This window comes from Somniosus microcephalus, chromosome 4 (assembly GCF_052327205.1).
Source record: "Somniosus microcephalus isolate GS21.2 chromosome 4, FLI_Smic_1.0, whole genome shotgun sequence".
In the NCBI taxonomy this organism is placed as follows: domain Eukaryota; kingdom Metazoa; phylum Chordata; class Chondrichthyes; order Squaliformes; family Somniosidae; genus Somniosus; species Somniosus microcephalus.
Window position 1 is genome coordinate 216,558,181 of NC_140990.1, and position 448,956 is coordinate 217,007,136.

At 44.0% G+C, this 448,956-nt stretch overlaps 2 protein-coding genes across 9 annotated transcripts; one reads left to right on the forward strand and one right to left on the reverse strand.

Annotated features, from left to right (window-relative positions):
* Window positions 1–4,335: 4,335 nt before the first annotated feature.
* Window positions 4,336–429,111, forward strand: LOC147120218 (E3 ubiquitin-protein ligase HECW2-like). 8 transcript variants are annotated; one of them, XM_085985831.1, is made up of 31 exons: window positions 4,383–4,969; window positions 80,641–80,830; window positions 143,250–143,581; window positions 202,615–202,722; window positions 219,737–219,831; window positions 232,420–232,495; window positions 238,482–238,651; window positions 238,767–238,909; window positions 250,976–251,076; window positions 254,520–255,983; window positions 256,329–256,424; window positions 258,321–258,471; window positions 277,374–277,486; window positions 293,391–293,515; window positions 296,059–296,244; window positions 297,300–297,434; window positions 298,248–298,350; window positions 299,709–299,805; window positions 338,575–338,658; window positions 345,654–345,763; window positions 347,206–347,326; window positions 348,003–348,116; window positions 361,896–362,048; window positions 373,052–373,150; window positions 403,309–403,438; window positions 407,188–407,334; window positions 408,048–408,162; window positions 408,252–408,337; window positions 408,427–408,539; window positions 421,964–422,039; window positions 426,641–426,749. In XM_085985831.1, exons 3-30 carry the CDS (start codon window positions 143,290–143,292, stop codon window positions 422,016–422,018), a joined length of 4,782 nt encoding a protein of 1,593 aa, XP_085841957.1. In that variant the 5' UTR covers window positions 4,383–4,969; window positions 80,641–80,830; window positions 143,250–143,289; the 3' UTR covers window positions 422,019–422,039; window positions 426,641–426,749. The 8 variants fall into 8 exon arrangements, 6 of the variants coding, with proteins under 6 accessions (XP_085841959.1, XP_085841957.1, XP_085841954.1 ...); XM_085985828.1 differs by lacking the exon at window positions 421,964–422,039 and having other exon boundaries at window positions 4,387–4,969; window positions 426,641–429,111; XM_085985830.1 differs by lacking the exons at window positions 80,641–80,830; window positions 421,964–422,039 and adding an exon at window positions 96,420–96,514 and having other exon boundaries at window positions 4,387–4,969; window positions 426,641–429,111.
* Window positions 311,826–317,251, reverse strand: LOC147120219 (uncharacterized). Its single transcript, XM_085983659.1, has 2 exons — window positions 315,594–317,251; window positions 311,826–311,923 (listed from the first exon to the last, which is right to left on the reverse strand). The coding sequence occupies exons 1-2, from the start codon at window positions 316,852–316,854 to the stop codon at window positions 311,826–311,828; spliced, it is 1,359 nt and encodes a 452-aa protein (XP_085839785.1). The 5' UTR covers window positions 316,855–317,251.
* Window positions 429,112–448,956: the final 19,845 nt, after the last annotated feature.

Here is a 448,956-nt window from a genome sequence, read left to right on the forward strand (position 1 = left end):
GACTAACCTAATAAAAGGCAAATGTAGGAGTGATGTCACAAGGTTCTTTACACAGTGCGATCAGCGTATGCAATGGACTTCCAGGCAGAGTAGTGAAGGTAAAAATCTTGGCATTATTGAAGAAACAATTGAATGAAATTATGGGGGGACCAGAGAGTGTTTTTGGATGGATGAGCCAAGATTGACTAAATGGCCTTCCTCATTCGTATTTATCTTGTGATTGCATGGTGCTATCGGCTGTGCAAGTCCTTTTGAAATGTTTTCCTCCATCATCTGGAAAGGAACATTCCATTGCCATGAGGTGTTCTGTTGAGAGTTGTGGTTGAGAATTAATGAGTAGGTTCATAAAAATAAACTGAGTTCCTATGATTGCTAATGCTGGAATACATCCTCGGCTACCTTACTGGGAGTCCAGCTCTGCACTGCAATTGTACTAAGCTTATTTTAAATGTGTATCTCAACATCAACAGCAACTTGTATTTATATAGTGCCTTTAACGTAGTAAAATGTCCAAGGCGCTTCACAGGCGTGTTATCAAGCAAAATATTTGACACCGAGCCACAAAGGGACAAATTAGGGCAGATGACCAAAGCTTGGTCAAAGAGGTAGGTTTTAAGGAGCATTTAAAGGAGGAAAGAGAGGTAGAGAGGTTTCCAGACGGAATTCCAGAGCTTAGGACCTAGGCAGCTGAAAGCACGGCCACTAATGGTGGAGCAATTAAATCCGGGGATGCTCAAGAGGCCAGAATTGGAGGAGCAAAGATATCCCGGAGGGTTGTAGGGCCGGAGGAGATTACAGAGGTAGGGAGGGTCAAGGCCATGGAGGAATTTGAAAAGAAGGATGAGAGTTTTAAATTCGAGGCGTTGCTTAACCGGGAGCCAATGTAGGTCAGTGAGCACAGGCTGACGGGTGAATGGAACTTGGGTGTGAGTTGGAACACAGGCAGCAGAGTTTTGGATGACCTCATGTTAAAGAGGGTAGAACATGGGAGGCGTTGGAATAGTCAAATCTCGAGGTAACAAAGGCATGGATGAGGGTTTCAGCAGCAGATGAGCTGAGGCTAGGGCAATGTTACGGAGGTGGAAATAGGCAGTCTTAATGATGGCACGGCTATGTGATGGGAAGCTCATTTCGGGGCCAAATATGACACCAAGGTTGCGAACAGTCTGGTTCAGTCTCAGACAGTTGCCAGGGAGAGGGATAGAGTCAGTGGCTAGGGGACGGAGTTTTTGTGGTGGGGACCAAAGACAATGGCTTTGGTATTCCTAATATTTAGTTGGAAGAAATTTCTGCTCATGCAGTACTGGATGTCGGACAAGCAATCTGACAATTTAGAGACCGTGGAGGGGTTCAGAGAGATGGTGGTGAGGTAGAGCTGGGGTGTCGTCCGCGTACATGTGGAACCTGATGCTGTGTTTTCAGATGCTGTCGCCATAGTTAATCAGAAAGAAGGTCCTTTATCTGGACCAAATTCAAAGGAATTCTTGTCCAAATACAAAGCAGAATTCTTACTAGTGTTAATGGTTGCTAAATAAACAAGTTGCTATTGTTGGAATAATACTCAAGTGGGAACATGCTGTGGCATCAAGCGTATATTTTAGTGAGCAGTTACCTAGCTCTGTTTTGGAAATCATAAACTTTGTCTAAGTACAGCTGTTAATATTTTTTTTATGTGGTCTTTATTAAATATAATTTTGCTGTTTCTCTCTAAATAGCGATTCTTCCTGAATTTGTTAGAACATTATATTATTACTTAATATTACCTATTTTTTTCCTTTTTTGCATGGTCATAATTTCTACTTCCCAGATCAAAGATGGAGCAGAGTGAATGCAACCAGAAGATTTTCTTGGCATATCCCTGTTCCCAGCATTTAAAACAAAGAACTCCTGAGCAGTGAATCAGGTTTCACTGTCACATCACTAAACGAGGCTTTTTAAAAAGAAAAATGAAGTAAAACAGTAATATGATTTATAAATGCCTTTTCTATTTGAGTTTTCTGTAAATGATTCAATAGTTCATTAGCAAAAAATTGCACCCAAAATGTAATTGAGAGAAAATGCCATGTAGTTACAATTTTGTACAGTTCTTGGGTATCCCTGACAAATATACACAGAACAGAGTGTTCTCGATATTTTTGATTAATGAGCAAAATAAAGACTTTATTGAGAAAAGCTGTTGTACAATGTGTACAAATATGGTTGTTAGAAGGATTCTTATCTCGAGGTATAGATTATGAATTTAAACTGCACTTCAGGAGCTGAGTGCATAATTTAGACTGATACTTCATGCAGTACTGACAGAAGGTGTTATGGTTTTGGTGTATGTCAATGACCTAACACTACAATTATTCCAGTGTCTAGGCTAAGATACCCTCAACCAATACCACTAAAAACATTAACTGGTAATTTGTGTCATTGCTGTTTGTGAGATCTTGCTACGTGATTTTTTTTAAGTGCACTCATTTTGTTATATAGGTAAATGCAGCAGTCATTTAGCACACAGCAAGATCCCATTGATAGCAATGAGATGAATGAGGGAGAAATGTTGGACAAGACACCAGGAGAATTCCTCACTTCTCTTCGAATACTGTGTCATGGTGTCTTTTATGTCCACCTGAACAGGGCTTCAGTTTAGCATCCCATCTGAAGGTTAGTGCACTCAACAAATGCACCATTCCCTCAGTGCTGCACTGAAGGTGAGAGGGCTTGAACCCCAGACCTTCTGATTCAGTGGCAGAAGAGCTATTAAGGTAGGCCAAGCTGACACAAGTCTTTCTTTCATTCAGTCATGATGAAGTATTGTACAAGTTCCAAGTTTATCATATATATTTATCCATGTAGATATGCTTTGCATACCTAGTAATTTATCTGTCTACCCAGTGAGTTAGAACTAGGCTTCAGTACCCATAACTAAATTCACAGATTATCATATACATATATTGACTGTGGGGCTTGGTGACAGCTTCCAATTTTCTCGCTCTTCGTGTGGTAAGGTATCCGACTTTCATTTGGTATCTTCTCAATTACCCCAGAAATTGGGAATTTAGCAAAGGATGGAAACAATCCAGCTCCCCGCCACTCCAGGGCAGTGTGTGTCGGGTGCTCACATATTCTGTGCTTTCCGTGTGTATTCCCTTTATAATTGTAGTGCAAACTATTCATAAAGAAGCAAAGTAATATTGCTGAGTGTCTGTAAAAATGTTCGGCCTTTTTGTTATTCATTCATGGGATGTGGGCGTCGCTGGCAAGGCCAGCATTTATTGCCCATCCCTAATTGCCCTTGAGAAGGTGGTGGTGAGCCACTTTCTTGAGCCGCTGCAGTCCGTGTGGTGAAGGTACTCCCACAGTGCTGTTAGGGAGGGAGTTCCAGGATTTTGACCCAGTGACGATGAAGAATCGGCGATATACTTCCAAGTCAGGATGGTGTGTAACTTGGAGGGGAACTTGGAGGTGGTGGTGTTCCCATGCGCCTGCCACCCTTGTCCTTCTAGGTGGAAGAGGTTGTGGGTTTGGGAGGTGCTGCCGAAGAAGCCTTGGCGAGTTGCTGCAGTGCATCTTGTAGATGGTACACACTGCAGCCACGGTACGCTGGTGGTGGAGGGTGTGAATGTTTAAGGTGGTGGATGGGGTGCCAATCAAGCGGGATGCTTTGTCTTTGATGGTGTTGAGCTTCTGGAGTGTTGTTGGAGCTGCACTCATCCAGGCAAGTGGAGAGTATTCCATCACACTCCTGACTTGTAGATGGTGGAAAGGCTTTGGGGAGTCAGGAGGTGAGACACTCACCGCAGAATAACCAGCAGCTGGCCCGCTCTTGTTGCCACAGTATTTATGTGGCCAGTCCAGTTAAGTTTCTGGTCAATGGTGACACCCAGGATGCTGATAGTGGGGGATTCGGCGATGGTAACGCTTCTTACTAAAACAAGCTATTGCAATTTCTTTTGGCCCTGGATTTAATTTGCAACGAAACAATTTACCTGACAAAAACTGATGGCCAATTCAGAAGGAAGCGGTGTGCGTGAGAACTGATCATTTGCCAACCCATTGAGCTGGTGCCAATCCTTTCTCCACATAGACCGGACTTGTGAGCACTGGCCGGTCGCTGATATTGCCGCTGTAATCTTCATCTTGTACTAAGCCAAGGCGGCTGCGCTGTTCACCCCAGCCCGGATATGATTGATGATGCGTCGTTTCTAGAATCCTGAAACAAGACAGGAGCAGGATCTCATTATAAATCTCCACATACTATTAATGATTTTTTATGGGAAGGACCCCCCCGCCCCGCCACCGCCGGTACATTTTCATCCATGGAAATGTCCTTTCTGGCTGTGTGTGAACGCTGCTACGTGAGTGTACACAGGATTGAAATGCTGACACCATCCTGCCACTTATTTACCTGAGGAGGGGCTCCCCAGCCCGCGGGGCGTCCCTGTGTCAATGACGCAGAGAAATCCCGCTTGGTAAAATCCCTCCCAGATCGGGTGGAGAATTGGGGATGTGGAGAGGAGAGGCTGGGACAAAAGGAGGAGGATCGGGCGGCCAGAGCCGCTCTGCCACCTCACCTCACCTCACCTGCAACAAGTTGAAAGGGGTGAGAGAATTGGTGCAGCTTGTGGTGTGAGGCGGACTGAGCGAGCCGCCGCCAAGGGAAGGATGCTGCAGCGGAAACAGGAGGCGGAGGCAAAGACTCCCAGCGCTCGCAGTCACCACCAGCCTGGGGATTTTATTTAAAAAAAGGCAAGGGCGTGAGGAACATTAGAATTAGCGTGTTTTTTTAAACAAAAGGCAGGAACTTAAGGATCATTAGATTAAAAAAAAATACATTTTATTAGTCCTGGAGAACAGTTGCAGGTTGTTTGAGAGGAGCCGAGCCGAGCCGGCAGCCGCAGTGAGTGTTGCTGGAGGAAAACCTTTCATCATCTCCCCGGACACAGCTCGGGATGGCTGGATTTAGCGGAGCCTCTTCCCTGTGGTGAGTAACCGCTCTCTGCATCTCCCTCCCGCCTGACCGTCGGCCGCTGTCCGCTCAGTGACTGCCGGAGCCTGAGCTCCCCGCCTCCCCCCTGGCTGGGAGGGAGATTTCTCGGAAATTTTCCCCAGGCCTGGAATTGGGAGACTGCAGGGAAACTTAAGCAGATCCCGGTCCCGCTCTCTAACCAGAGCCGCCGGCATGCTGCAGATCCATTGCAACTATTTTATTTATTTATGTCTCTCCACATTTTGTCTTTCTGACTAGATTTCTCCATATTTGATTGAAGTATGGAAGGGTGGGGGGTGCAGAGGTTCGGTATGCACAGCATTCCTGCACCTCCAGATATGACACTCGGCAGCAATCTTCCCCAATATTGGGTTGTGCGCCTGTCCTCAGACACTAGATGACATCCCCCGGTGCTGGCGCCGGTCTCAGCCAACACACGGGGCTGGGTCCGCCCTGCCCGACAGCAGTTGGTAGCCTCTGAACCCCGGCGAGGGCGGCGCGGTGCGAAGAGACGATGCGACATTGCTGTGGAGTGATCCCGCACCTCACCTCACCCGCTCGCTGTTTAGAAAATGTTTACACGCTGCCACATCGTCGCGCTGTCACCATTTGTGGCGAGGTCGTTAAAAAAAAAATGTGCGTGTGTGTTGTTGCTGAACACAGCGTGAGCGAAGTGAAGGCTCGCCCAGCTCATTAAATGTTCGAATTTGCCCCAGAAATTCTGTCCATCCATGGGCCCCACAGGGTGAAGAGTGTCTCGGCGACACTGATACCAACATTATGATTTAGTGGTTAAAGGTCCCTTTCGGTTTTTTGGACTTCCTCGCTGTATTTTAAGCACATTTTAGTTTGATTGGACCATTAGTTTATTTATTAAATTAGTGGCGCCCTTAAAGGGGCCGTGTGGTGCTGATCCTGTCAGATGACACTGGGGTAACTCTGCCATCCGTATTGGTCCAATTAAAATAGGCCCAGAGATTCCTTTTCCTCTCCAATTTGGGCCCGATACTTGTCAACAATGAGTGAGCAGTTCATCAAGCTTTCAGACCAAAGTAAGACATTAATACAAAAGAAAAGCACTGCGGATGCTGGAAATCTGAAATTAAAACAGGAAATGCTGGAAATACTCAGCCGGTCAGACAGCATCTGTGGCGAGAGAAACAGAGTTAACGTTTCAGGTTGATGACCTTTCCTCAGAACTGGAAAAAGTTAGAGATGTAACAGGTTTTAAGCAAGTAAAGAGACAGGGAAAGGGGGAGTGGAGGAAAGAACAAAAGAGAAGGTCCGTGATGGGGCGGAAGGCAGCAGAGATTAAATAACAAAAGGGGTGATGGTGCAAGGCAAAAGGGGTGGTAATGGGACAAGTAAAGAAACAAAAGATGGGTCTAGAGGACGTGTAAATGGCGACAGCAGAATCATTACCAACAGCTGCTGTCCGGAAAAATGGGAGCGGTGGTTATTCTGAAATTGTTGAACTCGATGTTGTGTCCGGAAGGCTGTAAGGAACCTAACCTGTCATGGAGGGAGTTGGATACGTAACTGAAAGAAAAACATTTGCAGGGTTACGGGGAAAGGGCGGGGGAGTGGGCCTAGCTGAGGTGCTCTCGCAGAGTCCCAGCACAGGCTCGACGGGCCGAATGGCTGCCTTCTGTGCTGTAACCATTCTATGATTCTGTGATTTTTATGAGATGCTGCTCCTCGAGTATCCATTGAGCTTCATTAGAACAGTGTAGAAGGCCGAGGACAGAGAGGTGGGAGTGGGGCGGAGAATTAAAATGGCAGGCGACCGGAAGCTCAGGGTCACGCTTGCGAACTGAACGGAGGTGTTCCGCAAAGCGATCACCCAATCTGCGTTTGGTCTCTGCAATGTAGAGGAGATCGCATCGTGAGCAGCGAATACAGTACACTAAATTGAAAGAAGTACAAGTAAGTCGCTGTTTCACCTGGAAGGGGTGTTTGGGGCCCTGGACGGTGGGAAGGGAGGAGGTAAAAAGGCAGGTGTTGCATCTCCTGTGCTTGCACGGGAAGGCGTCGTAGGAAGGAGAGAGGGTATTGGGGTGATTGAAATGTGGACCAGGGTGTCATGGAGGGAACGGTCCCTTCGGAAGGCTGAAAGGGGAGGGGAATATTTATTTGGTGGTGGCATTGAGCTGGAAATGGCGGAGGATGATCCATTGAATGTGGAGGTTGGTGGGGGGTGGGGGTGGGGGTGGGGGGGAGGTGAAGACAAGGGGAACCCTATCATGGTTCTGGGAGGGAGGCGAAGGGGTGAGAGCAGAAGTGCGGGAAATGGGGCTCCTCGGTTGAGGAAAAAGGAAGCAATATCGGAAGCACTGGTATGGAAGGAGGCATCGTCAGAACAAATGCGATGGAGACGGAGGAGACAGGAGAAACTGGGAGAATGGAATAGAGTTCTTACAGGAAAGGGGGGTGGGCGGAAGTGCCACACGGAAAGAGGGGGCAAGGACAGAACTCTTTCCAGCCATTAGCCCTTAACTAAAACCTTGGTCTTTTTATTCAGAAACCCAGGCGAAGGGTAAGATGTAGGACACCAAGGTTGAAAAGACGGTTCCATTTATTCAATTTGGAGTCCGCCCCATCCCCCAATGGAATAGTTCATTTGACAAAAAAGTAGGGGACAACGTTTTGTCAATTCAGTTTAAGGAGCTTGATTTTATTTTGTAGGATTGACCTCCCTTTTAAAGTTTATTTTCTCTCCTATGTTGAGTGCTTCACACTATGCACCATCTCAACTGAGAGAGAGGGTGAGTGTGTCGCTCCCAGGTCTTATCAGTGCCACTCTGAAGTCATCCATTCGGAGGTGCATGAGTGCATCCTTTGGTAATTTTACCTCTCCCCTGTGGGGATGTGCATGTGCTCTGCTTAGCACGCACAGACAGCATGGCTGAGCTAATAAGTTCACTGCACAGTAAATGCCCTTTTACTCAGTAGCATAGGTGACAGGGTTCCAGCATGCTGTACCACCATATCACATACAGCAGTGGGTTTCTAATAAAGAATCATTTTATTGTGCTGTTATTAACCTAGTTTCTCATCAATGTTACTGAGCTATACATACCAGGAGAGTCCTAGGTTCATTCTTCACTCTGCTAAGCCAGATAATCTCAACTGGGACACTGATAGGAGTATTACAATTAGCCCCAGTAGTACAATTGTTTTCTGGCTAGTGATCCATGCAGGAAAGTGTGCCCATCAGTAAGGGCAGGATGCCACTTATGGTTGAACAGTCAGTCTTTGGTTGCCACTGACTTTAGTGAATCACCAAAGGGCAGCACGGTGGCATAGTGGTTAGCACTGTTGCCTCACAGCGCCAGGGACCCGGGTTCGAATCCGGCCTCGGGCGACTGTGTGGAGTTTGCACATTCTCCCCGTGTTTGCGTGGGTTTCCTCCGGGTGCTCCGGTTTCCTCCCACAGTCCAAAGATGTGCGGGTTAGGTTGATTGGCTATCATAAATTGACCCTTAGTGTTAGGGGGATTAAATACGTGGGGTTACGGGGATAGGGTGGGATATGTGTCGGTGCAGGCTCGATGGGCCGAAATGGCCTCTATCTGCACTGTGGCGTCTCTGTGATTCTCTCTCTCTCTCTCTGTGAAAGGGCAGCTTGTGACCTTTAAACCATACTCCAGCAAAAGTGAGCGCTCCATGACTGGAGTGAAGAAGCAAAATAAGTCATCAGCGGAGTGAGATTACTGCACCAAAAGAAACATTAAATCAGAAAAACAAAACCTTCAGTTGGGTGTTACTGTGGACAAAAAATGCTCTGATTTATACATCTCTGTTAAACCTCATAACAATTTTGAAATTTACAACAAAAAAAATCCTCCAGCCACCAAGAAAATTAATTATACGTACTTTAAAAACCACAAAATGTCATTGCTCAAAAGGTTAGTTAGTTGTTAGACACTATTATTAATTCCCTGGTACATTCCAAATTAATCGTTTTGTCTGACAATAATGGTCTAGACATTGACATTCTGTGACCCTACATGATGCATTAAGTTGACCATCAACTTACTTGGCAAATGCCAGTCCAGTACCGACCCAGAAGTTGTCTAGCATTCCTTTATTATTAATTAAAGACTAAGAACTGGGACATGCTTAATATAACTCAGTGAGTGCGCATGTACTTTATAGCGCTGACCAAAACTGGTTATTACAGTACAGTATTATCATGTTTGAATGTTGTGTTTTTCTCAGAATGAAGACTACTGGCCTTGTAGCTGTTAATTCTACAGTTTTTAACATTGTGATTTTTCTGGATAAGCGATGAAATGTGCATATTTTCCATTATATGCAACACATTTTTTTTTCTTTAGTAGACTTTTAAGATTTGTATTCTTGATCATGCTGAATCAGTACGTTTATTTAATGATATCGTACATATATATATACACAATTGCTGCAGCAACTTTGCTCCAGCAACATCCCATAAACCGCAATTGGAAAAATGGCCAGTTACTCTAATTTGCTAGCATTGGTTGAGGAAGGACTGTTGGCTGCATACATGCGTCTTTTTACTTTTTTACAGCAAATTGATCTGAGAAAGCCGAAAGCTGTACTTGCGTGATGTGACTACTCTGTCCTCATCATAGAGAATTTGCTAACCCTGAAATATCTGAAGGGTTTAGTTTGTAATATATGCAGCGCAGTGTGTTTCTGAATGCGTTAATGTGGCCAGATGATTTTTCCAAGTGTATTAGAAATTGATCTGTCAGGTTAGGACTGTGAGTTAGAGGAAGTTGGCTTGAGTTTGCAGTGAATAATTTGATATAACTTGTGCAGGTCGAGACTGGATAGCATCCAGATTTAGAGCAAGTTGTGACAGGTGGCCTTAAATTGTTATGACGCGGATAGATTAAGTCCTTAGCCTTTTAGAACGCTTCCTACTTCTTTTTGCACACAAAATAACATTGTGATTAACAAGAAATAGGATTGTATAGTTCATTTTATTTTAACGCAAGTATTCATTGTGTGTTAAAATTTGTAAATTGTCTCAATCAAATAGCAATTCTTTTAGCTATTGAGATTTTCAAGAAACAACACTACAAGCAGACAGATTACAAGTGAAAACAGAAAAACTGGAGAAAATATTTTAACATTGAAACCATTTAATTTTGTTTTTACAAAAGAGACATTGCACACTGATACAGACAGTGCAGCTGTACATACTAAACACAGCATTTACAGGAGGGTGCATTTACAGCCTAATCTGTGCACATTTCTGCAGTAAGGTAACATGCTTCAGGGTGGGGAAAGCACAGCTCAAAAAGGGTGCACAAGTGCACCCTCTCCCTTCAGAGGTGTTTTTGGGTTGGGCTGATTTTTCCTGTGGACCAGTGGAAGTGTATGCTCTGAGTGGCATCAACCCATCCCTCTCAATTCCTCTCACTGCAGGGGTCTGTTGTGGTAGAAGTACAGTAATGCACAGCTTTGTGTGACAGTACAGTATTGCATAGATTTAAGTGAGTGACATTTGCTGGTATTGCAAAAGACAATTCTCATGAATTGGTCTGGTACCCTGAGGTCATGGTTAACTGCAAGCCACAGCACAATATCACTCGTGCAGTTCAAACACAGGTTATTAAGTCCTGGCAGTATTCTGCAAAGTGTTACTAGTAGTGATTAACAATAGCCTCCATGTTTTCCTCTCAAACATTGTGTTACACCATTGGTTCACCTTGGCACTCTCAGTAAAATATGTGTGTTAGTCTCCGTAACAGTCACTTTGTAAATTGAATGGATATAAAGAACGTTTGTGTATAATTTTATCCATTGTAGGCTTTGTTTTATTTTTAACAATTCCTGGATACCAGTAATGTAATTAGTATTGATAGCACCAGAAAGAATTGGAAAACTGCAGCAAGTTTATAGAACATATTTTGAAACATTTGACATTTTAGACTATTTATTTATATTTTCTTTGTATCCAACATATTGTAATACACATTTGGAATCTTTGAGGGCATTACTAAAATATTTGTTATTTAGTTTGTTTTAATTTAGAAATAAAATAGTTTTTCCAAAATCTGTCTATCTTGGGCCAGGCAGGTAATTTTTGTGTTAGATTTCAGAGGGCCAGGAGTTTGAGTGTCACCTGTTTCCGAAAAGAAGAGCAGTAACTGGAGCAGCTGTGGGCAAGCGACAGTTGGAAGTTCACAGTGGAGAGAAGAGGAGAGATTCCTTTACCTGTGGAAGGAAATATAAGCTATAAAATGTCATTAAAACTGAAAAGAACAGTGAAGAGCCACAAAACCCTGGAAGACAAATGCAGTCAAAGAAAAAAGTTTCAATTATTTCACTCCTTTCAGGACGTCCCAAAGTGCTTTACAGCCAACTAAGTATTTTGTGATGTAGGAAACATGACAGCAAGCTCAAAAACAGCAATTAAATAAATGACCAGATGATCTATTTTAGGTGTTGGTTAAGGGATAACTATTGGCCAGGGCACCGGGGAGAACTTTCCAGCTCCTCTTCGAAATAGTGCGATGGGATTTTTACATCCACCTGAGAGGGCAGACAGGGCTGTGGTTTAACGTCTCATCAGAAAGACAGCACCTCAACCACTGTAGCACTCCCTCAGTAAGGCAATGGAATGTCAGGCTGGATTTTTGTGCTCATGTCTCTGCAGTGGGACTCAAACCCACAACCTTCTGACTTCGAGGCAAGAGTGCTAACAACTGAGCCGCGGCTGACACCCTGACCTGTATAAGTCTTGCAGATTCTCCCTTCGAGTAAGCAATTTACCTCAACTTCACAAAAAGTGATTTATTTGCACATAAGGGGACTCCCCAAGAGTTGCAATTCTTGCTGCTTTGTTGCTGCTCATGACTCGACTAAAGTGAGGCAGTAGCTGGAAGATCTAAAAGCTTGTGATGATAAAATGGTGATTGAAGCCTAAAGAAGACACTAATCCTAAAATGTGAGATAATTAAAGAAGGAGAACTGCAAAAATACCTTCTGAGTCAAATGCAGCTACAGAAGAGGTAGTGATACGAAAGCAACAGCTGCAGTAATAAAGTGAAAAATCATTGCAAAAGAAGTAACGAACAACAGGAGGGCTGCCAGAATATTAAAAAATAAACAACTTGCATTTTATATCGTACCTTTTGCAATCACGGGGCGTCCAAAAGCGCTTCACAGCCAATGAAGTACTTTTTAAGTGCAGAAACTGTTGTGATATAGGGAAACTATTAATATTTGTATTTATATAGCACCCTATCAAGTTGAAACATCTCAAAGCACTTCACATAATGGAGTATTTTTGGAGCACGGTGACTGCTGTTACATAGGCAAGCATTGCAGTCATTCTCAGCCACCAACGTCTCTCAATGGTTTGCTTTTTTATGTTGGTTGAGGGAGGAATGTTCGTCAGACCACCAGGAAAAGAAATAGATTTTCTTAAATGACTCCTTCATAGCCAGCCGAGTAAGACTTTAGTGTTAAATTTCTGACTGAAAGCTAAGATCATTGGCTGAGAAAGTCACCCTTCCCCCTTCCCACTCACCCCCTTATTAATCTTCACTCGGTGCCTCAGCCTGATGACCTGGCTGAGCTTGGTAAGAGGTAATTCTGCCATTTTTATTTATTAATTTTTTAAAAGTTTCTATGCTGTAATGCGCCAGCTGGAGCTGCAATAACTTGCTGCTAAACCCCTGCCAATGCTGGTGTAAAATTTCTCATTTGGAAATTCATGACTTTCCCTTCCTCCCTGTAGGCGAGCTGCTGGGGCTAAAATTTCTGTTTTGTTCAAAATATGGGAGAAATGTTTGCGTGTTTTTTTTCTTGTTGAAGAGAATCACTAGAACAACAAGAAAAAATTGTGGAAACCCGTAGTTTTGAAACTTGATCCATGAGAAAGTGATTCCATTAGTAGTAACAAAAAGGTACATACCACCTTCCGCACCTTCAATATTGATTCTTCAATGCCTCTCAAATCAGCCACGTACCCAATATAATTGTTGAAGCTCATTTATCCAGACGTGGAGTGCACAATTATCAGAAAATGGCTGAACAGCGGCCGTGATAATCCCAATTTACCCTCCAGGCATTGCATGGGCTCAGGCTCTGGGTGGCAATCCTGACTTTCAAGTGCAGCATGGAAAAATATGTTAATTTTTGATACTGGTAGCAGTTTTCACATAGCAGTCTGGTCAAATTATTTTGATTCATTTTTTTTTTTTAAGGTACGTAATTATATTTTCAGTAAAATAAAGGTACACTGTAAAACCTGTGTGTGCAGTTTGTATAATCATTGATGGTAATACTACGCGACTACGGCACAGTTGCAGATTAAAAGAAAAATTGTACTTGAAACTCCTAAAGCTTGGCACGGCATTCATAGAAATATTCTTATGCGCTCTTATCCCATCTGTTGAGTTGGTGTTCTGTGCTGTTGGCATTACCCTGTTATTGGTAACTTCCGTCATGCCCTACAGAGAGATCAGACTTCAAGAGGTCACCATTTTCAAATTATCATGGTTTTAGTGATGAGAAGAAGTTATGTGAATGGGGCTGTTTGGATAGGATATGATTTTTTTTATATTAATGTAACATGTTTGAACCGAGTATAGTGATCAGTTGTGGGATGAAATAGCGTTACCTGCTGCAGGGCCCTGATACCATTTGCTCTTTCGTTTATTTTATTTGATTGCAATGTGCTTAAAAAAAAAAAAAACAGGTATGGCTCATAAAGCACATTACACAGAAGAATGAAATCTCACTTCATTAGCCTGACTGCTTTTCTTTATCTTTAATTTCTCATATGTGAACTAAGCACTTTGAATTGACAACCTATATTAAGTCGCCAGCTTGTATTATAAAAACATTGTCATTGTACTTTCTTAGTGCCTGGCAGCTTGCGTCATTTGCCTGTGTCTTGTTGCATGGATACCAGATGACAGAGGAGTACCATTTTGCTTCCCAAGATAGATACTTCAGTGAATGAAAGTTCAAGGACCATTTAAATCCTTTTACAGCCTGACTATAGTGAGATGTTCAGACAGGACTGAGCGAATGATGTGTCTGGAGTCTGTCACTGCTGTAAAAAAAATAAAAAATAAGATGCCATCAAAAAATACGATAAGGAAAATTTAAACACAAAATTACTGGTGCTTTAGGTTTTGTGTCTTGGGGTGTACTTTTATAGAAGGACCTAGGCATCTGAATGTAATTTTTTTTGGGCTTCAGTAAAAATACTAAATTTGCTATTGGCAGGGAGATCCTTGAGTCTGTTCTCCTTCACTGCTGGGTCACTCCAGTGAGGTCTGACTCCAGATCCTCTTGTTGCAGTCTGGAAAATCTCTCTCTTTCCTTGGTGTATGTGCCATGACACAATTCTGGCCAGGGCACTGAATCTAATGAGCTCCTCCTAGGCTTTGGCCTCTGCTTGTGGTAACACTTCAAAACATCCTCCTTTTGAAGAGCTCATTAATTGCTGGTCTGACTTTGTGTAAAATTCTAATTCTTTCAATTAGAATGTTATTTCTTCATCAATGAGCATAAGGCCTTAAAAATGGCTTTTTGATAACTCTTCATTAGTTTTTGTGGTTTTTACAGTTGGAAGGGTAGGAGTGGGTGGAGCAGTGTTTAAACATGGGTGAATAATCTATCAGTGGTTCCTGCTTCCTTTGTATCCATTTTTAATTTATGCTTACTATCTTTTTTTGTTAAAATGAACAAAGCCAGAAACCTCAGCCTTTTGTTTCCACTCAGCACCTCCCCACAGTGATGCAACTGAGTTTGTGAGGTTAGTGGAGTGGGATCACGGGAGCACCGTCCACTTTCATGGTGCGGGACACTTATTCCCCAGGTCGCTATGCCTTGATGTCACCCCCTGTAGTTGTGTAACCATTACCTTTGATCCAGCAAATGTTGTATGCCTAATACTCTCTGCTTTAAGGAAGAGTAAGTGTGCATTTGAGTAAATCTACGTTTATACACCCTGGACCCCCGCTCCTATCATGTGATAAGGGTGATAGCTCTACAGGGCTCCTGGAATTCTTTAAACAGTGTCTTTTCCCTCAGTCTCGGCTTAATCATAATAAGTTTATTTATTTGTTACCTCTAGACTTGACTATTCCAACGCACTCCTGGCTGGCCACCCACGTTCTATCCTACATAAACTTGAGGTCTTCCAAACCTCGGCTGTCCGTGTCCCGTCCACCCATCACCCGTGTGCTCGCTGACTTACATTGGCTCCCAGTTAAGCAACGCCTCGATTTTTCTCATCCTTGTTTTCAAATCCCTCCATGGCCTCGCCCCTCCCTATCTCTGTAAACTCTTGCAGTCCCACAACCCCCCCCCCGAGATATCTGCACTCCTCTAATTTTTAAATTCGTTCACAAGATGTGGGCATCGCTGGCAAGACCAGCATTTATTGACCATTCCTTGAGAAGGTGGTGGTGAGCCGCTATAAAGAGAGAGGCAGCACGAACAGTGAGAGCAGCGGCGAGAGGAGCGGACCTGGGATAAAACGATGAGAGCAGTGGCGACGCTATAAAGAGAAAGGCTACGTGAGAAACCTTCAAAACAGGAAAAAAAAATCAAGGAGCGGCATCACAGGGCCAGCAGGCAGGTGATTGGTTGGTGAGTATTACAGTTTATTTTAGCCTCTAAGCTAGGGAAGTGGGTTAAACTTGGAGCTAGGAAACTGTAACTTACTATTACTTTACTGAATTAGTAACTTAAACTAGATAAACCAATTAATTAATAAAACTCAAATGATTGATTGAAAAAAATCATAATAATTAATTAACTAATCAAATAAGTAAAGAAGGTTAGATAGAGATGCCAGGGCAGGTGGTGTGCCGTAACTGCAGCATGTGGGAGTTTGTGGAGATCAACGAGATTCTGAGCAACCACATCTGCGGTAAGTGACTTCGGCTCAGAGTTGTTGAGCTGGAGTCCGAGGTGCAGACATTGCGGGGCATCAGGCAGGGGGAGAGTTACCTGGACACTTTGTTCCAGGAGGCAGTCACACCCCTTAGGTTAAGTAGTACTTTCGACTTCGTCAATGGTCTTCGTCAATGGTCAGGGACAGGAGGGTGTGACCGCGAGTCAGGAAGGTATGGGGACCCAGGATGTAGTGATGGAGGAGCCTCGGCCCTTGACTTTGACCAACAGGTATGAGATACTTGCTACCTGTGGGGATGAGAACAAGGACTGCAGGGTGGATGAGCAAACTGACCATGGCACTATGGTGTAGGAGGACATTCAAGTGGGAGGGAGTGAAAAGGAATGTGGCAGTGGTAGGGGACAGTATAGTCAGGGGGATAGATACTGTTCTCTGCAGCCGCAACCGGGAGTTCTGAAGGTTGTGTTGCCTGCCTGGTGCCAGGGTAAAGGATGTCTCCTCATGGCTGGTGAAGAACTTGGAGTGGGAGGGGGAGGACCCAGTTGTCTGGTCCATGTAGGAACCAGCGACATAGGTAGAACTAGGAATGAGGTTCTGCTGAGAGAGTTTGAGGAGCTAGGGTTAAAATTAAAACGCAGAACCTCACGGGTAATCTGTGGATTGTTACCTGAGCCATGCGCAAATTGACAAAGGGACAAACAGATGAGAAGGTTAAATGCGTGGCTGAAAGTGTGGTGTGGGAGGCTGTGAAGGCTCAGTCGTTGAGTATATTTAAGACAGAGATTGATAGATTTTTGGATATTAAGCGAATCAAAGGATATGGGGATAGTGCAGGAAAGTGGGGTTGAGGTTGAAGATCATCCATGATCTTATTGAATGGCAGAGCAGGCTCGAGGGGCCGAATGGCCTACTCCTGCTCCTAGTTCTTATGTTCTTGAATTGATGCAGTCCATGTGGTGAAGGTGCTCCCTCTTGAGCATCCCTGACTTTAATTACTCAACCATTGGTGGCCGTGCCTTCTGTTGCCTAGGCCCTAAGCTCTGGAATTCCCTCCCTAAACCTCTCCACCTCGCTACCTCTCTTTCCTCCTTTAAGACGCTCCTTAAAACCTATCTCTTTGACCAAGCTTTTGGTCATCTGCCCTAATTTCTCCTTATATGTCTTGATGTCAAATTTTGTTTTATGACACTCCTGTGAAGCGCCTTGGGATGTTTTACTACGTTAAAGGTGCTATGTAAATGCAAGTTGTTGTTGTTATACCGTTGATATGAATGTCAAATTGGTAAATTATTTCTTTTGTGTAACCCAGTACTTTAAAGCCTGTCCTCATGTATATTTTATTTTTTTGAACTACTAGATACACAAGCTGCATGCTTTAAATAGAAATAGCTTTAATAAAATTGGCAATTTCTTGTCTATTCACTGAGATTTAAAAGAAGTGCGTGTCTTGTTTTACGAAAATTATAATTTTAATTTCTCCATCTGCCATTATTGCCTGTTCTGCAAAGGTTGTGGTTAATTGTTTTAAAAAGTACATAATTAGGGTAAAAAATTAAATATTGTAAAAATGGGATCATCTAGTCTTTTGGATGACCTTATTAATCAGTTCTCCATATTGCTTTCATTAAACAGCAGATACGTATGATCAGATTGAGCTTTGCTCCAGCACACAGCCGCCTACTGCAGCCTGTAATACCCTTGCAGTGAGGCACTGCCGGCTTCCCATAGGTTGTATGATTCATATAATATTTAGCATTGCAGTTGCTAATACTGATAAATCATTTAATGCTTTCTGGCACAAGGGAATACCCGTTCACAAAGAAACAGCAGCTACATTGTTTACTATCAAATGCTTTTAGTTGTGTGAAGAGGCGCCGTGAAAGAACATCTATAAAGATATGTATTTTTGTCTGTCGGTTACCTTTTTAAAAAAGGGGGGCTCTTAACATCACAACTCCTCCTGTAAAATAATCAATTGTGAAAAATTAAACATTATTTTGTTTTGTTGTAATGATCTCAATTTTTGAATATTTTCTGCTGAACTAAGATATTTCTTTTTTTGCCAGTGGCCTAATTGGGGAAGGCCACTGAATTGAGAGTTGTGAATCTGACGTGATGAAGCTGAGTTAACAATAATTGCGATGGTCATTATTCTAGTATTTCAACACTTACTGCTCAAATATGAGTTAAGTAAAATGGACAGAATATAAAGAAATGTTAGGAATAATCTATTTTTCTTTTAAGGAGTTGTGATGGTGAAACTCACTTTTCAGTGATTAAAAATTTTCCTTGTCAAAATTTGGAACATTTGCTGCCATAATCTGGGATTGTATGGGAAGATGCAATTGCTCTTCTATATTGTTTTTCCTCGGCACTCTCTGGAGCAAAGGTTCTGTAATCCATTCCCAGTGGAATCACTAGCAGACTGGATGTAGGCACGAATTGGCACACTGCCATTCTATTACAATTCTAAATGCACTGGAAGTTGATGTAATTTCCTGTTGACATTCTTCAAATGAACGATATCTTCTCTATTCCTAAGTCAGTGGAGGGATTCTATTGTCAGTACAAGATGTGCCTTTAAGTGGGGTAAGTGAAAGATGAAATGACCAGAAATGTAGCTGGTTACCATTAGGATATGTGCAGTTTAATTTGTTTTGGAAGAAACACATTCCTGTAAAAATTTTCTGTGCCCCACAGTTCACAGGTTTTTGTTTTTGAAGGAAGGTTAGTAAGAAATGTGATCATCTATAAATTGCTATCTTGGTGGTCCCTTCAACCCTCATTTTTCTCTCCTTCTGGTCTAGGCATGAACCTCTGTTAGTCCCATGGGTCTCCGCCCATTTTGTTCTACAGTATAAAAAGCAGCCTGCTATAACCCAAGTATAAAAAGCAGCCTGTTATAACCTGAGTATAAAAAGCAGCCTGTTATAACCCGAGTATAAAACTGAAGCAGCATGCTGTAGACAGAGCTAAGCAACCCCACAATCAACAGATCAGATCAAAGCTCTGCAGTCCTGCCACATCCAGTCATGAATGGTGGTGGACAATTAAGCAACTAACTGGAGGAGGAGGCTCCGTGAACATCCCCATCCTCAATGATGGCGGAGCCCAGCACGCGAGTGCAAAAGGCAAGGCTGAAGCGCTTGCAAACATCTTCAGCCAGGAGTGCCATCGGCCTCCTCCTGAGGTCCCCACCATCACAGAAGCCAGTCTTCAGCCAATTCGATTCACTCCACGTGATATCAAGAAATGGCTGAGCGCACTGGATACAGCCAAGACTGTGGGCCCCGACAACATCCTGGCTGTCATGCTGAAGACTTGTGCTCCAGAACTAGCTGCGCTTCTAGCCAAGCTGTTCCAGTACAGCTACAACACTGGCATCTATCCGACAATGTGGAAAATTGCCCAGGTATGTCCTGTACACACAAAGCAAGACAAATCCAATCCGGCCAATTACTGCTCCATCAGTCTACTCTCAATCATCAGCAAAGTGATGGAAGGTGTCGTCAACAGTGCTATCAAGCGGCACTTACCAACAACCTGCTCACTGATGCCGAGTTTGGTTTCTGCCAGGACAGCTTGGCTCCAGACCTCATTACAGCCTTGGTCCAAACATGGAAAAAAGAGCTGAATTCCAGAGGTGAGGTGAGAGTGACTGCCCTTGACATCAAGGCAGCATTTGACCGAGTGTGGCATCAAGGAGCCCTAGTAAAACTGAAGTTAATGGGAATCGAGGAAAACTCTCCACTGGCTGGAGTCATACCTAGCACAGAGGAAGATGGCTGTGGTTGTTTGAGGTCAATCATCTCAGCCCCAGGACATTGCTGCAGAAATTCCTCCGGGCAGTGTCCCAGGCCCCACCATCTTCAGTTGCTTCATCAATGATCTTCCCTGCATGAGAAGGTCAGAAGTGGGGATGTTCGCCTATGATTGCACAGTGTTGAGTTTCATTTGCAAATCCTCAGATAATGAAGCAGTCCATGCCCGCATGCAGCATGACCTGAATGACATTCAGGTTTGGGTTGATAAGTGGCAAGTAACATTTGCACCACACAAGTGCCAGGCAATGACTATCTACAACAAGCGAGAGTCTAACCACCTCGCCATGACATTCAATGGCATTACCATCGTCAAATCCCCCACCATCAACATCCTGGGGGGTCACCATTGATCAGAAACTTAACTGGACCAGCCACATAAATACTGTGGCTACAAGAGCAGGTCAGAGGCTAGGTATTCTGCGGCGAGTGTCTCACCTCCTGACTTCCCAAAGCCTTTCCACCATCTACAAGGCACAAGTAAGGAGTGTGATGGAATACTCTCCACTTGCTTGGAAGAGTGCAGCTCCAGCAACACTCAAGAAGCTCGACACCATCCAGGACAAAGCTGCCTGCTTGATTGGCACCCCATCCACCACCTTAAACATTCACTCCCTCCATTACTGGCACACCATGGCTACAGTGTGTACCCTCAACAAGATGCACTGCAGCAACTCACCAAGGCTTCGGCAGCACCTCCAAGCCCGCAACCTCTACCACCTAGAAGGACGAGGGCAGCAGGCGCATGGGAACACCACCACATCCACGTTCCCCTCCAAGTTACACACCATCCTGACTTGGAAGTATATCACCGATCCTTCATCGTTGCTGGGTCAAACTCCTGGAACTCCCTAACAGCACTGTGGGAGTACCTTCACCACACGGACTGCAGCGGTTCAAGAAGGCGGCTCACCACCACCTTCTCGAGGGCAATTAGGGATGGGCAATAAATACTGGCCTTGCCAGCAATGCCCACATCCCAGGAATGAATAAAAAGAAAAGCAGCCTGCTGTAACCATCCTTCTCATTTCCCCTTTCTCTTCATGGGGAATACCTGATAGTTGCTCAATATCTCTCAAATCGGGTGATCCGTAGGAGTTCTCCCTATTGTCTTTTTTTCAACACCTGTAAAAATATGCAATTTTATTGGAACAACGTGCTCCTAAGAGAGGGTTGTAATACTGCAGGATCAGAAATTTGAGTAAGCTCTAAGTTTGTTTTAATTACCCGGTTAACTAAATTGTTTTGTAAAAGTTTTCCTGCAATTCTAGGTGATATTTAACTTCAATAGATTCATAAAGCAAACAGAGGCTTGTCTGCATGGACGTCGCAATCTGTGACTGTTGAGTTCCATTCACTTTGGAAAAAGGCCTGGAGCATTTCATCCTGTATTATTGGGCGGAGGCCTGCAATCTGGAAAAATCTATGCTCTTGCCGGAGGGCTCCCGGGACACGCATGCTTCCGCTCCTGGGCCTCACCAAACTTCAAGTGCGCAGGGCTCATGTATCCCAGAGGCGCATTTAGTTCGCAGCGTCCCTGGGATCACGTGGGCCATGGAGAGCCAATAGAAGAAGGGAATCTCCCTTCATACAGTTGACAGGAAGACCTGTCAATTATATGAATGGAGATCACCCCAAAAACATAGTAAAACTTTAAATAATTTTTTTTTTCTAAATCACATTTTTAAAATGATTTGAAATTACAATAAATTTTAAACAAATTTAATTTTTGAAAAAAGTAAAGTTTTTTACGGGTCTAAAAATAAACTTTTTAAAAAGTATTTTTAAATGATAAAAGTGAAAAAAAATTCTTTTTTAAAACTTTTTTCAACTCTTATCCTGGTAAAAGCAGGCCTTATGCAGGTCTCCAAAAAGCAGAACTGTCCGCCCGCAGAGGCCCTTCTCCAGGGCAGCCAGAGGATCTGTCAAGACCATCCTTGACAGATCGGAAATGCCGGTTTTCAGCGCATGCGCTTGTGCATGCCTGAAATCGGCATTTCTGATGTCCCTACGGGTGGGTACGCAGCGTAGGGATCGGAATATCTGGGCCAATGCTTTTGAAGTTTGAGATATTCTGGCACCCTTTCAATTTTTTTTCTGTTAAACCTTGTCACAAGGATTTTTGTAAAATACAGTTAATGTTTCTGAGTATCCATATATAAAAACAAAAAGCAGCATTGCAGCTTTTTAAAATGACTTTCCTCTTTTGCAGTCATTGTGAATATTGTGATTTATGATTATTAGATCAGACCATATGCTGTAATTATGGCTTTGTATGCATCTCCATTTACACCCTGCACAATCATGGGTTTTGCTTCAGTAAAATTTCTCGTGGATACTGCATGAGAGAGAGAGATGATTTACTGGACATGGGTCAGGATGATCTAATAACTAAATGCCCAAGCACAAATGAGTTGAACAGTTCATCCTTGTGTTTTTTTATGTAAATCAAATCATCTCCTCTGCAGTATTCTACTTAACAGCACTGCTTTAGAAAAATAGCGTAATAAAATCTGTGTGTTCTAGGCAACTATACCTGCTGCACTTTTATGTTTTGTCATATCTTCAGGGTGAGTAGTTTAAGATGTGGTGTTTCTCAACCACCCTACAGACAATCTGTAAAATAAAGCGTTAATCCAAGAAGTCGGCAGAACTGAAACTCGGAAAAAGCACCTGCACACCCTGTGGCTGTCCGAAGTTTGTGAAATTGGTGCTTGCTCAGATGGGTCTGGGTGATACCTATTAAGTTTATGGACTTGGGAATTGAGTAATGTGCCACAGGTATTACAAAAAAAAGACAAATAAGCCGGAAGGGCCTTTGAAGCAATTGGGCCTGGACCCCAGTATCTCGGTCACGATCTGAGCACTAGAAAAGATACATGTACCAGCTAGTTTTTGATAAACGAAGTGACATTAGGCAGCCGTAGTTTCTGACACACTCTTGTCCAGTTGAATGACACTTTGGAAAGAATCCATGTGCGGAATTAATCTGAGGGTGTGTGTTTCTCGGGGTGGTGGGTACTATTGTTACTATGTCCTCTGTTAGAACATAAGAAATAGCATCAGGAATAGGCCACTTGGCCCCTCGAGCCTGCTCCGCCATTCAATAAGATCATGGCTGATCTTGGGCTCAAAGCCACTTCCCCGCCCGCTCCCCATAACTTTTCACTCCCTTGTAAAAATGTGTCTATCTCCACCTTAAATGTATTTAATGACCCAGCCTTCACGGCTCTCTGGGGCAGAGAATTCCACAGATTTATGACACTCTGAGAGAAGAAATTCCTCCTTTCCTCAGTTCTAAAAGGGCGACCCTTTATTCTAAAACTGTGCCCCCGTGTTCTAGATTTCCCCACGAGGGGAAACACCCTCTCTGCATCTACCTTCTCGTGCCCCCTCAGTATCTTCTGTTTCAATAAGATCACCTCTCATTCTTCTAAATTCCAATGAGTATAGGCCCAGCCTGCTCAACCTTTCCTCCTAAGTCAAACCCCTTATCTCTGGAATTAACTTAGTGAATCGTCTCTGAACTGCCTCCAATGCAAGTATATCCTTCCTTAAATAAGGAGACCAAAGCTGTACGCAGTACTCAAGGTGTGGTCTCACCAATACCCTGTACAGTTGTAGCAGGATCTCCCTGCTTTTATACTCCATCCCCCTCGAAATAAAGGCCAACATTCCATTTGCCTTTTTGATTATTTGCTGTACCTGCATGCTAACTTTTGGTGTTTCATTCACAAGGACCCCCAGGTCCCTCTGAACTGTAGCATTTTGTAATCTTTCTCCATTTAAATAATAATTTGCTTTTATATTTTTCCTGCCAAAGTGTATAACCTCGCACTTTCCCACATTATACTCCATCTGCCAAATGTTTGCCCACTCACTTAGCCTATCTATATCCCTTTGCAGGTTCTTTGAGTCCTCTGCACAACTTGCTTTCCCACCCATCTGTGTATCATCCGCAAACTTGGCTACATTACACTCGATCCCTTCATCCAAGTCATTAATGTAGATTGTAAATAGTTGAGGCCCTAGCACCAATCCCTGTGGCACCCCACTAGTTACCGTTTGCCAACTGGAAAATGACCCATTTATCCCGACCCTCTGCTTTCTGTTAGTTAGCCAATTCTCTATCCATGCTAATATATTACCCACAATTCTGTGAGCTCTTATCTTATGCAGCAACCTTTTTATATGGCACCTTATCGAATGCCTTCTGGAAATCTAACTACACCATGTTAAAACGGTTATGGTTTAATAAATGTTCAAATAAACAGTATGTTGCAAGTATATGGAAAGTGTTTAGAAAATTATCCATTTTAGGTTGTTCCAGTGTATTTAAACATACTGGAACTGAACATGTTGGCCTCATGAATATTCATGTGTCAGTACTGGATGACGTATCGAGAGGCAGAGCATACAGTGCATAGTTATTTTTAAAATTGGGCCTCAGTTTGTATTCCCAGGTACTGCAGTGTAAAGTCATAGGGGGAGAAATTCGGTGTTGCCCCGTTTGGGGCGCAATTATCGGCGGGCGCAAAGTTTAGCACCTGCCGCTAATTATCGCTTCCGACTGCAAACTTGGTTTCTATCGTCCCTGGAGATGATTGGAGCACTAAATTAGGCGCTACACACCTCTCTTGGCGCTAACGCCGAGGAGCGAGGCGCTACCTCAGAGTGCTGGCGAAGCTCATGTGATGTCAGTCAGCAATGGAATGCGCTGGCCAGTTCTTAAAGGGGAGGGTCGATCTTGCTCTCCATCCACACCCTGCTCATTGCAGCCTTGAATCTGTACATCAAATCTGCTGGAAAGAACAATGGAGAAACCCAGGGAAAGAGCTCAGAGTGCAGCCCCCAGAGTGTCTTCTAAACCGATACAAGGAAGGTCAAATCAAAATGAACCTGCAAAGTGCTGCTCAGTACCCAAAACTCCTTCACACAGCATTGAATCTCTCCAGAAGTCAGTCTCTTTCTCTCGCTCTCTCTCTCAAAATGCGTGGTGCAAAAATGTCGCCGACAAAAAAAGGCAGGAAGCGGCCGCCTTTAAATAGCGCTCCCCCAGTCCCTTCCCGACTGCAAAATGCTCCTCTCAACCTGTCGTTGCTAGCGGCAGGCGGTAAGGCAGGGGGCGCCACTCAATATCCAGTCTGGGGCGCTACCGGGGCGTTGCATGTTCGACTGACGTCACGATCTGCAGGCACAGGAGATCGTGGCGGTAGTGTTTAACGCCGCCACAAAATGTCTGGTCAATTTCGCGAGCGGCGCAAACATCCCCGTGACCGGGCGCTAGTTGCTTTGCGCCCCATTACCACCCTCTTAGGGCGCTAACTGGAGGCGCAAAGCTACTGAATTTTTCCCCCCCATAGTGCTTCAGTGATAGAAATAGGTTGTGCCCAAAGGACAATGAGCTCGATTTTTATCTTTACTGCTTGGGCATTAAACAACACCTGGGCGAGGTGCAGAAAGGAAATCAAGTGGGGAGCTTTCATTTTATTGCCACAGTAGTAACACTGACACATACACAGAAAATAATACAGCTTCACTTTGGTTCAGAGCTATGGGGCAGGGGAGAAACACACCTTCACAAAAGAAAACTTAAGCTGTCAACTATAAACTTGTAATTCAACCTATAAGAACATAAGAAATAGGAGCAGGAGTAGGCCAATTGGCCCCTCGAGCCTGCTCCGTCATTCAATAAGATCATGGCTGATCTGATCCTAACCGCCAATCCACTATGACAGGACTATCTCCTGAATCTAACAGAATTAGACACACGAAACAGGAGCAGGATCAGGCTACACGGCCCCTGGGCCCGCTCCGCTACCCACAGGGCCATGACCGATCCGAACCTAGACTCATGTCCAAATTCCTGCCTGCTCCCCGTAACCCTTAATTCCCTTTACTTCTAGGAAACTGTCTATTTCTGTTTTAAATTTATGTAATGATGTAGCTTCGACAGCTTTTTGGGGCAGCATATTCCATGGACCTACCACCCTCTGAGTGAAGTAGTTCCTCCTCATCTCAGTTTTGAAAGAGCAGCCCCTTATTCTAAGACGATGCCCCCTAGTTCTAGTTTCACTCATCACCAGGAACATCCTCCCTGCATCCACCCGATCCAACCCCTTCACAATCGTATATGTTTCAATAAGATCGCCTCTCATTCTTCTGAACTCCAATGAGTAGAGTCCCAATCTACTCAACCTCTCCTCATATGTCCATCCCCTCATCCCCGGGATTAACCGAGTGAACCTTCTTTGTACTGACTCGAGAGCAAGTATGTCCTTTCTTAAGTATGGACACCAAAACTGTATGCAGTATTCCAGGTGCGGTCTCACCAATACCTTGTACAACTGAAGCAGTACCTCCCTATTTTTATATTCTATCCCCCTAGCAATGAAAGCCAACATTCCATTGGCCTTCTTGATCACTTGCTGCACCTGCATACTAACCTTTTGAGTTTCATGCACCAGGACCCCCAGATCCCTTTGTACTTCAGTACTTTCTAGTTTCTTGCCATTAAGATAATAACTTGCTCTACGATTTTTCCTGCCAAAGTGCATAACCTCACACTTTCCAGTATTGTATTTCATCTGCCAAATCTCTGCCCACTTACTTAGCCTGTCTATGTCCCCTTGCAGGTTTTTTATGTCCTCCTCACTCACTACTTTCCCTCCCATCTTAGTAATTTTATCAATCACAACATTAAAACAAAAGAGTTTTGTTTTAGTCTTGTTTGGTGAATTCAAATAGTTTTGGTGAATATGTAGATAAAGTGGATGGTATTGCTGTGCCTATCTGGCTTAATGAAACATAAAAAATGTATTCTCTTAATCTTGTGGTCAGCAACATTAAAATTTAAATAGATAAAGCTTAACTTGAGGAATATAATTTCTGTTATATTTGTCTAGCTCAATGAAAAACATTCTTCCTTGTCTTGTGCCTGATAATGTGGTGCAATAAAATAAAATGATCAGTAGAGTTATGCTGTTTAATTAATTTGATATCTAGCTGAATTATCTGTTTTAAAATGATTGACTATGGATGTATTTACTATTACTTGATCAGCCATGGCATTCTACATTCATTCAAGATGAAATGAACGAGTCAGGTTAAGTGGGGTTAGAAGGTGGGGGATAATGGGACCAGGCTGAGGAAGGACTGACTCTGGAGACTAGAAGAGACTCTAGGGGAAAGCGAGAGCAGTGTGGGGAAGGTAAAGCAGCGTTAGAGGCTGGTGCAGGTAATGGGAAGGTGTTGGATGGTTAGATGTTGGGGATGAGGAGGGAGGTAAAGGTTAGAAGGAGAAGTTAAAGCAAGATTAGAGGTTGTGGGGGATGTGAGAAAGTAGAGTACTGTTGGAGGCTATGGGGTTGAAGGGAAAATCGGGGAAGATAGATCATAGCAAGAGGTGGCTGGGTGTGGCAGGGGGAAAAAGAAAATTGAAGGGTACTGGATTATATTCAAGTGGCGCTGGAGCTCAAGGATTTGGTGCACTGATGCCCATATGGTAAGACCAGGCAGAGCAGAACTGGAGGAGTAAGAATGGCGGTGGAGGTGGCAGAAGGGATCATGAGAAATGGGAGCAGAGAGTTGCTCCCCCTGGGGGAAAAAAAAAACGTTTTCAAACGAAGTCCTAAAAATCCTAGAACAGATTGAAGCATGCATGAAGGCTTTATTCAAAATATATACACGGCCAGGGCCAACACAGCTGGTGGGTAATGGGAGGGAACCATCGGAGGCTAGCAGCGGAGTAGAGGTTGGAGATGGCTGCTGGATTAGGAGGTGGAGGAAAGCCTGAGGCGATTATGGATTTGGAAAGTACCAGCCCACAACAAGCCAGCAAGGACCAAAAATGGGGGCAGGGATCGGGAAAGACCATAGGAGAGCCCTGTATTTTATTGTATGTGAGGCCCTTAAGAGGAGGGAAGACATTTTTGGCACAGGTGGTGGTTACTGAGTGACTCAACATCATCTCTGAAATTCAAAGAAACAAAATGGGTGTCTGAAAATCTATCAATAATCAACTCAGCTAAGGCCGACTGTCTGTTTTCATTGTGGACTTCAGCTTATTGAGCCCCTGTTCATGCTTGTAGCTTGAAATTAGGAGAATTAAACCTCCGCCCCCATCTCCACCCTGCTACTCCTGAGCCAAGTGGCCAATAATGGGATCTTTCATGAGAACAGGGTTCCTGCCACCAGTACAGAGAGACTGGAAGTATGTGAAGAGGAGGAGCTGGGACTCTTCAGTCAGCGAACATGGGTAGAAGCAGCTGGAGGAAATTAGATGGCGAGTGTTTCACCTTCTGACTCCCCAAAGCCTTTCCACCATCTACAAGGCACAAGTGATGAGTGTGATGGAATACTCTCCACTTGCCTGGATGAATGCAGCTCCAACAACACTCAAGAAGCTCGACGACATCCAGGATAGACCCACCAAAAGATGCACTGCAGCAACTTGCCAAGGCTTCTTCGGCAGCACCTCCCAAAGCCGCGACCTCTACCACCTAGAAGGACAAGGGCAGCAGGCGCATGGGAACACCACCACCTCCAAGTTCCCCTCCAAGTCACACACCATCCTGACTTGGAAATATATTGCCATTCCTTCATCGTTGCTGGGTCAAAATCCTGGAACTCCCTCCCTAACAGCACTGTGGGAGTACCTTCACCACACAGACTGCAGCGGTTCAAGAAGGCGGCTCACCACCACCTTCTCAAGGGCAACTAGGGATGGGCAATAAATGCTGGCCTTGCTCGTGACGCCCAGATCCCATGAACGAATTTAAAAAAAAAAAAAAAAGTGGAGAATGTATGGTGAGGAGGAAATGGATTTGGAGCAGAGGGGTAGTGGAAGGCAGTGAAAGAGGGGGAAGCGGATGAGTGTCGTGTCTCTGCACGGTGTCTGGAGGGAGTGGAGTGCCTTTGTGAATTGGTGCAATGGAGAGTTGGATGTGGGAGAGTGACTGTTCAAACTGTTCACGTGTTGTTTGGTGTCCCTGTGCCTCAATTTATTGACTTAATATGTTTTTTTCCTCTTTAATGTAAAATGCGATCATCATCTGTATAAATTAATGTTCCCATCAATGCTTTTTGCATCAGAAATGTTGTATTATGTCTCTTTCAATAATTTTATTATACAAGTAAGCCTGCAGACTATTATTATTTACACTGTTAATCTCAGAGCTATGATTATCTCATTGAGCTATGGCACCTGTACACATGTAGTCTTGCTGTGTTTATACTGAGTACAGTACTTCTATTTTTTTTAAAACCATTCTAGAGAAAAATATTTTTGGCTTGAAAGGCTGAATCACAATGTACTTCAAAATGTTGGAATTACACCAAAAAAAAATGTCAAAATCAACATTTCCGGTGGTAGTGTTAGGAATCAGAGGGCCATTAAGGACTGGATAAGGCCTTTTTGAAGGATTCCTTGGGGCAGATTCAGGTGGACTCTCAGGATATTTGAGATTTTAAGTGGCTTCTTTGTCCATGTCTTCACTGCAGAAGATTATGCTGAGTTACCAATAATGCATTGTAAGGTTGATGCTAAAATTGTAGGTGTCAAAGTGAATGCGGATATAGTCCAGGCTAGAAGAAAGGGCTTCAAAACAGATTGTGCTGATGGTATTTACCCGAATATGCTCAAAGAAATGAGAGATGCTTGGCAAGCCCCTTGCTCAGATATTTAATAACTCACAAGGGTCTGCAGTTGTTCACATGGATTGGAGGAAGGATGATGTGGTGCCAATATTTAAAAAGGGCAAAAAGTCAGAACTGCGGAACTCCAGGCCCAGTAGCTAGACTTCAGTCATAGGTAAGTTGTTAGTAGGGATCACTAGAGATACACTGTTTGACCTCCTTGACTGAGAAGGGGTTATTCGAGACTCACTGCATGGCTTCTGCAAAAGAAAGGCCCATTTGTCACCAACCTGGTTGAATTTTTTGAGGAAGTTACTAAGTTGGTGGTTGTAGTCTGCCCTTTTGAAATTGCATACCTTGATTTTCAAAAAGCTTTTGACAAGGTGTCACACAATAGACTACTTGATAAGGAAATCATGTGGGAAAGATGAAATAACAACAGAAAATGCTGGAAACACTCAGCAGGTCAGGCAGCATCCGTGGAGAGAGAAAAACAGAGTTAACGTTTCAGGTGGGAAAGATCTTAGATTGTTGCATTCTTATAGGCAGGAGGTTGTTGTTAATGGCAGTGGTTATGTGTGGAGACCGGTTACTAGTGTCCTGCAGGGAATCGGTGTTCGAGACAGTGAAGAGCAAAGGCTTTATCATCAATCTGGGTGAAGATGTCGAGGGACTGTATTACCCGGTAACTTGCAGACAAAGATTTATGTGGGTATTGGGACCTTGGATGAGAAAAATAGATTACAAGTAGATCTGGGTGCGGTGGAGCAATGGGCTTGCAACTCGCATGTGTCATTCAATATAAATAAATGTAGTTTTATGTACGTGGCTAGGGCTAGTGCCAAACGTGTATACCAGGCAGGGTTGCAAACTTAAAACTGTTGAACGGGAGAAAAACCGAGGTGTCATCATACATGAATCGTTGAAGTGTTACGACTGGTGCTGTGAGACTACTGCAAAAGCAAATGGAGTGCTAAGATGTATTGTCAGGACAATTAGATAAAAAACAATAAATAATGTACTGTTCTTGTATTCAACCTTGGCAAGGTCCTGTCTAGAATACCGTGTTTTGGTCCCTTCACATGGTTGTTAATATAGAGGAACTGTAAAAAGTTCAGAGGAGAACCTCTAGATTGATGCCTAATTTAAAGACCCTTATTTACCACAATGGGCTTAGAGATCTGGGACATTTTACTCTAGAAAAATGTACACTTCAAGGAGATTTGATTGAGGCCTTTAAAATAATGAAACGATTAGATTCGGCCAGTGTGGATAGGCAATTTGAGTTAGATAGGTTAGGGAGGCTCGAGAGCATAAGCATAAGCTAATAAGAGTAGATGTTAGGAATGATTTCTTTTTGCAGAGACCTATGGAACAAGTTGACAGCTCATGCGGAATTGCTCCTAACATTCAAACGAGAGCTGGATTGAGTTCTTCACTGTGGCCAACCTCACTCTCCACAAAATGTAGGTGGGGTACCTGTTTCTTAATCATTGTGTTCTCCTGGAACTTGTTTGATCACCTTCAGGAGTTGGAGAGGAATTTCCCAGTGTGTTTTTTTCCTACTAAATTAGCCTAAGGTTTTTTCTCTTTATTATGATGTGCATAAGTTGCACCATGACAGTATGGGACAGTCTTGACGGGCTAGCTGGTGCTTTTGTATCTGTTGCTTTTTTTATATGTTCATAAACCGGTTGGGTGGGAAGAAGGGAAAGAGGGCGGGAAACCGGTTGAAGATCAAGGGGCCATTGGCTTCTTGCCACCCAACATTTGAGGGTGGCGAGAGTTGGATAGAGTGTCACAGGTCAGTTAATTGACTGAACAATGGTGAGGGGTGAATACTGAGGTTGAGTGAATAGTTCAAGGGGAAAGAGGGAATGTGATCGGAGTGAAGATGTGAGGGAGCACAAGTGATTGGGGGAGTGGGCAGGAAGGGAGCTGCTGAAGGCCATATTTTCCATGCAACCATCACCCTAAATGCACCCTGCAATTATTGGTGGTTCCTTGAAAGGAAAGAAGAAAAAGATAAAGTAGAGAAGGGATGGGGAGAGAAATAGCAACAACTGTTATGATGGGGAAAAAACTGATCAGTTAGCAATTGGTCATTTGTTATGTGCAAAATAATACCGTATTTGCTCTCACTACACTTACTGTACTTCAAAGTAATTCATTATATGCAAAGGGGTTTGAGAGATGTGGTGATATACGTGCATATGAATTAGGAGCAGGAGTAGGCCACTCGACCCCTCGAGCCGCTCTGCCATTCAATAAGATCATGGCTGATCTGATTACTCCACATTCCTGCCTACCCCTGATAACCTTTCAGCCCCTTACTTATCAAGAATCTATCTACCTCTGCCGTAAAAATATTCAAAGACTCTGCTTCTACCGCCCTCTGAGGAAGAGAGTTCCAAAGACTCATGACGCCCTGTGAGAAAAAATTTCTCATCTCTGTCTCCCACAAGAGGAAACATCCTCTCCACATCCACCCTGTCAAGACCCCTCAGGATCATATATGTTTCAATCAAGTCACCTTTTACTCTTCTAAACTCCAGCAGATACTAGCCTAGCCTGTGGGGTTTTGGCGTGTGCCCAGTCAGCTCTGCCCCTGACTGTCTGAGTGGTTCGAATCGCTCCCACACCCCCTGGGTTCTAGACACTGGACTTAGGTACAGGCGGCGATACAGAAAATCGAGTAGATAACTGGTTTGGTGCAAGAAAACCGTAATTTTTATAAAAGGCAAAACAAAATCACAATACTGAGAATTACTAGGATAATTACAGGCATATTAAAAACAATACACTTATTTGGGAATGGGGAACACATGGCACATCGAGGGAACAAACACATTAAAATCCCCCTACCCTTGTCCCACCCCCAACACCTAACTAGGGATTTATGCTCACCAATTCGACAACCTGTTGATTTAACTGGTTGTGGTTTTGGGGGTTCGCTCTTGTTCTTTTTGGGGTTCGTCGTTGTCACGTGGTCACAGGGTGCGGCGATGGAGTTGTTTGTGCGAAGTACCCTCCTTTTTCTCCGTTAACGTCTTCGGTGGGCACTTTGCCGTGATGGGTCGTCGTCGTCGTCTTCTGGCGGTGCGGCTGGGGCTCGGTTGGCGGTTTATATTGTCAATTGGTCTCCCTACCCATGCTTCGAACGCCAGCTTATAACTAGGCCGGGGTGTGTACCCGCTCGTCCCCAACGCGTCTCTCCGCTGCCCTTCTCTGCCTTTATCGGTTTTACTGTTTTTTCTCGTCTCGTCTGCCCGTTCGTGGCCCCGTGTGTCCTGTGCGTATTTGAATCGGGTCTCGTTCTCCTCCCGCGTTTGGCCCCCGGTGTAGTAATGGGCGTCCTTGGTGTCGAGTGGCGCGGGGAGGGAGAAGAGGGCCCGCAACGAGGCAAGCGGCAAGAGATCTTGGCTACCGGTGGGCCCCCAATTATACCCGGTTCTTCATCCCTTATCTACGCGCCAAATCAGGTCAGTCCTTTGTCTAACTTTTGGCGGGCTCGTCCAAAGTGATTACGGTTATCCACTTTAACGGCTTTTGGGGCGGTTGTCTCCTGGTTTAATGGCTTCGATATCCTGGCTGTTTGTTATTTATGAAATTTAATTGTTCTTTTCCTGGCTTGGTAGCTGCTGTGAGCTGTTACCGATTATGTATGCAGAAACTTAATGGCCTCAAGATTAGGCCCATTCTGACTTGATCTGTCCCAAGATGAAGAATGCATATTCTGTGTTTACCTAGCTGTCTGGCTTTACAAAGTCTTTCACAGATTCATGCATGTTAGGTTTCGTTTCAGGTTTTGAAAGTGCCTGCCTTTTGCAGGGCCTTGCTTTTAAAATCCTGTATGTTTTGGTCACGAGGTTTCAGAAGCCATTTTGGGTACCCTTTTTAATAACTTGTCCAAACAGGGTCCCTTTGTCCATAACTTTTGGGGAATGTGGGAATTTTGAGAACCCTACACCTGTCCAACCTTTCCTCATAAGACAACCGGCCCATTCCAAGTATTAGTCTAGTAAACCTTCTCTGAACTGCTTCCAATGCATTTACATCCTTCCTTAAATAAGGAAACCAATACTGTACACAGTACTCCCAGATGTGGTCTCACCAATGCCCTGTATAACTGAAGGATAATCTACCTACTTTTGTATTCAATTCCGTTCGCAATAAACGATAACATTCTATTAGCTTTCCTAATTACTTGCTGTACCTGCATAGTAACCTTTTGCGATTCATGCACTAGCACACCTAGATCCCTCTGCATCTCAGAGCTCCGCAATCTCTCACCATTTAGATAATATGCTTTTTTATTCTTCCTGCCAAAATGGACAATTTCACATTTTCCCACATTATACTCCATTTGCCAGATCTTTGCCCACTCACTTAACCTATTTATATCCCTTTGTAGCCTCCTTATATCCTCTTCACAATTTACTTTCCTACCTATCTTTGTGGCATCAGCAAATTTAACAACCATATCTTCGGTCCCTTCATCCAAGTCATTTATATAAATTGTAAAAAGTTGAGGCTCCAGCACTGATTCCTGTGGCACACCACTCGTTACATCTTGCCAACCAGAAAATGACCCATTTATGCCTACTGTTTCCTGTTAGCTAGCCAATCTTCTATGCATGCCAATATGTTACCCCTTACACCATGAGCTTTTATTTTCCGCAATAACCTTTGATGTGGCACCTTATCAAATGCCTTCTGGAAATCTAAGTACAGTACATCCACTGGTTCCTCTTTATCCACAGTACATGTTACTTCCTCAAAGAACTCCAATAAATTGGTTAAACATGATTTCCCCTTCACAAAATCATGTTGACTCTGCCTGATTACCTTGAACTTTTCTAAGTGCCCTGCTAGAACGTCTAATAATAGCTTCTAACATCTTCCCTATGACAGATGTTAAGCTAACTGGCCTGTAGTTTCCTGCTTTCTGTCTCCCTCCCTTTTTTGAATAAAGGAGTTACATTTGCTATTTTCTAATCTAATGGGACCTTCCCTGAATCTACAGAATATGCTATGTGGAGGCTCAGTTATTGAGTATATTCAAGACCAAGATTGATAGATTTTTGAATATTAAGGGAATCAAGGGATATGGAGATAATGCAGGAAAGTGGAGATGAGGTAGAAGATCAGCCATGATCTTATTGAATGGCGGAGCAGGCTCAAAAGGCCTAATGGCCTACTCCTGTTCCTATTTCTTATGTTCTTATACAAATGCAAAGTTTTTTGTTTCTTAACTGTATAATTTTATCATCAGTTGCAAAATAACATTATCATAGGTTCTTAATTCCTTTGTAGTTCTGCTTTAGAACTGTAGAATAATTGGCTCCTTCAACCCTCTGATTAGTTGCAGCATGGTGGCAGCATTCTGCCCTGCAGTCATCACCACAGCCTTTTACAGTTGATGTAGGTTTAATACTCCAACTCTCATTTTACTTGGGTCATTGTATATGTAGCATCCACACATTTTTAAATTACAAGGTGAGCATAATGTTGTAAATTAGGCTTTGGGTCAACCTCTAAGTTTTTCATGGTGCTATTTGAATCCACTGATAACCTGACAAACCTTTTACTTGTAGTTATTCATCTGTAATTTCAGCTGTTATACCATCTGCCAATCATGTTTATTCTGTGCTGATGATGTCACAGTAATTACTTCTTTTAATCAACGCCATTTCAGCCCTAGTTTTATTTGTCATTGGCATTGGTTTAATCTTAAGACCAAAACCAACTTAGAGTAATAGATGCTAGGAAATGAAGTAAAAGTTGTAATTTGATCTTGCAGTTTGGGTGACTGCGTCTTGATATTCCTTCTCGTAGCCTTTATGTCATCTGAACCTCTTGGTTAAATTATAGCCATATTATTTGCCTTTGTGTCATGTGGACCCTTTGATTTAAATTGCAGCATTATTACTTGCTCTCAACCATACATAGTTCTGTATTAATTCAACCTTTCTTAGCCAGTACTGAAATATTAACAGATGTTCTTCAAGACAGTGCCATTTGGAAAAAAAAGACTTGCATTTAATGGCACCTTTCACGATGTCCCAAAGTGCTTTACAGCCAATGAAGAAGCTTTGAAGTGTAGTCAATGTTGTAATGTAGGAAAAGCGACAGCTAATTTGCACACAGCAAGCTTCCACAAACAGTGATGTGATAATGACCAGTTAATCAGTTTTTTTAGTGATGTTGATTGAGGGATAAATAGTGGCCAGGACACCGGGGATAACTCCCCAGCTCTTCTTCGAAATAGTGCCATGGGATCTTTTACGTCCACCTGAGAGAGCAGACGGGGCCTCGGTTTAACGTCTCATCCAAAAGACGGCACCTCCGACAGGGCAGCGCTCCCTCAGTACTGCACTGGAGTGCCAGCCTAGATTATTGTGCTCATGACTCTGGAGTGGGACTTGAACCCACAACCTTCTGATTCGGAGGTGAGTGCTACCAACTGAGCCACGGCTGACAGTTCTGACATTTGTTAATATTTAAATTGTCAGAAATTGAACTACCAAGAGATAATTTTCTGTTTACAGGAAACTTTTTTTTATCCGGCACGGACGGGACCAACGTGGTGCCGGTTCATCAAAAATTCCGGATAACCGAAAGCTATAGTAAAAGATACGGAGCTGAGAGCTCCGTATAAAGCAACAAACCCTGTTGCTTACAGCTTCAGAACAATGGCCACAAGTTGCAAGCGTCTCTGTAGCTTAGCAACAGCTGCAGCCACACCCTTGCACAGCAACAAATGGAGGAAGACAAGTAATAAAAGTTACCTGAACCTACTCCTGAATTTTGCCGGTTAACCGAGATTTCCGGTTATTTAGGTGTCGGTAAATCGAAAGTTTCCTGTACTTGAATTTTGCAACTGTGCTTTGCAATTTTACAGTTGCAGAAGAATACCATGGGCTGGATTTTGCCAGCCCCGAGGAGGTGGGTTTGAAGGTGGGTCAGGTGGTAAAATTGCAGAAAATGGTGGCAGGTTCCGATCCGCCTTCAGCCCGCCTCTGTGCAACTTTCCCAATTGCGGGCTTGCAGACTCCGTTTCGGTCCCGCCTCCAAGCGGCGGGATAGGCACTTAATGACCTCTATAATCCCATTTTGAGAGGCCTTTCAAAGTTTGCCACATTTCCAGCGTGCTGCATGTCTCTCCTGAAACACGCCAGCTAACCCTGTTGGGTTCACAAGTGGTTGGCTTCCTAACAGCTGCAGCTCCACCATAAAAATGGAGTTTTCGATAAGGATCAGTTGCAGGTGGCAGAACTTTGTTTTCTCAGGTCATGCACAACTTTTTGCAGGTCTACTGATTTTGGAAGTGGTGAAGCTGAGATCTATCTCCACTGTGACCTCCTGGCAAAACCCTCACCCCACATTGTCTGAGCGCTTCCTCAACTGAGGTATATGCCAGCAGCATGGGAACCATTTATTTCCTTTCCTCCTGGACCTCAGATTCAGACAAAGACCAGCCGTGGCAGCAGCAGAACCCGGAACAACAGCAGCGCCAACAGCAACAACAGGAGCGCTAACCTGCTGCTCACCCACCTGAAGCTGCACAGGCCAGAAGGCGCCAGCGCAGGGAAGCACGTCGCCGCAGGAGATACCCCCAAAACAGGGTTTACAGATAGAGGATGAGCTATCTCAACATGACTGAGCAGCAGTGCCAAAGGAGGCTGAGACTTTCGTGAGAGGTAGTGGGTGACATCTGTGCAATGCTGCTCCAAGACCTGGAGCCCAGAGGAGCGGGTGGACACACCTGTTGTGTCTCGAGGGGTTTTATACCCTTACCTATATAACAATTAAGAAGGACTCCGGGGTGGAGAGTTTAGTTAACGGCCATTTTATTTACAATGTGCTTCTTCACTCGATGCATTACATTTCCCATAGTGCATTGCAAATCACCACTACGGTATCCCATGTGGGACAATTCTAATACACATTCAAAATACACAACATATTTCCTCCCCCTTAAAATAGAATGTCCACAAAACAGAATAACTGAAAATGACTATAACTTTGGAAGAGAGGATAGACTGCCTCTACATTCCGCTAACTCTGGGGATTATTCTGCCCCGTGCACACAGGTTAGCACTAACTGTAACTAAGGCGCTCTGGAGGCTGCCTTCCTCTTTGGGGGTAACGCCTAGTCTCAGGAGCAGGCTCTGGCTGGCTCTCCCGTGACCCTGCAGGCGTGGCTTCCTCCCTCGATGGCACAAGAATGGATGGTGCCACCGTCTCCGGGTTGGACGACCAGTCCCTGCTGGAGCCCCCAACAGGTCCTTGATCCTCTGTTTCTTGGGTTACCTGTGGTGACTGTCTTGGCAGTAACTGGTCTATATGCCGTCTTCATGTTCGGTCGTCTCTGGTGCGGACTTGGTATGAAACGGAGCCCGTCTTTTGAATGACCGTAGCCGGGACCCACCGCTCCGGGGTGGTGTAGTTACGCGCGAGGACTTTGCCCCCCACCACAAAGTGTCGTTCTTTGGACCTCTGAGCTCATCTGCTGACTTGATCCTGCTGATTGGCGTGCACCACTGCTTCTGTGGACGTTGGCCTCAGCAGGTCAAGGCGTGTCCGTAGCTGCCTTCCCATGAGTAGGTAAGCAGGAGATGCTCCAGTCGTAGCATGAGGTGTGTTTCGGTATTTCAGCAAGAAAACTTTCAGGCGCTGCTTTAGAGGAGCATCACTTCTTGCCGCTTTCAACGCGCGTTTCAGCGTTCTGACAAATCTCTCCGCCAATCCATTCGTGGATGGATGATAAGGCGCAGAGAACGTGTGCTGGATTCCATTGCTCTTGAGGAACTCCTCTATCTCCTGGGATGTGAACTGTGTTCCATCGTCGGTTACGATCTGCTCCGGCAGACCAAATCGCCCGAACATCTCTCTGAGTCTCGATGGTTTTCTCCGTAGTGGTAGTGGACATTACTGCAACCTCCGGCCATTTGGAATGGGAGTCCACCGCGACCAGGAACATCGCTCCTTCCACTGGTCCCGCGAAGTCCAGATGGATCCGTTGCCACGGTGTCGCCGGCCATTCCCATGGATGCAGTGGCGCTGCTCTTGGCGTATCCCTGGTTGTCTCGCATGATGGGCATGATTTCGCTTCAACTTCAATTTCATGATCCAGACCGGGCCACCAGAAGTAGCTTCGTGCCAGCTCCTTCATCCGGACAATACCACAATGTCCTGAGTGCAGCTCGTTGAGGACATGTTTCCGCAGCTTTGGTGGTATGATCACTCGCATGCCCCAAAGGAGGCATCCTGACGTGACAGACAACTCCTTCCCTCTTGACAGGTAAGGTAGGCGCTCAGGTGGTGCGTCTGACACCCGTGCTCCGTCTCCTCGCATCACCCGATCCAGCACCTTGGATAGCGTAGGGTCCACTCTAGTCTCTTTCTTGACCTGCCGGGCCGTGACGGGGGCATTGCTCACCATGTCAAAGTAGAAAATCTTCTGCTCACAGCCTTCAGAGGGCACAGGCAGCGGAAGTCTTGACAATCCGTCCGCATTGCCATGTGCTGCTGACCTCCGGTATTTGATGTTGTAATTGTGAGCGCTTAACATCAGCGCCCAGGGCTGCATCCTGCACGCTGCCAGGGAGGGTATTCCTGTGTGTGGACCAAAGATCGATGTCAGAGGACGATGATCCGTCAGTAAGGTTAATTTCCTTCCGAACAAGTAGTGATGGAACTTTTTGATTCCAAAGATGATGCCCAAAGCGTCTTTTTCGATCTGCGGGTATTTCACCTCCGCCTTGCTCAGGGACCTTGACGCGAATGCAATCGGCTTCTCTTCGCCTGAGGGAAAGATGTGGGACACGACCGCGCCGACGCCATAAGGCGACGTGTCACAGGCCAGCTGAATCTGCAACGACGGGTCAAAGTGCGTCAACACTCTTGGGGTCAGTCAAAGCTGCTTTGGCTTTCTTGAATGCAGCTTCGCACTCCTTCGTCCACGCCCAGGCCTTGCCCTGACACAGCAACTCATGTAATGGCTTCAACAGTGATACCAGCTGTGGAATAAACTTTCCGTAATAGTTCAGGAGACCTAAGAATGACCGCAGCTGGCCGACATTTGTAGGTGCAGGAGCGTCGGCAATGGCTTTCACTTTCAACGGTGCTGTGTGTAGGCCGTCCCTGTCGATGACATGGCCTAGGTACTCCACTGATGGCTTGAAAAATTTGCATTTGTCCTTGCGAATGCGTAAGCCATATTCTTCAAGCCTTCCCAGTGTCTTCGTCAGGTTCTGCAGATGCTCGTTGTCGTCCTTTCCTGTGACAAGGATATCGTCGAGATAACATTGTACCCCTGGAATGCCGCTTAAGATCTGGTCCATAGCCCGCTGAAACAATGCTGGTGCTGACGTTATACCAAAGGGTAGTCGGCAGTACCTGTAGAGGCCCTTGTGGGTGGTGATGGTGAGGTACTTCTGTGAGTCCTCTTCTACATGCATCTGCAAGTAGGCTTGGCATAGATCAATCTTGCTAAACTTCTGACCGCCTGCTAGACCCGCGAAAGATCTTCAATGATGGGGAGGGGGTACTGTTCAGCTGAGAGCACAGGATTCACTGTTACTTTGAAATCTCCACATAAGTGAACCGCGCCGTCACTCTTCATCACTGGTACCACGGGCGTGGCCCACTCACTGTGCGAAACCGGCACCAGGACCCCTATCTTGACCAGACACTCCAGGTCAGCGTCCACCTTTGGTCTGAGGGCGTAGGGAACGTTCCTGGCCTTCAGGAATTGTGGCTGGCTGTCAGGCTTCACCTTGAGTTTGACCGTAATCTCCTTCATACTCCCCAATTCTCCGTCAAAGACAGCCACATGCTTTGTCAACACTGCCGCTAGCCCCGCCTCTTCGGCTGACACCGCATTCACTTTTTTCCAATCCAGATTAATTTTCTCCAACCATGGCCTGCCCATCAGGGATGGATAGTCACCCTTGACCACGTAAACTGGCAGCATCACGGTTTGTCCATTAAGCTCCACCTTGACCTCCGTCTTACCCAGCATTGGGACTGTTTCCCCAGTGTAGGTCTTTAAGATGAGCTTGGCCGGCGTCAGTGATAGGTGGTTCAGTTTTTTTTTGAATAGCTTCTCTGAAATCGAGACAGCGGCCCCCGTATCCAGCTCCATTTTGACCGGTATTCCCTCTAGTAGTGGAGTGACTCCATAGCCTGATGAGCCTCCATTCACCGTTAACACATGTGTAGTGGCGCTTCTTAGTTTCCAAACAGGCAGCCACTGAGCTGTGGGGCTTTTAACAACGAGTAGACGCGTGTCGAAATAAAACGTTCCCAAACGTAGCTTTGTCTTTTAAACTGTTTACTATAACACTTCACAAACGGAATTACAAAGCAAACACGTATAAACGAACACGGTCAAAAACTGTATTGCTCCAAACCTCACAACTTCTGCCTCCTTCAGCCACGTGGAGTTTAAACTGTAAAATGGCTGCATACCATGTGTGGCTTAGGGACTGTACCATTGTGGCAAGAATGAAGGGGGTGTCTCGGACTATACTACTGGAGCAAGAAAATAGGGGGTTTCTTAATACAATAAGTCAATCAGGTAAATTAACTATTATGCTATTTAACCAATATTTTAAAGTATTTTCTTAAGCTTTTATGGCTCTTACAACATGGAGATTCAGCTCCCCATCAGAGTCTGTGTCACTGTCTTCCTGTTCTTGTTTCACCATGTGTAGGTTTTTCTTTTTAGAACGCCAGTTGGATGTGTTTCCTTTTTTGTTTTTGTGTGTCTGTGTAGGATTGTTTGCTTTGCCCTTTACACACACGTTCAATGTGTCCTTTCTTTTCACATTTCCGACAGGTCAGGTCTTTACACCAGCAGTCAGATGGCTGATGACCTGACCTTCCACATCTGTAACACTCTCTGGCGCCCCTTGCATGCTTATCCGGTGTAGCTGCTACCCTGTGTACTCTTGTTGCAGCCCCCAACAGCTGTGCATCTTTAGCTGCTAACTCCATAGACACAGCGAGCTCCACTGCTGATTTAAGTGTCAGTTTGTCAGTCGTAAGCAAGCGCTTCTGTGTTGCTTCACATCTTAATCCACACACAAACCTATCACGGACAGTGTCATTTAGAGTTTCACCAAACTCACAATGCTCAGTTAGCTTCTTTAGCACTGCAACATATTCGGCTATGGACTCACCCTCCCCTTGGTTTCGTTTGTGAAACCTGAACCTCTCGGCAATCAGCAGCGGCTTGGGTGCGAAATGTGTTTCTAAAACTTCCACAATCTGATCATATGTCTTAGTGCCGGGCTTATCCGGGTGCATCAACCTCCGTAACAAGCCAAATGTTTTTGCTCCGATCACACTGAGGAACGTCGCCACTTTCACGTCATCTTTAATGCCATTTGCAGTCACGAAAAATCCGAAATGCTCTGTATAAGCACTTCATTGCTCCGCTGTTTCATCAAATGGTCCAAACGCTCCGGTTAGCATAGCCATTTTATTATCTTTTTTTTCTTTACAGTCCTTTTTCTCCACTTCATTTCACTGTATCGTTACTCGCCTCCTTATTTGTGTAACACACGAACCGCCACCTTTACGAGGCGATTGCATCAGGACTAAACTGCGGGCGCGCCATTAAGAAAAGACAGGAACTTCTTACTTTAAACATCACCGATTCCAGTGCAAAGTGATGCGCAAGTCCGTCGTCCTCGTCGCCAGTTTTGTTGTGTCTCAAGGAGTTTTATACCCTTACCTATATAACAATTAAGGAGGACTCCGGGGTGGAGAGTTTAGTTAACGGACATTTTATTTACAATGTGCTTCTTCACTCAATGCATTACATTTCCCATAGTGCATTGTAAATCACCACTACGGTATCCCATGTGGGACAATTCTAATACACATTCAAAATACACAACAACACCCCTTACCAGTGGCCATAAAAGTCACCACCGCACTCAACTTTTTTGCTTCAGACTCATTCCAAGGATCATCTGCGGCATCTCCCAGTCGGCTGCACACACTTGCATCACGCAGGTAACTGATGCCCTCTTTGCAAAGGCGCACAATTACATCAACTTCTCCAAGGATCAAGCAAGTATAACCGCGCGTGCGGTTGGATTTGCAAATATGGCAGGCTTGCCAAGGGTGCAGGGCGTCGTAGACTGCACACATGTGGCCCTTAAGGCACCCCATCACAATCCAGCTCTTTTTGTCAACCGCAAGGGCTTCCACTCCCTCAACGTGCAGCTGGTGTGTAACCACGAGAAGGAAATTTTGCATGTTTGCGCCAAGTACCCTGGCAGTTGCCATGACTCCTTCATCCTGCAGCAGTCTAGTGTGCCTCCGCTCTTCAGTCCGCCAAACCAACTTGGCGGATGGCTACTTGGAGACCAGGGCTATCCCCTGAAGACGTGGCTAATGACGCCGTTCAGGAGGCCATCCAACGAAGTTGAGGAGTGCTACAACTCCAGTCATATTTTGACCAGATCCATTATCGAGCAAACCATCGGCTTGCTGAAGATGCGATTCAGATGCCTTGATAGATCAGGTGGAGCCCTGCAGTACTCGGCAGCCAGGGTCTCCAGAATCGTTGTGGTCTGCTGTGTACTTCACAACCTCGCACAGCATCGTGGCTTGCAGCTGCCTGAGGGACAGGTGGCTTGGCGCATAGCCTCTTTGGATGAGGAGGAGAGCGAGAACAAAGACCTTGCGGAGGCGCATCAGCACGCGAGCACATTGCTGCAAGGGATGCACTCATCTTGGCCAGATTTGCTTAGGTTGCCCAATCAAACACATTTGACTCGCACCTTCTTACCACACCATAGACAATGGACAAGAACCTGCAGCTTCCTAGCACTCTGACCACCATCATGACAAATCCAAGTTGCCCTGAGCCCTCAATGTGGAACCTCCATTAGCAATATGACACAGCCCGGAACTTCAACAGTTTGCCGTCACTTCATTTTATTATATTCAATAAAGGATGGCATTTAACAATTAAACACAACAGAACACCCAAGTGATTATCCTTGTGACTACTTGTGCTTTATCTTCCTCTTACGCGTGCTCCTACGTGGTGCTTCCCCTGTGGCTTCAGCAGATGTGGAGGCCCCTTGCTCACTTTCATGCTGCTCCTGTCTCGATACCTTTGGCGGGCGTCCTCTGGGGTTGCGAGCCTGTGAGGGTTTGCCAACAGTCTGCTGCTCCTGCGGCTGTGCAGAGGATGAGACGCCCATCACAGTTGGGTGAGGACTCTGGTGGGGCTCTGACCGAGAGCTCCATAGTGGCATGGGAGTGTGAGCGCTTGGAGAGGAGCCCCCACTTTCTTGTTGTCTGCCACCAACATTCCTCTCATGGGTCAGTCCCACTTCAGAGCTAGCAAGTGCCTTGACAGCACCTTGCTGCACTTCAGGGGGGCCATGTCGGTCTATTCTGAACATTCACCATGTTTTCAACACTCTGGCGACTTAGCTCCTCCATGGCCATAGCCATCCTCTCCTCTACCATAGCCATCCTTTCCACGGAAGTTGCCATCCTTTCTGTGGTGATGCGTTCATGCGCCAATGCCTCCACAAAGGCTCTGCTCATGTTGGCGATGGACTCCTCCATCCGCTCCACACTCGCAGTGACCCTGGAGACAAAACCTGCCAGAGACTCCTGCATCTGTTCCTGGAGTTCAATCACCGCTCTCCTGGATGGACCCGGAGGCACAGGGCCGACATGCAGCTGAGCTGAGCTGGAAGCGCCCTGCGGCCTCCGACGAGGACTCTCTACTGCTGTCCCTGTCTCCACCATCTGCTGATGCTCACTTGTGAGCTGTGATACACCAGGTGAGAACACTACTCTATCTCCCGAAGGTCCCACCGAGGTGTGAGTGTCTGCGTTGGTGCTGGGTGTGCTGAATTCCGCTGACGCTGTGCCCTCAGGTTGCAGGTTCCTCTGAGGAGTCTTCTGGCTCAGGCTCTTCCACCTGGACAGTGGGGAGGGGGGCTGTAGATGGTCCTGTGGGAGACTAAAGGAATGAGTTAGACATGTGATATAAAAGTTGCATGCACATTGAATTGTGCAGATGATCATAAGTCAATCTGTTTGAGCATCAGAAGCCATATCAGTCACTCATGCAATGTAAATGAGAGCGATGCAAAACTATTCTGTCACCAGCTTGCTCTGATGTGCCCATCTGTCCGTCCCCCACTTGCACATTCTCCTCGGCTCCCGTGATCTCTAGGGTCGCCTTCTCAGCGTTGGTGAGCTGGGCTATTGAGGGTGGCCCTCCTCCTGTCTTTGCCCTTTCCCTCCTATTGTGGGCTCTCTTTTTCTGCAATGAGTGATACAAGTGGAGTTTGAGTGAGAATGATGGAGTGAATCCATAGCATAGATGCTTAGAAGGACACACAGATTGAGTGAGGTCCCAAGACCAAGTTGTTGTCATAGCATCACCGTGATAGGGAGTGTGAAGGCAGCATGTTCGAAAAGTTAAGTGAATGTGTACATAGAGAGAGAGGGATGGTTAAGGGTGCAAGGGATGTAAGGGTAAAGTGAGATGTGGAGGAGGAGGTTGACAATGCAGAGTGCTGGTGATGAGAGGCGATGGGGAGCAGATTGAGGGTAATGGTGATGTTACACTCACTTTTCCTGTGCGGAGAAGGTCGTTAAACCTCTTTCGGCACTGCAGCCAGGTTCTGCTGCACATTGATCTTGAACTGACCTCCTGTGCCACTTGTAGCCACACAGCTTTCGTCTGCTGGGGAGGTGTTATCCTCCCAGAGGAAGGAAGCAGCACCTCCTTCTGAGTTCTGGCTCCCTCCTCCAGAGCACGGAGGGGGTCCTCATCAAATCGGGGTGCGGCCTTGGACCTTGAACTAGACATTTGAAGAGGACAAAACTGTTAAAAGATGCAGCTGCATCAATGATGTCATCAGAGGCGAGTTTCAGGGCCAAAAGACTCACTGGGCCAGGGGTGCGCACATGCTGGGCATCAATTGCCCAATTAGGGCAAAATAGCTAAATTATCCCGCCTGACATCGGAGGCGGGAGTGGGACCCGCCGATCACCTGACCCGCCACCAATGACAAAATCCAGCCCCATGTATCCCAATACTTAACGAACATTCGAAAGTGATGGACAGGAAAAGAGCAGCTGGTCCATCAAGATTACCCAAGGTAGAGTTTGATCACTTCTACTCCGATCACTCCCATAGCTACAGAAATTTGCACAAATTCCCTCAAACCTGCAGTAAGAAGAAAATGCATGTCCCAATAACTATACGGTTTTGCACGCCCATTTTTCTCCTCCATGATTAAAATTAAGATCATCAAAATTATCCACCAACATTTTGAGATTTTCTGAGGAATATGCAATCTTAACTTTGTAGTGGATGACTATAGGATCACACAGTTTCTTTAATATGCTATTTGTGGGATTCCACTGCAGGGTCCACTCTGTCCTCGGATGACATCTACATATAAGCATTCCATGGCAGAGTGCTCTGTGAGTGCTTCTCATGTACAACTCCTAGTGTTAACATTCATCCGGTCACAGCTTTGCTGCTTGCATGCTAACTATGACCAACATCCCAATTTTCATTTACTTGCCTGGGAGGAAGGATACAGAGACATCGAGCAGAGTGAATGGCAAATGAGTGAACCTTATTGCAGAGGTGTATGTACCGGGATTCGAGCTGTGGTAGGATGCTCATTCTTTTACTTCAACAAAAAAAGTAAACATGATCCACCAGTACTATTGTAGCAGTGGATTGTGTCATGGAGTGGCGATGATGTGGGGAACCTTGTGAGTTTCTCGGTCTTTGCTGCTGAGCATTTTTTCCAGAGGGAAGCAGAGGAAGTCAGTGGTGTCATTCAGACACAATGCTGTAAACTGGAGTTCTCTAATACAGTTCAAAGAATTGCATCTATGAGTAAATTATCAAAATTTATCAGATTTTAAATTGGTTAGGGCTATTTTGCACGCATTTTCAATGGAATCGCTACTTGAGATTTAGACGTGCTGTATTCATTTACTTTTTTTTAAAGCAAGTTTTTGTTTCTCCCTCTTTCTTACCCCCCCCCCCCACCCATTCCTTCATATTGTGCAGCATTCTCCAAGTGAGACTTGACAACACTTTACAGTCAGCTGTTAGTAGTTGCATAAGCATGCTGTGAATTGACTTAACCTTCAATTTTGCACGCCTTTCTGTGATTTACACTTTATGCATAGTAAAATACTTGATGAGAATGATGGGTTGAACCAGCAACTTCAAGAAAATTTAATTAATATGAAAGATAGAATTACAAACCTGAATATAGGTTTTTGTCCAAGGGTTGTTTTTTTACTTCAGCTTAAATACAGGTTTGTGACCGAAACGGGAGTAAAATTGTTGTTCTTTATGAAGTTCCTGACAACCGAAACCTATCCCCCAACAGTGGTCCCAAAGCAGCAATGACTCAGCACTCCCTGTTGGGAGCTAGCTTTGTGGACCTGGGCCAGGTTGAGGTTAAGATGAACTTCTTGTCCTCTGTTTTTACAATCCCCGGGAGCCCATTTAAAAAGAAGAGCTTAGTCTATTGCTGCTTAATGTTTAAGGTTTATTCCACAGATGTTGTGGAAAATCACGTGAACTCTTAAGCGGTATAAATATACCTGGTACACTATACTCGCTTTCTGGGGGGTTGCACTTAAAATATAGGCAATATCCTGAGTGGAAAGAACGTGGAACATTTCTTTTTCTAGTGTGACAAGAAGCTGTGAGAATTTGAAGGAGGCTGCAATGTAGGTATTTTTAATTGAGGTTTTTTTTCTTTATGACCACCGTCCTTCTTCCAATGTTAATTGGAACTATAGAAGTTTACAGCACTGAAGGAGACCGTTCAGCCAATTGTGATTGCGCTGCTCTTGGCTGGGGTGATCCAAAATTAATCATGCTGATCTGTTGTCTCCTGATATCCTTGCATCTTCCTCTGCTTCAAATATTTATTGAATTTTCCCTTGAAGGTGGTTTCTGCCTCAGCCACTCCCTCTGCAAAATATTCAATGCTCCAGCAACTCTGTGTAAAGAAACAGCTCTCCTCGCTCCCTTAATAATAAATTGCCACTAACACCCTGACCAAAGGACAGAGTGAATAAGGATAAACTATCAAAACTTTTAGTAATTTTGAAAACTGCTATCAAATCTCCCCTTAGCCTTTCTGCTCTATTGGAAATAGTCCCAGTATCTCAAATCTACTCATAGTTATAGTTCCCCATCTCTGACGTCATTCTGTTGAATCTGTGCTGTCTGCTCTCTGGGGCTTTAATGTTCTTTCTATATTGGGCACCCAAAATTGCACACACTACTTTAAACTGGGCCTAACCAATCTTTTGTATAAATTCATCGACAGTTTGCGATGACTGCAATTTTTAGAACGTTGATCCTTTTTTCCCCTGATTTTCTCCTTTTTAATTTTACAACAATGGTTTTAATTCTCCCTACAACATAACTGGTTCATTTCCTTTTCTTTTTTGATAGTATTTTCTCACTTTTTATTTCAGCTCAGCCTTCTGCTTCTACCCAATAGTATTCTTAACCCTACTATCTCACTCTAGTCTCAAACCTAGACTTTCCCCAACCATCTGCCATATTAGTTTAAATCCTTTCCCACTGCTCTATTTATACTCTCCACAAGGACATTGATGCCATTTAAGGTCAGTTAAATGCTGTTCCTTTGCTTTAGCATTCCTTTATTCCAGAAATCATTCCAATGGCCCACCCAAGAGTGCGGATTCTTCCCTCCTGCACCATGTGTTGACATCCTAATCTTCCCTTTGATCTATTTAGTGCGTGACACAGGATGCAATCTGGGGATTACCATTGTTAAGGTCTTGCTTTTCAATCTAGTGCCTAACTCCTTTAAACTACCTCTGCAAGATCTCAAACGTGGTTCTCTCTATGTCATTGGTTCTAATGTGGATCATGGCTTTTGGCTGCTCTCCCTCCCATTCCAGTAGTTTTTCCTCCTTCACCCTGACACCATTCGGGATTCCTGTCACAATTGCCAAAAAAAGGCTGTTTATCCCCCACTATTATCTCTCCTATTCCTGTAATCCACCTGGCTCTCACCCTCTGGACCATTCCTCTTAGTCACTGTCACTGACCATCTTATACTTGCCCAACACTAAGGCCGGCATTTTCCAGGGGGTCAGTGGGTGGGATCAGTGGTAGGTCGGGTGGGAAAGTTTTTTTTTGACAAATGGGTCGGGACCCTGCTGTCAACCCACCACCACATGCCTTTCTCAATGTAGGATCTGTCAGCGCTGACCTAACGGGCAACGGCGGGGGACCCAATTAAGCTGATTATTGCCTTATTGAGAGATCATTAAGAATACATTTTACCTTCGTTTTTCTGTTTAACTGCTCGCCCACGGGGTCCATGCTGCTCGGGGATCACATCAGGCAAGCTGAGGCGGGAGTTGAATGACTATTGAATCAGCTGATTACTTGACAGCTTGAAATGTGCTATAAAAGATCCCACCTCACAGCTGTTCACTTTCCAAGCTCAGACGCTGTTGCTTACTGCATTTGGAACACAGCTTGAGCTTTATGCAGGCTACAAGTGTTTGGAGCAAACTTTCTGTCCAGTGTCCCCTCATTGGAACAACCTCTCTCACCATTGACAGCTTGCTTCTGTCATCTCAATTTCACCTGCCATCTATTCCATCAGCATGGATACCGTTCATACTGTTTCACCTTGGTCCTCAGAATCTGACCACAATCAGCCCCAACACCAGCAGCACCAACAACAACACCAACCTTCTCCTCAACCACCTGATGCTGCACAGGGCAGAGAGCATCAGCACCCAAGCACATTGCTGCCCGGGAGGCCAGGGATGGCCTCACCATGGCCAGATTTACTTCACTTGACGCTGTACACCCTGGTTGCCACATGATGTGCCAGGTTGGCACCACCCCACACCAACACCATAAAGCATCCTTACAATGTCCAAGCCATTCCTTTCACACTCACCATCATTGTGGGAGGTACCGTTATGTCTCACCATTCACTGCAACTCCCTAAGCCACTTCCAAAACTGCACACAAATCTGTCCAAGAACACACAGTGTTGAAAATAAAGGTTTCAATGTTTGACAGCACATTAATAGAAACTTTACATGAACATTGGATAAAACACCCAAGCGGCTACCCTTGTGTGTTGTTGGTTGCTATGATTGCACTAGGATGAGGTTGAGCGTGAGGGCTGGCTCATGAGATGGGGATGTGATAATATAGATAGAGGGATGGGTGAAGGTGCAAGGTATGTTGGTGTGAGTAAGGATGTGCAGGAGTAGGGTAGGGAAGGCAGAGTGATGGGGATGTGATGAGAGGCACAGCAGGATGAGGTTGAATGTGGCTTTGTACTAACGTTTCGTGGTCTACTGAGATCATTGAAAGGTTTGCGCCACTGCACCCAGGTCCTCCTGACCACATCTCTGCTTGTGCCCTCCTCTGCAATGTGCAACCAGATTGTTTCGGCCTCCTGGGGAGGTCTCTCTCGCCCATCGGAAGGGAAGAGGTCCTCCCTGCGTGCTGTGACTCTCTTCATAAGCATATGGAGGGAGTCATGGGAGAACCTGGGTGCAGCCCTGCACCTCTGTGCAGTGCTTGTCAGTGTTTGCAGCACTTCACTGCTGTAGAACACTGACAGCACAAATGTCAAGATAAAGTTGGACATGGTCCCTTTAAGGAAACCGGCTGATGATGCGTCATCAAATGACGTCACCAGACCCGCTTCCTCTAATTGGCCCGGGAAACGTGCTGGGTGGGCTTAACAAGCACCATCAGTGGAAAGTAATTTCACAGAGCAGGATGAAGCCAGCAGTGGGTTTGGGACCCGCCACAGACCCGCTGAGGTCACAAAATTGTGGCCTAAGTATCTTTTTGGACAGTTCCAGTAAGTTGGGGGTTTCCTATATCTGTGAGTCCTGTCTTCCTCTTCTGCTCCTGTGGCTGGTCACTCACTTCTCTTTTCATACAATCTGTGCCCTGAACTGTCCAGTGCTGCCTTTTGGGTGACCACATTCTGGAGAGGACAAACGGGAAACAAAAGTAACTCAATGGCCGTGAATTGCTTTGGAATTCTCTCCGATGATGTGGAGTGCGACCAGTTGGTGGTCGAGCACAGAGATTCTCTGCTCCAAAGATTCCATTTTCAAACACTTAGAAATGTTCTGTCCCTGGATACATTGAGGATCCATGGCGGTTCACATATTACACTCCACACACGAGGGTTCCCTGAACTGCCATTCATTTGAGTTTAATTTTGCTTTGTTCTTGCTCCTTCTGACCATGACTTTTGCTTTCTCCAGCACACATACACTGGCTGTGGCTTCAGCCTAGTTTCCTCTGACCTTCATTTCACTGTCTCCAGTCTCAAACACACCAATGACAAAAGCTTTAAAACTCGCATGCAGAAAATGTCTGGATAATTTAAGTAGCCGGTGATTACAGTTCTAACTTTAATTGATTCCGAATCTGGTGGATCAGTCAGACAAAAACTTAAAGGCCTGTTTTTATGTGTAAATACATTCCTAATGTTCTGTATTCCTTGATTAAAAGTCACCAGCTTGAAGTAAAAGCAGGGTCAGAATTGGTACAGAGATTTGAGGAACAATAAAATTGGACTTTATACAATAGCCAAATTCATGCTTGAGGAAATTATGTTTTCTGTACATCATTTTTCTTGAGTTTATTTGGTGACGCACAGCCACCAGAGAGAAACAAAAACACTTGCATTTATATAGCGCCTTTCACCTAAGGGCATTCCAAAACAATTCACAGCCATTAAGTTAATTTTGTAGACCCTCTGCGCCATATAAGTGCACAACCCACTATCGGTAAATTCAGATTGCACAATGTGGGCAAACATGTCAGCTAATGTGTGCACAGCAGGATCCCACAAACAGCAAATTAAATAAATGACCAGTTAATCTATATTATGGTGATGTTGGTTGAGGGATAAATGTGGTCAATACATAGGTTGACTCCCCTGCTCTTTTTTGAATACGTCCATGGGATATTTTACACCCACGCAGATGGGGCCTTGATTTAACGTCTCATCCGAAAGATGGCATCTCCAACAATGCATTACTCCTCAGTACTGCCTTGAAGTGTCAATTTAGATTATGTTGTCAAGTCTTCAGCGGGGCTTGAATGCAGGACTTCTCACTCAGGTGAAAGTACTACGACTGAGCCAAGCTGTTACTTAAAATGACAGCATAGAATGTGGTTTACTTTTGCTTTGTCCACACTTGCCACTTAACTGGACAATGTCTGTGTCACGGCATCAGGCCAAATAGTCAAACAAATGCACAGCAGTTGAGGAAGAAATTCCTCAAGTGTGTACACATTTCATTTATGTTTGTGTGTGTTTTTAATACAGCCACTGGTTTGGTTGAATAATCATGTTGCAGTTGATTTTGACTACACTATGACCATATTAATCTTATTTGTAAGATGCGGTTTGGGTGTATAGTGTGCAGAGAGGCAATGTTGCATACTTTTGATTGGCAGTTGTCAGTATACATCATGTGTTATCTGTTAGGATGATATCGTATTGTAATCTGCCATTTTTGAAGTCCTGTGCTCAAGATGAGGGGCATTTGTATTGGTGCTGCCTGTTATAAACCCAGCTTTATTTTTCCTTTCCAGGGACTTGAACACAAAGCTAGGCTGACACTCCAGTGCAGTGCTGATGAAGTGCTGCACTGTTGGAGGTGCCGTCTTTCAGATGAGACGTTAAACCGAGGCCCCGTCTGCTCTCTCAGGTGGATGTAAAAGATCCCATGGCACTATTTCAAAGAAGAGCAGGGGAGTTATCCCTGGTGTCCTGGCCAATATTTATCACTCAACCAACATAACAAAAACAGAGTATCTGGTCATTATCACATTGCTGTTTGTGGGAGCTTGCTGTGTGCAAATTGGCTGCCGCGTTTCCCACATTACAACAGTGACTCCACTTCAAAAGTACTTCATTGGCTGTAAAACACTTTGAGACGTCCGGTGGTCATGAAAGGCGCTATATAAATGCAAGTCTTTCTTTCCTTAAAATCTACCCACAGTGACCCAGATCTGTGTTGATCTAAATTTAACCTTTTGTGATTTTGAATAAAGCTAACTCTATTAAAAATGGTAAGCACTATCAAAAAATTGTTTCATCAGGACAGATAGATACTTGGGCAGAATGTTAGATCTTCTGGAAAATATCGGGAATTACGACATTTGAAGTAGATTTTTAAATATTATAGTGCTGTCTTTGTGGTCTCTCTTTGGTGCACAAGGTTCCAGTTTGTGAATTGTCGTTGCTTTTTATTCTCTGCTTGGTTTCTTGATCTCTCTTTTTTTAAATTTCTGAAACTGAGACAGAGAGTGGCTGGTGCATAGTTTTTAGTGGAAAACAAAATCATCTGGTGGTTAGTGAAGAAATATAGAGAGATAATGAAGAGTTTATAAAAGGATTTGCCAGAGCATGAAAAGCTTCTAACCATCAAGCTAACTTGAATGTAATACTGTATCCTTTTATAATAGTTGAATTGTTGAATATAATGAAATGGCAGCCTGGGGCATGACTCATTTGTTCAGACTGAGTAAGCAGTGAATTGGAGGCCCTTATTTTGTCACTTGAACAGAAGTGAACCATAGTATAGATTTTTTTTTTTGTGTGCCAACAATATGCACTGTGTATTAAAGGCTTCTGTCTAAAGTTTGACTTTTGTATCTTTCCCATTGTTAAATTAAATACGTATGTCACAATACTCAATATATGCAGCTAGCATTATCATTATAACCTGAATGATATTTGTACTGTGCAACATTTTTGAAATCTGCAACAGATAAATTAGCATTGAGGGTTTCTAGTTGTTTGTGCTGACCCTGTGACTTGAAATAATTGGCTTTGAAATTTTTGAATGAGCATCTGTTATCACATGGAGAGTTTATACATTGAATCTAGAAATGAACTGTACCAATTAGTGCACCATTTAGGAGGATAGGACTTGGAAATTTCCTCTGGTGGGGGGAGTCCAGAGCAAGGGGGCATAACCTGAAAATTACAGCTGGTCATTCAGCGGTGATGTCAGAAAGCACTTAATCACACAAATGGTAGTGGAAATCTTGAACTCTCTTTTCCCCCCCCCCCAACCCCCCCAAAAAAACTGTTGAGGCTACATTAAATGAAAATGTCAAAACTGAGAATAGATTTTTCTTAGGCAAGGGTGTTAAGGATTACAGAACCAAGGTGGGTAGATGGAGTTGAGATACAGATCAGCCTTGATCTAATTGAATAGCGGAACAGTCTCGAGGGCTGAATGGCCTACTCCTGTTCCTATATACTGTCCAACAAATGTGACAAATTTTGTACTGTCCAACAGATATTGAAACTATCTGCTTTTTGTATTTCCCTTCAGTACAGATGATAATGCCCTGCTCACCCAAACCAGACAATTAAGAGTTACTTGTCACTCAAGCTACTTGCCACTGTGGAAAAAATGGGTTGTGCCCCCTTTGGGGCGCTAACTTCGTCGGGGTGCTACCTTTAGCGCCCCGAAAAAGTTAGCACCCCATGCCAGAAATTGAATGGTAGCACCCCAAGCAGGAGGCGGGGCGCTACTGGAAGCGCTCCCCCTCCCTCTTGTGGCGCTCCCATTGAATATTGCAGCGCCATGCGCGTAGGCACGTAGCGCTGCGGTACTGCAGGCCTCCCTCCCCTGATTAAAGGGGAGGGGCTGAGTGCAGCACGCACCAGGGTCCTGCTGGACCACCGGGGAGCGGGGTGCCGGCAAAAGAGTCCGGCACTCAAAAGGAGTGCCGGGCTGACCGATTGCGGCCGGCACCCTGCAGAAGGAGGCCAGAGGGGGCAAGTGCTGGCAAGCGGCCCAAAAAAAATGGCCGCCCGGCACCTGCCCTTTAATTTGTGCTGCTGCGGCTGCTGAAACACCACCCTGACCCTATCGGACATATTGTCCGGCGGCAGGTCAGGGGGCGCGAGCCAAGTTTGCGGCCGGGGCGCAAGCGGGGCGCTGTGCACGCTGATGACGTCATTGCCGCGGGGCGCTACCACCGCCGCTAACCTCCTGCTGAATTTCGCAAGAGGCCTTCGCGGCACTGCACCCGGGTGCTAGGTGCTTTGCGCCCCGTTAGCGCCAACGAGAGGCGCAAAGCTACCGAATTTTTCCCCCTTTGGGTTTATAGTTGGGTATAACAAAAACAATTCAACATTTTCCCTTTTTAAAACTAGAATAACAAATCATTTTTATGTATGCGTCCAAGATAAGTTTGTGTATGCGTCCAAGATAAGTTTGCACGAGGCAGTGGTTAGGCCACACTTAGAGCATTGTTTGCAGTTTTGGGTGTCCATTATAGAAAGGATGTTAAAGCCCAGGGGAGGACATATTGCGTTGATTCATCTGAACAATGCCAGGGAAGGAAAACTAGAGTCATGAAGGGAGATTAAGATACTGGAACTATTTTCACTGGAGCAGAGAAGGTGTTTAATTGAGAATGTGTTTAATTGAATCTTTTTAAGTTATGAAGGGTGTTGATCGTCTTCCTCTATTTAGCCTATTTCCTCTAGTTGGTGAGTCAGTGATGAGGGTTCGTTAGTTTAGAATTCTCAGAGTGAGGAGAGAGAAATTGCTTTACAAAGAGAGTGTTTGGAGTATGGAATGTTTTATCAGAGGGAGTGATTGAGGCAGGGTCCATTGTATTTTTTAAGGGGAAAGTGGATAAATATTTGAAGCGAAGGAAGGTCCAGAGCTATGGAGCAATCAGGGCAGTAGGATTAGCACTCCAAAAATGCACTTAATAAAATTTAGACTTAATATCACTGTTTAAACTTCTAGGAGAGATTCTGGAATACCTCCAGAGGCTACATGATTCTCCATACCAGAATAATTTCCAAATGATCCCAGATCCAAGGAGATTGTTAAGGCAACACTCTCGCATTACTGGGATACAGCAGTGAACTGCATTGGGAAAGTTCATAGCTGTCTATCCTGGGATCCATGGGGACCTTTTAGTACGAGACAGAGAAAATAGTTTAGCGGATTCAAATTGCTGATGATCTTGGCTAGGATGGTTAGATTTTCAGGGATGTACTTTTTTTTTGTTTTAATTAAAAAAAAAAAAAAATGGAGCTGTCAAGTAAAAGGCTAGCCTTTTTTTTAATATCCTTGCTGGTCCAGTAGTTGTGTGTTTAAATACATGTGCAATCCCTTTATAAATTAGTTCACAGTGGTGAAGGAGAAATCTGATCTCTGGTCATCTTGTGGTGAAATGTGTTGTCCGATTCCTTTGTGATCCATTGAAGATATATATTTGTTTTTAAATGGCCTCGGGAAGGGGGTGGGTTGGACCTCCACATATGCCCCACCCACCCTGGTGATGATGCAGTCAAGTGGTGGAGTGATGCTTTGGTAGTTTCAGGTGAAGAGTCTACAGTCAACTGTGGGGTTCTGGAACTCACTGCCTGAAAGGGTGGTAGAGGCAGAAACCCTCATCACATTTAAAAAGTACTTGGATATGCACTTGAAGTGCTGCTACCTACAAGGCTACGGACCAAGAGCTGGAAAGTGGGATAAGGTTGGATAGCTTTTTTTGGCCGGCGCAGACACTATGGCTTCTTTCTTTGCCGTAAATTTCGATGATTCTATGAACTTCTGATTATTTGAATCTTTTTAAGCACTGAAAATTTGAACAATCCAATAATTTGAATTAAGCAATGTAAATAATGCAGCAACGTAGGAATTTAGTGCTCACAAAAATTGAATTATCAGACTATGAATTAATTGATTTGGATTAACGATTGACTGTATTTCTGATGACTGCTGGCAATATGATCTCCATTTTTTTTGACTCTGCAAAGACATCAGAATGGTATATTTTTCTTCCAGTTGACCTTGGGTTTGGTCTATGCAGCTTGACCCTGCTGTGATATTGTTGTTTACAAATACACAATACAGTGAATAAGCCATGTTGAAGCACATTGATGCACTATCAATTGCTACAAAAGACTGGAGATTGAGAAAGTAATAAACAGGCTTTTATTACCAAAGAACAGAGCATGCCTCTTGTGGTTGCCTGGTATCCAAAAGGGCTGGAGCCTTCTGAGCAGCGACCTTTATACCCAGCCATGAGGGTGGAGCCAGGGGCGGAGTCAGCTGAGGCATGCACAGACAAGTACAACAATATGCAAGAGTGAACAACAGTACTAACAGTGAACAACAATACTAACAACAGTGGTTTACCACATTCACCCCTTGTTTAGAATTGAGTCCGGCGGGGTGAAGTGCACTAAAAATTCGTGTACTGAAGTCTATCAGGAGGCCTTGTAAGCCGTCCTGAGCGTCGCAGCAGCGGCGGTGATGGTGCAGCATCCAATGGTGAACCCGGTGTCTCGTTCAGAGGAGGTGTAGCAGGTGGCGGACCCTGGGGCTGCTGCATGCCGTCTACAGGGGTCAGAGCATGGGTAATGGGAGGTGGTCTCTCAGAGGCACCCGAAGGTGCGAGGTCTCGTGCGGGGACTGTGTCCTGGGGGTAGGCAGGAGTAGCGGTGGGTGGCGAAGAGGGTGTTTCAGGAGCACCTGCAGGTGCGAGGTCTCGAATGGAGACTGTGTCCTCCCGCCCGTCCGGGTACACCACGTAAGCATACTGCGGGTTGGCGTGGAGGAGGCTCACCCTCTCGACCAGGGGGTCCGCCTTATGGGTCCTCACGTGCTTCCGCAGTAGGACGGGACCTGGAGAAGTCAGCCATGTTGGTAGCGAAATCCCCGACGTGGACTTCCTGGGGAAGGAGAACATTCTCTCGTGAGGAGTGGCATTGGTGGGTGTACAGAGCAGCGACCGAATGGAATGGAGCGCCGCAGGGAGGACCTCCTGCCAGCGGGAGGTCGGAAGGCCCTTAGATTTTAAGTTTAAAAGGACTGCCTTCCAGACTGTCGCATTCTCCCTTTCCACCTGGCCGTTACCCCGGGGGTTGTAGCTGGTGGTCCTGCTTGTAGCAATGCCTCTCGCGAGCAGGTACTGCCGAAGTTCGTCGCTCATAAAAGATGAGCCCCTGTCGCTATGGATATAGCTAGGGAAACCGAACAAGGCGAAGAGGTCATTCAGACATTTAATGACCGTGGTACTGGTCATGTCCGAGCAAGGGATGGCAAACGGGAAACGGGAGTACTCATCAATTATATTGAGGAAGTACACATTGCGGTCAGAGGAGGGGAGGGGCCCTTTAAAATCGATGCTCAGCCGCTCGAAGGGGCGCGTGGCTTTGATCAGGCTCGCTCTGTCTGGCCTATAAAAATGCGGCTTGCACTCGGCACAGATCTGGCAGTTCCTGGTCATGGTCCTGACCTCCTCGATGGAGTAGGGCAGGTTACGGGATTTGATAAAATGGAAGAACCTGGTGACCCCCGGGTGGCAGAGGTCATTGTGGAGGGTCTGTAGCCTATCAACCTGCGCGTTGGCGCACGTACCACGTGATAGGGCATCTGGGGGCTCATTGAGTTTCCCGGGCCGGTACAAGATATCGTAATTGTAGGTGGAGAGTTCGATTCTCCACCTTAAGATCTTGTCATTCTTGATTTTGCCCCGCTGCTTATTATGAAACATAAAAGCCACTGAACGCTGGTCAGTGAGCAGGGTAAATCGTTTTCCGGCCAGGTAATGCCGCCAATGTCGCACGGCTTCCACAATGGCCTGGGCCTCCTTTTCGACAGAGGAGTGTCGAATCTCGGGGCCCTGGAGGGTCCTTGAGAAAAAGGCCACGGGTCTCCCCGCCTGGTTAAGGGTTGCAGCTAGGGCAAAGTCGGATGCGTCGCTCTCCACTTGAAAAGGAAGGGACTCATCCACAGCGTGCATTGTGGCCTTCGCAATGTCTCCTTTTATGAGAGTGAAGGCTGCACAGGCCTCTGCTGTCAGGGGGAAGGAGGCGGACTTGATGAGGGGTCGGGCTTTATCCACATAGTTGGGCACCCACTGAGCATAGTAAGAGAAAAACCCCAGGCATCTCTTCAGTGCTTTCTGGCAGTGGGGGAGGGGGAGCTCCATAAGGGGGCGCATTCTATCGGGGTCTGGGCCGATGACTCCGTTCTCCACTACGCAGCCAAGAATAGCGAGGCGCGTAGTACGAAACATACATTTGTCTTTGTTGTATGTGAGATTCAGCCGCTGGGCCGTCCGGAGGAATTTCTCTAGATTAACGTCGTGGTCCTGCTGGTCGTGGCCGCAGATGGTGACGTTGTCTAGATATGGGAAAGTGGCCTGGAGCGCGTTCTGGTCAACCATCCGGTCCATCTCCCGTTGGAAGACAGAAACTCCGTTGGTGACGCCGAAGGGAACTCTGAGAAAGTGATAGAGCCGACCGTCAGCTTCAAAAGCTGTGTACTGGCGGTCCTCAGCCCTGATGGGGAGCTGGTGGTATGCCGACTTCAGATCAATCGTCGAGAACACCCGGTATTGTGCTATCTGATTGACCATGTCAGATATGCGGGGGAGTGGGTATGCATCTAGTTGGGTGTAGCGATTGATCGTCTGGCTGTAGTCAATAACTAGGCGCTGTTTTTCGCCAGTCTTCACTACCACCACTTGTGCTCGCCATGGGCTGGTGCTACTTTCAATAATCCCTTCCTTCAGGAGTCTCGCTACCTCGGATTTAATGAAGCTCCTATCCCCAACACTGTAACGCCTGCTTTTGGTAGCGATGGGCTTACAGTCGCGGGTGAGGTTAGCGAACAAGGAGGGGGGGGGGACTTTAAGGGTGGAGAGGCTGCAAATGGTGCACGGCGGGCGATTTAAAAGCTGCTGGCTGCAGACTGTGAGTGGGGGGAGGGGTCCGTCATACGCTAATGTGACACTCTTAAGGTGGCACTGAAAATCCAACCCCAGTAGAACGGCAGCGCAGAGATGGGGCAGGACCAGAAGTTTAAAATTTTTGTATTCTGTGCCCCTTACTGAAAGGGTCACTACACAGTAGCCACCGACGTCCGCTGACTGGGCTTTGGAAGCCAAAGAGATCCGATGGCGCGTCGGCAGGACCGGGAGAGAGTAACTGCGCACCGTGTCGGGGTGGATAAAGCTCTCCGTGCTCCCGCTGTCAAAAAGGCAGGTAGTGGCGCGGCCGTTTACCGTAATATCCATCATGGACCTGGACAGTTGATGAGGGAGAGATTGGTCCAGCGTCACGGAGGCCAGCGTATGGTCGAGCGAGTCGATGTGGTCGTCAGATGAGGCGGTGGTTGAGTCCGGCTCCCCCGTGGTTGAAGTCGGAGGCGTCCAAGATGGCGGACAAAATGGCGGCGCCCACGGTCCCGATCCCCACGCGGCTGGGGGAGCCCAAGATGGCGGACAAGATGGCTGCGCCCACGGTTCGCACGCAGCGCTGCTGGCGTTAGCGGTCTTCCCTTTGCAGGCGCTAACGTAGTGACCTTTCTTCCCGCAGCCGGAGCAGGTAGCATTCTTCGCGGGGCAGCGTGCTCTAGGGTGTTTAGCTTGGCCATAAAAATAGCATTTTTGTGCCTTGGACATCGCTGCAGCAGTCGGAGGTGGCGGTCCCATGGCCCAAGATTGCGGCGTCCACGGCGCGGGGCGATGAGGGGAGAAAGCGTCCATATTTCTGTGGGCCGCGTCGAGCGAGAGCGCGAGGGACACTGCCTTTGTCAGGTCTATTTCACCCTTCTCCAGCAGCCTCTGCCGGGAGTAGTCGGACCTTAGACCCGCAACGAAAGCGTCTCGTATCAATCCCTCCGCATGTGCCGCGGCCGATACTTCCTTGCAGTCGCAGCCGCGTCCGAGTACCCGCAGTGCCCGTAGGAAGGCTTCCACCGATTCCCCGGGCTGCTGTCTGCGAGATCTTAAAAGGTGCCTGGCATAGACCGTGTTAACCGGGCGTGCATACTGCCCTTTCAGTAGGTCGATAGCCGCCGCGTAGGTCGTCGCATCTTGGATTAAAGTATAGACTTGGTGGCTCACCTTCGAGGCCAGGATTTTCAGTTTATTTTCATCAAGAGTCACGGTCGAGGCTTCCAGATACGCCTCAAAGCAACGCAGCCATTGTGCGAATTTAGTCGACGAACCCGCTTCTTGGGGGTCTAGGTCCAGGCATGTTGGTCTGAGGGCTCGCAGCAGCGCCTGCTGCTCAGCGTTTTGCGCCATCGGTTGATCAGCATCCGCAGCCAACATTTAACTTTGGTAATAAAATTGATGCACTATCAATTGCTACAAAAGACTGGAGATTGAGAAAGTAATAAACAGGCTTTTATTACCAAAGAACAGAGCATGCCTCTTGTGGTTGCCTGGTATCCAAAAGGGCTGGAGCCTTCTGAGCAGCGACCTTTATACCCAGCCATGAGGGTGGAGCCAGGGGCGGAGTCAGCTGAGGCATGCACAGACAAGTACAACAATATGCAAGAGTGAACAACAGTACTAACAGTGAACAACAATACTAACAACAGTGGTTTACCACACACATCATCACACCACCTGTCCAAAACCATCATTTTAGAAATTTTGACCAAATTTTCCCCATAAACTAAGGGTTCTTTGTATTCTACTTTTTGTAGGGGTGGTTGTGCTTTTTTAGTTTAACATAATCATTGAAGAAATGGCAGTTTATTGCCTAGTAATGGTGAACTTATACAGTATTTTATGTAGAAATATGAAATCTGCAAATAAAATTATCCTCATCAGGATCTTTTAATGCTGCAGGAGAGAGTTGTGTCTGAACTCCTTGAATGTCTGAATACTTTACTGGTGTGACTTTGATAGACAGGTACTTGGATATTTTTTGTCTAAATGTGCAAACTATGGTGAGCAGCCATGTACAATGGATCACTGCTTGTGGTGATTATGCGAATGTAATTCTCAAACCCTAATGTGATGAAATATATTCCATTCATCACTGCCTGTTTTCTGTGTCTTCTAACTGCCTGCTTTCTGTGTCTTTTCCCTTCCCCCAGTCCTCATGTATTATGTATTGGAATGTGCTGGAATTGGTTGTGTGCAGGGCTCCGCCCATACCTGGCTCCTTTGTAATCTAAGTTCAGTCGGGCATCAGCCTCCTGAAGGAAGACATCTCTCTAGTTTACGTGTTATGTTCTAAGTTAATAAAAGCCTTACTTTTGTTCTGCTAACTTCGAGTCTCAGAATAATTGAGGCACATCAATTTTATTAACTTAATTTTCAACACTATGGATCAACTCCTGAAACCCGAACGTTTGGATTTGGATCAACATGCTCCGGACGCATCAGCACGCTTCGGACACTGGTTTGACTATATGGAATTCTTCCTGGACAATTCCGCAGCCGTCAAAGACGCTACGGACACTGCGAAGATGAGACTCGGAATGCTACGGAATTGGGTAAGCCACCGGGTTTACCCCCTCATCCAAGACGCCGATACGTACCTGGCCGCCTGCAACATCTTAAAGGCACATTACCAGCAGCCTACGAATGAGGTGTATGCTCGGCATCTACTCGCTACTCGCGCACAGCGACCTGGGGAATCTGTGGAGGAGTTCCTAAGCATCCTGAAAAAGCTTGGCAAGGACTGTAAGTGCCGAGATGTAAAAGCCGCAGTGTACACCGACGAGCTTGTTCGCGATGCCTTTATCACAGGCCTCAGCTCCACTCACATCCGGCAAAGACTGCTGGAAAAAACGGGGTTGGACCTGAAACAGGCTGCGGACACCGCGCGGTCCCTGGAGATGGCCCAGAGAAACTCGGACGCCTACTCTTCAGCCCGCGCCGCCCACGCCGCCACGTGTGCGCCGAGGGCGCCGCCATCTTGGAAGGCATCTTCCCCGCCCGGCAGCCCGACACCGGCGGGGCCCAGCTCTCCCCCCAGAAGCCCTACGACAGCCGCGACGCGTCAAGGACCCAACTGCTACTTCTGCGGGCAGCCAAAGCACACCAGAAACCTGTGCCCGGCGAAAGGCACCACCTGCTTTAAGTGCGGTAAGAAGGGGCACTTCGGGAAGGTGTGCAGAGGGAACCCCGCCGGAAAACCAACCGCCGGAAAACCCGCCACCGCCGCGTGTGCGCCGTGGGAGCGGCCATCTTGGACGCCATCTTGCCCGACCTCGTGGGGTCCGCCATCTTATGAGCAGACAGCGTGGACGCCATCTTGTCTCGATCAGGGCCCTACAGTGGCATCGGTCACAGTGGACCAGACCAGGCCGCATCCGCTATCCAAATCAATGGTGGACATCGAGGTAAACGGGTGCCGGGTTAAATGCTTAATTGACAGTGGAAGCACGGAGAGTTTTATCCACCCTGAACTGGCACAACAACTCTCCCTAAAGGTGGTCCCTGCTCAGGGTACCATCTCTATGGCCGATAAAACCCAGACATCGACCATTCTGGGTTACTGCACGGTACAATTGTGCGTTAACGGAACTGTGTATGATAATTTTAAAGTATTAATCATGAAGAATCTATGTGCGAGCGTGATCTTGGGTTTGGATTTCCAGTGCAACCACCAAAGCATCACGCTCAAGTACGGTGGGTCCCAGCCGCCCCTCACAGTGTGCGGTCTGGCTACCCTGAAGGTAAAGCCGCCTTCGCTATTCGCGAACCTTACCCCTAACTGCCGGCCAATAGCGACCAAAAGCAGGAGGTACAGCTGGGAGGACAGGCGGTTTATCGCGACCGAGGTAGACAGGCTCCTGAAAGAGCGCATTATTGAACACAGCAACAGCCCGTGGCGCGCCCAAGTGGTAGTGGTAAGGGGTAGCGAGAAGAAACGGATGGTGATCGACTATAGTCAAACGATCAACAGGTACACCCTACTAGACGCCTACCCGCTACCCCGCATATCAGAAATGGTGAACCAAATCGCCCAATACCGGGTGTTCTCCACCATCGACCTCAAGTCAGCGTACCACCAGCTCCCTATCAGACCAGAGGACCGCCCGTACACCGCCTTCGAGGCGAACGGACGCCTCTACCAATTCCTCAGAGTCCCCTTTGGGGTGACGAACGGGGTCTCGGTCTTTCAGAGGGAGATGGATCGCATGGTCGATGACCACCACTTGCAGGCAACCTTCCCCTACCTCGACAACGTCACCATCTGCGGTCACAACCAGCAGGATCACGACTCGAACCTCGAGAGGTTCCTGAAAACCGCACAAAAACTCAACCTCACCTATAACGAGGACAAGTGCGTTTTCAACACCACGCGCCTCTGCATACTGGGCAGCGTGGTGGAGAATGGGGAAATCGGACCAGACCCCGACCGATTGCGCCCCCTACGGGAGCTGCCCCTGCCCAACACTCCCAAAGCCCTGAAAAGGTGCCTGGGGTTATTTTCTTACTATTCCCAATGGGTCCCCAACTACTCCGACAAAGCCCGCCCCCTCTTGAAAGCATCCTCTTTTCCGCTCTCTGCTGAGGCCCACGCCGCCTTCAAAAGCATTAAGCAGGATATTGAGCGGGCCACGCTACAGGCAGTGGACGAGAACACTCCATTTCAAGTGGAAAGTGATGCGTCCGACTTCGCCTTGGCGGCCACCCTCAACCAGGCGGGGCGGCCCGTAGCTTTCTTCTCGAGGACCCTCCAAGGCCCCGAGATCAGACACTCCTCCGTGGAAAAGGAGGCCCAAGCCATCGTGGAGGCAGTGCGCCACTGGCGCCACTACCTAGCCGGCAAACGCTTCACCCTACTTACCGACCAGCGATCGGTAGCGTTTATGTTCAACAATAAACAGAGGGGGAAGATTAAAAATGATAAGATTCTTAGGTGGCGGATCGAGCTCTCCACTTTCGAGTACGACATCATTTACCGGCCAGGGGCCCTTAACGAATCCCCTGACGCCCTCTCACGAGGGATGTGTGCCAGCGCCACCGAGGATCGGCTACAGACCCTCCACAACGACCTCTGCCACCCAGGGGTCACGCGGCTGTTCCACTTCATAAAGTCCCGTAACTTACCCTACTCGATTGAGGAAGTTCGGTCTCTGACCAGGAACTGCCGCACTTGCGCCGAGTGCAAGCCTCGGTTCTACCGCCCAGATAGAGCCCACTTAATCAAAGCTACACGGCCCTTCGAGCGGCTCAGCTTAGATTTCAAGGGCCCCCTCCCGTCCGTCGACCGCAATGTTTACTTCCTGAACATTGTGGACGAATACTCCCGTTTCCCATTCGCCTTCCCCTGCCCAGACATGACCAGCGCCACGGTCATTAAATGCCTCAACAGCCTGTTCTGCCTGTTCGGTATGCCGAGCTATATCCACACGGATAGGGGGGCGTCCTTCATGAGTGAAGAGCTACGCCAGTACATGCTGTCCAAGGGGATCGCCACGAGCCGTACCACCAGCTACAACCCCCGGGGTAACGGCCAGGTGGAGCGAGAGAACGGGACAGTGTGGAAAGCAGTCACTCTAGCTCTAAGGACCAAGGGCCTCCCTATCTCCCGCTGGCAGGAAGTCCTCTCGGATGTGCTCCATTCGATACGGTCGCTATTGTGTACGGCCACTAATACCACGCCTCATGAACGAATGTTTGTCTTTCCCCGGAAATCCACCTCTGGCGTATCCATGCCGTCATGGCTCTCCACCCCAGGTCCGGTACTCGTGCGAAGGCATGTGAGGGGCCACAAGACGGACCCTCTCGTGGAGCCAGTACACCTACTCCACGCCAACCCCCAATACGCATATGTCCGGCACGCCGACGGAAGGGAGGACACCGTGTCCATAAAAGACGTCGCCCCAGCCGGCATCGACAACAACCACGGCAATAGCAGCGACGACGATCACAGCAACCCTTACCCACCCACTATTCTTTCATCACCCCCGGAAGAACATCGACCAACGGCACCCCCACCAACTACCCCTTCAACAACCCCGGCGGCACCCCCGGCAGAGACCCAGGAGGCTACCGGGGACACCCAGCCAACACCCGCGGCACCACAACAGCCACGTCGGTCGCAGAGGACTATCAAACCCCCGAACAGACTAAATCTATAGAAGGGGTGAATGTGATGAAATATATTCCATTCATCACTGCCTGTTTTCTGTGTCTTCTAACTGCCTGCTTTCTGTGTCTTTTCCCTTCCCCCAGTCCTCATGTATTATGCATTGGAATGTGCTGGAACTGGTTGTGTGCAGGGCTCCGCCCATACCTGGCTCCTTTGTAATCTAACTTCAGTCCGGCATCAGCCTCCTGAAGGTAGACATCTCTCTATTTTACGTGTTATGTTCTGAGTTAATAAAAGCCTTACTTTTGTTCTGCTAACTTCGAGTCTCGGAATAATTGAGGCACATCACCTAATTTCCGCAACACATCTATTTTCACTCCAGTGCACTTTCCATCAGTTTGTGCTGGAACGCTCATTGTTTTCACCCCATTGCCATCTTCTGATAGTGCCTGTAAGCAGCACAGCTCAGTCCTCACCTGTTGAGCAGTTTATGAGCTAGCTGCTTGCGCTCTCCTCTTCACATCAGCACTTTTAATATCAGCTGCTCCAACTATCACTTCTTGTTTTTAAACTTTCAGTCAACCACAAGCTGGCAGTCTGAGTAGAATACTGCTTTGCATTTACAGGCATTTTAAACAGCTTTGGTAATCATGCCTGATAAAATTGTTGCCCTACAAAATATATACTTTTCAAATATATATCTCAGAACATGGTCAGATCAACACGTTCAAATCATTAAAACATTAACTTAATTCGTCATTAAAATAACCAACCAATTGCTTTAATCATCTTGTGTCAACTGTATTTTACATGCATTTCAGTCATTTGTTTAAGCAATGGAACTTCCAAATGTAGACAGTTATATGTAATTAAAATTAAAATGCTAGAAGTAACATAGCCGATCCTTCAGGATCTTCAAAGAGAAAAGACAGGTTCATGGTTCAGGCAGAGACTTGTCTAGTCCTAAACATTGATCTACCTTTTCTCTTGTGAATTGAGGGGGATTGAGAACAGGAGACTGCCTCTGTAAACAGGGAAAAGAGTGACTTCACATGGCTTTTGGGAAAATGGTGATCTGGCTGAACAGTTGAGTGTGGATAAATCCAAATGTCACATGTATTTTTTTTCTATTTTCTTACATTAAACATCTAGCAATTGTCGAGCAAAAATTTCTCATGGTAGCATGGCCCTGGATCTAATCACCCACCCCCCACACCCCCTAAGAAATGCATGCACCAGTGGACACTGGCAGGGGCAGAATTCTAAATTTGCTGTCAATGCCCTACCTCAACACTTCATATGATTGGTTATTTGTGCTATCAATCAGTTACACAGTCTTCCATCACTGGTTGTTTGTTACTGAGATGGCTGAGTTCAGCATGAATGGCTTTGGCTCTGAATTGGAGTTTTGATTTTGGTATCAAATTTTATTGACTTGGAGCTAACTCGGCAATCTTGCGCTTGGCTCCTGAAGCCGGTGCAATTTACAGATGAAGGTGAAACTGGCCCTATGATCCTGATTTATCCACCATAGGAGCCTCTGTTCAGTTCATAGGCAGGCTGTAGGGAAGTTTGAAAGAGTGAAATTGCTGCAATATGCTGGTGGGGGTTGTGGTGGGTGGTCGCTGATCATGGCAGGGGCTAGAGAGAGACCACGATTGGCAGAAGGGCGGCCAAAGGCCTCCTTGAGGGGCTGGGAGGAGTACTGCTGCTCCTCCTGGCCCACGGAGTGCTATAAAAAGCAGTTGCCTTCTGGAGCCGGCAGCTCCCACTTCCATTTCGCTGCCGGGTTTCCCGAGCCTCGGAAAACCCGGCCGGCATGTGTTCAATTTAAATCAGGCTCCCAATTGCAGTCGGAGCCCGATTTAAATATGATAATGAAGTGTCCCATCTCTCCAAGATTGGACACCCGCACACCTCGCTACTCTCTCCTGTAAAAATGGCATTGGGTTGGGGGTCGCATTTTTAAGCATTTAGCACCCCCAGCAGCCTCCTGCCCATCGTCGTGGGTGCGGGAGGAAGGGCGGGGATGTTAATATTGAGGCTAATATGTCCAGCCAATGTTAGAATGTTGAACTACTTGGTCAAAACCATATAGCGCAAGTCAGAGGAAATTGTGATCAAGCAGTACAGAGCTCACTTTAGACCATGCCTTGCTGTGTTTAATTTTGGTTTCTGAGACACAAGAAAGACAATCACATGCTGGAGGCAGTGCAGACAAGAGCCTCGAGGCTGATTCCTAGTGTTGGGGTCTGAGTGAGGAACAAAGTCATCACGGCTTTTTGGGCTAGAAAGGAGGTGTCTGAGAGATGACCATTATAAAGGTATACAAGATGGTTAATGGAATGGAAAAGCTAAATCTGAATTAAATTTTGAGTAGGACAAGGGGGACATGGGTTCAAACTAATAAAAGATAAATTTAAGATTGATGTCAGAAAGTTCTTTACACAAACAGTGAAATGGATTTTCAGATAGAACAGTGGAGGCAAAAATTCTGTAGTCATTTACGAAACAATTAGATACTGCAATGGGGGGATGTTCGGGTCTTTCTGAATGGGTGAAATAATATGGGTTGAATGGCCTTCCTTATCTTTAACTATCTTGTGAACTGTGCTTTGTTAATTCATCCCCTCCTTGCTATTGGATTCATTACCTGTTCTGCATCACTTCCCTGATAATGTCATCAACATTGGCTGTTTAAACACATACGTTCAAAAAAGAAAGCCGGCTGAAATAGGCTGACATAATAATACAATGTTAAAGTTGCTCTTTAATTGTAACTCTGAACTATCCTTGCATGTTTTGCCAGGTGATGAATATAGTTGTGTGTTTCAGTACAGGTTGTAATGGACTCAAATTGAGCATTTCTCTTCAGGATGCATTGTTGAAGTAAGATTAGATTTATTGGGGAGAAGGGCTGGTGTCAGTGAGTTGGTTTATTAGCATGTTCTGCCAGAAGCTGACAGGATTTAAGGTTTTATTTGTAATTATCTGAGTTCTTGGCTGAAGGAGGCAATGTAATGGTAGACAGTTATGCTGGGAAATAAAGGATGGAAAATTAAAGCTAGGTCACCTCTTCCAGTTTTTCAGCCAGATACTGGTCATTGTAAGCTGTGAATTATTTTATTGTCTAACTAATTGAGGACAGAGTGCTTTCGAGCATGTTGGCTGTAATTTTCATTGATATGGCTGTGTTTGGAACTGAGATTTCCTGCAGGCAACTGTGTTGTTAGATAAAGGTGCTGAATACAGATATAAAAACATAGAAACATAGAAGATAGGAGCAGGAGTAGGCCATTCGGCCTCTCGAGCCTGCTTCGCCATTCAATGAGATCATGACAGATCATCCAAAGTCAGTACCCTGTCCCTGCCTTCTCCCCATATCCCTTGATCCCTTTAGCCTTAAGAAATATATCCAACTCCTTGAATATATTTAATGAATTGGCCTCCACTGCCTTCTGTGGTAGAGAATTCCACAGGTTCACCACTCTTAGAGATGAGGAGGAATTTCTTCACCCAGTCGTAAATGGCTTACCCCTTATCCTTAGACTGTGACCCCTGGTTCTGGACTCCCCAGCCATCGGGAACAACCTTCCTGCATCCAGTCTGTCCAGTCCTGTTAGAATTTTATAAGTTTCAATGAGATCCCCTCTCATTCTTCTAAACTCCAGCGAGTATAAGCCCAGTCGACCCAATCTCTCCTCATACGTGATTCCTGCCATCCCAGGTATCAGTCTGGTGAATCTTCGCTGCACTCCCTCCATGGCAAGAACATCCTTTCTCAGATAAGGCGACCAAAACTGCACACAATACTCAAGGTGTGGTCTCACCAAGGCCCTGTACAACTGCAGCAAGACATCCTTGTTCCTGTACTCTAACCCTCTCGCTACAAAGGCCAACATACCATTTGCCTTCTTAACCGCCTGCTGCACCTGCATGCTTACCTTCAGCGACTGGTGCACAAGGACACCCAGGTCTCGTTGCACTTCCCCTTCTCCCAATCTGTTGCCATTCAGATAATAATCTGCCTTCCTGTTTTTGCCATCAAAGTGGATAACCTCGCATTTATCCACATTATACTGCATCTGCCATGTTTCTGCCCAATCACCCAACCTGTCCAAATCATACTGGAGTTTCTCGGCATCCTCACAGCACACACGCCCACCCAGCTTTGTGTCGTCTGCAAACTTGGAGATATTACATTTAGTTCCCTCGTCTAGATCATTTGTAATATTGTGAATAGCTGGGGTCCTAGGACCGATCCCTGCGGTACCCCACTAGTCACTGCCTGCCACTCGGAAAAAGAGCCGTCTGTTCCAACTCTTTGCTTCCTGTCTGCCAACCAGTTCTTTATCCAAGTCAGTACCTTGCCCCCAATCCCATGTGCCTTAACTTTACACGCTAATCTCTTATGCGGGACCTTATCGAAAGCCTTCTGAAAGTCCAAATACACCACATCCACTGGTTCTCCCTTATCTATTCTACCAGTTACATCCTCAAAAAATTCCAGTAGATTAGTCGAGCACGATTTACCTTTTGTAAATCCATGTTGACTTTGCCCGATCCTGTCACTGTTTTCCAAGTGCCCTGCTATTACATCTTTTATAATGGACTCTAGCATTTTCCCCACTACTGATGTCAGGCTTACCGGTCTATAATTTCCTGTTTTCTCTCTACCACCTTTTTTGAATAGTGGGGTAACATTAGCTACCTTCCAATCCGTGGGAACTATTCCAGAGTCTGTAGAATTTTGGAAGATGACCAGCAATGCATCTACTATTTCTAGGGCCACTTCCTTAAGTACCCTAGGATGTAGATTATCAGGCCCTGGGGATTTATCGGCCTTCAATCCCGTCAATTTCCCTAACAGCATTTCCCTACAAATACTGATTTCTTTCAGTTCCTCCCTCATTAGACCCTATGTTCACCGACATCTCTGGGAGGTTATTTGTGTCCTCCTTTGTGAAGACAGAACCAAAGTATGTATTTAATTGGTCTGCCATTTCTTTGTTCCCCATTATAAATTCCCCTGATTCTGACTGCAGGGGATCTACGCTTGACTTCACCAACCTTTTTCTCTTCACATATCTATAAAAGCTTTTACAGTCAGTTTTTATGTTCCCTGCAAGCTTACTCTCATACTCTATTTTCCCCCTCTTAATTAATCCCTTTGTCCTCCTTTGCTGAATCCTAAACTGCTCCCAATCCTCAGGTTTACTGCTTTTTCTGGCCAATTTATATGTCCTCTCCTTGGATCTTATGCTATCCCTAATTTCCCTTGTTAGCCACGGTTGAGTCACCTTTTGTTTTAATTTTATGCCAAACAGGGATGAACAAATTCTGTGGTTCATCCATGCGATCTTTGAATGCTTGCCATTGCCTATCCACCGTCAACCCTTTGAGTAACATTCCCCAATCAATCCTACCCAACTCGCGCCTCATACCATCGTAGTTTCCTTTATTTAAATTCAGAACCCTAGTTTCTGAGTCAACTACTTCACTCTCCATCTTAATGAAGAATTCTATCATATTATGATCGCTCCGACCCAAGGGGCCTCGCACAACAAGATTGTTAATGAATCCTTTCTCATTACATAATACCCAGTCTAAGATGGCCTGATTTCTAGTTGGTTCCTCGATATATTGGTCCAGGAAACCATCTCGTATACACTCCAGGAATTCCTCCTCCACAGTATTGTTACTAATTTGGTTACCCCAATCTATATGCCCTACAAGGGAAAAAATTCCAGTCAAGTGACCTTTAGGTCCCTTGTTTTGTCAGTGGCTGGTATTGAGCATTATTTTTTGAGGCTGAGGAGCAGATTGGCCAAGCAGCTTTTTAGTACAGGGAACAGTGCATGGGGCTTTAAAGGAGAAACTACAAATGTGGAAAGGTTTTTTTTTTTTTTTAAAGTCTTTATATGTCCATTGATTTTAAAATGCACATATGGAAACCCAGACAATATATTGGAAAAGTTTTACTTTGTGGGGAGGACTAAATTAATATTTATTGGTCACCCAGATTTGCTATCATACATGAGAAAACTGTTGAACTGTATATGGGGATCGGGCGGGAAAGTGGAGTTGAGGTCGAAGATCAGCCATGATCTTGATCTAGGCGGAGCAGGCTCGAGGGACTGTATGGTCTACTCCTGCTTCTTATGTTCTTAACTTGTATTGCTAGTTTTTTTTATTGAAAGCAGCAAGTGCTAAACTAACTAAAATGCAGAAAAGTACTTTGTACTTTGCTTAAGCTTCACAAACTGCACATTAGGTTTTTGATTAGCTTTTTTAGCTTCTGTAACTTCAGTTGAATTAAATATTTGATCATTGCTGTTGTTTAAACCTGATCACCAGTTTAGTATGAACAATAAGAAAATTCTAATTTAACTTCAGGCAAACAAATGTAACATTGAGTTTAGAACATTAACTGTGAGCAGTGCCCAGCATTAAGCATTATGAACTGCAGACAGCTTTCAGTAAACTAAACCTGAGAACTTGGAACTTTGGAAATTTAACCAGGCTGCTTAATGGACTGAAAAAAGGTCAACAATAAACCTAGATCACAAGCTGGTTAATGATGGACTAGATAACAAGCTGATTCACAATATACTGGATCACAAGCTTTTCCCATTTGTGCAATTGCTATGGGAAAAAAGTTTAATCTCTGCAGGAGTTTTTTTGGAAATTAAATCAACTATATCACTGATAGTTTTAATCTTGTATCATAGAATGTTACAGCAGAAAGAGGCCATTTGGCCTATTAAGCCTGTGCCTGTATTTTATTTTCCATGGGTCACCTACTCGCCTCACTTTTTATGCCTTTAGAAATAAAGATGATAAAAAAACCAATTTTTCTTTTGAATTTAGCTAAGAACTGAGCTCCAGGATAGTACACAGCAGAGGTATTGCAGTAACTGGCCACAACTTTCCTGTGCAAACTGGCCCAAACTTTCCTGCACAGAGTTCGGTACTATTTTGTCCGTGTATAATTGAGACACGGACTGCAGGAGTTGATTATAACAAGTCTTTACTGAATGGAGACAACCTGGAAACTGAAACTACAGAAGCCTGCTAGGGCCTTTTATACAGGGGTGGTCACTGCCGGTACTGCAGTCTGAGACCAGTTATTCCCTTAAAGGTACATACACAACAATTCCTCCCCTTTTAGATAAACAGTACATAACATTCATTTAACAACTAAATAATAACTAATTACAATTACGGTTGCTAGATACATTGGTTGAAGTTAAGCAATTATAAGTTCAGTCTTTGAGGAGGCTTCCTGATTCTGTCTGGATAACGCCTCTTTGGGATATCAGGTTCTTCTGGCAAGGTTGAGTCGGGATCAGTGTCGTTGTTTGGTTCGTCTGCTTCCAATATCACCGATTCTGCGGTAGATGCAATTGGTACTTCGGTTTCATCGCCAGGTGTATCAGATCGTGGTGTGGAGTTGATGTTTTCCAGTGACTCTAGAATCTGGTCAGCATGGCGTCTTACAATGCTCTTTCCAATGTCCACGGTATACATTAGAGGTCCTTGCCGTGTACAGATCGTTCCTGGCTGCCATTTCTCTGTGCGGTAGTCCCGGGCCAAAACTGGTTGACCTATCTTAAAACTCCTGGTCGGCCTTTCATTCATATTCTGAAACTGCCTGTTCTCCACATCTCTTCTGACGTTTGGCTTAACCAAATCCAAGCGGCAACCTAGTCTTCGATTGAAGAACATCATGGCTGGAGTTTGGTTGGTAACTGCATGTGTCGCATTCCGGTAGGCAAACAAGAAGTTATCCACCTTGTGTTGTAGGGGTATATCTTCATTACACATTGCCTTGATAGCCTTCTTGAATGTTTGAACAAACCTCTCGGCCAATCCATTAGTGGCTGGATGATATGGGGCGGGTGTGTAATGCTTAACACCATTGTTCTTTAAGAACCTCCGGAACTCTTCAGACACAAACTGTGGTCCATTGTCGGAGCAAATGTGTTCAGGCAGCCCATTCCTGGCGAATATGGTTCGTAAGACTGTGATAGTTTTTTCTGTGGTGGTTGAGGACATTTTTATTACCTCTGGCCATTTTGAATGTGCATCCACCGCAATTAAAAACATCAAGTCCATAAATGGACCAGCAAAATCAATGTGCACCCTTTGCCATGGAGATGAGGGCCACTCCCATGGATGTAGCGGGGCTTGTGGTGGGGCGTTTTGGACTTTCTGGCATCCTGTATAGCTCTTGGTCATCTCTTCGATTTCTCTATCGACTCCCGGCCACCACACAAACGCTCTGGCTAAGTTCTTCATTTTTACCCCTCCCAGATGACCCTCATGAAGCTCATTGAGCACTCTATCCTTCAATTTGGGTGGAATTACTACTCTGGATCCACACATCAAGGTTCCTCTGCACACTGACAGCTGTTCTCTTCTCGGCGAGAATGCTGGCAGCAGTAGTTCGCCATGTGCTGGCCATCCCTTCACCGTTAAATCATAGACCCAGGAGAGTGTCGGGTCATTTCGTGTTTCCTTTTCTATGTTTGCATTCGTCACAGGGAGACATTCGACTATGGTCGAGTGGAATAACTCCACTGGATCCACTGCCAGTTCTTCTTCCACCGTCGGCAACGGTAGGTGCGACAATCCATCAGCATTCCCATGCTGTTTAGTTCCTTTGTACTCGATGTCATATTGGTGTGCCCCTAGGAAAAGGGACCACCTCTGTAGCCGTTGTGCCGTCATTATCGGTACGCCCTTCTGAGGGTTGAAAATGGAGACGAGAGGTTGATGATCAGTTAGTAGAGTAAATTTCTGACCGTGCAGGTAGTGATTGAACTTCTTCACCCCCCACACCAGGCTGAGGGCCTCTCTGTCAATCTGGGCGTAGTTACGCTCGGCTGAAGTTAACGAGTGTGACGCAAAAGCTATCGGCCTCTCTGAACCATCAAGGAATTTATGTGACAGTACCGCCCCAATGCCGTAGGGAGACGCATCACACGCCAGTCTTATCGGTAGTGATGGGTTGCAGTGAGCCAATACTTTTCTTGAAGTGATTAGGTCCTTACTCTTCTGAAAGGCCCGCTTACATTCATCACTCCATTTCCATGCTACTCCCGTTCGTAGTAGGGCGTTCAGTGGATGCAGAATTGTGGACAAATTCGGCAAAAACTTATGGTAGTAATTCACCAATCCGAGGAATGACCTCAGTTGCGACACATTTTCAGGCGCTGGAGCCTTAACTACCGCTTCAATTTTGTCAGGGGACTTATGCAACCCCTCTTCATCAATCACGTGGCCACAATACGATATCTGTTTCTTAAAAAACTCGCTCTTGGGGCGATTGGCTCATAGCCCATGTTCACGTAGTCTAGTGAGCACCTGCTCTAGGTTGGCAAGGTGTTCACTGTCATCTTAACCTGTCACTAGGATGTCGTCCAAGTAACACTGAGTCCCCGGAATTCCTTGCAGGACTTGTTCCATCGCTCTTTGCCATATCACCGGAGCTGATGCTACTCCGAATACCAGTCGATTATACTGGTAAAGACCTTTGTGAGTGTTTATCGTGAGATACTTCCTAGAGGATTCTTCAACCTCCATCTGCAAATATGCTTGTGCTAGGTCAATTTTTGTAAAACGCTTCCCTCCAGATAGTGAGGCGAAGATATCTTCTATCCTTGGAAGAGGATATTGTACTGTGTGAAGGACTGGGTTCACCATCACCTTGAAGTCCCCACAGATGCGAACCTTCCTTGGCTCCTCAGACTTATTGTTTAACGTTTTCTTCATGACAGGAACGATGGGTGTCACCCACTCGCTCCAGTCTACCTTAGATAACATGCCTGCATTCTCCAGATTCTCCAGCTCTGCCTCGACGGCTGGGCGAATTGCATATGGTACCGGTCTTGCTTTGAAAAACTTGGGAATTGCATTCTCCTCTATTTTTATCGAGGCGGTTACGCCTTTAAGAGTGCCCAGTTCTTGTTGAAATACCTCTTTGGCGTCAGCTAAGATTGTTGACAATCGTCCAGGAGTGACGTCGTCATCCTTTTTACCAGCCACCGTCAGTGCCTGAATGGAGGGCCAGTCTAAACTTATCTTTCTGATCCATTCACGTCCCAATAACGGTGGTCCACCATCTTGCAGAATGTAGAGATACAATTTCTGTATTTTCTTGCCGTTGTATTCGACAGGCACCCTTATTTTTCCTCTGGGGTATACTTTTTACCCCGTATACGTCCTCAATACAATGGATGTCTCTCTCAAGGGTATGTGTGAGAATAGCTGCTCGTAGTCTCGTCGATTCATGACGGTTAGAGCTGATCCTGTATCCAGTTCCATTTTGACTTGGGACCCTGCTATCGTGAGGGTGACCCAAATGATTCGGTGATCCTCTTTTGCGATTACGTTGTGAAGTTTGAGACAGCTTAGTCTCTTGTTCCCGGATTCACTATCGCTCATCTGGTCTTCGGAACTACTGTCCGTCATCTTTTGTACTTTTCTGTACGGTTCCTTAGCAGCCTTTTTGTTGTCGTTGGTCTTCTTCCCAGATCTGCAAACTCGTGCAATGTGTCCCATCTTTCCGCATTGCCTGCATATTTTGCCCTTGGACCAGCAGTCCTTCTGGTCATGGTTTGTTCTGCCGCAGCGATAACATTTTGCAAATCCCCGTGTCATTTCGTGGGTGCCGTATTCCTGTGGCTTTTGTTGTATTTCCGCAGCTCCCCTTGCTGCTGCTTCGTACGATACTGCCACGCTGAAAGCCTTATCCAGCGTCAGCTCTTTGTCTGAGAGTAACTTCTTCTGGGTTCCTTCACTCAGGAGTCCACAGACAAATTTGTCCCGTAAGGTATCTGCCAGTCCTGCTCCGAACTGGCAGTGCTTTGATTGCTTGCGTAGTTCCGTAAGGTAATCAGCATTGCTCTCATTTTTATGCTGATTTCTCCTGTGGAATTTAAATCTTTCTGCTATCAGCAGCGGTGTAGGATTTAGGTGTTCCTGTAGGATAGCAACAATTTCGTTAAAACTCTTCGCCTTCGGTTTGGCTGGATTAATCAGGCCGTACGTTCTTGCGCCCATTAAATTTAGCAATACCGATGCCTTTTTCTCCGGCTATTTTGTTTGCCTCGCAATATACCTCGACTCTTTCCACATACGTGGTCCAGTCTTCTATTGCATTATCGAAGGCAGTGATATCGCCAGTCTTTGGCATCTTGAAAATCTAAGATGGCGCCTCCCGCGCTTTTGTCTTCTCCGCTGTTGCTGGCGTTTTATGCCTTGATGGCGACGCCCTATGGTCTTCGCACACTTCCCCCCGTGCTGCTGCTAACACCGCTCTCCGCGGCTTTCGTGGCAAACTGCAGCTCCTCGCGGCTTTCTGCGCGTTTAATTTTAATTTTTTTTATTTCCCTGTCGTCGGAACAACCCTGCGGGACTCTTGCCTCCCTCTTCTCGGGTCTGTACGCTGCCCGGCTTCGTAGCACCGGCCGCGCCCAGTGTGCTCCACCCTCTCTCTCCTCTTCCCGACAACGCTGCTCGGCCCTGTTGCAAGCCACCCGCTCGAACTCTAGACCGCCACAGCCCAGGAAGGATCAGTGTACTACCTGCCACCAGCCCGATTAGCTGAAACACCATCGACAGAATAACCAAACCCCGCTTTCGACAGCTTCTCCTGCAAATCTTCAACTCCGCTGACTCCGAGGCGGATGCCCACGGTCGACGCCCGTTTCTACTGTTTCTTGCTTCCTTCTGGCCTCGACCTCTGATAACTTCACTTCAGGGATGGATCCCCATGAGGTGGTGCAGATTGTAGGTAAGTTCGTATCTGCTCGTCGCCAGTATTATGTCCGTGTATAATTGAGACACGGACTGCAGGAGTTGATTATAACAAGTCTTTACTGAATGGAGACAACCTGGAAACTGAAACTACAGAAGCCTGCTTGGGCCTTTTATACAGGGGTGGTCACTGCCGGTACTGCAGCCTGAGACCAGTTATTCCCTTAAAGGGACATACACAACAGGTACTTTTTGCTTTTCTTGCAGTGTTGCACGGTAAATCAACTGTACCCAAAATTTATTCCAAAAGTAAGTGGTCTGAATTCCTGATGATGTGGGTGGGTGCCTCCAGTCCACATTGCTACACTGTGTGGCTATACTGCATTGACCACCTGATCCAGACTGCAGAGCTCTGGATAAATAACGTTGAAACTCATTTTTCTATTTTTACTTTTGTTAACATCAGTTTTGCTGCTAACTGCCGAGATTGACCTTGTGCCCTAAATGTTTGCTTATGCATTTTCAGTGTTTCTATACTGTCCTGCGCTAAGACTGCACGCACTTTAAATTCTCGTGTGACCATAAGCATGTTTAAATAAAAATTGCTGAAGGCTCTATTATGAGTCGTGTTCTGTAAGGGACGGATGTCATTCAAATTTTTATTTTTTTTAATTTTTTTTTTAAAGTGCATCATTTTGTAGACAACCACAATGAAATAATGATCACGGTTATTATTCATTATCAATAAAAATGTTCTACTGAGAGCTACGTAATTTCAGACTTTTCTTATAGCTTTTAAAATTAGATTGGATTTGATCAGCAAACTCTCGTATGAACAGCAGTGAGTTAGTTTTATGTTTCATATGTCAACTAGGTGAAATTATTTCACTGCAGTCAGCAGGGAATTTAAGGAGATTGTGATGCCTCTTTACTGGAAAGCTGATGGTTCGACTTCAACTAAAAATAGGCCTGCTGTGCATTTCCAGCATTTTCCAACAGCATCTGAGCGATGGGTTATCTTATCAAGTGTGACCCTTTGTTAGAACTGAGTCCTGGTGGAGGTTACATCTGAAATGTTAACCTTTCTTTCTAATCTTTCAGCTGCCGGTTGAACTGCTGTGCTGCATTGCCAGCATTTTCTGTTTTTGTTTCAGATTTCTAGTATTTGCATTTTTTTCTTCTTTTAATCTCTCTCTCGCGCTACTTGAATCTCTATAATCTGTAGGGGGTTTTGATTTGGGGTTTTTGTCTGGTCAGTCAGTCGTGTGCCTGAGCTGCCCCAGCCCCGTGCGGTTCGAAACGCCTCCCCCTTTTTAGTTCTGAGCACCGGACTTATTTATGAGTAGCGATATAGACAAACGAGACCAGTGGTTCTAATTGAATGGCGGAACAGACTCAAGGGGCTAAATGTTCTACTCCTGTTCCTATGCTTGCTGCACCTGAAGGATCTTTTCCTGTTCCTAAAATGTGTTTTTTTGGAGAGTTTTTTGTGTCTGCAGTATTGATTTTGATACTTGCCTGGCTGACACAAGTGAGGCATAATAAATATCACTGGCCTGATTATACTTGCTCCATGAATTTGTGCCCCTAGCTTCCACCAAATCTTGGCAGGCCACTTTGCATGCCAAACAAGCTTGTGAATGCACATGGGTGCTTTTAGAGGAAGGCGAAATACCACAGTATCCAATTGCAACATGTAGATTATAAGCACCAACTGATGCATTGTCTATGAATCCAGAGGTTAGATTTTCACCAATAGGTAGTTATAGGTTAGCTTCAATGCACGTAACAATGTTCTGATGTGCACTAGGTCCTGGATATTGTGGGACCAATAATTACTCTGTCTGCTGCACCTCCATGATCTTGGATGGGCCTCTGTGGAGAGAACCCACATGAGGCATACTGAGAGTTGGTAGATCTTCATTGTAAATTTTTGCCAGATTTGTACCACCGTAAGTGAAAAATTGCAGTACAATAAGAGCGCGAAGAAATGTCGATCATCCCATTGCAATTTTTCACAAAGACAAAATTTGTATTCAGAATGCTAACCTGCCACAAATACATTACTAAGTCACAATTTGTATGTAACTTAATAATTTCTTCAGAACTTGTTGCTTATGTTATTTCTTGGCTCAGTGATAGCATGTTCAGCTCTGAGTCAGAAGGTTGTGGGTTCAAGTTCCATTCCTGAGACTTGAGCACATAACCTAGGCTGACACTCCAGTGTTGTTCTGAGGAGGTGCTGTCTTTGCGACGAGACGTTAAGCCGAGGCCCCGCCTGCCCCCTCAGGTGATGTAAAAGATCCCATGGTGCTGGTCAAAGAAGAGCTGAGAGTTCGTTATCCTCATTGTCTGAATTTTTGTTCAAATTTAGTGGGATACAGAAATAGTTGTATTCAATTCTATGAAGTTAGGACAGAAAATCTTCATTTGCAAGCTTCTTTTCTTTAAAAATAGTAAGTTTCTGATATTCCTCATAAAAGAATATTAATAAATAAAGTGAATGTAAAATCACCAGCTCATCTTTATGTGCAAGACAAATTCTTTGTGGGCTGAAACGGCCAAATGAACTTTAAATGTAAACAGAATTATAAAGAATTCTGGTATTCCTGATATTATTAAATAATCATCAGAGTGTGATTCTTTTTATTTTTTTTTTGCAATGCATTTTTTAGATCTGCATCTGTTAAACATTACTTTAACTGCTTGTGCTTATTCAGATATATGCAGATTTTTGGGTATTTGCATACACCGATCCAAAATACCCCCCCCCCCACCCCACCCCACCCCCCAAACCCCCATTTCGATCGAGTGCCATACATCAAGCACCCCAAGGTCAGATAAAGCACACACTATAACAATGACAACACTTCAAAAGTTGTAATTAGCTGTAAAGCGCTTTGGGGACACCCTGAGCTCGTAAAAGGTGCCATATAAATGCAAGTCTGTGTATCTGTCTGCAAAGCCTCTCTTGTAGCCAATGCTGAAGCTTTAACATCCCAAGGTCAAGTTGTGCACAGTGAGATGCCATGCAGAACTTTCTTTCAATAGAACTCAGACAGATCTGTTACTAATTCTTGCACAGTGATTTCAGTGAGTGTGCAAGAACAATGAGAAGTGCTAAATTTTCCCACTCACTTGGAAACCCAAACTTATTTCACTAAGGATTTTTCACAGCCATTTGAAAGATATTATCACATGGGCTAGGATTAAAACAAGGGCCCAGGTCTAACACACTGAGAGTTTTATTGTTGCTTAGGCTGTATCCAAAACCTATAATTAGCTTCCAAAGAGTGAAATTCCTCAGAATAAATCCGATTTTAAAGCCAAAGTGGGTGAACTTCACTCCAGAGGAGTGAAACTTGAGCAAGTAATTTAATTTCAAAAGTCGGCTTCAATCCCCAGGCACTAATTGTTGAGTACTGCATTTACTGTGGACCTTACTGAGTTATAGATGTTTCATGAACTGTTCATTTTTTTAGATTAAATCTGACAAATTAAGCAGAATAAACTCTACATAACAAAGAATATTTTCTCAGTTCTCTGGAAAATTGCTTTTGATTTAATTTACTTTTGATTTGGGGAGGTTGAATTAATCTTGCTGGGTAATATGCCATCTAATGGTTTAATTGACATACAGAAGCTCCTTGTGGAATAACAACAGAAAACGCTGGCGAAACTCAGCAGGCCAGGCAACATCCGTGGAGAGAGAAATAGAGTCAACGTTTCAGGTCAAAACCCTTTGTCAAGACTGAAAAGGCACAGGAAATGAAACAGATTAAGAGGCCGGGCTGGGAGAGAACAGAAGAGAAGAGAAGAGACATTAAGAGGTATTCAAAATGAGACGAGATGGTGATAAGACTAGTGGAGACAAAAGACGGCTCTAGATTAGGTGTGAAATGCGCTGGCAGAATGGGAGACAGCTGCCATGTGGGGGACAAAAAGGGGGGAAGGGCCAAAACAAACGTGTGGATAAAAAATATAAGTAAAAATGTAATGGGGGCCGAGGTTAACATCTGAAATTGTTGAACTCGATATTGAGTCCGGAAGGCTGTAAAGTGCCTAATCGGAAGATGAGGTGCTGTTCCTTGAGCGCCTTGTGGAGATCAGTTGAATTCAAAGTCAAGCCAGTGAAAAGGGTCTATTGCTCCAGCCTTTGTAAAACATATAAAGCAATTATCAAGTTGCTGTATTTATTTACTAAATAAACAAGGGAAATTATTGATTTATTTTGACAATTCTGCTGCAGCCCTTGAGTGTTCCCATGTGTACAGTTTGTGTAGTTTCTGAATTGTGATGCACATTTTGGGTCCTTAATTATGAAAGTATTTAACTAAAGTGTCTTTATTTATTGCCCAATATCTATTTAAATGAACGTTGGTGTTTGAAGGATACATTTTCAATCCAGTAATAACATTTCTATTGTGTTTGACAGTTAGCTTCTGGCTCATTGCCACCGGAGTATTGGTTTTAGGTTTAACGAATTGCATTATTTCACAGCTGCTCCCTGTATGAGAATAGTGCTCCTTACCCTAAAGTCAAACAGTAGGAACTAATCACTTAAATCTAGTGCAGAAAAGATAATGACATTAAAATGATTTTGTATGATGTAAAAATGTTTTTCAAGGTAGCAAGTGTACCTAATTATGCAATGATGCCTCATTTAATAAATAACATATTTCAGTATGCTCAGTAATGTATCAGGTTTCTACCCACAGTTCTTGTCTCAAGTTCCCAATCTTGGCCATAATGACGAGCAGTGAATGAGACATTTATGGTTGAGTCGGGCGTGCTTCCACTATCCAGCTGAAGAAGTTTGAGAACAGGTTGTTTATTCAACAAGTTACTTGCCTGATCACTTGAGGAGAGAAGGGAAAGTGGTGGGAATGGAAAAACTGCATTAAAAGTACTTGGGGGGCAGTACAGAAGAATTTTTAGGAGAAGGAAACCCAAACAAGCCAATGCCAATCAATCGCACCCACCCACCTTATGATCGCCCTCGATCTCTTCTCTCTCCAGAAATGCATTCAACTGTTGTGCCTTGTATAGCGTATGTACCTTTTAAGAGCCCCTGTGTACTGTAATACCGGTAGTGACCACTCGGGTATATAAGCCTGTACAGTGTCTTGTATCTTTTAGTTCACCTCCAGACTTTGTTCAGTAAACACCTGTTAAACCAACTCCTGCATTCCGTGTCTCCATTAACACACGGATACAACACCTTGCCTTCAGCTGCTTTGGCTCTAAGCTCTGGAATTCCCTCTCCGCCTCTCTACCTCTCTTTCCTCCTTTAAGACGCTCCTTATAAATACCTCTGACCGAACTTTTGGTCATCTGCCCTAATATTTTCTTATGTGGCTTGGTGTCAAATTTTGTTTCATAACTCTCCTGTGAAGCTCCTTGGGATGTTTAACTATGCTAAAGGTGATACATAAATGCAAGTTGTTGTTGTTATGGCTCCTTCTGGTTACCATTTTAAATAATTTTTCTACTCAGTGCCACACTTTTCGCCTCCTATTCCATGACTCCATGTGAAATCTTGCCAAGCATTTTTGAAATTCCAAATATATAACAGCTATATTTTCTATGTCAGTACTGTAGAACAGCTGTATTTGACATGAAAGTACAGCAGAACTAGACAGGTGTACAGCACAGAAGAAGGCCTCATTGTGTCTGTGCTGGCTCTTTGCTAGAGCAATCCAAAACTAATCCCAGTACCCTACACTCCCCCACAGTCCAGCATCTTCCTCTCTTCAAACAGTTATCTACTCTTCCCTTTAAAAAATGCAATGATCTCTGTCTCAAATACTCTCTGTGGCAAAGCATTTCATGCTCTAATAACTTCTCACTCTGTCAATTTTGAATAGACAATCGCTCGTCTCTGACAGAGGAAATAATCTTTTTCTCTTAACCCTGTCAAAAATCTTCAAACTTTAAAAAAAATCTCAAGTCTCTTATTAGTTTTCTGTGCTCTAGTGAGAATAGTCCCAGTGTCTCCAAGTGTCAGCCTGGCTCAGTGATAGCACTTTTGCCTCTGAGCCAGAGCTGATGCGTTCAAGTGCCACTCTAGCTTTGAGAACGTGACGTAATGTATGTTGGCACTTGTGCAGTATTGAGGGAGTGCCATCTTTCACGTGAGATGTTACACTCAGTCCCCAGCTGCCTGTCTAGGCGCACATAAAAATCCCATGGCACCTCTTCTGCTGTAATGTAATCGTTCATAAGAACATAAGATGTAGGAGCAGTAGTAGGTCATTTGGCCCCTCGAGTCTGCTCCGCCATTCAATAAGATCATGGCTGATCTGATCTTGGCCTCAACTCCACTTCTCTGCCTGCTCCCCATAACCCTTGACTCCCTTACCATTCAAAAATTTGTGTCTCTCCACCTTGAATATATTCAATGACTCCGCCTCCACAGCTCTCTGGGGAAGAGAATTCCAAAGATTCACGACCCTCAGAAAAGAAATTCCTCCTCATCTTCGTTTTAAATGGGCGACCCTTTATTATGAAGCTATGCCCCCTAGTTCTAGATTCCCCCACGAGGGGAAACATCCTCTTTGCATCTACCTTGTCAAGCCCTCTCAGCATCTTATATGCTTCAATAAGATCACCTCTCATTCTTCTAAACTCCAATGAGTATAGGCCCAACCTGCACAACCTTTCCTCATAAGACAACCCCTTCATCTCAAGAATCAACCTAGTGAACCTTCTCTGAACTGCCTCCAATGCAAGGTATATCTCTCCTTAAATAATGAGACCAAAACTGTACGCAGTACTTCAGGTGTGGTCTCACCAATACCCTGTACAGTTGTAGCGAGACTTCCCTACTTTTATATTCCATCCCCCTTGCAATAAAGGCCAACATTCCATTAGCCTTCTTAATTACTTGCTGTACCTGCATGCTAACTTTTTGTGTTTCATACCTCAACCAACACCACAAAACAGCTAGTTGTCATTTGTCTTGTTTATTGTTTGTCTGACCTTGATGTATATTAATTGGCCGTTGCAACAGTGACTACAATAAGAAATTAATTAATTGGCTATGCAGCACTTTGAGGTGTTGTAAGGACATGAAGGTATTTTCAAGTGTGTTTTTTCTTTTATCTCATGTCTCTCTTCAAGGTAGTTTCTCATCCTGTGTATCATCCTGAGGTATCTATGCTGTATGCTCTTAGTGGCTTTACTGCCCTTTCTATAATGTGTCCAAATCTGCACACATTACTCTAATTGTGGCTTTGTACATTGCACAAATTTGTTATTGTACAAATTTATCATAACCTCTTTGCTCTTGTACTCTATTGCTATAAAACTCAAAATGCTATTTATTTTCATTCTGGCTTTAGATACCTGTACTTGCACTTTCCAGGAATTATGCTTTTGTACCCTAGGTGTCTCTGTTCGTTCACACCCTTCAATGGCTTTCCATTTGAGTAACTGTTTTCCCTTCCAAAATGCATTACCTCACACTTCTCTGCATTAAATTGCCTCTGCTACCTGTCTGCCTGTTTCACTAACCAGTCTGTCCTCCTGAAGTATTTTACAGTCCTCTTTGCTGCTTACCAAACCCCGCCCCCCCATCCCTATTTTCGTATGCAGTTATTGATTTGTCTTTCTCTTCAGTTTCTTAAATATTTGCTAATAGTCTATGATTGTTAATGCATTTGTAAAAACCCTAATAGGTTAGTTAGCCATGACTTATCATTCCTAAATCCATTTTGACTGTCATTTAAGTAGTTATATATTTGCATATTTTTAGCCATAGATCCCTCCAGATCATTTCGAAGATTTTCTTTACAATAGATATTAAGCATACTGGTATATAGCTTCTAAGTATGTCTCTTAATGCTTTTCTAAATGAAATTGAAGTTATATTAGCTGCTTTTAATTCTCGGGAATCTCTCCTGAACTTAGTGAAATTACAAATGTCAGATATAGCTTTACTAATTTTACTCTACATCTCCTTTGGCATTGTGGATAGAAATTGTTTGGACTGGATACTTGGTCTATTTTAAGAGTATCAAGTATTTTTATAACATATCCTTTGTTATTTGCACAGTTTCTGCTTCCTCTCTGCTATTACTGGAAATCTGATATCTGACTTGAACAACATTCTCTCTCCTTCCTGGGTGTAGGCAAATGTAAAATAACTATAATAAATCTGTACTTGCCCCCAGATTACTGTTTTTCACTGTTTATTTAAATGCTTTCACTCTGTTTACATTTTTGTTCTTGGTAATTTTATTGAATTGCTTATCTTCTTACTTTCCCCCTTGCATTTTATTTTGTTATAATGTATACATTTTGCTCCTTATACTCTTTACATTGCTGCTGAATCATATTGGCTTCTCGTTATCTTCCTTTCCCAGTTAGTGGCTCACTTGCCAGATCCTTCTCATTTGTGGGTTCCTCGTTGCTAACACTCAAATTCTCAGGTGTGTCAGCTGCCATTTCCCCAAATTCAGATCCGCCCCCTCCCCCGATCTCTACATCTTAATAAACTACCATGCTCAGGGGTTTCCTATCCAACCCAAGCTAAAGGGTTGCTTTACACCTGCTACTTGAGAACTAACTCTGGTCAAAGAATTAGATCAACGTTGAATCTTGGTACTCGTCATCAGCGTTTGGAAGTGCACTCGATTGTATTTTGCCATTTTGTGCAACCATCAATAATATTTGCCACTATTGGGGATTAGGAAAGGATTGTGATCCTCCAATTCTGTTTTAAAATAAGTAAGCCACAAAAGTTGCACATTCAACTACTTAACCATTAGGTTTTGTTGCTATGAAGAACTTTGTCATTAATAAAAAAAGACTTTACATTATTAATGAAGGTAGAGGTTAGGGCTGCCTTAGGGTGTGAAATGCCTCCGGTAGCTGGTCGGTAATAACCAGTTCAGATCAGCAAACACATTTAGCGCATCATTTAAAAGCAATTAGTGAATGCATTATCAAGTCAATAAATCATGCTGCCAGGCCACCACCATCATTATAGTTCAATCTACGTGGCATTGGAGTGAAAAGTGACTGAAATGCCGGAAAATGGCCCGGAATTTGTGGTCAGTGGTGAAGTGACGGTGATTGCCACTGATCTCTTTTCTATATAAAAAAAAAGCTGCTCACGAAGATCGAGCGATCTCTGTGGCGTCAAATCAAACGAATCACCAGCGCCCAGCAATAGTGATGTCATCAAGCAGGCTGAGCAGCCAATCACTTGAAGAATTCTCACAGACAGCAAACCAGGAAGTAAAATGCACAGATTATAATTTACTTTTAATAATTTTTGCAGAGAGCAAAATATAGATTGGGATATACACATAGGATTAAAGTAGAAGCTAAACAAAATTTTAAAAAATATATGAAAAAACTTGTAATTCTTAATCATATTAATGGAAAAATTTGAAATTCCACAAATATAAAATTAGTTTTTCAGGGCCAAAATGATAGTTCAGCAGTCACTACACTGTTTAAAAACCAGTTATACCTCTTTCAAAAAGGCTTAACATTATAAGGGGTTTTTAACATCGATATTCCATCGTAAAAGGGGAAGTTTTCATTAATTCAATTGATTTGAATTGATTGCCGGCTCTGGGGAGTTCCACAGCACACCCTGTGGCAGAGCAGGGAATAACTGCCTGCAACTTCAAGATTTCCGTGTTTATTTGCGCTTGCGCTAAATCCTGAAGTGGCTGTCAGTTTCACAGGGGTAATGATGGCGAACGCTGACAGTTTTGCCGTCATTACCACCGCAAAATCCGGGCCATTGATTTTAATGAGACGGAGTTATGATAATTACCGCCTAACTGTTTTTGGTGAAAGTAATGGCAGAGCAGCGCGGAAGTCCCAGGAAAATATGGAGCGGCATTGGCATAAGTCGCTTACTCCACTGCTCAATGGTACCTGTGCTGTAGCCTTCAGGAAAATCTGGGGCTAATGTTTCCATTTAATTGCACAATGCATACAAATACATAATTACAGGAGATGTGAAATTGCTGATTTGTCTCCCTTTAGTTCTTGCATAATGTTACTTGTTCAATTAAATATGGTTATTGGCATGAAATGCCAACTTCACATTCGTACAAAGATTGCATTGTACATAGACCTAACCGTTTTCAAGAAGTACTTTGATTGTAACATTATAACAGAAATTTATAATTTTTTTTCCTAATTAAAGCTCAAATGAACCAAATGCAATGATTCGATGAGGAGACAGTGACCTCGATTTAATTTTCTTGGTATGAGGTGGGCAAACAAAACAGACTGCATATTTTTCCAGGGTTACTACCTCTGTTGGATCCTAGATGTTGGCATCTAACCAACAAGAAAAAATGTGTTTGAAGGACCTGTTATTTCACTGCATTGCTGAAACACTCTGGCAGTCCCTTGTAAAGCTACAGTAGTGGAACATTAATAAAAAGAGAAAAGCTAGATGTCTGAATTAAAAGCAGAAGATGCTGGAAATACACAGTCGATCCATCAACATCTGGAAAGAGAAAAGACAGGTTAACATTTTAGGTGTAGAGCCTGCATCAGAACTGGAAGATAAGCAAGGCCCTTCAGAGCACTGAATAAAACTAAGGGAGGAGACCGGAGAGAACAACAAAAGTCAGAGTCAGGAATACTAATTCCTGTTAGAGAGGTAGGCAAGGGGTATTTTGAAAATCTTAGAGGTAAAAACTGGTGGATGTTATAGAAAGATCATCTCATTGAGGCAATGAAAAGGAATCAAAAAAATCAAAGAGCATGAAAATACATAAGGCAGTGAAAAAGCATGGGAAATATATTCTGAGGCATTCCAAAATGGAGGCAAATGAAGTGGAAGGCATGGAGTAATTGTAAGAAAATGAGAGAGATGCCAATGGTTTGAAGTTGTTAAAAGTTAACGTTCAGACTGAAGGACTGCAGAAACAAGATGTACTGCTCCTAAAGCGTGCATTGAACTTCTTTGGGAAAGTGTAGTTGGTCAAAGACAGAAAGGGAAGAGTAGAAATGGGAGGGCAAATTGAAGTTGTAGAATGGGTTTGTTTGTGACTAAATATTCTGAGGGAAGGAGAAAAAAAAAAGCGAGGGAGAAAAAAGAAGGAAAATAAAATGTTCCTCAAATCTTTTTTATGAAGACAATGCCCACTTAAAATCAGAGGTCCACATCGTCAATAGAAAATCAGTACTTTTCTTGTGACACTCCAGATAACTGTATCACGGTATGGTACGGCAGCTGTAGCTCCCATGACCGGAAAGCCCTGCAGCGGGTAGTCAAAACTGCCCAACGCATTACCGGCACCCGGCTACCGACCATAGAACATATATATCAGAAACGCTGCCGACGGAGGGCACGGTCCATCATCAAAGACCCTACCCACCCCAGCCACAGTCTGTTCGCCCTCCTACCATCTGGAAGATGCTACAGATGCATTCACACCCGTACGACCAGATTTAGGAACAGCTTCTTTCCCAGGGCTGTCATCCTACTGAACTCCACAAATAAACACTAAAGCCTGCACATCTGCTGATGCACTTTATTATGGTCATATTTATGCTAATATATATGTACAAATGTATGTTGAAATGTTTAAGTGTCCAATCCAAATTGTACACTCTCGGGAGCCGCAAGCCTACATTTCGTTGTACTGCACTTGTGCACTAACAATGACAATAAAAGTTGATTTGATTTGATTTGAAATCATGGTCTCTAATTCTTTTAATGTCCTTCCATTGCATCACCCGAGATGATATTTTATATTGCCTAGCAGTTTTCCATTGAGCAATTTGTAGATCAGTAAAACATAAACTCCCTCTCTGTGGTTGGACTTTTATTTCTTCCCTTTTCTCCTTTTTTTGCTTTTTTGCTAAATCTTACTAAGTTGCTTGCTTGTCTTTGTTTACAGTTCTGATGAAGGGTGCACACCTGAAATGTTAACTTGTCTTTTCTCGGTACAGTTGCTGACTGACCTGCATTTCTAGCATTGCTCGGCTTTCATTTCAGGTTTCTGGCAAAGGAAGATAGGAATGTACGGGGCCAGGAAAGATGAATAAGGTCCATCTGGCCAGTCCCAACATCCAGGAAATATTATTCCAATATACCTGACATATCCCTATATCGATTTTTTTCTTCTTCCAGGTATTCACATTTCATACCATCAGCCCCAACTGCATCTGTTGGCAGTCCATTCCATACATCCATCACCATCTGCGTAAAGCAGTTAAATCTAAACAGCCTTTCACCTTTCCTCTTCTAAGTTTGAGGTTATGCTCTTTTGTAGAATCTGTAACTATGTTAAATATTTATAGGTTTTTTCTTCTCTTCTGGTTCTATTATTGGTGAGTCATAGAGTTATACAGCACAGAAAGAGGCCCATCGTGTCTGTGCTGGTCATCAAGCCCTGTCTATTCTAATCCCATTTTCCAGCACTTGGTCCGTAGCCTTGTATGCTATGGCGTTTCAAGTGCTCATCTAAATGTTTCTTGAATGTTGTGAGGGTTCCTGCCTCTACCACCCTTTCAGGCAGTGAGTTCCAGATTCCAACCACCCTCTGGGTGGAAAAAGTTTTTCCTCAAATCCCCTCTAAACCTCCTGCCCCTTAACTTGAAATTATGCCCCCTGGTTATTGACCCCTCTACTAAGGGGAAAAGTTCCTTTCTATCTACCCTATCTATGCCTCTCATAATTTTGTACACCTCAATCAGGTCCTCCCTCAGCCTTCTCTGCTCTAAGGAAAACAATCCCAGCCTGCCCAGTCTCTCTTCATAGCTGAAGCGCTCCAGCCCAGGTAACATCCTGGTGAATCTCCTCTGCACCCTCTCCAATGTAATCAGATCCTTCCTATAGTGTGGCGACCAGAACTGCACACAATATTCCAGCTGTGGCCTAACGAGTTTTGTACAGCTTCATCATAACCTCCCTGCTCTTATATTCTATGCCTCGGCTAATGAAGGTAATTATCCCATATGCCTTCTTAACCACCTTATCTACCTGTCCTGCTGCCTTCAGGGATCTATGTACATGCACACCAAGGTCCCTCTGATCCTCTGTCCTTCCTAAGGTCCTACCATTCATTGTGTATTCCCTTGTCTTGTTAGTCCTCCCAAAATGCATCACCTCACACTTTTCAGGGTTAAATTCCATTTGCCACTGTTCTGCCCATCTGACCAACCTGTCATATCGTCCTGTAGCCTGAGGCTTCCCTCCTCGCTATTTACCACTCCACCAATTTTTGTGTCATCTGCGAACCTACTGATCATACCTCCACATTCATATCTAAATCATTAATGTACACTACAAACAGCAAGGGACCCAGCACCGATCCCTGCGGTACACCACTGGACACAGGCTTCCAGTCACAAAAACAACCTTCGACCATCACCCTCTGCCTCCTGCCGCTAAGCCAATTTTGGATCCAATGTGCCAAATTTGCCTTGGATCCCATGGGCTCTTACCTTCTTGACCAGTCTCCCATGCGGGACTTTGTCAAAAGCCTTACTGAAGTCCATGTAGACTACATCAACTGCACTACCCTCATCCACACACCTAGTCACCCCCTTGAGAAATTCAATCAAATTGGTTAGACATGATCTCCCCCTGACAAAGCCATGCTGACTATCCTTGATTAATCCTTGCCTCTCCAAGTGGAGACTAATTTTGTCCCTCAGAATTTTTTCCAATAATTTCCCTACCACTGATGTTAGGCTCACTGGACTGATGTAACAATAATTGATTAGATGTGATATTTGCACACATACACAGGAGAGTCACAAAAGATTGACACCAAAGTAGTAATAAGTGCTTCTACCCTACATAAACTTGAGCTCATGCAAAAGTCTGCTGCCTGTATCCTAACTCCCACCAAGTCTCATTTACCCATCACTCCTGTGCTCACTGACCTACATTGGCTCCCAGTCTGGCAAAGCCTCAGTTTTAAAATTCTCATCCTTGTTTTCAGATCCCCCCCATGGTTTCCCCCCTCCTATCTATGTAACCTCCTCCAGCCCTACAACCCTTTGAGATCTCTGTACTCCTCCAATTCTGGCCTCTTGCGCATCCCTGATTTTAATTGCTCCACCATTGGTGGCTGTGCCTTCAGTTACCTAGGCCCTAAGCTCTGGAATTTCCTCCTATAACCTCTCTGCCTCTCTACCTCTTTCTCCTCCTTTAAGGCACTCCTTAAAATGTACCTCTTTGACCAAGCTTTTGGTCATCTGTCCTAATATATCCTTATGTCACTTGGTGTCAAATTTTGCTTGATAACGCTCCTGTGAAGTGACTTGGGACGTTTTACTACGTTGAAAGCAATCTATAAATACAAGTTGTTGTTGTGCACAGGGAGGTTCTTATTTCCACTGTACCAGGTGCTTGCCATGGTCTGGCTGCAGTCCAAGTTATTTGGGATTCATGTCCTTGATTGCTAGAAGTTCTGCAAACTGTTCTTCTGAAGTTGTTTTTAAATCTGTAAGTAATTATTACTGTTTTCATGTTCTCTTTACGCTTCAGTGCTCTCAAAGCACTGCTGTTACCAGAAATCGCTTGCTGAGTTTGGAACGCAAAAAATCAATTTGAGGTTTCATTAATAGTCTTACATGCAGACGCTACGATCATTCTCCTTGCTTACAATTTGCAGCATTAATACATTCACTCAAGGCAAAACATTTTAAGATCAATGAAAATGTGACCCACCTATTGTGGTAAACCACTGTTTGTATTCCTGTTTGTCCTGTTTGTATTCCACTGTGTACATGCCTGGACATGCCTCGGCTGACTCCTCCCACAGGTCCTAGTATAAAAGTGACTGCTCCCCAGCCCTTGGTATCCTGGACCGGTCGACCACTCGAGGCAGACCTCCATTCTGTTGTTAATAAAAGCCTTTGGTTACTCTTCTAACTCTCAGTCTTTTATGAGTAATTGATAGCGCATCACCTATTTTTTTTAAAAACCTAAAATAAAATGCCTCTAATGTCTGATTTATTTTTTTCTCTTATTTGTTCTTGCGATGTGGGCGTCACTGACAATGCCAGCATTTATTGCTCATCGCTAATTGTCCTTGAGAATATGGTGGTGAGCCGCTGCCTTGAACCGCTGCAGTCCTTGTGGTGAAGGTACTCCCACAGTGCTGTTAGGGATTGGATTTTCAGGATTTTGACCCAGCGACAATGAAGGAACGGCGATATATTTTCGAGTCAGGATGGTGTGTAATTGAGGGGAACTTGCAGGTGATGGTGTTCCCATGCACCTGCTGCCCTTGTCCTTCTCGGTGGTAGAGATCGCGGGTTTGGGAGGTGCTGTCAAAGAAGCCTTGGCGAATTGCTGCAGTGCATCTTGTGATGGTACACACTGCAGCCACGGTACGCCGGTGGTGGAGGGAGTGAATGTTTAAGGTGGTGAATGGGGTGCCAATCAAGCCGGCTGCTTTGTTCTGGATAGTGTCGAGCTTCTTGAGTGTTGTTGGAGCTGCACTCATCCAGGCAAGTGGAGAGTATTCCATCACACTCCTGACTTGTGCCTTGTAGATGGTGGAAAGGCTTTGGGGAGTCAGGAGGTGAGACACTTGCCACAGAATACCCAGCAGCTGGCCCGCTCTTGTTGCCACAGTATTTATGTGGCTGGTTCAGTTAAGTTTCTGGTCAATGGTGATCCCCAGGATGTTGATGGTGGGGGATTCGGCGATGGTAATGCCATTGAATGTCACGGGGCGGTGGTTACACTCTTGCTTGTTGGAGTTGGTCATTGCCTGGCACTTGTGTGGTGCGAATGTTACTTGCCACTTACCAGCCCAAGCCTGAATGTTGTCCAGGTTTTGCTAAATGCGGGCATGGACTGCTTCATTATCTGGGGCGTTGCAAATGGAACTGAACACTGTGCAATCATCAGTGAATATCCCCACTTATGTCTTTATGATGGAGGAAGGGCATTGATGAAGCAGCTAAAGATGGTTGGGCCTAGGACACTGCCCTGAGGAACTCCTGCAGCAATGTCCTGAGGCTGAGATTATTGACCTCCAACAACCTCAACCATCTTCCTTTGTGCTAGGTATGACTTCAGCCAGTGGAGAGTTTTTCCCCTGATTTCCACTGACTTCAGATTTACTAGGGCTCCTTGATGCCACACTCGGTCAAATGCTGCTTTGATGTCACTCTCTCCTCACCTCTGGAATTCAGCTCTTTTGTCCATGTTTGGACCAAGGCTGTAATGAGATCTGGAGCCAAGTGGTCCTGGCGGAACACAAACTGAGCATCGATGAGCAGGTTATTGGTGAGTAAGTGTCGCTTGATAGCACTGTCGACGACCCCTTCCATCACTTTGCTGATGATTGAGAGTAGACTGATGGGGCGGTAATTGGTCGGATTGGATTTGTCTCGCTTTTTGTGGACAGGACATACCTGGGCAGTTTTCCATATTGTCGGATAGATGCCAGTGTTGTAGCTGTACTGGAACAACTTGGCTAGAGGTGCGGCTAGTTCTGGAGCGCACGTCTTCAGCATGACAGCCAGGATGTTGTCGGGGCCCATAGCCTTTGCTGTATCCAGTACGCTCAGCTGTTTCTTGATATCATGTGGAGTAAATCGAATTGGCTGAAGACTGGCTTCTGTGATGGTGGGGACCTCAGGAGGAGGCCGACAGATTTATCCTAGGCAATGGCCAGAATTTTGTTAAATATTGTAAACCATATGGATCTAGAGCTAAGTGTCTCCGTCCAACCTTTTCATTTTTCTTATTTTAGTCAGAGTAGGGGGTCCGTCAACATCTGAAAGAAAATGACAGGTCTAAGTTTCAGGTGGAGCTCCTCCGAACTGTTCCTGTATTTTCTGTTTATATTTCTGATTACCAGTATCCTGAGGGAGGATCTTGCCTGAAATATTAACCTGCTTTTCTCTTTAAGAAGCTGACTGACCTGCTGTGCGTTAGGTCAACTGGGTAGATGAATCCAAATGATATAGGCTAGAGATAAATCAACTTGTTGGTTTTAATTATATCAACACAAAGTACAAGCAAGTTATACGTCTATATACTTATTACAGTAGGATATCGCTCGGGCCTGTATTTAACTTCAACCAATCCAGGCGAGTTCTCAGCACGGAATACCAAAGAATTACTGAAAGTTAGCGTATTGTACACCTATTTGACAGTCACATGATTTGTCTAAACCTATCAATTGTGAGATTATTGTCACGTGATCTTTGTCATATGCTACTACACCAGTAGATGGCAATGTCGCACCGCATACACCCCATTCTCACTGGAATAGAGGCTTTGTTTATGTAGATATAAGACAATTTTGCATGGTTATAAATATCACACCTTAATATAATAACAGCTAAAACATAGACATGTTGGCTCCAAACTAGCTATGACTTTTACACAAACCCTGTGATGTGTCTTAACTTGACACCTCCGGCTTTAGATTCCTGAGGCATTAGGACCGTTTCTGGGGAAGGTGGGACCTGTGCAAGCCGGACGGGTTACACCTCAATGAGAATATGAGAGTAGAATGGCGGTTAACATAAAAGGGAACCCAAAAAACTTCTACTGGCATGTAAACAGTAAGCGGGTAGAAAGAGGTGGGGTGGGGACTATTAGGGACAAAGGTGGTGATATATGCTTAGAGGCGCAGGGCAAGGCTAGAATACTCGATGATTTCTTTGTATCGGTGTTTACTAAGGAGGTGGATGCTGACAAAATATCGGTAGAAGTGGAAAAGTTAGAAGCAATGGAAGGGGTGAAAGTTGATAGACAGGATGTACTAGAAAGGCTGGGTATGCTTAGAGTGGACAAGTCGCTTGGTCCAGATGGCTTGCATCCCAGGTTGCTAAGGGAATTGGGGGAGGAGATAGCGGAAGGGCTTGCCATAATTTTCCAATCTTCCCTAGATGCGGGGGAGGTGCCTGAGGATTGGAAAGTGGCAAATGCGGCACCATTGTTCAAGAAAGGGTGCAATGACAATCCTAGTAACTACAGGCGGTCAGTTTAACATCAGTGGATAAAGTTCTAGAAACAATAATCAGGGAAAAAATTAACGGGCACTTGGAGAGGTTTAAGCTAATTAAGCAGAGCCAACACGGATTTGTAAAAGGCAGATTGTGTTTGACTAATCTAATTGAAATTTTTTGTTGACGTAACAGGGAGGATTGATGAAGGGAATGCAATGGATGTTGTCCAGATGGATTTTAGGAAGGCGTTTGACAAAGTACCACATAGAAGGCTGGTTAACAAAATTGAGGCTCGTGGAATAGGTGGGTCAGTGGCAGCTTGGATAAGGAATTGGCTTAATGATAGAAAACAGCGAGTTGTGGTAAATGGCTGTTTTTCAGACTGGAGGATGGTAGACAGTGGTGTTCCCCAAGGGTCAGTGCTGGGGCCACTGCTTTTTTTGATATATATAAATTACCTGGATATTGGAATACAAAGTAGAATTTCTAAATTTGCTGATGACGCCAAACTTGGGGGTGTGGCAAACAGTGAGGATGATACCAATCGACTGCAACAGGACATAGAAAAGCTAGCAGAATGGGCAGACAAGTGGCTGATGAAATTTTATAGAGAATTGTGAGGTGATGCATTTTGGCAGAAGGAACAGGGAGAGGCAATATACACTTAATGGCACAGTTTTAAAAAGTATGCAGGGACAGAGGGTCCTGGGAGCTAATGTGCATAGGTCCCTGAAGGTGGCAGGACATATTGAGAGAGTGGTTAGCAAAGCATATGGGATCTTGGGCTTCATAAATAGAGGTATTGAGTACAAAAGTAGAGAAGTTATGCTAAACCTTTATAATGTGCTGGTTAGGCCACAACTGGAATATTGCGTCCAGTTCTGGTCACCACACTTTCGGAAGGATGTGAAGGCCCTTGTGAGGGTGCAGAGGAGATTTACCAGAATGGTTCCGGAGATGGGGGATCTTAGATACAAGGACAGGTTGGAGAAGCTGGATTTGTTTTCATTAGAGCAACGGAGGTTGAGGGGTGATTTGATAGAGGTGTACAAGATTATGACGGGTTTGGATAGGCTAGAGGGGGAAAGGCTGTTCCCACTAGTTGATGGTACAAGGACTAGGGGGACACAGATTTAAGGTTTTGGGCAAGAGATATTGGGGGGATGTGAGGAAAAACTTTTTTACGCAGCAAGTGGTGATGACCTGGAATTCACTGCCGACGGAAGTGGTGGAAGTGGAGACACTCAATGTTTTCAAGGGAAGACTGGATAGGCACTTGAGGGAAATAAACTTGCAGGGCTGCGGGGAAATGGGACTGACTGGATTGCTCTACAGAGAGCCGGCATGGACTCGATGGGCCGAATGGCCGCCTCCTGTGCTGTTATGACTATGGGCTGGATTTTCCAAGCTGGTTAAATCGGAGAAATTGGGGGCGGATGGCAAACCCGCCTCCTAACAGGTAGTTAACAGGTAGAAAAAAGGATTAGTGCCATTTTACCTTCACAGGTGAAGGCTTCCCGACCTCGGAGAACCCCGCCGGGTTGGAGGAGACGTGGAGGAGGTCTGCGGTGGTCAGAGGCACCTGGAAGTAAGGTGTAGAGGTGAGTGATGGATGCAAGTGTGGGGTGGTAAGTATGCAAGTTGAGTGATAAGTTTAAAAAGTGTTCACTTACCTTGTTTTCTTTCCATAGCCTTTAGCCGCGCTGGGTGGGGAGAGCGGACATCCTCCTGGTCAATTTCAGGTAATGGCTGATGGACCCTCCGATCCATCAGACATCTGAAATTTACAAATTTGCAATATTTGATGAGTCCTCACTTCAAAGACTCATCAAACTAAAGAGAATGTCAGTGTTTGACAGCTTCACAGAGCTGTCAAATGCTGCCATTTCTCCTTTCAAGATGTCTTGACAGATAGCACGTCTGACGTTGACGTGACCTGTCAGTGACTTCTTCCCTAATTGGCCTGCTGAGACTGCAGAGCGGGCTCAACAAGCTCAATCGGGGGAAAATCCCTCTGAATGGTCAGGCGAGGATGGAGGTGGGACATTGACACGACAAGCAGCAGTCCTGCCTCCAACTTGCCTCCATTCACAAAATCCAGCCCAAGGACTCTGACTGGTGCAGCAGAGTTGAGATTGGGAATTGGGGGAATTGAACGACTCGCTGGTGTTTTTGTTGGTGCACAGCACCATTCCTTTCATAGATCAATGTTGAATGAACGTTGCAGTCAAGACCCTTTTCTTAAAAAGAAAGCTGTCTTTTGATTTGATGTATTTTTTGTTTAGGTGATCAGTATCCACTCTGTATTTGTGATTCTATTCAAGCAGCTATTTAGTCTGCTTGTGTGAAGGAACTTACTTAACTTAGATTAGTATTGAGGATGAAGCATACCAGATGATTGATTGTATCCTCACGCTATCACTCTCCGCACTCAAAGATTACCAAAAATGTTGAAAAAATAATCAATAGACTAAAATATACTTGAGGATGCTGAAGTTAATTATGATGCTTTCAGGCTGATTTTAAGAAGTAGGATGACTTCCCTTAAATTTTTATACAGTTTCTGTGTCTCCTGCAGAGTGATAACATAGTACCTGTAGCTGATCAAGTCCTTCTTCACTGATGGATCCATTTGGCCTCATACTTGAGGACGGGGGAGAAAAGAGATACCTGAGTCAGAGGGTCAAAAAGCACTGATTGGAAATAAGATGGATGAGGCCACGCAACAATTTGTAAAAAGGATTTTGAATTGCATGAGCTGGGGCAGGAAAGCAAAAGTATGTCAATGAGAACAGAAGTGTGATGAAATATGCCATTCATCACTCATCTGTATTCTCTGTGTGATTGTGCCTGTGACTGTGGTTTAGTTTCAGTTTCATTTCCCTTACCTCAGTTCCGTTTCCTCACCTTGTATTGTATTGTGTGTAGGGCTCCGCCCATACCTGGCCCCTATGTAAGCAGGCTCAGCGTGCCTCACATCCAGTACTGCAGACCTCTGGATGGAAGACACCTCTCCACTGTGTGTTACCTTCTAAGTTAATAAAAGCCTTGTTTTGTTCCGCTACCATTGAGTCTCGGATTTATTGAGGCACATCAAGAAGTGACGGGAGAACAAGACTTAATATTAGGCAGGACAGTTGGAGTTTGTGGAGTATATGCCTGTCTCTACCCTTGCCTTACTCCCACCAGAGCTCCTTATCCATGCTTTCATTAGTCTAGACTTGACTTCTCCATTGCCCCCTTGCCAGCCTCCCGAGTTCTATCCTGCAACTGATTCAAAACTGTCCTGCCCCATATTAAGTCCTGCTCACCCATCACTTCAGTTCTCATTAACATACTTTGGCTTCCCTTCCCCAGATCATTGATTTCAAAATCATTTTTACAAATTGTTGCATGGCCTCACCCATCTTACCTCTGCAGCCATCTGCAATTAGTGCCCTTTGACCCTCTGACTTGGGCATCTCTTGTCTCCTCCCCCCCACCTTTGCTTCATTATTGATGGTAGAATCTTTTAGCCATGATAGTCCTAATACCTGGAACTCCTTTGGCTTGCTACTTCTATCTCCTCCTTTAAAAGCCTCTTTTCAGCCATCTCTCAACTCCTGCTTGTTTTCCATTTCTCCTCCGCGCACCGTTGGGATATTTACAATATTGAAGGCACCATATGAATACAAGTTGTTTCTGTCATCTCGTTTTTGGTCTTTTTTCACCCTTTCACCCTTTTGATACCTGTTATATCATCTCATTACAATGATTCAACACCTCTCTAAATTCCGATGTCTATCTTTTTGTGAAACAATACTATTTGGTTCATCTCTTGCCCAATTTCTACTTTCTTGTATTTTGTGATGTCCATAATTTTATTGGCTGTGTATACTTGTTAATTCCAAGAGTTTATTGCTAAAGCTCCTTGCATTAGTAGAAAAATGTAAACTTTATTCCAGAGATTTAACGAGAGCCTATGGCTAAGCTAGTTTAGGGTTTCCTTAGATCTGTGGTTGAGAGTTAATTTAGTAGATGTATAAGTTGACCATCTTGTGGTATACAAGCAGCAACTTTGAAGGTGATGTGTGGCTCTGGGAAATATTGTGCTTTGGTTAATATGTGCATTTGGGGAAAAAAAGTCAGACCCAAACTCAACAATAATGGGGCATAATATTTCCCTCGCATTTGTTCATCAGAAACACGGGGTTCAGATTCACAGTCAGCGGTCACATTTTGGTGACTTGTCAATCAAAAAGTCAGCTTAGACTAGATGTATCGGAGCCCATCCCAGATTCTTTGGTGATGACTGGATGGGAAGTTAGTCAGACGTTCACACAATTCCAAACCAAACCAGTCATCTAAACAAATGATGGAAGTGACGAGCACACAATCTATGCAGTTTCCAGCCTGTATAAATGAAGCCATATTCTGTGACCATTTGAAAAATACAAAGGGTGAATGGAAGAGAATACAAAGCTTTGTATTTGACATTTTCCAATGGGAGTTGGCATCCAAAGAGTTTCAATGCCATGGCTGACCTCCAGCATTGGATATGTTTGGCTTTGATGCAGCAATGCAGACATAATCGAGTGCTTTTCGTCATCTCCCAGCATTGGCCACCTGTGCCACACAAATCATGCAGCTAATCATATCATAAGATGGCTACTGAATAACTTAGTTTCCATAACCCAACATGGTAGAGAATCAGTTTATAAATAAATTAGGCCCTGGTTCCTTATCGTCATGCCTCCTCTCCCTCTCCCAACAACATGGTGTCAATTTTCATGTAACCTCTTCTGCTTACCCCAAGTCTTTACCAGTATACTGTAGACTGACGAATGAGGTACGTACTGTGTATGTTGTGAACTTCAAGCATGCAATAAATCAGGTGTATATGCTGTTGCAAATTATCTGTCTCTCTGCACTTACATTGGCCATTGTCAGTAATCAGTTATTTGTTAAAATGCAACTATTAAATATTATTAAAGTGTAACCAAATGGTGAAGAATTATTGACTGCAAAGTTCCTTATAAGTGTAATGATTAATTGAGGACGAATGGGCACTTTTAGAGCTGCAACTCCAGGGTCAATTTCCTGGCATTTTTAGGAACATTTTGTAAACCAGTGAAAGATAATTAAAGGCACCGAGGTGTTTCAGAACTGTTGTCCCTCTGGGGATGCGAACCTTTGATCATTTATATTTTAGATATATTATTAGAAGCACTTGGTTCAGCAGATAACATAGGAAGGAGCATGGAAAATTAGAAACAGAAGTAGGCATGCTGAATTGTATCTTAACTTCATTTTACCTGCCTTGATTACATATCACTTAATTACCCTTGCCTAACAATCTATCAATCTCAGTTTTGAAATAGCCTCAACAGCTTTTTGTGGGAGAGAGTTCAAGATTTCCACTATCCTTTGTGTGAAGAAGTGCTTTCTGTCATCACGCCTGAAAGGCTGTTTTAATTTTATCGTTATGCCCGCTTGCTCTGGAGGGCTCTCACCAGAGGAAATAATTTCTCTCTATCTACATTATCAAATCCTTGAATCATCTTAAACACTTCAATTATATCACCCCTTAATCTTCTATATTCAGGAGAATACAAGCCTAGTCTATGCAACTTGTCCTCATAATTTAACCATTTTAGCCCCGGTATCATGCTGGTGAATCTGCGCTGCACCCCTCCATGACCAATATATCCTTCCTAAGGTGTGGTGCCCAGAACTGAATGCAGTTCTCCAGATGCGATCAAACCGATGCAAGATAAGATACTGGCATTTTATCTCTGGGACTTGGGTTCAAAGCCAGGCCAGAATAACTAGCTGGCAGTCACCTTTGTCTGCTGGCTATAAGGATTTTGTGTGAAATGAATGTGCCCAACCTTAGTCTAGTGGTGGGCATAGGCCTACAGCATGACTGCCTCTAAGTTAGTTCTAACTTGGCAGATGTCAAGTAAAAATTTCCCTCTAGGCAAATCAAATATTAAATTCTTTCTTGCCAGCCATCTGTATGGTATTTGCATGGACTGGTGCTACCTCGCTTTAGAAAACGCAAACAGGTAGCACCAACACACTATGCATAACAGCCACTGTAAATAACCATTACACAGACTTTGACTCACCCACATAAATGCGTCTTATTTGGGGTAGAGTGAATGTACTGAGCAATCAGGATTCTAGATTTATTCCCTCATTCTGGGTGGGGGGTGCGGTGGCGGGGGGAGGGGAGCATGTTGTTCAGGGGGCCTGCTGTGGAAAATAGAAGCATGTCACCCTGGTGCATAGAATGCTCTTCTGAAGTCAAGGGTTAGACATATTTTTGGGGCAGCGTACAGGGAGCATCACTCAGCGTCTTGCCATGCTGTACCTGATCTGGAAGTGTTCGATGCTGACGCTGGGTGTTCGAAATTAAAATTACCCATTACCCAGCAACCCTCAATAACAACAGAGAATGCTGGAAAAACTCAGCAGGTCAGGCAACATCCGTGGAGAGAAATTTGAGTTAGAAATTTGAGTTGACGTTTCGGGTTGAAACCCTTCTTCAAAACTGGAAAGAAAATAAAAAGATCGAAGGCAAAGCTGCGATCGAACAAAAGAAGAAAAGAGACAATAAAAGGTATGCGAAGCCAGATGAGATGGTAATGGGCCCGTGGAGAAAAAATGCAGCTGAGATTAGGTGTGAAGTGTACTGGCAGGTAAGAGACAGCTGCCAGGTGAGAGAGAGAAACAAAAGGAAAGGAGGGGGGGTGGCGGGGGAGAGAAAAAAAGGGCCCAAAACAAAGGGGTGGAAAAAATTAAAAGGAAAAAAGTAATAGGGGCCGAGGTTATGATCTGAAATTATTGAACTTGATATTGAGTCCGGAAGGCTGCTAAGTGCCTAATCGGCCTCGGCCCCTATTACTTTTTTCCTTTAAATTTTTTCCACCCCTTTGTTTTGGGCCCTTTTTTTCTCTTCCCCCCCCCCCCCCCCCCCCCCTCCTTTCCTTTTGTTTCTCTCTCTCTCACCTGGCAGCTGTCTCTTACCTGCCAGTACACTTCACACCTAATCTCAGCTGCCTTTTGTCTCCACGGGCCCATTACCATCTCATCTGGCTTCGCATACCTTTTATTGTCTCTTTTCTTCTTTTGTTCGATTGCTGCTTTGCCTTCGATCTTTTTATTTTCTTTCCAGTTTTGAAGAAGGGTTTCAACCCGAAACGTCAACTCAAATTTCTCTCCACGGATGTTGCCTGACCACCTGAGTTTTTCCAGCATTCTCTGTTGTTATTTTGGATTTCCAGCATCTGCAGTATTTTGCTATCATCCAGCAACCCTCACCTGATTGAGCAAACATTTTTCACAAAATAAAACAAAAACTCTGATTGCTCAGTGCCAATCCATTCTCTTTATTTTCTCTCTGTTTAATGAACAAAAGAAAATTATTTCTGTCTCCCTGTCTTTCCTTGTCACGTCACTTTTTCTTTTAGTTATTGCATTTTTCTATCTGTTTTACTGGGTTTTTTTGCTTGTGATGTCTATTTGTTTCTCTCTTTCTCAATTATTTTGTTCTGTCTTGTTTTGTTACTTTTAGTTTTGCTGTCTGACTGATTTCCTGCCTCTATCCCTCTCCATTGAGCTCTATTTCTAGCCTTGGGTCAAAATGTTACTGTTTGTAACATCGGAAACAGAGCTGCTCCTATGCTTTTACATTACCATATTACAATCCTCCTTTACACTGATTTTAAACAAATACCGTACAAATAACTGCCAAAAAAGATCTTAATACTGATTATGATTTATCGAGAGGCAAATTTTCATGCCAAACTCTGTACTTCAGTAAGTTATGTGACGGAGCAGTGTGGTGGAGAGTCTTCTCGTTCTCTTCAGAAACATGCTTCTTAGCAGCCACAGACAGCATGATTAGGAAAATGATTTTACTGAGTTTTCTATATTTGGTTTGGGTATAGAACAGCCATATAATTATGTGGCTCCCCAGCAGCGTGAGGTGCTGCTGTGACCAAATCGTGGGCCATGAATTTTGATGTGCATGAATGAGTGCCTGAGTCATCATTTGCTGCAATTTGTGTCAAGAAACAGAAAGGGAGGCCATCCTGCTGTCTAATCTCCGTGTTAAAAATGTGGATCTGCTGTGGATATCTCCTCTGGTTCAGTGGGGTCAGTGGCTCCTGTAATTGGATCCCATGCCTCTTGTTTGTCGAAGCTGACTCATGCCGCCCAAAATCTACTTGTATGATGGCATAACCCAAGAGTGTAACAATGTCGCGTGCCCCCACGCTTCTACAAAGGTGGACTAAGATAATGCCTGTAAGACGAGGCCAAATACCAATTCTTAAGCTTCTTTATTTTACAGGAAGTTGAATGTTCAGAGCAGCAGCGATGATCAAATTACTTAGTTCAAACAGTTAAACTCACCTCATGTACCAATGCAAATGGGGATGTCTATGTTATGGTTCCCCACATCAGTGGGTCGCCCTTGCTTGTCACAAACCCTAACCAATCTCCAGCATTCTAACCTTGTGAGCCTGATGAAAACTCTCCCCGTGCAGCTTTCTGTTTTAATACAACTTGACTGCTTGTGTTTCTTTTTTTATCTCTTTGTATTCACAATCTTGAGAGGTGTGCCGATGGCTGATTAAAATCAGATTTAATTTGCCACTGAAGTCATTTCATTGAGTTGACCATGCTATGAAAATCGAACAAAAAGACGTTTTTCTCAGCAAACCGCAAGTCACATATATTAAATAAATGTCTTAAAATTTATTTCCCTGATTCCTATAGGTTTAGATATACAAAATATAATGCCCTGAAAAAATTAATACAAATTATAATGCTTTCATGAAGAGTAGGTTCAAACCCAAAGCTGCCTACAAGAGTTAATCAAAAAGGCTGATTCATTAGGCTGCAGAGTGGGATTTTCTTAATTTTTTTTTTAATGAAACTAACTTCAACATTTCTACAGCAGGACTTGACTGGTATTTGAGAGCTCTGGTTGATGCAGGACTTTTTACATTGACTTCCCTTCCTTACTTGAATGGTACAGGATTTCCTTCCTTTATTAAGCTCTTTGCTGCTCTTGGTTTTCTCTCTCCAATATACATTAAAAAAAAAATATTCATTCGCGGGATGTGGGCGTCGCTGGGAAGGCCAGCATTTATTGCCAAACCCAAATTGCCTTTGAGAAAGTGGTGTTGAGCTGCCGCCTTGAACCGCTGTAGTCAGTGTGTTGAAAGTACTCCCACAGTGCTGTTAGGTAGGGAGTTCCAGGATTTTGACCCAGTGACAATGAAGGAACGGCGATATATTTCCAAATCAGGATGGTGTGTGACTTGAAGGGAAACTTGGAGGTTGTGGTGTTCTCCTGCGCCTGCTGCCCTTGTCCTTCTAGGTATTAGAGGGCGCAGGTTTGGAAGGTGTTGGTGAAGAAGCCTTGGTGAGTTGCTGCAGTGCATCTTGTAGATGGCACACACCGCAGCCACGGTGCGTTGGTGGTGGAGGGAGTAAATGTTTAAGATGGTGGATAGGGTGCTGATCAAGCGGGCTGGATGGTGTCGAGCTTCTTGAGTGTTGTTGGAGCTGCACTCATCCAGGCAAGTGGAGAGTATCCCATCACACTCCTGACTTGTGTCTTGTAGATGGTAGAAAGATTTTGGGGAGTCAGGAGGTGAGTCACTCGCCGCAGAATACCCAGCCTCTGACCTGCTCTTGTAGCCACAGTATTTATGTGGCTGGTCCAGTTAAGTTTTTAGTCTTTGGTGACCCCCAGGATGTTGATGGTGGGGAATTCAGCGATAGTAATGCCATCAGCATATGAATGTAATGGATTCAACTGCTCCAATCATTCATGTAACATAATAAACAAGTAATGCTAAATTAAAATACAAAGTTTCACTTGTGTCTCAATTCCATGCTACTTGGTAGAGAGCAAATTATCACTCTCTTCATTTTGTGTACTCTTAGGATTTTTGCCACTCAAGTGAAAGTTCTATTTCCTGTCCAATTGATGCTTCCTTTTAATAGAAAAGTGCTGAATGTTGCCGTATCCATGGACTGTACTGCTGATCAAGCAGCTGTTCACTGTGGCGGCTTGGAAGGATTCAGTGGCGTAAAAGCTTAATACTGTGGTCACCTTCAGCTATGGTAAGACTTGTCCCTGTTCTTGAACTTATCTACAGGTTAGCCTAGAGCAGATGACATATCTCAGTTACAGCGTCTCTTATGAAGCAGCAGAAGTCAAGACAGGTCTCCTTGGACATGGCAAGGTACAAGTGTCTAGGTCTATAAGTACAAGTCCTGAAATAGTGATGAGTACAGCCATAACATCTCAAGTGTCATTGCATCCGTATTTGCTGTCCCCTCAAATTCATCTTCCTTATTTAAGTCATGGAGAGCAACAAGAGCCAGCAAAAGGAAATCCCATCCCCAGGACTGTGTGCTGAAAATTCAATCAAAGCAACAACCAACAATACTCTACCAAAGTGCGGTAAACAATATTTTCTTAATGACAAAGAGACTAGAAGCTGTGGAGGAGGAAAAGGATAAATATTTTGAGCAGATGAAAATACAGGACTATGGAGAGATAGCACAGCAGTGGGTTTAGTTTGGATTTCTCTAGCAGAGAGCTGACACCAATACATGGGCTGAACGGCCTCATTCTGTGAAAAAATTCCAGTGGTCCTGTGCGCAATGCACCCGTGTTCTAATAGCCCAACACCACTAATTGTCAGATCTCAACAACGAGGAATGGTGAGGTAGTGGAAGGCTGCTGCTGCTGCTTGTACATCTCATTTAGGCTCAGTGAGTCAAACTGCTGCGACTTAGGTATAAATCTGGGCTGATATTTCAGTGCAGAGTGTGCTGCATTAATGAGTGTGCGCTGCATTGTCAAGGTGCTGGGAAACCTTGATTGCCCTGCAAAAATACCTCAGCTAATTCAGTTGGCTGGATTAAATACTGCAAGCAAAATGTAGAAATAAAGCAAAAAAAAAAATGACAATTAAAAAAAAAAAAAAAAAAAAATCCAACACACGGTCAGAAATTAGGAATAAAAATAAGGCTTTCATTTCTCTTTCTCTCTCTGCACAATGTAAATTTGCTTCCGGATCAGTAGTCCAGGGATTCAGAGACTGGGAATGTCAGACTGCGACATTCTCGTTCTCAAGTGAGAAATTAATTAACCTTTTATATAAAATGCTAATCCTTTGTCATATTAACATAATGAGATTTGGTTCCTTACAGTTCATTAGTAGGTGTAGGCATGACTTCATAAAATTAGATTTCAAGAATGAGCTGGGATGTTAATCCTTTTACTTTAGATCTGACAGCAGTGCAGAAGTATTGAGGTCCAGTAATTTGATCTCGCTTCAATTAAACATTTATTACACTTGGCAAAGATTTTTCCCCAGAAAGACAAAATGAAGGTTAAAAGTAAAAAGCTTAATGCGTCTGCACAACAAACAGTAAATAGAAGTATGAAATGGGGCTATATTTACAGTACATACTGCATCAGAGGATTGCTTGTGTATCTGTATACTGGAATAAGGGTTGGTGCTCTGTGTGTGTGTATACGTACATTAGAACAGTGGGCTGGTGCTTTGTGTAAATACTGTTTCAGGAGGTTATCGGAAATTACAGGACAGAAAGAGCCCATTTGGTCCATCCACCTGTGCTAGATCTTCAATAGAAGTTATCTACTCTGCTCCAATCTTACTTCCCTGCTCTTTACCCGTATCCTTTCATATTCATCTTTTTCGAATACTTATCCCATTTCCTTTCAAATAATGTTATAGTCTGTGCCTCAGTAGCCTCTTGTAATAAAACTCCCCCAGTTGTTTGGTGATAACTAGTTTCTGCTCCCTTGCTATCAACGTGCCAACTGTGGAAACGATCTTTCACTTTCCCAAAGCCTTTTGTAATTTTGAAACCTCTATTAGATCTTCCGCTGCCCCCCAACCTTCTCTCCCAGTGGGTAAAAGAAATCACATCTTTTTTCAAGCCCCCCTTCTTAATCATACCCTCTCATTCCTAATATTATGCTTGTGAATCTTCACTGTACTTTTTTCCCATGGCTGTAATATCCTTTCTGTGGTCAGAACTGCATGCAATATTCCAACAGCGATCTAATGGATGTCTTGTATAAATTCAACATCACTTCCTTGCTTTTATATTTAATGTGCCTATGTGTAAAGTTCAGAATTCTTTTTGCTTTTGTACCTGCCTCCTCTCCTTTTAAAGATATCTGTTTCTGAACCCTAGATCTCTTTATTTCTCCAATTTAGGGATCTTCCTATTTAGGTTATATAATATTTACCTGTTCTATTGCCCAAATGTACTACTTTGCATATTTCTGCTTGAACTGTATCTGCCACCTATGTTCCCACTTAAGTAATCTATCTCTCCCTGCATTCTTCCTAACAGTTTACCATGACTCCTAACTTGGTATCATCAAATATCAATATCCTTCTGCTTCTGCCTATATCCAAGTCATTTGTATAAAAAGGAAAACGAAAAAAGTCCCAGCATAGATCCTGAATGATGAGAGAAGTGTAGTGGGCATCCCGCGTGATTGCTGGTCCATTGTACATCATAACTGGAGGGCAGTTGTTAATCCCATGGCCTGCTTTTTCATTCATGGTATGTCTAATGATGAAGATTTTCATTCATAGGAGACATGGTCTGCTTATTGAAACTGTCATTTTGCAGTGAACATAAACAAAAGTGTTGGGTGGGGTGTGAGGGGGGGCGGGAAAGTCCAGAAGCGACATTGAATGTTCAAGAAATTTTGATACTTACGTCTACTGAAATAAATAGCTAACGAGGAAGGTGTTAAAAATATACTTATTCTTGAAAATTATTATGGCCAGAAAGCAGAGATAACCCGTTTGGGGATATGATTTATTTTGTCGCTAAACTTTAAATGTTATTTTTCACATCTAAAATGCCCAAATAAGTCTAAAAGCCACACTGAATATTGTAGATCTTCTGCTGAAGCTTAGTTGAGTAACATAACTACTCCTTCAGAGCATATTGAATCTGTTAATCCTGTTTAGGTGGGGAGATGGAGGATTAGTTAGCAAATAGTAAAGATCAGTAAATCACACCAGATGAAGTAGGTTGCCATTTTGAATAATTTGGATATTCACCTGGGACTTGTACAATTTTCATTCTATATACTCAAGATTTTCCCTGCGTGTATTTAATTTTATAATGTCTGACTCGAGGGAGCACATCCATCATTCCAGCCGTTCAGGATAGTTCAGATAATAGATTTGTATTGATTGTTGGCAATTTTAGCATTTGAAGTGCCATTTGCATTCTTCTGGGATGATTAATGTAAGCTGTTTGTGTAGTTGCAATAATTTTTACTCTATCTCCTTTGGCTGCCAATTTTCTCTTGTCCCTCTACCCCTCTCCCCCACCCCACCTGCCTTTGTCCTGAAGATATTGACTCCTTGTTGGGGTATTTTGACACAGGTGTCATCACCACTGTGGTAACTTACCATGAATTCCACTCTTCATGTTTGAGTCCAGGCGATGAATGCCTACAGGCTATTCTGTTACATTTGTGTGTGTGTGTATAACACACGTGCATGCATGTGCGCGCACACACTAATTAATTTTTTCCATCAAGGGTTGCTGAATAGTAATCAGAAGTGGGAACCGTGGCCAACACTAATTGTGTTCCTGCCCACCCCCCCCAAACCGAGGATGATGAGGTCAGTTGTTGCATCCCTGCTGCTGCCCACCTGAGATTGGCTAAATCTCATAGACTGGGGATGGAACCTTGGTGCTTTCAGGTCAGTATAGCTCAACTACCCACTACCTTAAACAGCTCAGCTATTCAGGGGGCTCCAGGTGAAGTATTTTTAATGTGAGTTAAGGGACCAATGCTAGGTTTTTCTTGATGTATAATCGCACTGGGCTATTGCAGTTAAATATCTTCAAAATGGAAACACCAGTATCCCTCTTCCTCTCCCCATTCCAACCCTCATGACCCGGTTTTGCGGTGGAAATAACGGTGAAGCTAATGGCGCTCACTGTTATTAAAGTGTAAATCGGACAGCAACGTCCGACAACTGCACATGCGCAGTTAAACGCAGAAATCAGGAAGATGCTGTCCGAGTTGCCCTGCTCCTCCAGAAGCTGCACTATACCGGTACTTCGATAGATGCACACTAAACTCGCCAGCAACAGTTGGGGCATGTCCATTCCAGTGTAAGTAAATTTTTAATGGTGTAGTAAGTCTTAATTAATTAACTTTAACAAGTGTGGAGTCTCATTCCTTCAGATTTTAATTATTGTTGGAGATTTTAATTTTTTAAACTTTTTCTTTCTGTCTCTTTTATCTCTCTCAATTTCATCTTTCTTTCCGTCTCTTTATTTCATTTTCTGTACTTGATTTGGCATTAAATTAAATATTCTAACTTACACTTCCTGATTCAGACTCTGCGTGCCTCAGTTAGAATTCTTAAATTTGATTGGTTAAGGAGATGCACAGTTGCTTGCCCTGTTCACACAGGTCCCAGATGCCCTGTAGAGGATGCCGTGCCAAAATGATTTTCTAATCACAGCAAGCTCCAGTGCAAAAGCTCATAGAAAGTCTGTGGGCAAGTGTAAGTGTAATGAAAGGCTGGTGCTGTTTGTTCGCCGCTGATCTCAAAATCCAGGCCACATTTCAGATGTGCTTGCTAAATGAAATTGCCAAACTGTCTTTATTTGATATGGTAGACAATAATGTGTCTTAAAAAATACGTACTTTGAACCTGATTTTTTTCCCCTTATTATATTGCTGCACATGTGAATGTGACAGGAGGGGGATTTATATAAGCTCAAATTTATCTAAATATTTGGTGCACCACCTGCAATTTGGCAATTTTAAGGTTAAGACTTCAGTGTTACAGGAATGGTCCGGACTCTCGTACGTCAGTCACTGATCATTATAAAATTAGATCATGAGGGTGCATGTGTAAATATAGTTGTATGTGTAGTCCTATCTTTACTTATGCAACTTTGAATAGGAGATCTTTCTCCATTATAGTTCAGAGTTTAATGCACTCGAGTTCTAAAGCACTGCATATGTATCCTCCTAATCCCAGGCAGAAGGTTTTGTTTTTGCTATATTTGCTGAAAACATCTGAAGGATCATGGGGAGAAACTTCAATATAATATAGTATGTCCAGCCTGAATAAAATAATTAAATTGGAGCTTGTCTGCCGTGTCCTGCTCTATCGCCAGACAGCCACAGCTGCAGTCTGCAGAATGAAAAAGTGGGCAAGGGTGGGTTTACATCAGCAAGGAGCTGTGCTCTGTTTGTAGGGGAGCTTTGCACTATTGATATGCCAGATGCAACCTATTTACAATTTTGTTGCATGTACCTGAGATGTTAGACCAGGGATGTCCAATCAGTACCTTGGGAACCACAAGCTGCTGTTTCGTGGCTGATGTGTGGCTCTTTTGAATGCTTTGTTTAGCTGTCCACTCCAACCATTCAGTCCTGATGTGAGAGTTGCAGAACAAAAAAGAATGTAAAAGCAAAATACTGTGGATGCTGGAAATCTGAAATAGAAACAGAAAATGCTGGAATAAACTCACCAGGTCAGGCAGCATCTGTGGAGAGAGAAACAGAGTTGACGTTTCAGGTCGGTGATAGTTCTGACAAAAGGTTATCGACCTGAAACGTTAACTCTGTTTCTCTCTCCACAGATGCTGCCTGACCCGCTGAGTATGTAGGGGGGCATCTTTTTCGGGATTTACGGTAATTTACCTTCCTTTACCTGCTTTACGGTAATTTACCTGGTCAGGCAGCCTTTGGCTACTACACTCTGACCAATCCCAAACAGCGGTTTCGAATCGCTAAACCCACCCTTTCAGTTCTGACTGGAGGACTTATAATTAATATATTAAAACGGACAACTGGACTGGATGTGAGAAAATCAACTTTTATTAAACTAAAGAAACTATACCACACGAACACAGTAATTACAGTAAATTACTTAACAGGGGAGGACAGACGGCAAAAACGAGGGATAAATGGCTACAATGTAAGTCTTACAATCTTAGCAATTTCCCCTAAATTTCCACCCCCTAACTCCTTACTAGGTTGCCTTGCTGAGGAGTCAGAAACCTGCTCCCCTGTGGTCCAAGGAAAGTAAGAGAGAGAGATAGCTTCTCAGGAGCTACCTTTATATCCTGCGACCTCCTGCTGTTTGGCGCTGAAAGGGTCTGTGTGCAAATTTGCGCCGAAAAGTTTGAATACACAAGAGAAAGGCCATGATTGGCTGACTCAAACGGGCTTCGTTCTGGGGCCGAAATGTTCCCGCCCACATCCGGAGTTTCTGGGCTAACAAAAGGGAGTAATGGGTGATTCAAAAACCCATTAATTCTAAACTGTCAAAGTCCTTTCCGTAGTTTAGGTGTGTCTCATTGTGTGTAAGGGGCTTTGAATGGGTCGGATTACTAGGTAAACAGAAGCCCTTTGTCCTGCGGTCAGCCTCAAGTGGTTTAATCCCTTATGTCAACATCCTGCAGTTTCTTGTAAACAAACATCGATTGTCAGCAGGGAAGGGAAACTCCCGTTTTTGATTGACAGAGTCTGGCTGCCACTGCTTGACCCTCCCACTTTTCACAGACAGCTGCGAGCTGCTTTTCCAAGCCCCATTGTCCTGGCCATGCTTTTCTGACGGCCATTTTTAAACCCCTTTGAAATTACCAAACTCCAGGGAACAATTTTATTAATAAAATGTACTGTTTTAAAGTGTGCGAATTTTTCCACGAATTCCTCGATTCCGGTGTTGTCCACGTGCCGCAACGCAGCCTTTTGCGGTTCTGGGCACATTTTAAAACATTGTCCAACCCAGAGGCAATTTAAAGTCACGCACAGTCTCCGTCCACGATGTAGATTAATACCTCCAGTATCTTCGGGGCTGAGGGGATTTTTTGCGAACCCCTACAAGTATTCCCAGCATTTTCTGTTTTTATTAACAAAGAATGTAATTTGCCTCCAGGCAACCTTCCTTCCAATCTGACCCAGCTAACCTATTAATTTTGAATTAATTCTAATATATTAACTATTTACTGCTGTGCAGTGACAGCTGGTGCTGTCTTCTGTTATGTCACAACTTAATTTTATATGCTTTTCAATCAATGCTTTACCCTGAAGTATTAGTATTGGATTGGAGTAAGTAGTTGAGAACGTAACACAAGAAATAGGAGCAGGAATAGGCCATACGGCCCCTCGAGCCTGCTCTGTCATTCAATAAGATCATGACTGAACTTCTGCATCAACTCCACTTTCCCGCCCGATCCCCATATCCCAAGGTTCCCTTAGTGCCCAAAAATCTATCGATCTCAGTCTTTAATATACTCGACGACTGTGCATCCACAGCCCTCTGGGGTAGAGAATTTCAAAGATTCACAACCCTCTGAGTGAGGACATTTCTCCTCATCTCAGTCTTAAATGGCCGACCCCTTATCCTGAGACTGTGCCCCCTAGTTCTAGACTTTCCAGCTTTCCTTGGGTAAGGAGACCAAAACTGCACACAGTAGTCCAGGTGTGGTCTCGCCAATGCCCTATATAATTGCAGCACGACTTCCTTGCACTTAAACTCCAACCCCCTTGCAATAAAGGCTAACATACCATTTGCCTTGCAAATTGCTTGCTCTACCTGCTTGTGATTCGTGCATAAGGACACCCACATCCCTGTGAATCCCAACATTTACGAGCATCTCACCTTTTTAAAAAAAAAATACTCTGCTTTTCCATTCTTCTTACCCAAGTGGATAATTTCACATTTTCACCCACATTATACTCCATCTGCCACTTTCTTGCCCAATCACTTAATTGATCTATAACTGGTCTATATTTTTTTAAATCTCAAAACACATTGGCTGATTTCGGCAAGGTTAAATGAACTGGTTGTAGCAAGATGAAATCTCGCAAAATGGTTATTTTAAGTTGATTCTTTTATTGGGAGAGTTAATAAGTAGGACTTTCTTCATAATTAGTATGTACAGTTATTGAACTTTAATGTTCAGTAATGAATATTACGATAGGTTTTACATTCTAGGTTGCAATATAGAAAACGCTGGTTTTCTGATCTGTTACTGTATTTTTCTTACAAACTCTTCTGAATTTTTGAGCTCTCCAGCTCCTTATTTCTCATTCACACAAGTGCTCCTGAGTTATAATTTTGTGTCTGATATAAAAGGACAAAAAGCAATATTTCTTGCTGAGTGACAATAAGTTCAGTTGTAAGCGAGAGAGATTTTTGTAACTGAAGTTGTCACATTAGAAATGTTTCCAGTTGATCAGAATTGAAAATTCTAGAATGTTCCATTTTCTCATTTTGTTGGTGATGGGAAAATGTTTTTTTTGAAACTCGCTATCATGCAGAAGCGAAATTTTAAATGATCTTAACTGTTGAAACAATTACTTATCATGACCAAGGACTGTTTGCAAATTTGCATGCATAGATCATGGTTTCACCGTTTCATTATTGATGACTCTGGACTAGACCTGCCTTATAACAAACTAGTTTATTTGTTCAATGGCAAAATACTACAGATGCTGGAAATCTGAAATAACACAGAAAGCGCTGGAAACACTCAGCAGGTCAGGCAGCATCGAAGAGAGGAGAAACGGTCAATGTTTCGGGTCAAACCCTTCGTCAGAACTGGAAAAGGTTAGGGAGGAGAGATTGTTAAGCAGGGGTAGGGAGGAGAAGAGGAAAGAAGAAAGGGAAGGTCTGTGATGGGATGGAAGGCAGGAGAGATTGACTGACAAAAGGGATGATAGTGCAAGGCAAAAGGAGAGGTAATGGGACAAGTTAAGAAACCAAAGATGGCTCTAGATGATGTGTGGATGATGATGGCAGCGACATTAGCAGCTACCATGTGAAAAAACAAGAGAAAAAACAAAACAAATACAGGGACCAATTTATAGTCTGAAATTGTTGAACTCAATGTTAAGTCCAGAAGGCTGTAAAGTGCCTAATAGAAAGATGAGGTGCTGTTCCTCGAGCTTACGTTGAGCTTTGTTGGAACAATATAAGAGGCCGAGGACAGTGAGGCCTAAGTGGGAGTGGAGTGGAGCGGAGAATTAAAGTGACAGGCAACAGGAAGCTCGGGGTCACCCTTGTGGACTGAACGGAGGTGTTCCGCAAAGCGGTCACCCAATCTGCGATTGATCTCCCCAATGTAGAGGAGACCGCATCGTGAGCAGTGAATACAGTATACTAAATTGTAAGAAGTACAAGTAAATCGCTGTTTCACCTGGAAGGAGTGTTTGGGGCCCTGGACGGTGGGAAGACAGGAAGTAAAAGGGCAGGTGTTACATCTCCTGCGCTTGCATGGGAAGGTGCCAGATGAAGGGGTATTGGGGGTGATAGAGGAGTGGACCAGGGTGCCGCGGAGGGAGCGGTCCCTTCGGAATGCTGAAACTGGGGGGTGGGGAGGGGAAGATGTGTTTGGTGGTGGGATCACGCTGGAGGTGGTGGAAATAGCACAGGATGATCCGTTGAATGTGGAGGCTGGTGGGGTGAAAGGTGAGGACAAGGGGAACCCTATTGTGGTTCTGGGAGGGAGGGGAAGGGGTGAGAGCAGAAGTGCGGGAAATGGAACAGTCATGGTCGAGAGCCAGGTCAACCACAGTAGAGGGGAATCCTCGGTTAAGGAAAAAGAAAGACATACCGGAAGCACTGGTATGGAAGGTGGCATCGTCAGAACAGATGCGGCGGAATAGAGTCCTTACAGGAAGCGGGGTGGGAGGAAGTGTAGTCCAGGTAAATGTGGGAGTCAGTGGGCTTATAGTGGATGTTGGTCGATAATCTATCCCCAGAAATGGAGACAGAGAAGTCGGGGAAGGGAAGAGTCGGAGATGGTCCATGTGAAGGTGAGGGAAGGCTGGATATTTGTTAATTTTGAGGAATCTTTTCCAAGTTATCTAATTATCATTTGAATGTGTTATCATATTCACTGAGGGGGCTGCCATAGTTCAGAACATGCCCAAAGAACAAAAATGAAGCAATGCTGCTGCTGCTACAAGCACAGAGCTACTGGCATCTGTAGCAGAGAAGAAGCTAGATGCCATTGCCTTGGGTAGAAGCATCACTCTGGTTTATAAAACAAAAAGCCACTGATGACAAATGTGTGTGACAAGAAAAGGAGAGAGCGAATAAAAGATCAGCAGAGAAGAAATGAGATGGAAACTGAAGAATGAGTGAAACGACAGAGGAACAGGCAAGGAATGAGAAAGAGGGTACAACAGGGAATGAGGGAGAGATAATGGGAGAAGGATTGAGAGTAAGGCAGAGGAACAAGTGAAGAAAGGAACAAGAAAGAGGGTGGAACTGGAAATAAGAGAATGGAAGGAATAACGGAAAGCAGTAAAGAAACAAGGTAAAAAATTAAAGATAAGGAATGTGAGATTGGGTGAGATAGAGAAGGAATAAGAGAAATGGGGAAGAGAGAGAGAGAATTGAATGTCCAGAACTCACTTAAAATACTTTATGAATTCTTTTCATCTGCCAGTTCTTTCCGCCCCCCCCATTGTCATTTCTAATATTAAAATAAGGGTTTATACGAAATAAAAAATAAAATACATATTTCACAATAGCCGAATTAAATTTATCTTTTGTGCCTGTTAATGCCGAATTTAAGTTTTTACTTGAAGGTATCGGCTTCCTCCAAAAGCTTGGGCTTGAACTTGATATTCTTGCCCAGAGCTGTGCTTGTGTTTTGTCATCTGACACCTAATTTCCCAGGATGCATCAGTACTGCTCAGTCAGCAGTGCTGATGAGGTATATTTATTCACCTTCGAGCACTTTCTGCCCAGTTTCTTCACTTAATTTTGAAAAATAAGAGGACAGATTTCAAAAGCTTTACTGAGGTAACAATTATATTCTGTTTAAAAAAAAAACAGGAGTGGGGTGTGTGTGTGAGAGAGACAAAATAAAAGTGTTCCGATTACACACCTGCTTTTGTTTTGTGTTCTATAGACTTCAAAAAGTGCATTAAACTAAAAGAGGGAGGGAGATACTGGAGTTGGAGAGAAAGAAAGTTTTCTTCATTCAATACTATTTCAGTTTTCAAAAACAAAATGCCAGTTGAAATTTTAAGCGAGCTAATTACATCACCTGTATTTTGACAGAAAAGATCATTGCTAGTTGTGTACACCTGTGAGAGAGATTCTAATTTCTAACGCTTATCAGACACGAGAGAGAGAGAATGAAGGGCACAGATTGAAAAAGACAGCTTTTTTGCTCATTCTGGCTCTTTTTAAAAAAAAAAAAAAGGTGAATTTTGAAAGCAAACAAAACCTCTGAGAGAAACACTGGAGGGAAATTCATTGAGGGAGAGGGGCTTCTGACCTCTCGTTGCCCACCCTGGGTGCGGGGCAAGAAAGTGGGAATGGTGGAAAATAGATGGAGGTTTAAAGAAAATGACTTGCATTTATATAGCGCCTTTCACAACCACCTGACATCCCAAAGCGCTTTACAGTCGATGAAGTACTTTTGAAGTGTAGTCACTGTTGTAATGTAGGAAAAACGGCAGCCAATTTGCGCACAGCAAGCTCCCACAAACAGCAATGTAATAATGACCAGATAATCTGTTTTAGTGATGTTGATTGAGGGATAAATATTGACCAGGACACCGGGGATAACTCCCCTGCCCTGCTTTGAAATAGTGCCATTGGGATCATTTACGTTCACCTGAGACAGCAGATGGAGCCTCGGTTTAACGTCTCATCTGAAAGACGGCACCTTCGACAGCGCATCACTCCCTCAGTACTGCACTGGAGTGTCGGCCTAGATATTTTTGCTCAAAACTCTGGAGTGGGACTTGAACCCACAACCTTTTGACTCAGGCGAGGGTGCTACCAACTGAGCCACGGCTGACAGCCAAAGGTGAGGTAAGTAACTGGGGCAGGGGCGGATACAGTGGTGAAGTGAATTGCTCAAAGAGGAAAATGTAGAAGTAATAAAAATGACAGGGTGGTAGGAAGGGGAATGGGTAGTGGTAATGTGAATGGATGGGAATAAGATGGTGGGAGGGAAATGCGGAGGTGGGAGGGAAAACATGATTGGGAAGGAAGCTGCTGAAGGCTACGTGTTCCCCACAACCTCGACCCCAAATTCAGTCTGCAGCTGTGATGGCTGGTGTTCCTGCCGCATTGTCTCATCATATCACCTCCACCTGAAAGGAAAGCAGAAGAATGACAGAGACGAGCCAAAAGAGTTGAGGAGAAGCAGCAAAAGAGAGAGAGAGAGAGAATCCGCAACACAAAGAAATCAGACTGGTTATAGAGTTAATATATTCTCCAACTTAACGTGCAACACCACAGGAGGTGAACTGGCACACTACAGCTGCTGTTCCAGCAGCTAACATTGTGACAATTGACATTGAAAATCTCCATCACAGCACCCTCTACCAGTTTAACTGGTACTGCAGGAAAATGCTGATACTTTTATAATACATTTTTCTCAGAGATAGTATGACATAGGATTTTAATATATAATAGATCATTTGGAGCTTAAGGCAGAAATTAGTCTGTCTAAATTTGCAGATGTCACCAAATTGGGGGTGGGGGGAGGGTTTCAAACATTAGAGAACAGGCAAATAAATACAGAGGCACCTGAGTAGGTTGGGAAGATTGGCTGATGAATGACGAATGGCATTTAAGGTAATGAGACAACAGAAAGGAAATACAGAAGGAATATAAACCAAAAGACTAGGCCACAGGACACATTGCACTGTTGGTTCCACTGAGCTATCCATCAATGTGCGGCAACAATACGGAAAGCTTAATTGTCTTTAGGGATCTATAACTCGAGGGATAGCGTACAAATCTCAGGAGATGGTGATATGTTTGTTCAAGGCACTGATGTAGCTACATGTGTGCGGTTTTGTTGTACAGCAAGGAATCTAGGCATTGAAAGCAGTGCAGAAAAAGGCAACCAAGCTTAAGGCATCTAAGCCTCGAGGAGAGGGCAAAGATCATAGGATTGTTCATGCTGGAGCAGAGGAAGCTCAGGTGAGATATTATTGAAGTACTCAGATTCTTAAACTAATAGATAAACTGAACACCGATATAATGTTTGAGATTGTTACAGACTCGAACCAGAGAATATAAGCTCAAGCTTTGAAAAGGGAAGGTGCACAGATAGTTTAGCTTTAAGTGCTTCACACACAGGTTGGTAAACGTGTGGAATGAAGTGCACAGGGTGGCAGAGTGCGTGGGAAAATCTTACGGATTGCATTGGATTGTTATTTGTGGGTGTAGACTGTTTATTTATTGGGGGCACATTCTGATTACAGGATGCATTGCTGTTCCCAGTTTTCACACTGGTAGTTTCCATAACCAGATTATACCAGCTGGTTAACCCTATGTGGCAGAAGGCTTTTAGGAATCCCATAACTCATTAATGAGGGGTGTGGGGGCACCTACACCCGCCAGATGCGGGTGCCCCGCTGGATGGCAATCCAGAATTTAGAGCTGGAACTCAAGTCTTCACTTGCCAAGTCTGTCTGGAGTAGGGCTCGAACCCTATACTTGCGTGGACTCTGTTACTTCCTTGGTTGACAATGAGGAGGGATTGCCACCAACTGTATCAATGAGTGCGAGTCTGTTCTTCCAGGTTTTCCTCAATTTTGAATGCCCTGATCATTTCATTTGATCCTCCTTTATGTCACTGGGGACAAGTGTGCCCAAAATGCTCATTACTACTGCATTCTAAAAGTTTTTAAAACGCTTCGATCCCCACCAGCAACTCTAGCACTGCCAAACCCATAAAAGATTACTGCACTCACAGGATGCCCCGATTATGCCCAACAACTCTAAACGTGGTCATGTAGACCCTACAACAGGGCCTGCATTATACAAGTGTCCCCTTCCCCATCACACCCACTTTTAGCTCATTCATGATTGCTGATAATGGTTTCCTACTGCTGTATTTTGCACTAGCTGCTTCCTCCGAGAATGACGACTGTTGCACTGACAGATAATCTGGGCATCCTGTGAGTGCAGTAATCTTGTAAGGGTTTGGCAGTGCTTCAGTTATGACTAACTGTCCCCATTTCCCGTATAGACAAAAGAAATTCCTGTGTTCACATTTGTTTTGGTGTGAGCATGTTGCTGAAATCACATAAGAGATTTAACAATTTTTTTCCCAACAAGAGCAAAACCTTGCAAGATTTTCAACTCTAGGGTGATCAACTTTGATGTAACCCGATTGATCTGAGCCCATTTAAATTTACTAATGATTTTATGGTAGGGTTTCTGATTGGGTATGCCTGATAAACTGATGTGAAGGCGGTGTAACCAACGTGCAATATAGATGGATAACAGTTGTGACAGATCTCCTCCCATTTAACACTACTTTCCCAGTTGGTTTTTTGAATGGCACAGGAAGCATCTGCCATTTTTCCAGTTGCAATATTTGAATGAGCTCCCAGTGACATCATTTAGATATCTGTGCAGTTTCCTGCCGTTCACTTTGGAATGGAACTAAGTCATAAACTCAATCATCTAAAATTCCTTTTGAGTTGCATCATTTTAATGTGCCACCGCCCTGCTGTTCTACACTAACATGCATTATACCATGCAATGCACAATGCTGAAAAGAAAAGAAAGACTTGCATTTATATAGCGCCTTTCATGACCTCAGGACTTCTCAAAACACTTTACAGCCAGTGGTACTATTGAAGTGTAGTCATTGTGGTATTGTAGAAAACATACAGCCGATTTGTGCACAAGGTCCCACAAATAGCAATGTGCTAATGACCAGAACATCTGTTTTTCAGTGTTGTTGAGGGACAAATATTGGCCAGGACCCTGGGGAGAACTCTCTGCTCTTCTTTGAAATAGTGCCATGGGATCTTTTATGCCCACCTGAGAGGGCAGACAAGGCCTCGGTTTAATGACTCATCTGACAAACGGCACCTCAGAAATTGCAGTGCTCCCTCAGTACTCAGCACGAGTGTCAGCTAATGTAGGACTTGAACCCACAACCTTCTGAATCAGAAGCTAGAGTTTTACCACTGATCCATGGCTAATAATGCCAATTCTGCTGCTAAACGACAATAGTGTGTAACTTAAGTGTGTCCTTTTAGGGTTAAAAGGTGCAATGGCTGTGTTTTCCTTGATCAGCTAGAGGCCAATTGTTTTTTGACAGGTCCTCAAGGCAATTAGAGGTTAGACTGGTTTTCTTCAGGCATTAGGGCAGTACCATTGATCAGGGTTTGGTCTCTATGAAGTGGTTTGTTTTTATCAAAGAGACTTGCTGATGGATCCATTAATGAGCATGTTTGATGTGTGTTTAACAGGTTACTTCCTGTTTGGTTAATTTAATGTAAATTATGTAATGTGTGATTTTTACATGTACTGGTCATAAACTTGGAATACCCATCAGTCATTTGAATAGGATTAGGGACCTGCTCAGTGTAAGGATATGGAACCAATAGTAGAAAGTCAAATTGAATGTATCAACTTATTACCTAAAGGCCTTTTGTGTTCCAAATGGTGCTTTGCAATTGGGATTTGATTTATTGGTAAATACACTGAAGAGACTTGCTGCTACTAGCATTGGTTTTCAGCAGACTTTACTTGTGACTGAAGTGGTCCTCAGAAATCTATGGTATTGATAATGGGGAGTCTGGAGTGCAGTTGTGATGCTTAGTGTGATACCATTCTGGGCCAGGGTGTACGGCAGAGAGCCAGAGAATGGACCACAGTAGCAGGTGGGATGGGGTGATTACAGAACTGTAAAATGAAAATCACTGCAATTCGAAAGAAGTAGGAACATGGCACTGATGATGACAGCTGTTGAGTTTTTTTCTCCCCGGATCTGGTTGTGTGTAGGAAAAATCTTTTGTTTTTGTTTGTCCCATCAGAAAATCCTGTGGTGTATGTAACCTGTTCCACCTTAAGAGAACTTAAGCCTGGTCCACCTTAAGAAAGGTACTACTTTCTTTGGCTGCTGTATACGTAATACCGGTGGTGACCACACCGGTATATAAGCACAGTGTAATAATATTGTATTCAGTATAGTCCGACCTCCAACCAGTAAAGACCTGTTGAATTTACTCTTGTGGTCTGTGTAGTAATTCTCACTATAACACACAGACTTAACAAATCCGGAAATGTCTTTTTAAAGCAACAGGTTCTTTTAATGATTGACAGAAAGGCTGGCCATTCACAGAGTATTCCACGCTTCTTGTTTTTGATCGCCACCCTCTATGCCTAGTGCCTACTGCAATGCCTAGTACTGTATTAGATTAAGGTGCAAATGACAGGTTTAAGCTACATTCTGGGAATTGTCCATCAGGCTGACATGAACACAGTGACACTCAGCAGGTCAGGCAGCATCGTGGAGAGAGAAACGGGGTTAACGTTTCAGGTCGATGACTCTTCGTCAGAACAGGGTCATCGACCTGAAACGTTAACCCTGTTTCTCTCTCCACGATGCTGCCTGACCTGCTGAGTGTTTCCAGCATTTTCTGTTGCTATTTCAGATTTCCAGCAACCGCAGTATTTTGCTATTGAACACAGTGACAATTCTGTGAACTACAGTCTCCTATTGTGACCTGCACAGAACGGTACTGTTATATTCTAGCAGTCTTTCAAGCATTGTGTTTCTGTGGGATCTTTGCTGATCTATATTTCAGCAACTCCATATATTAAGTTACTTATTTGAGCCAAAAGAGGATGGTGATGCCTAAATTTTCTGGGGGCGGGGGGGTTGCAGATAAATTTAATATGCCACTTGTATGCAAGACATTGGGCTGGACCTTGCAGTCAGCAGTGAATGAACCGCGCCATCCGCTCATTACACTTACATTTGCCCACCTACTTTCCAGGGGCTTTTGCACTGGAACCTGCTGTGATTCGAAAGCCATTTTGTCTCAGCAGCCTCTACAGGGGATCTGGGACCTGTGTGAACAGGGCAGGCAACTGTGTATCTCAACCAATCAGATTGAAGGATCCTTACTGAGGCTCGTAGAATCTGAACATGGAAGTGTAAGTTAGAATAGTTAATTCAATGTCAAATCATCGATGAAAAACGAAATGAGAGGGAAAGAAAGATTACATTAACAGAGAGCGACAAAAGAGACAAAGAAAAAAGTTAAATGTATATTTTTGTTTAAATTTAAAAAAATCTCCAACTGTAATTAAAATCTGAAGGAATGAGACTCCACACTTGTAAAAGTTAACTTTCAGTGCAAGAGAGGTCGTTTGGCAGTAATTAAGACTTTTATCACACTGTTAAAAATTTTCTTAGACTGGAATGGACAAGCCCTTCCTTTTTCTGGCGAGTTTAGTGTGTATCTATTACGTAAGTACAGCAACTTCACGCTGTTCCATGTGTTTCAATGCCTAGTCTCTCGGCGAGATACTGTTCTAGTGAAGCTTCTGGAGGAGCAGGGCAACTTGGACAGCAACTTCCTGATTTCCACGTTTAACGTGTAGTACCATTATTCAAGAAGGGTAGTAGGGAAAAACCGGGGAACTACAGGCCAGTGAGCCTAACATCAGTGGTAGGAAAATTATTGGAAAAAATCCTGAGGGACAAAATTTGTCTCCACTTGGAGAGGCAAGGATTAATCAGGGATAGTCAACATGGCTTTGTCAAGGGAAGATCATGTCTGACTAATTTGATTGAATTTTTTGAGGGGGTGACTAGGTGTGTGGATGAGGGTAACGCAGTGGATGTGGTATACATGGATTTCAGTAAGGCCTTCGATAAAGTCCCGCACAGGAGACTGGTCAAGAAGGTAAGAGCCCATGGAATCCAGGGTGCCTTGGCACATTGGATACAAAACTGGCTTAGTGGCAGAAGGCAGAGGGTGATGGTCGAAGGTTGTTTTTGTGACTGGAAGCCTGTGGCCAGTGGGGTACCACAGGGATCGGTGCTGGGTCCCTTGCTGTTTGTGGTCTACATTAATGACTTGGATATGAATGTAAAGGGTATGATCAGTAAGTTCGCGGATGATACAAAAATTGGTAGGGTGGTAAATAGCGAGGAGGGTAGCCTCAGTCTGCAGGACGATATAGATGGGTTGGTCAGATGGGCGGAACAGTGGCAAATGGAATTTAACCCGGAAAAGTGCGAGGTGATGCACTTTGGGGGGATTAACAAGGCAAAGGAATACACAATGAATGGAAAGACCCTAGGCAAGACGGAGGGTCAGAGGGATCTGGGTGTGCAAGTACACCGATCCCTGAAGGCGGTGGAACAGGTGGATAAGGTGGTAAAAAAGGCATATGGGATACTTGCCTTCATTAGCCGAGGCATTGAGTATAAGAGCAAGGAGGTTATGATAGAGCTGTATAGAACACTGGTTAGGCCACAGCTGGAATACTGTGTGCAGTTCTGGTCGCCACACTACAGGAAGGATGTGATCGCGTTAGAGAGGGTGCAGAGGAGGTTCACCAGGATGTTACCAGGGCTGGAGCGCTTCAGCTATGAAGAGAGACTGGGCAGATTGGGTTTGTTTTCCTTGGAGCAGAGGAGGCTGAGGGGGGACATGATTGAGGTGTACAAAATTATGAGGGGCATAGATAGGATGGATGCTGAGGAGCTTTTTCCCTTAGTAGAGGGGTCAATAACTAGGGGGCATAGATTCAAGGTAAAGGGCCGGAGGTTTAGAGGGGATTTGAGAAAGAACTTTTTTACCCAGAGGGTGGTTGGAGTCTGGAACTCACTGCCTGAAAGGGTTGTGGAGGCAGAAACCCTCACAACATTTAAGAAGCATTTGGATGTGCACTTGAAATGCCATAGCATACAAGGCTACGGGCCAAATGCTGGAATATGGGATTAGATTAGACAGGGCTTGATGGCCGGCGCGGACACAATGGGCCGAAGGGCCTCTATCCGTGCTGTATTACTCTATGACTCTATGACTCTAACTGCACATATGTGGTCGGCGGAAGTTGCTGTCCGATTTACTCCTTAATAATGGTGAGTGCTGATAGCCTCACCGTTATTTCTACTGCAAAATCCGGGCCATTTTGTTTACTATGTGCCTTCTCTGATCCTGCCCTTCTTTCTCCACAACCAGACAGAGATACCCAAAAGCTCCTGTTTAGGTTGAGCTCAATTACAGTGGCCTTGACTAACATCCACAGATGGCAGATGGGTGGAGCTTTAAGAAAGCATGAATAGCTGTAATAGTGAAACCTAAGGGACACCATGGAATTGCTGGCTTAACATGCAGCTGCATGATGTAGCTACCAAACAGATTTCTTTTTAAGGAACAGGAACACACATGGTTGTAAAGGCCATCCATCCAACACCCATTTTCTATGCTCCAGCAATGTAGTTCAAGTTCCAAGATTGCATTATGAGGAAGTACCTCATTAACAATTTTGTTTTAAATGTTAATGAGCCTAGTTCTACTCTTCTTAGGCAGTCCTTTGGAACCGAGGATGAGCCTAGTGCCTGCCTATCACACAGACCTGCAACACCACAGGCGTTTATTCATCATAGGATACAATGCCAAGAACAACAGGCATAAACCAGGCCTCATTGCATTTGCAGTTTATTCTTTTATTGCTACTTGTGGTGATCTAACTTCTGTATAGACAATCAAATCTCAAGTGTACTGACCTTGCAAACGGTAATAGCAAACAGGTGCTGTGAGGCTTTTCTGCCACCTCATTTTGTAAACCTACTGCAGAATAGAATGCTGGTAGTTGGATGCACTTGAAAAAGAGCTTACTTGGCAAGGCACTCCAATGTGTTATGCTGCAGTATCTATCTGTGTGTGAAATAATGAGTGGGTGAGGAGATGAAAAATGAAAAACAAAGGATGACATTAACCAAGATCTCTCTCCCACTCCCTCTTGCCTCTACACGCAGAATCTCCAGGGGTTCCTCCTTGTAGGGTTCAGGTGTTGTATGTTAAGTGAACTGCCATCTGTTACATGTGGTACCTTCTGCAAAGATAGGAAAGGGGCATATGTCAGAAAGAGGAATTCAAGTGCCCAGTCCACGGCCATCTTTATGTAAGTCTGAACATGCAGTGTGCGGGTACCTTGTGTTGACGGGCTGCTTGGTTTTTGTTGCTTGTCATGTGTCATGGGCCACAGGGCATTGACATGGCAGTGCCTTGGTAAAACACGGTATATTTGGAAAGTACAGTTACCAGGGTGGTGGTCATTCTCCTTCTGTGATGCTGCCCCAAACTTAAACTGTTAAGATGCTTTGTAAGGCAGCATCATATAATAAAATTATATAAATGTGAGCAAAACTTATCTTGGCAATCTTTCTGAAACCAACAAGTTTGCTTCCAGGTTCGGGGCACTCAGTATTTCAGCTTTCACCATCCAGGCTGTCCTTTAGTAGAGGATTGTCTTGAGCTTCAAAAAGGCCCACCCTTCTTCACAGGACCTCCCCCATCAGCACATCCAAAGCCACGTGGGTGGAGCTGAATGGAGCTGTTCTGCTACATAAGCTTGCTTCATCCATTACTCCCCTCCTCCTATTTCAAGAGTTGGACAACCCTTTAAAGGCTGCTGGTGTTGGATAATCTGTTTCTTGACCCTGGGGCTTTCCCAGCGCATCTTGCGCTGTGTGCTGAGGGTGGTACAATTTCATGTAGATTAACTAACCCTGGGCTACAGCATAAAGTCAGCCACCCTCAACGACACTGCGACAGGAGGGTATTATCATTCCCTATAGTTAAAGATAAATGCTAATCTTGCAAGGTGCTAGCACAGGAACAAATGAGGTGGCTGACTGCCATGTGCGATCAGGAAATCTAACTAGCAATTATTAAAACATTCTCTCGTCCAAAAGGTACCTCGTACAAAACCAAACGAGGCTTTTTAATTTGGCTCTGGCTGCGCTTAAATCTGTAATTGCTCAAAAAATTCTCTTTGTCTTTCTTACAGTCACATGATCACTGATATGTTTGAACTCTCTGCAGCAGAAATGCTTTTTCATAAATTTTAGATGATGTGGATTGAGTGGAAATCTAAGTGTTGCATCTACGCAGTTGGGATCCAATGCTTTTTTTTCTTTTTGCTTTCTTGGATTGATCAGTTGGCTTTAAATTACAAATTCAATTGGATGTTTGCTTCTGGATCTTGTTTCGGGATGAGCAGGGGTCAGATGTCCAATTTGATGGCAGGGAGAAGTATAATAAGAACATAAGAACATAAGAAATAGGAGCAGGAGTAGGCCAGTCGGCCCCTTGAGCCTGCTCCGCCATTCAATAAGATCATGGCTGATCTGATCCTAACCGCCAATCTACTATCACAGAACCATCTCCTGAATCTAACAGAATTAGACACACGAAATAGGAGCAGGATCAGGCTACACGGCCGCTGGGCCCGCTCCGCTACCCACAGGGCCATGTCCGATCCGAACCTAGACTCATGTCCAAATTCCTGCCCGCTCCCCGTAACCCTTAATTCCCTTTACTTCTTGGAAACTGTCTATTTCTGTTTTAAATTTATGTAATGATGTAGCTTCTACAGCTTTTTGGGGCAGCATATTCCATGGACCTACCACCCTCTGAGTGAAGTAGTTCCTCCTCATCTCAGTTTTGAAAGAACAGCCCCTTATTCTAAGACTATGCCCCCTAGTTCTAGTTTCACCCATCATCGGGAACATCCTCCCCGCATCCACCCGATCCAACCCCTTCACAATCTTATATGTTTCAATAAGATCGCCTCTCATTCTTCTGAACTCCAATGAGTAGAGTCCCAATCTACTCAACCTCTCCTCATATGTCCATCCCCTCATCCCCGGGATTAACCGAGTGAACCTTCTTTGTACTGACTTGAGAGCAAGTATGTCCTTTCTTAAGTATGGACACCAAAACTGTATGCAGTATTCCAGGTGCGGTCTCACCAATACCTTGTACAACTGAAGCAATACCTCCCTATTTTTATATTCTATCCCCCTAGCAATGAAAGCCAACATTCCATTGGCCTTCTTAATCACTTGCTGCACCTGCATACTAACCTTTTGAGTTTCGTGCACCAGGACCCCCAGATCCCTTTGTACTTCAGTACTTTCCAGTTTCTTGCCATTAAGATAATAACTTGCTCTACGATTTTTCCTGCCAAAGTGCATAACCTCACACTTTCCAGTATTGTATACCATCTGCCAAATCTCTGCCCACTTACTTAGCCTGTCTATGTCCCCTTGCAGGTTTTTTATGTCCTCCTCACTCACTACTTTCCCTCCCATCTTAGTATCATCTGCAAACTTTGATATGTTACACTCGGTCCCCTCCTCCAAATCGTTAATATAGATTGTAAAGAGTTGGGGACCCAGCACTGACCCCTGCGGAACACCACTAGTTACTGATTGCCAGTCTGAGAATGAACCATTTATCCCAACTCTCTGCCTTCTGTTAGCTAGCCAATCCTCTATCCATGCCAGAATATTACCCCCAATCCCGTGATTTTTTATCTTAAGCAATAATCTTTTGTGTGGCACCTTGTCAAATGCCTTTTGGAAGTCTAAATACACTACGTCCACTGGTTCCCCTTTATCCACCCGATACGTTACTTCCTCAAAGAACTCCAGCAAATTTGTCAAACATGACTTCCCCTTCATAAAACCATGCTGACTTTGTCCTATTAAATTATGATTATCCAAATGTCCTGTTACTGTCTCCTTAATAATGGACTGCAAAATTTTACCTACCACAGATGTTAGGCTAACCGGTCTATAGTTTCCAGCCTTCTGTCTACTGCCTTTTTTAAATAAGGGTGTTACATTAGCAGTTCTCCAGTCTGCCAGGACCTTTGCTGAGTCCAGGGAGTTTTGGAAAATTATTACCAATGCATCCACAATCCCTACCGCCACTTCCCTCAAGACCCTAGGATGTAAGCCATCAGGTCCAGGTGATTTATCCGCCTTGAGTCCCATTATTTTACCGAGTACCACTTCCTTAGTGATTTTGATCATGTTTAGCTCCATCCCTGCTATAGCCCCCTGTTTGTCCAGTGTTGGGCTATTCTTAGTGTCTTCTACTGTAAAGACTGATATAAAATATTCATTGTGTTTTTGCCATCTCCATATTTCCCACCATTAATTTCCCGGTCTCATCCTCTAAGGGACCAACATTTACTTCACCCACCCTTTTTCTTTCTTTATAACTATAAAAACTCTTACTATCTGTTTTTATATTTTTTGCTAATTTACTTTCATAATCTATCTTCCCTTTCTTAATCAATCTTTTTGTTATTTTTTTGCTGTCTTTTAAAGTTTTCCCAATCCTCTATCCTCCCACTAGATTTGGCTACCTTATATGCCCTTGTTTTTAGTCGAATACTATCCTTAATTTCTTTACTTAGCCACGGATGGCTGTCTTTTACACCCTTTTCTTCTCAGTGGAATATATATTTTTTGGAAGTTGTAAAATAACTCCTTAAATGTATACTACTGATCATGTATCGTCTTACCCTTTAATCTATTTTCCCAATCCACTCTACTCAATTCCGCTCTCATACCTTCATAGTCTCCTTTATTCAAGCTTAGCACGCTTGTTTGAGATCCAACCTTCTCACCCTCTAATTGAATATGGAATTCAACCATGTTATGGTCACTCATTCCAAGGGGATCCTTTACTAGGACATTTTTAATTAATCCTGTCTCGTTACACAGGACCAGATCTAAGGCTGCTTGCCCCCTGGTCGGTTCAGTTACATACTGCTCAAGAAACCCATCCCTAATACACTCAATGAACTCATCCTCAAGGCAGCCCTGCCCAATTTGATTTGTCCAATTAATATGATAGTTAAAATCCCCCATAATTATAGATGTTCCCTTATTACAAGCCTCAACTATTTCCTGATTGATACTCCGTCCAACAGAGTTGCAACTGTTCGGAGGCCTATAGACTACGCCCACTAGTGTTTTTTCCCCTTATTATTCCTTACCTCCACCCAAACTGTTTCATTATCCTGATCTTTTGACCCAATATCATTTCTCTGTATTACAGTGATTCCTTCCTTTATTAACATAGCCACCCCACCTCCCCTTCCTTCCTGCCTGTCCTTCCTGATTGTTAAATAACCTGGTATGTTTAATTCCCAGGCATTGTCACCCTGCAGCCATGTTTCTGTAATGGCCACAAGATCATACCCATATGTAGTTATTTGTGCCATTAACTCGTCTATTTTGTTACGAATGCTACGTGCATTCAGATAGAGAACTTTCAAATATGTTTTGTGACACTTAGTTCCTGCTTTTGCCCTTTTTATTACTTTACCTTTTACTCCATACCTTCTGCCCCTCCCTGACACGCTCTGGTTTTTAATTTCCCCACTGCTACCTAAGTCTATGACCTTCTCTGTTGTCATTTTTATTATTTGCTCTCTAGGAACCTCCCCCCCCACTAGTTAGTTTAAAGCCCTCTCTACAGCCCTAGTTATATGATCCGCCAGGACTCTAGTCCCAGCACTGGCCAAGTGAAGCCCGTCCCAACGGAACAGCTCCCTCCTGCCCCAGTACTGGTGCCAGTGTCCCAGGAAGCAAAACCCATTTCTCGCACACCAGTCTTTGAGCCACGCATTTAACGCTCTAATTTTATTTGTCCTAACCAAATTCGCTCGTGGCTCAGGTAATAATCCAGAGATTATTACCCTTGAGGTTCTGTTTTTTAATTTGACCCCTAGCTGCTCATACTCCTTTAACAGAACTGGCTTCCTAGTCCTATCTACGTCGTTTGTACCAACATGGACCACGACAACTGGATCCACCCCTTCCCACTGCAAGTTTCTTTGTGTGTGGGTAGTTATAACAGAGCAGTTGTGCCCACCCCGCCCTATAAGGAAAGATGTATTCTTTTCATTTATCCCCGCCCCCTCCCCCCCCCCCCCCCCCCCCCCCCAGCTTAAACAAATTGTTAACATCATGATTGTTGGGTTCATGCTCCAGGCAATGCCAGTTTACCCGTTTTCATTTTTTCCCCCCAAAAAACAAAATTTTTAAAATTTGGTTTTGTGTCTTGCTGTGTGATGCGCAGAGTTGTCAGCACACTCTCTGGCCGGGCTTGGTGTTTCTCCTTCTGGCCTTGGGAGGCAGATCCAGGTGTTCCTTGCTCTTGGGATGCAGGAAAGCTCATTTAGAATATATGTACAACCTACGACTTGTTTGTCTCACTCATATCATTGCTAATTTCAACAGCGAGAACTTGAGCAGGTCTGTGTGAACGAGGTGTGTAGTAGGACTCGGAGCCGGGAAGGCCCAGCTGTACAAAGCAAACTTCAGGAAAGCAGCAAAGCTCAAGCACCAGGCCTCTGAGAGTTTATGCCTATGGGACCAAAACTTATTGGCAGACTTCCAACAAAACAGAGTTTCAGGGAAAGTTGTAAATATTTTTTGTGATTATTTTTTGCCTTGTTTTTAATGCTATATCCTTTTTTAGACTCGACTATATCTCTGAAATGCTTTGGGAATTGTTTTCTTCATTAAAGGCACTGTATGTAAATGTGGGTTGTTGGTTGCTGATGAAATGGTGAGTGAAAGCATTTAAAAAATATTTTGTGATTTCTTTGATTCTTTTTCTTCTCATTGTTGGTCATTTATTGTTAGTTATTTGCTATCAGTGAACTATCTGTTTGATATTATTTCAAGCAATTAGCATCGTTTGATTAAGTGTATTTGTTTTGCAAATTATATTTCAGCGAATCAAGCCAGTGTAACAAATAATGGGGCAGGTGTGACACTTTGGCGTGTGGTCGATGTGCGCTAAAAAGAAAAGCAAGAACTTGCCTTTTATATCGCACTTTTCATGTCCTTGGGACATCCCAAAGTGCTTCACAGCCAGTGAATTACTTTTGAATTGTAGTAACTCGCGTGTAGGCAAACATGGCAATTAATTTGCACACAGCAAGATCCTATAAACAGCAATGAGATAAATGAGCAGTTAATTTCATTTTAATTGTGTTGGTTTGAGGGATAAATGTTGACTATCCTTCGCTGCTTATATTGTCCTGACTGCATGCCTGACATCCATTCTGGGATGAGCCAAAATTTCCTCCAGTTGAACATTCGGTAGACTTAAGCATTTGTCTTGGCCCCCTGTCACCAACTCTATATCCTTGCCACTGATTTCCATCCCCCCCCTCCAGCCACTGACTTCATCTCCCCCCGCCCCCCCCGGCCACTGTCTCAGGCTGAACCAGACTGTTTGCAAACTCGGCGTCCAATTCGACCCTGAGCTGAGCTTCCAATCCCATATCCTATCCGCCACCAAGACCATCTACATGCACCTCCATAACATCGCCCACCTCTGCCCCTACCTTTGCCCATTTCCTGCTGAAACTTTCATCCATGCCTTTGTCACCTCCCTATTTGACTATTCCAATTGTCAATGGGTCAAAATCCTGGAACTCCTTATCTAACAGCATTGTGGGAGCACCTTCAACATATGGACTGCAATGGTTTGAGAAGAAGGCCCACCACCACCGCAGGGCAACTAGGGATGAGCAATGACTGCCGGCTGTGCCTGGTTTTAGCAGGCAATTTTGGCCCTAATTGCTGACTATCATAATTTGAACTTGCGTGGAGGCGCTAAAACAGAGACACCTGCAGGTTTAGCACTCAAGCGCTGATTAGACGCAATTTTCGTGGAGCAGTACATGTGGGCTCAACTCACCTACTTCCACTGAAGGTGTGGAGTGGGCTGGCTGACACACAATGGCACATTTCAGGATGGCTCAGGGACTGAGGGAGAGGGCGCACAGATTCTTGGATGCAGCACTGGAGGTCCTGGTGGAGGAGGTCCAGAGGAAGTGGGATGACCTGTACCCACAAGGGGGAAGGAGTCCACCTCGCCCTCCTGTCCCTCTCCTCGCCCCAGCAGCTGGTGCTGCTCTGCCTGGCCTCATGTCCTCCTCACATTCCTCATCCAGACCAAGGTGGACCCCTAACAAAATGCCCATGACCAAGCACTCCCTTTCTTCTGGTGACTCCTATAAGGTGAGTAGCACAGCACTTACTCTTTTTAGGTGAAGTTCTCAGAGAATTTCCAGAATAAATGTTGATAGAGTGTTGGTGAAGTCTTGACAAAGTGTCCAGAAAGTCTCCCGATGTGTTTCAAAAGCTCTCTTCAAAGCTCCAGCAGCAAGTGAACAGTGAAAGGTAATATAAGGACATAAGAAATAGGAGCAGGAGTAGGCCATTCGGCCCTCGAGCCTGCTTTGCCATTCAATAAGATCGTGGTTGATCTTCTACCTCAACTGCACTTTCCCTCTTTAATGAGTGCTAGCATGCAATTTAAGTATCAATCAGCCCCTTAACTGTCAGCTATGGCTCAGTTGGTCGAACCCTCGCCTCTGAATCAGAAGGTTGTGGGTTCAACAACAACAGTATTTTGCTATTGTATTAGAGGTTGTGGCCAAGTCAAACTCCAGGGACTTGAGTACACAAATCTAGGCTGACACTCTGGGGCAGTATTGACCTCCTTCAGTCAGCAACCTCCTTTCATGCATGCCGGCTTCTGCCTTTAACGGAAGGGTGGCCTTCAGCCCCACGTAGCGGTGCAATTCCTGCAGCAGGACCTTCAACCTATCTGCATCAAAGGGAGCAGTGTTGCCTTCATGTACTGAATTTTGTGCTGGAAGTCGCTCATCCCAAGTTGAAAAGGCTACTAGCGCATCAAAATTATACCCAGAGAGCTTGACCCACAGCACACTTGGGCGAGCAGTGTAAAATTGATGAGATGGCATCTTCTCTCTGGTGTTTGTTCTCTTTCTAAAAATGTGGCCACTGTGGATTGCTGCATAATGCTTCCTGGATAATGACCAATGAGATGAAAACCATTGTTTCTATTGTCAGATACCAGTTGGACATTACTTGAGTGCAAACCCTTTCTATTCAAGTATGCTGTGGGGTTGCTATGAGGGGTCTTGTTACCCACAAGTGCCATCTTCACTGCCTTGTACTTGAGGGTCTCTTACCATAGTGAAAGCTCTGTGCCCTGTACAGTTGATGTGTCCTCTCCTCAAGGAAAGTGATGCATATGTTGCTCTTTGCAAACATAGCATTTGGCACCTACTTTGATATATGAGCAAATAAAAAAAATTGAGACTATAACTTGCTTGGAGCAAAATTATTATATTGTGGCGTTGCCACATTGGGGAAACACTGTGTGTATGTAGATAAACCTGTATAATCCCCTTTTAACTACTGTATTCCTCTCCCCCCGCAAGACAGTTGCAAGCTGAGAGGAATAAGGCACGTTCAGACTTGCCTGCTGCTGAGAGAAGGAAAACCAATCAGGTTCCAGCAGGTGACTAATCCGTGAGTCATCACAGGTTCACGGGCTTCACGAATTCAGTACTGCATTGTGAGAGTTGGAGTAAAGACCTATTTCTTGTAGCCCGCTGTGTTGCCTATTTCTTTACACGGGAGACCGTAGTCCCCCACATTGGTGACCCCGAATGTCGGCGGCCGAAGCCCCCGACTCACGCAGCCCTACAGAGGCCAGCAACGACCCGATGGCAACCAGCAGCAGCCTGATGTCGGCTGGCGCTGCGTCCTTGAAGCTCCCCACCTTCTGGGAACACCAAGCACCAGCTTGGTTCACGCACTCGGTGACCCAATTCACCCTTTGCAGGGTTCAAGATGAGGAAGAAAGGTACCTCCACGTAGTCTCAGCACTAGCAAGCTCTACCGCCGCTGAAGTTCTCGACCTGCTGGGGAACCCACCACAGACCGGCAAGTACTCAACCATTAAGGGCTGCTTGCTGCAGGCTTACGGCCTGTCCAAGGAGGAGAGGGCCCGCAGGCTTCTCTCACTACCAGGCCTCGGCGATTCTACCCCGACCCAGTTGATGAGCCGGATGCTTGCGCTCCTGGGCTCTGAACCGCAGTGCTTCTTGTTTCGGGCCCTTTTCCTCAGCCTGCTTCCTCAGCAGGTACAGACTGCCCTCGCGGGGTCCCCGATCACAGACTGCGTACAACTGGCAGCCGCCGCGGACAAAGTTTTCGCCGTCGCCCAACTCGGCTGTGCAGCCGCGAGGCTCCCCGACACCACCGAGCGCGCGCCGCCACGCCAGGCCGCAGAACTATGCTACTACCACACGCGTTTCGGCCACAAGGCCCAATGCTGCAGAGCACCCTGCTCTTTCGATCAAACCAAGATGGCCGTGCGGCCCAACGCACCAGCTCCGCGCCGCCGCCTAGGCCCGCTCGACCGCACCCCCGCCGCCACGATGGCCATCGGCACCGCAGGTAAACTGCTGTACATAACCGACTCTCTTTCAGGGCGCAGATTCCTTTGCGACACCGGAGCCCAATGCAGCATAATTCCTGCCTCCCAGCTCGACATCCAGGCAGGCCGCAGCGGCCCACCCCTCGTGGCGGCAAATGGCGCAGCCATCGCTACTTTCGGAAAGCGACGGGCCGAGGTTTGTTTCAACGGCCAGCGATTTACGTGGGATTTCGTGACGGCCTCGGTGGCACATCCTTTGCTGGGCGCCGATTTTCTTTGCGCCCACGGACTCCTGGTCGACGTCCGCGACAGGCGCCTGATCGACGCAGCAACTTCCCCTTCACTGGCCTGCCAGCAGAGCAACAGCCCGGCCCTCGTCGGGTCCTGCTCCGCCCCGGCGCATGACGACTACGCCCGCCTACTCGCAGATTTCCCGAGGCTTACACAACCGACCTCCTCAGCCGCAGCAGCCAAGCATGGGGTCGAGCATCACATCGCCACTACGGGACCACCAGTGTTCGCTCGAGCCAGACGCCTGGACCCAGCCAAGATGGCGGTGGCCAAGGAAGAATTCGCCACGATGGAAAAACTGGGCATCATCCGCCGCTCGAACAGCCCTTGGTCGTCCCCCCTCCACATTGTGCCCAAGCCAGGCGGTGGCTGACGCCCCTGCGGCGACTACAGACGGCTCAACAACGCCACCACGCCCGATAGATACCCCATTCCGCACATCCAAGACTTCTCGGCGCATCTAGCAGGAAAGTCCGTCTTTTCCAAGGTCGACCTGATTCGCGGCTACCATCAGGTCCCCGTCCACCACGCAGACGTCCAGAAGACGGCGGTCATCACCCCCTTCGGACTGTTCGAGTTCCTGCGCATGCTCTTCGGGCTTAAGAACGCCGCACAGGCCTTCCAACGGCTCATGGACTCCGTCCTACGGGACCTGAGCTTCCTGTTCGTCTATCTGGACGATATCCTCGTGGCCAGCACCAGCAAGGCCGAGCACATCACGCATTTGCGCTCCCTTTTCCAGCGCCTCAGCCAACACGGGCTAATCGTCAACCCGGCCAAATGCCAGTTCGGAGCAGCCCAAATTGACTTTCTCGGCCACAGAATCTCGCCAAGGGGAGCCATTCCTCTACCTTCCAAGGTGCAGGCGGTGGCGGACTTTCCCCAGCCCACCTCGGTTAAGGCGCTGCAGGAATTTTTGGGGATGGTCAATTTCTATCACTGGTTCGTGCCCAAGGCCGCCGCACTCATGCGCCCCCTCTACGAAGCCACCAGGGGCAAAACGGGCAAAGAGCAACTCACCTGGTCCAGTGAGATGGCGACAGCCTTCCACCAGACCAAAAGCGCCTTGGCCAACGCCACACTATTGGCCCACCCCATCCCGGGCGCCAAGACCGCCCTCACCACGGATGTCTCGGATTACGCCGTCGGCGCCGTCCAGCAGCAGTGGGTCGAAGGCGCGTGGCAGCCACTGGTATTTTTCAGCCGACAGCTGCGCAAGAACAAGCAGGCCTACAGCACGTTCGACAGAGAGCTCCTGGCCCTGTTCCTGGCAATCCGGCACTTCCGTTTCCTTTTGGAAGGCTGGCCGTTCACCGCATTCGTGGACCACAAGCCGCTCACTTTCGCCATGGCCAAAGTAACTGAACCCTGGTCTGCGCGCCAACAGCGCCAACTCAACTTCATCTCGGAGTTCACCACGGACATCCGCCATGTCGCTGGCAAGGACAATTTGGTGGCCGACTGCCTCTCAAGACCCTCGCTCCACGCAGTGCACCTGGGCGTTGACTACGCCAGCATGGCGCGAGACCAGGCTGCCGACGCGGAGATCCAGGCCCTCAGGACGTCAACTACCAGCCTCACCCTGGCTGACACCCACTTCCACGCAGCCGGCACAACCCTCCTGTGCGACGTCTCAGTCCCCTCGCCTAGGCCGGTCGTTCCATCCGCCTGGCGCAAGCGAGTTTTCGACATCATCCACGGCCTCTCACATCCAGGGATGCGTGCGTCTCAGAAACTTATGTCCGCCAAGTTCGTCTGGCCTGGACTCCACAAGGATGTGAGAGACTGGACCAACACATGTGTGCCGTGTCAGCGCGCTAAGGTCCAGCAGCACACCAAGGCGCCATTGGAGTGTTTCCCGGTGCCCGAGAGGCGTTTCGACCACGTCCACGTCGATCTGGTAGGCCCCTTGCCGCCGTCGCACGGTTTTACACACCTGCTCACGATTGTCGACCGCACCACTAGATGGCCCGAGGTGGTTCCCCTCGCCTCCACCACCACGACCGATGTCGCGCGAGCATTCGTCTCGACATGGGTGGCCCGGTTCGGCGTGCCGACCGACATATCCTCGGACAGAGGCCCCCAGTTCACCTCCCACTTGTGGAATGCCATCATCGCCGGCCTCGGCACCAAGTTGCACAGGACAACAGCCTACCACCCGCAGGCCAACGGGCTCTGCGAGCGCTTTCATCCTTCTTTGAAAGCCTCCCTCCGCGCCAGCCTGGCCGACACCAGCTGGATCGACAAACTACCCTGGGTTCTTCTGGGATTGCGTACCGTGCCCAAAGAGGACCTCCGCGCCTCCGCGGCCGAGATGGTCTACGGCCAACCGCTCAGAGTACCAGGCGACGACTTCCCCCTGACAACGGAGCCGTGGTCGGCTGCCAGATAGCTTTCCCTGCACCAGGACGCGGCCCAGCAATTCCGTCCAGTGCCCACTTCGCAACACGGCCCGCAGCCGTCCTACGTGCCTCGAGACTTACGACATGCGGAGTTCGTCTTCGTGCGCCGGGATGCGCACAGAGGCCCGCTGCAGGCACCATACACTGGCCCCTTCCCAGTATTGGAGACGGGGGACAAAGCTTTTTCTTATCGACGTCGGCGGGAAGCCGGACCTTATTTCAGTAGACCGCCTCAAACCAGCGCATCTGGACCTCAGCTTCCCGTTTTGGCCGGCTCTTCCCCCACGGCGGGGCAGACCTCCCGCGTTGGCGGCGGCCCCACAAGAGGACCAAGACACGCCAGTACCTTACTTCCTGGCCGCCGCCCCACCTTCGCCGGCAGCCCGTCCAGCCAGCCCACCGGCAGACCAGCCGCCAGACCAGCCGACGAACCAACCGGCCGACCTCCCAGACAGCCCTCCTCACGCCAGATGGCTACTACAGCCGCTACGGCCGCTTGGTCAAACCTCCGCAGAGACTGACTTTTACAGTTAACGAGGATTCTGGGGGGGCGTATGTGGCGTTGTCACATTGGGGAAACACTGTGTGTATGTAGATAAACCTGTATAATCCCCTTTTAACTGCTGTATTCCCCTCCCCCCGCAAGACAGTTGCAAGCTGAGAGGAATAAGGCACGTTCAGACTTGCCTGCTGCTGAGAGAAGGAAAACCAATCAGGTTCCAGCAGGTGACTAATCCGTGAGTCATCACAGGTTCGCGGGCTTCACGAATTCAGTACTGTATTGTGAGAGTTGGAGTAAAGACCTATTTCTTGTAGCTCGCTGTGTTGCCTATTTCTTTACGCGGGAGACCGTAGTCCCCCACAATATTACCAGCTCTGCATTTCTCTCTGGCCAGGCAAAGTAGAGCTCTGCGCAAAAGCAAAATACTGTGGATGCTGGAAATCTGAAATAAAAACAGAAAATGCTGGAAATACTCAGCAGGTCAAGCAGCATCTGTGGAGAGAGAAACAGAGTTAACGTTTCAGGTCGATGACCCTTTGTCAGAACTGGAAAAAGTTGGAGATGGAACAGGTTTCTTAAGCAAGTGTAGGGGCAGGGAGAGTGGGGAGGGGGAAAAAGAACAAAAGGGAAGGTCTGTGATAGGATGGAAGGCAGGAGAGATTAAGAGACAAAAGGGATGATGGTGCAAGGCAAAAGGAGATGTTAATGGGACAAGTTAAACAAAAGATGACTCCAGATAAAGTGTAAATGGCAGTGGCAGAATCCCTGTGCATTGTGTTTACACATGTGTGGCCAGAGCTCGACTCACCAGTACCTTAACTACTTGTTGCATTTTTAGTGTTGGTGAAGAGGTGACAGCACAGTTTGCTCTTTGGGAACTATTAAAACTTTTTAATGTTATCAAACAGACCAACTGTTGTGAAGCCTATGCTTATTGAGGTTGCTTACTGAAAGGGTGATTGTTGATAGCTGTAGGAGACTGCTGGTTATTATATATCATGAGCCAGTTAGGCAATGTGATGAAATTTAAAGTCTACGAGTGATACTTTCATGACATGAATGACATTTTTGTGTCTCGTGTTTCTGATAGATAAAAAATTTTACCCAAGTAATTTAGTATCCGCTTTTAAAAAAAAAAAGAACTGCATCGTTCAATTTACAGTATTTACAATAAAACCTAGCAATTTTAATACCAAAAAAGTAAGGAGCTGTGATTTGTGTGTTCCCTAGCAATTTACCAAATGTTATTTAGCTAGAATGTTGCAAGCCTACTTGTGGAGCTTCTGCAGGCAGTGCATGTGAGGGCTGACATTGTCAATTTCTGACCTAAAATACTAAGTGGGTGGATCACTAAGTAGGTTGGTCACTAAGTAGGGCTACTGCCGCTCAGTGTGAATCCAGTAATGCAGCAGGCTGTTTTGCTGACTGTGTAGATCTCGACCTAATTTAAAAATTGCCTGGTCTCTGGAGAACTTCATGAATGTCTGAAGCCCACAGCATTCCAAGCTGAATACAGCTTTGGATTTCAGCAATTCCCCATGGTGATTTTTAATTAACTTGACATCTGTATAAGTGTTTGTAAGAAAAAAATTTCCACCACACACAGAAAATACCTAGCAAATCAATGTTTGTGCGACCCATATGTGTGCTGTATTTACTATGACAACATTTTCAAAGGAGTATTTACAGGGAATGTGCATTGCAGTTCCAGTGTACGTGCAGGAGATGTGAGTATCTGAGAAAACTGTGGGGCACATTGGAATGAAGTCATCTTCTTAAAACATGAATTCTGTTTTATGGTTTTCTATGTTGGAGTGGGGGGGCGGTGGGTGGCGGCAGGGTAGGGTGGAATATAAATGTGGCTCGAGAGGCAGTCCTTTGTGTAGATAATAGTGATTGAGATGACATTGTGTATGAGGATAACATTTGCTGTGGTTTTTTTTTTGAACCCCCAAAATTAGATTGCTAGCTGATGAACATTTGTGGCATTTGTTGTTTTTTTTAAAATAATGTATGCTATTTATTTAAATGAATTTGAGATTACTTGCTTTATCAATAGCAACTATCATTGTGGAAACCTATTGTTAATGTAGAACTTGCTGAGTTTGGGATTGTGTGGTGTATCCCATATTCAGTGACACCGTGTATTGTACACTATGCTGCCTCACTGTAAGGGCACATTTAAGTGTGCATTTTTAATAAAAATGAGTAAACTGGACAAACCAAAGGCCTGATTTTCCAGTAGTTCTAATGTTGTCACAATTTTTTCCCCACTGCATTGTGACAAACTTGCACTGCTTTGCAAATTTGTTACTTGTAAGAGATACGTAATATGGTCAATTAAACCTGGAGACTCACAGATACAAATACAACTCATGACATTAGTGCCACTGGGCTACTAAAATGTTGTTCCATTGGTTACATCCTGGCAGTGACCATCAGACTTCTGCCAGTGAAGGAAATATCCATCAGTGTTTGTCTAACAGTTGCCTGTTAATACACATGAGATTTAGAAAAGACTTGCAATTTATACTTTAGCGCCATTCACAACCTCGGGACGTCCCAAAGTGCTTTACAGCATTGAAGTACTTTAGAAGTGTAGTCACTGTTTTAATGTACCAATTTACACCAGTTCAATAACCCTTTGCTAAGAAAGGACACAAATCAACACACCACGACATTGGGTAAAAGGGACGTGCAGCAATGTGCTGCTCCACTGGTCGTACCAATACTTCGTACCATTTGGTCACTATTGGAGAAGCAGATTTACATTAGCTGTCTGCAATAGAGCAGATCAATGATCTGCATCATTGAGTTGCCATCAAGAAAAGCGATGGGCACCAAGACCCTGAGATAGCAGCGAAGGATATTGGCAGAAACAATCGGTGCACTGGACTACTTTCTTTGCTTGTGTGGAGTGTTAACGCACTCCCGACATAGGTAAAATTCAGGAACTAGTGGCTAAGGACTAACTAAAGTTAATTCTTCTAAGACCTAAAACTCTAACCTATTTGATAGACGAGCGGAAACTGAATTTTGCATAAACCTGTTGCACAAATCAAGTATTTTTGTCGGGGCCTAATACAACACATCTGTGAGAAGAATGACTGCATATTTTCTTTGATTAAGGCTGACCGATATAACCAGTCGAGTTGGTTGGCTTTCTGTCTGTTGAAATGTGGTAACAGGAAAACTCAGTGTGAAAGTTTTAAAATGTTTTGTAACATTTTGCAGTGGGAATATTTATTGTTCCATTAGCTGAATAACATTGCTGTACTTGACTAACTGAACTAAACAAATCTTTTTGGAATCTAAAAGTGAATAAAACCATACTGAAAATGGGTAGTTCATTTTGGGGAGTTTGAGCTTTTGGAATTTTGTAACAACCTTTGCCTGTTAGAATCCAGTAGAATAGATTGTAGAGACAATTGTGAATAGATTGAAATCAAAATCAATTGAAGTCAAAAATATTAAATGATGCTTTGAGAGAAAGGGAAGAATGCTAGCTGGCTGTGCACTCAGATTGTTGAACCCATGAAGTTCTGGTGGCTTGCTCATCTTCATGTTTGCAGTCAAGGAGTTGGCTGCCTTTAAAAGGTATCAATGGGTTAAGCACAAGATAGAAATACCTCCATGATTACTGTCTATTGTGTCATCAAACACCAGCAGTAGAACCAAGTCACTGCATGATGTCTTTCATTGGTTCATACATGCTGTCTGCACTGGCATTATCACAATTTTTGTGCAAATCAACTATTAACAACAACAACTTGTATTTATATAGTGCCTTTAACATAGTAAAATGTCCCAAGGTGCTCAGAGGAGCATTATCAAATAAAATTTGACACCGAACCACATAAGGAGATATTAGGGCAGAGCTTGGTCAAAGAGGTAGGTTTTAAGGAGCGCCTTAAAGGTGGAAAGAGAGGCGGAGAGGTTTATGGAAGGAATTCCAGAGCTTCGGGCCTTGGCAGCTAAAGGCACGGCCACCAATGGTAGAGCGATTGAAATCAGGATTGAAGGAGTGCTGATATCTTGGAGGTTTGTGGGCAATGTTCCCGCTAAGGTGCATGCGCTGCCGCGGCCGCGCAGTAATCTGAAAGGTCCCACGCAGGCCGCTCGCCGGCTTTTACATTGTAAATACCGCGCATGCACAGAAATGTAAAGGGACCGCGCATTAAAAGAAACAGGCCGTGCAGAACAGAGCGCCGCTTACAGGGAACATTGGTTGTAGGGCTGGAGGAGATTACAGAGATAGGGAAGGGCAAGGCCATGGAGGGATTTGAAAACAAGGATGAGAATTTTAAAATCTTTTAAAGTTCTTTTGTTAATGTTTTTCAAATATTAAAAAAAACCTCATTAAATGCAAGGATGTTCTTTGTGGAAACCATCCCTCGTCATCAAGCATTTTTTGTTTTGCGAACTTTTGCACTAAAGTTGCAGGATACGTTGCTATGGAATGGAACACTCGTCCATTTTCTGTATCCAGTCTAAACATCGAAGACCTTCAAGTGAGATAGCATAGGTTGGATGCAGATTTCAGTTACCTGTGCTTCCCCCCCAACTGTACTTGGCTTTTATATTGAAACATAGGAACAGGAGTAGGCCATTCAGCCCCTCGAGTCTGTTCTGTCATTCACTCAGATCATGGCTGACCTGTACCTCAACTCCGTTTACTCGCCTTTGATCCGTATCCCTTTATACCCTTAAAACCAACAAAAATCTATCGATCTCGGTCTTGAAAATTTCAATGAGATTTGTTTCATGCTTTGCTAGTGCTGCTGGTCTTCAGCACACAGATCTCAAAGTATCCCTCTGGTAAATGTACCAGATTTCCCAGCCATTGGGATGACCCTGGTCTTGGTGACCAGCTTCAATAAAACTAGTAAATTTACCAGCACAGCCACGGTGGCCTCCTTCGGTGCGATAAGATTCTGTGATTCGATGATACCTTGGGGTTGTTAGCATTTACACAAGATTCGCATGCTGTTAGACCGTGGCACTAGAGCACATAAAGCCAATATAAAAGCAACTAATGTGCCGCAGGTACCAGTCATGGAAGAGGACTCCCAATTGCATCAGTTATAACATTTACATTTTTCACACCAGCCTTCCTTGTGGTCTCTCTGAATGAAAATGCCAATTAGTGCAAGATTAGGGGTAGTTTTATTCTGTGATTTACTCCCATTAGAAACAGGATTGCGATTACCCAGTGAGTTTTCATTTGGGTTAATTGCAGGCATTGGAGAGCAAAGAGTTTCATCCGTTCATAGAAGTCTGGATTCAAACCCAGGTCTCTCTCAAAAGGCCAGAGAGGGGATTGGTTCCTTTTTGTGTTTGCAATCAGTGCTTTTGTTGAAGCTTTTAGCCAGGGGTTTTATTTTATGTATAACACTCGTTGAAGGCTATACTTTGTGCAGTGAATATCTGAAAATGTTTTCTTTTGTGAAAATTTGGTAAATTGCTTGTATTGAAGTAACCTGTTTTGGTGTGAAAGGAGTTGATAAACACTTATTGCTCTGGTATATTCCCAATGAGAGACATTTACTGCATTTGGAAAGGCTTTAGAGAGTAGAATTCCTCAAACATCAGAGCATTTTGTGACTGGGTGAATTGTCTCTCTTTAGTTTTGTTGGCATTTGTAATTTGTTGAATATTGCACTGCCAGGAATCTGTATTTGTGCCATTAAAAAGAAGCACTCAGTACACTGTGGTGTGTGCCAGCTGTACTTGTAAACTGGCACAGCCACACATTTTGTAAGAGAAAGCTTCAATTGACTTGCGTTCCTTTACTTTCCTCGACAGTTAATATTAAAAGCCATTAGTTAGCTTTTTCATAATGTGCATGTGGTTTAACCAGATAGATAGAAGCCTATTTGCCAAAGCCAGTTAAGGGTACAAATTCCTAACCTTGTTCACTTGACTGACCTCTTTCATGTAACAGAACCCACTGATCGTTTGTTTTTCTTCCTGCACAGATTTTAAACGTAGAGGAGTTGACGACAAGGCACAGCCAAAATGGCGGGCTCCGCCAGGGAACATGTGTCTTTTGGACGACGCAGGAACCCTCAGCTTCGCTACACCCTGAGCCCTGAAAACTTGCAGAGCCTGGCTTCTCAGAGCGCCAGGTCAGAGAGCTTGAATTTCCACAGGGCCAACAGTGACACAGATTTGGTGACTTCGGACAGTCGCTCCAGCTTGACGGCTAGCATGTATGAGTACACACTTGGACAAGCACAGAATCTGATTATCTACTGGGATATTAAAGAAGAGGTGGACCCCACAGACTGGATTGGACTCTATCACATAGGTAAACAAAGTTTTAGCAAAAATAAATTCAAAGATCAGTTGGAAAACTGTTCCATAGCTCTGGAAATCTCTGCTCACCTGGGATTCATTCAGCCTTTTCAGTCTCTCGTGAATTTCTGCAAACTCCTATTAGCAGTTTTATAATTTATTTAACAATAATGCAAGACTGGGTGACACAACACATTGGGGCTCTGACACGCTGCCTTGGGAAGGAGGTGCTTTCAAGCACAGTCCCAACTGTGCTGCCATTGAGATGAAGCTAGACACTTCCTCACAGGGAAGGAAGGAAGAGAAATGAGATGATCAGCCACACCTCCAGGAGACACGAGAATTAGTGGTGGTGTTGAAGCAGGTTTCCAGGAAGATTGCTTTTTTAAAAAGGGAAATTAATATAAAAAGGAAATGTAGAAAAATAAGTTTATAGTTCTCCAACTTAAAAAAAACTTCAACATTTTTGATACTTTTGCAAAAACTTAAGCCTATTTAGCATGACATCACTGGATCTATCTGAGTATGTTTGTGAAACCTTCAATTACACTCAGAAGGAAGGTGCGTCATCTACTGACACCTCCGGGTCCATTGATGTCACTGCAAATGTTTATTTTTTTTGTCCATTTAATAAACAAAATGACGCCTCTCTGGCACTCCAATTTGCCTGTGTCACTGGGTCAGGGAGGGGAAAATTAGTTAAGGTTGCTGCTCCTGATTGATATCCAGAGATCCCTGCTGGAAATGCACATGTGTAGACTTCTTTGGTGAGGACAAAATTGGGCTTAGTTGTGATGCCCCTGCAGTTCAATAGCCATCTGACACTGTTGAAGATTATACATGAATAAGATTAACACGCGTGAGACACCACAGTATGTGGAACTGTACACCAGCAACGAATCAGGAGGGGAAAAAATTGGTAATGTTAAAAAAAAAACAGTTTTTCCCGTTCCCACCTTTTAGGAGCTTAATTCCATGCAGCAGTATAAAATGCCGTTCACATGTTGAGGGGGCAGACAGGCAGCATACTCCCAAGTCTTTCAGTAATGTGTAAACAACAGAAAGAGGTTATGGAGAACTGGTATGGGATGACTAGCCCTCTGTTTGAGATTCTCTGGCACCCTCCCGATTTGACGGAACCCACCTTATGGGAAGTGGTTTGTTCATCCTACCAACTCTACTGCACAACATATTGGGACACTAACTGAATGTAGCTACTGTACTCACTAATGATTTATGGAATTTGACCAAAGCTTAGTTTGACATGCTGACTGAGCTTTGCCACAATTCACTGCCTTTGCATTCACTGGCTGTTAAAGTATTTTTCTATCTTTTCCTCATTTTTCTTTCTCCTTCACCCATTCAAACCCCATCCCTCTTCCTCTCCGTCTCACCTTCCCCTCCCCCTCTACCCTTCCCCTCCCCCTCTACCCTTCCCCTCCCCCTCTACCCTTCCCCTCCCCCTCTACCCTTCCCCTTCCCCCCCCTCCCCTTCCCCCCCCTCCCCTTTCCCCCTCCGCTTCCCCCCCTCCGCTTCCCCCCCTCCGCTTCCCCCCCTCCGCTTCCCCCCCTCCGCTTCCCCCCCTCCGCTTCCCCCCCTCCGCTTCCCCCCTCCGCTTCCCCCCTCCGCTTCCCCCCCTCCGCTTCCGCCCCTCCGCTTCCCCCCCTCCGCTTCCCCCCCTCCGCTACCCCCCCTCCGCTTCCCCCCCTCCGCTTCCCCCCCTCCGCTTCCCCCCCTCCGCTTCCCCCCCTCCGCTTCCCCCCCTCCCCTTCCCCCCTCCCCTTCCCCCCTCCCCTTCCCCCCCTCCGCTTCCCCCCTCCGCTTCCCCCCTCCCCTTCCCCCCCTCCCCTTCCTCTCCGTCTCACCTTCCCCTCCCCCTCTACCCTTCCCCTCCCCCCCACCCTTCCCCCCCTCCCCTTCCCCCCCTCCCCTTCCCCCCCTCCCCTTCCCCCCCTCCCCTTCCCCCCCTCCCCTTCCCCCCCTCCCCTTCCCCCCCTCCCCTTCCTTCCCCCCCTCCCCTTCCCCCCCCTCCCCTTCCCCCCCCTCCCCTTCCCCCCCTCCCCTTCCTCCCCTTCTCCCCCCTCCCCTTCCTCCCCTTCTCCCCCCTCCCCTTCTCCCCCCTCCCCTTCCCCCCCTCCCCTTCCTCTCTGTCTCACCTTCCCCTCCCCCTCTACCCTTCCCCTCCCCCTCTACCCTTCCTCTCCCCGCAACCCCCCTCCCCGCGAGGCCCCCAGTCCCCGCGACGCCTCCCCGCGCCCCTTCCCCTCCCCTCCCCCCTTCCCCCCTTTCCCTTCCTCCCCCCTTTCCCTTCCTCCCCCCTTTCCCTTCCTCCCCCCTTCCCCTTCCTCCCCCCTTTCCCTTCCTCCCCCCTTTCCCTTCCTCCCCCCTTTCCCTTCCTCCCCCCTTTCCCTTCCTCCCCCCTTTCCCTTCCTCCGCCCTTCCCCTTCTTTTCCCCCTCCTCCCACCTGCCCCCCGCCCCCCGCCACCATCCCTCCTTCCCCTTCCCCGTCCCTCCCCTCTCCTCCTTTCCCCTCCGCTCCCTCCTCCTCCTCCCCTCTCCCCCTCCCTCCTCCTCCCCTTCCCCCCTCCCCTTCTCCCCTTCCCCCCTTCCCCCCTCCCCTTCTCCCCTTCCCCCCGCTCCCCTTCCCCCCTCCCCTTTCCCCCTTCCCCTTCCCCCTCACCCTTCCCCTTCCCCCCTCCCCTTCCTCCCTCCTTCCCCTCCTCTCACCTCCCTCCTCTCCCCCTCCCTTTCTTCCTCCCCCCTCCCTTTCCTCCCCCCTCCCTTTCCTCCTCCCCATCCCCTCTCTTGTCCATCTCCCCTTCCTCCCCCCTCCCTCCCTCCCTCCCTCCCCTCTCTCTCTCGTTCTCTCCCTCTCTTGTCCCATTCGCTCCCTTCTCCCTCCCTCTCCCTCTTCCCCTCTCCCTCCCTCTTTCCCCATCCCCTCTTTTTGACTTCTCCCTCCCTTTTTCCCCTTCCCACTCCCTTTCCCCTCGGGCTCTCTCTTTTCCTCTCCCCCTCTCTCTTTCCCCTTCACCCTTGTACTCTTTTCACCCTCTTTCCCCTCTTTCTCTGTTTGTGGGTAATGGTTAACCTCCTTTCTTCCCCACAAAATGAATCGCTATTTGTTGTTTGTATTGTATTGGTGCCAGAAATTTTGGGTTGTGAACAAAGCTCTGCCAGATGATGATATTTAGCAAATGGCACTACATACGAATAGTTTTCCAAGGCACTTGTTTACGCTTAAAGCCTCTTCAGAATGAAGTGCTACTACAGCGGCATTGAAGCAAAGTATAATTATTCAAAACCAGCTGATTTAATGTGGGCGTCTTCTTTCTTTGTTTCATAGAGCTCAGTGTCACAATCTCAAGAGCTTTATTCACCTGAGCTATAGTTACATTATAATCTATTTGCAACTGAAAATCAGAAGAAAGATGAGGACTGTATCACAAAGGATTCCAGCAATAAAGTGCATCAGGGTAATTGCCAATAAATTAGTATCTATCTAACGCTGTTGACCCGTGATAGGGGCCAACAGACAACCAAGCAAACCTCCTCCATTCAGCTAGGTCGACAGTTTTGCTGTCAATTGGGGGTGTTGTACATGAAGGCTGTAATTATTGCAAGAGCTATTTTGATTTCTCTAGACTTGCCTGTTAAAATTGCCCAGTTTGGGCAAACAGCAGGACATGAATGGTTGTTCACTCTAGCTTAAAGCCTCCAAATCAGTAATTTTTTTGGGGGGGGGTGGGGTCGGGGGCCTTGGTTAGATCATTTCTGTCATAGAATTTCTCTTAAGGTACAGAAGTCAGAATCAGCAATTCAGAATTTAATCATCTGTACACGTGACCATTATGTCAAGAACTTGTGTTTTATGGCTGGATTTTGCTAAATACTGGTATCGGAAGCTGGGAATTTCACAAGTTTTCAGGAGTGTTGAATAATTGAGAGCAATATAATATTAGTGAACCAATACCTGAAAGGCTGTACCTTGTAGCTAGACATTAATGATTACTGGTGTGTTGAATTCTCATCACAGGCTTCCCAGAATTCTCATCACTGGCTTCCCAGACTATCAGGTACCTCAAAAATGGAATTGTTAAAAGCATTATTTCCGAAGTGTGATTGCTCGCCATTAGTCTGCACATTTCGTGTTTTCTGGCTAAAGTTGAAGTTGATGGATGAGCTTCTTGGTAATTTAATTTAAAATTTCCTTTTGCCTTCTGCATTAACTTGATCCTTTTCTATTTTGTTCTTTTCTCAATGATTTTTTCCCTCTCATTTTATGCTTTTTATCCTGTGTTTTCCAGTCACTATCCCACTACTTTCCTTTCCTTTGTTTGCCCACATATGTATGTTGGGCTTAATTTTGCTCTCTTAGCTCTGTTTGTTTTACAAACATTTCCGAACTAAAAGGGCAGACCAGAGCCAGATAAAGAATTTTGGGACCCTGGGCACAAAGTCCATTCAGGCCCCTCCGCACACCACACTCCCTCGCTGCACAATGACCCCCTAGTATTTATATTGTAACAAATCTGTTGACTCTGCTTCCTCCCATCACCTAGAACTGGAGGACATAGCCTAAAAATTAGAGGCAAACCTTTCAGGAATGAAGTTCGGAAACACTTCTTCCCGCAAAGGGTGGTAGAAGTTTGGAACTCTCTTCTGCAAATGGCACTTGATGCTAGATCAATTGTTAATTTTAAACCTAAGATTAATAGCTTTCTGTTAACCGAAGACATTAAGGGATGTGGGGCAATGGCGGGTATATGGAGTTAGGTCACAGAGCAGCCTTGATCTCATTGAATGGCACAACAGGCTCAAGGGGCTAAATGGCCTACTCCTGTTCCTATGTTCCCCTTCCGACAGTATTTTTAAATGCTAGAATAGTTTGTTCCAGTAGCTGTATGCAGTTTTCTGCATTATGTTGAGTTTTGCCAGGGTACTCATATTTGTACAGGGCCCTTGGGCATGGGCCACATAGGCCTGTGTGTTAAATGGTCCCTGAGGCATACTGTGTCTGCTTTCGGGCCTTGATAATGATGCTCTTGAGCTCGCCACCAACAGGCACACCAAGCTTCCAGAGCAACTTGCACTCCAGTTCTCGCTCTCTTTTTGTGGTTAAGTGCCTGGTCTCAGCTTGGTGCCTTCCCCAAGGGCACATCTGTTTTTGACTTAATTTTTTTAAATTATGGTGTAACATAATGAAGGTTTAACACTCCTTTTTGGCCACACTTCACCTTTTGCAGATGCATGGATATTACCATTTTGGCAGGTCTTCTATAGGACAGAAATAGTTAATAGTAATTGCATCATCAGCACCAAAAGGTCATATTTATAATTCTAGGAATCAAAATTCTGTGGAAAGCTCTATAGTACAGTTACACAACACAGTGATGTTGTTCTTCCCAGAACGCATTGTTCATGAAGTTAATAATGGATCTTGCACCTGGCGAACAAATACAGTGCTGGTGGATTTCTTCAAAGTACAGCAGCTGCAACATTCTGTGTGTGTGTGTGTGTGTGTGTGTATGCTATTGCATGTGTGTATGAATAAACTAATGAAGGCTGCAAATCCATAGATTTGAGTTTAATTTCAATGCATGATTTTACAGCCCCTGGAATAAAAATGTTTAACCTAAGTTAAATAGTTAAACCAAAATCTGATGATCTGTAATTGTAATGTAAGAATTGGATAAGCTGTTGCTAAATTAGTTCATTCTTTAATTTCATTAATTAATCTACAGCAAAATATAATTCATCACTAAAATATTTAATCTCATTTTCATTATCATCTTTCGCCCTCCTGTAGTTTTTTTCTGTTTCTGGGATATTTGGGTCATATTTCACATGAACTGTCATAAGTTGTGCATTATCTTTAGATTTGCCTGTTGAATAATGTAATATTTTATAATCTAAAAGCTATTTTTTTTATTGAGATGTAATCCATAAGAAATTAGAAAGATCAGTAAAATTAGCAGACTGATCCCCTTCCCTGTGGTCAGGTTGACAGTGATTGTTCTGTCTGTCTGTGCTAAAGTGGTATAATTTGCATGGTGTCATAAATCTTCAACCATTACACACAGCCTCCTGAGAAAAGAAAATTATTTTGTTTTTAAGAATTGGATTTGGTCTGATTTAAATTGGATTCATAGCTGCACTGTCTATAATTTGAACCAGACAACCAAGGTAGAATCAGATCATAAACACTACAGCCATGCTGTTTCAAATGTAATGGGTCAGATATCAAATTTACAACTGCCTCAGTTGAGTGCCAGGAAGCTTATGCGTGAATATATGAGTTTAAACTGAGATTGCATTATGCACAGCACATGGATGTTTACAATGTGTTTAATTTAACTAACCTAGATCTGCGCATTTATTTTGTATTCAGAATATGCAATAAAGGTAACCGGGCAAGGATCAAAATACTCTCAGTAATACTTTTCTCATTTTGAGTTATATTTGTGCTTTTATGATTTGAGTTTCCAAGGTAATTCATGCAGCTTGAAATAACCTTGACTTCATTAACTGCAAAGTTTTTAGTGGAAAAATGTTTCTGCATCACAATGCACACAGCCCTGTGTTGTGATATGATGGGAAAGCCTAATAACGACTCTACAAACTGTTACATGCCTAAAATATCTTAATTGGTGAGATTTTTGAACAAATTAGGATCTTGAGTAACCACCTTAATGAAGTGCTGTTGTATATATTGTAGGCTTAACTTTTAACATGATTTCAGCTACAAATGACAGAATTTTTTTTCCTGAAGTCAAATTTTTTTGTTTAATGCAGTAAAGTGCATTTTATTTAATCTGAGTGGCCAAGTGCCAGTTATATAAATGGCCAATAGATCAACATCCTGTCAGCTACAATTGTATTCGACCCTGTATTAAATCATGTTCTGGGATGTAGCCGAGCTATTTGCTTGCAGCAGCTGGGTGTTGAGTTTAAGAAACAAATATAGAACTGTGTAGCAGTAAGTCGACTGACCATGGCAATTTTATACTGTGATTGACTTTGGGACATATTTTCAATCCAAGAGCAGTTTCTAGCTACTTATGCAATTGTCCCATCATTATACCACCCTTGATGTAGTGGCATTCTTAAACTCCCAAAATAATTAATCAGTAAATTTTGGCTTGGATCAGCTGGTAGTATTCTATCCCTTGAGTCAGTAGATTGTGGGTTCAAACTCCGCTTCAAAACTCGAGCTCATAACCTGGGCTGACATTTCGGTACAGTGCTGAGAAACTGTATTGTTGGAGGTGCCATCAAACAGAGGGTTATCCTGTTCAAGTGGATGTTATAGATTTCATGGTACAAATCAAAGAATAACAGGGATCTCTCACAGTGTCCTAGTCAACATTTTTCTTTTAACCAAGGCTGCCAAAACTAGAAAACTGACCATTTATCATATTGCTATTTGTGGGACCTTTATGTGGGCCAGTAGTTCGAAATGTCTGTTCTTTGGGATGTCCTGAGTGAGGTCATAAGAATGCCTCCTTGCAGTTTTAGTGTCTTCCATCCACCAACACAGTAATAATGGGCTAACCATTAGCATGTCCAGTTCAAATTATCAGCCACCTTTCTCCCTCACTACATTTAGAAGCAAAGTTCTATGACATGGTGTGATCATCACACCATGTCATAGAACTTTGCTTCTAAATGTAGTGAGGGAGCAAGGTGGTGATAATTTGAACTGGACATGCTAATGGTTAGCATGATAATTAACTTACAGACACGTTGCTGTTATGACGGCTAGTTACTATTTTACGATATCACAAGTGATTCTGGTTACTAAGTCTCTTGCTTTTTCCTGGATTGCACATACTTATATATCAGTCCCAGACTTTCTGACTGCTGGGCAGCCAGGACTTTCAATTACTGACCACCTGACACTGATTGACGGGCAGGCCCTCGCCAACACTCGCCACGCAGTCCCAGCCCTGACCGCCGGACTGATACTAGACTACAACCAGTCAGGCAGACCCCAATCTATCTTGACAGTCACCAATGACATCCTTTGTGATTGCAACTGGAGTATCTTAACCTTCAATAACGTTGATTGCTCCATCGGCCTCCATTATTGCCAGTTTCCTATATACATGAAACCAAACTGTACCTCTCTGGATCATGGCTGTCATCATGCAGTCTTACTGCTCGTTGATCATCAAGTCCTGGTTTGCCAGAATTTTTTGCAGCTCAACATCTGAAAGAGAAAAGCTATTCTGTTTGACTCTCACTCAGGTGCTGGTTCCATCCACCTCCCTGCTTGTTTGCCCTGACTGAACCTAATGTTGGGAAACCTCAGTGTCTTGCTCAAGCTTGAACTGAGCTCCAATCACTATATCGGGTTCTTGGTCAAAACTGCTTACTTTTACTTATGGAAAATCATTTCCCTATCTTCCAACGCTAACCCCACTCTCACTGAAACCCTGATCCATGCCTTTGTCACACCCAACCCCACCCTATAAACTACCGATCAAGCAGAACTCTGTCGCTCTATCCTGTTCCAGACACCCATCACCCATGTCCTCCCCAACTTCCACTGGATTCTTGTCCTTGCACTGCATTGAATTTAAAATCCTTGTCCTTCACAAATCCCCTCAGGGCCTCATTTCACTCCTCTTTTCAATCTTCTCCCACCCTAGGTCCTGATCCAGCAAGCAGCAGGTCCTGTTATAGGAGGCTGCACATTCTGTACAACCTGCCTGGATTCTGCAAGATAATAAATCAGTATTGTATACGGTATCAGTCATACAAGTGGATAAACTACATCAGTTGCCAGTTTTGTAACTCAAAATAATTCTGTTTTTTAATAAATCTCTCGGACGAGCAAACTTTTTTGCAGCAGTGTGGCATCAATGTGGAAGTATTCTGTGCATTCGGCATCAAATTCACCTGCAATAATTACCTAAATGCAGAACTTAACACAAGTTGTAGAATTGAAATAGCAAAGGAAAAGCATGTTTAAATGTAAATCCTGTTCATGTAACATATATTAGCTAATGGTCTCGGATTAGTCTTTATTCCCTTTTTGCCCCAACCTTTTAACCAACATATAGAAAAAAATTATTGTGATTTATATGTGTGTGTGATATTTCATGTGTGATCGATAATGTAGCTTGCTTTGAATTGTTCTAAATAAATCAATCAATAAGTCAGGTCCACCATCAGCATCACCACAGTACAACCCGATTGAAGGGTGCCTCCCTCGAAACTGCCAGAGGTTTTGTGGACTGAGCCAGACATGCAGATGCAACACTTACATACTTTATTTAACTTTGTACTAAGTACAATCATATTGCTTGTTATCAGCGATCAAAATAACGGTAACTGATTCTTAATATAAATTCACGTAATCTAAATCATAAGCACAATTATAAAATTAATTGTAATTATTAAAATATCTTAACAGTAGCTAGGTTTTTCTTAGTGATATCACAGAGTAACATTAAATTGACAAGATGACCATGCACGCTTGGAAAAATTCAATTGTCTATATTGCAAGGTGATCCATTTCTTAAACAACATTTTTAGCTTTCCACAGCCCCCTTCAGCCTTCCAAGAACTTCCTAAAACCTTCTCCATAATGTTCGCCAACATTCTAATTTAGCAGAACAACATTCAACTTTAAATTCTTGAAGCTATAATATTCAGCTTCAGTAAATCTGGCCAATCAGAGCAGACAAATTCAGTTCCATAAAAGTTTTTTTAAATGCCATTCAGTTATTGAATATCTTTGACATTGCAATACTCCCACGCTTGTACTTTTATTATGACATGAGCAATACCATTTTTTTTTCTCAGAATATTTTTTGAGGACTTTAATGCACAAGGCTACTGTTTGACCGAAAGGTTTGTTGACAAACCAGTTCCTTTACTGTGCAGAATTTGTTATTCAGTTTGAGCACTTCAGTCATAAGAGATTAACCCTATAGTCTAATTCAACAAAGTTTCCCTACCAGTGAGTAACACTATAAATTAGAAGTCAAGTGGTGTTGGCCATTGCCATTATATGGGTCTAGCTTTATTAACTTAAGGCCTAATAATGGTCTATTGTTTAAATTCTACCCTGCATTGCTTTTCAGCCTAGTGAGTTGCATTATGATTTAGAATAAACATTCTATGTGATGCTTGTTATGAATTTAGTTCTGGGATATGAGAGAGATGAGTTAGCAGCTTGATGCAACTTACTCACAAAACTAAAGTTCAGATATTTTTCAACATTCAAATTTTTCAAATCCTTCAAATTTGATTCTTGAATTTGCATTTTCCTTCTGAATGTACTTTTCCTTTTGGACCTCCAACCTTGTATTTGAGCGGTACTTTTTGATATTGATATCAATTCATAGAATCATAGAATAGTACAGCACAGAAGGAGGCCATTCAGAGCAATCCAGTTAGCCCTGCTCTTTGCCCATATACCTGCAATTTTTCCTCCAAGTATTTATCCAATTCCCTTTTGAAAGCTGCTATTGATTCTGTATCCATGACCTTATCAGGCAGTGCATTCCAAATCCTAACCACTCGTTGCATAAAAATGTTTTTCTTCATGTCGCCTCTGGTTCTTTTGCCAATCACTTTAAATCTGTGCCCTCTGGTTATTGCCCCTTCAGCCATTGGAAACAGTTTCTCATTATTTACTCATTATTTACTTAAAACCCTTCCTGATTTTAAACACCTCTATCAAATCTCCTCTTAGCCTTCTCTGCTCCAAGGAGAGCAACCCCAGCTTCTCCAGTCTATCCATGTAACTGTAATCCTTCATCCCTGGGACCATTCTAATAAATCTCTTCTGATCCCTCTCCAAAGTTTTTACGTCCTTCCTAAAGTGTGCTGCCCAGAACTGGACACAATACTCCAGCTGGGGCCAAACTAGTGTTTTATATAGGTTTAGCATAACTTCCTGGCTTTTGTACTCTATGCCTCTATTTATAAAACCTGTGATCCCATATGCTTTATTAACTGCTTTGTTCACCTGTCTGACCAGCTTCAAAGATTTGTGCACCGACACCCCCAGGTCTCCCTGTTCTTGCACCCTCTTTAAAATTGTACCATTTAGCTTGTATTGTCTCTCCTCATACATTTTGATAGGAAGAATCACCTCACACTTTTCTGCGTTGAATTTCATCTGCCATGTGTTCATCCATTCCACCAGCTTGTCTATACCCTCTAAGTCTATTACAGTACTACCCTCCTCACTGTTTACTACACACCCAAGATTTGTGCCATCTGCACATTTTGAAATTGTTCCCTGTACCCTGAAGTCCAAGTCATTAATGTATGTCAAAAACAGCAGTGGTCCTAGTACTGAATTTTGGGGAACGCCACTGTATACTTCCCTCCAGTCCAAAAAACAGCCATTCACCACGACTCTGTTTTCTATCCCTTAGCCAATTTTGTATCCATGCTGCTACTGCCCCTTTGATCCCATGGGCTTCAATTTTGCTAACAAACCTAATATGTGGAAAAGTGAAAACCCTGGCTAATTTCCCCCTGCCTAGGATACCAATTATAGTGCCCCAGCTGCGATCAGCTAACTTCACCGCGATCGGGAATGGAACCTGGTACCCGCAGACCTTCGTGGTTTACTATTACACTTGCTCATCTGCTTACCTGCTGAGCCATTAGTGGGTTCAGTAATGATGCATTAACGAGCTACTTTGGACCATACCGCCGCATACATAACCGGAAGGATTCGAACCTGCGCGGGAAAACCTAACGCATTTCTAGTCCATCGCCTTAACCACTTGACCACGATTTCTAGACCGTAGTTCCTGGCTTAATGTAATGGCTTTGTGTAATTAGATTTATGAGATTCTTTATTTTAAGGCATGAATTAAGGTATTGGATGGCTGGTATTTTGTTTACAAATCATGGCCACAGTAGCCCTTTAAAAGGGCTTTACTGTCCTGGGGTCATGATCAATGTCAAGGTCCGGTTGTGCGGTTAATATGGTGGGTTAGTCAAATGTAAGGTAGACGAGCATTATTTCCTCAGTTAAGTATACAGGGTTTACATTGCACGTATTTCCAAATTGGTTTAAAATGGCTGGGAATTTGATTAGATTTTAGAAATGCTCAAAGAAATATATGGATGTTATCTACAATAGGTTGTATATCTGCAGATTATTCCATTCCCTGTTTAGCCTGTAAACACTATGTTAGTTGTATACTTGCTGTTGCAAGTTAGTTTGCCTGTATCTCCTCGATACATTTACTTCAAAACACGCATGTCAGTATTAATTTTCCTGTGACTCAAGCATAAAGAGTGTTGACATATATGTCCTGATCTTTTGCACTATCAGCAAAGCATGTGCTGGCTAGTTGCAGGCAACCTACAAGATATCCATGCTGTTACATCCAGTTTTGGCCTGGATATCCAACTTAGATATTGACATCTGATTTGCTTTGCTACTACCATACGAAAGAAGAAGACTAGAATGATACCAGGGATGCAGGACTTCAGTTATGTGGAGAGACGAGAGAAGCTGGGGTTGTTCTCCTTCGAGGTTGAGAGATTTTATAACGGCATTTAAGATCGTGAAGGGTTTTGATAGAGGAATGCACTGCCTAAAAGGGTGGTGGAAGCAGATTCAATAATAACTTTCAACAGGGAATTGGATAAATACTTGAAGGAGAAAAAATTGCAGGACTATGGGGAAAGGCAGGGGAATGGGACTAATTGGATAGTTCTTTCAAAGAGCCAGCACAGACATGATGGGCTGAATGGCCTCCTTCTGTGCTGTATCATTCTATGATTCTAATGGAATTTATGGGTAAGTGTTGGGCAGCGCAGCACCTGGCCTCTGGTTTGATGGCTGGCAAAGGGGATGTACCGCCACATAAGGTGAGTGCAAGGAAGATCGTCCTGTTTGGTACTTGAGGGCACCCTCCACTTAATGTTTCTATTAAGAGTGGTTCCTGTTGTAAGGACGACTGTTTATGTAGTTCACTTAAGAACTGCTCGTTCTCCTCCAAATCAGGGTTACTGTTTGAACTGTCAAAGGAATTTCCACCCTACATAACAAAAAACTATGCTGGTCACTGCGCAAATCACTGCATTTTTCTTCCTCCTGAAGTGTGGCACGGTGTGAATCGGGCATTCTAGCCTTGCACCCAACCTTCAGTGCTGTCAGTGGACCCTCAAAATTGAGGATACATTGTAATAAATAAGTGGTATAATCACATCTGTTATTTATAAACAAGTTAATAAAGTGGATTGTAAATGTAGCTCAGTACCATTTGGCCCTGTAACTGGTTTTTTAATTTTACAACACAAAACTAAGAACTAAAGATAGAATTCTTATTGTTTTTCCAGACACACATGTTGGTTGACTTTCAAAAGGCATTCATTGGGGGTTTAGTAGTGGTAATTTTCAGTTGTCAACCATCTCTAGTAAGACTGCCTCACTGTAGTTTTCACTTCAATGATTGCAGACAATAATTACTGTGACTGCAGTAACTTAAAATCAGGATTTTACTGATATTTATAGATGACTTAATTTATATTTTTGGAAACACTTGAACACTTTGTTTTCAGCAGTGATTGAACTGGTGAAAGGATTGTCTTGAAATCTGATCAGTGAAGAGTGGATAATGCTTGGTAGAAGAGAATACGAGTGAGATATCTGGCCCTGAAATTGGATAGTAATTTATATTTTTAAGTGTATGTTGAGAATCTTGACTGAAGCATCGAGGCTAAGCTGAGCTTTATTTGTAGGATGTTTTCACAGACATAGTTTTAATGTATTCTCTTGTGATTTCTTATAAGGTGAAGCAGTTCAAGTTTGCATTGCAGGTTGGTAGTTGGTGCTTATTTATGCAGGTAGACAAAAGGGGGTCTTTCTGAAATGGACAATCTTCCTGGATGCTATTTTCAGTTCCATTTATTGAATACTATGAATACTTTGAAAGTGTTCAGAACAAATTTTACCGATTATCTTTCTCTTCTCCACTTTCTCTCTCAAACTTGAGGGAGGAAAGATGGGGGCCATACCAGGGGGAACGACTGGGATGGGAAACGGTGAAGGTTTGCTGAGGACAAGGGTATTAAAGGTGGCGGTAAGGAAGTACTTGAGCAAACTGACAGCTGCAACATTATTGTGATGAATGGAGGGCCAAATGCTAGGCAGTTGAGAGTTTTGGAGTGCAGTTGTGCGACTGGGGGTGGAGAGGTGGGGGGGCGGAAGGAGAAAGACATCTTTCAGGAATAGATGCAGAAGAAACTATTATTAAGGAAGTAATTACAGGGCATTTAGAAAATCATAACATGTGTAACATATCAAAGTTTGCAGATGATACTAAGATGGGAGGGAAAGTAGTGAGTGAGGAGGACATAAAAAACCTGCAAGGGGACATCGACAGGCTAAGTAAGTGGGCAGAGATTTGGCAGATGGAATACAATACTGGAAAGTGTGAGGTTATGCACTTTGGCAGGAAAAATCGTAGAGCAAGTTATTATCTTAATGGCAAGAAACTGGAAAGTACTGAAGTACAAAGGGATCTGGGGGTCCTGGTGCACGAAACTCAAAAGGTTAGTATGCAGGTGCAGCAAGTGATTAAGAAGGCCAATGGAATGTTGGCTTTCATTGCTAGGGGGATAGAATATAAAAATAGGGAGGTATTGCTTCAGTTGTACAAGGTATTGGTGAGGCCGCACCTGGAATACTGCGTACAGTTTTGGTGTCCATACTTAAGAAAGGACATACTTGCTCTCGAGTCAGTACAAAGAAGGTTCACTCGGTTAATCCCGGGGATGAGGGGATGGACATATGAGGAGAGGTTGAGTAGATTGGGACTCTACTCATTGGAGTTCAGAAGAATGAGAGGCGATCTTATTGAAACATATAAGATTGTGAAGGGGTTGGATCAGGTGGATGCGGGGAGGATGTTCCCGATGATGGGTGAAACTAGAACTAGGGGGCATAGTCTTAGAATAAGGGGCTGCTCTTTCAAAACTGAGATGAGGAGGAACTACTTCACTCAGAGGGTGGTAGGTCCATGGAATATGCTGCCCCAAAAAGCTGTAGAAGCTACATCATTACATAAATTTAAAACAGAAATAGACAGTTTCTGAGAAGTAAAGGGAATTGAGGGTTATGGGGAGCGGGCAGGAATTTGGACATGAGTCTAGGTTCGGATCGGTCATGGCCCTGTGGGTAGCGGAGCGGGCCCAGGGGCCGTGTAGCCTGATCCTGCTCCTATTTCGTGTGTCTAATTCTGTTAGATTCAGGAGATGGTTCTGTGATAGTGGATTGGCGGTTAGGATCAGATCAGCCATGATCTTACTGAATGGCGGAGCAGGCTCGAGGGGCCGATCGGCCTACTCCTGCTCCTATTTCTTATGTTCTTATGATTAGGTTGAGTCAACATGGTATTATGAAAGGGAGATCATGTTTAACAAATTTATTAGCATCTTTTGAGGATGTAACTCGCAGGGTAGATAAAGGGGAACCAGTGGATGGAGTATATTTCCAAAAGGCATTCAATAAGGTGCCACTTAAAAGGTTGTTATGCAAGATAAGGGCTCATGGGGTTGGGGGTAATATATTATCTTGGATAGCGGACTGGTTAACGGACAGAAAACAGAGAGTAGGGATAAACGGGCCTTTTTCCGGTTGGCAGGCTGTAACTCGTGGTGTGCCGCAAGGACCAGTGCTTGGGCCTCAGCTATTTACAATCTGTATGAATGACTTGGATGAAGGGACCGAGTGCAACGTATCCAAGTTTGCTGGCGATACAAAGCTAGTTAGTGCTTTAGCCATATCTCTGTCTAAGAGAAAACCTTTTGAGATACAATTTTCATTAAAGTATTTTCAATTCATACGTGGGGATAGAAGAGCATGCTCGCTTGTTAAACTGAGCTGTGCTTGCACCTTCAGCACTCTTGAAACAAAAACCAGTGAAGGGCTTTAATGTTAATTATTTATGGCACCAGATGCTGCCCTCTTGTCTCTCACATACTGTTACGGTTTATTTCTTAATAATGGCTGTTGCTGTTCTGCCACTCAGGACCTGAGGATTTATTGCATTGCAAATGGCTGCTGTCTCTTTCTCAAAAAGTGAAGTGATGCATTTTGAAAGAAGAATGAGGAGAGGCAATATATACACTAAATGGTACAATCTTAAAGGGGGTGCAGGAACAGTGAAACCTGGGGTGCACATACACAAATCTTTGAAGGTAGCAGGACAAGTTGATAAGGCTGTTTGAAAAAAGCATGCAGGTTCCTGGGCTTTACAAATAGAGGCATAAAGTACAAAAGCAAGGAAGTTATGCTAAATCTTTATAATTCACTGGTTAGGCCTCAGCTGAAGTATTGTGTACAAATTCTGGGCACCACACTTTCGGAAGGAGGTCCAGGCCTTGGAGAGGGCGCAGAGAAGATTTACTAGAATGATGGTAATTTCAGTTATATGGAGAGACTAGAAAAGCTGGGACTGTTCTCTTTAGAGCAGAGAAGGTTCAGGGGCGATTTAATAGAGTCAGAGAGTCATAGAGTCATAACGGCACAGAAGGAGGCCATTCGGCCCATCGAGTCCGTGCCGGCTCCCTGTGGAACAATCCAGTCAGTCCCATTTCCCCGCTCTATCCCCGTAGCCCTGCAAGTTTATTTCGATCAAGTGCCTATCCAGCCTCCCCTTGAAAACATTGAGTGTCTCCGCTTCCACCACTTCTGTCGGCAGCGAGTTCCAGGCCCTCACCACTCGCTGCGTAAAAAAGTTTTTCCTCGCACCCCCTCTGTATCTCTTGCCCAAACCCTTAAATCTGTGTCCCCTAGTCCTTGTACCAATAACTAGTGGGAACAGCCCACTAGTAATAGAGGCATTCAAAATTATGAAGGGGTTTGATAGAGTAAATAAGGATAAACTCTCGAGGGCAATTAGGGATGGGCAATAAATGCTGGCCTTGCCAGTGATGAACACATCCCATGAATGAATAAAACAAAACTCTTTCCACTAGCTCTGTTTCCATCAGCAATTAAAGGACACAGAGTTAAAGTAATTGGCAAATGAACCCGAGTGGGTGGCGGTGGGGATGAGGAGAAATTCTTTTAAGCAGCGAGTTGTTATGATCTGGAATACATTGCTTGAAAGGGTGTTGGAATAAAAACATAGAAATAGGAGCTGGAGTCGGCCATTTGGCCCTTCGAGCCTGCTCCACCATTCAACAAGATCATGGCTGACCTTCTACCTCAACTCCACCTTCCCGCATTATCCCCATATCCCTTAATTCCTAAAAATTTATCGACCTCTGTCTTGAATATACTCAACGACTGAGCATCCACAGCCCTCTGGGGTAGAGCATTCCAAAAATTCACCACCCTTGGAGTGAAGAAATTTCTCTTCATCTCAGTCCTAAATGGCCGACCACTTATTCTGAGACTATGATCCCGTGTTCTAGATTCCCCAGCCAGGGGAAACATTTTCTCAGCATAAACCCTGTCAAGCCCCTTAAGAATTTTATATTTTTCAATTAGATCACCTCTCATTCTTCTAAACTCTAGGGAATATAGGCCTAGTCTACTCAATGTCTCCTCATAGGGCAATCCCCTCACCCCAGGAACCAGTCTAGTGAACCTTTGTTGTACTCCCGCTAAGGCAAGTGTGCCTTTCCTTCGGTAAGCAGACCAGAACTGTACACAATACTCCCAAGTGTGGCTACACCAATGCCCTGTATAATTGTAGTAAGACTTCTTTACTCTTACACTCTAATCACTTTGTAACAAAAGCTAATATACCATTTGCTTTCCTAATTGCTTGCTGTTCCTGCATGTTAACTTTCTTTGATTCATGTACAAGGACACACTGGTCCCTCTGAGTGCAAACATTTCCCAGTCTCTCAGCATTCAAACAATATTCTGTTTTTTTGTTTTTCCTACCAAAATGGATAACTTCACACTTCCCCACATTGTATTCCATTTGCCATGTTATTGCCCACTCAGTCAACCTGGCTATATCTCTCTGCAGCCTCTTTGCATCCTCCTCACAGCTTACTGTCCTACCTAACTTTCTATCATCAACATACTTGGATACATTACACCCAGTCCCTTCATCTCAGTCATTAATATAGATTGTAAATAGCTGAGACCCAAGCGCTGATCTTTGTGGTACCCTGCTAGCTACAACCTGCCAACCTGAAAAAGTCCTTTTTATTCCTACTCTGTTTTCTGTCCATTAACCAATCCTCAATCCATGCTAATATATTACCCCAATCCCATGAGTCCTAATTTTGTATAATAACCTCTTGTGTGGCACCTTATCGAATGCTTTTTGAAAATCCAAATACATTACATCCACTGGTTCACCCTTATGCTACCAGTTACATCTTCAAAAAAACTCTAACAGATTTGTCATACACGATTTCCCTTTCATAAAACCATGTTGACTCTACCTATTCATATTATGGTTTTCTAAGTGCCTTGTTACCACGTCCCGAATAATAGATTCTAGCATTTTGCCTGCTGCTGATGTCAGGCTAACTGACCTATAGTTCCCCATTTTTTCTCTTCCTCCTTTCTTAAATAGCGGGGTTATGTTTGCTATTTTCCAATCCTTGGGGACTGTTCTGGAAGATTAATACCAGTGCATCCACTATCTCTGCAGCTACCTCTTTCAAAACCCTAGGATGCAGGTCATCAGGTCCAGGGAATTTGTCACCACTTAGTCCCATTAATTTGTCCAGTTCTATGCCTTTACTTATACTGATTTCTTTAAGTTCCTCATTCTCTCTAGACCTTTGTTTTTTTTGTGTCTTCAACCATGAAGACAGATACAAAGTATTTGTTTACTGTCTTTGCCATTTCCTTATTGCCCATGATAATTTCTCCTGTCTTTGCCTCTAATGGGCCCACGTTTACTTTCACTAGTCTCTTCCTATTTACATACCTATAGAAACTTTTGCAGTCTGTTTTTATGTCTCTTGCTAATTTCATATTCATTTTTCTCTTTCCTTATCAATTTCTTGGTCCTCCTTTGCTCAAATCTAAAATCCTCCCAATCCTCAGACTTGCTGCTCTTTTTGGCAACATTATAAGCCTTTTCCTTTGATCTAATACTATCTTTAACTTCTCTTGTTAGCCACGGTTGGGCCACCTTACTTGTGGAATCTTTTGTGCCTATAATAAGGAATGTATATTTGTTGTAAATTATGTATTAATTCTTTAATAGTTAGCCATTGCTTCTTTACCGTCATACCTTTTAATGTAGTTTCCCGATCTACCTTAGAAACATAGAAGATAGGAGCAGGAGTAGGCCACTCAGCCCCTCGAGCCTGCTCCGCCATTCAACGCGATCATGGCTGATCATCCAAATTCAGTACCCAGTCCCTGCTTTCTCCCCATACCCCTTGATCCCTTTAGCCTTGAGAAATATATCCAACTCCTTCTTGAATATATTTAATGAATTGGCCTCTACTGCCTTCTGTGGTAGAAAATTCCACAGGTTCACCACTCTCTGGGTGAAGAAATTCCTCTTCATTTCTGTCCTAAATGACCTCCCCCTTATCCTTAGACTGTGACCCCTGGTTCTGGACTCTCCGACCATCGGGAACATCCTTCCTGCATCTAGTCTGTCCAGTCCTGTCAGAATTTTATAAGTTTCAATGAGATCCCCTCTCATTCTTCTAAACTCCAGCGAGTACAAGCCCAATCAACCCAATCTCTCCTCATACGTGATTCCTGCCATCCCAGGTATCAGCCTGGTGAATCTTCACTGAACTCCTTCCATGGCAAGAACATCCTTCCTCAGCTCCTTTAGCCGCTCCTCATACCTAATGTAGTTTGCTTTGTTTAGATTTAAGACCCAATTTCGGACTTAACTAAATCACTTTCAAACTCAATATAAAATTCTATCATATTATGGTCACTCTTCGCTAAAGGCCCCTTTACTACAAGGTTATTAATTAACCCTTTCTCATTGCACAATACTAGATCTCAAATAGCCTGGTCCCTAGTTGGTTTCTCAACATACTGATTTAGAAAACTATCTTGTATACATGCCATGAACTCGTCCTCCACACTATTACTGCAAATTTGGTTTGTCCAGTCTATATGTAGATTAAAGTCCCCCATGATTACTGTATTACCCTTGTTACATGCGCCTCTAATTTCCTGATTTATACTCTGCCCTACATTACAACTACTGTTTGGGGGCCTATATAGGCTGAGCGTCCATGTTCCGGACTCCAGGACGATTGGTGGCAGGGTTGTCCAGAATCCGTAAAATGTTCCGGAATCCGGACACCGTCAAACTGCAACCTGGGCCCAGGCATTTCCGGACTCAGAACGTGTTTTTGATGTCTGAAGTCTGGAAACGCCCGAGCCCAGGTTGCGATATTTCCGGACTTCGGACATCAGAAACATGTTCCGAAGTCCGGAAAACTGGCTCGGCCTCGGTCCCAAGGTTGCCGGATTCAGGACGCTCAACCTGTAAACAACTCCCACCAATGTTTTAACAGAGAAGATAGGAGCAGGAGTAGGCCATTCGGCCCTTCGAGCCTGCTCCGCCATTCAGTGAGATCATGGCTGATCATCCAAATTCAGTCTGCCCCTTCCTGTTTCTTAGCTCCACCCAAACTGATTCTATTTCTTGATTTTCGGAGCTAAGATTCTTCCTCTCGACTGTTTGTTTTTATCCCATCCTTTATTACCAGTGCTACCCCTCCTCCTTTTCCATTTTGCCTATCTCTTCTAAAAGTTAAGTATCCTGGAATATTTATTTCCCAACCTTGGTCACTTTGCAACCACGTCTCCGTAATGGCTATTAGATCAAACCTATTAATTTCTATCTGCGTTATTAATTCATCTATTTTGTTGCGAATGCTTCGCGCATTCAGATATAGTGCCTTTAGATTTGACTTTTTTCTATTTTTCCCTGATGTCACCTTAGTCACTAATGCCCTATTACCTTTGTTACTCTCTCTGTCCCTTCCTGACCCACTCTGCTTATTTTTACCCAAAACTCTGCTCTGCTCCAGAGCCTTGACATTTCTCTCGCTGCTTTTAAATTCACTCTTTCCTGCCCCTCTCACCCCCCTTCATTAGTTTAAAGCCCTGTCTACTGCCCTAGTTATTCGGTTCGCCAGGATACTGGTTCCAGCCCGGTTTAAGTGGAGCTCATCCCAACAGAACAGCTCCCTCTTTCCCCAGTACTGGTGCCAGTGCCCCATGAAGCGAAACCCCTGCCTCCCACACCACTCTTTCAGCCACGCATTTAACCTTCTAATCTGCTTATCCCTATGCTAATTGGCACGTGGCTCACATCACAATCCAATTATTATTAACTTTGAGGTTCTGCCTTTTAATTTGGACCCCAACTCCTCAAACTCTCTCAGCAGAATCTCATCCCTAGTTCTAACTATGTCGTTGGACCACAACAACTGGATCTTCCCCTCTCCCACGCCAAGTTCTTCTCCAGCCGCAAGGAGATGCCTTTAACCCTGGCACTGGGCAGGCAACACAGCCTTCAGTACTCCCTGTCGTGGCTGCAGAGAACCGTATCTATCCCCCTAACTATACTGCCCCCTTCCACTACCACATTCCTTTTTATTCCCCCACCCCCCCACTTGAATGGCCTCCTGTACCACGGTGCCATCGTCAGTTTGCCCATTCTCCCGGCAGTCCTTGTCCTCATCCATACAGGCAGCAAGCACCATGTACCTGTTGGACAGTGTCAAGGGCTGATGCTCCTCCATTACTATAGCCTGGGTCCCCATACCTTCCTGACTCACAGTCACACCCTCCTGTCCCTGACCATTGACGAACTCTAAAGTACTGCTTAACCTAAGGGGTGTGACTGCCTCCTGGAACAAAGGGGGGATTTTACTCACCCCTGGGAGGCGGGTATGGAGGCGGGACTGCAGAGCGGCTACCGACCCCTCTCCCAACCCACCTCCGTGCCATCTTCCCAGGAGGCGGATCCCCGGGTCGTGCAGGGACCTGTCTCCTCGATGCGGGAAGGGGATTAGAGCCAATTAACTGCCCGTTAACAGGTAGTTAACAGGCAGTTTTGAAGCTTTTCCCCATTTTACGCCTGCAATTGCGGGCTTCCCGACAGCTGCGAACCTCGCCAGGGTCAGCGTGACGAGCAGTGGGTCTGCGGGGTTGAGAGGGGTCGAAATGTCAGCTGTAGAGGTGAGTGATGAGTGCAAGTGTGGACAGGCAAGTATGAGAGGTAAGTGTTAAGTGTTGGAAAAAGTTTCCGTACCTTTGCTTCTTTCTGCAGGCTTCAACCTTTGGGGATCCGGAGGTGCCTCATCTCAACGGCAGAGATGACAGAATGGCTGCTGCATTCTCAGATGCAGCAGCCATCTGTTTTCTGCTGAGGAGAGAGGTCTTGGTGAGCCTTCTGTGCAAGGGCTCACCTTAGAACAGAGATTCAGTGTTTGACAGTTTCTCAAAGCTGTCAAATGCTGAAAATTCAGCTGTCAAAAATATTTAGACAGATGAAGCATCATACGCTGAAGTCATCTGTCACCGGCTTTCCCTTAATTGGCTGGTAAGCCCGCAAGGTGGGCTTAACAAGGCCAATCAAGGGAAAATAGCATGGGTTGGTCAGACATCGCTGGGGCCGGGACTGAAACCCGGAAACCAGAAGTCCCGCCTCCAGCACATCTCCATTGAGAAAATCCAGCCCAAAATGTTCAGGTAACTTCCCCCCTTCCCTGATGCATCGCAATGTCTGCAGCTCGGACTTCAGCTCAACAACTCTGAGCCGAAGTTCCTCGAGCTGCAGGCACTTACCGCAGATGTGGGATCTCATTGGTCTCCACCAACTCCCACATGCTGCAGTTACGACACACCTCCTGCACTGCCATCTCTATCGAACCTTATTTTATTTATATAATTAGTTACAGTTTTTACTCAAATGATTTATTTTTAGTTTAATTTTTAGTTTTAATCAGTTAATTTAGTTTAAGTTATTAATTCAATAAAGGTATAAAAGTTAATGCTCCCCCAGATCTGAATTTAATCCACTTACCTAACCTAGAGAGCGAAAGAGCTGTAAAACTCACCAACCAATCACCTACCTGCTGTCCTGTGACATCATCCTTGTTTTTTTTGTTTTTAAGTCACCGCTCAGCTCCCTTTCAGCTGCCGCTGCTCCCGCTCAGGTTCGCGCTGTGTCCTGGGCCTTCTCCGGTGCTCCCTTTAAGCCTCCGCTGCTGCTGCTCAGGAATGTGCTGCAATACAGAGTTATGGAGAAAGAGTGTGCGAGTGGGACTAATTAGGAGCTCTTTGAGAGTCTGCACAGGCATGAGAGGCCGAATAGCCTCCTCCTGTGCTATATGGTTCTATGATTCCTTAAGTAAACTTTAACAGTTGATCCCCTTTTATGGATAGGTCCAGAGTCATTTGCCAATTTTATTTGATTTAAAAACAAACCTTTATATAAAAAAAATTATGGGCCATCTTCCATGGTGTCCATGGTAAATATTGATGACATTTAGTAACTTTGAGGACATATTCTAAGGTGTGTTTTTTTATTTACCTGTAATATCAGCTTTATCCTGATTGTTGCTTGGAATGTGAATGGCAGGAATACGCTAACAGCTTGAGTTTTCACGCAGAGAATCGGACTGATTACTCTGGCTCCCTTTTGTACATTTTTAAATTTCATTTGATATCTTCCAAAAAAGCAGAATGCTTTTCTCAGATGTTAGAAACAGGTAGAGCTGTCCTGTGTTGTGGTTGATACTTCTGATGGACCTGTTACATTTTGTTGTTGAAAATTAATATTAATTATGGGTCAGAAAACAGCTGCCAACAATGGTCAAATCCAGGTGGAGACTTTCAGTTGTAGGTCAGAAGCATACCCGAGGTGCTGCCTCTCAACAAAAACATAAACCTGGTTAAAAACTGCAACCATCAGGAAGGTTTACAGGAGGTGGGCCGTCTGTATTTTAGATCAATGCTTACAGTACTGTGACTGATGAATGCAGCTGCTGCGAGTCATTGATCATCAGTTGTCGTTGGCACCCGATTTGTGTCTCCTAGCAACTTTCGAGAAAGAAGTGTTAGCAAATGATTGCCTATCAGAAATCGGCTCTCGCCAGGAAGGATGGGCATTGGCTACAGTACAAAAACAGTTGTCAAAATTCTACCAAAAAGGTAAGCTTTTCAAAATTAAATCAAACTTTGGCAACTATAGCACCATTTACGCTGTACAGAATGTAAACAGCTATAATTTCAGTCGCCTCACAGGACTGTTATATCAGATTGCGTAAATAACATCTTCCCCTCTGTTTATTCAACATCTGCTTCTGATAAATCCTTTCTCTTGCCCATAGCACAAGTCAGAAAAAATCTTCCTCTAGAATGTTACCTGCTGCTGATCTGAAATGCCAAGTCATTCTCATTAGTATCGAAATTTGATTTCATTATCCTATTTGCTGGAGAAGAAAACCAGTGTTCCAGTCTACTCCAAAGGCTAAACTTTAAGCTGGTCATTTAAAAAATACATATTTTCAGTGAAAACAGGCCAAAATTCATAGGCTAGGTAGGAACAAAAAATGTGGAAATTTTTATAGCTATTTTCTGATGCTTTCTTTACAGGAATGTTTTGTGGAATGGCTGCGTGCACCAACTGTGATGGACTCCTCATGTGAACTTAATTTTACACAATCACAAACGTGTGTGCTGGCATTGGGACAGATTCCTAAATCCCTAATTACAAGCGATGATTATCTTGACGTTCTTAAAAGCCTGGGATCCGGAAAGGGGGGGTTGGTGTTGAGATTTTTTGAAATACTATGTTCAGTACTACGCTGTTATTCAAGCCAACCAATTTTGGTTGTTTATATTCCTTCACCAGGAGCTATAGTGTGTTATTTCATACAGTATATACATGCTTCTAACCACGTTAACTTTCAAACTGTGCAGCCAATCATAACTGTCCTGGTGCACATATTTGAGATTGAGTAAAATTTAATTCACTGGAGGAGTTCACAGTAGTTGCTGACATTTTAGTTCAGACATTCCCCAACATGTTTCTATTAAGAGCACATCAGGAAAGACCTTTAAAGTTTCCATATTATTAGTTGCTACCTATGCTATAAATTATATATTTTGAATAAGAGACATCAGAGTTTCTGCTTCTTGATGGACACCAATATAGAGCCATTGACAGTTTAGAAAACCTTGTGCCCATAGTGACACTTCTAAGATTGTCAGATTTTATATGCAATTTCTCCATATAGTTGGGGACATTTTTTTGCAGAGGCAGTCACGATCTCCCACCGTTACTTTGGAAATACTGGAAGAAACGGAGTAAATGGCTAAAAACTGCCATTTACACCGCTCTCTGGAGTTTCTGTTGATCTTCCACTGAAGTTACACTGGCAGATTGGGATAATCCTCTGCAAAATATCCAGGTGACTATCTTAGAATGTCCTGAGAGTATGAAAGGCACATTATAAATGCACATTCTTTCCTTTTGATACAAGCCAAGGTGGCTGTCATAGCCAATTTATATTTCTTGTGATCAAAAAGCTGACACCATTCCATTGAGCAACACTACATTATTTATGACTTTTCTACCATCCTATTCTCTGTTCCTATGGTAACCATGCATATTAAAATCAAAGCTTCATTCTGTCATCATACCTTTTTTTTACAGTAGTGTTCAAATGATGTTATTTGATATAAATTGTGGATTTGTAACATCATTTACATTATATGTAAGGTGTCTGTCAATGACTTTTTAGAACCGTCACATGATGACGTACTATCCCTTCAAACAGCCGTACAGTTTCCTTCTGAGGTTCAAATTGCAGAGGAGAGTTTTATTAATGGAAGCAGAGCGCAAGTATTCTTAGATTTCTTTCTGAATATCTGGTGTAATAAAAGAGTGCGCAATGGTTTCTTTTCCTCCAGGGAGCTGTACTAAAAAGCAGATGGCATGCTTCTGCACTATTGTACCCTGCACTGAACTGTAGATTAGACAGAGTTTTACATTGACTGATGGTAAATAACTCATGGCAGTATATTAAAATTGCTTGAGTACGTGACATAGCAGCCCAGCCATGGAATTTAGTTTAATGTTGGGATTTTCCACATGGTGATTACCAGGCTGATCTTGTTGGTAGTATCTTAAACTGTATTACATTTGGCATTAGAGCTGATACTCAGTTTCTCCTTTTATTAGTACAGATATCGATGAGGAAATGACAGTTACCAATGAATTTTGAGAGTTATCTACAACTAACTTGTAAATTATCTTGTAATAATATATTCACAAAGCATTCTCCCTTTTTGTTTAAACCTCCAATTTCCCCTGCATTTTCTCAACATTTTTCAACCTTTAGCCTCGGAAGGTGGTGACTTGTGGTATATGGTTCCGCAAGTGGCAGTCGTCATCGCCTACGTCATTTAACTGATCGTTCTTCATTTGCGAACTGGGCCAGGAGCTTCTGTGGGCTGTTATACTGAAGGGGTGGGGAGAAATAGCACATTTGAACCTGAGCCTTTACAGCCCCCACCCCTTGATGTTAACTTTCCCCCTTCCACTTTCTTCCCCCCCCTGACCAACCGAGGGGCAGTCAGCCCAAGTGTGCCATCAGTGCTGCCCCACCTGGGATTGGCTAACTTGAAGGGATTGAACCTGACATCTGGTTGATTAATGGTAAACCACACAATGCATTTCATTATTGTTTTATAGAATCATAGAAAGTTACAGCACGGAAGGAGGCCATTTCGGCCCATCATGTCCCACTTCCCAGCTCTTGGCCCGTAGCCCTGCAGGTTAGAGCATCCCAAGTGCACATCCAAGTACTTTTAAATGTGGTTAGGGTTCCTGCCTCTACCACCCTTTCAGGCAGTGAGTTCCAGACCCCCACAACCCTCTGGGTGAAGAAATTTCCCCTCAAATCCCCTCTAAACCTTCCACCAATTACTTTAAATCTGTGCCCCCTGATCTTTGACCCCTCTGCTAAGGGAAATAGGTCCTTTCTATCCATTTTATCTATGCCCCTCATAATTTTATACATCCTCAATAAGGTCTCCCCTCGGCCTCCTCTGTTCCAAGGAAAACAGACCCAGCCTTTCCTCATAGCTAAGATTCTCTACTCCCAGCAACATCCTTGTAAATCTCCTCTGTACCCTCTCTAGTGCAATCACATCTTTTCTGTAATGTGGTGACCAGAACTGCATGCAGTACTCTAGCTGAGGCCTAACTAGTGTTTTATACAGTTGAAGCATAACCCCCCCTGCTCTTGTATTCAATGCTAATAAAGGTAAGCATTCCGTATGCCTTCTTAGCCACCTTATCTACTTGGCCTGCTACCTTCAGGGATCTGTGGACATGCACTCCAAGGTCCCTTTGTTCCTCTACACTACTCAGTGTCCTACTTAAGGAAGTGGCCCTAGAAATAGTAGATGCATTGCTGGTCATCTTCCAGAACTCGATAGACTCTGGAACGGTACCCATGGATTGGCGGGTAGCTAATGTTACCCCACTATTCAAAAAAGGTGGTAGAGGAAAAGGCGGGGAATTATAGACCGGTAAGCTTGACATCGGTAGTGGGGAAAATGCTAGAGTCCATTATAAAAGATGTAATAGCAGAGCACTTGGAAAGCAGTGACTGGATCGGACAAAGTCAACATGGATTTACAAAAGGTAAATCATGCTTGACTAATCTACTGGAATTTTTTGAGGATGTAACTGGTAAAATAGATAAGGGAGAACCAGTGGATGTGGTGTATTTGGACTTTCAGAAGGCTTTCGATAAGATCCCGCATAAGAGATTAGCGTGCAAAATTAAGGCACATGGGATTGGGGGCAAGGTATTGACTTGGATAGAGAACTGGTTGGCGGACAGAAAGCAAAGAGTTGGAATAAACGGGTCGTTTTCTGAGTGGCAGGCAGTGACTAGTGGGGTACCGCAAGGATCGGTCCTAGGACCCCAGCTGTTCACAATATATATTAATGATCTGGACGAGGGAATTGGATGTAATATCTCCAAATTTGCAGACGACACAAAGCTGGGGGGGAGGGTATGCTGTGAGGAGGATGTCGTGAAACTCCAGCATGATTTGGACAGGTTGGGTGATTGGGCAGAAACATGGCAAATGCACTATAATGTGGATAAATGTGAGGTTATCCACTTTGGTGGCAAAAACAGGAAGGCAGATTATTATTTGAATGGCAATAGATTGGGAGAAGGGGAAGTGCAAAGAGACCTGGGTGTTCTTGTACACCAGTCGCTGAAGGTAAGCATGCAGGTACAGCAGGCGGTTAAGATGGCAAATGGTATGTTGGCCTTCGTAGCAAGAAGGTTAGAGTACAAGAACAAGGATGTCTTGCTGCAGTCGTACAGGGCCTTGGTGAGACCACACCTTGAGTATTGTGAGCAGTTTTGGTCGCCTTAACTGAGGAAGGACGTTCTTGCCATGGAAGGAGTGCAGCGAAGATTCACCAGGCTGATACCTGGGATGGCAGGAATGACGTATGAGGAGAGATTGTGTCGATTGGGCTTATACTCACTGGAGTTTAGAAGATTGAGAGGGGATCTCATCGAAACCTATAAAATTCTGTCAGGCCTGGACAGACTAGATGCAGGAAGGATGTTTCTGATGGCCAGGGAGTCCAGAACCAGGGGTCATATTCTAAGGATAAGGGGTAAGCCATTTAGGACTGAAATGAGGAGTAATTTCTTCACCCAGAGAGTGGTGAACCTGTGGAATTCTCTGCCACAGAGGGCGGTGGAGGCCAGTTCATTAAGTATATTCAAGAAAGAGTTGGATATATTTCTTAAGGCTAAAGGGATCAAGGGATATGGGGAGAAGGCAGGGACCGGGTACTGAATTTGGATGATCAGCCATGATCTCATTGAATGGCGGAGCAGGCTCGAAGGGCCGAATGGCCTACTCCTGCTCCTATCTTCTATGTTTCTACCATTTAATGTGTATTCCCTTTCCTTGTTAGCCCTCCCCAAATGCATTACCTCACACTTCTCCGGATTGAATTCCATTTGTCACTGTTCTACCCACCTGACCAATTTATTGATATCTTCCTGCAGTCTACAGCTTCCTCTTTCAGTATCAACCACACAGCCGATTTTAGTATCATCTGCAAACTTCTTAATGTAATTTTGCAAAACAAGCTTAATACATATTGTAAGCAGTGTATGGCTACTTTGCATGCAAGTATGTATCATAATTTGCTGATGATACAAAGCTAGGTGGCAGTGTCAGTTGCGAAGAGAATGTGAAGAGGCTTCAAGGGGATCTCGACAGGCTCAGAGAGTGGCCGAGAACATGGCAGATGGAATATAATGTGGATAAATGTGAAGTTATCCACTTTGGTAGAAAAAACAGAAAGGCAGAGTATTTCCTAAATGGTGAAAGATTGAGGAATGCAGATGCTCAAAGGGACTTGGGTGTCCTTGTACATGAGTCACTGAAAGTGAATGTGCAGGTGCAACAAGCCATTAGGAAGGCAAATGGTATGCTGGCCTTCATTACAAGAGGATTTGAGTACAGGAGTAAAGAAGCCTTACTCCAATTATATAGGGCCTTGGTGAGACGACACCTGGAGTACTGTGTACAATTTTGGTCTCCTTACCTAAGGAAGGATATACTTGTCATAGAGGGAGTGCACGAAGGTTCACAAGATTGATTCCTGGGATGGCAGGACTGTCGTATGAGAAGAGATTGAGTAAACTAGGCCTGTATTCTCTTGAATTCAGAAGAATGAGAGGGGATCTCATTGAAGCATACAAAATTATTACAGGGCTTGATAGGATGGATGCTGGGAGAATGTTTCCCTTGGCTGGGGAGTCTAGAACCAGGGGCCACAGCCTCAGGATAAAGGGTAGGCCATTCAGGACTGAGATGAGAAGAAATTTCTTCACACAGAGGGTGATGAACCTTTGGAATTATCTACCCCAGAGGGCTGTGGGGGCTCAGTCATTGGGTATATTCAAAACGGAAGTCGATAGATGTCTGACTAGTAAGGGCATCAAGGAATATGGCGATAAGGCCGGTGAATGGAGTTGAGGCAGAAGATCAGCCATGATTTCATTGAATGGCTGAACAGGCTCGAAGGGCCGAATGGCCTTCTCCTGCTCCTATTTCTTCAATTCAAATTATATTTGTTATAAGAACATATCACCATGCAAAGCCAGTACTTCAAAACTGTCTCCATTTTTGGTCACTGATATGAAGTGACAGGCTTTTTGTTCAGGTTTTTAGTGTGGATAGGGAGAGCTGACCTGAGTGAAGATCAACACCAGAACCAAAAAGCCTGCTCTAACAATTTAGAGACTTAATTCTGATATGTCATCAACTTTTTTACAAACATTTACCGTAACCAAAATTATCCCATTGCAATATGCAGTTGACATGGGATGGCTGGTCAGACTCAATCTTGATGGACAATCTAGACTGTTGGACATACAGTCAAATCTGCATTAAACAACCAGCATTTTCAAACCCAAGAGCATTTCTACATCCAAGTTACATTTATTTAGAGAATGCTGAAAAGTAAGACATTTCTAAACATAGTTTTGCTTAATACTGTAAAGAATTTTTGAGGGTGAAAGATAGGAAATATGTTTATTTTGAAAGCTGTCTTTTTATTCATATTAACTATTTTCACTTGACAATCAATATGTAGAAGCACAATGTACTGAGAATCAAGTAAATAGTTCCCGTCGTACATGCTATAACCACTGAATTGTGGTCCAGAGATAATACCTGACCCTATTGTTGGTAGGCATCACTGCAAAGCTTTTACCTTGTGCAGTGGTCACAACTTGCAACTGTGTCTGTATTTTGTTGGGGAGATAAGTATTTGTGAACTGGAGCTAAAAGAAGTAAAACTATGTCGGGCTGTTTTTTGTGGTGGAATAAGCAGTTAGATTTATACCCGTCAGATTGTTACTGTTATGGGCATAAATCTTTCTGCTGAATGGAATAGTAATCGAAATATCATGCAGGAACTTTGTAAATGAGATGGAATCTGAACAATTAGCAGACAGGATGTTTCCTTGGAGAGTGAAAATAAAAACTCATATTTGCACCAATGTTATGAGCAATTTGCTTCTTTCCAGAAAATAAAACAAAATGTTAATTTGGGGTTTGCTCATGCTCAATATTCTCTCATTGTATAAAATGTGCATTGATTCCATCGTCTTTCTAAATGATCATTTTTAGATTCAACAAATGGGAACCTGGTTTGATTGTGATTAAAGGCTTGCGAACGGTTCAAAGAATATGCAAGACATGGCTTGGCAGAATTGCAGCGAAATATCCTCCTTTGGGAAAAAAGATGACCTAACACACAACGAGCAGCAAACTGATTTATTGTGCTGGACTGTTTCCAGTTGCTGTGATTAAAACTTATACAGTAATTCTTTGAAAGTATGTCTCATTTCAGCTTAACCCTTTCCGCATTCCAGTTAGTTTATTGTGGTTTTACTGACATTGCAGTTAGTTCAAATGTTTTTCAAAGTCGTGTTGATTGTTTGTTATTGTCACTTGAGTGTTTGATAATTCATATAGAAATTATAATTTGCATTGAAATATGTCTCTAGTGACCTATTTTGGGGCTGTGGTGATTTATTTTCCCCTCATGTTTAATTTTTTATTTTTGGTAGGTGAAGGAAATTGTTAGTTCTCATCAAGGGAAGAGATGTCCATTCAAGGATGAAATGTTTTTCCACTTTTTATACTCATCTAATGGTCCCAAGCTCAGAAATAGCTCAGCTCAGTTTCGGAATAAAGCTGCCTCTACTGTTCCTCAACAATATCCGAGCTCAGAGATCACCATTTATTTCTATCAATGTACCCCTGTACCATTTTCATTTCCCACACAGTTGTCACTAACCAAGCCTGTGATTTTGTTAGGCGTTATGAGAACTTGAAGCCCCTAGAACCTGGACTGGGACTGCTCCAATTCATTTCCCATAAGCAAGCAAAAGAAGATTTTTATTTCATCAGTAAGGACGTAGATTTAAACCCACATCCCATGTGTGAAAGAACAGTTTAGTTATCCATACCACTGCCCAGTGTTAAGCCTCTCCAGCCTAATCACTATTTCCTGGCATGAAAAATAGGCAGGTATTTTATTTCAGGCCTCTGCCAGTGTTGCTGTAGATTTGTTCACTCGGAGGTATGCAAGTGGCCTAGTTTTGTCCTTTTCTTTCTCTGTTTCCAGGAGCACACACACAACAACTGGGTGCTCCTCCATAAACATGAGTGATTTTTATTTTTGTGTTCCAGCTGTATTGGAAATCCTGCAGTTAAATACACAGCTGTGCTTGGCTGGCTCTAATTCTCCTGGCTTGGATGCTTCCTAGTTGGTGCCTGGGGTCAGACCAGATGCAGATTATGAGATTTTTAGTGGACCTGCTGTCTGATGTTGATGGAATGGTCTTCAGCTGTGTGTGGAGATTCAAGATGGAAGATCTTTGTGAGGGAATAGGTGAAAAGGAATTTTAAAAGATACCTTCTACTAAACAGAATGTTTCTTTCATATTTTTGTCCCATTGCATCACTAAGGAAAGTAATTTCTGTTGAAAGTACTCTGCCTCACATTTACAATCTCCCTTATAAAAGTTGATTTGATTTACCTGAAATGAAAACACAAGTCACACTCCAAATTCAGAGCTGTTATATGTGAAAGCCCTAATGTTGTACCAGGATATGAGTCCCTCCCCTATATTTAGAGACTGGGAAAACATGCATAAGTGTATGTTTACCTTATACCTCAGATCTTACAACATTTTCTTTGTGCATTTGGTTCTATTTTAGCAGGAGTACTGGTGGCAGGATGTAGATTAGCACAATTTTCCCTCCATTAGTCAACCGCAGTTTTTTATAAATAATTGAAACAGCTGGTAAATAAGTATTAATTTCTCTGTTCCTTATGACACAAATATTTCTCATGACAAAGCAAAACTGTAACCTGGCTCACTTGTTAAAACCTGTTAAATAGTTAGGCATTTGTTTAAACAGTAAAGAAATCTGTGGCTTGTCAGTTCAAAGATCAGTGTGTGACTGCTGTGTCAGAAGAACCTGTGGCAGGCTCGCATATGGTATCTTGAAAGTGCTGAGGTGTTTAATTTAGAATGAAGGGACGAGCAGATTGTATAATTGCGTATCAGTCGAGTACAAACTGAATTCTTTTGCTGTTTCAGCTTTTTGCCCCCAACATCATTGAAATATACTTGGGTTGCCTTTTTGGAATTGGAGACTATTTCCATATAAATATTTGAAAGTAGATTGTTTGAAAACTGATATAATTAACTCATAGACTGCAGGCAGCTCCAGTGAATCCTTGTGTTCCCTGGGCTGGTCTGTTTTATTTAAGGTTTCAGCTTGTGCATTTTGCTAATGAAAAATCCACTAATAAAATAAAGTAACAATGCTGCTCCGCTATTAGGAGTTGCTTTATATTTGTAATACCAGCGTTGTATTGATCATGGTAAGTCAGGTTATGTTGTTGCAGGGGATTTCTGGAGAATGGTAGAGGGGGTGCACAAGGGCTCTGAAAGGATTTATAAAAGGCTTGAGAGATGTGCTCAAAGATTACATAGTATTACATAGTATTTATAGCACAAAAGCAGGCCATTTGGTCCAACAGATCCATGCTGGTGTTTATGCTCCACACGAGCCTCCTTCCGCCCTCCTTCATCTAACCCCATCAACATATCCTTCTAATCCCTCGTGTTTATCTAGCTTTCCCTTAAATCATCTATGCCAGTCGCCTCAACTACTCCATGTGGTAGTGAGTTCCACTTTCTAACCACTCTCTGGTTAAGAAGTTTCTTTTGAATTCCCTATTAGATTTATTAGTGACTATCTTGTATTTATGGCCCCTAGTTCTGGTCTCGCCCGCAAGTGGAAACATCTTCGCTACATTTACCCTATCAATCCATTTTATCTCTATCAGGTCACCTCTCAGTCTTCACTTTTCTAGAGAAAAGAATCCCAGTCTGTTCAATCTTTCCTGACAGGGATAACCTCTTCAGTTCTGGAATCATCCCAGTAAATCTTTTTTGCACCTTCTCCGGTCCCTCGATATCCTTTTTATGATCTGGAGATCAGAACTGTTCACTGTACTCCCAAGTGTGGTCTAACCAAGGTTCTCTACAAGTTTAGCATAACTTCTTTGATTTTCAATTCTATCCCTCTAGAAATGAACCTCAGTGTTTTGTTTGCTTTTTTATGGCCGTATTAATTTGTGTCGCTACTTTTAGTGATTTGTGTATCTGTACCCCCAGATCGCTCTGCTCCTCTACCCCATTTAGACACTTGTTTTCTAAGGTATAAGCAGCCTCCTTATTCTTCTCGCCAACATGTACTACCTTGCACTTATCTATATTGAAGTTAATTTGCCAATTAACACGCCCATTCTGCAAGATTATTAATGTCGTCCTGTATTTTGTCACAGTCCATCTCTGTATAACTATACCCCCAATTTGGTGTTATCCGCAAATTTTAAAATTGTACTTCCAATTCCCGAGCCCAAATCGTTTATGTAAATGGTGAACAACAGTGGTCCCAGCATCAATCCTTGTGGAACACCACTTCCCATCTTTTGCCAGTCAGATAGTGAAGTAAGCTTTTGGTTCCTGAAATGTAAATAGATATGGGCTGATTTTCCTCTCGGTCACAATGATGGTGTAATGTTGGTGGGGTAGGACTTCTGCCTCTGACCCGAGCTGATTTCATGGGGTCAGAATAATTAGACTAAATGTGGTGGTTTCCTGGCTCTGTTTCTGGCATGGTTGGGTCAGCTGCCTTGAGTGGGGGGAAGAAAATGGCTGCTTGCAGCGTGGCTCCCCCCCCCCCTTCGTGTCTTCTCCGCTGCCCATAGCAACCCTGGATGTCATGAATGCATGGCCTCCGGAGTGCCCAACGTTGCTAAGATGCAAGTGACGGGCGGGGGCAGAGCAACACCAAGTGACATATTCCTGACATTTGCGTCAAATTACAATACACCTGTCTATATTTGGATGGACCTTTTTCACATTGACATCGCGTCTGGCAGGAAATCACAGAAGTGGAGTTGGGTGGTAGAGGAAAAGGAAGTTCAGCCCTTTAGTGTTTTCCTTGTGTACTGAAAGTAGATAAATCAAGGAATAAATTTGTTGACCTCGACATTATAGTTCCCTAAATTTGTGTATGTAGTTGCATAAATGAATCACACCTTGTTAGAGAAATGTTTCTGTTTTCGGCAGGTTAATCAACTGTGGGGACATTCAGGCTCAGCTCACTGAAATTCAAGCCCACATACACCAAAAATAAAACCTAGAACCCCATACACTAAAATTGGCTGGCTGACACTTCCTGCTTCCTGGCCTGGCCTACTCACTTGAAGCTGCTGTCTCCATGGTCATCTCCACCACCTACACTCTGAAACTTCTGTTTCTTCTCCTGTTGATTGCAGCGTTTTGAGCTTCGGTCAAAGGCTGTTCTTCGTTTGGTGGAAAAAGCTGCTCTCTTGTCTTGGCTCAATCTAGCCATGAAAGAGCAGTATTTTCCAATCCTCCAGGCCTGAAAAATGCTTCAACCAACAGAATAAACTCATAAGCACAAAATAAGCTTCCCAGTGCAGGGAGACTGTGTACAGATAGCTGTAGTAAAGACAGCTGCTTGACGGTAACTGTGGTAAAGACCGCTGCTTGACGGCAGTCGGATAAATAGGAAGCCATCTTGGCCATGCGGCAGTACTACACGAGCTGGCACTGACTCGAGACCTAATAAAGAGTACTCAACGATATCTACTCGTAAGCCTCTTAATACTACGACATAAGATAACATTACAGACTGGATATTGGAAGCTTGCGGCTCTGGCCCATGGGCCGTGCATTGGACACCCTGCCTTAGCCCAGCATAGACTAGGGATTAGTCACTGGCTCAGAACCACACTGGACAGTACACTTACTGATTTAACTGCACTATGGGCTTACTGATGTAACAATTTTTAATGTTGCTGAGTGGGTTACTGTCTAGCTTTTCAGAGATAATGGGCAAAATTTCCAGTACTCTGTGTGTGTGTTTTGTGCAAAACATCTGACTTTCCATAATGATGTTATGCATTGATAAATGGATGGACAGATTGGATGCAGAGGATACATTTAATTTTACTTATATTTTTAAGTCTTTTGTGCTTTCTTAAAGCTGTGTTTCTCCTCTTGTTGGGATTCCTTCTGAACTTGGACTGCAGCTGAATTATTTTTAAGAACTGCTTCTGATTGGGGGGGAGGAAGAGTTTTTTGTTTAGCCTTCTGTACTTTTTCTCAGCACCTGTGAGTGAAACAAGCCCGATGCCTGTCACTTGGAAGTACTGAGCAGCTCTGAAGTTCCTCAGCATGTCGCCCACTTGAGCGCTTTATAATATCTGGATGGGAAGGGGGTAATTGATCCAAATGCTATGTGGCGTGGCACAGACAGTCTGCTATTGTGAGGGGGATAAATTTGGGTTCAAAGTACTGTTTGGTTCAGTACAGAATATTGTTTTGTGCTGTTCCCAACATACTCTTTGTGCCATAAATGGAGGTGGAAATGATTCAGAAAATAAATTACATTAAATATTCAAAACCATGTTTATAGATACAGGTAGACTATCCTTTATCCGAAAACATCGGGACCAGCCGTGTTTCAGTTTTCGGAAAATTTCGGATTTCGGAAGGTATTTTATAAGACTGGGAAATTTGTCGGGGGGGGGGTGGTCGGCGGGGGGGGGGTCGGCGGGAGTCGGGGTCGGCGGGGGGGTCCGCGGGGGGTCGGCGGCGGGGGTCAGGGTCGTGCGCCACTCTGGTCATGTCGTGCGCACGACTTACTCTGAACGAAAAAACCTTCGGTTTTTAGAGGGTTTCGGTTTTCGGAAGTTCGGATAAAAGGTAGTCTACCTGTATAGATAAATGTGAGGTAGTACATTTTGGTAGGAAGAATAAGGAGTCCATATACTTGGGAAAATAAGGGCTCGATTTTGCCAGCCCCGAGGAGGCGGGTTTGGAGGCGTTTTCAGCTGGTAAAATCGGAAAAAATGGCTTCAGACACCCAACCTGCCTCCATCCCGCCCCCACGCGATTTTCGTGAGTGTCTGTTCAGCTACTCCCAAACTGACCCGACTGCAACCGGTGGGACATTTGTTAAGGCAGTTAAGAGCCTGTTAACTGCCTTGATAATCCTATTTTGACAGAGGTTTCCCATTTTTGTGCCTCTGGCTCCTGTTTCCCGTCTTATCAGAAACAGTCCTGCTGCAAGGAGACGAGTTGGTGGAGGACATGATCTGTAGTCATTATTAGTGCACAACTTTAAAAGCGCTCCTGTAACATGGCTGGCATTCAAATGCAACAGGTTTGTTGTTGGAGGTTTGGGATAAGATTTTGCAAATCTACTGACCTTTTGACTGGTCAAGCTGACACACATCTGCTGTTTGAACTGATTGGAATAATTTCAGGCCACTTTGAGTGTGTGCTTGCAAGTTTCTTGCCTCAACTGAAATCTATAACAACGGGATGGGAACCATTTACATCCTCTCATCCTGGTCGTCCGATTCGGAGGAAGAGCAGCGCGGCTTAGTGCTGCCGGATGAACAGGTGGCTCAGCACACAGCCTCCTTGGAGGATGATGAAGAGGACGGGGAGTGATGCCTTGCGGGGCTGGATGTGGCCAATCCAGCAGCAGGCGACCACATTGCTGGCCGTCAGGCAAGGGATGCACTCATCCATGCCAGATTCGCGTAAGCTAACGTTTCAACCACAGGTGGCTGGCACATGGAGATGAATATAAGTCCGACATTCTCAAAACCCCAGGCATCATCTGTGGTTTGCGCTCGGTGTCACCACCAACCTTCTACATGGAAATCGCCCCGAGCCCTCACTCTTAAACTTCTATTTCCCAGAACACAGAGGCCACACTTTAGGTGATCTCAGCAGATCATTAAACCTTTTTCCACACTGAACCCATGTGCATCTGCACACAGAACTCAAGCTCACCTCCTCAGCAATTTGCAGCCAAGCTGCCTTGGTTTGCTGAGGAGGCCTCCTCCTTCCGTTTCCAGGGAAGAGGAGCGCCTGACGTCCTCTAACTCCATCCACAAGAGCATGGAAGGTGCCCTCATTGAACCTGGGTACAGCCTTAGTTATTGGGACTGCTGTTCCTGCAGCAGCCAGCACCTTTAAGAGAAAAAAGCATTACTATTACTAAGCCAATGATTGGAACAAATCTGGCATCTTTTTAATTTCATAGTCAGATAATAAATTGATATATAAAAAAAATCATAAATATCTTTCTGGAATAATATGACCAGCAATTTCATTCATTAAATGTTGTTCAGAACAGATGCTGTCAACTCCCCTTTCTATATAATACAGCACCAATCCATCCCATTAACATTTTTTCCAAAGGGGACATGGCCCCTTTAAATTTTCATCCAAACAACGCGTCATCAGATGCGAGAAACTGACAGCCTCCAAGCAATTGCCTGGAGGGACCCGCACGTCGGCCGTAACGAGGCCAATCAAGGCAAAATTGTAAGTTATGGGAGGCGGCAGCCGGGAGTGGGTCGGAAAGCCTCCGAGCAGCGGACCCGCACTCAACCTGCCGCCATTAATATAATCGTGGCCATTGTGTCTAAATGGGATAGAGGTACAGATACACAAATCATTAAAAGTCACGAAGCAGGTTTAAATTAGCCCATTAAAAAAAAAAGCAAACAAAGCACTGCAGTTCATTTCTAGAGGGATAGAATTGAAAAGCAGGGAAGTTATGTTAAATTTGTATAGACCTTGGTTAGACCACACTTGGAGTACTGTGAACAGTTCTGGTCTCCATATTATCAAAAGGATATAGAGGCACTGGAGAAGGTGCAAAAACAATTCACTAGAATGGTACCAGAACTGAGAGGTTATACCTATCAGGAAAGATTGAACAGCCTGGGACTCTTTTCTCTCAGAAAGAGAAGACTGAGAGGTGACCTAATAGAGGCCTTTAAGATTATAAAGGGTTTGATAGGGTAAATGTAGAGAAGATATTTTCACTTGTGGGTGAGACCAGAACTCGGGGCCATAAATATAAGATAGTCACTAATAAATCCAGCAGGGAATTCAGGAGAAACTTCTTTACTCAGTGTGATTGGAATGTGGAACTCCTTACCACAGGGAGTAGTTGATGCATTTAAGGGGAAGCTAGATAAATACACGAGGGAGAAAGGAACAAAAGGATATGTTGATGGGGTTAGATGAGTTAGGGTGGGAGGAGGCTCCTGTGGAGCATAAACACTGGCATGGACCTGTTGGGCCGAATGGCCTGTTTCTGTGCTGTCATACTTTGTAATGTTTGATGGTTATTTTTAGCTCTATAAAATAGGGCTAGTCTATGATATGATGACAAACTATTTGTTATATATGATCAGTAAGGAAAAAACTTGCATTCATATAGCACCTTTCATAACCTCAGGACATCCCAAAGCCAATTAATTATTTTTTTGAGTGTGGTTACTGTTGTAGGCAGCCAATTTGCATGCAGCAAGATCTCTCAAACAGCAATGAGATAAATGACCAATTAAACTGTTTTAGTGGTGTTGGTTAAGGGATAAATGTTGGGAAGGACACTGGGAGAGCCCCCTTGGTTGGGATTACGGAAACGTGGCTCAAGGATGGCCAAGACTGGGAACTCAACATCCAGGGGTATTCGATATTCAGGAAAGATAGGCAAAAAGGAAAGGGAGGTGGGGTAGCATTACTGGTTAAAGAAGGGATTAATACAATTGTAATGAAGGATATTAGCTCTGATGATGTGGAATCTGTATGGGTAGAATTGAGAAATACCAAGGGGAAAAAAACATTAGTGGGAGTGGTATATAGACCTCCAAACAGTAAGGCGGAGGTTGGGGATGGCATTAAAAGGGAAATTAAAGAAGCGTGCAATAAGGGCACAGCAGTCATCATGGGTGACTTCAATCTACATATAGATTGGGCCAACCAAATTAGTAACAGTACTGTGGAGGAGGAATTCCTGGAGTGTTTACGGGATGGCTTCCTGGACCAATATGTTGAGGAACCAACCAGAGATCAGGCCATCTTAGACTGGGTATTATGTAACGAGAGAGGATTAATTAGCAATCTTGTTGTACGAGGCCCCTTGGGTCGGAACGATCATAATATGATCGAATTCTTCATTAAGATGGAGAATGAAGTATTTGACTCAGAGACTAGGGTCCTGAATTTAAATAAAGGAAACTACGATGGTCTGAGGAGCGAGTTGGGTAGGATTGATTGGGGAATGGCACTCAAAGGGTTGATGGTGGATAGGCAATGGCAAACATTCAAAGACCGAATGGATGAGTTACAGAATTTGTTCATCCCAGTTTGGCGTAAAAATAAAACGAAAAAGGTGACTCAACCGTGGCTAACAAGGGAAATTAGGGATAGCATAAGATCCAAGGAGAGGACATATAAATTGGCTAGAAAAAGCAATAATCCTGAGGATTGGGAGCAGTTTAGGATTCCGCAAAGGAGGACAAAGGGAGTAATTAAGAGGGGGAAAATAGAGCATGAGAGTAAGCTTGCAGGGAACATAAAAACTGACTGTAAAAGCTTTTATAGATATGTGAAGAGAAAAAGATTGGTGAAGTCAAGCGTAGGTCCCTTACAGTCAGAATCAGGGGAATTTATAATGGGAAACAAGGAAATGGCAGACCAACTAAATACATACTTTGGTTCTGTCTTCACAAAGGAGGACACAAATAACCTCCCAGAGATGCCGGGGAACATAGGGTCTAATGAGAGGAAGGAACTGAAAGAAATCAGTATCTGTAGGGAAATGGTGTTAGGAAAATTGATGGGACTGAAGGCCGATAAATCCCCAGGGCCTGATGGTCTACATCCCAGGGTAATTAAGGAAGTGGCCCTAGAGATAGTCGATGCATTGCTGGTCATCTTCCAGAACTCGATAGACTCTGGAACAGTACCCATGGATTGGAGGGTAGCTAATGTTACACCACTATTCAAAAAAGGTGGTAGAGAAAAAGCGGGGAATTATAGACCGGTAAGCCTGACATCGGTAGTGGGGTAAATGCTAGAGTCTATTATAAAAGATGTAATAGCAGAGCACTTGGAAAGCAGTGACAGGATCGGACAAAGTCAACATAGATTTACAAAAGGTAAATCATGCTTGACTAATCTACTGGAATTTTTTGAGGATGTAACTGGTAAAATAGATAAGGGAGAACCAGTGGATGTGGTGTATTTGGACTTTCAGAAGGCTTTCGATAAGGTCCCACATAAGAGATTAGCGTGCAAAATTAAGGCACAAGGGGTTGGGGGCAAGGTATTGACTTGGATAGAGAACTGGTTGGCGGACAGAAAGCAAAGAGTTGGAACAAACGGGTCGTTTTCCGAGTGGCAGATAGTGACTAGTGGGGCACCGCAAGGATCGGTCCTAGGACCCCAGCTGTTCACAATATATATTAATGATCTGGACGAGGGAATTGGATGTAATATCTCCAAATTTGCAGACGACACAAAGCTGGGTGGGAGGGTAAGCTGTGAGGAGGATGTCGTGAAACTCCAGTACGATTTGGACAGGTTGGGTGATTGGGCAGAAACATGGCAAATGCACTATAAAGTGGATAAATGTGAGGTTATCCACTTTGGTGGCAAAAACAGGAAGGCAGATTATTATTTGAATGGCAATAGATTGGGAGAAGGGGAAGTACAAAGAGACCTGGGTGTTATTGTGCACCAGTCGCTGAAGGTAAGCATGCAGGTGCAGCAGGCGGTTAAGAAGGCAAATGGTATGTTGGCCTTCGTAGCAAGAGGGTTTGAGTACAAGAACAAGGATGCCTTGCTGCAGTTGTACAGGGCCTTGGTGAGACCACACCTTGAGTATTGTGTGCAGTTTTGGTCGCCTTACCTGAGGAAGGACGTTCTTGCCATGGAGGGAGTGCAGCGAAGATTCACCAGGCTGATACCTGGGATGGCAGGAATGACGTATGAGGAGAGATTGTGTCGATTGGGCTTATACTCACTGGAGTTTAGAAGATTGAGAGGGGATCTCATCGAAACCTATAAAATTCTGTCAGGCCTGGACAGAAAGGATGTTTCTGATGGCTGGGGAGTACAGAACCAGGGGTCATAGTGAAAGGATATGGGGCAAGCCATTCAGGACAGAAATGAGGAGGAATTTCTTCACCCAGAGAGTGGTGAACCTGTGAAATTCTCTGCCACAGAGGGCGGTGGAGGCCAGTTCATTAAATATATTCAAGAAAGAGTTGGATATGTTCCTTGGCTAAAGGGATCAAGGGATATGGGGAGAAGGCAGGGACAGGGTACTGAATTTGGATGATCAGCCATGATCTCATTGAATGGCGGAGCAGGCTCGAAGGGCCAAATGGCCTACTCCTGCTCCTATCTTCTATGCTTCTATGCTCTTCTTCCAATAGTGCCGTGGGATCTTTCTCGTTCACCTGAGAGGGCAGACGAACATCAGTTTAATGTTTCATCCGAAAGACGAAACAGTGCAGCACTCCCTCAATATTGCACTGGAGTAGTTTGATAACACCATAGCGTGTTTATAATGCAGGTTTTATACACTGTGTTGCATGATCCAACTTGACTGATATGGAGCTTCTGGTCCACAGAGGTGAACTACAGAGGTGGCGGAGCAGGCTCGAGGGGCCGAATGGCCTGCTCCTGCTCCTATTCCTTATGTTCTTGATGCCAATGGAAATAAAAATTGGGAGAGATGCGGAATGGGCTGCCGATTTGCAATCACTCGTTTTACACTATCGCACCTCGTCAAAATCTGCTCCCATAAATGTAAAATTGCAGGCAGCCCACCCATGTTTTATGATCTACGTGGCCAGCGGGCACAGCTCCTTGCTGGTAGCTTGCATCTGTAAAATCAGCCGCTTAGGTTAGCAGAATTTAATAGTGCACTTGCGTGACGTTTACAGTGGGGGTGGGGGGGAAATCTGTGTATCCAGTCTCCTAAAGGAGCTTAACATTCTCCCCCCCCCCCCCCCCCCCCCCCCCAGTCCCTTGCTCACCTTTCTAATAAATGGAAACGACAGAGGCCTGAAGAAGTTGTGGTGGTTTGTAAACCATCCGACGGATAGCTTCCTTATTGGAAATGTACCTTGCATGGAAACCTAAAGGAAGGAAGCTGGATAGAATGGAGCTATTATATCCTGTAAACTTGTGAGCATTTTCAAAGCCTCTGGTATTGAAACGTGGTTCATGCGTCTTTCCCTTCAGAAGCATTGATGCAGCCTGGTCCTGATTAAAGTAGCTGGATTTTTTGTTTGATTGTTTACCCATTAGTTCCTCGGGTTTATCAGCTGGTATCCTTCCAGGCTTTTGTGAGTGGGTTGAGAGAGGAAATGCAGGGCATCTTTGAAAATGTTTGTTTATAAAGATAACAATTTTCCTGGGCACCAGAACTTCTAAGTTAGATATCATTCCAGTTTGTTGAACAGCACAGATGAAAAATGAAACAGTGCTGGGATGGACAACGAGGAGGATTAAACTCTGCTCCTGTTATTTGAACATTATACGCTGGTATCCATTTGAATTCTGGCATTTATTGGTCCTTTGCGGCAAGTGGCTTGACGTTATTTGTTAAAGTAATTTACTACAGGAGCTGTATCCAGCAAATAATGAATTATGGTAAGTGAACATTCGCTGTGTGAAAGCCTCATTGTTTGTGGGAATGTACCTTCCTGAAAGAAACGGACACATTTATGAACGAACACAATCAATAAATAGGTGTACATTGGTAGCAGAGTGGGGAAGGGCGGTTGTTTAGGGATGCAGGCAACTATTTTGTTGAAATAGAATGATTTTTATTGTGTCCGATTGCTAGAGCTTACTGAACTTTTACACTCCTGAATACCAGAGTTATAAATTAAGTTTTGTGAGTATTCATTTCTAATAGTTTTTGTATGGCTCCTCCTCACCTGATAAAGATGCGAGATTTTGAAATTCTGATATAGGTTACTATTGTACTGAATCCTTTAAAACCTTCCATAAGACGGTGAAAATTAGAGATCCATTGACATTTTGGAGTAAACTGCTGCTTGGTATTTAGTGACCTACATCACACAGCCCAGTAGCTATTACTGTCTTTTGAACAATACTGTGTACGAGTTGAAATTGATGGAATCTTGGCATGTCTGACATTATCAGGATTTTAAAGAAAACCTTGTAATTCTGATAAATGAAACACCTTTTTGCTTTGTAGTCTAAAGATAGTATGACTAACTTCCCGATCAGAAGCTTGGCCTGTTGACAAGCTCTTGCACTTCGAGCATGAATCACGACCGTGAATCACGACCCAAAACTCTTCAGATGGCCCAGAAAGAAAAGGAAACCTTGTTAGTAGCGTTTATCGAGAAGCCTGGTCTCTGCTCTCCACCAAACTGATCTTTTATGATATAGTGGTTTCAAGGTGGCAAATACCAGCAGAAAAAAAATATGTGTATGTAGGAAATAAATAAACCTTTCATTCTTCAGTATTTCAGGAATTTCCTTTATTGGCATTAGATGTGTGGCCATCTTATTCGTGTCTAAGCACTGAAGACTGAGTTATGGGAAGTGGAAATTACTTATTTATGATGGATTTTTGGATGCAAATTTATAGTACAAATGGCTTTTGTGTGGTTCAGCTATCTGGGGAACATAAGCATGGGGATTTAACTGCTGAATTCAGTGTGAAATGTAGGGTATAAGGCATTAACGAGAATTGATTGCTTTCCTAGATTTTAAAGGAACCAGGATTTGTAGAGACAAGGTTCCACATGCAGTTTGCTAGCGCAATCATTTATCTCGGCTCACCTGATGACAGAGTTTATCCCGATATGGACAGACCAGGAAGGTCCAAGGTGCATTCCTCAGTCTGTGCTGAATTAGTTGACCTCAGTCAGGTAGCAGTAAAACTGCTACAATTGGTCTCAGTGCCCTGGTTAGGGAGGGGAAATGTAGAATCATAGAGCCCAGAAGGAGGCCATTCAGCCATCCTGCCAGTGCCGGCCCTTTGACCGAGCTATCAAATTCGTCCCACTCCCCTGCTCTTTCTCCATAGTCCTGCAAATGTTACCTTTTCAAGTACTTCTCCGATTCCCTTTTGTATGTTACTATTGAATCTGCTTCCACCACCCTGTCAGACAGTGCATGCCCAATCATAACAACTCACTGTGTAAAAAAAAAAACTCCTCATCTCCCCTCTGGTTCTTTTGCCAATCACCTTAAATCTATGTCCTTTTTGTTACCGACCCATCCGTCAGTGGAAACAGTTTCTGCTTAATTACTCTATCAAAACCCCTCATAATTTTGAACACCTTGATTAAATCTCGCCTTAACCTACTCTGCTCTAAGGAGAACAATCCCAGCTTTGCCAGTCTCTCTCATTGCCTACGTTACCACTCCTGTACAGCGACATTTACTGGAATTGCATATGTGATGTTGGCTGAGAATACGGTGCTCCTGTACTGAAATAAGTTGGGGAGTGGATTAGGTTTTGCTGTGATTTCCCCCTGTCATCATTGTTAAGTCTCACCTACTAATACTGATCAATTGGGCAAAGTTTTGGAAGGTGGCTAGTGCCCATGGAACTATAGTCCAGCAAGTAGTCAAGTCCTTCAGGAGAGGAGGGAAGGGGAGAAAATATAAGAGATTTTCCTGTGTACAATTTTTCTGCAGGATGTTTTAAAAATCAATGCAGTTAACTCTGGCTGTGAAATTCGCCCTCTTACCATCGACATTTAAGGCCGGTTTTGGCAGAAAAATGGCAGCCACCTCACTTTTGGCACGGGCTGCGACGGTCGCCATTTTGGCCAGGTCGGTAGTGCGGCCGTTGCTTGCATTCGGCAGATCATGATATCAGTCAGCATGCAACGCTGATTTGATGCACAACCAGCTATTTTGGACATGGCCGCTGGACTGCACGCCCTCTCCAAAGCATGCACAGCCGTGTGCGAGGGACCCCCCATTAGTGAGATTTAAAGGGATCAACAACAACTTTCTGGTAACTTGCTTTTTAATTTCTAATGGCACTGCATAAGTTTGTGCAAGTGTTTGGAGCTTTCTAGAGTTGTTTAGAGTTGGTGAGATGACAGGGAGTGCTGCTGCAAGTGGAGAAGGCCTTGCTTCTGAATTCAAGGGATCAGGTCAGATCACTTACTCCCAGCCATGGGTGCTCTAGTTGCAGTCCCACTCGCGCTGCAGCATGGCAGGGAGATGGAGCAGAGGCAGCAAAGAAGGCAAACTGCTCGCATAGGGAGGTGAAGAGCTCTCGGCAGGAGATCTTACCCACCTAGGGTTTTCCGAGAGCACTTCTCCTACCTGCATTTAAGCCAGGAGCAGTGTATCCGGAGGCTCCACTTCACAAGGAGGTGGTCACAGAACTCTGCCACCTCTTGGAACCAGACCTGCAGCCTCAGAGCAGGGTAATGAAGGCACTGCCAGTGGCCCTCAAAGTCACCGTGTTCCTGAATTTTTTCGCCACCGGATCCTTCCAGGCTGGAGCAGGAGACATAGTTCGTCATCCATCACTGCATGCAGGAGGTCACAGAGGCTCTGTACTCTAGGAGAAGGGACTTCATTGTTTTCTCTCTAAAGAGCGAGGCGCTGGAGCAGCACACGTGTGAAAATGACCAAAATCTCAGATTTGCACAGGGATGTAAACTGAGTATTAGGGTCCTTGATATGACCATTTAATTTGCAACAGTGTTCTCGCATTGGAATAAATTGCGCTTCATGTGTTTTCCACCTATTTTATTTTGGTGACATTTTGTACTGATAGAGATGGAAATGTAAAAGCTGGGGACTGGAATTTACTTCTGTCACCCAATGTCGGTCTCGAGCAAGCAAGGTAAGATACAAAACTGGACAGAGGTAGAGTAATGGTTTCCTTTTTGTGTAAAAACATAGCCTCTCTATGTGCCCTACGATTTACTTAAGAGGGGGAAAAAAGCTCTTTATTTAAATACAACAGAAAATGCTGGAAAAACTCAGCGGGCCAGGCAACATCCGTGGAGAGAAATTAGAGTCGACGTTTCGGGTCGAAACCCTTTTTCAGAACTGGAAAAGAAATGAAATAGATCGAAAGGAGGGCTGGGGAGGGAATAAAAGAAGTGAATAGACATTATGAGGTATAGGAGACGAGATGGTGATAGGACTAGTAAAGAGACAAAAGACGGCTCAGATTAGGTGTGAAATGTACTGGCAGAATGAGAGACAGCTGCCATGTAAAAAAAAAGAGGAAAGGAGGTGGGGGGGAGAGGGAAAACCTAAAACAAAGGGGTGGGGGAAAAATAATATCAGTAAAAATGTAATAGGGGCTGAGGTTATGATCTGAAATTGTTGAACTCAAAGATGAGGTGCTGTTCCTCGAGTTTACGTTGAGCTTCCGTGGAACAATGCAAGAGGCCAAGGGCGGTGAGGTCCGAGTGGGAATGGAGCGGTGAATTAAAATGACAGGCGACCGGAAGCTCGGGGTCACCCTTACGGACTGAACGGAGGTGTTCCGCAAAGCGGTCACCCAATCTGCGTTTGGTCTCCCCAATGTAGAGGAGACCGCATCGTGAGCAGCGAATACAGTATACTAGATTGCAAGAAGTACAAGTAAATCGCTGTTTCACCTGGAAGGGGTGTTTGGGGCCCTGAACAGTGGGAAGGGGGGAGGTATAGGGGCAGGTGTTACATCTCCTGCGCTTGCACGGGAAGGTGCCAGGCGAAGGGGAAGGTGTGCTGGGGGTGATAGAGGAGTGGACTAGGGTGTCTCGGAGGGAGCGGTCCCTACAGAATGCTGAAAGGGGAGGGGAGGGGAAGATGCGTTTGGTGGTGGGATCACTTTGGAGGTAGCAGAAATGGCGGAGGATGATCCATTGAATGTGGAGGCTGGTGGGGTGAAAGGTGAGGACAAGGGGAACCCTATCGTGGTTCCGGGAGGGAGGGGCAGGGGTGAGGGCAGAAGTGCGGGAGATAGAACGGACACGGTCGAGGGCCGTGTCAACCCACGGTAGAGGGGAATCCTCGGTTGAGGAAAAAGGAAGACATGTCGGAAGCACTGGTGTGGAAGGTGGCATCGTTGGAGCAGATGCGGCAGAGACGGAGAAACTGGGAGAATGGAATAGAGTCCTTACAGGAGGTGGGGTGGGAGGAAGTGTAGTCCAGGTAGCTGTGGGAGTCAGTGGGCTTGTAGTGAATATTGATCAATAACCTATCCCCAGAGATGGAGATGGAGAAGTCGAGGAAGGGAAGAGTCAGAGATGGACCATGTGAAGGTGAGGGAAAGGTGAAAATTGGAGGCAAAGTGAATGAAATTGTCTAGTTCGGGGCAAGAGCAGGAAACGGCACCGATACAGTCATCAATGTATCGGAAAAAGAGGTGAGGGAGGGGACCCGAGTAGGACTGGAACAAAGATTGTTCCACATAGCCCACGAAAAGGCAGGCATAGCTAGGACCCATGCGGGCACCCATAGCAACACCTTTGATTTGGAGGAAATGAGTGGAGTTAAAGGAGAAGTTGTTCAATGTGAGAACAAGTTCAGCCAGGCGGAGGAGGGTGGTGGTGGATGGGGACTGGTCGGGCCTCTGTTCAAGGAAGAAGCGGATTTCTCTAATTTCTCTCCACGGATGTTGCCTGGCCTGCTGAGTTTTTCCAGCATTTTCTGTTGTTATTTCGGATTTCCAGCATCTGCAGTATTTTGCTATCGTCTTTATTTAAATAGATTTGCAGTCTCCATCCCTGCTTTTAAAAAAAAAAAAATATCTCTAATGGTTGACAATATTGCAACTATTCTTTTGATCGCTCCAAGTGAGACAGACAACGTAATAATTTGTGCTGCTTTTTTTTTGCTGTGGATGCACGACCAATAGGAACTGGTTTGAGATTAGCCATGCTTGTTTTAGTTAGGACCCTTGTAACTGGCAGCAAGAAGAGACTTTCATCCCATAAGTCTGGGCTGGATTTAAACCACCTCCCGGAGGTAAAAAGAGGGTGTGCAAACTAAAAGCACCATCCATCCCAACCCTTCTGCATGATCAAAATTATCGTGACCAATCCTGTCTTTATTTGCCAAAAAAGACAGCTGTGGCGGAGCCACCGAGGGACTCAGACCAACTGTATATAATTCCCTTTAACAATATGTTAGCTACAGCCTGAGTCTGTATCTTTGTTTTGACTGTTTGCATGTACAGAGCGCGGTCCCTTTAAGAGCGCGGGCAAACGTGATGATGTCACGTCGTCATCACGTGATCCCCCACCGGCGGGAAAAACGTGATGACGTCATGACGCCAACCACGGGACCGCCCTAGCAGTCCTCGTGGAGCCTCCGAACTGACTAGACCTGTATACGTAGTTCTCTTGCATTTTGTTGTTAAACTCTGTTAGTTTTTCATTAAACATCGTTTGTTTGATCGCCTGAGTCGACCTCAGTCTCTTGATAGGAACTAGACATTCCTACATTGGTGACCCCGACTTTTGCGAACGTTTTTCGCAGAAGGAGCGAAGCATGGAAACAAACGCCATTGCATTGAAGCTACCGCAATTCTGGGAACAACACGCGGCCTTGTGGTTCATCCAGGTCGAAGCCCAGTTCGCACTACGAAACATCGTTGCGGATCAGACCCGTTACTTTTACGTGGTCTCTGCGCTTGACGGCTCCACCACCTCGCGGATCGTCAGCCTGCTCGAAAACCCACCGGACGACGGCAAGTATGAAACGATCAAGGCGCGGTTGCTGCAGGTCTTCGGGCTCACGAAGTCGGAGCGCGCCCGCTGACTGCTCGCTATGCCTGGCCTCAGGGACTCCAAGCCGTCGGAACTCATGAGCCAAATGCTCATGCTCCTTGGCTCCGAACCGCAATGCTTCCTCTTCAGGGAGCTATTCCTCAGTCAGCTACCGGAGCAGGTACAGGCTGCCCTGGCCCGGTCCGAAGTCACAGACTGCGCTGAGCTTGTAGCTGAAGTGGATAACATTTTCGCGGTGACGCAGCTGCCACGAGGCGCCCACCCCCCACGGACGCCGCCCCAGCCCCTCAACCTGCGGGGCTGTGCTTCTACCACGCGCGGTTTGGCGCGAAAGCCCGATGTTGCCACCCTCCCTGCAACTTTGCTCCCCCCCAAAAAAAAAATCTCCAACTGCAACCCCGGCGACAGAAGAGCGGGTCTTACGGGTGCCCCGCGGCTGCGATGGCAATCAGACATTCTGGCAAGCTGTTGTTAATCACCGATTCCATCTCTGGTCGACGATTCCTATGCGACACCGGCGCACAGTGCAGCATTATTCCCGCGTTAACTATGGATGTTCAATCTGGGAGGCACAGTATCTCACTCGAAGCGGCTAACGGTGGTGCTATCTGGACCTTCGGCAAACGGCGGGTGCAGGTGTGTTTCGGCGGCCAGCGATTTGTTTGGGAATTTGTTACGGCCAGGGTTTCACAAGCCATCCTCGGTGCGGATTTCCTGTGCGCCAACGGCCTCCTGGTCGATGTGCGGAACCGGCGGCTGGTCAGTGCGGCCACGTTTCACTCCATTCCCTGTCACCGGGGCAACACTGTGTCGCACACCGTGTTGCGCACCGTCTCCTGCGCTTTCCCAACTCCAGACGAGTTCACTCGCCTGCTCGGAGAATTTCCGGACCTGACCAGGCCTACGTTCTCCTCTACGGCCACGAAGCATGGTGTGGAACACCACATCACTACCACCGGCTCCCCAGTCCACGCGCGGGCCCGGCGCCTCGAACCCGGCAAACTGGCGGTTGCGAAGGCGGAGTTCGCTACGATGCAACACCTGGGAATCCAGTCCAATAGTCCTTGGTCTTCGCCTCTTCACATTGTACCGAAACCTGGCGGCGGATGGTGGCCATGCGGCGACTATCGACGGCTTAACGACGCTACCACTCCTGATCGATACCCGATCCCCCACATTCAGGATTTCTCTGTCCATTTGGCTGGGAACACCGTGTTTTCAAAGGTGGATCGGGTCCGAGGATACCACCAGGTCCCGGTACACCCGCAGGACGTGCAGAAGACTGCAGTCATCACCCCATTCGGCCTGTTTGAATTCCTGCAGATGCCCTTTGGTTTGAAGAACGCTGCCCAGGCCTTCCAGCGTCTCATGGACTCTGTTGCGGGACCTCGAATTCATTTTCGTCTATTTAGATGACATCCTCGTAGCCAGTCGGAACAAGGAGGAATACATTGCACACCTGCGCACTCTGTTTCGTCGCCTCAGCCACCACGGCCTGATTCTCAACCCGGCCAAGTTTCAGTTTGGTCTACCGCACATCGATTTCCTGGGGCATTGCATTACACCGGAGGGAGCAGTGCCTTTACAAGCAAAGGTAGCGGCGGTGCCGTCCTTTCCGCGCCCACAGACCATCAAGGCCCTGCAGGAGTTCCTCAGGATGGTAAATTTTTATCACCGCTTCGTGCCCAAGGCAGCTCTGCTCATGCAGCCCCTGTACGAGGCCCTCAAGGGCAAGTCTGGCAAGGATCCGGTTTGCTGGACGGTTGACATGGACCAGGCGTTCGTGGACACGAAAGGCGCCCTCGCCAACGCGACCATGCTGGCGCACCCGCTGCCGGGTGCCACCATCGCCCCCACCACCGACGCGTCAGACTACGCCATCGGCGCAGTGCAAGAACAGTGGGTACATGGTACGTGGCAACTGCTGGTGTTCTTCAGCCATCAACTACGGCGCAACGAGCGAAAATACAGTACTTTTGACCGGGAGTTGCTAGCTGTTTTCCTGGCCATCCGCCATTTCCGGTTCTTGCTGGAAGGACGTCCCTTCACTGCTTTCGTTGACCATAAGCCCCTGACGTTCGCCATGGCCAAGACCGCCGAACTGTGGTCAGCCCGACAACAACGTCACCTTACGTTTATTTCGGAGTTCACCACTGACATTCAGCACGTGTCCGGTAAGGACAACCTGGTGGTAGATTGCCTCTCCCGTGCGACCGACCGTTCATGCAGTCCAGCTCGGCATCGACTATGCCCTCATGGCTGCAGATCAAGCCTCGGATCCAGAGGTTCAAGCTTACCGGACCAGCCCCTCCAGCCTCCAAGCGGCCGACGTCCAATTCCATGCCGCGGGCACCACACTACTTTGCGACGTCTCCGTAGGAGACCCTCGCCCTATCGTGCCGGTCGCCTGGCGCCGAAAAGTCTTTGACGCCATACACGGGTTGTCACACCCGGGCATGAAGGCCTCGCAACGGCTGATGTCATCCAAATTCGTGTGGCGGGGCATGCACATGGATGTCCGCGACTGGGCCAACACCTGCGTGGTCTGCCAAAAGGCCAAGGTGCAGCGTCACGTCAAGGCTCCATTGGCCACCTTCGCTGTTCCGGAACGTAGGTTCGATCACGTGCATGTGGACCTAGTGGGGCCACTTCCACCTTCGCACAGGTTTACTCATCTTCTTACGATGGTGGGCCGCACCACTAGATGGCCAGAGGCAGTTCCTTTGTCATCCACCACTTCCGCGGACATAGCCAGGGCATTCATCTCCTCTTGGGTCGCCCGTTTCGGGGTACCGGCGGACATCTCTTCCGATCGTGGGTCGCAGTTTTCCTCTGAGCTCTGGAACGCAGTGGCTCAAGGGTTCGGCATCAAGCTACATCGCACCACAGCCTACCACCCACAGGCGAACGGCCTGTGCGAGCGATTTCACAGGTCGCTCAAAGCTGCACTGAGGGCCAGCCTCCAATGCGCTGGTTGGGTGGACAGGTTACCATGGGTCATGTTGGGTCTTCGCACGGCACCCAAGGAAGATCTTCGCTCGTCCTCGGCAGAGCTTGTCTATGGCCAGTCGCTCCGCGTGCCAGGAGATTTCCTTCCGACTCCAACAGAGTCATGGTCCGCATCCAAGCAACTCATCAGCCACCAGGAGGCTGCCAGGTGTTTTGCACCAGTACCAACGTCGCATCACGGCTTTCAAAGCTCCCACGTCCCAGCAGAGCTGAAGAACTCCGAATTTGTGTTCATCCGCCACGACGCTCATTGGGATCCGCTCAAGGCCCCTTACACTGGTCCTTTCCGCGTGCTAGAGCCGGGAGACAAAACTTTCTCGTTGGACAGCGGGGGTAAACCGGACCATATTTCGGTTGACAGGTTGAAGCCCTTGACCGCCCGGTTGAGACCGCACAGTTGCCAAAGCGTGGCCGACCGCCCACAGTCACTGTGCCAGATCAAGCGCAACCCGCCCGCCGTCCAACAGCTTCCACTTCAGACGTACAGAAGTCGCTCTGACAGGCTTGTCAGGCCTCCTCGCCATTTCACTTTTTCTGTTAAAGACAATTCTGGGGGGGCGCATGTGGCGGAGCCACCAAGGGACTCAGACCAACTGTATATAATTCCCTTTAACAATATGTTAGCTACAGCCTGAGTCTGTATCTTTGTTTTGACTGTTTGCATGTACAGAGCGCGGTCCCTTTAAGAGCACAGGCAAACGTGATGATGTCGCATCGTTCATCATGTGATCCCCACCGGTGGGAAAAACGTGATGACATCATGACGCCAACCACGGGACCGCCCTAATAGTCCTCGTGGAGCCTCCGAACTGACTAGACCTGTATACGTAGTTCTCTTGCATTTTGTTGTTAAACTCTGTTAGTTTTTCATTAAACATAGTTTGTTTGATCGCCTGAATTGACCTCAGTCTCTTGATAGGAACTAGACATTCCTACACAGCAACAATTTCACTCTTTTGGCCGTTTACCCCATATTCAGTGATACTACTGATATTAAAGTTGAAGTTCAATTGGCCAACATGGTGAAATATTTTCCAGTTGTGCACTGTGTGTTGCTGGTATTTTCTGCTCTGATTTCTTAAATTGATGCTTTTCATTTGATCTGCATTTTTCTCTTTGGTTTTAGTGCAATGTGAGGTCACATTGATTTTGCTGAACAGGATGTGTTTACATGAAATTCATTTTGCTGGTGGGTTCTTCATAGGGATCAGTACACATGGCTCAGTGTTTACGTGCTGAAGATTTAACAGTTTGCAGGATGCAAATATCTGCCATTGCCTAGCATCACTGAGGGTGACAATATGAAGTACGTGTGAGTGCTTGGTGTTTTGAATAGCCTGCTGCAATTGCAGAGTAATTAGATATCCACTTTACATCCTCCTGGCTGTGAGTTTGAGAGGTTGAGCTGACAAACATTCAGAGCTGTTACAGTGCACTCTTAAAAATGATTCTCTCATTGTTTATATGCATTTATATCTGAGGTAGATACTGAACAGGAGCCATATTGCAGTACAAATGCTAATTTCTTTACAAATGTAGGTCTGAATTTGGTTTTTGTGCTATCAGCATAAGATGTATTGTGTACATGTATATGATCACCAACTCTGGGCTAAATTGAAATGTGCTGCAACTGGATTTGTTTGGACAGATTGGGGTTGGCTACTTCTGATTTATCATAGAAACATAGAAGATAGGAGCAGGAGTAGGCCATTCGGCCCCTCGAGCCTGCTCCGCCATTCAATGCGATCATGGCTGATCATCCAAATTCAGTACCCGGTCCCTGCTTTCTCCCCATACCCCTTGATCCCTTTAGCCTTAAGAAATATATCCAACTCCTTCTTGTGAATATATATAATGTATTGGCCCCTACTGCCTTCTGTGGTAGAGAATTCCACAGTTGACTGTAGTGATCATTTGGGCTACTGGCCAAATCGATCACCCTAACCGGATTCACCTGTATTGAATTTGGCCTTGTGCTGCAGTTACGGCTCACAGGGCTGTGGGCCATAGAGGATGGCACCGAAAGAAAATAGCTGAGGGTTGCAGCAATGCTCTTTGAGTTCATTACTTTTGCAATGATAAGCTTAAGTTACCTTATGACCGAAGTCACGACAGACACCAAGGTCTTAAAAGAAGTGTGTCATCAAGAACTAAAACAAAATACAATACGTATTTATTTTAAGAAGGCATAGAGTGTTCACAGCTGCTGTAAGGCATTTCATATACACTGACAGTAGTTGGTAAATCATGAGCTGTGAAATTGACCTATTTGGATGAATAATAAAGATGTGGGAATTACTGCATCTGAGGATGTGGGGTCCAATTCACTGCTTTATGTGAAAGGATCCCAAATTTTCACTTCAGTGAGAAGGAATTTCAATTAACCTGGTTATACCAGGCCCTGTCAGATGCAATACATGCAATTGAGGACAGTTAAAATTCTATAGCAGCTCTTTGTCCATAAGCTTTGTTTTCTGTGATACTTTTTTTAAGCATAAGTATCTGTTTGAAATTGTCAGAGGTGCTGCTTTGTTAAAAATTAGGTGTAGCTCTCTAATTGCTGTGAAAATATTTCTAATTGCCCACTTTGATCAGTTTGCCATTTCATGGAATGTGCTGGAAGTAGTCTGTGTTGTTTAAAAAAAAAATGATGACTATTACTTCAATATATTGACTCTGTCTATGTACTCACGTTCTACTATTGGTTCCAGTCACAAGGTACTGCAACCAATACACATGGAAACATTCCGCACACATCATAATATGGTGGGTGGGAAAGCTGTGTGCATGGGTTGAGAAGATTCTTACGTAGCAGCCAAATAAAATATTGTTTAATACATCACAACACAGGAATGCTGACTTAAATAGACATTATAATAGGATGGTCTCAGACAGGCTTGGCAGTGGAGCAATCAGGAATGGATTATTTCAAGAAAAAAAAAGATCGCTTAGCAACACTATCTGCTGTCTGCTGCTGTGGAACTTTTCAGTGTGGTTTTCACATTTTTATTTTAGAACGTCTTTAGTGCAACATTTGCATTGACGGATGCATAATGCACCTGCAACTATGCCAGTCCATGTACTTCTGTGTCTGTGCCTGCAAAAATGGCTTTCACTTTATGGTGTTGACACTGTCCCTTTAAAAAATAAATAATCCTTTAACAGCTGCACAGTTAACTGCAACAGACACTTTTAATGACATTTTTTGCCAGGTTTGGCACTGCACAGTCAAGTGGCAGTGCTTATGGTGCTGTTGTATATCATTGTGAAAGCTTTGATCATCAGTCACCTGCGAACTCATTTTTAATGTGGAAGCAAGACCTCCTCGGTTCCGAGTGACTGCCTAAGAAGAAGAAAAGAGTTGTATATCATTGTGAAAGCTTTAGAAATTGATGACCTTATTTTGCAGCATTGTCATGGATTGTCATTGGTCTCTTGTTCATGGAGAGGTTTCTGCAGGCTGTGATAACAGAAAGGGGAGAAAACTGGACAAATTTGAAAAAATAAATGGGGCGAAGATGAAAAAAGGCTGTTTGGCAGTTCAGCTCAACAAAGTTCATCTCTTGAAGTTTACAATGATTTGTTTAATAAACTATGAAAAGAAATTGTTGCTTGCTTCCTTATGCTGAGATAGCTTGAAATAAACCTAAATGCTGTCGGATTTGCTCTGTGACTTAAGGCTGAACTGCTGTATTGTTCAATGAATAATTAATAGCATGCAGTCATAGTGCTGCTATGGAGCTGGCAACTCGGTGAGTACCATCTTCATAGATGAATTAGCATTTTCTGGGTTTGAGCAACAGGTGCCCAATAACTTCTGATAGCAGAAGTACATTTTAACAACTTATTTTTATTTGGAATTCTAAAAAACTCGGTGTCCGTTGTCTCTGTATAGGTTTAAGGCACTTTAACACTACAATAACAGACTGTTCAAGTCCCAATTATTTTCAGACCTTTTCTTCTCATGGCAAAGCTATGATAATTGTGGATCAATTATTTTTGAATTGCAATTTACTTAAAATGATGCTACCAGTATAATAAAGGGTTCCTTCATTTTTCAAGTTATCACCCCCTCCATTTAGATTGGTTGAAGATAAAGGGAAGGTGTTTTGTTTACAGGCCAATGATGCTATTGGATTAGCTATAAGGGGTGCAATTTTTACCTCACAGAGGAGGTTTACCTGCTCTACTTTGATTTGTAAAATAATTGCTTCCTCCTGGGGAAAGGTCTTGCCTCTGCTAGGAGCTTCGCCCATATGGGCAAGTTGAGAGTTATTAAAATTGAAACTTAACTATTAAAATTTAGCAATCTCTTAATGGCTTTATTTGTATATAATGGCAGCTTATATCGTAAAGTCACTGTTGAAATCCATACTGTCCAAAAGGCTGATTTCATACTAATGAAAGAAATGGCTGTGTGGCAACGACATTATATTTATATTTTTACATATGTGATAAATTTTACTTGGTATGAAAAAACTGTAAGGATATCAGCAGTACTTTTACAATGGAATGGATATTGTATCAAAGTCGAAGGAAAGTCTACAGTAACTAATATTGTTCAAAGTAAATCTATTTTATGACAAAATATTGATATAAAAAAAGACTTTTTAAAATAAAGTCAAATTTCTCATCCTCTATGGAGACGCGACATGTTGAGACTCCTTGTGCGCTGCATGCTAAGCCAATAGCATGTTCTTACATGATTGAACTGCTGATCTGTTACCAGGTTGCCTTGAAGTTGTGGCTCCTATTGTGATCAACTGAGCCACCCTTGGGCACCAGTGACATCCTTGGAATGGCCTAAAGACGAGATCCAAGGAGGTGGTGGTGGGGGTGGGGGGTTGCTGGGGCACTGGGTGGATGGTGGCGGGTGGGGGGATGGCGGTGGTGGAGAAGGTGAAGAAGAGGAGTGAAACTTGTTGAGATTTAAGAAGGGGTAGAGTTTCCTTTGCCCTGTGCCTGGGGGAACAGCATTCCACAGGTGCCGGACAGAGGAAACATGGGCGTAATGTCAGATTTCCACCCCTATTGTGTCCCACCAGGATTTCCTGGGGTTTCCCTACAGGATTTAACTGCCTGTAGCAGGTGCAGGCCCAGTGTAGCCATTCTATTGAAGCATTCCCAGCCCCTCTCCTGATTCTGCCCATTGAGAGCCCAAACTTAAGAGTGCCAGTCAAGACCCGGTGCAGTGGCCTACTCCTGGCAGATGCCAATTGGAGAGTCTGAGGGGGTCCCAGGAGCAGACATGGAGATGGGCAGGTAAGTTCCAAGCTCTTTTATTCCCACCTGCCCCATCCCAGGATAATTTGACCCACTCTGGGCCTTTTGACTGCTGATCTCCATCAGCAGTCAGAAGAAGGCCCTGATTTCAGAGGTTTGGAGCTCAAGGGGGCTGCAGCTGTGCTTAAATATCTTGCCTGATTTTTAGGTGTGAGGTTCAGCCCAGGGAGAGGCCTGTGACTGGAGTTTCCTTGGCCATGCAAAACCTGGGCAGTTGTCACTTCTCACAAGAGATGTGCTCCACCTTTTGGGTTCCCCAGACAGGAAAATCTACCATAAAATTTCACGCAGCTACAGGACACATTTATAAACTGATTTCTTGTAACATTCTGAAGAGAAGGTGACAGTTTGGTAATTGAATCCTGGCTGTCCTTTCCCATAGTGCTCACTGCTTTTGGCATCCTCAAGGAATCTGTTACAAAGGTGTTATGTAGCTATGTGCAATCTGCCAGTTTCCCAAGATTTAGATAGCAAGGAGTTGTAGTTAGAAGCAATTGCAAGTCGAAAGCTATAGGTATAAATGCACCAGCTCTGTTATTAATAGCATGATCTTGCCCAATATAATAGTTGTACTGTAATGTCCAGAATCATGTTCTATTTCTTTATTTTATTTGGCCATATTGATGACATTCTAATTCTACTTCTTTGCATTATCTGCATTCTAATGTTACCAGTGTGCATGTTAATGAAACATTCCACAGCTTCCTCATTGTCAAAGTGTTTTGAATAACTGCCAGCATGTATATTTAATCATTACGCTTTCTCAATCGCATTACCTTGTGTTATGGATATTCATTGCATTACATGCCACTGCACAAAACCAACAGAAATTGCTTTCCCACATTTTTTGAACTCCTAGCTGGTTGAAGGCTTAAGTGTTTAAAAGTAGTCCACATCATTCTGAAATCTTCCTCATATCCTGACCGGTATTTTACAAATCACATTTCATTTTATCTGGAAGTTTCCTGGGCGCTGGATGGAAGAAAATGGAGTCTCCGTTAACAGTTTTATTTTATGTTTTTTTTCCTCTTTTACAGATGAGATCTCCCCAGGAAATGTTTGGGACTCCAAAAATCGGGGTGTAAATGGAACCCAGAAGGGGCAGATTGTGTGGCGGATTGAGCCCGGGCCGTACTTTATGGAAGGTAAAGACAAATCATTTCATATCTTGTAACACTAAAGCAAATCGGTGAAAGGCAACAATAACAATTTGCATTTATATAGCGCCTTTAACGTAGTAAAACTTCCCAAGGCACTTCAGAGGAGCGATTATCAAACTAAATTTGACACCGAGCCACTTAAGGAGATATTAGGACAGGTGACCAAAAGATTGGTCAAAGCGGTAGGTTTTAAGGAGCATCTTAAAGGCGGAGAAAGAGGTAAAGATGCGGAACAGGCTATGTATCTTTTCACACTTTTGCAGTTTTATGCCAAAGGTGAAATTTCATGGAGAGGTAAGTGAATGTTGCACTTCCAAGCACTAAATTTCTCATTCAAGTAATTAATTTACCTTTCTTTGCCTCTGAGGGATACCAATAAAAGTAATAATTTTTTAGCTTCTTAATGGCGCTGCTTTCTTGCCAGTTTACTACCAGAAGTGACACAGTCACAGTTTGTTTGGATTTAGCTGCAGTGTCCAATTGACAGGAGGTAAGGCTTAGTCTAATGCTTTTAACCTCCACATATAATGCGGTGAAGGTGGTCATAAAATAACAAACCTTTCAGACTCTCCTCAAGCAGGCTTGCCTTCATCGTTGGATTCAGGTCTGAATGGTTCCTATATTGTGAAACTAATGTTACCTGATCACTTGATGCAGGTTGTCCTGAACCCCAGTTCAAATTCTTTACAATGTATGCATGCTTTGTGCTTATTTCTTTATAAACATTTGCTGTGAATTTCCCAGCACTGCAGTTTTTATATATATAGATAATACATAAAAAATTCACAGAACACAGTTTAAAAAATGAAGCACAGAGTGTGCGTGCATAGTAAAGCTCTGGTGGCATTGTTTAATTACGCACTGTTTGGACACAACCTTAAATATAAGACAATGGCCCAGAAATTCGGGTCGGGGGCTTCCCGCGGGTGCAAGCCCCCAACCTGCACTTACCTTGCGCGCCGGCCGTTGAGCTGTGGGCCCGCGTGGGATTCCGATCCTGGGCCTGCTCCAGCTGCCGGCGCACAGTGCTTGTGTATCCCAGGGGCGCAGTTAGTTCGAAGCGTCCCCTGGGATCACGTGGGCCATGGGGAGCCAATTGGAGCAGGGAATGCCCATTCATAAGTTTGACAGGAAGAGCTGTCAAAACTTAGAAATACTACGGTCCCCAAAACATCACTAAATCTTCAAATAATTTTTTTTTTAAAGCACATTTTTAAAATAAACTATAAATTACATGAAATAACTATTTTAAACAATAATTTAAATTTTTGAAAAGAATAATTTTATTTTCTAACGGGGCTAAAAATAAACTTACCTTGCTTTAAAGTATTTAAAAATAATAAACCTATGGAAAAAATGTTTTAATTTTAATTAATTCACCACTTACCTTGTAAAAAGCAGGCCTTACGCCTGCTTTTTATATGTGTAACTTCTACAGACTTACCTTCCCGGGAAAACCTGAAAAAAAAACCTAAGTTCGATGCGCACGCGCAGCCTCTCCCGTGCACGCGTTCGAACTCTGAACCCCTTCGTTCAGGGGAACGGAGTGCCGGTTTCCCGCGCATGCGCAGTGCATGCAGGAAACCAGCACTTCCATTGGGCCTACGGGGAGACCCGAATTTCTGGGCCAATAGTAAAATACTGCAGATGCTGGAAATCTGAAATAACAACCGAAAATGCTGGAAACACTCAGCAGGTCAGGCAGCATCCGTGGAGAGAGAAATAGAGTTAACATTACTGACAAAGGGGCACGGACCTGAAACATAACTCTGTTTCTCTCTCCATGGATGCTGCTTAAAAGTAAGATGTTCCGGCCACTTATGAGTGTGGATAGCACCACTGTACCTGAGAATATCTAAACCAAGATCCTAAATTTGTAACAGTTGGATAACACATAGATTAGAATGTGCTATAAAGTGATAATACACCTGAATTTGGGGATGGAGAGTGTGAAATTTGAGGTAGTAGCTTGGGACAGTAAAAGTCAAGAGATTTATTGACATGATGTCAACTACAAGATGTGTCACTGCCTTAAAATGCAGTATAACCTGTGTTCTTTTTAATATAGAGGCAGAGCTTGTGGGCTGTGATTTTATTGCAATTTACTAACTCTTTTGCTGATGGTAGGTACTTTTGCAGATAATAAAAGGTGCTTGGCATTCACCAGCAATTTGATCAGGAATGATATTCTGCCATTTGATTTTGACCAACAGTGATATGTTTTGATTTTACTGCATATTATAGACCAGGGGTGTCAAACGCGGTGCGCTTTACTTGTGGTTGCAGAGTTTGGAGCAGTGCCCAGGAGAAATACACCATTTACATTTTGCGCGCAACAGTGCCAACCTGCTCCATGATGTCACCACCATCACCCATCCCCCTCTCTTTCCCCCCCCCCCCCCCCCCCCAACCGCTGGCACAGATCAGGTGCCCTACTCAGGAGTGACCAGACCGGCTCGTGGAGGAGCGAGGAGAGGGGCGGGGTTACACAGGTGATTGGGCTTCAGGAGATTGGGACTGGAGGAGTGGGGGCTTCAGGAGATTGGGACTGGGGGAGTGGGGGCTTCAGGAGATGGGGAGTGGGGGAATAAAAAGCGAATGGGGATTGGGGCTTGGGTGGGGGGTGGGAGACGACTGGGGGATGGGGTGGGGTTGTGTGGGCGTGGGGCCCAGCATTTCCTGCAGAGCTGGGAGCAACAGCAACAGAATGAGTGGGCGCGGCACAGAGCGAGGATCAGCCAGTGAAGGGGTGAGTGAAACCTGGAGACTTCACTGGGCAAATGGTGAAAAATTGTTTCCGCTGATGGGTTAGTGGGGAACAAGGGGACGGAGACTGAGGATTGTCACTGCACGCGGAGTTGCATGTCTTGATTTTACATCGCCGTTGTTCCTGCTCGGCACGGAGAGGGTAGAATGCGCCTGTGCACAGCCGCAAACTGCAGCTCCACTCCCTCGGCTCCTCTCTCAGGGCAACAAGCCCTGCAAACACTCCAGAGCCAGTTGCCCTGGTCTCAATTGTTGGTTTCTCGCTCAGTACCTCGCAGAGTTTGGAGTTGGGACCCAAGCCAAGCTTCAACCAGCAGTAAGGGGAACAGCTGAACAATGGAAACATGGTCTACCTAGTTTTCCACGCATTTTGCAGACGGGCCCTGAAACAACTGCAGGCCGCTTCTTTGCATCTGTAAATTGCTCTAACATCGATTTCAGGCAGGCGGCAGGGACGCCTAAAAAAGTGAGGACCAATATAACGACGAGCATGCTGCTGGCGCGAGTTAGGTGCAGGACCTCGTGTCTAGAAATTGGTATACATTGCACACGTTTTACGGTCAAAAGCGGGTGAAATACAAACCAATATCCACCCCAGTGTGTCCAAGTAACTTCCACTGAAGATGGCCCACGCCAAGTGCCAGGATGTCAAATCAAGCCCATCATCTAAAATGAGTTTGACACCCCATAGACGAATTTCATAGTCTTTACTTCATAAGGGTAAATGATATTTCCACTTCCCAGGCACGAACTGCACCAACAACTTATATTTATATAGCACCTTTAAAGTAGTAAAACGTCCCAAGACGCTTCACTGGTGGGTAATCAGACAGAATTTGACACCGAGCCACATGAGATATTGGGACAGGTGACCTAAAGCTTGGTCAAAGAGAAAGGTTTTAAGGAGCGCCTTAAAGGAGGAGCGAGAGGCAGAGAGGCCAATGAAGGGAATTAGAGTTTAAAACCCAGGCAGCTGAAGGCACGGTGGCAATGGAGGAGCGATTAAAATCAGGGATGCACAAGAGACCAGAATTGGAGGAGCACAGAGATTCTCGAGGGCTGTAGGAGGTTGTACAGATAGGGAGAAGCTAGGCCATGGAAGGATTTGAAAACAATGAATGGGACTTGGTGTAAGTTAGAGTATGGGCAGCAGAGTTTTGGATGAGTTCAAATTAATGGAGGCTGGAAGATGAGAGGCTGGCCAGGAGAGCCGTAGAATAATCAAGTCTAGAGGTAACAAAGGCATGGATGAGGGTTTCAGCAGCAGAGCTGAGGCTGGGGTGGAGACGGGTTACGGAGGTGGAATTAGGCAGCCTTGGTGATGAAGCAGATATGTGGTCGGCAGCTCATCTCGGGGTCAAAACAGTCTGGTTCAGCCTCAGGCAGTGGCCAGGGAGAAGAATGGAGTCTGTGGCTAGGGAATGGAGTTTATGGTGGGGACCGAAGACAATGGCTTCAGTCTTCCCAGTATTTCGTTGGAGGGAATTTCTGCTCATCCAGGGCTGGATGTTGGACAAGCAGCCTGACAAATCGGAGACAGTGGAGGGGTCGAGAGAGGTGCTGGTGAGGTAGAGCTGTCAGTGTACACGTGGAACCAAACGTGTTTTCAGATGTTGTCGCTGAGGAGCAATTGGAGATGAGAAATAGAAAGGGGCCACAGAGGTATCCTTGGGGGGCGGGGGGCGGCGGGGTGGGGGGCGGGAAGAGAAGCCATTGCAGGTGATTCTCTGAGTAAGAATGGAACCAGGCAATTTTAGTCCCACCCAGCTTGACGACGGTGGAGAGGCGTTGGAGGAGGATGATGTGGTCGACTGTGTCAAAGGCTATAGATAGGTCAAGAGGATGAGGAGGACTAGTTTACCACGGTGCAGTCACATAGAATTTCATTTGTGACTTTGAGGGCGAGGGCTGTTTCAGTGCTGTGGCAGGGGTGGAAACCTGATTTTGCAAACATGGAGTTGCAGGAAAGATGGGCACCGATTTGGGAGGCGATTGAGCGTTCGGGGACTTCTTCAAGCGACAACACTCACTGCTGACTTTGAAGAAAACTGCCCACAAAAATCTAGCGATCTCTGGCGTGAATTTCAGCTCTCCCAACCTTGGTTTGAATCTGGCGCCAGTGATGTCATCAAGCAGGCTAAGCAGCCAATCGCATTGAAGAATTCTCACAGACAGTAAACCAGGACGTGAAATGCACAGATTATAATTTACTACTTTTAAATTTTACAGAGAGCGAAATAAAGATTGGGACATACACATAGGATTAAGGTAGAAGCTGAAATATCATTAACAAACTTCAAAACAAAAAAATATTTTAAAAACCATGTCATTCTTATCATATTAATGGGAAAATTTGACATTACACAAATATAAAGTGAGTTTTTCAGGGTCAGACAGTTGTTCAACAGCCAATACCCTGTTTAAAAACCCAGTTACACCTCTTTCAACAAGGCTTAACTTTTTGTGGGAGTTTAACAGTGATATTCCAGCATAATTGGGGAAGTTTTGGTCCTTCAGTGTGATTTGAATTGATTGCCAGCTCCAGGGAGGAGTAGGGAATGACTAACAGTAACTTCTGGATTTCCATGTTTATCTGCGCATGTGCTGATTCCAGAGGTTGCTGTCAGTTTCGGAGGAGTAATGGCAGTGAACGCTGACAGTTTTGCAGTCATTACCACTGCAAAATCCGGGCCACTGTTATGCCATTTGACGTAATAAAGACTCACTACGCACTTGGTTGTACATAAAGCAAGGCTTTAATCGACTTGTAACAAAACATGGAGGTCTAGTTAGTAGTCACTAGCTTCCTGTTTCCAGATTGTCTCTGGCCAAGCTGGGCCCATGCCCGAGTATTTATACTCCTCGGACGGCGCCCTCCGCTGGCAGTTCAGTAGTACTTCCTGAGTCACTTCTTGTAGAAGTTGCGATTTATGACACCATTGATATATTATGAAGACCTTTATGGCTAAATCACGCACGCCTTTAAGCCTTTGAAACCCTTGAAAGAAGTGCAGGACTGCATTGTCACTGTTCTGATGTGCTGTGTATAATGTGAATGGAGCTTAACGGAGCAGGAAAAAAGGAATTCTCATGCGCAATGCCAACAGAATGTAATTGCTCATAAGAGCCCAGGGATAGATGCTTATAAACCCTTTAGTAATCAGACACCGGTTGTTTTTATATGCTTTGGACTTTGTGGAGTATTTTTCAATGATGTGAGTGGATTTCTTCTACTGTAGCGTCTCTACTACTCTTGTTGCAGTAGATGGACTTATGGAGGAGATTTTTAAACAAAGATACTTTAAAAAAAAATTAAAACGAGGGAGCTGTTCTTCGGGAGGGTACTTTGCATTTTTGGTACTTCCTGGTAGAGTCTGATTTAACTTTAAGACAAGTTTTATCACTCTGATCACTCAGCAGCTGTGACATCCTCGCTTCAAGCTGCAGTGAAAATGAAGCCTCCTTCTGTGCAATGTTACCTGTATTTTCTAGTTCCACTGTGTAGTGGTTAAAAGTACAAATTTTGAAATGTGTGAAGAACATATGGTATCCTGTATAATTATATAATGTGGATAATTAGCAAGTTGAAGATGTAATATGTTTGAGCAAAATATGGAGCTTATGTTGTACAAGTTTATGTTATACTTATTACAACATGGTCCTTAGGAGCCAAGTGTTTCATATTTGATAATTTGATACTTACTAAAGTGAATGTTCTGTTTAAAAAATAGTATAAAATGGTGTATGAACAAAGATTAGGGGGGAGACATTCACTATCGCCCTGTTTGGGGTGCTAATTTTTAAAAGTTTGAAAAGTTAGCGCCAGGTGCTAACGATTTCAAACTATTGAAAAATTTGCCATTTGCGCTCCACGAAGGAAGTGGAGCGCAATCGGCAGCAGGCGGGGCGGAGACTTCAGCAGCGCTGCACACTGGACCGTGCAACACTGCCACGTTCAAAGGCTCCTTCCCTCCCTTAAAGGGAAGGGCCGTCGCTGCGGGCTCTGCAATTTAAAAAGTACCTACCTGGACCACCAAGGGGGCCGCGATCCTGCGCGATTAGCCCGGCACTCGGGGTGCAACGCTGTAGTGCCACCGCAAAACTCCCGCCGAATATGGCGGGAGTCGATGTCAGCGCCGCGCCTAGTCGCAAAGCCATTTGCGCCCCGTTAGCGCCCCTAGGGGTGCAAACCGGAGGCGCAAAGGCACCCAAAATTGCTAATTTTCTTCCAGGTGCTGGGGACAAGGAACTGATACTTGAACAACATATTTTTCCTCCTTGCTTTGTTTTCCTGGGTCATGTATTTCTTGCAAATGAAAGGCCGCATAAACCTGTTCTCAAGCTTTTGCCTGTACTACTCTGAGGCAGTTGCTAGGCAGCCTGGTAATAATGCTGAGGGGAATCACTGAATCGGCGCCTTCCCATAGAACCATGGCTGAGCTCAGTCTGAGAGACAGAACCTGCAAACATCCTAATCACATGGTGAACTAGGGCATAAGTAGTTTTCAGCTTTGCCCCAAATACATTAGGTAAAATACAGAATACCAAATTTTAGTCATTGTGCTGAAGGGTAATGGTAAATATAGCTTTTAATTTTCAGAACAATATGCAGTCCAGTGAAACTCTGAGCAAATAGGAGAGAGTTCTGTCCCCTCCCAATGAGCTGATTGTGTTTTCCAAATCATTGAATGTAATTTTAGGTTTTCCCAAATAACAAAAGGTTGGGTCAGCCTGGCCTTTATCCAACTTTCTGATTGAGATTCACTGTGACAGTAAAACAGAGTAAACATGTCGCCAATACGTTACTCTGTGCCCTATCCTATCATTTGTAAATAAGTTATGGCGATCAAATTGTCCTAAAATACATAATTGTTATTTTGTTGAAACAATACTTTTTTTTTTGAAAATACCTTTTATGAAGCATGAGAGCTTTTCTTTGTACTTTACATTTGCAAAACTAAATTGAGTTTTAAGTAATGTTAGATTCCAGTACAAAAACACATCTATTATGTATGTCATGAATTTGATTTTAAGTAAAACAGTGAGGTGAGTTCTGTTATTATCCAATTCTATCAGGGATTCCTGGTATTTTGGTGCATGTCATGATTATAATTGATTTTAAACGTTAATAGAATTTAAAAACTTTGTTTAATCCACTTGTGTATGTCGGAAATCCCAGCTGTAACAATATTAGGAGTTTAAAAAGAATTGGTTAAGACATTTACTGTAAACTGAGGACCATTATTTTAATATTTAAATAAAATATATCAATCACAGATAAGGCCATCTCTGACCACTTCCTTGTATCACTCTTTCCCCCCGCACCCCCCCCTTCCCCCTCCCAACCCTACTTCCTTCTGTGTCCGCCCCTGGAAAAAAACTCTCCCAATTCACTTGCAACTGCACTTTCAAAATCCCAACTGTCTAGTTATTGGCCCCCCATTCACCACGACATTTCTGCATCCGCTCAACTACACCCTCTCCACCACCTTTGATGCCCTTGTCCCTATTAAAACAATTACCCTCTCTCTCTCTCTCTCTCTCTCTCACCCTGGGCATTCCCCCTGGTACGACCCTCATCTCCGCTCCCTTAAGTCCAAGGTTTGCAGACATGAATGGATATGGTGGACAACTGCTTTAGCCATTCACCACCAGATCTGGCTGGACCACATAAAGCACTATCTGGTCCTGCTCTCGTCTGCCAAAACTGCTCACGATGCCAGGATCATTTTGGAATGTAAAAATATGATTTTAAGTATATGTAAAAGTTAAGGTCTGTTCTATTAACATTTAAATACACAAATTAGGGAAATCCTAATAGCCTCATGATATGAAATACATATCAAACTTCCAACCAGAAAATAGTTTGAGTCTTTTGGACTTAGTTGCTTGGATAGTGTGTTTTCATTCAGAACATGGGAATATGAACTATTGGATAACTTTCTGTTATCAAAATTATGTTTAAGTTCGGAGGATCCAAATGGAGAACCACGGATGAACCTGAATTGGCTAAAGCCCGTCATCAATCATGGTTGGTAGGGGTCCTCTGGCAAGTGCCAATGACTAATGAGCCCAGTGTGCTCCAACCAGCCAATGAATGATTCCTTGGGATTTGGAGCGAGCATTATACTGGATTAGTGTCCGACCTAACAACAGTACAGATTCATCTGCATGGAGATTGGTAAAGCCAGTGGAGGATGCTGCACAGTTTAAAGGCTGCAATGAACCAGTTTGATGGGAGGGAATGGGCTCCATGAATTCCTAGAAACTGCACTGGGTGGAAGTGGGAGGAGGAATTGGCAGTGATAATGAGGAGCCGTGCCAGGAACCATTGACTCGCTTTGAAGGTGGTGGTGAACAGGATTCTGCCTAGGCTTAATCCACAAGAAGGGCGATCCCAGTGAGTCCAAAACTATGGAGGAACCTCTCTCATTCCTTGTATGGAAATACCTAGCTTCTGTCTAGTGCATCTAAAGTAATTAACTCCTTCAACACGTTAGGTGCGCACTTTGGGGTAACTTTAATGTAGTGTATGTACTTTGAAGAAGGAACTATATTCTGCAGCCCCTGTATACTGCAGTACCAATAGTGACCACCCCTGTATATAAGCCTGTGTAGTAACTTTGTATAGTAGTTCCAGTTTTGTCTCCATTCAGTAAACACCTGTTATAACCAACTTCTGCAGTCCGTGTCTCAATTACACACGGACATTACATTGGCGACGAACAGATCCGAACTTAGCTACAGTTCTGCACCACCTACGGGGATCCATCCCTGAAGCGAAGTTATTAGAGGTCGAAGCCAGAAGGAAGAAATCCAAAAAGAAAAAAAAACAAACAGAAGAAACGGGCGTCGACCGTGGGCAGCCGCCCTCTGATTCATCGAATTCGAAGATTTGCAGGAGAGGCTGTCGAGAGCTGGGCTTGGTTCTCCAGTCTATGGTGTTCCAGCTAATCGGGCTGGTGGCAGGTAGTACACTGATCCTTCCTGGGCTGCGGCGGGCTAGAGCTCGATCGGGTGGCTTTTCGACGGGGCCGAGCAGCATTGTCGGGGCCGAGCAGCATTGTCGGGAAGAGGAGAGAGGGTGGAGCACACAGGGCGCGGCCGGTGCTACGAAGCCGGGCAGCGTACAGACCCGAGAAGAGGGAGGAAAGTGTCCCATAGGGTCTGCTCTGACGACGGGAACAGTAATTAAAATAAAAGAAAAAGAAATTAGAAGCGCAGAAAGCCGCGAGGAGCTGCAGTTTGCCACGGGGACCGCGGAGAGCGGCGTTGGTAGCAGCGCGGGGGGGAAGCGCGCGAAGACCATAGGGCGTCGCCATCAAGGCATAAAAACGCCAGCAACAGCGTTGGCAGCAGTGGAAAAGACAGAAAGCGCGGGAGGCGCCATCTTAATCCAGTGGGGAAGAAGGAAAAGCACGGGAGGCGCCATTTTGTTCAATCGGGGAAGAAGGCAAAGCGCGGGAGGCGCCATTTTGTTCAATCGGGGTAGAAGGCAAAGCGCGGGAGGCGCCATCTTAGATCTCCAAGATGCCAAAGACTGCCTTCGATAATGAAATAGAAGACTGGACCACGTATGTGGAAAGAGTCGAAGTATATTGCAAGGCAAATGAAGTAGCCGATGAGAAAAAGGCATCGGTACTACTAAACTTAATGGGCGCAAGAACGTACGGCCTATTGCGGAACCTGATCACTCCAGTCAAACCGATGGAGAAGAGTTTTAACGAAATTGTTGATATCCTACAGGAACACCTAAATCCTACACCGCTGCTGATAGCAGAAAGATTTAAATTCCACAAGAGAAATCAGCATAAAGATGAGAGCAATGCTGATTACCTTACGGAACTACGCAAGCTATCAAAGCACTGCCAGTTCGGAGCAGGACTGGCAGATACCCTACGGGACAAATTTGTCTGTGGACTCCTGAGTGAAGGAACCCAGAAGAGGTTACTCTCAGAGAAAGAGCTGACGCTAGATAAGGCTTTCAGCGTGGCAGTATCGTACGAAGCAGCAGCAAGGGGAGCTGCGGAAATACAGCAAAAGCCACAGGAATACGGCACCCATGAAATGACACGGGGATTTGAAAAATGTTATCGCTGCGGCAGAACAACCCATGACCAGAAGGACTGCTGGTCCAAGGACAAAACATGCAGGCAATGCGGAAAGATGGGACACATTGCACGAGTTTGCAGGTCCGGGAAGAAGACTAACGACAACAAAAAGACTACTAAGGAAAAGTACAGGAAAGTACAAAAGATGACGGACAGTAGTTCCGAAGAGCGATAGTGAATCCGGGAGCAAGAGACTAAGCTGCCTCAAACTACACAACGTAATCGCAAAAGAGGATCACCGAACCATTTGGGTCAGCCTCACGATAGCAGGGTCCCAAGTCAAAATGGAATTGGATACAGGATCTGCCCTGACCATCATGAATCGACGAGACTACGAGCAGCTATTCTCACACATACCCTTGAAAGACACATCCATTGTCTTGAAGACATATACGGGGCAGAAAGTATACCCCAGAGGGGAAATAAGGGTGCCTGTCGAATACAACGGCAAGGAAATACAGAAATTGTATCTGTACATACTGCAAGATGGTGGACCACCGTTATTGGGACGTGAATGGATCAGAAAGATAAGTTTAGACTGGCACTCCATTCAGGCACTGACTGTGGCTGGTAAAAAGGATGACGACGTCACACCTGGACGATTGTCAAAAATCTTAGCTAACGCTAAAGAGGTATTTCAACAAGGACTGGGAACTGTTAAAGACGTAACCGCCTCGATAAAAATAGAAGAGAATGCAATTCACAAGTTTTTCAAAGCAAGACCGGTACCGTATGCAATTCGCCCAGCCGTCGAGGCAGGGCTGGAGAATCTGGCGAATGCAGGCGTGTTATCTAAGGTAGACTGGAGCGAGTGGGCGACAACCATCGTTCCTGTCATGAAGAAAACGTTAAACAATAAGTCTGAGGAGCCAAGGAAGGTTCGCATCTGTGGGGACTTCAAGGTGACGGTGAAGCCAGTCCTTCACACAGTACAATATCCTCTTCCAAGGATAGAAGATATTTTCACCTCACTATCTGGAGGGAAACGTTTTACAAAAATTGACCTAGCGCAAGCATATATGCAGATGGAGGCTGAAGAATCCTCTAGGAAATATCTCACGATAAACACCCACAAAGGTCTTTACCAGTATAATCGACTGGTATTCGGAGTAGCATCAGCTCCGGCTATATGGCAAAGAGCGATGGAACAAGTCCTGCAAGGGATTCCGGGGACTCAGTGTTACTTGGACGACATCCTAGTGACAGGTGAAAATGACTGAACACCTTGCCAACCTAGAGCAGGTGCTCACTAGACTAAGAGAACATGGGCTACGAGCCAATCGCCCCAAGTGCGAGTTTTTTAAGAAACAAATATCGTATTGTGGCCACGTGATTGATGAAGAGGGGTTGCATAAGTCCCCTGACAAAATTGAAGCGGTAGTTAAGGCTCCAGCGCCTGAAAATGTGTCGCAACTGAGGTCATTGGATTGGTGAATTACTACCATAAGTTTTTGCCGAATTTGTCCACAATTCTGCACCCACTGAACGCCCTGCTACAAACTGGAGTAGCATGGAAATGGAGCGATGAATGTAAGCGGGCCTTTCAGAAGTGTAAAGGCCTGATCACTTCAAGAGAAGTATTGGCTCACTACAACCCATCACTACCGATAAGACTGGCGTGTGATGCGTCTCCCTACGGTGTTGGAGCGGTACTGTCACACAAATACCTTGATGGTTCAGAGAGGCCGATAGCTTTTGCGTCACGCTCGTTAACTTCAGCCGAGCGTAACTACGCCCAGATTGACAGAGAGGCCCTCAGCCTGGTGTGGGGGGTGAAGAAGTTCAATCACTACCTGCATGACAGAAATTTACTTTACTAACGGATCATCAACCTCTTGTCTCCATTTTCAACCCCAAGAAGGGTGTCCCGATAATGACAGCACAACGGCTACAGAGGTGGTCCCTTTTTCTAGGGGCACACCAATATGACATCGAGTACAAAGGAACTAAACAGCATGGGAATGCTGATGGATTGTCGCGCCTACCGTTGCCGACGGTGGAAGAAGCACCTGCAGTGGATCCTGTGGAGCTATTGCACTCGACCATAGTCGAATGTCTACCTGTGACGAATGCAAACATAGAAAAGGAAACACGAAATGACCCGACACTCTCCAGGGTCTATGATTTAACGGTGAAGGGATGGCCAGCACATGGCGAACCACTGTTGCCAGCATTCTCGCCGAGAAGAGCCAGCATTCTCGCCGAGAAGAGAACAGCTGTCAGTGTGCAGAGGAACCTTGATGTGTGGATCCAGAGTAGTAATTCCACCCAAATTGAAGGATAGAGTGCTCAATGAGCTTCATGAGGGTCATCTGGGAGGGGTAAAAATGAAGAACTTAGCCAGAGCGTTTGTGTGGTGGCTGGGAATCGATAGAGAAATCAAAGAGATGACCAAGAGCTGTACAGGATGCCAGAAGGTCCAAAAAGCCCCACCACAAGCCCCTCTACATCCATGGGAGTGGCCCTCATCTCCATGGCAAAGGGTGCACATTGATTTTGCTGGTCCATTTATGGACTCGATGTTTTTAATTGCGGTGGATGCACATTCAAAGTGGCCAGAGGTAATAAAAATGTCCTCAACCACCACAGAAAAAACTATCACAGTCTTACGAACCATATTTGCCAGAAATGGGCTGCCTGAACAGATTTGCTCCGACAATGGACCACAGTTTGTGTCTGAAGAGTTCCGGAGGTTCTTAAAGAACAATGGTGTTAAGCATTACACATCCGCCCCATATCATCCAGCCACCAATGGATTGGCTGAGAGGTTCGTTCAAACATTCAAGAAGGCTATCAAGGCAATGTGTAATGAAGACATACCCCTACAACACAAGGTGGATAACTTCTTGTTTGCCTACCGGAATGCGACACATGCGGTTACCAACCAAACTCCAGCCATGATGTTCTTCAATCGAAGACTAAGATGCCGCTTGGATTTGGTTAAGCCAAACATCAGAAGAGATGTGGAGAACAGGCAGTTTCAGAATATGAATGAAAGGCCAACCAGGAGTTTCAAGATAGGTCAACCAGTTTTGGCTCGGGACTACCGCACAGAGAAATGGCAGCCAGAACGATCTGCACACGGCAAGGACCTCTAATGTATACCGTGGACGTTGGAGAGAGCATTGTAAGACGCCACGCTGACCAGATTCTAGAGTCACTGGAAAACGTCAAATCTACACCACGATCCTATACACCTGGTGATGAAACCGAAGTACCAATTGCATCTACCTCAGAATCGGTGATATTGGAAGCAGACGAACCAAACAACGACGTTGATCCCGAATCAACTTTACCAGAAGAACCTGATACCCCAAAGAGGCGTTATCCGGACAGAATCCTGAAGCCTCCTCAAAGACTGAATTTATAATTGATTAACTTCAGTATATAGCAACTGTAATTGTAAATATGTTATTTAAGTATTAATCGAATGTTATGTACTGTTTAGCTAAAAGGGGAGGAATTGTAGTGTATGTACTTTGAAGAAGGAACTATATTCTGCAGCCCCTGTATACTGCAGTACCAGTAGTGACCACCCCTGTATATAAGCCTGTGTAGTAACTTTGTACAGTAGTTCCAGTTTTGTCTCCATTCAGTAAACACCTGTTATAACCAACTTCTGCAGTCCGTGTCTCAATTACACACGGACATTACACTTACATGCAATTAATTTAGAAGCCAGTGGAATATTCCAGAATGCCTACTAGAAATACACTTAAACAAAATCATGAGTGGGACCCTGTGTCTCACGATTGTGTGGCATTGCACATGGAGTTCTGTGGAGCCCCTCTACTCTGCCAAGTAACGTTTAGCTGTTCACCAAATGTTAAGCAGCACTACTTATGAGTATCGGTTGTTTTTGATATTTATGCCAGTTTTAAAATATAATACAATGCTACTGTGAAAATGGGGTCCCCTCAGAGCCCATCAGTCCAATGCGTCTGTCATTTGAGTCAACAGAAGATTGTAATTGTAGACCTCTACATGCTAACAGGGACTCAACGTAACAGTTGCAAAAGCGCAACATTCAAGGGGAGAAAGACAATTATGACTTGCAAGAACTTGAAGTGTGTGTAACTATTAAGAACTCTAGGGTCATGTGAGACCAAAGGTCACGACTTGCAGGACACAAAGAAGCAGGGTGCTGGTTGGTGCCATCACCTGTTCAGTTTTGTATCAGTCAGTATGGTTTTTCAGTAGTCTGTCCGGAAAATTTCTTAAATGTAAACTGGATACTGAAGTTTGATTTTTGAAAATACAGCCCTTTTTGTCCCAACCTCATCTAATGTAGTGTGGCATTCTTGCACACAGCGGCAGATTTTGATGTGATCGCTATCATCAGTCCAGAGGCAGGTAAATTGAGCCCGCTGCCCATCCAATGTAAACAGTCAGAGGCCCGAAACATTTTGCTGGGGCTTCATTACCATATTTGCGGTAAGTTGCCCATGCATTCAGAGCAGCTCGCTGATCGGGGCAGACAGGGAATGTAGTGGCTGCTCTGTGTAGCCAAGCTGGTCAAGTTCAATTAAAGGGAGCGGGGTGGTTGGGAGAAGAGGTGCTCCTTTGGGAGGACCATGGAGAGTCCGGTACTGGTGGGTCAATGCTTCTCCTGGCCCTACAAAAATCACTTATAAGTCTGCCTGCCCTGTTTTTGTGGTGGGTTTAAAGGATCACTGGTTAGATCACTCCACGACCAGTACCAGTTCACACATCGCCAGTTAAAAATTGCATCTGGGTCCCATTGATGTCATCTGATCCCACTGTGCATTGTATAATGAGACTCCCACATCCATAAGTCCCAAAATGGCACCGTGTGGAGTGACGACAAGAACGGGGCAGTAAGTTTTGCTCGCTGATCTTGAGTGCACTACCGTGCTGTTCCCGACTAAACACGGGGATGAAAATAAAGGCTGCAAAATTCTGGGATGAAGTGGAGGGTATGAGCCATATGCTGTTATTGTTCAAAGATGTGATCTGCAGTGTTTGGGGAGGGGGCCTGGCTGGGTAATCACCTTACTGAAATTGGTCTAGACTTCATTTGCTCAACACTTGTAGCATACTGTTTGCCTGTTTGTTTTTTTAGTATAGTGCATGTGCAACCAATAACTACTAAGGTTGCTGCATATTTTTTCCACCAGTAAAAACCTAGTTTGATTTGACCCGATCAGAACCTGCCCCTTTGTGCCATTTGATGAATACAGGAGTGCACTCTGCTTTCACATGTAGTGAAATATCTCCTCTTCCATGCAGTGGAAGAATTGCTGCTGAATCTTTACAAAATCTGATTGAATGGATAAATTGGGCAGGCATTATGTCTGTCTTATACCCCTTAAAAAAAATTCCAATAAATATTGTAAAGTAGAATCATGAAATCTATAGAAAATTTGGGTGATAAAAAGAAAAACCGAGAGTGCTGAAAATATACAGCAGGTTTGACAGCATCTGAAAAAAGACTGGTTAACATTCGGTTTGAGACCCTTTGCCAGAATAGTGATTATTTACAATATTCATATGCAAATAAAAACATATATATAAAAAAATATTATGCTGCCATCGTCAACTGCTTCATAGAATCATACAGCACAGAAGGAGGCCATTTGCCACATCGTGTACCAGGGGAATTTTCCAACTTTTTGCTGCTGGTGTGGGGACTCCTGGAAACATATAGTGGAAAGTTGGGCACAGGCTGCACGTGAAATTAAGACCATTTATGATTTGGAAAAACAGTGCACTGTGTACATCTGAACCGCAGTTATGTGCTTCTGGTGGCTGAGGCTTACCACAAGCAGTGAAAGTATTCCTAAGATGTAAAATTAGCACTCATTGATATCACGGACCAAGATATCAGTGGGGAGAGTTACACCCAGCTCACAGGAAGACTGGACCTTGTCAACATACATTAGCAGTGATAAGCAGCTCCCACCACCTATTTGCTGTGTGCCAGTTTTAGTATAAGATGTGTTTAAGTTTGTTACTTTAAAAAAAAAACTATGGCATGTATATTGAATGCTATTGTCACAATTCACAACACAGATTCTAGAAACGATGCTTTTTTTATGATTACTATTTTTCTGTAATCACCTTGTAGAATTCATCCACATTTTTCTCTCTTTGCTCCTCAGCTGAAACTAAAATCTGCTTTAAATACTATCATGGTGTAAGTGGAGCACTGCGAGCCACCACCCCATGTATTACAGTGAAAAACCCAGCTACTATGGTAAGTAGAACATTTGCTGCGTGCTCTTGGTTTTGGTTCAATACTATTCAAGTACAGTATGTGTGAAAACTGACTCGAGATCTACTTGCAGACAAATTGGGGTGACCCAACTAGTTGCCCACTTGGAAAGCCAACTTTATTGGGTCAGGTTTTACAGAAGGATTGGAACTAGGCTAAATTATGAAAATAAGGCTTGTAAGAGGATTAGACAAGTTTCTAATAATCACTATTTCTTCATTGTAAGAAGTAAAGCAAACTCAGAATGGTAGAGAGTTTCATGGTTTTGAGGAAAGAATGAATTAAAGCCAGTGATGGATTTACTTTAATAAAGTACTTGGGTTTGATAAAAGTCTGATAAAAGTCAAGCATGTAGTGTAGGAGTGGAGTTTTGTGTTGGCCAAATTGGGTAGGGTCGGCTGGCTCCCTTCCTTTAAGAATATTAGTGAAGTACTTGAGGTTTTTATGACAATCCAGAAGCTTTGGTGCTGGATTACCAGATTTGTTGAATTCATTTTTGCAGCTTGCCATGTTGGGATTTGAACTCACAACTTCTAGATTGCCGAGCTTGTGATTATGATACTGGCATCATACCTCAAGAAAAAGAAAAGTCAAGGAAGTGGCCATGAATGAGTGGAAAAAATGATATGTTGCATGAGGTTGAGAGGGGAAAGAAGGATGGAGAATTTGCAGGACACACGCCGTTACTAATGTGCAAACCAGCCAGCAATTTGTAGTGAGGAAGAGATACCCTGTGAATTGTGAATCGCCACAAGTTGCTGCCATTACCTTTGCAAAAATGGAAATTTAACCTCCCCATGATTTTCATGAGTTGCTGGAATGCACATTAATTGTTCATTAAACACGCCACAGAAAATTAAGTCTAATAATTAATGGTGTAAATACCCTTTTAACGATGTGATAATGGTTAATGACTACCAATCAACCTCTCTTGCCCAGAAAGTAAACAATTATAAGTGTGGATTCTCATTCCTTCAGGTTGTTAATTTTGTTTTAGGAGATTTTAAAAATGTCACTTTTTTTTTCCCTTTCTGTCTTTTTTTCTCTCTCTTAATCCAATCTTTCTTTCCCTCCCTTTATTTCTCTTTCGGTACCTGATTTGTCATTGAATTCACCCACTCTAATTTACTCTCCTTCTTAGTCCTTCAGCTAGTTATTTCCCAATCCTTAAACCTTATTAGTTAAGGAGATGCAGTGTTTGTCCCGTTGTTCACCAAGGTCCCAGATTTGCCCAGTTGCCCTCACCGCACCGTTATCAGCTCGCACTTCCAGCAACTTTGTGGGCAAGAAATGTTAAAACCTAAACGTTCAATTGTAAGTCTAAGTAATGGGGAATGGTGCAAGATGCCCCGCTCCAACAAAATCTGGCCCAATGGTTCATTTGTGATTGGAAGTTGGGGGGGGGGTGCGGGTGAGACTGGGGAAATAGTTGATGCAGTGGGCAGATGTGGTGGCCGAGTTGAAGTCTCCTGTATCAGATTGGCCGAATGCTTCTTGCAGCCTGCAACAGGCTGTCCTCTGCCACCTTTTCATGCTGCTGCTGCTTGTCTGCCTGATTGCCCTGCTGCCCTTGGCCCTTGCAAAGGAGACCTGGAGATCCTGGCTCAACTATGTTGCAGGGCACCCCAGACTGATCCAGGCATCTGAAGTGTGCCTTCAAAATTGTGAGATGATTATCACGGTAGAATAGACCTTGTTCTAGCAGTACACAGCGGGTGTCCTTGGAAAGCACAAATGTGCCATCAGGATGAATGTAGAGAGTGCCTTTAATCTCTCATCCAAAGACTTACCATTTATTCTGTTTGAAAGAATGGTGGCACAGTGGACGGCTTTAAAATTAAGGCAGCGTGGCAGCTTCCAGAAAGCAAGCTTCACTTGCACAATTTGATGCTATGGTTGTGGTGTATGTGCCTTTAAGAGCCCCTGTGTACTGTAATGCCGGTAGTGGCCACTCGGGCTACATAAGCCTGTATAGTGTCTTGTATCTTTTAGTTCACCTCCAGACTTTGTTCAGTAAACACCTGTTAAACCAACTCCTGCATTCCGTGTCTCCATTAACACACGGATACAACAGTGGCGACGAATTGGAAACAGACTTACCTGCAATTCAGCAGCACCTCAAGGAGATCGATTCCTCAGACGAAGGTCGAAGAAAAAAAAAAAGAAAAAACTGTGGTTTCACCAGCTAGCCGGGCTGGTGGTAGGTACTGCAATAACCCTTCCTGGGCGGCGGGCTGGGGCTCGATCGGCTTGCTCTGCAGCGGGGCCGAGCAGCGAAGGCGGAGGCAAACAGAGACGGAGGGTGGAGCACTCGGGAGACGGCCAGCGCTGCAAAGCAGGTCGGCGTTCGGACCAAGCAGAGGGAGGGAAAAGTCCCAGAGAGTCCGGTGGGAATGAGTCTCCAACTATTAAAAATATCTGTATAAATAAAAACCGTGGAGAACAGCGTTGTCGGCAGAGCGCGGGAGGCGCCATTTTTTCTCGGCAGGGAAGAAAGGAAACCGCGGGAGGCGCCATTTTTTTTCAGGATGCCTAAGACTGGCAATATTACTGCTTTCGATAGTGATGTAGAGGATTGGACCACATATGTGGAAAGAGTGGAGGTATATTGCACAGCGAATGAAATAGAGGATGATAAAAAGGCATCGGTACTTCTAAATCTAATGGGCGCAAGGACATATGGGCTGTTACGAAACTTAATCACACCAGCCAAACCGATGAACAAGAATTTTAAAGAGATTGTTGATACCCTACAGGAGCACTTAAACCCAACACCGCTGCTGATAGTGGAACGATTCAAATTCTTCAGGAGGAATCAGCACAAGAATGAAAGTAACACTGATTACCTCACCGAATTAAGAAAGCTGTCAAAGCACTGCCAATTCGGGGCAGGACTGGCAGATTCTCTTCGAGACAAATTCGTCTGCGGTCTCCTAAGTGAAGGAACACAGAAAAGGCTACTTTCTGAGAAAGATTTAACACTGGACAAGGCTTTCAGTGTGGCTGTATCATATGAAGCAGCAGCAAGAGGAGCTGCAGAGATACAGCAAAAGCCACAGGACTTCGGCACCCATGGAATGACACAGGGTTTCGAGAGATGTTATCGCTGCGGCAGATCCACCCATGACCAGAGGGACTGCTGGTTCAAGGACAAAGCATGCAGGCAATGCGGAAAGATGGGACACATTGCACGTGTATGCCGATCTGGAAACAAAAAATCCACTGACAGAAAAAAAATCAATAAGGAAAAGTACAGAAAGGTACAAATGATGACGGACAGTAGCTCCGAAGACCAGAAGAGCGATAGCGACTCCGGAAACAAGAGACTAAGCTGTCTCAAATGACATAATGTAATTACCAAAGAAGATTACCAGACCATTTGGGTTACCCTCACGATAGCGGGGTCCCCAGTTAAAATGGAGCTAGATACAGGATCAGCTCTGACCGTCATAAATCGACGGGATTACGAGCGGCTATTTCCGCATATACCTTTGAAAGACACATCCATTATCTTGAAAACATATACGGGGCAGAAAGTATACCCCAGAGGGAAAATAAGGGTGCCTGTTGTATACAACGGCAAGGAAATACAGAAGTTGTATTTATACGTTCTGCAAGATGGTGGTCCACCGCTGTTGGGACGTGAATGGATCAGGAAGATACGTTTAGACTGGCACTCCATTCAGGCACTGACAGTGACCAGTAAGAAAAAAAATGACGATGACGTCATACCTGAACGATTAAAAGACATCTTGGCCAACGCCAAAGAAGTGTTTCAACAGGAACTAGGAACCTTGAAAGGCGTCACCGCCTCAATAAAAGTGGAAGATGCGGCAATTCCCAAGTTTTTTAACGCAAGGCCGGTGCCATACGCAATTCGTCCAGCAGTCGAGGCAGAGCTGGAGAATTTGGAAAAGGCAGGCGTGTTATCCAAGATAGATTGGAGCGAGTGGGCAACACTCATCGTCCCTGTCATGAAGAAAACGTTGAATAATGATAAAGCTGAAGAACAGAGAAAAATTTGCATCTGTGGGGACTTCAAGGTGACTGTAAACCCGGTCCTTCACATGGTAGAGTATCCTCTTCCGAGGATAGAAGATATTTTCGCCTCACTATCCGGAGGGAAACGTTTCACCAAAATTGACTTGGCACAGGCATATCTACAGATGGAGGTTGAGCAGGCCTCTAAAAAGTATCTCACGATAAACACACACAAAGGCCTGTACCAGTACAATCGACTGGTTTTCGGAGTAGCATCAGCTCCAGCTATCTGGCAAAGAGCTATGGAGCAAGTCCTGCAAGGGATTCCGGGCACTCAATGCTACCTAGATGACATCCTTGTAACAGGAGAAAACGACAACGAGCACCTTGCCAATTTGGAGCAGGTGCTCACTAGGCTGAGAGAACGGGGCCTATGAGCAAATCGCCCCAAGTGCGAATTTTTCCAGAAACAAATATCATATTGTGGCCACATAATTAACGAAGAAGGGTTGCATAAGTCACCTGAAAAAATTGAAGCGGTCATAAAAGCTCCAGCACCTGAAAATGTCTCACAATTAAGGTCGTTCCTGGGATTGATAAATTACTATCATAAATTTTTACCGAACTTGTCAACTGTTCTGCACCCTCTTAACGAACTGCTACAAACGGGAGTAAATTGGAAATGGAGCGAAGACTGTAAACGTGCCTTCCATAAATGCAAAGGCTTGATCACGTCCAAGGAAGTTTTGGCTCATTACAACCCATCACTGCCAATCAGACTGGCATGCGATGCATCCCCTTACGGCGTAGGAGTGGTATTATCGCATAGATTCCCTGATGGCTCAGAGCGGCCGATAGCTTTTGCATCACGCTCATTGAACTCAGCTGAGCGTAACTATGCCCAGATCGACAGGGAAGCACCCAGCCTGGTATGGGGAGTGAAGAAATTCAACCATTACCTACACGGACAAAAATTTACCTTGTTGACTGACTGACCATCAACCCCTCGTCTCCATATTCAACCCTAAAAAGGGCGTTCCCATTATGACAGCGCAAAGGCTACAGAGGTGGTCCCTTTTCCTAGGGGCACACCAATATGACATAGAATACAAAGGATCAAAACAGCATGGAAATGCTGACGGTTTATCGCGTCTACCGTTGCCAACGGTAGAAGAGGCACCTACAGTGGACCCAGTGGAGATGTTCCACTCAACCATAGTGGAATGTCTACCAATAACAAATTCTACCACTGAAAAGGAAACGAGAAATGACCCGACTCTCTCACGAGTCTACGATTTAACGGTGAAGGGATGGCCAGCACATGGCGAACCAATGTTGCCAGCATTCTCGCAAAGAAGAAAACAGCTGTCAGTGTGCCGAGGAACCTTGATGTGTGGATCCAGAGTGGTGATTCCACCCAAACTCCAGGATAAAGTGCTAAAGGAGCTTCACGAGGGGCATCTGGGTGGAGTGAAAATGAAGAACCTAGCCAGAGCGTTTGTGTGGTGGCCAGGTATCGATGGAGACATCGAAGAAATGACCAAGGGCTGTCTAGGATGCCAGAAGGTCCAAAATGCCCCACCACAAGCCCCTCTACATCCATGGGAGTGGCCCTCATCTCCATGGCAAAGGGTACACATCGACTTTGCTGGTCCATTTATGGACTCAATGTTCTTAATCGCGGTTGATGCACACTCCAAGTGGCCGGAGGTAATAAAGATGTCCTCCACCACCACGGAAAAAACCATCACAGTATTAAGGACCATATTTGCCAGGAATGGGCTGCCTGAACAGATCTGTTCTGATAATGGACCGCAATTTGTGTCCGAAGAATTCAGGAAGTTCTTAAAAAACAATGGGGTTAAGCACTACACGTCCGCCCCATACCATCCCGCCACCAATGGATTGGCTGAAAGGTTTGTCCAGACCTTCAAGAAGGCCATAAAGGCCATGGGTAATGAAGACATAAATCTACAGCATAAGGTAGATAACTTCTTGTTTGCATACAGGAATGCAACACGTGGTTACAAACCAAACTCCCGCCATGGTGTTTTTCAATAGAAGACTAAGATGCCGGCTGGATTTGATCAAGCCAAACATCAGAAGGGACATAGAGAACCGGCAATTTCAAGGCATGAATGAAAGGCCAACTAGAACCTTCCAGATAGGTCAACAAGTTTTGGCCCGGGACTACCGTACCGAGAAATGGCAGCCTGGAACTATTTGCACACGACTAGGACCGCTGATGTATACCGTGGACATTGGAGAAAGCATAATAAGGCGCCATGCTGACCAGATCATAGAGTCATCCGAAAAGGGACAACCTACACCACAACTCTATACGCCTAATGAAGAAGCAGAGATACCCATAGTATCTACCTCCGATCCGGTGATACTGGAACCAGATGAACCCGACACTGGCATTCAAGCCAAATCGACCTTGCCAAAAGAACCTACTACACCACCGAAAACTACTACACCACCGAGGCGTTATCCGGACCGAGTCAGGAAGCCTCCAGAGAGACTGACTTATAATTGATTAACTGCAGCAAATGTGTAGATTATTGTTCTTGTAAACATGTTAATTAATGATTACTTAAAATGTTATGTACTGGTTGTCTAAAAGGGGAGGAATTGTGGTGTATGTGCCTTTAAGAGCCCCTGTGTACTGTAATGCCGGTAGTGGCCACTCGGGCTATATAAGCCTGTGCAGTGTCTTGTATCTTTTAGTTCACCTCCAGACTTTGTTCAGTAAACACCTGTTAAACCAACTCCTGCATTCCGTGTTTAGCAAATGGAATCTTTTTCTGCTTGATGGAAATGATGAGATTAACGAAAGGTGTATGTACGGTCGCAGGGGTGCAGTCTATGACTCCTTTGGCGAATCCTGCCACTTGGTAAAATTGCAGTGCCCTGTCATGCTGTTGATTGTCCACGGCTAGCTCGCGCAAACTGTGACTTGCTTGATGCATCTGTGCACTGCTGATTGACTATTGCTGCTGATAACCTCAGTGGCAGCCCTTAGCATAAAAATTGGGGGTGGTGTTGACTTTCGCAGGTGTTGACAGTGCTGATGCCGATGGTGAAGCTAGGCAGTAGCTGAGGTTGCAGCATGTGGAGTTAACTCATTGATGGTTTTGGTTGTGAACCATAGCCTCAGCGAGTGCTGGTCCTGGGTCAGCTGAGGTGGGAGTGCCTTGGTCTGTATCTTCTGCAGCGGGGGTACAGGTGGTTGGGTGCCAGATGCATCCTACTGTGCCTAATCTCCATCTGTTCCTCCTCCTCCTCTTTCTCAAAACAACACAGATGTAAGGGTTTTCGCAATGGGAAACCCATTGGGCCTTTTTGAAATGAGGGCATGAAAAAATAGAAGCCCATATCGGAAGTCACAGAGGTAGCGATTGAATCAGCAGACAGCAGCAAAATAAAACAAGAAAGAAAAGCAGTTCACAAATAAATATTTTACGGCACGTTTTTGATGTACCTGCTGTAGTCCTTTTAAATTTGATTCTGCCTTTTCCAACACCTGCCAGTGCTGGACACTATTATATACAGGCCGTAGTTACATCCAGCATTGTAGTGGCAGTAATAACACAAAATGGGTTGTATGATATCACACTCATTACCTCCTCATTTGAATGTGCCTGCCTGTATTTGGGCGGGTGCTTCTGGTGTCTGGGAGATGTGACACCGGAAAATACATGGACGCAAAAATGGGCGGATATCCGCATAATAGATTCACGCCCAGTTTTGTGTTCCTGCCTGAAATGGGCTGATAAGACAGAAGAAAATCTGAGCTTAAGTGTTGGCGGATTGTTTGACTATAGGGGGATGGAGCCTCGAGTCTGATACTGTTCTGATCTACACAAGCACTTTCCAGCTGGGTTCAATGAACAATCATGAAGTGCGGGGACCCACAGCAAGTTTTTCCATCCTTACGTGAGGGCCACTGAGGCCCAGTAAAGCAATCTTTTCTTCTTTAAACAGTTGTCCCAGGGCACCAAAAAGACTAGCTAACACCTCCTTCTTCTCCCCCCCCCCCCCCCCAACACCCGCATCCTCACACAGAAAGTAACATCTGCCTTTCATTCTGTTATTTATCCAAAGCCAATAGAGTCAAGAGAACCACATTGAATTCTCCTGGACTGAAGGCTAAGTGGAAACATTTTTGATTAATTTCTTGGAAAAGATGAATATTAAATAATGTTATAAACAGGAAAATTGAACATAAACCTTTCATACTGAGCAATGCTGGCAGTAAAGTTACTGGGTGTGATTTTATTGCATCCGAACACAGGAAGAGAGCTTTGAAATATACAACATGCAATTTCCTTGATACAGACTTTCTCATGTGTGTGTATATATTGTTTTTAAAACTTCTTGAGCTTTATGCAAAAAGTATACACGCTTTATTCCACCCCCCCCCCCCCGCCCGCAAATAAATATATCTTTAGACTTCTGGTTCTGCAAGATTTAACATTTTCTTTAGCATTAGATACCTTTTGTTTTCTAATGCTGTAGAAGCATGGTAATTTTTTTGCTGTGTAAGATTAATCTTTGAGACCAGTCCAGCTCTAAAGGTAACATTTTATTTTATTGTTCCAACAGGCGTGCAATTAATAGGAGTGAGATCCACATCAAAGTGCATGATTGAAGTAATCCAGTTTCAGTAATTTGGAACTAATTGGTAGCTACCTATATTTTCCCAAATTCAGCTCCTTTTAGTTTTTATTTAAAAATGTATATTTTACATAGAATTACATAGAATTTACAGCACAGAAACAGGCCATTTGGCCCAATTGGTCTATGTTGGCGTTTATGCTCCACACAAGCCTCCTTCCACCCCTCTTCATCTAACTCTCAGCATGTCCTTCTATTCCTTTCTCCCTCATGTGCTTATCTAGCTTCCCCTTAAATGCATCTATGCTATTTGCCTCAACTACTCCTTGTGGTAGTGAGTTCCACATCCTTACCACACTTTGGGTAGAGTAATTTCTCCTGAATTCGCTCTTGGAATTATTGATGACTATCTTATATTTCTGGCTCAAGTTTTGATCTCACTCACAAGTGGAAGAATCTCTCCCCCGCCCCCCCCCCCCCCCCCCCAAACAAGTGGAAACATATTTTGGTGGTTGTTTCTGTGAGAAATTCTGGTTAGAACGAGGACACCCCTCATGGCCAAGTGCTGGTCATCTGTTGGTTGAATAGATTTATGTTATCCTTGTAGTATTGGTCAGTGGGAAATAATATATATTCTGTCAGCTCTTTGAAGGTGTTGAAGTATGTATGAGTTTGTTTTACCGAATGGATTAGTCAAATAAGGATCTATGTTCCCTGGCAAGCTTTGGAGAATCACAAAATAGTTTGGAGGGACTAGACTTCCAGATTTGGATATCTGAGTTTTGGATCCCTCAATTCAGCGCTAAGTCCGCAATAAAACTGAATTCTTCCAAATAGTCTTCCTTAACCAAATAAATGACAAGTGACTCCAAAATTGCCTTGTGTGTTTTTTTTCTTCTTGATCTTTCTGTTAAATAGAAGTAATCACAATTGCATGAAGCAAGTCAAATTTCCTCCCTCTTGGTGTTTAACTTTAATATTCACAAAGAACTAGAGCATTCAATGGCCCCTACCCTTTCTCATAAAACAGCTTGCCTCATGTGACTTTAAATATAACTCTTCATCCTGCAAAAAAGAATCAAGCCATAAAAATTAATGGATTCTCTCTTTCTGAACATTACTGGGCAATTTAAAACCTATTTGCTATGAGAAACCTCGGAATTGCGAAACTCATTTGTTTCAGTGTGGGGGAAAAAGCATTGAATTTCTATTAGTCCGGTGAAAGTGTAGATACCCATCATCCATCTAGTGACGTCTCCTAGTTCACTTGCCATTAAGCAGGAGGTCATTCTCCTGTACATGAACATTCACAAGAGAAGCTCCTCGCTCGTTACAGAGAAATGATGAGCAGTCAGAGTGGACCGATTGTTTATTGTAAAGTCACAGTGAACTCAATGTTTACGATACCCCCAGTAAGGAGGTGACTTTTAAAAACAGTTCGGCAATGCAAACTTTTGTGGCATTTCAAAATATTGCTAATTGTAAATCTAAATCAAAATAATAATGTAGTCATGTTTAGATTTTTGACAAAAAACAGCATTTCTGGCTATCTGGGAAAACCAAGATAAGGTGCATCTGTTTTACATTCATGTTGAGACAGGAAACTACAGTCGTGGACTAGGAAACAGCCCATTTACTGGCCATAGTGAGCTAAGAAGCTAGCTTCATTAAAGGCCACAGTGCTCGCAGGATGGACTTGTTTAGCGGTCATGGTGGCGCTGGAGACTGGCCTGCTTAATGGCAGAAGTTGTGCTGGCTAATGCAAGTGAGTGGTTGGAGATGGCCCTGTTTAACGGCCACAATGGTCAGTCACACTGCTGGGACAAAAATCAAGTGTTGGTTTTTAAATAGCTGAGTGTTTAGGGTGCACCAATCGGAAACTTGGAGGGTTGGGGTTCAGGTCACATGCATATAGGACAAGTTGGAAAGCCTGGGCGTTGGATGCACAGGGTAAATGACATGAGATGAAACAAGTAGTCTTCTATTAAACATGTGGATTTTGAATGCCATCGACTAGAAATTCTGGGTTAAAGCCTCTATAAAACAATGCACACAAGAATGCAGCATGAGTGAGTTCAAAGTTTGTGCGTGAAATTTGCCAATCAGAAGTTTTACTTTCAGAATGAGTGATGCTTCTCCATGTTGCTATTTGAGCAGTCTAGGTGCCTTCCAATAGCAATGTGCATTTATAACGATACATTTTTATTCACATGACATAGTTTTACAGGTCCAGCACAACAAATCCAAAAACTGGTCTTTAAAGAATTGATTTTAGAAATCTCTAATGGTTCTGCAAATTAAAATGTTACTGCCAAAATTCAGCTTTTTAGAGAACCATTCGGAACCTTTAGAGCAAATCTGTGTGCCTCTGCTCTGAAAGCAGCTTTTCATTACTGATGAATGAAGTATTGGTCTGCAAACAGATATTTGCTTTGACCAATTGTGTGTTGTCTTTAATGGTCATGCTCGCACCTATTGGGTGGATTATTGGTAATATTTGAAACTAACATCATGGTGGTGTTGCGATCGTACCATTAATGTTGGTGCTAGAAACAGCTGCAGTGAGCTCCCAAATCAGTTAGTCAAATATGAATCGCAGTGTAAGTTAACAATTATGGATGGACAGATGGGGGAGGTGCATTGACGACAAATATTGAAATGTCTACTGACTGCATAACTTTGACTAAGAACAATGGCATGGTTGTTGGGAGATCAAAGTGAAAAACATAATGCAGGCCCATCTCGGCTGAGGTTCACTGCTTCTCTGCTTGCAAGCCCATGATTTTCCCGCTCATTCATTGTAGTGGGCAGAAAAGCAAGAGCACAGAAGTGGAAAACTCCAGCCACTTGACAAGCTTGAGTCTTTGTATAAATGCATCTTTATGAGGATTTCATTTTTAAAACCTCTTTGAAAGGGACTTTACTATATACATCGTAAATGATCCTTGTATATTCAAAATGCAACAAGTCAGAAATTCCTGAACACCATTGATGTGTTTTATTAAGAAAAAATGTTGTTCAATTTCTCTCACATTCCAGATGGAACTCCATTTTGGGCTTTACATAGAGCAACTCTTGGCTTTTATCTAGTATTGATAAGTAAGTCAGTTTTAAACTCCTTATCCTGCTGAATAAAGTGAAACTTCCTACTTTGAGTACCACAAGTGCAGAAACTTGTGCAAGGTTTAAATCCGGATAAAGCTGAAGTGAGCACTGTTATAGTCGTGACAGATTGTTATAAAGAAACTACAAAGCTACATTGGCCGTCCGATAAATAAAGCATCAAATGGCGACAGGTGTTCAGAGTTCTGACTAGCGATGGTGCAATGAGTATCCTGTGTAATACTGGCCTTTCTCAGAGCTCAGTCATGCTGTGCTGATCTGTCCAGTTGAATGGTTTGCAAACCTGTATATCGGTTATCACTGCCTGTTTAGAGAATGTACATTTGCACCTGAAATTAAATAATTTACTTCCACTGTTTCACTAAATACTTACAGGAAACTTAACTAATACTTTTGCTAACATTGCATTTTAACAAAAAAAGCACAAGTAATACGAGGTCAAACATCATGCTTCTTCTGAATGGTCCAATGCTTTTCCCATAGGAATGAAGGAAAAAACACCTTGTAAATTGATGGGCCATCCCTAATAACCTTCTAGTGGTTGGAACTGCATTTGCAGAGGGCTGGGACTCAGACACATGTTCACTTTATCAGCCAAGAGTTAGTACATGGCCTGAGTAAATCTGAAGTAACTGATAGAAAATAGCAATAAATTTGAAAGACATGTTGCCAGTTGAGTTTGATTGGAACCTTATATGGGTTTATGCGAGCTAAATTGTTTCCAATTGAATGTATATTTACCATTGCAAGAATGTAGACAGCTCATGCACAGGAAAATCATTAGTGGATATATTAACAGCTCTTTTTGACATAGACCAAAATATAATGTTAGATTTTGTTTTACAGGCTGGAGCAGATGAATTGGGGGAAGGTGGATTAGATGGTCAGAACAGTCGAAAACTTGTCAGATTCACATTATCAGGTAAGATGCAGCAAGGAACGCACACCATTTGATAATTAAGATCATTTAGCTGTTATTAACTTGTATTTTAAACATTTTCAATTCATTTTTCAAACCACTCTTTAAAGTGTTTATATGCCCAGGATTTGTGAGATGAACTTTGAATTCATTATATTAGGTGTTTGCAAGGTTAACGGAAGTCACCATTCTGTCATTGACAGAAGTCGGGCTTTCCCCTCAGGCGACGTGCAGTGTAAAAGCACATGTACTGTGTGTGCAATATTAGTGGTTTCAGTAAAAAATCAGTGTGGATACATCCACTTCTTGATCAAATTATTTTCTGTTCCCATTTCCTGCTCTTCCCTGTCCATGAACCAACTGTGGAAGAGGCAACAGTTGGAACAGGCATTGGGTTACTCGGCTGCATAGTGTGCAGGAGGAATCTGGTGACTACTTTGTACTGACTTCCCTGCCCTCCAACCCCTTCCCTCCAGCCCCCTCCCCCCCTCCAGCCCCCTCCCCCCCCCCGCCATTGTGCCAAATGTTATTCAGACACATTTGTAGCATTTACAAAGGTGGGGAAGAACTGACAGTGGAGCATGAAAGGACAAAAAACCCAGTGGGAGGAACAAAGCACAGTCTGTGTGCATGTGGCAGAGCAGTGCTGCCCCTGACCCCTGTTTGATGGCTGGTGAAGCAGGTGTCCTGCTGTGAGTTGGGTTGCCCTTTCTGGAATTCCAGGACATCCTTTCCAGAGGATGCTTGACAGAAGGTGGCGGCTGGGCTAAACCGTGTCTACAATATTTGCAGGACATGGAACAGATGTGCAATGAAGACAGCACACCTTCAAGAATTTGGCAAGGTAACACAACCCAACAGTGCCATGTAGCAGGTGCATAGCCGAAGATTCCATGCCACAAAATATTGCTTGTCAATCTATTCCATATGTACTTTCCTTCCCCCCCCCCCCCGCCAAATCATGCCGAACCCTTAGATAACCTTGTTGTTCTGTCAATGCATGTTATGCATACCTATACCTCAGAAGGAGACACATTGAAGTTGAAATGTATAATTGAAAATCTTGCCACACTCACATCTTCCATGGACTTCACACATGACATTATTGTAACACAAGCTAGCTGCATGATGCATGGTCACTTACTGATAGAAAAGTTGGCACATGCCTGTCACTGCGCATTTTCTCCTTCAACTTCTATCTGAAGACTACTTTGCTGCTTGCAGTAAAAGGTGGCATAAAATTCAAAGAAGCAACTGGAGAAAGGCACACAAATCACAGGGCCCTGACGCCTTTGGAAGAGATCACTGTGGATCTCCTGGCATATCGGAGCACAGAGGAGTGGGAAAAGGTGAAGCAGCAGTCTTTCAGACAAGCTGCTATCACTTGTACCTCTTCTCATTTAATTGCAAACAGGGAGTCACGCAAGTGCACAAACATCATACACTGCATCTTGCAAGCACTGTTAGAATGCTGACTTCTGAAAATGCCTTCAAACATGTAGCTCCTATACGTTGGCCTGGAAGAGCGGTAAGTTAGCACTGTCAATGGCTTAGATCAAGGAAGAGTCTCATAGCGCCTATATCACCGAAGTTTTCAAGTACTAGCGCAGCTGTACACAGCTTTAAAGATGCAGTTAGTGTCCATGAAGAGAAAGTGATGAATGCGCTGCTCCAATGCAAATAAGGTCTCTGTCACTTACTTGATGCATGTGTGGATAGCTGACTGACTGATTTGGCATAGGTCACTGTTACGTCCGTGTATAATGAGACACAGACTGCGGAGAACGGTACAATAGGTGTTTACTCAACGTGGCTCAGACTACAACTGATCTGTACAGATTACTACTCAGCGTTATATACAGGTGTGGTCACTGCCGGTACTACAGTATACATGAGCTGTAAAAAGTAGTTCCCCCCTTAAAGGTACATACATTACAATTCCTCCCCTTTTAGATTAACAGTACCATAACACTCATTTAACAATTAAATATCAAACTAATTACAATTAACACTTTTAACATGCAACATTAGCTGAAAATAGTCTATTTATATATTCAGTCTTTGGGGAGGCTTCCTGATCCTTTCTGGATAGCGCCTTTCCCGAGTGTCTTGCTCTTGGTGCGGAGGTGATTCTGGCCCCCTGTCGTCGGTTGGTTCATCAGCTTCCGATGCTACTGTTTCTGGGGTAGATGCTACCTGTACGTCGGGTTCATCACCAGGTACGTATGGGCGAGGCATGGGGTTGACTTGTTCCTGTGACTCTAGGATCTGGTCAGCATGGCGTCTCACGATGCTCTCCCCAACGTCCACTGTGTACATTAGTGGGCCCTGCCGTGTGCATATCGTTCCTGGCTGCCATTTTTCTGTTCAGTAGTCGCGGGCCAAGACTGGTTGCCCTACATTGAAGCTCCTTGTTGGCTTCTCATGGATGTGCTGGAATTGCTTACTCTCAACATCTCTTCGTACGTTTGGCCTGAGCAAATCCAGGCGAGATCTTAACCTTCGGTTAAAGAACATCATGGCTGGGGCCTGGTTGGTGACTGCATGTGTTGCATTTCGGTAGGCGAACAGGAAATTGTCCACCTTGTGCTGCAGCGGAATGTTGTCATTGTACATAGCCTTTATTGCCTTCTTAAAGGTTTGTACGAACCTCTCAGCCAATCCATTTGTGGCTGGATGATACGGGGCGGATGTGTAATGCCTTACCCCATTCTTTTTCAAGAACCTCCGGAACTCTTCGGACACAAACTGTGGTCCGTTGTCGGAGCGAATCTGTTCTGGCAAGCCATTCCTGGCAAAAATGGTCCGTAGGACTGCAATAGTTTTCTCCGTGGTGGTGGAGGACATTTTGATGACCTCAGGCCATTTTGATGACCTCAGGCCATTTCGAGTGCGCATCCACGGCTAGTAAAAACATTGAGTCCATGAATGGACCAGCAAAATCAATATGCACCCGTTGCCATGGAGATGAGGGCCACTCCCATGGGTGTAGAGGGGCCTGTGGTGGTGCATTTTGGACTTTCTGCCATCCTGAGCAGCTCTTGGTCAGGTCCTCGATTTGTTTATCGATTCCCGGCCACCACACATAAACCCTGGCTAGGCCTTTCATTTTTACCCCTCCCAGATGACCCTCGTGAAGCTCATTGAGCACTCTATCCCTTAACTTGGGTGGAATTACCACTCGGGATCCACACATCAAGGTCCCCCGGCACACTGACAGCTGTTCTCTCCTTGTCGAGAATGCTGGCAACAGTGAGTCGCCATGTGCTGGCCATCCCTTCACCGTCAAATCATATACCCGAGACAGTGTCGGGTCATTTCGGGTATCCTTTTCGATACAAGCGTTAGTTACCGGTAGGTATTCAACCATAGTTGAATGGAATATTTCGACAGGATCCACTGCTGGTGCTTCCTCCGCAGTAGGCAGTGGCAGGCGTGATAGCCCATCAGCATTTCCATGCTGTTTCATGCCCTTATATTCAATCTCATAGTGGTGCGCCCCTAGAAAAAATGACCATCTTTGTAGTCGTTGCGCAGTCATCACCGGAACGCCCTTCTTCGGATTAAAAATGGAGACAAGAGGCTGGTGATCAGTCAGCAAGGTGAATTTCTGCCCGTGCAGATAGTGATTGAACTTTTTCACTCCCCACACTAGGCTGAGGGCCTCCCTGTCAATCTGGGCGTAGTTACGCTCGGCTGAGGTTAGTGATCGTGACGCAAAGGCTATTGGCCTCTCTGAGCCGTCCGAGAATTTGTGCGACAGCACCGCTCCAATGCCGTAGGGTGACGCATCACATGCCAACCGAATTGGTAATGCTGGGTTGTAATGGGCCAATACCTCTTTCGATGTGATTAGTGTTTTGCTCTTCTGGAAAGCTCGTCTACATTCGTCACTCCACTTCCATGGCACCCCAGTTGCAGTAGGGTGTTCAGTGGGCGTAGTATTGTAGACAAATTTGGCAAGAACTTATGGTAGTAGTTTACCAGCCCGAGGAACGACCTCAGTTGTGACACATTTTCCGGTGCTGGAGCCTTGACTACTGCCTCAATCTTCTCTGGGGACTTATGTAACCCCTCTTTATCGATAACGTGGCCACAATACGAGATCTGTTTTCTAAAAAACTCGCTTTTGGGGCGGTTAGCTCGGAGCTCATATTCCTGCAATCTAGTGAGCACCTGCTCCAGGTTGGCAAGGTAATCACTGTCATTTTCGCCCGTGACCAGGATGTCGTCCAAATAACACTGGGTCCCTGGGATCCCTTGCAGGACTTGTTCCATTGCCCTCTGCCAAATAGCCGGAGCTGATGCTACCCCGAATACCAGCCAGTTGTATTGGTAGAGACCTTTATGGGTGTCGATTGTGAGGTATTTTTTTGATGCTTCTTCTACCTCCATTTGCAGATACGCCTGGGCCAGATCAATCTTAGTGAAGCATTTCCCTCCAGATAGCGAGGCGAAAATATCTTCAATCCGCGGAAGTGGATATTGTACGGTGTGAAGGACCGGGTTCACTGTTACCTTAAAGTCCCCACAGATGTGCACCTTCTTTGGTTCCCCAGGCGTGCTGCTCAACGACTTTTTCATCACAGGGACAATGGGTGTAACCCACTCGCTCCAGTCTACCTTGGACAGTGCACCTGAACGTTCCAGACTCTCCAGCTCTGCTTTGACGGCTGGGCGGATCGCATAAGGTACCGGTCTGGCCTTAAAAAATTTTGGGCTTGCGTTTTCTTCAATTTTAATCGTTGCTGTCATGCCTTTTAGTGTTCCGAGTCCTTGCTGGAACACTTCTTTCGCGTCAGTTAGGATCTTTGACAGTCGTCCAGGTGTGACGTCGTCATCCTTTTTGTCAGCCACAGTCAGTGCCTGTATGGAATGCCAATCCAGTTGTATTTTCCGGATCCATTCACGTCCCAGTAATGGTGGTCCTTCATCTTGCAATACATACAGGTCTAGTTTTGGTGTTTCCTTACCGTTATATATAACGGTCACCCTTATTTTTCCTTTGGGGTAGACTTTTTGCCCCGTGTACGTCTTCAAAATAATTTTTGTGTCTCTCAAGGGTATGTGTGAGAAAAGCCGCTCATAGTCCCGTCGGTTTATGACTGTTAGGGCTGATCCTGTGTCCAATTCCATCTTTACCTGGACTCCTGCTAACTTGAGAGTGACCCAAATGCCAAAGAATTGACTTTCTGAACACGGCGCTGTAAAAATAGCTGACGTGTCCCTACGGGGAGTAAGCATTCCATTGTACTAGTACATATGGCAAATAAAATTGAATTGAATTGAATATAGTAAAGGCCAGGCTATATCCAGTTATTTACCAGTTTCATATGGAAAAGCAACACTGAGAGAATGGGTTTCACTGACATTGCGAGATTCTGTTTAGGACCAATTTCTATGCATTTTGCATGATATTTGCACGTATAATGAGGCTTGTGCTTCAGAGCTGTGTGACCTCAAGAAAACAACTTTTTAACATTTTTAATCACTAATTTTGGGGCACCTTGAATCGTGCGCATGCCTCCATACCCGGTTTTGTGATTTGCGCTCCTGACCAACGAGGCTTCATAGTGAGAGCATGGCCTCGCAAAGTGGACTGAGTAGGAAACTAGAAGAAATCATGGTAACAATGCTGGAATAATATGTACATCTTTCTAGTGTCCAGAAGGCATCATCTGAGAGAAAATGGAAAATACAGAGCCGTGGCAATGGAGTGTTTGTTTATTTAAATGAGCCGAAGATAACTCAATGGATCCTGCACATACAAACACAGTAACATATTTGTCCAGAGAAACAATTGGAATTTGAACAAAATTATTTAGAACATTACACATGGTACAGGTTTGTAAATGACATAAAGTAGATTGTCTGATAAAACATTGCCACGACTGCACCACATTACTCTCTCCCAGGGGACTGGTACCTACTACAGGGTCTAACATTGTTACTGTGATATGTAACTGACTGACAGTTTTCTTCCAAACAGATATCAGAGCTGTGGGGCTCAAGAAGGGAATGTTTTTCAATCCGGATCCATATTTAAAGATGTCCATTCAGCCTGGGAAAAAGAGCACTTTCCCTACTTTTGCTCATCATGGACAAGAGAAGAGGTCGACAATCGTGGCAAACACAATAAACCCTATTTGGCAAGGAGAGGTAAAACATGCTGTTATCATTGACACAGAGCAGATACTTCCTGAAGGAAATAGGCAGTGACAAAACCGGGAATGTTAGATGGGATTAACGTGATACATATTTTACTGTTTTACAGAAATACTCTTTTGTGGCCCTTCTCACAGATGTACTTGAAATTGATGTTAAAGACAAGTTTGCCAAGAGTCGTCCTATTATAAAGCGCTTCCTGGGTAAACTAACCATACCAGTACAGCGTCTGTTGGAGAGACATGCTATAGGGTAATATGTTGTTGAACTTCACAAAGAGCTTCACTGTCAGTTCTAATTTTTCTCATTATCTCTTTCTCAATAGTATGTTTGAAAAATGCTTCATGTTATGCCTGATAGAGCAGCACTGACATCACCTGTCATTTGTTAGTTGTAAATGCTAAATCTGATGATTTTATGTGGGTGTGTTGTTGTGCTTCCTTGTCAGTCATCTAGGAAATGAGCAGGAAACATTAGGAAGTTTTAAATCTCTCAATCATTTTGTTCATTTACCTTTTATTTTGATGACAATCTGTGTATTTTTGTTCTTTATAGGTTTCTTTTCTGTTGGCCTTGTTCCCTTCTCCTTCATTCTTGTTTTGCCTCGGTGTCTGAAGACTTGGTTCCCTAGACTCGGGATAATTGAGACAAACGGGTGTCCTTGATCTGAAGAGACTGAGGGTTTGGGCACTCCATTACAGGAAGGCTATAAAAGTAATGGAAAATATGCAGTGTAAATTCACTAGGTTGTTACCTGGGAAAAGGGGTTAGTTATGAAGAGAGACTTGAGAAGTTAAGTCTTTTTTCACTGGAGTTTCATTGTCACTTTTATTGATACCAACTTTTCATTTCCAGGTCTTTTAGATCTGAATTCAAATTCTCAAACTGCTCTGGTGGGATTTAAACTCGCATTCTCCGGATTATTAGTTCAGACATCAAGTTTACTAGTTTAGTAACATAACCACTACACTACCATACCCCATCCCTCTAATGAGTGAGACCACCTGTCTCCCCTCCTTTCCCCCCTCCCAACCCTTGTTACTTTGCCTAGCAGAGTTTCAGAAGCTTTGTACACAAAGTGCTCTCCGTAAAAAGGTACAGCCTAATTGTGGGTATTTTTTCGAATTGTCAGCCTGATTCAGAAGGACTATAATTTATATGCTAAAACTAGAATAAAAAGTTGTTGAAATGGACAGTTTATAACCTATTTCACTGAAGAACGGGTTGGTGCATTTCAACAAAGCAGCTGGGTATATATACATTTGTGAGAAATCACAATTTAACAGCATTAGCTGTTTCATTGGAACAATTGCACATCCCAGTGGCGATTTGTTGTGCTACATTTTTTTGTAGACTTTGAATGCTGCAAGACATGAGGGTATATTTACTGAGCCTGTGCTCCCAGTAGGGAGCAGCACTTGTCAGAAGCACGGGTCGGAGATGAGCCTACAACATACTACTGCCGATTCTGATCATTTGTAGCTCGTCACTGCTCTTCGCCACTTCACTTTGTTAATTCAATTTGGAATTCACTTCCACTAGTTAAAGTTAAGGCAAGCACAGAATGTACACTAAGGCCGATTCCACTCTACCTGATTGCTTTCAAATCCTATGGCTGACAGCAGAAGTTCCTGCTTACCACAAGATCACTAAGATTTGTACAGAGGAGGAAGGCCATTTGACCCCTCTTCGCTCATCCATTCAGAAAAACCAGACAGCCCCGCTTACCACAACATCCAACTGTTTGTTAAATGATGATTCCAGGGTTTTTGCCACCATTACCATACCTGGAACCACATTTCATATGTTGGTCATTTTTTTGTTTGAAGAACTTTCTGAAACTTGCCTTTTACTTGTTTGAATCTGTGTTCCCTTGCCCCACTGTCACAATTTAATTTGAAGTAGTGTTCTGGATCTATCTTTCTCTATACTGTTTACTATCTCTTTTTGAAGACTGAAAAGCTGAAGTACTTCCTCGTATACCAGTTCTTTGGCATTAGGAAACTGCCTCCTTGTCTACTCACAACCACTTTCAAGACTTGAATGTCTCAATGAACGGAACTAGACACCGTACTCAAGGTGTTGTCTGGCTAGTGCACTATATATTTTGAGCATGACTTCCTCCAACTTGTGCTGTACTGTTTGGACTATATATATACTGCTTAGCTTACAATTTGCTTTGTTGATTGCTGCTCCACAATGAATGAATTTATGAAATGTCAAACCTACTAAAACTCATACACCTCTTTGAACTCCATTCTTAGCTATTTCAGCATTATTCACAGAGTACTTCTGTCACCTCATTTTTTTCTTGTGTGCAGTACTTTAAATCAAATCAAAATCAAATCAACTTTTATTGTCATTGTTAGTGCACAAGTGCAGTACAACGAAATGTAGGCTTGCGGCTCCCGAGAGTGTACATTTAGATTAAGACATTTAAACATTCAACATACATTTGGCTTGTAATACATTAACATAAGCATAACCATAATAAAGTGCATTGGCAGATGTGCAGGCTTTAGAGTTTATTTGTGGAGTTCAGTAGGATGACAGCCCTGGGAAAGAAGCTTTTCCTAAATCTGGTCGTACGGGTGCGAATGCATCTGTAGCGACTCCCAGATGGCAGGAGGGCGAACAGACTGTGGCTGGGGTGGGTAGGGTCTTTGATGATGGACCGTGACCTCCGTAAACAGCGTTTCTGGTATATGTGCTCTATGGTCGGTAGCCGGGTGCTGGTAATGTGTTGGGCAGTTTTGACTACCCGCTGCAGGGCTTTCCGGTCATAGTAGCTACAGCTGCCATACCATACTGTGATACAGTTTGTCAGGATGCTCTCTATAGTGCAGCGGTAAAAGTTAGAGAGGATCAGGGGTGACAGGTTACATCCCTTCAGCATCCTTAGGAAATATAGGCGCTGCTGGGCCTTCTTCACCAGAGAGGAGGTATTGAGGGACCAGGAGAGGTCTTCCGTGATGTGGACTCCGAGGAACCTAAATCAGTCCACCCTTTCCACCACAGCCCCATTGATGTGGATGGGGGTGTGACTTCCGCCTTTAGACTTCCTGAAGTCCACAATGATTTCTTTGGTTTTCTTGATGTTCAGGGCCAGGTTGTTATCGGCGCACCACTTCACGAGATGCTGGACCTCCTCCCTGTAGGCTGACTCATCGTTGTTGGTGATCTGGCCTACTACCGTGGTATCATCCGCAAACTTGATGATGGTGTTGGAACCATGAACAGCCACACAGTCGTGGGTGAAGAGGGAGTAGAGGAGGGGGCTCAGCACACATCCTTGTGGGGCCCCCGTGTTCAGGGTCGGGTGTGGGGGCGGGGGGGGGAGGTGTGGTTACCTAATTTGACAGACTGGGGTCTGTTTGTTAGGAAGTCCAGGGTCCAGTTGCAGAGGGAAGTGTTCAGGCCAAGAGTTTGGAGTTTGGTGGCCAGCTTGTTGGGGACGATAGTGTTGAATGCTGAGCTGTAGTCTATGAACAGCATTCTGATGTAGGTCTCCTTACCACCTAAGTGATTCAGTGCCGAGTGTAGAGCAGTTGTGATTGCATCCTCCGTTGATCTGTTTGTACGATAGACTTGTTTGTATGAAATTTAATTTGCCTGCCCACTAAAATAATTTGTTTAGCTTATTATGACAATCCTGAGCTGCCTCTTGAGATTCAACTGCCCCTCCCAGTTGGGCATTGTCCTACAAGCTTTTAGAAACAATAATCAGGGACAAAATTAACAGTCACTTGGACAAGTGTGGATTAATTTGTTAAAGGCAAATCGTGTTTCACTAATTTGATCGAGTTTTTTGATGAGAGCAGTGCGGTTGACGTAGTGTATATGAATTTCCAAAAGGCGTTCGACAAATTGCCACATACAGTAATAGGCTTGCCTGCAAAGTTGAAGCCCATGGATACGAAATTGGCTAAGTGACAGGAAACAGAGTCGTGGTGAACGGTTGTTTTTCGAACTGGAGGAAGGTATACAGTGGTGTTCCCCAGGGGTTGGTTCGAGGACCACTGCTTTTCTTGATATATATTAATGACTTAAACTTGGGTGTACAGGGCACAATTTCAAAATTTGCAGATGACACAAAACTTGGAAGTATAGTGAACAGTGAGGATAGTGATGGACTTCAAGAAGACATAGACAGGCTGGTGGAATGGGCGGACACGTGGCAGATGAAATTTAACAGAGAAGTGTGAAGCGATACATTTTGGTAGAAAGAATGAGGGGCGGACATATAAACTAAAGGGTACAATCCTAAAGGGGGTGCATGAACAGAGAGATCTTGGGGTGTATGTGCACAAATTGTTGAAGGTGGCAGGGCAGGCTGAGAAAGCAGTTAAAAAAGCTTACGGGATCCTGGGCTTCATGAATAGAGGTATAGAGTACAAAAGCAAGGAAGTTATGAACCTGTAGAAAACACTGGTTCGGCATCAACTGGAGTATTGTGTCCAATTCTGGGCACCGCACTTTAGGAAGGATGTGAAGGCCTTGGAGAGATTTACAAGAAAAGATTTACGAGAATGCATCCAGGGATGAGGGACTTCAGTTATGTGGATAGACTGGAGAAGCTGGGGTTGTTCTCCTTAGAGCAGAGAAGATTAAGAGGAGATTTGATAGAGGTGTTCAAAATCATGAGGGGTCTGGACAGAGTTGATGGAGAAAAACTGTTCCCATTGGCAGAATTGTCGAGAACCAGAGGACACAGATTTAAGGTGATTGGCAAAAGAACCAAAGGCGACATGAGGTAAAACTTTTTTACACAGCGAGTGGTTATGATCTGCAATGCACTGCCTGAGAGGATGGTGGAGGCAGACTCGATCATGGCTTTCAAAAGGGAGTTGGATAAGTATCTGAAGGAAAAACATTTGCGGGGCTGCGGGGAAAGGGCGCGGGAGTGGGACTAGCTGAGGTGCTCTTGCAGAGAGTCGGCACAGGCTCGACGAATGGCCGCCTTCCATTCTATGATTCTATTCGATGAAATTTGACCAATTTGCATTGAGCTTTTGACTCTAAATTGTTAATGTAAATTAGAAACAGTAGGGGACCCAAAACCAATCTTCTTTGCAGCCGAGAGCGAGAGTCCCGAAGGCTGTGTTGCCTGTTCGGTGCCAGGGTTAAGGACATCTCCTCTGGACTGGAGAGAAACTTGGAGTGGGAGGGGGAGGATCCAGTTGTCGTGGTCCATGTTGGTACCAACGACATAGATAGGACAAGGAAGGAGGTTCTGCTGAGGGAGTTTGAGCAGCTAGGGGCCAAATTAAAAAGCAGAACCACAAGGGTAATAATCTCTGGATTATTACCTGAGCCACGAGCAAATTTGGCTAGGACAAATAAAATTAGAGAGTTAAATGCGTGGGAGAAATGGGTTTTGCTTCCTGGGACACTGGCACCAGTACTGGGGCAGGAGGGAGCTGTTCCGTTGGGACGGGCTTCACTTGGCCAGTGCTGGGACTAGAGTCCTGGCGGATCATAGAACTAGGGCTGTAGAGAGGGCTTTAAACTAACTAGTGGGGGGGAGGTTCCTAGAGAGCAAATAATAAAAATGACAACAGAGAAGGTCATAGACTTAGGTAGCAGTGGGGAAATTAAAAACCAGAGCGTGTCAGGAAGGGGCAGAAGGTATGGAGTAAAAGGTAAAGTAATAAAAAGGGCAAAAGCAGGAACTAAGTGTCACAAAACATATTTGAAAGTTCTCTACCTGAATGCACGTAGCATTCGTAACAAAATAGATGAGTTAATGGCACAAATAACTACATATGGGTATGATCTTGTGGCCATTACAGAAACATGGCTGCAGGGTGACAATGCCTGGGAATTAAACATACCAGGTTATTTAACGATCAGGAAGGACAGGCAGGAAGGAAGGGGAGGTGGGGTGGCTATGTTAATAAAGGAAGGAATCACTGTAATACAGAGAAATGATATTGGGTCAAAAGATCAGGATAATGAAACAGTTTGGGTGGAGATAAGGAATAATAAGGGGAAAAAAACACGAGTGGGCGTAGTCTATAGGCCTCCGAACAGTTGCAACTCTGTTGGACGGAGTATCAATCAGGAAATAGTTGAGGCTTGTAATAAGGGAACATCTATAATTATGGGGGATTTTAACTATCATATTAATTGGACAAATCAAATTGGGCAGGGCTGCCTTGAGGATGAGTTCATTGAGTGTATTAGGGATGGGTTTCTTGAGCAGTATGTAACTGAACCGACCAGGGGTCAAGCAACCTTAGATCTGGTCCTGTGTAACGAGACAGGATTAATTAAAAATGTCCTAGTAAAGGATCCCCTTGGAATGAGTGACCATAACATGGTTGAATTCCATATTCAATTAGAGGGTGAGAAGGTTGGATCTCAAACAAGCGTGCTAAGCCTGAATAAAGGAGACTATGAAGGTATGAGAGCGGAATTGAGTCGAGTGGATTGGGAAAATAGATTAAAGGGTAAGACGATACATGATCAGTGGTGTACATTTAAGGAGTTATTTTACAACTTCCAAAAAATATATATTCCACTGAGAAGAAAAGGGTGTAAAAGAAAAGACAGCCATCCATGGCTAAGTAAAGAAATTAAGGATAGTATTTGACTAAAAACAAGGGCATATAAGGTAGCCAAATCTAGTGGGAGGATAGAGGATTGGGAAAACTTTAAAAGACAGCAAAAAATAACAAAAAGATTGATTAAGAAAGGGAAGATAGATTATGAAAGTAAATTAGCAAAAAATATAAAAACAGATAGTAAGAGTTTTTATAGTTATATAAAAAGAAAAAGGGTGGGTAAAGTAAATGTTGGTCCCTTAGAGGATGAGACCGGGAAATTAATGGTGGGAAATATGGAGATGGCAAAAACACTGAATAAATATTTTATATCAGTCTTTACAGTAGAAGACACTAAGAATATCCCAACACTGGACAAACAAGGGGCTATAGAGGGGGAGTGCTAAACACGATCAAAATCACTAAGGAAGTGGTACTCGGTAAAATAATGGGACTCAAGGCGGATAAATCACCTGGACCTGATGGCTTACATCCTAGGGTCTTGAGGGAAGTGGCAGTAGGGATTGTGGATGCATTGGTAATAATTTTCCAAAACTCCCTGGACTGCGCAAAGGTCCCGGCAGACCGGAAAACTGCTAAAGTAACACCCTTATTTAAAAAAGGCAGTAGACAGAAGGCTGGAAACTATAGACCGGTTAGCCTAACATCTGTGGTAGGTAAAATTTTGGAGTCCATTATTAAGGAGACAGTAACAGGACATTTGGATAATCATAATTTAATAGGACAAAGTCAGCATGGTTTTATGAAGGGGAAGTCATGTTTGACAAATTTACTGGAGTTCTTTGAGGAAGTAACATACAGGGTGGATAAAGGTGAACCAGTGGACGTAGTGTATTTAGACTTCCAAAAGGCATTTGACAAGGTGCCACACAAAAGATTATTGCTTAAGATAAAAAATCACGGGATTGAGGGTAATATTCTGGCATGGATAGAGGATTGGCTATCTAACAGAAGGCAGAGAGTTGGGATAAATGGTTCATTCTCAGACTGGCAATCAGTAACTAGTGGTGTTCCGCAGGGGTCAGTGCTGGGTCCCCAACTCTTTACAATCTATATTAATGATTTGGAGGAGGGGACCGAGTGTAACATATCAAAGTTTGCAGATGATACAAAGATGGGACGGAAAGTAGTGAGTGAGGAGGACATAAAAAACCTGCAAGGGGACATCGACAGGCTAAGTAAGTGGGCAGAGATTTGGCAGATGGAATACAATACTGGAAAGTGTGAGGTTATGCACTTTGGCAGGAAAAATCGTAGAGCAAGTTATTATCTTAGTGGCAAGAAACTGGAAAGTACTGAAGTACAAAGGGATCTGGGGGTCCTGGTGCACGAAACTCAAAAGGTTAGTATGCAGGTGCAGCAAGTGATTAAGAAGGCCAATGGAATGTTGGCTTTCATTGCTAGGGGGATAGAATATAAAAATAGGGAGGTATTGCTTCAGTTGTACAAGGTATTGGTGAGACCGCACCTGGAATACTGCGTACAGTTTTGGTGTCCATACTTAAGAAAGGACATACTTGCTCTCGAGTCAGTACAAAGAAGGTTCACTTGGTTAATCCCGGGGATGAGGGGATGGACATATGAGAAGAGGTTGAGTAGATTGGGACTCTACTCATTGGAGTTCAGAAGAATGAGAGGCGATCTTATTGAAACACACAAGATTGTGAAGGGGTTGGATCGGGTGGATGCGGGGAAGATGTTCCCGATGATGGGTGAAACTAGAACTAGGGGGCATAGTCTTAGAATAAGGGGCTGCTCTTTCAAAACTGAGATGAGGAGGAACTACTTCACTCAGAGGGTGGTAGGTCCATGGAATATGCTGCCCCAAAAAGCTGTAGAAGCTACATCATTACATAAATTTAAAACAGAAATAGACAGTTTCCTAGAAGTAAAGGGAATTGAGGGTTACGGGGAGCGGGCAGGAATTTGGACATGAGTCTAGGTTCGGATCGGTCATGGCCCTGTGGGTAGCGGAGCGGGCCCAGGGGCCGTGTAGCCTGATCCTGCTCCTATTTCGTGTGTCTAATTCTGTTAGATTCAGGAGATGGTTCTGTGATAGTAGATTGGCGGTTAGGATCAGATCAGCCATGATCTTATTGAATGGCAGAGCAGGCTCGAGGGGCCGATTAGCCCATTCCTGCTCCTATTTCTTATGTTCTTATGTTCTTATATCATTCCACCCAACACAACCCCTCCCCATCTCGACATAACTCTTCTAACAAGTATCTGGTGTTTCCTGCCCTTCAGTTAATTTCTTATCCATTCCCAGGTTTTATCCTGATTCCCTGCTGCTTTAAGCTTACATAGTAGCCATTCACATGGAATTTTATCAAATGCATGTTGGAAGTTAAGTTATGCCATATCATGATCCACTTAGGAACATAGGAACAGGAGTAGGTCATTCAGCCCATCGAGCCTGTTCTGCCATTCAGTTAGATCATGGCTGATCTGTGATCTAACTCCTGCCAATGGCCCATATCAACAACAACAACTACTTGTATTTATATTGCTTATTACCTTTGGTTAACAAAAAGCTATCAATCTCCAATTTAAAATTAACAATTGATCTAGCATCAATTGCTGCTTGCGGAAACTTCTAACACCCTTTATGTGTAGAAGTGTTTCCTAATTTCACTCCTGAAAGGTCTGCCTTTAATTTTTAGACTATGCCCCCAGTTCTAGAATCCCCAACCAGCGGAAATAGTTTCTATCTACCCTATCTGTTCCTCTTAATATCCTGAAAACTTCGATCAGAGATTGATCACTTGAGATGCCACCTCCTCAAAAGTCAAGGAGGGTTGTCAGGAAGGATCTTCCCCTACTGTTTACTAGGTTATTATTGCACAGATAATCCTCAAGCTTGTTGTTGTTCAATTACATTATTTTATTCTGTATTGATGTAAGGCTAATGGTTCTGTAGTTGCCTGGGTTTGTTTTGTCATCCTTTTGGAAAATGGATACCATATCAGCCTGTTTCCAATCTAAGGGTACCTCCCCAGTATTTATTGACTCCATCAATGCCTCATAAATCTCATCCCTTATCATTTGACACTTGAGGATAAATCTCATCCATTGCCTTGAGATTTATTTGTTTTGAGCCTTTTGGATTTCCAAGATTGTGCACAGCTTCCCTGAGGCATTGGCTCATGAAACTGTTATGTGTTACACTTACCAACTCGGACTGAAAATCACTTTGGTATTCCCAACTTCAAATTGATGGATTGAACTTCCCCATTAAAGTAATCTTATTCTTCCATACCCTTCTGATCTCTTAATCGTGCAAATGGCCATCCTTCTTGATCTGACCTGTAGCACACTCCTGGTATTCGCTTTACCTTTTTCATTTGGAAGCATTGCACATTGTGCAATTTTTAATCTCTTACAAGATCAACTTCTTTAACTTCCCAGGTGTACATCACGTATAAGGCTACCCACCACGTATAAGGCTACCCACCACCTCTCCTCCTGTCCACTGTCCTTTCTGAACAATCCGTACTGCTCTGTGTTATATTCATTACTATTCTCAGGTGTCCGTCATATTTTTATATTCCTCGTACTTTGTAGTTTTCTACTACCAGATTGCCGGCACTATAATTTTTCTCAGTGAATTTAGCTTCTTTATTGATAACCGAAATTATACATAAAACATTAATTTGCATCCTTCCCTGCATTTTGCCTTGAATTCTAAGGCCTTTATATAGTTTCTTCCTATGTTGTTTACCCCTTCATGGGCTATCACCACTTGTTTTTTTCCCTTCTAATCGTTCCTTAATGTGCACTACTCTAGATCCAGATAGATGACTCACTATCTTATTGGTATTTTCCTTGCAGCACATATGCCTATCCATCTTTCTGAGTGAAGAGTCCTTTATAACTACAAGCTTACTGTGCCTTTCAGTCTGTGCCTTTGTCCTAGCTATTAACTCTGGTTTTCTAATTACTTCTTCTGTGACCTGGTTTTGTTTTTGCATTATGGGGCAGGGCCAGGCAGCTGTTCATCTGGTAATCTCTTGGCTTTCTTGAGTTTTCCTTCTGCATTTTTCTATCTTGCTCCATTCAGTATCTGTATTTTCTGGTTTCCCTTGGCACAGGTCACCTTTTCTTGGTGACTCTGTACCTGGTTGTCATGGTCCTCCCCTGTGGTCACTGATGATTTGCTCTTGTGGCTGACTGCTGATGCAGTCACGTCACTTTATACAAGTAGAGCTACTTATTTATGTGTGTACTAAAAAATGCATCTTACCTCCAACTCTCATGCACAGGTGAGAATCCAGAACTGAAGCAGAACTTGGCCATTTATTTAATTATTTAATTTGGCTTGTAAATTCGTCTTATACAATGAATGGCACATCATTTGCATGTAATTGAATATCTTATTCACCAAACAGCAAATGAGTTGTTGAAAATGAAGGGCAAGTATATTGTATCTAGGCCTACCTATTTAGTTTGCTCTCCAATTTATTATTTGTAGGAAATTCTAATGTGACCCAGTGATTTGCAGCTTTAATAGCTGTTCTGTTTCATTGTGGTTTTATTTTCAAAGCATTGCGATGAGATGGTACACAGCAGATACTCCTTTCCTGCTGTTTGAATTGCTGCCATTTTATGCTACTATTTTAATTCCTACTCCATGACTTCCTGTCATGTTATGAAGACCATAAGCTCTCCTGTCAGTCACGGTAACCTTAGTCGTTAATTTCCTGTTCCCAAAATAGCAGTAGGGAAGAGACAAGTGAAAGTAAACAAAGTCAGTGTGCTTTGTACCTCCTCCAGTACAAGAGGTACTGCAATTGCTGTAGTTTAAGTGAAGTAAAGAACTGACAGACAGGCTAAGCTGATGTGCAGTTTGCCAATTTGTGTATATGTATCGAGGACCTTGCAGATCACATTTTTATTTTCATGGACAAGCATTGTTAAACACACACACACCTGACTTCAGTAATATTGAACACTGAGCAGTGTGATCTTTTTAGTATTTACAGGAGCACTCCCTGAAGACCAGTTTCAAAATGGTAATAGGAAATATTTTATACGAATGATTACAAGTTTGCCGTATAATCACTGATTTCCCAGACAATATATAAAACTAACTTCTATTTCATTCCTGTCGAAGTGTAATAGGAAGAAAGAACAATATATGTTGAGGTACAATGGAAGTAGCAGTTTTAAATCTTGAGGCACGGAGGTTGGGGAGAATTCACTATAGGACTTCCCTACAAGCTCTGCATTTTATACTTTAGCAGAAATGAAATGAAAGTTGGTTTACACCATGGCTCTGAAAACATAGAAAGGGTATTCTCTCCTTGTGTTCTCTCCCAGATAAAATGTATTCTTTATTCCCATTTTTTCATGTTTTCATGTTTTTTTAAAAATTGTTCCTTCAGAAAATAATGCTTTGGTAATATCAATAAATGGGCAACAATAAAATGTTTCTAGTCGTGGTTTTATTTCGTGTGTACAGTAGCTAAAGTCAAGCTGGCAAAGGAAGTACAATTTCTGGAGTCAATTCTAGCAGTGAGATACCTGCATTGTGTGTGTAGCTTCAGTGATCAGTGATGCAATCCCTTAAAGAAAATTAACTCCGGTTAGCATTTTGTCCATTTGGAAGCGTCAGAATAAGGAAACAAGCAAGCTAGCAGTTACCATGCATGAAGTAAATAATGGTTATCAATTACTGGAAATTAGATCTGTAATGTTTCCATAGTATATTATCGTTTAAAAGTGAGTCACATTGCACTATTCCTTATTGCAGTGACCAGATTGTAAACTACAACCTGTGCAGAAGACTTCCGACTGATCATGTCAGTGGTCAGCTGCAGTTCAGAGTGGAGCTCACATCATCTATTCATGAAGGTAAAGGGACCGTGCATCATATCGGAATAGTCATTCACAGTTATCTTAGGTTCCTAACTTCCCTCTGGTCCTGATCGGCCTGCTGAATTTCCTGTTAATGTCACGTTGCTATTGCTGTACCTACAGCTTAGACTAACCTAACACCTCATTGATTGTAGGATTCTATGGCCCGGAATTTGTGGTCAGCGACGGCGATTGCCGCTGACCTCTGAAGAAAGCTGACTACAAACATCTTTCAATCTCTGTAGCAAAAACCTGAGCTTTCTTGATGCTAAATTGATTGTAGTGCTGTCAAAAGGGGATTCTTAGCGTAGAGCAGCAGTGATGTCATCAAGCTATCTAAGCAGCCAATCACATTGAAGAATTCTTACAGACAGCAAACCAGGAAATAAAAAGCACTGATTATCAATTCACTTTCTAAAAACTTTACAGGGAGCGAAATAAAGATTGGGATATACACATAGGGTTAAGGTAGAAGCTGAAATATCATAAACAAACTTAAAAAAATATATATATTTATTATTTTAAAAATCTAGTAATTTTCTATCATAATGGAGAAATTTGACATTCCACATATGAAATTCATTTTTCAGTGCCAGAGTGGTTGTTTAGCAGTCAATATGCCATTAAAACCCCAGTTACACCTATTCCAACAAGGCTTACATTTTTATGGGGTGTTTAACAGCTCTATTAGTTCAGAAAAGCTTAAGTTTTCATCAGTTCAACTGATTTCACTCATTGCTGGCTGTGGGGAGTTCTACAGCACAGCCTGTGGCGGAGCAGGGAATGACTGACCGTAACTTCAGGATTTCTACGTTTAGCTGCGCATGCGCCAAATTCTGAAGTTACAGTCAGTTTCACGGGGGGGGGGGGGAATTATGGCGAACAGTGACAGTTCGCTATCATTACCACTGCAAAATACGGGCCTATATGTTGTACCTTGAGCTCTTTGCCAAATGCTGCACCATTCTTTTGTATTTGTTGTGTTCCCTGGAAATGTTTGTACAAATATTGAAAGTTAATGCATCAAGTCACTCTCAGATCATGGGTTATAAACTTTGAAAACACTTTTGGCAATCGACTTCCTACTGCTTGTATCACCTTAATATTCAGGTGAAGATTTGTAGATGTCAATTGTTACACATCATCAAAGTTTTCCAGCCAACAGTTGCCTAATTTGATTTGTCACTTTACCTTTCATTCATATCTTATGTAAGGAAAAAAATATGATATAATTTTCCATGTACTTTTTTGACACAATACAAAGTTTCCTCCGTGTAAAAGTGCAATTTTCACCTGGGTAATGAGATTATTTCTGAATACAAAATGAGGCATGTCATTTGTAGAAAATTCCGGTATATCTCTTTTTGCTTATACAAAAGATGAAGAGGCAAAAGGTCAAGAGTCAGTTGGGTCGACATTTGCTGGATAATTTTAATTAGATTAATAATTCACAGCTTAAGATCTGGAAGGTTAAAGGAATTAAAAAAGTAGGTGGTCATATGATCGGCTTCTTTTGTCTTGGCATTTGGTAGCCATCTTTGTTAAGGTCAAATCAATAATACAAAGAGTACGTCACACACTCTCATTGGTTGCTGTCTGCTTCTACTATGTGTTGGAGGGGCAGTGGAGGAATTAGTAACCTCTTGCACACTTTCTGGATCAGGATCTGTCTATAAATTTGGGTCAACTGGACCTCGACTGTCAGGTGGGTCAAATCTGTCACTGTTGACCGAGCCCCCTTACAGTATTCTTTGAATTGACACTAGAATTTTTAGAAAGTGATATTCAGCTTGATGCTGTGAATGGTCATTTAATTGATCTCCTAATTTACACCTCATAATCTAGTATTCTCAGTCACGTAGCATGAGGCACAGTTACCATCACAGTACCTGGATCCAAATGCTACGGCGGACAGGCTGGAACAAACATGGTGCTTTCACCCATCGAATAAACTAGGACAGATTCCTTCAGACTTGGTTGCCATCTGAGGATAATAGTGCCAGGAATGGGAGTTATCATCAACTGGAGATCAGAGATAATTTCTTCAGTGCAAGAGTGGCTGGGTTCCAAGCTGAATTTAAATGACCTCTGACAAAAGGAGGGACATTAATACAGTCAAGATAGGTATCTCGTCTGTTGCAGTGTAACGTCAGAACGCAAGGGGAACATTTTAAATTATCATAATAATGCCATCCATAGAATTTCTACAAAGAAATATTAAAATATAGAGTCTCTCACAAAATGAAACCAAACAGATCTGAGATCCATCGCCGCTACAATGGTTTGTTCTGTTTTTACGTTTTGTACGAAAGAAATAAAAAAAATTAAGTAAATATACCTGTTACTGAAAGGAAAAATAACAACTTCAATTTATATAGCACCTGTCAATGTAGAAAAAGGTTCCAAAATGCTACACAGGTGTAAATAAAAGCAAAAGGATGAATGGCAAGTCAAAGTAGGACCTTTTAGGAGGGGTGACCAAAAGCTTTGTCTAAGAGGTAGCTTTTAAAGAGGGTCTTAAAGGAGGAGAGGAAAGTGGAGAGCTGGAAGGTTTTAGGGAGGGAATTCCAGAGTATGGGGCTTGGGTAGCTGAAGGCACGGCTGTCAATGGTGGGTTGAAAGGAATGGGTGATGCATATGAAGTCAGAGTCAGGGGAATGAAGAGGTTGGGGTTGTAGGGCTGGACATGGTTACAGCGCTAGCAAGGGGTGAGGTCATCAAGAGATTTTAAACATGATATAAATGTTATATTTGAGGTGTTGGGGGACTGGGAGCAAGGTAGCTCAGCAAGGATAGGGCTAATGGGTGAGCAGGATATCTATGGGGCAGCAGATTTTTGGATGAGCTGATGTTTACAAGGCATAGAGGATGGGACGCCGGCCAGGCCACGAGAACATTGGAATAGGCGAACCTGGAGGTGACACATACATGGATCAGAGTTTCAGTGATGGGCTGAGGTATGGCCGGCGGTGGGTGATCAGCTCAGGGTTGCTGAGGTTGCGGACAGTTCTGTTTCAACATGAGATGGTGCTATAGCAGGGAAATGGACTCAATAGCAAGGGAGGTGGATAGGTAGAGCTGAGTGTCACCAGCGATCATGTGGTGGCAGACTCCACATGATGAGGAAGAGGAACAGTCCCAGAGTCTTTGGCGACTCAAGAAGTAATGGTGCGAGGGCTGTGCCTAAAATATATTTTTGGGAAAATAGTAAGCATTAAGTTTCTTGTCTCTGTTGACTTGTGTCGATAGTTCTAGTTGGAAGCTCTATAGGCAAGATTTGCTGTGTTCAGTCTTTTTTTAGTTAACTGAGAGACCTTGTTGTACATCCATAATAAACATAGCTGATTAGTAGACCTAGAATGGGGAATGACTACTTTGACAGTAAATTACATGATTTTTTTTTTAAACTGTAAATTAAACTTGTATTTTGTGTTTACTAGATGCTTCTCCTGAGACTTTGGGCGCTTATCTTGGAGCAAATGCTGTAAATGGAGATTTGGGCAGTCCATCTGATGATGAAGATATGCCAGATCCATTAGTATCAGCAGTACATGCTGGTCAGATGCAAGATTTTGTGAATGGACCTATACAGAAAGAAAGTGGGGCTGTGCACATTTCAAGTGCAACCAGCGAAATTGGAGGTATGGTCAACGAGTTTGCAGTACTCGGTGAACCTTCAGTAACAAGGCCATCCCCAACAAGACATGCAACCTATCGCCAAGAATCACTGAATGATTATCTTGATACAGTTGATGGTAGTGAAAGCACAAAGTCAAGTTTGGCTGAAGTTCACCTGCATCAGGTTGGAGCATCTCCCAAACTGAGAAGCAGTTTCCCTACAGACACTAGATTGAACGCTATGCTTCATATAGACTCTGATGAAGAGGACCATGATGTTCATCAAGAATTGGCTTGTGGATTCCAGTTAGCAGGAGAAAGTGAGGAAAATGGCATACAATTTGACTGTGCTTCTGGCAGCATTGGTAATGAGTATTTGGACAGTCAGCAAAACAGCAATGGAGATCAACATGGTTTTAGACAATCTTCTGACTCTCAGATAAATCTGACAGAAACTGAAGAGGCATCAACCTCAGATGTAACACGTGCACAGTTATCAGACTCTCAGTATAAGAATTTTCATCAACTGCTGTACAGCCTTTCTTCAACGGCACAGGTTGGAGGTGAAGAAGAAGAGGACAATCATGAGTTACAGAGTAACGATAACATCGTAACCAGTACCTGCCAAGAAGATGAACAAATTCCGGAGACTTCCAGGACTCCAGTTGATCAAACTGCTGATGCTGGAAGCAGTGCAGAGAGATTGCTGACACAAACAGAATCGGTAGATCAAACATCGGAACCATCTCAACTGTCTTCAGAAAATGAGCAAAGTGATGCAACCCGCACAGAGAGTGTTAGTGAGGCCAGCACGAGGCCAGAGGGAGAAAGTGATGCGGAAGGAGCTGATAGCTCCTGCAATGGAAGTGGCAACACAACAAGGGTATCTTCATCTGTAGAAAGCACCACACGATTTTCCTCTTTTGAAAGTGCCAGGTTCTCGGAAACCCCTGCATTTTCTTCACAGGATGAGGAAGATGGTGCCTGTCCAGCTGACATTCTTGCAGAAAACCAAGATTCTGAAGGTATTGCAGATATTCCTGTGTGTGAAGAAACTGAAAATAACAATGAGGCACAGCAGCAGGAGCCAGCGTCTCTTGAGATGGATGCATTACCCTCTGTATCTGAGACACAAGAAATTTGGCAGAGGAGGAGGAGTTTGCAGGCAGCAGCAGCAGCAGCAGCAGCAACAGATGATCTATCACAGGAAGAAGAAGCCAGACCTGCCGAAGCAACTCCAGAGGAGACAAGTGAAGCAACAGCAGAGGCCGAAGGTGATAATCCAGGTAAATTTAAAGAAAACTTTAATGTAGAACAGTTGCGTGTAAGGTTCAAATAATTTGAAGCTAGTTAGTCAAATAGCCAAGTAGAATAATTTAAATAGCATGTTGGAGAGACCAATTTGTTTTATGAAGGACTACACTAGACAAAAATATCATTCTCCCTGAACCTTTAACCTGAATGCATATAGAAGATATGATGAAGTACCTGTGTGACACTTTGCATCAGAAGTGATTCAGTGGAGTGGCAGCTTAATGTGTATTAAAATACTGATTAATTTCATAAGAGCCATTTTCTGTACTACAGCACATTGTGAAACATTTTTATGATTTTAAAACATTATTGGCCAGATTCTCCATCAAGCACCCACCAGCCTTTGAGATCCTTACCCTCAGTGCGGCAGGACGTTACCCGTTATCAGCGTATTGATGAACCACTACCACCAAGTGAGTCTATCAAATTTGCTCAGAATGGATACTTTCAGAAGTCATTCCCATCGGGGTTCTTCCGATTGCCGAGATAACTTAGGAAGATTGGTGGAAAACCTGTAGAAATTGCTTTTACAGGATTTCTGCCAAAGTTGCAGCGGATGATCTGGGAACCCCTGTGGAAATTCTATCCCACCATGTTTAATACAGTATTGACGAGCCATGTCCCCTTTGTGTAAAAATGTCTTTCCATTCCTAGCTGGGGCAGCTGTGGAGGTACTACAGTTGGGCTTAACCTCTTCAGACTAAGAGTGGAAAATTGGACAGCTTTACCATTTCTGATTGTTATTCAGCAGGCACTGGTGTGTGTGCATTGATGAGGGCAGGTCTGGGTTTTGCTGTGATGGCCCCTAACAGTTGAATAGACCACTGATGGGCAATGTCTGTCAATACGTTAAGAAAGCGCCATGAGACATTTCACTACGTTAAAGGTGCTATATAGGTGCAAGTTTTTGTTGTTGTTGAACACTTGGATGAAGTACAAGGAGATCACTGCAATCTCCAGAACCATATCCCAGCATAAAATTCCACCTTCAGAAAAGAACGAGTAATAGAAAATTGAAGGGATAACGTCTTTGGAATAATACCCCTTGTTAAATTGCCTGATTGCTTTTCGATATGATCGTGGGGTCACAGAAGAGGAATTGATTTTGTTCTTAAAAATACTGCACATGTAGAATGCCATTTTTTCTAGCTTGGTCAATTTGCTCCTGATTTCTAACTTCGCAAAGGCGCTAATCTTCCTGCTTTCAAGAGGTTAACATTTTCTACAGCAGCATTGGGGGGAGGGGACAAAATCTCTCAATTGAATTCATGATGAATGTTAATATTTTCAAAGTTTTGCTAAGTTATTTCTTAGTTTTCTTCCCTTTCATCTTTTGAAGTCTCCTTTTGTCAGACACCTTCCTCACATGTGGTTAAACAGGCCAAGGACAGTTGTTTGTGACTGGCCCTCCAGTTTTCCTCTTGTTCTAGTTGGGAAGTACCTGAACAACTGCCTTAATGCAGTCTCTCAAATGATTAGGCCATTTTCAACTTGGTCCAAGAATAATCCCTTCAGTCCTGGCTCATGATCCTCTTCAAATAGCCACAAACAAAAGCTGAAGCGTAATATGAAGAGACACATATGGGCACCAAAATCCTGGTTGAATGTACCATTGCAATGTTGAAACAAAGGTTCAATTACTTGGGCAGATGAGTGGGTGGTCAGAGAGGGATTGCAGTATTTCCCAACCAAGATTTCAAAAATCATCCTGTTTTGCACAACTTTGTTACCATGGAAGGAGATGGAACTTTTTTAGTGTCATTCACAATCCTTGCTTGGGGGGGCGGAGGAGGGGTCCAGTCATGTGACATCAGAGAATACATTTTGGGGTGAAAATAAATCACAGGAGTTGATGCATTTGCCTTAAGGTATTAAATGTGATATAAATCATAGTTCTGAGTTTATCATAGCCCTCCCTAATGACTGCTATAAATGTTTCAGCATTTTGTAGGGAACTTACTGGGTTCTGCAACTTTCTAAATACTTTATGAAATATTTTAGAAATGTACAGTATTCATACCTCTAAAGATGGCCTAGCTATAAAGTACAAATATTTTAAACTAGTATAGAAGCTGCAGTATTAATTTTGCTGTTAAAATGTTATCTTCTGTACTTTTGTCATCACAGTATTTATCTTTGTTCAGGATATGCATTCAGGTGTTCAGATTTGGCTGGCACAAGTTGAAATTTTGAAGTTATTTTTGGAAACAAGTGTTCAGTCCTAGTCTTCGCTGAAGTCATAAGTTTGAAGTCTCAGATTGTCTGTCATAACTCTGCCTCTTGATTTACTTGTTTTTTTAACACAATAGATTGGGAAGCTCGGATTGATAGCCACGGCCGGATCTTTTATGTGGACCATGTGAACAGGACAACCACTTGGCAAAGACCCACAACTCCAGCCTGTCAGCAAATTGTTCAGCGTTCCAATTCAATCCAACAGATGGAGCAGCTTAATAGAAGGTAAATGAAAGACAATCTGAACCTAATTTTAGCCTAACTGTTGCTTGTTCGTTGGTCAGTACAGTCTTTTCAGATAACTAGATTGCCACTGTGGGATGGAGTTGAGGACACTCGCGTCTAAGACGGAGTCGCGGTTAAGGAGATCCTTGAAATGCTCCTTCCAGCGGGCACTGACTGCCTCTCTGTCTTTGATGAGTACCTCTCTGTTCTTGGCCCGCAGTGGGGTAGGGCCATAGGTGCTGGGGCCATAGATGGTCTTGACTGCGCTAAAGAATCCATGCACGTCGTGGTTGTCGGCTAGCTGCTGGATCTCCTGCGCTTTCTCCACCCACCATCTTCTTTAGGTCGCGAGTTTTTTGTTGGACCTCGGCCTTCAGGCTTCTGTCGAGCTGCTTTCTTGCTCTCGAGTCCTGTGCTGTTTCCAGATCAGGAATGCTTTGCGCTTGCAGCGTATTAGCTCCTGGATCTCCTGGTCATTCTCGTCGAACCAGTCTTGGTGTTTCCTGGTCGAGTGTCCTCCTCAAATTCGGCTGCCCTCAAAAGTTTGTCACCATCCTCCGCCTGCTTCACGACGACATGCAAGCCGTGATCCTGACCAACGGTTCCACCACAGACCCAATTCACATATGAACCGGGGTCAAGCAAGGCTGTGTCATCGCACCAACGCTCTTCTCGATCTTCCTTGCTGCAATGCTCCATCTCACCCTCAGCAAGCTCCCCACTGGAGTGGAGCTAATTTACAGAACAAACGGGAAACTGTTCAACCTCCGTCGCCTCCAGTCCAAATCCAAGGTCGTCCCATCCTCTGTCATTGAATTACAGTATGCAGACGACGCTAGCGTCTGCGCTCACTCAGCGGTCGAACTCCAAACCATCGTCAACACCTTCACCGAAGCGTACGAGAGCATGGGCCTTACACTAAACATCGGTAAGACAAAAATCCTCTACCAACCTGCCCCCGCACACAGTACTGCCCCCCGATTATCAAAATGCACGACAAGGCCTTGGACAACGTGGACCACTTTCCATACCTCGGGAGCTTACTGTCAACAAGGGCAGATGTCGACGACGAAGTCAGACACCGCCTTCAGTGTGCCAGTGCAGCCTTCGGTCGCCTGAGGAAGAGAGTGTTTGAAGACCAGGACCTCAAACCCGGCACTAAGCTCATGGTCTACAGAGCAGCAGTGATACCCGCCCTGCTATATGCCTCAGAGACATCGACCATGTAAAGCAGGCACCTCAAAGCACTGGAGAGGTACCACCAACGCTGCCTCCGCAAGATCTTGCAAATCCATTGGCAGGATAGGCGCACTAACGTCCGTGTTCTTGCTCGGGCCAACATCCCCAGCATCGAAGCTTTGACCACGCTCAATCAGCTCCGATGGACGGGTCACATTGTCCGCATGCCCGATATGAGACTCCCAAAACAAGCGCTCTACTCGGAGCTCCGGCACGGCAAGAGAGTCTCAGGTGGGCAGAGGAAACGCTTCAAGGACACCCTCAAAGCCTCCTTGAAAAAGTGTAACATTCCCACCGACACCTGGGAATCCCTGGCCCAAGACTGCACAAATTGGAGGAGAAGCATCCGGGAAGGCGCCGAACACCTCGAGTCTCTTCGCCAGGAGCAAGCGGAAGCCAACGCAGACAGCGCAAGGAGCACACGTCAACCCAAGCACCCCACCCACCCGCCCCTTCAACCACCGTCTGCCCCACCTGTGACAGAGACTGTAGGTCCCGCATTGGACTCATCAGTCACCTGAGAACTCAGTTTTAATGTGGAAGCAAGTCATCCTCGGTTCCGAGGGACTGCCTAAGAGAGAGGGATTGCCACTGTCAGGCTGATGAGCTAAGAGTGAGGCAAAACGAGGGAAAGCCAAACCAACTTGGCTGACTGTAACTTGACCTGGAAATAGCAACCAGAAACATGAGACGAGGTAAATTTATGAATGCACATAAAATGCTGGTAGTGTGAGGACAGCAATGCCCTCTTAGCATAAAAGGGCCACCGCAGGGTAGCAAAGTAGGTTCAGTTGCTTAATTAGGTGAAATGTTGTACACGACATTTGAAATCCGTCAAAAAGAGTAGTGTTAATTTGATGTGATTTGAGTCTTAGTGCAGAAATTTCTCACCTTTGCAGTCTCGACCTATGCTCGCCTATAACTTAGAAACATAGAATTACATAGAATTTACAGCACAGAAACAGGCTATTTGGCCCAACTGGTCTATGCTCCTCACGAGCCTCCTCCCACCTTACTTCATCTCACCCCATCAGCATATCATTCTATTCCTTTCTCCCTCATGTACTTATCTAGTTTCCCCTTAAATGCATCTATGTTGTTCGCCTCAACTACTCCATGTGGTAGCAAGTTCTATATTATAACCACTCTGGGCAAATAAGTTTCTCCTGAATTCCATACTGGATTTATTAGTAACTAACTTATATCTGTATCTCCTAGTTTTTGACTCCTGCCACCCACCCACCCCCCCCGCACCCCACCAAAACAAGTCGAAACATTTTCTCTACTCTATCAAATCCCTTCATAATTTTAAAGACATCTATTAGGTCACCCCTCAGCCTTCTCTTTTCTAGAGAAAAGAGCCTCAGCCTGTTCAGTCTTTCCAAATACTTATAACCTCTCAGTTCTGATATCATTCTTATAAATCTTTTTTTGCACCTTCTCTATATCATTTTTGTAATACGGAGAGCAGAACTGTGCACAGTACTCCAAGTGTGGTCTAACCAAGGTTCTACGTAAGCTATTCAATTCTATTCCTCTAACTTCTGGCTTCACCTGTTTTTCGGCCCTATGCTGAGCTTCCAACCCCATATCCACTCTGTCACTAAGATGGCCTACTTCCACCTCCGTAACATTGCCCGTCTCCGCCCCTGCCTCAGCCCATCTGCTGCTGAAATGCTCATCCATGCTTTTGTTGCCTCCCGACTCAACTATTCCAATGCTTTCCTGGCCGGCCTCCCATCTTCCAACCTCCCTAAATTTTAGCTCATCCAAAACTCTGCTGCTTGTATTCTAACTTGCACAAAGTCCCGTTTAACCATCACCCTTGTGCTCGCTGACCTAGATTGGCGCACGGTGCTCAAACATCTCCATTTTAAAATTATCATCCTCATTTTCAGATCCCTCCATGGCCTTGCCCTGCCCCATCTCTGTAATCTCGTCCAGCCCGACAACCCTCCGATAACTTTCTGTTCCTCCAACTCTGCCCTCTTGTGTATCCCCCACTTCCTTCACAGCACCATTGGTGGCCGTACTTTCAGCTGTTTAAACTCTAAACTCTGGAATTCCCTCCCTACACCTCTCTGCCGCTCCACCTCTCTGTCCTCCTTTAAAACTCTCCTTAAAACCTACCTCTTTGACCAAGCTTTTGGTCACCCGTCCTAATGTCGTCTTCTTTGGCACGGTGTCAATTTTTGTCTAATTACACTCCCATGAAGGGCTTTGGGACGTTTTGCTTTGTTAAAGGCGCTATATAAATGCAAGTTGTTGAATGTGAAGATTATGAAACCTCTGTTTCTCATGTGTCACTAGTGTACTGATCTGACACTGCCCAAGTTAATAAGGTCAGATCATTTATATATTCAAATATACTCACTATGAATATTGGCCCAGACGTAGGGAGTGTACTGATGGAGGAGCAGGTGAGATCCAGCATCCCTTAAGGGCTTCATGAAAGATTTGAAGAGATCTGGCCACGCAGTGAAAGTGGCCCCATGGGGGAGCAAAATTTCTTGCAGACTTTAGAAAGGCTGAAAATAGTTTGTAAATATTTGTCAGCCTTTCCAAAGCCTGTATCAAAAAGAAAGGAGTGGCAGACAAAAAGCAAGGGAAGGCAACCCTGATGTTGGAGTACAGAACGGAGTCTGTGAGCAAGGGGAAGAACAGCTGTTTAATGGCTGGTGAAGTGGATGTGGTGCTGGCTGAAGGTGTAAGGAAGGTTTGCCCTGTTCTTCCATAAGACACCAGTGCACTAATCCTGGCAGAAGGTGGTGGCCAGGCTCAATGCTTTGTACAGTATTTGCAGGATCTGCGATCATATGCAACATGTGACTACCCAAAGGTATTACAGTAAACTCTTTCGTATCCAGCACCTACGGGACCGGGATGGTGCCGGTTGATGAAAAATTCCGGATAGCAGAGAGATAGGCAATTTGTAACAAAAAAAATAAAATCCACAGACTAACTCGGCCACCGCGGGAAACTCGGACAAACGAAAAATGGATGGATTCGGCAAGATACTGGTTATCTATTTTGCTGGTTATTAAAGAATTCTGGATGATGAAGTGCTGTTTAAACAAGAGTTTACTGTATATACAAGGTAGGTGGTCCAAGATTGTTTGCCTGCCTACCTGCTCAACATTTACTCCTTGCCTATGCCAGCCATCACACAATCTTGCAGCTCCTTGTATTGATGAAGTGTCCATGCCTAAAAGGTTAACTCTGGTGTCTCCAGGTGCTGTCTGACCTGCTGAATGTTTCCCACACTTTCTTCTTTGTTTCAGATTTCCAGCATCTGCAATTTTTTGCTCTTTGTTTGCAACTTTCTTGCTGCACCTCATTTATACCCAGACTACAGGGCTCACATTCAAGCTGTAACTTACATCAAGCCATTGTACCACAAACATGATCACTTACTGACACCTAAGATGGCCATAGGATGGCATATGGCAGCCATCAGTGACCCCTTGTACTTTTGCCATTGCAACAGTGCAGCAACGTTGGGTATGGCATCAAGGGGTATGGGGAGAGAGTGGGAATATGGTATTGAGATAGAGGATCAGCCATGATCATATTGAATGGTGGAGCAGGCTCGAAGGGCTCTTTCTGAGTCTCTTCTGGACTCTGCTGATACGGGAATTGAGGGCAGACCTACTGTACAGCCGGCAGACGCTCCTCGACATCGGGGCCGACTGCGTGCGGCTCACACTCGGCGCCGTCGATCTGCCGCCCGACCCCCAGGACCAGCGTGGCGTCCTTCCCCAGCCGGAAGTCGGCGCAGGCCGCGCAGGGAACGCAAGCAGAAGCGGGGTAAGAGGGCAGGAATCCAAAATAGGCTGAAGAGGGCCCCACACAAACCCTCCCTCCCAAGTATTTTCCTGGCCAACGTCAGGTCACTAGAAAATAAAATGGATGAGATCAAACTTGATCTCTCCTCACAGAAAAGGACAAAGGAATGCTGCGCCATGATCTTCACAGAGACCTGGTTGAACAATGGCATCCCTGACACCACCATCCAGCTAGAAGGACGCGCGGTCTTCCGCGCCGACAGAACTGCAGACTCCGGTAAGAGCAAGGGAGGCGGTTTGTGCATTTACACTAACAATGCCTGGTGCACTAACACGGACATAATCGATAGATCCTGTTCGGCTGATTTGGAATTCCTCATGGTAAGGTGCAGACCCTTCTACCTGCCTCGGGAATTCACGGCTGTTATCATCACTGCGGTCTACATCCCACCACACGCTAATGCCAAACTAGCACTGAAGGACCTCTACAGGGCCATCAACGAACAACAAACTGCGCACCCAGACGGAGCTTTTATCGTCGCGGGGGACTTCAATCACATAAACCTAAAATCTGTACTACCGAAATTCCACCAGAATGTTTCCTGCCCCACAAGAGGGGAGAACACACTGGATCAAGTCTACATGAGCATTGTAGATGCTTATAAGGCCATTCCCTGCCCCCACCTTGGGAAGTCTGACCACCTCTCCCTGTTTCTAGCCCCGGCATACAAACCGCTCATCAAAAGAGTGAGAACATCAGTGAGATCAGTGAAAGTATGGCCAGAGGGGGCAACCTCGGAGCTTCAGGATTGCTTCGAACGCACTGATTGGGGCATGTTTGCCCATAATGACATTGAGGAATACGCATCCACAGTGCTATTCTACATTAACAGTTGCGTCGAGGTCGTCACGACCCATAAAAATATCAGGACATACCCCAACCAGAAACCCTGGATGAACGGAGAGGTCCGCTCGCTGTTGAAAGCACGCGACGCAGCATTTAAATCTGGCGACGCGGCGGCTTACAGTGCAGCTAGGACCAACCTAAAAAAGGGTATCAGGACTGCCAAAAGGAAACAGACACTGCGGATAGAGGATCATTTCCACAACAACTCAGACCCCCGGCGCATGTGGCAAGGCATCCAGTCCATCACTGACTACAAGAGCAAAAACACCAGCCCCCCGGTTAGCGATGCCTCCCTTCCAGAGGAGCTTAACAACTTCTACGCTCGCTTCGACAGGGACAACAGGGAGCTGGCTACCAAAGCCTTGCCACCCCCAGAAGACCAGGTGCTCACTCTGTCGACCTCCGACGTAAGGGGTGTTCTACGCGGAGTGAACACACGAAAGGCTGCTGGACCGGATAGCATCCCTGGATGGGTACTCAAGGAATGTGCTGATCAGCTGGCTGATGTCTTCACCGCCATCTTCAATCTGTCATTGGCCCAGGCAGTAGTCCCTACATGCTTCAAGACCGCTACCATTATTCCTGTGCCAAAGCAAACGGCTGTGACGTGCCTGAACGACTATCGACCTGTCGCACTCACACCCATCATAATGAAGTGCTTCGAGAGACTGGTCCTGGCTCACATCAAAGCCAGTGTTCCCGCCTCTCTTGACCAACACCAGTTTGCCTATCGTGCAAACAGATCAACGGAGGATGCAATCACAACTGCTCTACACTCTGCACTGAATCACTTAGATGGTAAAGAGACCTACATCAGAATGCTGTTCATAGACTACAGCTCAGCATTCAACACTATCGTCCCCAACAAGCTGGCCACCAAACTCCACACTCTTGGCCTGAACACTTCCCTCTGCAACTGGACCCTGGACTCCCTAACAAACAGACCCCAGTCTGTCAAATTAGGTAACCACACCTCCCCCCCGCGCCCCCCCCCCCGACCCTGAACACGGGGGCCCCACAAGGATGTGTGCTGAGCCCCCTCCTCTACTCCCTCTTTACCCACGACTGTGTGGCTGTTCATGGTTCCAACACCATCATCAAGTTTGCGGATGATACCACGGTAGTAGGCCAGATCACCAACAACGATGAGTCAGCCTACAGGGAGGAGGTCCAGCATCTGGTGAAGTGGTGCGCCGATAACAACCTGGCCCTGAACATCAAGAAAACCAAAGAAATCATTGTGGACTTCAGGAAGTCTAAAGGCGGAAGTCACATCCCCATCCACATCCATGGGGCTGTGGTGGAAAGGGTGGACAGCTTTAAGTTCCTCGGAGTCCACATCACAGAAGACCTCTCCTGGTCCCTCAACACCTCCTCTCTGGTGAAGAAGGCCCAGCAGCGCCTATATTTCCTAAGGAGGCTGAAGGGATGTAACCTGTCACCCCTGATCCTCTCTAACTTTTACCGCTGCACAATAGAGAGCATCCTGACGAACTGTATCACAGTATGGTATGGCAGCTGTAGCTACTATGACCGGAAAGCCCTGCAGCGGGTAGTCAAAACTGCCCAACGCATTACCGGCACCCGGCTACCGACCATAGAGCACATATACCAGAAACGCTGTTTACGGAGGTCACGGACCATCATCAAAGACCCTACCCACCCCAGCCACAGTCTGTTCGACCTCCTGCCATCTGGGAGACGCTACAGATGCATTCGCACCCGTACGACCAGATTTAGGAACAGCTTCTTTCCCGGGGCTGTCATCCTACTGAACTCCACAAATAAACTCTAAAGCCTGCACATCTGACAATGCACTTTATTATGGTTATGTTTATGTTAATGTATTACAAGCCAAATGAATGTTGAATGTTTAAATGTCTTAATCTAAATGTACACTCTCGGGAGCCGCAAGCCTACATTTCGTTGTACTGCACTTGTGCACTAACAATGACAATAAAGTTGATTATGATTATGAATGGCCTATTCCTGCTCCTATTTTTCTATGTTCTATGGTGATAAGTGAAAAAGGTATTAGCAGTGCCGATACTTCAGCCATCTGTTTTATGCACGTGGAAGCAACACATTAGCTGATATTTCAATGATGGCTGGGAATGAACCAATAGTTGGTACAATGGTGACCTTGCCAACCACTGGCAATTCTGTTCCCTTGTAACTTAGCTGCAAATGGCGAAGCTCTGTGACCGACTCCAGGCTGACCCTGAAAAAGCTAAAGCAGGTGTCCTTGGTCATATGGCAGTTAGGTGTGCCATGGCTAATAAAATATGGTCTGGTATATTGTCCATTTTAATAACAGCCAAGAGACTGTTTACAGCTTGTCTTCATTCTTACTCCATTTATTTTTAAATGCCAGCTGGTCTTTCTCCTCCTTTACCCCCTCTCTTTCTCCTTCCTTTCCCCCTCCTCTCTTCTCCTTCCTCCGCTGCCCCTCTTTCTCACTCACCTTTCCTTCTCTCGTTCTCTCCTTACCCTCTTCCTCTCACCTCTTTTTCCACACCCTTCTTTGTTGCTTCCTCTCCTTCTTCTTCCCCTTCCCTATTTCTTACACCTCTCTTGTTTATCTCCATGGGAACACTGTCGGGTGGAAAGAAAGCAACCTCCTGAACTGAGGGACATCTGACTAGACGAGCCCTGGGTCACTGACCAACAAGGTCAAAGAGCAGGCTGAGACCTTTGCAGCAGCTGTTGGAATAGGAAGGATTGGGCTTGGGCTGAAGCCATTGCAGCATTGGGATAAATAGGAATTTGACTGGGGTCCTTGTAGCAGCAGTTGGAGTGGGCTGGAATGGAAGTGGGAGTGCACGGACCAGGGCCATTGCAGCAGCAGTGGCAGTGTGGCCAACTAAAGTTTGGAAATGAGGTGATGTGACACAAATGCACTTTTTAATCTATAATCAGTGTCTGATGAGGATTCTTTGTGGCTAGAATCAACATGTAAGTGGTTAAAACAGGTCAACCAATTGTAAGATCAGTCAGCACTATTATGTCCGTGTGTAATTGAGACACGGACTGCAGGAGCTGGTTACAACAGGTGTTTACTGAGTGGAAACAAAACTGGAACTACTATGCAAAGTTACTACACAGGCTTATAGACCGGGGTGGTCACTACTGGTACTGCAGTATACAGGGGCTGCAGAATATAGTTCCTTCTGCAAAGTACATACACTACAATTCCTCCCCTTTTAGCTAAACAGTACATAACATTCGATTAATAATTAAATAACATATTTACAATTACAGTTGCTAGATACATTAGCTGAAGTTAAGCAATTATAAGTTCAGTCTTCTTCCCAGACCTGCAAACTCGTGCAATGTGTCCCATCTTTCCGCATTGCCTGCATATCTTGTCCTTGGACCAGCAGTCCTTCTGGTCATGGGTTGTTCTGCCGCAGCGATAACATTTTTCAAATCTCCGTGTCATTTCATGGGTGCCGTATTCCTGTGGCTTTTGCTGTATTTCCGCAGCTCCCCTTGCTGCTTCGTACGATACTGCCAAGCTGAAAGCCTTATCCAGCGTCAGCTCTTTCTCTGAGAGTAACCTCTTCTGGGTTCCTTCACTCAGGAGTCCACAGACAAATTTGTCCCGTAGAGTATCTGTCAGTCCTGCTCCGAACTGGCAGTGCTTTGATAGCTTGCGTAGTTCCGTAAGGTAATCAGCATTGCTCTCATCTTTATGCTGATTTCTCCTGTGGAATTTAAATCTTTCTGCTATCAGCAGCAGTGTAGGATTTAGGTGTTCTTGTAGGCTATCAACAATTTCGTTAAAACTCTTCGCCATCGGTTTGGCTGGAGTGATCAGGTTCCGCAATAGGCCGTACGTTCTTGCGCCCATTAAGTTTAGTAGCACCGATGCCTTTTTCTCATCGGCTACTTCGTTTGCCTCGCAATATACCTCGACTCTTTCCACATACGTGGTCCAGTCTTCTATTGCATTAGCGAAGGCAGTGATATTGCCAGTCTTCGGCAGCTTGGAAATCTAAGATGGCGCCTCCCGCGCTTTGCCTTCTTCCCCGATTTAACAAAATGGCGCCTCCCGCGCTTTGCCTTCTTCCCCGCTGGATTAAGATGGCGCCTCCCGCGCTTTCTGTCTTCCCCGCTGCTGCTAGCGCTGTTGCTGTCGTTTTTATGCCTTGATGGCGACGCCCTATGGTCTTTGCACACTTTCCCCTGCGCTGCTGCTAATGCCGCTCTCCGCGGTCCCCGTGGCAAACTGCAGCTCCTCGCGGCTTTCTGCGCTTCTAATTTCTTTTATTTCCCCGTCGTCAGAGCAAACCCTACGGGACACTTTCCTCCCTCTTCTCGGGTCTGTACGCTGCCCGGCTTCGTAGCACCAGCCGCCCCCTGTGTGCTCCACCCTCTCTCTCTTCCCGACAACGCTGCTCGGCCCCGTTGAAAAGCCACCCGATTGGCTCTAGCCCGCCACAGCCCAGGAAGGATCAGTGTACTACCTGCCACCAGCCCGATTAGCTGGAACACCATAGACAGGATAACCAAGCCCCGCTCTTGACAGCCTCTCCTGCAATCTTCAAATCCGATGAATCAGAGGCGGTTGCCCACGGTCGACGCTCGTTTCTGCTGTTTTTTTTTTCTTTCTTTCGTTCCTTCTTCCTTCTGGCCTCGACCTCTGACAACTTCGCTTCAGGGATGGATCCCCATGAGGTGGTGCAGACTGTAGGTAAGTTCAGATCTGCTCGTCGCCAGTATTATGTCCGTGTGTAATTGAGACACGGACTGCAGGAGCTGGTTACAACAGGTGTTTACTGAGTGGAGACAAAACTGGAACTACTATGCAAAGTTACTACACAGGCTTATATACAGGGGTGGTCACTACTGGTACTGCAGTATACAGGGGCTGCAGAATATAGTTCCTTCTGCAAAGTACATACACTACAAGCACTAGTTATTTTCCACAAATTGGGGGTAATTTACATAGGCCTAGAAATTCGGTTGTGGGTCCGCCAGGGCTTTAGCGCCCGAAATTTTGCGCCGGCGTTAATGCCGCTGCGCCCGACGAAAATTCGGTTGCCCCGGGCCCAGACGGCGGCGGGCGCTAATGGAGGGTTTTTGCGCCTCACTATGGGCGCTCAGTGCAGTTTTGAGGCGCTAATCCCCCGCTGCGGCACCCGAGGCGGTGCGGCAGGCTGGGGTACTGCAGGCCTCCTCCTTCTGTTAAGGAGGAGCTGCCTGCAGCCGACCGCTGGCCGGTCGATTCGCCCGACAAATGAGCCCGGCACCTCGGGGAAGAGCCGGGCTCGCGGGCCACACACATCAGTGCCGCGGGGGGGTGGTGGAGGAGTCCGGGGAGGGAGGTGCGGGCAGGCGGCCGCCGGGAAAGCGGCCGGCCGCCGCTCCACCTTTATGCGCCGGCGCAAAGGAGTGTAACATCCCTTTCAACAATCGTTGGTTGCGGCTGCCACGGGCGAGGTGGCCGCAACTGAATTTGGGCTTGGGGCCGGGTTACCACGGCAACCGGGACGCTGCGCACACCGGTGACGTCATCGGTGCCGGTGCAGCGCTACCGGCTAACGCCGATGGTAGGGCCCAACGCAATTTCGTTACCAGCTATAATTCCGGCGCAAGACCCTCTAACGCCTCTAATTGGGCGCTAACCCCACCGAATTTCTAGGCCATACAGTTGAGTGTGCAAAGGGGTCACTTGAAATGCATTATTCATCAAAAGCACTCTGGCACTTTGCTGCTCAGATGTCAATCTACTTAATCTACTCGGTTTAACAAGTAGGTTACAGACAGTCAGGCTGCATGATGTCTCCATACAACAACAACAACTTGTATTTATATAGCACCTTTAACATAGTAAAACGTCTTAAAGCGCTTCACAGGAGTGTTTTCAAACAAAATTTGACACCGAACCACGTAATGGGATATTAGGGCAGATGACCAAAAGCTTGGTCAAAAAGGTAGGTTTTAAGGAGCGTCTTAAAGGAGGAAAGAGAGGTAGAGAGGCGGAGAGGTTTCGGGAGGGAATTCCAGAGTTTAGGGCCTCGGCAGCTGAAGGCACGGCCACCAATGGTGGAGCGATTAAAATCAGGGATGCGCAAGAGGCCAAAATTGGAGGAGCGCAGAGATCTCGGATGATTGTAGAGCTAGAGGAGGTTACAGAGTTAGGGAGGGGCGAGGCCATGCAGGGATTTGAAAACAAGGATGAACATGTTAAAATCGAAGCATTGCTTAACCAGCAGCCAATGTAGGTCAGCAAGTACAGGGATGATAGGTGAACGGGTCTTGGTGCGAGTTAGGACACGGGCAGCTGAGTTTTGATGAGCTTCCGTTTATGGAGGGTGGAAGGTGGGAGGCCGGCCAGGAGTGCGTTGGAATAGTCAAGTCTAGAGGTAACAAAGGCATGGATGAGGGTTTCAGCAGCGGATGAGCTGAGGCAGGGGCGGAGTCGGGCAATATTACAGAGGTGCAAATAGGCAGTCTTGGTGATGGCGCGGATGTGGTCAGAAACTCATCTCAGGGTCAGATACGACACCAAAGTTGCGAACAACAAGAACTTGTATTTTTATAGCACCTTTAACGTAGTAAAACATCCCAAGGCGCTTCACAGGAGTGTTATAAGACAAAAATTTGGCACTGAACCACATAAGGAGAAATTAGGGCAGATGACAGAGGTAGGTTTTAAGGAACGTCTTAAAGGAGGAAAGAGAGGCGGAGAGGTTTAGGGAGGGAATTCCAGAGCTTGGGGCCTAGGCAGCTGAAGGCACGGCCACCAATGGTTGAGCGATTCTAATCAGGGATGCTCAGGAGGGCAGAATTTGAGGAGTGCAGATATCTCAGGGATGGGGGGCGTTGTGGGTTTGAAGGAGATTCTGTTGTCTGCTGGAAGTGCTGATTATATGTTTTGTGTGATTTCGAGCCACCTTGGCACAGATCAGAATCAGGCCGCAGCCATGAATAGTGAGTTTGATTGATAGCTGTGTCTGAGACCTTTGAGAAGGGGAAAGATTCATTGATTGGCTGTAATCCTCTTTGCCGGAACTCAGTCACCAGGGATTTCTAGTCATGGGTTTATATGGGCCTCCTGTGGTCAATCAGCAATCAGTGTTTCAGTTCTACAGCTGACAAGCTAAGTGTGATTTTAAGTTTTGTGCCAACCAGCAGACATGCTCTGTCAGTGAGAGGCTGTGGCTTGCTTCACAGAGTAAGAAGTGAGCTTATTTTAAAAGTCTATGTGAGAAAATGTGTGACATATTTAGTTTGCATGACGAGGGGACTAGAGAAATATGATGCACTGTTTTATACCGTTTACTGTTCATCACCTGTCATGCGTAAATAAAACCAATTGTTGACTCTGAGCCCGAGTCTCTGTCTGGTAAGAGTAAGGCACCATAGAAACATAGAAACATAGAAGATAGGAGCAGGAGTAGGCCATTCGGCCCTTCGAGCCTGCTACGCCATTCAATGAGATCATGGCTGATCATCCAAATTCAGTACCCGGTCCCTGCCTTCTCCCCATATCCCTTGATCCCTTTAGCCTTAAGAAATATATCCAACTCTTTCTTGAATATACTTAATGAACTGGCCTCCACCGCCCTCTGGCAGAGAATTCCACAGGTTCACCACTCTCTGGGTGAAGAAATTCCTCCTCATTTCAGTCCTAAATGGCTCACCCCTTATCCTTAGACTATGACCCCTGGTTCTGGACTCCCCGGCCATCAGAAACATCCTTCCTGCATCTAGTCTGTCCAGGCCTGACAGAATTTTATAGGTTTCGATGAGATCCCCTCTCAATCTTCTAAACTCCAGTGAGTATAAGCCCAATCGACACAATCTCTCCTCATACGTCATTCCTGCCATCCCAGGTATCAGCCTGGTGAATCTTCGCTGCACTCCTTCCATGGCAAGAACGTCCTTCCTCAGGTAAGGCGACCAAAACTGCACACAATACTCAAGGTGTGGTCTCACCAAGGCCCTGTACGACTGCAGCAAGACATCCTTCTTCTTGTACTCGAACCCTCTTGCTACAAAGGCCAACATACCATTTGCCTTCTGAACCGCCTGCTGTACCTGCATGCTTATCTTCAGCGACTGGTGTACAAGAACACCCAGGTCTCTTTGCACTTCCCCTTCTCCCAATCTATTGCCATTCAAATAATAATCTGCCTTCCTGTTTTTGCCACCAAAGTGGATAACCTCACATTTATCCACATTATAGTGCATTTGCCATGTTTCTGCCCAATCACCCAACCTGTCCAAATCGTACTGGAGTTTCACGACATCCTCCTCACAGCATACCCTCCCACCCAGCTTTGTGTCGTCTGCAAATTTGGAGATATTACATCCAATTCCCTCGTCCAGATCATTAATATATATTGTGAACAGCTGGGGTCCTAGGACCGATCCTTGCGGTACCCCACTAGTCACTGCCTGCCACTCGGAAAACGACCCGTTTATTCCAACTCTTTGCTTTCTGTCCGCCAACCAGTTCTCTATCCAAGTCAATACCTTGCCCCCAATCCCATGTGCCTTAATTTTGCACGCTAATCTCTTATGCGGGACCTTATCGAAAGCCTTCTGAAAGTCCAAATACACCACATCCACTGGTTCTCCCTTATCTATTTTACCAGTTACATCCTCAAAAAATTCCAGCAGATTAGTCAAGCATGATTTACCTTTTGTAAATCCATGTTGACTTTGTCCGATCCAGTCACTGCTTTCCAAGTGCTCTGCTATTGCATCTTTTATAATGGACTCTAGCATTTTCCCCACTACCGATATCAAGCTTACCGGTCTATAATTCCCCGCCTTTTCTCTGCCACCTTTTTTGAATAGTGGGGTAACATTAGCTACCCTCCAATCCATGGGTACTGTTCCAGAGTCTATCGAGTTCTGGAAGATGACCAGCAATGCATCTACTATTTCTAGGGCCACTTCCTTAAGTACCCTGGGATGTAGATTATCAGGCCCATGGGATTTATCGGCCTTCAGTCGCATCAATTTTCCTAACACCATTTCCCTACAAATACTGACTTCTTTCAGTTCCACCCTTTCATCAGACCCTATGTTCCCCGGCATCTCTGGGAGGTTATTTGTGTCCTCCTTTGTGAAGACAGAACCAAAATATGTATTTAGTTGGTTTGCCATTTCTTTGTTCCCCATTATAAATTCCCCCGATTCTGACTGCAAGGGACCTACGCTTGACTTCACCAATCATTTTCTCTTCACATATCTATAAAAGCTTTTACAGTCAGTTTTTATGTTCTCTGCAAGCTTACTCTCATATTCTATTTTCCCCTTCTTAATTAATCCCTTTGTCCTCCTTTGTTGAATTCTAAACTGCTCCCAATCCTCAGGATTATTGCTTTTTCTGGCCAATTTATATGCCCTCTCCTTGGACCTTATGCTATCCCTAATTTCCCTTGTTAGCCACGGTTGGGTCACCTTTTTTGTTTTATTTTTATGCCAAACTGGGATGTACAAATTCTGTAGTTCATCCACTCGGTCTTTGAATGTTTGCCATTGCCTATCCACCGTCAACCCTTTGAGTGCCATTCCCCAATCAATCCTACCCAACTCGCTCCTCAGACCATCGTAGTTTCCTTTATTTAAATTGAGGACCCTAGTCTCCGAGTCAACTACTTCATTCTCCATCTTAATGAAGAATTCGATCATATTATGATCGCTCCGACCCAAGGGGCCTCGTACAACAAGATTGCTAATTAATCCTTTCTCGTTACATAATACCCAGTCTAAGATGGCCTGATCTCTGGTTGGTTCCTCGACATATTGGTCCAGGAAACCATCCCGTAAACGCTCCAGGAATTCCTCCTCCACAGTATTGTTACTCATTTGGTTGGCCCAATCTATATGTAGATTAAAGTCACCCATGATGACTGCTGTGCCCTTATTGCACGCTTCTTTAATTTCTCTTTTAATGCCATCCCCAACCTCCGCCTTACTGTTTGGAGGTCTATATACCACTCCCACTAACGTTTTTTTCCCCTTAGTATTTCTCAATTCTACCCATACAGATTCCACCTCATCAGAGCTAATATCCTTCATTACAATTGTGTTAATCCCTTCTTTAACCAGTAATGCTACCCCACCTCCCTTTCCTTTTTGCCTATCTTTCCTGAATATCGAATACCCCTGGATGTTGAGTTCCCAGTCCTGGCCTTCCTTGAGCCACGTTTCTGTAATCCCAACCAAATCGTATTTGTTTACTTCTATTTGCGCAGCCAATTCATCCACCTTATTACAAATGCTCCTCACATTAAGACACAAAGCCTTCAGGCTTGTTTTTTTAACGCTCTTAGACCTATTAGAATTATTATTTACTGTGGCCATGTTTGATTTAAACCGTTGATTTCTCTGACTGCCACTTTTGTTTTTCTCCTTCCTATCTTTTGCTTTTATCCTTGTTTCCCTTTCCTCTGTCTCCCTGCTCAGGTTCCCAACCCCCTGCCATTTTAGTTTAAACCCTCCCCCACAGCACTAGCAAACACTCCCCCTCGGACATTGGTTCCAGCCCTGCCCAGGTGCAAACCGTCCGGTTTGAACTGGTCCCACCTCCCCCAGAACCGGTTCCAATGTCCCAGGAACTTGAATCCCTCCCCCTGGCACCATTCCTCTAGCCCACTATTCGGAGATGAGAGTCACATGGTGGCATGTGATGTGTTCTAGCAGTAAAGGTTCTCCATTATGATCCCTGAGTCTCACTATCATTTACCTAGATATTGGATACAAAAATGTACACCTAGAATTCTAGAGGACACCAAGTCTGCTTATAGAGATGCTGAACCCAAGAAAATATCTGGGATAAAAGCCCAAAAATCTGGAAAGAAACTAAACAGCCAGGCCTCTGTTGAGGAGTGGGGATTGCGGTGACTGACTCGAACTATTGGCAATCAGAAAGAACCCAGCCAGTCACTCCAACCTTCACCTTGGTACCAGTATAATTCAAATTCACTTGGTTTATTTTTGAACTATTATTCACCTCGTGTGCCAGCTGTGGCTCTGTGGTAGCACTCACCTCTAAGTCAGAAAGTCATATGTTCAAGACCCACTCCAGAGACTTGAGCACATAAAGCACATAATCCAGGCAGACACTTCAGTGCAGTACTGAGGGAGTGCTGCACTGTCGGAGGTGCCGTCTTTCAGATGATACGTTAAACCAAAGCCCTGTCTGCCCCCTCAAGTGGATGTAAAAGATACCACAGCACTATTTTGAAGAGGAGTTTGAGAGTTCTCCCTGGTGTCCTGGCCAATGTTTATCCCTTAACCAACTGTTCATCGCGTGTCTAATTACTAAAAACACATTATCTGGTCATTATCACATTGCTGTTTGTGAGACCCTGCAGTGCGCAAATTGGTTGCCGTGTTTCCTACATTACAATAGTGGCTACACTTCAAAAGTACTTCATTAGCTGTAAAGCACTTCAGGACATCATGAGATCATGAAAGGCGCAAGATAAATGCAAGTCTTTCCTTTTTTTTAATTATGTTTATGCTGTTACGCATATCATTATATTCCTGACATGCCACCTTTCATCTTGTGCTTCACCTCACCATGAAATACTGCATTTGTGGGACTTGAAAATCAAACTTGCATTAAAGAATCAAAACAAAACTAAACATTTTCCCAAAAGTATTAGCGTAAGATTCAGAAAGATGGAATAGGGACTAATAATTATAACACAGCACTAAAGATGTATTGTAAACATTGCAGAAAGAAATGCATTCAAAGCCTTGTTCCCCTTTGAGAGCTACATCACCAATGGAGGTTCCCTTCCTGATATTCCAAATGGGTGCTAAAGGGAAATATCCCATAGTTGTGCCAGGTGTTCATTTAAATATGGGACCTGAAAGTATGAAATGGGTACAAGCAATCTCAGTACACCAAATGCAGCAGATTTCAGAATAGTCACAGGGCCTGGTCTTCCAATTATCGAGCCCCTCTGCACCCATCGTGTAACTACTCTCCAGGGGCATAGCACCACAGACTTGGCCCTTAAATTTCTCGGTGGTATCCTGTTCTATAGGTCTTCCGTGTAAACATAAATTAAACAAGCATTAAGAGTGGTCACCAGGCGATTTTCTTCATTTGTGTTTTAAGTTGTGAGTAAATACCCTGGTGCTGTACGCAGCCTTTAAAAATGCATCCAGGTTTTAGGGGGAAAACGTCGGTATCGCCCCATTTGGGGCGCCATTATTGGCGGTGCGCAAAGTTTAGCGCCTGGCGCTAATTATCGCCTCCGACAGCAAACTTGGCTTTTATCGCCCCTGGAGGTGATTGGAGCGCTAAATGAGGCGCTTCACACCTGTCTTGAGGCGCAAAGGCTGAGGAGCGAGGCGCTACCTCAGAGCGCTGGCGAAGCAAGGAAGGGCAAATCAAAATAAACCTGCAAAGTGCTGCTCAGTACTCAAAACTCCTTCACACAGCGTTGAATCTCTCCAGAAGTCTCTCTCTCTCTCTCAATGCGTGGTGCAAAAATGTCACCGACAAAAAAAGGCAGGAAGCGGTCGCCTTTAAATAGCGCTCCCCTAGTCCCTTTCTGACTGCAAAACGCTCCCCTCAATCTATCATTGCTAGTGGCAGGCGGTAAGGCGGGGGCGCCACTCAATATCCGGTCCAGGGCGCTACCGGGACGTTGCGCACTCGACTGACGTCACAATCTGCCGGCGCAGGAGATTGTGGCGGTAATGTTTAGCGCCGCCACAAAATGTCTAGTTAATTTCGCGAGCGGCACAAACATCGCCGCGCCCGGCCTCTAGTTGCTTTGCGCCCCAATTGGCACCCTCTTAAGGCACTAATGGGAGGCGCAAACAACTGAATTTTTCCCCCTTACTGTGGTCACCAGCCTGGAATTTTCATCTGATTCACTTTAATGGGCGAAAGTAGCGGACTGGGAACTGCAGTAGCAGAAAACACCAGCCAAGATCTCTTCATCATATAAAAACCACAAAAATTCTTTTGCACTCTTTTTCAGGTATCAGAGTATTCGCCGAACAATGACCAGTGAGAGGTCTGAGGACACTGGCCAAGCCAGTGGCATTGATGCAGGAGCAGGAGATGAAAGTCATTTTGCTCATTTTAGTTCAGGTAAAGTGGCAGATTTTCTCCATTCATTGCTGTGTGTTTGGGTTAAAATGTAATAATTAAATAAAAATGTGGGAATGGGAAGCCAAGTAAAGGTAGATAATATTTAACTATTTAAAAAAAAAAATCAATAAAATGTTCCATGCTTAGTATACATCGTGGGAACCTATTTGTAACAATGGGCTGGAATTTGCTGAAAAAAATAACAGCGTGTGAACTATGCACAGTGATATAAATGTGTGAATCGTCAGCAACTTGTGGTGAGGAAGAGATACCCCGTGAATCATGAATTGCCATAAGTTGCTGAACGATTTGCGCCGCTCTGCAATTTGGCTCGCGAAAACAGCATCTCACCCATACCCTCCTGTGAGTTTCATAAAGTTGCTGCATTTTCACATTAATTGCCCATTAAACTCCCTGTTAGATCCGTGGTTCAGTGGATAAAGAATTACACGGATGCTGTATATAACAAACAACAGGTCTTTACTGGAGGAGGGTCATCTCTAGACTGGAGTACAGAGGCATGCGCACAGCTTATATACCGGTGTGGTTACTGCCGGTACTTTACAGTATACAGGAGCTGTAAAAAGTAGTTCTGACTTAAAGCACATACACTACAATTCCTCCCTTTTTAGATTAATAATACCCCCTTAATATTCAAATAACAATTACATTTTTACATGTACATTCAATAACAAAAAGTCCATTTATAGATTCAGTCTTTGGGGCGGCTTCCTGACCCTTTCGGGATAGCGCCTTTCCGGAGGTTATTGTTCTTGGTGCAGAGGCGATTCTGACCCATTTTCATAAGAACATAAGAACATAAGAAATAGGAGCAGGAGTAGGCCAATCGGCCCCTCGAGCCTGCTCCACCATTCAATAAGATCATGGCTGATCTGATCCTAACCTCAAATCTTCTATCACCCGAACCCATGTGATCTCCCGGGAGAGGCGAAAAACCAGATAAAGACCCAATGGCCAATTTGGGAGAAAAAAATCTGGGAAATTCCTCTCCGACCCATCTAGGCGATCGAAATTCTTCCAGGAGATCACTCTGTCCCTATATTTTCTACAGTACTTACCTTCTGTAAAGGCGATCTCCACCCCAGCCAGGAACAGGAATAAAACCATCTCCTGAAATCTAACACAGAATTAGAACACAGTAGGAGCAGAACCAGGCTACACGGCCCCTGGGCCCACTCCACTACCCACAGGGCCATGACCATTCCGAACCTAGACTCATGTCCAATTTCCTGCCCGCTCCCCGTAACCCTTAATTCCCTTTACTTCTAGGAAACTATCTATTTCTGTTTTAAATTTATTTAATGATGTAGCTTCCACAGCTTTCTGGGGCAGAAAATTCCACAAACCTACCACCCTCTGAGTGAAGAAGTTTCTCCTCATCTCAGTTTTGAATGAGCAGCCCCTTATTTTAAGATTATGCCCCCTAGTTCTAGTTTCACCCATCATTGGGAACATCCTCACCGCATCCACCCGATCAAGCCCCTTCACAATCTTATATGTTTCAATAAGATCGCCTCTCATTCTTCTGAACTCCAATGAGTAGAGTCCCAATCTACTCAACCTCTCCTCATATGACCACCCCCTCATCCCCGGGATTAACCGAGTGAACCTTCTTTGTACTGACTCGAGAGCAAGTATGTCTTTTCTTAAGTATGGACACCAAAACTGTATGCAGTATTCCAGGTGCGGTCTCACCAATACCTTGTACAACTGAAGCAATACCTCCCTGTTTTTATATTCCATCCCCCTAGCAATAAAAGCCAACATTCCATTGGCCTTCTTGATCACTTGCTGCACCTGCATACTAACTTTTTGAGTTTCGTGCACCAGGACCCCCAGATCCCTTTGTACTACAGTACTTTCCAGTTTCTTGCCATTAAGATAATAACTTGCTCTATGATTTTTCCTGCCAAAGTGCATAACCTCACACTTTCCAGTATTGTATTCCATCTGCCAAATCTCTGCCCACTTACTTAGCCTGTCTATGTCCCTTTGCAAGTTTTTTATGTCCTCCTCACTCACTACTTTCCGTCCCATCTTTGTATCATCTGCAAACTTTGATATGTTACACTCGGTCCCCTCCTCCAAATCGTTAATATAGATTGTAAAGAGTTGGGGACCCAGCACTGACCCCTGCGGAACACCACTTGTTACTGGTTGCCAATCTGAGAACGAACCATTTATCCCAAATCTCTGCTTTCTGTTAGAGAGCCAATCCTCCACCCACGCCAGAATATTACCCCCAATCCCGTGATTTTTTTATCTTAAGCAATAATCTTTTGTGTGGCACCTTGTCAAATGCCTTTTGGAAGTCTAAATACACTACGTCCACTGGTTCCCCTTTATCCACCCTGTATGTTACTTCCTCAAAAAACTCAAGCAAATTTGTCAAACATGACTTCCCCTTCATGAAACCATGCTGAGTTTGTCCTATTAAATTATGTTTATCCAAATGTCCCGTTACTGTCTCCTTAATAATGGACTCTAACATTTTACCAACCACAGATGTTAGGCTAACAGGTCTATAGTTTCCAGCCTTCTGCCTATTACCCTTTTTAAATAAGGGTGTTATATTAGCAGTTTTCCAATCTGCCGGGACCTTTGCTGAGTCCAGTGAGTTTTGGAAAATTATTACCAATGCATCCACAATCCCTACCGCCACTTCCCTCAAGACCCTAGGATGCAAGCCATCAGGTCCAGGGGATTTATCCGCCTTGAGTCCCATTATTTTACCAAGTACCACTTCCTTAGTGATTTTAATCGTATTTAGTTCCTCCCCCCCTAGAGCCCCCTGTTTGTCCAGTGTTGGGATATTCTTAGTGTCCTCTACTGTAAAGACTGATACAAAATAATTGTTCAGTGTTTTTGCCATCTCCATGTTTCCCACCATTAATTTCCCGGTCTCATCCTCTAAGAGACCAACATTTACTTTAGCCACCCTTTTTCTTTTTATATAACTATAGAAACTTTTGCTGTCTGTTTTTATATTTTTTGCTAATTTACTTTCATAATCTATCTTCCCTTTCTTAATCAATCTTTTTGTTATATTTTGCTGTCTTTTAAAGACTTCCCAATCTTCCATCCTCCCACTAGATTTGGCGACCTTATATGCCCTTGTTTTTAGTCGGCAACTATCCTTAATTACTTTACTTAGCCACGGATGGCTATCTTTTCTTTTACACCCTTTTTTCCTCAGTAGAATATATATTTTTTGGAAGTTGTAAAATAACTCCTTAAATGTACACCACTGATCATGTACCGTCTTACCCTTTAATCTATTTTCCCAGTCCACTCTAATCAATTCCGCTCTCATACCTTCATCGTCTCCTTTATTCAAGCTCAGCACGCTTGTTTGAGATCCAACCTTCTCACCCTCTAATTGAATATGGAACTCAACCATGTTATGGTCACTCATTCCAAGGGGATCCTTTACTAGGACATTTTTAATTAATCCTGTCTCATTACACAGGACCAAATCTAAGGTTGCTTGCCCCCTGGTCGGTTCAGTTACATACTGCTCAAGAAACCCATCCCTAATACACTCAATGAACTCATCCTCAAAGCTGCTCTGCCCAATTTGATTTGTCCAGTTAATATGATAATTAAAATCCCCCATAATTATAGCTGTTCCCTTATTACAAGCCTCAACTATTTCCTGATTAATACTCCGTCCAACAGAGTTGCAACTGTTCGGAGGCCTATAGACTACAGCCACTAGTGGTTTTTTCCCCTTATTATTCCTTATCTCCACCCAAACTGTTTCATTATCCTGATAGCAAAATACTGCAGATGTTGGAAATCCGAAATAACAACAGAAAATGCTGGAAAAACTCAGCAAGTCAGGCAACATCCGTGGAGAGAAATTTGAGTTGACGTTTCGGGTTTGACCCTTCTTCAGAACTGGAGAGAAAAGGAACTAGATCGAAGGCAGGGCTGCGATCGGACAAAAGAATAAAAGAACCAAAAGAAGTAAAAGAGATTAGAAGCTAGACGAGATGGTAATAGGCTGTGATTAGGTGTAAAGTGTACTGGCAGGGCAAAAGATAGCTGCCAGGTGTGAGAGAGAAACAAAAGGAAAGGGGGGGGGGGGGGGGAAAGGAAAGGAGTGGAAAAATATAAGTGAAAATGAAATGGGGGCCGAGGTTATGATCTGAAATTGTTGAACTCGATATTGAGACCGGAAGGCTGCAGAGTGCCTAATCGGAAGATGAGGTGCTGTTCCTCGAGTTTACGTTGAGCTTCCGTGGAACAGAACAAGAGGCCAAGGACGGTGAGGTCCGAGTGGGAATGGAGCGGTGAATTGAAATGACAGGCGACCGGAAGCTCGGGGTCACCCTTACGGACTGAACGGAGGTATTCCGCAAAGCGGTCACCCAATCTGCGTTTGGTCTCCCCAATGTAGAGGAGACCGCATCGTGAGCAGCGAATACAGTATACTAGATTGCGAGAAGTACAAGTAAATCGCTGTTTCACCTGGAAGGGGTGTTTGGGGCCCTGGACAGTGGGGAGGGGGGAGGTATAGGGGCAGGTGTTACATCTCCTCCGCTTGCACGGGAAGGTGCCAGGCGAAGGGGAAGGGCTGTTAGGGGTGATAGAGGAGTGGACTAGGGTGTCTCGGAGAGAGCGGTCCCTGCGGAATGCTGAAAGGGGAGGGGAGGGGAAGATACGTTTGGTGGTGGGATCACTTTGGAGGTAGCGGAAATGCCGGAGGATGATCCGTTGAATGTGGAGGCTGGTGGGGTGAAAGGTGAGGACAAGGGGAACCCTATCGTGGTTCCGGGAGGGAGGGGCAGGGGTGAGGGCAGAGGTGCGGGAGATAGAACTGACACGGTCGAGGGCAGTGTCAGCCACGGTATTCGCTGCTCACGATGCGGTCTCCTCTACATTGGGGAGACCAAACGCAGATTGGGTGACCGCTTTGCGGAACACCTCCGTTCAGTCCGTAAGGGTGACCCCGAGCTTCCGGTCGCCTGTCATTTCAATTCACCGCTCCATTCCCACTCGGACCTCACCGTCCTTGGCCTCTTGTTCTGTTCCACGGAAGCTCAACGTAAACTCGAGGAACAGCACCTCATCTTCCGATTAGGCACTCTGCAGCCTTCCGGTCTCAATATCGAGTTCAACAATTTCAGATCATAACCTCGGCCCCTATTTCATTTTCACTTATATTTTTCCACTCCTTTCCTTTCCCCCCCCCCCCCCCCTTTCCTTTTGTTTCTCTCTCACACCTGGCAGCTATCTTTTGCCCTGCCAGTACACTTTACACCTAATCACAGCCTATTACCATCTCGTCTAGCTTCTAATCTCTTTTACTTCTTTTGGTTCTTTTATTCTTTTGTCCGATCGCAGCCCTGCCTTCGATCTAGTTCCTTTTCTCTCCAGTTTTGAAGAAGGGTCAAACCCGAAACGTCAACTCAAATTTCTCTCCACGGATGTTGCCTGACTTGCTGAGTTTTTCCAGCATTTTCTGTTGTTATTTTTGTTTCATTATCCTGCTCCTTTGACCCAATATCATTTCTCTGTATTATAGTGATTCCTTCCTTTATTAACATAGCCACCCCACCTCCTCTCCCTTCCTGCCTGTCCTTCCTGATTGTTAAATAACCTGGTATGTTTAATTCCCAGTCATGGTCACCCTGCAGCCATGTTTCTGTAATGGCCACAAGATCACACCCATATGTCGTTATTTCTGCCGTTAACGCATTCATTTTGTTACGAATGCTACGTGCATTCAGATAAAGAACTTTCAAATATGTTTTGTAACACTTAGTTACTGTTTTTTTCCCTTTTTAGTACTTTACTTTTTACTCCATACCTTCTGTCCCTTCCTAACACGTTCTGTTTTTTAATTCCCCCACTGCTACCTAAGTCTATGACCTTCTCTGTTGTCATTTCTATTATTTGCTCTCTAGAAACCTCCCCCCGACTAATTAGTTGAAAGTCCTCTCTGCAGCCCCAGTTATATGATTCGTCAGGACTCTAGTCCCAGCACTGGCCAAGTGGAGTCCGTCCCAACGGAACAGCTCCCTCCTGTCCCAGTGCTGGTGCCAGTGTCCCAAGAAGCAAAACCCATTTCTCCCACACCAGCCTTTGAGCCACGCATTTAACTCTTGAATTTTATTTATCCTAGCCAAATTCGCTCGTGGCTCAGGTAATAACCCAGAGATTATTACCCTTGAGGTTCTGTTTTTTAATTTGACCCCTTGCTGCTCATACTCCTTTAACAGAACCGTCTTCCTTGTCCTATCTACGTCCTTTGTACCAACATGGACCACGACAACTGGATCCTCCCCCTCCCACTCCAAGTTTCTTTCCAGCCCAGAAGAGATGTCCTTAACCCTGGCACCGGGCAGGCAACACAGCCTTCAGGACTCCCGCTCTTGACTGCAGAGAACCCTATCTATCCCCCTAATGATACTATCCCCTACCACTACAACATTTCTTTTTACTCCCTCCACTTGAATGGCCCCCTGTACCACGGTGCTGTGGCCAGGTTGCTGCTCATCCTCCCTGCAGTCCCCGCTCCCGCCCTCACAGGGAGTAAGAACCTCGATCCTGCTGGACAAGAGCAAGGGCTGCGTCTCCTTCAACACTACATCCTGGATCCCTGTACCTTCCTCACTCGTAGTCACACCGTCCTGTCCCTGACCACGGACTACATCTGCAGTAATTAACTTCATAGGTGTGACCATATCCTGAAACATAGAGTCCAGGAACTTCTCCCCCTCCCTGATGTGTCGCAGTGTCTGAAGCTCGGTCTCAAGCTCCATAACATGGAACTTGAGTTCCTCTAGCAGCAAACACTTGTCGCAGATGTAATCACCGTGAGCCTCAATGGGGTCCACCGGCTCCCACATCTCGCAACAGTAACACATCACCTGCTCCATTCTATATAATTAATTAAATTTCTTATTATTAGTTATGAAGACCCTGCCCGGATATAGATGATAATATCACACCACTATTCAATAGGACTTAACAACTTAAAAGTATAAAAGAGAAGAGAAGGAAGAAAACCAACCAACCAGCTGATCACCAACCTCCTCCTTGAATACTGTCTGTGGGGCCTGTTTGGTTGACTCGTCTCGCTGCTCCGCCTCCGCAGTGCTGTCTAAGCCTGGGAGTGGGGGGAAAAACAGAGCAAAAAACACACCCTCACCTCCCACTTGCCCGAACTCTCCCACTCACCAAAACTCCAGCAGCACTCAGTGCACAGCACTAGCCCCTCCCCTTTTATACCCAGATTCTACTTCCTGTTTAAACTGCCCAATAGTTTAAAAAACCCTTAAAAAAATTAAACTTACATCAAATAATTGACTTCTTAACACACTAAAATTCACAAAATACACTTAAATGATTTTTCTCCCACTTACCATAACTCCAGCAGCACTCATCGGGTTCCACTGCTACTGGGTCTGAAGTAGATGCTACCGGTATGTCGGGTTCATCCCCAGGTACTCGAGACATGGGGTTGACGCCTTCCTGTGACGCTAAGATCTGATCAACGTGGCGTCTCACAATGTTCTCCCCGACATCCACTGTGTACATTAATGGCCCCTGCCTTGTACATATCGTTCCGGGTTGCCACTTCTCTGTTCGATAGTCACGGGCCAAGACTGGTTGCCCTACATTGAAGCTCCTTGTCGGCTTCTCGTTGATGTGCTGGAATTGTTGTCCTCAACATTTCTTCGCACATTTGGTCTGAGCAAATCCAGACGAGATCTCAACCTTCTGTTAAAGAACATCATGGCCGGGGTCTGGTTGGTAACTGCATGTGTCGTGTTTCGGTAGGCTAATAAGAAATTGTCCAGCTTATGCTGTAGTGGAATTTCCTCGTCGCACATGGCCTTTATCGCCTTCTTAAAGGTTTGTACGAACCTCTCAGCCAATCCATTGGTGGCTGGATGATACGGGGCGGATGTGTAATGCCTTACCCCATTCCTTTTCATGAATCTTTGGAACTCGTCGGACACAAACTGTGGTCCATTATCAGAGCAGATCTGCTCTGGCAAACCGTTTCTGGCAAATATGGTCCGTAGGACTGCAATCGTTTTCTCTCGTGGTTGAAGACATCTTTATCACCTCAGGCCACTTTGAATGAGCATCCACTGCTATTAAGAACATTGAGTCCATGAATGGACCAGCGAAATCAATGTGCACCCGTTGCCATGGAGAGGAGGGCCACTCCCATGGGTGTAGAGGGGCATGTGGTGGTGCATTTTGGACCTTCTGGCATCCTAAGCAGCTCTTAGTTAGGTCTTCGATTTGTTGATCGATTCCCGGCCACCACACATAAGCCCTAGCAAGGCTTTTCATTTTCACTGCCCCCAGATGACCTTCATGTAGCTCCTTTAGCACTCTCTCCCTTAACTTGGGTGGAATCACCACTCTGGATCCACACATCACTGTCCCCTGGCATACTGACAGCTGTTCTCTTCTGGATGAGAATGCTGGCAACAGTGAGTCGCCATGTGTTGGCCATCCCCTCACCGTCAATTCATATACCCGTGACAGCGTCGGATCATTGCGGGTCTCCTCTATATCCGCGTTTGTTACTGGCAATCGTTCAATTATCGACGAATAAAATATCTCGATAGGGTCCACTGCTGGTGCTTCCTCCACCGTAGGCAGTGGCAGGCGCGATAGCCCATCAGCGTTCCCATGCTGTTTCGTGCCTTTATATTCTATTTTATATTGATTCGCCCCTAGAAACAGGGACCATCTTTGTAACCGCTGTGCAGTCATTACTGGCATGCCCTTCTTAGGATTAAAGATGGAGACAAGTGGTTGGTGGTCAGTCAGCAAGGTGAACTTCTGCCCATGCAGATAATGGTTGAATTTTTTTACTCCCCATACTAGGCTGAGGGCCTCCCTGTCAACCTGGGCGTAGTTGCGCTCGGCTGAGGTTAGTGACCGAGACGCAAAGGCCACTGGCCTCTCCAACCCGTCTGGGAATTTGTGCGACAGCACCGCTCCAATGCCGTAGAGTGATGCATCACATGCCAAACGAATTGGTAGTGCTGGGTTGAAATGGGCCAACACCTCTTTTGATGTGATCAATTCTTTACACTTCTGGAAAGCTCGTCTACGTTCGTCATCCCACTTCCATGGCATCCCTGTTTGCAGTAGGGTGTTCAGCGGGTGTAGTACCGTTGACAAATTTGGTAAGAACTTGTGGTAATAGTTTACCAGCCCGAGGAACGACCTCAGTTGTGACACATTTTCCGGTGCTGGAGCCTTGACTACTGCCTCAATCTTGTCAGGGGACTTATGTAACCCCTCTTCATCGATGACGTGGCCGCAATACGAGATCTGTTTCTGGAAAAACTCGCACTTGTGGCGATTAGCTCGTAGCCCATATTCCTTTAATCTGGCGAGCACCTTCTCCAAGTTAGCGAGGTGATCACCGTCATTTTCACCCGTGACCAAGATGTCGTCCAAATAACACTGGGTCCCTGGAATCCCTTGCAGGACCTGATCCATCGCCCTTTGCCAGATAGTCGGAGCCGAGGCTACTCCAAACACCAGCCGGTTGTATTGATAGAGACCTTTATGGGTGTTGATCGTAAGGTAATGTTTTGAAGCTTCTTCTACCTCCATTTGCAAGTACGCCTGGGCTAGATCAATTTTGGTGAAGCGTTTACCACCAGATAGCGAGGCGAAAATATCCTCAATTCGTGGAAGCGGATATTGCACCGTGTGAAGGACTGGGTTCACTGTCACCTTAAAATCCCCACAGATGCGGATCTTCTTTGGTTCCCCAGGCGTATTACTCAACGACCTCTTCATTACAGGGACGATGGGTGTAGCCCACTCGCTCCAGTCCACTTTGGACAGTACTCCTGAACGTTCCAACCCTTCCAGCTCTGCTTCAACCGCTGGTCTGATCGCATAAGGCACTGGTCTGGCCTTCAGAAACTTTGGGCTTGCATTATCCGCTATTTTAATTGTTGCTGTTATTCCTTTTAGTGTTCCTAGTCCCTCCTGGAACACTTCTTTTGCGTCAGTTAGCATTTTTGACAGTCGTCCAGGTGTGACGTCGTCATCCTTTTTGGCCTCCACCTTCAGTGCCTGTATGGAATGCCAATCTAAATGTATCTTCCGGATCCACTCACGTCTTAGCAGTGGTGGTCCTCCATTTGGCAATACATATATATCTAGGTATTTCCTGACCTTTATATGTCACTTTCACCCTTATTTTTCCTTTGGGGTAGACTTTTTGCCCCGTATACGTCTTCAAGACAATCTCTGTAGCTTTCAAGGGTATGTGTGAAAATAGCCGCTTGTAGTCAATTCAATTCAATTCAATTCAAATGCTTTATTGGCATGAAAGTTTACAGGGAACCATATTGCCAAAGCTTACATAACAAAAAGTACAGTTTTCCAACATTCTGTAGGTGTCAAACAATTTTGACCTTCGTTGGGTATATACAATATTAGTTTAAACAATATTAATTTAAACAGTCGTTGAACATCGTTTGGTACATTCAGTATTAATTTTAAACAGTCCTCAGGTTGTGACATGTTGTTACATATTTGGCACCAAGGTATGGTCTGTCTCCTTCTCCCAGGACTAATCTTAATTTTGACAGGTCATCCAATTCTTTGAAATCTGGGGTTGTTTGGCTGAGCTTGTCAAATAATATGTTTCTTGTTGTGTTGAATTTTTTGCATTTTAGGAGGAAATGCATCTCTGTCTCAATCTCGCCGGCCAGACATTGATCACATATTCTATTCTCTCTAGGCTGCCAGGATTTCTTGTATCTTCCTTTTTCAATTGCTAGTTGGTGGTCGCTTAGTCTGTACCTGGTGAGGATCTGTCTCTGTTTTGTGTCTCTGATGGTCGAGAGATAGTCTGCCAGTTTATATTCTCTTTTTTAGGGCCCGGTAACATTCTAATCTGCTTTGGCTTTTGGTTATTTTGTTCCAATGTTCCAGGTAGGTTTCTTTGCATTGTTTAATGATTTGGTTCACTCGGATTGGTGTTTGGACGGCAGTGTTGGTCTGGGACTGGTCAGGGTCCGGCTGAGTAGGAGTACTTAGTTTCAGTAGCAGCTGACTCAGGGGACTCTTTTCTGGGTTTAGCTCTTGGGTCTGGAAGGCTTTAAAATAAAGGGTGTCTGGGGAGCTAGATTTGAGGTGATTTAGGACGACTTTGATTTATGACTGTTAGAGCTGACCCTGTGTCCAATTCCATTTCCACTTGGACTCTGTCTATCTTGAGTATAACCCAGATAGTCTGGTGATCCTCTATTTCGGTTACATTATGTAGTTTCAGACAACCCAGCTCCTTGCTTCCGGAGTCTGTGTCACTTTTCTGTTCGTCTGAACCACTGTCCATCACCTGGTGTACCTTTTTGTACTTCTCCTGTGGAGATTTCTTACTGTTGGTTTTCTTCCCAGACCTGCAGACTCTTGCTATGTGTCCTGCTTTCCCACACTGTCTGCACACTTGGTCCTTGAACCAACAATCTTTCTGGTCATGTGTTGTTCTGCCGCAGCGATAGCACTTCCCTGTTCCATAGGTCATTTCATTGGTGCCGTATTCTTGCGGTCTCCGTTGTATCTCTGCAGCGCCCCTTGCGGCTGCTTCGTGTGATACTGCCATATTGAAAGCTTTGTCCAGCGTAAGGTCCTTTTCTGATAGAAGCCGTTTCTGGGTTCCTTCACTTTGTAGCCCACACACAAACTTGTCCCTTAACGTGTCTGCTAGTCCCGCTCCAAACTGGCAGTATTTCGATAGCTTGCGCAGTTCCGTTAGGTACTCAGCATTGCTTTCGTCTTTGTGTTGGTTCCTTTTATGGAACTTAAATCGTTCTGCTATCAGCAGCGGTGTGGGGCTTAAGTGGTCCTGTAGGATTTCTACTATGCTTCCAAAATCCTTGTTTACCGGCTTCTCTGGGGTTATTAGATTCCGCAGTAACCCATAAGTTTTTGCACCAATGGAATTTAACAGAACCAGTGCTTTATTAGCATCTGGCACTTCATTCGCCCTGCAGTACACCTCAATACGTTCCACATATGTCGCCCAATCTTCGACTTCATTGTCGAACGTAGAGATTACTGCCACTCTTCGGCATCCTTGGTTGTGCGCTAACTATCCCCAATGGCGCCTCCCGCGCTTCCCCTTCTTCTCCGCTGGCACAAAATGGCGTCTCCCGCGCTTTCCTTCCTTCCCGCGCTCGCCCGTCTTCTCCGCTGCGGCATCGCAAAATGGCGTCTCCCGCACTCTTCCTTCTTCTCCACGGCTCAATGGCGTCTCTCGCGCTCTCCCTGCTTCTCTGTGGCTCAATGGCATCTCCCGCGCTCTCCCTGCTTCTCTGCGGCTCAGTGGCATCTCCCCTTGCTTCGCCCCGCGGACCCTGATCAGCCCGTGATCCCTGGCTGTGCTCTGCGCGTTCTTTTGATATTTGTCGACGCCGCTCGGTCTAGAACCCGGCTGTTTCTTACCCTCTCTCCGGTTTTGCAGTATTTTTCCACGACGCCGCTCGGTGATCAACCCCCGGCTGCGCCCTGCTCTCTTCACCCTTTTTCTTACCCCGTCGACGCTGCCCAGCTCTCTCTCTCTGCCGTCGGTCGGCTCCAGCCGCCGCTGCTCGGGAAGGGTCTGCTCTGGACCTGTCGTCGGTCTCTTACTGCTCGTTGTGGCTGGGGAACCAAGCCCGGCTCTCCACAGCCTCCCCAGCGAAGTTGGATCTCTGCCTGACTGCTGGGCGGTTGCTCGCGGTCAACGCCCGTGTTCCTGGATTCGCCTTTTTTTTGTGTTGCAGGTAGATTCGCATCAACACTCGTCACCACTGTTAGATCCGTGGTTCAGTGGATAAAGAATTACACGGATGCTGTATATAACAAACAACAGGTCTTTACTGGAGGAGGGTCATCTCTAGACTGGAGTACAGAGGCATGCGCACAGCTTATATACCGGTGTGGTTACTGCCGGTACTACAGTATACAGGAGCTGTAAAAAGTAGTTCTGACTTAAAGCACATACACTACACTCCCCACACAAACTTAAGTCTCATAATTAATAGCGCAAGTACCCTTTTAATGATGTGATAATTGTTAATGACTGCCAACCAACCTATCTGGCCCAGAAAGTGAACAATTAAAGGTGTGGAGTCTCATTCCTTCAGGTCGTGAATTGTTGTTGGAGATTTTTTAAATGTCAAATTTAAAATGTTTGCTTTTTTTCCCTTTTCCTTTCTGTCTCTTTTTTTCTCTCTCTTAATCCAATCTTTCTTTCCCTCTTTATTTCTCTTTCTGTACCTGATTTGACATTGAATTCACCCACTCTAATTCACCCTCCTTCTCCGTCCTTCCTCTGTTTATTTCTCAGTCCTTAAATCTCATTGGTTAAGAGGATGCACTGTTGGTCCCATTGTTCACTAAGGTTCCAGGTGCCCTATTGCTCTCGCTGCGCCATTATCAGCTCGCACTTACACCAACTACAGGGCAAAAGGTTTTTGAGCTGAAGGGTGCTTGAAAAAGTCCAACTCACTGGGCACCCGCAAGATACCCTGCTCCAGCAAATTGCGGCCCATTGACTGAACCTTTAAATCCAAGATCTTTAGTTATGAAATCTTTGTCAATCTCACAGGTTAATAGCAACAGCTCACTCCATCTGGGCAATACAAGATGAAGCCTTTAGGAACTTTGTTCCTCTGTAGTTTGAATAATTTTTATTGAAGTATATCTGTAATAAATGTATGAAAATGCCCTGTTTGCTTTTCATTTTAATGAAAGAACAAAAAACATTTTTGTTTCTTAAGTTATTCGCATTGACGTTCTTTAAGTTTCTCAGAACAAGGATAGACATGGTGATTCCACCTGCTCGTGGGAAATAGCACTTGCTCCAGACGGGGGTTTCCTGACTGAAAGAGTCAGAATTTGTTAACCTCCAAAAATTGTCAAGAGAAATTCATTACTTTACCACCCAAAACAATTAAGAAATGTGATTGTAGCCCAGCGCCAAGCACGGGGTATTCTCAAACTTGAAGACTTACTGAACCATCCTAGTACTTTTGAATTTCGGCTGTTCTATGCCTGGCCTGGGGATGAGTATTCTTAACACTGGTGTCTATTTTTCTGATCATGTTATTTTAATGCCAGAATGCTAATCATTTTAAACAGGTTAATGTGGCATTAAAATAATGCTTATCAGAAAATCGAAGTTTGTGTGTCCAAGAGAAAAGTGTTACATTCTCTTGCACAAACAGCCTCACTTTAAACAGCACAAAATTCCACAAAACATCTAAAAATCTACCGTAAAGCTAAGTTACAGTACTAGATCTAAATATCTCATTGTATCGTTAATCACAGCTTTTACGAGCCGGGTGACATTATCCCTTTAAGTAGTACATTTAAGATGCTGTGTTTTTATGTTTTAATTACACAATAAGAGAGAAGGTTATTTCAAAACACTTTCTCGGAACATGCCCCACTGGCATGCCTTTAACTATAGGTCTGTGATGCTGATGTTCACAGGAAATCTGGTTGCTACTAAATTCTGCAGATATTCTAATTAATGAAAGTAAAACAGCAGCATTTTCAGCTAACAAAAATGGCAACTTGCATTTATTTAGTGCTTTTAATATAGAAAAATGCCCCAAGGCACTCCACAGAAGGGTAATCAGACAAAAACCAACACCGAGCCTAAGAAGGAAATTTTAGATGGGGTGACTAAAAGTTTGGTCAGAGGTAGGTTTCAATGAGGTTTCTAAAGGAGGGGAGAGAGGTTGAGGGAGGGAATTCCAAACCCTAGGCGACTGAATACATGATTGTCAATGGTAAAAAGAAAAAGAAAGACTTGCATTTATAAAGCGCCTTTCACGACCACTCAGTGCAGAGGCTGAGGGAGGACAGGAGTGAGGATATCTTGGTTACAAACCTAAGAGCAGAGCTTGCGGGGTGGCAGAGAACGAGGATTTTATAAGAGAGGGGAGAAACAAGGCGAGATGCTCAAAGGAGGAGAAAGTGCCAGAGGTGTAGGGGGAGAAACCATGGTGAGATTTGGTGACGAGGGCCACACAGCCTCCACGACAGGTTGGGCAGACCAGGTGGAATGTATAGCCAGGTGGGGAAGCTTCAATTAGGGGCAAGGTGTCATCACCGTGAGCCAAGTTTCTGCCAAAGCCATGATGTCAATGCAATCTTCCAATAAAATAACAGACGACGATGGCCTTGTTCACGACTGAATGGACATTCTGGAGGGAGATGCAGAGAGGGGTGGTTGATTCGCTGGAAGAGTCCAAGGGGGAAACAAAGGTTGGGGTGAGTAGGATGGGAAGGAGGTTGGCAGGTTAGCCCCCAGTGGGCTGCTGGTTGGGAAGGTTAGTGGAAGAGGAGGATGAGGCAAATGCGGTTGTTACTGGTAAGGAGGCAGTGACATGGGCCCTTTGGAGAATGCATAGAGGGTAGCCTTGTGCTTATTCAAGAGGAATTTAATCCTGGGATGGAGGCAGAGGAATAATGAAGAATTAAGGGTAGGTACTGGGGTTGAGGTGTGGCAAGTACCCAAGAGGGGAAAGATGGCATGGCAGAGGAATAGCCCGGTGACAGTCTCTCTGGGGTCACTTAAGAGAATGGCCACTTGCTCAAGATATGAGGGCAACTAGCACCTGTGAAACTGTACCCCAAAGAAGGGCCTAAGAGGGGCCAAGAGAGAAAAAAAGGAGATAGAAGTAACATAACTGTTTTGAGCTAAAATATTGTTTAATAATGTGTGGTATAAAACAGAAAATGTTGATCATCACCTGGTGAGATGAGACTCTGCAAGATGTCTGAACATAGCACGTCTCGTTTTGGGCACAGAGTTATAATTTTTCTATGACCAAGATGTAAAATGGAGTTAAAAAATGTTTTGACTTTCCCTTTGTCGCAACAGATTTCAGAAGAGAGCCGACACTCTCTCACTCTGCCTCCCGCTCCCGGATGAATTTGCTGTTGCAGTCTCCTCCTGTCAAATTCTTCACCAGCCCAGAATTCTTCACAGTGCTACATTCAAACCCTGTAAGAGAGTTATTCTGTTGTTTTATTTAGCTAGATTTGCTGATTACTGTAAGAGCATAGAGAACAGCTGCTGATCCGATTTGCACCACATTCTGGTATCTACAGACACTTTTTTTAATGTTTCTGTTACCACATTATAGACTTGAGCAGTTTGCAGGAATGAGTGCACCAAAAAAGAGCCACCAAATTTTGGAAACACCTAGAAATGAGCAACCCCCAATGCTATCATTACGAAGCCCTGAAATGCCAAGAGAGGACCATAAAGAAGAATACCCTCAGTCAACTAGTCCTGGGACTCAGTGAAGTCACTACTAACACTACTAACAATAACCAGCCCCAGGACAGTGACAGCGTAACACAAAGAATTCGACCCAACACAATCGTCGCTAAGCAAAAGGAAAAATATCTGTCATATTGGGCAGAAACAACAAAAACCCAAAGCAAACTCAATTGCTACTTGGCCCTAAACAGACAATACAACATGGCTGATTACCTGACCATGGTAAAGGATAGCAAACTGAGAAAAACCTTGACAATGTACAGACTTAGTGAACATAGCCTGGCGATCGAAAAAGGTAGACACAGGCAGACCCGGCTACCAAGAGAGGACAGGATATGCTCTCACTGCAGTCAGGGAGTGGTGGAGACAGAGATGCACTTCCTCACAGCTTGTAGAAAATATCAGGGCATAAGGGAGAATTTCTACCCAAAATTCACAAAAATATGCCTGGAATTCAGAAATTTGAATGACGACCAAAAACTCCCATACCTACTAGGGGAAGAGAGAAATTGTGTAACATTAGCTGCACACTATGTTACAGCTTGCCATAAACAGAGGGACAACCACTAAATATAAGAAAAGAGTATACAAATTATATGAATGTATATTTATACACTCAGGGATATATCTGTTTATACACTGTATGGATAGATCTGTATTTTTGTGTACAACCATGAATGTTTTTCGATGCTTTGGCAACATAAGATGTACCTTGTCATGCCAATAAAGCGATTTGAATTGAATTGAATTGAGTGCATCTGGATAGATGACATGCATGTTAAGCTGGTCCTTTGTACAAACTGGTGCACCCAAAATCCAACAAAGTGACATACATACTAAGCTGTCGTCGTGCTAAAATGTGTCATGCTAACTGTGGAGCTCTGTACATCAATATTATCTGCTTCCACACTCTCTTCTCCTGCCATGTCACAATTTGGAAAATAATAGATATTACATATTTAACTGAGGATTAGTCAAACTCAACATTTTATTTACCCAAATGAATTAAACATAGGTTTGGCAATAATATGAAGTTTAAAAAAAAAAATAACAGAAGTCCTTGCACATTTGACATAAATTCATCTCTTTAGTTTGAAAATGGTTTGGAAATTGCTGCATTTGGAATTTCCTGCCATCTGTCACTTTAGAACCTCTAAACAAGAAGGCACATCAAGGACATCCAGTTTAATTTGCAGCAGCAGTATCACACAGCTTTACAAAAATACTAGAAAGTGGTGATAATGGACAAGGCAGGACTTGTGTGTGTCTGTTTATACTCTCTTGCACTGCCATTTATCATGTGATGTGGAAGAGGGTACTTCTAGAAATATGCAAATTGCTGAGGATAATAAACCAAGTGGCCATTTAATGAGTATAGGGAATGTTAGTGGCATTCAGAGAAAATTATGTGGTTGAGGTAAAGTATAGCAGATGGATTGTGTGGATCATTGTAATATGATGCACATTGGTGCAATAAACATGAAATGTATGGATGTCAAAAGTAGAGTGAGAAAATTTGGATGCCAATTATTTTTTATATAAAAGAAACTGACATGTCTTGTGGGTATCCATTTGTCAAAAAGCATGTGATTTTAACTGGGTACAATTCATTGGTAAGGCTGCGTTTGAAGGACCCTGCAAATCACACCTTCAAAAGGTATTGATGTATTGGTAAGGGTTCGGATAAGAGCGACAAGAATGGCTTCAACTTAAAGTTTTAGGTTCTTAGGAGATTTAACTTGTTTTCATTGCAGAAAAGAAATTTTAGCGAGGGACCTGATGCTGTGGATGGTAGATATTGTGGGTGGTTATTTAGCTTGGTGCAATCACAGAATGAAAGAATATGAGTACAATAAAGGGAAGCTGAACCAAAATTAGGGATTTTTTTTCCCCCACAGAGTAATAGCTATGTTGAATTGACTCTCATCAAAAGTAGTTTATGCTCTATTGATTCAAATGTTTTTAAAAAGGAACTGGAGGGATGTTTGAGTAAAAGCATGATTGAAGGACATCCGACATAGGTACAGATGATCAAACACTTCATGGAATATTATAATTCTAGTTGTACTAGGACTATGGGAAATTTATAAAATGTGAGTATGGGAGAGGATTTAAAAATATTTCATTGCAGATTATGTTTGCAACAGTGCGATTCATTTAGCATTTTCTCAATACCTTAAGTAATAACCTTATGTTGTCTGAGAGATGGGAATTTCCCATATTGTGGTGATCATTCTTGTCAATTTTGAATTTTTTTTATCAGCGTGCCTATCGAATGTTTACAACCAACACATGCTTGAAGCACATGATCACCAAAGTGAGGCGGGACGCCCATAACTTTGAGCGCTATCAGCATAATCGAGACCTGGTGGCATTTCTGAACTTATTTGCTAATAAACAGCTGGAACTCCCAAGAGGCTGGGAAATGAAGCACGACCATCAGGGAAAGGTGAGTAGGACCCCAACATAGAAAAGTGAGTAGGACTCCATGTGCAAGGTTACTTGGTCACAGTATATGACGAACGTGCCATTTTTTTGACACCATGCATTTTAGGATTAAGCCTAATTTAAAAAAAACATTTCCCCCTACTTATTGATAAACAATTCAATTTTAGAGTCAAAATGTACAAAACCAGATATTTATTGATTTCAATCTTCAGTAATAATGTGCACCTTTATAGATAATTTGACTGCAGTTACACTGAGTTTTCAGAATTTATAACTTTTACGGTGTTCAACACATTTAGTTAAGCCAGCATGCTGATCCCTATTAATTACCTGAACCAATGTTATACATAATATTCTTACAAACCACTTAATCTAAACTAGTAATCAGTTGAGTGCTGAGGTATTCTCTAGCAGCAGATGCTCTGTGCAATGAAATAAGATCTACACAGATCAAAATGTGAAAGGGAGTAAGACAACCAGATTTAACTACCTGCAGGTTAACCTTGTGACAGTTGCTATCAATCTTAAATTAATTATAACTGTCAATCAATTTTATTATAATCTAGTGAAATGATTGACCATTTGGATTGCACCTGGAAATTAATTAGTTTGACAAGGATGACACCGTATTGAGACTTTGAATAAAACTACTTGAACTTGGGTTCATATAAACTATATGGTACAAAAGGTCCTTACTGCTGTTCATTCACAATGTAAATAATTCAAATTGAGTTTGTTTCTAACCTCAGAAGAACTCCTTTGGATGTGAGAGAGGAGACATGAGTTTGGCTGACTTTTGATGAATAGAGGCATGTGCTCTATTGTCACTGACAAAGTTGGTTGGTGAAAATCCATTGCGTGTTGAGGCACCTCAAGGGTTACTCAGTCAAACTTGAAGATGCAGTTTTGTAAACAATGAGGTCTTTGTATTTTCAAGCTCTGTGATTGAATGTTCTGTTGTGATATTTTAAATTAAATCTAGAGCTTTCTATACAGCAGTGTGCAGTTGCAAGCACCTTGTGTAATCTGGTGCTGATTTCATTTGTCCTTTTCCAGTCCTTTTTTGTTGATCACAATTCCCGCAGCACCACTTTCATAGACCCACGGCTTCCTCTTCAGACCGCTCGGCCCTCGATTGCATTAGTTCATCGGCAGCACTTGCACAGGCAGCGCAGCCACAGTGCTGGGGAGGTAGGTGCCAGTAACCATTGATTTGACTGCCTTTTTTGATGGTCAAAAAAGTGCCTTAACATTCATGAGTCAAGACTAATCTTGGAATTACATTGATGTGCTCAAATGTTATTTGGATAATCACATTACTGTACACCCTGTATAAGAAGACGCGAGGTGATTAATAATAGGAAATATTTAAACTGAGACCCTTGTGTTCTATTTTAAACAACACATTTTCTTATTCTTGTTTGGAAAGTGCGCTTTTTGTACATCAGGCACCTAGCTTTATTATGAATAGATTTATATAATTTATTTCTTCAAATAGGACAAGTTACCTTTCAAATAAGCTTGAAGGTCAGCGATTGTTTCTAAATCAGACATTGGGCTGGGGTGGAGGCTTAGTACATTGGAGCCAAAACAAACTGATTCATGTGATGGTGGGGCACAGGTTCAAGCACACAATCGTGCAATAAGAAGCCAATCTTTCCCATGGCGTTGTGGAGACATGCTGTGTGAAGGTCAAGAATTTCACCATCAAAAGAAAGGGTAATAAAAGTGGAGTCATCCAGGGTCATTCATGGTCGTCTCTTTGTGGATGAGGCCAGGGAATAAGTTTCCCACTCTCTGTTTGGGTTTGTCTAGCACAAGATAGCCAAGAAAAGAAGTGGAGTGGGGGAAAAACTGAAAATACTTTGCATTTAAACTGAGAAAATGTACATGTTCAGTTCATTATAATATTTTTAGCTAATTGTGGAAATGGTAATCAGAAATGTCTGCTGTGAATGTAGCATCCCATTCCTCAACCCCTAAATAGCTTATTATTTCTGCTAGGTGGCAGATGACTCTCGTCATCCAGGGCCCCCAGTTATGCCCAGACCATCCAGCACGTTTGGCACCGTTAGTCGAAACCACAATCAGGACCTGGTACCAGTGGGTAAGTTAACCTTTACGCTTACTTGGTGCTGAATTGTACAGCTGATGGTTCAAAGGAGTACTACAGGAATGAGCCTGACCTCAGCCTCAGTTATTCAAGCAAGAAATATAATCTAGCTACTTCTAAATACTTTTATTATGCTGCCTGTTAAAATGTAAAAGTTTTTATTAATTCAAATTAAATATATTTTACGCTTAAATGCACTGTAGCACTTTACCTTTAAGGAGTCCTATAATGTCACTCGGGCCCCAAATTGGCTTCCTTGTTAGCGAGCAAATACTTGTGGCAGCAGCATGAAGCATTCCCTTATGGAGACGATTATTGGTCAGCATATGTTACTACTTTATTTACATTTTTCTCCTTTTAAAGCACCTGTTTCCCACAGCTGCTGCTGCTTCCCATCACCTGGTGGCAGCAAATAGCCTGAAGGGTTCCAGCAGTGTCTTGAACAGCGAGAGCACAGATCAAAGCATCTTATAGCATGACTTTGAATTCTGAGATTCATGGAACAACTTCAGTCTGACCCATAATTATTTGCTTCTTTACACAACATATTTGATTTTATTCAAATTGTTCTTTTTTTGTGTGTTTCAAAGTTCTGGTATAAATGAAAAGGACACTTTTCCAACTGTTCTTCAGCTATTGACCCTATATTTACATAAAGTGAATGATGTCGGTTTCTTTCCACTAGTTTGCGTTTCATTAAGAAATGGGAGAATTTGTTGTTTTGATTCATTTGTGTGGAATCAAATGATCTATCAGCATATCTTAGAATATTATTAATTCTGGAGTTTCCTGACATCTATTGTATCCATAAAATCTAGTGAGTAATGTCTGCCATAACCCAAATCTGTAGATTACTTTGCAAATCCTTGATTTGTTGGCAATACACCCACATTAGCACCTATATTCTAAAGTGTTACTTTGTTGAGTTGCTTTCAGAGTTTGTTCACACTTTCTCTGTTCTTGATGAATAAGGAGCTAATAAACAAGCCATAACATTTGTCTTGCACAATCCAACATTTCTTTCACGGAGGGAAAATCCAAGGGCAGATAATGCAGAGGTTCTCGCCTGATCGTGAGAGCCTACCCTCCCTTTCACTTAGAGAATGGTGTATGGACAGGAGCAGAAAGTCAGAAGAGGAGGGGGAACCATCCAGCATTACATTAATCTTTCTTAACTTTTGTTAACATGTCTTCAGACAACATTTCAAATAAAAGTTACATTTTTACTTTTGAGTAGATGGTATGAATCATTCTCTAATTGTTGGGTCATTTCAACAGCTCCAATGTACAGATCAGTTCAGCATTATCCATTTTATAATCCCTGTCCTGATGAGATATTCTGTTGTTTTCAGCTTACAATGATAAAATTGTAGCATTTCTGCGTCAACCAAACATCTTTGAAATTCTGCAAGAGCGCCAGCCAGACCTTATCAGGAATCACTCACTCAGGTAATCCCATTGATTGTCCAAGTGGTGGTACTGGTTGTGTGATGCTGTACATTTTTTCTGTACAGTTGCCCCCCCCCCCCCAATATTTTAGTCTCTGCATCTATGCTGTAATGTTTTATAGGAATTCTCCAGGATAAATGTTCAAAATTAAAGGGGACTTACTGTTAAAACTTAAGAAAGAATGGGGAAAAAGCCATTCAGCCCATCAAGCACTTCCTTTTCACGAAACATACACAATGCACTCTATTATGGAATCTACTCAATGCATTTCATTTCCTGAGGAAAGGTTCTGCAATGTTTCTCCCCACACTCTCACCCCAAAAGGTTAAGGAGCAAAAATGCAAATATCTGTGTTACCTTACTACATTATTCATTAGTCCTTGACTGGTTGATATTTCTATTGTCCCAGTAGCTGAGGAACCATCATCATGTCCCATACAGCATTTGATCTTTTCAATTTATTGTTAACTTTAATTCTGTTCCTAACCAGATATGTCTCCAACTCCTTTTAAAAGGTGTTAATCAGCAGGTCATTGACTGTATTAAACATAGCCATTACTTTATATGACTTTCTCAATTAAAAAAAAACTGGGATAAGAATTCCTTCCATTATTGAGTCGTGTTTGATGCTTGTTAATTTTATGCACACATCCTCTAATTCTCTGCACACAAGTAACCAGAATCTTTGTCTCAGCATTTTAAAAGTTGATCATATTTCCACTCGGTCATCTTTGTCCTTTTGAAGGTTAGCTAATATTGCATGTAATGTCCTAAACTTGACCTCATGAGTGATCTGTATAATAATAGAATAACCAGTTCAGGTTTATTATCAGATGCCCTTGAGATGCACCCCAGTACATGATTAGCCTTGTTCATAACTGTCTTGCAATGACTGGATACTGTAAATGAATGGTCATTAATTACTCCTTTCAATGTATGCATGTTTCATATTTCCATTTCAAATGTCGTCTTCACATGACAACACAAATTGGCACCATCAGCAAATAGTGAAATATTACAAGAAAGCACTTCCGTATCATTAATAGCGCTGTTTCAAAAGACTTCGCCAAATCTGCTTTTACTGTTTAAAAAACATTTTAAGGCATACCACATGCAGATTACAACTATAATACTTATTGTTAGATCATGGCAGAGCAATTATATTCTCACAGGCTGCTCACAAATTCTTCCTGCACCTTCCATTGGCAGGGTAACAATTGAGAGATGCTGACTTACAATCCAGTATGAATTTTGAATGTGATAATTAAGGTAATGTGGACCTGGATGGCAATCACTCCAGACAGACTCATGGAATACCTTAACAAGTTGCTTTTCATGATGAAAGAGGCAAACAAACACTTGGGGACTTGGCTGACTTGTTTCAATCAATGGTAAAACCCAATTTTTTGGGGGTCTTGTTATACAACCTGGAATATATTCCTTTAATTAGTGCACTATATGAGGTAAGATTGAAGTCCAGAAGTATCTTCAACAGCTGTGTTTAAGTTTTCCTGGCATAAATGTGAAGTCGCCCTGGAAACCTGCAGTGGGATATTCTGTAATCATTCCATTTAACTGTAATGAATTAAGAACATCAGACATGCTTCTGTGTAAGAAAAGCTGAAATATGTTGTTCATTACACAGTCTTCCTCCGCTATGCTCCTTCCATTATCAATATTGTCACCTGTCACAAGAATGGAGGTTACTGAAATATGTGGAATGGATGTGTCTATTGCATTACAAGGAATATGTCTAAAATTACATTTCTGAAATTCTCTCTCCCTCTCTCTCTTCTCCCGCTCTCTTGCTACATGTTTTTCCTCTCTCTCTCATGCTGTGTTTTTCCCATCTGTGCTCTCCTTTAACTGTTGAACATCTGGGCTTCTGCTGAGTCCTGGGCATTTTATCAAACTTGGAGTCCTGAGCCTCAGTTTGGTGTAGAAGTATTGTAGTTCCAGATTCAAATGTGATTGATTTGTTTTGCTTCTAGTTTTCCTTTTGTCACTTTATTTTGCTAGCTTTCTATCCGTTTAACAGTAGTGTTCTAGTAGTGATGTCGACATTTATTGAATGACGAGCATATTGCTGTCGAATTTAGTGTTTGTTTTTTGTTGTGAAAAGGGTATTATCTCACACTGAATCCTTTTTTAATATTTTCAGTTGTAACATCATAATGCAGAACATGTAAAATGCTGCACACAACCACGAGAACAAATATGTTTCAATTTTTAGAATATGAAATGTATATTGTCATAAAGTTTCAGTGGTTGTCCTGTGCCACTTAATGGTGTATTTTCCAAATACCATTGCTACCCTCTGTGTTTTACACATTATCTAATGTATACTCTAATTCTTAAAGCTTCTGTTTTCTTTCTACTCTCCCACATCACTAAGTGGGAGAGTTTGTGAAGCACTAATTCGTCACTTCAAAATCCTGATGGCAAAGTGACTTCCTCTTGTCAGACACTGGACTTCTGTTTATTCTTTTAGGTTTGATGGGCCTTCAATAACCACAAAACTAGAAGTTATAGACTTAAACAAGTTGGCTTTTAATCACTAAGATCAGAGCTAACATCTCAACACGCCGACTGGTTCACAGGAATGAGTCATACAGATCCTGGGATCTTTATGTAAGAGAAGTCAGGGGCGGAGCCAAGACCTGGAACCTCCCAGGTTAGTCGGGAAAGAGGAAGTGAAACTATACACAGTGGGGGAGGGTAATATACATGAGTGCAAAACGAATACAGGATCAAGACAAACAGATTTCATTACATTCACCCCTTCTATAGATTTAGTCCATCGGGGTGATGTTTCTTAAAAGTTGGTATAAGTGAGTCTGTCAGGAGGTTTTGCAGTTCTCAGTGATCGGCGCAAAGCCGGTTGGGGTGCCTCTAGGGGAGTGGATTCTGGTTCCTCCGCTGTCCGGGCCTCCGCAGTGTCTTCCAGGTTATCTGCAGTGTCCTCCAGGTTAAAGTTGGGTATTGATACCTCTGGGCGTCCTGTCTCTTTGTAGTGTAGGTCTTCATCGGGTAGTCTCCCATCGTTCTCTCCGCTCCCCGAGGGAGCGAGGTCTTTTATGGAAACAGTGTCCTCTCGCCCGTCAGAGTATTCGATATAGGCGTACTGAGGGTTTGCATGGAGGAGCTGTACCTTTTCCACAAGGGGGTCCGTTTTATGGCCTCTCACGTGCTTCCGCAATAGTACTGTCCCCGGAGACGTCAGCCACGCGGGTAGAGATATGCCCGAGGTGGATTTCCGGGGGAAAACGAACATCTTTTCGTGAGGGGTAGCGTTAGTGGCAGTACATAACAGAGACCTTATGGAGTGGAGCACGTCTGGGAGGACTTCCTGCCAGCGGGAGGTCGGAAGGCCTTTTGACTTTAAGGCTAACGTGACAGTCTTCCAAACAGTAGCATTCTCCCTTTCCACTTGCCCATTACCCCGGGGGTTGTAGCTAGTGGTTCTGCTAGTGGCTATCCCCTTTGAGAGCAAGAACTGGCGCAGCTCGTCACTCATGAATGACGTCCCCCTATCGCTGTGTATGTAGTTCGGCATGCCAAACATGCAGAATAGATTACAGAGACACTTGATGACCATGGCACTGGTCATGTCTGGGCAGGGAATGGCGAAGGGGAAGCGGGAATATTCATCAATGATATTGAGGAAGTATACGTTACGGTAGGCAGAGGGAAGGGGTCCCTTGAAGTCCAGACTTAGGCGCTCGAATGGCCGTGTGGCTTTGATAAGGTGTGCACGGTCAGGCCTGTAGAAACGAGGCTTGCATTCCGCACAGATGCGGCAGGCTCTGGTCATTGCCCTGACCTCCTTGATGGAGTGGGGCAGATTGCGGGACTTTATAAAATGGTATAGTCGGGTGACAGAGGTCGTTGTGGAGACCCTGTAATTTGTCCGTATGAATGCTGGCACACATTCCCCGCGATAGGGCGTCTGGGGGTTCATTAAAGGCTCCCGGCCTGTACATAATATCATAGTCGAACGTGGATAGTTTGATCCTCCACCTGAGTATTTTGTCATTCTTGATTTTCCCCCTTTGTTATTAAACATGAAAGCCACCGACCGCTGGTCGGTGAGCAGGGTGAAACGTTTGCCGGCTGGGTAGTGTCTCCAGTGCCGCACTGCCTCCGCTATAGCCTGTGCCTCCTTCTCGACAGAAGAGTGCCTGATTTCAGGTCCCTGAAGGGTTCGGGAGAAGAAGGCCACAGGTCTCCCAGCCTGATTGAGGGTCGCAGCTAAGGCAAAGTCTGACGCATCGCTTTCGACTTGAAAGGGAATGCATTCGTCCACTGCACACACTGCAGCCCTTTCAATGTCCTGTTTAATACTGGTGAAAGCCTCCCGAGCTTCAGCTGATAGTGGGAAGGACGTCGATTTAATGAGGGGTCGGGCCTTATCAGAGTAATTGGGCACCCATTGGGCATAATACGAAAAAAATCCCAGGCACCTTTTTAAAGCTTTGGGATTGTGTGGCAGGGGCAGTTCCTTTAGGGGGCGTAATCGGTCGGGGTCCGGTCCAATTACCCCATCTTCCACCACACAGCTGAGGATACAGAGACGGGTTGTGTTGAAGACACATTTGTCTTCGTTGTAGGTTAGATTCAGCTTTAGGGCAGTTTTTAAAAATCTCGCAAGATTTAGATCGTGGTCTTGCTGGTTGTGCCCGCAGATAGTGACATTGTCCAGATAGGGGTAGGTAGCTTGTAGTTTATTCTCGTCAACCATGCGGTCCATCTCACGTTGGAAGACCGAGACCCCATTTGTTACCCCGAAGGGCACTCTGAGAAAATGGTAGAGGCGTCCGTTCGCCTCAAAGGCGGTGTATGGGCGGTCCTCCGTTCTAATGGGGAGCTGGTGATACGCGGATTTGAGGTCGATAGTCGAGAAGACTCGGCATTGCGCGATCTGGTTGACCATTTCTGATATGCGGGGTAAAGGGTAGGCGTCCAGCTGGGTATAAATATTAACAGTCTGGCTGTAGTCAATTACCATCCGTTTCTTTTCGCTATTTTTAACTATGACTACTTGGGCACGCCACAGGCTGGTACTGCATTCAATAATGCCTTCCCGCAGGAGTCTGTCCACTTTCGCCTTGATAAAGTGTCTGTCTTCCAGACTGTACCGTCTACTTTTGGTCGCTATGGGCCTACAGTTCGGAGCGAGATTAGCGAATAAAGAGGGCGGGCTGATTTTTACGGTTGATAGGCCACAGACTGTGAGTGGCGGCTGGGACCCGCCATATGCTAGCGTGACACTTTCGTGGTGGCACTGGAAGTCCAGGCCCAAGATTACATTAACACAGAGTTCTGGCATCACGAGGAGTTTAAAATCCTTGTAGTCCGTACCTTTTACAGTCAGTGTTACCACACAGTAGCCCAAAATGTCCGAAGTGTGGGGCTTAGCAGCCATAGCAATTCTGCTCCGTGTAGGGGTTACCGTTAATGAGTGCCGCCGTACCAGGCTAGGGTGGATAAAACTCTCGGTACTCCCACAGTCAATTAAACATTTCGTTAAATTCCCGTTTACCTGTATGTCCATCATGGATTTTGTCAATGGGTGTGGCCTGGATTGATCCACCGTGATCGAAGCCACTGTTGGGCCCTGGGCGGCCATTGAGTCGGGAAAAGATGGCGGATCCCAAGATGGCGGCCCGCACGGCACGCACGAGGCGGTGACGGAGTTGGAAATCGGATTCCCTCTGCAGACTTTGCTAAAATGACCCTTTTTCTTACATTTGAAGCATGTAGCGTCCTTCGCTGGGCATCGTTGTCTGGGGTGCTTGGCCTGGCCGCAGAAGTAGCATTTCGGGCCTCGAGACATTGCCGCTGTAGCAGGACTCCTGGGTGAACTTCTGTGTGGGGACTCCGGCGGCGTAGAGCTGGTCTGAGACCTGGATGGGGACGATGGCTGATTCCAAGATGGCGGTCCCCTCGGCACGCACGAGGCGGTGAGGGCCGCATGGCCGGAAGAATAAGAGTCAGAGTTTTTCTGGGCCACGTCCAGCGATCGCGCAGTGGCCACTGCCTTTTTTAAGTCCACGACCTCCTTCTCCAGCAGTCTCTGCCGGATATAATTCGATTTGAGGCCCGTGATGAAGGAATCGCGGACCAATTCGTCAGAGTACGCGTTGGCCGTCACGGCCTTGCAGTTACAGTTCCAGACCAGGTCCTTTAGGCCCTGTAAGAAATCGTCCATTGATTCCTCTGGTCGCTGCCTGCGTGTAGCCAGCAGATGTCTGGCGTACACTTCGTTTACTGGCCTCTGGTATTGGGCCTTCAGGATAGTGATGGCCTCCGTGTAAGAGGTGGCGTCACGGATGAACGAATAAATCCGATGACTTACGCGAGTAGTCCGTAGACTCAGTTTATCTACCTCGCTAGCGGATGAGGCCCCCGCGAAGAGTTCGAAGCATTTGAGCCAGTGTCCAAATTGATTTGATGCTTCAACAGAATGTGGATCCAAGTCCAGACGCTCTGGTTTTAGGAGTCGATCCATCCTAGTATTCTTTAGTGATTAAAATTGATGGGCCTTCAATAACCACAAAACTAGAAGTTATAGACTTAAACAAGTTGGCTTTTAATCACTAAGATCAGAGCTAACATCTCAACACGCCGACTGGTTCACAGGAATGAGTCATACAGATCCTGGGATCTTTATGTAAGAGAAGTCAGGGGCGGAGCCAAGACCTGGAACCTCCCAGGTTAGTCGGGAAAGAGGAAGTGAAACTATACACAGTGGGGGAGGGTAATATACATGAGTGCAAAACGAATACAGGATCAAGACAAACAGATTTCATTACAAGGTTATATTGCCTACTTTTGTTTTTTTTTAAGTTGAGTGTGTGTGTGAGACTTGCTTCTAGGTCTCTGCCTTTATAGGTCTTAAATCTGTGACAGATAAGGGGTGCACAAGAGCAGCATGGTGATGAGTTCTGATTGGGAGATGCCCTGCCTACCCTCGGTGACTGGCCACAGAAGCATTTCTGAGATCAGAAACCCAGAGGTGTGAATCCGTTGGGGGTGGGTTCAACACTGAGTCTCTTGCTGATACTGGGCCACATTAATAATAGACACACTGGGAGCTGTTGATGTGTTTTTCACTGTTGAATTTGCAGATAGTGATGTCACCTCAATGCCCCAGATTTTTGCAACAGCTGGTAAACAATGTTCCAAAGAGGCCGATTCAGTACAGCGTGGCTTGAATTAGCTAAAGTACCACAATGTGTGACATTGAACATTGTAGCTATACTACAATATATTGGGTATAGTGGTCTGGTGCTGCTTTTGGTACATTCATACAGTTGCTTTGTTGGACAGTGAAGAGTTTGGACCTCTTTTGAGCACATTTTGCCTTTTTTTTGTGTTTTGGTTGGCTGTGAAAGGTTATGCTTGGTTGCGAGTGGCTGTGTTTTTAAAATCAGTGGAAGGACTGATGGAAGAATTTTTCTTGCATGTCAGTTAATTTGAACAGCAGGTGTACAGTTCTCCCAGCAGTGCTGTATTATTTCATAGCTGGTGCACATTATACCACCTTAGAGAAGCTGCATTTGTGCTGCTATTCTTTCAGTTCGTTTCACATTTTGCACAAGCAAAGCACTTAACTATTGATGGGCTGTATAATGATACCCTCTTGTAATTTCCCCTGCTCCCAAATCGCACCTTGGTGTGAAAACAGCAACAGCAGTGTTTAGTACATGCATTATGCCACCTTTTTGGAAGAAAATTTGTCTTTTCAGGGGCGAGATCTCTTTATTCAAAATAATTAAAATTACAGATTGGAAAGCATCCCTGGTATGAAATGTTTATTTAGTTTATTGATTTTTGTTTTAAATTAAAAAAAACTGGACTGGTGCTCACTTCATGGCTCAGTGAGTTCAACAGTGAGTAGCTGTGCCATACAGAGCAAGAAAAATACAGGTTCAGTCCCCAGTTTGATCTGATCTTAGCTGGAGCTAAGATCTTAATTACCCTCCATGTCCCTGGGTTAAGGAAGGAAAATTGACTAGCATTTTTGCCCCTGATGGGTATTTTGTGACATTGATGCGGATGTGTGCATGGATGGCTTTGGATAAGGAGTGGATTGAATTAGGCTGCGATGCTCCCATATGGTTGAACAGGTTACCACCGCTCAAACTGACCAGAAATGGATTATTTTTGTCCATGCTATTTTACTTTTTCTTTACTGTGTTTCTTAGTTTTAAAGCAAGTCACTCAAAATGGAAGTTTGACATCCATTTAAAGCCAACTTATTTGCTTAAGTGATGAGACACCTACAGAAACTCAGTGATGGGAACAAAACCTCCTTTTAATATGTGAATACTTTGACTGTAAAACTATTAAGGAGATATGCACCAAAAAAAACAATGGCCTTGAAAGTTTCTGCATAACTATGGCACAAGGGCCGCATTGCAACATTTCTTTCCAAAGAAATTTGCGCATAATAATTTTATGAAATGATGCTACATGCAAATTTCCTCGATCATTTGCACCACTTCCGAAATACACCGCTGAAAACCTTCTGTCACTTATTTACAAGCTCCGCCCCCAGTGAGACTTCAATATACTTAATCAAAGCGCTTTCAGCCTCGGTGTGCATGAAATTCTTCGGAGTGATTATTTGCAAGTCTATGGGGTGGACACCGTACCGCCCCCACCGGAACCGCGCATGAGCACCTGACGTTGCAGCTGCGTATGCGCACCGGAGGTTCCAAACGCGCATGTGCCTAACTGAAGGTTTGGAGCTCGCCGGCGGGGGGGGGGGCTCGCCGGGTGGGGGTTAGAGCACAGAGAGAACATTGGGAATGGGAGAAGAACGTGATCCAGGTCTAAAGCAGGGGCGCGTGCGGGGATGAGAGCGAGAACATGATCCAGATGGGAAGACGGATCACGTTCTCCCTCCCCCCCCCCCCGCCTCCTCTGTTAGATGTGGATCTCGTTCTTCCAACCGGATGAATTAGTGAATCCCTTCTCTCACACTGAGCAGTTGAGCGGCTTCTTCCCAGTGTGAACTTGCCGGTGTGCCAGCAAGATGTTGAACTGAGTGAATACCTTCCCACACATGGAGCAGGTAAACTGTCTCTCTCCAGTGTGAGCAGGCTGGTGTATTCACAGATTCCCGGGGACTTTTAAAGCTCTTCCCACAGTCAGAACATTTAAACGGTCTCTCATCAGTGTGAACTTGCTGGTGTGTCAGCAGGTTGGATGTCTGAGTGAATCCCTTTCCACACACGGAGCAGGTGAACAGATTGTTCCTGGTGTGACTGCGCCGATGAACTTTCAACGCAGATGGGGAACTGAATCTCTTCCCACTCTATACGCACTCGCTGCCCGCGTACGCACCCTGCATGCACGTGCACTGGAGGTACCAAACACGCATGTGCCTAGCCACAGGCCTGCGACCATAACCACACTTTCCTCCCTGTGAACAAGGTGAGGGGATTGGAGGGGCAGGAGAGGGGATTGGGGGTGAGGAGAAAGGAGAGGGGATCAGAGGGCGGGGGGTGAGAGCGGAGAGGGGATCGGAGGGTGGGGTGTGGAGAGAGGAGGGGTGGGAGAGGTGAGGGGATCGCAGGGGGGTGAGAGAGAAGGGGATCGCGGGGGGGTGGTGAGCGAGAGAAGAGGGGATCGCGGGGGGGTGAGAGAGAAGAGGGGATCGCGGGGGGGGTGAGCGAGAGGAGAGGGGATCGCGGGGGGGGTGAGCGAGAGGAGAGGGGATCGCGGGGGGGTGAGCGAGAGGCGAGGGGATCGCGGGGGGGTGAGAGGGGAGAGGGGATCGCGGGGGGGTGAGAGAGGGGAGAGGGGATCGGAGGTGGGGAGGGGGCGAGGAGGGGGGGGCGAGGGGATCGGGGGTGGGGATGGGGCGAGGGGATCGGAGGTGGGGAGGGGGCGAGGGGATCGGGGGTGGGGAGGGGGGGCGAGGGGATCGGGGGTGGGGAGGGGGCGAGGGGATCGGGGGTGGGGAGGGGGCGAGGGGATCGGGGGTGGGGAGAGGGCGAGGCGATCGGGGGTGGGGGAAGTGGAGAGGGGATCGGGGGAGAGGGAAGCGGAGAAGAGAGGGGACCATGTGGGGGGGGCATTGAGGGGGAGAGGAGTGGGCATTGGAAGGAGGGGAAAAAAGCGGATTGGAGGGGGTGAGAGAAGGTCAGGAACTTGGGGATGGGGGGAAGTAGAGAGGGGATCGGAGATGGGGGAAGGAGAAAGTCAGGAGCTCGGGGGGTGGGGTGATAGCGCACAGAGAGAACAGTGGGAATGGGAGATGAGAGCGAGAACCTGATCCAGATGGGAAGACGGATCACATTCTCCCCCCTCTGTTAGACGTGGATCATGTTCTTCCAACTGGATGAAACTGCCTCTCTTCAGTGTGAGCACACTGGTGTATCGCTCTGATCCCGGGGGCTTTTAAAGCTCTTCCACAGTCAGAGCATTTAAACGTTGTCTCATCAGTCTGAACTTGCTGGTGTGTCAGCAGGTTGATGTCTGAGTTAATCCCTTTCCACATATGGAGCAGGTGAATGGACTGCTCCTTCGTGACTGCGCAGATGAACTTTCAACGCAGATGAGGAACTGAATCCCTTCCCACCCCACACACGTACCCAGACACAGTACACGCACCCCGTCACTTCATTCTGGATTGAAGAATTTTTATCACTTCTAGAAGGGAAAAAAACATACAACTCCAAAAAGTAACTAACCCACTAATTAGGAATTAAAGTTTTTTATTTTACCAGCCAAGGACAACTATAATTGCAAGTGCAGAACACTAGATAACAGAGGATCTTCACAAAGCTAACTACACTTTCACTTTCTGTACGTTGCCTGACAAGACTGGATCAAATTACACATTGCAGGTACTCTACAGCAGTGAGAATCAAATTACACATTCCAAACAAATTGTTGGATGTATCTTGTCCTCCCAAGGGGACCAATCAGAAATCCGGTCCAACCCATTGGTGTTGCAAATAAACGCTGCTGAAATTCTTTGCACCTCCAATCCGCCCCCCACCCCCCCCCCCCCCCCCACCCCCCGCAAGCATTTAGAAGGATTAAGCAGCTGGAATGAACTTCCAAATGGACATACCCATGCTCTGCATAATAATGAAAAGGAAGAGGAGCGGCAGAGGCATGAGGCTTTGAGAGTGAGGCATTTTGGGAGAAGGCCGCAGCCTACTTGCTATTACCCCTATTGATAGCTCTGCATTTGTGCTTAATTGACGCTGGTTTTTGCATATTAATAAATGAGCTCCATAGGATATTTTACCATAGGTTCCTGTTGGATAATTCAGCACAGGAACAGGCCTAATTTCTGCGTAAATGCAATCTAAGAAATTCAGGGTCAGTTACTAAAATCCAATGGGCCTGCCTTCTGTGCCATGCTTCTGTCAACTGTTAAAGCTGCTTCAAATCAGATATCAATGGAATGTGTGAAATGCTCCAAACACACACAGTGCTGAAATAACACCATAGGCTATGTCTATGTGTTTATAGTTTAAGATTGTTGACGTCTAAGTAAATAGCCCTGCAGAACCTGTTTTCGAGTGAGTTTTGCATGCTGGTAGGTTGGCTTTGTCTGGCTGTGAGGTGTGGGGATGGCACCGTGTCTATAGTAATCCTCCAATGATTGTGTGCTGTTTGTTCCTTGAAGGAATTGACTTGTCAGTTGGTTTACAAGACTGCATTACATGTGCTGCACAGGCTGTTGCATTAGATTTTGTATGATTAATTTACCGGTTAACCCATTGTGATAAAACTTAGACTTCTGTATTGGATTGTTTCACGTAGCTTATTTATACTGCTTACTGCTGTAAATAACTCTCTTCCTGAAGGATTAACCCTTGATTAAAAAGTGCCTGGTATGACCAACATTATTTGTCGTAACACATGGTGGAATTCCTATGTGCTATCTGCTAACAGTAAAAGGGGCGCACTATATCCCAGCTAACTTTGTGCATAAGTCACTTTTTTTGCATAGAGCGTGAGGTCTTGCCTATGGAATCTTACCTTTTGCATTACTCATGAGAAACAGTATCTGGAGTGAACCCTGATGATTGCAGCTGCAACTCACCATCTTGATTAGCCAAATGGCACATGTGGACTTGTGCTCCACCTAGAACAGGAGAAAATTGAAAGGAAAAGAAAAAAAAGTTAAAAAACTCTTTGCTGAATAGTGCTTACTGTATTATCATTCCTTCGACCTGCATATTCTAATTTTTGAATGTCAACATTTAGTTTCTACCTAGTACTCCTATGCTTTTGTGGTTTGTAGTATCAAATCCTTTCCACAGCCATTCCTATCAGTGCTTAAATCCTATTGTTACAAGGTCACAGACAGCTGACCGATCTCAGTTATGCAATTAATCAATGTTAACACATCATCTCATGCTCATATCCATAGTGTTGTGCTGGTATTCATGATTGGACCTGACCTTAATTTTCCATAGAAAACAATAATCCCTATTGTATATGTGGGTCGAACAAATGAAGGACAGAGACACGATGCTTTACTAGTCAATGTGTTTGCTTCACTAGGCCAGAGCGAACTGAGCATGCTCGTATCAAACCATGTGATAATACATAACACTGCTTTCCCCTTAAAAAAAAAGTGTATGTATTCCCCTCAAATACAACAAAACTATGGTCCCACTTTTCCCAGCATTACATGTACCACAAAACAAAAACTCCTGGCTTTTCTCTCTTAAATGAACTACAAATCCAGTTTAACAACAGGTTTGCAGAGCCTTCCTGATCTCCTCACAAAAGGTTTTGGTGTTGAATCAATATTTGGGCTGTTTTGTTTTGGTTCCAAACTCAAAGAAGTAGGTACTGCCACTCTGTTTCCCCACTTGATACAATCTTGTTCACAAGACAATTCAGTACGACTGTTATGGAATGGTTTCAATTCTGTATTCAGACACTGATCAGCCCATCCATTCAAGGTGTTTTCATACACTCTTTTCAGAACTGAGTCCTTTTAAGTCTCATCTGCAATCTCAGTTGCATTCACGGGAAAGTCTTTGTCAACTGCACCTAGTGTGAAAATCTCATCTTCACTCCCAACACGAGTCCTCATGTGGCAACCTGGACAAGGCATTTGTGATTGCGTTTGCTTTGAAGTACGATATTTAATCGTGCAGTCATATTGCGATGACAGCACTGCCCAATGTTGCATTCTTGATGCGGCCATTGCAGGGATGGCAGATTTGGACCCCAATATTGCTTGGAGCAGTTTGTGATTGGTTATCAGGGTAAACCTGCTGCCGATCAGGAACTGTTGGAATTTCTTGATTCTAAGCACTATGGCGAGTGCTTCCTTTTCAATTTGCGCGTAGTTTCTTTCGCTCTTTGTAATGGCCATCATCCATTATATGGCTTATGACAGCTCCCACACCATAGCTGTCGAGGAAATTAACTATCAGACGGAGACTTCGAGGTTCGCTTTAGGAATTTACTACATGATATCACGGAGAGTCTGCAGCAGTCCCTACTGCTCACCAGCACTCTAAATTACTATGGTACAGCACTCATAGTTATACAGCAAGGTAAAGAACTTCATGTGATTAGCTTACATTACATTTCAACATATGGTTTCATAGGTTCCATTGTTCTCAAGAAACAGATTAACATGTTCACATTTTATCACCAGATGTCCTAAGCCAAAAGGTCAGCTTGACTTTATTATGGCAGTCAGCAGTTCTTTTAGTTTTAACTTGTTTAGTGTCCTTTGTTCAATTAGTAAAGTGGTCAAGTATCCCAGAAGTAACATACAGGGTGGATAAAGGGGAACCAGTGGACGTAGTGTATTTAGACTTCCAAAAGGCATTTGACAAGGTGCCACACAAAAGATTATTGCTCAAGATAAAAAATCACAGGATTGGGGGTAATATTCTGGCGTGGGTGGAGGATTGGCTCTCTAACAGAAAGCAGAGAGTTGGGATAAATGGTTCGTTCTCAGATTGGCAACCAGTAACTAGTGGTGTTCCGCAGGGGTCAGTGCTGGGTCCCCAACTCTTTACAATCTATATTAACGATTTGGAGGAGGGGACCGAGTGTAACATATCAAAGTTTGCAGATGATACTAAGATGGGACGGAAAGTAGTGAGTGAGGAGGACATAAAAAACCTGCAAGAGGACATAGACAGGCTAAGTAAGTGGGCAGAGATTTGGCAGACGGAATACAATACTGGAAAGTGTGAGGTTATGCACTTTGGCAGGAAAAATCATAGAGCAAGTTATTATCTTAATGGCAAGAAACTGGAAAGTACTGTAGTACAAAGGGATCTGGGGGTCCTGGTGCACGAAACTCAAAAAGTTAGTATGCAGGTGCAGCAAGTGATTAAGAAGGCCAATGGAATGTTGGCTTTTATTGCTAGGGGGATGGAATATAAAAACAGGGAGGTATTGCTGCAGTTGTACAAGGTATTGGTGAGACCGCACCTGGAATACTGCATACAGTTTTGGTGTCCATACTTAAGAAAAGACATACTTGCTCTCGAGTCAGTACAAAGAAGGTTCACTCGGTTAATCCCGGGGATGAGGGGGTGGTCATATGAGGAGAGGTTGAGTAGATTGGGACTCTACTCATTGGAGTTCAGAAGAATGAGAGGCGATCTTATTGAAACATATAAGATTGTGAAGGGGCTTGATCGGGTGGATGCGGTGAGGATGTTCCCAATGATGGGTGAAACTAGAACTAGGGGGCATAATCTTAAAATAAGGGGCTGCTCATTCAAAACTGAGATGAGGAGAAACTTCTTCACTCAGAGGGTGGTAGGTTTGTGGAATTTGTTGCCCCAGAAAGCTGTGGAAGCTACATCATTAAATAAATTTAAAACAGAAATAGATAGTTTCCTAGAAGTAAAGGGAATTAAGGGTTACGGGGAGCGGGCAGGAAATTGGACATGAGTCTAGGTTCGGAATGGTCATGGCCCTGTGGGTAGTGGAGTGGGCCCAGGGGCCGTGTAGCCTTGTTCTGCTCCTACTGTGTTCTAATTCTGTGTTAGATTTCAGGAGATGGTTTTATTCCTGTTCCTGGCTGGGGTGGAGATCGCCTTTACAGAAGGTAAGTACTGTAGAAAATATAGGGACAGAGTGATCTCCTGGAAGAATTTCGATCGCCTAGATGGGTCGGAGAGGAATTTCCCAGATTTTTTTCTCCCAAATTGGCCATTGGGTCTTTATCTGGTTTTTCGCCTCTCCCGGGAGATCACATGGGTTCGGGTGGATGCAGAGTGATAGAAGATTTGAGGTTAGGATCAGATCAGCCATGATCTTATTGAATGGTGGAGCAGGCTCGAGGGGCCAATTGGCCTACTCCTGCTCCTATTTCTTATGTTCTTATGTAGCATGCCTTAATGTTTAATACGTTTTCTCCCACAATTCCCTCCTTGTTGATCTTTACTGATCAACACTGCTTTACAGCATTGTATTCAGTTCATTTTCATAGGGAGGATAATATCCCTTTGGGAAAGGACGCATTTTTAGACAATCTTCTTCATCATAGTCATCCTGGTTTGCTCTTTTTCTTTCCTTTCTCGCTAGTACTTTCGTAGGTCTTTTTACAGATGCTACTGATTCTACTGTTTGCGCTAACAGATATCTCACTCTTATCCACATTATACAAATTAATATAAATAAAACTCCTGTCACTACACAAATTATAACCATCGGGTGAACAAACAATTCCAACACTGCGGATGCTTTAGGTGACCATCCTTTAAACACATCCCACCAGTGGTGTACCGTCAAATCTGTTATTTGCGTAGCTATTTGAATCAAACCTTGCTCATCATAGTCCATCACTGCTTTTAAATGGTGCAGATCTCTTCCTCTTTTCGCATAAGCTTCTGCTATCTTTTCATTGTTTTTCAAAATTTTTGTCAGATTAGCCAAATTAACAGTAGGGGGGGCATTTTCTATCCCCAATACAGTTATTCTTTGCATTACCGTAGCCCATTTTCCTAACTGATATGTCTTGTTGGTATGTGGGTCAAACACAGTATAAACATCTTTTATGCAAGTGTTTAAAGGGGGCCTTTTCAAAATCCCATCTACATATATAGGCCAGGCACTGCTAATACACAGATAGTTCTGGCCTATCTCATGCAAGGTAGTATCATTATAAGGTTTCAAATTCCAAATGCATGTACCTCTACTATGTTGTAATGAGCAAGGTTCATATATAGGGGTATGCAATGGGCATACTTTTCCAAACGGCCAATCTTGGCAATCCGAGGCATCGTGGGTCTTATTCCCCTGATCTATCCATTTACCATGAAATTCGGGATACCAAAAGTTTTCTCCAAACAGTTGGGGCAATACCAAGAACTGACACCAGGTTTTGGCTTTTGTCACATTTATCACTTTCATTGTAAAATTACATCCCTTAAAGTCACATTTAGTATATCTTCGATCAGGTTTTACTTCTAGATTATTTCCTTCAAATCCGAAAATTCTCATCCAACTAGGAGCATGTCCTGACATAGCGATTCGCTCTAGCTCAGCCCTCAGTGACTGCTTGGTAATTTCTTTAAACATACATTGAGTATGATTATTGACTTTCTCTTGTCCCTTTTCTACCTTATTTTCTTGCTTCCAACTCATTGTATCTGATATCCACTGTGTTAACATCGCTGCTGTCAGTCCATTGTCCCAAGCATTTCTTAATTTTATAGCATCTCCTGTCAGCCCTCCTACTTGCTGTATTTTATTCTGCAATGTTTCAATATCTATTGCATTAAGGGCTCCCATACCAGTTCCTACTCCTCCCAAGACCGTTGCTAAGTCCCTTCTCCTTCTCCCGATCCTAACTCTCTTATTCAATTTGGCTTGTATAGTAGTAATATTACATCCAGTATCTTTTTTATCCTCATGTTGTACCTGTACTGTCAAATTTAGAGTATATGGGGAGATCAAGACCGGGGTACAGGTAGAATGCAATCTTTGCAAATGGTCCATAGGACTTTCTATCTGTTTCGTTTTCTTTGCAAAGAATGTTTCCCCATACCAGTGAGGTCTTCTATAAGAGTTGCATTCACGCATCCGTACGTCTGACCGTCTTTCAAATATATCGGTTGTTCCATGTCTCCGGTTCTTGTGTCATTTTTATACCATTTCCATAATTTAGTATAATTGTTTAGTATGTCAGTGTCATTCTCTATCCTACAACTTATGTTCACTCCTTTTTCCCATTTTATACTTAGAGTTATATTAGATCCTTGGCTAAATACTATTTTATCCATCCCAGATTTCATTTCGAACATCCCACAGGCTTCGCAATTAATCGTCCAATTAGCAATTACACAAATGGTGCCATTGTTACAAGTGTAAGTTCCCTGCAATTGGTTACTGTCTCTCGCCTTCCATCCTAACTGGCCTGCCCATTCTGTTTTTTCAGTAGGCAGGATGGTCCAGGCGGCTGTCCTTATTACACATAGGCCGATTATCATCATCTGGTTTAACATATTTCCTGATTTATCCTAGAAATCTTTAAATTTTCCTAATTATTGTTATACAGCATTAAATATAAACATATATAGCAATCCGAAAGTAATCAGTCCTTCAATGGAGTGCCAAATTATGGTGGGCATGGATCTTTTCCCGTTTCTGAAGTGGTGTCTGGTGCAGTATGTTTATACTCCACTTCCGGTGTTTCCTCCGGATGATGCAACTTGCACCTTGTAGCGTGTACCCAATCAGGTTTTTCTTTCAATTTGAGAGCTGTTCGAGTTGTAAGCAGCACCAAATATGGTCCTTTCCACCTAGGAGAAAAAGATTCTTTATTTAGCGCTTTCACATAAACTTGATCTCCGGGTTTAAAGGGGTGCATGTTTCCTTCTGTGGGGCGCATCTGGGCCTGTCTCACTTTCTCATGTATTTTTCCTGCTGTTTCACACATGGCCTGAGCATATTTTAATGACTTTTCATCATTCCAAATTAATGCCACCTTCTCTGGAGCCATGGGTGGGCGTGTGCCTGTTGTCATAGGCCGGCCCATCAAGATCTCATGTGGTGTCAGACCTGTGTTTCTATTTTTCTGATTTCTCAGGGCATACATTACTACTGGCACGGCATCCGACCATTGCAACCCATTTTGCTGGCATACTTTGGTTAGGGCGGCCTTGATTTCCCCATTCACTCTTTCCACTATTCCTGAGGATTGTGGCTGGTAAGGTATGTGCAATTTCCATTGAAATCCAAGGGCTTCAGTTAAGTTTTTTATCAGTTTGCTGGTGAAATGAGTTCCTCTGTCACTGTTTATTCCCATAGGTATTCCAAATCTAGGTATTATTTCTTTTAGCAGAATGCTTACTACTGTTCTGGCATCATCCCTCCTAGTGGGGTATGCCTCTACCCATCTGGAGAACATATCTACTATTACCAGTGTGTACTTAAATCCTTTTACTGCGGGCATATGTACAAAATCTATCTGTAGATTCTCAAAGGGCAGCTCTGGTTGGGGTAGGTGATCAAAATTTGCGGGCGATTTCCCTCTATTGTTCTGCTGACATACTAAACACGTTCTGGCAACTTTTTCAATTGTTACCGTTATTCCTGCTGCATACCATTGTTGGGACAATGCATGTGCCATCCCTCCTTTGCCCATGTGAGCCTGTCCATGTGCCAGGTGAGACAGGGGCAAAAACAAGCTTTGTGGGCAAACCACTCGGCCATCAGGATGCATCCACATATCATGATCTTGATAGCAACCTGCCTTACTCCAAGTACGTTTTTCTTGGACTGTTGCCTGACTTTGGGCCTGTCGTAGTAGATCAGCATCAATGCTACTAGGAAGTTCTGGAGGAAAGTTACTAACGGTATTTTTGGCGGCTTGAAGCTGTGGGGCCTGCCTCAGTGCGACCTCTTTAGCCGCACTATCAGCAAACCTATTTCCACACGAGACTTCATCACCTGCCATGGTGTGGGCCTCACATTTTAGTACTGCAATTTTACTTGGCAACTGAATAGCCTCCAACAAATTTAACACCATTTGCGCATGCTTAATAGATTTTCTTGAGGATGTAATAAAACCTCTGTTTTTCCATAATTGTCAAAAATCATGCACTACCCCAAATGCATAACGGGAGTCAGTATAGATATTGACGCTTTGATCTTTAGCCAAAATACAGGCTCTGGTTAATGCATATAGTTCAGCTGCTTGTGCAGATGTGCCAGGTGGCAACGCATAAGCTTCCAATAATTCATGAGGAGTCACCACCGCATAACCTGCTAATTGTTGATCATCACTAGGTCGATGCGAAGAACCATCCGTGAAGAGGATCATGTCAGGATTATCAATAGGATCACTTAGCAAATCTGGCCTGGGTGTAGTGGTGGCTTCAACAGTTAACAAGCAGTCGTGTTCTGGTTCACCTGGATATTCTGTTGGTATTGGCACGAAGGTCGCCGGGTTGACAGCTGGTGATCGCTGGTAGGTATAATTAGAGTGTGACAAGAGGATTACCTCATACCCAGTCCTTCTTGCCGCCGTAAAGTGCTGAGTAGCTGCCAAATTTAATAATAGCAGCACTGCGTGGGGAACAATTACCACACAAGGGTGATCAAGCACAATAGGGATGGATTTTTCCACTATTGTGGCGATTGCAGCAACGGCTCGTAAGCAGGCTGGCATGCCTCTCACTACGGCTGGTAAGGCTACAGAGTAATATGCTACAGGCCTTTTTCCTCCCCCATGTTCTTGTGCCAGTACTCCTGTTGCAAAGCCTTCTCTTTCATTGACGTATAACTGAAAAGGCTTATTATACTTAGGTAGTCCTAACGCGGGAGCACTGACCATAGCTTTTTTAAGATCACTGAATGCCTTATCTCGTTCTGGCATCCATTCGACTATGGGGGGCTCTGTCTGCAGCGTAGCTGATCGTAAGACCGCATCCATTTCTCTGTAGTCATATATCCATTGTCTACAATAACCCACCATTCCCAAAAACGACAAAATGTCCTTCTTTGTTCGCGGGATCAGCACTTTATCCACTGCTCTTATTCTTTCCAGTCCCAATCTTCGCTGTCCATACTCCAACTGAAAACCCAAATACTGGACGGATGTTTGGCAAAACTGCAACTTCTCGGAGGACACCCTGTGCCCCCTGCTAGCCAGATGCTGGAGCAATTTTATAGTATCTTCTTGGCAGTCTGGCCCCGTTCGGGAGGCAACCAAAAGGTCATCTGCGTACTGGATTAAGGTGGACTGATCCGATAACTGACATTCCTCCAAGTCATTTTTAACCGCTGCCGCATACACCGCAGGACTTTCAGTATACCCCTGGGGCAACCTGGTCCAGGTATATTGCTGATTTTTATAAGTAAAGGCAAACAGATATTGACTATTGACTGTCCTTATGCAGTGGTATGGAGAAGAAAGCAGAACACAAATCGATAACTGAAAAGGTAGTTGCATCAGCTGGTATAAAGGAGAGGATGATGTTGGTATCTGGCACCAAGGGAGCAATGGGAATGACTATTTTATTGATCGCCCGGAGATCTTGCACAAAACGCCAGTCATTTGGTCTTCCTGATTTCGGGATGGGCAAAATAGGAGTATTGCAGGGGCTCTGTGTTTTGACTAAAACCCCTTGCTGCAGTAAAGAATGTATTACCGCTGCTATTCCTTCCTCGGCCTCTGGGGCCAGGCGGTACTGCTTTAGACAGGGCAAAACAGCATTCTTCTGTAGCTGGACCCTATGTTCAGGTGCCGAATGCACCTTTCCCACATGATTCTTGTGCTTTGCCCATAATTCAGAAGGTACTTTAGTCAATGCCCATGGTAACAATTGCGGATTTTCCTTAGGGGGCTGCTGTCTTTCAAAAATAGTATCCCATTTTCTTAACCAGTGAATTTTTCCTTCTGTTTCATTAAAGAATTCTATCTCCACCTTTCCAGCTTGAATTGGCAACGTGATGGAATAGACTGGCTTGTGGTGTTGTATTTTTATCATCTCCCCCACTTCCTTCGCCTTAGCCGGGGCTCTGACTGCTATAGTCAGGTGGGGTTCAGATGTGTGATGCATCCTAAATCTTTCTTTTTGTTCGTATGTAAGGTGAACCAACATTCCCAGGCCTTTATCTCCAAAGAATAAATAAGGTGAAATCTGCAGCAATTCTGGCTGGTTTAGGTATGAGCAAACCAATTCTTGATAATTGGGTGTTTTTTTATGCGTGTACCATGCCGTACAATGGGTCAGTTTCTTTTCTCTACTGGTTTCAATTAGATATTGTAAATACTGCCCCTGAGGATCTTCCAATTCCTGCAAGGCTTGGTATACATTTTTTACCAATTGGCCATAAGGATTGCTATTCAGCTGCCAGCAGTACAAAATGGGGGCTCCTTCTACTTGCTTTTCCTCTATCATTAAATTCATTAGCTGATGAGTTTGTATTTGAGGCAGTTCCATGAACATGCCGTCTCGAGTGCAGTATATAACTGCTCCCAATTTACATAAAGCCTGTCTTCCCAACATAGGGAGAGGGGCGGTCTGAGAAATTATGAGGGTGTCTGTGACGGATTGCCCGTGCACTTGAATTTCGGTAGGTTTGGAGAGGGGTTCTAACATAGGGATACCGGCTACTCCCATGCTTACAATGTTAAATTGACTGGCGGGTATACCCACGGAGGGGGGTACAGAGGACATTGTTGCACCGGTGAAATAAAGAATAGATTTGCCTTTCTAATCTAGGCTTTATTAACTTAAAAATCCTGTAGCACATCTTCAACCCAGTCCCAACTAAAGGCTGGAAAGAACTGAATTTAAGATGGCCACCACAAATCACATGACATCAACTACCAATGAGATTACAGCATATATCCCAAGGCAGGAAACAAACAACCAATCACAATACTTCTTACTAAACATAAAGAATAATCACCACATTCACCCCTCCTTTTAAAATATACTCCAACCTAAATAACCTTTACAATTTATAATTAACTATTTACAACTAAAACTATGCACAGACAAAATAAAACTATTCAACATGACACAATACTAAGTGAGCAACAACAAATAGTAACATTGCACATAAGTATTAAGTATCTCTCAACTAAAACAATATAATATAATATTTCAACAATTTTAAAACATTACTATCAATTTAAAAGTCCATTTTCAATCGGTCGACCGGATATCTTCGTGTCGACCTTCTTAACCTTGGTGAAATTCCTTGCCCTCCCACACCAGGAGACACAGAAGTATCTTCTGCAGGAAGGCTATCCATATCCCGATTTTCAACGGTTTCCGGATTAGAAATCCCATCAGGAGGTAAACTGGGACGGTCGTGAACATCCATCGAGGGCTGACTAATAGAAGTATAATTATCTGCAGTCGGATTGGAAATATTCGTAGTATCTGTAACAGCATCCACATTATCTGAATCATGACTATTGTTAATATCCTCAGAAGAGGGCTGGCCACCACAAGGAGCCAAGTCTTTAATTGAAACGGTACTTTCTTTCCCATCTTGGAATCGAATATGAGCATATTGGGAATTTGCCTCCAACAGCTCCACCTCCTCCACTAAAGGATCATATTTTGACAATCTAACATGGCGTCGAAGCAGCACAGGTCCCTGCATAGTAAGCCATGAAGGTACCGAATATCCCGTAGTAGATCTCCGCGGATAGTTAAAGAGCCTTTCATGGGGGGTCACATTAGTAGCCGTTGAAAGCAATGATCTAATGGAATGCAGGGCATCAGGCAGTACCATTTCCCACTGTGTATTCTTAAGGTTCCGGGATGTCAAAGCCAACATAACTGCCTTCCAGATCACCCCATTGTATCGTTCGCACTGTCCATTACCCTGGGGATTATACGGGGTAGTTCTGCTAGTAGAAATTCCCCGACTCTGAAGGTGTTCCTTCAACTGGGAAGACATAAAAGAACTTCCCTGATCCGAATGGATATACGCAGGCATCCCAAAGATGACAAAAAGTTGAGTCAGACGTTTGATAACTGTAGCAGCTGATACATCTGCGCAAGGAAAAGCAAAAGGGAACCTTGAAAACTCATCCACAACAGTAAATATATATCGGTTTTGAGTAGTTGAAGGAAGAGGCCCCTTGAAATCGACACTCAAACGTTCAAAAGGAGAAGTAGCCTTTATAAGATGAGCTCGTTGAGGCTTAAAGAAATTCGGTTTACACCGAGCACAGATAGAACATGATGAAGTCATCCACTTGACGTCTTCAACTGAAAAGGGCAAATTCTTACTGCGTACGAAGTGTATCATCCTCGTAACCCCAGGATGGCATAAGGCATTGTGAAGATTAATAAGCGTATCTCCGTGAATCACAGAACAATAAGCCCTCGACAGCGCATCAGCAGCAACGTTATCCTTCCCCGGACGATAAACTATATCAAAATGGTAACATGCCAACTCAATCCTCCACCTCATTATTTCATCATTCTTAATCTTTCCAAAATGTTTGACATCAAACATAAAGGACACAGACTTTTGATCAGTTACCAACGTAAAATGTCGCCCCGATAAATAATGTCTCCATTTACGCAGTGCTTCTACTATTGCATACGCCTCTTTCTCTATTGAAGAATGCCTTTTTTCACTATTGTTCAAGGTACGTGAGAAAAAGGCCACAGGTCTTCCATTTTGGTTCAGAGTAGCCCCAATTGCAAAATCAGAAGCGTCCGTCTCAATCACAAAAGGAACCTGCTCATCAATAGAATGCACAACTGCTCCAAGGATATCCTTTTTAAAATGATCAAAACACGTCCTGGCCTCCCATGATAGAGGATATGTCGTAACCCGAATAAGAGGCCGGATCTTCTGTGAAAAATTTGCAATCCAATTAGAATAGTAAGAAAACAGTCCAACAACTCGTTGCAAAGCCTTAGAATTAGTAGGACAAGGTAAATCAATCAATGGTCGCAGACGTTCTGGATCTGGTTTAATCTTGTTTCCCGAGATAATGTACCCCAGTAGATTTACCTCAGTGGTCGAAAAGGTACACTTCTCTTTATTGAAAGTTAAACCAACTTTTTCCGCAGCTTGAAGGAATCTTTCTAAATTAGAATCGTGCTCCACCCTTGATTTGCCACACACCGTGATGTCATCTAAGTATGAAAAGGTGTCAGAGAGAGAGTTATCACTTATAAAAGCATCCATTGCCCGTTGAAAACAAGCAACACCATTAGTAACACCAAATGGTATTCGGCAAAACTGATACAGCTTTCCACCAGCCTCAAAGGCCGTATATGGTTGATCCTTCTTAACAATAGGAATCTGATGATAAGCACTCTTTAGGTCAATAGTGCTAAAAACCTTATACTGAGATACTTTATTGATAAGCTCATCAATCTTAGGCAAAGGGTACGCATCTAATTGAGTATACCTATTAATAGTTTGGGAATAGTCTATCACCATTCGTTTCTTATGTCTCTCGTTAATCGTGACAACTACCTGTGCCCGCCAAGGCGAACAACTAGGTTCAATGATTCCTTCCAATAAGAGACGTTGAACTTCAGAATTAATAAATTCTCTATCCTGACTGCTATACCTTCTTGACTTGGTAGCAATTGGCTTACAATCCGGCATCAAATTGGAAAAAAGTGATAATGGAGAAATGGATAAAGAGGTTAATCCACAAATAGATAAAGGTGGCTTAGTCCCTCCAAATGAAAGACTAAGAGACTCGTGTAACTGAAGCACATCATGACCAATCAAAATATCCGCACAGAGATTAGGCAAAACAGATAGGCGTATATCAGTATACGTATTACCTAGAAGAATCAATTTCACACGGCAACAACCAGCTACTTGTGAAGTGAGAGTCGTCTGAGCCATACACACCTGATAGGAAACAGGCGAAATTTTCAAATGCTTCTCCTTTGCAAACTGAAGACTTATAAAACTCTCGGTACTGCCCATATCTATAAGGGCCTTCACTTCCAACCCATTAACTTGGGCCGTAACTATAGCTTTGTTTAGGCCATGAGCAAATGCAGCAGAAATTGATGCAATAAACGCCCTATCTAAAGGCTGAATAGTCACAGAGGAGGTAATTGAACCTGATGATTTACACACACGTGCGTAATGACCTCTCTTGCCGCATTTACTTCACACACCCTCCCGAGCAGGACACTTCAGACGAGGGTGCCGGACGTTCCCACAAAAATAACACTTCTGAATCCTAGAGGCAACAGCCGCTGAAGTAGAAACTGTTTCAGAATCTAGTAAACCACTCCTATTAAGTCCACATAATTCCTTTTCATCCGGAACTGCCGAAACCACAGTCACAGGCTGATTAAAAAGAGCATAAGAATCCGAACTTCTGAGCCACATCCAATGTAGAAGCCTGCTCAGAAGCACTCTTAAGATCCAAAGTCTTATTTTCTAACAACCGCTGACGAATTGATCTAGACAGTAATCCATTAATAAAAGCATCCCGTACCGATTCTTCCTTATGTTCTTCAGCCGTCACGGCCTTATAATTACAGTTAACACTAAGGCACCGAAGTGCTTGTAAATAAGTATCCAAAGATTCTCCCACCTGCTGCCTACGGGCAGATAGAAGGTGACGTGCAAATACCTCATTCTTTGGTTTAACAAAAATCTTTTCCAATGTAGAAATAGCCACTTCGTAAGTTTTACAGTCCAAAATATACTTATACACATCCGGAGCAATGTAGTTGATCAGCATATTCAGCTTATTTAGAGACTCTTGATCCAACACGCCCAAAAAGTTTTTAAATGTACAATACCAATGTTTCCATTTATCATCCACTCCTGCAGAATTAGGGTCAGCATTGAATCGTTCTGGTTGAAGATATCGCTCCATTCTGACATAAAGTTAATAAATTGAGATAAAGAATAGATTTGCCTTTCTAATCTAGGCTTTATTAACTTAAAAATCCTGTAGCACATCTTCAACACCCAGTCCCAACTAAAGGCTGGAAAGAACTGAATTTAAGATGGCCACCACAAATCACATGACATCAACTACCAATGAGATTACAGCATATATCCCAAAGCAGGAAACAAACAACCAATCACAATACTTCTTACTAAACATAGAGAATAATCACCACAACCGGTATCGACCAGAAGGTCCAAATGGCTATTTCCTATTTTAACTGTAGCCATAGGCTGTTCTCTCATGGATTTGGACAATCTGATCACAGCCGCCTGTACCACCGCTTCTCCGTGGCACCCCTATGCGGATGGATTAGGGTTACTGAAAGAAAAGGAAGTTCCTTCTGCCCCTGGAGCTGGATACCCTCCTTGTTGGGCGTATCCCTGCTGTGGCCTTGGGGGGCATCGGCAATCTCTAGCCCAATGTCCTCTTTTCCCACAGTTCCTACATTCATCCTGTGATCTATCTCTCATTTGCCATTGTCCTCTTCCCCTTCCTCTGCCTCTACCATAACCTCCTCTTCCTGCAAATCCTCTTCTATTCTGTTGGAAATATTGTCCCACTGTTTTTGGCTTTTGCTCTTTCGACTGAGTAAAGAGTCCTTCCCTATCCATATTTACCAGAGCAGTAACTAGGTCCGCCCAGGGCTGAGTCTGCCAATTTAGATTAATCATTTTAAAGGCTTGAGCTTGAAAGGGTAACATGCAGTTTAGCAGTGTTTGTACTGCCAAAGGTCCATTGTCTGCTAACGGAACTCCCGCATGTTCCTCCCACTTGCTCTTAAATCGAGCTACAAAATCAGGAATTGTCTCCTCCTTTCTTTGCAGACATCGAGTAACTTCTCCTATGTCACTATGCTTCTTGGCTCCTCTCATTATAGCCTCTTTACCTCTATTTTCTAACCAGTGAGCAAAAGACTCATTTCCCTGGTCCAGTTGTACATCATCTTGTCGCCAATCTCCATTTTCTCCCGGGGGAACAGCAAATCCGTCCCTTAGGGTCGACCATGAGGACCCATACGCACATTTTAGCAGCATTAGCACATCCCCAAGAAGAGGGCTGTAAATGGTACATATTTGTTCTAGCCAATTATGAAAGGCAGTGGGCTTCTTGAAGGGGTCTGGTGCCTCGGCTATCATAACTCTAGCTTCCGCTGGAGACCATGGTTTTAACACTGCCACCTCTCCTATCATGACTCGAGGAAGTTGATGGGTAGTAGTGTCAGGTTCGAGCGCGCCTCTGTCTCTAGGGGCTGTTTCTTTTGTTTGTGACCTAGTTGTAGGTCCGTTACGTGAGGGTAGGTCCTGTACATTACTACCAGGCAGTGCAGCAGCTCCTGCTTCGAGTGCCTCTGTTGGAGGAGGAGGTTCAATTACGGGTTCATCTGCGGGTGGGGGTGGAGCTCCAGGCTGTGCCCCTGGTAGGGGTACAACTGGCTGTGGTGCCACTAGGCCTGCTGGATTGTATGGAGGCGGCGCCGGAAATCGTGCTGGTTGCTGTCTTAGAGCAGCCGCTATCATTAGTAAATTATTTAACTCTTTCCCCCATCTCAACCGGATCTCCCGCTGGGGTTCGGGGATACATTCCCACAACAGGAGCCTTAGGCAGCACCTCTTCCTTTTTCTGACTAGCCTCTGCCTCTTCCTGTTTCCCCTTCTTCTTTGGGGGTTGGTGTCTTTTTGCTACTTCCATCCACCTAGCAAAGCACCATAACATATAGGGGGTGTCCTACTCAGGATCCCCTCCTTCATTTCTAGTAATTTCTTCCCATTCTTTTATTAAAGGTATTTTAAAACTTCCCCCATAAGGCCAATCTCCACCCGACCATCCATACAGATCACTACTAAAAGTTACCGCATACCGATCGTCTCCTGTTTCTTTTATTACAGTATCGGCTGGCGATCCCGGTGGAACGATGGGATCTCCTACCTTTTTTCGATGTTGCACGAGCTTTTTTATTCTGTCATTCGTTCTTTTACATATCTTGATTTTACCATTTGCAGCCTCCTGTTTTACCTTGCTTCGGGCTCCTTTCTTGGCAGGATCAGACGAATCCGCTTCGACTGCCGTTATTTCCCATCTTCTCCTTACTCCTGTAACTTAGTTTTAAACTTACTGGTTATACAACCGCGGGTTATTTTATATACACAAAATATAATGAGCGCTCACCGGTTTTTCCGTCCGCGAGTCTCGAAGTCAACCCTTTATTCTCTTTGTAGCTACTTAATTCGGTGCCATAGTCTTTTCTCTCTTCTCAGCAGTCTTGCCTCAGCCTGACGGGCTTCTTGGCTCAGCATGAGTCACCGACCGGATAACTAGGCAACCGCGCGCTGTTCCCCTTTCAGCTGGGACGCGCTAGGTGCTCTCCCCCTTTCAGCTGGGAGGCACCGGGCACTTTCCATTTTTAGGAGAGTCCCTTTTTAAATTTCCTTTGTCTAATTGGAGCCTAAGCGGGCCAAGTGATATACAAGGTCGACGCTATACCCAACTTAGACCTTCTTAGTTCTTTTGGATCCCGTTGTTAGGGATCCTGCACGACTACGCCAAATTCTGTCAAGGAAATTAACTATCAGACGGAGACTTCGAGGTTCGCTTTAGGAATTTACTACATGATATCATGGAGAGTCTGCAGCAGTCCCTACTGCTCACCAGCACTCTAAATTACTATGGTACAGCGCTCATAGTTATACAGCAAGGTAAACAACTTCATGTGATTAGCTTACATTACATTTCAACATATGGTTTCATAGGTTCCATTGTTCTCAAGAAACAGATTAACATGTTCACATTTTATCACCAGATGTCCTAAGCCAAAAGGTCAGCTTGACTTTATTATGACAGTCAGCAGTTCTTTTAGTTTTAACTAGTTTAGTGTCCTTTGTTCAATTAGTAAAGTGGTCAAGTATCCCAGCATGCCTTAATGTTTAATACGTTTTCTCCCACAATAGCTAGAAGCATCACATGCTAACCTAAGCTCACGCTCTGTGTCATTGTGCACAAGTAGAGCATTGATAGAGAGACTTCTCTTACAAGTGTTATAAGCTTCCTGTTGCGATTTTATCCACTGGACATCCTTCTTGAGGAGCTTGTGCAATGACACTAACATGGTCGCTAACTCAGGTTAAAAAAAAAAACATGCGTAGTACTGGACCATTCCAACAAAGATCTTAACTCAGACACGTTCTGTGGCTTTGGAGCATTGACGACAACATCAACCTTTTCCTTAACTGGTTGCAAGCCATTTGCATCATCTTTCAGACCAAGGTATACAACCTCGAACTGCACAAAAGCACATTTGCTCCTTTTCAATTTTACATTGTGGGCATTCAACCTTTGAATCTACCGCTTCTAGATTTTCTTCATCGATGCTTGTTGCGATCAGCACATCGTCTTGATTGCAAAAACAATTTGGAATTCCTTGCAAAATCTTATCCATTGTAGCCTGGAAGATTTTGGGAGAGGATTTTACACCACACGGCAGCTTGGTGTATGAGTACAGTCCCTTGTGTGTGTTGATGGTGAGATACTGTTGACTCTTTTTGTCAACATTCAGCTGAGTGTAAGCGTGCAACAGGTCAAGCTTGGAGAAAACCTTCGACCCAGAGAGTGCGGCACACACATCTTGTGATGTAGGTAACAGGTACTGCTCGTCGTAAACTGCTTGGTTGATAGTAACTTTGTAGTCACCACACAAGCATACAGTTTGTCTGCTTTGGCCACTACCACAATCGGGGTAGCCCATTCACTGTTACCAGTTTTTACTAGCACTCCGTTCTCTCTCAGCTTCGCTAGCTCTTCCTCCACCTGACTTTTCAATGCATAGGGGACGGGCCTTGCCTTTACAATAGACAGGCTTAGTGTTGGACTTGATGCGGATATGCGCGTCAAACCCAGTGATGCACTCATAACTGTCTGTGAACATGCTTTCGTACTTGTTCACAGCATTGTGTCAAGTCGCTTCTTTGACTGAAGATGTTTTTCCAGTCTAGTTTTAACTTTCTCAACCAGTCTTTGCCCATGAGAGTTGGCCTGTTGTTGTAGCTCAGTGCAATAATAGGCAGCTTCACTGACTGGCCATTATGTTGAACTGTACATTCCATTTGTCCACATGTCTCTAGGATTTCTCCAGAGTAGGTTTTTAACTCTACAGTACTCTTTGTAAGTGGTAGTTGATTACATTTGCTCTCATATGTGTCCTTACTCATGATAGAGCAGTCCGCCACTGTGTCGATACACATATCAATATATTGCTCGTTGACCAAAAGTTTTGTACGAAAGTCTTTCTCACGACTGCTCGTGTTGCCGCTAGTGGCATAGATACTATAGATGCCTAGTTCTTCAATGTCGGGTGTGTTCACGTCAATTTTGTGAATTCCTCCCTTTTGTTGTCACTGCTTTGCATTGCCACTAGAATGGTTCTTACTTCCTGCTTTCGATCTAGCTCTGCAAGCTGTTTAAATATGGCCTTGCTCCTGGCAGTGAAAACACTTCACATTTTTGTATTGGTAAGACTGTGGGGAGTGATTTCCATTGCAACGATAACAATTCACTGAACTGCTCTCACTGACATGCTTTTGACTCGGTCTCACAACTTTAGGTTTGGCGGTGGCTTTTTGACGGTAGACCTCAGCTGCACTAGTCACTTGAGTTGGACGGAGCTCCCTAGCATTCTTAGATGCCATCTCCATAGATAGGGCAATTTTACATGCTATGTCAAACGTTAGGTTTGGAGTGTTCAATATCTTGGATTGTGTGCACTCATCCACCAGTCCACACACAATCTAAAAATGTGCCGAAGTTACAATGCAAAGACAGAGTTTTAAGAGCTACAATGTACACAGTTGGTTTCACTGTCTTTTTGGTTTCTGGTACCAAACTTATAGCTCTCTGCTATTTCTAACGGCTTTGGGTCGAAATGGTCCTCGAGTTTCTCGACACTGTCTTCAAACGACACATCCTTCGCACTCCCTGGCGAGAGTAGGTTAGTCAGAGTTCCGTAGACATCTGGCCCGATCGCCGTTAGAAAAATTGCTTTTTAACGTTCACGAATTACGTTATTTTGAGCTTGAACATTCTCGTCTTCGGTCTCAATAATGTTATTGGCCTTAAAAAAAAAAAAAAAAAAAAAAGAAAAGAAAAGAAAAAGAAAAAGAAAAAAAATCTCCATCCGCTCAGTGTAAGAACTGAATAGTTCATGAGCTCAGTCATACCACTGAGGCTTCCGATGAATCCTGTAGGTGTGACCATGATTGTCCCGATCCCGCCGAACGGTGACTCAGCATGCTACCTGTGCGAGTCAATGCCGCTGCACACGAAGGTGAAGCACAGACGATTCTGCATGAGTATTAATGGTAAAACATTGCAAAAATTCAGTTTTGGTGTCACAAATTCACCTTAAGCTTTTCCACTCGAGGGTTGAACACTGTCCTTCCACGATCCCTTAAAATGGCTTTGGGATCCCATTCTCATCGCCAAAATTGTAGTATATATGCGTAAAACAAATGAAGGACAGAGACATGATGAGTTGCTAGTCAATGCGCTTGCTTTACTAGGCCAGAGCGAACTGAGCATGCTCCTACCAAACCATGTGATAAACCATGCGATAATACATTACACCTATGATACAAATGTCTGTTTCTGAGATAAAGAATGGAGGAGGAAGATGGTTTATTTACTACTGGGAGAATGTGAGAGCATTTCCCAAGCTCCATCAGTGGAATGCCATTGAACGCTGCAATTGTCCATCTTTGAGTCTCAGATTGTTGGCTACTAATGTTGCTATTCGCAACAGCTTGTGATGATTTACCCCATCCCACTAAGCACATTGCAATTTACGAATATACAGCCAGGAAAAGACCAGCTGGTCCATCAAGCCTGTCCCACACTATGATGGCCGGAGCATCATGACTCAAAATACCAGGGCAGATGACATAGTTGAGCTAAATATGTCCAATATTTAGTTTTTGAGTTATTTCTTGTTTTAGCTCATTTATCCACCACCCCTGCACCCCTCCCAACTTTTTGTTGCTTTCTGCTATTTTAAGATTTTGATTTATAACTGGCATAACATTTCTGGGTTCTAATGAAACAAGTGAATAGAATTCTATGTGCTGCCACAAAGTTGAACTTATTCAATATGCTACAACGTGAAGCCCTCCGACACCAAACAAATTTCTATGTTCATTTCCTAATTTTCATAGAATTTTTATCAGGTGAGGGTAGCATTTGCTTTGTCGTGTCCTGTGCTCTGTGAACTAGTTTGACTATAGCTTGAGGTACATGATTTAAAATTGGATCAACCAATTTGTTGTGAATATGCTTGCTCAGATAATGGACAAAGATGGCAGAAAGCTCAGCTTACGATTGGAAATAAACGCGCGCGATTCCTAAATACACTCATTAGATTTTTTTTTAAATAGTAAAAAATGTTAGTGGATGAGATTTCAAGCAATTTCACAAGGTTTATACTGCAGCAAATATGGGGCAGAAATTCCGATTCCTACAGGTGACTATGTGCTGTGTACTCACCCGTAGGGACATCGGAAATGCTGGTTTTAGGCATGCCCTGCACATGCGCTGGAAACCGGCATTTCCGATCTGTCAAGAAAGCTCTTGACGGATCCTCTGGCTGCGCTGGAGCAGGGCCTCTGTGGGTGGAGAATTCTGTTTTTTGGAGACCCTCCGCCCGCAGAAACACTTACAATTCTTGCACCTGGTAAAAGCAGGCGCATGGCCTGCTTTTACCAGGATAAGAGTTGAAAAAAGTTTTTTTTTTAATTTCCACTGATTTATCATTTTAAAATATTTTAAAGAAAGGTAAGTTTATTTTTAACCCCGTTAAAAACTTTAATTTTTTTTAAAAATTTAATTTTTTAAAATAGTTAATTTATGTAATTTCAAGTCATTTTAAAAATGTGATGTTTTTTAAAAATGTATTTGAAGTTTTACTATGTTATGGGGCTGATCTCTATTCATATGTGAAATAAAGAATAGATTTGCCTTCCAAAGCTAGGCTTTATTAACTTTAAAATCTGCAGCACATCTTCCCACATCCAGTCCCAACCAAAGCTGGAAAAGAACTGAATTTAAGGTGGCCACAACACATCATGTGATCATCAACTACCAATGAGATTACAACATATATCCCAAGGCAGTTAACAAACAACCAATCACAATACTTTTACTAAACAAGGAATAATCACCACAATATGTTTGATCTATGAATGGAGATTCCCTTCTCTGATTGGCTCCCCATGACCCGCGTGATCCCAGGGACGCTGCGAACCGCCTGCGCCTCTGGGATACGTGGGCCCTGCGCACTGGCAGTTTGGAGGCCCAGGTAAGGAAATCTGCGCCTCCCAGGAGCCCAAGCGCAGAATTTTCCAAATCGCAGCCCACCGCCCGCGGGAGGCCTGCGAACGGAATTTCTGGGCCATTATTCATTGTTGGGATATGGGTGTCACTAGCAACCCTCGTTGCCCCCGAGAAGGTGATGGTGAGCTGCCTTCTCGAACTGCTGCAGTCTTGTGGTGAAGGTGCTCTCACTGTGCTGTCGGTAGGGAGTCCCAGGATTTTGACCCAGCGACTGTGAAGTATGATGGAAGACGCACAATCACTTACAGCTCAGCAAAGTTGCAGGATTATATAAACAACACAAACCTATATATAAATGTGATATACAAATGTATGTTTAGAAAGAAAACAAAATGCTGGAAATGCATAACAGCATCTGGAAAGAGAAAAGAGAGAGTAAAAATTAACCACAAATATTACGTTTTAGAAAATTTTGCTAAAAACAAAAATAAATGAAACTGACTCACCTTCTGTTGTCCCAGTGACATAATTTATTATATATAATGTATCTATTCATTTAAACTATTACAAAACTAGAAGCGCCTACATCACCTTTAGTGGAGCCACTGACCCGCTCCACGTAAACCAATCAACTGATTCTGGAACCCGCTAAATCTGTGATTCTGGCGCCCTCCGACATTCCGAAGGATGTCAGGAAGTCGCGGCTGATGGAGCTCCGATGCCGCAGCCACATTCCGAGGAGCCAACCAGTGGCAACTGCTGACGGCCTTGGGGCCCTGATTGTGCTCAGTAAATTGCCAGGTTTCATGCCGGTGTGCCCCAAGGAGCATAGGTATCCTTTCACGGGATTCGCTTGGGGCCCCGTGCAATTGTACCACCCGTGTCATCAGGCCAAACAATTGCCTGTTTGTCTCCAAGTAATTTAGCTTGTTACCTTTGTTTATTACTGGCATGCTTGTCTTTGATAACAATAACCTCATGCTGGCATTTACAGTTTGATTGTTCATTGGTGGGATTTGTTGCTAGGCTGAAGTTGCAACCTACTAAAGTATTAATGGATCTTGTTTTTAAAAAAACCTGAATTTGTGCCTTAGTTTCTATCCCTGACTTTTGAAAGGCTGGTGATGTGAATTATAGTGAATCTGATGCACTTCAAACCTAAGTAGTAATGAGCTGTTATGAGCTGTTTATTTTCAAAGCTTAATGGAATGAACCCGTGGCCTTTTGCTACTCTCCATTCTTGTTAATTTGTCTAATTTATCATTCTATTGCTTGCCAAGGTTAAAGTCTGTCGTGTTCAATTCCTAATTTTGCCACTACACATCTCAAAAGGAGTAGTCTCCTTTTATTTTGCCCATCAGGATTGAAGCTAAAGAGTAGAGATTAAAAAGAAAACTGCCAATGCTGGAAATCTGAAATAAAAACTGAAAGAATGCAGATCGGCTGGTCAACATCTGAAAGAGAAAGATAAATTATCACTTAAGGTAAAAACTTTCACCAGAACTGCAGTGGAGATACCCACCTAAAATGTTAACTTCCCTTTTCTCTTTTGGGTGCTGATCAGCCTGCTGCACATTGTCAGCATTTTCTCTTTCCATAGTTAGTCTTTTTAGCAAAGCAGGTTCCCTGTAAACTATGAACACTACAGTATGTTTATATATCTATATATTGTGATCTGTTGAAAACGAAAATCTTTACACTTAAGACTTCACACTGAAAAATGTATAGAAGAGAGAAAGAAAGCCAGTTGTTTCCTGCTGCTTTTTCTGAACTTGATAATATGGCCTCTCCCATGGGCAGAAACCAGGGGTTTACAAGTGGGCAAATTGTGGCTAATTGTTCTGTAAATTGGCCTGCCAAAAACCTTACTTAACTACCCCGATAGAAAATTAAATAAAAATGCATTTCTTACATTACAGGTTAAGAAGAAAACTCCACACACAATATATACAAGACAGTAAATTCAAAAGCATCGTAGCACCATGTTAGCTGTCAGGTGAATGTCTGCTGATTCTTTAATCGATGCTCAATGTGTCCAATTGCATGGGCCGATTAATTGGTTTGATTCAGGCTGCTGGATTTGAACAAGGCATTTCTGTGCTGGCAATTACGTTTTTTGGGTACGTGCAACCAAATCCTATGTATGCACGTAAATACATCTTCCAATGTCATCCTACCCAAATGCTATTTCATAGCTACCTACTGGACCGAAGCAGACATTATCTTTGGAATCCTGCTGCTGTTAGTGAGAGTGGTGGTTTTGTGACCTTCTGGTAGATCTCATTGGAATAGAATTTGTCTGGCTGTTTTGAAGATATGTTCTAGTGGAGGTTATGCTGGCCTCTGCTTTTGTAGGAGTTTAAATATATCTTTGTATGTAACAGAACTTAATTCATAGGATTTGTTCCATGGCTGCAGTCCTGTTTTGCCTTTGTACCTTTACTATATTTTTAATTGTGTGTTTGGCAATTCTGTTTGTATGAATTTAACTCATACAGGAGTAGGTGACCGGTTTCATTACTGCCAATTTTCCAGATCTAATGTAAAAGTTTTTCATAAACTCCTGCTCAAACCTTTTGGTGTGCAGGGTTATTGGCTTGGCACTTTTTAAATCAGTTGTGCTTCAGGTGTAGAATGCAGTTGTTGAGGGTGGTAAACATGCATGCATTTGATGCACATGTTGGTCTAATTTCAAATGCATTCCCTATTTCATCCTTGTAAGTGGGATCAGAGTATGAAGGCTGTCACCAAGTTTTCTTTTGAAGTTATTTCTTAATTTGTGCTGCTAAATATTTTGGCTATCTGTTTAATTTCCTCTAAATGTATGTAGAAAATTAAGAACAAAGTCAAAATGTTTCTCTTTCCCATGCCCTTGGGCTGTTCTTAAAAAAAAAAAAAAAAAAAAAAAAAAAAAATTCTCTAATGCATGCAAAGCAGTCTTGCTGCTATTTTTGTTCAATGATGTGCTGGTTAGCATCTTATTCTGTGCCAAAATGGAGAGGACAAGGTCATCCAAGGCCCAAACCATTTGCAGGTTTTTGCCATCGTTGGCTTTTATTGCTTTGATCTAAAAGGCCCCCCTGCTGGAAGTTGCTTATTTCACAGTCAGCCTGTGAACCATGGGCAGGGAGTGACCTTCTCTGGGCAGGAATGCTTTTCCTTACAACAAGTAACTTGGTGGATCCCATCCATTGTTTGTCATCAGGAGTTCAACACGCACAGAAAAAAGATTCTCAACTGTATGAAATCATAGCCTCGACTTGAAAGGCAAAAACATCTCCATCCCTCTTCTGGGTACTCACAAAGGATGCTTGAAAGTGAAGCTGTTCTGCATATCCTATCTTTCATATCTCCAGCCAAAAGAAGCAAGTCCCTCACCTATATTTCTGCCAGGTGGTTGAGTGTGATGTAACATCTGTTGTATCAATTACAGTTCTTGTATAGGATAAGTACCCATTCAGCATTGCACATTATCCTTTGCAAAGCTATATAAAACTATCTGTCTGAACTGATCTCAAAATCTAATTCAGTTTGACTCTGTGGTGCTGTTCTGAACCTATTGTGAACCTTTTATCAGTTGTACAAAGATTGAGAATACCATAAGAAGAGGAGAAATTTATATAATCCATTTATACCTGCAAGTGTACACTGTCTGGTATGTAGTGGTATAAAGCCTGTATCAGTGGAAGTATTGTGACCCAGTTAAAGGAAAAGCTTTTTTAATTGTTGTGCTCAGAGGTAGGAACTTTATTTTCAAGAGGGGAAGCAGGCAGAGTATTTTTTAGCAATCTAGTCTTGAATGATCTAAATTGGAATATACTTACGCTGCCTTCCATAATGTGTTCTCTTTCTATATTGGCAATAATTATTACAATATTTTTTTAATTTTTTATTGATTGCTTTGTATGTTTTAGCATTATCTATTGAGTGTAGAGTGAGTCGAAGTGTAATTGTGACATTGTTGTGATGTGGCCACTTAGTGTGAATTGTGGCCACCTCGATGGGAATGAGTTTGTCAAAGAGCATGTTGACAATTGAGGGAATGCAGTAGATTTGGGCTAATGGGGCTAAATTGTTTGGTCTGATTTAAAATTTATACAATTCTGGTGGTGCAGCAGGTTGGAACACCAACATGGCTGCATCGCAGAGCAGTGGGATGTGGGTTCACATCCGGCAATTACCCCACAGATTAGGAACTCAGAGGGCAGTCCATTTCCAAAGGTTATGAAGGATGATCAAAGGGAGGGAATTGCTCAGTCTGCTCGTTTCATGCAGAATTGGCAGAGGCGTTGGAGTGGATCTGCAGCCCTTTCAACCACAAATGCATGTGTGGGTGCAGGAAGACCAAGAAGGAATAAAAAGAGTTGGAACCTCAAAAAAAAAAGGCTCATGTATTTGAGATACTGTGTGGTTAAATCTGGGAAATTGGAGTTTACGTTGTTGATTTGATTACATCTAGACAGAAGTGACAGTGAGTAGTGAGTGTGCGCTGCTTACTCTGACTTGGTTTACTTTTTCCCTTTAGTGTGTCATATAAAGTTGTACTGATAGGCTTGGATTTTTATTGCACTGTCTATAAATATTACAAATCTCTCAATGAGGGAGTGGCCCCATACACTTTTAATCCCACGTGTTACTGTTCCTTCTCTGTGTACAGTGCAGTGAGCTAAGTTTAAATGGCGATTTAAAATACTCACCTGGCACAACATAATTCCACATTGCACTCCTGAATGAAATACCAGTTTTTCTGTTCTGATACTAATTCATTGTTGGCATAGGTGGAGAGGCACATAGTGAATATGAAGTCTTGCACTATTTTGTCCAGTATAATTGCATGCAATTGAAGTAATCTTTCGCAAATGTGACATGTCTGTGTAAATTTGTTGTACAATTCAGACAGATTCGCTCGATCATTAAATGAGATGGTGTCCACTGAAGTAAAGGTAGCAGTATTATTCATTTCATAAATGGTATTCAAATTAAGTTGTGATTGTATTTTCACTAATCTGTGCAGTTAAAAGCAAGCAAAACAGATGGGTAATAGTAAAGGTGAATATTACTTTCTGTGGGACCAGGTGGTAGTATCTTTACTGAATGACAAAAATCTATCACAGCAGCCCTTCTGATTTTTTTTTTTAAACGAGCACTGGCCATGAAAATGCTGTGCCACACTGGTGCAAAAATGCAAGCTTGCAGCTGTGACATCTTTGCCGTCCATCGGGGATGGGTGATTATAATTCAGCACAGGTCTGTCATCAATGCCATAAAATGGATGACCTCATTGGTCAATTTTGCTACCTGAAATGAGCTGCCAAAAGCAGGAAGGGCGTCAGTGAAAGGAAGCAGTGCAAAACCCTCCCTCAACAGGAAGCACACACGATGCTGAAATGAGTGACTCACAGGCACACCAGCATGTCAAATCACCCTTATCAAACAATGTTTGCAGACCCAGTTGTGATCATCACAAAGCTTTACCTCATCTATCCTGTGTTTTTTGTAGTTTGTATGTTATATATTGCTTCATTGTTTTGTAAGGATATTATTGGATTGTTTGGACATTTTCATAGGGAGAAGATTCAGTTTATCAGAAGCGAGGGAACTAGTGGATTGGGGCGCTTATCCAGCGATGCAGATCTTGTTATGCTGTTAAGGTAGGTGCATATGCTGTTAAGGTAGGTGCATCCCATGTCAGTGATGAATGTTTCTTGGGAAAGAGATGTTGTACAATGTATCAAGGTTTAAGTGTTCTGCAGGGCTTTATATTCACTAGCAAAAGAACATGATTGATGAGTAACATACGCCCATCTAACCGACTTTTAAGCCGTGGTTTAATCGAGATTGGCATATTTAAAAGGATTGTAGGAATGCTATGGATGGTTAGGATGTAAGCTTGCACCCTTGATCCCTGCACATCAAGTTTCTGATCTCAGTCATACAATGAAGAATAAGTGATGAGCAGAAACCAGGTGCTTCAGGATAGAGTTGAGAAAAAAAACTATCCAAGGGAAAATAGCCTCAGAAAACTCTCACATCCCGATAGCCTGCATCGGAGGTGATCTTGTAGCTATTTAGCTGCTTGCCTCCTCAGTTTGGGGTAGTGGATGGCATTGGAAGACCCAAGAAAGGGACAAAATACCTTAAATTGGAGAGTGACTTTCAACAAGTGAATAAAAAGATTGATGATTCAAACAGTTAATTACAGGATTAGATAGTGTTAATTCGAGTGGATCCTGTAATATGTTAATGCCAGTTCTCTGTGTCTCCCCATTGGTGAATTGTTGGAGGAAGTTCAGATGGTTTATTCTGTAATAGTTTAAATGTGTCCATTTCTTTTGAGTAATGGATCTCCTGTTTTATGCATTCTCACCTCCTGCTGCCTTCTTGACATTACTGGAGTTAGATTAAATGAGTGAAAGATGTTTTTATGGGACGTAGTGGGGGGTTTAAACATATACACAGACTTGCTTGAAGTATTACATTTTCAGAGGTTGAGGATATTCTAAGTTGTCAGGGCAGATGATGATTTCAGTTGGCAGCAATAAATGTAGGTCTAGTTGGATTGTACTCTCAAAATCCCATACTGAAAGGAAGGCAATTAACCACTTAACCCTTTAAATGTAGAGAAGTTTTAATACCTTTCAGTATGTTACAATGTTATTATCCTATACATTATTCAGTGGATATCCTTGTATTACATTTGAAGAAATTATTTTGCCATATCCCCATTCATGCAGGCTCATGTAAAAATATGTTACATGGCCAATATTTTCTTTGTGCACCTACTTCAATCACTGCAGCAAATGTCAATTAGAGCAATGAACATGGGAATATGCAGAAATAACAACAGAAAATGCTTTAAAACTCAGCAAGTCAGGCAACATCCGTGGAGAGAAATTTGAGTTGACGTTTCGGGTTTGACCCTTCTTCAAAACTGGAGAGAAAAGGAACTAGATCGAAGGCAGGGCTGCGATCGGACAAAAGAATAAAAGAACCAAAAGAAGTAAAAGAGATTAGAAGCTAGACGAGATGGTAATAGGCTGTGATTAGGTGTAAAGTGTACTGGCAGGGCAAAAGATAGCTGCCAGGTGTGAGAGAGAAACAAAAGGAAAGGGGGGGGGGGGGGGGGAAAGGAAAGGAGTGGAAAAATATAAGTGAAAATGAAATAGGGGCCGAGGTTATGATCTGAAATTGTTGAACTCGATATTGAGACCGGAAGGCTGCAGAGTGCCTAATCGGAAGATGAGGTGCTGTTCCTCGAGTTTACGTTGAGCTTCCGTGGAACAGTACAAGAGGCCAAGGACGGTGAGGTCCGAGTGGGAATGGAGCGGTGAATTGAAATGACAGGCGACCGGAAGCTCGGGGTCACCCTGACGGACTGAACGGAGGTGTTCCGCAAAGCGGTCACCCAATCTGCGTTTGGTCTCCCCAATGTAGAGGAGACCGCATCGTGAGCAGTGAATACAGTATACTAGATTGCGAGAAGTACAAGTAAATCGCTGTTTCACCTGGAAGGGGTGTTTGGGGCCCTGGACAGTGGGGAGGGGGGAGGTATAGGGGCAGGTGTTACATCTCCTCCGCTTGCACGGGAAGGTGCCAGGCGAAGGGGAAGGGCTGTTTGGGGTGATAGAGGAGTGGACAAGGGTGTCTCGGAGAGAGCGGTCCCTGCGGAATGCTGAAAGGGGAGGGGAGGGGAAGATACGTTTGGTGGTGGGATCACTTTGGAGGTAGCGGAAATGCCGGAGGATGATCCGTTGAATGTGGAGGCTGGTGGGGTGAAAGGTGAGGACAAGGGGAACCCTATCGTGGTTCCGGGAGGGAGGGGCAGGGGTGAGGGCAGAGGTGCGGGAGATAGAACTGACACGGTCGAGGGCAGTGTCAACCACGGTAGAGGGGAATCCTCGGTTGCGGAAAAAGGAAGACCTGTCTGAAGCACTGGTGTGGAAGGTGGCATTGTCGGAGCAGATACGGCGGAGGCGGAGAAACTGGGAGAATGGAATAGAGTCCTTACAGGAAGCGGGGTGGGAGGAAGTGTAGTCCAGGTAGCTGTGGGAGTCAGTGGGCTTGTAGTAAATATTGGTCGATAACCTATCCCCAGAGATGGAGACGGAGAAGTCGAGGAAGGGAAGGGAAGAGTCAGAGATGGACCATGTGAAGGTGAGGAAAGGGTGGAAATTGGAGGCAAAGTGAATGAAATTGTCAAGTTCGGGGCGAGAGCAGGAAACGGCACCGATACGGTCATCAATGTATCGGAAAAAGAGGTGAGGGAGGGGACCCGAGTAGGACTGGAACAAAGATTGTTCCACATAGCCCACGAAAAGGCAGGCATAGCTAGGACCCATGCGGGTACCCATGGCAACACCTTTGATTTGGAGGGAATGAGTGGAGTTAAAGGAGAAGTTGTTCAATGTGAGAACAAGTTCAGCCAGGCGGAGGAGGGTGGTGGTGGATGGGGACTGGTCGGGCCTCTGTTCGAGGAAGAAGCGGAGTGCCCTCAGGAATATGCAGGACTGGAAAAGAGCAGCGTGGTCCAGCTGGACTGTTCCACAGTTCTATCATTCCCCCCATACACTTCTTTATTAGACCACTCAGTTAATCCTTCCGCCAAGAAGCAAACAAGTTCTCAGCTAGAATCTATGAAAGTAAATAAATTACTATTTCTCCTTTAAACTAAGACCTTATTGACCAGAGGTTACAATGGTGAATTGTACCAGTATTAGTTTTTATCAGTTTTTAATGGGTATTCCAGGAAGATTCAGGGCAGTTCACTTCCTGTCCCAGACCTAATTTTTCTTGTGAAACTATTAGCTATCAAATGGCTGTTTCTCCACTGCTGCACAAACCTAGTTTAAAGTAGATTGTCTGGAGTCCTCCTCATAAGGGCTGAAGAATCCTGAATCTACTTTAAGTTAAAAAGAAATACATGAATCAGATAAATTTATTTGGGAGAGGTTGCTGGAAGTGGGTGTTGGAGGAAAAGGATGTCTTTGCTTACCTGGCATTCCCTAGCAATACCTGGGTCCTTCGGTCGTGTAACTGCCCTGTAACATGTCCCTAGCTATTTTATAATATTGCTAAATGTACTGTATTTATTCTTAATATTCTCTCTGTTAGATGAAGAATGTACAGAATGTTTATTTCTTTTGATTGTTATTCATCTTATCTTAAATGGTAGGCCACAGATTTGTCCCCTATAGTTACTTGTTGTTGGAGAGTTTGCATCAAAAAGGCAGCTCTGATTTTTTTTTTGGAGAATAACGACCTTGTAATAAAGTTTTCAAAATGAAGAACTGCTTTTGGCAAAATGTAAAATGAAAGTTGTATAAAATATTGCAAAACTCATTTTTCATGCAGTTCGCACAGCTTGTTGAAATATTTATTTCCAGCCAAAGGTGAAACATTTACCTGACAGGGTAACGAATGTTTGTGCAACTGGAACATCCCACAGGTTTGTACCTCCCCATTGTAATCTCCAGCTCAGAGCATGGGCTACTGTACAATGTTTATGAGCATGCAGTTCAATGGGGAACATTTTTTTTGGCAGGGGGAGAGAACAGGAACCGCATCTTTCCTAATTAGTGTTTTTAGTTCTGAAACAGTCTACCAATAAAACAAAATCTGTTTTTTTTTCTTTGCAGCTAAAATAGTGAAAGGGTTTTGTTCATTTATGGTATACAGTGACAATCCCCAGTTATAAATGTTGTTGTTTGGCGAACTGACCTCTACCTAGCGGAAGCTGAACGCCAACTCTCCGACACCTCCTCCTACCTCCACCTGGACCACGACCCCACCACCGAACATCAAACCACCGTTTCCAAGACTGTCACTGACCTCATCTCCTCTGGAGATCTTCCCCCTGCTGCCACCAACCTCATAGTTCCCCAACCCCGCACAGCCCGCTTCTACCTCCTTCCCAAGATTCACAAACAGGACTGCCCTGGTAGACCCATCGTTTCAGCCTGTTCTTGCCCCACGGAACTTATCTCTTCCTATCTTGACTCTATCTTTTCTCCCCTTGTCCAGTCTCTTCCCACCTACATCCGCGACTCTTCGGACGCCCTCCGTCACTTTAACAGTTTCCTGGCCCCAACCGCTTCCTTTTCACCATGGACGTACAATCCCTCTACACCTCCATCCCCCACCAGGATGGCCTGAGGGCGCTCCGCTTCTTCCTTGAACAGAGGCCCGACCAGTCCCCATCCACCACCACCCTCCTCCGCCTGGCTGAACTTGTTCTCACATTGAACAACTTCTCCTTTAACTCCACTCATTCCCTCCAAATCAAAGGTGTTGCCATGGGTACCCGCATGGGTCCTAGCTATGCCTGCCTTTTCGTGGGCTATGTGGAACAATCTTTGTTCCAGTCCTACTCGGGTCCCCTCCCTCACCTCTTTTTCCGATACATTGATGACTGTATCGGTGCCGTTTCCTGCTCTCGCCCCGAACTAGACAATTTCATTCACTTTGCCTCCAATTTCCACCCTTCCCTCACCTTCACATGGTCCATCTCTGACTCTTCCCTTCCCTTCCTCGACTTCTCCGTCTCCATCTCTGGGGATAGGTTATCGACCAATATTTACTACAAGCCCACTGACTCCCACAGCTACCTGGACTACACTTCCTCCCACCCCGCCTCCTGTAAGGACTGTATTCCATTCTCCCAGTTTCTCCGTCTCCGCCGCATCTGCTCTGACGATGCCACCTTCCACACCAGTGCTTCAGACATGTCCTCCTTTTTCCACAACCGAGGATTCCCCTCTACCGTGGTTGACACTGCCCTCGACCGTGTCAGTTCTATCTCCCGCACTTCTGCCCTCACCCCTGCCCCTCCCTCTCGGAACCACGATAGGGTTCCCCTTGTCCTCACCTTTCACCCCACCAGCCTCCACATTCAACGGATCATCCTCCGGCATTTCCGCTACCTCCAAAGTGATCCCACCACCAAACGTATCTTCCCCTCCCCTCCCCTTTCAGCATTCCGTAGGGACCGCTCCCTCCGAGACACCCTAGTCCACTCCTCTATCACCCCAAACAGCCCTTCCCCTTCGCCTGGCACCTTCCCGTGCAAGCGGAGGAGATGTAACACCTACCCCTATACCTCCCCCCTTCCCACTGTCCAGGGCCCCAAACACCCCTTCCAGGTGAAACAGCGATTTACTTGTACTTCTCGCAATCTAGTATACTGTATTCACTGCTCACGATGCGGTCTCCTCTACATTGGGGAGACCAAACACAGATTGGGTGACCGCTTTGCGGAACACCTCCGTTCAGTCCGTAAGGGTGACCCCGAGCTTCCGGTCACCTGTCACCGCTCCATTCCCACTCGGACCTCACCGTCCTTGGCCTCTTGTATTGTTCCACGGAAGCTCAACGTAAACTCGAGGAACAGCACCTCATCTTCCGATTAGGCACTCTGCAGCCTTCCAGACTCAATATCGAGTTCAACAATTTCAGATCATAACCTCTGCCCCCATTAATTTTTTACCTGTAATTTTTCCACTCCTTCCCCCCCCCCCCCCCCACCTTTCCTTTTGTTTCACACTCCCACCTGGCAGCTATCTCTTGCCCTGCCAGTACACTTCACACCTAATCTCAGCCTATTACCATCTCGTCTGGCTTCGAACACCTTTTATTGTCTCTTCTACCGCTTTTGTCTCTTTCACTTCTTTTGTCCGATCGCAGCCCTGCCTTCGATCTATTTTCTTTTCTTTCCAGTTTTGAAGAAGGGTTCGACCCGAAACGTCAACTCAAATTTCTCTCCACGGATGTTGCCTGACCTGCTGAGTTTTTCCAGCATTTTCTGTTGTTATTATAAATGATTAGTTATTGACTTCCTGTTTTGAGATATTTTATTTCTGCTATTCTAGCTTTTGCTTTTCCACAAAATGGTGATAAATATTAAACAAATACTCCAGCTCCCTTGCTATAATCTTAGAGCTAAGAGACTTGTGTTTTAGGAAATAAGCACCAGATGTTTCACATTCAGATTGTACTTTTTGCATGAGTCAGTACAAAAGTGACAATATCTTCAATTTTTAGACCCCTTGCATGTTGAACAGCTTGTTGGTGAATGTTATCTCCAGTGCTGATGATAGTTGTCACATTAACAATGAACATTCATTATCAGCAAATAACATTTATTAAACTGTATGAACAATAGAAAGAAAGAACATGCTTTTATATAGCGCCTTTCATGACCTCAGGATGTCCCAAAGAGCTTCACAGCCAATGAAGTTTTTTTTAAAAATTGTAGTCACAGTTGTAATGTAGGAAATGTGACAGTTGATCTGCGCATAGCAAGGTCCCACTAACAGTAATGACATAAATGACCAGATAATCTGTTCTTGATGGTATTGGTTGAGGGATAAATGTTGGCCAGGACATCGGGAAAACGCCTCTTGCCTTCTTTGAATAGTGCCATGAGATCCTTTACCTGAGAGGGCAGACGGGGTCTCAGTTTAATGTTTTATCCAAAAGTAATATAAACTCTCATTAAATTGAGAGAAAGATGTAGTAACATTACGCCAACTCCAGACTGAAAATTTATGTTTGTGAAATAGTATGATAACAACCTAAACCATGTAAATAATGAAAAGGAAGTAGATATTTTTGAAATAATGATCTATGCTTTGATTTCTGTCCTGGACAGTTTGTTTGAAGATGAGATTATGTCCTATGTGCCACCACATGCCTTACTTCATCCCAGTTATTGCCAGTCTCCACGTGGCTCCCCTGTATCGTCACCTCAGAACTCCCCAGGTAAATGACAGATAATCTGGCCATGTAATGATTAGAATGATGAACTGTGATAATGTAAATAAGGACAACATATCCATGCAGCACATTGTAATAACACTGGTGCGTCTCGTCTGAAGAGAGATTTGTCACCCATGCTTATTAACTTGCATATTTGAATTTGAAACCATTTTTCATTAAGCAGATTCTAAAGAAATTCAAAGGGAGAAGCAGTCAAATAAAAACAGGGGTATAAAGGATTTGGAGGGAAAGTTCAGAGAGATGGGTTTAAATTACAAACCTATGAATTAAACAATAAGGAATCTTAATTGCTTAGAGACATTAGGCTGTATATATTTTATCATCTGTGCTGGTGACATTACCACTGATCTTTTTCTAGAAGTAAAGTTAATTAAATAGGAGAGGGGGAATCTGGTAATATTGCAAACTACTTGAGGAGGGATTAACTGAAATGTAAGAACTGTCTACATACTGATATTTCTATGAAATTGTTAATAAAGTGAGTGCATAGGGCCTTCCACTTGTCGGCTACACATCAACAGATTTACATTGTTAATTAAAGATGGGCTTTGGCCAACTGTGGTGCTTATAACTTGGAGTAAAAACAGGGTGAGCTTTTTAAGACAGCACTGTGCTATAAAATGCTTATGTCAATAAGTAGCTTTTATTATGAGGGGTTGGTTTTGTCAGCTACCTTTTAATTTTGAGTGAAGTATCCAAATCTTTCTCACCAGAGAAATATAAGGTCGGTTGCAATGTGTGGATTTTTTTTTTAATATGTGGCAGTTTTCTAGAAGAAACATGAAATTTACATTTACTTTGAGAGCAAAGAAGTATCATGCCATTTAAATGGTAGTAGTGGATTCAGTGCAGACTGGGCAAATGTGATAAAATTAACCAAAGTCATTTAATCCCATTTCCTGCGTTACCCCCCAAGACCTGCCCTCTGGTGAGAAAGATTTTAAAAGTCTTAAAAAGCTCACCCTGTTTTTACTCCAAGTTGCAAGCTCGCGTCACACATTCAAATTTGAGATTAATGGAGTCATCTGTGTCTTGCACAGTGGTGGTGGTGGGGAGCTTGAAACAGGGTCAGTTCTTCCTGTGCTACAAAACTTTGTCTTGTATTCTTATTCAGAACCAATTAAAGACAATTCAGAAATAAAGCAGAAAATGCTGGAAATGCACATCATTTTTCTCAGCATCTGAAAGAGAAAGATAGGTTAACCTTTTACGGTAGGACGATTGATCAGAACCCAATTTAAGTGAATTAGAAGTGATCCACTAGGTTGCTTACAAATTTTAGTTTTATATAAAATATACAATGCGAAGTGCATCACTTAAGTCTGCTGCACATTTATAATAGTTCACATGTCATGACAAAATCCATTTTGTTGGCGCGAGGAGAGTGAGGGTTTTTGCCTAGTTTTAAATACTGCTGCTTGCAGGTACCCAACGTGCTAATGCCCGAGCTCCAGCTCCTTATAAGAGGGACTTTGAAGCTAAGCTCAGAAACTTCTACAGAAAACTTGAAACAAAAGGCTACGGACAAGGACCAGGAAAGTTAAAGTGAGTCATTAATGGGGAATGTTGATAAGTAATTCCATTGAGGTTTGTGTGTTGAGGTTTTTCCGCAAATATCTGTAATTTAGTGGAAATTTTCTGCTGTGCACATAAGATGTGGTTTTCACTGATGTCTCTTGTACATAGTGAATCTTTTTGTGATTTTATGACTGAAGAAAACAGAAATTGCAGAAAATAAATGTCAATGGTAATGAGTATAAGAAGCCACATTCTTGTTTTAAATTGGGATGATTCTACTTTATTTTGAAGCATTTTGTAATCTTCCCTTTGTTTTGCACTCCATTGTACTATCCTGAGCGATGGGTGGGTGGCTTGCTCCCAAGTTTTCACTTACACCTCTTTGATGTCAGCTGGTAGTATGCCTGGGAGTGTAGCCCAAGGTGGTTGTCCATTCAGTTTTCTATCCCTTCCTCTCTGTGGGGAAACAACTAGGCTCAGATCAACACTTTGCTAATGGCATAGTTGAAATAAATAATGTGGAGCATTGTGGTCACGAACCTGCATCCTGCCCTTTTCTGGAACCCAGAGTGTTGCAGCAAATTGGGCCACCACAGGAGACGTTGCATTCTTATTTGAAATGCTAGATAAAATTATGGTTTGTTCTCGTTTTTCTCTTTTTCAAAAATAAATGAATATATTTTGATAATCTTGCGTAATTAAGGTTGATCATCAGAAGAGACCACTTGCTTGAAGATGTGTTCAACCAAATTATGGGCTGTTCCAGGAAAGATCTTCAAAGAAATAAGCTCTATGTTACATTTGTTGGGGAGGAAGGGTAAGTACACAGATAAATCAGTAAAATATTATTAGAATCTGAACCATGTTTAATATTGTATAACTGCAGTAGACAATGAATAAAAGCTTCTCCTTCACTCACAGAGACTGCATAGCTTATCTATACTTTTTCATAGGATGATGTGGTGACAGGGCAACATCAACAAAGTATGAGACAGTATCTGAGTTGAGCTCAGGCTCATCACAGACCAGAAATTCATTCACCAAGTACCTCAGCATCACTAAAATATACACTAACTATATGGTAATGTACAGATGGATTGCTGATTTCTAATGAGTGTGTGCTGTACTCTGCATAAAAATGCATGCATGCCTGACAGACTTGCAGTGCTTAATGTATCTGTCAAACTGCAAATGAAGATGATGAGATCAGCACAAAATGAATGGTGCATTGGTTTGTAAATAACTCTTAGATTACAGGGCTTTATGCAAAGGCTGAGCTTGGTACCTATCCAACAGACTGGGTTGGTTGGTTGGTGAAATGTGAGCTGTCGGGTTGGATTTCTAGTTAATAGATGTAGAACTTTGTCAGATGTGTTATCCTGCCTCATAAATTGTAATTAACTTTGATTAAACTTTGGTGTTTAGGGCAAGATTGAGAGAGAATGGTTGAATAAGACGACAGAGCAGGGCATGCTTCAAAATATGTTAGAGTAAATTTATTTAATCATTTCTAACACTGTGCATTCTGTATAACTTTTATGGCCCAGCTGTACAAGGTAGAACTAATGTTTTACAGGTAGAAAATGTAATATTAGCTTCCATACATTAAAATCTGGCTGAAAACAGTTGATTCTAAATCGAATATATTTACAGTAGATAACCAATATCACCACGTTCATGGGGATGATTTTTTAATACAAATTAAAATTCACAAATATTTGCAATTTTATTTCAATTTTTGACACAAAATTCAAGGACCACAAACTGAAGGGTCTTCAGTACTAGTATTTATACGATTGTCAGTGAGCAGGACAATAAGCATCAATGCTGATATACAGTCCTATACAACAGAAAGCGCTAGACCGGCAAAGTGTATAAGATATAGTTTATCCAATGGCTTAATCTAATTGTCTTATTCATCCATGAAACCCCGTTACACTTCATTGTTTCTTACTGAAATATACTTGATTTGTACCCTCTCCATCTCCTGTTCAAATATTTCTGATTTATATATTTTTTTATATTTGTTCCTGGAATGTGGCCCATCCCTAATTGCCCTTGAAAAGGTGGTGGTGAGCTGACTTCTTAAACCACTGCAGTCTTTGTGGTGAAGGTACTCCCACAGTGCCGTTATGGAGGGAGTTCCAGGATTTTGACCCAGTGATGATTAAGGAACGGCAATATATTTCCAAGTCAGGATGGTGTGTAACTTGGAGGGCAACTTGCAGGTGATGGTGTTCCCATACGCCTGCTGCCCATGTCCTTCTAGGTGGTAGAGGTTGCGGGTTTGGGAGGTGCTGCCGAAGAAGCCTTGGCGAGTTGCTGCAGTGCTTCTTGTAGATGGTACACACTGCAGCCATGGTATGCTGGTGGTGCAGGGAGTGAATGGTTAAGGTGGTGGATGGGGTGCCAATCAAGCGGGCTGCTTTGTCCTGAATGGTTTCGAACTTCTTGTGTGTTGTTGGAGCTGCATTCATCCAGGCAAGTGTATTTATTAATTTTTCCTTGCATTCATTCTAGGCAAGGCCCCTTTTCACCTTGCTATAATTTTCTTTGTCCTTTGTCTTCGACGACTTTTTTCTCCTATCTATTCTTATACTGAACTCAACTGTATTGTGATCACTGTTCCCAAATATTTCCTTAATTTTAGGTTGCATATTTGCTCCGGTTCATTACTCAGAACCAGATTAAGTGGTGCTTCCTTCCTTGTTGGAGTAGCAACATATTGACTGAAGAAATTTCTTCTCTTCTTAGGCTGTCCCTCGGAACCGAGGCTGACTTGCTTCCACACTAAAAATGAGTTCTCAGGTGACAGATGAGTCCAATGCGGGACCTACAGTCTCTGTCACAGGTGGGACAAACGGTGGTTGAAGGGGTAGGTGGGTGGGGTGCTTGGGTTGACGTGCACTCCTTCCGCTGTTTGCGCTTGGCTTCCGCTTGCTCCCGGTGAAGAGGCTCCCGGTGAAGAGACTCGAGGTGTTCAGCACCTTCCCGAAAGGCTTCTCGTCCACTTTTTGCGGTCTTGGGCCAGGGATTCCCAGGTGTCGGTGTGGATGTTGCACTTTTTCAAGGGGGCTTTTAGGTTGTCCTTGAAGCATTTCCTCTGCCCACCTGGGGCTCTCTTGCCGTGTCGGAGCTCCGAGTAGAGCACTTGTTTTGGGAGTCTCGTATCGGGCATGCGGACGATGTGGCCTGTTCTTCGGAGATGATCGAGCATGGTCAAAGCTTAGATGCTGGGGATGTTGGCCTGAGCGAGAATACTGACGTTGGTGTGCCTATCCTGCCAATGGATTTGCAGGATCTTGCGGAGGCAGCATTGGTGGTACCTCTCCAGTGCTTTGAGGTGCCTGCTGTACATGGTCCATGTCTCCGAAGCATACAGCAGGGCGGGTATCACTACTGCTCTGTAGACCGTGAGCTTGGTGCTGGGTTTGAGGTCCTGGTCTTCAAACACACTCTTCCTCAGGCAACCGAAGACTGCACTGGCACACTGAAGGCGGTGTCTGACTTCGTCATCGACATCTGCCCTTGTTGACAGTAGGCTCCCGAGGTATGGAAAGTCGTCCACGTTGTCTAAGGCCTTGTCGTGGATTTTGATAATCGGGGAGCAGTACTGTGTGGCGGGGGCAGGTTGGTAGAGGACCTTTGTCTTACGGATGTTTAGTGTAAGGCCCATGCTCTCGTACGCTTCGGTGAAGGTGTTGATGATGGTTTGGAGTTCGGCCTCAGAGTGTGCGCATATGCAAGCGTCGTCTGCATACTGTAATTCGATGACAGAGGATGGGACGACCTTGGATGTGGACTGGAGGCGATGGAGGTTGAACAGTTTCCCGTTTGTTCTGTAGATTAGCTCCACTCCAGTGGGGCGCTTACTGAGGGTGAGATGGAGCATTGCAGCCAGGAAGATCGAGAAGCGTGTTGGTGCGATGACACAGCCTTGCTTGACCCTGGTCCGTACCTGAATTGGGTCTCTGGTGGATCTGTTGGTCAGGATCACGGCTTGCATGTCGTTGTGAAGCAGGGGGAGGATGGTGACAAACGTTTGAGGGCAGCCGAATTTGAGGAGGACACTGCATAATCCCTCACGGTTGACTGTGTCGAAAGCCTTTGTGAGGTTAAAGAAGGCCATGTACAGCGGTTGGTGCTGTTCCCTGCATTTCTCTTGTAGTTGATGCGCGGTGAAGATCATATCCATTGTGCCCCTTAGTGGGTGGAATCCGCATTGCGACTCAGAGGAGCTCTTCAGCCACTGGGAGAAGGCAATTGAGGAGGATTCTTGCGATAACTTTCCCTGTGGCAGACAGCAGGGAGACTCCTCTGTAATTACCGCAATCGGACTTTTCACCTTTCTTGAAGGTGGTCATGATTACGGCATCTGAGATCCCCTGGCATGCTCTCCTCCTTCCAAATAAGAGAAATGAGTTCATGTATTCACGCCAATAGTGCTTCTCCACCATGTTTTGGCACCTCGGCGGGGATTCCATCTGCTCCTGAAGCCTTGTTGTTGTTCAGTTGTCGGATGGCCTTTTCAACCTCATGGCGGGCTGGGATTATGCTGAGGTGGTGGCGGGTAGCATTCTGTGGGATGGAGTTGAGGACACTCACGTCGAAGACAGAGTCTCGGTTAAGGAAATCTTCGAAGTGCTCCTTCCAGCGGGCAATGACTGGCTCTCTGTCCTTAATGAGTACCTCTCCGTTCTTTGTCCGCACTGGGGTAGGACCTTCGGTGCTTGGGCCGTAGGTGGTCTTGATTGCCCTAAAGAATCCACGCACGTCGTGGTTGTCGGCTAGCTGCTGGATCTCCTGTGCTTTCTCCACCCATCATCTATTCTTTAGGTCGCGAGTTTTTTGTTGGACCTCGGCCTTCAGGCGTTTGTAGAGCTGCTTTCTTGCTCTCGAGTTCTGTTGCTGTTTCCAGATCAGCTTGCGGCTTATTAGCTCCTGGATCTCCTGGTCGTTCTCGTCGAACCAGTCTTGGTGTTTCCTGGTCGAGTGACCGAGTGTCTCTTCACAGGTGCTGATTATGGAGGCCTTGAGTGCAGACCAGGTGCTGTGGGCACTCTGTGTCTCTGCATCACTGGGAGTCGTCAGGTTGGTTGTGAGGCGCAGGCTGAATAGGGCTTTCTTATCGGGGTCTTTAAGTGCTCCAGCATTGATTTTCCTGTGGCATTGCTTCTGTTGCCGCCGCTATTTTAGGGCTATGTCGATGGAGATGACAGAGCGGATTAGGCGGTAGTGTGTCCAGCAGTCATCCGCTCCTTTCATGGTGCGGGTGATGCGGACATCCTTGCGGTCCCTCGCTCGAACGATGACTTAGTCCAGCAGATGCCAGTGCTTGGCGCGAGGGTGTTGCCATGAAGCCTTGTACTTGTCTCTCTGAGGAAATAGTGCTGAACACACTGCAAAAACTCTCTTACCACAAAAATGTTCTCTATCCAAGTCCATTTTTGGACAATTTAAACAGTATTGTACATGTACCTCTTAAATCTGCCTACAAATTTCATCCTCAATTTCCTTTTTACTCTTCTAAGGTCTATGACATAGTTCTAAGCTGGGTATATAGCCTACTGACAATGGGTCACCATGGATTAAATGCACACTCTCCTCTTACTGGACTGATGGAAACTGAAATCCTCCAACTAAACAGACAAGGACTAAATGGGTACTTTTCCCTTCACTTGGACCTCTGCACATCTGTTGATCATTCAGAATTGATAAACAATATGCCAAAAATATTTTAAACATTTTTTTAAAAAGGGAACTCTACCCACCACTTTTCATACGATGCAATAACTTCATGACCAATCATGTTCGCACAGAAAGTTGTTAAAAACATTTTTGAGGAGATAATGAGGGTAGTGCGTTTGATGTAGTGTATATGGACTTTAGCAAGGCTTTTGATAAGGTTCCACATGGCAGACTGATCACGAAGTTAAAAGCCCATGGGATCCAGGGCAAAGTGTCAAGTTGGATTCAAAACTGGCTTGGAGGCAGGAAGCAGAGGGTAATGGTTGATAGGTGTTTTTGTGACGGGAAGGCTGTTTCCAGGGGGGTTCCGCAGGGCTCAGTACTAGGTCCCTTGCTTTTTGTGGTATATATCAATGATCTAGACTTGAATATAGGGGGTATGATTAAGAAGTTTGCAGATGATACTAAAATTGGCTATGTGGTTGATACCGAAGAAGGAAGCTGTAGACTGCAGGAAGATATCAATAAAGTGGTCAGAACAGTGGCAAATGGAATTCAATCCGGAGAAGTGTGAGGTAATGCATTTGGGGAGGGCTAACAAAGAAAGGGAATACACATTAACTGGTAGGACACTGAGTAGTGTAGAGGAACAAAGGGACTTTGGAGTGCATGTCCACAGACCCCTGAAGGTAGCAGGCCAGGTAGGTAAAGTGGTTAAGAAGGCATACGGAATGTAAGCTTTTTATTTCGACTGGCATTAAATTGACAGCAAGACCAATTCTTTTGAAACAATTTGCAATAAGTTTATTAAGCACACAAACTCATGCAAGTTTATTAAACACACACACTCATGCACATCAAAACAATAACCTACTGGTATTTATGGACTCTACTCGATTACAATTCGTAAGGTAATGGGTTAGCTTTACACAGACTGGTACTTCCCTGAGTTAAGCAATTCACGTGGCCTTTTTCCTTGCTTCTTGGTCTGGTCTGTAGAGGGAGGGCTTCTTGTTCTTCCGCGTGGTCGTCCAGAGAGAGCCTTTGGGTTCCTTGTTTTATATCTTTTTAAGTCCATTGTCTATTGCTAAGACCCCAGGATTGGGTCTTAGATTCATGGCAGTTCTTGATTGGCTTTCCTTTGAACATGTGTCTGTCTGCAGTGGCTGGTGCCATTTCTTGCTTAAGTTAATTGTTTGTTGACACCTTTTAGAGGCTCTTGAGTTTCGATGGTGTCTCTGTGGGGGGTTATCCTGTTATGCAGGTTTCCTTTGTTAAGTTTCGCGCCGTTGCCTTACCCAGGGGAGATACATACACATCAAATTTATCTTTGTTACATACATCTTATAGTAATAGTCTCGAGTCCATCACACATACAAAACATATATTTTTATTCTTACAGGAATGCATGCCTTTATTAGCTGTGGCATAGAATACAAGCGCAGGGGGGTTATGCTTCAACTGTATAAAACACTAGTTAGGCCTCAGCTAAAGTACTGCATGCAGTTCTGGTCACCACATTACAGGAAAGATGTGATTGCACTAGAGAGGGTACAGAGGAGATTTGCAAGGATGTTGCCGGGAGTAGAGAATCTTAGCTCTGGGGAATGACTGGATAGGCTGGGTTTGTTTTCCTTGGAATAGAGGAGGCTGAGGAGAGACCTTATTTAGGTGTATAAAATTATGAGGGGCCCAGATAAAGTGGATAGAAAAGACCTATTTCCCTTAGCAGAGGGGTTAAAAACCAGGGGGCACAGATTTAAAGTAATTGGGGGAAAGTTTAGAGGGGATTTGAGGGGAAATGTCTTCACCCAGAGGGTTGTGGGTGTCTGGAACTCACTGCCTGAAAGGGTGGTAGAAGCAGGAACCCTAACCACATTTAAAAAGTACTTGTACGATAGCAAAATACTGCAGATACTGGAAATCCGAAATAACAACAGAAAATGCTGGAAAAACTCAGGCCAGGCAACATCCGTGGAGAGAAATTAGAGTCAACGTTTCGGGTCAAAACCCTTTATCAAGACTAAAGAGGCACAGGGAATGAAATAGATTAAGAGGCCGGGCTGGGAGAGAACAAAAGAGAAGAGACATTAAGAGGTATTCAAAACGAGACGAGATGGTGTTAGGACTAGTGGAGACAAAAGACAGCTCTAGATTAGGTGTGAAATGCGCTGGCAGAATGGGAGACAGCTGCCATGTGGGAGAGAGAAAGAAAAAGGAAAGGTGGGGGGTGGGTGGAAACCAAAACAAAGGTGTGGATAAAAAATATAAGTAAAAATGTAATAGGGGCCGAGGTTATGATCTGAAATTGTTGAACTCGATATTGAGTCCGGAAGGCTGTAAAGTGTCTAATCGGAAGATGAGGTGCTGTTCCTCGAGTTTACATTGCTCAGTGGAGTAGCTAAGGAATACACTGCTGACCTCCAAACGAAATCCACACTTACCTGGTGCGATGCCCCAAACGAAAACTTGCTTTGAAATGCTGCAGAGTAGTGCAGAACATAGTGGCCCACGGATCCCAGCGGAATTAAGCATAGCAACCTGACAGCCTCACTATAAAGACTGGCTGGCCTTCACTCTTAGAATGCAAAACCCTGTCTCCTCAGAATTGTGGTGACCAAACCCTTTTGTCAATGAAAGTAAATCGATAGATTTTTTAAAACTGGCAATACAGTTTTTTGGTTGATATTCAATTTTGAAATGAGAAGATTGACTCTGCAAGATTAAAAAAAAATTAATACGATCGCATCTCAAACCGAGCCTTTACAGCTGCCTGGTAGGTTCTTTTATGTGTTTGTTTTTAATTATTATGACCCTGAAATTGCAATTTTCTCATCCTCCCCCCACCCCCCCCCCCCCACACTGTGCAAACAGACACCTGCGCCTGTTTGCACCAACCGTAAAATTTTCCAGCGTAATTGATGCGCAGTTGTTGGGCAATTAGTCCAACTTTTCACCAGCAAGGAGGATTTGAAAGTCGCAGAGGATCATCTTTCTATTTGGAACTTGACAGATCGCAAGTTCAGGATTTAGCGCAAGTGCATACGGAAATCTCGAACTTGCTGTCAATTTCAAAAGCAGTATGTCATCGTACTCTGAGAGTGCGCTGTCATACCAACTGCAAATTCAGGGCCTATGGGTTAGGCGGTTAATAGTGCCACAGGACTATAGTACAAGTAATTTAGAGGAGAACAAATTAATCTTAAATTTTTCTATATCACCAAGGAAGATTCACATTTGGTAACTCTCCATCATTGGAGGGATACTTACTTGGGGCCACTGTCTTCGATAGTTATCTCAAATGGACCCAACTAAGCAAGGCTCAAGAAGTGATGTTGCAAGTGCATTAAGACTGGGTTCTTTTACTCGATAAATGATGTATCTAACTGGACTATGGCATAGTTCTTTTAAATCCCAAGGTTTGAGGTGCTTTAAGATGCATTTTACAATGGCCCGGATTTTGCATTGAGAATAACAGTGAGACTAACAAATAAATATTTTACTTTCTCTTTCTGTCTCTTTTATCTCTCTGTCTCTCTTAATTCCATCTTTCTTTCCCTCTCCTTATTTCGCTTTCTGTACATGATTTTACAATGAAAAATCTAATTTATACTTCCTGGTTTCAACTCTACGAGTCAAAATTCGGATCCGTAGCAACTGTTTTTTGGGCGCTACGAGTGCCCTTCGAGGTCCAAAATGGTGTCCGCAGCGACACGCACAATTCTGGTGCAAGTCGTGCAGGACGCCACATTGGTGAGGGCATTTCTGCGTACGCAGTGATCGTCCAGTGGAAGTATACAGAGTAGGCTGACCATGACCTGATTTGACGCCACGCTGCCATTTTGGAGCTCAACACTGCAGTTAACTTCCTCTCTTAATCTCGCACAGCTGAACACGCGTTCAGCAGCAGGAAGGACCCCTCACCAGCTATTTAAAGGGATCATCAACTACTTACAGGTTAGTTTGCTGGTTGATTGCCAATGGCTGTTGCTATTATTCTACAAGTGTTTGGTGCTTTCTATAGTTGTTTAAAGTTGCTATAGTCTACAGGGTGTGATGTGGCAGGTGCTGAAGGACTTTGTCCTGACTTCAAGGCTTCTGCACAAACCACTTGCTGACTGGCATGGGTGCACTAGTAGGCAGTCCCCTTGGAATACAGCATGACAGGGAGAATGAACAGAGGCCATGCAGAACAGGACAATTTGCTGAAAGACGGGGGTGGTGGAGGAGGAGGAGGAGGGGGGAGAAGGGCTCTCAGCAAGAGGCCATAATTAGCCCAGGGTGTTCGGGGAACAATTCTCCTATCTGAACCTCAGAGTGGAACAATGTGTGAGATGTCAGTGCTTCAGAAAGGATGTCCTCACTAAAATCTGTCACCCGCTGCAGCCACAACTGCAACCTCAGAGCAGGGCAAGGACCACATTGCCAGTGGCTGTGACGGTGACCGTGGAGATGAACTTTAATGCACTGGTCACTTTCCAGGCTAAAGCAGGAGATATTTGCAACATCCTGCAGTTTGCCATTCACTCTTGTGTAAGGGAAGTGAGTGAAGCTCTCTATTCCAAGAGAGCTGACTACATTTCATTCTCTCTTGCCAGAGAGCAGCAGGCGGAGTGAGCACGCAGCTTTGTGAGGTTTGCAGGCTTGCCCATGGTGCAGGATGCCATTGACTTTACGCACGTTGCTTTGCAGGCGCCGCATGTTCATTCTGATATGTACCTGAACCGAAAGGGATTCCGCTCCCTCAACGTCCAGCTGGCATGTGACCATATGCAGCGAATCATGCAGATCAATGCCCGGTATCCTGACAGCAGTCATGATGCCTTCAGTCTGCGGCAGTCCGCTGTGCCATCTGCATTTGAGCCACCACGGCAAAGCAAAGGGTGGCTACTGGGCGACAAGAGCTATCCATTGACGACGTCGGTCATGACTCTGTGCGCATCAGCGCAGTTATAGCTGGCTGCAATCATGTTAATCAACAGGCAGCACAAAGTTGGTGTGCTGCCTGCATCGGAAGCAATGGACACAGGTTAATTGCGCATTGCAGTCCCCACGCCTGTCTTCAGGGGCTTTTGAATTGCCCGATGAACAGCTATCCTGCGTGTCTCTGAGAATTCTTCAATCTGGTTGAAGAGCCACGCTGTTTCTTGCTCTGTTCACACACGCCACAGATCCCCTCTAGAGGGCGCCATGCTGGATCAGACGCCCAATGACAGCAAGATGCCACTCAAAATCCCGCAAACTGTCTCTGGGCAGCTGTCAGCGGGATGAGCGGCAAGCGCTGTTCCTTTGCCACTAAACGCAAAATCCGGGCCAATATGTTTTTTTCCTTTAACAACCTCAGGATGTCCCAAAGCATTTTACAGCCAATGAAGTACTTTTATGAAGCAGTCACTTATAAAATGGGGTTAGTAGAATGCAGAACAATATCTTCAATGTTCTGGTGACCCAGATAATTTTTCTGTTAACATAGAGTTGCTGTTCTGCTGTTGCCCATAAAAGTCAAATTGTTATTTAGAGGGTTGCAGGATCCTAACTCATTGTATACACATTGGATAATTTAGTAATTGTGGGGGAGATAGCTTTGGCATAGTGCATTTGTATTATTGTCACTTCTATCAGTCAAAAAGTGAGAGGAAAATTGACGTGCATTTCACTTGAGGAGGAGGATTTTTTCTCAGAGAAAGCCTCAAAAGTTGATAATGTTACAATGAAATTGGTTTCAAATGTCAGTTTTCACAGTTACAGGGAAAACAGTGACAGGATCGGACAAAGTCAACATGGATTTACAAAAGGTAAATCGTGCTTGACTAATCTACTGGAATTTTTTGAGGATGTAACTAGTAAAATAGATAAGGGAGAACCAGTGGATGTGGTGTATTTGGACTTTCAGAAGGCTTTCGATAAGGTCCCACATAAGAGATTAGCGTGTAAAGTTAAGGCACATGGGATTGGGGGCAAGGTATTGACTTGGATAGAGAACTGGTTGGCAGATAGAAAGCAAAGAGTTGGAATAAACGGGTATTTTTCTGAGTGGCAGGCAGTGACTAGTGGGGTACCGCAGGGATCGGTCCTTGGACCCCAGCTATTCACAATATATATTAATGATCTAGACAAGGGAACTAGATGTAATATCTCCAAATTTGCAGATGACACAAAGCTGGGTGGACGTGTGTGCTGTGAGGAGGATGCCAAAAAACTACAAGATGATTTGGACAGGTTGGGTGATTGGGCAGAAGCATGGCAGATGCAATATAACATGGATAAATGCGAGGTTATCCACGTTGGTGTCAAAAACAGGAAGGCAGATTATTATCTGAATGGCAATAGATTGGGAGAAGGGGAAGTGCAACGAGACCTGGGTGTCCTTGTGCACCAGTCGCTGAAGGTAAGCATGCAGGTGCAGCAGGCGGTTAAGAAGGCAAATGTTATGTTGGCCTTCATAGCGAGAGGGTTTGAGTACAGGAACAAGGATGTCTTGCTACAGTTGTACAGGGCCTTGGTGAGACCACATCTTGAGTATTGTGTGCAGTTTTGGTTGCCTTATCTGAGGAAGGATATTCTTGCCATGGAAGGAGTCAGCGAAGATTCACCAGGCTGATACCTGGGATGGCAGGAATGACGTATGAGGAGAGATTGTGTCGATTGGGCTTATACTCACTGGAGTTTAGAAGATTGAGAGGGGATCTCATCGAAACCTATAAAATTCTGTCAGGCCTGGACAGACTAGATGCAGGAAGGATGTTTCTGATGGCCGGGGAGTCCAGAACCAGGGGTCATAGTCTAAGGATAAGGGGTAAGCCATTTAAGACTGAAATGAGGAGTAATTTCTTCACCCAGAGAGTGGTGAACCTGTGGAATTCTCTGCCACAGAGGGCGGTGGAGGCCAGTTCATTAAGTATATTCAAGAAAGAGTTGGATATATTTCTTAAGGCTAAAGGGATCAAGGGATATGGGGAGAAGGCAGGGACCGGGTACTGAATTTGGATGATCAGCCATGATCTCATTGAATGGCGGAGCAGGCTCGAAGGGCCGAATGGCCTACTCCTGCTCCTATCTTCTATGTTTCTATGTTTACTGAAACCTTTCAGCAGACGTCTCATGTCTAGTAACTGAATAGCGTTTCAAAGATGAAATTAGAAAAATAATTACTCACATTTATGAGGTGCCTTCTCATGTCATCAAGACTTTTCAAAGCACTTTACACAATGGAATACTTTTTAAGTACAGTGACTTGTTATGTAGGCAAATCCAACAGCCATTCTGCACCAGCAGTATCCTGCAAATAGCAATGAGATGTTTTTGGTGGTGTTAATTGAAGGAGGATTGTCAGCCAGGACACCAAGCAAAATTTCTGCCCTTTGAATAGTGCCCTGGGATCTTGTACAAAGGACGGTAGCTCTGATAAATCAGCACTCCCTCTGCATTGCACTGCAGTGTTTGCCTAGATTATGTGCTCAAGTCTTATGTGGTACTCAAACAAGCTGTAAATGATTGTGATTCCTGATTTTATTGAATGGAATAGGCTGGATTTTCCTCTTTGACAGTGTTCCACCAGGGCATGTTTTCTGGGTAGGGGATCATTATCCATGCATGGAGATTCCCACTGCCAAGAAGCAGCCTGCCAGTGCTACAGAGGAGTATTGGGTGGTGCTGCAAGGGTCCCTAAAGGGCAGAGGAGCCCTCAAAACGGCAGGAACTGCAGATGCCGAGGCCTACAAAAGTAAAGTACTGAAGGCCAGATTGGAGGGAGATTTGATCTTTACTTGGATCTCTCCCTCCACTTACTATGCTATCCCAGGTCTACCACCATCTTCCACCTCCTTGGGAAATAGCGGAAATGAGGACGGATGGGAGTGACAGGGCAGCTTGCCTCCCCACCCCCTGGGCCAGCATTTACATTGTGGGCAGGGAAGGGGTGGCCAGCGGTGGTCCTGGAGGAGGGAAATTTAGTTTGGACAGGAACTCGGCAGTAGAGCTTACTGCCTGATTTTGACCCCATTGCTGCAGTTATCTGGCCCGAATTTGGGTGGGGTAACACAGGAAAATCCAACTCTATTTCTCTTATTTGGGATGTAGCACTGCACAGTTGACACAAGTCATAAATGTACAGCTTGAATTTGAAGATATGATTCCATTAGAAATGGAAAGTTATTTAGTACGATTGCATTTCAGAGAGGAAAAAAAATCCACCCCTCAATGCCTTGTTTGATGTCTTGTTAACTGTAAAGCAGAAAATTTACATAAATGCTTGCTGTGAATCCCTGTTATCTGTGGGGCAGAATTCAGTCCATGTGTAAGGCTGACAACTTAATATGCGTGGCGAGTGATCTGAATTGGCAAAATGAAAATGTTGAGACCCTGTAGAAGGTTGTAGTGTGACTTGGGGCTTTGGCGTTAAAATGACTTAAGGGTGAGCTTTCAGAGGCTTATTGGTGCAGGAGGATGGGGGCAATGCTTTGAATTTGTTTCCAATTCATTAGGATCATGTGGTTCTATTTACATTTTGTCAAATTTCTTATCTCTGTGATTTGGCTGGCACTCCTACTGTCTCCATGCAGGTGTAGTGATGGGAATCACCAGAAACTGCAGAGGAATACCAATTGGTTAAGAAATCAAATCTTATCGGACATTCAGAACTCCCAGAAAATACATTCTTAATTTTGGACTTCAGTTCACCCATTCCTGTTAATCCCTGTTAACTACAAACCACATGAAATGCTGTGCATTAATCTAAGTTTGCCATAAATAAGTAATCACAGAGTGCATTGACAAGAGAAATAAGAAACTGCTGATTAACATTCATAATAATGAAAAACAGAGGAAAGCATCTGATTTAAGGAAGGCAATTACTTTAACTATTTGTGTGACTAAGTAACCAAATAATGAATCTTACTTTTTCTTTTAGGTTGGATTACAGTGGCCCTTCTCGGGAGTTCTTTTTCCTGGTGTCCAGAGAACTCTTCAATCCATATTATGGCTTATTTGAATATTCTGCTAATGACACTTACACAGTGCAGATCAGCCCCATGTCTGCATTTGTAGACAACCACCATGAATGGTAAGCACTTCTCTCTACAGCTCTTCAGGGTTGATGAGTGGTTTCTCAAATTTAAAATGAATCCAAAAGCATTTTGTTGTTACAATTAACACAACATAAAAACAACCTAGAAAAACTATGTCACATGTGTAATTATTTAGGGGAAGAGAATTATTTGTAAAAACAGAACCATAAAGCTATTGTAAAATGTTATATACATTTGTTATTTTAAATCTCCAATAAGCTTGTATTCCCTAAAGACTCGCTCAGAAATGCACTGTATTCTCAAAATACTTTTCGGATTATGTGACCAAGATATAATCTTAAAAAGTAATTGTCAAGAAAAATCTTGGTGGAAGGAATTGCAGATGATGATTTATTGAGAAGTTTGTAGAGCTAAAAAAAAATTGTGCAGGATAAAGGACAATGAAAATGGGAAATTAGTACCTTGAGGTGGTAGGAACCCAATACATCCAGTACTCTCTAGTGTCATTGATTGCACACACTGTCCCATTTTGTGGCAAAAAATCCTTTCCTCAGGTTATCCGTTTGCATGGCAGTGTTGGAAAAAGATGTTAGTTTTGACTGGGAGACACTGTTCCTTTAAAATGCATTTTGACACAGAAATTGCTGTGAAAATGTGTAAACACTCTTTGTAACTGGCAAAATCAGTGGGAAAGGGCTAGATCCTACAATACTGTGGGTGCTTGTTGTGCACCACTAGAGATGGTAATGGACTGGACGAAGTTAGTTGTGTTATAGTGGAATGTGGTGGAGGCCTCAAACACTCACATCGAGTGCCTCAAACGTGACCAGAAGTAGTAGATAGAAACCGCAAAATAGAGTAACAGAAAGAAACTGGACCATCTTTGGTTGTCTTTGCCAGGGGCTGGGTGCTGGGCTGCAGCATTACTCGTCTGCAGACTGATGACTGCATCTAGGGATCCCTTTCCCTTCACCTTGGCCTGCTGCTTCTTAATCCCTCGTCCCTCAGCCTTGGCAAAGGCTGCTGATGAGTTGAGATTCTGTTTAAAACTTTCCAGAAGCTGTTTGAATTTTTGTCCTCTCATTTTGTCACTCCCGTTTATTTGTTCCTATCCCTTTAGTTTCACTTGTACACACATTTCCTCTCCACAATGATACTATCCCTTGAGCTGCTTGAATTTGTACTTGGAATTGTTAATTATGCAATTGAGCTGAGACCAGAGAATTGAATGTTTGCACTAGAGATTCAGGCAGATTTTAAAGCAAATTAGAATTAAATTAAAACTGAAAATTACCATACTAAATCAGGGAAGTGATGGGTATGCCCTAGAAGTTTTGATGAGGTAAATTGATAAAAACTATTTTACTGGTCAGAGAGTTAGTAACGAGAAGGCATAAATGTACATTCCCAAAAAAACAGGAAAAGGTTGGCAGAACTCTACTTTAACATAGACAGAAGCAGAATCCATCATAGCTTTTAAAGAGGAAATGAATAAATATTTTTTAGAAAGGGGTTTGGGAAAAGACCAGGGCATTGGAATTTAGTAGAAACTTCTTTCAGAGAGCCAGCACATTGCAACAACACAAATGGCCTCCTTATGAGCTGTAAAACTCTTGAGATTCTAGAGGTATGGGGTCAGAAAATCTTTGCCTTTGGGGTTAGGTTTAGAAATTTGATGTCTCTCTTTTAGAATTAGTCTATTAACTAATTAGCCAAAAGGTTAACCCATCACTGACTGTGAGAAATCTTTTCATTTCAAAGCTAAATATCCTGAACAAGTTAATCAAGTATGTAGTGATTCTGTGCAGTTAGAAAATAACCCCAGGTCTTAAACTGCCAACTTGGCGATGGCGACTTAAACCAAACCTAGAACAAATTCTGTTAAGATATTCCTTGGACTCTGCAGTCAGTCATCGGGCGGGACTCCGCCCCTCAGTCTATCAATCACCACGAGTGACCTCTTCCTCTTCCTGTAAATCACTGGGATGGACCCTTCTCGAGAGCCACCAGCGTCACATTGGAAATGACCTCATCTCCACCTTGGCCTAGAAATTCAGCTGTTAGCGCCAGCCGCTCGTGCCTTAAGAGGGCAAGAAGTGGGGCGCGAAGCAGCTAGCGCCCAGGTGCGGCACGATCTGCGCCTCTCGCAAAATTCAGTTAAGATTTAGTGCCGGCGCAAAACCTTTGCGCGCGCTCAGCTGCGCGCGCAGATCCTGATGTCATTTCATGGTGCAACGCCCTTTGTGCGCCCCGAACTGGAATTTCCGTGGCGCCGGCCTATTGTGCGTCTGGCGCCCCCAGCAACTGGTAAAGGGGAACATTTCCCAGTCGCTGCGGGGCGCGGGGGGCCCAAATTAAAGGGGACTCCTCCTGCAGTATAAATGTCAGCCATTTTGCTCCACTCCTTTTTTGTGAGAGACGGATATTTGGAGAGAGACTAAGGGAGAGAGCTTTCTGGTTTGACTCAACACTCGCTCAGGTACTTGTGGCTTCAGGCCAGAGCTTTGCACTTGGATTTAACTTTCAGTGCCATAGCATTGATTCGAAACATATAATGGGGGCTGCAGTGGGTGCAAATGTTGGCTTACTGCATTGCATTCAAAGGGCTCAGAGACGCCGTGAGAGAGTGCCAGTCATGGCCAGACGGAGAAGGGCCAACAGGCGTCGGCACAGGAGGCCTTACCCACCCAGGGTATACCGCCAGCAGTTCTCATATCTGAACATGTCTGAGGAGCAGTGTGTTTGGAGGCTGCGATTCAGAAGGGAGGTGGTCACAGAGATCTGCCACCTGCTTCAGAGAGATCTGCAGCCACAGCTGAGGAGCAGGACGTCTCTGTCGGTGGCAGTGAAGGTGACGGTGGCTCTCAACTTCAATGCCACCGGCTCCTTCCAATCCGCTACTGGGGACATTTCCAACATCTCCCAGTTCGCGGTACATTGCTGCATCCGCCAGGTGACCAATGCCCTTTTCAGAAGGAGACGTCAGTTCATCTCCTTCCTCATGACTGTGGACAAGCAGCAAGAGTGTGCAATGGGATTTGCAGCATTAGCGGCCTTCCCCATGGTGCAGGGCACCATTGACTGCACGCATGTGGCTTTGCGGGCACCTCTAGAGAATGCCGAGGATTACCGCAACCGGAAGGGCTACCGTTCGCTCAACGTGCAGTTGGTGTGTGACCACAGGCAGCTCATACTAGCTGTCAATGCCCGCTTTCCAGGCAGCAGCCACGATGCCTTCATCCTGCGCCAGACTTCTGTGGCAGACATGTTTGAGGCCCAGCCTCCCCCACGAGGATGGCTTCTCGGGGACAAAGGCTATCCTTTGTGCACCTGGCTGATGACCCTTTCCATGCGCCCAGCACCCCTGCTGAAGAGCGATACAGCGACAGCCATCAAGCAACCAGGAACATCATTGAGCACACAATCGGTGTGCTCAAGCAACGGTTCCGCTGTCTGGATCGTTCCGGGGGAGCCCTACAGTACTCGCCTGAGCGAGTCTCCCATTTCGTTGTCGTGTGCTGCATGCTGCACAACCTGGCTATCCGCAGGACTCAGCCACTGCCAGCAGACATTGGAGGACCACCAGAGGAGGAGGAGGAGCACCAGGACGGGAGGGAGGCACAAAGTGCAAGGGCCGTCCGTCGGCGGCTTATTGCAAATCGGTTCTAGGCCCCCTCTCAGGGAATGGCTTGTGCCAATGAAAGAAGATGAATGTAGCCGCTCCACAAGCCCTCAGTCGATCAAGGCAACAAATTCTTCCAGAAGCAAACATGGACAGTGCAATTAAAGAAAATGTTTTACTCTGATAACTCTGTGCCCTTGCTGCATGACAAACTAATTCAGAGAAACCCCCCCCCCCAAAAAAACACACCAGTCTTGGCCTTTATATAAAAAACAGAAACACCAGTCTCGGCCTTTATATAAAGAACAACACATTTGGCCACACCTTCTACTTTTTCCCCTGCGAGGGTGATCCGTCTCGCTTCCGTGACTGGACCCTTCCCGCCCTGCAGCTCCTCCTCAATCGGACCCCAGTGGCTGCAGCAAGGCTGGGGGAAAGGCTGCTGAGGGTCAGTTGGTGAGACGGCAGATGCCCTTGGGGGTCGGCCTGGACCAGCTCTGGGCCTGGAGGGGCCGGCTGCTGACTGCTCCAACTCTGCTTGGGCGGCAGCAGTCTGTCCGACGGGTGATGGCAGCTGCAGTGGAGGAGTGACAGTGTTGGTTGCAGGAATGCTGCCAACCAGACAGAGCACAGGCACTCCCTGGTCGGCTGATTCACTGGCACTCGCACGGGCCAGCACAGCAGCATGCACAGCAATCTGCTGAAGCACAGACTGCTGGGCTGCTGCGGCGCGGCGAGTGCTCCGGCGATGCCTGGCCGATCCAGCGAAGGTGGCAGCAGTTAGTGCCCGTGTGGCCCTGGTCTGTGTCTGGATGACACCAGCCAGTGAATGCACGGCATGACTGACCACTTGGCTGGAGGCCGCCTGTGCTGCCGTGAAGTCCTGCAGACTCCTGGCCTGTGCTGCACTGAATTCTTGCAGACTCCTGGCCTGTGCTGCACTGAATCCTTGCAGACTCCTGGCCTGTGCTGCCCCGAATTCCTGCACACTCCTTGCCAGTGACTCTATGGAGTCAGGCATCCTTGCCACTGCAGCCATGAGCTCAGTGTGCCTGCGCTCAGCCTGGGCGCCCATTTCCACGAGGAACCGCACCTCCTGTGCGCTCACTGTAGCAGGACTGGAGGCCACACTCTCCCTCCGGGGAGAAGGCCGCCGAGCTTCCCCACCCCTCCCGCGTTGCTGCAGCCCGCTGGGCCACGGAGCTTCACTCTCCTCCGACCCTTCCCCCCTGCTCCCCTCCAGGGAAGACGTGTCCCCATCATGGCCATGGGCTGCCTCGGCTGAGGGTGTCCCTGATGGGCCGGCTTCCTCTTCCTCCTCCTCTATCTCTGACTCAGACAGTGCCAGCTTGAGGGGCCGCCTCCTCACCTGGCGAGTCACCATCTGAAATCAGGGAGGCACAAGAGTTGCTTTAGAGTGAGGACAGGGCGACAGCAAGGGAGGCATGAGTGCTGCTATGCACTGCATTGGTTCGATAGTGGCAAAGGATGCTGGTGTAAGGCGCAAGTGGAAAGAGAGAGGTCAAAAAGGTGATGACCTTACCATTGGTACCCAGAACAGGGTTGGCATCTCCAGTGGCGACGGGGCCAATCAGCCGGCCTGCCACGATCCGCTCCACTCGTTCCTCTAGGTCGCTGAGCTGTTTCAGGTCAGGACGGCCTCCCCAGGTCTGTCGCTGCTCTCTCTGGTTGTGAGCCAGCTTGCCCTGCAAGAGAAAGGACGGCCTCCAAGTACAGTGTGAAGCCCTCATCTTGCCTGCACAGCCTCCCATGGTGGAATAGCACTGACAGTGTATAAACTCCTGAATGTGCAAGTGCTTTTCATGACATTACCATAGCTGCTGGATGAGGGCTGGGCATTAGGGCTTTCAGGTCCCTTTGGCCATCAACTGAGGTGCACATGCAGGGATGAGGAAGATACTGGAAAGGGTACTCGCCCTGACAACCCGTTGAATTTTTTCCGGCATTGGAGGGGAGTCCTGGCAAGCACGCTGTTGGAGGTGACCCTGTTTGCCACCTCCCTCCAGGCTTTCTGATAATTGGAGGGCAGCGGCCTCCTGCCACCTTCAGGGAACAGAACATGGTGCCTGTGCTCCACTGCGCCAACCAGCACCCTCAGGTCACCCTCGCCGAAGCGCTGCGCTCTCTCCCTTGGCTTCTCCATTCTCCTGGTCGTGGAGCAGTTGAAATAGCACTGGTCAGGCCTTCCCTCAGGGCTGCAGTGTGCAGGGCGTGGCAGCCAAACAATTCCACCCCCCCCCCCCTTTAAGAGCTGACCGGCGCCTGACTGTCTGCCTTCAATCTGCAACTTGTTGCGCCCGCCCTCGGTGGTAGTGCCCCGGCTCGCCGGCTTAGCGCCTTATGATACTCGTGCATCGCCTGCTTTAGCGCAGCTCCAACCTCTTGGGGCGATGCAACTGCTGTAAGGAGGGATGATATATTAACAGGTTCCTCTAATGAGGCCATGTGGGTAGAACTTAAAAACAAAAAGGGGGCAAGCACTTTGCTGGGAGTGTACTATAGGCCCCCAAACAGTCAGGGACAAGGTGATCTGCTGGGCTGCCTTTAAGTTTCTAATATTAAAAAAAGAGCTGATTTAGGTGTCTTCTAATACTAAAAAATTCACACGGGTTATGAAAGTTGTGAGTGGATTTTTGTAGATGCATGCGTGGCAAGAGCCCTGTTTCTGCTGCTGAGAGTATAAGGAGGGTGCTGTAACTCATCAGCATTGTTCACTTACTCTGCTTTAAATGGAGGTTCTCCTACAACTGCAGTGCTTAAAGAATAGAAACATTATCTGTGGCCACCAGATGGCCCCTGAACACTACATTACTGGGAGATTCTTTGATTATGAAAAGATATTCCAAGAGGAGCAGAAGTCCTGTGTAAGATGTAGAACGGGTTCAGTGTCGAACTCTCTCATTTTCTGAAATGCTTGTAAGATCAGTCTGAGAATCGGCATTGTTTGTTTTCCTAAGAGGAACATAGTAGTCAAGAATCAGAAGCTAGGTTCTTTGAAGGTGAAGCAAAAAGAATTTAAGACCATAGGTTCTTGTGTATGAATGCCCTAAATTAAAAAAAACTTTAGTAGGAATTTTCTGTTTAAAACTATTTTGAACAGACAAAAACTAAATAAACTTCATGTAAGACTCATTGTTTGCATCCTTTTATAACCTTTGGTGTTTTATTTTTTAAATTTTGTTTTCTTTCACACCAATAAAATATTTGAATTGAGGTGGGAGAAAATAAGAAAATGTGGACATCAAGTTTCAGATTAGTATGCAGGTTATCCTAAGTAAGATCAAAAATGCCCACCAGTAGCCTTCATACTATTGGTTTCTAGTCGATGGTTTATACAATGACTTCAAACACCATGGCCAGAATTTTCTGGGGTGGTAGTGGGCGCGATGGGTGGCGGGTCGGGTGGGAAAGTTGTTATTTTCACCCCGCTCCCACGCGCCTTTCCCCCAGGCGCGCCTGTCATCGCGGAGCCGACCTGACTGGCAGCGGCGGGCGACCCAATTGAAATGATTAACAGCTAGTTGTCGGACCCTTAACAGGCTTTTAAAATTTACTTTTAAAATTTAACTGCATGGCCACGGCAACTACGTTGCACGGGAAGCACGTCTGTCAATCTGAGGCAGGCGTTCTGTGGCCATTGCTCCAGCTGATTACTTGACAGCATCAAATATACAGTAAAAGTTCCCACCTGACAGATGATCACTTTCCTCAGGCAGAAGCTGTTGCTCAATCCATTTCCAGCACAGATTCTGCAGGCTGCAAGTCTTTCCAGAAAAGTCTCCATCCAGTCTCACCTCATTGGAAGAAGTCTCTTACCATTGACAGAATGCTTCTGTCATCTCTACTTCACCTGCCATCTATTCCATCAACATGGGTGCTGTTTATACTCACCTTGGTCCTCAGAATCAGACCACGAGGAGCCCCAACATCAGCACCCGAGCACATTGCTGCCCGGGAGGCCAAGGATGGCCTCATCATGGCCGGATTTAGTTAACTTTACGCTGCACACCCATATGGCTGCTGCATGATGCGCCAGGTTGGGATCCACCCCACACCAACACTATAAAGCAACCCTACAATGCTCAAGCCATTCCTTTCACACTCATCACCATTGCAGGGGGTACCGTTATGTCTCACCATTCACTACAACTTACTAAGCCACTTTCAAAGGTGCACACAAATCTGTCCAAGACTGGAAAGTGTTGAAAATAAAGATTTTTATGTTTGACACCATATTTACATAAACTTTACATAAACATTGGATAAAACACCCAAGTGACTACTCTTGTGTGTTATTAATTGGTATGATTGGACTAGGATGTGAGGGTGAGTGTGAGCGGTGGTAGTGAGATGGGGAAGTGATAATGTAGATAGATAGAGGGGGATGGGTGGAGGTGCAAGGTATGTTGGTGTGAGTAAGGATGTGCAGGGGTAGGGAAGGCAGAGTGATGGGGATGTGATGAGAGGCACAGCAGGATGAAGTTGAGTGTGGCTTTGTACTAACGTTTCGTGATCTACTGAGATCATTGAAATGTTTGCGGCACTGCACCCAGGTCCTCCTGACCACATCCCTGCTTGTGACCTCCTCTGCAATCTGCAACCAAGCTGTTTTGGTTTCCTGGGGAGGTCTCTTCCGCCCATCGAAAGGGATGAGGACCTCCCTGCGTGCTCTGACTCAGAGAACCTGGGTGCAGTCCTCTACCTCTGTCATTGTCAGTGTTTGCAGCACTCCGAAGCTGCAGTACACTGAGAGCAGAGTGTTAGATTAAACATCAAATCTAATGTGGCCATGGTCCCTTTAAAGATCCCAGCTGAAAACGCATCATGAATGACGTCACCAGACCCGCTCCATTTAATTGGGCCAGGTAACGCGCTGGGTGGGCTTAATAGACCCGAGTAACGTAAGTTCGTTTTCAGCAGTGGGATGGCGCTGGCAGTGGGGTCGCGACCCGCCATAGCCACCGCCCGCATTGGACCTGCCGAGGAAGGCAAAATTCTGGCCTATGTGTTAAATGCTCTGTACTAAATGGAGTCTTTTGACATGAACAGAAGTTGACAAATGTATCTGTGTGAAGAAGCCAATAAAATGCTCATTTGCCCTGTGTTTCTGTGGTCTTTGACTGTTAAAACTATTTATAGGAAAATGTTACTTTGGATCTCACCGTAAACAATAAATTTGTCCATTTCCCAGCTCCCTGATGTACTTGCCAGAGATTTCCCAGGTCCTCTTAATTGACAGCCTTGATAGTCTGCAGCATCTGATGCTAAATCAATGATTGCCAGAGTAAATTGGAGGAGGGTGGCGGGGGGGGGGGCGGCTGCGAGGAGCGGGGGGATGTTGGGGGAACTATCCATGTGGGAAATCATTCATGAAGAGTCCTCTTCCCTCATACAACTTCTAATATTTAGAAAGTTGGCTACGGAGAAAAGAGAGTTTTTTTTGTTCTAAAAGAAAATAAAAACATTAATATTGTTTGCACATTTAACAATAGAACACATTTGTGAATTTATGCGCTTTAATGAAAATAACTATGTGACTAGGATCCCATGTTCCTGTACAAGCTACTTGGGTGTTTTTATTGTATAAATTAAATGGACAATAAATCAACTAACTTGCTGGTTAATAAATACCAGGAATTGATATTCAAATTTTGACTTCAGTTTTGGTAGCCTGAAAATAGTTACAAAACTAAAGACCCAGGTTTTATCTGGCAATTCCCAGGCCATCAGACAACAAGAAAAGGTATGGTAGCCTGGTGGTTATGTTACTGGACTAGTAATCCAGATGTCTGGACTAATAATGCAGAGAAGGCGAGTTCAAATCCCATCATGGCAGTTTGAGAATTTGATACCAGTTTTTAAAAAAAAAATATATATATATATAATATATATAAACTGAAATCAGTAAAAGTGACCATGAAGCTGTCAGATTGTTTTGAAAACACAACAGGTTCACTAATATCCTTGAGGGAAGGAAACTTACTATTCTTACCCAGTCTGGCCAATACGTTACTCCAGTCTCACACCAATGTGGTTGACTTTTAACTGGCCAGTGAAGTGGCTGAGCCAGCAGGCCCACCACCGCCTTCTCAGGACAGCTAGTGATGGGCAATAAATGCCAATCTTGCCAGCGATGGCCACATCTCGAGAATGAAATTAAAAAAACACATGAGTATTCTTCCCTCCTCCTTCAATCAACAGGCTTCTCCCTTCCCAATTCATAATCCTTCTCTTGAAGGCACTGACTTTTGCCAGTATACTGTACTATGGAGGCAATAGACCCTTGGTACTTCGTCCTAATGGCCTTTCTTATTTATAGGCTTTTGAAGCCCAAGTTTGATATCACCTAATTGATTTACATTAGTGGGCCAAATATCTGAAGGCAAGAAGCGGCGTAAAGGGTGGAAAACTCCACCCATTACGCTGCTACCATCAGGATCTTACTGCTATCCACAATCTCAGAACATGTTGTCTCTGCAGTGATACTGCCACCATCACGGTTACCGACCGCATTTGCATTACTTCATGATGCCTTGAGGATACTGCTGCCCTAACTTTTCTGCCATCTATAGAAATGTTGCCAAATTCTAACAGCAGGCCAACAATCTTCATGAAACCCACCACCTGCCTCTATGAGGATGTGATCACTGTTTTTCAGAGGCAATGTCGTTATTCTTGAAGCTACTGCCACCAGCAGTGGCCCATCTCCACAGTCAATGCAGGACCGCCAGCCTCCATTTATTTCTGGTCTTCAACATGTTTACCATTGTTAAAAATAGCTTGTAAGAAAAGCAAAAGGAGTTACAATGTTTAATACTGCTGTGATTTTGAAAAAGAGAGATTTTCTAGCTACATTCAGTGTGGTGACTAATAACCCACTTCTTTATCGTAAAAGATATGCTATCTTCACATAACATCTGTTTACATTACAGGGACTGGAAGTGGTGTTGCTCATGGAAACGTCTAAGTTGTGCACTGTTTGATGTTACCAGAACTGACCTTAGGTGGATCCACTGTAATACAAATCCTTCAGAGTTCAACATTTGTTCTGAAGGATTCTATTGTAATTGAACCATAAACTTGATAGATAAAAGTCAGCAGGAGTTGTCAAAACGATACCCTTCAAAATATTTTAACAAAGTTTCAGTAATTTACACTAATACAAAATGTGATCAATTGAGTGGAGCATCTTAAAGGAGGACAGAGAGGTTTAGGGCCTAGGCACGGCCGCTATATAAATGCAAGTTGTTGGTATAGCCAGTATAACAGACTGTATATTGCTAGTCTATGAGTAAGCAGTCTCAAACCTGTGAAAAGGCATTTTAACAAAACAAAACACTATTGTGATGTATAATTTGCCACTATCTAAAAGTTGTCTACCTGTTCCTGTTTTAGGTTCAGGTTCAGTGGTCGAATCCTTGGCCTTGCTCTTATCCATCAGTATCTGCTCGATGCCTTTTTCACCAGACCATTTTACAAGGGCCTCCTTAGAATGTAAGTATTTCTGCTATGAGGAGGAAATATTAATTGATATGAGCATTATATTAAAATGTAAAACTGTTATACTGTTTAAGCACCATCTTCATTGTCCCACGTGTATCATCTACACATAGTGCTGCCACAAATACTCTACAAGCCACAAAGGATGCCCCGAAGTATATACCTATTGCAAGATTACATTTTTTTCTTCATAACTTGTTTGTCTTAGAACCAAGAAAATGTTGATGTTATAGTTACTACTGAGGGCAGGCTGCCACACATTTCTTCATTGAGCATGTCCTCCTTTTGCTGAGATTTCCGTGTAGCAGTATTTGAGACAAAACGAGGATTATTATAGTAATGATACCGATGAAATTGACATCAGTGAGTAGTTACGCAGACTTAACTGATTGGAATTGTTTTGTACCGTGTCATACTTGTGAATGAGCTATAGAAATGCTGCCATGGACCTTACAGAAGCAAGATAAGAAAAGTGATTCTGAGCAGACCAGACTCTGGCATCTCCCTCGCCACATTTTGTGCCTTCACTCACTGGCTCCTATTTTATTTTTTCCTCACCCACCTGACTCTGCTACTCTGTCTTAAAACTGGCAGTTAGGTTTAATGAATTCATCAATCAGACAACTTAATGATGAAATTGTACAATCAGAGCTGTTTTTATGGTTTCCTTTTCTCCCATGATCTCACCATATTATTGTGATTTGCTTTTCAGTATCATGCTTGTAACTTAAGAAATCTTCAATGAATTTACATCAAAATTGGTGTGTAAATTTAGCTCTTAATTATGCATCTTCAAGGACAGATAGGATTATTTCAATCACATTCGTCAAAGAATAACGCCTCATTTTCGAATAGTTATTTAAACAATCATTTTGATAACTATGGGCCCCAAAATTCCTCCATTCATCTACTAATGGTGCATTCAGGGATTTTCAGTGTCTCAGAATTATTCTTTTAACTGTAACAAGCAAAGTTATAAGTGGAATCCATTCCTCTTTACGTTTGGATGAAAGTATTTCTAAATGCCCTGGAAGCACCATTAGGAAGAGACAGCCAAGTATTTTGGAGAAGGTTCTCTGTATGTTTGACTAGTACAGTTCTAGAATACATGCAGTAATGTCCCTGATTCTGTCTCGTATCACTACCAATATGCATCCTTTCATAGGTTAGTCTTATGTATACATGGAGGGGAAGGCCCACTTTAGAAATGGTGAATTATTTTTAATTCCATAAGTCTTTGAAACCTTTAGTATTTATCCAAAGGCTCCTAAGAGCACATCTTTAATAATTCTTGGCATTGGAGTCCAGAGGAGAACTATTCAGATCCATTGACTTGCCTAGAGGCATATTAAAGATTGTATTTCTCCCAAGAATTTCCTCCAAGGTGAACATAGGTTCATCATTAGCATCAAGCTCTAGAGAATTCAAATAAATAGATCTATGGTGGGGGTTCATGGGTAGCGTTTCAACAAATTTAGTTTTGTATTGAAAGAAGCAAAAACTGCATTTATTTCTGCTGGGTCAGGGTAAAAGATTGCTTATTTATTTCAGTATTGATAAGCACTTTAGCCTTACTTTTCTGAAGTAAATTTACTTGGAGTTAGTCTGCTGTATCAGCACCTTTGTCTTCAGCAGAATGAGGCCAGTTCTGTTGCATTAGATAAGAGTGCATGGTCTCTTCCTAACTTAGTGAGGTGATTTTAGAGTCAGGAGGTCGTTATTAGAGGCAAATTGTTTCTCAGGAGCTTTTGTTTCATCTTAATTGTTTCTGTTTGCTTTATATTTTGTTTTTTTTCATTTTAGAAGCAAAATAAAGCTTGAAGTATGTTTTCCAGGTGTCCCAAAGCAAGACGCTATTTGTACTGGAACATATTTTTTTAATGATAGACTTTTATGTTTCTTGCTTTACAAAGTGAGAGAGAATTGTGTTTGTTAAGTTTTAACTTCATCTACTTCTATATGATTGGGCACCTGGGCTAATAGTAGACAATGCTTTCATTAGCTACTGAGTGTTAGGCGTTTGTGTTTGCCATGGATATCTTGTGTTCAGTGTTGTCAGTGCCCTCTTGAGGGTCTGAGTGCCTGCTTTTTATGGAAGTTGAGTCCCACTGTCCTACGTCTACTGGTGCGGTAGTGGGATCCAGGACTGTAACAATGAATCTCCCTCGTGTTCTGTACTGGATGTCTACATCTTAAACAGGTATACTTCAATCTCTCTGAAGGCAAACTGAGTTAACACCAGGCGAGACAATGTTCACCTATGATTTTTAAGCTGCTTTACTTCACAGTAGGCAAAGCCTACAGGTCTGACAAAAGACACTTGGTATGATCAGAATCATTTCTGTTCACTTACTATTACAAAAATAAAGACCCACACTATGGTAGCCCACTTCGGTGGGCACATAATGTAAAAGCACAAACTCCCTGACCAGGGCAGAGATTCCCCCCTTAGTCTGCTGCTGCTTGACTAATTTTCTAGCGTGTTTTTCAAAATACACGTTATAAACTGCTCAAGTTCAAGTCTTTTTGGTGGAAAAATAGCCAAAGAATCCTGAACACAAGGATGTAAACAGCCCAGAAATATGCACTGTGAGCTTCAGAGAATGTTTGTTAGTTCCAGCGCACTTCATATATTTGGAAGACCAAGCTTCTTGTTGATCTGAAAGTGTGACTATCCATGATTTAGATGGGTTTTCCCTAATCCCAGAGCATCTACTAAAGAAATAACCTTGAACCTAATTAAATTTTTCTCCTAATTTCATTGAAGCTTCTCTCATTGTGAATCGTTGGATCATTTGTGATTGGAACATAAATATTATGGAAATCTCCAGGATTTGATTATTTTTCCTGGGGAGTTACAAATGGATGCTTGCAATTTTCATGCGCGTTTTCCCGATCCCCTGCCATAACTTCAGCAGGAGATCGCTGGAAACCCAGAGAAACAACGATAATGGCCATTTACACTGATTCTGAAGGTTTTCTGCCGAAGTCACAGCAGGAGAACTCTGAAGAAATCGCCATCATTTACATCATCTTCCCTATAGAATTCTAGCATGGACCGCCAACCTTTCAATTTTTTGATGAAAATGTTAGAACAAGTCCCTTCCTTCTATCGGGTCCCTCTTTAGGTGTCTCTTCTGATTTGATTTATTGGGTCATTTATCCTGCTCACTTTCCATGATACTATTTTGGTAGATTACATCGACATCCTCTGAGGCAGTTTAACATGGAGCTCATGCAGGCTCCAGGGATGTTTTCTAATTGCATAGTGATCAGAAATAATCATAGTCCATTTAAAAGCTGCTGTGAAGTAGCTTTTGATCAGAGTCTGTTGTTAGAATTATTAACTGTGAACACTAATACCCACTTTACATTACAGAGTTGTCTAAGACAAGCAAGAGACATCTCTCGGACATAAATGATCCATTGCCATTGTATTTTGAAGGCACTGAAACCCTCTTCAGGAAGCATTTTCATAGGGTGCCTCCAACAGCAAAGATAAGAAGGGTTCACCAGGTTCAAGTTCCATTATTGTCAAATCCACTCCGCAGTATAAACAGGGCAGATTTGGCAAGATGCACACCAGTACAAATACAGAAATAGTTCCATAATATAAAGAAAGCATTGGAGAATAATGAACAGTTGCCTTCAACTGGCCTCCTTAATCTTGCCTGTAAGTAAGGAGAATCTTCAAGAATCTAGGTCCCAAATTTAAAAATCCCTTATTCCAATAGTTAGACTAATTTAATACATTCCACAATAGAGTGTAATCCCTTCAAATCCAGGGTCTATGGTAAAATCACCAAAGGTTAACGGTGGTCATTGAGATTTTTCCCATCTCTCTTAATAACCAGTTAATTAACTATTTTAGAATTAACTTCGAGTCACATGTTCTAATGTGAGCAAGTCACAGTAAAGGAGGAGGTAGTAGAGAAATTGTATAGGATAAAAATGGATAAAGAGGATAAATAGATAAAAGGTTGGCAGTGCTCAAAGTAGAAAAGTCACCTGGTCCAGATGGGATGCATCCTAGGTTGTTAAGGGAAGTAAGGGTGGAAATTGCAGAGGCTCTGGCCATAATCTTCCAATCCTGCTTAGATTTGGGAATGGTGCCAGAGGACTGGAGGATTGCAAATGCTACACCCCTGTTCAAAAATGGGGTGAGGGATAAACCAGCCTAATGTCGGTGATGCAGAAACTTTCAGAGACACTAATCTGGGACAAAATTAATTGGAAATTGGAAATATATGGGTTAATAAATGAAAGCCAGCATGGATTTGTTAAAGGCAAATTGCGTTTGACTAACTTGATTGAGTTCTTTGAAGTAACGGAGAGGGTTGATGGGGGTAGTGCGGTTGATGTTGTGTATATGGACTTTCAAAAGGCATTTGGTAAAGTTCCACATAATAGACTTGTTAGCAAAATTGAAGCCTATGGGATTGAAGGAGCAATGGCTGCGTGGATACAAAATTGGCTAAGGGGCAGAGAGTCGTGGTGAAAGGTTGTTTTTCAGACTGGAGGGGCGTATACAGTGGTATTCCCCGGGGTGTTAGTATTAGGACCACTGCTCTTTTTGATATATTTTAATGACCTGGACTTGGGTTTAGGTGGCATAATTTAGAAGTTTGTAGATGACACGAAACTCGGAAATGTCGTAAAAAATGAGTAGGATAGTAACAGACTTCAGAAGGACATAGACTGGTGAAATAGGCAGACACATGGCAGATGACATGTAACAGAGAGAAGTGTGAAGTGATGCTTTTTGGTAGGAAGAATGAGGAGAGGCAATATAAACTAAATAGTATTTTAAAGGAGGTGCAGAACAGAGAGACCTGGGGATGTACGTACATGAATCTTTGAAGGTGGTAGGATAATTCGAGAGTGCCGTTTTTTTTTTAAAAAAGCATATGGAATCCTTTGCTTCATAAACAGAGGCATAGAGTACAAAAGCAAGGAAGTTATATAAAACCTTGTTAAATCACTGGTTAGGCCCAGCTGGAGTATTGTGTTCAATTCTGGGCACCACATTTTAGGAAGGATAGCAAGGCCTTAGAAATGGTGCAGAGGCGATTTACTAGAATAGCACCAGGGATGCAGGGCTTCAGTTAATTGGAAACTAGAGAAGTTGGGGTTGTTCTCTTTAGAGCAGAGAAAGTTAAGGGAAGATCTAATAGAGGTGCTCAAAATCATGAAGCGTTTTGATAGGGTAAATACGGAGAAATTATTTCCAGTGGAAGCAGGGTCGGTAACCAGCGGACACAGATTTAAGGTAATTGGCAAAAGAACCAGAGGTGACATGAGTGAATAAATGTTTATGCAGCGAGTTGTTATGATCTGGAATGCACTGCCTGAAAGGGTGGTGAAAGGAGATTTAGTAATAGCTTTCAAAGGGGCATTGGTTAAATATTTGAAGTATTTCCAAATACATTTTCTAATTTCACAAAATAGAGTGTTTAATTTTAACCACCCATGAAAGGCAAAGCTTGACTGTGTATACGAGTAGATATCTGATACCTCTATACCTAACCATGTTATAAAGTATCAAATTTCATCTGTTTATAACCCATCTCGTGAAAAATCAGGAAATATTGAGATGCATGAGCATCCCAGCAGATTCTTTCTCTTTATGGGAAGTGCAAGACATTGCCTTGTTAGCTTTTTAAAAAAAAATTGGGTTAAACTATGGGGCTCGATTTTAATAGCCCTGAGGAGGCGGGTTTGGAGGTGGGTCAGCTGCGAAAATTGGAAAAAATGGCTTCAGACCTTCCCTCCATCATAAGGTCAGAAGTGGGGATGTTCGCTGATGATTGCACACTGTTCAGCACCATTCGAGACTCGTCAGATACTGACGCAGTCCGTGTCCATATGCAGCAAGACCTGGACAACATTCAGACTTGGGCTGACAAGTGGCAAGTAACATTCGCACCACACAAGTGCCAGGCAATGACCATCTCCAACAAGCGAGACTCTAACCATCTCCCCTTGACATTCAATGGCATTACCATCGCTGAATCCCCCATTATCAACATCCTGGGGGTTACCATTGATCAGAAACTGAACTGGACCAGCCATATAAATACTATGGCTACAAGAGCAGGCCAGAGGCTGGGAATTCTGCGGCGAGTGTCTCACCTCCTGACTCCCCAAAGCCTGTCCACCATCTACAAGGCACAAGTCAGGAGTGTGATGGAATACTCTCCACTTGCCTGGATGAGTGCAGCTCCAACAACACTCAAGAAGCTCGACACCATTCAGGATAAAGTAGCCCGCTTGATTGGTATTCCATCCACCACCTTCAACATTCACTCCCTCCACCACCGGCGCACTGTGGCTGCAGTGTGTACCATCTACAAGATGCACTGCAGCAACTCGCCAAAGCTCCTTCAACAGCACCTTCCAAACCCGCGACTTCTACCACTTAGAAGGACAAGGGCAGCAGACGCATGGGAACATCACCACCTACAAGTTCCCCTCCAAGCCACACACCATCCTGACTTGGACCTGTATCGCCGTTCCTTCACTGTCGCTGGGCCAAAATCCTGGAACTCCCTTCCTAACAGCATTGTGGGTGTACCTACACCATATGGACTGCAGCGGTTCAAGAAGACAGCTCACCACCATCTTCTCAAGGGCAATTAGGGATGGGCACTAAATGCAGGCCTAGCCAGCGACGCCCACATCCCATCAATGAATTAAAAAAAAGACACCCAACCCACCTCCATCCCGCCCCCATGCGATTTTCGTGAGTGTCTGTTCAGTTACTCCCAAACTGACCCGACTCCAACCTGTGGGACAGGTAGTTAAGGCAGTAAGAGCCTGTTAACTGTCTTGATAATCCTATTTTGACAGAGGTTTCCCATTTTCGTGCCTCTGGCTCCTATTTCCCGTCTTGTCAGAAACAGTCCTGCTGCAAGGAGACGAGTTGGTGGAGGACATGATCTGTAGTCATTATTGATGCAGAACTTTAAAAGCATTCCTGTAACATGGCTGGCATTCAAATGCAACAACTTTGTTGTTGGAGGTTTGGGATAAGATTTTGCAAATCTACTGACCTTGTGACTGGTCAAGCTGACACACATCTGCTGTTTGAATGGATTGGAATAAATCAGGCCACTTTGAGTGTGCGCTTGCAAGCTTATTGCCTCAACTGAAATCTATAACAATGGGCTGGGAACCATTTACATCCTCTCATCCTAGTCGTCAGATTTGGAGGAAGAGCAGCGCAGTTTAGTGCTGCTGGATGAACAAGTGGCTCAGCACACAGCCTCCTTGGATGAGGAAGAGGACGAGGAGGAGGAGGAGGATGAGTAGGAGGACGGGGAGTGACACCTTGCAGGGCTGGATGTGGCCAATCCAGCAGCAGGCGACCACATTGATGGCCGTCAGGCAAGGGATGCACTCAGCCATGCCAGATTCACGTAAGCTAACACTTCAACCACAGGAGGCTGGCACATGGAGATGAATATAAGTCCGACAGTCTCAAACCCCAGGCATCATCTGTCCAATAAACGGTGGTTTGCACTCAGTGTCACCGTCATCATTCTACATGGAAATCGCCCTGAGCCCTCACTCTTGAACTTCCATGTCCGAGAACTTTAGGTGATCTCAGCAGATCATTAAACCTTTTGACACTAAACCCATGTGCATCTGCACACATATCTTGAGCTCGCCTCCTCAGCAGTTTGCAGCCAAGCTGCCTTGGTTTGCTGAGGAGGCCTCCTCCTTCCGTTTCCAGGGAAGAAGAGCTCCTGACGTCCTCTAACTCCCTCAACAAGAGCATGGAAGGTGCCCTCATTGAACATGAGTGCAGCCTTAGTTTTTGGGGCTGCCATTCCTGCAGCTCTCAGCACCTTTAAGAGAAAAAAACATTAATATTACTAAGCAAATGATTGGAACACATCTGGCATCTTTCTCATTTCATAGTCAGATAATAAAATCATATATCAAAAGATTCATTAATCTCTTTCTGGAATAATATGACCAGCAATATCATTCATTAAATTTTGCTCAGAATAGACGCTGTCAACTCCCCTTTCAAGATAATAAAGCACCAAGCCATCCCAATGACATTTGTATGCAATGGGGACATGGCCCCTTTAAATTTTCAAACAAACAACGCGTCATCAGACGCGAGAAACTGACATCCTGCAAGCAATTGCCTGGAGGGACCCGCACGTCGGCTGTAACGAGGCCAATGAAGCCAAAATTGGAAGTGCTGGGAGGCAGCAGCCGGGTGTGGGTCCGAAAGCTGCCGAGCAGCGGGCCCGCCCTCAACCCGCCTCCGTTAATAAAATCGAGCCCATGGACTCTTTCCAACTTCAAAGCATTGCAGAAACAATTAAGGCCCAGGATTAGTTACTGCTTTATTTTACAAACTCCATGAATTTTCTATCATTGATTCTGCCTAGACCATGATATGTAAATTGATACATCAGCCTTGTAGCATTCTCGCCTCTAGAGTTAGAAGATTGTGGGTTCAAACCCCATTCCAGTGACTTGAGCACATAATCTCGGCTGGCACTCCAGTGCAGTACTGAGGTCGTGCTGTACTATCCGAGGCGCTGTCTTTCAGATGAGATATTAGCATAGGCCCCATTTGTTTTCTCATATAGACTTAAAAGATTCCAAGGCACTATTTGAAGAGGAGTTGGGGAGTTCTCCTGATACATTTCAAAAGTAGTTCATTGCTGCGAAGCAGTTTGCGATGTCCTGTGATCGTGAAAGGCACAATATGTGTACAAGTTTATTTTATTGTGGTGACATCCATTTTCAAGATCATTCAGCCATCTTACCCATTTTATCTTGCCTGTCAGCTCTCCTCTAATTTACCCAGCTGAGACTCTGTTGTAGCGCCGATGAGTAGCAGCTCCAATGTCAGGCACTGCAACAGCTGACAAATTAGTTTGAAAGTTGATAAATTGAGGTTAAGCTCCTACAAAGCTTTATTTGCACCTTTTACTATTGTTTGCAGGCGAGACCAATATACGATGCTGTTTCAGCATATTACTACACTGGTCATTTTCCAAAGAAAGGCACGATGATAGTTTAACCTTTCTGGCTGTGTCAATTTCAGCCCTGCTGGAGTTTCCACAGTTTTTTTTTTAAGAGGACGTCTTTGTGCTACTCTAATGTATGCATTTAAAATATTTAACCATGTTTTTCAAGTCAAGATAAAATAATATGTTGATTTTGGCAGAAAATATTCAATAAGCTCCAAAATTGCTGACATGTATTTTCTAAAGTATTGTGGTTTTTTTTTTAAGGACTGCAGTACAAAATGAAAAACATTATTCTCGGCATATTACAAGTACATGATAAAGCAGTTTTCCCATCCAAAAAATGTCTTTGCAAAATCAGTCCATTTAATTCAAGATAGAAGTGTCAACATAGATTATGGGCTGAATTTTGTTGGCACTCAGAGTGTGGGTTTGGAGTGGGGTCCGCTGTCAAAATTGAAAAGATTGACGGCGGGTTGGGAGCCCGCTCCAAACCCGCCTCCATGTAAGTTTCCAAAGTTTTGGGTCTGCGATTTCAGTACAGACCCGACACCAAGAATGCAGAGGAGGCATTTAAGATAGTTAAATGCTTGTTAATTTCTATTTTGCCAGCCTATTTCTATTTTCTCACTTTTTTAATGGGTTTCACGCCGTTCAGAGATCATGTCGGCTAAGTAGGTCGGGTTCGCTATGTCTCCCCATTGCAGTGAATAGGTGACAGCTGCAAAAGTGGTATGAAAGCTTCCATTTCACAGCTGTTCACTTTCCAATGTCAGAAGCTTGAGCCTTCAGGAGTTGGAAGACACTTTTGAGCTTTATGCAGTTTGGAAGTGTTTGGAGTAAACTCTATCCATTGTCACCTCCTTGGAGCAAGCTCTCTCATCATTGATGGATCGCTTCTGTCATCTCAACTTCAGCTGCCATCTATTCCAGCAATATCGGTGCCCTTGAAAAACCTCACCGTGGTCCTCTGAATCCCTCCACGATCAGCCCTGACACCAACATCACCAGGCACACCAACAACAATACCAACCTTCCCCGCAATCACCTGATGCTGCAGAGGACACAGGGCATTAGCACTTGATAACATTGCTACCCGGGAGGCCAGCGATGGCCTCACCATGGCCAGATTTGGCTGCCACATGATGCACCAGGTTGACACCATTCCACACCAGCACCATAAAGCATCCCTATAATGCCCAAGCTATTCCTTTCACACTCCTCACCATTGCGGGGGTATCGTTATGACTCACCATTCACTGCAACTCACTAAGACACTTCCAAAGGTGAGCACAGATCTGACCAGTAAGGTAAAGTCTTGAAAACATAGATTTCAATGTTTGACAACACATTAATAGAAACTTCACATGAACATTGGCTAAAACACTCAAGTGCCTACGCTTGTGTGTTAGTTCATATGCTTGCAGTAGGATGAGGGTGAGTGTGAGGGGTGTCTAGAGAGATGGGGAAGTGATATGTAGATAGAGAGGGATGGCTGGAGGTGCAAGGTAAGTTGGTGTGAGTAAGGATGTGTAGGAGTAGGGTAGGGAAGGCAGAGTCATGTGGATGTGATGAGTGGCACAGCAGGATGAGGTTGAGTGTGGCTTGGCAGTAATGTTTCCGTGATCTGCTCAGATCATTCAAAGGTTTGCACCACTACAGCCTGATCCTCCTGATGACTTCCCTGCTTCTGCCCTCCTGTGCAATGTGCAAGCAGGTTGCGTTGATTTCCTGGGAGGGTCTCTTCCGCCCATGGGAAGGGAAGAGAATCTCCATGTATGCTGTGACTTCCTCCTTAAGCATATGGAGTGAGTCATGGGAGGACCTGGGTGCAGCCCTGCACCTCTGTGCAGTGATTGTCAGTGTTTGCAGCACCTCAATGCTGTAGAACACTGACAGCACAAATGTCAAGATCAATTTGGACATGGCCCTTTTAAGGAAACCGGCTGATGATGCACCATCAAATGACATCATTAGACCCACTTCCTTTTAATTGGCTGGAATCCTCGCAGGGCAGGCTTAGCAGGCCCAATCAGGGGAAAACCCTTTTCACAGAGCGGCAGGAGCTCAAAGATACTTTCTCACACCTTTAGAGACATCATGCTTTGAATGTTTCAGTATGTTTTTCTACACTGCGTGTTTTATTATTTTGTTGGTCAAATTAAGTCTCTTCATTTGGCTACTCCACGCTGTTTCCATTCTCAATCAGGCGTGTAAGACGATTTTTCATTGCTGCGGATGCTATTACCTGATTAAATCAAATGGGAAGGGACTCTATGGCCTGCTTTCATAGAAACAGGAGTAGGACATTCACCCCTTGAGCCTGTTCCCCCATTCAGTCAGATCATGGCTGATCTGCACCTCAACTCCATTTACTCACCTTTGCTCCATGTCCTTTGATACCCTTACCTAACAAAAAAAATCTGATGATCTCGGTCTTAAAAATTTCAATTGACCCAGCATTCACAGTCTTGTGGAGGAAGAGTTCCAAATTTCTACTACCTGTTTATGAAAAAGTATGTCTTGATTTCACTCCTAAATGGCCTAGCTCTAATTTTAAGGTTGTGCCCCCCCTGTTCATGATTCCTATATTTATTGTCCTCTTAATAACCCAGAGAAGAGGTGTCTAAAATGTACTGGAATTATAGTTACAGAGGCAAAATACTGTGGGTGCTGGAAATCTGAAAAACAAACAGAAAATGCTGGAAATACTTAGCAGGTCAGGCAGCATCTGTGGAGAGAGAAAAACAGAGTTAACGTTTCATTATTACAGTTGTCAGATTACAGTGGTATTTGTAAGAAAAGTAAACTCCTAGTTTCTGCTCCTATTTCGTCTTCTAACAAGATGATAAGGCTCCCCTTATAGGGGCTAATTTCCTCTTCTGTTAGCGCGAACACATGTGATAAGTGTATATTTAAGGTGTAGTAGGTTGGTGCATCAGTGTTAATGGAGTCAGAACTAACTGTATTAATGGTGCTGCCTTGTTAAGCATGTGAAACATTTCTCACTAAGTTCCCACGGCTGGACTTTTTAACAGAAAAGCTGATGTTGATGCCTGTTTAGAGATGGCATTGTAGCAGCAAAAAATGATCTCGCTGACAAAACCAGCATGTGGGACAGTGAGAAAGGTGCGACCAATACATGTAGTGGCAATTAAAATGCATAGGACCTCAGCCTATCTTGATGGGAAAGTACTTAACCTTCATTAAAGTACCTATAGCATATATTTCCCCTAATGTCAAGACTATCAGTTATGGTGCTGTGATAAAGTAAAACTGTACTTGAGAAGACAGCTGAAGAGCAACAGCACAAAATGTTAAAATATGAATGACACATTATGTACTTAGAACCAGCACATTATTAACAAGACTACTAAAATTTACTGCACTGCTGACATTTAATATGTTGTTGGCTTGACATGATTGAATTGACTTATCCATACAAGCCAGGTTGCAAATTGGGGACCTAAAAAGGATGGCTGGTCTTTCGGATGTATTTGCAGATCATGTGTCGAAAGGACTCTCTCTGATTCCTCAGTTGTGCATTAGTTGCAAAATATTCAACCTCTCAGCACACTGTGTGGGGGACAACAATTGTGCAATTCAAGTAGTTGATCAATTAGTGCTGGATGTTATTATCTTTTCAATTGACAGTTATCACTGGCTCTAAGTGGAAGTGAATTTCAAGATGAACACACATTTTATTTTTAAAATGATAAACCCTAATCATGGATTAAATCTGAAATTTGCTTGCCAGACTCTGCTACTCCCTAGATTTACACTATTTTTTCCTCATCATCTCTCTCCATTCTGTCATTAGGGCCCTGCTGTCGATCTTTGGTCTTTGCTCTGTACCACCTTATTCTTCCTTATCTCTGCAATTTCTTCTATAATTGTTCATTACTTCCACTTTTCATTTCCCTTCAGATTTACTTTTATTTCTAATTATTTTGGTATCTTCTTGTTGTGAATTTTATGTCCACCAACCTGAAAAAAAAATCACTTAATCAATTCAAAAGCTAGTTGTTGCTAGTCTGCATCAAATTTGATCGGCGGTGATGCTTTGACCAGTAAATTTTAACTAAACCAATAACTTTAGGATAAAATAACGTGTGTTATTGTAGAACTGAGCAGATAAATATATTCACAGTTTCTCACAGAAAATTCATACATCCATACCCAGTGGATGTGTCAATAAAAATTCATATACTTTTTCAAAACAAATCTTAAAAAAAAAGCATTTGTATTTTAAGCAGTTGGAATTTCTATTACTTTCAGATGATTGACACACCAGGTAACATTTTGTCCTATCTCTACATCAAATCTGTTTCATTCTTTTGGTTAACTCAGGTGAAATAATGATTTAATCATTTTGAGAAGTTTTTGACACTTCATTTTCAACAGCAATAGTAGGTGAGGTCAGAAGAATATTACAATGTGTTTAATAAGAGAGATTTCAGCAAATGGCATTTTGAGAAGATGAGATTTTTCAAGATGCTAGTGTGAAGATATGCATTAAATTTGTGGAAATTTATTCTGGAACAATGAACTGGTTCTGTCAATATCTATATCACTCTTCACCCTGTTTCATTTAGTCCCAGAGAATGAAAAATGGTAGCATGGTGGCAATCAAACTGGAATATCATTATAACCAACTGCTTCATCAAATAACACTTAAAGCTGCTTCAATAATCTTGAATCTAATTATAGCACTAGAATTATAGTAGTCTAAAATATATTTTAATTAGTTCAGTTCAAATGACTTGAGGCCCATTTCTCCAAATTATGCTCAGATTGGCTCATGATGACCTAAACTTAATGTGGTCTCACAAGTTTTATAATGAGGGCTGTTCCAAGTCACTTCATTTACAAAGAATTATTAAAGAGAGAATAATAAATATCTGGGAATACAAAAATATAACAGAGGTTCAGACAGCATAAACCATGCAAGTAAAATTTGACTGGTTTATAACCATCAAAACAGGATTCGATTACAGTCTTGGTATTACTCACAACCTGCTATTTATAATATATGCTGTTTAATATTTGTGTGTGGTCACCTTGTCCTTTTTGCTCCTTCCTGAACACAAAATAATTAAAATATATATAAATAAAAAGTAACCTAGGTTTAATCCCAAATCTGTGCTGAGTTAGTGGATCTCTGATGGGGCAGTGCTGGAGTGCTTTATTGGCCTAAGTGCTTCTGGGTCTTGAGGGGTGAAAATTGGTAAGGGTTACTACTCATGATCTCTACCCAGTGGCCTCTTCTGGAAGTGCGAATACGTAGATGTCAACAGAGGACAGCATCAGACTTGTCTTGGTGAATACCCTATCAAGGCTCGCTTGTGAATAATGGCTACTTGGGTGAGGTACTTCGGCCATTTGGCACCAATAAGGAGTCTATACCTTCAGAAGGGGAGGAGATAAAACTGGCAAGGAGGAAAGGAAGAAAAAAAAACAAATGCGTTTTCAGTATGACTAGAAGATGCCTGTTTTAATATGAGATAGCTTTTGCCTCCAATGATATAATTAACTCATAGACTACTGACAGTCAAAACATAGTGTTCTTGGTAATTTCTTCTGTTTAATTTATCACATCTTAATTCACAGATTATGTTCCCAAGTCATACCTCCATTATAGCTGTTTAAGACATCGTAACCAAATTAGAAGAAGCTATTTGATTGAATCTAAAATTTTCCTGCTGCTCAAAGTTGGCAAATATGCTCAAAAATTAATTTCTAATAAGAACAGGATATAATCAGCTGCAAAATAAGTTATTTTTAGCAGATGCACCATAGATCCAGCTAGAAATATTAAGCACCGTGAGGGAAATTTTCATTCCTAGTCAACAAGCAAAATGCATTCCATGATGATCACCTAAACCTAGGTGGAAGTGTAAAATTGATCTCACCACTACATTTTGGGGTTTCTTTTACTTTTTTTAACTCAATATTTTTGACTTCTGTGTTTCAGACTACTTGCACAATTGAGCCCTAGCTCTCTACATCCCAGAAAGTATTTCCACTTGCCCTGTTATCTAGATAAAATTCCTAGTGTGCCCAGGTAACAAGAAGAAAACACTTTTCAGATTATTTCAGCTACTGGGTCTATCTTGTTCTTTCTCACAATTCTCCTTTTCTTCAGTCAGTGGTAGGCTAACACTACACTCGGCCTTGTTTTAGACTTCAATTGCTTTAGATAAAGTTTAGTGTAAGCAGTAACAGAATAAGTCAGTGTATTCTTTACAATAGTTAGCTTTGCTAGCTCCTCATTTATTAGAAAATAATTAAGTTGCAGCTCCTGTGCTAAATTAGGACACAAATAATTTTCTTGCATAGTGGTTCTTTTTTCTTTCATCACCAATGATAGAAGCTATCTGGTTTGACTATCTCCCTTTGGAGGTTCCAGAAAGACCATCTTTGAAAGCTATAGATTGATTCACAAATTTGAAAAAGACAGGTGGCTTGGACCAAGCAGAATTTCAATAACTCTCCATTCAATTCAAAAAGTGCTGTCAATCTAACATATATTTGATTGAATCACACACCTATACTTGAATTGAATGGCTTAGCCTCTCCCTCATTCAATTACCTAATAACAACAACAAATAAAGTTTGCAACAATTGCAACAAAATGAGCTGGAATATTCTTCTGTGAGTGAAGCTAGTTGTTAACCCATTATATACTATGACATACAGTAGCCGAGTAGTTATAGCACTGGATTAGCAACCCAGAGGCTGCAAGATCAAATCCACCATTGCAAATTGTGAAATTGAATTTATTATATTTGGTAATTTGTGAGAAAGCTTCCGATTGTCTTAAAAGTCTAACTGATTCACAAATGTCCTTTAGGGAAGGGAGCTTGCCATCCCTACCCAGTCGTGACTCCAGTCCCACACTATGTGGTTGACTGTTAATGCTCTTAAGTGGCCTAGTTGTTAACAATAACTACAATTTTCAACAAGAAAAAAATTATTGGCCTTTTGCTAACAACACAGACATCCTCTCAGATTAAGATTACGGCAATCTCAGCCTAGTCGATGCTGCAAAGTTTTCCTCACTAACATCGGGGGGTTGTTATGTTCATTAATAAATAGACATTCTTATTATGAATACAGCTAGCTTCTAGCTAGTCATTTATTCAGTACACGTTCTCTAGGTACAGTATCTGTAGAGATGCTGCATGTGTGCTCCTGTGTGCAGGCTGCCATCTTGACTGTTGCCTTGTGGGTAGCCTAGCCTCATGGGTAATGTAGTCTTATTATATACATACAGCTATATACAGCTGTACGGCTCCACCTAGTGTCCACCACAGAATGACATGTTATTGATCACGACATCCTCCTTTCTTTGAGGTTCAACAAAATCAATATCAATCAACTTTCAAGAAAACAATAAAGATAATATCAGTAACACTTTTGTTAGTGCTCTATAAACATAAACATTTTCAAAACAGTCAACACATTTTCAAAGCTTTACATTGTACTCAAAGATTAAGTCTATCAGGCTTTTTTACTTCACGTGTGGATCTTCTCAACACGGGTAAGTCTGATGTGTCTTCATGAGATTGTTCTGGCGGTGAATGACAAGATGCAGTTGCGGCATTGTCATCAATCTGCTCTTGTATAGATCGAGGTCTCCTTGCGATCTTTGCTTGGAGAGGGTTTCAGTGTTTCCTTCACTCTTCATGCCATAACTCTCAATGTAGTCAATGCACTCTCGAAAAACTGCTGGCAGCTGGATCCCATCATACAGCATAGTCCTCTCAGCAGCCTCGGCTAATGGAACACCAAAGATTGGCCTGAGGGAAGAAGGAGTATCCACCGGAACTGCTTTCTGCTCTGGTGCAGGCTTCTTCTTTTTCTTTTTCTCTTTCCACTGCTTAACAACATCTGCTGCGGTTATATCTTTGGACTTTTTCTCCTTGTGTTTTTCCTCTTTGTGCTTTTCTTCCTTTGGCTTCTCTTTGACCTTAAAGTCTTTTTCTTTCTTCTTGGAGAAACTAGGCTTTTTGAAGACATGGATACCCTTTGGCCTTTTCATCCTTGATGGGCTCTCTGCTTCATCACCTGAGTCATCTGGTCTGCTTATGGCACAGTTTATACAGTAGACTCTCTTGACCAGTTCTAAGTCTTCACAAGCTTTGTCACCTAGTATCGAATCAAGTCTTTCAGCCACAGCAGAAAACATGAGATGATGCACTTTGTCTTTGACTATCACTTTGAGTCTGCATACACCTAAGCTATCTATTTTCTGTCCATTATAGTCCTTCAGTAGTACTGACTTTTTCTGTATTTTGGGCTTTTCTTTCATATTGTTAATATCACTCATACTGATTAAGTTTGCTTTTGCCCCAGTGTCCAGTTTCAATGTAACTAATGCTCCATTTATCTGCAGTGGGATCATCCATTTGTCCTCTTTTACTGCATTAACTTTATGTTCAGCATTGTCTATTTCTGAGGGCTGCACATTTTCTGTATCTTTTTTGATATCGTCACATGACACCATTCCTACAAAAAGTGTCTCACTTAAATCAGTGTCCTCAATCACATTAACTCGTTGCCCTTTCGTCGTTTTTACTTTTGAAAAGCATTGTTTGGCAAAGTGATTCTTTCCATTACACTTTGTGCACACTTTTCCAAACGCTGGGCATTGTCTTAACTGGTGTTTGTAACCACAGCGTTTACAATTAAAAATTTCATCCTCCGATTGCTTTTCATTTCTGTTCTGCCCACGTTTCTTCCCCTTGTAGGACACAGCACCGACAGCAGCATTATCACTCATTACATTCGCATCATTATTGATTTCACTGAAAGTCTTCACGTGCTTTCGAGCTAGCTCGCTGGCTTGGCATATTTTCACCGCATTTTCCAAATTTAGTTCGGTTTCTCTCAACAGACGTTCCCTGACTTTTTTTTATCATGAATACCAAACACAATCTGGTCACGAATCATGGATGCTTTGAGCTCAGAGAAATTACATGTCTGTGCTTTCAGTTTCAGATCAGTTATAAAGCTATCAAAAGTCTCATTTTGTTGCTGTGTCCGAGAACGGAAGATGTATCTTTCATAGGTCTCATTCTTTTTGGGAGAGCAATGTGCATCAAATTTTTTTAGCACATCTTCTAATTTTTCTCTGTTCTCCACTGGATTAAATACAAATGTATTAAATACCTCTATCGCCTGTGGGCCTGCAACCGTAAGCAGCAACGCTATCTTCCTTGCATCTGGCTTCGTACCGAATCCGATGACTGCAATGTAGAGTTCGAATTGTTGTTTAAAAGTCCGCCAATTGTAGTCGACATTTCCCTTGAGATTCAAACGCTCTGGTGGCTTCAAATTCTCCATGTCGCTTTTCACAATTTTCAGCAGATCTTCACCACCCTGGTACCATGTTATGTTCATTAATAAATAGACATTCTTATTATGAACACAGCTAGCTTCTAGCTAGTCATTTATTCAGTACACGTTCTCTAGGTACAGTATCTGTAGAGATGCTGCATGTGTGCTCCTGTGTGCAGGCTGCCATCTTGACTGTTGCCTTGTGGGTAGCCTAGCCTCATGGGTAATGTAGTCTTATATACATACAGCTATATACAGCTCTACGGCTCCACCTAGTGTCCACCACAGAATGACAAGTTATTGATCACTACAGGGGTCGATTCCGAAGTAGGGAGAACTGTCCAACAAACTAGTCAAGCAACAGCCTGACATAGTTATACTCAGATTCATATCTATCAGATAACCTCCCAGGCACCTTCATCATCCTCCCTGTCTTATCGGCAGGATAGACCCACCAAAAGATGAACTGCAGCAACTCGCCAAGGCTTCTTCGGCAGCACCTCCCAAACCCGCGACTTCTTCCACCTAGAAGGACAAAGGCAGCAGGCGCATGGGAACACAACCACCTCCAAATTCCCCTCCAAGTCACACACCATCCTGACTTAGAAGTATATTGCCGATCCTTCATCGTCGCTGGGTCAAAATCCTGGAACTCCCTACCGAACAGCACCGTGGGAGTACCTTCCCCACACGGACTGCAGTGGTTCAAGAAGACAGCTCACCACCACCTTCTTAAGGGCAACTAGGGATGGGCAATAAATGCTGGTCTTGCCAGCGACGCCCAGATCCCATAAGCGAATTTTAAAAAAAGCGGTGAGGGGGACGCACAGTGATGCACAGTCAGGGGAGTGTGACCCTGGGAGTCCTCAACATTGGCTCTGAACCCCATAACGTCTCATAGCCGATCACTACCTACCGTCCCTCCCTCGACTGTACTCCTTCATGTTGCACATCACTTGAAGGAAACTCTGAGGGGAGCAAAAGCACAGATACCTGTTACAAACATGTCTGACCACAATAGAATTGATGGAAGTGACCACCACACAATCCTTGTGAGAATAGTCTCCTTTCCACCAGGAAGATATCTGCTATCATGTAGTGTGACACTACCACTGTGCTAAGTGGAACAGTCTGAAGACCCATTGAGCTATCCAAAACTGGGCCTGCATGAGGTGCTGTGGGCCATCAGCAGCAACAACATTGTATTATACCAAAAGCTGGAACTTCATGCCTGGTCACTCCTACACTCCTTGATCACCATCAAGCCGGGAGACCAAACCTGGTGTTCCAGGAGCAACACCAGGCATATCTTAGAATGAGGTACGAGCTTAGTGAAGTTACTTCACAGGGCTACCTGCATGCTAAACACCAACAAATGCAGGCTATAGACAGAACTAAGTGATCCCACAACCAATGGATCAGAGCAAAGGATTATAGCCCTACCAGATTCAGTCAAGAATGGTAGTGTACAACCAGGCAACTAACAGGAGGTGGAGGCTCCATGGATATCCTCTTCCTGAACCATGGTGGAGCCCAGCACTTGAGTGCAAGAGACTAGGCTGAAGTGTTTGAAAGTCTCTTCAACCAAAATTACTGACTGATCAATTCTACTGCACCTCCTCCTGAGGTCCCCACCAACATAGGTACCAGTGTCCAGCCAATTTGGTGCACTCCATGTGACATTAAGAAGCAGTTGAGTACACTGGACACAGCGAAGGCTATGGGGCCAGACAAAATCCCAGCTGTAATGCTGAAGACCTGTGTACAAGAGCTAGCTGCTCCCCCAGCCAAGCCATAGTACAGCTCTGCCATTGGCATCTACCCAACAATGTGGAATAATGTCCATGTAAGTCCCATCCACAAAAAGCAGGATAAAACTAACATTTACTGCCCTATTAGCCTCCTCCTAGTTATCAGCAAAGTGGTGGAAGGAGTCATCAACAGTGCAATCAAGTGACATCTACTCACCAATAACCTGCTCAGTCATGCTCATTGAGTTCAGCTGGAACAAGTCAGCTCTAGATCTCATCAAAGTCTTGATCCAAACATGGATGCTAAACTGAATGCCAAAGGAGAGGTGAGAGTAGCTGCCCTTGACATCAAGGCAGAATGACACCAAGGAGTTCTAGAAAAACTGAAGTCAATGGAGCTCAAAGGGAAACCCTTCCATGGCTGGAATCATACCTGACACAAAGGAAGATGATTGTGATCATCAGAGGCCAGTTATCACAGCCCCAGAACATAACTGCAGGAATTCCTCAGGGAAGCATCCTTGGCCCAAACATTTTCAACTGCATCATTAATGACCTTCCCCGTGTCATAAGGTCAAGAGGGAATGTTCACTGATGTTTACAGTGTTCCTCTCCATTCGCAACGCCAATAATTAAGCAGCCCATGCCAGCATCCTGTAGGACCTGGCTAACATTGCAGGCTTGGGTGACAAGTAGCATTTGCAGCACATAAGGACTGCATAATTACAATCTTCAGCATGAGAAAGCTCAGCCATCTCCTCTTGACCTTCAATGGCATCACTGTCACTGAATTCCCCACCATAAACATCTTGGGGATCACCATTAACCAGAAGCTGAACTTAACCAGCTGTATCAACACCATGGCTATAAGAACAGGTTGGGTACTCTGTGATTAGTGCCTGACCTCTGAAAGCCTATCCACCGTCTACAAGGCTCAAGTCAGGAGCATGATGGAATAGTTACCACTCACCTGGAATGGGTACAGCCATAACAATACTTGAAGATAATAGTTTATTGATCAAGGTCAACTTTGCCTGCAAATGATTCCACCTAAAAGAGCTTTTACATTCATTGAAGCCTTGTTGTTAACAGTGTCCCCATCTATGCAGCACACAAATAACAGGGATAAAAGCAATTGTTGGGTCACTGCTGCTCCAGCATTTGAATGAGATTTCATGACATCAAAACTGGAAAGCAAATAAACAAATACAACTATTTACCAGTGGAGCTGGAAAGCTGAACTGTTGCTCAATGCGTAGTGAAATTATTAAGCTGAATCTCATTCAAGACGTTACATTTTGGGTGACCGATACAGATTGGGTGACCGCTTTGCGGAACACCTCCGTTCAGTCCGTAAGGGTGACCCCGAGCTTCCGGTCGCCTGTCATTTTAATTCACCGCTCCATTCCCACTCGGACCTCACCGTCCTTGGCCTCTTGTATTGTTCCACGGAAGCTCAACGTAAACTCAAGGAACAGCACCTCATCTTCCGATTAGGCAGTCTGCAGCCTTCCGGACTTAATATCGAGTTCAACAATTTCAGATCATAAGCTCGGCCCCCATTTCATTTTCTCTTGTAATTGTTCCACTCCTTTCCCCCCCCCCCTTTCCTTTTGTTTCTCTCTCACACCTGGCAGCTATCTTTTGCCCTGCCAGTACACTTTACACCCAATCCCAGCCTATTACCATCTCGTCTAGCTTCTAATCTCTTTTACTTCTTTTGTTTCTTTTATTCTTTTGTCCGATCGCAGCCCTGCCTCCGATCTAGTTTCTTTTCTTTCCAGTTTTGAAGAAGGGTCCAACCCGAAACGTCAACTCAAATTTCTCTCCACGGATGTTGCCTGACCTGCTGAGTTTTTCCAGCATTTTCTGTTGTTACATTTCTCAATCTGTTTTCTGTTTCCATACTGGGTACTCTGATAGCTGGCAAGAACAACCGCTGTCAAATTATTGATCCACCAGTAACTGAAATTATTCACAGGCAATGTAGCAGATTCTTTTCAGTTACAACTGTACATGGAAAACAATTGACCTTTTCATTGGTTTGGCCTGTTGGTGAGCACAGCTGAGAGACTCACTGAACTGCTAGATCTATGGACCAACCAAAAACAGATTTTTCAGCAAAACATGATAGGTGTGTTCATCAAAAAATCAAATCAAAAGGTCACACTTGATAAATCTATTTGTTAGTGTTTCAGTGCATGAGTGGCTTAACCAAATTGGATTATTATACTTACTGATACTCTGAAAAATAAATCTGTTTCATCAAAGAACAGCAACATAAATCATGTTCATTATAGCTTAATGAGTAAAGACAGCATGTAATTGAACCATAGAAACCAGATGATCCTAGGTTTGATCAAAGCCTGGTAGTAACAGGGATGCTAAAATTAACTTCAGCACCCCTGGGGTAGGGATGGAAAAATCAGCCAGGGTTCTCATTCCTGATTGATATCTAGGAAATCTTGCCACAAAGTGTGAATATGGAATGAGGACAGAATCAAGCTTCAAAGTGATGCGTCCCATGGTGGGTGTCACAAGAAAGGTGACAAGTCCGATTGCGGTAAATGCAGAGGAGTTTCCCTGCTGTGTGCCACAGGGAAAGTCATCGCAAGAATCCTCCTCAATCGTCTTCTCCCAGTGGCCAAAGAGCCCCTCCCAGAGTCGCAATGCGGATTCCGCCCACCAAGGGGCACAATGGACATGATCTTCACCGCACGTCAATTACAAGAGAAATGCAGGGAACAGCACCAACCGCTGTACATGGCCTTCTTTGATCTCACAAAGGCCTTCGACACTGTCAACCGTGAGGGATTATGGAGTGTCCTCAAATTCAGCTGCCCTCAAAAGTTTGTCACCATCCTCTGCCTGCTTCACGACGACATGCAAGCCGTGATCCTGACCAGCGGTTCCACCACAGACCCAATTCATGTAAGAACTGGGGTAAAGCAAGGCTGTGTCATCGCACCAACGCTCTTCTCGATCTTCCTTGCTGCAATGCTCCATCTCACCCTCAGTAAGCTCCCTGCTGGAGTGGAGCTAATTTACAGATCAAACGGGAAACTGTTCAACCTCCGTCGCCTCCAGTCCAGATCCAAGGTCGTCCCATCCTCTGTCGTCGAATTACAGTATGCAGACGACGCTTGCGTCTGCGCTCACTCGGAGGTCGAACTCCAAACCATCGTCAACACCTTCACCGAAGCGTACGAGAGCATGGGCCTTACACTAAACATCCGTAAGACAAAGGTCCTCTACCAACCTGCCCCCGCCACACAGTACTGCCCCCCGATTATCAAAATCCACGACAAGGCCTTGGACAACGTGGACCACTTTCCATACCTTGGGAGCCTACTGTCAACAAGGGCAGACATCGACGACGAGGTCCAACACCGCCTTCAGTGTGCCAGTGCAGCCTTCGGTCGCCTGAGGAAGAGAGTGTTTGAAGAGCAGGACCTCAAACCCGGCACTAAGTTCATGGTCTACAGAGCAGCAGTGATACCCGCCCTGCTGTATGCCTCAGAGACATGGACCATGTATAGCAGGCACCTCAAAGCACTGGAGAGGTACCACCAACGCTGCCTCCGCAAGATCCTGCAAATCCATTGGCAGGATAGGCGCACCAACGTCAGTGTTCTTGCTCAGGCCAACATCCCCAGCATCGAAGCTTTGACCATGCTCGATCAGCTCCGATGGACGGGTCACATTGTCCGCATGCCCGATACGAGACTCCCAAAACAAGCGCTCTACTCGGAGCTACGGCACGGCAAGAGAGCCCCAGGTAGACAGAGGAAACGCTTCAAGGACACCCTCAAAGCCTCCTTGAAAAAGTGTAACATCCCCACCAACACCTGGGAATCCCTGGCCCAAGACCGCACAAAGTGGAGGAGAAGCATCCGGGAAGGTGCCGAACACCTTGAGTCTCTTCGCCGGGAGCAAGCTGAAGCCAAGCGCAGGCAGCGCACGTCAACCCAAGCACCCAACCCACCTGCCCCTTCAACCACCGTCTGCCCCACCTGTGACAGAGACTGTAGGTCCCGCATTGGACTCATCAGTCACCTGAGAACTCAGTTTTAATGTGGAAGCAAGTCATCCTCGGTTCCAAGGGACTGCCTAAGAAGAGAAGGAGGTGGGTGAGTTATCAGGCTGGCACCTCAGGAAGCATAACTCACCATGGTTTCAGGAGAGAGAATGGGTCAAAAAAATTGTGGAGTTTCCCATTCAGCAAAGCCTTGCATTTATTTATAGTTTATTTTTGGATGCACCTTGGAGGGAAGGTAAACCAAAATAGTAATACATTTTTGCTTTATATTTTAGGGCCTGGAGTTTTCTCCATATTTGTGCCCAGATACACTCGTAATCTGGGCGCAAACAAATTACATGGCTTTAAAAAATTGCAGAATTTTGGAAGTAAGTGAGTTGCACACCTAACTACAATACGCCCAAGTCTCCTTGATCTTTTACGCCTGTCCATTAAACCCTTCATCCAAATGAATCTCTGCTCAACTGTCCACACCTCCAACTCTCAAATACGAGTATCCTCCAATTGCACTTGTTCGGCAGTGTCTCAGCATTGCGACCAGATTTTTAGGAAATAAATAATTTTTCTTTTTTTAATTGCAATTTTTTGTGTTTTTTTAAAATTATCCTCACTGAGACCTTTTCTGTATTTTCTGTTTTTTAAATGCATCTTTATGGCATACGTATGTTACATTAAAAAATGAAAAGCTTCTCCGAATGCAGGTTGTTAAGCAGGCTGTGCCTGATGTGCATGAATGATGGTTAAATGAGGTGAAACTTAAATTTTAAGACTCAAAGAAGAAATATACTGGTGTGGTGTGGGTCCTGGGTCCCGATTGTTTACGCTGATTTCTGCCCATTTTAAATTTGGGCTTATTCTATTGAAACTGTTATTTGACATTGGGAAAATGGGCACGACATTGGGCACATTTTTGAGTCTAACGTTAAGGTTGCACCCATAGAGGAAGCGCCATGCTACAATGTTTATTTCAGGAGTTTTCTCTTCTCAATTGGAAGGAGGAACTTATGGTGACAGCATTTGAAAATAATCCAGCAGCCTTTAAGAACATAAGAAATAGAAACATAGAAGATAGGAGCAGGAGTAGGCCATTCGGCCCCTCGAACCTGTTCCGCCATTTAATGAGATCATGGCTGATCATCCAAATTCAGTACCCTGTCCCTGCTTTCTCCCCATATCCCTTGATCCCTTTAGCCTTAAGTTCGTGGCTGATCTTCTCCTTCAATTCCACTTTCCTGCACTATTCCCATATCCCTTGATTCCCTTAGTGTCCAGAAATCTATCGATCGCTGTCTTGAATATACTCAATGACTGAGCCTCCACAGTTCTCTGGGGTAGAGAATTCCAAAAATTCACATCTCTTTGAGTGAAGAAATTTCTCCTCATCTCAGTTCTAAATGCGCGACCTCTTATTCTGAGACTGTGACCCCTAGTTCTAGACTCCCCAGCCAGTGGAAACATCATCCCTGCATCTACCCTGTCAAGCCCCTTAAGAACCTTATGCGTTTCAATGAGATCACCTCTCATTCTTCTAAATTCTTGTGCATATAGGCCTAGTCTACTCAATCTCTCCTCATAGGACAATCCCCCCATCCCAGGAATCAGTCCAGTGAATCTTTGTTGCATTCCCTCGAATGCAAGTATATCCTTCCTTAGGTAAGGAGACCAAAACTGCACACAGTACTCCAGGTGTGGTCTCACCAAGGCCCTATATAATTGCAGTAAGACTTTTTTACTCTTCTCTCCAATCCCTTTGTAATGAAGGCTAACATACCATTTGCTTTCCTAATTGCTTGCTGTACCTGCATGTTAACTTTCAGTGATTCGTGTACAAGGACACCCAGGTCTCTCTGAATACCAATATTTCCCAGTTTCTCACCATTTAAAAAATATTCTGCTTTTCTATTTTTTCTACCAAAGTGGATAACTTCACACTTCTCCACATTATATTTCATCTGCCATGTTCTTGCCCACTCACTTAAGCTGTCTAAGATTGAAAGCCTTAAGATGTACATTAAAGCACCAGGGGGCAAAAATTCATTAGCAACCATTTTGGGCGCTAAATTTAGTCCCCGGTGAAAAATAGCGTCGGCTATCGCTAACTTCAGTTTTAGTGCCCCAAGAGGGAGGTAGAGCGCTAATTCAAGCACTCCACCTCCTTCTTAGAGCGCTAACCCTGAATATCGGGGCAGTGCATTCTGCAGCGCTACACACTAGGCCACATGGCGCTACCGCATGGAAGGGCTCCTCCCATCATTAAAGGGGGGGGCCCAAGCCCACAACTCTGCAGGACCCAACCTGGACCACTGGGGAGCAGGGTGCCGTGCCAGCAGCCCAGCACTCGTGGCCCCCACATTCAAAGACGCAACAGGCTGCGACAAGTAAGTTGGACGATTTTTTAGCCCCCCGCCCACCACCTCCCCTTTGCTTAGCACCCCGCAAGTTTCCTACCGCTCCATTCCCGATCCCTGAATCGGTCGCTGTCATCGCCTGGTGCAGATTCAGGGGGCGCGAGCCAATTTTGTAGGCGGGGCGAAAACGGGGCACTATGCATGGTGATGACGACGTCATTGCCTGCGCAGCGGGGCCGGGCGCTACCGGTTACCGCCGCCACTAAACTCCCGCTGAATTTAGCAGGAGTCGTTAGCGGCGCCGCACCCAGGCAAAAAGTCATTTGTGCCATGTTAGCGCCCCCCCGGAGGCTCTAATGGGAGGTGCAAATGCATCGAATTTCTAGCCCTCTGTCAGCTCAGCTAATTTTTAAAGAGATATTCCAGAAATATGAAAATCTAGTATGACTGGCATTTGATCAAGTTTAACTGGTGAGATATATGGAGAAATTAATGGGATGTATGAGTTACTTCCTTCAGGAAAATAAGGATAGTTTTGGTCAACTGTACTACTTTTGGAGTGACTACTGAGATAAGAAAAATAATCAGTGAAATGTTTAAAATAGCTCAACAATGGGGAATACTCAGTTCTGTCAGTGACACAGACTTGGTAATGTTTTCACAGAATCACAGAATCTACAGTGCAGATAGAGGCCATTTCGGCCCATCGAGCCTGCACCGACACATATCCCACCCTATCCCCGTAACCCCACGTATTTAATCCCCTAACACTAAGGGTCAATTTATCATAGCCAAATCAACTATATGCTGTTATCCGATTTAAGATTGTGATGCTTAGAATTTGTTTTTGAACAAAACAAATACATGGCAGAAAATGCACTGAGAGAAACGTAAGAAAGAACTGACACAAAACACAGGGAGGAATATTGAACAAAACATAGAACACTTTGTAAGGAATTAGACCTGGCAGTGTGAAAGTGAGTTGCCTGGAGGTTTCCTGTATGGCCCAAACTTATTGTCATTCCTTGGTCTTCAAAATCATAGCTTTAATTTAAAAGTGACCATGAAGATCTGCCAATGCTACTTGTCCACCTCACAACTTGCTTTGAATGTTTTGCCTACTCCTGCCTTTTACTAATTATACTTTTTCATATGCACAAACTTCAATTACCATAACTCCTTATACCTTCACACAGCAGATGGTGGAAAACAGATCAGGTACACCCATTTGCAAGTTCCCAAATAAGGAAATGTGGCAATGAAAGTTATTTTACTGAGGTGCATGACACAGCAGAAAAAAATATGGTTATTCCTTTCCATCATATATTTAGTCAGTCCATTCAGAATAACCAATTAACTTGTAGGAAAGCCTAAAATTTACTTACAAGCATAATTCATCTTTTTATCATCACGTTAAACATTTTGTTTTGTTAGAAAATTGAAAAATAGATTTTATGAGGAGAGTAATATGAAAAAGTATTGGTGATGTGAGAGGAAGTGAAATACAATGACATTTTAATTAAAAAAGGGATGTTGTACTGAGAATTGCGTTGCCCTTATCTGACAGTGGTAAAAATGGTCATCTTTGTCAGTTATATACAATAAGGTTATTTTGTTTAGAAATAATGGGTAAGTTAAAAGAAAGCAATCCAATTGCGTGCCAGCAAATGCTGTTTCTTGATGGACGCCATGTTGTTAGAGGCTAGCGTAAATATTGTGCATTCTTCCAAAGAATGTGTGCTGTGGGATTCTGAAGTAACTGGTAACAGCTATAGTGAGAAGCATTCATGTTCCACATCAATCATTTTTGGGTACCAATGATATTATGGCAACAGCATGAAATGATAGCTTTTTTTCAGCACAAAATATTTAGGATTATGTTTTAATCAGGTCTCAGTCTCCAATTCTAAGATAAACCGACACTGTAGCCATAATAATTTGAAGGATACAATTTAGCCAAAGTGACCCCCCCCAACCTCGAATAGAGCACTGGATTCTGAATTAAAACAACTAAATTCAAATCTCTGTTTCAATTAATATTCCCATGGATTTCCTTTAGGAATAAAATATGCTTTTTCTCCAATGGTTTTTATGGAGGGAAGAGTGAAAACCTTTCAATCGCTCTTTTTGCTGGTTTAACAAAAGAACTATATTGACATCTATGAAAAGTCCAAAGGCTGAACAGCCTTGTCTTTTAAACCAGAAGGCTAGAGTGCATGTAAGGAGCTAACTGCAAAGGGAAAATTCACAAAAATAAATGTTCTGCTTAAGTTATTGGAAAAAAATGTAACCTACATGTTCGCATCTGCATGATGATCACCATTTTGCTTTTGAAGTCCATGGCAGCATTGTGGTCCAACACTAATGAGAGTTTAAGGCACAGCTTTGTTCCATTATATTCACATGATTGAGATCTCAAAGTTCTGATGCATTTTGACAGAGTCCTTGACCTTTTGGATTATTTTGCCTTGGAAAAGTTGTCTTCCTAGTGATTGTGGAAGCTTTTGGGTTTTAATAACTTTCCTCGGTTTTGCATAAAAGTTGAAAGGTTTCTGATTTTTAAAAGTTGCCTGAGGAGCCTGATTGAGATGGGAATCTTTGCCTTTTCACTGATGTGAGAAGTTTATGTGAATCCCATTGTATGGCAAGAACGGTGAGATGTTCTAGAAATTCAAACCTAAACATAGGTTAGTTTTTAAGTTTGAATTTCCTGCTGTAAAACACTCTGATATGTTCTTCTATGTGAGAGATGCAATAAAAATGGAAGTAGTTGTAGCTGTTGTTTCACTTTGTAATGGATGCCCTGGAAAGGTTCAGTCAGGAATAATTCCCTTACGATCGGGTGATTCCTCTTTCTTAATATTGACTGTGAGTGAAATGAGACCACGTCTCCTCACTGGTGTCCACTCCTGTCACCTGATCCTCCACCTCTCCTCTATTTGGAGGGTACTTGTTCAAATCTATACAGTTATGCCACATTATTACAAGATCTTGGAGAACAGAAAAATTGTCCTTGTATTTTTCAGGTTTGTAATACAGTAATTTGTACTGTTTCTGCTGAGACTAGGGTCATAGCTTTATGTTTTGGTTGGTTAGTGTATATGGGTTTATTTTAGTGAAAGTAGTTTTATCATAAGATTGATTGACGGGCAGAAATTTGCTTTAGCTTAGGAGAGACAGTTTGTCCTTGCAAATACCATTTGAAACACTTTGAAAGTTAACACTTGAATTGATCAAAATATTCTCAACAATAGCAGTAAGTCTAGAGGATAGTTATAACGAACAAAACATTTTCCAAATATTTAAAAGAGCCACAGGTTTTTAAAGAAATCATAACATGACAATTCCATGTAGAAGCTTTCAATGTTCAGAAGGTTATATCTGCATGAAAGGTATTCATATATTTACAATTCTACTTAATCATATAATTTTGTTTTTTTAAACATTCTTGAAATGAAAAATCCTTTAGAATCCCCAGTACACATTTGGGAAAATATTAGTGTGTTAGTATTTGGATGCTTTAGGATATTATAACATTTTTGCTTGAATAATTCCTCAGCATATGCATAAATGTGACTGAGCTAATTAATAGATTGTTAATATTATGGTGATACTGTTTGTAATTAACCTATTGAGTACATTGGACATTCCCTACATGTTTGCCTGTTCTTGCCAGATCCTGTGATCTGAGTGACCTGGAATATTTGGATGAGGAATTTCACCAGAGTCTGCAGTGGATGAAAGACAATGACATCAGTGATATTTTAGACCTAACATTTACTGTGAATGAAGAGGTCTTTGGTCAGGTGGGCTAACTGGGTGAAGCTTCTAAATGATCAATCATTTTTGGGTATCAATTATATTGAAATGTGTATTATGCCTTCTTTGCTATGTAGGTAAAATTAATATCTCATTAAGAGAAAGAAGAAAGTGTTACTGTATGAGCCATACGTAAGGTGAACTCAGTGGTGGATCACTGATTTTTCAAATTTTTTTTTGCACACCTGATTTATTTTCTTCTTTTATAGCAGCAGTTTCTTGTATAATTCTATAATGAGAATCCTATCACAGCCAACCCCTCCACTGGCCTTTCCTGGCAACCTATTCTACAACGCTATTAACCTTCTTATCCCTAACTTTCTAATATTAACATATATCCTCTGATACTTAAACCCTTCACCACATAGTGAATACTTAGCCTGGAACAATTTTGCCAATTTCTTCATAATTTTGATAATTTCAATTAGATCATGATGCAACAAATCCAACTTCTTTAGCCTTTTCTTAAAAATTAGATCCTTCACACTCAGAATCATCTTTGTCATTCCTTTTTGTATCCTCTTTAGGGCAATAACCAGGTGACTGGAGATCCAGAGTCGATATGAACAATATCTTACCCAGCAACAATACAAGCTCTTTAGAGTTGTATTGTGCTAATGCAACCCAGTACCACTTATACAAGAAATAGTATACCTACGTTGGACCTGTATATGTAAATAAACATGTTCAGTGTTTAATATCTATACTTAAAAATGAAGCACCCAGAACAACTATTAAAACTGGGTTTGACAGATGGAAAGAATGCTAACTCAATTAAACCAATTTCACATCACTTATGCTTATAAAATTAAATTAGGAAAACATGTCAGTATTAAATTTAAGCAAAACTATTCTGCCAATGTTTTCCAATAACAAATCCGTGCAATTCTTACTTCTACCTAGTCAGCTTTGAGATTGAACATTCTGTGTGGACTACTACACATTTTTGTGGACAACCAAATCTGATGGGCTGGTTGCTGGTGTGAAAATGAAAAAAAATAATTCTGCCTCTATTTGAAGCAAACTGAGCTGCTCTGCCCCAGTTTCACATGTTTCAGAAATGCCAGCACAGGTTTCTTTCTTGCAAATTTAGCTAGGATGGAATAACACCCTATTATAGCTTATTATACCCAGTCCAGATACAGTACTCGGCTTGTCAGTGACTCCGGAGGAACAGAGTCCGCCAGTTACACATGAACCATCTCTAGCTTGATTCCTAACCAGAACAGGTCTTGAAGGTATTATCACTAAAGCATTAGGTAGTTTTGGTTAATAGATGAAACATTTATTTAGGAAAGGTGTGATAATATACAAATTATAGGGGTGATTCCACCATCCTGTACTCCCAGCAGGGAAGAGGCAGTTTCAGGGATAATGGTTCAGAGACAGGGCAACAACAATTTAGCCCCAATTCTTTGACCCGCAATCCTAGTGATCCCTGCTGGAACCATAGGATCATGGACTCACCCCTTTTATTTCTTTGGTGCAAATCACAGCAGGAATGTATGTTTATTTTTTCTTTGATTAAACTACAAATTTTGCAAATCATAGGAGAGATGTAGAAAATAAAAATCATATCTTTTTCAATCTATTGAGTAATTGCTCAGTTTCATTTCTTCTCCCTCCATTTTTAATTTAGCTGTTTTGTCTATTTTGCCCTCCCCTTATGGAATGTCATATTCATGAGGCAAATACTTTTGAAACATTAACCACCTTAGTGTAGGTGTGGGAATCTTGTAGACAATATATGAAAAGTGTGAGAATATATGAGAAGGTGTGACAAATGTTATAATTTAATTTACACTGGGAATTGAGATGATTTTTGTCGAATAAATGATGTATCAATTTAAAACTGGGTCACTACTGCCAGTGGTTACCAGGTTTCCACCGCCCCTCCGCACCACCCTCCACTCCTAAAACCTGGCCCACATTTTAAAAATGGCTCAATTGAATACAAAGTAGTACAAAATATTAGTGTAATATAAGGCACCAGTAAAACTAAAATTCAATCAATCACATGCATTATAAATATAATTACTCTAACTCAATTATGGAAAGAGTGGTTGTATTAAATCTTTTCAGATGTTAAAATTCACAGAATCACAGAATCCACAGTGCAGATAGAGGCCATTTCGGCCCATCGAGCCTGCACCGACACATATCCCACCCTATCCCCGTAACCCCACGTATTTAATCTCCTAACACTAAGGGTCAATTTATCATAGCCAAATCAACCTAACCCGCACTTGAACCCGGGTCCCTGGCGCTGTGAGGCAACAGTGCTAACCACTATGCCACCGTGCCTTTCACCTCCAAATTAAAGTGAAGTTGCTTGCTCATGTCAGTTTTCTTTTTGTTACATATATACAAAATGGCTTACTGTATGTAGCAATTATATATCAGCATAAGAATTCTTGGTGAAATGATTTTAAATTTGGTGTTGCCCTTTATGGAAAATTTTGGGGTGCACTACAGTAGTTTGACTGTATTTGGAAATAAATGGTTTCATCTTTTAAAAAAAAAAAAAAAAATCCCTGATGTATGTTTGTTATAAATAAGTCAACTTAATAATTGATCTATTTTGGCAGTAAGATGATTCTTTAATTTTATAGTGAACCAAAGGAGCATCTGTACAATTATGCAAACAGCTTGGTAGTTTCCAAAGGGGGTGGTAGTAATCTGACTCATTTATACCAATTTCATTTCTTCTGTCAAACATTCTAACCAATATATAATGTCCACTTAATGGCTCCACGTCTGTAGTATTTGTTTATTCCAGTGAGGATTTTTTTTAACTAGTAGCAGAGATTTAGGGAATTTTATGAGACTGGACGATGCACAATTCACAATCCCCATTGACACAGGAGTGAGAAAATGCATGAACTGGTTGCTGGTTATGAGAGCCTTGATTTATTCAATTAGTGTGTAGCCACTGCCAAAAATTAAGATAAATCTTTAAATGCAATCTGACTGCTAACTGTTTTGAACATTCGCACTTGTGAATAATTTTTGATTCAATATACCACTCCAGTGCCCAGAGAATATAAATACAGTACACATTGTTATGCTAAACTGCAGAGTTCACTATCTAACCCACTCATAGGCTAGGTCATCCTTGCTGTCAGAATAAATTATATCCCCGGTACCTCACCTTCAGTTTCTACTTGCTTCTTCATGTAATTAACATACTCGGTTCTGTAATATTTTAAAATAAAATTTGTAGCCTGCAAAATGCCTCTTTACTTACCATTGTGGTGCAGTTTGTACTCTTATTTAAAAATTATTACAAACTTTTAAGCTTAACATTTGTTGTTTGCTATGTCAAAAAAACAATATACCCACAATCACAGGCAATAACTCAACCTCACTAGTTGAAACATAAAAAAACGAATTAGCCAAACTCAGTCTTCTTGACCAAGTGTGAACAACGTCACCTAGATTGTTTTTTGGGGTATCACTAAACAAATGACAATACCTTAACCCTTGATAATTATTTACTTGCAACATATTTACTGGGGAATGCCCATAATTCCAGGCAATAGAAATTTGTATAATATTTAGTTGTTATACTTTATTGGTCAGATTATCATTCAGTGGACACAACTTCACAATTGTTATATCACAATCGAGTGTGATATTGAGTATACCTATTTTTACAGTGTTCTAGGTTTACAGTGAATTGAAATTCAATTGCTTCAAGGGTAGAAATGATTGCTCGATTTTTGTTTTGGAATAGATTACAGAGAGAGAGCTAAAGCCAGGTGGAGCAAACATCCCTGTTGCAGAAAAAAACAAGAAAGAATACATTGAAAAGATGGTAAAATGGCGCATTGAGAGGGGTGTTGTGCAACAAACGGAAAGCTTAGTACGAGGCTTCTATGAGGTAAGGATAGCAGATGCACAATACATACAATCTAAAGGGAACTGTTGCTAATTTGACAATTCTTTGTAGGTCCTGGTACAGCATGTGTTTGCGAAATCAGACCACGTCGCCCCACCAAGATATTTCATTTTATACAAGTAATTGTTGGGATAGATCCAAATTTCACTATAGCTTTTTAAAATGATTGTTTATTGTCACGGGGGGACACCTCGCCTAAAATTTGCCAGTGTCCTTTTTTTCTACAAAAGAGCAAATAAATCTGTACATCCCTAAATATGAGAGGAACAGGGAAAGTGCAGGAAGCAGGGCTGCAAAGAAAGCTAGGATTGCTGTCTCTCTTCTATTTGAGGATTTGATCAGATGAAGGACACATACCTCTTGCAAACCAAAATCATCTTTGATATGAAATCTAAAGAGTAATATGTTAGGGGATCAGGTGATAGATATCATCACTAATCAAAATATGCTGAATGGAGACAATGAAGGTATCCTAAATATCCTGTTTTATATTCACTCTATCTGTAGTCAAATTGAACTAATTGACTCCAAGTATATAAAAGTAAGTTCTAACTAAATCCGAGGTATTTTTCAGATGTTATTTAAATTGGTGTTACTCAATTCAATTTCATTTTCAATTTTATTTGCCATATGTAACTAGTACAATGGAATGCTTACTCCCCGATCTGTTATTTAATGGCAATTACTTGTTCTAGGTGGTGGATGCTCGGCTTGTATCTGTGTTTGATGCACGAGAATTAGAATTAGTGATTGCTGGCACAGCAGAGATTGATTTAAGTGATTGGAGAAACAACACAGAGTACAGAGGAGGTGAGATAATCTGATTTATTTTAATCACAATATTAGCTTAATGCTTGGGATCCGCAGCATCTTATAAATCTTCATTTATTTTTCCAAAGGGTACCATGATAACCACATAGTGATCAGGTGGTTTTGGGCTGCAGTGGAAAGGTTTAACAATGAGCAGAGACTAAGATTGTTACAGGTACAGTAAAACCAATTACCTTAGTGAGATGCTGTACTAAGCATCTGTGTTACCCACTAATGTTACCTAATACTGTGTTTCTTTGTTAGTTTGTCACGGGTACGTCAAGTATACCCTATGAAGGTTTTGCATCACTACGTGGCAGCAATGGACCCCGAAGATTTTGTATTGAGAAATGGGGCAAAATCACCTCACTTCCAAGGTATGGGCAACATAATGTAATAAACATTTCCTATTTCATTACAGTGTTGGCATTCACAGCCATATAGTGCCAGTTATATGAATTAGTTTGTTTTTGCTGTAATGTTTTACCTGTTTCTTAGTCCTATAATTGTACTACAGAATTTATTTAGACTCTCTGGACTGCAGTGGTTGTTTACATATTAAGAGCGCTCTAATATAATTAAGGATTACCTCTTATGGTAAATTCAGTGCTCCTGTATTCCCAGTGTTGAGCTGCACTTGAAGGGAGGACAGATCAGAGAATTATATAGCAGTTAAATTAGGGCCACAGTGTTGTAGGTTCCTTTGGGCACAGCTCAGTATTGGGGGAAAAAAAGGATTGCTGAATGTATCTACTTATGCAAAGCTTCTTTGCTATGATTTAATTTCCATTGAGACATCAAAAATGATTACCTTATGATGAAAAATGACGTGTAGTGTTGTAGACCGAATCCTATAAAAATAGTTTTATTATTTGAAAAATGTACACAAATGCTCAGAGTTTTCCACCTTATACTGGTGTGCAAAGTTGAAATTGCTCATCCTTCTTATTCATTTAATGTTTAATTTATGGTATCTATTTATAACAAAGCCTTTCTATAGTATGTGTATCATGTACTTGTAGGAATAACACTTAATTACTTCCTCCTGTTCGGTTATTTATGTCGCACCTAGCTATCTATACTTTGTATGTAAATTTACCTTTGATTGAATCTTCCAGCCCCCATCTCCGGTTCAGTGGTGCTGTGCTCACAGCGCCACCCAACTGAGGTCCATTCAACTGCGGCCTCTTGGCTGTTTTGGTCCTGGTGCTGGATTCCCACTGTGAGTCGCAACCAGCTTTAAGTTTCTTAAGCATTGTTTAAATGTTATTAATATTTTTACAGCACTTAAGAAAGTTCCAGCTGCTTCCTATTCACTGCAGGAATCCACTCTTTTGGAATTGTGGGGACAGGACTCCCTGTAGGGTTTTCCCGCACTTTTACGGAAACCCTGCTACAGCTGCCCTCAACCCCACCAGGAACCCAGAGCACTCCAGCCATTTTTCTGCTGTGACCCGAGCCCCTATCCCAGTGCTACCAAAAGTCAGGTTCCCGCTGTGAGAAGGAACTGGGTTTGTTTTTAAAAACATGGTAGTATAAACTTAAAGCGATGCCTGCTCACACTGGATTCTTCTGTTAGTGTGGTAACAGGATTCTGTACAAGGATTTCCTACACTGTGAGAAAGTCCTGCATTACTTAAACAGCAGTGTTTGCCATTCAAATAAAATGGAGTTTTCCAGTATAGCGTGGGAACGCCTGTAGATTTTAAATCTTCTGGAAGAGGGAAGGGAAGTGTTCTTCTTTACTTTCCTCCTTTTCTCTCACCATTCTCTCCTTGTTCACCACCCTAACTCTCCTTTCAGCCCACACCTCATCCTGCCAATCTATTTTGTGCTCATCACCAAACTCTGCAACCATTAACCTTCCTCTTTCATACCTTAACCTTTCACTGTCTCTCTCACTAAAACCAAACTCCCACTTGCTAATACCTACACCTGTTTTGCACCACCAACTTCTCTGCAGCCTCATTTTCTTTCCCTGCTGCTTCCTCCCCATATGTTTTACATCCCTCCACCCCTCCTACTACCAATGCCTCATAACAAACTCCAAAATGGCCCCACTTAAACACTATCCCTTCAAATTCCTGCCTCCTGACACATCTGTCAGCTAATTATCAATTTAAAAAACTTTCAGCAGCACAAAAACTGGCATTCACAGGAATATAAAATTCTGTAACTCTTTATTATATTCATCTTCTTAGGCAGTCCCTCAGAACCAAGGATGACTTGCTTCCACATTAAAAATGAGTTCTCAGGTGACTGATGAGTCCAATGCGAGACCTACAGTCTCTGTCACAGGGGGGGCAGATGGTGGTTGAAGGGGCGGGTGGGTGGGGTGCTTGGGTTGACGTGTGTTCCTTGCGCTTGGCTTCTGCTTGCTCCTGCGAAGAGACTCGAGGTGTTTGGCGTCTCTAGTCTCTTCGCCGGATTATATTCATATACAAAGTATTACTCCATACAAATTGTATTGAATACATATAATAAAAAATAATTCCACACACATACACTGTATCAACATTGCAATATATAAAAATGCATTTTGTATCTTGTATATTTTACATTTATTTTAATGCCCTTTCCCATTACTTATAAACCTTTACAATTATATCAAAAACTTCCAATAGACAATTTCATTTTTTTATTAAATTAGTTTAATTTTAATTTCTATCTTTCACTTGCTCTATTTTACAGAAATTTCTTTATTTTGGTCAACATTCCTTTTATTCCCAACACTTAACAATCCAGCACAATAGTTCATTTTCCATTTCTGCATTACACGATCTAATTCTCCTCTATGGCCTAAAAATTCGGTTGCTTTGCGCCTCCCGTTAGCGCCAAGCAACTAGCGTCTGGGCGTGGCACCGCCAACGCCACCCACGAAATTCAGCAGGAGGTTAGCGGCGGCGGTAACCGTAGCGCCACCGGTGATGACGTCATTGTCTTGTGCAGCGCCCCAGCCACGATCTTCCATAGCGCCCTCTGACTTACCGTCGGACGCTATGTCCGACGGAGTCAGGGGATGCCTACCTGTGGCCGGGGCGGTGCAAATTAAAGGGGAGGTGCCAGGCGGCCATTTTTGTTGCTGGCCACCTGCCAGCACCTGCCCCCTCTGCCGTACCCAGCCTCCTGTGAAGCCCCCCCCTCCTCTTGAGTGCCGGGCTCTTTTGCCCCAGCTGGGCCCCGGGTCGCGCTGCACGAGGCCCCTCCCCTTTAATATGGGGTGGGGATGAAGGCCTGCAGTACTGCGGCGTGACATGCCGCAGAGCATGGTGCTGCGGCACATAGCGCCGCAATATTCACTCGCAGCGCTCCAAGAGGAAGGTGGGGCGCTTCCAGTAGCGCCCCGCCACCCTCTTGGGGTGCTACCAGTGAATTTCGGCCGCGGGGGTGCTAATTTTTCAGGGCGCTAAAAGTAGCGCCCCGGCTAAGTTAGCGCCCCAAAGGGGGCGTGACCCAATTTTTCCCTCATAGAATAGTACAGCACAGAAAGAGGCTATTCGGCCCATCGAGTCTGTGCCGGCTCTTTCAAAGAGCAATCCAGTTAGTCCCACTCCCTCACTCTTTCCCCATATCCCTGCAATTTTTTCTCCTTCTAGTATTTATCCAATTCTCTTTTGAAGGCTACTATTGAATCTGTATCCACCACCCTATCAGGCAGTGCATTCCAAATCCTGACCACTTGTTGCATAAAAAAGTTTTTCCTCATGTCACCTCTGGTTCTTTTGCCAATCACCGTGAACCTGTGCCCTCTGGTTCTCGACCCTTCAGCCATTGGAAACAGTTTCTCTTTATTTACTCTATCTAAACCCTTCATGATTTATCAAACACATGATGTGTAAATATGCACACAATCAATACAAGCCTGAAAATACCACCAGCACTCCCACGCTACTCAGTAATAAGAACACAATTTGCCATTCAGTCACCATAAATCAGTGAATCTAATGGGCTGGATTTTATCAATGGAGACATGCTGGAGGCGGGACTTCTGGTTTCTGGGTTTCAGTCCCGCCCCCAGCGACGTATGACCAACCTACGCTATTTTTTCCTTTATTAGCATTGTTAAGCCCGTCCTGCCGGCCAATTAAGGGAAAGCCGGTGACAGATGATGTCTGTCAAAAATTTTTGACAGATGAATTGTCAGCGTTTGACAGCTTTGAGAAGTAGAAAGCAGATGGCTGCTGTATCTGAGAATGCAGCAGCCATTCTGTCATCTCTGCCGTTGAGATGAGGCACCTCCAGATCCTCAAAGGTTGAAGCCTGCAGAAAGAAGCAAAGGTAAGGAAACTTTTTCCAACACTTTACACTTACCTCTCATACTTACCTGTCCACACTTGCACCCGTCACTCACCTCTACAGCTGACATTTTGACCCCTCTCACCCCGCAGACCCACTGCTCACCTCGCTGACCCTGGCGAGGCTCGCAGCCGTCGGGAAGCCCACAAGTGCAAGCGTAAAATGGGGAAAAGCTTCAAAACTGCCTGTTAACAGGCAGTTAATTGGCTCTAATCCCCTTCCCGCCTCGAGGAGACGGGTCCCTGTGCGACTCGGGGACCCGCCTCCGGGAAGATGGCATGGAGGCGGGTTGGGAGCGGGGTCGGTACCCACTTCCAGTTTCTGCCATTTTCCCAGCAGTCCCGCCTCCCCAGGGCTGGGAAAATTCCCCCCAATGATATTGTGTATTACATGTGATAAAATAATGTATCCTCTGAGTCACTGTGAGCAACACCACTGGAGATCAGCTTGTATTTTTAAAGACTGTTTAGTTCTTTGTTGATTGTTATAAAAAGTCTGTGATTGAAGGGAAAACTTGGGTAAGAAAATGTTTCTTATTTAAAGTATGGTTTAAACATGTTTTAAAAAGCAGAACCCCATACAAAACAGTTGTCCTTTTAGACCAATATTGAAGTTTTTCATAAGGTTGTAAGAATTATCCTAGTTTGTAACCATTTCCATAAAAGCTAGTTATCCTTTCACTGAAAGGTGAACCTGCAGTTATTGAGATTCTATTTGTGTGAAAAGTGACAAATAATAAGGGGGTTCAAATCCGGCCTCGGGCGACTGTCTGTGTGGAGTTTGCACATTCTCCCCGTGTTTGCGTGGGTTTTCTCCGGGTGCTCCGGTTTCCTCCCACAGTCCAAAGATGTGCGGGTTAGGTTGATTGGCTATGATAAATTGACCCTTAGTGTTAGGGGATTAAATACGTGGGGTTACAGGGATAGGGTGGGATATGTGTTGGTGTAGGGGTTACGGGGATCAGGTGGGATATGTGTCGGTGCAGGCTCGATGGGCCGAAATGGCCTCTATCTGCACTGTGGGGTTTCTGTGATTCTGTGATACTAGGACTTTTTCTGCTGGAGTTAATAGAAAAAACTATTTCCTCAGGTTGAGCAAGTCAATGATAAGGGTTCAGAAATTTATAATTGTCACTAAGAGTGTGAAGAGAGAGGTCAAGAGATTGTTTTTCCCACAGTGGAGCAGAGACTGCTTTGCCACAGGGAGTAGCTGAGACAGAGACCATTGCATCTTTTAAGGGGAAAAAAATGGAATCAATATTTGAAGCAGCGAACGATACAGGGATAGTATGGGGCAGGTGGATTTCTTTTGGATTGCTCTACCAAAGAGCTGGCAGAGACTTAATGGGTTGAATGGCCGTCTTCTTTGCTGTGAACTTCTATGTTTCTAAAAGCGCACTGGTTGTGTGTAGTGTTTGAAATCATACCTGCTCCTCCCCTGATAGACAGGTGTAAGAGTTAACAAATTGGGTTTGTATAACATTTAACGGACCCCACAAGAAATGTGTGCAAAAATGAGGCACTTTGCACCTGTAACAAGCGCATTTCTTCCTTAGTGGCACTATGCAGAAGTTGGGTGACTACTGTTAGATCCATGGTTCAGTGGATAAATAATTACACGGATGCTGTACATAAACAAATAACAGGTCTTTACTGGAGGAGGGTAATCTCTAGACTGGGGTACAGAGGCATGCGCACAGCTTATATACCGGTGTGGTCACTGCCGGTACTACAGTATACAGGAGCTGTAAAAAGTAGTTCTGACTTAAAGCACATACACTACAATTACATTCACTGACTTGGTTAGCAACCTTCCTTCATGCAGTTGGCACCTTTTCTTTCACTGGAGGGTGGCCTTCCGTCCCATAGAGCCACCACCAGCAGCAGGAACTCCAACTCTTCAGCATTAAGAAGAGCAACGTTGCTCACGTCTCCTTTGTTCCACAGTGAACAATTAGTCCCACTATTTTTCTCACCTTCACAAATTCCCCTTTTATGGTGAACTGCAGCCCTTTAAGAGACAGATCTTGTGTTCTCCACCTATGTGTGCTACAGGCCAAGCTCTCTGGGGATGCTTTGTTTGTGTCTGTATCCTAGCCAAATTAAGGGGTGTACTTTGAATTTAAAAATTGAGCGCACCTACCCGCTGTGCTCTGGTGCAGTATTGCCTCTCTCATAATTGGGGCTTAAATCTTGGTATTTTTAACCAAGCTTTTATCTACCAATCCACAATTATTAGGTGACATTTTTTTCTCTGGCTAAATGTAAACACTTATGAGGAATGTCTGGTAAAATAAACTGATGTATTTACGCCAGACTGTGCTACAATCAGAGAGCTTAAAGTGAGGCTATTTTTATTTTTGTTTTCACACATTCTCCCCTCTTTAGGTCCCCACTTATGCCCCCAGCTGCTGCACACATTTCTCTGGCCAGCAAAAGATCTGCTGATGCCATTCTTTTGTGACTCCTTGGAAACACGCAGGACTTACCTGGCGACTTTCCCCTCCAAGTCTGACTGAGAGACCATGTGGGACGCTGTTCCCCAGCAGCTCAGTAGCTCAACGCACCATATGGTGTGGTACTGACTACTGAGCTACATATATTAGATGTCTGTGATGAATCAGCTGGTCTCGGGCAGATAGCAGTAGGGCACTACACTTGGCCTGAATAACCTTAGTTATTTTGCAGGTTCAATATTCTTGATACTTTTTAATTTAATTGCGTGAAAATAATTAAATTTAAATTTAACCTGTAATTTGACTTTTTCTCATTTGTTTAAATGGAATGAATATGCTAATGATTGTATCTTTTTCTGCACTGCTCCTGCCAATTTCTCCATTGGAGAATGAGTGCTGTCAACATTGTTGAATGAGTTTACTGGCTTTTCTGGATAGAAAGATTTTATGGCTCATCTGGTTAGGAAGATTTCTAAAGCGCATTTGGCTATGTTTGGTTGCAGATTGATTTGATCAGGGATGAGATTCTTTTGTTATTTTTGAAATCAATTTTAAAATCATAATGTGTTGACATCATGCAGTGACAATAGCACTAAACACATGGGGGGGGCGATTCAGTAGGTTAGCACCTCCCGTTAGCACCTGCAGAGGGCGGCAAATCCAGTCCCTCCCCCCCTCGTTGCGCTGCCGGTACGAGGTAGCCAGGCAGATCGTGACGCCGGCCGCCTGATCTGCAAAATTCATTGTTGGCACTTGCCTTTGCACCTCGACCAGACAGCGACAGGGAGAGCAGGCACACAGCTCACGGAAGCTGGCTCCAGCGATATTATTTAAAGGCATCAGCATTAATCACTCGCAGCTGTCAGGATAGGTTAGTCTCAGTAGCTTCTTGTCAGTTTCAGCCAGTGGAGCAGTGAGTAATTTCACGCTTTTTTATCAGCAGTCTTCTGGCAAGTGCAAAGTGGCTACATTTATTGTTCAAAGATTCAAACTGCTACACTTGGTAACATTAATGGGGGCTGTACTGACATGCCACCTCGCCCTCTAGGATCCATGACAATGATGAGCTGAGATTAGACTGCACCAGATATTGGTCCACCCTTCGAGTGTAACGCCACTGAGCTAGGCCTTTAAGACTTGATTTAGTGTCCCAATCATTTCTTTGCCAAGTGAGAATGAATTTTGCGTGCAGTCTAAAGCATTAGTGCCTGGTGCTAATTCTCAAACTTTTCTAAAGATACCACCCATTCCTGGGCTATAATGAATTTCTAGCCCCTGATGCCTAAAGTGCATCTGGAAAAAGTAGGTTGGGTGAGGGTGCGGGGGGAGGGGGAGGAATTAAATCTGAAACACAAATGTATCTATAAAGTCCAACCATCTTCAGCTGCTTCGTCAATGACCTTCCCTTCAACATAAGGTCCGAAATGGGGATGTTCGTTGATGACTGCACAGTGTTCAGTGCCATTCACAACTCCTCAGATAATGAAGCAGTCCATGCAACAAGACCTGGACGACGTTCAGGCTTGGGCTGATAAGTGGCAGGTAACATTCGCGCCACACAAGTGCCAGGCAATGACTATCTCCAACAAGCGAGAGTCTAACCACCGGCCTTTGACATTCAATGGCATTACCATTGCCAAATCCCCCACCATCAACATCCTGAGGGTCACCATTAGCGAGAAACTTAACTGGACCAGCCACATATATACTGTGGTAACAAGAGCAGGTCAGAGGCTAGGTATTCTGCGGCGAGTGTCTCACCTCTTGACTCCCCAAAGCCTTTCCACCATCTACAAGGCACAAGTAAGGAGTGTGATGCAATATTCTCCATTTGCCTGGATGAGTGCAGCTCCAACAACACTCAAGAAGCTCGATACTATCCAGGACAAAGCAGCCCGCTTGATTGGCACCCCATCCACCACCTTAAACATTCACTCCCTCCACCACTGGCGTACCGTGGCTGCAGTGTGTACCATCTACAAGATGCACTGCAGCAACTCACCAAGGCTTCTTCGGCAGCACCTCCCATACCCGCAACCTCTTCCACCTAGAAGGACAAGGGCAGCAGGCGCATGGGAACACCACCACCTACAAGTTTCCCTGCAAGTCACACACCATTCTGACTTAGAAGTATATCGCCAATCCTTCATCGTCGCTGGGTCAAAATCCTGGAACTCCTTACCTAACAGCATTGTGGGAGTACCTTCACCACACAGACTGCAGCGGTTCAAGAAGGCTGCTGCCCACCACCTTCTCAAGGGCAATTAGGGATGAGCAGTAAATGCTGGCCTTGCCAGCGACGCCCACATCCCATAAACAAATTTTAAAAAACTTTTATTTCAATATGGATATTTCTAATTACTGCAAAATCAAAAAATCTAATCTTTACCTAATTGGTCACAGACTACACCACAGACTAAAGTCCTGTTTAAGACTTCAGTTGTACTGCATATACCAAACTGAGACTGTTTTGTGTTTGAGTGGATAGCTGTCACATAGACCAGAGTCAGGTTGCTTGGATTTTTCAGTAATTCTAAAGCTAGTTGTAGGCCCCAGGACATGGACACATGATGACCCACACATGTTCATGTACACATCATGCCAAGTGCAAATATCGAAAGTGAATATTTAGGAAGAAAGCTTTGCTGAACATATTATTGGGCTTTAGATACAAAATAAAGCATTTTCAATATCCATTGTTTGTGAACTCCAATATTAGGTTCCCATGAACTTAGAAGGAAATAAAGAATGTACCTTTATATAGCACCTTTCAAATCCCTGGGCTGCGCAAATAGAGGTAAACGAATATGATTTGGTTGGGATTACGGAAACGTGGCTCAAGGATGGCCAAGACTGGGAACTCAACGTCCAGGGGTATTCGATATTCAGGAAAGATAGGCAAAAAGGAAAGGGAGGAGGGGTAGCATTATTGGTTAAAGAAGGGATTAACACAATTGTAATGAAGGATATTAGCTCTGATGAGGTGGAATCTGTATGGGTAGAATTGAGAAATACTAAGGGGAAAAAAACATTAGTGGGAGTGGTATATAGACCTCCAAACAGTAAGGCGGAGGTTGGGGATGGCATTAAAAGGGAAATTAAAGAAGCGTGCAATAAGGGCACAGCAGTCAGCATGGGTGACTTTAATCTACATATAGATTGGGCTAACCAAATTAGTAACAATACTGTGGAGTAGGAATTCCTGGAGTGTTTACGGGATGGTTTCCTGGACCAATATGTCGAGGGACCAACCAGAGATCAGGCCATCTTAGACTGGGTATTATGTAACGAGAAAGGATTAATTAGCAATCTTGTTGTACGAGGCCCCTTGGGTCGGAGCGATCATAATATGATCAAATTCTTCATTAAGATGGAGAATGAAGTAGTTGATTCAGAAACTAGGGTCCTCAATTTAAATAAAGGAAACTACGATGGTCTGAGGAGCGAGTTGGGTAGGATTGATTGGAGAATGGCACTCAAAGGGTTGACGGTGGATAGGCAATGGCAAACATTCAAAGACCGAATGGATGAACTACAGAAGTTGTTCATCCCAGTTTGGCATAAAAATAAAACAAAAAAGGTGACTCAACCGTGGCTAACAAGGGAAATTAGGGATAGCATAAGATCCAAGGAGAGGACATACAAATTGGCCAGAAAAAGCAATAATCCTGAGGATTGGGAGCAGTTTAGGATTCAACAAAGGAGGACAAAGGGATTAATTAAGAAAGGGAAAATAGAATATGAGAGTAAGCTTTCAGGGAACATAAAAACTGACTGTAAAAGCTTTTATACATATGTAAAGAGGAAAAGATTGGTGAAGTCAAGCGTAGGTCCCTTGCAGTCAGAATCGGGGGAATTTATAATGGGGAGCAAAGAAATGGCAGACCAACTAAATACATATTTTGGTTCTGTCTTCACAAAGGAGGACATAAATAACCTCCCAGAAATACCGCGGAACATAGGGACTGATGAAAGGGTGGAACTGAAAGAAATCAGTATTTGTAGGGAAATGGTGTTAGGAAAATTGATGGGACTGAAGGCCGATAAATCCCCAGGGCCTGATAATCTACATCCCAGGGTACTTAAGGAAGTGGCCCTAGAAATAGTAGATGCATTGCTGGTCATCTTCCAGAACTTGATAGACTCTGGAACAGTACCCATGGATTGGAGGGTAGCTAATGTTACCCCACTATTCAAAAAAGGTGGCAGAGAAAAGGCGGGGAATTATAGACCGGTAAGCCTGACATCGGTAGTGGGGAAAATGCTAGAGTCCATTATAAAAGATGTAATAGCAGAGCACTTGGAAAGCAGTGACAGGATCGGACAAAGTCAACATGGATTTACAAAAGGTAAATCATGCTTGACTAATCTACTGGAATTTTTTGAGGATGTAACTGGTAAATTAGATAAGGGAGAACCAGTGGATGTGTTGTATTTGGACTTTCAGAAGGCTTTCGATAAGGTCCCGCATAAGAGGTTAGCGTGCAAAATTAAGACACATGGAATTAGGGGCAAGGTATTGACTTGGATAGAGAACTGGTTGGCGGACAGAAAGCAAAGAGTTGGAATAAACGGGTCGTTTTCCGAGTGGCAGGCAGTGACTAGTGGGGTACCGCAAGGATCGGTCCTAGGACCCCAGCTGTTCACAATATATATTAATGATCTGGACGAGGGAATTGGATGTAATACCTCCAAATTTGCAGACGACACAAAGCTGGGTGGGAGGGTATGCTGTGAGGAGGATGTCATGAAACTCCAGTACGATTTGGACAGGTTGGGTGATTGGGCAGAAACATGGCAAATGCACTATAATGTGGATAAATGTGAGGTTATCCACTTTGGTGGCAAAAACAGGAAGGCAGATTATTATTTGAATGGCAATAGATTGGGAGAAGGGGAAGTGCAAAGAGACCTGGGTGTCCTTGTGCACCAGTCGCTGAAGGTAAGCATGCAGGTGCAGCAGGCGGTTAAGAAGGCAAATGGTATGTTGGCCTTCGTAGCAAGAGGGTTCGAGTACAAGAACAAGGATGTCTTGCTGCAGTTGTACAGGGCCTTGGTGAGACCACACCTTGAGTACTGTGTGCAGTTTTGGTCACCTTACCTGAGGAAGGACGTTCTTGCCATGGAGGGAGTGCAGCGAAGATTCACCAGGCTGATACCTGGGATGGCAGGAATGACGTACGAGGAGAGATTGTGTCAATTGGGCTTGTACTCACTGGAGTTTAGAAGATTGAGAGGGGATCTCATCGAAACCTATAAAATTCTGTAAGGTCTGGACAGACTAGATGCAGAAAGGATGTTTCTGATGGCCGGGGAGTCCAGAACCAGGGGTCATAGTCTAAGGATAAGGGGTAAGCCATTTAGGACTGAAATGAGGAGGAATTTCTTCACCCAGAGAGTGGTGAACCTGTGGAATTCTCTGCCACAGAGGGCGGTGGAGGCCAGTTCATTAAATATATTCAAGAAAGAGTTGGATATATTTCTTAAGGCTAAAGGGATCAAGGGATATGGGGAGAAGGCAGGGACAGGGTACTGAATTTGGATGATCAGCCATGATCTCATTGAATGGCGGAGCAGGCTCGAAGGGCCGAATGGCCTACTCCTGCTCCTATCTTCTATGTTTCTATCCCAAAGCGCTTCACAGCCAATGAAGTACTTTTGAAGTGTATTCACTCTTGTAACGTGGGCAAGCAAAGCAGCCAGTATGTGCATAGCAAAGGCTCATAAACAGCAATGAGATAGATGACCAGTTAATCTGTTTTAGTTGTATTAAGTGAGTGGGCAATAAGGTGGCAGATGGAGTATAATGTGGGGAAATGCGAGACTGTTCACTTTGGTAGGAAGAATAGAAAAACAGAATATTTTTTAAATGGTGAGAAACTATTAAATGTTGGTGTTCAGAGAGATTTGGGTGTACTTGTACAGGAAACACAGAAAGTTAGCATGCAGGTACAGCAAGCAATTAGGAAGGCAAATGGCATGTTACCCTGTGCCATTTGAGTATGCGCCAGAAAAACTATGGGATGTCACCGTATACTCTCTTTTTTTGAATTGGCAGAAAAACGCCACCCTGAAAGTCTATATAGTTCAGGCTAAACTACATAGAATTATATAGAATTTACAGGACAGAAACCAGCCATTCGGCCCAACTAGTGTTTATGCTCCACACAAGCGTCCCATCCGACTTCATCTAACCCTATCTGCATATCCTTCTATTCCTTTCTTCCTCAAGTACTTATGTATACCTTTAAGGGGAAGCTAGATGCTATTCGCCTACTCCTTGTGGTAGGAAGTTCCACATTCTAACGTATCTCTCAGTAAAGAAGTTTATCCTGAATTCTTTATTGGATTTTTTTTGTATCTATCTTGTATTTAAGGCCCCTAGTTTTGGACTCCCCCACTAAATGGAAACATCATCTCTCTCTAATTTATTGTAAGAATTAAGATTACATAGGAGCAAGAATAAGTGGACAGCAGATGAAACCATAATAAAGCACTTCAATTTCATACTTACTATAATCTGTTTTTGGAATCTAACAATGAATTATTTCAAGATTCTTGGAATCTTTTTATCATAATTCTTTAACTGACATTATATACCATACGCGAGCTCTTAGCATCCCACTGTTATCTTTTCAAAGTCTAGTTGAATCTTAACTAGGCTATGGTACATATATGTCAGGAGGTCTCGGAGTGCAGAACTGTCAATTAAACGAGACTTTGAAGAGATAACAGCTGCCTTTCGTACCTGATTTCAGGCAGATTTTTAAGCCTCCCAGACAGTACAATCTTGTTACACCCTTCTTTCCCCCTGCCCCACTAACCCCAGCCCCCCCCTCCCCCCAAAAGTGGGGCAGCTATTATAGACTGTGTACCTGACTCTTACATTGGCATGTCCCACATGCATTGCCTGAGGAAACAAATTAAATCATTTTGTCCTGACGGGGGATTTCCTGCACGGAATTAATATAAACTGAAGTGAGTCAGCTCCCTTTGGGGCTGGCACCTACACTCTAGGCAGGGTTTATGTATTCTTCACTTCCTTTACAGGCACAGACAACAAAGAATTTGCTTCAGAGTACTACTAACAGAAGCCCAGTTTTAAATTTACTGCACTACTTAACAGGTACAAATTCATATTAAAAAAATAAAATGTAGAATTTCTTATAAATTGAAACAGGACTGATGCTAGATTGTCACAGCTACTTTACAGTAATGGAAAGTTGGAAGTATATCCTATGTGTATATTCCTGAAAAAATAATTATGAACAGAATTGAAAGGCAAACATGCAGATTTATATTTATTTGAAGATGTTCAATGAATCCGATGAATTCCATTACTGTTGATGTGATATGGTAAGATTTCTTTTAAAGAGCATTCATTCAAAATTATCTTGGCCATTCTGCATGTTTATATGCTGAAAGTCTCAGGCATAATTTATGTCCGACATAGCATTCAGTAAATGAATCCAGGGTTTTAAAGGAAGCAGGTGAGTACATTGCACAGGCCCTAACTGTAATATTCCAAAGCTCTCTTGATTCAGGAACCGTTCCTTTAGATTGGAAAATTGTGCACGTCACTCCGCTGTTTAAAAATGGTGAGAGAGGGAAACCAGGGAATTATAGACCAGTTAGCCTAACATCTGTTGTCGGGAAATTGCTGGAGTCTGTAATTAAGGATAGAGTGACTGAACACCTCTCAAATTTTCAGTTGATTAGAGAGAGCCAGCATGGATTTGTAAAAGGTAGATCATGCCTGACAAACCTGATTGAATTTTTTGAAGCGGTGACTGAAGTAGTGGACAGAGGAATGTCTATGGATGTTATTTATATGGACTTCCAGAAGGCATTTGATAAAGTCCCTCATAAGAGACTGTTAACTAAGGTATTGAGGGCAAATTATTGACCTGGTTAGGAAATTGGTTGAGTGGCAGGAGACAGGCAGTAGGGATAATGGCTGGGTACTCCAATTGGCAGGAGGTGACTAAGTCGTGTCCCGCACCGCAGGGATCTGTGTTGGGGCCTCAACTATTCACAGTATTTATTAATGACTTAGATGATGGCATACAAAGTTATATATCCAAATTTGCCGATGACACAAAGATCGGTGGAATTGTAGGCAATGTAGATGGAAGCATAAAATTACAAAGGGATATCGACAGATTTAGTGAATGGGCAAAACTGTAGCAAATGGATTTCAGTGTAGACAAATATGAGGTCATCCACTTTGGACCGAACAATGATAGAACAATGTACTTTCTAAATAGTGAAAGGCTAAAAATAGTGGAGGTCCAAAAAGACTTGGGGATCCAGGTACATAGATCATTAAAATGTCATGGTCAGGTACAGAAAATAATCAAAAAGGCTAATGGAATGCTGACCTTTATATCTAGAGGACTAGAGTACAGAGGGGTAGAAGTTATGCTGCAGCTATACCAAGCCCTGGTTAGACCACACCTGAAGTACTATGAGCAGTTCTGGGCACCACACCTTAGAAAGGATATATTGTCCTCGGAGGGAGTGCAGCGTAGGTTTACCAGAATGATATCCGGACTTCAAGGGTTAAGTTACGAGGAGAGATTATACAAATTAGGGTTGTATTCCCTGGAATTTAGAAGGTTAAGGGGTGATCTGATCAAAGTTTTCAAGATATTATGGGGAACAGATAGGGTAGATAGAAATAAACTATTTCCACTGGTTGGGGATTCTAGGACTGGGGGCACAGTCTAAAAATTAGAGTCAGACCTTTCAGGAGTGAAATTAGGAAACATTTCTACACACAAAGGGTGGTAGAAGTTTGGAACTCTCTTCCACAAACGGCAATTGATGCTAGATCAATTGTTAATTTTAAATCGGAGATTGATTGCTTTCTGTTAACCAAAGGTATTAAGGGATATGGGGCAAAGGCAGGTATATGGAGTTAGGTCGCAGATCAGCCATGATCTCATTGAACTGCGGAGCAGGCTCGAGGGGCTGAATGGCCTATTCCTGTTCCTATGTTCCTAATCAATTTGTGTTCGAGTACTTAAAGTATATTTTTAACTAAACTTTCAAACATTGGTCTTAAACAGACACCAGTCTACCTAAAAGCTGTGATCATATCATCATTAAAATAACAATGTTAGTCGGCCATCTTTTTAATAGTTTAAGCTGATCCTAATTACATGTATTAAATGACTTCCACAAAGAACTTTGTGAATTTAGGGTTTTTAAATTAAACTGGCAAACAAAAGGTGCCAACTGCTTTAACTTGTTTCATGTATTTAAACTGTCACAGAAAGCAGAGCCTGACTTTTAATTCGTTTGTGGCCAGAGCTGTTTGTTTGGCTCACATCTTTGTGACCATTGAGAGAGAATTTTCAACTTTAATATTTCCTGCCCTAAACAAGTATTTTGCCAAAATGTTGTAGTGTTATAAATAATGCACTTTTCAAGTTATCCTCTCTCTGCACAGCAACAGTAAAGTATCCTAATGAGGAAATTAAAACATTGCTGATGAATGTATAATAACATTTAAACAAACAATTTGAATTTTGAATTCTTAAAAAGATCCAAGAGAAAACATTGATGGAGTGTTGGTTAATCAATGCAACTTAAAATAGTTATTGGTGAGTACATGAGAAGCCTTGATGTTCTCTGTCCATACCAGATAGATCATGATATAAAGATCATAAGCCGAAATCCAGAAAGTTACTTTCCATTAGAATTATCTACTACTGAATATGCTTTGTACACAATGTTTAAAACAACATTGGGATTTCTGGACCTTCTTGTCGGTAACATTCGGCTTAGGCGATGGTAATGGCAATTTGCAGAGAATCTGAAATAAAGTTAAGATACAAATCAGCTGTGATCTCACTGACTGGTGGAACAGGCTCGAGGGGCCATGTTCCTGAATAGAGTGCGATGTCAATGATGAGCATAAAAGCCCAATTAATGTCGTTCGCTGCCAAACCCACAGTCTGGTCCAATATGAACAGGGCATAAAGATTCAGAGATATTGCCTATTCACTAAAACACAACAGCAGTCTTAGCCATACAGCACTACCTTATTTACTGAATCTACAGTTTTGTCAGCCGAGGTTAAAGGAGCTATATGCATCATTTCATATTTTCTTAATTGCAAAAATAACATACCTCTTATGGAGAGCTTTTATTGCTTTTAAAATAAATTGGGAATTGGTTCCTTTATCTAGCTCATCCCATCTGCCTCTATCAGCTGGAGTGATGCATGGATTAGTGATGTTTGCCACATCCATCACCATCAGTCCTTGGGAAATGTGGGATTGTGCTGCATACGAACACAATTCCCAGCTATAGTCTATTTAACGTTTTACCATATACGAAATGGCAGTTCTGGAATGAAAAGGATCCTGATCCATGTGTTATCAGTACAGACCCTCACTGAATGTGACTGGCTTACTGAATGAATATGTATTTAGTGTCAGCCATGGCCGGATGTATTTGGAGCTACATATGTGGAAGCCTCACAAAGGGTAAGTAGTTTATATTGAAAGTGACTCCACTATGCTGTAAATCATGGCTTTGTAATTTCCTTTTGCTTTTTCTCACTGGAATTGAAAGAAAGTGGAAATAATACAATGGATGTTGGGTATTCCAGGTTTCATAGTGGTAATAAAAGCCATTTATTAAATCTATAGAGTATGATTTCGCTGTCGCTATAGATGCTGGGATAGCCCCACTTCCATAATGTTCTTTTGCTTTTGCTATCCAGCAAGAGAAAGCAAAAGAAAACTACTGAAATGGTACTCACATCTGCAGTCAGGTAGCACACGAAGTTAGAAGTAGGAAAAACATTGGAAGTAACAGGACAGAGGGCCAATACGGTACATCAATGGAAATGTACAGCAGCTATATTTGCAGGATTAAAATATGCCACATACATACTGAATTGAAGAATACAGTATTTGCTCTATTTTCACAGAAGTGAATAGGATCCACATTTTCACTTCTTGCATCATTGTGAAGCTGGGGAAGGCTGGGTTCCACACAGGACACTCAAATACACGAAAAGAGCACTGCTCACTAGCCTCCCAAAATCGGTATGATTTTTAATGATCAAAAATCATTTCTGTTTGATTATTAAATATGAATGATGTTACAACAGGGTAACAGATTTTGCTTTTATTTTAAAAGCTTACTTTATCTTGCAGAGCTGCATTAATGCTCCAGCCAATGTCTATCCTTTCCTATGTGAGATTGTCGTTTTCAGATAATTTCCATGTGATGGACACAATTTGCTTTAGCTATGTTTAAGTTTTGGTACAAGTTGATGCTTTCAGTATGTGGTGGACGTGCAACTAAACATTTGCTGACAACTCTGGATGTGGGTCTTCCAACAGTGACCACATTTAAAAGTATTTCATTGGCTTTAAAGTGCTTTGGGACATCCTGAGGTCATGAAAGGAGCTAAATAACTGCAAGTCTTTGTTTCTTTCTTATTAACAAAATACATCAAATGTTCAGTCTTACTTTATTTATGAACATTTGGTGGGTATTGTTTATCTCGATTTTATGTTACAATCCATGGAAATTAGATTGGGAAGTAACAAGTCCACACCATTATGAAATCAGTTTGTGTGAACCAGTTCAAATAATCCCTTTTAATAATCTTTGTTCCCTGAACTGCTATTATTATCAAGCTTATTATTGTGATGCTTAAGATTGTGGGACGTAGTAACAGCAACATTTTTCTTGGTTTTACAGGGCTCATACCTGTTTCAACAGGCTAGATCTCCCTCCATACCCATCTTTTTCTATGTTGTACGAGAAGATGTTGACTGCTGTGGAAGAGACGAGCACTTTTGGACTGGAGTAACAAGATGTGCTGAAGTGTAAGCATATTTCTTCTACAGGATCTTTTCTCATGGACCTCCTGGAAGCGGAGGATGCGATGGCAGATGCAGACTCACTTTGGTGAACTCCTTGCGGGATTTGGATTAACAAAGAATTGTTCTTCATAGACTTACAGGACCTACTGGTGAGTTAGTATGCATGCAGAAGATGAAGCAAGGTTACGGAGTACAGACAATCACTGCACACATTCTGCTGAATTATTGTGTGTCTGGTATGAGAAATGAAGGGAAGAAACCGAAACCTTGCACAGTGGTCACCTCATACACAGTATTTGGCTACTTCTGTCGAGTATAAAAATACTAAATATGCTTTTGTAAAGAAAAGCAGTTCAGAAACGACCAAGGCTTGCACAGAGACAGATCGATGCTACTTCGGAATGACTGTGAAAATACTATGAAAATGGATGATTTTTTTTCATGGGGTATACTTCAACACCTGAAGAGCTAGGTTTATGTTTTTTTTAAACTCAATGGTATACCTATAGCTTCTAAAGCTCCAAGCAGAAAACAGATGTACTTGTTAATGAAATAATGGTCTTTATATACCTGTTATTGCATGGTATACAATCACAAAGTATGGAAATGTCTAGAATTACAGCTCCATTGTTACTTTGGCACATTAAAAATGTCAACAGTTGTGCAATTCAGTTTTATTTAATCTTTTTAATAGATTCTGTACAAGTCCTATATAATCTTTAAACTATCCAAACCTTGTTGGATTTGAGGGAGATGTCTAAGCAGTTCACTCTTTGTGCTTGTTCTAATCAAATTTGTTTAGGTTATCTGCTCCAGGGCATCAAAAAGATTGATGCCTTTTTTTATTTTATACAAAGTTTTCAGAAACAGGAAAAAAGAACTTTTTTAAAAATTGCACTGAATGTACCAAAGTAAAAAGGGATAAAATTGCACCGTTCATATAAAGTAGGTACGATGGTATGCAGAATTATAGAAACTATTTTTCAGATCTCTTATATTATGCCTTGAGCAATAGGACTGCATACAAAAAATATGTCTTAGCTTGTTTTAAAAAATTACCTCCCTCACAAACAAGGCAGAATAAATAGCTTTGCAGCAGTAGATCAGACATATCTGCTCTATGCAAACTTAAATCTTGTTAACAGCATTTTCCTTGATAAAGAAATGGGGTTCAAATTACTATAAAACAGAGTATTTTCACAGTACTTAAGTGAGGGCAGTTGAAGACTTTTTTAACCAAGGAAATTTAATTTTACATATTGAATGGTACGCTATTAACAGTGGCAATTTACATGAAAAAACCATTGACTTTGGGGCTATAAGTAAAAATTTACTGATGTAAAAATACTCTGTTTTCCAGTACTTATTGTCCATGTAAAATTCCAGCAGTTTCTGTTCTTTTATATTACTGCTAACATTTGAAAACAGAACATACTCCGTTAATGTGTGCTACTTCAGATCAACAGTGCTCAAGTAAATTCAGAAATAAAATGAATGCGCACACTCTGGTTAATCTGCTACAGCTCAAAGCGATTTGAAGAAAAATGGATTCTAGTCTAAAAGATTAAAATTTGTTTTTAAATTTATATTGTTTTAACCATTCTGTGATTGCAAACTTGGCTAGATCCATACCTTAGCCCTTCTGGGTACAAAGTTTGAACTCCTGTATCTCTATTACCCAACCACACCTTAGCACATATTGATGCAATGGACCATGTGGACAATAGTGTTCAATTTTTTGATTTGGATGTTGCATCATTTTTTAAGAATTTCTTGCCAATATACAAAACTCATAGTAACATTTTTTTCTTATCCACTGATGTACGAGCTGTCCATTGACTTATTGTTTTATATAGGATAGGGTTGGTGCTGAAATAGCCATACACATGACTGAATAATGTAAAAGATGTTGCATGGATGTCAATTTTCTTTACATGAAAAGAAAACATTTAGCTCTGGTCATGGCATAAACACTGACATTTCTGGTACAATTCAATTTTGTTTGACACTTAAGTTCATAATATAAATGAATATATAACACACATGGCTAATATGACACAAACCAATGGAACTGTGTCATAGCCACATTTGCAAATTAGTGTTCTGCTTCATGTTTGAATCAGTCTATTGGGATTATGCAGAAATTTGTACACAGTTGCTATTGACTACACTTAAGATTATTGTTACGTTTTTGTCAACTATGATTTAATGGAAAGAAAATGTTTTTAATGTACCAAAATATGAATTACTTTGTTTTATTTTCATAATAATGTATATATTTTATTTAAAATCATGCTGCATCATTTAAAAATCATTAATTGGAAATAAAGATTCATAGAAACAACAGTGAATATGAAAGAAAGATTTTATTTATTGCAAAACAGAATTTTTACATTAAATATTAACTTCTGCCCACTACTTTGTTCAGGTTGTATACTGGATTATTCATTGGTAAGTTTGTCTGTTTGGATAAAATTTATAGAATTTGATGTTATTTTCCTGTTCTGACAATTCGCTGCAGTAAAATTAAAGAGCATCTCATTCAGTGCATTGACTCACCCACTCCACATACTGTGTTCTTAAGAGCTGCTTAGAAACAATCAACAATGTCTCCAGAAAAACTACAACCACTATACTAATTTGTGAAGAAAGACCTTCATAACTTGCTTGTGCCCAAAGCACCAGTGAGTTATTTGACTGATACCTGCTGCCATTATAAAAACAGACCTTAAACTCTCCCTCCCTCTTCCCCAGCCCCACCCAACCCACACGTTGAACACAGTTTTACAGAGTATTAGTGTATTTTGATCAAAACCCAGAATGTTTTTGGATTTATTTTATTACCCTTATTTACTCTAGATATTTTTGGCTTGTGTGTTTCAGGGCTCTTATTCATGAGCCCTAAGTGCCTACATCCTAGGGACTTTGCTTGCCCTGATATCTAGGTAACTTTCATGGCGTGTTCGGAATAACAAAGCGAGAACCCTTTTATAGAATCCTCTAGCAACTGATAGCCACCTGTTTTGCAATTGACTTTAATGGAAAGGAATATTGAGTGGGATGCATAACCTGCACCCAAAGTGAAAATCACACCCTAGATAGGGCTTTAAACTAAATAGTGGTGGGTGGGGGTTCAGGTGAGGGGAAACTTAGAAAGTTAAAGAGAAAGGACAAGGCAATAGTGCAGGGTAGCGATAGGGGTAATGATAACCAGAGTGTGACAGGAAGGAACAGAGCATACAAGCATAAGAGTGCACCAGCAAATCGGGTCAGATAGGGAAAAATGGTAAAAAGACAAAATTAAAGGCTCTTTATCTGAATGCACGCAGCATTCATAACAAAATAGATGAATTGACAGCACAAATAGAAATCAATGGGTATGATCTGATAGCCATTATAGAGACGTGGCTGCAGGTGAACAAGGCTGGGAACTGAATATTCAGGGGTATTTGACATTTTGGAAGGATAGGCAGAAAGGAAAAGGAGGTGGGGTACCTCTGTTAATGAGGGATGAGATCAGTACAGTAGTGAGAAATGATCTTGGCTCAGAAGATCAAGATGTAGAATCAGTTTGGGTGGCGATAAGAACATAAGAAATAAGAGCAGGAGTAGGCCATACGGCCCCTCGAGCCTGCTCCGCTATTCAATAAGATCATGGCTGATCATCGACCTCAACTCCACTTTCCTGCCCGATCTCCATATCCCTTGATTCCCCTAGAGTCCAAAAATCTGTCTAGCTAAGAAATAATAAGTGAAAGAAGTCACTGGTGGGAGTCCACAGGCCCCCTAACTATAGTGGGACAGAGTATAAATCAAGAAATAATGGGGGCTTGTAAGAAAGGTACTGTAATAGTCGTGGGCGATTTTAATCTTCATATAGATTGGACAAATCAAATATGCAAAGGTAGCCTTGAGGACAAGTTCATAGAGTGTATTCAGGACAGATTCTTAGAACAATATGTTTTGGAACCAACCAGGGAACAGGCTATTTTAGATCTGATAATGTGTAATGAGACAAGATTAATTAATGATTCATCATGAAGGATCCTCATAACATGATGGAATTTCACATTTAGTTTGGAGGGTGAGAAACTTGGGTCTGAAACTAGTGTCTTGAACTTAAATAAAGGCAATTACAAGGGTATGAAGACAGAGTTGGCTAAAGTGGACTGGGAAAATAGATTAGAAGGTAAGATGATAGATAAGCACTGGCAGACTTCTAAGGAGATATTTCATAACTCTCAACAAAGATATATTCCAGTGAGAAAGAAAGACACTACGAGAAGGATGAACCATCTGTGAAGTTGAGGAGGCTATCAAATTGAAAGAAAAGGCATACATACAATGTTGCAAAGCTTAGTGGTAGGCCAGAAGATTGGGAAATTTTTAGAAACTTGCAAAGGATGACTGAAAAATAATAAAGAGTAAACTAGCAAGAAATAGAAAAACAGACAGTAAGAGCTTCTACAAGTATATAAAAAGGAAGAGAGTAGTTAAAGTAAACATTGGTTCCTTCGAGGATGAGACTGGGGAATTAATAATGGGAAACAAGGAAATGGCAGAGGCTTTGAACAAATATTTTGTATCTGTCTTCACGGTTGGGGGTAATACATTAGCATGGATAGAGGATTGGCTAATGAACAGAAAACAGAGAGTTGAGATAAATGGGTCATTTTCAGGTTGGCAAACTGTAACTAGTGGGGTACCACAGGGATCAGTGCTAGTGCCGCAACTATTTACAATATATATTAATGACTTGGATGAAGGGACCGCGTGTACTGTAGCCAAATTTGCTAACTATACAAAGATAGGTGGGAAAGCAAGTTGTGAGGAGGACACAAAGAGTCTGCAAAGGGATATAGATAGGCTAAATGAGTGGGCAAAAACTTGGCAGATGGAGTATAATGTGGGAAAATGTGAGGTTATCCACTTTGGTAGGAAGAATAGAAAAGCAAAATATTATTTAAATAGAGAGAGACTATAGAATGTTGTGGTACAGAGGGATCTGGGTGTCCTCGTACATGAAACACAAAGGGCTGGATTTTGTCAATGGAGGCGACTTGGAGGCGGGACTGCTGCTTGTCGTGTCAATGTCCCACCTCCATCCTCGCATGACCATTCAGAGGGATTTTCCCCTGATTGAGCCCGGTGGGCTCAGCAAGCCAATTAGGGAAGAAGTCACTGACAGATCACATCGACGTCAGACGTGCTATGTCAAGACTTCTTGAAAAAAGAAATGAGTGTTTGACAGCTCTGTGAAGCTGTCAAACACTGACATTCTCTTGAGTTTGATTCGTTTTTCTGGTGAGGACTGAAAAGACATTGTATAGATATGTGAAGAGAAAAAGATTGGTGAAGTCAAGCGTAGGTCCCTTGCAGTCAGAATCGGGGGAATTTATAATGGGGAACAAAGAAATGGCAGACCAACTAAATACATATTTTGGTTCTGTCTTCACAAAGGAGGACACAAATAACCTCCCAAAGATGCCGGGGAACATAGGGTCTGATGAAAGGGTGGAACTGAAAGAAATCAGTATTTGTAGGGAAATGGTGTTAGGAAAATTGATGGGACTGAAGGCCGATAAATCCCCAGGGCCTGATAATCTACATCCCAGGGTACTTAAGGAAGTGGCCCTAGAAATAGTAGATGCATTGCTGGTCATCTTCCAGAACTCGATAGACTCTGGAACGGTACCCATGGATTGGCGGGTAGCTAATGTTACCCCACTATTCAAAAAAGGTGGTAGAGAAAAGGCGGGGAATTATAGACCGGTAAGCTTGACATCGGTAGTGGGGAAAATGCTAGAGTTCATTATAAAAGATGTAATAGCAGAGCACTTGGAAAGCAGTGACTGGATCGGACAAAGTCAACATGGATTTACAAAAGGTAAATCATGCTTGACTAATCTACTGGAGTTTTTTGAGGATGTAACTGGTAAAATAGATAAGGGAGAACCAGTGCATGTGGTGTATTTGGACTTTCAGAAGGCTTTCGATAAGGTCCCGCATAAGAGATTAGCGTGCAAAATTAAGGCACATGGGATTGGGGGCAAGGTATTGACTTGGATAGAGAACTGGTTGGCGGACAGAAAGCAAAGAGTTGGAATAAACGGGTCATTTTCTGAGTGGCAGGCAGTGACTAGTGGGGTACCGCAAGGATCGGTCCTAGGACCCCAGCTGTTCACAATATATATTAATGATCTGGACGAGGGAATTGGATGTAATATCTCCAAATTTGCAGACGACACAAAGCTGGGGGGGAGGGTATGCTGTGAGGAGGATGTCGTGAAACTCCAGCACGATTTGGACAGGTTGGGTAATTGGGCAGAAACATGGCAAATGCACTATAATGTGGATAAATGTGAGGTTATCCACTTTGGTGGCAAAAACAGGAAGGCAGATTATTATTTGAATGGTAATAGATTGGGAGAAGGGGAAGTGCAAAGAGACCTGGGTGTTCTTGTACACCAGTCGCTGAAGGTAAGCATGCAGGTGCAGCAGGCGGTTAAGAAGGCAAATGGTATGTTGGCCTTCGTAGCAAGAGGGTTTGAGTACAGGAACAAGGATGTCTTGCTACAGTTGTACAGGGCCTTGGTGAGACCACACCTTGAGTATTGTGTGCAGTTTTGGTCGCCTTACCTGAGGAAGGACGTTCTTGCCATGGAAGGAGTGCAGCGAAGATTCACCAGGCTGATACCTGGGATGGCAGGAATGACGTATGAGGAGAGATTGTGTCGATTGGGCTTATACTCACTGGAGTTTAGAAGATTGAGAGGGGATCTCATCGAAACCTATAAAATTCTGTCAGGCCTGGACAGACTAGATACAGGAAGGATGTTTCTGATGGCCGGGGAGTCCAGAACCAGGGTTCATAGTCTAAGGATAAGGGGTAAGCCATTTAGGATTGAAATGAGGAGAAATTTCTTCACCCAGAGAGTGGTGAACCTGTGGAATTCTCTGCCACAGAGGGCGGTGGAGGCCAGTTCATTAAGTATATTCAAGAAAGAGTTGGATATATTTCTTAAGGCTAAAGGGATCAAGGGATATGGGGAGAAGGCAGGGACCGGGTACTGAATTTGGATGATCGGCCATGATCTCGTTGAATGGCGGAATGTAAAAAAGTAAATTTCAGATGTCTGATGGATCGGAGGGTCCATCAGCCATTACCTGAAATTGACAAGGTGGATGTCCGCTCTCCCGATCCAGCACGGCTAAAGGCTACAGAAGTAAAAAAAAGGTAAGTGAACACTTTTTTAAACTTATCACTCACCTTACATACTTACCACTCCACACTTGCACCCATCACTCACCTCTGCACCTTACTTCCGGTGCCTCCGACTGCCGCAGACCTCCTCCACGTCTCCTCCAATCTGACGGGGTTCTCCGAGGTCGGGAAGCCTTCATCTGTGAAGCTAAAATGGCACTAATCCCTTTTTCTACCTGTTAACTATCTGTTAACAGGCAGTTAAAAGGATTAAAAGCCTTTCCCACCTCCAGGAGACGGGACCCGAAGCTGCACATCTTCCCGCCTCCTGGCAAAAAGGCACGGAGGCGGGATGGGGTGGGTTTGTCACCCGCCCCCAATTTCTCTGATTTTACGTGCTGTCCCACCTCCATGCCCGCCTCCTCGGGGCTTGGAAAATCGAGCCCAAAAAGTTAGCATGCAGGTACAGCAAGTAATTAGAAAGGCAAATAGAATGTTGGCCTTTATTGTAAGGGGGATGGAATATAAAAGTAGGGAAGTCTTGCTACAACTGTACAGGGTGTTGGTGAGACCACACCTAGAGTACTGTGTACAGTTTTGATCTTATTTAAAGGAGGGATATACTTGCATTGGAGGCAGTACAGAGAAGGTTCACTAGGTTGATTCCTGGGATGAAGGGGTTGTCTTATGAGGAAAGGTTGAGTAAGTTGGGCTTATACTCATTGAAGTTTAGAAGAATGAGAGGTGATCTTATTGAATTTCTTCTCTGAGGGTCATGATTCTTTGGAATTCTCTACCCCAGAGAGCTGTGGCGGTTGAGTCATTGAATATATTCAAGCCTGAAATCGACAGATTTTTGAACTACAGGGGAGTCGAGGGTTATGGGGAACAGACAAAAAAGTGGAGTTGAGGCCAAGATCAGATCAGCCATGATCTGATTGAATGGCGGAGCAAGCTCGAGGGGCTGAATGGCCTACTCCTGCTGCTTCTATCTTATGTTCTTATAGATGCTGTTTTAGGCCTTAACTGTCAAACAAATTTATTAAACAATAATAGAATAACAAAATAGCAGGAGTAACAGAACATATTTTACATTAATTAAAGTTTAGCTCGTTTCTCATTATAGTTGAAAACAACATGATCAGAATTTCTATGCTGAGCTATATCCATTTATCTATCTATATCTTATTAGAAACTATTGAATCGGCATACACCTTCTGTTCACATTTATAATGGGTTCTACATGTGTAAACCTGCCATTCTGCACAATCTGGCCACTTTGTTCCCACAAATTGCTCAAAATGTTTTCTGAAGATATTTCCATCTGCTACTTTTTGTCAGTAACTGAAATTTCTAATATCAAAAATTATGGATTAAACAAGTTTAAAAAAAAAGTGAAGGCCTATCATCTCCCAAAAGCCTAGCCTTGGATTCACATTTTTGCACAGAGCTATGACTGAGCTGAATTTGGATTGTACAGGCTGAGAATTTGCAGTGTACCTAATTTCTCAGGTCATGTCAGACCTGTTCAGTCAGCTGTGCTCGCTTCTAGCACTTTGTACTCTGTAGTTTTCCTTCAAATAATTTTGGGGAAAAATGACAGAATTGACGAGCTTTATCAAGGTAAAATGTAACATTTATTTTAAACAGAGAGGTGGTATGTCAGAGAGAAAAGTGATAACAGTTCTGATTACATATCTGTTACAGTTTTTAAATATTTTGTTCTATAAACTTTAGAAAGTGTATTCATCTGAGGGGGGAGAGGGAGAGTCAGAATATGTCTTAATTTAATGTTCAGTTTTTTAAAAGAGCACAAGTTGAAAGTTGAAGCCAACTAATTATCTCACCTATGTTTTGCTAACCTTTAGAAAAGACAATGCTATTCACTTACACCTGCAAAACAGTGATTCTAACACCTGTGAACGTCCTCGTGGAACTTGAGCCCCAAAACACCACTAACTTTCCCACATTGCTGTGTAATAAAAACGTAGTTTTACTTATTTAATCACTGAAAATCAATAGGCCTAATAATGTACTTTACATGGGAGAAAACCGCAAACTCTCTGACTCACTATGAGCAATGCCTCATGAGTGGACAGGGGAATGTCTATGGATGTTATTTATATGGACTTCCAGAAGGCATTTGATAAAGTCCCTCATAAGAGACTGTTAACTAAAGTTGAAGCCCATGGAATTGAAGGCAAATTATTGACTGGTTAGGAAATTGGCTGAGCGGCAGGAGACAGGGATAATGTGCAGGTACACTAATTGGCAGGATGTGACTAGTGATGTCCCGCAAGGATCTGTGTTGGGACCTCAACTGTTCACTATTTATTAATGACTTAGATGATGGGATAGAAAGACACAAAGATAGGTGGCCTTGTAAGCAGTGTACATGGAAGCATAAAATTACAAATAGATATTGATAGATTAAGCGAATGGACAAAACTATGGCAAATGGATTTCAAATGTGAGGTCATCCACTTTGGACCTAAAAAGGATAGAACAGGGTACTTTCTAAACGGTGAAAAGCTAAAAACAGTGGAGGTCCAAAGAGACTTGGGGGTCGAGGTACACAGATCATTAATGTCATGAACAGGTACAGAAAATAATCAAAAAGGCTAATGGAATGCTGGCCTTTATATCTAGAGGATTAGAATGCAAGGGGGTAGAAGTCATGCTGCAGCTATACAAAACCCTGGTTAGATCACACCTGGAGTACTGTGAGCAGTTATGGGCACCACACCTTAGGATGGATATGTTAGCCTTAGAGGGGGTGCAGTGTAGGTTTACCAGAATGATACCTGAACTCAAAGGGTTAAATTACGAGAGTAAACTAGGGTTGATTCCCTGGAATTCAGAAGGTTAAGGGGTGATTTGATCAAAGTTTTCAAGATATTAAGAGGAACAGAGAGGGTAGATTGAGAGAAACTATTTCTGCTGGTTGGGGAGTCTAGGACTAGGGGGGCATAGTCTAAAAATTAGAGCCAAACCTTTCAGGAGTGAAATTAGGAAACACTTCTACACACAAAGGGTGGTAAAAGTTTGGAATTCTCTTCCACAAACGGCAATTGATGCTAAATCTGAGATTGATAGATTTTTGTTAACCAAAGGTATTAAGGGATTTGGGGCAAAGGCAGGGATATGGAGTTAGGTGGCAGATCAGCCATAATCTCAATGAATGGCGGAACAGGCTCGAGGGGCTCAATGGCCTACTCCTGTTCCTATCAGATCTACTACTGATATATCACAGAATGATACAGCACAGAGGGAGGCCATTCGCCTCATCGTGCCTGTGCCAGCTCTTTGGTAGAGCTATTCAATTAATCCCACTCCTCTGCTCTTTCCCCATAGCTCTGTAAATGTTTTATCTTCAAGTATTTATCCAATTCTCTTTTGAATGTTACTATTGAATCTGCTTCCACCAGCCTTTCAGGCAGTGCATTCCAGATCACAACAACTCTCTGTATGAAAAATGTTTCCTCGTGTCGCCTCTGACACCTTAAATCTGTGTCTTTTGGTTACCAACCCTTCTGTCACTAGAAACAGTTTCTCTGTATTTACTCTATCAAAACCGTTTATAATTTTGAACATCTCTATTAAATCTTCCTCCTAACCTTCTCTGCTCCAAAGAGAACAACTCCAGCTTCTCTAGTCTCTTCACATAACCGAAGTCCCGCATCCCTGGTTCCAACCTAGTAAATCTCTTCTGCACCCTCTCTAAGGCCTTGACATCCTTCCTAAAGTGTGGTGCCCCGAATTGGACACAATACTCCAGCTGGGGCCTAACCAGTGATTTATAAAGGTTTTGCATAACTTCCTTGCTCTTGTACTCCATGCATCTGTTAATAAAGCCAAGGAACCCGTATGTTTTTTTAACAGCATTCTCAACTTGTCCTGCCACCTTCAAAGATTTGTGTACATACACCCCCAGGTGTCTCAGTTTTGCACTCCCTTTAAAATTGTACTATTTAGTTTATATTGCCTCTCCTCATTCTTCCAACCAAAATGCATCACTTCACACTTCTCTGCATTAAATTTCATCTGCCATGTGTCTGTTCATTTCACCAGTCTGTCTATGTCCTCCTGAAGTCTGTTACTATCCTTCTCACTGTTTACTACATTTCCAAATTTTGTTTCATCCGTAAACTTTGAAATTATGTCCCCTATACCCAAGTCCAGGTCATTAATATTTATCAAAAAGAGCAGTGGTCCGAATACTGATCCCTGGTGGCACTACTATCTACTTACCTCCAGTCTGAAAAACAACTGTTCACCACTACTCTCTGCTTTCTGTCCCTTAGTCAATTTCATATCCACTCTGCCACTGCCCCTTTACTCCCATGGGCTTTTGATAACAAGTCTATTATGTGGTACTTTATCAGACACCTTTTGCAACTCCGTATACACATCATCAACTGCACTACCTTCAGGAACAACTTGTTACTTCATCAAAGAACTCAATCAAGTTAGTCAAACATGGCAATATGATGTTGTGGCAATAACGGAAACGTGGCTTAAAAACGGTGAGGATTCGGCATTTACTATTCAAGGGTACAAGGTGTTCGGAAAAGATAGGGAAGGAAAAAAGGGAGGTGGGGTGGCAGTGCTGATTAAGGAAGACATTGTAGTGTTGGAAAGGGAAGATGTTCTTGAGGGGACAAGGACAGAATCCATTTGGTTAGAGTTGAGGAGCAAAAAGGGTATGAGCACACTACTGGGGTTATTCTATAGGCCTCCAAATAGTGAGAGGGAGGTAGAGGAGCAAATCTGCAGAGAAATCGCGGAGATATGCAAGAGCTATAGAGTGGTGATATTGGGGAACTTTAATTACCCAAATATCGATTGGGATAATGCTAGGGTAAAGGGAAAGGAGGGGGAGGAATTTCTGAAATGTGTTCTGGAGAATTTCCTTGACCAATATGTTCTTGGCCCAACTAGGAAGGAGGCATTGCTGGATCTGGTGCTGGAGAATGAGGTGGGCCAGGTCGGACCAAGTGTCTGTGGGAGAACACTTGGGTATGAGTGATCATCGTATCATAAGATTTAGATTAGCAATGGAGAGGAGCAAGGAACAATCCAGAGTGGAACTTCTAAATTAGAATTGGGCTAACTTCAATGGGATGCGAAAGGATCTAGCCAGGGTAATATGGAACCAAAGACTGACGGGAAAAACTGTAATGGAACAATGGGTGATCTTTGAGGAGGAGATGTTCCAAGTACAGGCTAGGTACGTTCCAACAAGAGGGATGTGTAACTGCTGTCCCTGTCTCCACCATCTGCTGATGCTCACTTGTGAGCTGTGATACACCAGGTGACAACACTACTCTATCTCACGAAGGTCCCACCGAGGTGTGAGTGTCTGCGCTGGTGCTGGGTGCGCTGAATTCTGCTGACGCTGCGCGCTCAGAGGTTGGAGCTTCCTCTGAGGCGTCTGGCTGATCAGCCTCTTCCTCTTCCGCAGTGGGGACGGGGACTCTGGATGGTCTTGTGGGGGAGTAAAGGAAAGAGTTAGAGATGTGATGCCAAGGCTACATGCACATTGGATTTTGCAGATGCTCATAAGTCCAAATGATGTAGCTTCAGAATCATAACAGCGACTCATGCTATGTCAATGAGAGAGATGGAAAACTATTCTGTCACCAGCTTGCGGGACTGCCCCTATCTCTCCTTCCGCAGCCATATCAGCTCCAACAATTTCCAGCACTCCTTCCTCCCAGGGGGTCAGGTGGGCTATTGAGGGTGGGCTTCCTCCAGTCCTGGCTCGCTCTGTTGTTGTGAGCTCTCTTTTCCTGCAATGAGGGAGACGAGTGGAGTTTGAGTGAGAATGAAGGAGTTGAGTGTAGAGATTGCATAGCATAGATACTTAGAGGGAGACAAAGATGGTGTGAGGCTGCAAGATCAAGGGCCCTCCCTGTGTGTTGTCAGTTGTGCTCAAAGCATCAGAGTGAGAGGGAGTGTGAGGGCTGCATGGTGGAATAGTTATGTGAATGTGAGCATAGAGAGAGAGGGAATGGGTAAGGGTGCATGGATGTGACTGTGAAGTGGGATGTGGAGGAAGAGAGTGCTAAAGCTGAGTGCTGATGGGGAAAGGCAATGGGGATCAGTTTGAGGGTGATGGAAACTTCATACTGACTTTTCCTGTGCGGTGAAGGTCATGGAATCGCTTCCGACACTGTATCCAGGTTCTTCTGGTGACTCCCAGCGAGTTGACATCTGCTGTCACCTGCATCCATGCGGCCTTGGTCTCAGTGGGAGGCCTCTTCCTCCCTGACCTAGGGAAGAGGACCTCCCTGTGGGCCCTCACCCCATCCAATAATGCCTGCAGTGAAGCCTCGTCGAATTTGCAGGCAGCTCGGGGTCTGGCACTGGCTACAGCTGCTGCAGGCTCCTCTGCCATCCTGTGTGCTTCGTATGGAAGCCTGCAGAGGTTGCAATGCTTGCTGTGGGCCTTAAAAGCACCACGAATGATGACATCATACTGTGCGACATTCTGACTGGAAGTAGTCAATTAGCAAGGGTTCCCACACGCTGGAAATGAATTGGCCAATTGAGGGAAAATTGCATCAGTCTGGCAGACCCATTTACATTCGTGTGGGAACCCCGACATTCGGGGAACCCGACAATTCCCCACACCTGCGGGAAAATCGGCCCCAATATCTATAGCTTCTGAATTGACTTGTGCATAAATTCATTTGGTGATATTTTGTAGCTATAAAGGAATCCTAACTACACTTCAGCCACAGAATAGTGTCTTACACTGTATAAATATATATAGAAAAAATGTATTTAAAAAGTTACCATTTTGGGATTGCTGTCTCCACATCATTTGAGGCTGGAGCACTGAATGAGGATATTTCTTTGCTTAAGCTGGGCAAATGGTATCCCTCATCCTCCACCGATTTCATTTGAAATTAAATATATGAAATTGTATTTTGATTTTAATACAAATACTTATTTTGTTTAAGACTATTGTAGGATCTTATCCTGAAATGCAATTTCAATCTCAGCCCCAAATACGTCACTTCAGCAATGAATCATGGAGCTAATATGAACTTTGAGCTCAATGGAAAGCACCCTCTGTTACTGCTTCAGCTCTATATAGCATACCAGTAAGTATGGGTTTTATTTTTATTTAGCTGCTGCCACTAAATCTGAAGAAACCGTTTTCATCTTTGTTGAATCACTGTGGTAAAAATAAAAACAATACTAACTTTTTGACTAAAGCCTAAAGTTAAGTTTGGTGAAGGAGCAAATTGCCCATAATGAAGGAATTTTGGGTACAAACATTCAACGTATGTGTTCTGCCCCTTGGAGAAATTTACTCTTCACTGATTTATTATTGTAATTTCATGAATCTTTTTGCTTATAATTAGTTACCATAATAAGCTACATCTACACAGCACAATGCTGGGCCGAGTTGGAATAACAATGCACTGTGCTACATAGTGGTGGGATGCAGTTTTTTTGCCATGAAGGGGGAAACGGTGAGCAGAGGATTGTCACTTCCCCCACAGGGACAGCGAAAAAATGGGAGACTCGTCACCAGAACTTCTGATTTTTGCCTTATTTTTTGTTTTCTCTTTGCAATAACCCAGAAATACTAAACACAAAATACTGACACAAATATATTGCATTGGGTAATATGTAACAAGAAAGGATTAATTAGCAATCTTGTTGTACGAGGTCCCTTGGGTCGGAGCGATCATAATATGATCGAATTCTTCATTAAGATGGAGAATGAAGTCGTTGACTCAGAGACTAGGGTCCTGAATTTAAATAAAGGAAACTACGATGGTCTGAGGAGCAAGTTGGGTAGGATTGATTGGGGAATGTCACTCAAAGGGTTGACGGTGGATAGGCAATGGCAAACATTCAAAGACCGAATAGATGAACTACAGAATTTGTTCATCCCAGTTTGGCATAAAAATAAAACAAAAAAGGTGACTCAACCGTGGCTAACAAGGGAAATTAGGGATAGCATAAGATCCAAGGAGAGGACATATAAATTGGCCAGAAAAAGCAATAATCCTGGGGATTGGGAGCAGTTTAGGATTCAACAAAGGAGGACAAAGGGATTAATTAAGAAGGGGAAAATAGAATATGAGAGTAAGCTTGCAGAGAACATAAAAACTGACTGTAAAAGCTTTTATAGATATGTGAAGAAAAAAAGATTGGTGAAGTCAAGCGTAGGTCCCTTGCAGTCAGAATCGGGGAATTTATAATGGGGAACAAAGAAATGGCAGACCAACTAAATACATATTTTGGTTCTGTCTTCACAAAGGCGGACACAAATAACCTCCCAGAGATGCCGAGGAACATAGGGTCTGATGAAAGGGTGGAACTGAAAGAAATCAGTATTTGTAGGGAAATGGTGTTAGGAAAATTGATGGGACTGAAGGCCGATAAATCCCCAGGGGCTGATAATCTACATCCTAGGGTACTTAAGGAAGTGGCCCTAGAAATAGTAGATGCATTGCTGGTCATCTTCCAGAACTCGATGGACTCTGGAACAGTACCCATGGATTGGAGGGTAGCTAATGTTACCCCACTATCCAAAAAAGGTGGTAGAGAAAAAGCGGGGAATTATAGACCGGTAAGCCTGACATCAGTAGTGGGGAAAATGCTAGAGTCCATTATAAAAGATGTAATAGCAGAGCACTTGGAAAGCAGCGACAGGATCGGACAAAGTCAACATGGATTTACAAAAGGTAAATCGTGCTTGACTAATCTACTGGAATTTTTTGAGGATGTAACTGGTAAAATAGATAAGGGAGAACCAGTGGATGTGGCGTAGTTGGACTTTCAGAAGGCTTTCAATAAGGTCTCGCATAAGAGATTAGCGTGTAAAGTTAAGGCACATGGGATTGGGGGCAAGGTATTGACTTAGATAGAGAACTGGTTGGCGGATAGAAAGCAGAGAGTTGGAATAAACGGGTCGTTTTCCGAGTGGCAGGCAGTGACTAGTGGGGTACCGCAAGGATCGGTCCTAGGACCCCAGCTGTTCACAATATATATTAATGATCTGGACGAGGGAATTGGATGTAATATCTCCAAATTTGCAGACGACACAAAGCTGGGTGGGAGGGTATGCTGTGAGGAGGATGTCGTGAAACTCCAGTACGATTTGGACAGGTTGGGTGATTGGGCAGAAACATGGCAAATGCACTATAATGTGGATAAATGTGAGGTTATCCACTTTGGTGGCAAAAACAGGAAGGCAGATTATTATTTGAATGGCAATAGATTGGGAGAAGGGGAAGTGCAAAGAGACCTGGGTGTTCTTGTGCACCAGTCGCTGAAGGTAAGCATGCAGGTGCAGCAGGCGGTTAAGAAGGCAAATGGTATGCTGGCCTTCGTGGCAAGAGGGTTGAATTACAGGAACAAGGATGTCTTGCTGCAGCTGTACAGGGCCTTGGTGAGACCGCACCTTGAGTATTGTGTGCAGTTTTGGTCGCCTTATCTGAGGAAGGACGTTCTTGCCATGGAAGGAGTGCAGCGAAGATTCGCCAGGCTGATACCTGGGATGGCAGGAATGACGTATGAGGAGAGATTGTGTCGATTGGGCTTATACTCACTGGAGTTTAGAAGATTGAGAGGGGATCTCATCGAAACCTATAAAATTCTGTCAGGCCTGGACAGACTAGAGGCAGGAAGGATATTTCCGATGGCCGGGGAGTCCAGAACCAGGATCATAGTATAAGGATAAGGGGTAAGCCATTTAGGACTGAAATGAGGAGGAATTTCTTCACCCAGAGAGTGGTGAACCTGTGGAATTCTCTGCCACAGAGGGCGGTGGAGGCCAGTTCATTAAATATATTCAAGAAGGAGTTGGATATATTTCTTAAGGCTAAAGGGATCAAGGGGTATGGGGAGAAAGCAGGGACAGGGTACTGAATTTGGATGATCAGCCATGATCTCATTGAATGGCAGAGCAGGCTCGAAGGGTCGAATGGCCTACTCCTGCTCCTATCTTCTATGTTTCTATTGCAATAAATTGAATGCTTAAAATAAAGGTGCAAAAATTACTGCAGATGTTCCTGAAATGTGCAAATTTAGATTCTGTTTATGATCTACAGTTAAAATAATGTTGCTAAAGCGAGATCAAGAAGTGAGGAACAGAGATTTTAGATAGTAATTGAAGGATGAGTAGAATGAAAGAAGGTAAGAACTTGCTTTTATATCGCACCTTTCACAACCTCAGGATGTCCCAAAGCCCTTCACAGCCAATGAAGTAGTTTTGAAGTGCAGTCACTGTTGTAATGTAAGAAATGAGGAAAGTACAGAAAAACTTCCAGTTTCCATAGTGGAATGAATAATGGCTGCAATGTATGATCTATATTCCCATAATTTTAGCCACCATGTTTGATTAAAAACATTTATAAATGGAGAGAAAGGCAAAATACAATGAAAGAATAACTTAGCCACTCATGTTTTATTCGCAGTATCCCTTTCATAAGCCTATATTGACATTTAAGAAAATAAGACTTCATTTTGCCTCTCTTGGGGATTTTTACACCAACTTTGTGATAATTTAAAATAGCAGATTTTAGGAGAAACTGTGTGGTAGATAGGATTAAATATTGGCATATCTCCGCTGGTACCTGCGTATGAAACCCAACCGATGGATGGGACAGATGTATCATGTTTGATTGTACGGTTGGGATGTGAAATAAATCTTCACCATCTCATTCTGGTTCCTATTGGATATTGACTTACAGTGGTAAACTGCCCCTAATTTGGCACCAGAGGAATAGTGCAAATTTTAGAACTGGGTATACTGTACCTCACGCATGAGATTTCTTTCCAGAGTAGATTTTTCATCTATGTGTGTATACTATTTCATGATAGGCAAAAACACAACACACAATTAAAGTACACAAAATAGTGTCCCATTTTGGCTTTGGTGAATAGCTGAGGCGTCCAGATCAGGTTGGCCAGACAACCCATCAGGCTAAAGTCAACCACCCAGCAGCTATAGCCAGCCATTACTTGCAACCAGCTACCATTCATAACCAGTAGGCTGTCTCTAGAAGCCAACCTATAGCCAGCAGAAGCCACCCACTAGAAGCCAACCAAGCACCACCAGCTACTATAAGCCAACCAACCACAACCAGCTGCTAGAAGCTGTCTATTCATAGCCAGCAGCCACCCAAAACACAGCCAGTCCGCAAACAGACAGCAGTCGTCAGTCTGCAGCTCGCAGCAGTTACCAGCAGGAAAGCACAGGGGGCTCGGGGGAGTTAGATGGGAGGAAGACAGAGGTCGAAGTTCCTCAGGTTACAGGAACAGAGTGGGGTTAGAATTGGGAGGGTGTAAGGCAGCTGCTAGAACTGGAAGAGGCAGTAATGCTTGTACAGATATTTCCTCGCTTCTCCCCTCCCGTATTCTCTCTCCAACCCCTCCCGTATCCTCTTCTCCCCCTCTGATCTCGTCTCTCCTTCCCCTCCCGTCTCTTCTCCCCCCCCCCGTCTCCTCTTCTCCCCCTCCGATCTCATCTCTCCTCCCCCTCCCGTCTCTTCTCCCCCCCCCCCGTCTCCTCTTCTCCCCCCCCCGTCTCCTCTTCTCCCCCTCTGATCTCGTCTCTCCTTCCCCTCCCGTCTCTTCTCCCCCCCCGTCTCCTCTTCTCCCCCCCCCCCGTCTCCTCTTCTCCCCCCCCCGTCTCCTCTTCTCCCCCCCCCCGTCTCCTCTTCTCCCCCTCCGTCTCCTCTTCTCCCCCTCCGATCTCATCTCTCCTCCCCCTCCAGTATCCTCTCTCCACCTCCTCCCGTCTCCTCTCCTCCCCCTCCGATCTCGTCTCTCCTCCCCTTCCAGTATCCTCTCTCCACCTCCTCCCGTCGTCTCTCCTCCCCCTCCAGTATCCTCTCTCCGCCTCCTCCCGTATCCTCTCCTCCCCCTCCGATCTCGTCTCTCCTCCCCCTCCAGTATCCTCTCTCCACCTCCTCCCGTCTCCTCTCCTCCCCCTCCGATCTCATCTCTCCTCCCCCTCCAGTATCCTCTCTCCACCACCTCCCGTATCCTCTCCTCCCCCTCTGATCTCATCTCTCCTCCCCCTCCAGTATCCTCTCTCCGCCTCCTCCCGTATCCTCTCCTCCCCCTCTGATCTCGTCTCTCCTTCCCCTCCCGTCTCTTCTACCCCCCCCCCGTCTCCTCTCCTCCCCCTCCGATCTCGTCTCTCCACCCCCTCCCATCTCCTCAATTCTCCCCCCCCCCCCCCCCCACACACTGGTCTCCTCGCTCCTCCCCATCCCGTCTCCTCGCTGGTCGCCCTCCATTTCCCTCAATCCTCCCCTCCCATCTCCTCTTTTCCCCCACCCCTCACTCTTCCTCCTCCCATCTCCTCGCTCCGCAACCCTCCCAGCTCCTCGCTACTAACCCTGCCGACTCCCCTCTTACGCCCCCACCCCCGTCTCCTCGCTCTCTGGTCTTCTCTCTTACCTCCCTCAGTCCTCCTCCCTCTTCCACCCCCCCATCTCCACTCTCTTCCACCCCCCCATCTCCACTCTCTTCCCTCTCCACTCTCTTCCACCCCCCCATCTCCACTCTCTTCCACCCCCCCCATCTCCACTCTCTTCCCTCTCCACTCTCTTCCACCCCCCCATCTCCACTCTCTTTCCCCCTCCCCCATCGCCACTCTCTTCCCCCTCCCCCATCTCCACTCTCTTCCCCCTCCCCCATCTCCACTCTCTTCCCCCTCCCCCATCTCCACTCTCTTCCCCCTCCCCCATCTTCACTCTCTTCCCCCTCCCCCATCTTCACTCTCTTCCCCCTCCCCCATCTCCACTCTCTTCCACCCCCCATCTCCACTCTCTTCCCCCTCCCCCACCTTCACTCTCTTCCCCCTCCCCCATCTCCACTCTCTTCCCCCTCCCCCATCTCCACTCTCTTCCTCCTCCCCATCTCCACTCTCTTCCCCTCCCCCATCTCCACTCTCTTCCCCCTCCCCCATCTCCACTCTCTTCCACCCCCCCATCTCCACTCTCTTCCCCCCCATCTCCACTCTCTTCCCCCTCCCCCATCTCCACTCTCTTCCCCCTCCCCATCTCCACTCTCTTCCCCCTCCCCATCTTCACTCTCTTCCCCCTCCCCCTCTTCACTCTCTTCCCCCTCCCCCATCTCCACTCTCTTCCCCCTCCCCATCTTCACTCTCTTCCCCCTCCCCCATCTTCACTCTCTTCCCCCTCCCCCATCTCCACTCTCTTCCACCCCCCATCTCCACTCTCTTCCCCCTCCCCCACCTTCACTCTCTTCCCCCTCCCCCATCTTCACTCTCTTCCCCCTCCCCCATCTTCACTCTCTTCACCCTCCCCCATCTCCACTCTCTTCCACCCCCCCATCTCCACTCTCTTCCCCCTCCCCCATCTCCACTCTCTTCCCCCTCCCCCATCTCCACTCTCTTCCCCCTCCCCCATCTCCACTCTCTTCCTCCTCCCCATCTCCACTCTCTTCCCCCTCCCCCATCTCCACTCTCTTCCCCCTCCCCCATCTCCACTCTCTTCCACCCCCCCATCTCCACTCTCTTCCCCCCCATCTCCACTCTCTTCCCCCTCCCCCATCTCCACTCTCTTCCCCCTCCCCATCTCCACTCTCTTCCCCCTCCCCATCTTCACTCTCTTCCCCCTCCCCCTCTTCACTCTCTTCCCCCTCCCCCATCTCCACTCTCTTCCCCCTCCCCATCTTCACTCTCTTCCCCCTCCCCCATCTCCACTCTCTTCCCCCTCCCCATCTCCACTCTCTTCCCCCCTCCCCCCATCTTCACTCTCTTCCCCCTCCCCCATCTCCACTCTCTTCCCCTCCCCATCTTCACTCTCTTCCCCCTCCCCCATCTCCACTCTCTTCCCCCTCCCCCATCTTCACTCTCTTCCCCCTCCCCCATCTTCACTCTCTTCCCCCTCCCCCATCTCCACTCTCTTCCCCCTCCCCCATCTCCACTCTCTTCCCCCTCCCCCATCTCCACTCTCCCCCTCCCCCATCTCCACTCTCTTCCCCCCTCCCCATCTCCACTCTCTTCCCCCTCCCCATCACGCTCTTCCCCCTCCCCATCTCCACTCTCTTCCACCCCCCCATCTCCACTCTCTTCCCCCTCCCCCCATCTCCACTCTCTTCCCCCTCCCCCATCTCCACTCTCTTCCCCCTCCCCCATCTCCACTCTCTTCCCCCTCCCCCATCTTCACTCTCTTCCCCCTCCCCCATCTTCACTCTCTTCCCCCTCCCCCATCTTCACTCTCTTCCCCCTCCCCCATCTCCACTCTCTTCCCCCTCCCCATCTCCACTCTCTTCCCCCTCCCCCATCTCCACTCTCTTCCCCCTCCCCCATCTCCACTCTCTTCCCCCCCTCCCCCATCTCCACTCTCTTCCCCCTCCCCCATCTCCACTCTCTTCCCCCTCCCCATCTCCACTCTCTTCCCCCTCCCCATCTCCACTCTCTTCCCCCCTCCCCATCTCCACTCTCTTCCCCCTCCCCCATCTCCACCTCTCTTCACCCCTCCCCCATCTCCACTCTCCTTCCACCCCCCCATCTCCACTCTCTTCCCCCTCCCCCATCTCCACTCTCTTCCCCCTCCCCCATCTCCACTCTCTTCCCCCTCCCCATCTCCACTCTCTTCCCCCTCCCCCATCTCCACTCTCTTCCCCCTCCCCCATCTCCACTCTCTTCCCCCTCCCCCATCTTCACTCTCTTCCCCCTCCCCCATCTTCACTCTCTTCCCCCTCCCCCATCTTCACTCTCTTCCCCCTCCCCATCTTCACTCTCTTCCCCCTCCCCATCTTCACTCTCTTCCCCCTCTCCCCCATCTTCACCTCTCTTCCCCCTCCCCCATCTTCACTCTCTTCCCCCTCCCCATCTCCACTCTCTTCCCCCTCCCCATCTCCAATCTCTTCCCCCTCCCCCATCTCCACTCTCTTCCCCCTCCCCCATCTCCACTCTCTTCCCCCTCCCCCATCTCCACTCTCTTCCACACCCCCCATCTCCACTCTCTTCCCCTCCC

Excerpts from the sequence above, each read along its gene's own strand:
- LOC147120218 (XM_085985828.1), top strand. The coding sequence starts at position 143,290 with ATGGCGGGCTCCGCCAGGGAACATGTGTCTTTTGGACGACGCAGGAAC. Across the intron at positions 277,487-293,390 it reads TTTTGCTCATTTTAGTTCAG|ATTTCAGAAGAGAGCCGACA; the intron begins GTAAAGTGGCAG and ends TTGTCGCAACAG. Across the intron at positions 373,151-403,308 it reads TACAAGGGCCTCCTTAGAAT|ATCCTGTGATCTGAGTGACC; the intron begins GTAAGTATTTCT and ends TGTTCTTGCCAG.
- LOC147120219 (XM_085983659.1), bottom strand. The coding sequence starts at position 316,854 with ATGCGTGAATGCAACTCTTATAGAAGACCTCACTGGTATGGGGAAACA. Across the intron at positions 311,924-315,593 it reads GATGGACTATGATGAGCAAG|GTGGAGCACAAGTCCACATG; the intron begins GTTTGATTCAAA and ends CTCCTGTTCTAG.